This window comes from Syngnathus acus, chromosome 2 (genome assembly GCF_901709675.1).
Source record: "Syngnathus acus chromosome 2, fSynAcu1.2, whole genome shotgun sequence".
In the NCBI taxonomy this organism is placed as follows: Eukaryota; Metazoa; Chordata; class Actinopteri; order Syngnathiformes; family Syngnathidae; genus Syngnathus; species Syngnathus acus.
In genome coordinates, this window is record NC_051088.1 from 25,272,040 (window position 1) to 25,774,192 (window position 502,153).

Below are 502,153 nucleotides of genomic sequence, written 5' to 3' on the forward strand. Positions count from 1 at the left end.
CCACCTGTTGGACTACGGCCATCATAGCAGGCCGCATGCTGGTAAAATTCCATTCCCACCGAGCAGGAATGCTCAACGGCCCGCAGTGGAATGATCTGATAAGAGCCGAGGAGCATTCCATGCTTGTGCGGTCAACAATAGGGAGGTCAGCTGGAGGCCATTCTTTGTGCGGCTGAAAGGATGGATGGATGGATGGATGGATGGATGGATGGATGGATGGATGGATGGATGGATGGATGGATGGATGGATGGATGGATGGATGGATGGATGGATGGATGACCGTCTCTCGTCGTAACGTCCTCACCGACGGTGGCCACGCCTTTCAGAAGTGACCCTCCTCCAGCTGCCTTCTGAACATTCCCGTACATTTGGAAGTGCTTGCATTAAGGGAGAGAGAACATGACTGCAGCCAAAAGCTTTCGTGTGGGCTTTTAAGAGCTGCGGCTTGAAGCATATTCAATGAAGACGCAAGCCGTCAAGCCGCCAGCTTCCCCCTCTGAGGCCTTGTGTGCATAAATATAAAGAGCTTCCTTCCAATATAAAATGTGGATGGTGATGTCATACCTCAGCTTATATATTAGCTCCCCTGATCTTCATCATATACGTACCTTATGAAAACATCTGGGAAAGCCTCGTGGCCTGAGAGCATATTGGGCTCCGTTTGGCCCTTATTTAGATAAAGAACATGGAATGGACTGATTTAAATCTTGAACATACGTATGCAGTCTGATTGTGGACACTGTGCAATCATGTCCATATTTACAAGCAGTATTGTGAGTGTTTAAATGATTTCATCATCCAGACTGATACATATTGATTTGCATTCATTGCTCAGTTGTGACAGCAGAATGCCAATACAGTCTATGATTATTGACAATTCATTATTTGAATGGCTATTATTGCTATCTTTTTCCCCTGTGAGCTGGACTAATATCTCAGCAAAGGAGACGTGCTCACTAACAGATTTATGAACAATATTTCTGAGAAATACGAAATAGACCCTTTGTTAGTTCTGGAAAAATGTTGCCAAAAACAAATACGTACGTTGTCATTCTATTTTTGTTTATATGGACAAGCAAGAGTTACGTATCCATGTCATGGACCTTTAAAGATTGACATTGTTTTCACCAGCTTTTAAGAATTCTTTATCATCTCTGCTCCAAAATGCCAGATTGTTTTCAAATCGCATCCAATTTGGCAACAGCTGAAAGACTTGCCCCATCTTGGAGTGAGATACCATGAGCTCCCAAATTCCCGCTTGCTGCTACTTGAGTGGATGTACAGATAGCATTCTACTATCTTATCTAAAATACCACAACCAGCCAGTGAATATGTCATCCCTGGACTGGGTCACTCACACACACAGAATCAATTCTTTTGGTTTATTCTGTGAAAGTAAATGTCTTCTGAGAGACTCATATAGTTGCAAGACAAGCAAGCAGTCTGGTTTAAAGTACCCAGAAGCAATATTTGGTATCAATTAAAGTCACCTGGCTTTTAGAATTGGATCTGTATATTATCCGCACCTACCCGAACCCGGATGGATATACAGAAGAGAATTGATCGAGAGATCATTTATAGTTGGTGTTATTCCTCCTTCACACCAATAGGTGACGGTAATGTGACTTAAATGGCATTTGCTAATCAAAACCAAACGAAGAAGAATTTGTCGGACGGTTTTCGAGACGACAGCACTATCTTGCGGCCAACATGTGTAGCGCCCTTGTTTACACTCAACATGGCCGCTCCGCTCCGGACAATCATTCCGTTTGTTGACTTTTGTTTTCGATCCGAAGGAGTTCAGGAAGTCGAAGGAGTTCAGGTACTTTTTTAAAAAGAGAAACCACCTTGCATGAGTGCTTCGTTGTCATTACGTATGTCACAAGTAGGAAATCAAATGAAGAGTGCATCGAACCAGAAGTGTAAAGCCTGAAATGAAAGAGCAGTAAAAAGAGCGTGCGTGGCATGTACAGCACGTCAACATGAGTGTTCCGTTTGTACACAATACAAGCTAGTATGTTCGGGAGTATCATCCAGGGATCGGCACCACACCCAAAAATATTCCGAAGGTTCTGTCCGTGTGAAGTACATTAGTGCAACTAGCTGATTTGCATTGTACATATAGCAATTGTTGTTCATAATCCATTGAAAATATGTCAGTTCAAAATCATGCAGTTATGCAAATATGGAACTGGCACATTGAAAAACTGCTCACAAATCCTAACCTTCTATGACATACATATTGACACGCCTCGGTTACCCTAACAGGTGCGATGTCATCGCCAAAGTTCTCAACAGGTTCCTTGAAAGCAGCTCTGGGCAAACAGCACGACAGGAGTTCACCAGGACCTGAAAAAATATTCTCACTCTGCACTTTGAGTTGAAGTCCTTCTAACACTGAATGGCAGAAGACTCGAGTGGTGCTCCTTCAGAGCAAGAGGCCTCCTGCTCTTCCTTGGCCGGAGATAATCGCACAGATGACGCTACAGCCGCTTTGAGGTCCAAATGCGTTGAGCTGCTCATCTCCGCTCTCAGCCCTGACCACTCGGAGCTGGCTGCGCAGGTGGAGCGGCACATCCACCGCATCCACGCCCGCAATCCGCTCAAATACAAAGCCTGCGTGAGAAGCAAAGTAGCCAACTTGAAGAACCCGAAAAACAGCCATCTGCACATGGGCCTGATGAGCGGCTCCCTGACGCCCGAGGGCTTGGCCCGCATGTCGGCGGAGGAGATGGCCTGCGCCGAGCTCCGGCGATTGAGGGAGGAGTACTCGTCTGGTGGGGTTAGCGAGCGGCAGCTTCCTCACGGGGTGGAAGGGACGGAGACGCGGCGGCTCCGCTGCCAGCGCTGCGGCGGCTCCGACTGCAGGGTGACGCAGGTGAACCGCGGGACGCTCTTCCTGCCGGCGTGGGTGCGGCGGGCAGGCCCCGATGACCAGGCCATGACCTTTGTGACTTGCCGCACTTGTGGACAGCAGTGGTACCACAGCGGCTGGCTCTGCCTCTGATCTTTGCTTGCTATTCACCCTGTGGCCATGTGAAGGAAGCCCTTTTTGTGATTAAGGACTATATATGAAGAAAGAAAGAAAGAAAGAGAAAAAAACAACAACTTTTTTTTATACTTGAGCGAACTTCTCGTACAGTTTTGAACTGTTGTCGTCATTGTTTGTGTGGCAAGTCACATTGTTCTCAATATTGATAAGCAGTTTTAAATCGCTTTTAGGATGTGGCCTCAGTTGTTGTGAGTGGCCTTTGACCTCTTGGCTGATATGATGGAAAATGGATGGAAATTGGAATCATGTATTTTATTGCATGTTTTGGAAAAAAAAAAATTGGGGGGAGAAAACCCACACAGCACAACTTGATTCAAACCTGGACCCTCGGAACTGTGAAACAAATGTGCTAGCCGCTAGTGTACCGTGCTGCCTGACGGGCACAAATATTTGAAAATGTTTTGAATAACTAAAACCCTGGCTGCATCACCAGAGCGTCTCATGTGATCAGGCATGTGAAGCTCATAAGAAATGCTTGACATGTGAATCTTTCAACGTGAAACAGCCTGAGGTCCAGTCAACGCACACGCACGCACACACACACTAGGGATCTATTGCTAATTACAGAAATGAGCATCTTTTTTACTAATTTTACTTTTATGTGTATAACATGGCATTCTGTTTTTTTTTTTATTATTACCTTTCAAAACAATTGAGCTTCTTCAAACCAGTAGGCCTGAGCATCCCCACGTCAAGCAGTGTAATCTTGAAGATAACACTTCCAGATTGTGAGGCCGGTGGAATCTGGTCAGTGTCCATTCTGCTATTTTGGGAACTGTTGATAAAACGAATTTCACCCTACTGAAGTCAAGTTTCAGTGCCGCCGCATATGTGAATCCTTGTATAAAATCTGGATTCCTGAGAGTGTAAAAGATTTGAACACCTTACTGTTCTTGATTTTCATCTTTTTATATTTTTGGTTTTAATGATCTTTTCTTTAGCTTAACTTGGTTGTACTCAAACAAAAAAGTCATGAAAATGAGAAATGCATGAATTATTCCATCTCTGATTGAATGGATTTTTTCTCCACAGTAAATGCGCATGTGAGATTCACACAAAGGTTCTCTTTTCCTCCCCATTGGCTCAAACAATAAAGTGTGGCAGCTTGCACATGACCGGGTGGAGGGAGGGAGGGAGGCGTGACTGAGACACGGAGGTTGCCTCATGTGAGTTGGGACAGAGGCAGGCGTCCATTGCCATGTTGCCGCCGCCGCCGCCTTTCTGCGTCAACTCCCCGGCCGGTTGAATGAATGGAAGGACATTTTTTTACTGACAGGTCACAGAGAAAGTCAAAGTACAAGGTAGGTCTTAACCTTTATCGGACAGGCAAAACATTAGCGCTTATTATCAAAACGATGTACAACACTAATAGTTCTTATTTTTGCTTTAGTTCCTGTATTTTACTCCATCCTTTGTGCAGTGTATCAATTTACTAGCCGGAAGCTTTCAGATTATTTTCTTTAGAAAATTCAGAATTCTTCGTTGTACTCAAACATTGATTTTTGTAATCCCGACAGCATTTTGTCAACGAAAAAGTGTTTGTTTTTTGCTGCGCAAAAAGAAAGGCACGGGATAGCCTGTCTGTCGCGCACGCATGTGACGGCTTTCAATTTGCTCATTCTCAGCAGTAGACTATCTGATTCCATTCGAGTTAGCTTAGTTCTTACTCTTTGATGATGCACGCACGCACGCACATACGAACATGTGATCCCAAAAAATCCCATCACTTGAACTTTTCAATACACTCCGCACTCAAGCTCTCCTCACAAATAGTTCAAAACAGCACGTAACCAAATTGGATGAATACTTAATCATGAATCGCTTCATACGGAGATCCATCACAAACTATGAAAAACGATGGTGCACTTTGCTAATGTTGTGATCTTTTGCATCAACAGTGGACGTCAACGCCTGGACTTTGAAAAGGGGCCACGCTCAAGCCATGACCTCCAAGTCGCCTTTGTTCAAGGTGATTCTCCTGGGCGACGGCGGCGTGGGAAAGTCCTCCCTCATGAACCGCTTCGTTAGCAACAAATTCGATTCGCACCTCTTCCACACCATCGGCGTGGAGTTCCTCAACAAGGAGCTGGAGGTGGACGGCCAAAGTATCACCTTGCAGATCTGGGACACGGCGGGCCAGGAGCGCTTCCGGAGCCTGCGCACCCCCTTCTACCGCGGCTCCGACTGCTGCCTGCTCACATTCAGTGTGGACGACGCGCAAAGTCTTGCCAACTTGGACAACTGGAAGAAAGAGTTCACCTACTACGCCGACCTCAAGGAGCCCAACATGTTCCCCTTCGTCGTGCTGGGCAACAAACTGGACGTGGACGAGCGCCAGGTGTCCGGGGAGGACGCGCAGCGGTGGTGCCGTGACCACGGAGGACTGCCTTACTTTGAGACCAGCGCCAAGGATTCCACCAATGTGGCATCAGCTTTTGAAGAAGCCATCCGTCTGATCCTCACGCGGGACGATCGCGCGGGCCACCTCATCCACACCAACACGGTGGACTTGAGGAGGAAGAGCGTCACCGACTCCAGCTGCTGCTGAAGCGCTCCCACTTTTGTTCCTCTTTGTGTGACCTATTTTCGCTCCATGTACATCACCTGCTTGCTTTAAATTGCACTCTAAATACAGCTTCGTTCTCGACCACCATTGTCCCGTCGCAGTTTGATTTGATAACTTGTGATATGCTTCAAAAGCTGTCTTGTACGTTTCTACAAAGTACTGCCCCCTAGGGTTCAGACTGAGACACTACTTCAGTGAAATCCCTTGTTACAGGCGACATCTACTGAACGTCAACAATGTGACAAAAACATGCTGTTGAAGTTGAACATTTCAACAATCACAAATTGATACTCTAAAAAGTGTTATGCTAGACTTAAACATACACCATGTTCAAGAAAAGTTTGTTTTTTGTGTGTTTGAACAATATATTCTATTTTAATATTCCATATTAAAGAACATTTTTATCACAAAGGTCAGCCAAGTATCTATAATTGTACTTGAGTGTAGCGTGTGACTATTTCAAGAAGTAGTAAGTTGTTAGAAGAGTATTAATACTTGGAAATGTCCACCAGATGGCGCTCGAGTCACATCACAACTGGCATGTGACGTCACGCACGTGGAAGGAAACGGCATGGGTTGTTTCATTTCCAAGGAAGGTGAGTTCGAAAGGTTGCTCACTGGCTGGATTTGGAATCTCTAACTGTTTCTCTACTCCAAAATCACGATATTTTTCATTCCACAATTTTCTGATTTTCAAGTGATCATGAGCCTTTTCTTCTCGTGATTTTTGCTCATGAACTTTGAAGTACGGGTTTTCATGTTTACCCTCAAAGTACAAACACCATGCATGATCGCTTCATTGAAGACCAAATGGTCCATTTACAGTGCTGAATGCGAGTCACTTCACAAAAAGCAACTGTGAACAATTATCCCCAAAAATGTAAGCTCTGTCATGACAGTTTGTTTGTAGTCAATATAGACCTTGTGTTTGTGAAACAAGCAAAGAAGACCGCACTAGCTTAATGCTAATACCGCACGAGCTTAATGCCAATACGGCACTAGCCTAATGCGAATGGAAAATACACTGCCTTCAAAATACAGTACATAATATAAATTACAAAATTATAAGCTTGCCTTTGTGATGTATAACTATTATAAACGTTTACCACAAAAATTGAGCTTCCCTTTAAACACATTTAAGTATTAATTGAAGGGTGTGTTTTGAATGACAATTAAATGAAGTTCTACTCGTATCTGTACTGTAATGTAAATGCTTGTCCATATGTGCTCTTCAGTTGACAGACCACCAGTCCAGGGTTTATTTGAGGGTACCCATGACCATCACATCGATTCATTTGTCAGGTAAGCTGTCAAATTAATATAAACCACTTTAAAAAAAAAAAAAAAAAACCTGTATGAATGCATATGGAAAGAAGTCATGTGATTTCATGTCCCGTTTTGATGTGTGTAAAATCCAACTCCTGATTTAATGCAAGGGTGTGATTAAATGTCCAATTTGCATAACACATTCATTTGAAAGAATATTAAAGGAAAGTCAAGAAAGAGGCAGGAGACAACAGTGACACGATAATAAAAATACCGGTTTTACTAGAGAAGGTTACAAAAATCATCACTGTATAGCAGTCATAAAACTATTCCCAACTTAAAATAAAAAGCATAAGGAAACACCTACATAGACTACATTGCCATCAAAGTACAATGGATATTTTTTGGGGTTTTGTTTTGGTTTTTTAGAAAATGGGCGGGGGGGGTAGAGGAAGTGGGTGAAAACACCGCCTACCAAAGTTGTCATACAATTTACTACACATCACCTGAAAAAAACTGCAAAGACACAGTCAGGTCTCCTTCATGCAAATAATAAGGAAACTACAACACCCTGACATGAATTGTCTGATAGGAAATTTAAATTTGACTTTACATCCACCTGGCGGCAGAGGAGATATATTTATCAAACATAGCACACATGGCAATAAAGTCCTTTTTTTTTTTTTTTTTTTTAAATACAGAATAGACAGCTGCACACTTGGACAATACTGACATGCTTCATTTCATCAAATAGTATTTTTCCTTTTTTTTTTTAGGGTTGACTAAGTAGTGATCAATTATACAGTATAGTTTATGATTACGAAACAATATCAGATTATAAAATGAATGTATGAAAATTCCTGACTTGTTTTGTTCAGTGTGTAAACATCCAGAAACAGTCTGTGGCTCATCTGAGAGGCTTAAAAAAAAAAAAAACACTCAGCGGCACTGACGAGTCACTCTTTTGGCTGGTCATCAAAAACATTACAAATAAAATAAAAATGAGAAATATAATCAATACAGAATAACGAGAAGAACTCAAAAGCGATTAAATGAATTATTTCACATTTTCAATGTTTCTATCACAAGAAGCTCAATCCATTGTGTTATGACTGCACTGTGTCCCTCACACAACAAAATGATCAAAGGTGTAATATTACAGTTTTAATATCAAATGCTGATCTAGCATTGGAGTGCTAAACACACAAAAGGAAAATACATGTTTGGAAATAAATAAATAACATGGACAAAAAAACTGATTGCGTTCTTGTTTAAATTGTTTTAAATCTACCAATTGAAATCTTTTGGGATGATTCGAGTATTTACAATTGGGACTTTTTCTCGAAAAGAAGTAAAATATGTGGGGGGGGGGTTAAGCAAGGGCTTTAGATCAGTTATTCCCAACCAGTGTGCCACAGGACACTATTAAATTTTTGATTTTATTTACCACAGATTAGCTATGCCAGTATTTTATAGTTACAAGCAGAGCATTTAATTGTCCCCCCCCCCCCCCCCCACTAAAAGACAGAACATCTATGATTAACTTTAATTTTCATTTTTGAAAGGGACATTTTTTTGCTTGAAAAAATATCATTTTTCTCATTTAAAACGTGTGTCTGGTTGGGAAAAGCTGCTGAAGACCGTTTTAAGACAGGAATCGCAAACATTTTGAAACCCCAGGTGCTGCAAAAATAATTATTAGGCAATTACAACCTTTAACTTTGGTCTGAATGATTGAGTATTAACATCTCTTAGTCATTAAACTGAAACTGAGGTAAGCGTTTTCCAATATGCCAAATCACATATGCCTTAAAATTACTTGACTTGCTAAGGGATAGTCTGTATTTTTTTTTCAGTTTTTACAGTAACAATATTTTGAGCATCAACAATAGTTAGTGATGTATAGAAGTAAAGTGAGAAAAAAAAAAGAAAACACCAAAAACATAAGAATGATCTTAAGAGTCCCTGGCATTTTCCGAAGGTATTAAAAAACGACAACATTCGCACACATTCACACAATATGTTCATATATATATATATATATATGGATATATATATATATGCATATAAAACATCAAAAAAAGAGAGGATGTTGTTGCTGTCTGACTTGCGCGTGGCGGGCGCCCACAGTCAACAATGTTTATTTAGTCAACGGGGGGGGGGCTGTGCATGGAGAGGCTGCGCTGGCTCAGGGGTAGGCAAGGACGCCATCCGGCCCACTCGGACGAGCCGCGGCCCGACAGCCGGGTGACTCTTGGTAAACCCACCGACTGTATACGAGCTCCAGCCTGATGGACCAGCTCGCCCATTCAGAAGCCGATTTTTTTGGGAGGGGCTGCCCTTCCTCCTGACCCTCAATCCCGTTCCCTTCTGGTGGGAAAACACGCCCACTCTATCCAACATGGCGGAAGGGAAGAGCAGAGAGACTCAGGAGATGGCGGGACTCTTGACTATAACTAGGGTGTTTTTTTTGTTGTTTTGTCTTAAAAATTGTAAAACATTTTTTATGAAGGAGCCAGATGGGGTACTAAGTGTGGCAGTTGAAAGTGTGAGCGGAGGAAATGGGCGGCGCTCTATGAAGAGGGAGTGGCTCATCCTTATGAGTAGGAGGACGAGTTCTGGCCCTCCTTGGAGCGCGCCTCTGCCTCCAGGTCTTGGTCGTCCTTAGTCTTGATGTCTTGGTAGTCGTGCGTGGAGACGACGCTCTTCAGATAAGCCCAGTTGGCTGACAAGATCATCAAGTAGTGAATCTGTGGAAAGACGAGAACATTTTGGCGTGGATTTGAACCCAATTGAATTAAATGCAATATGAGCTGACCCCCAGTTATGGTTGGCAGACTTCTTTGTGATCAACTGAAATAGCTGGGTCAACACTGGCCAATTATTCCAAAGAATGTTGCGTAGGAAGCATCGCTTTGAATGACGACGAACCAAACGTGCCCTCATCTGAGCTCAAAACAGAAACAGTGACCCTTTGCGCACACAGATCTGGGGAGTATTTGATCCCGTGGCTTTACGCTCTGAGCGAGAGGGTTGCTATGGAAACAGATGACTGCACCATGGCAACGTGCATATTAAGAGACCAAGAGAGGCTCACCAGTGCTATAACAGTCGCTCCAGCACCGGCAAATGCCACAATGTAGAGGTGGTAGGACAGGTAGAACTACAATCCAGAACAGATTTCAGGTTAGTGGAGATGAAAAAATCCAAATGAGAGCAAATGTCCCGCTTGACAACGTCTCACCTCACTGGTGTTACAGATGTCTCCCAGGGTGGCACCGCAAGCTTTTCCCGGTGTTGCGTTCCAGGGAATGATACCTGTGGGATCAAAGCCTTGAGTCAGGCACACGTGGCTTGTGTTTCCTTTTATTTGCTAATCAAAAAAAAATATATACGTATATAGTATATATATATTAGGCCGATTGAAATCCAGTGGGAATGTAATTATGCAGCCATTGAAGAGCATGGCTGCCTATGATGCCAATGTGATCCTTGTCCTGCTCGGGAGGCCAGCCAGCTGTGCAGGTCACATACAGTACACTGGGCCTTCAAAACACACAGCGGGCGGGATAAAGCCGGCCGGAGTGGATTTGCAACTAAATCCAGTCAGGATTTCCATCATCACAATGTAGTTTTCATACCTATTGAAAGGAAGCTGAAACTGTTTCCATCCGTCCGAATGGAATTATCTGAATGTATTCCTTTCTGTTATTTCAGGCTTGACATTTGTAGTGTAATTACAAAATGTGTTGTTGGTGTTAAGTTGACCAAAGGGTGTTGGTGCCACCTACCATACTGCCTGACATCCACACAGATGGAGTCGGGCGAGGTGATGTTGGAGTCCGGGGACCTCATGGCGGCACAGGTGTTCCACATGTTGAAAAAGAGGAACACCGGGATGGCTGTGAAGCCAAAGATAGTGAGGAAGGCTAGGGCGAGGATGTAGGTCAGGAACATGAACTGGAAAGACCAGAGAGATTGGTTTTCATGGTTTTCATGGTTAATGAAGTTTTTCAAAATGTGCAGGTTGCTACATATGTCATTTGCTAGTCCCACTTGGCTTGCTCTCAAGAGGGCAGAAAATGCTACCGCTAATGTGGTCAAGCTAGCTGGCTCTGTGAGGCGAATAAGGATATATTAAATATCATCCAATTGGCATTACAGGTGATCCAGCTGCTAGGAATAGTGACATTTTGCATATACTCAATGCCCAAAAATGGTTTGTAAGATTTTGAAAAAGCACCTAAAACAGAGCCGAAAGCATCAACACCATACTTTGAGCTCATGGACCCATGGTTACATCAATCACTGTATCAGTAGCTTGACTATTCAATACAAACAAAGCACTGAGCGAGTGGAGCGAAGAGAAAAATCACTCAAAGCGTTGCCGGACATTTGGCGAACATTTGCCACCTTGAACGAACCCCGGTAAACTCCGACGTGAACGCAACATTGGCTGCCTTTGAAAACACTCGCAATTGTTTACCGCTCAGCGGGCTAACAAATTGGACATCTGCAGCAATCAGAGTCATCAAGCTCGAAAGAACAAACAGTGCCCATTGTATCCCCCGAGGGCTCGAGTGTGCACGAGTGTATACGTATCTATCCACACTTTGAGCGTGTGCGAGACGTACAAAGGCGGTGATGCAACGTCCGCACACGGTGGTCTTGAAGTCACTCTGCAACTCCTTCTTGATGGCGCTCGTGGTGTAGAAGCCCTCAGCCAGCAGGACGATGGCGTAGACAAAGAAGAACGAGGCGATGCCGTAGATGATGTACTGAAAGATCTGAATGCTGGCCACATGGAAAGATAAGAAAGAAAGGCTTCAAGTAGAGCAAAGGTGGATTTCTTCAAAGCGCTGAGGGAGGGCCGCAACTTACACCGTGGTAAGGGTGCCGTGGTCGCTGCTGATCCTGGAGAAGTGGTTCTCCAGCATAGTCAGGGTGCCGGTCAGGGCTACGTGGCCGCAGCCGCAGAAAAGGGCCACGCCGGAGAAGCAGAGGATGGTGGCCACCAGGGAGGCGTAGGGGACCCCACCCAGACATTTGATGCAGCACTCAAAGCATCCTGTAGGAGGCAGCCGTGCAGGGTTCAAATCAGATGTGGTGGGAATCATCGCAGTCGTTTGGCCCATTTTGAGTTGTTATTGCTCGGAACTTGTTTACTGTCAAATTGCACAATGATTGATCAAATTACGCATACAAGTATTTAAAACAAGATTCGAGATGTTTGTCATTGTCAACGTAAAAAGCAAACACAGTGAGCATTGAGCAATGGCTTTGATTTTTTGTTTTACTTCCTGCGCTTAGACAAATATTCGACAATAACAATTCTGAAGGAAAACATGGGGTAGGGGCAATGTACATAAAAATTCAAAAATGTATTTTAACACTAGTAATAGTCTAGTACAATGTAGAAATAAGCATGGTGTAAACATTCCAAGTCTGCTAGCTTCAAATCCCATAGACAAATAGCAACTTTGCGGCAAATGTCTTTAGTGACAGTTGAACACAAATGGCGCGGCAACACGGAAAGACAGACAATGTAACATACAAGTATATTGCTTATCCTCTTTAAAAACAATTAATATTACTGCAGGCCGCTGAAACGGATGAATCTTTTTCTTCAGATTTAATGCTAGCGGCAGCAGCTCATTGTACAAACACGCTCACCCCCCCCCCCCCACCCCACCCTTTTGTCATGGAAGAAACATCTCCATCTTTCCCCCCCCCCCCTTATGACCAGATGGTATGAATAAGTCATTCCCCAGTGATAAATAAATAATTGTAAAGCAGAGGAGCTGTTTTTCTAGGGCAGCATTGAGTGTTCTCCTTCTGAAATGCTCCACAATCATCACGCAGCTTCCTCCGTGTGCGAACATCAACAGTCAAAAGAATCAAGAGCAACAAAGAAGGGGGGGCTACTCTTACATAACTTGTTAAAAATAGATTCGCCAACAAAGCTGGAAGTTTTGTCAGGCAGGAAAGATAGGATGAAAGAAAAATGTCTTTTGTGCTGTTTCTATGGCGACCTGCTCCATTTGGCAACCCCAAAGCATCAGTAGTTTTTTGCACGTTTGAGAGTTTGCTGAATTTCAGCATCCAAGGAAAAAACAAATGAGATTAATGTGTCCATATGTTTTATAATCCACCAAAAATATTGTATTTTTTACGGCATACGACCATTAACCCCCCCGCCCCCCAAAAAATCAGCTTTTCTCAAATTGTATAGCTTGTAAAAGTTACGTTTTGAAAAACAGTCAAATGTTTTGACTGTAATTCAAATCTTTCTTAGAAAGTAAAGGTTAAGAGACTAAAATCTTTGACAATTTTATTCGCTATGTATTTTTTCAAATTCATCGACGATTAATCAAGTATGGGAATTTGATTCTGCCAAATATTGGAATTGGCCTCGATAAATAAATAAATAAATAATGTAAGCCATATCGGTCGGACCCTTCTAATGAGCGCATACGAACATAGGCGGTCTTTGACAATATACGAGACAATATGCACCTGCACCATGTCAGAAATGAGATGTTCTTTGCTCAGGAAGTCTGACACCTCAAAGAGAAACACTCGCTTGATGATCCATGACAGATAATCCAGTGAGAGCACGAGATTCACTTTCACACGAACCGAAGCTAAAAGCCCCCTGTCGGCTTTCATCACCGATCCCATCCCAGGTCATCCGCACAATTAAAATTCCTCGTGCACACATTGCCATCATCTTAGGCAGAGATTAGTTTGCGGCACACCTCAAATAAATGGACATGCTGCAAAACCACAGAAAGGGCATGATTTGATTTTCAACTGAAAACTCTCCTTTGAGAGTTTTCTATCGACCCGGCAGAGCAAGCCGTTTGACTCTCCCGTGGGACGCTATTGATGGCTTTAAAAGAGCAAATTGATTTTTGCCTTGACTTCACTTCATCGAGCCTATTGGGCAAACAAATCCTGATTTGGATATGCACGAGATTGACTGTATGTATTATTCATGGGGAAAGAATGAAAAATGGATGAAAAGGTCTCAGAATGATGGATTTACTACAACAAAAGTTTGTCTATGCCAGCGACAGATCGAGTAGCAAAATGTAATGAATGGCAAATTTAAGAATCAACTGCTAAGACGGTCGCTCGATGAAAATAGAAGAAGAACCACCGAACAAAATGCCCAAAAATGATTTGCTGGGCTCACGTAATCAATCTACTGCCGATAGTTGGGGGTCGAGGGAATTTCTATGCTCGTTACGACGTGGCGGTTAGCTAGCAAACCGCCTTCGGCAGCCTACTTTTCCACCTACGCACGTTGCGGAGTCGCATCGAAGTCAATAATCAGCAACTCCTTGCTGGCGAATAAGCTCCATTGCTGACACTTGTCACAAAGAGATCATGAGAAAAGATGGAGAAGCCTTGCTAATTGCTAAGCTAACCTAAGACGAGCACAACTAACACCAGAATCGAGTGCGCTGCAAATAATACTGTGATTGGCTAGCGCCTGCTTGACTTCAGCAGGAAGGTTTTTTCTGATGTCATGGTGCTTAGGATGCTGGGGCGATGGCCAACATATGCGATAAACCCCGTCATTCGCTGCTAGATTAAATCTGGGAGTTAAGACGCTCCACTCCAAAGTATGCTGCTCGTGATGAAGATTCTGCATTGCATAACGGGGGAAGAAGTTTGTTGCATAATTGATCTCAATCCCATTAATGTTAATGAAGAAGTGGGCTGGTGAGAAGGTGGAGTGAAAAAGGTTGAATGGCTCCAACTAAAACAACTCTCTCACCAATGGGACGGGTCGCTACATTGGTCTGGAGTGTTGCGTACTGACATTCCAGCAATATTAAGAAAATAAAACAGCGCGTCGGGATATTTCCTTTTCTCTACTTTTGACTACTTTCAAAAAACACTTGAAAACAAGTGGCAACTTTGAACTTATGCTGAGATGCTTTGTCTCCCAGCCCCCAAAGGCTTTACAGCAAAAACTCCATTGGTTCTTTTAAACACACTGGCGCTATCTGGTCCAGGCATGAAAGTGCTTTTAAAAGCTCGCTAATAGGAAAGAGACAGGCCGGCGTGGCCGGGCCTAATGGAAATCAATGGACTATTCATTAGAAGTGAATTGAGGTGACGCTCTGAGGTCAGCCCGTTGCTCCTGCGTTCCACCTCGCTGCCTCCTGACACCACGCTATCCGCCCTGCCTCTGCCCGCGCGCGGCGTGTGAAATATGAGCGCCGGCTCACGCTGCATTTACACTGACTTGCTGGCTCAGACAATATGTGACTACGCCAGTGTCAGGTCACTGCGTCGTATATCGTTCTTCGGGGGGGTGGGGTTCGGGTTATTCTTATCCCAGAAGTGACATTTTCTATCACGGGTGCATCGACCAAAATTGTTACGATGCGTCAGGATTGTAAGATTGCTGAAATAAACGTGAAAATCACAGATACATAGACGACGTAAACACGGGCGACCATTTGGAACGATACGGCCCTCTCTCGTCAGTAAAAACGTCTCAGCTCTTCGCGCACGATAAAGAATATAGGACTGTGTACGCTTCTAATGAATTTCCAAATGTGTAGCTGCCTCAGTTGTGTTCAAATATCAGCTTCCTAAAAGGTTCTGTGCATGTGCTTGCCATTAAGCTAGCGGAATAAAGGCTAAGCTATCTCTGTTATGAATTCACAACTTGTAATTCTCCTATTGTGTTTAGTTTGACAGCTAACTTCAAATGAACCTTGAAAAGCTTGAAGCCTCTATTGTTCAGTTGACATTCGTAAGAGAAGATGTAGAAAATGGGTGGAAGGATGTTTTGGCTAATATGTACAATATACGTAACTTGGTGTCCAACTGGTTTCCCGTGCTCTGTGTAAGAAGAGCACCTCTTTCCCTTGGGGCTGCCAATTAGTTGCCATGGCAACTTGTCACAAACGCTGTTCAGTAGTACATAGCTCTCTCTTATTTGCTCTCTATTTCTCTTTCTTTTTTTCCATTCACTCAATCATGCATATTTGAAGAAGTATATTCAAGGAGCGTTTTATTCTCGCTCATAGTGTGCAGCGCTGCGTGGAAACACGTGATATTCGTGTCTTTTGCTCTCCTCTTTGAAAATCATGCCGTCGGGTAGGCTCAAGCGGAGTGGACGATATTAGCTTTAGTTTCCTCCACCAAAATTCAAAATGGCCCCTCTGGCCACAAGTTGCGCTCGCCGCGCCAACCAAGCGAGCGGCTCGGAAATTACGCAACCAACTTGGCTGATGTGGCGCTCTCTCTGAGATGCTGAAGAAGTCGGTCGGTGGCAGCCATGTGAGGGCAATTCACAGATTTGCCGAATAACTACGTGTGAAATATATGAGATTCCACGGAGCTGGCTAATTAACGACCAACAGTAGACGCCGTCGGACGTCGCTGACGAGGGGATTCAGAATGGGCGGGTGATGGAGGAAGGCCAGACGGATAAGGCTGACGTCAGTCGAGAGCGAGGCCCGCTGTGGCAACCTGTCCGTCACGCTGCTATTCCGATCTCACTGCACACTGGCACCAAGCAGGGCCCGATATTACTGCTGTACATCCATTATGCGTACGTGGAGGCGGATTCAAATGTGGCCACAAAGCTGAGCTTGTACTACACGGCAGATAAATGAGGCGAATGTGAGCACAATGCGGTGCCCCACACTCAATGAAGGAAGGCATGTAAAAATAGAGCCTTTTAACCACCCCTGGTCATTGGCACGGAAACAAATGAAAGCACAACGCTCATACACAGACGCACGCGCGCATCTCCAGATGGAGGCTGACAGCACGCTGTGGGCAAATGACTTCAAATGAGGTACGCACGAGACGGAGCCGACCGACCCTTTCCTTGTGGGACGGCTTTCCACGTGCTTCCGTGACCTCACACCTCGCTCAGGGGAGGGAGGATATAGTAGGTGAAGGTCGCTAGCGTCTATGTATCTGGTAGAACGAGGCCTTTCCAGAGAAATGAGCCAGATTTTCTTTAAAAAAAAAAAAAAAAACGGCGTTTCCCATTTCATTTAATAATTTCATTTTACGCCGCCTATCTGACACTGTCACCTTACGTAGAGTAAAATAAAATAATATAGTGATAAAAGAATCAAATCAAATAACAAGAACACTTTTTCCAGTCGTAGAACAAAGTAGCCACGGCGCTACACCGACAGGAAGTGGATGCAATAGGCCCATCCAAAATTTATGGAACCCCACTTAAGTCCCTCTGGCATTTCATTGATACCTCTTAAAATGTTTCTGTGGTCACTTTTATATATATGTTGTCAATTATTCCTTGACCAAATTCAATTTAAAGTTCGTTTATATCAAGTATGCTTGAGCTGTAAAAAGAAGAGAACCTCTAAAAAAAAGAAACGTCATGATAATAATGTAATGGAACTGTGTTCTTTTCACAGCACTCCCACATATCGCTCAACACCCCGAAGCCCAAGGAGAGGAAAGAAATCTTGGCGTGGTGCCTGGAGGAAAGGGACACCTGAGAGGATTCAGGTACATTTATCACCTCTTTGCCCCTTAAGATGGATCAAAATGTTTTGTGATCACCGTATCAAGCAAACAAATAACAGATACAAAAAAGTCCCAACATTTGGAAAACCGAATCTAGCAGTCGATATCTTAAGCGCGGTCGACGCTCTATTTAATTGGTCACGTCGTCACGCTTAAAGGTTGACAAAAAGCCGGTTTTGAGAGACGACAAAGTTCAAATATCGCAATGAAGTGTGAAGGGATGAATCACAGAAAGGCAAAGCAAATGTCAGCACCTGACAGATGGTCATCAAACCAACTTTGAACTTTTCCTTCACAGCCCTTCTCCCCTATTCTGGCAGTCACAAAGTTCATCTTATCCTCTTCCTGGTGGTCCCAGTCATTTCATAAATTCTTGGCTAAACACAGCATTCTGATGAATATTGCATTTGTGCGCAACCAAATTCATCCATTTTTATCCAACTCAGCCATTTTGCCACTTGCTGTCAACTGTAAATGACATCACGGTCAAATGTTCATATCTTTAATGTTGTAAGCGTTAAAGGAGAAAAGAATATTTGATCATAGGTGGGTTATCAAATTTTATTCCAGCAAATATTGGAATTATTATCAGCCTAAAAAAAAAAACTCATCACGGTCATCCACCCTAAGCCGTACCTGAGCCTCATACCATGCAACCCACCCGTACTCCCATTTGGAGCCAAATCAGCTGGCTCCCGGCAACTCAAGCTTCTTACTCGGGCACTCTCTTCTCTTGGCCCCGACCGTAAATCTTCAGCAGCGTCTTATTGGATGCTATAAGCTCATGGTCACATTCCAGATGTCAAAAGGCGCGCACACAAATGATTACACAAACAGGCCACCCTACAATCTATTTTGGCACTGCAGAGTGGGCGGATTCAGTTGTGCAACGTTTCACCTGGAGCCCACTTGACGTTCACTTGCCTTCAGCGGCCGCCAAAGGACTCACTGGGTTAACTGCTCATTGTCAACACGGCCGCCCTGGTGCTCAACCATTCCCCTTTGGGTCTTCAAGCGGGCTCGCTCATCTGATGTCGCACGATGGGCTAGAGCCGTGCGTGCACGCCTCGGGAGGGAGTGATGTCATTGCTTTTGAAACCAGCAGAATGGAGGGACACCCCCTTCAGCAGCATAGCTGGGAAGAGACCATGCTTGCGTGTCTCAGGTGTGCTAAAATATTCCAAGATGAAAAATGGTGCTCATAAATTTTGGGCTCATGATTTGGACATCCTGGCTGTCAAAACTCGAATGGCTGAAGAAAAGCGTAAAGCAACAGTGATTCCTCGCGTCTCTGCCAGTGACGTGTAGTGATAGGCAGACCATTTCCATGTTTTTCCCACTAGATGGCAGAAATCAAGTACAGCTTTCCAAATGCCATGTTCAAGTGAAGTGAAAAACCATTAGGGAAGAGAAATACAGAATGGGAACAAGGAGTTGGAGGCCTGGACTAACGCCCACTTGCTGGCATGTATAGACTAACCAGGCCACGCCCCTACGGCCGCACGTCTAACGTAACACCGTATTGAAAGTCATTAGACTTTGTAAAATCAGTTCATCGCTTCACAATCTCTTTTATGTTGTTTTGCTTTTTTTGCTGATTAAAAATGCAATGTCAGTGATTGATTCAGTCTGCACCTGAGTGTATGACGGAGAATAAAACAGGACCGTGACACGTTCACGCACGCACGCACGCAGACAGTTTGACGTCATTTACGCGGTGATTCAGCTTCGCGCCTTTTAAGGAAGCTTTTACGCCGAGCCTGAAGAGTGATGCTCGCTCGCTCGTATGTGCCAGATGCCCTCGGAGCGCGCGCGCGCGCGCGCCTCTGCGTCAAGTGCGCGGCGGCAGCCTCTTTCAAGGCACATTGCCCGAGACACACACGGAAGCCCAAAACAATGCTTGCCTCACGACGCTGAGCGATGCCGGTGGACAATGACGAAAGATGAGGAGGAGGAGGAGGAGGTGTCTCTTGTCAAGACAGTCGTGCACGCGCATTGGGCGCAGCGCTATGTCTTCCATTAACATCAAATCTGCACCACGGGCTAGGTGAGAAAGAGAGCCCTCGTTTTGCTTTCCCCCGGGGAGGGAGGGAGGGGTGGGGGAAATAGTAGCGCCGCTCGCTATTGTTTGCAGCGGGAAGCCATTACGTGCGGGTTCAACGTGACTCAGGTTGGCGCAAAAAAACCCAACAAGGCGCAAATAGCAGCGGGGAATGAAGCCAGCCTACCTTTGCTTTCCTGTCCTTCGTCTTGAGTCTCCTCCGCGTTGGAGTCCATGGCCGGCTTTGTTCCATCCATGATTATGGAGCTTTAGGGTCTCCTATAGTGGCACTGGGGGGCTTACAGTATAAGGATGCTTGCTGGATTGTGGAGTGGGGACTTGATGCTCGCGCGTCTCTCTCTCTCTCTCTCTCTCTCTCGCTCGCTCTCTAGCTGTCTCTCTCTGTCTCTCTCACCCCTCCCCTCTCCCCAGCGCTTCTTAACGCTTGCGCACAATTTCTCGCTCTTTCACATGCAAACGCTCTTGTCAGGTTGGATTGTGGTCTCTAAAAGATTTCCTCACCTTTCCGCACCTTTCATTCAACGCAATCCTTTAATTGGGGGGGGGGGGGGGGTTGTTTATGCACAGCGTGAAAGCCAAATGTGCAAGAGCTGTAAATATGCAAACTCATGTGTAGCCATGCGTGAACACACATAAACACACTCAGTCAGTCACTCACACAACACACGCACAACGCATCACTGCCTGCCCCCTCTCCATCTGGTGAGTTGAGACGAAAAATCAGGGAGGGAAGTGAGACGAGCAAATCTTGTGCTTTCAGCGGAGTGTAAATTAGGGCATAGAAAGAGCTTTAGTTTAACTGTGATGAACTGATGTCACAATTGACCAATCAGATCATCCTGTGGTAAACACTTGACACACTTTGTTTACCTGAAAGGATGCTGATGTGGAGGGTGGTCCATAATTCACCCCATTTTCCAATAATAATACAGATATCCCAAAACAATGGGACACCATCTGTCTCGAATCCTCTTACGGTTTTTAGCTCAGTCCCCCACGTGGCCCCGTTTGAGGCAAACAAGTCCAGGGAGCCTCCCCCCCCCCCAGTAATTATCCATATACCTCAAAACATTGACAAGTATCAGAGACCACAATGACATACATGACATTTAGCGGGTGCATTTAGCCACGGGGCTGAAAGCAACACCCACTTGCGTGCCGTGCCATATGTGGCCGACCGAGTCAAAGAGGGTCATCGCTCACAATGACTGTTTGACGCGTGAGCGACCTTGAAACCGGATCTGCAATGTGTTTATCTATTCTCACTGAATGTCTTCCAAGCAAACGCTCAAATATTGACGCGCTTCTATCAGGCCTCATTGCAGTTGCGTGTTCTCGGCGCGCCTGAACGGATTCTATTCCCTCAATGTGCGACCGTAACTATAGCTGCTGGCGTAAGTCATCTCCAGTGATCATCCAATACTGTCAATATAGAACAAGGTGAGATGCAGGTATTGCTATCCCCTGATCTGGAGGGATGAATTTCATCGGCTATTTTTCCTCCCATAATCCCCAGACCCAGATTAAGAACGTGTCCAGAAGATCACATACAGTTCTTCCTGCTGTTGGTTACCGTCACCCGGCTCACACGTCCTCACTAATACTAATGTCGTATTTCGACGAATGGGGGCATACAGAACAAATAATTGTCAAGAAAACGTTTGACTCGACTTCCCCTTTAGACACCAAAATAATCAAAGCAGGTTATGTGTCATGCTAACTCAATGCTAAACGCTCTAGTTAGGCTAACGGAAAGTAGCATAAAAGGGAACAAGAAGTTAGGGACCTTTTCTGCCTTCTCCCACCAGTGCTACCTAGCATGTTGCGTCACACGGTCGTACATTTGATGTGATCACTGGATTCCAAAAGCCCTGTGAGCAAACTTTCAGACCTCTGCGCAACTCTCCGTTTAAAGCGAACGTCCGCTTATCGGCTTTCTTCCCACGTTAACGAGCCACAGAAATGAGAATATTTCAAGGCAACCAGCAGCTCTCTCTTTGAGTTCACGGGAAGGACGCGCAAGAAAACCAGGGCAGCTGTTTTCAGATTGGATCGTCCATAAAAGTGGCGCAACAGTCTGTGGTCTCATCATTCACAGAGAAGCCGTCTGATCTCAGGAAGACATGCTCCGCTGTTGCCATGGAGACACTCCACACTGCGCGTGATCCGCAGTGGTTGGAGCCTCCGAGTGATGCCGTCCGTCCGTGTCACTTGCAGCGCCGGCCGGGAGCCAGAAAGCAAATTTTAAAAAAGGGAGATAAAGAGAAGCTGAGTGAAAGAAATCTTATCAGCAGCACACTTTGGTGGGCCCGAGGGGACGCACGCTGACGATGGCGGGGAAACGGGCGCTTCTGCAAGCTCTGCCTGCACAAGCCGAATGTAAAAGTAAGCCATCCTGCAAAAGGAAGGCTGCCTTCGACAAGGCCTGCAGCAGGCTGCGCGCCTCAGCCGTGGTGTCGAGCACCTCAAGCGTCAAACTGACCTTTTCGGTCGCCTTCCCGGCACAACAATTAAGGCCATCTTGCATCTCGTTTGACTGCGAAGCTTAAGAGCTCAGAGCAAAGGTTGGGCTCACTTTGACCTGCTCAAGTGCTTTGCCTTTGTCCGAGAAAATTTGCAAGATTGAAATTCTGCTGTCTGTCCATGCAAATTGGACACAAACTCACACAGCTACCGGCTCGTATCTCAAAAACGGCTTTAGGAGCTTCAGACTTTTGCACCAGGGACCCCAGAAAAAAGACTGAGTAGGTTTAGCGTATGTACAATTTGAATATTAACACTTTGCTTAAAAATAGAAATCTGAAAACACCTGCTCTTAAAAAAAAAAAAAAAGAGTACATTTAAATGTACTGTGCATATAGACAAAATGTCCCTTCATAAAAGTTTAAAAGCAAATAGTTCTTAAACATGAAATGAAATTACATATAGATAAAGTGAAATACAACTGAACGGTACTTTGGCAGCGATTCTTTTGTGTACTCCTAGATGGAGCCCGCGTACGTTGATCTATTTTGTGGGCACAACTTAGCATTTTGTGTGCAGCTTATAAATATATAACGACCACAAAGTTGCATTTTGTGGTGACATTTTTTGATGTTTGTGCACGCGTTATACCCAATTTGTTTATTTCGTCTGCACATTATACCGATAATGTAGCCGCCATTTTAATTGTATTTCCCATGTCATGACTGTTGCTCCGTAATTTCCTGCTAAAGGCTGCGTCAAACAATAGAAATGAACATTTGCCCAAGATTTGGCCAGGGAATGAATCATTTTGAACTTGCGTGTATGTGGGAGAGTTTGCGTTCAGTGGTTTTAGTGTGTACATTGCGATCAGGGTTTTTAATCTGCCGTGTTGGTCGTGACCCAGTTTCGACCCCCTCCCACTCACTCACTCACTCACTCACTCACTCACTCACTCACTCACTCACTCACTCACTCACTCACTCACTCACTCACTCACTCACTCACTCACTCACTCACACTCAGTTTTCAGTCGCCAAGGAGATGTTTCACTCTCATCCCTGAATAGGATAATCCATCCCTGACACACACAATCTAAAGATGTCATCTTACATTTGGAAAGGTGCTGTTGTGATGGAGCACTAGCAGACAGACCACCGTGTAAATTGAAGCAAACTCATTCATAACGCAGTGTCGGCATTTATGCTCGCAGCTGAAAATTTCAATTTGTAATGACAACTGATTATACCTGATTTAGTTTGGCGAGTTTAAACTAACTCACTCGCCACACACACACACACTACACACACACACACACACACACACGTACACACATGTACACGCACGCACGCACGCACGCACGCACCCCTCATCGGACCAATCTCTCCATCTCGCAATTTATCTGACGAGCCATTAATCCCGTTGGCCCAGATTTTGTGTGCAGTCTGCTCCACATGTTGTTATGCCATCATCCCACCCACAACCGTCTCTCTCTCTCTCTCTCTCTCTCTCTCTCGCTCTCTCTCTCTCTCTCTCTCTCTCTCTCTCTCACATGCACACATACACGCACGCATGCACACACACACACACACACACACACACACATGCGCACACACACAACACACACATCCACGCACGTGCAGTATGCTTGCACCCTTGCTTACGTGATGTGAAGCAGGTTCCGTGCATGTGTGACCTACTGTACCTCTTCCCCAAAGATGCTGGTGTATTTAACTCATTGACTGCCAATGACATTTATTGATGTTGTTTAAGAAATCCAGACATTCAATCCTGCGCTAGCGTAAAGGAGGGTGTGAAAAGGGCCAGCGGTACGAAATGAGTCACAATAAGACGGAACATCTCGATGGTCTTCATCAATCCTTTGTCAGGAGAAGAGAAAGGCAAGCATGCCGATTGTGTGTCATCCATATTCATATTTGTTTGCTTGCTGCGTAGGCTGTCCGATTCCACAACTCCTCACATGTGACTACGCGTGATTTGACGCCCGCCTCTGAGTTTCGTGCATTGCCGAGTCGCCATGGCAACAAGTCCTCTCAACGACCACTCGTTCCGACACCGGAGTAGCCGTCGGGCTGAGCTTGAATTTGCTCACACGCGAGGCAAGAAAAAGACGAGCGGCCTACGCAACACGGCAGCTTTTGAAGATGCGGGATGGATGTTTGGAAAGCGGTGAGGCAGGGGAAAGATTGCTTTGCAAATCTTTCGACAAAATAAACGGAAACATTAGCTTGGCTCAGAATAGAGCGTCGATGACCCAGTAAAGACAATTCTGAGAGCTGTTTCTTCATGTTTGAAAATCATTGCTGAAAACATGTGCAAAGACAGAACTATCGTGGTCAATGCCCCCCCCCCCAACATTTTAGAGCGTCTCTTTGTCATGACGTGGATAAGCCATGCATTGACCCGGTGGGATATATTCCAGCCAATCCTCAAAAGAGGATGCGGGAGTAGTCACCAGGGGCGGAGCTACAGGGTGACCAGGGGTGGTCATGGTCACCCCCGCACCTGGGTGGAATTTAGATCATCTGTTCATCAGATTTTGGTTGTAGTGTAGATTCCGTTTTGCAAGTGTTTTTAAGATTTTAAATACAATGTTTAATATTCTCAATATCCATACATCCGTTATCCTCACGAGGGTCATGGGTGTGCTGGAGCCTATCCATTCTTAATATAAATGAATGAGATATTCATATGAAAATGTTATGATAAAGAATGACGGAAGCCACCCCTCACTGAGGCGTTATCACCCAGGTCACCCCACGAAGAAATTCTGTCACGTGCCGCAAAGAGCACAAAGGGTGAATTCACGAAGGGGGTTGATCAAAGAGTCAAAGGAGAGAATGTGGCCCATGCAAGAAAGGTGTATAGATCAAAGCCACAGTGACAGTGTGAAAATAGAATTGCGGTGAACAAGCAGGCCAAATAATGATCTTCCAAAAATGACAAGGAGCTCCTGGAGGAAAAGGCCCATTGCAATAAATCCCGTTGGCTACTTCCAGGCCATCCTTGACTTCTGAAGGCCATAAAGGGTCTGGCTGGCTGCATGATTGAAACCAGATGTTGCCAAAGTCAAGCGAAGACAGAGCTTGTGCTTTTCTCAGTTGGAGTGAAAACATATGTCCTCACATGACAATAAAAATGGCACTGTGTGCAGCCCGTTTAATCCACCACAGCCAAGCAAGCAGATCATTCAATGAAAATCCAATTAACATCTCAACAAGGAGCTGACGATGAGGTGTGTACAACCACGCCGTCTTCTCATGGTCATGGATGCATTCAAATGCTCACCAAATCAATCAAGTCAGCAAACGTATCAATTGAAATCATTCTTCTTAAAGAGCTTGTGGCTGTCATATTCTCAATTGCCTTAAAGTCATAGTTAGTGGGATGTGACACATTTTGTAATCTAGTTTAAGAAGGGAGCTTAGTTGCCCGCATGTGCACTCAGTGATGATGAACAAACTTTGGCGATTACATTTTCCAAGCTGCGTTTAGGAAGAGAAAAAAAAATAAAAAATAACATGCAGGTTTAGTGAAACGGTGAAAGCCAGCAGACAGAGTGGGGTTTCTTTTCCCTTTAATCCTTTAAACTGATTAACAGAGATGCACAATCGTCAAGCAAGGCGCATTACGTAGAGCAAAGCCTCCCAACAGCCAGCACAGTGACAAAGTGAAATGCAGCACACACACACACACACACAAAGTGAGACACAAAACATGACCTGATTTCTTGTGCGTCTACTTTTTTTTTTTTAATATATATATTAAATAACATTTTTTTCCATTTTAGGTGTATGCACACCTGGAGGTCGTGAAGAAATGGCAGGAAAATGATCCTAAAGTTGAAGGCCACATGTTGTATGATGGGGAGGTGGCTTTGGCTGGGAGTAACATCAAGTCATCAACAAGATGACTAGATTTGGAAAACGGGGGCTGGCTGGGGTACGTGACGTGAGAGTCGGCAAATGGTAAGAAATCTGGCCACCAGGGGGCGCCAAACAATTGTGGGAAAAAAGATCCCCTTTAGTCATTCTGTAAAGGCAAAAGCTAACAGATTAAAATTTAAAGAAAGGAAAAAATCCAAATGATCATTGTTAATGCTGCCTTGTTGTCATTCTTTCATCTTGCTGCTTTTTCTGCTTTGCCAATAGCTTAAGTCAAGTTGTCTTGATCCCTCACTATTTACACATTTTAACTTGTGTTATCAGCCACATAGGTTTGTAAAAAGTAACTCAAAACATTATTTCAAATATTTCCACATTGAAATGAAAAGGAAATGCCATTGGGTCGTTCCAGCCTCTGCCCCAAAATATTGGTTTTAACGAAGCAAACTATTAGTATTCTGCTTTTTAAATTAAAGTAGATCATTAGAATTTAATTGCTTCGGCCACTGGGAGGCAGTATAATGCTTACGCAGACACCAAAGAAGAAAAATCTTTTTTCTTACACAATCCGACTGAAACAACATTACACTGTAATGTGTACAAGTCATTTTCATAGAGGCTAAAAATATGTCAGTGAGGATCCTTTTTTGTGAACAAATATGTTGTTCAAAGGGTTAAAAAACAAGGACTATTAATGCTACCCGTGCACATGTCAATTGCATTTTCCATTATATGTTAGCATTATGCTAGCAGGCCGTACTTAAGGCAGCATTGGGTGGTTGTTTTGAATCATCACTTTGGAACATCGCATCCTTGTTTTTAAATGAAAGTTTAGAGGAAACGGCAACTGCGAGTGGCTTTAAAATATACAGTGTGTCTCAAGTTGGCACTCACAAGTCAAAGCACAAATTCAAGGCGCCACTGTACCTGAAAACCCAATTTCCTCCAAACATGACTTTATTCTAAAAGACAAGTTGCAACAAGCGTCCCCTCCTCCCAAAATGAGACTATCTTGAAATGTATTGTCCCAACGTCAACAAATCCACAGTTACATGAAGTCTTTTGAAAGATCTCTTATTTTCTGTGTTCCACTTTTAATATGCCAAATAAATCAAACTTAAAGTTTAAGTGGGATGACGGGCCAGTATTTGGGCTGCTTGCGGTCACAGTTTCTGTCAAACGTGAGCTGCATGGCCGTCTCCATGGCCAGAATCTTGGCGGCATCCTCCCCGTACAGCTTTTTCATCTCGGCCCCACGCCTTTCACCCGGCCGCTCGGTGGGCGGGGCCACGCTGGCTTGCCGGCAGGCGCTGCGCAGGTCCCGATCGGCTGGGACGTAGCTGTCCTCTTGCTCGGCCTCAAGTTGTTGCTGCTGCCCTGCGGAGGACAGCGAGAGTAATCGAGTCAACCGGTGTTTCTTTATTTATTCACTGAATTTGGGGCGGCAAAACAATACAACTTTTTCTGGATGAATGAATTAGAAAAGAAAGACATTCGAGAAAAAAAAAAAGAACTTACAATTTCATTATTTGTCTACTTACTTAATTCCTCTTTGTGTTTCTCGGTCTGAGCAAAATATTGCCGAAGCTCCTCGCTGATCTCCATGTTACTGACGTCGCATTCGATCTCATCGTCCGAGCTGCTCTCCTCTTCTGCTTCACTGTCACTTTGGCACGCACGCCAGTCTGCGTAGCGCTCTCGCTGGCGGCGGTAGATGGGGCCGGAAGCGGCCTCCAAGGCTTTCTGGTAGGCCCGCCTGTGCCTCTGGTGCCAGGCCATCGCTTGGCGGTAGTGCTGCCAGTATCGGTTGTAGACGGGGCTGGAAAACCAGGACGTTTGAGCGCTTCCGTCCTCCTGTCGAGGAGAAGACATGACTTTGGTATTAGCATTCATGGCAGTTGAGGGGTCAATACCATGCACAACCTATTTAAATTTCGTTGTACATGTGACAATGACAAATAAAGATCTATTCTATTCTATTCTATTCTATTCTAACCTGACCAGCATTTGCAAGCCTGAGGCAGGACCTCACAAAGTACTTTGTAAGTGAAGCATCAGCCAAAACTGTTAACGTCAGCTAAGAGCATTTCTCTCTACCCCAAAAATGTCTCAACACACAAGATATTAAAACTTAGAAACAAAGATGACGTGATGAATGCAATAGATCGCTCCCCCCCGTGAGAAATCAGTGCGACCAACACAGTCTCGTTGCGTACAGTCTGTTGGCTTGTTTGCAAGCTATAATATTTTAATGTTACAAACAAGCCCAATCCTTAGTTTTGCTCCAAAAAGACATACTAGCACATGTTTTTAACAATGTTTCAAATTATAAAGAGCACTTGTATTCCGATAATCATCTGATTTCAAGCCCAGTCCTTATTCATACTGTATGCTGCTATACTATACTAAATACTATATGTATTCATGATCTGTTTAGCGAAAATTTTCAAGTTTTCTCAATCCAAGGAGATGTCAAAGAACGAAAAACGTTTATAAAGTTCTATAAATAAGCGTTCACGTTTGAGGCTGAAATCATTTGCTTATCCGGGGTATGTTATACTTTACTGTCGGTTTTTTTTTACCCACAAGCAAAGTTTGTCAGTTTGGTTATTTATTTTTCTTTCCACTCTGGAGAGGATCAGTCAAATTGGTTAGCCAACCGCCAACAAATTGGAAAAAAAAAGAGCAGTCAGTCAGTCAGTCAGTCAAATGCGAAACTGTCATTCGCTTATGAAGTTGTGGCTGGAGTACGCCCCTATCGATCCTCGCGAAGCTCTCACCATGTGCGCTCGCTCTTCAGTGCCGGCGACAGTAGCAACAATCTGAGGAGGAATATTGAAGAGATATAAGCATCAAGCAGACAGACGAAGAGCAGGTTAGCATGGCTGCTACCAAACAAGAGAGGCGATCTGTTAGCATTAGGCGCTAGCATCTCCCAAACAAACACGTGTACGCCTCTTAAACTACAACTAAAACAGCCCGACTTTCGCCCGCTGTCACGAAATAGATGAACGCAGAAGGTAAGTTTTTGCTGAATAACTCACATTTCACAATCTGTTTTGAGTTAAAAAAACAAACAAAAACTCAACATTTCCCAGCAGCCTTTGCAAAAACCACTCACTACCGCCGCACAGTGGTTGTTAGTAAATAAACAGCAACCGAATTGTTTTTTAATCTTCAATGTTGTGCTGCTTTTTCGAATGTCTGCTTTGATCTGTCTTTTATATGTTCTTTCTACGAAAAAAAAAAAAAAAAACGTTTGTAGGCTATGTTTCTGCTAAATACATTTTCCCAAACAATACCGACTTTTGGTTATTATTTTCGGTTATTTTCGCCCACTTTGCCCGTTTGTAACACAACTGAGTTCTAAGAGTGGGCGTTAAATCAATCTGCTTTAACCTTATGTCGTCAATGTCATCACGAGTTTTGTTTCGGTTTCGTTTTTTATTTACAGCAAACATGAACCGAAAGAAAGTCACCTCTGTTCTCTGCAGCAACTTGCAAGATGCGGCAGCAGTTTTTGCTCTTCCCTTTCCTGCTTCTAAGGGGTGACTTACTTGCAAAATACGAGAGCGACCTGCACGATTTGTTGCCATGATTAAAGCATGGACTCTTTTGTGTTTCAGCTGCCAGCGTGCAGGTCACCGGTTTGGGGAAGACAACCGTGGAATATGGCATGGATGCTTTCTACAAGTGCGAGCTGCACAACCAGAAAGGTACGTAGTCAGTCAGTCAGTCAAAGTGCAGTGCTGTCGCACCCTTTTGCTCAGAAGCTACGTTTGCTCTGCAAGCTGCTCCCCTCACAAGTCGTTGACCTGGCTCGCCTCAGGTGTGAAGCAGGTGACGTGGCAGAGGCGTCTGCGGGACAATCGCTTTGAGAATGTGGCATCTTACAGCGAGGACCACGGACAGCACATCAACGAGCCTTACCGGGGCAAGGTGATTCTCAACGAGACGTCCCTCAGCTCGGCGTCCCTCACCCTGAAGAGCGCCACGTGGGCAGACGAATGTTGTTACATCTGCATCTTCAACGTGTTCCCGGAGCCCTCCAAAAGGAAGCAGACCTGCCTCACCGTGCAAGGTAAAACCAATCGTCAGTCTGACGACTCGTACCATTTGCTAAAGGCTGCTAAATTTGGCAGGAATCTCTGAGGTGAACGCAACAGCAGATCAACCAGAAGGCGGGCTCACCGACGGAACCGCGACAGTTGTGTTCAGCTGCTCCGCCACCGGGAAACCGCCACCCTTCATCCGCTGGGACTTCTCGCACAACGCCACCGTTTTAAACAAGACGGTGTCCACCACGGTAGGCAACGAGGACGGCACGTTCAGCAGCACTCACAATGTCACCATGCTGGTGGTGGGGAGTTGGGACGGCCATGTGGATTGCGTGGTGCAAAGCAGCAGTCAAAAGAGGATGGTGAGGGTCCCTTTTTCTTGGGATGCCACCAGCCTGGAGGAAGAAGACACAGGTATGTACACTTTCCAACCATCTTTTTCCTTGAAATGTTGATGAAACAAACGTTCCACTTTTTTTAAACAACTCAAATCTATGACGGAAATGTTTGTCCTTCAAACTCAAATCGTACACAAGCACAAAATGTTAGGCTGAAATGGTTGAATACAGTCAAGCCCAAGCAAGTCTTTATTGGTGACTAGAACGGATTCATTGAATTAACAGGATTGCTTTTGTTTACCTCCGATCCGGTTTTAGTCCGAGGTTCTGGAGTGGTTTAACCACCAAAACTCAAGTTCCACCTGACATTTACTTCTCAAGTAATGACACAAAGATGAGAGCTGTCGCAATGTTGACACATTGCTGGTCGCACATGCGCCGATTTCCAAATTGTCCACACACAAAAAAGTTGGTCTCTGATGTAAGCCTGGCGTCTACAGTGTTTTCTCTTTCAGTTCATCTCCGCCCAATTTAGAAGCCTGCTTTAAGTGTCATTTCCATGACTTGTTTATTATGGCAGTGTCTGTCAAAATAAAAGTGAAAGTTGAAGTCACTTTCTGTTTCACTTAGATGTTGACATGATAACTGAGTTCGGAGTCATTGTAATGTTTATTTTGAAACAAATGACATCTCATTTTCTTCATGTTTTGATTTGCAGTAGAAGGTGCAGTGTTTGCAAGGTGAGTATAAACATCGGTGTTTGTTTGTTTGTTTTTTTAAAGCAGGTGGAGCACCACCCAAAACAAGAGTCATTCCTACTGTGAGCGTTGTGATGGCTGTGATTGGTGTGATGGTCCTCATAGTCCTAGGAGTCCGCATTGGAAGAAAACCAAAGAGGTGAGTTGTCAAGTTGATTTGTATAGCCCTAAATCACAAGCCGTCTCCACATCGACAAACAATTGACAATTATTCTCAAAGCAGCATCCCCTGATCTTCAGCTCCCAAGTTGTAACTGTACCCTCAGAAATACGATGGGAATGTTATGAAATGACATTGCTTAGCTGAAACGTTGCTTTTGTCAGACAGACATTTCTGTATCGGCACATATCTGGTGGCACAGTTACAACGTGCTGCTAGCTAGCTAGCTAGGGATGTAACAATGATCCTAATTATTCATTCCCACCTTGGTGTGGCTGCTTTAGAGTGGCCATACCCACAGCATTCTAGAGCCAAACAAGTTTTTAAGCCTCGTTTTGTGTTCTTGCCAATATCTTTAATCTTTCAAATATGTGATAATGATCTCCTCCTCCCTATGTGGTTTTATCACATTCAGAAAACATTTTCACTTGACTGAACCTATTAACTATTCATTGTTATCCCCTCCCTCTGTGTGTTGATCCCATTTAGAAAACATTTTCATTTTCACTTTACTGGAACTATTAAGGGCAATTCAAAACAAGAACACCCGGATGAACTTGTTTTGATTAACTTATCATGTTCCTTGTTTTGGTTCCTCTTCACAGGTTTAAGTTCTGGTCAGTTGTGTAGTTTTTCGTGGGCTCTCCCAGACAGCTTGCAGCTTGGCGATCAGCAGAATGAACCAACTTAGCAGCCAATTTCAACCCAGCACTTTATGCAGCTTCAGAATGTTTCACTTACAGCAAGTCAATGTCTTGGGGCTTTGGTGGTATTTCATTAGCCTTTGAAAAGGAAGACACACCTACTTGAGTTTGTCATTTACTCAGCTGATCGGAATGATACCTTAAGTTCATACCATTGTAGAAGGAACAGTCAAGTCATTCTCAAAAGGGACGTTTTTGTGCATCCTAGTTGGGCTTTTCAGTTGAAAGATTCTTGGCAAACTGAAGACAGACCGTTGAAGTCATTGGATATACCTGACACACTTTCAGATCCAATGTTTAGAAAAAACATTTGGCTCATTTGCAAATTTAAACTTCTCTGAATTATTTTTATACACGCTGGATCTTATTTATATTATGGTTACGTTATAAATTATATATATATATGTATGTTTGATTGATATATAAGTTTGATTTTTATGTTGACGCTGATTTGAAAATACACACGTATATAATTGTGCAAGTTCAATGCAATGCCCTCTTCTGCTGCAGTACTAAAGATGAAATATGTAGATTTATGTTTGAGTTCAAATAAAACATTCACGCACTCGACCTGTGTTTGAATAAGACGTTAGTGATTTGAATGACTGCAGGACAGACAATGGCCACTGGAGGTCACACTTTCCTGGTTTGAACGAATCCATTGGCGGAGGGAGGGAGGGAAGGAAGGAGGCCTTGGCTAACGAGCTTATCCTGAGCCGCATCACTTGTTGCTCGCTACTCCTTCCTTGGAAGAAGTCATGGCGTCCTTTCATCGGAAATGTTGAAAACACACTAATTACCGACATTTACAAATCCAGCAGTCTGACCGCGGGTGAGTTTTATTTGCCTTCATTTAGTCATTCATCTTCCGACCTGTAAGTCTTCATTTCTGTGCTTGAGAACGTCGTTTGAATAGCAGTTTCTCCTTAGATAACCTGATTGTAATTGCAGATTCTTTTTTTTGAATCAATATTCAGAATTGAAGTACGCTTCTCTGATTAGCTAGTTCAAAAGCTAGCTATGAGAGCAAACTGGTATGTGATAGTGATAGTAAGTGATAAAGCAGTGGGATACAGAATATCATCTCGGCCTAAAAGTAATAAGGATTAAAAAAAAAAAGACTTTAAAAATGTCATCGAGCAATAAAGAGCGTCGACAAATAAAATCAAAATATTTTTGACAAAGATCAAGCAAACCATGTTAAGTGAACAGTGGTACCTGATGGAAAGTGACAAAAAAGTGATTTCAATAAATAGATAAATACACTGTTGAAATATTTAAGCTTTGAGGAAAAAAAAACTAATGGAAATGGACTACTTTGAGCCAAACATTGACCTTTTATATTGTTTTGTTTCAGGCTCTGAAAACTACCGTATTTTCCGCCCTAAAAGGCGCACCGGGTTATAAGGCGCACCTTCAATGAACGGCCCATTTTAAAACTTTGTCCATATATAAGGCGCACCGGATTATAAGGCGCATAAAATAGAAGCTATACTGCATCAAACTGAGGTTGACTAGGGTTGCGGTATGCATCCACTAGCCAATAACCAACGAGCCCTCTGTAAACAATCGCGTTTCTCAAACGATCTCCTATAAAATGATCAGAACTGACTAAAGTTCGATCTAACGCATTGGTACTACTTACCTATGTTTCCCTTCCATATCGATCCGTAGATTTACTCGAAACATTAACAGAGCAGCCTATTTTTAAATGAAATAGCCTCGCGGGTACAACAGCTATTCGGTGACGCCCCCTGACTCCAGTTGCCGTAATGTTGGGAAGCGATGCGACCTTGTAATTTACTAGTCGTACTAAAACGTACTGAAACATTTTGGCAGAGCACTGTGTACAACCAGTATGGATCAACAAATTCATCAATTGATCCATATATAAGGCGCACTGGCCTATAAGGCGCACTGTCGGCTTTCTGAGAAATTTTTAGGTTTTTAGGTGCGCCTTTTAGGGCGGAAAATACGGTAATCGCACTTGGAGTGGTGAAGCTCTATCATGGCTGTCATGGCTTAAACGAGATGAAAATCAATCAGGTGATCATTTGGAAGACATCATCAGCTGCATCATTTCAAAGTATTTGAAAAGTTCATTCAAATCGGTGGAAACGTTGTTTGATAGCATAGCACGTGTTGGTGAGCTTGCTGCAATTGAACATGTTTGGACTTGGTCTGCATTTTACTCTGCTACTCTGGATCGGCGGGACATCCAGCACACAAGGTTAATAAACAATTTTATTTCATGAAAAGTTCATCTCAATTTTAAAATCATCATTTGGCAACACTAACATTGTCACTGTGACACGTTTGAAAATAAATGTCATGGCTTAACAATGATGTCAGAGATATTGAGAATTCCTTCACTGCCAGCCAGCCAGCCAGCCAGCCAATCAGCCTTGCCATTGTATTGTCTCAGGTGCGGTCTTAGCTTCTGCCGAAGCAGGCAGGCCGTCCCCTCCTATTGGGCTGCCGTGTTACCGCGACACTGTCCATCAAGTGCGCTGGCTCGACAAAGATAACAAGCTCCTGCTGGCGTACCAACCCGGAGCGTCCATCCGCGTTAGCCACCAGGACTCCAACGTGCAGCTCGTCTCTTGGCAAAAGAACTCCAGTTCCATCACCATTATAGAGGTGCGGCTTGAGCACGAGGGCTGCTTTCGCTGCATCTTTGACGTCTTCCCTGCGGGCTCACAAGAAGGCATCGATCGCATGCGTCAGCGTGATTGGTGAGTTCAGTGGTTGGCAGTGCTGGGAAGTAACTCACTCACTCACTCACTCACTCACTTTCTGTATTTGACTTCAGTTTGAAATTTTCTGGCAATTTCTCTATTTTCACTCCCTACATTTGAAAAGAGACTTTTTTTCAATCTGCACCTACAACAAGACTCATCTACTTTTCCCAGTGTGTGAGCATGTACGTACTTTTGCCATCTCCGGTCTTTGTTGATTATTCTTGAGCTGTGTGGTACAAGTTGGCCTTCACTGCACTCTTTGTGCCCTCTCTACTAAGACTGTTTGTCCCTCAATTTGACAAAATGGCCGCCCTCTGAGATGGATATATTTTGTTGCTTATCTTATATTCCACAAACGTAATATTAATCTTAATGCTGCGTTCTGACGAGAGGAGACGCATATTATTACAAAAAAAACAAATTAGGGATTGACTTCCCCTTAAATTTGTCAGGCGTTCATGCCTCAAGTCACATTCCAATTCTTTAACTCCCAAGTTGAGTCAAGTGACTATTCAAACTTTGATATTCGTCATGGCCTTGGCTTTGAAGAGAAGCTGTATTATTGGGGAAATCAAATGCAGGAAATGGTTCTTTCCCCTCCTCACACATCTGAGAGCATAACGTTGATGTATTTCTTTCTTTTTTTAATGTGCAGCAGTGAGTCCCTTCATTGTCAACATCATCTTGGCTTGCGGTCTGCCGGCAGTCCTGATCCTCATCGGCTTGTTCGTGTATCTCCGTTGTAAGTTCTTTTTGGAAAATGGATGCAGCTCCTGGCAGGAGAGGGACATAGACTGGAAAAGAAATCCTTTTTAACAAAGACCTTTTTTTCGACAAGGGTGGAAAAGGTCATCTCCCAGGTTTCAGAGCTGCTTTCCTTTCCACACTGTGTGCGTCATCTTGTCAACACCCTCCTTTCTCTTCACACCTTTCTTGTCAGGAAAATGTGACGGTGGTGTTTTGAAGCCTAGTTCCCTTTTAGCTTCAACCGTCTGCCCACAATAGTTCCAATTTGACAAGTTTTAAAGTGTAAAGGCGGAAGCACAACTAACACATATCGGCCGTCCGTCGAGTGGTGATAGGTGAACTTACAATTTAAAACGACAGTCTACCCCCACTTATATCATATCATATCTTATAGAATATATTCGCCACCTCTGAAGTCAGTCAGAATTCTTTTGATTTATTTTTTTAAATACATTTCATATTTTCACCATTGTAAGACTTCTTTCCCCATTTCTCCATGGAAAATCCATTACATGAATGTATCAGTGTTTTTATAAATAAAAGAAATAATAATTCAAATCAATTCGGAATTAGTCTCATGACCAAATAATAACACTGGCTGTATTTATTGTAGCAGTAGACCAGGAATCAGTCAGTGCAAAAATGTCTTAGCCCCTGTCTTTTCTTGTCCGATTGGTCTCCTTTCTTGCTCCAAAACAGAAGTGTTTGTTTCAGCCTGGACAAAAGGGCATGTCTTTACTATGGGTGGGAAGGAAGCCTTGAGGAGGCTGCAGTTGGAAGCCGGGCCATGACAAAAATACTTTGCTCCCTCCCACACGCAGAACAATGCACACACCCAAACTTACAGTAGAACACTAGGCTTTTTGTGTCAAATACAAACCAACACTTTGAAAAGTGAAAAGGTTTTCCCTATATCTGCAATTTTATTGACGACTCAAAGCTAAAAACAACCAAAAAACCTTAACCACATGAATGGTTTGAATGTGTTTTGTGGCATCCTTCTGAGCCAGCAGGATGTGCAAGGGAGGGGACCACATCCTGCCCACCATAAACAGCCAGTCATTACTAAGGGCACAACTGAGGAATGGCAATTCAATTTACACCCATCCGTCGGCATCCATCCATCCATCCATCCATCGGCATCCATCCATCGGCATCCATCCATCCATCCATCCATCCATCCATCCATCGGCATCCATCCATCCATCCATCCGTCGGCATCCATTCGTCGGCATCCATCCATCCATCCATCCATCCATCCATCCATCCATCCAATTAAAAGAAGTATAAATGTGATGAATAACTATTAATCCAATTGATACTCCCTGCGTACAGTCTGGTCAAGAGCGCTGCTTCTACCTTCTGTAATTGATGTGCAATGACATGTTGCAAAGAAAAACATTGTTTTGGCTTCTTCCCCTTTAGAACATCCTGCGCTTGACATATTGTGGTTTAAAAATGTCCTTCATTTGTAGTGACTTGTAAGTATGAGGAAAAAGAGGCGGGGCCATGAAATCCCACTTCTCTTTGAGAAATGCTTGGCTTCGTGGTCCACTTCATGAAGACTGGCAAACCAGCGACCTTTGTGAGGTTGCCGTCAAATAATTCTGGTGTGACTTGCAGGTTTGGCGTGCCTGTTAGTGTTGGCTCGTGAGTGAACGTTCCGTTCAAAAGTCAATGGGTCCACTCTGCCTGCCTTCCTTCCTTCCTTCCTTCCTTCCCCCCCGGATCAGTCAGTGAACGTGTTGCGTCGTCTCCCTCCTGGCGTGAACGATGGAAGCCAGAATGTCGAGTGACAATTTGCCAAGGAAAGACAGAAAGAACCACTCAGTGAAACAGCACTTTTTTTGATGCACGTTTTCTCCAAGCTAACGGCTAATTCTATTGCATGAAGGGATGCCCCGTCATGCAAAAACGGGGAGATGATGCTTCTCTTTGGGTCATCTTGATTTCATAACACTTCAAATAACGTGTATGCATATATACGCCTAAATATTGTTATCCAATATATCTACTGCAATGTCACATTAGATTGCTGGTTTGAAATGTACTTTTATTATTATTATTATTTTACATTAAACATTAAAACCTGTTAAAACTTGTCTGGTGTTTTATTCCTTGTCTTTATTTTTTTCGGCATGAAAACAAAAATCTGACATTTGGTTAACTACTTTATGACAATATGTATATGGGTTTTACGTTCTGTAAATAAAGAGCAAGTAGTCAAATACACATTCTTGACACGTACAAAAAATGCATAAAGTTATTAGGTACACCTGAAAATGGCGGCGTACCTAATGGAGTGTCCGTGTGACGTCACAGATCAACCAGCCAATCAGGAGGTGGGGGTGAGGGCGGGTGTGGCACTTTTCACTTTCAGTTCAGCTTTGGCCATGATTTTTCCCTAATGAAGTGGCCTGTTACTAGGTTCACCTGAAAATGGCGGCGTACCTAAAGGAGTGTCCGTGTGACGTCACAGATCAAACAGCCAATCAGAAAGTGGGGGTGAGGGCGGGTGTGGCACTTTTCACTTTCAGTTAAGCTTCAGCCATGATTTTTCCCTAATGAAATGGCCTGTTATTAGGTACACCTAAAAATGGCGGTGTACCTAATGGAGTGTCCGAATGATGTCACAGATCAACCAGCCAATCAGAAAGTGGGGGTGAGGGCGGGTGTGGCACTTTTCACTTAAACCAGGGGTGTCGACCGCCAGTCCTTGAGGGGCCGCGTTCCAACATGTTTTCCAAGTGACCCTCGTTAAGCGCACCTGCGTGAAAAGTTTTAGCCACTTTCACGTTCTGCAGGAGCTAAAAGTTTTCACGCAGGTGCACTTAACGAGGGAATCACACGGACACTCCATTAGGTACACTGCCATTTTCAAGTGTACTTAATAACAGGCCACATTATTAGGGAAATATCATGGTCAAAGGTCAGGTGTCAAGCTCTTAGTCCTCGGGGCCGCATTCCAACATGTTTTCCAAGTTACCCTCGTTAAGCGCACCTGCGTGAAAACTTTTAGCCACTTTCACGTTCTGCAGGAGCTAAAACTTTTCACGCAGGTGCACTTAACGAGGGAATCACACGGACACTCCATTAGGTACACCGCCATTTGCAAGTGTACCTCATAACAGGCCACTTTATTAGGGAAACATCATGGTCAAAGGTCACAGGTGTCAAGCTCAAGTCCTCAGGGCCGCGTTCCAATATGTTTTCCAAGCTACCCTCGTTAAGTGCACCTGCGTGAAAAGTTTTAGCCACTTTCATGTTCAGCAAGAGCTAAAAGTTTTCACGCAGGTGCACTTAACGAGGGAATCACACGGACACTCCATTAGGTACACCGCCATTTTCAAGTGTACCTCATAACAGGCCACTTTATTAGGGAAATATCATAGTCAAAGGTCACAGGTGTCAAGCTCTAGTCCTCGGAGCCGCATTCCAACATGTTTTCCAACATGCCCTCGTTAAGCGCACCTGCGTGAAAAGTTTTTGGTCACTTTCACGTTCTGCAGGAGCTGAAACTTTTCACGCAGGTGCACTTAACAAGGGAATCACACAGACACTCCATTAGGTACACCGCCATTTTCAAGTGTACCTAATAACAGGCCACTTTATTAGGGAAACATCATGGTCAAAGGTCACGTGTCAAGCTCTAGTCCTCGGGGCCGCGTTCCAATATGTTTTCCAAGTTACCCTCGTTAAGTGCACCTGCGTGAAAAGTTTTAGCCACTTTCACGTTCTGCAGGAGCTAAAACTTTTCACGCAGGTGCACTTAACGAGGGAATCACACGGACACTCCATTAGGTACACCGCCATTTGCAAGTGTACCTCATAACAGGCCACTTTATTAGGGAAACATCATGGTCAAAGGTCACAGGTGTCAAGCTCAAGTCCTCAGGGCCGCGTTCCAATATGTTTTCCAAGCTACCCTCGTTAAGTGCACCTGCGTGAAAAGTTTTAGCCACTTTCACGTTCTGCAGGAGCTAAAAGTTTTCACGCAGGTGCACTTAACGAGGGAATCACACAGACACTCCATTAGGTACACCGCCATTTTCAAGTGTACCTAATAACAGGCCGGCCACTTTATTAGGGAAATATCATGGTCAAAGGTCACAGGTGTCAAGCTCTAGTCCTCGGGGCCGCATTCCAACATGTTTTCCAAGATAATAAAGTGGCCTGTTATTAGGTACACTTGAAAATGGCGGTGTACCTAATGGAGTGTCCGTGTGATTCCCTCGTTAAGCGCACCTGCGTGAAAAGTTTTAGCTTCTTTCACGTTCCGCAGGAGCTAAAACTTTTCACGCAGGTGCGCTTAACGAGGGAATCACACGGACACTCCATTAGGTACACCGCCATTTTCAAGTGTTCCTAATAACTGGCCACTTCATTAGGGAAAAATCATGGTCAAAGCTTAAATGAAAGTGAAAAGTGCCACACCTGCCCTCACCCCCACCTCCTGATTGGCACACTTGAAAATGGCGGTGTACCTAATAGTGTCCGTGTGACGTCACAGATCAAACAGCCAATCAGAAAGTGGGGGTGAGGGCGGGTGTGGCACCTTTCACTTTCAGTTCAGTTTTGACCATGATTTTTGATTATTTGATTTATAAAAACCATGATTTTAGATTATTTGATTTATAAAAAAAATAAAAAAAAGGATCAGTGTGTGTGTGGGGGGGGGGGGGGGACGATTCGTTGAACGATTCGTTTGAACGAATCTTTTGTGTGAAATGATTCTAAAGATTCAGTTCACTTAAAAGAACTGGAATGCACATGACTCGTGCCTGTGAGAAAATGGCGTGCTTTCACGTGAGAAAGATAACCGCCCGCCCGCCCGCCCACATCCGCATTCCAGTCACGTTAACAAATGAGCCAGCCACTAGACTATTTTTGTATGCTTGAATGGGCTCTTGACGTTCCCAACATGTTGTTGTTGTTGTGAAAATGATGTACTTTCAAGTTTGGTGCTACTCCGTCCGCAACGTTGAAAGTGTTTCATTGATTTTCTTGATTTTGCTTTTGTTTTCGCTCGACAAGCGTTTCTTCCGAATGCCCCAACCGCCAATTATTCATGAGCATCGGAGGACCAAAAGTTAGCACCATTTATCAAAGTGTGACAATGCGTGCAGTGCAGGTGCTGATTTTGCAGATGCAAACGTGATCAACCGCAAGGCTCACTCACACCCAACTATGTACTTGCTTCTTCACCTTCCGCTCGTCATAGCAATCAAATAAGACGATGAGCCTTTGTTGTTGTGGTGGCAACAATGATCCCCCGCCGATCGAGTGTGACCTTGAGGTAAATTTTGGATTCTATGCGTCTCTGTGTCACCTGAAATGGCGACCTTGCAGCAGTGGGAAGAAGACCATTCACCACAACCTCTCATTCGTCCAAAACCACGATTGCCATTTGGGATGTGAGAGGAAGCTGATGTGAAACGAGTCATTTCCCTCGCTTGAATGCAGATGAAAGGTGACTTTCATGACATCATGTGTCATAGCCGATCGTCCAGTAGTATATCTGCATAGTGTGAACTTTCTTCTTGAAGCCTCCTCGGTCTCGCGGGAGTACCGGCGGCGGCGGCGGCAAGCGGCTGGTGGTCGAGAGTGGCATACGTGACGGATCTGTCGTCTTTCACTCTGCTGCTTGTTTTTGAGTGCTTTCCTTCTTCTGCGCTCATCTCGCTGTAAATGTAGCTGCCGGAGGGGGTTGGCACACTTTGTGGTTGGCCTCTGCTTTGCTGCACACACCAAAAAATCAATAGACAGACACATTTCCAAATGTTATGTTGCGGAGATGATTGACTATGCCTCACTTCAGTTTCTGTTCGGGTCGCGTGACCTGCATGAAGGAGATGTAATGTTATTAGATCAAATATGTTTTGCTTTATAAACGTGGATGTATTCATATTTAAATCCAAATATAGTACATATACACAATTCTCAAGTATAGAGGTACATCTTTGGCTTTTGGGTGAAATACCAGGATGGACCTAAAAATGTATATAAAAACAAACAAAATAAATACTAAATCAATAAACAAACACATGGATAAATGAATGAATGAATAAATAAATAACTAAAAAATATATCAATAATATAACATTTAGAGGTGAACTTTTCTAAAGTTTTCAATGTGCATTTCAGTACTTTTTGCATGACCTGCTGTTTTCTAAAAAAGATGCATGAGTGCAAAATTCACAACAGGTGATTGATAGTTGGCTCTCTTAATCACCACATCTCGTATCACCACAATGACAACACAGTAGGATGGTCGGTCGGCCTAGGTGTTATTTCTTTAAAAATGTTTAGTCCTCAAAGATGTATAAAATGATGCAATAAAAATGTCATTAAAATGACAACCACAAAAAAACAAGTATAACTGTGTCACGTAAACACAAAAAGATATCTGGATGAAAACGCCTCACCTTTACACCGTCGCAGTGAAATGATAGAAACAAATATCACCATGACGACAAATGCAATCGTGCCTGCAGCGGAGTACACGTACATCCATCTGATCTCTTCCTTTGACATAGCTGCTGACAGAAAAATACACTTTATTTCCGTGAATAAAGTATATGCTAGTGTCTAATAATCATCTTAAAATATGAACAGAATGCTGAAGAAAAAAAAAAAAATCTTACTGGTGTCATTCCTCAATGAGATGTCGGCCATGATGTCATTATCTGGAAAAGCAAAGGTGGTGTGTAAGGTCTGTAATAATCTAAATTCAGGACCGTATAAAGACATACCATACACAGACACGTTGATGGTGTGTCCTACGGCCGATCCACTTTCGCAGCGATAGTAACCTGCATTGCTTTGTTGTATATTTGTGAAACATAACAGCATCGTTGTCACATTGCTTAACTTCTCCGATTTGATCTCAATATGAGAGTCAACGGTCACCGGCACAAATTTGTCACCTTCCAACTTATACCAGGCGACATTGTTCGACAATTGCTCCGTGCTGATAATATAACATTTAATCTCAAAGTATTCCCCAAGTGGAGTCTTGTAAATTGTGTCATCCACCGTGATTTGCAGGCAGTCATCACAATCTGGTCAGAGAAAATGAGAAACACATGAATTAACACAAACATATATTTAGGAGACGGTAGTAGGAACATTTTGTATAGTGAATGTAAACGTGGCCCAGTTTCAGACCTTCTAGTCACAAATTCCAAACTTGCAAGACATGTTAACCACTACACACCATGCTGGCCCACATTCTTTTAATCCACCATGACTGTGTATAAAGGTAAGACAAATAAGGTTCTATCATCACATCTGGACTTGACAGAGTTAGAATTTATACAGACTTTTTGGGGCGAAGAACACAAAACAAAATCATACTCAAAGAAAAGCAACTTACAGCTGACACTTGAAGTGAGATGCAGCACTGCCAAGATAGAGAGAAAAAGCACACTCCAAGAGTGCTTCATAACTGAGGACGATACTCCCTCCACATCTTGCAACCAATTCAAAAGGAGACTGTCTCGAGGCGCCTCATCGTTTGGCTACTATGCTGACAACTGACTCTATCTTTGCAAGTGATACGTGGAAGTACGTTTGTGAGAGTGGGTGGGCGGGCGGGCGGGCTGCTGCTACAGAAGAACTCGAAAGAACTCAACAGTTAGTCTTCGCATGCTGCGCACAAAGTAAAAGTACAAATTTATTGATATAGCACTCACAGAAACTTTAGCCCAAAGTGGCAACATAGAGATTTTTTTTAATCATATATCATACATATCTATGTACAATTAACATTTGGATTGTACAGAAAGCCCATTCAAGAGAAAGGTTGATTGGAAACAGTTGTTTCAGACTGCTGGCAGGAAGGGAGAGACAACTTGCCAAAGTGCTCATCAAAATATGATTCGGCCCGGCGTTTCACTTGGACTCAAAGGATGGGAAGTGCCTGCCTGATGCGGTTCAATGAAACACAAAGGAAGCAAGCTGGCGTTCTTTGGGCGCACGCACGCACGCACGCACCCACCCAGTCATCGGACAGGCAAATGCTGCTAAAATTAGTCACCAAATAAATAAATAAATAAATAAAGAAAGTCAACAGACAACTTGGCAGATTACAAAATGTGTCACAACGTGGCCCGGTTATTCAGAACGCGCTCATTTGAACCCCTTTTTTTCTTTTTGCACAAATAAATGAAGTTTTGATCTCGTCAAAGCCCGACATTGAAGAAAGGAAATCAAGCAATTTCAAATTGTTGTCTGCGCCCACACGGGACATCGCCCCGCGACGTCAAAAAACACATCATTTCCACCATGACTTGCTCAGTGGGTTAGTGGCGTCGTCCGTTAACCGCACCGTCAAAGTTAATCAGAAGTACACGCTGCTACAATTGAGTTGTGAACAACCGGGCCCCGTCGTCGTCATCCAAGGACTTTCCTGGGAAGACTACGCATGCGCACGAGGCATCACGTTGGCGGCGACGCCGTTGGATGGTCACTCGCAAGCAAAGCCAACCGCACGCACGCACGCACGCACGCACACGTGTCTGACGCCCAAACATTTGAGGCAAAACCGCCCGCCGATTGACAGACGGCCATTGGTGGCGGCGGACGTGGTCGCGGCACCGACCAAATAAATAAGCTCAAAAACAGTGTGTCGACCATTTCTTTGAAAATTCAGCGAGAGGAGAGCCCTCGGCACAAATCGAGACAATGTCTTCTTCGGGCCGCCCCGTCGCAGACTTGATGGGGAGAGGACCCCAAAAGGGGGTGACGCCACAGTGTGGCACAGACAGACGCCGCCCGCCCATGTCGACGCTCTGGGGATTGAGATCCAGGCCTCGATTCAAGCGCTCACAGGAGACGGAACGGAGGACCGCTCCGCCCAGGCCAACCGCCCGCCCGCCTCGCTCCGCACAATCACCACATTGAACAGCACTTCACAAACACGTACATTTGGCGGGTCTCCTTTGCCGTCACATGATGTCCACGAAAAACTCGCAGGGATTGCCCATGGCGTGCTGCAAGGACTGGCGGCTGGCGGTCAGCTCGGGGGGAAAGCTGGAGAGCTCTCTGCCGGGAGGCGCGACCTTGGGGGCCAGGCGGGCCAGGCAGTAGGGCGGCGGCAAGCCCAGGGGGCCGCGGGAGGATGCCTGGCTGGGCTCGCTGCGGGCACAGGGGAAGGGCGAGGGGGCGGCGGCAGCGGGGCGGCTCCCGTGCGAGCGGCTGCCGCTGGACCGGGCCCGGCTGTGATGGCTCATTTGGCTGCCGCGCCTCCCTCCCGCCTCCGACGCGCCGCACGCGGACTTGTGAGCCTTCTCCTTGCCTGCGCCGGGGTTAGAGCCACTGCTCCGGCTACCTGTGCACAAGACACAGTTGGTCCTACGTCAGCGGCAAGGCGATGCAAAGTGCCTGAACACAACACCATGACGACGGACGGCAACGCAGCTTTTGCCAGGAGCGCTTGAATGCTCTTTACAAGGCTGGCAGATGGACGGACGGGCCATTTGTAGTCGTGCGATAAGACTTTTCTGAAAACGCATTTGGGAAACGTAGAACATACTGTCATGAGCATATTTGCCGCTACGTCATAGAACATATGACCTAGTCATGAGCGTAGTTGCCAGCCGCTACGCCATCATTCAAATGGATCCGATCCAGATCCAAGTGAGGCGCTAGGCTGCTTGCTCTATTTTGGCCACGTGTGATGCCGGACAAAGAAATGGTTTCATTGCCTGAGACGAACTGTTTTTGATATTGCAAATTAGGCAGACACTTCAACGCGCTCTTTGGCGTGTCTGCAAGATGTGTATTTTCACTTTACAGACCTGTACGGGCAGGCATACAGACTGAGGACAGCAAGGCTGGATGGAGGGAGGGAGGGAAGGAGGGAGGGAGGAGAAAGCGGCGGAGAGAGAGGGAGGGAGGGATTGGACTGTGGTTGGGGGGGGGGCTGTTGCAGGCTTACCGGTTCCCCCGGTGTCCTGGGACTACCTCCTCCTTCAGTCTACGGTTGCCCAGCAGAAACAGAGGGAACAACACAATTACACACATCTTCCTCGGTAGCTAAACTAGGCTAAGCTAAGCTAAGCTAAACTAAGCTAAGCCCAGAACAGCCATCCGGGAACACACGTGATATATGGTGCCAAACAAACGGGAAGATGGATTCCAGATGGGCTGGCCCGTTCAACAAAGTGGGCGACCTGTGGGCCGCTAGTCCATTAGCTCTCTTACAGCAGATTTTTTTTTTTGGGCAAATTTCAACAGTGGCACAGGCGTGCGTACATACGTACGTCCATGGTGCATTTCACCCACCATCACCAAGAGGGAGGGAGGGAGGAAGGGAGGGAGGAAGGGAGGGAGCGAGGGAGAGCTGCAGTATTCCACACGGCCTCGATGCACACGGCAGGCAGACAGACAGACAGACAGACAGACAGACAGACAGACAGCGAGAGCGTGCGACATGAGGAGAAAGGTCTCGATTACGCAAACGGGCATGCTTCGAAAGTCAAGCGGACCCCCGCCGAGTCACCGTTGCCTTGGCACAGAGTCACTTATTTGCGTTGTTTCTTTTTTTTTCTCCATCTGTAATGCTTCAAAGATGCCACAAGGTAGCGCTAGAGAGTGGGACGCGATGCCGTTGAAGGAGTGAATGATTAACGGCAAGTTTAAAAAAATAAATAAAAATTCAACTGTGTTTCTCAACGTGAGTATGATAGCAAAGTCAGTGTTTTGCTTGGTGTTTCTTTCTTATCTTGACTGTTGATTGAAGGATGAGCCAAACTGCTGTCAACGCAAGCCCTTTGGGATTCCACTTTGTGACAGACTATGTGCCCTTTTCCTACATTCAAGAGTGGCCACGTAATGTGGCAGGTCGTCGTTTCGTTGACAGCACAAGTCAATCAATAAAGCGATAGATAGTGGCCGAACAAAGTGGCCAAAAGAAAAATAGGCCCACTATTTGTTGAGAAGACGCCGTTCCGCTTCGAGATTTGGAAAAATGTTTGTCGGCGGGCGGGCACGTCGCCACGAGCACTCACCCTCGCTGTGCTGGCTGCCCGCGCTCCCGCTGTGGAAGCTGTGGCACGGGTCCGAGTATCCGGGCGGGAAGCAGGGCGGCGCGGAGGGGAAGGGCGGGCAGGGGAAGGGCTGCCCCCCCATGGGCCAGGGGTTGCCGGCGGGGGGGAGCGCGGCCGAAGCGTCCTGCTCGGAGCCGCCGCTGCCGGAGCCCTCGTTCAAATTGAGCGAGGCCATGTCTTAGTGAAGAAACAAGCGGCCGATCAGGCGAGTGAGCTCAGGCAATCTCGCCAGCCACGGACGGACGGACGGCACGCCATCGACACTTTACTTTGGCAGAGGTCCCCGAAGGTGTAGTAGCACTGTTCCGAGAAGGTGATCTTGTTGACGGTATGTCTCAGGTAGCCGTGTTTGAGCAGACTGCTGGCGTACTTCCTGGCATCCCGCCGGTCTTTGAAGCCTTCCACTCGGGAGTAGAGCCAGTCCACCACGTCAGCGCCTGGCGCGGTGAGAAAAGTCACAGACTAACGGTGAAGCTGCTGCTGCTGCCGCCGCCGCTCTGTGTATGTCGCCGATACCAAGTAGCTAGCGAGCTCCGACTCCGCGTAGGCCGCTAATAACAAGTAACTAGCAAGGTACGACTGAATGTATGCCGCCAATGCCAAGTAGCTAGCTGGCTACGACTAAATGTATGCCGCCAATACCAAGTAGCTAGCTCGCTCAGACTAAACGTATACCACAAATATCAAGTAGCTAGCTAGCTACGACTAAATGGCCTGGTTTGTTCACAGAAGAAAGTTTTCTTTTGCTCACCAATGACAGCATTGGCAATGGTGATCTTTAGCCACATTCTGTCCCGGATCTCCAGGCCAGAGTCTGCCAACTGCATAATCTTGACGACGGTGGCCATGTCGGTTTTACTCGTCGATAGAGGCAAGTCGTCAAACTCTGCAAAGATGGCAAAACGACGAAGACAACAAGGACAAAACGATCCAAACGTGCGCTCTGCGATGATGCGACGGTGGCCCGTTAACTCGTTACCATAGTGGGGATACGGTCCCGTCAGGGCAGTGGTGTGCGAAATCCAGGCAGCGGGGTCGATGGGTCTCACCGGCTCAGCTGCTCAGAGACAATAACACGGCGTTGCTTTCCACGCCGTCCGTCTTTTGAGATGATTCTCATACGCGCCTGGCCGTCTTACCTCGAGGGATGGTGAAGTAGCTTCGAGGGGAGGGGTCCCAACATTTGGCAACAGTTAGACTGATTGGACTGAAAACGAGACACGGGCTCAGTCAGGAATAGTTCATCGTCAGTCGGCGCGGTTCTTCTTTGCGAACGTCCGCAATTCAGACACAAGCTCAACAACTCCGAATTTGGACAGGAGCCGATAGATACCAAAGGGGGATGCGCCGCTCTTCAAATGCCATTTGTGATGGAAATAGAAAAGCGAGATTGGCTTTTCTTTTGCGTGACTTACTAGAACATCTGAACTTTATCTGCAACAGCTCAAGGGCGTTTGAAACAGTGAATTTGACTGTGATTGGGCAAAATAAGTGTTGCATATTTGAGCAGATTTGGAAGCATGAGTTCTTACCCGGTTTTGGAAACAATCTCTCTCAGAATCCGCACGGCGTCGTCGTTGCTCATATTCTCAAAGTTGACGTCATTCACCTGAAGAAAGAGACGGCAGAGCTCGCTAACTGACGACTGGCGGAACAATATCAACTCACCGGATCCCCCCCCGCACCGCATTCTTCCCATACCGATTACATAGTAAGTGGCAATTCGTTTGACACGAAGCCCAAAAAATGCATCGCATAATCTGAGAGCTGTCTTTTTTAGACATAAATACCTACGTATATGTATGGTATGCATATATATTTTTTTTAAACAGCAGCCTTCTTCTTGTTTTTGTTGTTGTTTTTTTTAAACAGCAGCCTTCTTCTCATTCTTGACTCAAAACAGCCCTCTAGTGGCCGCGAAGAAAAGTGCGCGCGCGGTTGGATTGCTTTACAATTGAACGCTCGTCAAAAAGAGCAATGAAGACCCATGCACGGCAACATGGAAAGACGCAAAATGGAAGGAGCCACCATTGCGCTTCTGAAATGAAACCAGATGCTCTCTTTTCATACGCCGGCACGGTACCTGCAGGAGCATGTCGCCGGGTTCGATCCTGCCGTCGGCGGCCACGGCTCCTCCCTTCATGATGGAGCCGATGTAGATGCCGCCGTCGCCTCGGTCGTTACTCTGACCCACGATGCTGATGCCCAGAAAGTTGTACTTCTCTGGTGGCCGGAACAAAGAACGAGCTTCAGCGAGTGCAAAAGGAGCTATTTTGAACTTTAATTCAAGGAAGCCAATATAGTCAAGAAAATGGACGCATCACAGCTCGCACGCTTCTGCGCCGATAGTTTGCGGATGGATGCCAGGAAGTAGCTGGAAGTCAACGATGGGTGGCAAATGGGCGTGGCCAGCCATCAAAGATGTTGCGTCCAGCACGTTACCTTTGAGCCCGCGTGAAGCTCACTCACTCACCCATGTTGAGCGTGACGGTGATAATGTTGAGGCTCATGGTGGAGTCGGTGATGCTGCTGAACGATGAAGACTGCGAGGGCAGAGGGAGGGAGGGAGCGAGCGTGACGGCCCTGCGCGCGTGGCCGACGACCGGAGCCAATTTGGCCACTCACCCGGTCCATTTTGGCCACTTTGTGCCTGCGCCGGCGGAGCTTGTGCCTGCGCATCAGCTGCGAGGAGCTACTGTGCTCTGTGGAGCTGCTGAGCCTGAGAGGAAAAACAAACTCGGTAAACGGCGCGGGCGGGAAGTGAGGAAAAAATGCCCTTACCTGCTGGCGTCTTGGTCATCCTCGCTGTCGACGAAGGAGCTGGACTCCAGCTCGCTGCTCTCCACCGAGGGGCTGTCGTAAGCCGCGGCCGAGTCCCTGGCCGCGCGCTCCGATTTGGTGTGGCCGTTGATGCGAGGGACTGGGAACGAGCGGGAGACGGGTGGGCGTTGAGAGCGCCCGGCCGACGGACCGTGCCGCGCCCCCCAAATAGCAAACGCTCGCCCGCCCGGTCCGGTTTGTCGTATACTTACGCTGGCTTTCCCGAGCTCTCCTCCGCGCGCGCTCCCTTTCCCGCTCACGCCGGTGACTGAGGAGGGACTCGGTGCCCGTCTCGGGATCGGCGCCGTCGCGACTGCTCACCGCGTTGGCACTGCGATCGGGAAAAAGTCCGGTTGGCAGCAGACATTTGTGGTTCTGCACGTAATATGAGGTACGCGTTTCAAATGCAGCGCTCCGGCCGAAAGGTGACGCCTTTTCCGGGGTGACCAACAGTCAGGCCGGATAGCCGCCTTTTTCTGGCGAGACCCGTGGAAAGGCCGGCCGGAGGCTTCCGCTTTCAAAGTGAAGTGAGATGCGACGTGCAGAATGGCAGACCGGGGGGGTCTGCGGGAATTGTTATTCTGTCAGAGAGGCTTATGGGTCGAGGGGCTTTGCCGAAGCCGCGCGTCCACTTTGGCAAACGTGTTTCTTCCGCAAGCACGCATAACGTGAGTTAACGCTCGGCAAGGACGGGCGGCCGTGAGCCCAAGATGGACGCCGCCGGCGAGGCGCACGTCACGTCGCAACGTCGAGCGGGGCTCAGGACTACGAGCCGCATCTGGCCGCCGGCCGTGAGGCCACGGCCGCTTCCAGATCTGGAGCGACATGATTCAAGGCTAAACTGCAGCTGTGAACAAATGCAAAAAGCCCTTTTTTCAAATCCGCCAGCCCCTTTGCTTGCTGCAAATGTCTGCCCCCTCCCTCCCTCCCTCCCTCCCTCCCTCCCTCCCTCTTGGGAAACGGAGATGACTGCTTTTCATGTGTGCTCATCGGGATTAGCAACCTGCACATGGCAGGAATGCCGTGAATAAGGCACAAAAGGCAAATGAAGCGGTCATCATATCTAGGGAGAGCGGGAAAGGCAGGCTACGGCGAGGATGAGTTCATTTCATCATTTGCTCTGCTGACTCAAAGAGGAAAAGGAAAAAGGCTTCATCGTGTCACATTGCACCGCATGGAGGCAGTGGTCCGAACTCCAGCTGGCTGGGACCAATCAAATCGGGAGGACAAGATGATGTTTGGACAGGCCAGCAGAGAGCAATCTCGAGCCAAAGGCAGGATTAAGACGTACCGCTCGCTCAGGACATTTATTGCTTGTTCTCAATATAGAGCCTCGGGCCTGCCATGGCAACAACGGGCTATATTCGGCGCCGTATTCTCCAGGTATTGCTCATCGGGCTGCCTAGGGAATGCTCCGGCATGTGCCAAGGACGACGGCAATCGGGGCGCAAAGGAGAGAAAACCATTCCAAGGGCTGGTGACTCGAGAGGGGCCCGCCCGCAGACTGCATGCGGTGGCCGGCCGGCCAGCTGCCTGCTTGCAGACTGCATGCATGCGGTGGCCAGCCGGCCAGCTGCCTGACTGACTGCAGACTGCATGCAGTGGCCGGCCAGCTACCTGACTGACTGCATGCGTCGCTCTCCTTTCCCACGTGCCCCACCCACCATGGCGGGGCGTTCCCCTGGATTCTGGGTTGCGTATGCTGGGCTGCATTTTGGCCACGCCGCTGGAGGTGAAGTGCAACATGGTGGAGGAATTACAAAGACCTCATTTGAAGGAGCGAATGTCAAAATGCCCCTCCCACACGGGGCCACGGAGGCCTCTCTTCATACGGGCGTCTAACTTTCTTTACCATCGTTTGGCATCCTTCTGTCACGCCCTCAAATAAAAAAACAGAGTCTACTTTTATCTTGAAAAAACGTTCGGGGGGGAAAAAATGTTCTCAAAATAGCCCTATTTTTTCCCCCCCAAAAAGGTCTATTTTGGGAAGAGGAGTACTTGATCAGGTCACAGCATTTTTTTCTTTTCTCTTTTCTTTCCTTTTCCATGTGGCAGCCAGCACACATGGATGAGTGCTCTGAGTATCGAATGCTACTCAATGACTGGCTGCAGATAAAGAAGAACACCGCAACTGCATTTGTACAAAGAGGAGCCGAGAGAGCCAGCGAGCAGGGATCAAAAAGCGGCCCTGGAGCACAGTTGACCCCTGGCACGTACGCGGCACGTTCACGCATCGGCGCCGAGCAGCTTTTCCTGCCGCCCTCCCTCCCTCCCACCGTACATACATCTCTGCGCAGTCAAAAGGGACACCGACGATGACAAGCGGTGGGTGACGGACGGGCCTACTCACTGGAAGGAAGGGGGCCGGGAGTCACCGATGCCGCCAGTTCTTTCCAGAGGAGGCGGCAGCAGCTCCGGGTTGCTCTCTGTGCACTGGGATCCTCCATCAGAGTGAGCGCTCTCCGCCAGCACCAACTAGCGAACGGACGCAAAGCAGCAGTTCGACACTTTTGACAGTGGTCGTGTGTGTGTGTGTGAGATGAAGCGTGAGCGTCTTTAAACGCATCAACATGCTCATTGTTTTGACAAGTGAAGATGACGCCGCTCATGACAAGCAAGTAAGGGAGGGAGGGACAAATATAGGTTGCCAAGGTCTCACGCGGATCTAATGAAGCAGCCCAACCTAAACGCACTTGCAGTGGAGCTGAGCCGCATTTGCATGGCGCCGTCCTCATTTGCATTGCGGTGCCCGCGTTTGCATATCGTCAGACTTACCCAGGACACCACCCTGCCGTTGAAGCAAGGCAGCTTGGCGTTGTCGTCGGAAATCTCCTCTTTGACGACCCTACGGAGGGGCAAAGAAGCACAAGGTCAGGGCGCATCCGGAACGAGGATGACGTCATTGAAAGACAGCTCCATTAGCGTAGCCGCTCCATTTTGTTGGATACAAAAAGAACCTGGAGCCGTCTGATGATGTGCGCTGGCACCTTGGACGGACGGCAACGCAAAAAAAGGTTTCGTCCTTGTGGTTAACCGTTGACCCGCCGGGACAAAGTTCAACGGCAAAGCTGATGACGTGCTGCGGCAAGTCGCTTCCTCTTACCGGAACGGTGTCAATGATTGACCGGTCCGCGTGGGAATTTCTGGTATGGTCCAAATTTGCTGTTGGAGCGGAGACTCATCACGAATCTGTGATGAGTAGCGCTTGTAACGGATCAGTGAGGCTCGACGGGCTTCGGCTCGTGAAACGTGGATAGCGTCCGGTACGAATCGGGCGCAAATCAGCGCAGCCAGTTCAGCGAAGCCTCGATTCCATTCTGAGGAAGCCTTCCTCCCTCAAAGCGCGGAGAAAAATGGCGCCGGGAGAAAATGGCTGCCTGCAGCGCGGCAGGGGGTCCACCGGATGCTCATTTCCATTTCAAACAGCGTCTGCAAGCGCAACCCATTTGCGCTTCTCCTCCTTGGCTCAGCAGCCTGCCGCCCTCTCCTTTCTGTCGCCGGACCGTCCCGGCGTTCTCAGAGGCCCGAATGCGCTCGGAGCGGCCTCCGTTCGAGCGCCGAGAGGGAGAGAGAGAGAGCCTCTGGATAGCACTTGCCCAAAAAGCGCTGGAGGCCGCAGTCAGTCAGTCAAGCGGAGGCCCTCAGATAAACAACAGCACACGCCGCCATCAGAACAGGGCCGTTCGCCCGCCGTGATCGGAACCGGGCCGCTCGGCCATCACAACCAGGCGGCTCGGCCATCAGAACCAGGCCGCTCGGCGTCAATCCAAACATGACATAGAGCGGGCCCTCGCTTTCAGATGGCTTTCCTGGTGCTATTGTCGGATCGAAAGGCAAAGTGGACATCGCACATTTCCGTAGCCTCTGCGTGCACCCAAGGCGGGCAAACTACACTAAAGTGGTTTTGAAAAAAGTGTTTTTTGCCTGCAACACATTTCTCATGAATTATAGTTGACAATGTTTGAGAGAGCATGCTTCCTGACTTTTTACAAAATACATTTCTTATCGGGGCTTGGCGGACCATTCGGGAGGGATGCTGTTTGAAAGGAGAGACGAGCAAAAAGAAGGCATGTTCTCTCCTGTCATTCCTGTTTCGGGTCACGGATGAGTTGGAAGCGACCCCTTTGGGCGGCAGTACACCCCGGACTGGTCGCCGGTCAATGGCAGGGCACTCACGCCCGCCCGAGGACGATTCCGTGTCCGACAAAGCAAACGTCAATGCTTTTGGAGACAAAGATTCAAATGCAAACCGCTACGGGCTGCTAATCCAGTCCAGTCCAGTCCAGTCCAGTCCAATGACAATACGGGCGGTCTAATATTAGTCGCCGCGCTCACTCTTGTGGACGCCAAGTGCCAGCCAGCCAATGCAGACATGATCACGGCGAGAGAGAATCCAGTCCGTTCAAATGAAAGATGGAATGTTTGATACGGCTCTTGGACGGTGAGTGAGAATCGATATTGTACGGAGGGGCCATGGAACACATTCAAGATTGACGGATAGAATCAATCGCGACACAAAGCAGAATAATAAGGAAGCCGACTGTTCACCTGCAGACATGACGCCGCAACGAACGTGAGTGAGTGTGCGCGCGAGCGAGCGCGCGTGCGTGATTCGAAGGCCACCGGACGGATCTGGTCTGAGCTCGAACACTCGTCTCCCTGGCTCGTCCACGGCGCACTGGCCGGCCGGGAATAACGAGCAGGTGCCAGGAAGCGTGCGAACCCGCGCGCGCGCGCGCGCCTGCCCGCCCGCACGCACGCGCTGCTCCCGGCAATCAGACAATCGGCACAACAACAAGCACAACGACACTCACCCGAAATCCTGGTCCATCGATTTGAAGAAGAATTTGTAGCTGTGCACGGGTCGGTTGCTGAGCACATTTTTGAAATCGGCTAAGGTGACTTTGTCCGGAGAAACCGCCAATTTGACCAGATAGGGAGTCTCCTCCTCGTCGATGTGATAAATGATTTTGGTCTCCGCCATGAGACCGAGAGGAGGGCGAGCATTGACAGAGGCACACCGCAAGAGAACGGCAACAACTGTGGGCTGCCGCCGCGGCCGCCGCTCCGCTTACAGGCAGCAGAACGAGCAGCACGCGCTAGTAAACGAGCGTCCGCTTCGGGGACGAGCCCCGCGTGGACTCGGACATGTTGGCCGTCTTTCTGCTCCACCGCGGGCTGTCAAACAGGAAGGGACCGTCCACATCCACATCCACATCCTTGCCATTCGCTGCTGGGAGGAACGTTCGCTCGCTTCGCTGGCGACGCGCTGCTGCCACCGAGTGGCGCTTTCGGGGACTGGTCGCGCACGCTAGGCGGCGGAAGAGCGGTGAGATGGATGCGGCCCGCGTCGCCGCCATATTGGGTGTGGACGACCTTCATTTGTCAATCGTTTGACACCACCACGCCCTCGTTCATTTGTATTTCAAATCTTCATACCAAATACATGGGTGTGAGGTTCCAAATATTGGTCATCAAATGCCGGAGGAGCTTAACTGCACTCCAGACAAGACATACCCCCAGCCCAGCCCCGGTGTCGCGTAAATACGACGAGGCGACTGGGATTTACTTTTCACAGGGGAAAAAAAAGGCCCCCACCCTCAAATGTTCTGTAATGATTCATTGGTGAAAATGAGCCGTTTTCAAAGTCATTGTCGTGTTGCCGCAAGTCGTGTTCATAGAACAGTGTCGGTCGGGGAACATGGCTTGCAGTTATGGATTTTTCACCCCAAGCTTTCTTTGTGTCTTATGTATTTATTTATTAATACTGTCATTGTTTGGATAAATCGATTCCAAAAGTCTATGGTTTACGATTGTTTTTTGGTTTTTTTACACATTGGAAACGAATTTAGAAATATAAAAACAAGTTAGGAAAGTAATGTGCCACAACATTTGGCGACCTAGTCCGTATACAGTGAACATTGGTTTGCAAATAACAATACAGCAGAATGTATGCAACAAAAAACAAAGGGTGCAAAAGCAACTATTGTCATATGAAAAGACCTTTGAGCGCCGTATGCATGCACATGACACCTAATCCACGCCAGAAAACATTTGGGGGGGGGCATGCCACCTCAAAATGGCAAATAAAAGTGAATAAACGTGATCAAATCCAAAAAAAGTCAAAGCTACGTGCCGTGTTGCTCGGTTGTCATTTCGTCCCCCTTGGGCGGCGTTTGCCCTGGTCCTGCCAGCAGCAGCGTGTCCCGAGCTCCTCACTTCCACAGCTTGCCATCAAAGTCTGCATGAGGACAGAACGCACACGCACGTTAATTCGTGTGGCAAGCCAACTGCTCGGCCTCCTCTGGCCGCTTACCCTTGTTGCAGTCTTTGCTCATGTCTCGCTCTTTCAGGAGGTTGTTTTTGTAATCTGTGCAGCGTGCGTGCGTGCGTGCGTGCATCAACACACACACACACACGCACGCACGCACGCACGCGCGCGCGTGCATCAACACACACACACGCACGCACGCACGCACGCACGCGCGCGCACACACACACACACACACACACACACACACACACACACACACACACACACACACACACACACACACACACACACACACACACACACACACACACACACACACACACACACACACACACACACACACACACACACACACACACACACACACACACACACACACACACACACACACACACACACACACACACACACACACACACACACACACACACACACACACACACACACACACACAAAGTCAGGAGTTTCCTTTTCCACGTTGGCAGAGTGGACGCAATCTACTACCTGAACTCGACGGCTCTGGGTCGCGGCTCTTCAGCTCCGTGCAGTCCGACGAGCGTTCACCTTCATAGATGACGTTTCTCCTGCAAAGACATCAAAGAGTTTTTCTCCCCCACAAACGCATCGCATTTAGCAACATTTGCTTTTGCGTGGCTCTTACTCGTCATATCTGCCCAGGTGGTATGCCAGGCCTGCAAGGAATGTCGAAAGAATCAAAAGGGTGTTTGGCGCTGTACGCTAGCCGCCAACTAAACAGGACACCTCTCTTTTTGCGCCGACGAGTCAGCGCGAGGATTGCGACTCCGACGAAGGCCAGAAGCAGGAAGGCCGCCAGGAAGTAGCCCACGTGCTGAACCACATGGCTCCGATGCTCCGGGAGGATGACGTTGACCACATGAGGACTGTCAACGTCTTTGATTCCTGCGAAGATACGTCAATACTTGAGTCTTGACGGGTGGACCGGCGCAATGCCTGCTCTAGACGCTGGTCCCCATCCTTCCAGAATATTGCGGGCCCGCCCGCCGCGTGGAAACAAAACAAAAGGGTGACTTAACCCCTTCAAGGATTCTCCTTGTCCCATTTCCCCTTTTTCAAAGTCAGAGAGAGGAAAAGTAAAGCGCACGGGATTCATGTCGCCAGTAATGACTTCCAGACCCCTTTTTTCCATCCTCGAGGGGAAAAAAAAAAAAAAGACAGGCTGACCACAGCCGAGAGGAAAAGTGCGAGAAGGGACAAATTCTCTCATGCGCTCTGTCTGCCTGTCGCTTTTTGATTCACCGTTTTCTACGTTGGTGGAAGGCAGTAGCAAAAGAGGTCAATAGAACGTAAGGTCCAAGAAGGACTATGTCCTGAGAGCGAGCTCTCATGCGTTTGGAATGCGCACTCGGCCCTCGTCCGCGTTGACTACTAGGTTGGCGTCAAAGTGCAGGCGGGGCGGGGCGCCAATCATTTCAATAAGAATTGGAGCCAAGGCAAAGCCATGGGAGAAACTGCATGCTGGACTCTGAGCGCATCCGGTATGCTCCCGCCCCCGCAGGCAGGACCCAGCTGCTCTGATAAACACGAGTGAGCAGCGGGGCTTTGGACGCAACCAACAAGCGTGGTCAACCTTCCTCACAAGAAAAAGCTGCAGACGGTCACACCGAAGACAAGACAACCTTGCCAAATTGAACGAACGGCAAAGGACACAAAGCCACTGGCAAAGGACACAAAGCCACTGTCAAAGCTTTTTCTCCCCCAGCCACCCAGCGCAAAACAGTTTAAGGTACTTTTGCGAGCGGCATCAATCCCACGATGGTGACGATTTGGCCAGTTGGCGGATCTGAGAGAGGGAGGGCTGCTCCGCTGCGGGAGAGGCCACAATCTTTGCCACTCAAAGCGACCCTTCTCATTCCCTTTAGAGAATCCGAGTCGGCCCGTTTGCGCGGTGCGGCTTGCCCCGTCCGTCGTGAAAATCAGAATTGGCGCCATGGCCCGGCTACACCCTTCGCAAAAGCGGAGCCAAGTATCTGTCGCATCGCCTCTCAGTGTTTCCACACACGATTCTCAAAAGTGACTCGTCAGTCTCTTTGAGTTGCGACGGGCTTACTTGGTTCCGGTCGGTCGTCGGGGAAGGCCTCCGAAGCCGCGGTGGGCTCCGTGGCTAGCCAAGGTACCACGGTGAGTCGAAAGACGCGTCTCTCGTGCAGGCCGCAGTAGTGGTGGTGCAGGTGGCAGGAGTAGAGGCCTCGATCGAGCGGCCGCAAGTCGGAAATGGACAGCGAGAAGTCGCCGAGGCGAAAGGCGTCGTCGGCCACGCTCATCTTGTTGCGGGCCACCAGCGGCCCGTAATCCCGCCGCTCTCCCGAAGCGTAGAGGTCCACCAGGCGCTCGGCTCTGTCGGGACGCACGCCCGGGGGCTGGAAGTCCCAGTGGACCACCTGCTGCTGGTCCTCCTGGAGCCCGTCCCTCCACAGGGGGTGGCGGTTGACGCACGGCAGCACCAGCGAGCTGCCCAGCAAGGCCACCAGCACCGTCTTCTCTCCGTCCCAGTAACGCTTCTGCTTGAGCGCTGTCGCGCGGCAAGAAAAGCGCCCTGGTCAAGCTACGCCCTTAAAAGCGTGTTCAATTGGACCCACTTGCTTGCTTTGGGTTATTTGTTTCCAGCAATGACAATGACTTGTCGCAGCGTTGTTAAGGGTGTAGCCTCCCTCCCTCCCTCGCAACCGTGGCGACACTCACCTGACTTGGTCACGTTCAGCTGAATGCGAACAGATTGTTGATTCTGGCAGTAGTGATGGTGCAGATTACACGTGTACACTCCTCGGTCACTCTGCACCACATCTGGCGGAAGGAAGAAGGGGTCACACATGCGTCGGAGTGAAAACATGCTTGTTCTGTAACTGGCGTGTAGGCTTGGCCTCAAAAGCACTTTCCCAAGAGTCGAGGGCAATCGGATGCCATATTAGCTCACGAACCAACGTTTGCAAGCCAGCCACAACAGCTCGGCGAGTCTTACTGGTGATGACGAGGGAGAAGTTGCCGTCTTGGAACGCCGAGCCCGGAATGGAAAGGCGCCCCTTGTTGGCGCTGTCGTAGAGCCTCGGGCGGGCGGCGGGGGACATATCCAGGAGGCGCTCCACCGAGTATTTGGGCGTGTTGCGGATCACGTCCCAGTGCACCACCCTCTGGCGGTCCCTCAGTCTGTCCTGGGTCCACAGCGCGCGAGGGCTGTGGCAAGGCAGGACGGCCCGGCTGCCGACGGCCAGCGTGATGTTCTTGGCTTGGAGCGGCCTGCCGTTGCCGCTCCCCTGAGCCCGCGCTGGTGTCGGAAACCAACACACACACACACGCACGCCTTAGCCAAACGCGACGCTGGTTACAAACGGAAGCTGTCGGCAAAAACAACAAAAAAACACTTCACCTACTGGCGGGAAGAGCACGACGACAACTGAAACGGACAAAAACAGGGCAATTAGTCTTATGTGAGTGGGGGTTGCAGCTCAACCCCGAAGCACAAAGAAAAGTGACGAAAGCTACAAAAAGGAGACCATTTCGGTGGCTTTAGGTGTGCGCCCAAGGCTAAACCAAAAAACAACCAGGCTGCCAATGCACTTTCCGTGACATCAGCCATTTTGCTGAGGTCCTATATTTACCACCTCCATATATTTCCAATCACTTACGAACCTCACTGGGCTGACGTCAACTTTTTGCAAATGTTGACGGTTTATTGCAGTGTCTTTCTTTTTTTGCCTTTAAACACTAAGCCGGTGTTGTGCAGGTCTCTTTGAAATGCTCAATTAAGACCCGATCATGAAATCCTCCCGCTGAGAAAGGCTCGTTAGTGAATGAGGAGGCTGCTGAAAAACGCTGACTCCTCCATCTGCTCACACCAAAGTTAACAAGAAACACATTGGGCCAAAACCATAGCAGGAAAAAAAAAATCCCCCTGGCCAAGGCGACTCATGTTTGTTGGCAACGTGCCTTTCACGACCAGTCTTGTGCCATCTTAAGAACCTTTCGGATTGGAGTACCGCTGACCCAGTTCATTTATTTAGTCAAAACTAACGGCGACATAAACATTCTGCATAGTTTTGGCGAGGCAGAAACTTTCTTCGGCGCGGTGGCTCTTCGCAAAGCGCAAGTGTGTTTCCTAACAAAGATTGAGCATCTTTCCAGAGCAAAATACAGTCGGTGGATGAACGGAATGTGTGACTAAGCCGAACCCATTCTTTTGAAAGAACAACAAGAAGCTTACCTGGCAGCAGAGTCACAAAGACGACGTGCATGTCTGGCTCGGATGGGACAAAAGTTAGCAAATCAAGTAGGTCACCACGGAGCGACTGGAGTGGACCGTACGGTACTTGTTCTGGTCGTCTGAGTGGACGGACGGTTGGATGGCCTGCCCTGCACACGTCTGGATGGGCTGCCGACTGCTCGCCTCGCCCCGCCCCGCAGCCCCTGAAACCCAACACCGGGCAAAACTCACGAGCGGGGGATGCTTGTTTTCTCCTTTTGCTCCAAATCAGGCTGGTTGACAGCGATTCCGGTGGATTAACCCCCACCCCTCACTTTTGAACAATCACACGTTCACACGTGTTTCACCACTTTAATTCTCCCAGCAAGAATGTCTAGACCGCAGAAAGAGGGAGGGAGGGAGGGGGTTGTAGTCATCGCGGTGGGCATTCTTCGCTTGGCGGCAGTGCCACCTACAGCATCGAAGAGGAACTGCGCCCGGTGTTCAACAAAAACCGGAACAAGAGCAGACTGACTGCACTTGTGATTTGATTTCAAATCATGACGCTGACGATGATGAAAACAAGACGACCGGGACCACGGAGAGCAAGTTGTTTATCTCGCGTGAGGTCAAAAGGCTCTCAGTTTCTTCGGTTTCCGTGTTGTCTTATGAAGAGCTTGGGCGTGTTCCATCCCTCTGGCGCCTTCTTCAGCCCAGCGCGCATCCAAATCCGTTTCAGGTCCTTCTCAAAACGTTTCTGCACAAACAAAACAATCTTGTTGAAATTTCTCCACAAAAAATTCTCTCACATGACACGGTTGGATTTCGAGTGAATTTTCATTCCCCCCGATGAAATCGAGAAGAGCCCCAAAGCTTTTTGCCGTCAACCGAACCGATCTGGCAGAACGTACCTGCTTCTTTCTGCCCCTGCTCTCCCGCACTCTCCTCCGGAGGAATTTGGTCCGTTTCAACAGCTTCTTGTACTTGTGCCGGTTCATTTTGCGGCGCCGGATCTCCAGGACGTTTTTGCAAGCGAGGGGCGCATCGACGTCCTCCTCAAGAACTGGCAGCTCCCGCTGCGGCAGGGGAGGAAGAGAGTAGCGCAGCGAGAGCCACGTTTCCAGAGGACTCACGCACAGCTTACGGGGTACCAGCATCTCGTCCGGTTCCGGCTCCGCTCGGAGCCATCGAGGCGGATGGCGGTTGTCGGCCGCTGTGGTGTAACGCGGCGCCCTGCTGCCGAGGGGGCGGGCGGACGCCAGAAGTGCCGGCTGCGCACTGCCACCTGCGACACCTCCGTGGCAAAGGACGCATCAGAATACAGTTGGTTAGCTACAGAAGTCACAAGATGGTCGCGAAATATTGGAAATCCATTCAACGCGCAAAGAAGCAAGGACTTTCATACAAAGTCGTCTCTCGGGCGACGTGACGTGTTGAAGATACTCCCCACACAACTTAGAGCATGACGGCAAGCGTGCAAAAACCCCGGCTCATCGTGATTGCCGCCGTAGGCGATATTAGCAAATAAATGCCGCATGAATATGCACACATGCGGTGGGTGCAGCGCAGCGCAGCGCAGCAAACGCACGCCCTTCATACTTACAAATGGTCCTGTGCAGCAGACGAAGACGAGGGAGGAGTTTGGAGGTCAACATCGTTCGGAGAGCATCAACAGCCTGCCTGCCAAGTCATCAGGAGTGGGTTGCCATGCCAATGTCCTGTGGAATGCTCATCGTTATGTGCACGCTCGCAACATCGAAACACATTCTCTTGACGTCTCGTAGCGTCACAAACAAAACAAAACAAAACGGACGCGTCAAAGTCTGTTTTGATGCGGCTACGTCTTGCCTTTGGGTAGACCGATGGAGCTCACCTCAACTCGAGTGCGCTCATTTCGCCCGATTCCACGAGACGTGCACGCTAATGCTAACGCGCTAACAAAGGACGCTGGCGAGAGATCAAGTGCTCTTCTCTTTTCGAGCGAAAGCGGAGGCGACCGGACCGCTTCTCCTGGAGCAGTTGAGCACCGAAGAATTGACTTTACCTCAAACGATCGATGAGTCTGAAGAGCGTTTCCAATGTGACACAACACCGGGCGTCCACTTCCGCTCGGTGTCGCACAAATTGGACGTACTTCCGCTTACCGGGCTCGCGCGGCTCCTTCTTCTTCCTTGTCATTTAACGGCCGACGCCGACTATAGCACATTACCGCCACCCTCCGGATGGCTTACAGACCATAAGTGAAGACTTCATACAAAACCAATATAATTTAGTCATATACAAATACTTTCACCACTGAATTCTTTAGGTTTGTTGTTTGAAATAGTATCACTCTGTGATCTGACCACACACTTCAATTATTTTTTCGACAGAAATGCAGTAATCCCTCGCTATATCACGGTTCACCTTTCACGCCCTTGCTGCTTCACGGATTTTTTTTCCACAGTGCCTTGTATTACGGCTTCAGAAGAAAGAGATACGACAGAGTGGAGTCAGGCCGCAGAGGCGCACTATATAGTACGTACTTTGTATTGACGAAAAGTATTATTTCACTGCAGTTATCTGGAAGAAAGTGTTTACTTCTCGGACGATGAGTCACTGCCACAGGACAGGAGCGCCTTTTTTAATCTTTGTGAGGAACATCATCTTCTGATAAAACCAACTTCCTTTCAAATTCTAGACGTTGTTTGCAACGTATCACAAAGTCCACTCCCAATCATAACATCATGGCTCCGTCCGTCCGTGTCTTGGCTGATTGATGGCTAGCCAGCCAGCCAGCCAGACGCAACAAATCACTCTTGACCAACACGTGGGCAACAATTCACTCTTGACAGTGGGTGATGGGAGGGAATGAGGTTCTCCTGCCAAGGACATGCCAGTCTCTGCTGGTCTCGTTCCACTGCACGGCATTCCACGGGGCAATCCCAGTTTTCCACGGGGCAATCCCAGTTCAAGCGGGGTGTCAACCATGCTGCAAGGAACACTTGTGTCCTCCCTCACTTAGCCAGCTGGTCCATTTGCCAGAAAAGCTCGGCGACGACGGGAAGCCATTGAAGCGCCCGAGCTGAAGTGGAGACAGAAGATGGCAGGAAATTGAAGCCTAGCGGGAGGGAGGGATCTTCACGGGGCTTCTTCCAGACACGCCCTGTTGGCCAGGATGCGCAAGCTTTGACCTCACCGACATTTGGAGCAGAAAGTTGCGGCGGCGGCGGCGCCTCCTCTGAGCGTGCAAAATTGCCTTCAATGTGATTTTACTCCTTTGACACCGTCGTCGTGCTTGAGCGTCATTACGGCCAGAATTCGAGGCGCTGATAACAGAGCGCCATTTTGGCTAGTTTGAGGGCAACTCCGCAGCACACGCTCGCTCCGATGATTTGAAAATGCACGTCACATTTGGGTCTTGGCTGAATGCAACTCTGTCCGAGCCCCTTTTTGTCTGCCGGGTTGGGAAGCCGCTAGAGCGGGTGGCCACCAGGTGAGATTGCCGTACCTCCCAGCGCATGCGTGCCTTTGATTTCTATACGCCTGTGGCTAACAGGAGCCAGCTGCAGCTCCCTCTGGGGAGCTTACTGTCCAAATCTCCACCCACCCATTTCTCTATTGCGCTCCCTCGAATAAGATCTCTGCGTGGAGCCTACACGCTGACACTATCTGCCGATCTGCGTGGACGCAAAAGTGCCCAAAGCCGCAGCTGCCCCCACTTTGGCAACGGCCTCAAATTCAATGAAAAGGCCGTCGTGCCCAAGACTCGCACTTGTTCGGACGGCGACTGCCGGCAAGTTCTGCGCGGAGAAGACATTCTCTGGCAGCAAGAGAAGGGGCGCAGTTGCCCAGTCAAGCCAGAGTGTTCATGAAAAGCCAATGTGTGTGACTGAGTTGGCTCCTGCTCACAGCCCTTTGGCTCACACTTCATAGGTGGCCTGCCTGCAACCTGCCTGCAACCTGCCTGCCTGCCTGCGTGGCTGCCTGAGACCTGCCTGCACACACGCACACTCGCCACACTCAGCCTCAAGTCTCACAAACGCACAACCCAACGAGCAAGTGCAGTAGCAACGTCAATCACGCAGCGTGAATACATCTAGCTGGATGTTGAATCCAAAGCAAGCAGCCTTTACAGTAGAAGGCTCCGGCGGCGGTGACAGACGTGACACGAGACGTGACACGAGACGTGATGCGGCTCAGATCATTTGGGTTGCAACTTACAAATGATGGCAGGCAGGTGGTGCTGCAACTAGCAATGGCAATCAAAGTCCAAGAACAGAAGCACACAGTCAGCGCTTCCCTCTCTGACTAAGATAACCCACCGTCGTGTACTTGTTGTCCGCTTCCAAGTGAACTTTTTTTTTTTTTCTTTTCAAAAAGAGTCTCTAAGCTCCCAGTTCAAGTTTGTTGTCAAACACAAAAGGTCAGAGAATATTTGTATCATTCGTAGCAAGTGACCCAATGATTCAACTTTTGCCTCCACCCAGCGCAGCTTGGGATCTTGGTGCGGGCCTTCGCATGAAAGCAACTTTAGCCAGCGCTTCTGTTCTTTGGACAACGGCGAGCTCGTCATTCCCGTACGGCCATTGAGTATGTTACCGAGGCTCTTGAATTAAAGCTGCCCGCCGCCGCCGCCGCCTTCCATTTCCAATGGCGTCTTGCGGTGGCCGGACAAACCGGGTCGCTGTCCGAAAAGGCTCGTCGTGCCTGGCATCTTTACGAGCGCTCCGTGCATCCATCCTTCATTGGGCTCCGACACCTCCTCTGAGAGGCGGCCAATCATTCCTCAGGCTTCTGGCCTGGCAGGCCAGATCTAACGTTACTCAACAAGAAATGGTTGCTGGTGTTGGCACGCACTCGGCGTGTAATGAGGCTGGCTCCTCTGTCCCCAGAGGACAACGTTGTATTTTTAGGCGTCGCGTTACGTTGCCACATTGCGCCGATGCCCGTCTACGGGTTGCAGTCGGAGCCTTTGCGCTCGCTCGCTCGCTCGGTGCCTATTCGACCCAGGGTTGCGCGTGATTTACGATTTCACGCCCACAAATCAGCAGTCGGACTGAAATTCTGTGACGATGCCAGCGAGCGAGGAAAAAAAAAGGTTGGCTGGATGTTTGGAGCCTGTTTAAAGCAGCCAGCGAGCTCACCGTGAGCCCAGAGACAGATGTTGCTTGAAGGAGGACAGGACGTTGTGGACATTCGGGCTACGAGGCCGGTGGGCCGTCCTCCGCTCTCTTTTAGCTGTGATCCGAGTGACTAGAATGCATCCCGGGACCACCTGAGCGAAGACGCTTTATGCACTTGATTATAATCAAGTGCGCGTGTGGCTCCTCTTTGGGTCAAAGGTCAACCCAGCCGTCTGCCTTGTACACACGTGGTTCGTATTTAGGAAGACGGCGCTGATCCAATGGCCGATATGGCTCCGTTTGTGTCGAAAGGAATTTCAAGCAAAAGAAGGGCTTTGTGAAACTGCTGCAACGGAGAGCGTGCGGGGTGCCGGGCCAGGCGAGCAGAGAGCCAGGCGAGCAGAAAGCCAAGCTTGCGTGGCGAGCAGAGAGCCAAGCTTGCGTGGCGAGCAGAGAGCCAAGCTTGCGTGGCGAGCAGAGAGCCAAGCTTGCGTGGCGAGCAGAGAGCCAAGCTTGCGTGGCGAGCAGAGAGCCAAGCTTGCGTGGCGAGCAGAGAGCCAAGCTTGCGTGGCGAGCTCTTGCCTGTTGGACCAGTGCAGGGAGGGCACGGATCACCCAGCTGAGGTTGCAAAGGCAGCACAGCAGTCTCGCTCGTGGACCAGAGTCCTGGAAGATCAAATTGTTGTGTTCCACAATGAGCATGATGACCACAAGACACGTATCCTCTTGTCTTATTACTCACACCTACCTAAATCAAAGGTATTGCCTTGAATCAGGTTGTTTCACTGGGCCAAAGCCACGCACGCACGCACGCACGCACGCACGCACGCACGCACGCACACACACATGCCGTCTTCCCTGTTGCGTCCCTCCCTCCCTCCCTCCCTCCCTCCGCCCCTCCCACAGTCAAAGCCCCTGGCCTCCAGTGGGCGTCAGCGGGGTGCCCTCCCCCTCGCTCTCTGGCTCCCTGGCTCCTTCCCCCTGACCTCTGTCAGTGTGTCGGCCACACCGATAAAGGTCCCAGCATTATCACAGAAGCGGTCCACCGGCTTTTTTTTGTTTGACTCCAGCTGCCATTGGGAGCGCATTGATGAGGCTGCCGATGCCGACGGTTGCCTCTGGAAGGTGCCTGAACGAACAAGGATAGGCGGGCGTTAGCGCAGAGAAGCGCATGCAGCGGGCGCCGGCCGCACACTTGCCGGTGCGCTCGCTCAGGTCAAGGCGCAAGAGACGCGAGTCGCGTGCATACGCACATGGCGGCATGCACGCGTACGCTGGATGACGCCACCTGACTCTTCTCCCAAACCGTCTCATCTCATCTCATCTCGGCGCGCCGAGGCAAACATGCTGGCTTTGGACACCATTCTGAGCGGGACGCGGCGGCTGGCCCAGACTCGGAGCAGCGGGTCCCGGGCAGTGTCGTTCAAGTCACGGCCAAATTCCAGAACCGCTGCTGCCAGCTGGGCGTGCGTTTTGCTGCTGCTGCTGCTGTTGCTCACCCCACGAGTGGATTCGTCATGGTGGTGAGTCAAAACGTGCCATCGATGAATCAATTCTACGGTACATATCGTTTTTTAGGGACTTGCAATGTGCCTTAATTGGAGGCTCAGAAATAAGAACCCCTCTCAGCAGTCAAATCCTAAAGCATGCACAAGTTTTCAGAAATAACAGTCCCTTTTTTTATTTTACAATAGATTACTTTTAAAAAAATGAGTTTGTGGTGAAGGTTACTTCTGGTTCACTTGTGAAGTTTGTTATCATATCAGTCTGCATTTGAGGTTTGTGAAGCAATCATCACTTTGCCACGACAGCACAAGCAGCCAGCCGTTTCATTTTTTGGGCAATTCGAGTCGAGCTCATTCACATCCACAGGGTAGAAGTGCCGAAGCCATTTTTCAGTATTTTCGAATAACAAGGGAAAAAGACAAATGGTATTTCTCATTGATATTGTAACAAAAACGTCAAGCAGATGGGCGAGCAGGCAACAGGAAAAATGACCTCACGGGAAGAAGAAAAAAAAAGAAAAAAAGGCTGTTCTGAAAATGGTGGCTTTTTCTTGTTCTACAAAAAAACTGAAAAAACTGAAAAATAACTCAACTATGCACTTGAAATACAGGCCATGCTATCCATTGCAGTGTTGTTGTTGACATTTGCAACGCAACAAAAGTATCTCATCCAAAATAGGCCTTGTTGTATATGTGGGGTGACTTCAGGATTCGGTTCTTGCCGTGTGTCCGAATGTATCCGAGCATAGCGGTAGGTGTGCGCGACAATCTTGTTCTACGGCGCCGCAACGTACAAAGACGCACGCACTCACGCAGCAAAGGCAAAACTTGAGCAAGGCAACCGCCAGCCTTTGAAGAAAATTTGACGCCTGGCCCATATTGGACTTGATGCCAAACATCTGTCAAATGAATCGCCAAAGATGCAAAATGGCCGCTTCCCGGCGCTTTTGTGGTGGCAGGTGAAGCCTGCTTTCAGGGCTGCGGGAAAAAAAAAAAAAAAAAAAGGTGCAAAAAGTGAAACGGAAGGCCGCCTCCTTCCCGCTCACCCACCCCGGCCGGCGTGTCTTGCAGCCCACACCGCATGATTTACAAGCCACCCAAGTCCAGTCCAGTCCAGTCCTCTCCACTCTCAGGAGAAATTAAAGATGAGTTGCGGCTCGCTCGGCCTTTGACGGGCACTCTGGTGCTCTTCCTCTGGCCTAATCCCTCTTTCTCTGGGGGGCTCTCCATCATCTCTCTCGTAGGACCTCGTAAAACAGCTATGCATTTGTGGACACCGACCCAAGCGTGCCTCACTCAGGCGCAAGTAGGCAGGCAGGCAGGCAGGCAGGCAGGCAGGCGGGCGGGCGGGCGGGCGGGCGGGCGGGCGGGCAGGCGGGCAGGCGGGCAGGCAGGCAGGCAGGCAGGCAGGCAGGCAGGCAGGCAGGCAGCCACGCAGGCAGGCAGGCAAGCAGACAGACAGACAGGTCGCGCCGGCTTCAGTGTTTCTTGTCTCTTTTATGAAGGTTGCGCGGGCAATGTGACAGAGCGAGCGTGGGAGAGACGCCAGTGAAAAGCAAAGGAGACTTTTTGGGGGTCTGCATAAGACGGGCTCACGGGAGGCCCCTGGGCCAGATTTCACACGTTGAGCCCGGTGCCCAGCCGAGTGCGCGGGGGAGTCACGCCCTCCCTCCAAGTGTTTTGGGAGTCCAAGAAGTATGCTTTTGCCCCGATCCGCCTCGCTGGCGGTTGCAGGAACCAGAAGTGGTGCTGCGCTGGCAAAAAGAGCAGCGTGGCGGCGGGCGCAACGGCTGCTTGCCTGCCGACGGCAACCCGTCACCAACCACGCAAGCCACTGCGGCTCAACCGGTTTGGGTGCAACTGAGCGAGCAAGGGCTCGAGCCCGCCGGCCGGCCGGCCGGCCTGCCTCTTTGATGGCGCTCCACGGTGGTAGCGGTTGTTTGCGAGGTGAGCGCAGTGCCTTCTGACTTGACTCGATTTGATTTGGCCACCACTCATGCCTGCGCAGGTACATCGGTGCGCTGGGCGCACGCGTGATCTGCGACAATATCCCGGCCTTGGTCAACAAGCAGCGGCAACTGTGCCAGCGCCACCCGGATGTCATGCGGGCCATCGGCCAGGGGACCGAGGAGTGGATCAGAGAGTGCCAGCACCAGTTCAGACATCATCGCTGGAACTGCAGCACACTGGAACACGATCCCACCGTCTTCGGCCGCGTCTTGCTCAGAAGTAAGTCCCGAGCCGAGGTACCGTTTGGAAAGTAGCTGAAGGCAAATGCTTCGGTGTGGATTGTTGCCCTGGCGTTTTGCAGCGGGCGCCATGGTTGCCCTAGCCTTTTGCAGCGGGCGGCATCGTTGCTCCCTTCATAGATAAAGCTGTAAATATTTACAGAACCATAGCGATTGTCAGAGCCGAGCAGCGTTGCTTTGAATGATGAGCAGCAATGCCCTCCTCCGGCCTCCCACACAAAACAGCCGCCCAACCGGGCCCCGACCGGGCCCCAACCAGGCCCCTCCCTCCCTCGCAGGCGGCGTCAACAGACTCTTCTTGGCTCTCGCTCCTGCCTTTCGCTTCTCAACAATGCAAAAAGTACATGCTGTAGAAACACACTTTGTAAACATCTGACTCATTGTTAGCTTGGCAGAGCAAGGCTGTGACTCGTTGCATCACATTTGTCTTTGCTATCCGGGTTAGCGTTAGCTCCCGCTTTATCCTAGGTTGCCAAACTTTTCCCCTGGTTCTCCACCTCTGTCTGTCTGCGGCAGGCAGCCGAGAAGCGGCGTTGGTCTACGCCATCTCCTCCGCCGGGGTGGTCTACGCGCTGACGCGGGCCTGCAGCCAAGGGGAGCTCAGCAGGTGTAGCTGCGACCCACAAAAGCGAGGTGGAGACAAGGACGAGCGAGGAGAATTCAACTGGGGCGGCTGTAGCGACCACATCCGCTACGGGATCAGGTTCGCCAAAGCCTTCATCGACGCCAAAGAGAAGACGCTCCGCGACGCACGGGCGCTCATGAACCTGCACAACAACCGCTGCGGACGATCGGTGGGTGGGTGGGTGGCTGGCTTCGGGTTAGGCCGGCCTCACCCGTTTGCAAAGCGCACCAATCGACGGCCTTTTGCAGGCAGTCAAGCGCTTCATGAAGCTGGAGTGCAAGTGTCACGGCGTGAGCGGCTCGTGCGCGCTGCGGACGTGCTGGATGGCCACGTCGGACTTCAGGAAGACCGGCGACTACCTGAAAAGGAAATACGACGGGGCCGTCGAGGTGACCACCAACCAAGACGGGACGGGCTTCGCCGTGGCCGACCGAGCCTTTCGCAAGGCCACCGAGAACGACCTGGTCTACTTTGAGAACTCCCCCGATTACTGCCTGCCGGACAAATCCACAGGTAAGGCATCTTTGTTGGCGTGCGGACGGCAATGGCCTAAGGCGCGCGATGGCGTCCGCGGAAGCTCATCTCCCGGTAGCCTAAGGCGTGGCCGATTCCTGGATGAAACGCTTGAGCGAGCTTCAGGTGTCACTTCACTCGCTCTGTCTGTCCGTTGGCGCCCCTCTTTTCTCACCTTGCCGGCGGAATTGGCAACAGCTGCATTTTTAAAAAAACAACAACAACAAAGTCACTTGTCTTTGTCGGTCACAGTCTCTCTCGCCCCGCCCGTCTGGTCTGTCTGAACTAAGCTTGGCCGGAGGGCAGACTGGGCCTCGGAGTGTGAGAGCCTGCCTGTCTGTCTGCCTGTCTGTCTGTCACGCTCCACTGTCCATTTCAGCGTCCGTCACACAGACACACACGGTGCAGTTTGAAAGGGAGCAGTGGCTTGGGAAAGGCCGAGCGCGAGCGCAGGCAGGCAGGCAGGCAGGCTACTCTACCAACACTGCATAGCTGCCGACCTTGTTGTCATAGCTGGCAAGGCAAACACGGAGCTTCTCTCATCAAACAGCGCCACTAAACTTGTTGTGGCGGGTGACATTCGCACGCGCACATTGACTTAATGCACTCCCATTTGGTTTTTCCCATCCATCCATCCATCCATCCATCCATCCATCCATCCATCCATCCATCCATCCATCCATCCATCCATCCATCCATCCATCCATCCATCCATCCATCCATCCATCCATCCCTCCCTCCCTCCCTCCCTCCCTCCATCCATCCATCCATTTTTTGTGGCGTAACGAGACATGCTATTGAGCGGCATTTTTGTCTGCTCTCCAGGTTCTATCGGCACCGCCGGGCGCTCGTGCAATAAGACGTCCCGCAGCCCCGACGGATGCGAAGTCATGTGCTGTGGGCGGGGCTACGACACCAGCACAGTGGAGCAACTCACCCAGTGCGAGTGCAAATTCCAGTGGTGCTGCGCCGTGGAGTGCAAGGTCTGCAAGGAAACGCTGGACGTGCACACGTGCAAGGTCCCCAAGCAAGCTGACTGGTTGGACAAGACCTGAGCGGGCGAGCGGGCGGGCAGGCAGGCAGGCGGGCGGGCGGGCGGGTTCGGCAGGCAGGCAGGGCAGGCAAAAAAGGCCATTGTGGCAGTGTGTGTGCGTGTGTGAGAAAGTGCTCTGCCCGGCCGTATTTCTAACTTTTCGAGAGCCGTCGAGCAAGCCAGGCTCCAGATGGATATGGCTCAGACTTGGTTCTCCTGCGGGCTGAGGAGGCTCTGCTGCTTTTCTGATGCTTCCGAGACACGTTTGTAGTACATTCAGTGAGCCTTCAAAGCAGTGTCCATACAACGGCGTGGTAGCGTATACTGGCATTTTTTCCTTTGCCTCTGCGGAGGGCAAAGCAGATTTGTCCCAAGGCCAACAACAACTTTTTTTTTTTCTCTTTTCATGTGCACTTTGACCAGTGGACCAGTTTGAAGCCAAATAAATCTTTTGACTCGATGAGAATGTGGACACGCGAGCGGAGCCTTGAATGCTGTTAGCGAGAAGGAAAGCTGCGCCTTGAAATACTATGTCACTTGCTGTCTGCCACAGCCAGAAGAGCGCCACAGCCACGGGAGAACTCTCGCTCCAAAAGTGATGTGACAGCCTTGCTCTTGCGCTTGCTATACTATGTGTACTCTAGGGCCTTATTCAGCAACAGATGTTCATTTGAAATATGTGCTCAGGAAGGAAGGAAGGAAGGAAGGAAGGAAGGAAGGAAGGAAGGAAGGAAGGAAGGAAGGAAGAGGCTGCTACAATTGTGTTTCTTTTTTATATTTGGAGTAAAAAAGAGCCATAGAGACTTTGCTGGGCGCAACTAATACGGAGGCGAGAGAGACGGCAGCCTCGAGACACGCGCTATCCAGAGTGATAGCAACAAAAGCTGGCAAAATAGCAGGAGTCGTCCGCAGCAGCAGCCGGCGCCACTCGGGATCGGGGAACCCGCGAGATGGCCACCAGCAGACGGCACCGACCTTTGTTTGTCGAGCGCTTTCAGAACAAGCCGCCGCCGCCGTTGTGTTTCAAGTGCGGCACGTTGAGTCAAAAATCAGACGTAGGCAAAGAAAGAAGTTCTCTGTGCGGAAGCTGTGCCACGCCACGCCGCGTACCACGCCCTCCTTAAAGACGTGGACAATGTTACGCCAGTGTTTGAGAGGGCAATGCATTTCAAATTCAATCTGTGACCCTTCTGCCTTTCTCACTCAGTCATCAAGTCCAATGCAAGGCCTTCCCTGACTCGCCGGCCGGCAACTTCGCTTGCAAATCTCGCTTTCGTCCTCTTGCACCATAGAGAAAATGTCCAGCTGAGCATGGGGCGCTTGCACAGTTGTACTTTTCTCCCCCCCCCCCTCCCCTTGGCAGAACGGGTTGTGATCTGTGTACATACGTCACTGCATGGGTGAGTGTGTTTATCTCTCTCCCGCTGTGGGAATTTACACACCCACCTCGCAAGGTACAAACAACAGTGACCTGGAAAAATTCCAGCAACATACCAAAGAACGGGAGCTGACACGGAGGTAGAAGATAGCAGTGAGCGAAAGCAGCTGACAAACGCCGCCGCTGACGGACGGACGGACAAGCTCGACGATGGCTACCTGAGTGACGTGGACGGATCTCTGAGCAATGCAACGGGGATCCACAACTCAAGCGCTTCTTCTAAGAAGCATCCCCAGACACATTTTGATCCAGCTCAGATGCGCCGAGACTGCGTGGGCAGCGCCGAGCAGACGTCGCACGCACACCCCACCCCGTGCATCTCTGCACACGTGCAAACATTTTCTTCCAGGCACGCCTGAATGCTGTCAAAGCGCCAAAATGTTGCTTTTGCCGCACGAGCGTTCCCTCATCGTACTCTCCGCTACAGCGGGTTGAACACAAACAAAGTTCAGGCTCAGTCACACTCAGCCGCTTCTTCGTAGAGTCACGGCAAAATGTTCCCCTTCACGCCTATAGTCGTTTGTGTGACTCAGCCAAATACGAATGGCCAGCCGTGGAACACGCTAGCTTCAAGAATCTTCTTCTGACCTCGTGCCCCGCAAGCACATTAACCAAAAGGCACTAAATAACATAGAAGTAACTCAAAAGAACAAAACTCCTCAAGTAGCCTAGCTAGCAACATTTTGGAGCCAAATGCAAACAAAAGCGGCTCTTCAAAGACTGCCTGCCGGCCGGCCGACCGTGCATCAGTCATTTGGTCGCTATCCGTGTGTGTATGTTTGTGTGCGTTGTTCGTTATCTGTCGTGAGCAGAGGTTGCTCGCAAGGCTGGCTATCTGGCTGTGTCAGCGTGTCTGGCTGGCCCTTTCCAGACACCCCATTTGTCTCTGCCGCCCCGGCCGGCCTTCCGGCGATCGTCCGCCCGGCAACGACTCAGCGAGAGTTGGCGGCCCATTCGTCTCACACAAAGAGAGCACGCTCCATTCAAATAGAGGAAGCTTTGCCCGCGTATCGGCGAGCGCCCCGGCTCGGGTGCCGCATTTTCAAGTTTGCGTCTCATCCCGCCACGCCACGCCACGCCACGAGAGCCGCCCGACATGCGCCAGCCAACTGGCCAAACACAAGCGAGGCCAAGCAAGCGTTGCACAGGCACATGCCGTTAACACTGAATGTTTTAAGGCTGGCTTCAGTCCACGCGTCTTGGCCCGACAAACAAACTCAGAGGAAAAAAGACAGCAAAAACAAAACCACTCTACAATAGCTGAGTCCAGCGAACCATTTCCTTTAAAAGAAAAGGGCATGTGGCGACCTCTAGCGGTCACAGTTGGAACATACCAAACCGTGGAACGACACAAGCTTTCTGCATGGTGTCACTGGCCGCCGGCCGCATTTGCCCACAAAGATAGAGAGATAGAGAGAGATGGAGAGAGAGAAGAGAGAGAGACCTGCTGCTGAATCGCTCCTACCGGACTTAACACGTCATAAAAAGAGGAGTCCGCCGAACAACATTTCTTTTTTTGTAAACAGGACTTTGCCAGTGACTTCCTCTCACTTTGGCGACGTTCACGTAGCAGACGGACCGAGGGCGGGGCGCATTGAATACGGAACGTGATGCTTGCACACGGAAGCGCGCGCAGACGCCAAATTCAAACGGAGCATTAAGACCTACCTTGCTTTCCTTTGCAGCATTTGGAAATGGACAACGTTACCACTTGGCAATACAGCCACAGTGGAGTCTCACGCATTGACTGACTGACTGCTCAACTTAGTTCATCAGAAAGAGCAGTGACGTGCGGTGAGGTTCATGACTGGGGAGGCACTGACGTCCGGTCAAATTTGTCCGGCACCTAACCGTGTCACATAAAAAGGTTGGGGAACGCTGCTGCTCTAGTGTGGCTTATTCATGATTTAATTTGAACTATTTGAATTAAAATCTCATATCAGCAGTCTGCACACATCAAAACACTCAATAAAGCACATGGAATCAAAAACTTGTTTTCGATCGTGCGTACCACTCCGTTTGAAAAGACATGCTCCGAAGTCCCGTTGTCCGAATCCAACCTTTTAACTCCGGAGTTGCTCTTCCTTTACTGGTGACATCCTGCTTCGACCGAAAATCCATCGTTGAAAATCCTTTGGATATGTAAAATGAAATGTAAAAACGAAAAAAAAAAACCCGAAAGTAACACGAAATAAATGGACGACTGCTCCTCAGTTGTTCACTGTAAATTTGAACTGGAGATCACTTCTTCTACAGGTGGGCGCATGAAGCATCCCGGGATCACTAGCACCCCCTGCCATAAGGCTGGAGAACCTTTCTTTTCGTTGCCTCCGTTGGGTCTCTTTTCAAAGCCGTTTTGGTCATCTAAAGAAACACGACGTGACAAAGAACACTAGATAGTATTATATACATCAGCTTAACTACGGAAATGAGTGAATATAGCCACCGTGTTTGAAACAGCGACGTAAAGACAGAGAGCGGTTCAGTCTAACTGCATAGCCTGTCAACATAGGCCGCCGTGTGATTACGCAATCCTCAGAGGAGGCAAGGCAGGAAGTTGGCTCCTCCTCCGAGCGAGCGAGCGAACCGTCTTCGGTTTGAAAAGAACATTAAAAATTCAGCGATTTTGGTTCAAAATGATAGAAAACTACTGAAATGAAAATGACTTTATAATAAAAACAATTGAATTTCCCTTTTCATGATGGCAGGGGAGGCCTCCTCTGACCACACGTCCCTGATAAAGAGCCTCAGCATGGGTAAATTACATCTTTATTTGAGGAACATTCATTAAGACATTGAATATCACTTTAAAAGGTGCCTGCAACAATCATGATTAAAAAAAGAACTCTCAAGTCACAGATTGCGCTGATTCTTCCAACTTGACGTGGCTCGTTTGGTTGGGAAGAAAGCTTTTTTTGGAAAATAGCACGCGTCTGATCTCATTTGCGTCGTTTTCATTTCTTCTTGTTTGGTCCCCGGCGCAGATATGGAAACATCGTAGACCGCACGGATCACTCCTCCGGTCGACAGTGGCCTTCATCCACGTCGTCCTCCGCTGACGGGAGAGCAAAAGGGCTTATGGTCTGTTTTGAAACATGTCCACCAAGAGACCTTGACTCACGGTTGGGATGCATTTGGCGGAAGAGAGACGAATGTCTTTCAGCCACAGCTTGGTCCTCCTCCACGGACTTGTACCCGCGGTCGGCCTTTTCGTCTTGACAGTATTTGATGAAACTGCACGTGGCGGCGGCACGAGACAACAGCGTTACTCTTCAGTCATGACACGCATGCGCCAAAGTGGTCGCGGCAGCAGCCGATCGGCACAGCACTCACCGCTTCCACACGGCATCGGTGCTGAGCACCACCGGGTTCCCCACCACGATCAACAAGGCTTGGGCTCGAGTCATCGCCACATTGAATCTCTGACCAAAAACATTTGGACACTTATTTGCTGCATGAAGCACTTTGGTAGGAGCATTTTTGCCATTTTTCCAAAGTGACATTTGTAATTTGACTAATGACATCAAGTCAATGCAAAATTCATCTCGGCAGGCCACTTTAGATGATGATGATGTGGCGCACCGTATATCTGGCTAACGCTAACAGGTCGCCGCTACACTAGTCTCGGGATACAAAGCACGCTCCGTCCGGCGTACCTTCTCGTTGGCAACAAAGCCCAGGTTGAAGCGTTTGTCAAAGTCCGTGTAGGTGGGGTTGCTGCGGACCGTGCACGCCAGGATCACTCGCCTCTCCTGACCTTGGAACTCCTCCACTGAGCCCACCTGACACAAAGCATCCGCCTTTCACTGACAAACCATTTGACACTCTGCGGCAGTTACCTTTGCCGCTAATGACCTTCAGGGCGCTCATGTCCTGCCCCCGGAATTCTTTCTCCAGCCGCTTAAGGGCCCAATGGATCTTTTGCACCTGTTAAAGCAAACATCGAGACACTGATTGGCATTGCCTTTTAAAACAACGCTGCTATGTGCGCACAAGAGCGACGCTTACTTGTTTCCTGTAGGGGGCGATGATGCCAATGTCTTTGGGCGAGATGGTCGCCAGGCCCTTTTTGCCAGCGCTTTGCAGCAGCTTCTTCACGTAGTCCATGAGAACCTGCACCTCGGCTCGGTTGAAGAACGACGGGCTGTTGGCCTCGCGCTCGTCCAGGCCCGTCACTCCGTGGAAAATCAGCGGAAAGTCCTGCAGCGTATCGGCGGACATGGCTGGCGTGCTACAACGGGGGAAGGAAGCCTTACCGGTTTTTCCAGGTACTCCCATTTGCAGAAGGAGTTGCGCTTCATCTGGTCGGCGCAGGGCTGCAGCTCTCCGTCATAGAAGAGCTCATTGGGAACCTTCAGGATGGCGGGATGGGACCTTGGAGGCGCCGCAAAATGATTTCAGATGGGTGGGAGGGAGGGAGGCACACGAGGAGGAAAAACGGGCCAAAACTGAACGCCACCTGTAATTGCGCAGCAGTTTGGTGACAAACAGGTCGTTGAAGTTGCCGTCCTTCTGGTAAATTGACGCATTTGTCATCAGGCGCTCCAAGAGGGAAACGTCTGGAAAAGACGGACCGACGGTTGGAGCAGCATAGACGTTTTGCATCCGCCTGTAGCGGGCCGGGCGGCAGGACTGCGCTTACCCATGCCGTGTCGAAAAGCGGCGGGGGACGCCACAATGGGCCCCAGCTGCTTGTGGTCCCCGGCCAGAACCAGCTGGCCGGACTCGGGGTCCAGAAGCCCTTTCGAGCAAAACGCATCGAGTCAGTTGGAGACGGCAATTTGTCCTCCCCAAATGTTTTGCTTTGTTTTATTTACCGGCCAGTGGGATTAAGCATTCGCTCTCGGTGGCGTGGCCGGCCTCATCCACGAAAATGTGTGTAAAATGACCCAAGGGGAGGTTTCCCGTGACCAGCCTGAAGAGAGCAAGAATGACAAAAGTGACTGACTGGAGCGCTCGCTCCACCAGCTACGGCCATTGCCAGCCAATGGCGGCCATTGCCAGCCAATGGCGGCCATTGCCAGCCAATGGCGGCCATTGCCAGCCAATGGCGGCCATTGCCAGCCAATGGCGGCCATTGCCAGCCAATGGCGGCCATTGCCAGCCAATGGCGGCCATTGCCAGCCAATGGCGGCCATTGCCAGCCAATGGCGGCCATTGCCAGCCAATGGCGGCCATTGCCAGCCAATGCCGGCTCAAACATTTTGCCGGCCTCCCTCCTCCGGCTCGGAAAAGCCCGGGCAGCTGACTTTCAGGGCAGCTGACTCTCAAGGCCGCAGAGGCAGTTGTTGTCGGCCCGCTCCCAAAACATCCATTATCTGGTGCTCTCCCCTGAATGAAGAATACTGTCTGGATGCTAGCGTCCCTTCGCCCTCCTTGGACGTCTCAGCGACAACAAGATGATAAGCTTGGCACGTTGGCACCCACCCGCCTCCGTCCCGGGCTGCAAACGGGCTGGCATGGACTGACTGGGCTGCGCCAGGCTACTGGTCAGCCTGCTTTTGTGGTGTCCCCCTTCACCCCCACCCTTGCCGCTTCACCACATGGAAAGGACCTGTTGCATGTATGCGCTTTGTATTTTTTCTCCCCCAGCACAGAGTCGATTCCGATTCGGAGTGGATTTCGTCGGTCGGCGACATGCGACGGCCATTCAAAAGCAAACGGGGCGCAACGCTACCTTCCAGCTGTGATCAGAGTGCTGACCAGGATTCGATACTGCATCAGTTTCTCCTTGGAGGGGAAAACGTAGGAGTCTCCAACCAGGTTGGAGCATGCCTGTCAAAAAAAGACAAACACGTTCACACAAGCTGCAATGGGACTGGAACACATGGACACTTGGACTCAAGGCAGTCAGTTGGGGGCTGCCCCCAAAAGTCACAGAGCACCTCTTCAAGTCTTTACATTCGGGGGACTATCGAAAATTGTGGCCAAAGTCATCATTTGAGAAATGAAGCCATTCAAAACCTCTGGTGATTTCGACGCTCGACTTGAGCCGAAGCTCCTTACTCCGTTTGGATGTCAAATGGGTTTATTAAAAAAAAAAAGAACTTTCCAGCCCCAAGTTCAGCACAATGTTCTGGTTTTCCTCTCTGAAGCGCTTCAGTCATTGCGGCGTAAAATACAAAGCTCGCTCGTAACTCAAAGAGAGAGCGGAGGTTGGAGGCACCCCCTCGCTCGCTCGCCCGCTCGCTCGCCCGCTCGCTCACCTTGAGGTCCTCGGGAACAGACTGCGGGTCCCGGCTGCTTGCATACATGCGGTACACCGTGCTCTTGTTGCCGTGGCCCTGCAGAATCCTGGTGCAGAGGAGATCGGCAGCACTGTTGGAGGAAGCGCAGGCCAGAATGTGGCACTCTTTCTGGACCTTGTACAGCTGCTTGATGGCTTCCACCAAAGTCACCGTTTTGCCTGAAAGGACCGAGAGGTTTAGCTCAAATGTTGACGACCGGCCGCCGACCGGAATACCTGTGCCGGGAGGGCCGAAAACCAAGTAGGGAGCGGGTCTGGAGGTGCCGGCCACGATGTTACGCACGGCTCGGCGCTGCTCGTCGTTCTGCTCCAGTTGTCTGTTGTAGAAACTGCCGCACGTGTGTGCGTGCGTGAGGGACAGAGACAAACGCATCAACGATGGGCTCCAAAGCTTCAACCCGACTCGATTCCATCACGCAATATTGCCCAGATTGATGGCATTGTCCACCATGCCGTTGGTTTCCAAAATTCCCTCCCGTGATAGCTGGCACCTACACCTTCCCAAAACATTTGTCCAATTCTTCTTTGCACGCCAACAAAGCGGAACGTGAGCCTCGCCTCGCCCGCCTCACCTGAGTTCGGGGACGTCGCCGGCAACCTTTTGGGAGGAGAGCTCGGCCGGCGGGAACAACACCTGGTTCAGGTTCAGCTTGACCGCCAATTCCACCGCTCTGTGCTGCAGACGCAGAATCAGCCGATTGAAGGTGAACTCCACGTTGAACTTCATGCCATCCACAAAAATAGCCAACAACCTGCGAGTCCATACACAAAGCGGCGTGACGCTCCGACACCGGCTTGACACCGGCTCGACACCGGCTCGACCCGACGGAGCCTCTTACTTGGAACTGAAGCCCAGTTTGAGAAAGTCCCGTTCTACTTTGTGGACGTAGCCGCGGTACTTGGGACTGCTTTCTCCCTGAGGGTAAACCAGCAGCTGATCTCCACGGAGCACAGACGGCCGGTTCTCAGCCAGACCCGGGACCTGAAAAAGGGTCACACATACATACGCTGCTGATCCTTTTGATGGCTGGTGTTCAAAACGGAGCTTTGTTTCGAAATACGTGCGAGCCAGGACAGTCGCTGAAAACGGGCCAGGCGACCGACGTGTTCGAAAACAGGACGGGCGCCGGCCCGGACGTTAACACGTACGTACGCACGCCAGAGTGGAGGAACCGCGTCCTACTCTTTTTACGTGCCTTATCATCCCGGCTTTGGCGAGCCAGAGTACAATGGCCGCACTTTTGTTGCGCCGTTCAACTGCGGCTACGGGCACCCCCGTCGCCCAAACGCCAACGTGAGCAAAGCGGCCAACCTCCAGAATGAGCAGCTTGTTGTTGCTGGGGTCTCTTTGCATGCAGGCAAATTCTCGCTCGCTGTTGGGTATGAAGTATCGCCTGATGTCCTCTTGCATCCAATACTCCTCCATGTACAAGAACTGGTGGAACTTCTGAGAGTAGTTCTTGAAGTTCAAAGTCCTGTCCGGAAAAAAAAAAGACATTGAGAGCAAGCTGTATCAAGCGTGGCCTGATTTTGAATTCTTGTCAAGTGCTTTTGCCCTACGTTGCTTCAAAGTGTGCTTGTAAGTGCATTTTAGGAAAAAAAAAAAAGGAAAAACCTTTTGCTATCTAACAGAGACTTGAAATGTCGGCAGGTGCATGTCAACAAACTTTTTATGGGCAGAAGGCTTCAAGATTTGCTGGGTGAAATCTTTTGGCAATGGATAAGCATGAAGCTGCCTTTCGTTGATCAGCTCCGTCTGTGACATCCTGAGGGAGGGAAGGAAGGCAGGAAGGCGGGAAGGAGGGAAGGAAGGCAGGGAGGAAGGCAGGAAGGAAGAAAGGCAGGAAGGAAAGTCACAATGAGACCGTTGCCGTCCAAACCCGTTAGTTGCTTCTCCGCTACGAGGAAATGTTGGCGTGCTGAAATGAAAAGGTTTTGGACTAACCCATCGGGAGGCAGCCCATCCACCACTCGGCAGCCGTAGAGCGCAGTTAGGGGGACGGGACCGGGCCGGGAGCGCGTGAAGGGAGCCGTGGGCTTCAGCTCAATGCCCAGCGCGCTCAAATAATGAACCTGAATATAGCGCATGATGTAGAAGGAGGCAGCAGCGGGGGCGAGGAGGGAACCCAGGCTAAATTCAAAGGCCAACGTGATTGGATAGTTGCCCACGTCCTCAAAATGGTAGTGGATCTGGACCGCATAGCTGTCACCTGCAACGGTCAGAAAGAGAAACGCTTTGAGTGGAGGGAGAAACGCCGGCGGCGGTCGGTCGGCCGGCCGGCCGGCTAGCGACTTTAAGGACGCCGGCAAATGAAAAGTGCTTTCGGACCTGGCTGGAGCGCAAGAGGGTTTTTCCGGGTCACCTTGTGCTCGTCCCGCAGAGTGAAGCAGCTGAGCTTGTGCAATGCCGTGTAGTAAGTCAAAAGCACACTTTGACTCCCAGTGTTTTCCACCGTCAGGTTCACAACGTACTGTTGGAGCAGAAACACACAAGTGAAGTTTCCTCGTCTTTTGCCGCAGACGCCGAGAAAAGACATACCTGATTGGTTTCCGGCTCCAAGCAAAGCGAGCCGTCATTGAAGTCGCCGCGGTCCGAGCGGATGACGATGCCGTTTTTGTCGGAAATAAATCGAGCCCTGAGAGATGAGAACAAACAAGTCCGGTCACGCTATCGCAACTTTAATTGTCATTTCTTGTCCGGCTGGATATTCGGTGCAACTTGTTAACACTCGGACGGGTTAAGCTTGTTGGAATAATTGGATGGTGGAGCTCACTCACTCACTGACTCACTCACTGACTGACTCACTCACTCACTGACTCACTGACTCACTCACTCACTGACTGACTGACTGACTCACTGACCCGCTCGCTCGCTCTCTGGGAAGAGCCCCACTTGTCGCCCGAATGGCCCTTATATAGGCTGCTCGTTTCCCTTGTGTGGTTGAAAACGGTTTCCTCTCTGATCTCGCGGTTCATTTATCGTAACTTCAGTACATCACCCCCCAAAAAAATTCAAAATATATATTCTAAATTGAGGAATTATGGCACGATAGTTGACGTACACTTGTATCTTGTTATCAAATATATAATGAGTTCTAGAAACATATTTACAGTATTGTACTGTTATCATTTTTTTATCATAATAAAAGAGTTCTAAAAACATATTTACAGTATGTACACTTGTACCTTGCTATAAAAAAGTTAAGAGTTGTAAAACCATATTTACAGTACTGAAGCTACATCCACGTATGTTACACATACGTATCATTCATATGATACTATTAATATAGTATTGACACATTTAAAACTATTATTTAATGTTGTAATGATAACGTGCAAGCTTTTATTATTCATTGTTTGTGCCTTCTTGTTTTTATTTTGTGTTGTTTGCTTGTATGTATGTATGTCGTGTACTATGTCTCGTCACCGTGGGATAGTGGAAACGTCATTTCGATTTCTTTGTGTGTCTTGGCATGTGAAGAGGTTGACAATAAAGCAGACTTTGACTTTTAGCACAGCACAGCACAGCACAGCACAGCACAGCACAGCAGCCTTTTGGATGTCTCGGAGCACATACCTGTCCTTCTTGAGCATTTCCGTAAGAAGTAGGGCAACATTTTGATTTTCTTGGGCGACAGAAAGTTGCATTTGTCCCGCAGATGCCTCCACCCCATTGATGACTTTGTTGGCCCTGGGGGGTAGGCGCCAGCTGGCCCTGAAAAGCTCCGTCACCTGCATGTGCACAGCATATCACGCTTGCTTTTGGAACTTCAGGAGAAGGATTGTCACGGGATTTCGACTCGACGCCCCGCGCCGGTTTCTATCTTGTGCTTCAGGCACTCACTGCCATGAATCCGTTTGACTTCGAAACACATTGATATCAAAAAACGATTTCGACCAGGTTAGTAAAAGGCAAGCTACGATTCGGAGGGAGTCTATTAGCTGAGGATATAGGGCAAATTTAAGTGCAGCCAATTCGTTACCTCGATTTACTAACCAGTTACCACTTGTGTAGATGCTGTTAGCGAGTCGGAGGTGGAGCTCTATAAAACGGAGTCATTGTTCCGGTCTTTCATTTACAACCTCATTGGAGTCAGTCTCTCTCTCTCTCTCTCTCTCTGGTGCTTGACATATGTTTGCGTAGGGCCCCCTGGAGGTCATTTTGCACAATTATTCTTGTTTACAACTTTGGGGCCGAATATGTGAACATTTGTAGTTTTCTAAGCAAACGAACATGACATGATAGAGCGACGCAATGAAGACCAAAAAATGTACATTGAGCATGAATCTCCTCCTCCTCCTCCATACAGACATACATACATCAAACCTGACGCGAATTCTCTCTCTGCCCACGTTAATTTTGTTGGCCAGTTTCATGGCGTACAGAATTGAACTGAAGTTTGGCAAAGTGGCCCCTTGATTTCTGAAAAGCACAAGCAGATCGACTTAAAAGACTTGAACTCGGCCGGCCGGCCGGTCGGTCGCCATCGCCGCACGGACCCTTTCCACTCGCCTTGCTTTGAACTCGCTGTTGTAAATCTCCTTGAGTTCGGATCGAGCTCTCATGTTTGCTCGCCCGGTTTCCCGCAGAAACGCGAAGAATTCGTGTCCCGCTTGAATTTCGGACTTCTTCTTTCGTGGCGTCCTGCTGCTGCTGCTGCTGCTGTCCATTTCGGCCAGCCGACCGACCGACTCGACGCTCGCGTGCTTGCCTCGCTCAATGCGGAAATGCTCATGAAGGATAGGGACGTAGCCCGCCGGACGGACACTCCGAGTGGGTTCGACTGAAGACGGCGGGGCGGTAGCAACACGCCCCCTCAGCCCCGCCTACCTGGTAGCGACACGCCCCCACCCCCGACTGCACACGCAGTCTTAAACGAGAACGGAAATCAAGGTTGGAAAATGCCGGATGTGTTTATTAAAGCCAAAACACGCACGTGTTCAAATGGATTGCTCTGCTTCACCTCCAACGATTGGGAAGAAAACAAATCCCGATTGAAGTGTAACGACGGGCAGGCGAGGGCGTGGCTTTCGGCGTTTTTCCCGCCGTCTTTTAGCCAATCCGGTGCAGTCCACGTTTAAACCACGCCAACCCACATGAAGCAGCTCCGATTCCCAAGAAACGAAACTTAAAGGGACTGCTTATAGCTCGAAAACGAAACAAGGGTGAATTACGTTTGACGACATTAAATACACCTCGAAGCACAAGCAGGGGGTCATTGAGTGTTTTTCTGTGTGTGGCTGCTGTAGCCATTGTTGTTTCCAGGGGCACCTCCGCGTAGGATCAGGATTATGGACGGAAACTATGTTAGGAAGTCTAGCCATGGGCAACACTGCACTCTGGCGGTCAAAGCGGAAACCAATTCTAAACTTTTAGCCGATTCAACGTTTTTTGCTAAAAAGGGGGTTTGCGTAACATCAACAGGATCGCCGCAACGGAAAGGAAGGGCGTTCCAACTTCTGGCCAATTGGAAAAGGGACTTTGGCCTGCCAAAGTGTCAAGTCAAATTCACTTCATCACAGACAAGCGTTGTTTGATCAGCCTGCAGCATTTGTTTTGTCCGTTCCTGGTTTTGGCCAGTTCTTCATGTATCCGAATTTCAAAGAAACAGATCCAGAATGTGTGCGCGCACACACACAGAGAGACACAGACAGACAGACACATCTTAAATAGATACTTTGTATCTCAGTAGCGGCATCATTAGGTGGAGCCGAATTAGTGTTAGAAAGTCCTTCAGAATTTTTGCAAGCTACTTTTTTTTGTTTTTTTGCTGCTTGGCCGTGTTTACGTCTTTGCTTGCGTAAGGTTGATGGAGCCGCCTTGTGTACGAAACGTGCTTTCTCAATAAAGCCGCCTTGCAGCACAACACACAAACAAGTGCTAATTAAAAGAGGGTCAAAAAAAAATCTGCCATCCTTCCTTATCTTCCCGATAAGACACGGCTGAGCTGGTGCCCATCTGAGTAGACTTGGGCTGCGTAGAACCTGTTATCACAAAAAAAAACAGTTTTGCCTTAACTTCTCCAGGCCCGTCCGTCTTACAAGGCAGTCGTAGCCAATTCAAGACAAATGAAAGAAAGCAACTTGGTGCAGACGAAGATGTGATGTATTTGTCAAGTCAATGCACATGACTACAAAGACATTTTGGATAGGGAGGGAGAGAGAGAGAGGGAGGGAGGCAGTGGCAAGTCCTTGGCCACAACCAAAGGTGTGAGAAGCCGCGCAAAGGGCCCCCCCGCGTGTCTTGCTCGTACAGGCGTGTGGTGTCGTCGGTCTTTCACGCGTCCCCCTTACAGGAGCTGGCAGCCGTTCCTCTTCTTGCGCTTGCGCACCTGCAGGGCGGCCCGGGTGGCCATCTCAAACACCTCCCGCACGCCGTCCTTGGTCTTGGCCGAGCACTCCAGGTAGCCGAAGGCGCCGATGCGGTTGGCCATGTCTCTGCCTTCGTCCGACTTGACCGGCTCCTGCGGGGCGGCAACGGGACGCCGAGCTGAGAACGGCGCCACCTTTGAGGGATTTAAACGCTGGGTCGGGCCGCACCTGTTTCATCTTGGCCAGCTCTCGGCGCGTGCTCTCGTCGTTCCTGAGGTCCTTCTTGTTGCCCACCAGGATGATGGGGACGTTGGGACAAAAGTGTTTCACTTCGGGTGTCCATTTCTCCGGAATGTTCTCTACGGAAAGGTCAAATGAAACGATGTGTAGCAATGGACTTTTGCATTTGAAATGGCAGCGGTTGCAATGCCTGCACGGGCCTCGGCCAGCAGGAGGCAGTGTAACGGGAGAGACAACAAAGCCAACTCGGAGTGCCACTCGAGTGCTTGACGCCTCTTTGGGAGAATTGTTCGTCATCTGTCAAACTGCTGTTTTGTTTGTTTGTTTTTTTTGCTTGCAGGTCAAAGCGAAAAAAGGCAGCTGAAATTTGACGAGCAAAGTCATGAGAAAAGGTAGCGGTTGCTTGCTAGTTGCGGCGCGTGCAACATTTGCTTTTCCGCGCAGATCGGGGGGCCGGCTGCGTGCGCACGATGGGGGCATTTTGCCTTACAAGGAGAAGCACGGCGCTGGCTGGCTTCCTCCTCGTGCAAATATAGAGCGAGGTCAGCGGCCCTCCGCTAACGTGCAGAGAGAAGCGCTACCAACGCGGCGTGGGAAGGAGCTTCTCAGGCAGAACATTCCAGCTTTTCAAATTTGGGCTTGCCGCGTCATCATCCGACAGAGGCCGAGCGGAAACGGACGAAGACGATGTTTATGACTTGGCAGATGGTCAAAGCTCTTTGGCTGTATGACGCTCGGGAGGGAAGCCTTAGCGCTGCCGCCCCACCGTGTTTGAAAACGCTTACGAGTGGCAAAGTGTCCACAGAGGGCGGCGGCGGCGGGCTCTCACGCTTACCGAGACTGTCGGGGCTGTCGATGGAGAAGCACATGAGGATGACGTCCGTGTCGGGGTAGGAGAGAGGCCTCAATCGGTCGTAGTCCTCCTGGCCCGCCGTGTCCCACAGCGCCAGTTCCACCTGCCGTTTAAACTAGGTCAGTGAGCTGCACTTCCAGATGGTTCCCCCTCCCTTTCCCTGCTGCTAAACAGGAGCTGGGGGCAAAAACACACTAGGACCTCCAACGTGAATGGAACACGCCACCATGCAACCGTGTCACATCTCTATGCAAGTAAATACGGGCCCATGTGAAAGGGGGGGGGGGGGGGGGGGGGGCTCTTTTCTGAGTTAGCAAGCATTTGGGGCTAGGAGGCGACTCTCCTCGCAACACTTGGGTGAGTCTTCTGGCACTTGACACCGGACTTTGGTCTGCGGCCGACTCCCGGCGGATCCGTGCCCCGTTTGGAGCAGCTCGAGGAAGTGACAGGAGTCATCGGGTACAAAGGCTTCAATGGGGATTTCCACGGCCGCACGGGAAGGTGCTGCCGATCCGTTTCCCGTGATTGCGACGAAGAAAAGCCCCACCTACCTGTTTGCCATCCACTTCAATGTCAGCAATGTAGTTCTCAAAGACTGTGGGGACGTAGACCTCCGGGAACTGGTCCTTACTGAAGACGATGAGCAGACAGGTCTTGCCGCAGGCGCCGTCTCCCACGATCACCAGCTTCTTCCTGATGGCTGCCATCTGCAAGCGCAAGACACGTGCCTGAGTGGGCTACCCGCCTACCTGAACCAAACAGCGAGGACGCCCAAGTCCAAGTCCTGAAAAAAACGTGCACTTTGTCCCCGAGCTCCGCATTGCGTGATGAGGAAGGACGACGAGCGCAAAATTGGACCACCTTGCCAAGTGTCATTTTTCATCATTTCATTTAGACTTGGAGCTTTTAAATTCAGTTAAGTTGAATGCGTTTGTTTTCAGGGCATGCTTTTTGATCATTTTCCCCCAATTGTCTTAATGACGCTAAAAATGACGCGACGAGTCACTGGACAATCTTGTCAGCAACTCCACAGAATCTCCGCGGGCGGGATTAGATTGCATTTGGTGTCTGTCATCCCGTGCCACAGAGCAAAAAAGTGTGTGGGATAAATGTACCATCCGGAAGTAGTCTGGCTCCTGTTGTGGATGAATAAGTCGATTGGAGCTCGTTGCATTTGCATGTGCAACTGGCTCCTTGCAGCGTCGCAGCGCTTTGCGGGTTCAAATAGCATCACAGCGCACGGTGACAACATTGCATTTTGTTTTGTTTTCCTCCCCGCCGCAGGAACGGCTCCAAGCCGCTGGGAAACGCCGGAGCCTAGCAGCACAACAAGGGTGTGGTTGCTCAGATTCCTCCGGAGAAACATTTCGGCTCTAGCGTCGCTCGCTCTTCACTTCATTTGTTAGCCGTCGGACAATTGACCGCAAGGCATTCCAGTGACAGACAGACGGACGTCAACACACTGACGTCTTTTTAAAGTCCAGACTTGAACTTCGCAATCACATGACGTCATCAAATCAGATACACCGTGCCACTTTCAGGGATGGTTGGTTCAAGGTTCCAATTTTTAGAAATCACTTTCAAGGCCAAAGGTCATGCTCGTGGAGTGGCACGCACCCCGAACTACATCTGGAATGCAAAACTTCGGGGGAAAGTAACACGTTTCAACAAGTCGCTGAGCTGCTGCGAGCGAGCGAGCTAGCTAGTTAGTTAGCCAGCTCAAAGTCCAGTGCTGATTTCACTTTCATTTGTCTTGTCACAACAAGCCAGTGACGCTCCTTAATTCTTTTTTTATATTCGCCTACCTGGGCCGAAGAAGACCTTCACACGCCTCCGTGTTTCCTGCCCACGCTGGCGGGTAGCGGAAGGGACCAACACTAGCAGCAGCAATATATGAAGTGAAGCGTCCCGGCTGGGAAGCAATCCCATCCCATCCCATCCCCGGCTGGTGCATTCAGGTGCCCCTGGTAAAGCCTAAAGTCTTCCGGTCGTCAACACCTTTGGCATTGAACACCCCAAGATCTTTCCGCTTGGATTTTATTTCACGTCTTGAATCGCACTAGGATTCTTGGGGGGAAACAAACTGCGTCCCAGAGAGAAGACATGTTTCCCGGTGCCCTAACACGTCCCCAGATATTTGACCAAATCGGATTGTCTGAATGCAACCTGATGACGATGCACAACGCCTTCACGCTATTGGCTGCAATGAGTTAACGGTTACACATACGGTGATGTCACTTATTTGCTGGACATTTTTTAAAGTTGGCTTTAAATAACAAAATTGCTTTCATGAATACATATTTCACCTTGCGTATTTTTAAAGCAATAATGAACTGTTTTGAAAATTGTTTACGCCCAGGAAAAAAAATACATGATCTCATCTGTTTCACTATCAAGCACCTTTTCATTGACACAGTTTTGCGATCAGAGGGATTTTGAAACGTGACTGATTCCCAGCAGAGAATTAGTCTGCCAAATGAAGTGATACAATATATCACAAGTATGAATTATGCCATTTTTGTGAGCTGCATTGACGCCAATGCTGTCACGTTTAGAAAATCACAAGCCTTGCCTGTTGTCTTAAGTAGCACAGCTACTCTTTTGATACCATGGCAAACTGCATGAATTCATTTTGTTTGGATTGGTAAATAATAAAGGTATTTTAATCATTTTAAGACTCCAAGAACTGGCCAATTCATATCAGCTCATCCAAAAATATTTAAAACAAGAAAGCGGCAGACGTGCATCACAACCCTAATGTAAACTAGTCATACTGAGATGAGCGCGATCAGCAGCAAGAATGTTCAAATTGTATGAACCAATTAGCAAATCAAAACAAACATACATTGCTATACACTGATGGCATTAACTGTGGAGAGTCAAACAAATCAAGAAAGTATACATGATGTTACTGCGAGCAGTATTTGTTGTCAAATAAGTGCATAATTATTTGCCCTCGCGAAATGGTCGTCAACGTTCAAGCTGTTGTAATTGCAGTTCTCACCAGAGGAGGGCCCTCGTGTACAAGGAACATCCCACAACACTTGTTTTATGAGGACTCGTTGAAAAATAGTGGACGCCATCAACTACTGAAAAGTATTTTTTCATGCCCCTTGGCTTCTCTAGAGGATACTTGGAAGATTTTTGACCTCGATCCAAACCAAATAAAAAGCCTCACATTTCTTCACATATGGACATTTATGGCCGCCATCATTTCCAGCCTCCTACTCGTGCATGGAGCTGATTTCTCTCCACAAAACGCAGTTCCATGGGTTTCTTTTCTCCACTGTGTCTTTTGTCAAACGGTCAAGCTGGGACGCGAGGAATGCAGAACCACTCCGGAGCCGCTGCCCACCCCCACGCACACGCGCGGCCGGGCCGGCCCACTGAAAGCAGTGACAAGCAAAAAAAGTTAGCGACAATCAGCTATCGGCTGAATCTTGAACAGAAAAGCAAAGAAAAGCCACGTGTGGTGTGGGTCACGTCATGCGCTCAAGTTCGCCAGCATCCTTTTCTAGAGCGTCAATGAGCAGGAAGGAATCCTCCGACGGCTCGTAAACTTCGCTGAAGTCTCCCCGCGCGGCGTGATCGTACAGAGCTCCGGCGTGGGGTAGTTGGCCGGCATGGCAAATTAAACGCACGCCTCCCTTCTCCTCGTGCAGGTTGTGGCGCTAACGAGTTCAAATAAAACGTGACACGTTTGATATTTGCTTATTAAACCATGCGACGCGCTCCGGTTGACTTCCTTGTACGTCAAGCGTACGCACACTGGCACGTAGGTCAAGACGTCACTGCGTCAATTGGCGTGCCTACGGTAAACGAGAAAGCTCAATTCAAATAAAGCGAGCGCGCGTTCTTGCCAAGGATCCTTGTTTTGACTTGTGACTGACGCAGCAGATATTGAGTTTCACACTTTCATGTTTTTTTTTTCCTTTCAACAATTCGAAGATCTCATTCCTGCAGCATCGGAGCGCTCTCAGTTCCCCGTCCCCGAAGGCAGCACTTTGGAGAAAATTTGGTCGGCATGTCTTTCATGAGTAGAAAATAAAAAGTAGTGTCAAGAGACCGTTTTAATAACAGGCTTTTTAAAAGTCACCTACCTGGCTTGCACACCTCGACTGGGTCATAGTTGCCCATTCTTCCTTGCAGAGTTGCACAAGTTCAATCTAACTGTTGTTGTTGTCGTCGTCGTCACTTGCTGTGAATAAAAATAAACCACAATAATAGAGTTGATCAAGAACTCGGTGAACGATTCTTTTGAACGAATCTTTTGAGTGAAGTGATTCTAAAGATTTAGTTGACTTCAAAGAACTGGAATGCCCATCATCACTACTGCGGCTTCGTCACTTGTGAGCTGTCGCTGCCATCTCGTGGGCATTTTGGATAACTGCACTGTTTGCTTGCCTTGCCATCAGGTCACTCATCTTTTGACGACCGGCTCAAAATCCATCCATCCATCCATTTTCTGAACCGCTTAGTCCCCACGGGGGTCGCGGGAGTGCTGGAGCCTATCCCAGCCGTCAACGGGCAGTAGGCGGGGGACACCCTGAACCGGTTGCCAGCCGATCGCAGGGCACACAGAGACAAACAACCATTTGCACTCGCACTCACACCTAGGGACAATTTGGAGTGCTCAATTTTTGGGATGTGGGAGGAAACCGGAGTGCCCGGAGAAAACCCACGCGGGCCCGGGGAGAACATGCAAACTCCACACAGGGAGGGCCGGAGGTGGAATCGAACCCGCACCCTCCTAACTGTGAGGCGGACGTGCTACCCAGTGCGCCACCGAGCCGCCCGGCTCAAAATCCTTATGTCATTAAAGTTTTTTTTTTTTTTTTTCCCCCCTTTATTGGTCTGTAGCAGTTGTTTGTTGAGTGATAGAAATTCCAAGAGCAGTACATAAATATTGGTACAAGTCTCCCGCGAGACGCGTTTTCCTGCTTCGGTTGGGTCGTAGTGTCATGAATCCGTGTTTCATAAAGTACACTTTACAAAAACTCATTTTGGCAAGGGTACCAATTGGTACCTTTAAGTAAAACCGGTTTCACTTGAAAGGTGGAAACGTCGAGTTTTCTGCTGCGTTGCTCTTATCAGGACATTAGTACGTCACAATCAATGGTTGTTGTTTTTTTTGAATCTAGGATGAATTGAATGAATGATTCAGACAATTTAAACCCTAACCCCAACCCCACAAGGTTCTACAGATGCTGATGGATAATGGAGAGGCAGTCACGAGGTTGGACTCAGAGTCCGAACTTTCTGATGATTAAAACCCCAACCCGAGCTTTAAACCCTACTTTGAAACCCTAACCCTAGTATGAAACCCTAGTTTAAAACCCTAACCCTTGTTCGAAACCCTAGTCTAAAACCCTACCCCTAGTTTGAAACCATAGTACAACACTTCACCAATAACACCCTCCTAAAAAGGCAAACGTAGGCCTCCTTCTTGGAGGATGTACAGTTTCCACGAGAGATTTCCAAAATGGATGGCAGGCATCCAGCATCTTACAAACAAGGAACTTCTCTTCTCTGTAGAAGAAACTCCGACTCAAACACTGTTGACATTAGCGAGTCCCCTCGGCCGGATTAATCTCTTGTCTTTATCTGACCTCGACGTTCTCCCTTGACAAAATCTTCGCCTCATTTCAATGCTAATGTGCTGTTTTCAAAGTGTAGCTGCTATTTATTATGAATCAGCTTACCCGCGAGGCGGCAGTTAATCCAGTCCATCCCTGCAGAACCTCCGAGAGGTCAAGAAGATAGCGTTTAAATAGACTCGCCTCATCTTACCATTCAGACGGAACAGTCGTACGACCTGCGCGCTGTACGAAGGTCGGTCCGGCTTTCCATTTGCTCTTGGGGGCCACGGAGGAACTGGCTGACAAATGCCCCGAGGTGGCCATCGCTCATTAAGACACGCAACCGTCGCCAATCCAATTCAACCGCTATTTGCTATTTTCAATCTTCCTGCAGGCGGGCAACAAAACTTTGTTTGGTTCATGGAAGAGCCTAGAAGGATTGGAGCTGCCGTTGAAAAGCCTTCATCGGCCCCCAGAATGAGCGCGTTTACAAAAACGTTCACCCAGCAAAAATGCTCCGTTCACCTTGGTCAAACACAGAAACGAGTTTGTGACTTTTCCTTCATTGAACGTCATGTTGTTGTCGTCATCCTGTCGCTAGATCTAAGGCAACACCAAATTGTGAGCCAAAAAAGCTCGGCGGCGGCGGCAGCAGCTCGGGCGGCGGCGGCAGCCTTGCCCATGAATACAAATCCCGCCGCTTGCCACATTCAATTACCGCTTGAAAAAAGTGCTTGTGTGGAGCAATTCACAAGGATGGCTGTGACATGTTTGATTAGCGGTTAGTGCATGGCATCCAGAGCGCCTGTTCATTTGGAGGATGGCTGCTATTTTTCATGCAGATGCCGTCAACCTCTTCTTCTTCTTCTTTTTCTGTCGCCTTTCGGCCTAAAAATGTTGTGACACTCACCCGCGTCTCGTCTCGCCTCGCCTCGCCCGGCTTGTCGCGCTTGTCGCTCAATCACCGACGCTGTGACTGAAAGGAAGGCGGCGTTTAGTTGAAGACTCCTGCGGCACGCACCATGCTATTAGCTCCCGTCGCCCGCCGTTCACCTGTCACTACATCTGAGTGTCGCCATAATAACGAACGCAGCGGAGACATTTTCTCTGCCGGCCGGCCGTCAGCTGACTGCAAAACAACGTTGACAAACAAACACAAGGTCAAGGTGACAAGCCAACGCAGCGCTCTGACGTGACGTTTGGGAGCCAGCTGTCACTTTGTTACCTCGGACAGCCGGCACCTGGGATTTTAACTTGAAGAACCCCCCCCCCCCCCCCCCCCCCCCCCACACACACACAAAAAATGTCACTTTAGATAGAGCCAGGAACGTAAAAAAATGTTTTTTCCCCCCAATAATTCAGGAGTGATCATGAAATATGGAGGAGCACACAGTAAAGCCTTCATCTTTGACAAGTTCCACATCTGTAGTGAAGCGTCTTCTTATTTCTCTTTCCCCTCTCATAGTTGTAAAGTTATTCTTCCTTCAACAAGCAGACTGTGCGAGCCTCGGTTTATTTGCTTGTGTGTGTGTGTGTGTGCTGGCAGGGATTGTTTTGAAAATCCCCCCTCCAATCTCCAAGCAGCAATTTCTATGCAAATACTATGACCCGATTTCGAGGAAGCACAGTGTGTTTGCCGCCTGTGTCGCGATCCAGACAACGTCACAGACGCTGCTCATTTCTGTCAGGTGTCGAGCTCGAGTTACGGACTCCGGGCAAAAAGTCATTCGCCGCCATTGACGACTATAGACGTCAAAGATCCATTTGAACTTGGTTTTGAAATTTCCATGGCTGAGTATCACGTCTCAAATGAATTTTCTCAATTAGGAGTGCGCTCCTCTCATTCTCAAAAGCCTTCAGACTGTGCCAAAGTCAGACAAATTGACCACCACAGGTGACAATACATGGAATGACTTCTTTGATTGACTTCAAGCGGAAAGACGGAAGGAAGCAAACGCCCAAAATGCTCTTTGAGTGAGACGCTTGAGCCCAGACGCCGAGGAGCGTTGCGGCTCCCTGCCATTTAGTCCAATTGTCAAAAATCAAATCAGTAATTCATTTCCCCAGCTGGATCTCTTCAGTGATGACGGCCGGCTCAAGCAGGAGAAGCAAACACAGGAGTCACGCCAAAGGGAATAAGAGATGTTTACCAGGTTCGATCTTTCATTAGCTCCCAACTCGAGACGCTTTGCACTCCCTCCCTCCCTCCCTCCCACAGGTGTGAGCAAATTGTTTTATTTGGAGTCAAAGCAAGAAACTGCTTGTCGTCAAACAACGTGGCAGCCCTCTCCCACGTCGGGAGCACAATTATGATTTCTGAAGAATTTTAGCGGAATACAAGACTGTGGCGGTTGCTAAGCGACCAGACTTTACCGGCGGACACAATGACTTTGCTCAAGTGGGGAAACATCGGAGGGATTACTTTGTTAATTGAATAGTTTCAAACAAATGCACTCATTACAAGTTTGATGAAAATCTCATAGCTTTTGCTATAATGGTCTTTCTTTTTCTCTGTGTATTCATTACACGCTTTGCATCTTTGCCAAAAACAAGATCTTCAAGAAGTTGAAAAAGGCTCCAGCTCATGAATCAACATGTTTTTTTGAAATGAGGAACCTCGGCAATATCAAACACAAGTGGAATCCTCTTCTGTATCACAAAATGATAGTCTAGTCAATAAACTGACAGCAGAGGGAACAAGCTAAAGAGATGACACGTTGACAATCGAAAAAAAAAATATCAGCACTCCTAGATGGTGAACTGCAAAATAGAAGTAAACACAACACCAGAGCAGGTCAAAATACTCCTTATCAAAAATCAAGAACTGAGCTGCCGCATTCGACTGCGTAATATTGTTTGTTGTATCATGTTGTATGTCTTGGATATTGCGTGAATAAACTAAACTAAACTGAACTAGTGTCAGTGGATGACAAGGTCAGGGAAAGATGGCTGACCAACTTCACTTTGATTTCCAAGATGGTCAACTTTTCAAGTCAAATAATAAAATAAGCCCTATGTCGGGATAAATCTGAAAAAGCCACCATTTCGCTAATTGTTGGTCTGTCTTCTTTTTTGTTTCTTCAAAACATGCTAAAATGTTTCAATGACCAATTCCACGAAACAGTTTCCAAGTCAAATAATAAAATAAGCGCTATGTCGGGATAAATCTGAAAAAGCCACCATTTCGCTAATTGTTGGTCTGTCTTCTTTTTTGTTTCTTCAAAACATGCTAAAATGTTTGAATGACCAACTCCACGAAACAGTTTCCAAGTCAAATAATAAAATAAGCCCTATGTCGGGATAAATCTGAAAAAGCCACCATTTCGCTAATTGTTGGTCTGTCTTCTTTTTTGTTTCTTCAAAACATGCTAAAATGTTTCAATGACCAATTCCACGAAACAGTTTCCAAGTCAAATAATAAAATAAGCGCTATGTCGGGATAAATCTGAAAAAGCCACCATTTCGCTAATTGTTGGTCTGTCTTCTTTTTTGTTTCTTCAAAACATGCTAAAATGTTTGAATGACCAACTCCACGAAACAGTTTCCAAGTCAAATAATAAAATAAGCCCTATGTCGGGATAAATCTGAAAAAGCCACCATTTCGCTAATTGTTGGTCTGTCTTCTTTTTTGTTTCTTCAAAACATGCTAAAATGTTTCAATGACCAATTCCACGAAACAGTTTCCAAGTCAAATAATAAAATAAGCGCTATGTCGGGATAAATCTGAAAAAGCCACCATTTCGCTAATTGTTGGTCTGTCTTCTTTTTTGTTTCTTCAAAACATGCTAAAATGTTTCAATGACCAACTCCACGAAACAGTTTCCAAGTCAAATAATAAAATAAGCCCTATGTCGGGATAAATCTGAAAAAGCCACCATTTCGCTAATTGTTGGTCTGTCTTCTTTTTTGTTTCTTCAAAACATGCTAAAATGTTTGAATGACCAACTCCACGAAACAGTTTCCAAGTCAAATAATAAAATAAGCCCTATGTCGGGATAAATCTGAAAAAGCCACCATTTCGCTAATTGTTGGTCTGTCTTCTTTTTTGTTTCTTCAAAACATGCTAAAATGTTGTAATGACCAACTCCACAATACAGTTTCATTACCAAGGCGGTAAACATTTCCAAGTGCAATCATTTGAAAAGCTCCCGCTTCACAAATTGCAGGCCTGTCATTTTGTTTCTTCCAAATGTGCTAAAATGTTTTAATAACAGATAAGAGCAGTTTGTTGAGGAAAAAAAAAAAAAAACCACAGACGGCATGTGGATTAAAAAATGTCACAGTCGTCAAGGTTACTTTTAATGCATCTCAGAAAAAAAATCCATTCAATAGGCAGAAAGAAAAATGCAGTGTAGCTATTCAACACTCTAAGAAAAGCTTTTAAATCCATCCGTCCATCCATCTGTCCGTCCGTCCATCCATCCATAATTCCAATCTACCGATTGGTCCATTTCCGATATGATTTTCTTTGAGTCGCTTTCTTGCTTCACATGAGCTAGAAACCAAGCAAGTTGTTTGCCACAAAGGAAATTCAACTCAGTGCCTCCTCTGGGATGGCCCAAGTTAGTCACCCCAGTATGAAGCATGACGAGCTTGTTGACACCGTGACGCTCCGACAATCCAACACGGACGGACGGAAAAGTCCACGCTGGGCCGGGCGCCGTCGGTCTCTGCGGGAATTAGCGGGTGAGGGGGCCGCGTGTAGGCAGCGTGACTTTCATTGCTGACCCTCGACCCGCGCCGAGGGACGTTATGAAAAGGGAGCTAAACGATTGGCCGGCAGGCGCCAGAGTGAGATAGTCAACTCTATTATAAGGAGCAGGCAGGCGGCCAGTGCCAATGGCTGGACATGATGGCGGGCGGCCATTACGAGCGGCTCGGGGCGCACTTACGTTCTTTGTCAATACAATGTTCAAGCGCTCGCTAACGGCCAATCGTTGACCCCTCTCCACCCATTGGAGAGTTTACTACCGCTTCGCTTATCTTCTTCAGGCTCACGGCTGAGATGGAATATATCGCACCTGACTCGGGGTGGACTTTCTGTTCGGTACATACGGCGCAATCAAAAGAATGAAGATGGCGCTCGTGACTTTTACTGAGACAAGGCGAGGTTGTCCAAACAAAGCTCACTTTTCCACAGCATCAATGCAATGATTCGATTGCAGATGTGGGCGCAGACAGATGGGAAATGTAATGACTGGATGTTCTTCAAAACAAAACGGAAAAAACACTCACAAAAAGGAGAAAGACACATTTGTCTTCGAAGTGTGGAGAAATCGAGTCCCCTCCCTGCCGTTGATGAACCGGCATCTAATGATAGATAAGAAGGAGCATTTTTATTTTCCTGTGGTTAACACGTCATGTGTGCAGACAGCAACCACAAATCAAACAATGGCACTGAAGGTACAACTTGAAAAAAGATCCACTTAAGACTGATGACAAAAGGAGAGCAAAACATGATTGTGACCCTGAATGACTCTTACCCGTCGGTGGTCTCAGCAAGACGCCTCGGCGTCCCGCCGAAATCCCCCTTAACCCACTGGACAAGCTCCCCGCCCTCACCTGTCAATCTTCACAGCTTTTGACCTTTTGCGAGACCCCCTCCCTTGTGCTCCCTCCCTCCCGCAAAGAGTCACAGATGGGCTGAACAATTGCTTGGAGGTCACAGGTTTCAAGCCATATGTTGTCTGTATTCCTCTAACAAGCAAAACGCCACTCCGTATCGTCCGATTTGGGATTTTCTATCACCGATATTTGGAGTTCGGGCTCAACCGACGAATGACCAATATGAGCTGGCAATTTTTTAGGCTGATTGTTAGGGCCGATAGCTGGAGCTTTTGTGCATTATTTGCACGCTAAAATGTCACACATATAATAAAAGTGTGCACAGCAACATTAACATCATTTATTGAACACACAGATGATTCAATTGACCAAGTATGAAATATATATATATGTATAAAATAGGTCATATAAAAAAGTCAGTCATTTACATAAAATATTTTTTTCAAGTTTGTTTGAACATAAATGTAAACTATACATGTAAATAGTAATAATAATAATAATAGTAATGATAATAATAACAATAAATGAATGAATGAGAGTTACGAATAAACATTAAGACCCCAAAGATTTTGGCTTGGGGTCCTTCACCTTGGCAGCCAGCAACAGCACGTTCCATCGCACCAATTCGACGTGCCTGACCTTAAATGGGCTCTACTAAACACAAATATGGTCCGATGCGGTAGTGTCGTGCTGCCTTTTGCACAGACATCGCAGATGGTATTCGGGGTCTGACAGACGCTGTCACAGACATGTCATCAGTCAAGGCGCAAGGAGAAGACACCATCCGATCGAGGGCTCAATCATTTGAACTACTGTACAATGCCAATGCGACGGCCGGCGTCAGTCAAAAGTGAGCCTTATCAATCATTTGAAAGGGAACCGCAACTACTGTACAATGCCAATGTGACGGCCGGCGTCAGTCAAAAGTGAGCCTTATCAATCATTTGAAAGGGAACCGCAACTACTGTACAATGCCAATGTGACGGCCGGCGTCAGTCAAAAGTGAGCCTTATCAATCATTTGAAAGGGAACGGCAACTACTGCACAATGCCAATGTGACGGCCGGCGTCAGTCAAAAGTGAGCCTTATCAATCATTTGAAAGGGAACGGCAACTACTGTACAATGCCAATGTGACGGCCGGCGTCAGTCAAAAGTGAGCATTAGCGCCCTTTTAAAGGCAGCATGTCTAATGCCAGTGCATTTGAATGAAATATAGACGCTTCTGTCAGGGTAACATTAAGAATTGATGCGCCTCGTAAATGCCGAGCGGCTCGTTGGAGGCGGCCGGCTGACTCGCTGAGCATCTTAACTGTACAGAGGCCGTCAGGTCCCAATAGCGAGCCATAAACCACACCTTGGCGCTACTTGCGGCGGTGTGCAAGCCAAAATAAATAAACGGAGACAACATCTGAATCTCACTTCCTGACATTGAAAAGTTACCCGTAGCATCCCGTGATCGATCCCTCGACTGAATCCCAAAGAGAGGTGGAGACCAAATTGCTGCTTTGGTGCTTTTGTGTGGTGAACCTATGAATGCATCCATGTTTGAATATGTTTTCAGGCAGTAAGGGGAAATCAATGAGGCAGGCCCCCCCCGCTCATGCAAATGGCTCATTGACCAATGAGAGTAATGGCCCATGGACAGGCAGCATGCCATTGACTGCTGCTGCTGCTGCTGCTGCTGCTGCTGCTGCTGCCTTCAAAGACAGATGGGGGATGAAATCAGTGAATAAATTCACCTCTATCTATCTATCTATCTATCTATCTATCTATCTATCTATCTATCTATCTATCTATCTATCTATCTATCTATCTATCTATCTATCTATCTATCTATCTATCTATCTATCTATCTATCTATCTATCTATCTATCTATCTATCTATCTATCTATCTAGCTAGCTAGCTAGCTATCTATCTATCTATCTATCTATCTATCTATCTATCTATCTATCTATCAATCAATCAATCAAAGCTCAGCCATCTTTTCCCACCAGGAAGTCTCGGTGTATTCGCGCAAGTACGACATGGAAAGATAGCCTGGCAGCTCTACAAAGCCTGACAACCGAAAGCTGAGAATCAGTCAAAGCTGAGTTGGTGAAGCAGTGCGCGCTATTCTTATCTCACCGTGGCACCGACTGGCTCCGTACGGACGGCAAAATCACAATTGCCCTCAAAAGCTCATCGGTATTCGTTGCTTTCCTGGACCCCGTGTGGTCGTGTTGCATATATTGATGCGCACGCAGCAAGTTGGAGGTGTTGTACGGCATCCTAATTGTTGTTCAGACAGCCCTTTTCAATAGCGCTCATTAAGAGTCTTCAGTTGCGTGTTTTTGGAACCTGCCAAGATGCAGAAGAACTAGCTAGCAGTGACTAGCATGCTAACGATGCCCGGCTTATATCGTGCTTTGAGCTAAAGGCGTCAAGTTAACACCCCGCAAGCACATTGGGAGATATACATACATACATACATACATACATACATACATACATACATACATACATTTATAATATATATATATATATATATTTTTTCTGCCTCAGAAGACAAACCGAGAGGTACACTCATTCTTAACCCTGTGGGAGCACCTGCAAAATCTATCTCTGCCTTGCCATACCTTCAGCAGAGCTGAAAGGTCACTCAGCTGTCAGGGAGTAAAAGTCAATAGCTCAACCTTTCAGGCATGTCTCTATACTGTGTGTCACCGTCACAGCTACGCAATCTCTCAGTCGGACCGCTCGCTGGGTTTGGCATTCCTGGCTCTGACAGTCCACTTCCTCTCTGGCTGCCACAGCCAACATCTTTGAGACCAGCCAAAAGATGATGTACCCAAGGTCCAGACATTGATATCTGTCCGTCTGTGCCCCAATTAAATTGACCAAAAATGCATGAGATCAGCTGCGCCAGTCTTTAGATGCGCTCTGAGCAGGTCGACATTGAGACCGATTTTTTGTCCTCCATAGCTTTGCCACAATTCCCAGCTTTGGACCAGTCTGCCAAATTACAATACGCCATGTTTATGTCTATGAAAAGAGATCTCTGTATATTATACATGTCAATTCCAAAATTCTCAAACCAACCTTACAATGCTCCAAAAGGTTTGATGACACCTAAACGCTCGCTAACACCTTGCTGACTTGACAGTACAAATTATAAATGAGCAGCAAGTTCTTCGGCTTCCGGAATTGGCAGCGGCTCTCATGCGTCGCTGTCTGAGCGACAAGGCGAAAGTGGCAGCGGCACAACAAAGTTAGCGAGGCGCTCTTTGATTGTCAGCAATGACATGCGTCTTGTCTTCCGTGCCACTTTGAAGCCAAAGGTTACAGAAAAAGGCAAGATAAGAAAAGCAGAGACATCAAAACAGGCAGCATTCAAATGCCACGGAAAGAAATGCCACTGTGCTGATGCGTCTCTTCCTAGTCTGGACCCAGCCCAATTGAAGAACAATAGCGTGCATCTTTGGAAGGCGCCATATAGTGAAGTGTGAAATCTCGGACAGCGCACGGGCCGGCGCCCTGCCGCAAATGGCGGTCGATACGGATTTTTGTCTCAGTGCAAGGCTCGCTGTGGGTCAGCGGTCTGCATCAAGCTGAGCTGGCCATCACGGAAGAAGGCGGCGCGGCGCATCTTGGGGTGATCATTTGGTGGCAACCTTGCTCAGACCAGAGGAGGGCAGACAGCAGGCCCACCGTCATGTCATTTTCTTGACTAATATGTGAACGGTGGGCGTCAAAACCGCCCAACAATCATCCCAATGCGGGGATTAGCGATGGGGTTAACAATCGGTGATGCAGGGGCGGACTCCAAGTGCTCAATTCACAGTCCAGACATGCTTCCGCCAGCAGGCCACATATAGTAAAATGAGTCTGATGTATGTTTCATGTAGGATTTCATTTGCTTGACTGACAGGTAATAAATGGATCTCTCCATGCATTATTACAGTGCGTCCATTTGTGGTAGAGACTGAGCCATTGAACATATTTGGTCCAGCCACCACCGCCGCATCAAATCCCCCGACATCTATTTCACGCCTGGACGCCGACTCGAATGGAGGGATAAGCCTATTGGAGATGAAGTCTCTCCCTAATATTGGTGGGACAATGGAGGATGGCCTTCAGATCGCTCAGAGCAGCTTAGAAAGACCCACGGCTATGTGGTTTGTTTACATCCGCAGCTGCCTCTTGGGCGAAGACAAAGAAAGACGCGTGTGCGAGAGAGAGCGAGAGAGCGAGAGAGAGAGAGAGCGAGAGAGCGAGAGAGAGCGAGAGAGAGAGAGAGAGAGAGAGAGAGAGAGAGGAGGCTGGAACTGGAGGACAAAAGAAGAGAAAGATAGATTTGAGTGAAACAGGATAAAGGTGATCGTCAGCGTGGCGAGAAGGAATCATTGAGAGAACGCAAGTTCAATGCTAAATGCGGAGGAGGGGACAAACAACTCACACATTTCAAAGAGGTGAAACGACAAGTTAGTGAAGGGAAAGAAAAGGACAAAGAAGTGGCAACATTCTTCTGGGAAGCCAGTAGTGAAGGGAAAGAAAAGGACAAAGAAGTGGCAACATTCCTCTGGGAAGCCAGCCATCCAGCCATCCAGCCATCCAGCCATCCAGCCATCCAGCCATCCAGCCATCCAGCCATCCAGCCATCCAGCCATCCAGCCATCCAGCCATCCAGCCATCCAGCCATCCAGCCATCCAGCCATCCAGCCATCCAGCCATCCAGCCATCCAGCCATCCAGCCATCCAGCCATCCAGCCAGCCAGCCATCCAGCCAGCCAGCCAGCCAGCCAGCCAGCCAGCCAGCCAGCCAGCCAGCCAGCCAGCCAGCCAGCCAGCCAGCCAGCCAGCCAGCCAGCCAGCCAGCCAGCCAGCCAGCCATCCATCCATCCATCCATCCATCCATCCATCCATCCATCCATCCAGCCAGCCAGCCAGCCAGCCAGCCAGCCAGCCAGCCAGCCGGCCAGCCAGCCAGTTCAGCTGAACAATTCCAGAGCATGTTCAGCTGAACAATTCCAGAGCATGGCGGCTCCCATTGAACCCAAGTAGCGCGAGATGACAAAAGCCCAGCTCCTCAAAGGCAACGTACACTCAGCGAGACGCTTGGGCGCCGAGCGGCAAAGGGCAATTAAGCCGAGCACCTGCTGCTCGCCGCCAAATGCCATCAGTGCGCTCCGCCAAATTTGCTGCAGCCAAAAAGAACCACTGCTGAGTAAGAACATCAAGCCGTCATGTTGTTTTAGCCAGAACGCGCTCAACGGCCGCGCCTCTTTTCAAGGTAGGAAAAGCAAAACACACAGGCAAGTGTGACCGCCTCATCGATCCTTTTATTACTAGCACCGTGGAAGCTATCGTTGCTCAAAGGGTTCAAGGAAAGGGAGTCAATCCATCTTAGCGACAGGTCCGCACCAGCCAACCTGTGATGGATGGGGGCAGATATGGCAGCGTGGGAGATTAGGCCAAGCACACGCGCCGTCGCCGACAAATTGCTGGCTGGAAAATTCTGCGGGCTGTGTGCGCTCTGGAGTCATGATTTTGTCATTTACCAAAAATCAATTAACTCCTGTTTATCTTGATCTCAACAAGGAAACAACAACCATGATTGATACGGTGGCTTTCCAGGAGGTTGCCCGACCTTTGATTTGTTTGGATTTGGAAACAATAGGAATGAATGGAACCAAACAATTCATTCCAGGAAGAAACTGCTGCCATCATGAAACCATGCTACTAGCTAGCTTGCATCTAGCAAATAAACGTTAGTCAAACCAAACAATTCATTCCAGGAAGAAACTGTTGCCATCATGAAACCATGCTACTAGCTAGCTTGCACCTAGCAAATAAACGTTAGTCAAACCCCACTCCTTGGAATTCTCAAAAGATACTGGCCCAGAACTTTTGGGTCAGCGATGAGTGCATTTAACTCGAGCCTTGGGCAAAACTGTGCCGGAAAACCGCCGCCATAGTGGTGCCACGACCCAGATTGGGAGTGAAGTAAAGGTGCTAGCTTGCGCAGGGCTTTTCGCTCGGGATGTTGTCAACACTTGAATGTTCTTAACTGCAATAGGTGTTAAAAAATGACAAAGGCGTTGTGGGACAGTGAGTCACGTGATAAAGTAAAGTTTTTGGGTTTTTTTTTTGTGCGTGTTGTTTACTTGTATGTATATTGTGTACTATGTCTTGTCACCGTGGGATAGTGGGAACGTCATTTCGATTTCTTTGGGTGTCTTGGCATGTGAAGAAATTGACAATAAAGCAGACTTTGACTTTAAAAGGCAGTCATCCAAATGATTACGTCTACTCATGGAAAACTACTCAAGTACTAAGTGGTGGGTAACTTCTCTTTTTCCCAAAGTAGAAAGATCAAATGGACAAAAGGAATAGAATCCAGAAGAAAATTTAGACAATCTGTTCACTAAAATTTCCGAGTGTAAATATTTTGTGTATGCTATGCTAACAGGCTGCTATGCGGCTGCTAACAAGCTGCTAACAGGCTAATTGCGCAGAATTTTGCCTACTACTAATCTGTGATATAAGACAAAAATGCAGACAGTGAGGTTAAAACCAAACAAAATCCCACTAATAAAAGTTCCTTGGATGAGGAAATAAGGTCATTTTCAGGGTAGCTTAGAGTGAAAAGAAGCGCCCCCCCATCCCAATCCCAATCTCTGACTAGCCTTTGTGATGCTACGCTGTCCACATGTCAGCGTTGCAATATGACCCGACTTGTCACATACGCCACTCAAAGGCCGTCCAATTTCCTGCGGCTCATTTTGTCCAACTGACCTCCTTCCCCTGTCAAACCCTCTTCCTTTTCCTTTCCATTCCACTGAGCCGATTTGGGCCCAAACAAGGAAAGTTGCTCATAGCGGTCAGAGGTTGCTGAACCCTTGCTGTGCTGTGTCTGTTGTTAGGCTGTAGTCTCGTTTCTTCAGTTTTTCCACCGCTTTCGAATTAGCATCAATTCAACAAGAGCAAGTTTAAAGGCATTTCCTGGCCTCTTTGAAAGTGTCTAATTCTGGCCCATTATCAGCTCACGCACACCGATGACGGTCTGACAATGGAAACGGGACTGCTACTTCTTATTCACGAGTCAACACATCGGTCCTCCCGGTTAAGTCGAGTCATGTATATATAATATAACCTATTGTCTCTCTCCCCCCCTCCACTCTTTTTTGTTCCATGTAAAAGCGACTTTGGGTTACTGAAAAGCGCTATATAAATTGAATGAATTATTATTATTATTATTATGTACATATGCGCATCTTTCGCTCGTCCAGGTTGTGCAAACGTTCTGCTGAGCTGATTTAACGTGGAGCGACCCTGAAGCAGAAATGTCAAAATTGCTTGCCTCTATCTCTATTGTGCAGCGCTGCCAAGCGTTTCCGACAGACCTCATCCGCTCAGTGGCCATACATGAGTGGACAAGGGAAGAAAAGAGGCAGTTTTAATCCAATATTACCAGCACGGCAGCATTGCTGTGGAAAATGACAGTTTTTCTTTTTCCTGCATTGGAGAGATCAAGCTTGTTGGCCTTATTTTGCCTTTGGGGACTCTGGATTTCAGTTTTGCTCTTCCCGCAGTCCTTAATGGCTTCAAAATAATATCATTGATCAGCACATTTGCCAATATGCAGATATGGAAAGGTAAGTCAGGGAAATAGAAATATTTTCCCCAAATCAATAGGAAGCCACATTGACTTCTCCAAAGGCTTAGGAACGATGGATGCGCTTGGCAGTCGGCAGTCTCATCAGAGCCTCCGCGGATTACAAACAAAGGCAGGCAGATGTGAGGCTCATTCCCAACATATGGTAAGCTTGAATTCTTCAGCCTGGCGGTAGAGTTGAAGCTACACAAATGTGCACTCGGGAACTTGTTCAACCGGACCGAGAGCTCAGCCGCACACTTTCATCGTCACAGACTGGAATATTTTCACGAATAAGCGTGCAGGCGCCACTTTTGCTTTCAACGGGAGAAGTCATTTCATGCCGATTTGCCTGCTGCGCTGAAATGAGCTTTTCTGTGCTGTAATGTGAGGACGCGTCCCAAGTTCTTTTTGATTCTGCAAATAGCCATAGACGCTGATGATTCGGGACATCATCGCCTGCGGGATGTCGGTGACTGAGCGGCGGGTCGGGCCGGGCCGGGCCGGGCCGGGCCGGGCCGGGCCGGGTCGGGCCGGGCCGGGCGCTGGTGTCAAAAAGCAGCACAAGCATATCCCACAGCCCGCCTGAACCGGCCTCCCTCATTAGCGCGTCTATGGCTAGCATTACATCACAGATGTATGCTAATGAAAGGCGACAGGAAATCAGGCATCCCACCCACCCACCGCTTTGGCCACATTTCCTCCCTTTCCATCACCGACATGCACAGGAGCCGGTCACAGACTACTGATAAGGCAGAACTAATTGTTCTGTGAAGCCCGGCTTATACACAACACTGCCTTATAAGGCTTTGATGGTTTAAGCCTTAAAGGGGATTTGTCATGAGGTCCACTTTTCCCTTCCACCTAAAAAATATCCATCCATCCCTGCCTGATTTCCCATGATGTATTTGTCAAAACTGCCATTTAGGTGAACAGTCAGCGGCAATATGATGTGAAGCTTGCGGCAATGCCGCCGCCGCCGTCGTGTCTCATTTGAGTTCTACGTGTCTGGAAACAGCTACGCTAATTGGTTTCCTGACAACAAACACCACGGAGACGTTGCGTAGTGACTACAATCCAATTTCTATAACGCCGCTTATCAGGGCTGGACTGGGCATCGGGCAAAGCGGCCAGATGTCTGGTGGGCCCGCCGGCCGGCCGTCTTCGGGGGCAGATGCGGCGCAACTAATTCAGTTTTAATTCATTTCTTGTAATTAATAAACCATTAAATATTGTTTTCCTAAGCGCCCGACCCACAGTCTATAAAATCATTCAAACAGTCAATTGAAGAAATTTGTCAAAATGCAAATAGTCTTTTTTGTGTGCGTGTGTGTGTGTAACAACTGACAACCCGCCTGGTGGGATGCCGTGAGGTACAAAACACGACATGACCAGAGCAGCCTCACACAAGCATAAAAGCCAGAGAGCTAAAATCATCTTCCTATTAAGCCCAAATGAATGACTAAGAAACATGCAGAGGGAACAAACTTGTTTAATTAGGCTGCGTGAATATCTGATGACCTTGTCTGTCAAAGATCGACGGAGGTGACATCAGTGCATCAGTAGATAAAAAATGCGCCTGCCCGCTCTGGTTGATAAAAACATCAGTCAGATGAAAAATGACAATCTCTTTATGCATCATCTCAAACTGGTGTCTAAGGTGTGCGCGTGTACGCTTGGCTGGAAGCGATATCACATGATCCCACGGGGCCCATGCAGCAGTCAGCATCACTCCTGGCTGCATCTGCGTCCGCATCTTTGTCGGCGTTCGGTCACGCTGACACTCAGTCAGTCAGTCAGGTGAAATGAAACGAAAGCAGCGCCTCACTCCAAGGATACCTCCCGTCTTCCCAATGGCCAATGAAATACGCGGTTAGCACTTTGAAATATCATATCCATTAAGGCAGCTCTTAAAAGGGCTAGCTCCTTGAAGGGATGGCTATAGCCGCTATTCTATTCGATGACATTTCACAGACATCTCAGTCTGATGCTGAAATTGTCTTGCGTGGTTGCTCACAGCTGCCCCTTAAAACGCACGCCGCTCGCTATATGATAAGTTAGCACTGACGTTTATTTGCCTTGTAACTGCCTTTCAAGGTTCTCCTTTGCTAGACAATACGCCAGTTGACATCTTGGGCTTAGACAAAGTGTTTGGAACGATGTGGAAAAAAAACATTCCAGGGTCTGGCTCCTTCATAAAACATTTATTAACGGCACAGCAATGGTTACTTACTGTCATCAGTAAAGAAAAAAAAAAAAGATACCGGTCTTTCACATGCTGGGCAAGTAGCCACAAGGTGGCGCAAAATTCCCGCCACATTTTCTACAAAGCAGCTGGAACTTTAAAGCGTTTGCGAGGGATTTGCGCCACCTTGTGCTTACTCGTTACGCTCATGTGATGGATACATCGTTAGAAACCTGAGTGGCTGGAGATTTGATGAATGCCCATACCATAATATCTGCAGGCTCAATGAGCATTTAAACGAGACACAAAACAGGAATGGCCGCCGCATTCATCTGACACGGCTGCTGCCATTTCGGCACCGCACAAGATGTCAGTGGGACGGACGGACAGCCGATCTTTTGTTGTTTTTTTTCTTCTTCTTCTTCTTCTTCTTCTTCTTCTTCCCAAGACATGGACTTGGCAGAAGCACTGATTGGTTGAGACTGCACGGGACGTCTTTGAAAAAGTCTCCCTGCCCAGTTCTAATTGATTCCCCGCAGGCTTACGCAGCACGCTAGTACCATTAACGATTGAAAAGGAAGAACAAGCGGCACTCTACTTTTTCAAAAAGTTCAAAGCTTGGCTGCAAGATGCCATGAAAGCAAAATGACTCCCTGCCTCGATTGTGTTCAAAAGGGCATTTTTCAAAGGAGCATAAACAACAGAATGGCTGGCTGGCTGGCTTTTGAATGGTCATCCTACAGGTTGAGGGCGACCGACCGACCGACCGTCCAGCAAGCAGGTGGATTCAACATGATAACAGCAACAGGCCAGATGAAAAGCGACTGCATGCTTGCTTGCTTGCTTGCGTGCGTGCGTGACTTCCAAAAGAGTGCATCTCACGGCTGTTACCAAGGCAAACAGAAGATGTCCAAACTAGCAACCAGCAGACCTCTCTCGAAGTTGACTTTCTTTCCTTAACCTGCCGCTCCGTGCTTCTTCTTCACATGGTATCACACCACACGTGCGGCTCAAAGCACCGTTGAGAGCGGCCGAGCTGTGGGGAAATGGACTCCGTCCGGAGGGTCAGCAAAGGAGACGGAGGGCTGGATGGGAAATCCTTCCGAGTCCTGTCTGGCCAGGCCCGGTGAGATTACCAGGGCGGTAATAGGATCGGCCGTTTTCCCTAATAGAACACAGAAAGGCTAAGCTCTCCTCACTCTGGCCTTGGATCACTAGCGAAGCAACAACAACAAAGAAAGAAAGAAAGAAAGAAAGAAGCTTGCTCTCTCCGTCCGTCTTTGCTGGCAGCCAAGGAAGCTTAGTCACCTTTAGACAACTGACTTACAGCAAATAATCAATAGCTCACTTCAACCAGGCCATTTTTTTTTGGAACCCCAAGAGTAGATGGGACAGCTTGATGAATTTCAATTAGGTTGCTGACATCGGAGTCCAAAAAAAGAGATCTTATCCAGCATAATATGCCATTGAATGGGTCGGAAACTTGGATTGAAATGAAACGTATAGGGAAAAGGTTGACATGAGAAGGAGAATCACCTTCTTAATCTGCTTCTCATTTATTTGTTTTGGATTCATGACAACTGAGTCCTGTTTTGTAGTAAATCGATTTGAAGGAATTATTTGTGTGTCATTATTATTTTGGCTGGTTTGGTTTGAACACAGCAGTCTTGTTGATCAAAATGAAAATGACATCAGAGGACATCTGCTTTTTCTTGCAGTTTCAAAAGGACTACCGTAATTTTCGGACTATAAGTCGCACCGGAGTATAAGTCGCACCAGCCATAAAATGCCCAAAAAAGTGAAAAAAAAACATATATATGTATATAAGTCGCTCCTGAGTATAAGTCGCCCCCCCACCAAACTATGAAAAAAACCGCGACTTATAGTCCGAAAATTACGGTACTTACTTTTCATGTGGTTCATATTTTTTCCTTGTCAAAAGATTAAAGATGTGGATTAATTTCCTTGATGTAACCATGCGTGGAGGCCTAGCACAATGATGAATGAACACATTTGTTCTCCTGAGGCACTTATGTCTTTGACAAGTGTGATATTGAAGGCTTTTGCTTGGTGTGTATCATTCAGCCATCAAACATATGCAATCTTTGTCCCACAGAGAAAATCGACATATTCAACGCTCCCAAGAGAAACAAGTGTCACCTGTCTCCAAGGGTTGCTATGGTGACTGCATTTCATCCTACAAACACAATATGGCCAAGCCAAGTGAGTAAAATGCTCTCAGGTCGGGCTCAAGGGCAACTGGAAATAAAATAAGTACTGTCTGTGTGTGTGTGTGGCGGGGATTACGTTTAAATTTGAATTCAGCTAAGCAAAACAGAAACATTCTTAACCTCTATGTGTCGCAGGGATCCAACTGTGGTTTGCCACTTTCTAGGTAAAGGAACTAGATTTGGGCTCTTCAAAACGGACAGAATTATAATCATAAAATGACTTGTTTGTTAAAACAAGTTATTTGTTAAACCCAAGTCAAAACCATTCTCTGGGGTTTTGTCAAGACTATTTTTTGACTGATTGACAACTTTTATTCCGAACATTCAAAAACACAAACAATACCGAGCTTCCCCTTTGCTATCAGACAAAATCCCTCCATAAAACCAAATGAAATTGAGGAAGCAAAATAAACACAGAGAAAAGAGAGAAAATGTACAACTATGTACAACAAGTATGACTGAAGGCCTGAAAATACATTCTCATTTTTGTATAATTTGTCTCATAAGTCTTTAGTTTTTGGGACATTAATGCTTCTCTGAGACAGTAATAGAGAAGCAAGGTGGCTTTCAGTCCCCAAGGTAAGAGAGGTTTTGAAGAAAGAAAGAAAAAAAAAAAGGGAAGAACTTGTGTAAATGAAGCTGGGATCTTTTCATGCATGAAACTCCGGTGGTGCATAATGAAATACAAGTTCCAGGTGTCCAGTTGCTTGTCTCCAGCCCGCCCACTCAGGTACATCACTGTGTTATCTCGGCTCTGACATAACTGGCCTCTGTAGAAATTATTAACGACTGTCTGACAGGGATGTTATACACAGTTCATTTTAGGCGACATCCCGCGGGTGCACTTTCTTGCATTACAATCACATTCTTGCTACAAGTACAGGCAAGTGGCCAGCATTTTCTAATAAGTACATTCAAATCAATAAAAAGTGAGATAAATCATGAATAAATACATTCAAATAAATTCATTAATACGTTTGAATAAATAAAGTAAGTAAGTATGTCAATAAATAAATATGCACGCACAGACGCACACACACTCATGCTAATTCACAGCACTTGCTGTCTCGGACTACCTGGTGATAAATGGATTGGGGCATTGTGTCACTTTTCCTCATTTAGAGTCGACGCTTTATGGTTGAATGCTGTGAATTAATCATCCTATTATGTGACAAGGTAATGAGCTGGACTGGAGGGGAAGAAAAAAAAAAAAAGAAAAAAGAAAATAACCAAGGCTGTTCCACATCATGGTTTTTGTTTTGTTTGTTTGCCAGTGGATGGAAACCCAGAGAAAAAAAAGAGAATGGAGCGAAAGAGGGAATCTTATTATAAACTTTGGCAAAACGAGCTCACCGCAGGGTGTTCGCTGTTCCAAAAGCGCTTGTTGACCTCCATCTTGTTGTGTGTAACAAGCTCCTGGGAGAGCAGCACCTGAAAATACACGTATTTAATATTTGACTTTCATCTCCCGAGCAAGGAAGTGGGTTAGATCCTTGTTATTTCTTGATTTAGTCATTCATTAAATTTGCAACCGCAGTGCGCTTCAAACAAGAAGCAGTTGAACTTTGACCCGTCTTTGATATTCCCAAAAGCTATTCATTATTGCAAACATTTTGCGCTCCCCCGAGTCTCGCAAAGCAGGACTTAATTCTGGGGCTTATTTATTCAGCTCTACCGCTACGTGGTGAGCTGAGCGAATGATCGCAACATAGCCCTTGATTCGTCTTTGGTTTCCCGTGGCCGCTATGTGTACACGAGAAGACAGATTGGAAGACCATTATTCAAAGTCTGCTTTATTGTCAATTTCTTCACATGCCAAGACACACAAAGAAATCGAAATGACGGTCCCACTATCCCACGGTGACAAGACATAGTACACAATATACATACAAGTAAACAACACCAAAAAAAAAAATAAAAACAAGAAGGCACAAACAATGAATAAATAAGAGTGATGAATAAATAAACAAATAACATAATAAATAAGAGGAGCAAAAATGGAGCAAGTGTGCATACAGCAGACAGTCAGAATAGAGCGCAAAAGGACAGGACGCGACGCAGCCGAGGGGGGAGAGAGTTCAGGATCCGAACAGCCTGGAGTATGAAGCTCTTGGTGATGCGGGAGGGAGCGCAGGCATCTGTACCTCTTCCCAGAGGGCAGAAGATCAAACAAAGAGTGAGCGGGGTGACTCACATCACTCACAATCGCGGTCGTGAGACGGGAGGTGTCAATGTCCTGCAGGGAGGGGAGTGAAGCACCAATCATCTTAGCAGCCGTGTTCACTCTGCGCTGCAGGGCCTTCCTGTTGTATTCAGCGCAGCTACCACCCCAAACAGCGATACAACTGGAGAGGATGCTCTCAATGGTGCCTGCCTCGGTAGAATGACGGCCGGAGGAGCACTTGCTCGCCTGAGTTTCCGCAGGAAGTACAGGCGGCGCTGAGCCTTCTTCGCCAGTGATGCGGTGTTGGCGGACCAGGAGAGATCCTCACTGATGTGCACCCCCAGGAACCTGGTGCTGCTCACTCTCTCCACCACAGCACCGTCGATGGTCAGCGGCAGGTGTTGGGTGTGATCCTTCCGGAAGTCGTCAACAACCTCCTTGCTCTTGTTGACGTTCAGCAGGAGGTTGTTGTCCCTGCACCACGGGGTCAGAAGGTCAAGCTCCAACCTGTATTGAGTCTCGTCGCCCTTGGTGATGAGACCCACCAGAGTCGTGTCGTCAGCGAATTTCACGATTCAAACGATTCTTGCGCATGCTGTGTAAATGCCCTACAAACACCCCACCCCGCTTTACCGGAATAATTTCTAGGGGGCAGTTCATGTTTTTGAACAGAAAAAGGATTACAAAGGTCTCACGCTGGACACAAGAAGGGCACGTCGGGGATGTTTCAGAACAGGCACTGAATGAATTGAATCTTCGAGAAGTATCATGAGGATTAAAAAGAGAAAGAAAATTCCGCTGTGATTTAAATTTGTGCCCCGTCAGAATGAATTAAAACACTGCCTGGCTTCCTATATATTATATATAAATATATATATAAATATATTAACATAGATATATTAATGCACTTCTCTAATTAAAGCTACTATTCAAAGACTTTATGCATCACTTTATGGCAAAACAAAGCTGTCTTTGATAACATACACAACAGTAAGTTGAACTTTGTCGACTTTTTTCAAGGTCACCGTGGCGACCGACCCACCCAGGCAATAAAGCTAGAGCGGATGGTGGGGGATGTTTATGTTGAACGGCTGCTAATGAGTTTGACAGTAGCTCTCCAGCCAAGTATTTGTATGTATGGCCACTGGCGACTTTGGAGACATATTACAGAGAGTACAAACCCACAAACACAAGGCCAAGAAGCTTCACGCAACATTATCTTCCCTTGCACAAAAGAAAATGTTGACGCAGATCTGGTTACGATACCGTAGGCTACGTTTGCTTACCGCAAACTACAAGCGCAATAAACACATTGGCAAAGCGGTTCTTCTACTAGCTTAAAAATAGGATCATTATTTGTTTTGTGTTGAACCAAATCTATAATGATTTGATATTCAGGTATATAGTAACCTTAGATTGACAAAGAATTGCTATGAACTTCAATATTTCGTTTTTTACATTGTGGCTGATCACTAATCACTTCAATAAATGTATTACATCCGGTCTCAATTGTTTTGCTTTTTTGTTAACCGCACAAAATAATAAATGTAGTTTTGATCAAATTGAGCGATAATCTATTGATAGCAAATCCATTTGAGTATTTGGTTAACTTTGAGTCAGAAGCTGTTCAAGATGTTGGACAGCACAGCTGAGAGGTATCGTCAGAAATGAAAACGATCATTAATATCAAATTCCTTGTTTGGCACGCTCAAACATGGCGAATGAAAACTCTTGAATCTTGGTCTGTCTTCTAAGTGCCTTTCCATTTCTATGCCAAACCTCCATATCGCTTCAGATTTTCAGCATGTTTTGATCCATTATGTAAATCATGTGAATTTCCCCAGTGCTCAAGATCACACTTTCCACAAAACACACATTTTTTTTAGTCTTAACAGGCATTTCAGGAAGGAGAAATCACTTTTCATTTGATTCTAAATGGGTAGGATGTGCCAAACATCTTCGACATTTTGATAACTGGATTTTGTAGGTCATGGCAGATGGGCCGTGACAGGCACAGTGAACAATTTAATAAGATGGCGTCTTGGAGCTGTTTTTGTCAATTAATGGCAAATGAATTGCTCATTATATTAATGAGTTATAAATGCGTTCCGTGCAGTTTGCTTTTATCTCCTACTTCCCTGCACACAACATCAGTTCACCCCTAAGAAGCAGCATACAGGAACAGGAACCTGCACAGCTTGTTAGTATTGCAAACATGAACCTTGGTTGATGCATTCATTTTCGACATCTTTTCTTTTCACTCTAGCAGAAACTTTAGATGAGACCAGAGGGATATAAATTGCAGCAGGAGGGAACTGGGAAGTAAATGGAAGAAAAATCAACGCCTAACAAACAATCAGCACTGACGACGGACGGGGCTGGCTGCGGCTGATTGTGCGACGAGCAGCATACACAGCAGCTCAATGGAATTTGAAAAAACAGACCTGTCACCATTTTAAGCTTGTCTGAGAAACAACTCTGAATAAATGAATAAATGATTAGATGTCGCTCTCTTCCAACACACCTATTTGAAACGATGAGCTCATTAAATAACGGGCCTGTTGCTAGCAACGTAAACAGGCAGAACATTGCTAGAGATAGCATCAAGGGAGCGGCTGATGGTGGAGGGCTACACTTGCTTGTCTTGCTTGCCGCCGACACCGTGAGTTGGATTCCCACATATGACCTTGTGAATGTGTGCGCGCGTGTGACAATGTCAAGTGATGCCAATGTTTCACCCGGTTCTTGCTTAAACTTGAAAAAAGCCTGCTCTGAAGAATGCAAAGGGACAAGTCCAATCTTCAGTTAGTTTTCCTTTCATTGGGTTCCAGTTTACATTCCATTTAGGTCCCAATTAAGGTTGTAATGTAGATTGTACTTCAGGTTGATAACATTTGTCTCATTGTAATTCAAACAAAACCTTTGTCTACATTGACATACTTAAACTTTGAAACAAGTCCTCAAATTTCACATTTCAACTTCATTTGACCATTCAAATAGATCAAGTTCCTCAACAATCAATACAAATGTTCATTTTCATACCAGTTGCGTGTTGACCGTGAGCGGAGGGAGTGAGTGATGTTTGGTTGGTTGGTTGGTTGGTTGGTTGTTTGTTCCAGTGCTCCCAAACATTTCTCCTTTGTTCATTGCTCTCCATGCCATGCAGGCTACAGGAAGTATATAGTAGGTAGGACTGGTAGGTAGTTCCAGGGCTCATGGCTCATGGCTCATGGCTTGGGCTCCTGCTTTTGGCAGATGACACTTTCATCTTTCTCTGCCCCCTGCAGGTTGGGAGGTTTGGAGCTGATTGCAAGTTGCCTGTTTGAGTGAATGTGGTGGCTTGTACCCCTGAGTAAACGTGACAGACAGACAAAAGAAAAAAAGTGACGGCAGCAAGTTCTTGCTGGACGCCAAGTCACTGCTAGCTGGATACCGCTGAATGTCTTGCCTTTGAGTGAGCCATTTGGGAACGAAAAAGTCGGTTGGGGTTGTTTTTTTAATGTGATAAAGTCAGGCCACCGAACCGAGCAGGGCGACCCCCGGACACGGACCACAGCTGGCGAGGGAGGCAGAGGAGAGCATCTGGCTTTGTCACATCACTGGTTAGCGTGCGCGACCTCAGGTCCTCCACGCGGGGCCGAGAGGCGTCTGGAATACGTTGCCCTCGCACGTTTGACATTCGACACAAAATCGGCATCCATCCGTACATGTGGGAACAGATGAATTCTGCGAGCTGGAAGCTTGCTCTTTGATAGGCATCCGCATATCCATTAGCAGTGACATCGGGCAGAAGGTTATTATCCGTAAATGTCACTTTCTAATGAATGAATGGTGTCGGCCGGTGGCACCCCTTTCCTGGATAATGAGCCAAGTCAAGCCGATTGTATTCACGCTACGCTCATGTGGCCAAACATACAAGCAGCAGCAGCAGCAGCAGCAGCAGCAGCAGCAGCAGCAGCAGCAGCAGCAGCAGCAGCAGCAGCAGCAGCAGCAGCAGCAGCAGCAGCAGCAGCAGCAGCAGCAGCAGCAGCAGCAGCAGCAGCAGCAGCAGCAGCAGCAGCAGCAGCAGCAGCAGCAGCAGCAGCAGCAGCAGCAGCAGCAGCAGCAGCAGCAGCAGCAGCAGCAGCAGCAGCAGCAGCAGCAGCAGCAGCAGCAGCAGCAGCAGCAGCAGCAGCAGCAGCAGCAGCAGCAGCAGCAGCAGCAGCAGCAGCAGCAGCAGCAGCAGCAGCAGCAGCAGCAGCAGCAGCAGCAGCAGCAGCAGCAGCAGCAGCAGCAGCAGCAGCAGCAGCAGCAGCAGCAGCAGCATCCACTTTGTTTGGCCTAATGAGGTCAAAAGCAAAGCCAAGTCTTGGCTGAGAGCAAAGTTGACTCACACTTTGGTACCAATCACCTTTGACTGGTCCACACTCCACAGAGGCAATTATGGGGGCAATTTTGAGCTGTTTAGCAAATTGATTTGGAAAGCTCCCCCAGAGGCACATCCATTACTATTGGGTTGAATTTGAACGAAAATCCAATATGAATTTGCACAAAGCCGGGAGGAGTAACTCCGGCATATTAGGCTAATAGAGAAGAATACTGTGGCGCCGAATGGCCTGCAAATAGTTTGACATTTACCCTGCCATGCGCTCGCTCAATTATTGGGAGCCTTTTTTATTTTCCCAGAGGCTCTGTGCAGTTTGCAAATGGCTGTAATCCATACAGGCTTGAAGGGACTCTGGCTGTGATGATGCGTGGCCTGCCTCGGCCGGCTTCGTAATTGCCAGCTTGCATTTCCAATGACCGACATTGGCCACTCAACATCTGCCGCTCGCTTGTCACGTCACACCTGATACATGAATGATACATGAATGTGGCCTTCTGTTGTGTGCCTTGAGCATTCTTTCTGCTTTACCAAGGGGCCACTAGACGGTGGGAGTGAATTCATTACAAGCTGCAGCAAAATGAAGTTATTAGCGTGCTTCTAATTGGCCGCGCTGTAAAAGCAGTATACGTTTCAGGCTAAGAGTTATTTCATTGGAAGCAACTGGAAAGTACGATTATCCCCAGCAGTGCCTTTCCGAATATGCCGGTAACGCCAAACGTTTGTATCTCAAATCCACTTTTGCCTTTAAAATGAATGAGAATGCCATCGATCCGTTCCACCCCTCCCGGCAAAAATGAGAAAAACAGCAGTCTATATAATTTATGTTGCTCGAATGTCTGTCCATATTAGTGTTGATGTTCAAATACCCGTTACTTCAAGTATTTGAATGCCGCAAACCTATTAGCCTGTCGGTGAGGTTTTGCTTTATGTGCTAGCATTAAGCTAGCGGTAGGCAAAAGTTGTGTCTTCAACTCAAAATTTGGGTCACCACCTAACGATAATTAGGTTTTCTCAATTATTTTAATGCAGCTGTTGAATTAGTTCAAATGAAATCTTGTATGTGAAGGTAGGTGTAAGGCAGGGGTCTCAAAGTCCAGTCCTCGGGGGGGGGGGCCGCATTCCTCCATGTTTTCCAAGTTTCCCTCGTTCAACACACCTGATCAGTTCATCCTCACGTTCTGCAGGAGCCTGATCATTGAATCAGGTGTGTTGAACGAGGGAAACTTGGAAAACATGGAGGAATGCGGCCCCCCCCCCGAGGACTGGACTTCGAGACCCCTGGTGTAAGGCGACAACTTGAGCTGCAGCGGGTGTCGCAACCAAGCTTTTAACGTGTGACAGATAATGACACGTCAGTCCTACTACAGTAATTCAAATGAAGGAAAGTACCTTCACGATGCCTTTCCGATGTCATCTGCGGTAGGCACAAATGGACTGCCAAAGAGCCTTTGGCACTTCTGACGCGGCCACATGGGAGCCATGGTGTCAGGTTACCACCTGAATCTGAGGTCAAGCTTCTCCGCTCTGATTAGCGTCAACATTCAGTTGAAGCCGCTTGGATACCTTGTGTGCTTCTGGTCTGGTCTGATAATGATGTGTTTCATCACCACAGAGGTAAAAGAAAGGTGATGTCGTTTTTTTTTTTTTTTACGTCAGTCTAGCGTGGACCAGAATCCAACAACCCCCCCTCCTCGCCTGTCAGCTCAGAGCCCAGCCGGACCTGTGCTGGGCGACTTGAAAATCAAGCAGATTAAGAGAGTGGACCTGGCAGAAAGCTTGCGGATGGATTTGCCCGAGTGGAAAATCTCCTCCACCTTCAGTGCAGGCTGGCAGAGCTTTAGAAATTAATTTGTGTGCGGCTGTCACTGCGGAATTGTGCGGAGAAGTGGTGTCTTAAGTGCACGCTTGCTTTTACGCATAAGGGAGCCCAAACTTCCAACAATGGCGGGCTTGGGTGTTGTCTCAAACTTTCTTGAGTAGTTGGGATTAAGGTGCTGTCAGTATCATGGGGGAGGGACTCTGCAAAGCGTAAGATTAGGGGGGAAATATTACCTGGAGGCTTATTGTGCTCTCTTTTTCTTCTGCTTTCTGACTTCCTGCCAGTCAGCTCAAAACAATGTTTGAATTGATGCGGCCCAACCGAGACACCTGCATTAGACAAGTTGAACAATGGCCGGCTATCCGTGTGCTATCCTTTTGGATCGCCGGCTATGATTGAGGGCCACCTAATCTCCGTCAGGCCTTTTGTTTCAGATGAGGCTCTTTCAAAAGTGCTCTATAAATAAAACGGAGTGGAGTATTTTTACAAACTGTCACGGTCTGTGCTTTTGTTGACTTTGTTTGGATGTATATTTAGTTTTCTTTCATCAGAATCAGCTTTATTGGCTTTCAGTCCACCTTTGGCCTCCACAGCACAAAATGTTGACAAAAGCCTTTCTGACTTTCCAATACATTTCTGCAATTTGCCCCAGGGTCTCTGTCTGGAAACAAAAGCAGTTAAATGAGCCAGTGGCATATTCATACAAGCTCCATTTATTTGCAGTCTGGATGCTTAGGGGATGGAGGGAGTTTAATCATCGCTAATAACAACCCAGAAAGATTTGCAACTCGTCGTTAAATTGCTAGAGTGGTCACGAATTCAGGAAAAGAAAATTCCTGAAAAAAAAATAAAGGGGTATAATTTCGAGGTTAAAATGAGTGATTTTATGAGAAGGCTTTTATTGTTGGTTATGGAGGAAAAAAGGCTATATACTAAAAAAAAATATTTTTTTCAGAGAGAATTAGATGAGCAATTTGTTGCCTGTCTAAAATTGCGCACTAAACAAATGTTTCCCGCTCACTGCATCAAAAGCAGTTTTGAATTGAAATTGTAGTTGATGGCACTTAAACATGTGCAGTTAAAAGCATGCCACATTAAAATAATGTCAAATAGCGCCCTTTCACTTCATTTCAATTCTCTTGGCTTTCTCATCCTGGAGTGGAGGATGGATTTAAATGCAACACAGCTTCAATTTGAAATAATGGTGGCTTAGAAATGACCCTGATGAAAAAAAGCACTTTGACCTCTATCGGGAAAGAAAAAAAAGCCCACCCAATTGTCCATTGAAGGGCAAAAAAAAAAATCGATGTTTGTGTAAGAATGTGATTTCTCGCCATCGTTTCACCGACAGTTTGTCACAACGGCCGGGATAATGACAAGGACTGCCGTGCGTGCCCGTCGACGTCCTTGAAGCAACGAAGAGAAAGCCACATCGGGAAACAGGGCCTCTTCTACCAGGACATGTTTATTTACATATGACACAAGTGTTGCACAGGTACATACAGAGAGACATCGATATTCCCACGTCCTGCACAAAGCACATTCAGCGAGGGGGGGGTTGAAGGTCCAAACGGGTGCAAAGAAATTTGGGGCATGAAGAGGACGCGCACTGTACACTGAGATCACACGCACCCATTTGACCCCCCCTCCCCCGATAGAAGAATGGACCGGACACAGGAGGAATGAAGAGTAAGTTCCGACGTCAAATACAAAAAGAACACGTACAAATCGTAACCCCACCTAGGCACTGTGCACTCGCGTTTATAGTCGGCGTGATAGGCAGTGGAACCGCCACGTGGCGGGACCGACCGCGCTTGTCGTTCGGGTGCATGGGCTGGCTGGCTGGCTGGCTGGCTGGCTGGCGGGCTGGCGGGCTGGCTGGCTGGCTGGCTGGCTGGCTGGCTGCGACAAAGCACGTTGTAAAAAAACAAACCAAAAAAAGAATCCACAGTCTGAGTGGCGGCCTGGGGAAGTGAATCACGGTCCACAAGTGCATAAATCAACGAGTCACATTCATGGGAGGTCCTGATCATCTCACACAGCATCAAATGAAAAATACAGTAGAAAAAAAAATCAAATCAGAGTTGCCAAAGACGAAGTTGAGTTTTGAAATGGGGGGGGGGGCTTATAGGACAAAGGACATGCAAATGCAAATATATACTCGCGCAGCCGAGTGCATGATTATTCATCTGTTTCCTCACACATAAAACACACTGGGTGAGAAATGAATTGAGCTCGACATGGTATGTCAGAAAAGTTCTAGGGCTGGTGTCACAAAAGAAACCAAATGGTCCTTCCGTGGAGCTCAGGCTATCAAGCAGCACCTCCACAAAGAGATCCTGTAGCAAATGTTGTGGTTTCAACTCGCACCTGCTCTCAATACCCTGAGCATCTGACAGTTCCTGGCAGAGAACAACATTGCCGTGCTGGAGCGACGTTCTCAACCACTCCTGATTTTCCCCCTCCTTCCCTAGCTCAAGGAGATGTGAAGGCATCACAGAGTGGACTGAAAAAGCCCAGAAGGGATTTGAAAGATATCTATTGCGCCGCCGGTCCTGGGATTTCTCTGACAGACCTGTTATGTCAGCATCAGTACAGTAGTCATCCCACCACTTATACTAGTGTTCTCTTCAGTGTTTACTACATTTCCCAGTGCATAAAAACATTCATGTCTCAACAAATAGAATGACCTCCTCCATTCAGATGAACGCGATCGCTGCAGATTTGACAAAACAATCAAAAGTTGGACGAGCACTAAGCTTCGGACCAAATACAACATGACAAAAGAAGAATCTGCCTTTTGCAAAAGAAAAAAAAAGTCACATATTTACATAAAAGCTCTGCAAAATATTCTTTTTCTCACCTATGTACAACATGTGACAATGTCAGCGAGCAAAAGGAGAAAGGGGGGGGGAGGGAGAACTTTGAGGACACATCAGAGGCACATAGCGCAAAGATATCAAGGTAAATGTTGACTGCTGTCTCGATTGGTCGGTTCCCTCCGACAAACCGCTCGGATTGATCAAAACGTTCACAGTTCAAGCTCACAGGAGGAGACCGACACCAAAAACATCCATTGCGTGATGAGAGATGACAACAGTGGCAGCAATACTCATCGGCAATACTTTAGAAAAAGACTTTTGAAAACAACTCAACCCACATATGCTACTTGCCACGACATCATTCTTTTTTGTCTTTTTTTAAGAGTCAATTTCTGTTTGTTCTCTGGCAACACAGAATGAAAGGATTCTTTCCCCCTGTTCTGTAGAAAATAGTTTTTCCATACTGAAGCTTGCCCAATCACGCCAGGCAAACTAAGAAGGTTGACATCATCGGCGTATCGTTGAGCTTCTCTTGCTAGAATCGCCCGCAAGTGTGATGATGCTGAGCGAGAGAGAGCTCAGCGGGGGAGCAATGACTCAACTGTGAATACTTTTGATATGAAACATCCTCTAGGAGAGGAGGGGGGGTCAAATAAAAGCATCATAACCGGACACAACAAAACAAGAAATATACAATCATCATTTTTCACTGATGTCATGTCAGCACTCACCCACGCTTCAATGGAGTATTTCTATTTACACATGCCTTGCACACATCCCGTATTTCTGTCCTTCCATCGCAGTATGTTTGTTAGGGTTTTGGTCAGGTGATCCGAATTTTCTCGTGGGAAAGCTGCCGCCGCCGCCGCCGCCGCCGCCGCCGCCCTCCCCATCCATCCCTTCTATGCTTTGCTGTCGTCCGGCTTGGCGTGGATGCGGCGGTCGCCCTGCAATTTGATTTCAATCGTATCCGGCTTGAGAGACTCTTTGCCATTTTCTTCCTTCAGCGGCAGTTTCCTGCAATTTTCAGAGCACAGCGTGCATGTGAGAGAGGGAGCGCCGGCCGGTGAGCAAATAACTACGGCGGAGATGGTCGGAGCAGGCAAGGACGATGTCCGTGAGACGTGAGTCACAGAACGGAAGGAAGCGTGTCGGACTCAAATGAAAACGCAGCAGTGATGGAAGCTTGCGAGAAATGTTTGCATTCATTCTTTGGACGGACGGAGCTGTCAGTCATCATGGCCATCACGTGCGAACGCGGAGCTAGCCTGAACCTTTCGCTAGCTTTCCCAAGCCCAATGCCGACAGTTCAATTAAGGTCACTGACTAAAAGGCATTGATAAGTGGATCAACCAACACTTCCTTCAACTAAATCCAAACACAACAGTTTCAGTTGGAATCCACACACTTGGAATGCTTCCTTCATTCCATGAGCTCAAACAAAAGCGGAAACAGAAAAGCATCACTATAGCGGCACCAACGCTCCAGGCGAAAAGGCCACAAAAATCGACCACTTGAGACTTGGCCTGCCTTGAAATCGAATATTGAGCGCCGCCGCGCGTGTAGCCTGATCCTTTAGCTTAGCGGTTAGCATTCTGCGCTCCAAGCCAGAGATGTCGGGAGAATGGTTTTCTCCCGTTTAAATGTGAGCAAGTGTGAGACGATAGGGTCTTTTCTAAATCTTCTCAAATTCTTTCGATGTAGACAGCGAAAGCAAGACGCCTTCGTGTACTGCTGTCAGTAACATGATTCCCGCTTGATACGTATCCAGCCTCAAGAAGGATTTGAAGGACTTGTTCAGGAAATGGGATCATTTTCTCAAATTCGCACTATTTACTTGATGATCAGTGTGAATGATTCAGTCTTTGCTCATTAATATTCACACAGTAACTGGTAACTTCAACTGTCAAATCATTGTAATCGATTTCAAAAAGCCTCGTGTTCAGAGTACGTGGAGAGACTGACTAGCTTTGGCCCGCTGAATGAGCCCAAATATGAGGCACAACTGACAGAAAGATCCAGCGTTTCATGACGCAAATCCATTTAAATGTGACGCAAATTTCCTTGCAACAAGAGAAGTGAGATTATCGGAGAGTGAAATACAGCCAAATCAGCACAATTGCCACAAGGCCTCGTGGGGGAGTTCCTCTGTGCTTGATTGGAGGATGTTAACGTTGTCGCGCAGCGGAAGCAATTTCATGTTTCATTAGCTCACGCAAACCCAGATTGGACGAGCGCCGGCCGGCACCTTTGCGACCATTCTTTGCTTTGTGCCGCGTCCACACGGATTCATTAGGGATGAAACTAGAATCCGGCGGCATATTGACATTCCTCAATCAAGTTGGGCCAGAACTACTGATAACGCCGCTTACCTGCTTATTACGTTGTCACTGTCATAAGCCCAAAGCAGAAACACAAGCTTAAGTGCTATTTAGCGGTTGCATGAAGCTACACTGAAAACATTTTGATTTCCTCAAGCGGTTGCACAAAATCAAATCATCTAAATCCACAAATACTTTCCAAGTAGATGTCTAGTGTCTTAGATCAGGGATTGTCAACAGGGAAATTGGAAAATGAGGAACATTCTCAAAGTAAAATGGATTTTCCAATTCATTTTGTGCCTCATTTACCCATCCAAATGACAGCAAATGGAGTTGAATTTTCCCGAAATAGACCTGCAGATGCAAATCAATGGCCTGTATCCACCTTTGGTGGAAAATACAGTCATAAAGCAGTTGCTTCTTGGTTATAATAGTGGTCCCTTGGACAAAACCAGTTGAAAAGCCCTGTATGAGATGATAGTCTAAGACAGGGGTGTCAAAGTCCAGTCCTCAGGGGGGGCCGCATTCCTCCATGTTTTCCAAGTTTCCCTCGTTCAACACGCCTGATTCAAATGATCAGTTCATCCTCACGTTCTGCAGGAGCCTGATCATTGAATCAGGTGTGGGAAACTTGGAAAACATGGAGGAATGCGCCCCCCCCCCCGAGGACTGGACTTTGACACCCCTGGTCTAAGATTTTATTTGACCTCTTGATGAAACAAAATTCAATAAAGTCAACAACAACTTGTTTTCAGTGTACTGGTGCAACCTAATTTCATGTCCATGAAATGAGGAAGTGAATGACAAGCGGAATTTTTGTTTGACATGCACAATTACAACTGTGTTTGAATCATGAACGCTTAAATGGATTGCGGTCAAATAGACGACCGCTTGATCCGTGCGAACGTGTACATGCAGGATGAGATGTTTGTGAAGAAGACATTATCAGAGACATACTGTGGTTGAAAAGGTGGTCGGGCGGCTGTTGTAGGTGCACCTAGACGGCAAAAAGAAGGTTTCTTTTCTCATTCTCCAAAAAAAAAAAAAATCACCGGCTAGCCAGATTCGAGCCTTTCACGGGTTTTGTTTGGTTTAACTTTTGTCACACAGGTCCCTCAACACGTGTGCACATTAGCTTGAAAGAAAAAAAAAAAAAAGTAGTCGTGACCCAAAGGCCGTGACACCCACAGCAGATGCTCCCTGGGCAAGCATGAATGACTTGTTGACATTGATACAACCCCGCTGGGAAAGAAAAGGACACTCACAGGTAGGCGGCCTTGCCCTCTTCCATTTCTTTGCCGCCGGTGGCTGTCTTTTTGCTGCACAGCGTGCGCGTGATGCACATCAGCAGACCACAGTGCCGCAGGAAGAAGCAGCTGACGTCCACCAGGACAAGAAGCAGGAGGAGCGCTCCCAGGCCCAGGCCCACCACCGCCCCGAGGCTCAGCCCGTTGAAGAGGGATTCTGCTCACACATAAGAAGAGGTCAAGTGACGACAATTTAGCTGAGCTTTGGAAATTCATTATTCTTCCGGAATATGGACATTATTTATTAAGGGATGGGTGGAGAGGTTCTGCTTGAAAGTCACGGCAGTCGCAGCGCCAGCACCTTTAGAAACTGACAAGAAAACTAATAACAAACACTTGAGAGCACTGAGGGTTAGCGATGTTGCTCCCGCAGGGCAAGTTGGAGAAGCTCCAACACCAACCAAGCACGGTGGGAGGGAGCGAGGGAGGGACGGTTCTCATTAGGGCTCAAACATATTGGAAAAACACACAATATGGATTCTGCTATATCCAACATTTTATTTGACTTTTTTTTCATGTGACATGGCTGAATGTGACTTCATTTGGTTTTTCTTCCCCCAATAGTATTATTGTTTTAGTTACAATTATATTGTGAGGCAATAATTGAATCTGGACATTCCTATTTTATATTTTTGTCGTTTTGATGTTCATGCACTAATTAAAAAAAAAAATCTGAATTTAAGCAGTAGTTTTATTTGTCATTGGTCCAAAAAATATCCAATTTAAATAGATTTACTTAATCACAGAAAATACCTTTTACTTGGCTAATCCCATCCTAATAGTTCATTTTGATTATTTTTGTCAGAGTACCTTTTTTTCAAGAGCTATTTCTGTGTGCGTGGAATCTTTGGAATTCATAACTGAGTTTGCGTTTCCCTTTTTTTTTTGTTGAAAAAGTGTCACAGAATTCACCTGCGTTCCAAATTTGCATGTTGAACTGGAATTGTATTGAGCGGCGATGGACGTAAAGTTCATTTCTGTAGGTGGACGGTTTTGGCTAGAGGGTGACCCCACGGGTCAGGATGGTGTTTGAACGCTTCCAGATGCATGTAAATCACAACCTTTGGCTCAAACACAAAAAATCCTTTTGGTTTCAAAATGCTTGATTGCATGGTTTTTCCCCCCCCCACCGCATTGTCGCTTGTCCATCGTGTACAAATGCTGTAATTAGAGTTGCTATGCAACAGGAAAGTGTCTGGCGGTTATGTCGTCTCCCTCCCTCCCTCCCTCCCTCCGACCTGCTTTTTTGTTTTACATCTTCAAGTGTGGCAGGCCAAACGCATTCATCAATCTTTGGGCTCAGAACCCCCGGCTGGGCCTCTCTAATTGGTTCTGAGTGAGCTTTCACACATTGCCTAATTCCTAAGACACATTCATTTTGATTTCCATGCTCTACGGACCCCCAAAGCGACGACGACGACTCCTGACTACTCCCTGAAATACGGAACGTCTGTCTATTCCCCGGTATCCAAACACATCCATCCATACCCGTCCAACCCCCGACAACACAGACTCGTTACGCCTCGCCGCTGATTGACGGTGCCTCGCACGCTCCGAGAGGGAGCCGGTCCATTAATGACGACCGAATGGCCATTAATTGATCGGGGAGGCAGCAGATGCTAATCTTCAGAGGGATAAACACAAGTGCTTGAGGATGCTCCGTAAGTGTTGGGACACGCTGTGGAAATCAAAGTTGCCCTGAGAGCTTTTCAAAGGATGCTTAAACAAGGGGGCCGGCTCCTCTCGGACCAGATTTAAGCGGCATTCGGCCAGCCCGCATGCCACCGGAGAGCACTCCAGAGCCAACTCCCGGAACAAAAGGCGATTAAAGGACAACGAACCGCTTGTTGTTGTTGTTGTTGTTGTTTTCATCTTTAGTGAGCAATCATCGACGACTTTTTGTACATAACCAATTGCGCATTTTTATTGGCAACTGGCTTCTTCAATATCGGCACTCAGAACTTCACACAGCGTGATGATCATTATGGATGCATTTATTAAAATAGACAGAAAAAGTAACACTGTCAAACGTTAGGCCCGGCCGGGGGCCAGATACGACGAAGAGAGATTTGTGCCCTCATTTGTCAATACTAAATCAAAATTCACGTTTAAAAACTCGAGATACTGCTAGCAAATGATGTTCCCGTTATTTTTCTCGACTCATTTGAACCGTTTTGACCGATTTCAAAACTAGTTGTTCATCAGTTTGTTGTGTAGCCTATACTGTCAAAAATGTTCATGGCCCTCCGAAGTGACAACGCATTTCCGCGCCGTTTCCTTTTGTCCAATGTTCACACGAGAGGAACGCTTTCTCCCCTCATTTTTGCTTTCCTCCCGGGATCTTAGCCACGATGCACCTAACAAGGGAGGACAGTCAATCGAAGGCTTCCTTCCCTTAAGCCTGCCACTCCCGAGGGCCTGGATCTGCTCTGTTTAGGAGGCAGCGCACATGCTTGCGGGCCATTTAGCCGCAAGAGGAAAAACACCGGGCCGGGCGGCTGGCTGGATACAGTCCAAACCATTCCAAATAGATAAGACTCCGGGAGGAAATGCAAGCCTCCTCTGGGAGGGTTTTGGTCGGTGGCACTCACAGGGGGCAATAATGCAATGGCATTTTTATTTCAACAATGCGCATGTCAGGCGAGAGATGGGAAAGTGAGGGTACCCACATCAAAGCATTCGTCTGCATACATGTGCAGCGCATTTCGATGCATGCAAAGTAGTTAGCTGGAGGACTTTGGAATGACAAATCCGGTGTGATTCCTTGTAAAAGTCAAGGCCACCGACCGACAGGCTTTCCCGCCTGCAAGCCAAAACACTCGGCGGGCTTGAATAGAGAAAGCGCTCGGGCCCCCCTTAAAAATGACCGACGTCAAACCAGAAGAATGGGATTCCAGTCACGTGTTGTAGCCTATTGCTGTGTGTAGCGTTGCACCATGCATGATTCAGGCCAAGCCATTCCTTTTCAAATCAAATAAATCAAATGAAAAATTGTTGGTTAAAATGCGCTTACCTGTGATTTCAGGTTTCTGTGGCATGAAGAACTGATAGAAGGTGGGCTCCGACAAGCCTTTAACATTGCGGGCCGTAATCTCCACCTCGTATCGGGTGTTCCACTGCAGCGGCTGCAAAGTGGCAAAGTCATTGGAGCCCGGAACCAGCTTGGTCATCCATTGCTCTTCTTTATCCTGCAATCGAGTCAAATGGATGGATGGATGGATGAGAGGTTTGTGATCACAACGGACAACCTTTGTTGTCACTCACTGTCTTGTACTTGACGATATATTCCACGATGGGCATGCCGCCGTCATCCTGCTTGACCAACCCCAGCTTGTAGGCTTTCCCCAGTCCTCTCTGCCCGTGGACTGCCGGTGGGCTCGGTTCCCCTGACAAATGGAGGCTTTTGAATTTCTATTGATATTCCATTCCATTCATTCTAATGCTATTGATTGATTGATTGATTGATTGATTGATTGATTGATTGATTGATTGATTGATTGATTGAACATATCAGAGTAAGTCATAGTTTTATGGCACAACTTCAACGCGTTGCATTTATATTGACACAGGCTTGGAAAGAAAATCAGCACCCGAATGGGAATGTGTGAGCGAATGAATAATGCGATTATTGTGTCTGGAAAAGCACTATACCCATTTTTTTTTATTGGACACTCCGAAGCTAGTGGCTGAAAAATGTTGTTGAATTGCCTCTATTCTTAAGGGTGAAATGGCACCATTTAAAGCAGGGGTCTCAAACTCCAGTCCTCGGGGGGGGGGGCCGCATTCCTCCATGTTTTCCAAGTTTCCCTCGTTCAACACACCTGATTCAAATGATCAGTTCATCCTCACGTTCTGCAGGAGCCTGATCATTGAATCAGGTGTGTTGAACGAGGGAAACTTGGAAAACATGGAGGAATGCGCCCCCCCCCCCCCCCCCCGAGGACTGCAATTTGAGACCCCTGATTTAAAGGCCGTCGATAAGATAAAATGATCCGTAGAAAACAACAAAGCAGGTGACTGACTATTCCATTTTGTGCCTCTTAGGTCATGTAAAAGAAACCACCGCGCCTGAGGGAAAACAACCTGTCGGAAACAGAAGGCCTACTGTGCCTTGAACACAATGAACTGACAAATCAATGAATCCTGAAGTCCATCAAGAAACATGCGTTTGAAGGCCAAATGAGAGACTTACGTATGGGTAAAGTCTGGAAAGTCTCCATGTGACTGAACTCGCCCTGACCCTTCCCATTGACGGCCGCCACTCGAACCTCGTACGTCGTATTGGGCTCCAGGCCGGTCAGCACCACCGTCGCTGGTGAGACAGAAAGGGCCAGCGCAAACATGAGCGGACAACTTTTCCTGTTGAGAACAAGTTGCCTCATAAACATTTATTTATTTACCAGCTTGATTGGGATTCACTCAATTGCTCAATACCTGCTCATTTGTTGCTCTTCTCGCAGCGCGCATATTAAAAATGGAGTGTAAACACAGAGGATCTCAAGATCAGTCTGTCGCTAGTACGCATTTACATAACCTTGCCTGCGCTGAAAAGCCAACAGCGTAATGAGTTAGCGGCGGGCGTTGTTTTGTCACTCAGCAGCGCAAATGAAATAGTGTGTAATAGCGCCGCGCGCACGACTTCGGTCCGGTAACAAAGTCGGCAATTTGCAGCCGCGCTTAGTTAGCGAGGTGGCTTTTTCAGCCTTTGAGCGCAGACTTCAATTTGCACAAAAGCATTTCAATGTAAAGACTCCAACCATCTAATTACGTTTAAGTATTGTCAACGGTGAAAGGGGCTTTCTCCGAGATTCTAATTAGCTAAGTACGCAAATGTATTTGTGGTCTCTGGAAGAAGAGAGACTCCAATCTAAGAAATACATTCAACTGGACTTAAAAAGCAGCTTATTCATCCGCTTTCATTCTGTAGTCTAATTTGCGTGATTTACAACGTGCGATTTACTGTAAAGGATGAAAACCAGCGATAGCATCAAGATTTCGGAAAGCGCCGCTCGGTAGATTGATGAACCGAATGAGCTTGGCGAGAAAATGAAAAAGTTGGAGGAAGTCTGTTTTTAGAGGGTTTTGACCTCTGACCTTGTGTCTTCTTGATGAATACGGGCAACGCCGTCTTTTCTTCCATGACGTGTTTCGATTGCGCGTCCCGATACTTTTGTCATTCGGTGCTCCGTGGAATACTCACTCTGCACACTATGCGATCGGACGTCCTTCCAGTCTTGCGGGCCCACCTCCTTGTACTGCACCAGGTAATAGCCGATGGGCACGCCGCCGTGGGAATCCGGCTTCATGAAGGTGACGGTAGCCAAACGCTGGGAGATGGCTGACAGGCGTACCGAGTACGGGTTGGACGGCACATCTGGAAATGGGATCAAAAGTGGGTGCGGGAGAGGGGATCCCGAAAGACCTCCAATTTGAATAGGAGCGCCCGTCTCGTCTCTTATCGGATGTAATCATGTGAGGTCAGCTTTTATTCCTTACTTTGGTTACCGTTCAATCCGCACTGAAGAGAATTGGAACGCGCAATCATGTATTCGCCTGCACTGCAGTAAATTAGAGGCCACTTCTGCAAATAGCGGAGGGAATGGTAAATCAGACGCCTTTGTTTGAGATTCAGATAGGGGGAATACAAGTGGACGTTGCCATAATTACAAATCGGCCCATCACCATACGAATGTTAGAAAGTACTCGTGCAGTCAAGTCCCTGACGCGGGTCGGCTAACTTTGAGAACTTACTCGGAAGTCACACTCACCTGCCTGGGCCAGAATAAATTCCTGGTAGCGAATGCCGACGTTATTGCGGGCGGTGCAGTTGTAACGACCAAAGTCCCTGTCGGACATCGGCGTAACCTACAAGTATAACAATCCGTCAACTTTCATACCGGAAGAAATACAAAGCAAACGTGAAAAGACAACAAGTAGGTCGGTCATGCATCCGTGTGCTCATGCTTCTGTCACACCTCTAGTAGAGACTTGCCCATGCCGTTGTGCACCCGAGTGTTGGTGGTCCCTTCTGGCGAGATGGCAAAGTGTTCCCTCCTCCACAGCAAAGTGGCGGGCGGGTTGGACATCACATCACAGCTGATGTTCACTGGGTTGCCCTCCCAAGAATAGTAGATGGTGTGGTTGCTCAAGAACTTTGGTACGTCTGTCCGAGACACACGGCGGAGGTGTTAATAAGAGAGAGCGCTCTTAATTGGAGCCTCATCCTACGGTGAGTAGCAGATGCAAATTCAGCCAAAACATATTTCCCCGCAGCCGAGGTATTCTACGACACTTGTTTTAGTCTTGCTCGCAGGCTTCCATTAGAGAGATTGATGGTCGCCAGCGAGGACGTGTTATCCTCTCTCACTCAGCCTGCGCTGACTTGGTAAAGGAGTTCATGAGCTGGGTGGCGGCCGTCGCGTTCGTCAACTGAGGCCAATGCAACGGCATTTACGCTGCTCTAATGATGCGCCATGTGAAATTTGGTCCTACCAACGCCATCTTGCCTGAGCAACGGCCGTAGCGAGGAGAGCCACAATCGGATGCAGTCGATGAATTTGCTCTCGATACGCTCGCCTGGCTGGTTTTTTTCAAGCGTTGTTTCCGCGAGCGTCAGGGCGCCGTGACCCACAAACACAACAGCTCGTCGTCAGCTGCTCTCTTTCAAGCGGTGAAGCCAATCACTCTCAGGCCAATATTCACATGTCGCCGTCATTTGGTGGGGGGACGGACGGACGGACGGAGGGACGGGCGGAGGGACGGGCGGAGGGAGGGAGGGAGGGACGGACGGATAGCCCCGTGGCGGAACGGCATGTGATGCTGGGAGGACAAACGTCACGAGAAACATCCCGGAATGGCCACTTACACTCAATGTCAAGAAACATGCTCTTCTGATGCCCTCCGATCCTGCTGAGCGCCTCACAGTCGAAGCGGCCCAGGTCGGCAAGCCTCACGCTGCTGATGGTCAGCACCGATTTGCCGTGGTGAGCGCGCACCTCCAAGCGTCCGTCCTGGCTCTGAGGACATCAAATGTTCAGGAGGTCAAAGCGCACCTTTTCATTTCAAATAACCCTATGGCATCAATGGCAGTGCATGAGTTAAGTTCATTCATTCATGTACTTACTTGTTTCTCTTCCATTGAACCCGTGACGTCGAGATGCGTCAGTGGCAGTGAATGCGTTCAGTTGATTCAAGTTTATGATTCAATATATTTCGCCATTTTAAACCAAATAAACATCGGTCCTAATTGATCAATTTGTTTCGCACTAGCCAAATGTCACGGTAACACACCGTTTTTGATCATCGTTTCGGCCTACTGTCATTGTGTTACTAACAGGCAGGGCAGCCAGCAACAGACAAGCCGCCAATTGAAGTGCCCGCCACCTGCAGGCTACTGACGCCATGCACGCCAAAGCTAGAGCAGGCAAAGTACTTTTGACATCCTCTTTTCATTTCTAGTCTGACAGTAGCTTCACTTCATGAGTATTTATTGCAGTCTAGTGTTCTCTTGGGTGTTGTCAAACACATCAGCGTACTTGGCCATCCACTCCCAGGCAGAAATGTAACAGGGCCGCCATGCTTCAGATATCCACCGTTAGTGCCTGAGCAAATGGACCGTTGCAATCGGAGACCATCACGCTCCCCGTTGCAAGAACATGACCGTGTGTGTGTGGGGGGGGGGGCTGGCTGCTGAGATGAAAATAGTTTGGGAGGTGAAACACTGGACTCGTGCATATTTCACAAAGTAACTGCACCTGAAAGGAAATATTACATCATGACAGGCATCATTAATCTGATTCCCAAGTCAGCTTTTGCTACGCTCTTACCTTTCAGATCGTCAAATTGCTTTATATTGCTCCATTTATTCAGTTATTTGTTGACTTAATCATTGATTAGCGTCAATGAGGGGGCACTTCAGGGAGGGAGAGTGTGTTCTTATATAGTATGTGTGTAGATATAGATACATATATAAAATGTATGCTGCCATTGTTATGCCATGAGAGAAAATCTCAGGACAAGAAAGTGCAAACACACCTCATACTGATCAGCTGAAGACTCCAGGTTGCTTCTTATTTAAGACAAATTCAGTTCAAAAAAAATCTAAACTGGACCATTGTTGGTGTAAATGTGGCTTTAGTCATGCTATCCCCTGCAGTGTGCGGTAGAAACAAACATCTTCCCTTGCACATTTTGCTCTTGTAATGACCCCCAGTTCACCAACACACTCTTTGTTGTCTCAGCTTGATCCTATTTAGCTTATCGGCACTCTTATCACAGCAGCGCTCGCTCGCTCGCTATCTATCAATCAGCCAATGACTTGCGGTGGCTCACCACTTCACACGTTGACTGTTTACTCGGTCGGCCGGGGTCAATGGGATTGGAGGAGCACGCAACGCTTTGAATGCTGAGGATGGACGGAGCAGCCAGGAGGAGGAGGAGGAAGAGAGAGGACACCTTCCAGGAGAGGAGCTTCTGAGTCAGGAAATGACTGGCTAACGCCCCCCCCTCGCCTGCATCCCATTCCTCTCTGCCAACTGGCGGGGTGTGTGAGCAGAGACCAAGGCGGCCGGCCTCCGAAGCACAGCCTGTTTGATATGCAGCTCAGTGGAAGGTGAGTGGCCAGCACACAACGCACAACAGGGAAGCGCAGGCACGCGCATCCTCGCAGAGGCTCCCCGCATGTACTACATATACGTACGTACACGTACATGTACATGGTACTTGCATCGCGCACAGGGAGCAGCCGCCGCCGCCGCCACCGCACACGGCTAAACGGTGCGTCGGTTTGAAGGCTTGATGAAGAGGAGAAGGTAGAAGAGATCTTACAGAATGCATCAATAATACAAGCAAGCATCTGAGGATGCTTTCATCAGAGTGCGAGGGACGTATTCGGAATGCCAGCTGTAAATGGCAGCATGGCTTGAAAGTGTCGTCATCTTCCGTTTGTTTGTTTTTTTCTTCTTTTCCTCGTGCTGTCGTCTTGTTTAATAAAATCCAGATGATTATAGCTGCTTATATGTATCATTACTGATGATATAAAGAAATCGATATAACTGAGTGATGGCAATGTTTAGAAAAATGAACACAATGTGACTATACGAATCATTTTGAATGCATGTTGACATATACGTAACTTGACAACAAGAGTAGCAGAACTTGCACTATTAACAACACTGAGATGAAATATTGCAAGAATTTTTGTTACCGACCCAGCCCCCTTTTAAATGAAAATGGAAAAATAGTTGAACAAACAATGAATTTACTGGCTTTGGATTTCCAAACATCTTTTTTTGTGTCTATGTGATAGTCCGTCATACATTCCTAGCAACGATGTGGGCCTGTGACAAAAACGAGTCCATCGACTACTCAATGGTCTTTTCATTTCTGCCCTACTAAGCTTCGTTTCGTCCATTTTGTGGAAAGGTGAAGTTGGCTATGGTTAAAGACATTTGCAACACAAGACTATCCTGCAAGCAGTGAGTGATGATTGCACAGGGTGATAAAGAATACAAAGACAACTGTACGCAGTGAGTGGAAGCAAGCTCCAGCTCGGGAATGTGAGGCCAACAAAGGAGCAGAGTCACTATGCAGATTGGAGAGGAATGTCCTGCCTTAAACCTAAACGACGGCGTTCGTTCATCACGCCTCACGTCCCAAATGCTCACTCGCTCTTTGTGTGTTTACGTGCGTTGGGCTCCAGTAGCATTTCCATAATTGCATTTGCAACGTGTTATTTATCAACCAAAGCGGTTCAAGCCAGCGCACACACGTTCATTTATCTTTGCGGTGACCTTTTTCGAGCAAAAAAAAACAAAACAGCGCTGTTGCGATTGTTGTCCCTCCACCGTCAATGATTACATTCCCAAAGTAGCCTAGCTGTTCCTCATTCAATTTCAAATCATTCCTTGTGGTCAATTTAAATACAAGGTCATTGACATCCTGAGTTGCGGCATGTGCGTGAAAAATAAACGACATTATGATGAATATTAAAAGCATCTGATTATGGACTGGTCACAGGCAGCACTTGTAGTCCAGGCTAATTGCATACATGGCAAGTGGGAACGATTATGACTCTACATTTACGAAGACGTATAGCAGTAATTACCTGTAAATGTTGGCTTTTAGCATTCAACTAGACCAGGCAAACACAGGCACTCAATTACTTTACATAGACGTCAAATGCATTTTACTGGGCTCGATTAAAAAAATGCAGATGCACCATTGTATTGAAGCCCGGTGGACGTAACACGGTGAATAAAAGATGGCAAAATTCAACATTCACTTTCACAGCTATGGCCAATTTCGAGTATTCAAATAGCCTAGCGTGGTTGTTTCCAAAGACCTTTTTGTTTGCTTCGTTATTGTCTTGGGGGAAGGGAGGGTACACGGTAAATAGCAGGCAGGATACACAAGCCGTTTGCAGCGTAAATCCGCAAAGGCTGAATCATAACAATTGCTATTGGGGTTTTTGTTTTGGAACAAATTTCACCTTTAATCTAAAAATCTTCCCCAGTTGAAAATGTGTAGGTGTGGAGTCTCTCCATTTGCAGCTCAGCGGGTGTCCCCTCCCCTCCCCTCCCCTCCCCTCCAGGGCTGCTCACAATAGTGTTGTTGTTGTTGTCCGGCATGCTAGCGAAAACACCGTCCTGCATACAAATGGTTTCAGTCGCCTTGTGGCAACGCAGCTCGTTAGGGCCCCTCTTTCTATCAAATGAGACGAGAGATGTCAGGACTGCTATTAACAGATAATAGGTGACGCCTTAAGGCTCCTCCCCATCAAAACAGTGGCACTCCCCATCACTAGGAATGTCCTGTCTTCATGAGCTCCAAATGAGCCGCTGACTCTGGACCGGAGGAAGCCGCTAGCGCCATGGGTGTCAAACTCCTTTTTTTTTTTTTTTTTTTGGCGGGCCGCATCGTAGTCATAGTTTCCTTCGGAGGGCCATTATGATCAATGTATGAACGTCTCATATGATATAGGCTGCACGACAAACTCGTTTTCAAATCAGAGCAGTAAGACCTGTTCGCATTTTTAAAAAGATGAATGGTAATAGAAATTGCGAGAAACATCTCGATTTTTTTTTAAAGCGAAGACAATTTTCAATTTTAGTATGGACACAAAGTCCATGCGCAATTTGTCTTTACGGGCCAGATCAAATTTGGGTTTGACACCCACGCGCTAGCCGACAAACAACATCTGGATTCTTTTTTCCCCTTGGAGTGAACCTGCTTTTGTTGTTGAGTATGCGCTATTGTATTATTTAGAGAACAAGGACAAACCCAGTTCACTTGCTTCGATTCTAGTTTTGCGGATTCGCAAGACCTGGACAACGGAGAATCTACGCAAGCAATTTGTAGCAGAATCTTTTGAACAGTTTTTTTTATGACGTGCTTATGTTTTAAGCGAGGCTCTGAAAGGAAAAATGCATCTGAGCATTACTAAATCAACACATTTGTGTTCCCACCAGATGACACTGTGCACAATTCCAACGGCAGATGGGTCTTTTGGCGGTCGGTCGGTCGGTCGGTCGCTACCTTGTCTCCGTCCACAAAGGTCCGCCCATCGCTGGCTCGTCTCCAGGAGATGTCCGGCAACGGCTCGCCCTCAGCCACGCAGGAAATCATGGCAGCGTTGCCCTCCACCGCTGTCACATTCTTCAGTTGTGTGATGTGGGGCTGGACTGCAGGCCACGTCAAATGTATTTGTAGGGTGGAGACGGTCACCAAAAAAAGAAGAGAAGATGAGAGCGCCAGTCAGAAAGAGAAGAGGAAGGCTGCGCCGGCAGGTTTAAACACACACACAGATGATGATGATGCATGACCGAGGTGCTGATCATTTATAAATCACTGGCTTCTGCTTCTGTCAAGTCGAGGAGGAAACCCTCTGGCCCACTCTCAGCAGATTTACAGATAAAACATCTTTCTCAAATATCCAGCCTGCCTCTGCTGCCATGCACATTCTGCCTTCCCTGTTTTTTCGGTTTTGGGGGGGGAGAAGAACCGGGTGTTTTCATTCTGACACAATCGTTAGAAGTGTGCTAAGGGAGATCGCGTGCTCCACATAAGGAACTCAAAGCTAGCTTGAAAACGCCGCATGTGTGTGTGTGTTCATGGTGTCTAAATGTTGCATAACCCATTTTCACCATCTTTCCAACAACGTCGCTACATGGGTTCTCAACGGTGGATTGGGCGTATTGGATGGAAGCTTTTCACCTTGTCGAGGGAGTGTGAGGCTTGCTCAAAACAGCGCAAGCGTATATGTGAAGGAACATCAGATCCCACAGTGTGAAGTGAAGGCCTTTGAAAGACGGAATGACACAACATCTGTGATTGCACCGGCGGGAGCAAAGCTTTCATTGCTGTCATATAAAAATGACTATGGGAAGACGTTTGAATTTATGTTTGACCTGTGGGTACGTGAATTTGTTTCGATTCAGAACCACAGATTTGAAGGTCTTTTGCTTGCTCTTTTGATTTTTGTGCACAAGGCGCAAAGTCGCAAGAGAAACGGACCCAAATAAATTTTCACACACAGGAAACTCAAAATTCAAAGTAAATATAAAAAAAATTAAAAGTAAAAAAAAAATAATAATAATGAATGAAATTATCCAGGGTTGATCAATGCCAGCAGCAATGATAATTTGTAATTGCGTAAAAAATAGAGACAGTTAAAATGGAGCTGATGGAGGAAAACCAAGTTTATTTTTTAAAGAATAGGCTCTTGTCAAATTGGAATATTTCTAAGCAGCTTGGGACAGACAGTAAGAGTAAAACGATGCAATGTTTTGTTCTTTGCTTCCACCCCAAAGGCTACATTTAGATTGGAAGCAAACAGCCCCCAAATGTCTACACAGTCTGACCTAATATATGCTTACACAATGCCACTTTGTATTCGTGGCTATTTGTTTTATTCCTATTCAAATTCAAACATTGCCTTCCCCTGACGCATAAGCTCTTCATTTCATGTCTGTATTCTGAAGAATGAGCGAAGTTGATTCCGATCATTTGGATCATGTAGCAGAGCCGACATTTGAAACACTGCAGATACGCTGTCGGACTTAAGTTGGTGACCCCGCCTCGATAGTAAATTGAAATCTTTTATAAAAAAAAAAAAAGGCTCAGAAGCGCAGATGAATACATCACCTTGATACGGCAGAGAAATAGGATTAAATATAAACTTGATGTTATATGATGTACACGCAACCTGGAGAGCTACGGGCATTTTTCCACTCTTGGCCCGAGTGAACTCACCAAATACTTTGAGGAAGAGCTCCATCTCCTGAGAGCCGGCCTTGTTGGCAGACTTGCAGTAGTAGAAGCCTCCGTCAACCTGACGGATGTTGCGGATGGTGAGCATGCTCCGCCCCCCTTCCAGTTGACTTGGAATGTACTGATCCGATGGCTCCAGTCGCTGGCCTTTCCTATGCAAAGACAGAGCAAATGTTTTTTTTCAATGAACCTTCCTTTCATGCACCGCCCCCCCTTCCAGTTGACTTCGAATGTACTGATCCCATGGCTCCGGTCGCTGGCCTTTCCTAAGCAAAGACAGAGCAAATGTTTTTTTTTTCAATGAATCTTTCATTAGTGAATGGTTAAATCCCCCCAACCCCCCCCCCCCCCCCCCCCCCACCCACACCTCTCCTCCATCCAAATTCTCCACACGTGCTACAACTTCTCAAACTCTGTCACCCGGAGAGATCTTCTTCCTCTGCTCAAGGAGTGTGTCAGCCAGCGTTGTCAAGGCTGACGTGTATTGGCTACACTCGGCTGCCGGCGGCCCTCGGCTGTGGTGTGGAATACGCCGTTGATAATCTTCATCACACACACGTCACAGTGTGAGGCGGCTTCGATTTCCTAAGCTCACTTGTCTTTTGACTCCTGGGAAAAAGTTGTTTTTTGCCAATTTTCTCAGGATGCCTTTTTTTTGGTACGGCTTTTGTATCGCATCTGTCGAAAATGTTAACTGCCAGCGTTTGCATGTGTGAGTGTGTGTGTTTATAAACACATCTAAGGCCTTACAACAAAGCACAACACAAATCCATGTTTACAGTTCTTACAAAAAAAAAATAGAATAGGTATATGACTTTTTTTTTTTTAATTCAAGCCTGTTTATTTGATGGCAATGATAAGACGCATTCAATCTGAAGCCGGACCCTGTTTTCTTTTCAAACCGCCGCCATTGTGCTACTGAATTGAAAAGTGATAAGAGAGCAAGTATAGAATATGCTGATGGACTTGTGTGCGAGGTCACGCGTTGCATGCCAATGAGAAAGGTAGATACTGGGAACTTAGGAGACACACACACGCGCGCACACACACACTCACACACACACACACACACGTGCAAACAATGCAATGCTGTGACACCAGCTCCTGTAGGAAGAGTGAGCACAAATAATTGAAAGTCAGCAGAGGAAACAGCCAAGCCAAGTAATAATAACGTTGGCGAGCCAAAGAGGAAATGAAAGAGGGGAGGGGGGGGCTTCATCTCGGGCACGAGCAGCATGGGACAGGTGGCTCGGTGGATGTCATTATGCTGACTGACAGGAGCTCCATTACTCAAGATGCATGGGTGCGAGGCCAAACATCCTGCAGACAAGAAATGCAACTGGGAGACTGAAAAGGCTTGCTTACTTAAAGGTTCAATTCATAACTTTGTGAGGGCAGGCAGGGGAGTCGCTATGACTTGACTTTCAACGGTGTGCAAAATGGAAGAGAGTTAAAAGGGAGACCTGTAAAAGTGGATCTTTGCTAATGCCCATTCGATTCAATTACATTCGATAGTCCTTTATTTGATGGGGGAATTCCAGTATAAAGTAGATCTCTCTCTTTTAAGAATATTAAAAAGAACAAAATGGAGAAAAACAACGGCGATGCTGTAAGGGCTGCTGGACATCCCAATAGGATGAATTCCGTTTTTGTTGTTGTTTTTTAAACAAATCGATACGATTGTTCTGTCCCCACATCGTCTGTTATGAGATGCTATTATAATAATAATCATACAATAATTGTTGACAAGAAATGTCCAAAATCTCTAGAGTATTTATTTGAAGTGGCAGAGAAGTGTTGTAAAAATCAGCATCTTGCTCTCTCTATACAAGCCATGCGACATCCTTTCACCTCAAGATGGAAAGCCTGGATGTTTGTTTAGACAATTTCTTTCGAGTGTCAGAGAAGTGTTGTAAAAAAAAAAAAAAAACGCATCTTACTTACTCTCTCTGTACAAGCCCTGCGACATCCTTTCACCTCAAGATTGAAAGCCCGGATGTTTTTTTGAGACCATTTCTTTCCAGTGAAAATAGTTCGGGTCGACATACTATGTATCCGAGTGAGCCTGACTCGTTCATAATGAACGGCTGTAATGTAATCGGTCCGCAAGGAGCTGGTCAGCCCAAGTTTGCTGAGGCAGCGCACCGTTTTATTCAACGAATCAGTCCAAAACAAAAATGAAATTGGAAGACGTAGCCACAGCTGGCAGCGGCAGCACAATTGTCTTCATCCCATTAAATCCTGATGCATAATATTTGACAAAATGCAAGGCTAGCCTAAGTATGGAATGCAGATGTCAATGTGTTACCAATGTCAATCCTTGACCGTCTTTGGAGGAAGCCATTTTCGATTGTGCATGAAGCCTTTTAAAGAGTGCCATCCATGCCTGACGACGTATTGCAAGCATGACATCAACACGCTGCAGCATCGACATGTGGCACCATCAAAGTGGAACAATTATCAACGCTAAGCCAGCTCGGATGAATCCGACGCTTTTACGGCCCAGCGGCATCAAAGGATTGAGCACGCCACAGGAAACAAGCACCTTTATCAATAGACTCTCATGTGGAAATGGCTGCTTTTCGATGAGCTAATTTTCGGAGCACTAGGTGCAAAGCTGACAGCGCGGTGTCAAAGGCTCTCCAGGCGCTCATTTTCACACCCCCGCTCCCAAAGTAGCGTGTGCTATTACTAGACGGCTGGGGAGGGAGGGCTGTGCGCGAGGACGGAATATAAATTCAAAAGTTTATCCACTTGATCTATAACCAGCGTGCCGTGCCGTGCCGTGCCGTGCCGTGCCGTGCCGTGCCGCAGCTCCTTGTTTTACCTGCAGGAAGTATTGACGCATTTGGGAACACAAATTCAAGGGCTGCTGGGAGATTTCCGTGAATGGGACGCAAAATGTTTTTCTGAAGAGTGGAACATACCTGTGCCATGTTACCACAGGGTCGGGCGATCCGGAGGTGATGCAAGTAAAGGTGACGGACTCCTGGTAGTCGGCGGTGGCGTTGAATGACTGTTGGGTAACGGACAGAACCGGGGGAACTGTGGACACAATGGGAAAAGAATCGCATCAGAAAAAGAAGGCTACCCAAAACTGTGCACAACTGGACACAAAAGTGCCAAATGTGCAATTTGCGATTGATCCTGCTGAGACGTGAGTCGATATTTCCAATTAACCTTCATTAACATTTTCTTCCAAATAAATGACGTTCCAACAAGCTATGATTTTCTTTTTTTTCTCAACTAAGAAGAAAGAAACGGATAAAAAACAGTCTCCCTGGAATAGATCATGAGAAAAATACTGAACAAATAGTGTGAAGGTGATATTAATTCCCCGGTTCTACTTTGTAGTGGCGAGTAAAACAAACAAGCCATCAAAAATAGAAACATCAACCTAAGAGTCGATGTGACGGTGTAGATCAGAGATTTGAACACGATTCTTAAATAGAAGAAAAATGCTTTCAAATAATGATTCAATTCAAATGTATTGCACACAAAAGTTTGATAATAAATGTACCTAAACATTAGCTAGCGATCTAACTAAAATGACAGATAGCTAGCTCGATAGACAGCTAGAGAGAGAGAGACAGAGAGAGAGAGAGAGAGAGAGACAGAGAGAGAGATACCAGTACCACTCTTTGAGAATCCCTGGCATAGACCACCGACACAATCATGCATTAAGCAGAGATCCGAGTGAGCTCACTCATCAAGTATCAAAAGCTTTCATGCTATACAAGCGCTCAAAGGAAAAATCAAACACTTTGAGTCGTCGCAATTTTGTGGTTGTGAGAAGCAAGCATCTGCTTGGTGTGATAACCATCGATTTCTAAGCCCATGGAGTTTTGCTCCCATGCGCTCCTGACTATTCCTTTGCAACATGCGACCTCGAGGACTCCTTGTTAACTGGCCACAGCGCTTCAAAAGAGCAAAGCGACGAGTTGGGCTAAAGTATGTGTGAATTGAAAGTGAAAGCAAATATGTGAAAACTAAGCGCAGAGCTGGTCGCATAGCAGCAAAAGCACACCGTCGTCGTTTGGTGGACTGAAGGCTTTTAAGGCTGTCACCAGAGCACTCAGGGGATGCTGGCTGGGACCTTGTCAAAACAAGCAGCGACAGCGGGTCCCATCGTGTGCACTTTGAAACGGAACACCAAATGGAACGTACACTCTGTGAAGACACCAAACATTCCACCCACAGGAAAGCTCATTCCAATATGGAGTTGATCCATATTTGCCACTCATAATAGCCACCAATCGTTCCACACTGCTTGTGCAGGTGGGATATTTGTGTCCAGTCATCTATCAAAACCTTCATGAGTCCAGGAGCAGTTGTTGACCTTTTGCTTAATCCTTGCTTGTCCAGGTCAATGTTTTGCACATGTTGCTCATGAACGTGTTCCCAAAACATAAACCAAGACAATTCCATTTGTTTGTCTTGACAGCTGAAAAGAATGAAAGGACTACAAGTGAGTGGGCAACCTAATGTCTGGGGAGGATAGAGGGGACGTCAGGAAGATGACATATTTTGCTTGGAAGAAAATGACATCTTCCATCATTACTGGACACCATTTTACAATTTGCACATCAAGTAAGCACATCTTTGTGTGTGTGCTGCGTGCATGTATGCGGGTCTATAGGCACATTCTGTTGAATTATGTTACTGCCGTCCGTCCGGCCGGCAGAACCGGAGCGGCCGGCCACCAGCCGGAGGCAGCGGCTCATCCATCCATCCATCCATCCATCCATCCATCCATCCATCCATCCATCCATCCATCCATCCATCCATCCATCCATCCATCCATCCATCCATCCATCCATCCATCCATCCATCCATCCATCCATCCATCCATCCATCCATCCATCCATCCATCCATCCATCCATCCATCCATCCATCCATCCATCCATCCATCCATCCATACTTTTGTATGAAATGCCTCACAAGAGAGTCGCACATTGCAGTTAAAGGAAACATAGAGGATGGCGGCCGAGACTTGTACAATTCCCTAGCACGCCTGCAATTAAGTCACAAGGTCAGCCAGCCAGCCAGCCAGCCAGCCAGCCAGCCAGCCAGCCAGCCAGCCAGCCAGCCAGCCAGCCAGCCAGCCAGCCAGCCAGCCAGCCAGCCAGCCATCCATCCACCCATCCAGCTGTCATCCATCGGCATCCATCCATCCACCCAACTCACCCACCCACCCATCCAGCTGTCATCCATCCATCCACCCAACTCACCCACCCACCCATCCAGCTGTCATCCATCCATCCACCCAACTCACCCACCCATCCATCCACCCATCCATCCATCCATCCATCCATCCATCCATCCATCCATCCATCCATCCATCCATCCATCCATCCATCCATCCATCCATCCATCCATCCATCCATCCATCCATCCATCCATCCATCCATCCATCCATCCATCCATCCACCCACCCATCCATCCATCCATCCATCCATCCATCCATCCATCCATCCATCCATCCATGGCATTTTCACATTCTGGCACCAAAATTGCGCTGACTGATGTTGTTGGCCAGCAGGATCATTTCCCAATCTTATTAAAGCGTCTCAAATGTGCACTTCATGGCAAAGACCGAAACTAGCGATGAGCTTCTAACAATCGAACAATCGCTGCTTGGGAGGAACTTGCCTCAACAAATCCCTTGATGAATGTCATATCTGAGCCGCGTTTTAGCCCATTCCTCTCCATTTTTAATGCAGTGGATGAAAGGCTTATTGCAGCTCTTCCGTGTGATTCCTTCCTGAGGTGTTCCGCCCGCAGCCTATTAGCTGTGTTGCCCTCAGGTTGATTGACCCCCGCCTCATCAAAACACCAACCCCCTGCGGTCCTCTGGAGACCAGCAGCTACGGCGGCCCGCCCCGCCCCGCCCGCTGCCGCCATGTTTGCTGAATTTCCATGTCAGAAAAACCGTACTCTTATCAACAGAGGTCTGAATATTTATGACACCAAATGGAAGGAGAAAAGTATACCGGAAGCAGCTTCCGTCCTGCTCTTATTACGCATGACTGGTTCTGGCAATGCGTGTTGACACGGTGCTGAAGTAGTCGAAAGTGACACTTTCTCCGGCTCACTGTCGACGAAACAGCACGACCGCGTGTTGCTACAAGCCAAATTGAAGCGCGAGTAGGACGGACGGACGGACGCATGCTTGAGGTTCAGACAGAGTTCACGCCACCATTTTAACACCGCACAGATCAAAGTGGTACAAGAAGATACATTGGGCAAAAAAAAAATCTCATCAAAGTTTAAAAACAGATCGCACTTGTTTTTACATTTCCACTTGACTCCCCTTGAAATGCCTTCAGGTGCTATCATGTCAAAGAGATTGATTTGAAAAGCCACTTTGATCCCAATGTCGGGAGGATAGCCAATAGCGGCGGAGCTACAGTGCTCATTCCTCTTCCACCTTCCTCCTGGGCTCTTCAGACAAAAGCATGTTTCTTTGCTCATTCCTCTTCCACCTTCCTCCTGGGCTCTTCAGACAAAAGCATGCTTCTTTTCCCCCCGCTTCCACCTTTGTTTATTATACGCCCCCCAGCAGCAGCGGCGGTGGCGGCAGCAGCAGCGGCAGCAGCATCCGCAGCTGATTGCTAAAAGTGCTTAATGTAGCCGAGCCTCCGAGCCATCCGCTCGATCTCCAGCTGATTGTATACAGTCATGGCCATGCAGCACTTCTCCATAGAAATTGACTCTGCTGTTTCAGGTTGCTGTCATTTTCATAGGGATTTTTTTTCCACACAAAGGGAATGAAAAGAGAAAAATAATCAAATAAAAGTGGCTCCTGTTGATTTCTGAAAATACACTGCATATCTCAAACTGTGGATTTTTGTTGCCTTGATTTCAATTAACCTACTAAGTGGAGGCTGGAGTTGCCCATTTGTCTCATCTCTCACGAATTGAACATAAAACAAAACATGCTTTGTGTTTAAACTAGTCACTGTTAGTTTGGATATGTGCTCAACAGAAGTGCCGCAAGTCCAAAAAGAGGCAGTTGCTATCATACGGCATATTGCTGTCATTTATCGTTGTGCACCAATATCAACATACAGCAATGTTTGAGTTCAAATTGAACCGACTAAAGTAAATATATTACATTGATTCAAACGGTAGAACCAACATTCACACGGAAGACCGACCGCACTCGTTTCGACCCTTAAAGTCTCACAAATACTCGAGCACTTCAAAAAGGCCAACTGCCACAAACAATCACATCATCTTCCCGGACGGAACTCTTTTCAAAGGTCTGAGAACTTTGAGCGATTGCAATATACAAAACGTTGAGCTGCACAATAGCAACAATAAATCTGCAATCTGACCGATTCCTATAGCATTGAAGTATTTTCCTTTGAAACTAAAAGTCTGCTTTATTGTCAATTTCTTCACATGCCAAGACACACAAAGAGATCGAAATGACGTTTCCCACGATCCCACGGTGACGAGACATAGTACACGACATACATACATACATACAAGCAAACAACACAAAATAAAAACAAGAAGGCACAAACAATGAAGAGCGATGAACAAATAGAAAAGTAACATTAAAAATATATCTGGAATCTCACTCTTAAGCAATTTTCAACATATTCAATCGGTTGTGTCAAATTTGGACCATATTTGAACATTTGAGGTTTCTGACCGACATCAAGCAACGGCAAGCACATTGCTCGCTTGAAAGTGAAGTTGGTTAAACCATCGGCCGTTACAGAATCAATTTGGTCTCAGCCCAACACTGCGATTGTTGCAACCATGTCGCAAATCAATGAGCAAGCTTCGCCTCGTATAAGTAAAACCCAACACAGCTTTTTTTTTTGGGGGGGGGTGGCGGCTCAAGGGACAATTTGATATTACTACATGAGGCACAGACAGGAACGGAGCAGCTCAACCATTACAAGACAGGAATGGTCTAAGATGAATACAAATTAGGAAATCAAAATTCCATCCTTCTTCTTTTTTTGGAAACCTCCAAGCCCTTTTTGACATTTCCAATCGCATGAAAGCAATAACAGGAGACTCGGGATGGAAACAGAACCGTTGCGAAACGCTACGTCGTTGACATTCATCCAACTCACCGTTGACCACCACGGCGATATCCACATAGTCGATCTCGCCGCGAGCCTCCACGCTGGCCTCGCAGCGGTACACTCCCTCGTCCGCTTTGGTCACGCGCTGGATCTGCAGGCTGTTGTTTGTCAGCACTTTGAACCTGCCTGAACCGGGGAAAAAAACAAAACAAAACATTTTCAAAAACAAGGGAGGGAAAAAAATCGACAGACAAGAGAAGCATGTTTATGAAAATGACAAAAGATTGTCAGTCAATCTTTGGCAGATCAAATGGACACGGATTCTTTCTTTCTTTCTTTCTTTCTTCTTATGGGCCTCATTTCAACTTACTGTGGCGTTCCTCAGTGATCTCCCTCCCCTGGTAGGACCACACGACCTGCGGCACCGGCGAGCTGATGACATCACAGACCACCTCCGCCGTATCACCGTAGCGGAATTCCTGCGGCGACTGGATGTCTCGAAAAGTCAGCCTCTCTGCGAGATCAAACAAGATTGGCGACTTTTTTTCCCAAGTGGCAACGCTCATTACACAGTCAACTATTTACTTATTGTGCAAAAGGTTGCTTTGTTTTCAGTCCAAAAAAATACCAGGAGATTGTAAAAAGGATGCTAATGGTACTCTGGATAGAAGTAGCTGGATCTTCATTTTGGACACTTGTGTGGTTGATGTGTGCTTTTCCACTCACTAAAATGAAACGCAAGCTAATCCCATTACTGCTGACTTTGTCGGCCAAAATTACAAAATAAATGGAAAGTGCAAGTGCACTGCCGATCACGGCGGATGTTGACATACCGTACAGCATTTTTTTTTGGGGATATTTCTTGAGGGGCGCGGGGCTTGTAGACACTAAAATCGCTCGACTTCAACCCCTGGCATTGTGACAAATCTGAGATGCTTGGACACCAGGTCCTCCAAGACTCGGACTGGGAAAAAAAGCGATTTATAGCATATGGAGGGGATTACTCGATTAATTGATGGAATAATGGATTGTAAAAAGATTCAGCCGTGTGTTGACACCTTGAGGCAACCACCTGCAAATGGCCCCCAAGTTGCATTTGGAAGCCGCGCATGCATCAAGCAATGCTCCCCTATCGGTCTTGTCCATTAACAGGCTACATCATTAGCATTTTGCAGCTTGATTGATGTCAAGCTGCTTTCCCATCCGCCTGCCTGCATGGCTGGCTGCGTGCGTGGCTGGCTGCCTGCGTGGCTGGCTGCCAGCGCACGTGTCTGCACTGTCATTAACTTCAAGCCGCCGCCGCCGCCACAGCGCGTATTTGTCATTCATTCGGCTGCTTTCTTATGATTTATCTCTTGCTGTTCTTCCTCTTATTTGCTGCTTGCGCTGCTGTCGAGGGCTCAAAGGCTCATTCCTTTCTGCTTGCGTCAGGGAAACAAACGAGCAAGCAACGGTGTGCCGGCCGGCCGGCCGGCGGCCGCACACAGACACGACGCATCTATTGGGTTGTTGGGCTCATGGCAGGATCTGTTGCCTTACAAATTAGCTTACACGTTAGCTCACAGGTAGCGGCTTATGCAGCAATAATGTAACTCCATCTCTTTTTCTTTCTTCTGGATGCAGGTGCCAGTTCGGGGCGGCAAGATTCGAGGCAGCCGTCCGTCCGTCCGTCATGGTGTTGTTGTCAGATCCTCATGACAGGATGTTGACACCTTTCCAATGAATTTCATGTCAGACACTGAATAGGCTCCTGGCTGGCCCGTTGCCTGAGGGGTCTTTTGCTGAGGCTTCAGGTAGACTTTCATGTCGACGTGCGCTGAGGGCTGGAGCGACTGATGGTTGGTTGCTATGGAAACGATGGTTTTTAGGAGCAAACAGCGGCAGGTGAAATTGAGGCTGCGATGTCCCCGGCGACGGCTCATTGAAAGTGGATCAAAAAAGGTGACCATGCATTAAGATCAGAGTATCAGTGTGTCTGTGTGGGGAGTGTTGGTTAAGGTGAGTTTTCTTTTTCTTAATGTATATCTTTGCCAATACAGGCGCCGAGTATATCAAGTAAGGTAAGCATGAAGTGATGTTCTCAGTAGGTTTGCGATATCGGACTTATCTCACTTTATTTCTTTTCTGGTAGTGATATGTTACAAATATAGCATTGACAAAAACCACTGGCTGATATGTTCTGGCATAATCCAAATTTGATGATTAACAAAAAAAAAACGTTTCTTTTCAGCACATGGAACTAAAATGTAAATAAGTAAAAAAACAAAAAAGGTTGTGATGAATTTCATCAATTGGTTGCCCAAAGCAAAACCTTCGGAATTTTAGGTGCATTTTTGTCATATTCTACTAAAATATGGATTTGGACTGAATTCAACACCGTTTTTTTTTTTTTTCAGTGCGTAGGACAGACGCCCGCCTCCTTAAATAACAGCAATTACAATCAACAGTTCAAAAAAGAATCAGAGGACATTTTGGTGAGAAAATAGTGGGGTTGGGAGATTATGGAAAAAATAATAATAATCACAGTTCTTTTGATGATCAAAATCACAATGACTAAAAAATGTTTGGAGATCATAGTATTTATTGACCTGTCAATGCATAGTGCCTACATGGTCATTCATCCAATGTCCTTTCATCCTTGTCCATTGGACATCTTGAGCACTGTGTTCTTTTTGTCAAGCACAAAATGACCTTGTAAAGCCTTTTGTATTTGAGTTCTGCTGTGGCCACTTTTATTGCATTGCATCTTTGCACACATTCAAAACCGCAAGTAAGCATCCCCTTTATTTCTATACTGTTTTTATTTGCTTTTGCTTTTCACAAGTCTCGGGACGGACGTCTTGGGCTAACCTCTGGAAGATTTTGTGGAAATGGGTGCTAGCACAACAAGAATTCGATAAGCTTACTTGGCCATCACAAAAGGCAACCGGTGACTTACAGTACATGAAACATAGACGCTATCACGCTTGAGACCAATCCCACTACAACGTGCTCCAACAAAACCACAACTTTGTCAGACTAGACAGAGGTGGCCTCCCTGCCTGCCTGCCTGCCTGCCTGCCTGCCCGCCGCCAATAAAGAAAGGCAGGGCCAATTCTGAGTTCGTTTTAACGATCCCATCCTCACAATGGAATTGTCTGTAAATACTGAACAACACTCCCCCCCTTCCTTTGTGCCTCATAACATTCGGTTTTTCCTTGCTGGGTCAGCAAGGAAGGCTGGCCTCAGTGGCATATCCCTCATTATGCCTGGCAGGATCAGAGTCCCATGGCGTGGCTCCAAGTCATTAGACTTTAATTACAAGACAAAGAGGGAACATAGACACACATAATCCTACACATGGACATAAAACGGTTTCTGAATCACCCAAATATGCAGATTCATTGAGCTGCGACATGATTATTAGCTCGCGTCGCACGCTCTGAGCAGTAAATAGAGTTTGGTGTGTCGAGCTTACGGTAAATCTCCAGCACCACTGATGCCTCTGCCATGCGACCACTGGCTTCAGTGGCCTGGCAGCGGTAGATGCCGGCGTCCTCCACAATGGCGTTGTAGATGATGAGCCGGGATCGCGAGGCCTCCGTGTGCAACGCCATTCGCTTGGAGGCCACGATGCGCTCGCCCTGAGGATTGTACCACTCCAGCCTCACCGGCTCGCCAATGGCTGCAAAAAAGCAAAAGTCAGAACGGTGTCAAGATTGCTACAAGATGATTATTAGACAGCGACCATTCTACTGTATATCCTTCGTCCAACTGGCGGAAGTAACATACAAGGCATTGGTTGAATCCATGTCACATGGTTTCTGGATCCCAAATTGTTTCCAATTCCGCCATTGCCTTGCATTAGCCTCGAACACTTTGGGGTCTTTTTTTGTTCTCCTGGTGGCGGATGCTAATAGAAGAAGGTGGTGGTGGTGGTCATGCGCCACACGTTCTATATTTGCCAATGGCCAAATGATAGTAGAAGAAGAAATGATAGCAGAAGAAATACTCCCGGTGGGTTACATGCTAGCTTGCTCATTTAGCATGCTACTTGCGCCGCAAAAAGAATGGACTACTTACAGCAGTTTAGGTTGAGTCAAACTTGACTAATAATACCAAATTGAGTTAATGCCACTCTGGTTCGATGAAAACAGGCTAAAAATGTCCACAATTAACAATTGATACAATTCCATTGCGCTCCCTCATCCGTTGATCTCAATGAGATAATGCCTTGGAGTGTGCGCTTCGCTCGCAGCTCATGAATCCCAATTGCAAAAGCTTCTCAAATGATTTTGCTCAGCTCGCAATATTCCTGCTGATCTGTCGCGCTACACCTGTTAGCATCCTATCACGTCTCGCACCCGACGTGACAGGTGGTGAATATGTTGAAATTGACACCACATGCATGATGGCATTTCATTCGCAGATAATGCGACAAGACAGAGATGTGTGGCGGCGTACCGCGTTCTGTATCACGCCATTCCGAGCGAGCGCCTCGCAACTTGTGGAAAACCCTGCCAGACATCTCTTCAAATCTGCATAAGCTCTGCCATTATTACTGATTGGCTTTCATTCACAGCGCAGTACCTACCCTGACAGCTGACAGTTACGTAGCTGATGAAGCAAGCCTACAGCTAGACCCTGCCAACAACAATTTATAGAAAATATTATTTTAATTACAAGCAGGACATGAGGAAAACCTGTACTATTTGACTCCCATGCTGAGATCTAAAGCAGCCTTACATAAAAAGACAAAATCTCACACACAGATCATCAAGGCAAGGCCGATTTACTCCATCTAAAAGCACAATAAATTCACCAACAATTTAAAAGCAAAAGAAAGAAAAGACTGTATGCTCATGATCCTTTTTAAAAAGCAAAATCTTAAAGTCCATTTGAGTTAAAAAAAAAAATGGCTGACTTCATTCAGAGCCACTTTTTCAAGCATCTTTGTTTCAAGGCAAATGTTTCAGATCATTTTCTTTCATTCAGAACCACTTTTTCAAGCATCTTTGTTTTCTCTCATTGTTCGCTTAACAACCATTTATTTATGTGTACTTCTGCAGTCCCATGTTAAATCCTGGTTCAGTTCTTCCAAAGCACAGGCAAACAAACATGGCGGGCGCCACCTGTGATGTGTTTGAGCAGCTGACGCTTGTTTTGGCGTGATGCCACTGCGCTAATTGGAGAGGTTACATCATGTCAGTTGAACTACCTGCCTCCCTCCATATCTGTCACGCTGAGCCGCTCGCTTGGCTGGACCCGCTTGTTTTACATCGCATAAATGCTCTTTAGTGTCAGCCAGCCAAGCGCAATGATTTGATTTGATGATTGGCGCCTCTTCTTCTCTGGTAGCCATTTTTTCTATTTGAAATCATTACCCACTCAGATCGAACTTTTATCAGTGTGTCCATTTTTTTCCCCCTTCTGTCCCGCTGCTGTCCATGCAGGAGAGATGGAAGGAAAGTTGATGTTGGCTTGTCACCATCGTCACCTTTGTGCTTGTTTGGCCAGGAAATCATTTTTCTGTTTGCTTTTAAGCACGACTGAGGATTTCAATTCTTCACGTTCTGTGCTACTCGCTTTTTAGCTGTGAGTTTTGGTTTCTACCAGTTCTATTTGTTTTATTCCTGTCTCGTATGGTTAACCTTTTGTCACGCCACTTTTTCTTATTTGCATTTCACTCATGCTTGCATTGACTTCTTGTTTAAATCCTGTAAAACCTTTTCAACTGTCTTTGCTTTGGAATACACCGTCAGCATTTCTCCGCAGTTTTTTTATTTTTTTACATTGGTCAAACTGTTTGGCCCCTAGACGTGCGGCACGCAGGCCCACCGGTGTGTGGACACGCCCTGGTGCCCACGAACCAGCCCCCAACTATGGGTTAAATAGTACCACTGCCCAGTGGGCTCCTCGGGAGAGGAATGGGCTAAGGGAGTCAACCCCGACAGAAAATCAATTTCCCTTTGGGTTAGCGTCAGGAAGGGCATCCGGCTGTAAAAAGTTTTGCTCCAAAAATTCTCAGTATGGCTAGAGACGGCCATATCGAGAACCCAGTCCAACCCAGCGGCGCCTGGAAAGCGGACTTTAAAACGATGATGATGGTCAAACTGATTTCTGCTCATACGCACTTGCAAAAATGCCAAAAATATTTGGATTATGTACGAATTCCAGTCTGGATTAATTGAACGTATTGCTCTCTGCTTTTTCGAATACGTTGTTTAGAATTTGATAGAATAGAATAGATCTTTATTGTCATTGTCACACATGTACATGATGATTGGAATTAGTCCTTAGGACATGCCAATGTTATGCAAGCAAGCCCATAAAAGCCTCCAACATTACATTCGGGGTAAAGACTGTTTGTGTAAGTGCCTATGGCCTCCAGTTGGCAACATTGCATTTAAATACAGTGAGGCCGAGGATGAGTGAGCGAGCGAGCCGAGCGAGCTAGACAGCCTGCGGTGTCAAGAAGAGCTTCTTATCGCACACATCCAACGCTCTTTTCAGGCTACGCTTGTTTGTGAGCTGGCTGGGCTGGCAGAAGTGAAGAGGCAAACAGCGGGAGGTGGCTTGGACCTGCCAGCGCTGGACTCTCTTGATGACCATTTAGAAGGGGAACAATGAGGGAGGGCGGGGGGAGACACCCGGCGGGGTCGAAATGTCACTCACCATATGGGGAGCATGGAGCTGCTGTTTACTGTCATTAAAAGAACAAACAGACCCCCCACTGTGCCGATACAACCGGTCTCCAAACATATGATGCATGGAAACGCACACGCGCGCACACGCGCACACGCGCACACGCGCACACGCGCACACGCGCACACGCGCACACGCGCACACGCGCACACGCACACACGCACACACGCACACACGCACACACGCACACACGCACACACGCACACACACGCACACACACGCACACACACGCACACACACGCACACACACGCACACACACGCACACACACGCACACACACGCACACACACGCACACACACGCACACACACGCACACACACGCACACACACGCACACACACGCACACACACACACACACACACACACACACACACACACACACACACACACACACACACACATACACACACACATACACACACACATACACACACACATACACACACATACACACACATACACACACATACACACACATACACACACACACACACACACACACACACACACACACACAGCAGCGGCGTTTTCTACCTGTGCAGATGAAGAACTTGGACTCTCCAACACTTAACTCCACCTTGCTCAAAGAAATGGAAACCTGCAGGATAGCTGTGACAAACAGACAGAGGAAAGAAGAGGGGGGGGGGGGCAGAAATACTTAGTTACGGCTGAGCTGATCATATGTTGTGTAACAGTTTAACGCATTTGCCGAACGATTTCCGGGAATGCAAACATTCAAGGGTTTTCGAGTCATCCATTAGCCTTCTAACACAATGGACCACACTAGAAGGACGGTTACTGGAAATGGGCGGGCCTTTCTACACCTATGTAGATATTGCATTCAAAAACAGATGTTTGCAGCTAGAATCGTCATTTACCACATTCATATTGGATAGAGTGTATTCCTAGTTTAATGTCATCCGTCCGTTCATCTGTCCGTCTGTCCATCCATCTATCCGCATTGAAAAATAGTAATTTTAGAAATACAGACATTTTGAACAGGAGTGTAAATGAAGTCGCAAATAGACCGGTATCACTGCCAATTTCTTGGGATGGAAAAAAAGCCCAAAACCTTGTGATGCTGCTGAGTTGATGAGAATGACAACACAAATAGAGAGCTTATCAATGTCAGGGCATAAGAGAGTTGAGTGAACAAACATCCATTCACCAGAGTGAGACAGAAAGCTTGCCGTTGGAGGCAGCGCTCTCGCATCTGGCCAAAATGCAGCAAAAAATGGAAGAACGGTTTACATGGCAACAGCCAGGATGAGCTGCGAGTCACTCTTGATTATAGCTGTGTTCCCCCCACCACCTTTTTTTTTGCAAGCGGTAATACGCTCACGGTGAATAATACTCAAGTGGTGATTAACTAGCTCTCTTCATCATAGCCGAAAGCAAAGTGACTCTAGGAATGACCATGATATACAGCTGCCAACAAACAGGGGGCAGTAGAGGGACAGCAAGCACAAAAGACGCTGTATTGTATGTACAAAGAAGATAAATGAGTGTTGAGATTAGCGGAAGTTATCAATGCTATTACTTGTCAAAAGACTTGGTTTGCTTAAACGACAACCTTGAGATGCTTGAATAAGACAAAGACAGCCTTTGTGGGACTGACTGACTGCGTGCAGCCGGTCGGTACAAGCTTCTTTGCCGACGCAATGCATTTTGGGAGGTTTCCTTCAACTGGGTTAATAGACTATTCCGGTAAGGTAAAAAAATAAAAAATAAAAAAGGGAACAAACGCTGAGCTTGTGTACAACACAGTGGTCAACAATGTGCATTATTAAGAGACTAACGATCAATGAAGAAAAACCGAATCCCCCACATTTCATCCGAGTTCCTGAAAAAGTCGTGTCCATGATCATCTTTCAAGCTATCATGGCCGTGCATCAAACATACTCTCACCAAGATTATTCTTTGACTACATTGTGCTGGATGAGCTGACCCCGCTGAGTACGACAGCTCCTAGTGGAGCCGATTAAAGCTGCTCGACGCTCTGTTGCCCTTCACAGAGCCCAGCGTGCAGTCAGTCAGTCAGTCAGTCAGCAGTCTGAGCAACCGACGTTGCCCTCCATCAAAGACAATCATTGCAGGAGGGAGGGAGAGAGGGAATTACAAGCGATGGATGCACGCAATAGGAAACTAGATTTCCGAAGACTGGCCTGATAAAATGTCATGTTTGCAAAAACTTACATACTGATTGTCTGATTGAAGAAAAAAAAAGTATATATATATATGTAATAAAATAAAAATAAGAATTAAAAATGGACCACACTTATATTAGATAATCGTATCCAATCGAGGGTAAAGCCACAAGCATGTTCTCAACACAAACAAAGACACCCTACCAAAAGTCAAGCAAATATCTCTCTCGTTTTTTTTGAAGAGTGAAGGAAAAAGCAGGCCGGTGGCGATGCTCCCTCCCCTCGAAGATTTCATTGTTATCAACTCTCTTTTTATGTTGGAATTTGTGGCTCATCACAGCAGCTGAGTGTGCAATTCATGCAGTCGGTTAATTAATGAAATGAGCCTGGAGGTCTGAGTCTATGAAAGTTCATCATCCTGCCAGGCGTCTGGAGTGGGAATGAAACTTTTTTTATTTTTCCTGTTTAATTTGTTGAATTACTGAAATGAAAACCCTACGAGCGTTGTTAGTTACAATAAATGCGGCAATATTTTGAGTCACCGCCTAATTGATTTCGACTGTTTGCTTTCACTGCGATGACACTGTTCTCATCGCGCGGCTTTTATCATCATTACGGAGCAAATATTTTCCTCATCGGGAGCGTCAAACTCTCACTAATGCGCAGAAACAAAGACGAGAGAAGAAGAAAGGAGGCAGAGACGCTACCGACAAACATCCTGGCGGAGATATGAACAGAAATATTCCAATGAAAAGAGCAAGAAATGGAATGAAGATGATCAAGCACGTCGGAGTAAATGTGACATTTTGCATAAGTAGCTCTTTCGACTTCCAATGTCAGCTGTCACTTCTGCTTTTGTTTGGTCTAAGCTTAATTAACCCAGCAACCATCAACTCCTTTTGTTTTATGTCTTATTTTCTTTGATTTCACACAAATCAAAACAGGAACAAAGTGTGCTAGCACCCTAACCTTGAAGTTATTGTCACGTTAGGAAGCGGCGAGATAATGACAGTTATTGTCCCAAAAGACCCTTCTGTCAAAAATGTAAACAATGGAATCAGCATCGTCGTGAAATCAACCGCCAGAATGGAAAGAATTGAGGTCAGCGATTGCTCGCCGAATGAACTTCTAGATGTTGAAGGAATCGGGAGCCAATGTGAGGACAAGCACTTTTCACCCCGTGGAAGACGCGCACACAATTCCTCCATCGCAAAATTCCTCGGCCAGCTTGAGCGGAGCGCCGCATCAGAAAAATCCCATTTGCTTGGATGTTGTGTTCATATTTATGGAAAGCCGAGAAGCCCGGAGCCCGCAGGTGCACAATAATGCTTTGGTCCCAAATTGAGAATCCATTTGTTTTTGGTCTGCCTTGCCTTGTTCTTCTGGCAATCCCACTGTACCTAATCTAATAGTTCTTTTTCCTATCTCTGCTCCATGTTTCTCAGCAGCGTTTTATTTTCTCACCCGCATGTGGCCTACATTGGTCATTAGCGAGGGCTTTAGCTCATATGTTCAAGAATTCTTTTACCATCACGGGACTGATACCTTCAAACTGCCAAAAAAGAATGGCAAACAAAAAAACACCAAACTGTGAATTGCATGTCTCGGGACGATTACCTTTCCCATTGATGTTTGTCTTTTTAATGGAAAAGGAGATGGGAGGCCTGACAGACTGGTAAAAAACAACACAGTTGGCTACAAATAATAATAATAAAAAAAAGAAAAAAAATCCAACGGGGCAGGGGCTACTTCCCGCCATTCACACAAACATCGATTTTACCCAGCAACCACGGTGGGAGGAGGAGGTGGCGTGGACTGACTGAGAAGATAGATTCAGTAATAAAAGCAAAAGGGCTTCCAGGCAGGATCTGCTAATCCGACATGTGCAACAATCCATTTTTCAAGACAAACGTATTGAATCCAACATCAAAGCCTGCAGCGCTCGCTCGCGCCAATGCAAATTGCAGAGCAACCTAAAGTGCTCGCTAATAGAGCCGACGGAACGGGCTGTAGCTTCTCCGGGGGTCGTCCACCATGACGACCTTCTGAAGCAAGTCAGCGCTCACGATAACTCTGTGTGTTTGCTTCTTCTGTTGGTTGACAAAAGACTACACAAAGTAATAACCTATAGGTTTGCTGTCTCCAGGCACAAGAGTCACAAAACTCTTCTTATATCCGCCGGGACCAAGCGTGTTGTTTTTAGTAGCAGGCTACTCAGACTCACTTTGACAATTGCGCTATGACAAGAGTCCCCCAGTACACTTGTAAAAACAGAGGTTGACTTCTTGGAAGCACGAGAGCGCAACATTGTGTTTGTATTTCCGAGCAGCAAATGCAAATGTACACATTTCCATCTGAGTGCGCAAAAAGAGTTCTCTTTCTGCTGGCCACCCCCATTTTGCGGGCTGAAAAGAACACAAGAGGCCGACGGGTTACGACGATCTGCTCGTATCCTGCCAGTGGCGATGGCATCGCCGTTATCTAATGCCCGCAGACTCGTTCAGGTACAAAGAGGAGGTTCGCGGTTGTCGTCCAGCCTGGAGAAAAGAGGCTCTGAGGTGAAAGGAGCAAACGTCCGGCCGGGTCTGGCTTGCGAGCAAGAAGTCACAGCTAAGCCGGCTCGTAATTGGGAAGGTACATCCCGTGATAAAAGCAGAGTCAGGGCTGTTAAGTGGTCAGCAGGTCAAATTGAATTAGTCCTACTTCCTCTGGAACCTTCGAACAACGGGCCTCATTCACTAAGATGGAATCAACGCATGAGAGGGAATCAGAATTCGTTCTAAATGTTGAGCTCATGCCCACGCACTGCAGCCTGCATCAACTCCATGTGTTATTCCCTTAAAAAAAAAAAAATCATTTGATGCATATGAGGCGAGGTGTTTTTCTTTCACAACTTTTGCACACTTTCACCTAGTTTCTAAAAATCGGTATCATCAGATACAGAAATACAGAAAGTGAGAACAGGTCATTATTAATCATTCAAATGATTTCTAAAATGAAAAAGTGGCACAAAACACAGGCAAACAAATATACTGCTAAAAACAAAGTTCAAAACAGTTCAACCCTATACTGGTACCTTAACCTTCGAGTGCTTTTTTTTTTTTTTGGTCTTGACTTGAGAACATCTTTTTTAAAAAAAAAACGACCCGTACAACATGCTGACAGCGAGCAGCAGTTTGTCATCTTTAAAAAAAAAAAAAAAGCCAAGTGCTAGCTTCAAGTTGGTTATTGCCACTCCCAGTTGGAAGTTTTCTGTAAACTAAATATGAAATAGATTTACACATTGTGCTTTTTAAAAAAACACATATGCCATCGAAAGCAGATGGGCTAACTATAGGCATCATTGTTGCAGTGCCGTTTTCATTCCGGCAAGACCTATTGGAATTAAAAATGGGACAACAAAAGGTGTATACAGACAATACGTATATCCCAACTCAAAGGCATACTGTATCCTTGGCAAAAAATGAGAAACATGACTATTGTGCAGTTGTAATGGCCTTCTCCATTTCTATAAATGAGCCGCGTCATGAATTCATCATGCGGCATAAACCATTGAATTCACGATATTCCATCACTGCGTGTTTTTGTCGACTACAATACACTAGCGTTCATATTCATTGTGGTTATGAACGGATGTTCTTTGGTTTCTTTCAATGGGAAAATATGACGACGGGTGAAAGAGCGTAAAAATGGATGCCAGCATTCGATGTGTTTGAGTCATGATTTAAGGACTTACAATGCCACACATGTAAAATGACTTTTTTTTTCTGAATCCATCTGTTGGCTTGTTTGCAGGCGGTTCCTGGGGGACAGATGGGTGGTGCCATTGGCATTTCCAGAGGGGGTGGGTGAGTGAATGGCTTGATTGATGCTATTGGGAAAATGGCGGAATGTAACTTTTCAAGCCACTGCAATGCAACCCATTGGGATGATGAGTGAAAATCTCCGTATTTGATCCACTTCGCAAATGTGTTGATTCATTCCCCGTTGAGTCAATGAATCCTTCTTTCATCCGCCCGCCCGTCTTTGGCTTCATTGTGTCATGATATGCCACGAGTAGCTCTTTACTTTCTATTTGGAATGACATCATGTGTCTCTTGCTCACCCTCTCTCTGACAGAAGCCGCCACCACCAACTGTCGCCGTGACTCGGCCAACCAACTCGGCTGCCGGATGGACGCCAGCATTGGGTGCCATAACACGCCAGCGGAACTATCCCTCAATGAGCTCTTTCTTTCCTCGGACATATCCAAAACGGTCGCAAATTATGGCCGCATGAAGGATACAAATCAAAGCACACAGCACATTTGTTTTGTTCACTTTCTACATTTGCGTCTGGTCGGCAAAAGCAATTGTTTTCGTTGATGGAGATTTATGATGACTGAATAATTTACAGACAAATTACATGTGTGAAAGATTGGTGCAATACAAGCACGATTGGATATGAAAATGCTGCTGGACATTGCCCTGGAATTTTCAAAATATGGATTTTTCTCTGTCTATTTGCATGCATGACAACGCTGCTGCACTTGGAAGTTGTTTGCCAACCTGTGCTCATAAATCACGTATCAAAGCATGCGCCTCGGTGGCTGACGCTTGTAATTAACGGGCCGAGAGATGGGCAATTTTCAAGCGACGCTACGTGCGTATTAATCCAGCAGAGTGCATCAGAATTTTGCTGGAAGCAAAGGAGGAGGCATCTGTCACTGTGCTCACATGCCAATTCTCATGCATGTGCTGATGGATGACAGCAGTGCGTGTGTGGGTGTGTGTGTGTGTGTGTGTGTGTACGTGCGTGCGTGTGTGCGCACTGCCAACAGACGTAACTTTGATGTTGTCAAAGGGAAGCATTTTTGTTCTTCTTGGCATGCGCATGCACAGTATACATCATTACGTACACCCCCCCCCCACAAGGGCTCTTATGCACTACATGTGTCAATTGTAGCATCCTTATTTTGCTGGCTGGAAAAAAAATACGGCGTGCAGTTCTCCACCCACCGCTGCAAACGTGTTGAATAACAATGACAAGACTCAGACAGGAAGCAGTATTGTCTTCACAACTTTTGATGCAGCTTTTGTTTTGGAGCTCATTAGACTGCGCCGGTGTGCCGAATGGAATGTAAAAAAAAAAAAAATCCAAGCACGCAAACAGCACGCACGAGCGTTGATATCTCCGAGTTGTATAATTGTTACTGCTGCAACTCAACAGACCCAGTTTTACAATTAGCATTTGTTCATTATTTAACTGGGGAACAGCTGGCTAATTGGCAAATGAAATGCTTTCAATAACGTTCACATGAGAAGCCGAATTTGATGAAGCTGAATAGAGTACGGGAAGGAATGATTCGATGGCAAATGCCTGGAAAAGGAGAACTTGAAGACTAAAGCGTCAGCCGAGTCTGTTGTTGTTGTTTTTGTCATCCATGTTGCTATTTGGTGAGCATGCAACTGAGAGTCCACACAAACGCGCTCCTTTACAGTCCGGCTCTGCAAAGTCACCAAGTAGACAAAAAGGCGAATAAAAGCCAGCCCAGGTAGTTGTTGTAATAGAATGCTAAAAGCAAGTGACTCGTGTCGAAATTAGAAAGGAAGGACAGAGTGTAAAACCGCCCCACTTTCCATTTCCGTCTCTGCTCGTATGACTTAATGAGCAACTCCCGGGCCATTTACTGCCGTTTGTCTGATCCTGTTCAAGCATATTAAACTTTGATATACGTATATGTTTGTGGCTCTTCCCCACAGAGGGACAGCTTTCATTTCATTTGCAGCCCCGATGACTCATCCGTGTGAGTCTTTCAATGGGTACCTAGTGCCATCTCAAACATCCATTTAGCCCTGTTTTGGGGAAAATGGTGACTTGTGAGCCGCCACCAAAGGGACATGTCGGCACGGTGGGCGGGAATGGACAATGTCAAGTAGGAGATAAGTGTTTCATTCAAGTCTGTCCTGGAGCTGACGGACGGGCCAATGGTCACATTTTGGCATTTTGCTGCTGCTGCAGCAAAAAATAAATAAATAAATAAATAAATAAATACTGAAATAATATACTCTAATGGTGAATGCAAACAATGAAGTCGGTATTATACACGGTTGCTAAGATGATTTTTATTTGACCTTTTTGAATGTTTACCAGTGCGTAGACAATACCTGCATGCTACGCCTCATGCCCTCAATGCGGTACGAAGGTCAATTTCAAAAGAAAGCAAAGCCTACCAAATAATAGCCGAGGAATGCTCTTATTTGGAAGTTGTACCCGGAAGCGTGTTTCGTCGTAACATTGACAAACTGACTTGAACAACTCAACGGCGTCGTCAAATAACATTGAATCGCTGATTAAGGGCGCTAAAAACCAACAACTGACACCGGGGCAGCCTGTCGTACAAATAATCAAATAACATGTTAGTTTGACACCGTTTCATCGTGTGCAACTGACGTAAGTGTATCAATTAAGTCAATGGATCCCAGCAAATCAGGGTATTGTATTAAACATGGGTACAGAGAAAAAAAACGTTTGAAGGTTATCGACTTATTGTACAGCGGCGTGTATTATCCACGGGATTTTACGGTATGTGCTTCCCATTTATTTGGGAACACTGTTTCCAAAGCCCAGAGCAAAGTCTCTAAAGCATACTTGGATAAGGTTGGCAGAAAGAAAAAAAAAAGCTTGAAATCAACCCCACAAACATCAAACCCATTTAGGACGAGCTAGATAAAGAATGCAAGCCAGGCAGGCCCTAAAGAGCAACATCACCGCCGTCCTTCCTCAGAAGCTATCAAATGTATGGTTAGCAGTCGCTCGACATCAAAACAACGGTTATAAAAGGCAGCAAAAAATGTCAAGCTTTTCTGCTAAATGACACCGAGAGCCAAATTTGAGCGTTCTTTCCTTTCACTTCTCACTCGGTGTTAACGAGCTGCGGCTTCACCATCATTATCAATGCAGCCTGATTAATTATTCATACTAAGTGGGCCACATTTGCCTGCAGCTCTTCTTCCCTCACTTTTCTTTTTTGCTCTTTTTTTTTAATTGGGTTGTTTTAAGTTTGTGTAAACATGCATCCTGCAGGTGCATCTTGGCTGAATCCGAGCTGGTGTTTCTACACTGTTGCACATGAGCAATTCCCCCCCCGCCATCTTGCACGAAACATCCCTTCTATAGGGCACAAATAAGATTTTACGGGAAAAGGAACAGGATGAGGTACACACTAGCATTGCACAAAGCTTGCATGCAGCTGTAGTTGAAATGATGGGCAATTTTACATTTCGTACTGCCCTATAATATATAACAAGTATAGAAGTCAATATTTGAAAGCACTTCTGTAGGCTCGCTGTTAACGGAACACATCTTTGAAAGTGTCAATCAAAACTAGGCTATCTATCTAGGCAGAACTACTATCTGGAAAAGCGCACGCACTTCTTGAATTGAATCTATTTTGGCCTTATAATGTGGCCAGTGGCTTCCTGCTTTTCAGAATTTCAGCTCGTTCCAAAAGATTCCCTCTTCTACTTTTCGCCACCAATGTGGCTTGAAGAGGTTTTTTGTTTCCATAGAAACTGGGTTGATTCCCACATCTTCAGGTGTCGACACACACTTTGGGGGGAATCCATCAAACGCTTCGGACTAACTACGGGCACCGCAATGTGAATCGATAGCTTGCTTTTGACTGGAAGTTGCCGGGTATCAGTGTCACAGATGGACGCGGTGAGCATATTTGCAATTTGCAGCCTCCACATTCACCGCCAGACAAAGTACGTACGTACGTACGTACTTTGTCTGGCGGTGAATGTGGAGGCTGCAAATTAAAACCGCCGCTGCCCCGAGTGAAGCGATGAAATGAATACTCTCATTTTAATCAAGCTAAAGCTGAAAATCAATAGCATTAGACGCGGGCGGGGTTCCGAATGAAAATGTGTCTTTATGCTAATGCACAGGCTATAAGTTAGCGTGTTGATTTCGTTATTATGTTTCGTAGTTATTTCAAGAATGTAAGATGAGGGAGCACGACTTCATTAGAATGCTTGTTTATAATTCCGTTTTAAAATCGAAGACACAAAATGTAGACTGTGTTCGGTCATCGTTTGGTGATTGCACTCAAGCCGACGAGATTTTTTTTTTTTTTTATCATTCCTCAATTCTAGCCTTACTTATCAAGTCAAGCAGTGTTTCCAAAGCACAGTTGCTCATATTGGCATCCATTTTAGAGCATTCTGGCGAACCTTTCCAAACACACAGAACAGCGTGTTCCGTGACAGCACGGAATCCCTCTTGGTAAGTTAGGAGTTATCTCTCTTTTTTGAACAAGAAAAAAAGGTTGTTCCATTTCTTTCTTCAGTAAGAAGCAGTCGGCCTCGCATAATGAAAAAAATAAAATAAATAAATAATAATAAATTATATTCATAACGCACTTTATATTCGGAGGAATCTCAAAGTGCTACATGGCAAGTAAAAACAAGAAAACAAAACAAGGACAAGTATAAAACAAGTGGACGACAACCAGGATATGAGAGAAATTACGGAAATGCTAAAGAGGTGAGTTTTAAGTCCGGTTTTGAAAGAGTCAGTGGATTGGGGTGCTCTTAGGTGGTCGGGGAGGGAGTTCCACAGTGTAGGGGCTGTATGGCAGAAGGCCCACGGTGCGCAGCTTGGTTTTCGGGACGTGGAGAAGGTGTGAATTGGATGAGCGGAGGCTTCGGGTGGCAGGTTTTGGGGCAAGGAGTTCTTTGAGGTATGGGGGAGCATGTCCGAGGATACAATGGTGAGTGAGGAGGGCGATCTTATCATCAATTCGGAATTTGATGGGGAGCCAGTGCAGAGAACGGAGGATGGGTGTGATGTGGTGGCTTTTGCGCAATATATATCCGTTTCTGACCAGATTCCAGGTGACCTGTATGGCAGAGAATGAGTTAAGAAGAAAACAACTAAAAGAAGTGAGAAGTCTGTAGAGTGAGGGTTCTGCTGTCATGCCTAAGGTTTCAAAAGCAAATTAGAATTTTGTCTGCCGTGGTTCGATTTTTTTGGAACCTGCCTCAGGCCGAACCATTAAGCAATGATCCACTAACATCCGCCCGCTGTGACTGGTCAATCGATATACGCCTTGCAGCTTTACAATGCTGTATTTAGCTTCCAAATAAATGACACTTACTCTTGCAGTGCAAATGTTGATGATTTCTACTTTTTCACTAAATTTGAAAATGAGCTTCTGGCACTTTTTGCAACAAAACAAATCAATCAGAGTATGGTCAAGCTTTGACACATTAAATAGAAGATGCAGGTCCAAAGTAGTCCACGGGCTTGTTTTTCCCTCTTGGTTACCCGCATTATGAAAACATGACCCTATTTCAGTTTCGCGTGGATTTAATGGATAACAACCACCTCGAGCTATTTGCTTGGATCCGCATGGAGCGCTTCTCTTTCATCGTCCGTGAATATCATTTCATACCGCACGGCGGCTTCGGAGAGAAAGGTCTGGTGGATGCTTCAAAACAATAAATGGAGAGCGAAGAAAAGACCCGCACGTCCGCATTGCTCCATTAATAAGGGTTTGTGTCGCTGAGAATGATCTGGATGGGTTACACATTAAATCTTCCGCCAGAAGACAGTCGAGGGAATACTGAATGCAAAGGGGAAGTAGGAAGACGGTCAAAATGGGGCTGTTAAGTGTGTCAACTGCGATAAGCGCAGCGCCATATGTTGAAGGAGAAGGTTGCCAAAAGATGGCAAACACTCCATGGTAGATACGCAGTACGTCATTTTGTCCTTTCCTTCGCATCGATAAACAAATGCACGGTCAACGCAACATCATGTTCTCAATTCACCTCAACATGATACGGTCAAGTTAATCCGACACCTTTACCGATGATTTTCATCCATTTGAAGGCAATTTGGAAGTCACTAATGTGATTGATTATTAGGACATCAAATCCCTGCGCCAGAGAAAGCAAAATGCAGGTTTGATCGTGGAAGCTTTCACAAGGCCGTCTGCCATCTCCAAATGTTTGCTTGCATCCGGATTATTGAGTGGAAACACACACTCCCACCCACCGTGCCACGGATCGCATTTCCAAAGTTCTGCACTTTTTTTAGCAAGCTCCGCCTCTTCCAGCGCTGACCCCGGTCCAGTCGGCAACTTCCAACACCTCATTAAGGAACCAGAACCGTGGACTTCTTCATTACAGGTCCTAGACGCGCACAGCAAGCGGCCGGCCCCCCAAGGCTCGTTACGGATAGCGCTGCGGCGATAGCGCTGGCCGCTTGGACAGACTTGATGGCTGGCCGGCCGGCCGGGGGTGACAATTCATTAGAGTCTAGCGCTGCCACTAAATCTGCTGCAGCAAACGACGACTCATGCCTGGTGTGATAGCGAGAATTTATTACCGTGGAGTATTTTTATGCTCCTGTGTGATGTGGGCATGAGAGCAGCCGTAAACACCGGGTTCTCCTAGCTAAAGGCACGTCCAGATAACAGAGCCGTTGCTTGGCCGAAGCAGGGGTGATGGACTGTATATACTACGGCAAACCAGTGTCCCACGAGTGCAAGCGCCCCTCAACCCCGCCCTCGCTCTCTCTCTCTCTCTCTCTCTCTCTCTCTCAGGGTCCCGAGACTACTTCTGTTTTTGCTGATCTGATCTGCTGTCGAAATAAAAGATGATGTGCAGTAAACACAGAGAAGTGTGCAGATGCCTCCCTCGGATGGATCGGGCGCAGCGCAATATCTAGCCTCCGAGCACCTCGTCGTAAACACTGATAGTGGAATCAAGATAAATCACACTGACCTTCAAAACTCCTAAAACACACAAGCTTGTTTGTCATATAAAGCAAAGGCTTGCTCCGAGTGCTTCTGAACAACACCCTGCAGAGTACTTTGACGAGGTGCTGCTGGCTTGCATGCTAAGCCACTTTGTTCCTTCAAAACTTCTTTGCAAGGATGTTCCATAGCAGCAAAAGCGCGACTGCTCATTTTCCGCAGTAGAGTCTTGCATCATTTACTTGCCTTATCCATCTCCTTTCTTTTCATTGGAGCAATTGACTGAAAGGGCTGGAGCGTCGCCCGGAAGCTGAACTCCATGCATAGCCTCCCTCCATTTTGTGCTTGATTTCTCCCTCACCGGGCTGCCACTCGTCCAGCTGGACAGCCAGCAAAAGAATTCATTCCAAAGAATGATCGGTGGTGGCTGCTTTATTTGGGTCCACCTCATCGTGCTTGGCGCCAAACAGGAAAAATGCGGCAGCAGTTCTTTATTTTTCTCTTTACTTCTGGATTCGACAGCGAGTTAAAAAAAATAAATAAATGCTTCCACAATGTTTGGAGTCTTGTGTATGAGGTCAAGTAGCTCTGTTATTGAACAGAAGCTGGCAAAAGTGCACACCTTTGTACAAAAGGATTGTGCAGAGTGGGCAACATTTTTGACCATTTGTTAGCAAAGAATGACTTAATCATATGTCATCATCTATAATGGATGTAGGTACACTTGATTGGCCTTGGCAGTGGTCTGCAAGTGCCATCCTAGCTATGATGGCCCTTGTGAGCCTTTTGAAATATTGCCAAGTCGCTGGCACGCACATGTTTAAACAGCAAACAGTGCATTACAGAGCAAATGATTCATCCCTTGATACTTTGTTCTGCTTTCAATTTAAACAGACCATTACGCCAGTTTATTCCAGATGAAAAGCAACACCGACAAGAAGTCATCTTAGGGAAACAGCGGCAGCGGCAGTAGCGGCAGCAGCGGCAGCAGACTCGCATTAAAGTCGGAGCATGAAAGTGTGCCGTGAACATCAATGGCTTGCTGGGAAATTGCCAGGACGAGTCAGAGCTCACTACTGTAAGGTTAACTATAAACAGGGGAATGAATATAATGGCTTCACTGGTGGCATAGCAGGGAGAATAAAACAGCAATTAGCCATGCGCAGGGAATACTGGATAGAGAAAGCCAAAGAAACATGGGATTGAGAGAACGCAAAGCATATGGAGAAGTATTCCCATGTAGCAAACAACAGGCGGGATGAAGACATACTGAGATGTCATTGTGAATGGGAACAAAAAAACAATCACGAATATTTCAAGAAATGCGCCGATTTGGACTTTTGAGTGCTGAATGATGGCAGTGAATTCAATTCACATACTGTAAGCAGCACAAAGTTTTTAGTCTGCTAGCTTAATGCTAACACATCATGGGAAACACTAGAACTCTTGAAGCAACTGCTATTTCAACACACACACACACACACACACACACACACACACACACACACACACACACACACACACACACCACACACACACACACACACACACACACACACACACACACACACACACACACACACACACACACACACACACACACACACACACACACACACACACACACACACACACACACACACACACACACACACACACACACACACACACACACACACACACACACACACACACACACACACACACACACACACACACACACACACACACACACACACACACACACACACACACACACACACACACACACACACACACACACACACACACACACACACACACACACACACACACACACACACACACACACACACACACACACACGATCCAAATACAAAAAAAGTCAAGGCAAGTAATTGGATTAAGAATCCAAAGAATCCCCTGGGCTCTAATATATTTTTTCCACTTTCTAAATGAATTGAAACTGCTAGTTTTTATATCAAATGGTATTTTTGGGGGGAATGCATTTGCTAATTTAATTGGGGGATTTGAGGCAGTCAGCACAAGCAAAGCTGATGGGAAATTAATTCATGACTGCACAGGCAGAAGTTCAAGAAAAAAAGGGGTGGGGAAAAAAAGAAAAGAAAAGAAAAAAAAAAAAAAAGAAGACTTACTCCATGGAGCAGTGCTGACTCATAAATCACAAGCTCCTGATGGCGTTTGGGACCGTGACCTTGATTAGAGACGCTAACCCTGCCGACCATTAAGTCCCAGCCGCGCCTTCTGCTTCAGCAAGCCATTAAGTGAAAGATCCAGAAGCTGTGTGAAATGGATAGGAGCAGACCAAAAGTGACTGAAAGTCCTTGAAAAAGACTGCGGGCGCCTTCAAGAGTCTCACTTCCACACACTCGGATGAATATGAACAAATGAGCCACAATTATTCGGTGGGCAACACTGATCAAGGTTGGAATGGAGATCAAGTGAAAGCTGGTGTATATTAAGAGAGAGATGTGATGAGCGAGAGATAATCAGGTTCAAACTGCACATTTGAGTGGGTGAAGAAACGGCATCAACGTTAAAGAGGTCGTGCCTGTGAACTTCAACCGACAGGGCTTACTTGAAGTGATCAAATATTAGCAAAAGAAGGACACACTAAAATACAGGGAGGTGTCAAACTCCACTGCATGTTTTTGGCCTTTCCCTCCTCAACATTGAAATGATCAAGATTGTTAGATTCCCGCAGAGCTTGCTGAACTCATCATAAATAAATCAATAACTAAATTGCATACATATATATATAAATTAAACATATAATAAAACAAATGATGTCAGTTTCTCCTGATACATTGGAGCTTACAAAAACCATCCATCATCCAATAAATCGATAAAACAAAAGAAATGAAGAATGCGAGTTTCTTCTGCTTCTCAAAAAACATCCATCATCCATCTATTATCCGAAGCAGCGCCACCCATGGGTGGGATGTTGTACTGCAGCTAAGCATCTCATGCCGTTTCTTTAATCGAGGTTCTCTGGCGTCTGACCTATGCTACCCTCGCAGTCCATACTTGTAAAAGTGACTCTCAAGGATGTGTTCCACTGGTTTAGTTCCCTGTTCCTCGCCCAAGACCAAAGTTATCCAATTCCCACAGTGCTGGTCATTTGGAAATGTACAGCTCATACAACCTTGTCTGTGTTTTGTCCTTCTTCAGCGGAATTACATTTGCTCAGATGCGTCTTTTCAGGAGCACTTTCATGTTGCGTTGCTACGAGTGAATCCTCAAAAGAAAGAGATGGCCCGCCGCCGCCGCCGCCGCCGCCGCCGCCGCCGCCGCCACCACCCTTATCATGGGCAGAGAGCCGCTAAAAGCAGCCACCCTGTCACGGCTCTTTGGGCTGCCGCGAGATGGCCATTATCAGCAGGCAGAGTTCTACGGCCGCCTGAGTCGCTATCTCCGCTCGGCAAGGTTCTTCTTTTGTACTGAGGGAGATTTTTTCAAACGGGAGTGCATAAAGACACAGACCGCAAGGAATACGCTGTGGCGTTTCCAATTTCTGCCCTCATTGACAAGTCCTCCATGGCGATATCAATGCAAGAAGTAAAACGGAAGCGCCCAAAGCCTTCAACTTGTGGATAACTTTTGCTGATTTCGAATCACTGCTTTCTTTAACATGCATTGACATAATCAGACTTGTCCTTGCATTTGAAATGCAAAACAAAATGTCAAAAGATACTTAACATTCAATCACACCTGGTTGCATTTAAATAAGAAAATGATAGTTCATAAAAGATGAGATTAGATTACTGCTGTCATAGGCTGCGGCCATTCAAGTGAAAACGTTTACTGTGTTGCAGATGGGAAGAAAAAAAAAAAAAGATACCGGCACAATACCTATTTGCAGCCATTAACAGAGAATGTTCAAGTTGAACAAGTTGAGGAAGACTGACAGAAAGAAAGAAAGAAAGAAAGAAAGAAAGAAAGAAAGAAAGAAAGAAAGAAAGAAAGAAAGAAAGAAAGAAAGAAAGAAAGAAAGAAAGAAAGAAAGAAAGAAAGAAAGAAAGAAAGAAAGAAAGAAAGAAAGAAAGAAAGAAGAAAAGAAAGAAAGAAAGAAAGAAAGAAAGAAAAGAAAGAAAGAAAGAAAGAAAGAAAGAAAGAAAGAAGAAAGAAAGAAAGAAAGAAAGAAAGAAAGAAAGAAAGAAGAAAGAAAGAAAGAAAGAAAGAAAGAAAGAAAGAAAGAAAGAAAGAAAGAAAGAAAGAAAGAAAGAAAGAAAGAAAGAAAGAAAGAAAGAAAGAAAGAAAGAAAGAAAGAAAGAAAGAAAGAAAGAAAGAAAGAAAGAAAGAAAGAAAGAAAGAAAGAAAGAAAGAAAGAAAGAAAGAAAGAAAGAAGCACAAAAAACAGATGGACAGACATGTACATACTATCTAACAAGTCGCCAGTAAAGACAATCAGAAGCAGCAGCAGCAGCAGCAAACTAGAGCAAAGGATTCCCGCTGGCAAACTAAAGGTACGAGACGTATCAAGACGAGTAGCGCCCGGTATGCGAGTTTACAGAAAAGCAGACATCTCATTTCTTCTTCACGGCCAAGGCCACAATGAGAGCGTTTGCTGAGTTCACAATACGTCTCTTGTGGAGATGTTGCTTTCTATCTCACTCACCCACTCACCCACTCACCCACTCACCCACTCACCCACTCACCCACTCACCCACTCACCCACTCACCCACTCACCCACTCACCCACTCACCCACTCACCCACTCACCCACTCACTCACTCACTCACTCACTCACTCACTCACTGTCGTCTAACTTGCCATTTCTTTGGAAAGTCTTTGCCTTGTCTCCGCTCAGAGGATTTGACAACTTTGCAGCCAGCCAGCCAGGCAGCCAGCCAGCCAGCCAGGCAGATGTCTGAGACGGGATCATCTTTTAATTAACCTGGGAAACACTTGAGCTCCATTTGCGCGTCTCGCTCTTGCCGCATTCTGCCAAGTGTGCTCACAGCACTGTCAAAACTGTCTCCGCTGACAAAACACACACAACTGACTTCATTTTGCGCATGCTGAGAGCACACCAGTGCACTTGGACATTTCGCAACATTTCCTCAGATGCATCCACTACAACAAATGTGAACAGTATTACTGAGTATTATGTGCCTGTGAACGAGGATGTTGCTCCACATTGTGCGCAATAATTGCTGCGTATAGGCTGCCCTGCATCCGATGAAATCAAACTAAATGACTTTTGACGTCTAAATGAGCGCCTGCTCTGTTGTCCTCATTGTGTCTTACATCAAGATTTCTGATGTTATTACTTGAGGGCACATTTAATTTAGCAATTGGTTCGATTCCACCTCCGGCCCTCCCTGTGTGGAGTTTGCATGTTCTCCCGCGTGGGTTTGCTTCGGGCACTGCGGTTTCCTCCCACATCCCAAAAACATGCTTGGTCGGCCGATTGAGCACTCCAAATTGTCCCTAGGTGTGAGTGCGAGTGCAAATGGTGGTTTGTCTCTGTGTGCCCTGCGATTGGCTGGCAACCGGTTCAGGGTGTCCCCCGCCTACTGCCCGTTGCCGGCTGGGATAGGCTCCAGCACGACCCGCGACCCCCGTGGGGACTAAGCGGTTCAGAAAATGGATGGATGGATGGATGGATGGATGGATGGATGGATGGATGGATGCCGATGGATGGATGGATAGAAAATAGCAGCTAAAAGCATAAACTCATGTGAGTGGCGGGATTTTTCCAATGCATTTGTTGAGAGTTGTTTGTCAGGAAGGGTACGTTTCGTCAAATGGATGGGAAATTACAATCTTTTCACCAAGCTGAAATGACGACATTAAATTGTTAAGTTCAATCTCCTGCGCAGGAGGACTCCATCAGTATGTCACATTTTGGTGTATTTCCTGTTTGACGTGTCAGACTGACTGGAGCCACGGGATCATTCAAGTGCAAACAGCAACCCTCAAGAATAATGAATGTTCAAAATGATGTTCATAATGACACAAGATGATGTTGGATTCCATGTACGTATACTTCATATGGTTGCGTCAAAGAACAAACCCCTCAGAATGTTTGACTTAGCAGTGACATTTCAACAATGCACACCTATTTTGAAATAAAAACAGGGCCAAGATACTTTGAGTGAAAATAGACAAGTACATGTGAAAACATTTTCAAGAACCAAAATAAAAGTAAATGATTAAAACATTCCAATGGCTTCACATTGCTGCGCTTGACCAAGTTGCTTTTATTTGCAAGCTATTTGTCAGAATCGAAAAATATATTTAAAAAAAAAATATAGCACCGAAGAATAGCACCTTTTCTCAAAGCTGAAAGCATATCATTATGTTGTTCAAATCAAGCAGAAGGCCTTCATCAGGCCGACCAAGTGTCTCATTTGTGTTTTTTTTTTTTTTTTTTTAACGTTTGATGCCACCTTCTGCCACTCATGGTGGGGGGAAAAAACAAAAGATGTTTTTCACCCTACAGGCAATCACTGACTTTGACAGATGAGGATTAAGATACAGTCTGAACCCTGATGAATTTAACAACTATTACACAGACTTGCGTAGCTTTCATATTACCAGCGTACACACACAAAAAAAACCCAGCCAAATGCATGATTTGATGCGTACACATGAATCTCAGCACTATCATGCATCTCAATCGAAATGTTTGAGTACCCGACCTATATGAAAATGCAGGGTCTGTCACTGGGAAGAATGCCCCACCCCATTCGACAATTTGAATTGCATTTTAGTTATCCTCACACACCACTCCTAGAAAAAAAAAAAAAAAATTTTTGGTGTGTGTAATCCAGTTAACTGTTGGTTAATATAACTGCTACTGGTCAAAATGACTGCTACACTCCAACGGTGAAAAATCGCAGCATTCAGATGAGTCTCTTGACGGTAATTGTGCCTTTTGCAGACTTTGCAGATGAATGCCAAAATGACCTCTTGCTTCTTCCTTGTCTTTGGCGAGCGCAGCGTTTCCATGAGCCGTCTAAATCGGCCTCGTGTCTGTCTCCCTCCCTCCCTCCCTGCAGTCAGCTCCAACGATTCAATGGAGGCAACTTGGCTTTGATGGCTTTTGCCAAAAGAATCATCGGAGCCCCGGCCGTGAGGCAGTACAGACTCCGTCCGCACCCCCCCCCCAGTTATCGAAAGAACATCGCCGTCGTCTCGTCTTTCACACCCATTTTGCTTTCATTACCGGCAAGAGACTCTGCGCAACACACTCACGCATCACTCGTTAGTAGAAAGCGCTTTATACATGCTAGCTGGGCAACAAATGCAAATGTCACAATTTGTAGGACGCTGACATGACTGCCGTCTGCTATTAAAGGGAGGAAAAAAAGAGTGGTGCTCATCAGTGAGAGCACCATTAGTCCAAAACTTGATAAGCATGTTCCTATCATTGAGCAGTCCTCAGGAGCAAAAAATCCATAAGAGGAAGAAAAAAAAAAAAAAAAAAAGTTTGACTTTGTTTAGGGACATGAATCTGGCCTCTGGGGTAATGTGCACTTCTCATGCTCATTGAATATCAACGAAGAAGGATTAGCATGGATGAAAAGCAATTGTGAGCAACCTTAAACGTGACACTTGCACAGCAGCCGCCTTCTTTAACACAGCTGGCAAAAGTTGATAAGAGATATTTGGTACTTCAAAGTCCTTGCATGTGAACAACTTTTGGAAGCGGGAAAAAAAATAAAATACAATCAAAAATCAGAGCCCAAGACGCAAATTGCCCAAAGACATTTGCGGCTATTTTTGGAGGTTTTTTTGTTGGAAAACAAACTGGAGGGAAAACGTCGCACGCTATCTCGGGAAATGCTAACCGTAGGGAATAACACATCCGAGCTTTTAATTAAATGATTCTTAAAGTTCATTCATGAGATTGATTTCTTAAATGAAAGCTTGGGAATAGAAAGACGACAGAGATATTTGAACAGAGAAAGACTGACTGCAATAACTTTCTGCTCGAGCTACTAAATCCTCCCAACAGAATTGTGTAGCTAGATGCTAATTAGCGGGTGAAAACAAACTCATCCGTTGCTTTTCATGTTAACAGCGGGGCAATAATAAAGCCACAATTCGACTCTTGCAGTCATGTCTGTCTGTCTGTCTGTCTGTCTGTCTGTCTGTCTGTCTGTCTGTCTGTCTGTCTGTCTGTCTGTCTGTCTGTCTGTCTGTCTGTCTGTCTGTCTGTCTGTCTGTCTGTCTGTCGTCTGTCTGTCTGTCTGTCTGTCTGTCTGTCTGTCTGTCTGTCTGTCTGTCTGTCTGTCTGTCTGTCTGTCTGTCTGTCTGTCTGTCTGTCTGTCTGTCTGTCTGTCTGTCTGTCTGTCTGTCTGTCTGTCTGTCTGTCTGTCTGTCTGTCTGTCTGTCTGTCTGTCTGTCTGTCTGTCTGTCTGTCTGTCTGTCTGTCTGTCTGTCTGTCTGTCTGTCTGTCTGTCTGTCTGTCTGTCTGTCTGTCTGTCTGTCTGTCTGTCTGTCTGTCTGTCTGTCTGTCTGTCTGTCTGTCTGTCTGTCTGTCTGTCTGTCTGTCTGTCTGTCTGTCTGTCTGTCTGTCTGTCTGTCTGTCTGTCTGTCTGTCTGTCTGTCTGTCTGTCTGTCTGTCTGTCTGTCTGTCTGTCTGTCTGTCTGTCTGTCTGTCTGTCTGTCTGTCTGTCTGTCTGTCTGTCTGTCTGTCTGTCTGTCTGTCTGTCTGTCTGTCCTGTCTGTCTGTCTGTCTGTCTGTCTGTCTGTCTGTCTGTCTGTCTGTCTGTCTGTCTGTCTGTCTGTCTGTCTGTCTGTCTGTCTGTCTGTCTGTCTGTCTGTCTGTCTGTCTGTCTGTCTGTCAGTAGCAAGGCAAAAGCACAGCTCCGTTGCACACGTGTCAGTCACCTGTGCACGGACGCAGACGGACTCACACAGGCCGCGGCGTCACCCAGAAGGTATTTTGAGCTCCCCATCACTTCTCCGCTTGTTGACATTGGGTGCAGCGCCAAACCGTCATTAGCTGATGGCTGTGTTTTTATCCGGTGTAGCCGCTGCACCTCCCAGCTCAGCTAAGTGGCCAATTGACACGGACTCTCTTGACAGTCTTTCGTTCATGGGCATGTCCATTAGTGCGAGTCGCTGTCATCCAACCAAAGCCACTCGGCAGGGCGCGAAAGCATAGCAGGCAATAGAGCCCAGAGCCATTTCACACACACTCTGACATCATGTATGACACTGTAAAAAAACAATCATGCTTGTGCATGTTTGACTCAATGTGACAGATTGAATGCCTTCGATTGCCAGCGGCCTTAAGCAAATTTCATTTCAGTGTCAACGTGCGAGGCACTTAACTGTTTGGGATACTACAGTGAGGGAACACGGACGGGTGCTTCAGCGCTCCTATTCTACAAGCTGTAATGTCAGCAATGTGGTAAGTGAAATCGTGTTATTTTGAATAACATCGGGGGGGAGCGATCGAGTATGTCCGTGAAGGTCAGCAAAGACACAGCAGCCAACATTTTAATGGATCCACAGCACATCCCTACAGGCAGGAGTTCACTGATCCATAAAGCAAGCTCCCGCTTAAAAATGAAGTTACAGTCACAGACAGTTATCTTAGCTTGGCTTAACCCTTAAGGGGGCACTCGCCCAAATACTTGGCTGGAGTCCTTCGTGGCTAACAAGGTGAGCGGCGGCGGCGGCGGCGGCGTTAGCTCGCGTTGCTGATTACCATTAGCGAAATTACAGGCGTAATTTCCAACTGTGTGATACGCACGGCCAATTTTGTAAACTCACTTAAAGGGGGAGTATTCTGTTTAACAACTGCTAGCAAGATTTGAATTCAGCTTCACAGTATGCCCCGCCGCTAAGTCTCCAAACAAGCTGCCATCAGCCATGGCAGCTAGCATGCCTTGATTACACGTTTTAGAACACACATACAATTCATTAGAAGTGAAAGGAGGTGATCAACTTTAATCTTGCGCCTGCAAATGAATAAAGCTTGATGATTGATGAGTTCTTTCTCTGAGTGGTTCTTTTCCTTTGGATGCGGTCATTCCTTCAAATGAAATTCGAGGCAAACGACAGGGAAAAGGCTTTACTAATGCACAACTGTCATATCACACTGACAAAAAAAACAACAACAACGCAGTGAGGGTTGTTTTTTGTTTTTAATTGCTCACCCCTGCTTCTTCCATGAGGGATACAGGGCTAAGAAAATCGAATAAAATGGAAAAAATAATCATCTGGTAACATGAATAAAGTTCTATCATCATCAATTCAAAAGAAATACAATGTACAAAATCAATTTAAAATAATCCCAAGTACTGCATCCATACTTAAGGTTGCATTACAAACATGCTCCGCTTTAAGGAATGAATGAATGATGGGAAAAATAGGCCTATTATCCCCTAATCCCAAACGTGGGCTCTGACATTGCCGCTACCAGCATCCGTGGGTGGAAAGGAACAAGCCAACACAGGACAATGCTTGTAATCCCGTTAAAGGATTAAAGGCTCGGGCGCACACGCATGTGCAACACAAAATACGTCCGGGCGCATTGCGCTAACTTGTTCATTAACCCACATACGGACCTACACACTTCAGTCGTCTCGAACAAACATTGATTGGCGAGTAAAGACACCATAGTACACACACGCACACACACAGCACAGTGGCACTAAATCAGTCTGAGGCCGCAGGCAATGCGCTTGACTTGTAGACATCTCATTCAATTTCCAGCACAAACAAAAAGATAACACATAAATTACGGATGTTTTGTTCTCCAACAACAAATCTATAGTGCGAAAAGGCAACCCGGTGGCAGAATCATTCCTTCGTTGCGGTCAGATAAAGCGTCACAAATGATCATTTGGCTGCTTGATACTCCTTAATCCTCACATCGCTTCCTTCCCGTGGTGCTAATGATCAAACTCTGGGAAGCCGGGAATGCCTAAGGCGCCCGGAAAAAAAAATGAACCTTGTGAACGCGCTGCAGTGTAGCTCAAATGAAAGCAGCATTTCACCGTGTGGGCTGTGACATTGCCGGGGGCAGTGCTTCTGAAACCTCCACTTGAACTAAAACTACCATCAGCGCTCCCTCGGCCTGGCTGGCTGGCTGGCTGGAACCGCATAGGCCGCTTTAAAGTTGTGCTGTTTTTCAAAGATTACGTCGTACCTCCGAGGGATGCCACTTGATTTATTTATAAGGTTTGCAGACATCACACGCACATGGTTAACGCTGATTCGCACACAAATATTGCCTTTCGCAGCTCAATGTGTGAAAGTGTGGAAAAAAACACACCCAAAATACCCAGGCAGCTGTAAATATGACCAAAAAGAAATATTTATCATAAAAAGACTCGAAACTTAGATGGGTTGAACGCTTGGTGGGGGGGGGGGGGGGGGGGCACTTGTTCAGTTCTATGATGAAAAAACTGCTCCACATCCAAAGCAACAGCTGAGCAGGCCAGTTATTCTTTTTTTATTTTAGTGTCCGTAAAACCAACGTACCTTTTTTTGACAAGTACGCGAGACCTCTTTATGTCATTATTAACTATGATTTCTTTTTTTTTTTTTTTTTACATTTTCTTTGCTGTTAGTGCCGAATTTTTCACATTGCAAGTGGTTGAATTGTGACCTCTCGACATGCATTTGGATGGAACGGTGAAATGGACTCAGCACTCGTGTTGCACCGAGGCTGAAATACAGAATAGAGAAAAAGTGGAGGCTCATCGATTCACATGTAGGACATCTATTTAAGTAGGTTTTCCAAAACGACGACGACGACAACAACAAAGTCACATACTCTATTTTCCAGGTAATACTTCATGGTCAATCGATTCTTAGAATCAGAAACGCACGATTGTTTGCGGTGGTGTTTTTTTTTTTTTCTTTTCTTTTTTTGCACCTATTCAGAATGTTTCCTTGTTTTTTCTCAAATACGTGAGGTCTACTAGAAAGAAAAAAAATATTTAGCATTATATTACAACGCATGGTAAGTTTGAAGTTTTTTATGCAGTAAATAAGTAGTAGTATTGATCAATGGCCACACCCTAAAGTCTTGGCGTGGGGCCTGACACTACGGTCAACTACGATGACATAAAGCAAACATTTTGGAATATCAGGTGTCAACATTCAAACGCAAAAAAACGTCTCATGTCCCACCACAAAAAAGACAATGCGGCGCTTCTCATTCATTTGAATCACTGTCATTCCACTGAGCCCAACTCGAGTGGTCTTGAAATGACATTCATTCATCCAACGAGAAATGCCTTTCTTTCCAATAACCTCCACACCCAGGCATCGACTCATGAGGGACAAACGTTATTACAGCGTTTCATCTGGGCTGCCATTGGCGTGCCAAAGCTCCAACCTTGAGGTCACAGATGGAAGATGTTTTTATCTATTGTATAGCTGTCTCTGCACCGGGCCACTGCGCTGTCTAGTGACTGCCTCAAAATGAATCCAAGCTCGCAGTCAAAATGGACACTCACCTCCCTCCGTCTGATTCTCCATTTCAGTCTGATCAGCAGGTGCCGAAAAGATACAAGATGGCTGGCGGTCAAAGTATAACCGTGTGCTACATAAACAGCAATTGGATTTCAAGATCAAAGTAACTGGTGTTTCCATTGTCTCATGAATTCAAAAAAAAGAAAGAAAAAATGAAACAACGCACGCACAGAACACACAGCAATGATGTGACCTGGCATACAACGCCAACACACAACACGAAGAACTTGATTGTCGCTTGGACAACTTCCATTAGCGCATGATGATGGCGGAAAGACATTTGTGCCAAGGATTCATGGACGCGGCGCCGTAATATTGCCGTTATTTCCTGTCAGTGTGCATTATCTGGAATAGCTGGGAGGCTGCTATGAATACCTCATAAATAATACATAAAGCCAGAGGGGACTGTTAACAAACTACAGGATGCCTTTAAATATTGAGTGGATAAGAACTCCTGAAGTCCAGTTGCTCGGTCGGGAGCATGATGGGCTGGACAGGAATGTACAAAATACGTACATACAGGGTTAAAAACACCCAAACTACGATTGAGACATCTTATGAGGTTTTTGAGATACGTACAAGCTGTCGCTGAGCCAAGTTCTCGCTTTGGTAAATTTGAGACACAAATGCTATTATATGGTCGCAAACAGCTCAGCTTAGCTCACTTGACAACAAGGAACGGTTTGGCAGATCATTTCTCACAATGAAACAAATCCATTTTTAAAACAACCACATACTACGTTTGTTGTGGAAATGCGCTCAGACCGCCCGCCCCTGGTGTCAGACCAGATCATTGATTTGGGGGTATTTTCGGATTCTTCTTCAGGATTTTTTTTTCAGATTTCCCCTTGTTCTTCATAGAGAACGTGGACTTAGTGTTTATTAGAGACGAAAAACACATTTAGGCTTGTAGGAATATTTTGGGGATTATTTTTGCCTCTCCATTTCCTGAATGGAATCACAACAAACGTTTGACAGCATTTGCTGCTGTATTTCACAAAACAGTATTTCTTGCATGACTGTGACTGTTTACAAAAAGAAAACAAAATGACATTCTTCCATCGTGACACCAGTTTGCCACCCACCCAGTCATGGCAATGAGTGAAAAGCTAATCCCATTCGACTTCCAACGTTGAGTTCTATTAATAGCTTCACATCATGAGTGAGATTTAGATATGAGGTCACTTCATCCAGCAAAGGGATACTGCAATTCTATCGTGTACTGGAAGGTGAAAGGGTTTGCGGAAGTAAAGGACAACCGGCCCCTCGAGTGTGAAGGCCGATTGTTCTGCGCTAATAAGACCGCACAGGAAACATGTCAGCAGAAAGACTCACGGAATAAAATGGGGCATGTCGGAGAAAGACAAAAGCATTAGAGGTGTGCGCAAGTAGACAAAGACCATCCTGGAGTGTGAAATTAAACAAAAGAGGTGAAGAGGACAAGCTAGTGAATATAATAAGAGAAACAGGCCAGAGAGGACAATTCCCCTGATCCTATTCCCCATTTTTTTTTCTTTTTTTACCAGAGGCAAGCAAACTAACGACAGCGCAGATCACAATCCTATACTCACCTTTTCATTCCCAGCCCCCATTTGATGTCACCATGGACACAAGCTCTGTGACATCTCATTAGTGACCTTGCTTGTTCCATCGACTTTCTCAGTCCCATTCAAGCACACCTCCAACATGTTTTCATCTACATGTCAGCACATGATGCACATCAAGTTGTCAATTATAATCCAAGACTGTGTGAACCAAGCCTTTTCTCTGTCGACTTGGAAATTTAGCCGTGACAACGATCTCATGGAGTTGAAGCAGAGTTCATCCAAGATCTCAACCCTCACTTTAAGTAAAATGCAGAAATAGCTTGCAGGGAGGGGTGTTGTTTTGGTTACACAACAGCCAATTAGCCAATATCTACCATATTTTCCCTAGTCGGCTTTTCATAGCTATATACATATATAATATAATATATAATGGGTTATTGGTCTGTTAGTTATTTATTCATCGCTCATTTTATTTTATTATATTTTATTTATTTATTATTTGTTATTTATGGTTTGGGCATTCTTGTTTTTGTTTTGTGTCGCCTACTTGTATGTCTCGTCACCGTGGGATGGAGGTAACGGAATTTCGGTTTCTTTGTGTGTCTTGACATATGAAGGGATTGACAATAAAGCTGACTTTGACTTTGACTTTGATATATATATATATATTTTTTTTTTAAATCAGCCAGTCGGGTGTATAGAAAGACAGGAATTCAAACTATTATCATCCACTGGCTGGCTGCATACGTATTTGATTGGATTTTTTTTCCGGTTTCCGACGGTTGTAACTGTAGCCTCACCGACGATCATTCCATTATCGTCTTGTAGGTCTGTATTCACAGGTCAATTTTCCCATCAGGCAGCCATTATGTACAGCTGACCAGCTACACACTCAGTCAGCACAGCTCTGAAGTCAAGCGTACATCCTACAACTGGTGCACTGCATACATTTTGAGCACAAAACACGTTCCGATTGTTATTGTTTTGAAATGTTCCACTGTAACGTTACATTCAAGCAACAATGCCAGATTGGATTTCTTATCTCAGAAAACACAGCTTTGGCCCAGAAGGAAGAATGCAAAATGATCTTTGTAGGAAATAACAGCATCACGTACACTAAAAGCGAGCCATTGGTCACAGAGGGAAATTTTCTTCCAAGACCACTTATCGTTATCGCTACCAGGGAAGAGTTCTGCACTGCACTGGACCGACTTCTCAATCAGGTGGTGCTTACCATGTCATCTGAATGGACCGGGGGGGGGGGGGGGGGGGGGGGGCGTTATTTAGAGAGAGATACGTAGCTGGACCATGACTCCCCCTTGAGTCGTGTCCATTTCAAAACACCAAAGAGAATAGTTTGATCAGAAAGCTTCCATGCATCGGCGACAGCAGAATAGAAGTAACAACCGTTTCCAGAAAAGAAAAGAAAACTTTGTTGGCAGTGCATACTATTTGACGCTACATAGAGCCGGCAGAAAACATGTTGACAATTTAAAGCAGAAGAAAGCAATATTGTGACACTATTGTAGAGGAAGTGAAAGATTTGTTTAGGTGCAGCCAAATCCCTTACGGTGGATGGAGGTGAGATCAAACTGTAGGGTGCTCCCGACACGGCTAGCTTTGCGTCGGTATCCCGCTGAGATGTTTCCCAAATTCATATGGCAGCTTATCCGATGACTGCGGCTCACTGAGGCTCCGCAAGTACCGACGAGCACGCCGTTTCTTTGCTTTCTTTCCGACAAAGACCAAAGACGGTGATATAAAAGTGCCTGCCTCTATTTGTGCGAGTATGGATGTATCCACCTTGCTTCTTTAAAAGAAAAAAAAAGAAAATATGCGCCATCCTTTTGTTGACAGTAAGGCACAGCAGCCATTCAGCTCATCCCTGTTTATCCTTCAAGGCTGAACACGAAAAGAAACTAAGATGCCGGTGAGCCCCTGTTGGTGTATTTGGGGAGCCACTTCATCATGGATTCTTCCAGCCTTGCCATATGCTTCTGTCTGGTGAACAATCTGAGTCACACCAACAAAGGCATCTGGAGAGGAGGGCAGGCAAAGAAAAAACAAAAATAACAAAGCCCCCTAATTCCAATGAAGCGTGTTGACTTGATCTCCACAAGTATTTGCTCGGGATGTTAGCATTGTCAGACACATCTGATAAAACGACAAACACCCCAGCATCCTGGGATGTAGAAGGGAAAGCAAAGCAAAGGCAGCTGGCTCCAAACACAGTGAATGCGTGCATGTGCGTGCGTTGGCTTTGCTTCCGCCCACACTCCCGCTTGTGAAATGAATAGCATCGACAGGCAACAGTAAGCCAGGTTCTTGTGGCAGCGAGAGGAGTGTTCAGCTAAGAGAGGAACATGTACTACATTGTTGTTTTTTCGTCCTAAAGGTGCTATGCTCAGGAAGTCGTCGCCTTTGCTCCGATTGTTTTAAAAGGACCAGCCGTGGCAACTCGCGTTTACACTGATAGACACAAAAACATCTCATCTTCAGCATCTTGAGGCCCTATCCACTTTCCTAATGCTTGTTTTCTAATTCTACACCCATAGAATTGGTTTCGAACATCTTCTATTGCCACCAGAGGAGCCTAATGAACCCAAATCGTCGCTACTGTTAGCCTTTCAAGCAGCTAGCTCGGTAGTATGGCCGGTCCCAAGCAGGTTATGCGCAAATTTGACATTTCACCTCTCAAGGTTTCTCATTTCCCCTAGCTGGAGTTTTGAGTTTTTCCTTGCCCTCTTGGGAGTTTAAGATCAGGGGAGGTTTGAGAAGATTTGCCATTTTTCACATCACGTCCTGAGTGTTGTTAGTCACCTAAATGTTGAACAGAGGCTGTGATTTACCCAAGTCAAATTCCTCGTTTGGCACGCTCAAACATGGCCAATCAAAAACTCTTGAATCTTGAAATTCAAAGCATACCCGAGAGGATGATTTTCGATGACGGTACATTTCTAGTTTGATTTTCTTCATCATTAGTGATGCTAGCAAGTCCTACGGCTAACGCCGAAAGAGTGTCGACGTAATCTGGGTTCCAAAATTCCACACCAACGCAAATCAATCAGCCATGACTTGAGTGAACATACGTATCAAATCCAACCACTAGTCCAGAGATTCAACTGTTGCTGATCTAAGACCAAGCATAACACTGGCAGGTGTCTGATGCTTAGCCAACGGATGCTGCTGCTATCAAGGGAGTAGTAATCGTACCCTCACCATTTTTCTTTCCCAATGCTCAGTCAAGTGATCATTTTAAAGGCGTCGCGCTTCAGAACCGTTAACAAGAAGGTGCAGGAACGCGACTCCACGCAGATGACTGGTCCTTGTTCTGAAGCCCACCGGCATAGTTGGCTTTATTGAGATGTCGCCGGGATGTGCTCCCTGCCAGGAAGTGAATTGCAGCCCAATTAACTGATAAACGCTGCCCCACGGGGAGCTGGCAGACAGACGGATCAATGGAGTCACAGTGAGCTGAGCAGCATGATTTCCACACCAGACAAACTACACACACCAACGTAGCCATAGCATACACTCAAGCCTTTATTTAATCGAGCTTTGACCCAAACAGGTCAAGTTCTTATTTGTGGGGTCAAGGGCTCAGGTATGCTGGAGTTGGCGCAGTATATCAAATGAAGAAAAGAATGTCAGCATATCGTATGAATGTGACCATTTTCCCTGGAATTCCAAAATAGAAATGGCCACATTTGACACGTATGACTGACTACTTGTTTGTGGGCCTATGGATCCTGCCAGTGGATTGAAAAGAAGAAAAAAAAAACAAACACGCTCACACTTTTGTGGGTGACATTTTCCCATTGAACCTTACGATGACGAGAAGAGAAAATCAGACGGAAGGAAAACGAAGCAGACAGTAGAAGACAAGTTTTCTCTCATTTCGATTCATCGCACATGTTCCTCTTTAATCGAATGATGGTTGACCTCTGCACAAACAGAAAGACATTAAAGTGAATGTATACTTTCTTTCTGCCGTATTCAACAAAATGCGGCCACTCGAGCTGTGAATATTCCAATTAGTTGCTCTCATAGAGACTGAAGCTCTGCTAATGTTCCACAGATTGCTATCTATCGTTAGTCATCCTTGAAAACTTTTAGATACCCGCAGAGAATCTGAGGACTAATTAGCTGAGAAATTTGGATAATTGCCTCGACTCAAACTGCGGGCGCGCGCGTGAAAAAGATGACCACAGATGAGATCAAGCACAATGGCGCTAATAAACAATAATAATGGTCTTTCCCGGGCTCCCTGAAGACAAAACCAAAGGAGGAATAATTGAGATTTGCTCAAACTCTGCTGCTGTTGTCTCTAATGACCTTAACTAAAGTGATTGTCTTGCTGAGTTGCTCTGGAAACGACGCTTTGGTTTGCGATGGCGGAGATTTCCTCCAGCTATCGTCACACTACGGCATCGATTAACATGATTGGTTCATTAAAGACTTCCGCTTTCGACTCGCTCGCCTGAATAAAATGTCACCGTTGTTTTCGTTTTGGTGCTGTTGCTGCCTGCAAGCAGATGGAGACTATGCTTTTAATCATCGTCGTCGTCATCATCATCATCAAGTCGTCCGCTTCGTGCACTTCTGTGCCTACGGACGTGTATTAGAGTGCATGGCGTTGGTTGATTTATTTCCATGATTAAGTCATCCGTTAGTGCTGCACAAACACACGAGTGAATTACTGTTACACTTAAAGTTTGCTGTCTGGAGCCTTTAGTTGCCACTTTATGGATTTAGGAAGCACCTTAATGCCACTCTTGTAAAGAATGCGGCTCCTTTAAAGAACAAGAAAGAGCGCTAGAGAGTCGTAGCTCACGAGATAAAAGTGCATCGAGCCTGAAGTGATCGGCCATTGAATACAAAGTTTAGAAAAACAAAGCAAAAACAACGCTTGGCCATTGGATTGAAAGTTCATTTGAGAAAAAAGAAAAAAAAATGGCTCAATGAAGAACAGCATTGTTGTGAGCTAATCCAGCAAATAAGACTTTACACACGCCAAAACTTGCAAGCAAAAACATGGATCGCATTCAGTGCAAGTGCTCACGGTGTTGTGGATAGCACTTTTATGCTAGCACGTGACATTAGCTAACATCACCTCCAGCGAATTAGAAAGGCGCAAAGTTATTGAAGTTGATCCAGCGAGCTCAATCCATCAAGTTGGGAGTTTGCGCCTTGGCTGTTTCCTTTCCTTGCATCGCTAAAAAAAAAAAAAAAAAAGCATTTATGACGTTTAGCTACACGCAAAGATCTCACGTTAGCATCTACCGCAGTTTAGAAAAATTAACCAATCAAAAATTAATCAGATATAATTAAATCTGTCAGTGATGACGGCTTCGCACATTTATACCGAAAGTTGCCATGAAAGCTTTCCGATTATTGGACCGCCTGCCTGCGTGGCTGCCTGCCTTGCCTGCCTTGCCTGCCTTGCCTTGCCTGCCTGTTGATTGACATTTGCTGCCTACATTATGAAGATCCTGAATGAAATTTTGCTCTAATTCCGACATAATTTCCCATAATAGCTATTGCACACGTAACAGCTACTCTCGGGTGACATTTCTATCACTTTTAATATTGTAGCATTGATGTAGGATTGAAGTCAATTAAGTTCTCCGCTCTGAGTCAGCTCGTACACGGGGAAACGGTCACACTTCAATAAATACAAACTGGCAAGAGATAGCGACGCCGTTCCAACACGACGAATTGGAGTGCAGGAGAGAAAAAAAGGCAAAACGATAGAGTAATTCGGGAATAACTCGACACAGAGGCAATCATCCATCCCTCTTGTTATGCAGCTTACATGTGCCCCGTTTGAAAAAATGCGACGTGAAACAAAAGAGCCATTTTTAAAATCAACATCATCGAGGGACAAAAGCCAGCAATGTATTTCAATAACAAAATGCAAAATTGGCTTGCAGCAGGAATGTCTTGCATGAGCTGGCATATTACTTACTCATTCCCCACAATCAGTACTGCTTTTTCATATTTCCACGAGAAACGGGGTCTTACTCCCTGCAGAGCCAAGCGCCGTAGCTACGTGGGGCCAAGCGATCCCTCCTCTGGGTAGCGGGCCATGAATCATCCCATTAGGAAACACAGAAAAAGTGTTCCTTTCTACGTCGGCTACTGCAGAGTTTGTTGTTTGAGGCAAAGCGATAGTACATCACAGTTATCGCGCCGCACACTCGCCCTCTTGAACTCCTCCCTGACTACCTCACATCCTTATCGTTCTAAATGCCTCATTCACTTGAACCGGCCGGCGCGACGTTCCACTTTGATAAATGTACACCGCATCACCTGCACAGATAAATCACACGGCTCCAGATCCTCATTTCCAGCCGATAAAGCGGCCGGCGCACGCAAGATGGCATCAACCGCAGCGCGGGTCCAGTGACTACTTGCGGAAGGAAGTACGCCAGGCTGGGATTTTGGACCGACCAACCAAACAGCTGGAAGTGTCCAAATGGGACAAAATGCTTGCTTGCTTGCTTGGTGAGTGGCGCGGCCGGGATAGGCTCTCACACTCACAATCTCCTCGCCGCAAATTCAAGCCTTGCGCCACTCCTGGCTGGGGTACACCAAAGTATTCACGGCATGCCGAGTGGAACATCTCAATCTAGCAAACCTGAGTATTAATATGGCATTTACGTGGCCTGGCAGCAAGAAGAAAAAAAAATGCTTCATAGCCATGTGCTTGAGCAGGACGCCAACAGCAGCTTAGTACAAATGGTCGTCATCACATTTTCCAAAGCAAGCTATGCATTCAGCAACAAATACCAGACAGAAGAAAAATACCAACTATAAATGGGAAAATATTCTGTACAAATGGAATACAATACAATGCATAGTATATGTGAATGTGAACAAAAGCACTGGCATTGTATGTGACAACTATACGTGGATGTTTATTCCATGTTTTAATAAAATGCGGGTTGGGATCAAGGTTGGACAAATATCGGCAGTCTTAAAAAAAATAATAATAATAGTTCACGTGATCAGACTTCAGTATTGTAAAGATGCAATTGAGAGTAACAGTGATAGAAAATGTAAGTTCAATATGGATGGATGGATATGATCTGGAAATGTGTCAAGCTGAATATATTTCCTACCGCGACTTGGCTTGTTTTACAGGGCAGTTTATCTGCTGGAACCTCAACTTGACATGCAGCAAAGCGCAGAAGGGATGCTTGTTCTGAGACGAGAGCATGGAAGATGTTCTCATGAATATTCTAGATATAGTGTAATGATTGGGCTCTTGTCAAGCTCACTCCCGAGGATCGCATTCTATTTTTGTAAGAACAACCTCCCTCAGAGCACAAAGACCACTGATGGACTCCATTGAGAGCTGCTTTCTCCTCAAAGAAGGGCCGCGACCATTTCAATCCAGAATGCGTCAATGCTCGAGTGCATTCTGTTGACACTTACGGTCCAGTACGGAACATCCCGGATTGATTGCGAATCATTTACTGGACCGACTGACCCGCAGAGACACACAAACATCCGCACTTACCGAAAATATATATCAACAGAGCATTTGATGAAGCCAACGTGTTTTTCGACTGCTGGAGGAAACCCACGTAACTACAGTGACATACTTTTATGTCAACAAAACTGTTGGTACCTCTCTGTTGAAAAACCCAAAATAAATACGTGTATATAATAATAGATGCGTGGATGATGATAATGATAATAATAATAAGTCTGGCAAACACACTTACTCAAGAAAAATGCCCATTTTTGTTTCAATATGTATTTCCTCGCTCATCATGATACAAATGTAAGTGCCAACTGCGGAACAATTTTCAATTAGGTATCTGTCCATTGAGGATTAAAGTCTACATTAGTAGCAGCTCATTAGCAGCAGTGTCGTGTGTGTTTACAGCTTAAGGTCAAGTGCGGGAATTCATGGGGGGGGGCCAGGAACTCGGCAGAAATTCAGAACGGGAATATTAATAGCTTCGCAATTACAGCCAGAATCACTGCGGCTATTTCGAAGTGAATAGTTCAGCGTACGGAGTCGTATTTTTAGATTGCTCTTATTTTCCGCTTCAGTTGCATCTTGAATAATGAATGCGTGCTCTTCCCATCTTTACAGCCCAAAACGGACAGAAACGTGAGCTTGCACGCCGCACCGGTTCCGTGGGCATTCGCGTAGGCACGTGGCATTTCAATGAGATTAAGTCACACTCCTACAGTGTGCTACACCCCCGTACCGTACCCACGCACACACCCCAAAAACATTACGGTGGTAGTGTTTGTACTCTGTCCTAATAGAGCAAAAAGAGCACCCCGTCTGAGCAATTTAAAAAAAGCAATTTGTTCTCTTTGGCTCTCTGTTTGCTTTCGCTGTGTTCTGGCCTGGTGCACTGGGAGCAGGCTAACCTTACGTAAATTACTCCTAGTGCCTATGACAATGTCAACAAGACGTGTGTGTGTGTTTGCATGACGGCTTGCGCCAGGGATTTGGGGTTCCGAGGGGGGGGGGGGAAACACTTTGGGCCCAACCACTTTGACGCCCCCATCTGTCATGGGCCCTTGGAGTCGTCATCATCATCATCATCATCATCATCATCACTCCCCCCAGCCACCCTTACAACACCCCTGTGGCACGTGTGGCGGTAGCATTTCCAGCCTTTGCCTTTGTCATCTAGGGGACAGCTGACGGATGAATGCATGTGAACATTTCTTTCAGCATCCTGTCACGACGTTCATCTTCATCATCATTCTACGCTCTGGCCCGTCTAGCCGCAGACTTGAAAATGTTGGCCAGCTGGGCTGCGCCGGAGCCTACGCAGCGCATAAAATGCACATTAGTCAATGTGAGGGGACTTAGAGCTTCTTAGGCGGTTTCATCCCTCATTAAGATGAGAGCCGTTTGTTCCCAAACGAGCAGAATTGCAGCGCGCCACGCTGTTCTCAGCCGTTATAAATGGTTCTTTGAGCTCCTGGAGCCTGCTGTTTCCCTCTCACCAAATAAGACCCAACTTGTCACTTGCCAGCATTTACAGCAAGGCAAATGTCTCCAGACCGACCGACCGACTTAGTTCCAGTTAGTTTTATCGGCTGCTAAAACTTACAATCCAATATGTTGTTTTGTATCAAGTTGATGAGGCGGTTGAGCAGATAACCACTGACAAGTCGGTAAAAGCAAGCCAATTTGTGTTGGAAACGGAGTGTCAGTTTCAGTTCAGTTTAAATTTCAAAGGTTAGATGTTGTATAGTTCTTGTCACACGCTTATCTTAAAACACTGTGTACAGCTGTTGCTCATACCCTTTTGAAGGTGGAGGTAGAATGTCCAAAATGGAGGCAAGCAGGCATGCAGGCCGACCGAGGTAGAGAGGCAATGGCTGGCAGGCAGGCAGGCAGGCAAGAAGGCAGGCAGGCAGGCAAGAAGGCAGGCAAAGGTGGTAGGCCAAGCAAGGAAAGCGGGGAGGGGGAATGGCAGGCAGGCAGGCAGGCAGGCAAACAGGTGGCACACAGGTACAAATCCAAATTGTTTGTAATTCAACTAAGGTTTCAACATAAAGGGTTCCAAGAAGTAAACTAAAGTTGCTTTTCTAAATTCTAAGTTTCAAGTTCCAAAATTACAAGCTTTGAGCAGACTAGAAGCAGCTTGAAACGAACGGCCTTTTAGCGGTAAAAAACGATGTCACTACTATCTTCCTTCCTTCCTTTCTTCCTTCCTTCCTTCTCTGTCTAAGTGAGACTGACTACCAAGTGGGAGCAGCCTATTTATTTCCCTGATCAGGTGACCGATCAGGTGACCAAAGGCTTTGTCAAATAAAAGTCCATGGCCCAAGGCCAGCGAATCTTAAACAAAAATAAGAATTGAAGCTAAGGAAACTAAATTGGCTCCAACAGGAGCTATCTCATCTCGTGTGAATGAAGCAACACAAACATTTGAAAACTGTTAGCACACACCTGACCCGACAGGTCTGATTTAAAGATGCCAAAGCCAGGACTAAATTGAGTGTTCATTCACCTTAACAGATTGTGTGCATTGTTGGCAGCAGCAGCTGTGTAAAAAAAAAAAAAAAGGCTACAAAAACAAAAGAGTGGATTTAAGAGAAATAAAAGTTAGCAGTTGAAATCTTTCAAGCAATTTCATTTTCTCTTTTGTTATCCTCTCTTCATAATGAAGTCAAACGAGGCTAATGTTAGCTTGTCATACCTTGGCCATTATTAGCGAACCTAAAACTAGCTAACCTTAAAAAAAAAAAAAGCTAGCATTTGCAAACGTGGGAGTTTGGGGCAACGTGTCTCAATCATTTTGGGGTTACACTTAAAAATCTGGTAACTCTGGCTCGTTATGCCAGAATTACCATTTGGATCATGAGTCGTGACAACATTTGTTTGTCAGATTCGGTGCGTTTCTTGTTGTTTGTTTCAACGTGATTTGAGTTTTGTGTTGGATAAAAAGGCCAAAACGTCAAATATCATCCCCGATAATGGTCCTGGCCGATAATCGCTCCAACGTACGTCAACGAAACCTGAAATTTTCCCCTTTCCTGTTGACTTTCTCAAAAGACACGGTGAGTGGATGTGACGGCCATTAGGCAAATTCAAATCATAACACCTGTCCGTCCGCTTTATGTTCAGCAAACATCCTGCTCTCTTTGTCAAACTATCGGAAGAGGCACTTTGCCAGCTCCCTTTGCTTTTTGATTGGCTTTGGATACAAGTGGCACTTTTCAAAATGACTTGCATTACAATGAGACGAGAACAAGTACACAAGACAAGAGATCCGCAGCGAATCACTTATAACGGCAGACGCTAAGCACCAGCCGATGACAGCTGCATTTATTTGCTCAAAGTCAATAAAAGAAGGTGTGACGATGTACAAAAGATCCACAGCACACGTCCTGTGTATCATTAACAAACACTCCCATATGCGGCAAGCGAGGAAGGACGTAATTCAAAGTAAACACACTCAACTGGCTTCTGATCTTTTGCAAGCAAAGCTGTTTTCCGATGCAAAAATTGCACAAACGTGCGCACCTGCCTTGGCATGTACGTATGAACACAGCTCGCCGAGCTGGGGGCCGAGCTGGGGGCCGAGCTGGGGGCCGAGCTGGGGGCCGAGCTGGGGGCTTTGGAATCCAAACGCACGCGCTGTGTTGAAGGACTCACGCCTCCTGGTAGCCGGGAGGTAGCGCTCAAATCCGTGGGGGCGGAGCTTAGCCGTGTCAGCGAGATGTTTACACTATTGTTTTGTTGTTACTGTTGATCCTAGCAAACTATCCTTCCAGCGTGTTGACACGAGCATGGTGGGAGCACGGCGCCTCATTTCCTGTTTGTGAACTCCTGCGTCTCACAAAAATTGGATGGCGTGTAATGGGAGTCAGCGAGATTTCACTTACAAAACACATTAGCACATATGCTTTCTACCAAGACTCCGTCCGCCTCCAACCTACCGGATGAATTATTCAAACCTTTATTTGTGCACAAAGCTTCGGAGGATCTCATTGCAATGCCATTAGACAAAGAACTCAAATTCTAATGCGGCGGAGCCCGGCCGCGAAAGGCTGAATGTCACGCTGACATCAGCATGTGCGTCCTACTCGACAATGACTTCAAACTTCACGTTTCATTAGCCGCGTGACAGATAATGCTGTGCTACGAGTGGAAAGTGAAGGTGAGAAAGTTGCGGTGTCCATCAAGTACGGCCCTCTAAGGCCTGTCAGCATTTTTTCCTTTCTAAGACAAGCAGCTGGATGTCTCCCAGGGGGGTCTTTGCTCATGCTGTCTTTCTGCCTTGAGTCTGCGCCGCCAGCCTGCTGCACATGGACTATCGCCAGGCTACCTTGGCTAGAAGAAGATAGCAAAAATGGAGCTCCTACTTTTGAGGATGCCATCATTATTTTGTTACTCAAAGTTAAGGAGGAAGCTAACTGAGTTGGCAGTCCTCAACCTTGATCCTAGGAGGTGATGACAGAGGACTTGAGGCTCACTAACATATCTCAGATCAACAGGAGTCTAATGGCTGTGAGAAGGTGGTGGTGTTGATGGGGGGGGGGTTGATTTATTACTGGCCTAATTAGGTCACCCAAGGCTAAGATTAATTTGACAGGAAGCAGAATCCAAAGCACATCTCTCAGCTATCGGCCGGATCCAGAAGAACACCCCCTCCCTCCCCCATCTGCTCTGAATATACGGTTATGGCACACGCTGACCTCTTGTGGTAATTAGAATGATACACGGATAGCTTGACCAAACAGTCATGCTAATTGGCGATGTAAACTCAGCAAGGATGTCAGTGGTTACCAATCACCAAGCAAAAAATGTCTTTCTTTCTTTCTTTCTTTCTTTCCTTCTTTCTTTCCTTCTTTCTTTTTCAGGGCCTCAGAGAAGCTGGTGGGCGGCAGCCTCCAGGCGGTGGAGCGAGCGCTAAATGCACAAAATGCATCCTATCATCTAATTTGTGCGACCTGCCTGAGTGCAGGTTTACGATCAATTGTTATTCAAGGAGCGTGAGGACTGCTGGCGTGGGAAGCAGAATAAAGCTCTTATCTGAATCAACCGTTTTGTTTACCAATGTGGCTGCATGCATCACACGTCCCATGCTGTGCAATGAAGGCGTGTGCGCCTGCGCCTGCATGTTCCTCTCTTGATATGAAATGCACGTGATGACCACCGGGTGGTTTAGTTACAGAGTCACTTTACACTTTGACGCGACAACGTGCTACATTCTCATAGGGGTTCGGCTCAAGATTGCCGAGTGGCACCGTCGGACACCTCGAAGCCAAGGGAGAGTGTGACACCAGGTTACCGATGACAAAAAAGCTCGCTCAACCCGAAAGCCCGAGAGGAAACAGAGGCATGCAAAATGAATCGCTGTTGGAATATGGCGCTATGGATTGTTAAGAATGATGAACTGAGACCAAACCAAAAGCTTCAAAGATCCATTGGTTAACCTTGTAACTTTAAGGCTAACAGCTAACAGCCCGGCTAGCTTACCCGCTAGAAATGGCAAGCCCTCATTTAACAGGCTGTGAACTCCCTAAAACAACGATTTGATGGAAAATACTCGATGAATGCCAAAGAAAGGAAAAAAGTGGACATGTAAACCCAGCTAGCTAATGACGCCATCTTGTGAAACTCTGGCTGACTGTCAGGACAATCACTTCGAATGTGTCCGCATCAAGAGCTAATTCAATCCAGAAGCTTCTGAGGTTAGACTGTTGGATGAGCGCTTTTGTTTTGCCGGGTGTGCAAATGGGAAAGCTGTTCAATACTCTCACTCTGACTTTGGTGGTGGTGGGGGGGTGGACTTGTGACTTTGCGGCGTCCTTGGTGACATTTGTGGCTGTCAGGGGAAACGGCAGCTACTTATCTCATGGTGTCTGACGGCTTATCTACTGCTCGCCGGCGCGTCCATGGCAAATCAATGGAGGCCTTCAGTGCGCCATCAATATAACAAACGAGCGATTGAAACAACCCACGCCAAGCAATCCGCGGAAGCTGACAGACATGTGCCAAAGCCGAAAGACGCACCAACAGACCTCCTCGTTCACCTCAAACTGTGAGCTTGGCATTGAGCCACAATATTTTCCTGACTGAAAATATTGGCTACTCTACACCTTTTTGAGAGGAAAATGTCGCAGAGCCAAAATATTGGCCAATTATACCAAATTCTACTCATCATTATCCCCTTAACACACTGACAACATTGAGTCCCAAATTGTGTTCGTAAATAGCAAGGCAGACAAGATGACAGAATGTTTCAGGCTTCAGTTTCAATTCAACCTTGGCGTATCTACGTTGAGGGGGGAAAAAAAAACCCGGCACTCCAGCTGAGGGCTCAATCAATACGACACCTGGGGGAAAAGTGAAAATGACGAGTGACTTCCTCTGCTGCCGTAGCAGAGGTGATGTGAAAATTAGGGCTGAATTCATTTTCCAGACATTGTAGCTCCAGCTTCCGAGGTTCACGGACTCAGCTGGGGGGGGAACTTTGCATTTATGATTCAACGGCAGATGCTGCAAAATTGAAACGAAATAAAGCTTTTGTGTTCATCTCAGGCTGGAACGCTGACAGATAGATAAGCAGTCCTCAAAGGCGTCCGTCGGTGGTGAATTTAAAGTAATATGAAGTGAGGCAGATGGCGCATAATGCAGAGAGTATGAATTGGCCTTTATATGCGTTCAGTCCGGACTGACCGCTCGCTCGGTGATTAAATCTCTTTTGCGCCTTACGCTGACATTTCTACAAAAGCTTGTTGATGCGTTTTTCTTTCTTTCTTTCTTTCTTCTTTCTTTCTTCTTTCTTTCTTTCAACGAGAACGTGCTCAAATTGAATACGCTGCGAGAAGTCATGCACACTCTGGAAATGTCATGCACTTCAATCAAACAGCCTCCCTCCCTCCCTCGCTTTCAGTCACGGTGAGCACGGCAGCTGGCACTGATGAATTGCTGTTTGCGTGCAATTTAAATATGCATCCTCATAAGTAGACGTGTCTGTCATACTTGTTCCTCGTGGAATACACAAGAGCTGCCCCGTCATGCTCTACGACACACAGTGGGAGCATAATGACGTGGAAATATGAGCAAACCCGTTGGCTGCATGGCTTGCTTACCTGAGTCCGCCCAGAGATTGAAGCATGAAAGAAAAAGAGGGGAGGGAAAAGGGTCATTATTTTTCTTACAAAGTTAATATAAGGTCCGCTTTAATTAGAAACTGCAGTATGAACTCCCTCCCTCAGCATCCAGAGTGCAAAAAAAAAAAGAGAGCTTTGTGTACAAGCAATCCCTCCCTCCCTTTCCCATAGCTCCCTTTCCTCTCGGGTATTGTGCAACTGCTTAACGATTTTATTTTTTTTTAGTCAAGAACAAATTAGCATATTTGCGAGCGCATTCCACCCAACTGGGAATCATCAAGGTGTCGAAACAAAACAAACTAAAAGCCCTCGGAAAGTTGACTTTTTCCCCCAGTTAGGATCGATGGTGGGCAGGAATGTTAGTGCAGGGAGAGGGCTCCGGGGGGAAAGCCGGAAAGCCGTGCTAGCCGGAGCGAGTGCTAATTAACCAACTTGTAAAATAAAGTAGATGCGGCTGTGTAATGATTGGCAATATACTCGTGATGTCCTTGCAGGCAACGCATAAAAGAGGACTCACGGCAGATGCGCAGCGAGGAAAACATCACTTCCACCCCGTCCGTCTCCTTGAATGGACGATTGCTCCTCATTTGAGATTTTCTTTTAAAAGTGGCCCGCATTATTTGCAAGATAGGCTTTGAGGTATAGCCTCTGCCAATGCGCTTTGAATAATAAAGTTCGAGTCCCAGGCCGAGATATGAAGTTACATATTGTTGACGAGCACAATCGTGATGGCCACCTGTAAAGCTCATTTGCAAAGACTGTCGAAAAGGATTATTTTCAATTTGGATTTGTTTTGCTTTTTGTAGGGGGGGGGGCCCTCATAATAAAACCATCTAAAGCAAAACTGTGGGGATACACAGAACAAGTGTTTTCATCATCAAGCCATCTGTCTTTTTTATTTCACAAAATGTGGATTCTGGCAGTAGAAATGACACAAAAACAAAAATGACAGTACAAACAAGTGATCGTGACAGTACAAATGCAAGATGAACCATTGGAACATAGCTGGTCTTATGAACATGACTTGACTTGCTTGTTTTAGAACTTGGTTGGCTAAACGTGAAAAACGAGGGGAGGGGAAGGGCGAGCACACAGGCAGATACCGAGACAACAGACACATCGCAAAAGGGCTGGGGACGAGACGTGACAGTAATGCACTTTATGCAAAACAAAGGATAAGATCGATAGAATCCTATTGTATAGTCCTAACGTCTCTTTTTGACTTGCGCAAGCTACAAACTTCAGATCCCTTCCAGTTATAAACTCAATTTCATTCCATTCACTTTTGGCCTGCCAGTTATGCTCGAAGGTGACATGATACCAGCGGAGGTGTCATCTCTGAAGGTCTGTTGTATTTCAATGAAAGTTAAAACCACATTGCTGGAGAACTGGGAACAACGACGCAAGAATACACTTCATTCCGCCGGATGGCGCTGTGAGATGATTTGGCTCGGATCTTCGTAAGTCGCTCATACTTTGTGGCAGCTTGAGCACTCCAGAGGTCTGACATCTGTCTTGATTGCCTACTCTTAAGACACCCTCAAAAGTGTGACTTCAAACTTGCCCTCCGTCATTTTGCGCTTGTTCACACATCGGTCGGTGCATGCTCACTGACCGCCAGACTGACAGCTGCGAAAAACACCAAAACAATTAAAAAAAACAACAACAACAACAACAACCCAATCAACTCAGCTCATAGACAGAGAAAAACACTGGAAGCTGTACATACTGTAGCTGAGATGAATGATGTATATTTGGATTGCTATTTGTTTGTTAGCAGCTGGCAAATTCCTTTCGAATTTTTCGTTGTTGTCACCAAGTAGACTCGGGCTTGGTCCATTTCCGCAAACGAGACAGTTAGTGGTGAAATAATGACCGTTTTACTGCCACAGAATGTTACCCGAACATAGCTGCGGCTACCGCTAATGACTTCCCAAATCAAGATGTCAATTTGGAGGTCATTCAGCAGAGTACCCAACGCTCATTTGCTTACGGCAATAAAAAAAAAACATTCTCCTTCTCCCATCTGTCGTATTTGCTTACATTCAAAACCACCCGGGCATTTTAGCGAGCGCTTAAACAATTGACGGCGTCAATGTGGACGTATTAATGGAAGCAAAAGCGCTTGCTTTCCTTTCGAGCCCCTCCCAAGCTGCAATTTGCCGATTTAGGTGCTGTGAGTTGCTATTGATTGCGGCGGCAGACAAAACACTCGCTAATGCGAACAAAGCTGCGGGTAAAAGACAGGAGACTTGGCAGAGGAAAGAAATGTGATGAAGGAGAATGTGCCTGCCTTCCTTCCTTCCTTCCACCCCAATTCCCTCTCGACTCTTTTAGCATATGACTCACACCGACTGTAAGGGAGAAGACCGACGCTAAAGGAGGCTAGCGTGATTAAGATGAAACTGAAGCAAGTACAAATGCAAACACACTTGCCGATTAAGACTCACTTGACACAAGAGGAGACTTAGAACAAGCCACAAGTCAAATTGGTGCCTTGGCAAGATTATTATTCTTATTTGTTTTTTTTATAGATCCTGTGATAAATGTGCTGCAGCTAATGTCAAGAAGGACAACGAGAAAGCCGTGGATTTAGCCAAAGACAGACGAGGACGCCGCGAAGATGCTGAGGGAGCGTCGACAGCAAATCTTTTTTTTTTTTTATGGGAAAATGAGCATCTGGGGGAAAGAGTGGGAGTAAAAAAAAATAAAAAATGACACCGGTAGAGAAGCGCGGGCAGAATAGCATCACGCATCTCATTGACAGAAGGCATTTGTTTCAGCGGTGCAATAAGCTTCCTCCAAGGTCCTCTACTCTTCATACTAATTTCATTACATCTGCTATGCAGGGGAGACATCTTTGTATGCAAATGAGGACGCTCAGTACATTACAGAGCAAGCCCGCCAAGTGCATGAGAAGGAAGGTTTGGGCTGCATCCCATTGTAAGATGCGCTTAAGGGACAAATCTGACCAGGAAACGCCACGCCAAACGCCCATTCCGTTGCGGATGAGTTAGCAGCGTTTACCAATCATCTTGACAATTCAAACATTCAGAAGCCTATAATGAGATAGATATTTATTTATTTATTTTTTACTTAGAGGAAAATTATTTTCTTGCTAAGATCATTTTTGGCCATATTTTAATGTTGCTGCTAAGCGGCACAGACAGATGTGTTAATTTTGCTTTTCATTTGTATTTCCTAATTATAACAGCATTCATATACACACAAAGTTTAATATGAAAGACAACTGAGGTTAGCGTTTTAGCTTGGCCCTCAACAGTATTTTGCTTTTCTCCAAACAGCTCCATTGTATCAGGTTTGAAGACTGCTTTCTCCCTCGACCGCATGCTTTTTTAATTACTTGCGTCAAAATAGTCGGGACTGTCGAGTGGCCGCCTACTCACCAAAAGTGAAGTTACACAACAGTCCATTTTTTTTTTAGCATCCCATTTCCAAAAATGTGCGCGAGTGAGCCATTCTAAAATCTGCTCGACTGTGTGTGATGTAACAGTGGGACCGATTCTACGATTTACTACCGATTTTGAAACGCTACTGTTCCAACTCCGAGACGCTACGGGGGCGTGTACAGACTGGGCATCGACAATTCTGGAACATTCCCGCTAATCAAATCAGACTGGAATGTACATGCGGTACCGTGTTCAACCTTAGGATGGCGCCACAGAGTCTCTTGCACCCACCCCCTGACATTTGGATGGTGGCCATTTTTAAACGCTGCCCCCGCTCCTCTCAACAACCTCACCCGAACTGGTTTTCCTGGATGGGAGGAGGTGAGGCGACGATGATCAAAGTGAGCCCGCTGCGCTAACGATTCCGCATCGACAAGATCTGAGGTGGGCCGCTTCCCCCGAGGCGTTGCCGCGGACAATTCTGCATTGACCGAGCGGCGATGCATTTCACGAAAGCGTTGTTTGAAGCAGATGGGATTCCAACCAATGGCAGGCTGGCTGAGTCGCTTGGATACGGGAATCTGCACTCCTGCAGCATGTGTGGGAGAAATGTCCTCAAGAGCACACCTCTTTTTCTTCTTCACAGGAGTCTCAGTTGAGTGAAGTTGACTTGCTTCCAGTTGGCCTTCAAAGATGTACTCTAACTTGAAATTGTAGTTTTAGAAACGAGGACGGGAAGGAAAAGAGCACAATCATCTAAGTTCCGACTTCAAAAACATTCACGGTGTCGAGTTGACTCCCTCCAACGGCAGATACGACCGCATTGAACGATTTGGAGAAAAAAAAAACTAAATTGTACAAAGCAACAACAGATCATACAAGCAAGAGTCTAGCAATGTCTTTTTTTCCCTTCAGATTTAATTGAGCTGGAAATATCTTGCCTGTTTTGACTGAGAACAATGGTGACGTACGGTCGTCACCTGCAATCAGTCACTTTGCCGGAAGTTTTGCTTCCCTTGAGGTCTGCCTTTTTTTTTTTTACTCTCAGAGGATTTGAACTTGGAGAGAACTCGGTAAAAACTCTGACAGAGAAGAAATTGCAATTGTGCCTGGAGATACACTCATGGCAAGTATGCTCTTAAGAAATGCATCGTTTTTTAGTGGAGAGGGGAAAATGCCCGGTCGGTCGGTCGGTCGGTCGGTCGGTCGGTCGGTCGGTCGGGAACTCAACGCTGAGGTCACACAGGCGTTTTCAATCGCAAACAATCGACGAAAGAGAGGAATAAGTATTAATACAAAGCCAAAATTTGATAAGATGTGTGAAAAAATCATCTGTCATCTGCTTGCGTTTCATTGAGGCTCAAATAGAGCAGCACATTTAGAGTCCTGGCTCTTCCGATATCTGCATATCAACTGCAGACATTTTGCTCATGGCAAGGTAACAAGTTCAAAGTAACACAGCCTGACAATGGTAGTCGTGATCAAAAATGACAGCTCTCGTCTCGCACAACGTCTGAGGTCACACGAGGACCCGAGACATGGAATGAGCTTTTGAATTCGCCAGTCTGCAGGAGAATATAGCGTTACAAAATGAACAACAAACCAAATCACATCTTTTTGCCTCTCCTCAAACACATGACAAAGAAAAAGGCAGAGAATGAAATCAATCTTTCACTTTGCTGGGCCAGATGGAATTGGAAAGAACATTCGTTTTGGTCACCGACAGCTTGACAGCCGTTGTATGACATTCCAATTCAGGCAAAAATCCAACTGGAAATCTACTTGATAGGAAATTATTTTGGAATATCGCTAGGGTATGACATTAACAAGCGGTACAGGAGTTCCTACCGTGTTAGCTCAAGTTTCTGAATTGATTTGCTTTATTATTATATTATATTATATTATATTATATTATATTATATGATTGTATGTACAATTTCAAGCTCTTTGACGCTTTTTCGACAAAATATAGACTTTTCAAGAATTTCAAGTACTCGGCAGCCTGACACGAGCTCCTCGTTGCATAACCAGACAACTTTTCATTTCTGGTTATTTCAAAAGCCCGATCCTCACAGTGACACACATCCACTGACAGATTAACGCGAGCGAGCGAGCGAGCGCACGCTCACAAAGGCAACGAGGTGAAGCCCGAACGTCTTCCTCACCGCCTTGGCAGCGGCAGATCCGTTTGATCTGCCACTGGTGCTTTCTTCCTCGCGGCTAGCAGCCGCCGCCAACCCGCTGCCAAAAAGAACTTCCCGCGTCCTGAAGACTCGGAGAGGACGGGAATTCCAGGGGGGGGCGCGCAAGCGGGAAGCGCCGTCGAAGCGTAACAGCAGAGTGCAACTTTGAGAAAGTGCACCGCTTCACAGAAGCTGTGCTCATTGAAGCTCTCCGCCGCCGCCGCCGTCTTCTCCACGCGTGGAGCGGAAATGTGACACAGACGCGTTGTCGCTTGTCTCTACCCTGAGCAACTTGGCATCGGAGTACAGGGACTCCATCATCCATTGATTCCGCTAGATGATTCGTCTTCATTAACACTAAGCAGTAGTTAAGTGACCCTGACGAGGGAGGAGGCGCCCGCCCACTCATCACGTAAGCAAAATGGGGTCAAAAGGTCATCTGGTGCCATATGCTTGCTGACTCCATTTTTTGTATCAGAATGTAGAAAAAGTGAGGAACAAAATTCATTCAAATGTTGCAATTGCGGCACGCAAAGTACGTCATTCTTTTCATTTGATTCATTCCAAACAACAACAAAAAACAGTCTTAAAGTCTCACATTGTAAAAGAAAAGACAAGGCCTGCCTTTGCAGAGAGAGGAAAGGAGAAAAGTTACTTAAGCGACGGAGTGCTTGAAACGAGTCCGTGTGTCAATGAGTACATTTGTCTGCCATGTTTTCACTCACACAAGATCAAATCTGTCTGGCCATCATCCGCCACCGTCGATGAGGTTTGCCGCCGGGAGCGTCGAGCACAGCCCGTAATTGAATCGCTGGGCAAAGAAAAGCACGCCGGCCGGAGTCTTGGCATCCGATGAAAGCGCTAATGACATGACGCGGGACGTACCCGCCGCCGCGCGTGGGCAGATGCTCGGGTTGCGTCAGGCGCCGCTCATGACCGCCAATGGCTGACACCTGTCCCAGCGTGACCTTCGCCATGAGCGGCGCCGCAGGGCCACGCTGTCAGCGCTCATCACACTAAGTGACAGTCAACCACGGGAGCCTATCAGCGCCTGCGCCGGTCCAACGGGAGCAGGCGTGCAATGTGCGTGCGCAATGTGCGCTTATGCTACCTCAGGAGGGAAGCGCAAGGTTCACTGGGAGTTCACGGGGAACGTTCTACCCCTCCTCGTGTTATCTACAGTGCATAGACAGCAGGTTCTGCCTGACTGCAAAATCAGTACGTATACGTATCAGAATGGGTCGCCCGCAGTAGCTAGCGCTTGTTGTTGGAAATTCCATTTCGACGGACGGCTTTTCATTCCAAACGTTGAGCAGCTGTCTGTTTTACGTTTTGTTTCGTTCATTTTACGCACACAACGAGATGACCGTCGAGGCCATCTGTCAGTGACAAAAATACTGTCGGCCTCCTCGGCGACTTCCCGCTCTCCTTTCAATGCACACAATGGACAAGCTCATGGTTTATTCCCCAGGTATTGAGAATGGCTGCATTGAAATAAATGCAAATTCTAAATTGGAACCATAGTCGTCGTATGATACCTATTCAAAAGGTTTCGTAATTACGAATGACATAGTTGCATTTAATGTTTCTTTCTTTCTAGCTAATTGGAACATTTCCATTGGTAGTTCTTTCATTTGTTCAAGCGGCGATATCCTTTCGTGCTCAATAGTGAGCTTTGTTGCTTTCATTTCAACTTGTTTCAGGTTTTTGATATACTCCGGTGTGTGTTCAAACTACGGCACGGGGGCCACATGTGGTCCATTGCTCTTTTTTTCTTCTTCTCTTTTTTATACTATAAATACAGGCTTGAACATACTGAGTTACAGACCTTAAAGCAGACACAAATAAAGCAATCTAACAATGTAAAACTATGAAAAAAAAAAGGTCAACGTGAATAAATACTGCTGAGGATAAAAAAATACCTCAAAGAGGTGGCAAGGAAGACACCAAACCAGCAAAATGGCAAGTGAAATCACACTTGCTGACTTTTGCGTAAAAAAGAAAATCTGAGAAAAAAGAACGCTGCGGCACCTGACAGAAAAACTGGTGATGAGCAACAAGTGTTGAAACTCCGAGGAGAGGATTGCAATAAACTGGTAATGGAAATACCCGGCAGCTGATAGCACAGAACATGCAGCCAAAGAAGTATGGACATAGCGAGGACAATGACAAGAATGAAATCATTTAGTCACAGCAGAAAGAAAGCAGCATGAATCACATCGTGCTTCACTTTCTGCTCCCATCAAGGTCATCGTGGAACAGATTGCGCTTGTTTTGGCTTGGAACATTGAGATGGGATCCTGCTGCTCAGGACAGGGCCAGAACTATTCTGATGGGATACAGGACTGCCAACAACCCTCCAAAAAATATCATCTTTGACTTTCACTTTCATCACACAGATGTTCGTTGAAAGTAACCATTAATAAATATATGTATAAAAAACAAACATATATATATAGTATGTCTATATTATTATGAATATTATATATATATATATATATATATATATATATATATATATATATATATATATATAAATATATGTATATTATATATATACTATATATTATATATGTATATCATATATATTATATATATATATATATGATATATATATATTATATGTATATATATCTATATATATATAGATATATATATTTGTATTATTTGTGCGAGGCTTGGCCCCCGTCGGCTTCACCTTGACCTTGTCCGGCACACGCTTCACTTCCTCTCCAGCCACCCGGCTTTTCAAACAAACGCCAGGTCTTCAGGGGTAATAACATCCCACATATCATATTATGAGGGCAACAAGGTCACGTGAACCTTGTTGCCATGATTTATTTTGGCGCAAGGCTTTGTCCTGATGGATAGCAGATAGCGGCCACAGTGGGAGGACAACAATTCTCTCTCTTTGCCGGATAATGAAACGAGCGATAAAGCTACAATTGCCAGTTTGTGTATGCCTACCTGTGCACTGAGGATGTGGATTTTTTAAACATTGAAGGCCTGTCAGGGCTTCTGCCAAACGCTCACTTTCAATCAGGCCGCGGTGTGACAAGATGCAGGAAAAGTGCGCAAATAGCACTTCATAAAGAATTCTATTGATCGTATCCGGCTCCAGTTCACTTGCGCTCGCTCGCTCGTGATTTAACTTTCAACATGTAGACACGCCAAGCATCCTTTTCATACTTTTCTACAAGCATCTCTGTGAGATCTGCGCTAATGACACCAAAAATTGGGTGATAATAAAGAGGCTAAAATTAGACACTGTCAATAATATTTCAACTTCTATCTGCTTTGTTTTCTTCTACTGTTATTGCTTAACTATTGTTAATTTTTCCAAAGTATTGCCGGTTTATGGTTCGAGTAAAAATATATTTTCCAATTTCTTTCCATTCAACATAGAATGCAGTTAGATGTCTCTCGGGAGCTGGGAAGATCTTCCGATCGTATCTGCTCAATTAGGTTTGCTTCCTAAGATGCGACATCGTGTAATGGTGTGTGATAACTCGCCCATGTTAGCAATCTTGAGCAAGAGTGTGAAGTTGCAAGTCTGGGGCAGCGATTAAATCAGCAATATTTTTTGAACACCTCAATCCACAAATTGGTTGCTCATTTTGTCAATTAATCAAAGTGGTTTAAAAAAACAACAACCCAACAGCATGTTTTAATTTCTAGTCCTTCAGTGATAAAAGGATATTGTTCCAAAGAATTACGATTAAATTGCTGGTTTGGTCCACAAGATATCAGCAAAATGTGTTTCCCAAAATAAAAGTAAACAAACCTTTCAATGACAAGTGAGAATCAGCGCTAAGGAAAAAACCATTTGTAGTTAAGACCCCAAACGAGTCACTTTGATCCAGCGTGAAGTCTGCTGTTTGTTTTTGTGTCACCACCAACGTCTGTGAAGCATTTCCGTGTTTATCTGCACAGCTTATGGTTTACTTTGTTGAATAAATGATCAGCCAATGAGACACACTTATCGTTGTCAAGGAAAAATGATGAAGCCGTGCTGGTGTGCATTTAAAGTGGAGTGGCATTGAACAGCACGAGTGCTTCAAAGTGCTGCGGGACAGAATTGATTTCAAGCTTGGAAATAAGAGTCGCCCATTAAATGTTCGGGCATGCGTCGTCTTGTGGCTAGCGCTAACGCGAATGGCATGAAGCGACAATTTGTCTTTCAGATGTGTACCTTCTCATGGATTACATACAACATAGAGATGAAAGAATGAAGAAGAAGAAGGGGGGAAAAAATGCTCATCTCTTCCTTGTTTGAGCATGATTAATCATCTTGTCAGATTTGGATGATTACAGAGAAGCGGGGGTAGGCAGGCAAAGTCAGGCAAATCCAAGCAGGCTGAGCCGATTAGCCAGCTTTGACGCTTTCCTTGAAATCCATCTCGGAATATTTGACTGATGCCGCTGCGAGGCAGCGACAACGCAAATGGCTCTCGTGGCATTTTGTAAAAATAAGCGTGGATGAAAAGAACTGTTTGCTGCTGAAAAAGGGAGGAAAAGGACGTCGGTTCAAAGAAAATCAAAGTTGACGCAAAGGATGGTGCTCGTGTTGAAGGTGTTTGATAAGCGCCAGGCGGCTGGCTAATCTCGCATTTTCGGAACTTTCCTGGAGCATAAATGACAACATGGATCACACGTGAAAGGATTGTTTGGCTTTTTGTGATGCTTCTTTTTTTTTTTTTAGCACAGAAAAGCAACTTGTTTGAATCACGCAGCTAAACTCAAGTACAAATCTGCCATAACAAAAACAGACGGTTAAAACGTCATATTAATAGGATGAAGCGCTTTGTTACTGCTACAGCTGTGTGTTTGCGTCACATAAATACAATTGTGTTGGACTGTACGTTATAAAAATAGTAAACAACCAAATGCTACAGCATGCTGTAGTCTCATGCTGAGTAGAAAGACAGAAAGAAAAAACAGAGGAGTTTTCAAGATGGCCAGAGGAGTAGTGCCTGCTCACATGACCTTAGGGACAGCGAGCTCGAGGTGGACGAGAACAATGTGGGGACTGACTCAAGCTTGGTTTATGCTTCATTTACGTTGTATGCAGAAACGAGACGCATTTTGCAGCCTTTCACGCAAGTCCAGTTTATATTGTGGATGTTCTCCCAGACTATAGGGGGCAGTAAAGAGCACCTACAAAACAATGTTATTTCATTGTTTTTATTCAATAAACGATCGACAACAGCAGCTTTGGGGTGAACAATCTATACTTACATTTTTATTTATTTTTTTAAACTTCACTGCCAGCCCAATTAAAAATGGAACTCTGATGTCTGTGGCTGTGAATGGCAGTGAATGAGCTCAAAGCAACACAACATTTTCCATGAAGAACATCCATCCATCCATCCATCCATCCATCCATCCATCCATCCCTCCCTCCCTCCCTCCCTCCCTCCCTCCCTCCCTCCCTCCCTCCCTCCCTCCCTCCCTCCTTCCTTTATAAATCTATCAGTTCCAGATAAGTGTCAAATCAATACAGAACTCTGGGATTGTACAGTTTGCCACCGTTTGGCGATTAACATCCCCATTGTAGCAGGGCAAATCGAAAGAGTGCAGACAGCAGATCTGTTCCTTTTATCTCTGGCTTGTAAGTAGAGCACTGCGTCCAAACATGTGGATGGACAGCTGATCTCTCCTTATAACGTTGGAAGCTCAGCCTAATTCGATTGGATAAGGGAGTCAACACAGAATCCATTTCCCTTCAGTATCTACAATTCAAGCCCAGCGGTAGCCGAGACAACATTGTTCCGCATCTTCAAGGCGACTGTTTCCTTGTCACCGTTGGTTGGCACAACAACACAAAGAACAAGAAGTTGGCGAGTGTCGTTTGACCAATCGCCTTTCATGAACAATTTGTCAATACTCGTGTGAAAGAGAATGATGAATTTGCCTGGATGGTGAAAAATACAATACAATATGGTGAATCGGAACATTTGGCAGCTTTTTGCACATTTTTGGCTCCAGCACACCTTGGCTGGGCAGCTCCCAAATGACGTCGCCGCCGCATACACAACATGGCGGCAAATAATACGCTTGTGTCGCTCAGAGCAGCCAGAAAACCGGACTCATCTTCCACTTTTGGCCACCCGCCAAGACTGGGGATTCAAATCTGGTGACGTCACGCATTGCTCAAGGGGCCTGTGAGAGAAAGTTGCTGATGGAGAAGAAAACGCTTCTTTACAAGGCACGCTCGCTCCCATTGATTTCCGTGATGCAAAACGCAGAGACGCGCCAATTCAAAGTCTACAGGACAAGGATAAGAAACGGGGGATTATACCAATATGATTGGAGGACTCTCGACCACAGACGAGACACCGCTGCGATGTAGATTTGCAGGTAGCGGAAAGGAAGAAAGGCGGAAATTAAAAGAACAAAGCGTGGAAGGGATGCAAAGACTAGACACTTGATAGAGTGCACCCTAAAGACAGGCAGTATGAAAGGAAGCCAGCCCCATGAAAGCTGACGACTCATCAATGGCACCCCACCCAAATCTGCACCCGAGCGGCTAAACATTAGCGAGTGGTTGACGGCGCTACAAAAGCAGCCGAGTCAGCCAACACCTTAGGTTGACTCACTCATCAGCACTGAGGCTCTTTTGCATCTGGTCACAAGACGTAGGGAGAAATCGCTTTTATCTGTGACAGGAAGGCACTTCAAATCAGATCACATCACGTTTGATTTGGGCTGACGGGGCAAGTGTTATTGTGTGAGCGAGGCACAGGTGGGTGGGTGGATATGGCTGGCTGGTTGGCTGGCTGGCTGGGGGGTGGCTTGGATGGATGGATGGATGGATGGATGGATGGATGGATGGATGGATGGATGGATGGATGGATGGATGGATGGATGGATGGATGGATGGATGGATGGATGGATGGATGGATGGGTTGGGTTGGGTTGGGTTGGGTGGATGGATGGATGACAGCTGGATGGGTGGGTGAGTTGGGTGGATGGATGGATGCCGATGGATGACAGCTGGATGGGTGGATGGCTGGCTGGCTGGCTGGCTGGCTGGCTGGCTGGCTGGCTGGCTGGCTGGCTGGCTGGCTGGCTGGCTGGCTGGCTGGCTGGCTGGCTGGCTCACCTTGTGACTTAATTGCAGGCGTGCTAGGGAATTGTACAAGTCTCGGCCGCCATCCTCTATGTTTCCTTTAACTGCAATGTGCGACTCTCTTGTGAGGCATTTCATACAAAAGTAGAAAATAACATTTCTATTTTATATTTCATTTCTAATGAATTTATAAATCAATGAATTTTTATAATGAATTTTTAATTCATATTTTTGAATATTTGTTTTCTCCACCTGATTATTGTTCAAGTTCCTCTTCCCGCGTGTTTTTTAATCAACACGAGCAAGAAATGAATCTTTATGTTCAAGCCCTTTAGCTAAGGCTAACGCTAAAATGAAGGTAAACAAACCGTGACTTCATATGAAAGACAGTTGGATTATAGTTATTATGAACTTAATCAACACCGAACTTGTGGAAAAAAGCCTGACAAGGCCATTGCCACAATGTGTTCCAATCAACACATTGCAGTCTGAAGAGAGCTTGCCTGTCCCTGCAATCACCGTGGCAATCCCATGGCATGGCGTGGAAATGGCGAGCGGGAAGGATTGGCATCCAGCTCGCCCGCCCCGCCGCATGGCAACTCCGCCGGCGTTTCCAGATGGTTGTGATTTATGAAGCATTCCCAACGGCGGGACTAATGAACGCGACTCGACATGTGTTTGGGATGTTTGCTCATTACTCTTGTCTTTGAGGAGCGCTCTTGGACATGCATCAGAACGAGTCATCAATGGTGAAAAGCACACATTTCAGATGCTCAGTAAAAGAAGAATTCTATTATGAATCAAAAAGCCAATGGCGTATCGACGAGCTCATCGTGTATTACCATTGAATCGTTTCGATTCTTTTTTGAAACCCACTCAGTGGTGAAAATATCACCGCAAATAAAATATCCCCTCAACTAATAAGATTACATTTACGACACCATCCTTTTTGGAAGCGAATCTGTGCAATGGCGATGAGACTCCAACAGAAGCTCCCAGGGGAGCATGGGGAAAAACAGAAAGTACAAGCAAAAATAGTTCTTGGTAGATGAAGCATATGCTAAATATGACTTGCCTTTGACATATTGGAGGTAATGTTAGTAGAACACTATTTTGAGAGAGTTTAAAATAAAGAAATAAACAAACAGATTGAAGGTAATAGAACACTATCTTGAGAGTTGATACATAAAGAAATAAAATCTTCACTACAATGGCTAGTACTTTATACTTATCTTATTTCATATTTTTATATAGAATGTCACTTTTTAACCAGCCGCAATACCACTACATTGTTGAAAGCCGTATGCAACGAAATTTCGTTTTGTGTACACCCAGTGTTGACAAAATGACAATAAAGTTTGTCTAAGTCTAAGTCTAGTTAGCTAGCTAATGTGCATATGCGCATTGCATTGGAATGGGTGTGGGGTTAGGGTTATTTAACCAAATATTTTGAAGAATTGACACATTTTGGAGCAATACCGTGCGTGATATGGCAATATTTTGACCAAACTGTCAGAATGTGACTTTGGCCCCCCCACCTAGTTCTGAATGAATAAGATTGATTCCTTTTCCTTTTTGATACAAATACCTATGGACGGTAATTATAATTGGTCTGACACTTATTTCGAGACAAGAAAGCAACCTCTGTACGTGCGTATGCAAACATTAAAAGCAGTTTCTCCATACGTATACACACAAGCACCCACTTATTTCCACCAAACGGATGTTGACGAGCAAAGACTTTTCCTTCCATTGAAAAGAAAAAAAAAACCCAGCAAGAAGCATCGAGACAGGTAGAACTCAAATATTTATTTCATCATGTTTTTACCAGTCCAACGGAAGGAGCGTGTTGGTGCCGACGCACTGATTTGAAATCGAGCCATGCTGTCCATTTCTGTTTGGGTTGGCTTGTTTTTACCGGGCCGAGGCGGCGAGCAGGTCACGGGACTGACCCCCCGACGTGACGGGACCAACGTTGACTTGCTTGGAACAAATATTTACAGCGGAGGATAAGTCAACTCTGGACTTTGTGTTTTGATTCAAAGGAACCATGACCGTTGCTGCACAGGAAAAGAATATTATCAGACATTTCCTTCCTTCTCTGCACAGACAAGGACAGACACGAGTTTAAAATGGAGGACATACACTCAAAGAACTCTGCTGGTGCCCAGATTTCTTTTCTCGCCAGTGTCAAGGTTAGCTTCCCTCCCCCCTCCTCCCTTTTGGTTTATCTCGCTGCCCCCTCAGAGCTCACTTGGTGAGTTTCCTGCTCGAATTAAAGGGGGCTTTCCCAGGGTGCATCAGGGCAGGGAGGGGCTGGCTCATTTACAGGCCGAGAGAGAAGGCGCTAGCTTAATAACGTTCTCCACAGCCTGCCTGATTTTATAAACAGACATGGTCGTGCCAGCGGGCCCTCACACATTACCAAGTCGTTGGACATTCTACGCAGCTTACATGTCAGAGGCGGCACATTTTCGCCGTCTGTGTTTCGAATCAAACGACAAATACAATTCTAATCCCGTTCTGTTGGCCTTCCGGGGAAACAGAACCAGCCTTAGATTAACGGGAGCGACGCCAAACAAAAATGACTCATTATCCGTCCAGGCACACTGACACTGTGCCTGCCACAAGCGAACATCTCAAACTGGCAAATATGTTTTTTTTTTTTTTTTTAATGTCTACCCACCAAGAAACCCACTCCAGCTAAAAAAAAAAAAAAAAGAAGCTATTCCCTTTTGGTAGCGCGCCAGAGTGTATTTTCAATTTAATGCTTCAAAAATTGATTCAAGCATCATGAGTCGAAGGTTTGGAGCATCGGAGCATTTCAAGTGTTGTTGTTGTCGTCGTTGTTAAAGTGCAGCAGGTGAAATGGTGTGTAAAAAGAAAGAAATAAATAAACAAAAGTCATGTGAAAAGGAGACGCTCTTAATAGATCTGAAGAGGTTGGTTGAAGTGAAAAGTCTGAAACAGCCACCCTGAGCTGCACCGTCAGATAAAAAGCACATTGACTCAAACGCTATAGTGGAAGGGATTAAGCTTGCGTCACGTAACAAAATGGATTTTTCAAAGCTGATGTCAAAGACAAGCGCACAGGAAGAGACATTGTCACACTTCCCGGCTACACTCCGGAAGGTTCTCCCAAAATCCACTGAAAGCCTTGGCCACACCAACTAGCGAGCCTTTTTTTTGGATTGATTGACAGGTTCATCCCATTCCCAGTCGGTACTTGCTTACGGACACGAGCCACCCGTTTCCAACACCGCTCGCTCATCCTGTTCTGGGCTTCTGGAGCCTCTTCCAGCTGACATCAGGTGAAAGGCCAACTACACCCTGAACCAGTCGCAGTGCACATATAGAGACAAACAAGCAGTCAGAGCAAAATGGCCGCCGCCGCTGAGCGGGAATGGATTCACACTCAAATCACACAACAGGAATGATTTTTAGACAAGCAATCCCTACTGCACATTTCTATCTTACATGACCTCAATTTGGCTTTGGGAAATTTCTCCCCAAACCTGACAATGGTTCCACACAAACGCCCAATTTTCATCCAAGTGACTTGTCCTGATTTTCTCCTCTCCTATGACCTCAATTTGGGTTTGGGAAATTTCTCCCCAAACCTGACAATGGTTCCACCCAAACGGCCAATTTCCATCCAAGTGACTTGTCCTGATTTTCTCCTCTCGTATGACCTCAATTCAGTTTTGGGAAAATTCTCCCCAAATCTGACAAGGGTTCCACACAAACGTCCAATTTTCATCCAGGTGACTTGGATTGATTGACAGGTTCATCCGGATTTTCTCCTCTGGTATTTACGTCATGGCAGGAACCCCATCGATGAGTTGAACTCCCAATTTCCAACGGACGTATTCCAGGAAAGGCTTTCCAAGGTAGTGGCGTGTGTATGTAATTGTGCCGAAGCAGGCAGCTCCCGCCCGCCCGTCATCGCTCATCACACCGACAGCCTTGAGCGGTCGGTCATGAGGCACAACAAGCATCGAGCGAGCGCAAGAGTTAAAGAGTAAGCAGAACTCCTCGTGGAAAAGCCATCTATTTCCTGATGATTTACTTTCCACATCATCGCCGAGGCCTTTTCGATGCGCAGACTCGGTCGGGGGTTTGACTTGACAGCAGGATGACCTCGGAGCATCCATCACCCGCCCGCCCACCGTCACAAACAAGCAACGGTCGGCCGCTGAAGCCGTGGCGCGGCGAACACAAACGCCGCTGAGTCGCGTGTCATGCCGAGCGAGCTTTGTCACACCAAACACTTTTAGCCCCTTACACACCCGCGGCGTCTTCTGAATTGAAAATTGCCAAGAAGTAATGGCAAAATGTTTGCCGGCCGCAGGAGACAATAGATGAGCCCGTGTTGCCGCTTCCTTGGCAACAAGCGGCGCAAGAGTAAGAAATCAGTCGATTTCCGCCAATAAACCAAATTGTCTCGACAAGTGCGCTTAATTAGATGTTGCATGGTGTCGCTGGCAAACGAACAAGAACAGAATAATGACCGCAATGCTTTTTGTCCTTCCGACATTGAACTTTGATTTATTTTGAATATACTCATTCCAATCCCTCGGGGGCAATTTCAGTAACTAGCCGCTTTCTGTTGTTGCTACTGCACACCACACACGAGCAGGCGAGCGAGCGAGCGAGAAGTGAGAGTCGCTCGCTGCCTTGCTTAAGGGCAGAAGTCAGACAGTGAACTGGCAACTCTGAGCTGAAATGTCTTTTGCCCGCAGCGGGACTTGCTTGGATTCCAAAAGGCCAAGTCTTACGGATGTGCGGGCGCCGTCACCGAGCTCCCTCCCCATGCGCTCGCAATAAAATGAAAGGTCTGGCTGGAGCCAACATCCTCAGCCGCTTTTCACACCACACACCCTTCATTTCAAACGGCCAGTTGACGTCAAATGCATCTTTGACGTCTATAGCCGTCAATGGCAGTGAATGAGTTATTGTTGTTGTACAACTTCATTTTGACATGACAAAAGGGGAAATTAGAGCTCTGGAAGATTTCTTTCTTTCTCTCAGCTCGTCTTCTGATGATGCATTTGCGTATGGCAAAAATCAGAAACAGCGCCCTCAATAAAAGGACACCTTTTGCCAGCTACCAATGAAGTTTAAAAACAACAACCAAAAAATGAGTCAAACATACGTACAATAGCTGCGAAAAAGAGCTTCAGCAGCGATGGCTTTCAATGCTCCACGTATTCTTCACGGTGACAAAAAAAAAAAAAAGCTTTTCATATCGTTTCTGGAAGAAAACAGGAAGAAGGCATGCAGTAAAGGCACACTGCTGTGAGAGATCATCAGGTGAGCTGTGGGGGGAAATGATCCTACTTGACTTCATGATGCAAAATATTACACATTTGTACTTTTTGCATTTTTGAAGTGTACTTTTTTTCTCCCCAAAAATTCCAACTTGGTTCATCAGCGTGTTGGAACCTAGTGTCACCTTACAATCTGAAGAAACAAAAGTTCAATGAGATGAATTCATCCCAATAATAGCTTTGTGCATATGATTTCAAGTGAAACAAACAAGATGATGAGGTTATTATCTCCAAATGTGTTCTTGGCTCTGCCGTGAACGAAAACAGCTGCCAGATTTTTTAGGTTGGCACAACATGAATCGTTTTGTGTCCGGAGCGTCGAGTGGTTCGTCATCGCGGTAATCCTCGCTGCGAGGCACGCAGTCGTGACTGAGCTGGTTCCCGTGTCTCATCTCGGCGGCCATTGCAAATGTATTGATAAGAGGCCGGGGGTAAATTGGTACGCTCCATATTTGCCGCTCGGAATTTTAGACGGTTGCCAAGAGGGGCAAAAAAAAAAGATGTGTCTTTTCATTTCATAGACGAGCAAACAAAGGTTTTTCCTGAATGAAGACAGGTTGGGCAGGTGGAGGAGCAGCATGACGCAAAGGTTATTCTTGGACTCCTGTCAGTGAACTCCTCATTTCTGTGGCGTTTTATGTTGCGTGACGGTTCCAAATGAAACTCCCTGATCGGGTGGGAGTGCTCGATTCATTTGGGACACGGCAAAGGCCACGCGGCCGCGGCCCACGGCCGAGCTTCTCATTGCAGCTGTGCCGTAGCTTATGGACCGGGCCAGGCGGGCGGGCGGGCGGGCGCGCTGCACTATTTATTTTATTTTTTCACATCTGCAACTCTTTCAGATGAGCTGTCATTGTTCCGCTCCCTTTGTTTAGAAGGCAACGGATGGATGCAAAGCTGTGCCGTGTGAAAGGACTTGGGTCAAGAAGGACTAACACAAAAGAGCGAGCGTCGAATTTAGCAGCTAAACAAAAACACCAAGGAGAATTTCCAAGGCAAACAGAGCTGCTCACTGACTCCCCAAGCAGATGAGGCTTGTGGCGGGCGTGGGAGGAGCGAGCACATGAAAAGAAAAAGAAATCAAAAGCGGAAGTCAAACGAGAAACAAAAAGAAGCTGGCCCACGTTGCATTCGGCAATTCTCTTTGAAGCTCCTTTGGCAATCAGGAGAGCAGAGGCCGACCGTTCCTTCCTTTGGCCGACCCACACCGACAACTAAAGCAAAGCAAAGCAAAGCAAAGCAAAGCAAAGCAAAGCTAGTCTTTGCCGGTGGCGGCGGCTCTCATCGACTCCTCATTAAGCACCGCCTCCATCCCTCCCTCCCTCCCTCCCTCCCTCCCTCCCTCCCTCCATCCATCCCTCCTCCCTCCATCCATCCATCCATCCCTCCTTCCCTCCCAGAAAGAAGCATATTGGCCACCAGACAAGAAATGAGCGATCTCTTTTCAAGATACGCGCTCTCATTTTCAACTTGAAGCGATCGTGCAAGGACAGCCAGCGACACATCAAGTCATGTGGCAGATAGATGGATGATCTTTGGTGCTGTTTACACGACGGCTGCTTAGCTGCCGAGTGGCAGCTGGGCGGGTGCGTGGGTGGGTGGGTGCGTTGCGTGCAATCAAAAATCGGAGCCGAGTTCTTCATCAGACGACTGTTTAAACACCTTTTACTTCTGATCACAAGGGATGCGATGGAAACGTCATCCTATCGATTTATTGAAAAAATGGGCTTCACCACAAAAGCCAAAACTCTATTTCAAATTCTCAACGACATTTCTAAAGCCATGTCACAAGAATGTGAAAAACGTTTTGAACAAACAAATGGTTTCAAGCTTTTTGTCAATTCTTGACTCTGGAATGTGCGCACAATTTGATCCATTCACCTGTCCTACCAAGCCACGGTCTCTCTCTCAGTCAGTGGATAAGCCTTTAGCCCCGAGCCCTGCTCCAGTTTGTCTACGTTTGTGTATTTGCGGCTATCGAATCAACCAACAAAAATAAAGGAAAGGATCATCAAATATGCACGTTTTGCATCCTGCTAATAACATATGAAGCAGCCTCTCCACTCCAGTCTTTAAATCAATCAGTCACTATTTTGGAGCCAACTCCGACATTTCCAACCGCTTCTGCTGCTAATGCTTCAGGCCTATTAGCACCAAAAAGCAGCATCAAAATAAAAACAAGCCTATCAATAGCGGCGTCCTTCTTATTAGCGAGTCGTCAACATTCAAACAAGAGTTAGGCTGACGTGCGGCACCCTACTTCTGCCGTCCGTCCGTCCGTCACACATCCTTTTCTTTCCGATATCCTTGGCTAATTCAAGCCATCAGCCTCTCTAGCCCACTTTGTTATTTCAAAGGCAGCACTGCGAGCAAGGCAGGAGGTGCTATGCAAAAAAACGCTGCTGTTGGTTGGGGGTAGCGTCCTAATCTACACAATTGCCGTTTTCTATTTTTTAACCCCAAAAATGTTTTTGTTCTTCGCAACGTGTCCATAAACCCTTAAATGGATGCAAAAACAGCATTTGTAACATTTTCAAAGAACGGACAAAAGGATTGTTGATGTGAACAAGTGATGAAGATGTGAAAATCATCCAAACAAGTCATTTGGACTTTGATTTGAATTGTGATCTGGGAAATGTACTAGCTCACAGGTGTCAGACCAAAGGCCCGGCCGGGGGCCAGATAGGGCCCGCCGCATCATTTGATGTGGTCCGCAAAGACAAATTGTGCATCGAGTACAAATTGTCTTCACTTTAAAAATGAGAGCTATTGCTAGCAGTTTGGGCCTTTTTGAACTATTTGAACAATGTTTAATAGTCTCTGATTCCATAACTAGTGATTGTTGCGTCGCCCATACTGTGTCAAATAGAAGGCGTGGACAGTCGCAATGGCCGCTCGACGGAAACCCGAGCTCCGATGCGGCCTGCGACAAAAATGAGTTTGACAACCCCGAGTTGAGTTTGACAACTCAGTTGTCGAGTAACTCGACCAAGTCAATCTTTTAAAGAACGAACAAACAAACAAATACTTGAGGCACACAAAATATGATGCAATACTTGACTACAACTCGTAAGTAAATACAATGAAATCTCTTATCGAGTTTGCACTGCACAGACAGTTCATGTTACGACTGCCAAGTATTTGCTTTGCCTTGCAACATTTGTCTCCGTGCGAGCAACCAAGGATGGCTGCTGAATGGATGGATAGCCTTTAACCCATGAATAAATCAACACAATCGAAAAGGTGCGCGGGGCAAAAATCGTCTCAGGAGAGGGCAAAGCCTCGTCCCAATGTAAATAGGAATAATAAAGAGTACAACCTCAGACTTCTGCCAATTGAGCCGTGACACATTTGCTATCTATGAAACTAGACTGCAATCTAGGAATTTAATAGCGAAAGGGGGAGAAGAAAAAAAAACAAAGGCGCTATCGAGAGCCACATTTTGCCTACCGCATAAATCGAGCGTGTAGCAGCCCTTGCGCGTAAATATTCTCAGCGTTCAATCCCACAGCAATGTGGCGAGCCAGCACTCCTACCGGTTCCGGTGTCAGGCAGCATCTTGGCCCGCTGCGGCGGCCCATTAACCTGCTAGGAAGACTTTTCGGATGGAATGCGGGACGGGGCGGCAGCCAAAGTCTTGCCGACTTGGCCGCTAGCAAAGTAAGATGCCTCCTCCGATCACGTCGAGTCGGCTCTAATCCGATTTCCGTGATCGGTGGAATGGATACATCTCGGAAGGTGAACGATTGGCAGCGGATATGCCAATTTCTCACCTCCTGAATGCTCAACTCCCATTTCGTGCTTGCTTGTTTGTTCCCTGTGCGACCCCCGCAAAAAAAGACCCTCTTTTAAAATGTGAACATTTGCAACAGGTCTCTTCATCCCTTCCGCTAATCCCTTTAGCCGCACATCTTGTCGCGCTTTTATACTGCCTTTGAGCAAGGCGCCTTCCTTCCTTCGTTCCTTCCTTCCTTCCTTCCTTCCTTAATAGTGCTGCACGGTAGCCGACCTGCAAAATCCCCATGGACGACTTCAACAGCATGCGCAAGTGCTGAAACAAGACATTTGAGCAACGTTTTTGTCACATAGGAAAACCTTTCATAATTGAACAGCTCCACAGCTCAGAGCAATCTAAGCAGGTAAAAAACAAAAAAAAAAAAGACATTTGGTGAACTTTATTTTCCACCACGACCGCTTGGATTCCAGCGTGGTAATGGAACTAGAGGAAAATGATGCAGAGGATGGAACTTGGTGAAATGAGCACTAAAGGGCACACGCACCCACAATGAGATCCAAATAAATGGGGAGAATAAATAGCATATCCATAAGAATGAGATTGCCCTTTGGACAAGGTGGAGGCCTGCTGACTTCAGTCCGGTCGTTCCTTAAATGGGTTCCTTCGGGCTCCAGGGTGTGATTCCACTTCCTTATACACACGGACGCCTCCCTCGTGGACCATGCCTCAAACCTTGCCACCGTTACAGCACACGGCGTTCCACCAAAGCCCGCCACAATGCTGGCTGATGCCGCGCTAGGTGACGTGAGCGAACCTCAAACACATGCTGGCTCGCTCGGGATGATGCACTTGGGCGCAGGGGTATCAATCTTTGAAATCCTGAGCCACTGACATTTCCCCCTGAGAGATACGGCGGAAGAGCTTAATGACACCACTTAACATCACATTGGCGGCCCAAGCAGCCATGTCATTCTTTGTACTAAGCAGCGCTAGCTAAAAAGCCAAATCCATCAACCTTCAAAAAGTCAAGCAAAGTACAGAGCGGTTTGGAAAAGCAAACGTTTTTCCATTTGGCCTTGGGGGGTCGGGCTTGGGGGGCCACGTTGGCACGGTTATTTCGCCGTCAGTCACAAACACCAGTCGCTACATGGAGCCAAACGATTGGCATGTGATTATTTGATTTCCTCCCCCCAGTGAGACTTTTTGCTGTTTAATTCATGCTCAAGGCCGTTCCATTCAGTTGCGGGTATTGTCTGGCAGATCAATTACAGCGGACTTTTGCCACCATGAATAGATGATAGATGACGAAAACGCTTGGTAAAAGTGTGATGAAAGAGCTCTGCAACAAAGGAATAAAGCCCATCCATATTCCGCCTTCATGCCAGTTAGGGTAGAAGTCGAACTCGCAAGGGGAAAGAAAAAGAATTAAAAGCAACGTCCTCTTCCTCAGCACATCTGCAGAACATCAATTTGTATCGAGACTTTTGTGGAAATGAGCAGCCCGCAAACTTGAGACCTCATTAAATGAAGGACACGACACAGACTACGCGGTAGTTGTGTTCAATACAGCAAGCGACGAGTGATCCAATTTGAGTCATTGAACCGGGGCTTGACCGAGATGGATGTTTGAGGCAGAAAAAAGGAGATTATCGAAGAATTGGCCCATTATTTTAAAAATACAGAATGGGTCAAATAAGCCCCCATCTCAGACATTTTAATCGGCATCAATTTGACACCGTTTTTTGCTATTAGTGGGCGAGCCTCGTCCCTGTAGTCCATCCATGACAGATATGGTTTGGAAAAACCACAAGATTGGGGGAAAAATAGTGCCATCCAACTTAACTCCTTGCACAACTTGGATTGCTCACCAAAGCAGTGCATGCCAAATGTAAGGTTGAGTGTGTTTGATAGAACAGGGCTTTTCAACCAAGGGACTGCCCGCCGCCGCCGCCATTATAACCAAGAACCGGAACCATTGCTTTGGCGGAATATTCTTTGATTTTGCGGGCTATTTATTTGCATCTATTTCTGGAATCTCAGCTGCATTTGACATCATTCGGATGGCTCAATTATTCACAAAGAAATCAAGTGCAACACTAGATAAATAAAGCAATTTCATTTTTAAAAATGGTACAATTCTTCTCCATTTCCAATTTGGCGGGCCACCTGCAATACCGCCACGGACCACCGGTTGACAATCTGCCGCAGAATGATCTCATCAACAAATGTCATGATCTATATTTAAAGACACAAGGTTTTGGTATACTGTCGATTTCTGTGCATGCGACCATTTTTACATAATTGCCGATTATTTGGTGCTTTATTGTAATAACAGTATCGCTAGGTAGCCTACATGTTAAATGAGCTGTGACAAAATGTTTGCTTTACAAATATAATAATACCATGACTCTGTCAGAGAGGAATATATTTGACACGATTTTCATTGTCGTGGTTGGAGTGGCGCACAACGTCATGCAGTTTTTTTTTTCTTTTTCATTTTATTTCCAACGCAAGCAATGACAAACAAACAAACAAACAAACAAACAAACAAACAAACAAACACCTCTCCGTGTGATACTATGCGCCACCAATATCATAAAAGGGAAAACAACAGCCTACCATTAAACTCTGACAGAATAAATAAAAATTGGACATTTTCATGATTAGAATGATCCTGACTGTGGGTGGTTATTGATGGATTTGTTAAACACGTGCTGCCACAGCTCTTAAGAGGAATCACATAAGAACTGAATTTCTCAACCACTGTGCCAACAACGATCATCAGGTATGCTGCGGGAAATGATCAAACGGAATTTTTTCGTAGGGGCGCGGAACGGATTCAAGGGATTTGCATTTATTTCAACGGAGAAAGACCATTTCAAATAGTGTACTAAAAGCTTTGACCGTTGTTGTTGTTGTTTTGCTTGGTTTAGTTGTTTTTCTCAGATTGATCGAGAGTAAAACACCAGCCTGAGATTAATGACGGATTGTTCGGAAAGACTGCATTCGACTGTGCAAGTGCACCAAAAGGTGGGCCGAGAGACGCAACAGCCCTCTACCCCCACCTGCCGTCGTGTAAGTGAGTGAGTGAGTGAGTGAGTGAGTGAGTGTCAGTCTGCAGGCCGCTGGAAAGAACGTCAATCAAGCAGCGAGACGTCGACATCGGATTGAAACGCCACGCCGGGTGCTCGTTAGCAAAGCTCCAAAGCAAAGTGCGTCGAGTGAGCAAATGTTGCCAACACACTGACAACGCGGATGACGTAGTTGCAACCATCACTCAGTCACTCAGTCAGTCCCCAGGCAGATCCGATGTGATTTAGTTTCCGTGCGTTACCCGACCGACACTCAGTTCTGACAATCATGAGGCTGCTCATCGGATGTGCGTGGGGTGCAAGCGCAGACACAGGCATCGTCTACACTTATGCACACACATCAATACACAAGACACAGACGCAACAATGCAGCTTGCGCAAACTTCTCAAAGGCATCACTGACTACAACTGCGGCACCGTGCAAATGTCTCACTTAGGATCGACTGGACAGAAGAAGTGGGTGGGGGGCATGCACGATTCACAATATGGAACACAAATCTTTCTTTTGCGACTTCAAGTTCCAAGTATCTGTATGTATGTATGACATTTCAAATAACCTAAACAGAAAACAGTGACCAGAAGAGTGTTTTTTCTAAATAAAAAAAAAGAAAGCTCTCCTCTAATAATCCCTCAACCGCCACCCCCCCCGGCTCCTGCAAAGACGTGCTGCAACTACCAAACAAGGTCCAGTCCAACAATCCAGCCCCTCTCTCCGTCCACAGCATCTCAAAACGCCCAAATCAAGTTATGCACAAAGTCACAAAGCTCGGGTATTCCGCGCGCGCACGCACACACGTACACGCGCGCGCGCACGCACGCACGCACGTTTTACCTTGACTGCCGCACACCAACAACGCCACGAGATGCACGAGTTGGAGCATCATTGTAGAGCAGCTCCTTCGCAGCTATAGAAAGACGCCGTACAAGGAAAAAGGTCGGATCCGTTCATCCACTCCGTCTTGGACTCCGCGGGCGACTGTGGTTCACTGTTTTTTATCGACTCCTTCCTTCCTTCCGTTCCTTCCTTCCTTCCTTCCCTCCTTCCTCCGCCCCTGCCTCTACGCTCGCTCGCTCCCGCTGCCACGCTCGTTCACCGAGCTGGCGCTGCACCCTCCCCGGCAGCTTTTTGCCAAGCCAATCTCTCTCAGTTAGCCAGAGGTGGCAAAAAGAAAAGTTTGATATTTAAGTCCCGTGTTGAACTCAAGAAGCACAGACGCAGCCTACTAAAGTACAAAAGTATTGTGGAACGCCTTTGGAAAATTGGGCAGAAAAATCCAATATTGTCATCTCAGTCATCAGAAAGTCAATTCACTTGTCCAACTTATCGTCGTCATCCGCAGTCATGTTAGCAAAGTAACGAGTAGAACATTTGCCACTGCAAATATGTTTGTTGATTGATGCTGTTTGCAATGAGTTTGAAATGCATGATTGTTGAGCTTCGTGTCAACTCAAAATCAGTTGCTCGCATGGAGCAGGCATATTTGGAAGGGGAAAGGATGCCATCAAAAACTGGCAAGTAGCAATCATCTGTTCTGGATGTTGATTTGATTGATTGATTGATTTATATATATATATATATTTTATTTTATTTTATTTTTTTTATTGTCATGTATTTATTTGTTGATTTGTATGATTCCGCACAATCACTTGTTGACATCCCAGGTATACCGTGTTGCAACCAAATGCTGAACACACTTTTGTAGCTCAGGGAGGGCTCTTTATCATTGGAGCTGCGGGTGTCAATGTCGAACGGAATGCTTCCGTATGGATCTTAGTATCTTTTGCGTAAACAGGAACACATTGAATGAGTTTTCAAATGAAACATCAAGCGCTTAAAGATGTTGCCTTTGAGAAAAGTGCAACATCAATACTTTGTCTTCTTTTAAGGCAATGAAGGATGCGCAAGTGCAGACAAGTGCAACGGTAACAGTTTGAACCGTGAATTACTAGGCTATAAAAACACCAATGCCATTTGTTATTGCTTAAGCTTGACCTGAACAGCCTTGGGGAAGCTGTTGAAACGCTGCTGCTGGCATTTCTCTTTTGCCTTCTTTTTTTTCCCAGCAGGTTGCCAACTTTGACATGTGTCAAAGCTGCACTCTTTTTCTTTGCTAATAAGTGATGGGCCTTGAAAAAGTTGACAATCGGCGCCCCATCATGTCATATCATTGTCCCTGCATTTCATTCAACAAACATTTCCCTCCCTCCCAAAGCACGCTGTGCAGACAGATCCTCTGAGTAACTAATCCTCGCTTCTGCGGCGGCAAATAAACTACACTGACAAAAGATAAGCTGTGGTTTCACTCGACGAGGATGAGGAGTTGCCTAAGCATGCCGCAGTGGGCAAGAGTGAACAGACAAAGCTAATGCAAGTCGCTAAGCTAACGTGTTACCAAACACCAATAAAGTGTTTGATTTACAGTGCAGAAGTCTATCTGACATCAGAACTAACTTTATGACTGACGGTCGGTCGGTCGGTCGGTCGGTCGCCCTTCTTATCCAAATGGAAAGAAAGAAAAAGGCCCAGATTGTCATCCCTTTTGACTTCATAGAAGTTTGATGTTACACTACAACATTGCAGTGCAACTTGACAGGAATATTTCTCTCCTAAAGTTCTGGTCAAAATATAAATTGAATAACGTGGTGGGGGGGGGGGTCATTAAATTTCACTCTAAAGTGCTTTATTTTCCTTCCCCATGTGGTTTCAAAACTCCAGAACCAATTTTCACCCAGGTAGCATGGCAACACACAAAGCTGTGCTTGCGCAACTAATGTAGCCTTAATTGGCAAGGTTCTTTCAGTAGGTTATTTTCAGACGGGTAGGAAACTTCTTTTTAAAAAGCTCAACAAGATTGCCGCGATAATAGAAAACGTTTGTATTCATTGCCACAAAGAAATGGAAGATGAATCATGTATTTTAATCTCAGTCTAGTAATGCAGATCAATAACTGTGACATGAAATGTCCCGGCAGCGACAATGACAATTGGTGCTTGCAACTGTATATTCATTTGCTAATTCATTTAGACTGTTACTGTGTTTTTATTAGTTTCAATTGACTTTTCTTTTTACTGTCTTTGTGGTTGTCCCCTTGCTATAAAATAAGCGCTTTGTTACAGCTGCAGCCATTGTAAAATGCATTATAGAAATAAAGTTGGATTGAGTATATAGAGATATTGATCTAGATATACGTACATAGATCGATATTTCTTATGACAACTTTCAAAGTTTGATGATATGAATAATGAGTTTTTGATTTATTATGCAATTACAATTTGTTTACCATAGTAACCTGTCAAAGTGCAGTGAAAAGTAAAAAAAAAAAAGAAAAGAAACTTCATATTCTAGGATTACAATATCTTGTGCCTTTGAGAAGGCACTGACCAGCGCGTGGGTTGCAGACCATGTGAATGGTTAGGTGAGATTGTCGAGGGGAGTCTCACTCCAAGTAATCCCCACCGCCACCCCCCCGGGGCACGCCAGGCGAGCCTCTCGGTGGTCAGACGTTGGTCAGATCGCTCATTAAAGCAGCCCGTCCCTCCTCGGCTTCTTCTCTCTGCCTCAAATTGCCTTCCCGGCCTCATGCTGCGCCGGGGCCAGGGGGTCAACAGATTATCTTCTTAATCCCGTTAATCCGTCCTCACATCAGGCAGAGATGATTCTCACAATAATTGTATTTGCCCGCGCCTCAATTAGACAGAAGCAGAGGTCTGACTGACTGACTGACTGACTGAGGTAGAAAGAGACGGAGGATGCGCGTACGTCAGCGGCGTGGAACGTGAGCGCGCCCGCCCGCCCGCCAGAGTGTGTGCCACCCAGACAAGAAAAAATAGCTATCGGAGCACATTTTCTTTGTGACTTTCACTTTGCTCACAGTCTCTACCAAACAAATTCGATTGAAAAGAAAGAGCAGGGTCAAGCGTATCACACACAGAGCAATCTTCCCTTTGATTACAAGTGACAAACATATGGCATCTAACCAGTCAGTGGCAGCAAGCCAGGCCAGGCCAGGCCAGGCCAGGCCAAACGCGTGTCTACATCCTCACTCCGTGCCTCACTCTTGGCAAACAGATGAACTGAAAAGCGGGACACCAGTCATATCAATTTAAAGATCCAAAGCATTTTATTTATTCATATATATATATATTCATATTCATATATATTTTTATATATTCATATGAATGGTACGGACAAGCCGTTTCTCAAAATCTTTGGTACCTCTCAGGTCTCAGATCCGCAAAAACATTTGTCGAATGTTATTTGGTAGCATATTGTTATCTGCTTTGTACATGACTCGAAGCGTGTGAGAATTCATTAGATGCACTAGTTTTTCACTCAAGAAAGCATGCATTAATTATTATGATCTCTGAATATATGCGTATGGCTCTTTTCTGCAGCATAATTAGACTTTGTAAATTAGTGTTCCTCCTGTACTTCAAACAAACTATGGAGGAAAAAAAAATCTGGGCATACATAGCTCGTTGAGTTAGTTCTCTAAAAAATATATAATAATATATTAATCTAGATAATAATCTGTCAACTATTTTACCTGAAACATTTTTTTTTCCAGATGTAATTTGCTTATCAGTTTTTCCTCAAAAAGCATTCAGTACGGTCTTGACACTGAAGGACTTCCTAAGCAGCGTCTACAATTTTCATAATAAACACATAATAATACAACTTGACTGTTTAAATCTTGAGGGCGCGGGTGCCGCCGCCACCGCCGCCGCCGCCTATCCAAGCATGTTTTACTGTTGCAGCCTTATAATCATTTTGCTTTGCCATGGACCTGCTGGAGCTCCAGGAGCTCCACTTATCCGCGGTATGATGCCACTTGATACTCAGTAGTCCTCACCTGTGTACTTTCTGTACTACGGTCCTTTTATTCTCGCACCTTTAGATGTTCACAATGCGGAGCAAGGAAACACAGAGTGATTCAAGTGCAAAGAGAAATCATAGCTTCAGCGGTAACAAAGGCAAAACAATTGAAATGTCTGTGGTTGTACTTCTGAATATCTTCAACTTTCCAATTTGCCAGTCTGAAGTCAAACCGGGTGGGTGACCTTTTTCATGCCCCTTTTCTGGTGTTATGCTTATCTTTGAGGCTGATAACGCCCCCCCCCCTCTCATATCGCTAGATGCAGCCGGAAAGATTTGGAATCTTGTGTGTGCGCGCAACAGAAGTAGACTCCAAAAAAAAGAAACAGAAAACTTATACAATAGCGTCTAATTGGTTCAATTGTGATGATGATTGAAGTTGTTTATTAAAGCTATTCCAATCAAATAAAGTGCAATAATGAGCCACTTCTCACTGCAGGCCAGTTTTGTTTTCAGCAGGGAAGAAAATGCGCGCTACTCTACTCAGTCCAGTAAGGCTTCATTTTGCCTTTTCACGGTCAATCGATTAATCAACGGCATTCACATTTGGACACGCAACACAATGGCGATTTCGGTTTTTCATTTCTGTACCAGTCAAAAAAAAATGCCTCATGAGGTTGCTTTGGAAGCCTTTTTTAGCATGCAGATGGAAAATTTGCACATGCTAACTAATTTGTGACATATCGCTAGTTAGCATGCGGTTTCCGCCAAAACAGTTATTTACTATTTACAGAAGCACGATTACTGACCAGGATTCTTCCTTCGGCCACAATGCGACGCAGTATTTTAGTTGAAGTCGGACATTTTAAACAAAAAAGAAAAACACATAGCAGAACTTTCAAATCCAACCGTCAACTCGATAAGGGTTGCGTTGCGTTGCGTTGCGTTGCGTTGCGTTGTTGAGCACTCCGACTTTTCATTGCTGTTGAAATGAGTTGCGCCTTAATTTCAAATGATCTGCTGCACTTGACAGCTAACGTAATAAATCCTCTTTGCAAAACTGCTTTTGTAGGAAAAGAACATTGTGGAGGTTTTTTTCTTGCCTTTAGAGATGATCGACGCTGTTCTTTGCCGACTGCTCATTTGTGCCAACATGTATTTGTAGTGTGTGTGTGTGTGTGTGTGTATGTGTGTGTGTGTGTGTGTGTGTGTGTGTGTGTGTGTGCGTGCGTGCGTGCGTGCGTGCGTGCGTGCGTTTAACTCTGGTCTCTACCGAGGTTGGTAACAAGAGCCTGATCAAAATATGGAATTTTCTTTCCCTTCTACGGCTGGTCTTGGAGGGAGGCTTTGCTATTGATCACTCTATTTTGGCAATACTATCTTTATTTCTTCAGTGCACTGGACTGTCTCCAGATAGCTCGCTGGAAATGTGATCATTTCTCTCATTAGGCGCATGTTTCAATTCTATTGTTTCTCCAATACAGGGCATACTATTTTGATGATTACGACAACAACAAAAAAGTCCATCTGTCTAATCTGTAATGATCTTGCTTTCATGATTGCAATGTTGCCAATATAGAGTTTTTTTTTTAATGTTAGTTACCTGGCGGAGTAACACTCCTTGACGAGGTGCCAGGAGTGCACAAACTGATGAGACACTATCTGGACGTCATAAACAACATGGTGAAAATTCTACGCAAGTCACATATATTTGTTTTGAAGTTAAACAGTAAAAATGGAGTGGCACCTACACTAGCCATCGGAGAGTGCTTTTACAGCCCAAAGCATTTTCTTAGGTTGTAAAACCCAATGCAGCGCTGATTTACGACATTCATCAATCAGCTTTTTCCAAGTTGCAGAAACTCCTGGCTGACATAAAATTCTATTATTGTGGCCAGCCTACGGTGGATTGAACCTCTGGGACCTGCATGCAACAGCCTGCTCTCCCTCAATTGGCTCTCCAAAACAGGAGTAGGAAGAGGACATGGGTGAGGTGTGGTACCGAGGGAGCTGCCCGCCCAGCTATCAATCTCACTCAGGCCTCGGTGCTGGCCCGTGGATCTCTCTGATTGAATTCTTCCAGGGCCTAACAGCTCCCAAAGCCTACTAGCAACATGTGTTACATTTCTGAGCCTCGACTTAGGTAGCATGTTTAATTTGTTAGACATAGACAGAGACTTAGTAACTTTACTCATCCCTTGGGATCGCTCCCTCTGGAAATTCTAGTCCAGCAGCTACCCTATCCTATTGGAAGAAATGTTTTGTAACTGTACTTACTATGTCAATGTAAGGTACTATATATTCATCCATCCATCCATCCATGCATCCATCCATCCATGCATCCATCCATGCATCCATGCATCCAACCATGCATCCATGCATCCAACCATGCATCCATCCAACCATGCATCCATCCATCCATGCATCCATCCATGCATCCATCCATCCATCCATCCATCCATCCATCCATCCATCCATCCATCCATCCATCCATCCAATATACGGTATTCATATTCTTTTTCCCATAAGTGCCAAAAGTATTTATCAGTAATAAATATTTATCAATCCGAAACCAGTTTCCACGATTCAGGGTATTTATCACATTTAGGAAAAGAGCTCCTCTTCGTATGTATATTTTACGAGAGCCGCTGACCGACACGCGTTGAGCCCAGTAGTCAAACTACTTGTTCTGCAAAGAGCATATGAAAGTGTCAGTGGCGAGAATCAATAAAACATTTTTATGACAACAGCTTAAGAAAATGCGGCGGCGTGTAGTGGTTTGCTCTGATGTATGGCAGTGGTGTGGGGAAAATTAATTTACTGATGTGAATGTGAGAAACACGCACAGTCGGGAGGTAGAGGACTATTAAGAAGCGACTTGCCTGTCTGTCCCCAAGCATAAATACTAGAAACATCTTTACTGGCTAAGAAGAGAAACATCCATTATCACCATTATTGTTGGTGGAAACCCGTAAAGCAAAAAGGAGCTCACAGGACTTCAATGCCTTTGACATATTAGTGAGCATCTTTAAGTTTATGCGAGCAGGATGACCAAGGATTGAGAAGGTGACGACGGCGTTAATAAACATTCCAGACGCATTCAGTCGACAAGTGCGGCGCTGACTCGGCACATTAGGATGTTTGATGGGGAAGAATCGAAGTCATCAAGAAAAGAGCTGCTTTTGCCACACAGAACAGAATGAACATATTCAGCTTGCTGTTAAAAAATAGGAGAGAAGATGATACAAATGAAGTCGGCACAAGAGGCAATCTTCAAAACAGACGGAAATCACACTGGGAACATACGACACAGGAGGAAGTCGTGAAATGTGGTGGGTGGCAATTGATTTAGAGGAGAAGAGACAAAATAGAGAGGGGGCAGTATACTGTATATACTGTCAACAAAAACCAGAACAGTATTCGACATGATCGAAATAAAGTTGGCACGAGTCAACTGTATCCTTCTCGAGGGGCGGCCATCTTGTTGTTATCGACTGAAATAACGACACGGTCGCCGGTCATCTCTATCAGAAGCTGTGCCGTCATTGGTTGTGACTTGAGACCTGTGACGTCACTTTCAGTCAAAAGCAAGTGGTAAAATGGCCGCCCCAGGAGATGGATTCAAACAGGTGTGTTTTTATTTGAAACCATTTTGTTGCGCCGATTTCATCTACCTGCTGTACAAGAACAATAAAGGCATTCTATTCGACTGTATGTGACTGTACATCCATACCCAAGGCAATTATGTCATCCGTATTTAGTGGACTCATCTGCATATCTGAGAGGAACCTGCTCGTTGTTTGAAGGAAACTCTCGTTCGTTCGTTCGTTCGTTCGTTCGTTCGTTCGTTGATCAAGTTCACAGCTCATCTGCCTGCCGTCAAGCTGCCACTGGGATGGAGCTGATCTATTCATCGAGTGGCCGGCACGTGGTCCAAAATGTTGCAGACGCACACAACGCTCCGTCTGCCAGCTTTGTAGAATTCATGGTATGGAATTGGCATTCACAGGCCGCTCGCTCGCTCGCTCGCTCGCTCCCCAGGCCGCAGCTGCCGAGTGACTGGCAGGCAGCTGTGGGAATAGATTGTCCAAAATGATTTGCTTTTCCTCCCGAGCTTCCAGCCCGCCTGGTTCTGATCGACGCAGCGACGCCATTTGCGGGCCAGCCCTGACACCATTCAACCCATCTGAATAGGAAGATGTCATTTTCTGATGTGCTTGACTTGATGACATTGAAGTTTCATCAGACCCCCGAATGCACAGCTTATGTTTTGTTTCGATTTGGAAACAAGTCAAGTGTGATGCAACAGGTGATGCAATACAGTAACTACAGCACCTATCAATCCGTCACGACCGCATTGTTGAGGTCGTCTCGGAGGGCCTCTGGTACGTACGTGGGCAGTGAAAGGAAAGCTCGTCTGACAGGATGGTCAAGAACCCGAGCATTTATCATCCGAGGTCACAGGTACGATCAGAAACCGAGAGCAAACCACCTTCAAATTTGACATGCCTCAGGCTTCCATGTTGGGCTGTACGCAAATCCCTTTTCGACCCACTACAAAACAAAACCAAACAGAACCTCGCATCACAGAGATGATCATTTTCCATCAGCCCACAGGCCAAAGAGAACAAATGTGAGCTACTGAGGGAGAACCTCAAGACCCAGCTGAGCAAAAGCAAAGTGGGTGGAAAAGACAAGGATGGCAGAAGCACAACATTGACATTTTATCTGAGGAGCTCAGATTTTTTTATTTTTTTTTAACAGCAGATTCTACCACCCCCACCTCGAGACCAAGGCTGATACACTCCAAAGAAACTTGAATTGCATTATCGTCGACAAATCCAATCATAGCAGGACCGACTCGATTAAATGGTGAAGTTTTGTTTTTCCAGCGTCATCCAATTCATTCCATTTAGTCTTCTCCAACATTGCTTTCATTTCGAGCTTTTGACTCAAGGAGGGAAACAGGATGAGGCATTTACAGTTACTGAGTTGGCAGCTGAGCAATAATGTACAATTGAATTCGGTGCATTAGGAGGATGGCTTTGGCTTTGGCCGGCCGGCCGGCCGGCATGTTCACTCAAACATTTGATCCTCTAAGCAGCGTTGAGCCTATACTGTCGAGCAAAATGACTTCTATTAAGCCCGAAACGTTGTCAAATGGTCTCCAGAGAAACGGAAATTTGCATGAACCTGTTGCAAAGTCATCTCAATGATCCCAGCGTGGTTTGCGTGATCGCGGAGTGATATTGTGTGAAATAGGTGCTGTGGGGAAAATCAAATGAACCCATTCGCAACGCATTGCAGCTTCTGATTGCTTTTCTATTTTGGGATTTAGCGCCAAGCTCGGCAACACGTATTGTCCGTGTTGGTTGAGGATGAAGGGTGGGCTTTGGGTCCTAACGTAATTGTCGAGCGGCCGTTGGGGAATCTCCCCAAATTCCTAATATCATATGAGGTGCTCGCTCACACATTGATTTGGGTTGACAGTCATAACGGCCCTCCGAAAGAAGCTATGACTACAATGCGGTTTGACACCCCTGCTCTACAAACTACCAAAATCTCTCACCTTTCCAGGTACGTGGCAAATTAGGTGGGTGTATGACCTCTCCTGAAGGTCAACTAAATTTCATCTGCTACTCATGAGCGACGCTTAGTCTCCAATACAATCATCGGGTTTTGTGGCTCTATTTGAGGAATCGCTCTGTGTGTGCCTGAGAAAGAGGGGGGGGGGAAACACGTTGAGGCCGAGCCAATTGCTTCGCTGTAATGACATAATATTGACTCGCTGTGTCTGCCCTATTTCAAAGTGCAGAAGCCGCATTAGATCCCCAAGCCATAGCTCCACTGTAACAGCCATTTGTAAATCAGTCAACTGAGGCGGCGGAAAGTCTCTTTTAATTCAGTCTCTCCAATCATCATGTTTTTCGAATTAAAGTGTCAGCATGACCAGTAAACATTCGCATTCTCTGCTCAAATGATTTCTTTTAGGACCATAAAAATAGCCACAAAGCTGTGTTGTTATTGCCGCTAATGCACTTTTATGATCTTGTGTTGTTTGTCAATCGAACGGGAATCAAATGTTCCCGATTGACGCCAGCCACTGTCAAGACATATTTTGTTTCATCGGAGTCCATCCGGCCCGGCCCGGCCCCATGCAATATAATCTTTTTCCCCCCTCACATTTTTTTTTGATGTAACCTTCAACTATTGAACATAATTTTATACTTGATGTCATCAAAAAAAAAGCCATTTAATGGCTCTTATTTGCTTGCTGGTGGCCAGGTCCCCTTTGAGAAATCAAAGATAAGTCCAAGCGTTCCACTAAAGTCACCTTTTCTAACCTTAATCCAGCCGGGCTCATGCCGAGAGTTGAGGAAAAGATGAAGCTGAGCGGATGTCCATTACGACAGCTCTACAGTGGGACAACCGTTGCGAGAATGTATGCTGCCACGGTTGCACGGTGGCTAGAAATGAGCAGCTCTCTCTCCTCTTGTCTTCTCCTGCCGGGAGCCAGCCGGGGTTGCAAATGAATGCCGTTGCCAGACACCCATATTTTACCTTCTCATTAGCAGCAGAGGAGGACGAGGTAATTAGCGCACTGGAGCAGCAGGCGGGCGAGCTCCGGAAATGCCGAGGTGCGAGGATCCAGAGATAGAAAGAGCGGACGGAACGTTTCAAACAAATGTGTGTTTAAGTCGGTCAAAATCAAATCAATAGCAACACTCATTTTGCATACATCCAAAGGGAACAAAGATGGCCGCTGCGGCTAAATTGCGCTATTATAATTGTCCAACAAAAGTATTCCACAAACAATTTCAAGCTGTCCACCACACACGCACATTTCCCAAATAACAAGCTGCATTCTTACAAGAGCTCATATGAATGCATCATTGAAACACTCGAGCCTGACATTTCATTGAAAGGTACAATGCGCATCAGCGGCCGGCCAGATAGATAGTAAATGTGTTTTCAAATGAAAATGACGGCCGCCGCCGGTTTCATCTCGGCACGCGCCGTGCAAATATGGCCTTTATGGCTGTGAGCAGCATCCAGATGACAGAGAAATGGAAATGAGATTGGACCGTTACTGCTTTTGTTTTAATTGGCCTCCAAAATGGCGTTGCGATCCCAGCGTGGATTGGAAACGGGACCGTTTAGCATTGCTAGCAAACCATTTGGTTGAATTGAAAGCATTTGAAGAAAGAGCAATCAGGCTCGTGCACATAACGTTACACCCTATACTATGTACCGTAATAACCGCTCATTTCTTAGCCCCCGACAATAATTCATGTGAATTGCAGATTTCCGAGCAGCTCGATATCGAAGCCGCCGAATGATCTCGTCGCACCAAACGCTCCGTGGGGAGGACTTGACCACGTTGACCCGGCAGCACCGCCATTTCAATCATTGTCCAAATAATGTTAGCAAAGCCAATGTGTTTCCAGCAAATTACTGACAAGGGACTTAATTAGCAAACGCACACACTGATGAAATTGGATTTTATGGCGTGCGCTACAACCGGCATCAGCAGCGGAGTCAGCCTGCCGCCGCCGCGCTTCCTATTTGACTTGCTGGCGCGCTAAGCGAGAAAGCGGCCGCATTACATCAGAGAGGAGCCATTGCTTCTGGATGCCGTGGCAATGACTTGTGTCATGTCCCATTAATAATGGTAATGACGGCATTAGGGCGAGTTGTAATTCAAAGATCTACCGAGCGAGAGTGACAAGGTCATTGCAAATGACAGTCAGTCTCTTACAAGGATAAAATAGGCACAACTTCTTGAAGTATCACAGGACTGGAGATGAGTCATCAAGCGCAATCAGGAAGTGTCCCATTAACAAAGAAATGAACTTGTAAATCCAGCAGACTGATTCCATTTGGCGGGAAGGCGAACAGGCTGCACGCAGGCTCGACGTTCTCTCTTTCGGCCTTTACGGGGAAAACATCTCTTCAACTCACTGACCAGGCAATCAATTCACACTGTTGAGAGATATTTTTTAGTTGATTTGATAGACGGCACCACAACTGCTTTCCGTTAAGGCAAATAGTTCATTACATTACATTATAAAATGACGATACGACTTTGTTACATTACTTCACGATATGACACAATATTAGATACTTTTGGGAGATATAGCATATGAGAGTAACTTTATATTTGTGACCCAAACATATATTGTTATGTTTCATTTTATGATGATGCCATGAAAAGATGACCAAACTTGTCATGCTCCAATGACGTTATTCTCACTGAATGGCTAGCAACTCAAGTTACAAAGGAGAGTTTCTAAATTTGCTTCCTATCAAATGCCTTGAGGTACCATTTATTGTGATTTGTTGTTTTCCTAAAATGAAACTGCTTTGAGGGGGAAAAAAAGGCACCTTAATGAATGGAAGGGAAGTTCCGAGCAATTAATCCAAGCAGCTATCGGGCGCCTTCTGTGCCACTGTGTGTGGATTTCTCTGCTTTTCTGAGTTATGCTTCTAATTTAGCTGAAAGAGAATCCACAATAAATGCTCATGAGTAAATGTGATCATAAAAGCAATGCAGACTCCAGGATGCTTCATGTCTTGATGAGAAGGAAGTATGCGAACCAAACTCTTTGCTAGGTGTCTAAAAGTGGGAAAAAGCCACACGAGCATCATTCAAAGTGTCGCCACACGTACACGTACGTTGTTCCAGGGAATGAATCTAAATTTGATCTGCACACTTTCTGCGGGGACATTTCATTCTACAGCGAGGACGGACACATTTTATTTGGAGTTACACTTGTGCAGCGGAGATGTTTTACGGCGTCGCCCGCCCGCCCGCCCGCCTGCCGCCACACGATTGATTTCTTTGACTTGGAAGGGAGTAATGGCTTGTAGGTGGGAGAAGCATCCTTCCTTCCATCCTTCCTTCCTTCCTTCCTTCCTTCCTTCCTTTTCCATGCACTGCGGAAGATCTCGCAGCCATTGTTCTCGCCGCTCCCCTGGCCGCAGCCATCTGTCTAACTTTACTGCAACAACACTTGCTGTGGCTGCAGGAGCTGCTTCCATCTGATTGAGTGAGGCTCCACTTGACCTTCAGCCATTTGACTGAGACTGTATTAAAAAGAGCCAGCAAGAGCTGGGTGGGATTTTTATGGCTGAGCTTTCCCAAGGTCCTACTGACCTGACGGATAGATATTACGAGGATAAATCCAGCGTTCATACCAGCACGCTCATCCGTACGGGGATGAAGTAGGAGTTTGCGGTGACGTATGTGGCCGCTTTGTGCGTCTGCAGTTTGGGAATAAAAGCGGCCCTTTAAATGCTGTCGTGTGGTGTGTGTGCGCGCGCGCGGGGGGGGTTTGCATATGCATGCGGCTGTCAGTCAGACAGCACATTAAAGGCCCGCTTGCCGTATTTGGAGTAGATTTAGCCTCGTCTTCTGCGAGACGGCTCGCTTTCGTGCACGCGCGTCACGGGCTGAACAGCGGCGAGCGGGCGCAGCGAGCTGACCGCGGTCTCGCATTCGGTGGCCAGCGAACGTTCGTCATGCGGATTTAAGCCGCGGCGGTGGCGGCGGAGGCAAGCAAGCGCTGACAGCTTGATCAAGCGTTTTTCTTTGGAATTACTGAGGTCAGATCATCTTAATGACGCACGCACGCATGCACGCACGCAGGCAGGCAGGCAGGCAGGCACAGTCGGTGACTTGTTAACGCTGAAAGCTTCTTATTTGGGCTCTTCATCAAAGCGTGGCATGTGGCAGCAGCGCCCAAGACCAAGAAATGATTCAAGTATTGAAATCAACACTGACAGCGAGGTATACGCTGGCTGGCTTGCTTTGATGCTGAGAAAGCTGAATTAAGTAGCGAGGCTTGCAAGATTTATTTCATCGACCATCGAATCTGTCCGAGAAAGCACGGCGTCATTTTGGTTAACTAACCGACTAAATAATCCAACTAACCCTAAGCCACAGTCCAAAAACACGTGTAGCGTAGTAGGGTACGTTGTCACTACCAATATTTTTAGAAGCGATTAATCGGATCGATTTTGGGTTCGTTTGAAAGTTGCCACTTTCCTGTTATTTTCGCGACCAAAATGACTGACAATTTAAGAAGGATTCATGTTGTACTTAGCAAACTTTTTGAAAGTGATTCAGTTACTGGTGTGCTTTTCTGAAGTCACAGCAGGTGTTTGCAAATATCTTGTTGTGATTCAACAACAACAAAATCTGTTTTCATGGAAAAAATATATATATATATATAATAATAATTGATTACCGATGACAATAGAGGATTTGGACAATTCTATGTTAAAAAACAGATTTTTCGATTCATAAGTTAGTTGTTGAGTAATTTGGTATCTGATGTGACAATCATTCCAGGCCAGGGAAAAGTAGCCCACCTGACCCCTTATTTGATGTACAGATAGATCAATAAAATACATTCCATCAACACTTTTGCTTGCATCTTTCGTCAACATTGTTTCACTTTGCACCAGCCATATTTGGCATAAAGACGATAAGATCGTTTTGACATGAGACCGCAGGAGTTTCCATCCATTCCAACAGCAAATGAATGGAGTAACTCCAAAATGATGCATGGGTTACAAAACACCAGCGACGAAGGCCGCCACGGCAAACTGTGACCGTGGCGGCCCAAGAACTCAACTGAACAGTCCATGCTTTCACACAAAGCGTATATTTTCCAGCGGCATTGTGTTCCAGCTCCCCGAGGAGCATCTTTGACCAGCATGCGGCCTCCTGTGGCAGTGTTGCGTCTTTGTGTCTATTTTGTGTGTGTGTGTTTAATCATAAATCCATTTCTCTTGCTTGTGGGCCGGAGCCACTGCCCGATGGGACGCTGCGTTGCTTTAAAAAGCAATAACAGAAAGCCTCTGGCAAGCTTCCACACCATTTATCATTGTTGCTAAATGTAAGCCATACGACGGGGGATGCTTACAAATGAAACGGCAGCTCTTGAGAATGGGAGGGGGACCTAGGGTTTCGGGGCTGTCCACAAGGTGGCCGGCCCTTTTGGATCACCTGAGGTCCAAGTCATGATCCGACTAGAATCAAACCACAAGAAAGCCAGTGAGCCTTTTTTATGTTGCTGGAGCAAGTACAAGTTGAGATTTCATGGCAGATTTTCAAATTGGACTTTTTTGGAGTGAGTGAGGGATCATTGAGATGACAAGATCACATTTTTATGGGGAGAAAGTACACACAGATTAAAAAAACTCACTAAGGGAATGTGCGCTTATCCAATTTGTTCATTGGTGTGCTCATTTGCAAGTCGGGGCTTAGTGATAAGAAGTGTGAAAGTGCGTGTCGACTTTTGCATATCCCTGTGCGGAATGTTTGGCAAAAAAAAGTGTGAAGCCAAGTCTACGCCTATTGTTGTGTACCTCTGGAGAAGAGTTTTGCACCTCTGATGTCAAGATCGGGTCATTGTGTGAAATTGTTCATTTGAAGAACAAACCACATTGTTTGTTGAGAAGAAGAAGAAGAAGAAGAAGAAGAAAAAAGCCTCCAAGAATGAATTGGAGAACAACAAAAATTTGGAATTGGGATACACACAACAACAACAGAACACACAAAAAATCCTAGTTGACTTTTTTTTTGCGCTGTGAAGAAGCAGCACTCTCGATTGAATGAATAACAGATCAAATATGTGATCGCATCTGCTCGGCCGATCATGTCTTTCTTTCTATCCCTACTGCGCTGCTATAGTGCACAATGACCCAAAATATTGAATGTGAAATGTCACCAAGATAAACGACTCCATTTCCCGTTAAGCGAGGACATTTCCTGTTGGTGATGGATGTGTTTATAGCGTGCCAAATGACCTTGAGAACAGATGGTGATTACACGTACATTTCTTTTTATGCCTTTGCGAGGCCTCTCTCTCGCTATGCAAGCACAACAAAGCAATTAGAAACACAAAAGGGAGATGGGAGCGACACGTAAACAAGTCAAACTTTGGAGAGGTAGGTATTTGTGCGCCCTATTTTGAGGGGAAGATTTGTAGCCATTTCAAAACACCAAATGAGGGAGTTAGCTCAAGTTAGCTCAAGTGAGCTAGTCACAGATTGTGATTCGCGTTACACCAATAACCTGCCAGTTGGGCAGCTTCTCATCACATGATCATACTTGGAGTTTTGATACCCTCCAATGATTGTCATTCCCTTCAATTCTCTCGCCAGCTGAACGGCGCAATCAAGAAAGGTTTGAAATAAAAATGCTAACAACCTCGTCTGTTTTTTCATACGGTTCATAATCCGCTCGGGTCTTAGCTCCTCGTTTAAAGTTTTCATTTGATCATTGCACGTTTAGTTTTGAAATCTGCTGTTGTGTTCCGTTCTTCCTGCCAGGTGTAATGACTCATTTCAAAGTCCGTGCCAATCGGGTTGTTTCGCAATCCTTTGAAACAGGGGTCTCCAAACGACGGTGGCCCGCGGTCCAGTTTTTATTGGCCCGCGGGCCGTAGTCCCATTAGTGAGGAAAAAAAACGAAAAACATCCACTTTGGATTTATTATCCTCAATAAGACACTTTTGTCCAGCTCCTTAGAAATAGTCAAGTCAATCATAGAGGAGAAGAAATGAATCTGCCTGCTATGTTCCCTTTAAAAACACTATTATTATGATTAAAATGATCATCAAAACCATTCAGCCCCGTTTGACACAAACAAACAAAACACTTTCATAAAAGAGCTGGAGGAGAAATTGCGCAGTAGGAAGCCTCACAATGGCTACGGCATAAACAGTTAGCATTGGAAGAAAACAGAATTCCATTTTGATATATACTCACAACTGGACCCAGCGGTAATATCAGCTTTCCACTCAAAAACAGAGTTTGGACCCCTACAAAAAAGTAAAAAATGGAAGTCTTGGGTACCGAAAAATGAGTACGCAGAGTCCACTGCTGTCGAGAAAACATCTTTCTAATCGCCCAACCCTTCAAAAAAGAATTTTTCGAGGGGCCACTCGGAACCCACGAACCGCCACTTGCGCACCCTTAAATCAGTTTTGAGGTTCTTCCCCTGGATCTATTTACCCGCAGCGGCCGAAGGCTCCAGTCAAAGGTCAAGCGAGGGAAATGGATGACAGAAGGAAAAGAAAATGCGCGTGCTTTGTTCAAACCAACTTGTGAAGGAAGGGACAAGTCCAACCCCAACCCGGGCCTCCGACTGAGAGCAAATGAGGCTGTGCCAATCAAAATGAGCTCAGGTTTCCCTCGCGGGCGTCACGTCGACTACGGTCGCATCACACGGTCCATTATGAGGTGTCCTCGGGACATTTTGTCTGCACTTGGTTGGGGTCATAACCTCAAAACAACATCTTCAGAAACATATGGCGACATATTACGCATGCATGAAAATGGGCTCTCACGGTGGTTGGGAAGAAAGACGAGCCGAGGTAATCATTAAAAGTCTGGACCGTGGCAAATGATGTGAAATAGGATTATGTGCTGAAATCAATAAGAGGGCTTCATTTGTCAGTAAAATGGCCTGTCACTCAATAGCAAGTGCGCAGTTCAGTGGACCGGAGCCCTGAAAAATGTCCATTTCATGAAATGTTTGTAATTCATAACGGAAACAGCAGCAGCAGCAGCAGCAGCAGCAGCAGCAGCAGCAGCAGCAGCAGCAGCAGCAGCAGCAGCAGCAACAGCAACAACAACAACAACAGCAGCAGCAGCAACAACAGCAGCAGCAGCAGCAGCACACTTCTTGAATTCTATTGGCCCGCGGAGACTTTGCACGATACCACCCCGCTGAATAAGCAACCATCAGCGGGTTATTTGAGATTGCTGCCTGCCGGCCGGCTTTTTCCTCTCCATTTCACTAACTGCCTGACAATAGGAAGCGAATATTTGTCCGATATACGAGTGCGTTAATAATTGCCTCTCACCGCCGCTTCCGCTCGGTCACGGTGCGAGATAATGAAAAGAACAAAGAGGCACCCTCCAATTCCTGCCTTGATGCTGTCCACTTTTACATCAAACGTGTCGATTTCGACTTTCTAGAAGCGAGAAGAAATCCTGCATGAAATGTTTTCAAAGCGGGATCAAAGTGGACAACTATTATGTCCATTTGACACGGCATCAAGGCGCCAGCGTCCGATCTAGGGCGAGCGCAAGACGCTTGGAAGTTTTCATTGTGACTGAGGTCAACGCAATTAGCCTGAAGCCAACGAGTCGCGTGACCTCGCGACCTTGCAACTTTGTCTCCGAGCGGAGCTCGTGGTTGAGCGTCAAGGCAAGGAAGGTCAAGCACCAGCGCAGTACGTCGTGCGATTCATCAGATTGGCAGTCAGACATCAAATCAAACATGTTTAGCCATTTAGAGAAGAAGTGACCCACATGACTCGACACGTTGTAATAATCCGAATTAAAATCCTCTCGATGGTTTGGGACTGCGGTGAAATCCTTTTAGTTTCTTGAGTCGCGACTCCATTTCTTCGGAGGGCAGGGGTGTCAAACTCATTATTGTCGCGAGCCGCATCGTAGTCATCGTTTTCTTCGGAGGGCCATTATGAATGACTGTCAACCTAAATAAATACATCAACGTCTCATATGACCTAGATACAGTATAGGTGACAACAAACTGATGAATAGCTACTTTTGAAATCAGAGACTAGTAACAAAAAGTGTTCACACTTTTAAAAAGATGAACGGTCAGAACAATTGCTAAGAACATCTCTATTTCTTAAAAGTGAAGACAATTTGCAATTTTACAATTGAGGCAAAGTCGATGCGCAATTTGTCTTGGTGGGCGGGCCAAATAGAATTACACTGCGGGCCAAATGTCCAGAGTTTGTCACCCCTGCCGAAGGGCAAAGCAAAGTCTTGTGACTGTCAACTGAGAATCATCAGACTCTCGAGTGAGACCTGACAAGTCCGCATAGTTTCATTCAAGAGAGAAATGTGGAATTCGCCATCAGCACCATGCTCAACGAGTGGGGGGGGAACAGCACCTCGCCTTGTACAGATCAATAGTCAACTTCAGACACATCTCTTCAAATGGATGGAACCAAACTGACTTGCACTGTTCTTTTCACACACACACAATACTTTTTGCTCACCACTGACACTCACTGCATTGAATTGTAACAGAACAGAAACAGCAACCGTATAAAGGTTAATGAATGAATGAATAAATAAACAAATAATCAAATGGATGGATGGATGGATGGATGGATGGATGGATGGATGGATGGATGGATGGATGGATGGATGGATGGATGGATGGATGGATGGATGGATGGATGGATGGATGGATGGATGGATGGATGGATGGATGGATGGATGGATGGATGGATGGATGGATGGATGGATGGATGGATGGATGGATGGATGGATGGATGGATGGATGGATGGATGGATGGATGGATGGATGGATGGATGGATGGATGGATGGATGGATGGATGGATGGATGGATGGATGGATGGATGGATGGATGGATGGATGGATGGATGGATGGATGGATGGATGGATGGATGGATGGATGGATGGATGGATGGATGGATGGATGGATAGATAGATAGATAGATAGATAGATAGATAGATAGATAGATAGATAGATAGATAGATAGATAGATAGATAGATAGATAGATAGATAGATAGATAGATAGATAGATAGATAGATAGATAGATAGATAGATAGATAGATAGATAGATAGATAGATAGATAGATAGATAGATAGATAGATACATACATACATACATACATACATACATACATACATACATACATACATACATACATACATACATACATACATAAACACATAAACACATAAATAAATACATTTATTGATAAATAAATCAATTCAAAACATTCGTCTGCCATTGCTATACATTCATTTTGCTTTTTAGGACCTAAAGCAGAAAGACTTCCCAGCAAAGCTCATGTTATTTGCTCAGTTAGGACTGCATTACTTCCATTTTGGGAGTGTCAAAACCAGATTTGCGAAAAAATTAATTCAGAAAGAAATCTGAGTATTGTCAATCATGATCAAATAGTAACAGCTGTTACCCAATAAATGGTGAATTGTTGCTGCATAATGCCGCTGACGTGAGCGTTTGAAAAAATGGAGAACTCCAGAAATGGTCAGCGTCACTGTATACAATTCTTCTGCCTCCTAAATGCACACCTGGAGGGCAAATGAAACGTCTTTGAATGGCCTTCAATCCACGGGGAATAGATCGAATAAACAGAAAGGGAGACAGAAAGTCGTGTTCCGTTTCCAGACCTCAAGTACTTTTCTGAACACAAAAATAAAAGAAATCCAAATCAAATTGTGATGTGAGGCGGCGAACGGAACACTCGGAATCCCTTTGAGTCCGTCCAAAAAGACCTCATTTATAGGATACAGTAGGCGACTTGTTTTGGGCTGGAGTCTTGCGCTTAATAAAACCCCGTTCAAAAGTCAAAGAATGCAGTGATTATTCATGACTCGCTGGAAATGTGCGAGGCACTTGTCAATGATACATATTGTTCTTGGTGCAAAAAAAACCCAAATCTAGCTGGAATTGAGTGTGAAAAGGATGTGTTTAATTAGCACCTGCGGGGAGCTGTGCGGAACAAACATTGCCCTCTTCAGTTGAAAGAGCGCTGCTAACAATCCTGGCAAATAGGAGCATGGAAAACTTTTTCTTTCTAGCATGCTGAAAATTCCAGTGGATTCCGCTCAATTAGCGAGGAGCCATCTGCAATTCATGGGAATATTTTGTTCAGTTCAATGGTCAAAACACGAGACTTCTTTTCTCTCTTCCTCAAACGGCCTCCCAAGTCCCGCACGGAGAGAGCGGAAGGAAAATCCAATATCGTCAACATGTTTCAGGTCACAACCAACCACAGCTCATCAGTTTTCCGAAACTGAGCCGTGATTGGTTGTGACCCGATCGGCAACTGTGATGTCATTTTTAGTGGCAAAATGGCCGCCCCCTGAGATGGATGAATTCTGCTGCATATTTCATCAACTTTTATATGAATCCGATTGTCATGTGCACGTATTTCAATTTTGGGGTTGACTTCCACTTTAAGAAACACTAATTACTCGTGTCGCTTACCTTGTCAGACATAATGAACGTAGTAGTTAATGAAAGCAAAGACGTCGCTCGTTAGCTGCACGATCACGTAGCCTGGAGGGTGGAAGCTACTTATCACTGTGTACCCTTGATAAGCAACAAGCTAGGTACATACATCTTCAACAAGCCAACCTGACTCAGGATTGATTGACACATTTTGACGCTTTTGCACGCATTGCCAACCATCTGGCTGCCCTGCCCTGCCCTGCCCTGCCCTGACCTGCTGCCGTTCTTTGCATATTTTAGCGCCTGCTGATGATTGGCACGCTATTAACTATGAAGTGAAAGGAAGAAACTTGCCATTTCAAGCCCCAGACTTACACTGCCTTAACATCCAAGATAGAATATTTGTCATGTATGAATATAAAGGAGTTCCTCGCTTTCGAGAACATGATTAATTTCCTGGTAATAACACACGATCATTAAATCTAATGGTGCCATGAACAGGATTTAAATTGAGGCCGAGCCCTTTTTCAAGGCAAACGTAATGCGCTCATCAGTAGTACACAGAAATACTTTATTCACAGCAGCCAGAGTGATTAATGAATACATTTAATAATTTAGTGATTCCTGCTGGGAAATTGTGTTTGTGTCTGACCGGCACCGTCAAAAGGTCAGCGCGCCGGGTCGGGAGCGGAACTTCTGACCCGCACGGCGCGCTGTTGCGAATGCAGCTCGCATTTCCGTCTGCATCAAACACTGCATGTCTGGCTGCGCTGCGCTGCGCTGCGCTGCGCTGTGTGTTGGAATTCTCCCTTTCTTTGCCTTTGATTTAGCATCACTACAGCTTATTATGACTTATTATGTTGTTATCGGCCGTATTGGAAGCAGACATCATTAGTGGCGGCAGGTACGTACGTATGCTGCGTCCCTGCTCAGCGTGGTGACTTCCTTCTTGCTGCAATGATTGTTGGGTTACACAAGACTGATTGTTGTTTAAAAAAGAAAAAAGAGCGCATTGAAAATGTAGTTTGAGGTTTCGTTGCCATTTTATAACTGATTCTCTATTCGTAGGAATTATAAAAAAAAAAAATATGCGGGGAAGCCAATCATTGCTCGACTCAAGATTTCATGCCGAGCCGTATCTTTGGTGTTCCTTTTTTTTTTTTTTTTTTTGGAAACCTAGACATATCTTCTGTATTCTCCTTACAGGCGAGGCTCCTTGTGAGGTCACCTCCGGGGAAAACAGGATGCTAAACATCTCAAGATGATGTCGTGAAAAGTACAGACAGAGAGAAAAAGTACGGGGATTCATTTCACTTGAATATAGATGGCACACTTTCTTCTTCCAAGTCTTAAATTTGTTCTGGAATAAACCGGAATTCATTTGCATTTTTTTTTTTATGCATCCATAATTAATTTAGCCCCTTACTTCTCTGCCTCCACTGTCAAGTCTTCAAGCATTTTTTTTTTCCACAATTATAAAACCAATTTTTGATGCTGTTGACCGCAACCCAATAATATCAAATCTAACAACACAATAGGTCGTAGTCACTTTTATGAAAAGTTGCAAGAGGGGTTAGAAGAGTGGTTACACGATGAAGATTTCCGACAGGAGTGGGGGGGAGGGCTTAAAATTGGCCATCTTTATTATTTGAATGACCTTTCTTGTTTTTTCAGATTATAAAACAATACATTGTGGAACACCCACAACAGGACTACATCCCCCAAAAAATGCAGCTTATTGTCACAAAATGATGGTGGCGGTGGGCGGGTTCCGGACAAAGGTGGAGATGTCGTGTATGAATTGATTTTTCTTTATCATCTGCCAGGAACTAGGAAGATTCTGAAACGGATGGACTTCATTTGCATCATTGCATCATGCACGCTCACAAGAAGGAAAACATTTGTTCTGCGGCTTGTAAACGGGGGGGGGGGTTGTGTCAGGAGCAAGGGATGGATGACCTTGAGCTGGTGATCATTTGGAACAGTAGCAATACTTTGAAGCCACTGTCTGGGGGGAAATCACTCCCTGAGCTTGGCTCACCATGGCTGGGCGGGCTAGAAGATAAAAGTCAACATCCAACTAACTATGCTACCTTGCAAGGACATGCGATAGGCTTAGCTCGCCAAACAACTTCAATGAAACAACGGAAGAAAGGGTTTATGGAAAGACATTGATCTAACTCATTCACTGCCATTGACAGCTATAGATGTCAACGCTCCATCGTAACTGGGCTGGCAGCGAATGAGTTGAATGGAAGTGAACGTTTGCGCGGACTTAATCCCAAACCCAGCCGTTTGCCAACAGTTTGAATGATTTTCCTTACCATGAGGACATTATGAACACACAAGGAGACATATTCAAACTGTCAACCTTAGCACAATGAGCCAGACGTGCTAACCCAGGGGTGTCAAACTCTTTTTTGTCGACGCGGCTCCATCCTAGTCAGTTTCTCTCGGAGGGCTATCAGGACTACCAATGTCTTATATACAGTACAGGCTACATCACAAACTGATGAATAAGTAGTTTTGAAATCAGAGACTAGTACAAATTGTTCAAATATTTTCAAAAGACGAATGGGCATAGAGCTTGCTAGCAATGTCTCTATTTTTTCAAAAGTGCAGACAATTTGTAATTTTAGTAACGACACAATTTGTCTTCGCAGGCAGGCAGGCAGGCAGGCAGGCAGGCAGGCAGGCAGGCAGGCAGGCAGGCAGGCAGGCAGGCAGGCAGGCAGGCAGGCAGGCAGGCAGGCAGGCAGGCAGGCAGGCAGGCAGGCAGGCAGGCAGGCAGGCAGGCAGGCAGGCAGGCAGGCAGGCAGGCAGGCAGGCAGGCAGGCAGGCAGGCAGGGTGTATCTGACCCCCTCCTCCGGGCCTCGAGTTTGACACCTACGTGCTAACCACTCCTCACCACGCCGCCACGCTGTTATTATCCAAAATCCCGAATGCCTATCTTCCCTGCTCCATTACCAAGTTGATTGCACTCATCATCTTCTGGATGCATGCAATCCATGCAATCCATTTTCAAACGATTTTCAGCGGCGGGACATGAATGCAATCCTGCACCACTGGAAACCCGCTGGTGTTGCTGCGTATTTGTAAACAGTATTATGAGTGCATTTTAGAGATGTTTCTTTTTGAAGTAACAATTGCTTTTTCATGCATGTTGGCTTTTAGTGGTGTGTGAACCGGGTCAGGAATTCATGGGAGCTTGTCAATATCATTGAATACTAATTACAAAGCTACAAGGAACTCCAGTGTTGCTGAAGCACAGCTTGCACTACGTTGGTTCCCTAGCAACATTTTCTTCTCGATTCCGTTCTAATTGGTATCGTACTTGAACAGAGCAGTGGCTGCTGGATTTAAAATAGTCCATGAGTTGATGATGGCAAGGAAAATAAATAAACTTGCATTATGCTTCCTTGAGAAATATTTGCCTGGCAACAAGTAAAATGAAGAACACTAAATATAAGCCGAAGCACTTTGTTGATAAATTTGTCTCGAGCTACTCTCGGAGTTGTTTTTTTTAATAGTCGCTTGAAGTGACTAAAGTCCATCAAATAGCAACAAAGTTGCCAAGTTGGCAACGCTAACGATGATAGAGAGGAACAATGAAGGCCGGCCGTCCGTCGTCGATCTGTATCAGGCAAGGAGGAGAATACGGCTATTAAAAGAATCGTGAGGGATTGATGGACTAAAAGGAGCGCCATTACTGGCATCAGCAGAAAAATAGTGCTGTGAATTAAACGTATAAAAAGACACACACACAAAGAAACAAACATGCCCCTTCACAGCTTGAGTGATCCTTTTTGTGGCATTGTTTGGCAAGACGATCCGTCTGACTTTGAATAGCTGCGAAAAAAAAAAAAAAGGTTTGAGCTGAGAACATGTCGGCACCCTCATGAGCAGGTCCTTTCATGTAAATCATATACGGCATCTTTTGCTCGCCAATCCATTCTGAACACTGTTGTCAAACCCAAGGCCCGGCCGGCCGGCCGGGGGCCAGGTACGGCCCGTCACATCATTTGATGTGGCCCGCAGATTGTGCGTCGACTTTGTCAATACTAAAATTGCAAATTGTCTTTACTTTCAAAGAATAAAGATATTTGATTACTTTCATCTTTTTCAAAGATTAGAACAGTTTTTAAAAAATAAAATAAAAGAAAGAAATAAATAACATGTTTTTATGACAAACAGTTTTTAAAAAATAAAATCATTTTATTACGTTCATCTTTTTGAAATATTCGAACCGTTTTGACTCGTCTCTGATCTGAAAACGAGCTATTCATCAAGTTTGTTACGTAGCCTACAATGTATGTGAAAACTACGACTACGATGCGGCAAAAATGAATTGGACAACCCTGCTTTCGGACCTCAAGGCAACCATTCATCTTTTTGAACAGCAATTATTAATCATGCGTGTGTGCAACTTAGCCATTCTCCCCAAATCATACAGCAAGTTCAATGGCAAATCAATGAAATGTCTGAGCAACACAGACAAATCCCATCCCTTGATCAAGTCCATGGGAGTTTAATGGAACAAAAATTGACACGGGTGTCAGCACCACTCTTTCCAAACTCAATCTCACGCAGCCAACGAAATCACACATTGCAGTTTTTAGATATGATACGTACTCATTTCTGTATGCAAATGAGTCTATTAAAACAGCGAAGAGGGGGTGGAATTCCATTACAGCCACTTTACAATGGTGCCACAACATGGTGTCATTTTGGTGGTGCCATCCTGCATGCGGAAATGGAAAGCTAAGGTAAGGTGCATCTCGCACGCAACTTCCTTCCACACTGTTTATTTCCATATTAAGAAAGCACATTGAAATTGCTGTGCGAATTTACATTGGGGGCACCTGGCTCTAAAATAGCCACCGTTATGTCCCAAAAATAGAATATAGCTGCTGCTGCTGCTGCTGCTGCTGCTGCTGCTGCGACCTACTCATTATTTCTGCTGTATTTAATTCTCACACGGCGGAATTTTTAGACAGATACTGCAAATCACAAATGGTGGGAAAGTAACCGAAGGAATTTATTTGGAAGTAATACTGGAGGGCAACGGTGAGCCAGAAATAGTCCAGTGGGTTGGTTGTACCCTGAAATGACCCAAACTGGCAACTACCATGTCACAGCCTACCATATTGGAGTAACTATGGTTTTTTTTTTTTTGTTTTTGAAATGTTTGATAGATTGGAGATTCAACGGTCTCTCTCACCATGTTTCCGTCTGACTTGAGAAACATATCCAGCTCTTTGCTATTCAAACAGAATCGCTGTCATATTTGCCTTGAAGCCAGTGCACAGGTGTCAAATTCGGCCGGCCGGGGGCCAGATACATCATTGGATGTGGCCCGTGAAGACAAATTGTGCAATGAGTTGATGTGTAAATACTAAACTTGCAACTTGTCTTTACTTTGTCAAACTAGAGATATTGCGAGCAAGTTTTCTGTTCCCGTTCATATTTGTTCAAATATTTGAACAATTTTTACTAGTCTTGTTATGTAGCCCATATTGTGCATAATCCTATCTATATCTTGTATATAATCGGAGGCGTTTATTTGGGTTGACAGTCGTAATGGCCCTCAGAAGGAATTAGAAGTAGCCCTGCCTGCCCGACTGGCTAGTTCGTACGGAACCCTAAGAACTCGACTTAGCTACGACCAAGCACATAAACATGTGACGTGCCCTTGAAAAAGTATCCAAGCAATTGTGTTGATCCAGATGTAAGCGTTTTGGTTATGGATAATGAAATGTTTGTCTTCTTCGTGCAATCCACAGCATTGCTCATAAAAGACAAAAAGCAAGCATTCATCAGCAAGAAAGAGAACTTGGCCTCTTTCCAGCTCAATTCAGAGTTTGCGGTGATGACGGCTTTCTGTCTTAAGGGTCGTTGGCAGCTTAAGCAAACCCTTTTTGCAACCTTCTGTGTAAGAGCCGGAGGTCCTCGCCCTAAGCTGTAAGGCGCAGAGTCAGTCCAGGCTTCCTGGACTGGGAAGAAAACCCCATCTTACAGAACACATTGAAAGTACACGGTGAACAAATAAATGACTTCCATCAGGAGAAGTCAGAGTGTCTACAGCAATAATACATGAGACAAAAAGAAGAGGCTTGCTATCACGTTTTGACAAAGACCCTCCAGCTGCAACGTGAAGAACAACCAGCCGTGCGCCTGCTGAATTTCTCGTCGGCGTTCCTCCTTTAAACTCGGGCGTCTGAAGCCTGGCAGGCAGCTGAATTTATTGGAGAGTTGACAAAGTTGGACAAAGGCTGCTATCATTAACTTGCTCTCTCCTTCTCACTTCCTCTGCGGCCGAGCGCATCTGAAGAATGGCGCTGAAGCCTGCCACTTCTGCTGTCTGCTAATCGCTGACAAATGTCTGCGAGACATGAGACAAAAGCTTTTGACGTCACCTAGGGGCTTTTTCGACACTCTCATCGTTTCAATCGACCGCATTTTGCCTCCTGGAAATTCCACCTCCATTTTTATGATACTACATATGGTCACAAATGAAAGCCGTTCACTACCGTTGACGGCTAAAGACGTCAACGAACCCTTTTGACTGGGCTGGCAATGAATCAGTTAAGGCCATGTTCCATCGTAGTTCTGTGTGGGTTCTGCCCTGACACTGCCTGGTTCTGCTCAATGTGGTCACCTTTCTTACTCAAGTCAAGTCAAGTTTCTTTATATATATATATATACACTCAAATGAACCGACTAAGTGACGTGCACACAGCTCATGAAAATCTGCACCACGACTGCCACTATTTCATCCATTGGTACTTATGAAATTGTAAATAGGATTAAGCATTGATGTAAACTACAGTTTATGGGTACTGCATATGATATTTTTTACGTCTTGGCAGCCTTCGACTTGAACTTGTAAATGTATTTTTTGCATTTGATGGGCTGTAATTTGCAACGTCACCAAAACATGCGACGGCAATTCATATATAAATCAGTGGCTGTGAAATCTTATGGCAGAACGGCACGCAGTGTGTGTGTGTGTGTGTGTGTGCGCGTGTGTGTGAGTGTGCATTAGAGGTTTGCACTGTTCAGATGATGACGCCGCAATCCCAGCCAAATTGAATGGCGCCTCTTGTAATGGAAAAGCAACGGCGGCCGGGCCGGGCCCAGTCGCAACGAGTCGATTGCACGTCATAAACTGTCACTGATTTGAAGGTAGTAGATCAAATCGAACTTCACTTGGAGTTACAATGCATCTCGGTAGGTCGAGTTTCTTCCACCCAGGATTATTTGGAATGTTTTCATGAAGGAACAGGCTGTACTCGACAGAACTCTTAAAGTCCAACCAGGCCCTCCATCTTACTCCCCAATAAATAAAAGAACACAACAGTGTGGCCATTCAATATTTAACAAGAGGCACGATGCACATCTCTCTCTCTCTCTCTCTCTCTCAAATATGTAACAGCCCACCAGCTGTCACTTATTCAAATGCAGCGTGGGTGAAGACTTGAAAGTTCATTCCTCGAATCAGATTGCTGACACATCAACAAGTAGCCATGAATGAAGTGTTGTTAATGTCCAACAAGTGTCTTCAGCAGATTTGTTTGTTTTTTTCTCAGCATCCGGCAGCATAAGGCACGAACGAGTGCATATTGCAGTGGTGGCAATTCCCCTGCCCATCCGCTCTAATGAACCCGCGGCATATTAATTGCAATAACTAATGAGGCCATTTGGAATGATAATCTCCCCGCAGCGTTCACTCACTAATGAGCACATGCAGTAGTCAAGTTTCCAGGGCCCTGTGTGGAAACCCCACAGGCCAACTTGCCACGTACCTCACCTGCCCGTCACGGGGTCATTGATCGATAGTTCAAGACACACCTCATCGATTGTATCGTGACCGTTATTAGGCACAAAAGAAAACGTCATCTGTACAGTATCAGTTATTCAAAAGCAACTGATGACGTCATTTTTATCTACAGTTCTAAATTCAAGAAATAGAACAAAAAGGAAAAAGAAGAGAATTAAGCTGTCGTCGCATTAGCTTGTTTGGATTGGACTTGGATTCTTTTCAATATTGACAAGCACTACATTTCAGCTCGCAATCATGACAACAACCTCAAGTGGACGCACGCTGATGATGCCACAAGCCTGAGATTCACTTCGCCATAGGTACATTTAGATCTACTACTGTACTGTATGGTGTGAACACAAGTCAGCCATGTCCCCACAGGTATACACACATCAATACACGTACCCTTTCACACGCACGCACGCACACATCATCATCATCATCACCACACACACACACACACACACACTTTATTTATTGATACCTGACACTCGTATATATAGTGTGCTATGAGTTTATATGTATTTGGCTCAAAGTAGTGTTGACAAATTTATTGGGCTCAAACTAGTGTTGACAAATTTATTGGGCTATTAATGATGATTTTCTTTCGGATTATGAATTAAACACTCATTTGAATGCTGTAAGGAGGAGGTGTGAGCAACATCGCCTCGCACATAATTCATGTCTTAACCGCCCCCCCCCCCCGACACGTTTACCAGAACTCACGACAACCTCACTATTGTCTCTATTTCCAAGTCTATAATTAGCTTCCCATGTCATTTGTGTCTGCGAATGGCAGAGAATGGAACGGTGCCCAAGTGAAAGTGGGCCACTGGGACGACTGATGGATAGCATTATGCCATCATAAAGGCGCCATGGATCATAAACAAACGACATAACAATCATGAGTCTGCGTAGGTGGGGAACGGGGAACAGGTGGGGAACGGGGGGGCATTGCTTGTTCTGCCCATCCAGCCACAACAATAATAAGCACAGCAGTTAAGGTGATTAATCAGCTAGCCACAAACTAGAGAGAAGCCCAGCTGGGGCCCTCATCTTGTTGTCTTCCATTTCGCCCTTACGGAACTTTCACACAAAACCAGCGCATTGTGAAAACGGCTAGTAAGACTATTGGTGCTTCTCTCCCCTCCTTGAAGGACATTTACACCTCCCATCTCACCCGCAAGGCGACCAAGATTGTGAGTGATGTGAGTCACCCCGCTCACCCTTTGTTTGAACTTCTGCCCTCTGGGAGGCGGTACAGGAGCCTGCGCTCCCGCACCACCAGACTTTCCAACAGCTTCGTACTCCAGGCTGTTAGGATCCTGAACTCGCTCCCCCTTTCAGCGTAGCGTCCTGTTCTTGCTGTATGCTCACTGGCTCGGTTTTGCCCCTCATATTCAATGGGTTATTGGTCTGTTTTTATTCATCGCTCATTTTATTTTATTTATTATTTATTATTTATGGTTTGTGCCTACTTGTTTTTGTTTTGTGTCGCCTACTTGTATGTCTCGTCACCGTGGGATGGAGGAAACGGAATTTCGGTTTCTTTGTGTGTCTTGACGTATGAAGGGATTGACAATAAAGCTGACTTTGACTTTGACTTTGACTTTGAAGCAGCCTCTTCGCTCGATGACATCGACTTGCAAGTGCCGAGACTGCAAATGATCTCGGTCACGAGTTGGTGACACAAGGCCGGAACTGATGCGAAACATCATTTATCACAAGCAACGCTTTACAAATGGCTTCATCAAAGACTGGAAAATGGTAGAAAGAGGTCTTCTTTATCATCATAACAACAGCTCGTGACAAGCACATGATTGTTTTCTCTTTTAATTCTCCAATTTCAATTTCAGGCAGTCAACCCTAGTAAATTGGATTTGTTGTTGTTTTTGGGATGGTCTCAACACAGGAAAATGAAAGTGTTCTTTCACAATGCTGCTCAAAGACGGTCCGACGACGAAATGGAGCTCAAATTGGCGTTCGACACCAGTTACAATCTTGCGAACGCAATCGTTGTTTTGCCCAAAACACTGACAAAAACATTTTCGATTCCTGTGGCACTGACAAACAAATGGTGAGTCTTTGCATCCAGCCTTTTGAGGAAACTGCCTTTCAGCTTGCCAATTCCAACCTCTGTGTCATTTACTCTTGACACTTTCCCACCTCAGAGTGGGCTGAGCCTCTGACACGTTTCATTAATTGATCAAGTTGTGAATTTCGTTGACGCAGTTCGAAGAACTATGACGCAAGCACCAAGTAACGATGTCAAATACACAAGGACAACACCTACAGGAATGCAAAAGTGGAAATATGCAACTGGGAAGCCTCAAGGGACAGTTGATGCTGTGCATCCATCCATCCATCCATCCATCCATCCATCCATCCATCCATCCACCCGTCATCCATCCATCCATCCATCCATCCATCCATCCATCCATCCATCCATCCACCCGTCATCCATCCGTCATCCATCCATCCATCCCCACATGCCTGGCAGCATTTCTACAGCGCTGGAGCTAATGACATCTTTGACATTTAATGCTGTGTTTTCATGTAGCGTAATAATAGTAGTGTGCTTGTTGGGCTGACTTGTTTTACATGAGTTTCTTGAGCATTAAGTGAAGGGGCATCATTTTGGATGGCGGGCGGGCGGGCACTCGTGGCCTGGTGTAAAAGAATGAAATCATTTGAAAAAACTCACCCATAGGAAGTGTGAATAATGTCTTGTTTTACACAAGATGTCTTCAAGAACTACCAAAGATGACAATGTCACCTACACAAGGCTTTGTTTATGTTTACATTTATCGTATTTGTGAAAAAAATGCATGTGGTTCAACTTATTTGGCCATAAGGAAAACAGTAGAATACTGCAATGTGTGTGCGTGCAGAGCCCCATTCAAGCTCCAACCGTGATATACTAAACAAGTTCTTGATGCAATGAAAGTCATCGTTTGCTGTGCCCTCAACAACAAACAAGCTCAAACATCTTCTATACATTTGAGTACAGTGCCATTGAACAATCCAACCATCCATTTGAAATGATTTTAGAACATAATGAAATGGGCATTTTCAAGCATGAATTTAGGTGCGAGGAGAGAGTTTAGACAGCTTTGGCTACGTGTACGGCCAAGGCTGAGATGATGCACGAATGGAAAGAGTGGAATGCGGCACAACTGCGAGCTTCCGTCCGCTCTGCCTCCACAGAGCGGTCAGAGGTCACGATTTGCTCATCCCGCTCAAGGACACAGTGGAGAGCAGATATGGTCTGCCTGAGGCTATGTCAAAGGTCAGCCTCCATTTCAGGCATCCCACTGTAAATGTAATTCATCACAGCACACATTGGGTTATACAACTACATACATGGATGTCTTGAATACATATAGATAGGAACTGTTACTTCCTTTGTTTCTTTCTTTGTTTCACATCAAGAACCAACAGGTGTCGTAATAGAAAAGTTCAAAAAGATTGACAATGAGAAAGCACATCACCGCTCATCTTTAAGCACAGTTTACATGTTCAAAGTCAAGTTTAAATTAAAAAAGAAAAAGAAAAAAAAAAAGATCAAACTCCACGCAGGCAGGCAGGCAGGCAGGCAGGCAGGCAGGCAGGCAGGCAGGCAGGCAGGCAGGCAGGCAGGCAGGCAGGCAGGCAGGCAGGCAGGCAGGCAGGCAGGCAGGCAGCCACGCAGGCAGCCACGCAGGCAGCCACGCAGGCAGCCACGCAGGCAGCCACGCAGGCAGCCACGCGGGCAGGCAGCCACGCAGGCAGGCAGCCACGCAGGCAGGCAGGCACGCAGGCAGGCAGGCAGCCACGCAGGCAGCCACGCAGGCAGGCAAGCAGGCAGGCAGCCACGCAGGCAGGCAGCCACGCAGGCAGGCAGCCACGCAGGCAGCCACGCAGGCAGCCACGCAGGCAGGCACGCAGGCAGGCACGCAGGCAGGCAGCCACGCAGGCAGGCAGCCACGCAGGCAGGCAGCCACGCAGGCAGGCAGCCACGCAGGCAGCCACGCAGGCAGGCAAGCAGGCAGGCAGCCACGCAGGCAGGCAGCCACGCAGGCAGCCACGCAGGCAGCCACGCAGGCAGCCACGCAGGCAGCCACGCAGGCAGCCACGCAGGCAGCCACGCACGCAGGCAGGCAGGCAGGCAGGCAGGCAGGCAGCCACGCAGGCAGGCAGGCAGGCAGGCAGGCAGACAGACACGCAGGCAGGCAGGCAGGCAGGCAGGCAGACACGCAGGCAGGCAGGCAGGCAGGCAGACAGACACGCAGGCAGGCAGGCAGGCAGGCAGGCAGACACGCAGGCAGGCAGGCAGGCAGGCAGACCATCTATGTGATATTCCAATTGGTTTGATGACATCCCAAATTTAATCCCCAAAAAACAGGACGAAAAAAATGAATACATCAAATCCTACAATAAAAGTCCGACGACAGCATGCGTTTCGGTTTTTACAATCTAAATGAAATCTAACAGAGAGCCATTCTCTCTATGGAGCACTTGATATACATCAGACGGGAGAAGACAAATTCTTTCCTTCCTCCATAAACATCTGATTGCCATTGACTAATTACTTTGGTCCTTACTCATGTGTATCTCGTTAGAGCAAAAGAGAGATTTGGCGTTTATTGACGATCACGGCGATGGAACGATGACAGGCGGATCATCGAACTCCCACATTTACCCTTTTCGCTGCAAGCATCGCCGACATCAATCTAAAGTGGGAAAGCCCAAATTCTCATCGTCGTATACATTTGATCAGCTTTTCCCTGTCACAAAGTTGTTTGCCATTAACGTCCTCTGCCGAGTCGTCCGAAGCAACCGTGCGTGACACAAACGATTCATGAGAGCGGGACATGTAGTCATGTTTTATATTGCCGGAATGAAACTTTTATAAATGCCACCGACAACAACCAGTGAGACTGAGTGCTGCTAGTTGTGGATGCAAGGTGAGCTCCATATTGAAAGGAAAAAAAAAAAGACATCAATACAGTCAAGCTTGACGACCACGCTTGCTTGTATCAAGTTGGGTTAAACGCACTACGAAAAAAAAGAAAAACAGGTCAAACACAGCAGCTTTTTCTTTTTTTTTTTTTTAAATTTACACTGCATTTATCTGGAAGGATCATCTTCTCTCACAGAGAGAGGCAGCGAGCGTCTTCATCCCACAGAGCTGATGAGTCACAGGCCAACTTTATCGACCGTTTCATTTCTCCTAATGACCCCTCCCGATGACATTTCTTTAATTATACAGCCGTTTCTTTTTATAAGACAATGTATAACTTGCTTTAATCAATAATGCTGCTCAGTTTCCCCATTGACAACAGCATAGTGGCTCCGTTTCTTATCCTGTCGATAATTTCTTGGCTCAGGTGTTTATAAATGCCCGACATGAACGCTGCCATATTGCAATGTAAAAGCGTTAGAATTGAAGAAGAAGAAAAGAAAACGATTGATTTGCCAAAAAGAGCGATACTGAGCAAAATTTCGAGGTGCCCTAAATGCTCCGTGTGACTTTACGTTAAGTGATTTCTGCCCTCGAGCATGCTTTCAATTGTTTAGTGACACTCCCAGTTGAAGTTTCGTGTGAAACTAAACGCACAACAACTAATTGCACGCATTGTATATTTAAACGCTAACAGCCAATTAGTATCGGCTTGCGGAGGTGATTATCCTTCAAACAACAAATGTTTACACACAAACACAATAGAAACACATACATACAGAAAATAGAACAATACGAAAAGGCACTTATTCTTCCTAATCTGTGAAAAGCGAGCTGAATTTGGTTTGACTTTTCTCATCTCATTTTAAGTGTGTGTACTTTGTGCAGGGACGACACCACACTGCCCCTAGAGGCCAACGCTCGCACAGCAGGAACAGCCGCTATTTATATATTTTATAATTGTTGCTTTTTATTGATATTATATTATTATATTTCAAGTTATAGTTCACACACACACACATGCATTCACTCACACACACACACACGAGTTGGTTGTGCGTAAACATCCCGTCAGCTCTCGCAGCTAACTGGGGAGCAAAATAGGTGGCCTCTCATATTGTTGAACAGCAGCACTTGTTTGTGCCGAGTAATTAAATAAACACAGCTCCAATTAATTGATCATTAGCGTGTCGGTCACAGCAACATTGCCAATTACTGGTCTCCTTTTCCACAAAATGCATCAGCCGTGACGCTTGAAAGCTCTCCGTTACAAAGTTGGAGGCAGAACCGCCATTTGGTTTCCTCTTTTAAGATGTCAAAATTGCAACCACCACAATGATTGGCGCACCCGCACTCTGGCCAACATTCAATTATGAGCTCACACCGACTTGATATTTGAGTCAATTTGACGCATACGAGAAGAAAAACTCGAATGGCACTTAGAGTAGAACTCTGCCGAGGCCGACAACCACAAAACGGATTTTCTTTTTCGTCTGTTTGCATTTAGAGATGAATTGACAAAGAACACTTTAAAAACCCTTTTCAAGTTGTTGTTTTTTTTTCAAATTAGCCTCTAAATTTATATGAATATACTCTAAATAAAAATGATTTACTTCATACCAGAAATTTAACCCCAAAACAACTTTTTGCTAAACTCAAAGAAAATATCTGCTGTTGACTCATCCACAAAGTTTTCAATTGCAAGAAAGTCAGTTGAGTAATTTTGCATAATCCGACTCATGCAAATCAACTGGGGAAAAAAAGAACACATGAAGATACAAAGGTGATCAAAACAACACCTCCTGCCCGGACGGCTTTGCCCTCAGCGGAGGTCATAAAATGCTCAGAGTCCAACTTTGCAATCTTCAATGGCATCGCCCCCCCTCATTTTAACACACGTTAACATGGGGGGAAAAAATATACAAAATTCCTCCTCAAGCCCTGTGGTCTCTCTCACTCGCTCGCTCGCTCGCTCGCTCGCTCGCACCAACGTCCTCTAAATAATCCATAATTCATAGCCACTGAACATGGGGCTAAAATATTCATGCAAAAGGATGCGAGAGAGAAGACGATTTCTAAATAATCAATTAAGCTCAAATCCTGCCTTCTCTTCAGGGCTTGGATTTAAATTGACGGTCTTGTTTTGACCACATGAAACTTGCACGCTGCAAATCTTGGAGTGGCTGGAACATCTCAACGCTGCAGGAAGCTCCTTCCCCAGTCAGTCGCGTTTCTACAAATTCTATCCATCCACTTTCCAAGTACTATTTGTGTAAGAGGCGTGGAGGAGCTCAGGGGCGGAGCTAGGTGGTGGCCAGGCCTGGTCACTGGGCACCCAGCTTCCAGGGGAAGATTTGAATACCTGTGACTTTGAGGACTCCTTTCTTTCCAAATGTGTGGACTCGACAAAAACGCCATACAGCAAAACAATGTCTTAGGAAGCCTTTGATGATTGTCCTTTAAGCGAGTCATTGGATCGATTGCAACTGGACTGTTCCGGCCAGAGCTGTCCCGTCCCATCCAGCCAACGCGCACGGACTGATGAAGCCGGTCAGACGAGAGGCGGGCGGGCGGATGGATAATCCACGACAACCGGCGCGGTCCGGTCGCCATCGAGTCAACACCACGAGAACGTCTCGGAATTGATTTCAGACCGAGGGATGCTGTGATAATACCCCAAAAATGGTGTCATGGCCATGAAAAGATTTCTCGTATTCTCCATCACTGGCCCTGGAATCTGCTGGGCTTAGTTATGTTACTGCAACTAGCATGCAGCAAAAAAGAACATTTTGGTTCAGGGCCTGGGAATGAACATTTTTGAGAAACAAATGTAAAATAATCCGAATTCATGAGAAGAGAAGACAAGCCTGGATATGGGCGAGTAACCAAAGCTCCGATAGAACGTGTGCGCTTGAAATCTTGGCACTTATGTTGTTGTATCATTTCATATGAATCATATTATGGGTCCAGAGGCGTGTTGTCAAGCTTCACATGGCCACCCTGCCGTGTAGAAGTCATGTGAAATATATGTGTGAGCTTTTCAGAGTCACAACTGAATGTTGTTGCAACCATAAGGTCCACCATGTGCGCATTAAATGCTAATGTTAGCCAGAAATGTCCATCCACCCTCATGTTTGTTACACTTTGGACATTTACTGTCCAAGTACTTGCGCTGCACTTTCGAATCATGATTTGAAAAAGAATCAAAGTGGCCATCTAGGTAGGCACAACAACTATTTAATGCTATGAAAATGAAGTTGAGTTGAAAATCAAAACCAGGAATTCACAGAAATCACTTGATGGTGATGTTGACGCCCCCTAATTGTTGACTTGTGACCAAATCAACTCCTCATTCAGTGCCATTGACGGTTATTGACGTCAAAGATATGAACTGGGATGGTCGTGAATGAGGTCAATGAAACGGATGAGACCAGTTCAAAGCCGAGACTAACATTCAAGCCTCCAAAGATAGTAGCTTGCCTTCCGCTCATATTTATTGTCCAACTTCAGCAAATTGGTCGAAACCAAGTTTCAGACGGGAATTTCATAGCCAGTCGGAAAGACAAACAGAGCGAGCCCTCAGACAAGGGAGAGAAGGAAAAACAGGGTGTCAAGGACCTTGCAATCTGCTTTTAGATTTGACTGGATTCAAAGAAATGGAAAACATTTCAGTGCTCGGCAGTTGTGAGAATTGACACAAATGAAGGGCCTAATATCAGGACATGCGTCACGCTCTGCAATTAAATCAAGTCTTGACAAAAGAAAAGCGGCTCCTGCTATTCCAATCTAGCTCGGCACCATTTCATTTGCTGAATCTTCTCCGCTGAAAGGCTGCCAATTTGTTGAGCTCGGAGAGCAATTTTCACTTTAGCAGAAGTCACATCCAGATTTCTTTTCAAGGCGATCGACAGGAGCCTGCCAGCGTGTCATGTCAGTGAATAGGACAATTTCAGCACGCCACTTTTGACTGACTTTGGTGCTGGAGAACTTGGCCACCATTCAAAACGCATGACACTCCAGCAATTTGTCCGTCAAATCAATTGTATTGTTTCCACCTTTATAAAGTTAAAGTCAAGTCAGTTAAAGTCCCAATGATCGTCACACACACCTCTGGGTGTGGTGAGATTTGTCCTCTGCATTTAACCCATCCCCGTGTGATTTGGATCCATCCCCTGGGGGAGAGAGAGGGGAGCAGTGAGCAGCAGCGGTGCCGCCGCCGCGGCGCTCGGGAATCATTTGGTGATGGCGCCCATATGAGAACAGTGTAGAAAAGAAATTGAAACACATCTTTTTCAGACTGGGTGCTCTGACTATTTGCATGACTGTAAAGTTTCTTTCTGCTCCAACCCTTGGAAAAGGCATTCGAAAACTTAGCTCAGCTAATGGGCTCACGACGACAATACTTTAAAGAGTCATCGCAAAACTCTCACAAAGTGGCTCAAAGCATTGCAAACGCTTACAAACATTCCTGCACTTGCTAACAAAAAAAAATATATAATAATATATATATATATATATATATATATATATATATATAGGCAGGGTTTCTTCTGAATAATAGGGGAAACGTTCACCACAAAACACCTCCCAATATCTTTGAGGGGACTAAGAGAGCACAGGTGTCAAACTCAAGGCACGGGGGCCTGATCTGGCCTGCGACATTATTTGATGTGGCCCGTGAAGGCAGATCATGTGCATCGACTTCACGTTTCTTACAAATTGTCTTCACTAAGATGAAATATTAAATCGATTTTTTGTTACGGATCCCCCCCCACATACACACACACACACACACTTTAAATTCAATTGAAAAATAGTTGCGAAAACAATTTACTGGTGTTTGATTTTAAATTTATAGTCGTCAAATCCAATTTTTCAATCAATCATTTTTTGGGTGATAGTCGATCATACATTTCTTCATAGGGGTTCAAAGTTCACAGTCAAACCATAGCGACAATGTGGCCCGTGACAAAAACCACTTTGACACCCTCGCATGAGAGTGACAAGCCACGGTGCCTTGAAAAGATTTTTGTTCTGCCTGCCCTCACGAAGCAAAGAGTGCAGCTGGAAGTTGGGCCTCGCCAGTGCTGATTGAAAGTGGCGGAGGGAGGCTAATTCCGTGGCAAATGATACTATTATTCAAGGGCTCCAATTGAATTACTCCATCCATTGAATTTGCTTCACATTTTCCCCATGGCTAGTTTAGCACCCGGTGTAATCTCCCGCTTTGTCATGCCAGGCAGGTCTGAAGCCGACTGGAGGCTTCCTAGGAAGCTGCCGCTGCAGTGAAAGCCATGTGCCCACAAACACTTGTAAAGGGAACACAGAGCTTCCTTCACACAGCTCGCCTTCTGAAATGATTATGCTTCCATCAGGCAGGAGCAAACACACAGGAGGTGCTCATTCAATCAAGGTCCAAAAGAGTCTGGCATCAAGGAAAACCTCTTTGGAGCCAGCCATGTCATTAACATTTCCGTACTGCCATCAATGTTTTGTTTTACCTAGATTGTGGAAACTGGATTTCATTTCAGCATGACCCCATTCTGTCAAACTCTGAGTTGATGTTTTGCTCGTTTTTGCGGGCTGATACGTATATGTTGTTTTAAGACGGAACGCCTCGACACCTGTGAACGCTATCTCTATTTTTGTCTTTGTTGCCCTGCCTTAGCACGCCGTCTCTGGAAACTGTTCTCGATTCTCGCAAGTTTTCAACTTCTTTTCACACATAACGCTGGGTTGGTTGACATAAATCGCTACACTCAGGAAACCATTATGACTCTGTGCCAAACAGAGCTTGATAGTGGCATCAATTGGCAAAAAATCAATGAATTTATTAATTTTATATATATATGACTTAAATATAAAATAAAAAACATTACTGTGTTTCCGTACAATGGTCTCAGTCACGTAATCGCGACGCAACGCCGCAAGCTAGCAAAAATGAACAAAAATAAGAAAGTCAATCGATTTCTATTCAAGTTATCTTCCAAATGTAAAGAACACAAATCTGTTCCCAAATAATGTAACCTTTGAGGCATTGCTCTTTTGGTGCTGCTACTGTGGCATTGAAAGCCGTCACCACCAGAATACCAACGCTCAAACTAGCTGACAGGATTTGACGTATTTGTGTCAGTTCCATCCTCGCCTAGCCAGCCAGCAGGCTTCTTTCTTTCTTTCTTTCTTTCTTTCTTTCTTTCTTTCTTTCTTTCTTTCTTTCTTTCTGTCAAGCACGAGCGTGAACGGTCGCCACAGAGAGCGGCCCTCTCCGCTCCCAAACGAGCATGCATGGCTTGTCAGCCAATCCCGAAGCAATAACGTGAGTGTCCACTTGTCTTGCGTGGCTTTCTCTCTGTTGGAAAGCAGTCACCTCATTATCCCTTTTCTAGCTTTAGACAGGCAACGTCGCGTGTCCTGTTCCACTTGGAGAAGACAAAAGGCGATCGTTCATCTCCATAAGCATCTGCTAAAAAGATGATCCGAGAATGGTCAAGCTTCAAAAACTGTCAAGGAAGCACAGCTTTGCACGACACAACTTTACACACACACACGTGAGTTGCCTTCACAGTCTGTTCTCAAGTCGCTGTAGCAAACAGATGCGGGTTCAAACATTGACCTGCTTTAATGACATCGTGGAGCAGAACCATCTGGGATGGGGTCTGTGGCTAAATGACCCAGACTCGCTCGTGTGGCTCCCGTCAGACACAATGTGAAACGCGCTCTTCTACCATTGTAAACTAGGATTTCGAATGTTTAACAGCTGGCTGGCGCTTACTTGCTTTCATTCATTGCTAATGTTGACAAATTTGCAGTTAGCAGCTAACTTGCGCTGTAGGTAGGCTACTGTGTCAGGCAGGATCGGCTCGGATCTCAAACACATCCAATCGGCAGCTTGGAAACTCATTTGAAATGCTAGTGAAGTGATTAATAACCAGTGATATCATTCATATGAAATAAATGGAGATAATAATAATAATAATTCAATTGAAGTAGCTGAGGTTTATTGCAGCGTATTACTGTACCACCTTTGAATTGAAGCTCGAAGGGTAAAAAAGAACCAGACATAAGACACAACAATTGTCGCCGCAAACAGAAAGAAAAGAAACTTGGATTACAGTTGTGTTGCCTGAAAAATCACACATCCTATTTCTGCTGTGATCGTGCAGCCACTGGAAATTTACACTTATGACATACATACATACATACGTACGTACACACACACACACACACATGTATACGCAGATACTCGAGGCCTTTCAAAAAACGGTTTTCTTGGCATTCATTAAAAATCATTAACTAGGACAGAAAGAAAGAAAATCTGCCATCTTTGGTGTCGCTGCACTGAAGGACAAAACAAGCAATCATCGAAAGAAAGTGTAACTTACAAGTTGTTAATTATGTGGAACATTTCTCACTCACCTTGCATTTGCTTGGTGTTATTCTACCCGCTCCTTTATTTGTGGCATGAATCAAAAAGTCAAGCTGTTATTTTAATCTCAATGCATAATGGGGCTCACTGTTTTGTCGCGCCACTGTTTCACACAAGAAAAGAATCCAATTTTCCAGCCCATATAGGCGCCACTACTTTCTCCATACGTATGCCGTGTCAACAAAAAGACTACGTGCCATTCTTTAAATGCCACATTTTGGTGACGCCCCAAAAAAAACCTCAGCACAATAAAGCACTTGAAAACTTTTCCCAACATCAACATGATCTCCTTTAACTGGATGTGTATAACTTCATTAAAAACATATGTTTTTTTCAAGAGGGGAAGAAAAATAAAAGTGAGGAAATGTTCACACTCTCATAACACATCCCATTGAAACGCATGTCAGCAATCATTAAAAGTGCCTCTGATTAATCCCAAAATCAAGTTCAGATGTTAAATGGCTTTTCCTGACATTTGTATGGGTACAAAAGAATTGCCAAGGCATTTGATACCCAATGGAGCACAACAAAACTGTGATCATCAGTGAGTGATCACACGAGTCAGACTCAAGGTAGCATATCATAATATATGACGCGTCTTATTCTCGTTGCTTTATGTTTCGTTTGACAATCAACCACAGCTGGGACTGAACTTCAACAGCTTGAAGCCTAGCTCTGTTGCAACATTTCGATGTGCTCTTCTCTTTTGAACGGAACATGGTGTATCTCGTCTGAGGTCCATTTTCAAAAGAAGTCAGAGCACGCACGCAGAGTGACACTGAGCTCGGGTCGGGGGAAGACTGATGGGTGCTGCTAGACAGGCGTTTAGGCACTAGTCCGTCTGCTCTGCTCTGCTCTGCTCTGCTCTGCTCTGCTCTGCTCTGCTCTGCTCTGCTGCACAGTGTTGCACGGACGGAGCCAGCCAGCCAGCCAGCCACCATCCATCTCCATTACACACGTCCACATGCCAACGGGCAGGGGACAACTCCTCCGAGAGTGACCCGGTCTGTCTGTCTGTCTGTCTGTCAAAACGTATGCATGTTGCGCTTGTGTTGATCACCGTTGGAGCAAGACGGGACATGAGTACAAGAATAGCGTCTCCCTCGAAGCAGCGCTTTTCCTAGTTTCGTATTCATACAGTAAAAGATGACAAGAATGGAAGTACAAACGCTTCATGATTGTACTTTTGCAGTTAGCATACTTGAGTGGTTATTTTGATGAGAAAAATGGATTAGGTCAGCAAATCTGAAATCCTCACAACAGGATTTTTCCGCGTTGTTTTGACGACTCATTATTTCAGCAGACATTGGCAAATATTTAGCCATCCACAACGAGATGACAAGATCACGTGTGTACGTGAGGAAGCCACTTGAGCGCAAGGAGCACTCAACGCTAAAGGACATTTGCCCACACTAGACTCTAGAATCTTCCCAATGCTACTCACCACTCAAAAGCAAGACTACCGTAATTTTCGGACTATAAGTCGCGTTTTTTTTCATAGTTTGGGTGGGGGGGCGACTTATACTCAGGAGCGATTTATATACATATATGGGTTTTTTTCACTTTTTTGGGCATTTTATGGCTGGTGCGACTTATACTCCGGTGCGACTTATAGTCCGAAAATTACGGTAATTAAAAAAAAAAGGAAAAACTTGAAACACTTGCTGTGTTTAAAAGAACGGCCAGAAAACACGCACACACACACACGCACACACGGCACCTTTATTTTGAAGTGTACATAACCTCACGTTCTTCTCTGAAGGCTGCTTTTCTCAAATCTATGTTGCAAAAAAGCCGAAATAAAATGGCGCTCTTGTATCACATGACGTCGAGAGCTATTTTTGGGAAAAGTTTGGCCAGTTCCCAGAGTGACGGCTGCCTCGCTAACGCAATTGGTACAACGGGAGCGAGCGAAGCAGCGGTGACGTCTGCAGTGGAATTGATCCAAATGAATTCTCCTGAAAATCACATCACAAATGATTTACGGCTTTTGGTGGAGTCGCAGCAGCCCCGACCGACCGACTGTAGCTTTCAAGATGCTAATGTGTTGAAGAGAAAATTGCTCCGCTGGATGCTTCCCGCTCTACTCTAGTCTACTCTGCTCTGCTCACAGCCACAAACTTTTTTTGTTCCCGCAAATGCAAACAGGCCGAGTTTCGTAGCACCTAATTTCTAAAGTAAACATCATTCTCAGACGAGCCGAGCCGAGCCGATGACACAAATCAAAGTCGGGTGCAATGTGTATTTTATAGCCGAGCATGAGGTTGACAAATGAGCGAGCGGCCTCTATTATGAAATATTCACCCGCTAGCGGCAGGCAGGCAGGCAGGCGGGCGGGCGGGAGAGGGAGGACTCAATGAATCGAGCAATTAAGGGCGAGACAGAGCCACCCTAAACATCCACACGCCGAAATCTTCGAATGGAAACACCTGAAAGCTAGCTTGTGCTGGAGCAGCTGCTGGGACAAATTGAAATGGACTGTTTTTATCCTTGATGCAGCATCTGGAACCAGACAAGACTTTTGTGGAACGGGAGACAAATGGACTGCGAGCTACAACATTGACGTCATTACAGCAACAAGGCAGATCAATTCAACTTAACAATGAATTGGACCAACTCAATCAAATATTGTGACGAGTGTGACTACAATTCTAAAGACAGTACAAACATTGCATTTGACATTTAATGGCTTCACTCTTTTTCTTCCAATCACTTCTTAGCTTGATTGTAAAAAGTAGCATTTCACATGATTGCGCCCTCTCTACTCCTTCCTTCCTTCCTTCCTTCCTTCCTTCCTTCCTCCGGAGCAGACCACCGCTGTCCACGTCTGAGTGATTAATGTTGGTCCTCCGCTCCTCACTCAGCTACGGGATTGATGGGCCCGGCCGGGGGCTTGACAGATGGACAGATGCAGCGGCTCGGCGGAGTGAGCCCTCCCAGGGAATAGAACTTCAATCCCGCCGGCCGGCATCAACATCCTCTTTTTTTTTGTTCCCACATTATCCTTTTAATTGCACAGGGATGGAAATGTGGAAGGGATGGTGACATAATCCATATTTATTTCTGTTATTATTTTCTTTCATTAAAGACATATCTGATTCTTCTGACATTTCGCAAGAGGTGAAAGATAGAAGTGATGATTTTTATAATTGCATTTGGTGTGTTTTTGATTTTGTTTCATAATGATCCAGCTGCCTATCATTTTCCAGGACACGTGGAGGTTAACTAAGATGATGACACTAATTATCGGCTTCAAATGGAATCCCACCCCGCAATATGAATCATTGCATGCGAACCTGCATAATCTTTTTCCCCTTCACATTCCCACTGGTGGAATATAATAAAAATGTCCTCCACATAGATGTCTTCATCTCCATCATTGATTCATTCCGTCTATTTATAAACGTGAGACTGTGTCTGTGACGGGGTTCCGCCGCCATCTCTATGGGCGAAATGTTTGAGTAACAAGACAGAGGCAGCGGGACAGAGGTTGCCGCTCTCTCGCTTTTATTGTGAAGTGAGAGCCACGGCAGGCAGGCAGGCAGGCAGACAGAGCCATAAATCACACGTCTTCCTAATGGCAGTTCCAAATGAGGCTTCTCATCAGACAAGACAAGTGGCACTGTGTGTGCTACTTGGAGCTAGCTCCGCTGTAACATCTGTGCGCTCTCAAGCAAGCGCGTCTGCCATGTGTGTGTGGCCCTCGCTCGCTCGCTCCCTCCCTGGCTCGCTCCCTGGCTCGCTAGCATTGGTGAGGAACTTGTCTCGTGAGCCTTAACACTTCAATTCAGTCTCATCTGCCTTGGATCTTGATGCTGCTATTTGATCACAATTCCATGACTTCAGTTGACTCAATTCAAAAGGTGACAGCAAGACTTTGATATATTGACTCACCATTTTTGTGTCCAGGTCAGGAACCAGGTCACGGATGGTTGCTGGCTTGATAGGATCCACACCATACTGACAATTCCATCTTGAAATGATTGCAAAAATGTCAAAAGAATGCTTGGGAAAAAAAAGCTAATCCAGTGAGAGTCCTCATGCACACTTGCCAACATGGAGTCGGCCATCTTGCTTTTGTAACCTATGCAGTGCACTCCTTAGTGCAGTAGCCACCGTTGACCCTAAGAGAAAATGACACCTCAACAAGTGAACTGAAGAAGTACACTATATTTCTTCATCTCAATTGTAACAATCAGTGCTTTTGATTTCCTCCACCAATAATGAAATTGAAACTAGCTTTGTAGCATATTTACATTTGTTTTTGTACTGATGTTCATGAATGCGCATTGTCCCTATTCAAATAAATAAATAGATAGATAGATAGATAGATAGATAGATAGATAGATAGATAGATAGATAGATAGATAGATAGATAGATAGATAGATAGATAGATAGATAGATAGATAGATAGATAGATAGATCAATAAATAAAAGCTCTCACAACCCCAGACATTTTTTGGGGTGTGTAAAACTGTATTTGTGAATACAATATCAAGTTTGTGAAATGGAAAAGTCACATTAAAAAAAAAATAATAATCATATACATATAAAATGTGTTTATTTCTTTATTAATTTCTACACGTGGAAGGAACTTTATATCCTTGATGACAACTGGAAGTTTCTTGACCTCGACAGTACACCACATCAAATCATTTTCATTTCAGAAAGATGAAATGTTACCTTCATGGTAACCTTAATTTAAAAATGGAACACCAAACTGAGGCTCACTCATTACACACCAGCCCATGTGCACCAAATTGATGGAATAATTCAAAGTCATGTACTCTCTCTCCGGCGATGGTGCCATGGACACGTTTGGATAGCCCACCACACCACATGTGGAAACGTTTCCCTCCGACCGAGTGTCTGACTTTTTCTTCTATCGTCTGAAGAGCTGCAGAGCAAAAACAAAAGGGTCCGTAAATGCAACGACTACACCTGTCGAAGGAACAACGGCCGAGCAGTCGCGTTGCTGTTGGATGCCGCCCTTGCCGACCGAGTTCCCCAATCAGCAGTTGCTACAAGATAAAAGGTTTGGTGACAGTTTTCTTTCAAATGCTGATGAGTGGAAACATGAACGTGATTGGAAATACCACACGATACGTTTTAGTGACGACGTGAACTTTGTTTTTTTCTTCCAGCCGTCAGGCTCTGCTACTTGGGCAAGGCGAAGAAGGTGCCAGAGATTGAGACAACAGTGTGTTTACCCATCGGGCGGGCGGCTCTGCCACTCTACCGGGCGGCTCTGCCACTCTACCGGGCGCCTCTGCCACTCTACCGGGCGGCTCTGCCACTCAACCGGGCTTTGCCTTTATTGCGACTCGACAAGTGTCACAGATGGCCTGGCCTGCGCTCAGGGTGAGGCCACACATGCAGCTGTTTCCGCTTGGTGTGTCAGCAAGCAAAATATTTCATTGAGAATGAATAAGTTCATTCATTGGTTAAGAAATCAACCATTATTAGTGGATACATCAAATCATAAATATACTATAAAGAGCCATAAATAGGAGTAGATTTACCACCAGATGTCTCACTCATTTGATGATAAAAGCAGCTGAATCTTGATTGCATTCACAGTGGCAAGCAAGCAGCCTTCAATATTTCAAAAGCAACAAGCAAAACATTGCCGCTCATGTGCGGCTAACTTCCAATAGCCTCCGTTGCTCCTCCAGCAGCGAGAGCAGAGAGCCAACACCGCGGGCGGGATGTTTTCCATTGTGCCACTCGGATGCCATTCTCAGTCATGAGCTTTATTGGTGGCTGCAATAAGCATCGATTGAGCCGTCCGTTCCTTTGCTTTACAGCTGACGTGCTCCACAGGTGTGCTGCAGATGATGGAATGTTAAGTGGAAACGTCAAGCAGCTTGATTCCAAATGAGGGGGTGGCGACACCGTGGATAGTCTAAGATTTTAGAGGGGGACCAATAACTCAAACATAATGAGCCCATTAGGGACCACGACATTAAATACACTGCAAAAAAAATCAATTGTACAAATCTGGCGGCTATTCAAGGCCCTAAACTTTCTCGACACGACACGCACACGCTTTTCCACACCTACGCACGGCTCACCTGTTGCGCCTCTGAATGCAACAATCCAGATCCGACTTGGAAGGGCAAGCGACTTACATTGTTCACACATTGTAATGACTATGGATGGATGGATTTTGCCACAAAGAGGAACACGGGGCCTATTGATTAGGATGAATTGAACACTTCAAGACTTTGGTGTACTTTTAAAGGCTCATTGGGTTTCATTGAGTGTTTTAGTGAGCCCAAATCTATATTTGTCTCAGACCAGCTGATTTTATACTAAGAGCAAGAAAGACGGCAAGTCGATAATTGTGCCATAGGAAAAAGATTGCTGATGACATTTTGGACACTTTGCTTGAATTTTATGGACGTTGTGCTGCTCCTTCTGATGTGCATGAATTGGCCACCAGGGGGGGCTCATAAGCTTCAATTCTAGGAGTTGTTTTTGAAGAGGATAAACACTACATGCCTATGAGAGTTGTTATATTGTCTGTCTACATGTGCTTCCGCACCGTTTGTGCTCAAATAGCCATTGATTAAAGAGGGAGTCAAGCCCCTTTTTTAACAATATGTTCTATGCAACCCCCACTAGTCAGTCTAATCACAGCATTCAGATGAGTATGACATTTGTGGAATATGAATAAAGCAGCAAAATGTACCCATCCGCTTGCTGCTGACTGGAAATGACATCACAGTTGCTCAAGGCTCGGGAAAAAAACAATCATGGCTCAGTTTGCAAACATCACATGATCAAAGTGAGATGTCATGACCTGGACCCTGAGCAACTGCAATGTCATTTTCAGTTTACAGCAAGTGGCAAAAAGGGTGACTTTGAAGGGCTTTTGACACCCCCCACCACCACCACACCGAAGCTATTCATTAGCCCATTTTGCATGGAGTCTTGACCCTTAGCCAGATGCCTAAAATGAAAAAAAAAAAAGTTATTTATAAAACCGCACGCATTTTCCAGTCCGATTCCAAACCCAAGTTGTAGAAAGAAAACCCCCAAAGAAAGTGCTGTTGAGATAGGAGAGGCTTTACTTTAACCAGCTGCCAAAGATTTTAAACAAGCTGGATTTAACAACACCATTTTCTCCTTCCTACAAGCCCACTTTTTTTTTTATTGGCCACGTTTCTTCCACATTAAATAAATGCCCCTTCCAATCCTTAACGGCAGTTTCTGGGCTTTTTTTTTTTTTAGGGGGATTTGTGGACTTTTCAAGCGACTGGAGATTCAGGTAGTGTAACCGTCACTTGTGTCAATAAAGTTCTATGGCCAAACAGTACGCAGAACAGAGAGAAAATCATTGCAAAGGGAGCCACTGTTGGAGCAGTAATATTATTGCTGAGTGGCAGCAGAAAGAAAGGCTTACTCACCCACTCACTCACTCACTCACTCACTCACTCACTCACTCACTCAGACTATAAAACATCTCCAGAGAATTGCGCTCCCCTCGGAGTGGGATGTACTCCTCGGGGAGCAATCGCTCTTGGGTATCTTCGCTATCCTTCAAGACGGACGGGCATTTTCCATCGCCCGTCATCATCAGAGGTGTTCTTCTCTCCTCCCGACAAGAATTCTGAAGCTTCATCAGCCGGAGCATCAAGTGATCACACGTGCACAACATTGATTTCCTATCCGTGTTGAGATTTACAGTCCTACTTGTGGCGTCGGTGAATCTGAAGATGTGACGTATCCAGATTTCTCTCTTTGCTTCTCCTCCCTTGCGAAATGGACATTTGTCATGGCACGAGGTGCTTGTGGAACTGATGTGAAGCTGTAAAAAAAGGGGCTAATAATTAAATACACAAAGCTAAACAGGAAGAGCGATTACAAAATACAACAACAAAAACATTCTGGGAAACACGATGGATTATTGTCAAGCCGCAAAATATCAGTTGGAGCGCGAATCGCCTTCCACACGCAAAGACTTTAGACATTTGACTGTGGCTTCTCTCTCTTTCTCTCAAGTTGTGCTGAGGCAGCGCCACGCCACGCCACGCCACACAGCATCATCATACTTTTGAACCTTTATCTCACGTCACTACCTCCCTCCCTCCCTCCCTCCCTCCCTCTTTTTTCCCCTCCTAACACGCACGCACGCACGCACGCAGGCTTCCTATGAAGACCTCATTATCCCTTATCTGCTTTCCCTTTTCTCTCAGCGATCCCTCCTTGCCTTTTCCAGCCTAATCTTCCTCTTTGTCCTGCCTTTCTGCATTAGCCCGCCCGCCACCTTTTTATAACCTCAGAGTTGGCAGTGTGCCCATCACCTGTGCTGGAGCCACCACCAAATACTAAATTCACCCTCTCGCAGGTTTTCCGTAAAATGGTAACAATTTGTTGAGAAATGTTGCAATTCCGTTTATTTTTGTGCCGTATCTCACTCTTGATTTTCATATGATGTATTATTTGTGCCCTCTCTGCATCCATTTCAACCTGGTGATCCTGAAAGGGGGATCCTTCCATCTGTGGTCCCTTCTCAAGGTTTCTCATTTTGCCCTGGCAGGGTTTTTTTTGGAGTTTTTCCTTGCCCATTTGGGAGCTTCAGATCAGGGGATGCTTTGGGAATAATTGTCCATTTTTGTCTATGTGAAGCCCTTTGAGACTGCTTGTGATTTAGGGCTATACAAATCAACTGGACTTGACTTGACTCTTTTTGGACGAGTAAAGACCGTCGCTGTGTCAACGCCGTCCGTCATCATGGTCGCTGCAGCTCGACTGAATGAAACCAGAGCGAACAGCATCCACTACAGCTCTTTCACTCAGTAGATAGAGATGGAATCAGAAAGAAAAAAAAACACTCAATACATAGCAGCATACAGCAACACACTTTGAATTTCTTTGCAAGCAATAGATCCTCACTTGGGTCCAAAAAGTCAATAAACTTGGCAACAAAGTCATATGGACGCATTGGGCAGCAGAATTGCAGCCAAGTTGCTCCATCTCTCTCTCTCTCTCTCTCGTCAACCAATCCGATGACACCAATGTCGTGGGCCTGCATTGAAGAAGTCGGAGGGAGCGAGGGAAAAGCGACCAGGCACTCACACACCTTGTGGAACAAGTACAAAGCAGCTTTTGATTGGCAGAGGGAGGGAAACAATGTTTCAGGATCATCCAAGCGTTTCCTGCTCATTTGACTTGTTGTCCATGTCATTGGTGTATTGCGAGGAAGCGAGCGTGGCGCCATTCCAGGAATGCCCCGAAACGCCTCCAAGGCTCCTTCGAATTAGGAGCAAAAGCGTAGCTAGCATGGGCTACAAGCTGATAATGAAACATTCCAGCCGAGGTCTTAAGTTTTTCAAATGAAGTCTCACCACAGCCCCAGATGCTCACGAAGCATCGAAAAAGACACGGCAAAATACACTTTGACTCGCTCACGAGTAGTCACGTTGACGTCAATGATTTCTGGGACTGGATTGCCCTCTACAGGTAAAAAGAAAGAGTGCATGGAGATTAGAAAAAGAAAAGAAACAGCCTAAAGTGGTTGCTGCTTAAATTCATTCCTTCCATGTCCGTTTTTCTTTTCTTTTTTAACTTATGCATGAAGTATATGCATCTTTTTTTCACCATTCCTTTTCAAGCTAAGCGTGCCAGCAGCATTTGACATGACTTTGAAAAGAGCATGTGAGGTTCATTGAGACAGCGAAGTCAATGCATCTTCGGTCGGGTATGTTGATTCTGCAAAATAAAACATCCGGTTACATTCGTTTATAATAATGCTAGTCCCTGTTTTGTCTTTTCATTCTCTGACACGCATTGCTCCCTGCAGTGTACACATCTTTATGGTTGACATTTTCGGTGTCGCACAAAATAAATTGGCATGCTCGTTTTCTTTTCTGCACTTGGGAAAAGTCAAGAAAAAGCATCCCGCGGGCCAATCTATGGCGGAACATGTTCCGGAAAGCAAGTCAATGATCGGAATGACAGCCAAGTCAATATCATCATCGCACGTTATTAACACTGCGCCATGCTCCGTCAGAGGCTTCCTTCCATGTAGTCTCAGATCGATGCGCAGCCAGCCAGCCAATGTAGTCTCAGATCGATGCGCAGCCAGCCAGCCAGCCAGCCCTACAGGCAGCAGCACTTGAAGCAAAAGGTATTGAAAGCAATGCGATCAAAGGATTACACACTGAGCCCATAGAATTATGCCGCCTTGTCTAGGTTGTGCACCCTATCCTGTGGATATTGGAGGGGGGGGAGATCAATCTTTGAAGGAAATGCCCTATTCATCAAATATCATACATGCTCTCATTCAATGGAATCCCACTGAATGGTCCACTTTAAAACTCCAATCGTCCTTGAATGTTATCGCTTTGGGATGCGCATCGAGACATCACATTTCAAATATTAGATATCATTCTGTTAGAGCATGAGTTGAATTATTTTCAGTCACTCAATGTTTTGATCATTTGTTGTATGTTTAACACGAGATTTGTCCACAAAACAACCATTCAACATGACTGCAGCCGTGTTCATTATGTTTAATATCAGTAAAAACATATGGGACATTTGGATCGTAAACATGTACATTTTGTTGTGTAAAAACACAGTTTTGCGGCGTCCGACTCTGAAAAGAGCATCCTTGTCCATGTTTCGCGCCGCGCCGCGCCGCGCCGCGCCGCGCTGCGCCGCACTTCCCCTGCTCCCGCCCGGGCAGCTCTTTTCTTTTCTTTTCCCAGACATGCTGCAGAGCGCGGTTTACACTCCGCTTACTTGGGACAAAAAGCACAAGAGGAGAGTCGTGATTCGGGTTGTCCCCGATCGGTAAAAGGAGGTTAAAAGACCACATCGCAGGTGTCACTGTTAGGCTGTGGCTTATTTGCGACAGGCGGGAGTGGCTTCTTGTAAAACTCTGCGAAGCGGAAGAGACAATTTGGCCAAGTTATTACGCAGCCATTGGCTCAAAGCAAACACAGAATGGGATCAGAGGGTGAATTCAAGGATGATGCCCAATGGAAACAGACAGAAAAATGAATGCAAAGATCAACAAGACGTTGGAGATGATCATGGTCGACACGCCGTCGAGTTAAAGCGTGGCGGCTTCAGTGTTTCCTCTGCAGTGCCAAATTGAAATGTTGCCTCTAATAGCAACAACGTCCCTCCAATTATTACTCGGAAGAGAAAACACTTCTCGGCGTTAGTGAACCAAAACTCAAACCGTTGTTTGCAAGCATGAGATCGGATGGAAGTTGTTCAAGAATGAAACGAAACGATGATTTTGATTCTCGACACGGCTGTTTTTACCAGAAGCTTTTGAGTCCCTCAGAGGCTCTAGTTTGGGCAGCCTAGAAACTTTAGGTGACGCCCATCCAACTATAATAAAAAAAAAAGAAAAGGCAGTGGAACATTGAAAGATTTATCAGGCAAACATCAGTACGTTGGTGCGCTGTGATACCTCATCAGGTGTGCTGTGGGAAATTCTGCTTCATGATTTATTTACTACATATCATGGAGACAGACAACAATTCAACGCTCGTCCACTAGATGGCGGAAGGTACAATTAACTTGAGTGTGTATGTTGCTATTCACACAAGTGAATATCTTTAATAAATGGGCTCAGATTTCAGATAGGCCTGGTATACCCATGTGAGTAGATTAAAAAGACAACACCATTGCTTCAGAAAAATGTGCACTCTGTATTTCTGTGACATTTTTGGGAATGCTAAATAAAGATTAGGAAACAGTCATTTGAGGTATGACTTTGGAGTTGCAAGCGTGGTTGTGAAAAGTGTGACTCAAATCTCAAGGCGCTGTCCATCCCTCCCTCCCTCCCTCCCTCCCTCCCTCCCTGCCTCCATCCATCCCTCCATCGGTATCAGGAAGCAGAACAACCAATGCCAACACTGGACAGTCTAAAGTCCAACAACAATGGCGACTTGCTCCCCACGTCAGTTTTATCAAGTTGAGAAGAGAAAGTCAGAAGCCTAACCTGGAAGTGGTGGAGGTGTGGCTCGCTCTCCTTGCCCCTCCTCGGTGGAATTGAGTGGGTCCACGCGGTGCTTCCTCTTCAGGTGAAATTTTCTCCCCTTTTTCTTGCTTTGCTCAGTGACTGTGCCTGTGACAACATGTGGCTGGCGCAAATCATTCAACAAAAAATGCTTCTTTTCGTTTCTTTTGGAACCACATGTCTGTCGGCTTGTGTGGCTCAAAAGTGAGATTCAACGAAACTCACCAGACCTTTATTATTCCAAAAGGTGGCGCCAGGTCCGTCCCAACGTACTTACTTGAGCTGGAATCATCGGGAGTTTGTCTGGCATTGTCCGTCTCTTGGCGATCCTCTTCCTCGTAGTCGGCGGCCGCCTTCGGACTCTCCTGTAGCCGCCGCCTCTTATTATCTGCTTTATCGCCGCTCTGAATACAATTTTGAATGCAAGAGAAATTGGTCACCTCGCGCCCGCTTTTCACATTGTGTGTGTGTGTGTGTGTGTGTGTGTGTGTGTGTGTGTGTGTGTGTGTGTGTGTGTGTGTGTGTGTGTGGCCTTTTCGCACCTCGCAAATGACATTTTCAATAGGCAGGAATGGGTCGGCCATGTTTTCTTCATCGGGTTGGTCTTGGCAGATCTGCTTGCCCTCCAGTTCTGCCTCCTCCCTCTCTTGCCGCTCTCTGGGAGGGGGGAATGTATTAACCTTTGGCATCTTCATACCTTCATACATCTTTGTTAAAGAAAATAATTTACTGGGGTCAAATGTGTTTACCCTCAAAGTGATGGAGAGAAAAAAAGTCATTACTTTTGGGTTGTAGACAACAAGGACAGTTATTGTGTTCCATGCTACGATGTGTCTTGCCGCGGCTGAGCTCACCTCTCTTCTCTTATCCGCCGCACTCGTTCTGCCCTTTCTTTCTTATCCTGCTCTTCCTGAGCTCGTTGCTCCGCTGTGTCTTTCTGCACACGCTCGGTAATGGTCTCGTAATCTTTGGCAATGTTGTTGAGCAGCCAGCCCAAACCCCTTTTGATGGATTTGTCAACCTTCTTGCCGTAACCCAGCACGGCAGAGCACGGCTCCTGGAAAAGGTTTTGTCATTAGCACCGGCCGGCAGGCAGGCCGGCAGCCACGCAGGCAGGCAGGCAGGCAGGCAGGCAGGCAGGCAGGCAGGCAGGCAGGCAGGCAGGCAGGCAGGCAGGCAGGCAGGCAGGCAGGCAGGCAGGCAGCCACGCAGGCAGGCAGGCAGGCAGGCAGGCAGGCAGGCAGGGGCGGGTGGGCGGCTAGGAAAAGCAAGCAGAAGTCATGTCCCTCAGCAGGGGCAGGAACACTTACAATCTGACAGAGACACTTGTTCTCGTTGACAAGCTTCTCTAAGGACAGGTTCTCGATGATGTCTGCTTCCGCCAGCGCGCCTTCCTGATCCTGTTTGTTGGCAAGTCTGCAATGCAGATACAAGTCATAATGATTGAAATCATCATTTGTTCTTTGGTAGAAAACACAGAAATATGAGGTCAAATTGAAATCTTTGACACACTATATTTAGGTGATCGTCATTGAATTGAAATTGATTGCACAGCCTTAAGGGAGAACATCAGAACATTTGAGCAAATGAGAAACGGGGAGGCATCAACGTTCTGCCACTAGCCATATGATAGAATGATCAATCATATGAAAATGAAGTGCTTGAAAGTACTTTGACCTCGATTTGAGGCCAAAAAAACCGACTTGAATCAAGGATGATTGAAGCGTACAACTTGGAAAGACTTTGAATTCCACTCACACAAGCACAGGTTTCCCAGCGATGCGCGGGTGCTGCAGAACCTCCGCCATGGTCTCACGCGTCTCCTGAATCCGCTGCACATCGCTGGAGTCCACCACAAAGACCACGCCGTGCGACTCTGAGTAGTAATTCTTCCATATGCCGCGGATCCTCTTCCCGCCGCCCAGGTCGAAGATGGTGACCTCAAACTTCCCCTGCTTCAAGTCCACCTTGGAAAACCCTACGGTGGGAGCGACATCCTGGGGATTGTCTGAAAAGCAAAAATCAAAGGTGAGCAAAGACAAAGCAAGTGTGATAAGAAATTAAAAAAAAAAAAAAAAACGTTCAGGTCAACACCTCCTTGGATTCCTCGGACTGTGGCGGTCTTTCCTGCGTTGTCCAGTCCGACCATCACCAGAGTCACTTTTCTGCAGTCGGAAGGAATTAAAGGATGAATATTACATCAGTCAGTCTTGACTTTTATGCGCTCATTAAGTGACAAAGATCAACAGTGGATAGGCGACAAACGTTTCGCAGGGTCGTCTCCGAGGTGTCGATAGTAATCGCAGACCCGACGCGCATTTGTCGCCTTTCTTCATACTTAACTTTGACACTTGAGTGGAATGGACATCAAGCGCTTCATGGAAGCTTCATGGAAAGGCCAACCATCTCATGAGCGCCCGCCCGCCCGCCCACCTTCACGATATGCGTCGCAACCCCTCGCGCTAAGGTGTCAAAGGAGGGAGGGAGGGAGGGAGCTTCCCCGACCGACTGTGGGATTAGATGAGGATTTCGGACTAAATCCACAGGCTCGCTCAAGTCACATGGACCACGTGGGTTCCGCAAGGCAACTCTTTATCCTTACATCGGGATTCTCCATGACTGTGTACGCCAGGGGTGGGCAAACTACGGCCCGCGGGCCACATCCGGCCCACGGGACCGTTTAATCCGGCCCGCCAACCCTGAATTAATTGTATTATTAAACTTTTTTTTTTGTCATTTTGCCTGCAATGACTGCGTTTCCCCAGTAGATGGGGAAGCGCTCGCCTGCGCATTTACTACCGGAAGCCGTGTCAGAAAGCTCGGTGCACACTCACAAGTGCGTGTACGTACGTACTCAGTAGTACGGACATGGCGCACTCGCGCTCTATTTGTATCAGTCCCGAATTTAGAGCGTGGGCTGTGACGACAGCATTCTTGTAATTCGCTCGCTGAGCTTTCAGATACAGTTTTACGCTAAAGCCACCCACAAACCTTCCCCTGGAATCCTTCCATTAAAATGAATGGCCCGAAGAAAAGAAGTGAGTGCCGAATGTTAAAAGAGTGGCCAATTTGGCTCGACGTACGCGACGTGACGTTCAGCCACATCAACCCGTCACAGATCGAGGTAAACGGATCTCTCCTAAGAATTGCCACAACACATTTTACTCCAGACTATGATGCACTAGCAAAAAAGGGAGACCAACAACACTGTTCCCACTGAAAATGAAGGGGAGGCTCTCAAGTTTGTTGTAAAAAAATGCATTTTGAATATGATTTGTACACATAGCAGGGATTGAAACTAGCGACCATTCTCATTTTCAAACAATGCAGGATGCTCAAGGACATTGATGCACCCACCACCTGTTTGCGACTAATCTTAACCTGTAAAGTTCTTAAGGCTTACTTTAAGGAAGTGTTTCCCGTTTCCTCACCTCTGTTACCAGGTGTTTGTGAGTTCTGCTCTGATGTTCAGATACCCCTCACCGTGTTGCCGTTTTGATTACTTTATTTGGATGTATGCTTTCACCGATTCTTCAAGATGATATATTTGGTCAGAATGTTTGCTGTTTGATGTGATCTCATAAGATAAACATTTTTCATTAATCTGACCTGCAGGCACTGAAGTGATGGAGACTGTTATTCATAATAATAGTGTCGTATTTTATGAGAATCACTGATAGCAGTTTTTTAGTGATTTTTTTTTTTAATGCTGTTAATAAATGCATTTGTTTTCAAAAAACTTGTTTGGAATATCCATGCTTTACTACCTACTAAAGGCCAAAATCTTTTATGCAATGACCTTTACAGGTCACTTATATTACTTCACACAAACACTACGTCCATCTGCTCCTGGTTCGGCCCTCCGATCCAAATTTAGAACCCAGTTCGGCCCGCGAGTCAAAAAGTTTGCCCACCCCTGGTGTACGCCATGATGAACAAGAACAGTGTAGACATGCGTACAAATGAGAGTCAATTATAATACAGGAACAAATGTGACTACTGTATGAACTGTGAACATTGCCTGCCTGTAGCACAAGGCATCTGAATTTGAAGTCTGATAATATGTCAAAAAAAGTGCATACAGTAACTGGGATTTAAAAAATAAAATAAAATATATATATATATATATATATATATATATATATAAATAAATGTTATATCTGTATATTTTAATGACAAAATACAGCGTCATATAAAAGACTATTTCTTGAGTTACCCCCAAGGACCCCAAGTATATTCCGCAAGGCTACTCAAAAACTATAGCCTCCCTGAAATGACAAGTTGTCGTCTTCAATTTCACCATTTTTACAAGCTTTTACGTCCATCTCTACAAATCGGACAACTGTTGTGCTGAATCCTGGAATATTTGTTCGCCACAGTTTTCCATAACAATAGGGCCAATGGTGTAACATGATGAGGGAGGGACTTACACACCGAGTCTTTAAAAGTCATGAACAGTCATCATAACGCCAACTTTCTATCATGGTTTAACTCTGGCACCATAAATATTTAATTTACCGGTTGGTGATCATTTTGAAAAAGTTGACACGTACAACTGCAAATCAAAGCCCAAAATATGAAATATGTTGATTGTTTTTTTTTTTTGCTAAAACGACTTACCTTGCGGGCTCTCGCCAACGTTTCAGCCAGTTACAGCAATTCGCCATGAGGCTAAACATGTCAGGCCAAGTGCGAGCGAGCGAGCGTCTGGAGTCAAGTGGTCATCGAGCTGCCAGCCAGCCTCAGGTCAGGAGTGGCACCACCGCTTTTCCTTTTCAGTCGCGTCGTGTGGAGACCGTTACCCTCACGACATTAGGAGAGAGAGAGAGAGAGAGAGCGCGAGCGAAGTCCTCAACAGCATGGGCGGCCATTTCGATGCTGAACATCAAGTTGTAACCTAGGTAACCGTGTGAGTAAAGCCAAGCGAAGCCCCCAAACGTCGAATACATAGCCCAAAACTCCGAGAAGCGTTGAGTGCGGCTGGCTGGCTGGCTGGCGCGCTTGGAGCTGGCGTTAGTTAGCCGCCGCCGCGGCGGCTTGTTGAAACTCGTTTTTCGTCTCGACGCACGTCTGTTACCTTTTAACAGTTGCTTCCAGAAGCACTAAGATGTTTACATTGCGAACGAGGCACTTAGCTATTAGCTAGCTAGCTAGCTTCCTTCCTTCCTTCCGCTTTGCTGCGCCTTCTTTTCCGTTGCTAGGATGCAGGCAGGCGTGATGACGTCATATTCCCTCGTCAAAAGGAATCGTAAAAGAAGATCTTTTGAACAGCGCCCCCTGGGCACAATCAATGGAACGGTACCAAAATTCAAGAAATGAATGAATTTGGAATGAAACGTATTACATTTTGTTGTTTTTTATCTTTTGAATTATTTCGATCATTTCTTTACATGTTTTTAACTGTTTATTTCATGTCAATGATGTATTACAATGTTACATTATCTAATATGTTGAGAGCTTGACGCAATACATCTTGACACATTTAACCATTTCATTCTATATTTATTGATTTAATTAGGTCACTCTTGGTCCTCCATAGCAATCTGAAGATGCACGACAATGATATGTAAAATAAAAGTTGTATCATCTTTATTGAACCATCAACCACCTTTTTTGAACCAGCAACATCCATTCCAATAAAATGAGTCAATAAAACCAATATCCCCTGAAAACTAGCGGCAAAGTGTTGAAAGCATAAAGACCTCATGTAGGAGGATACTCAAAATACTTTTTTTTTGGGGTTGTTTGCATACAAGCGGCATACACATGCACTGTAGCTAGAAATGAAAATGATGATTTAGGGAAAATCCTTCGAGTGTTCTTTCTTATAACACCTTTCTCAAACATACGCAAATCTCATCCACTTGCAAAAAATAAACCGTTTTCTCCTGTAACAAACAACTTTCTTTATGCACAGCATGCAGCTTCCCTTTGTAACAACCAATTTCTTCAAACAAAAAAATGACCCCCATCCCAGGTTTTGGTGTAACAAAGGTTAAAATAGCTTGCTTCATTTTCGAAACTCACGTTTACATAAACATAAAAAGGAATCCCTATCATTACTCCCCCCCATATTTGAGACAAAATGAACTCAACGCATCTGTATACCTCGTGCCGCTGTGAAACTGTACAAGCACTGCACTGCACTGCAACCATTCACATCTCGTCCGTGGAATCCGAGAAAGACCGCTCCCTCCGCTGACGGCCTGTGACGAAGTTGAGCAAGTCGACAGCGGTTACCACCCCAAAGACCATCTGCTTTAAACTGGGAGAGCCGTCTGTCAAGTCTGGAAAAACAAGTAGAACAGAAGGGGGGAATCAACGATATTGACATCACCGAGCCTTTTCTATTTCCAAATACTCTCCAGTCAGATCAAGTCTGAATTGCCTCTTGTCGTCATGGTAACAAATGCAGCGAGCGGGATATTTCAATAACTTACACTGGATCTGCTCATGAACCACCAAGGCAAAGTGATCTATTTCCAGAATTCGGGACAACTTTCCCAAGTTATCCAACAGGCGGATCTGAAATGATGAGGCAAGGTGACAATGAAAGAAATGAGCTATTAAAAAAGATTGATTGATTGAGTGAACATTTATTATATATGAAATACTCAGTCAATATTAGTCCAAATTCAACCTGCGAGGAGCCCTTCTAATTTAATAAAGAGTCAAACCTGTTTGAACTGCTTGTAGAGCACTTTGTTAACCGGGTCCGACAGCTTGATCTTCCCCGCAAGAATAGAAGCCAGCATGTTCCCCAAAGTCACCATGCCCAGGATGACCCTACACAAAAGTACGCAAACACGCAATGAAGCATTTGACGGCGGCGGCGGCGGCGGCTAACGTTTCTACGCTCCGAGGTCACGCACGCACGCACGCATGCACGCACGCACCCCGACTCATCCACAACTGGGGCCTGGTCAAAGCCCTTCTCTTTGAGGATCTGGATGGTCCTCTGGCAGCTGACAGTCGGCAAGACGGTGAGAGGTGCGCACAGGTTCAAATTTTGCACGTTTAGGTTCCACCACCTGAGCGAGAAGAGACAGTACTTCCTGTTAATGAATGTTCTGCACACATTGACATCATTTTCAACATACCAAGGATTTTTCACCATCAGCTCCTTCTCGCTCAAGAAGCCCTTCTGCACCATCCATTTGTCACTCAGGAATTTGGACCTCGGAGAAGACATTTTTACATCCATGAATCCACAGAGTTCATTATTATCAGCGCTGGTTCGATACATCGGTGGGGAATGGTACGGGTAACTATAGAAAGGATGCCGGAAGACATAGCCGTCCGTCCATTTGCCAATCACAGGGTCAACACATGGGCTGGATTTGCACTGCTTGAATCCATTGAAGCCAGGAGCGCATTACCTACCTACCGCATTTCAACCAATAGAGGTGGGTTAGGGTGGGGGCGCTGTTGCGCATTTCTACCTTTCAAGCCAATAAAGCGGATGTTGTCTTTTTGGTTTTCTTTTGACTAATTCTCAATCTCATAGCCAATCAAATTCAGCAGATGTGTTTTTTTGGTTTTCTTTTGACTAATTCTCAATCTCATTTAGATCGGGGTTTGTGGCTGCTACAAATATGCTTGTGGCCAACGGGGAAAAAAGATTTTGAAGGCACTGAGTCGGAATGGAGGAAGGAATCTTTGACGTCTATAGCCGTCAACGGCGGTGAATGGGTTCATTGTTCAGTAAGGACAAAAAACGCCGAGAGTGGACAGTGGCTAAATGTGGTGAATTTTCAACGGCTATCCAAAACCCCCACACAGCCTTTGTCTTTTTTTTTCCCAAGCAGCAGACCAAACCACGTACCGGCCTGCCTCATCGCGTGCGTCACCAAGCCTTACATGTAATTTCGGACGGAGTCCGGAAGGATGACCACGCAGCGTTGTCCTTCTTTCAACTCTTGGGCAACATTGACGGCAGCTGCCATGGCGGTGCCGGAGCTCCCCCCTGTTCCGTTCCGTAGCGAGATCAGACAGCATGGCGCTTGGAATAGTTACGATTACTTCAAGTATGTTTCCGGTTGGAAGCACTTACCGCACAGCAAGCCCTCATCCCTGATCAACATTCGAGACATATTGAAGGACTCCTCGTCATTGGACTTGTACCAGGTATCAATAACCTGACGATAGCGAACATTTATTGCAAATCAGCACGCAGGCAGGCACGCAGGCAGGCAGGCAGGCACGCGGGAAGTAAAGTAAAGACCGCTGCTACTCACCGATCTATCCAGGACTGTCGGAATAAAGTCATAGCCGATGCCCTCCACCTCGTACTGGGTCTTATCCGTCTTGTTCAGTTCTTCCGGCTCTGCGAGGCAAGAGCCGACTGGGTCGACACCAACAATCTGTAGACAGAATTGCAAAAGTTGACACGTAGCGTTTACGTCAAGGCAAACTTCAGTCCAGGTGATTGCTGGTGGCTGTTCAAGCCACTATTTACAAATGATTCTATTCCTATTTGTTCAGTGGAACCTATTTGCTTGTCCCAGTTTTTGTGCTCTTTTCCAAACTGCCGAAGATGCCAAGAGATGACGACAAAGCTCTGGCAACTAGTGATCCATTTGAGTGGAGCAGTTTGAGATCCTCCCAGAAGCCAAGTGGAGAAGGAAGTCGCTGCTTGTCAACTTACCTTGATGTCGGGGCAAGAATCCTTGAGTTTCCGGGCTATGCCTGTAATGGTTCCTCCAGTGCCGGCTCCGGCCACCAGCATGTCTATTTGACCTGTCAAGGAGAAGAGAGAGAAAACAAAACAAAAAAACCCCTCTCAAACACGGCATCCCAACACGCCGCCATTTGCGTCGCGTACCGACCGTCGCACTGCTCCAGGATTTCTTCCGCCGTGGTGTCGTAGTGAGCCAGAGGGTTGCTCGGGTTGCGGTACTGATCCAGGATGTGGGAATTGGGGATTTCGTTCTTCAGGCGCCAGGCAACCCCCACGTGGGATTCGGGGGAGTCAAAGCGAGCGCTGGTAGGCGTGCGGACGATCTCGGCTCCAAGCGCTCTCAGGACATCCACCTGTGTCGAGAATTTTTTGGGGGGGGGAACGAATGACGGGTGTGCAGAGGAAATGGCGGCGAGGTCAAGGCAAAGGCACCTACCTTCTCCATGCTCATTTTCTCCGGCATGACGATGATGCAGCGGTAGCCTTTCACAGCCGCGGCCAGAGCCAATCCGATACCTCAACAGGAGCAAAGGACATTTACAAGGCTTGCTGTTTCCAGGCCATTTGTTGTTCTGGCAACACACGCACTGGCAAATACAAACATGCGTGCTCGCTCAATTACCGGTGTTGCCAGAGGTGGGCTCGATAATGGTGTCTCCCGGTTTGAGGACCCCCGCTCTCTCGGCGTCCTCCACCATTCGCAGACTGATTCTGTCTTTGACGCTGCCGCCGGCGTTGAAGAACTCACACTTGGCCACTACGCAAACATGAGCACGTCAAGCAAGTTCCAACGTTAGAAATATACACTTGTTAGTCATGATAGGAGTGAGTGAGTGAGTGAGTGAGTGAGTGAGTGAGTGAGTGAGTGAGTGAGTGAGTGAGTGAGTGAGTGATTCGATTGATGTTTTTTCATGCGTCTGGATTCAACAAATTCATCATTCCATCCATGCACACTAACACTATAGGAATGCAGATACAATTATAAAACTATTTCTATTTTCCCGCCTTCAAGTTTTTTGCAACTCGACATTTTTGACTAGAAATAGCGTTTTGTTCGTCATTGTAGCGTACGTAGCTTAGCTAAAATAGGAACTATCTCAAATACCATCACAAACGTTTGATCACAAGCTACTGGCTGACAACTTATTAACAGTTAGTTGAAGTTTCCATTTATCCAACTGAGAATGCGTGTCGTTCTTTTCGGTTGTATCCATTATGTCGAAACGTGTCAATTTGGAATGATGAACGTCATCGTTATTTGTACCTCACTTATCAATGAGCAACTATTTGATATTACTCATTGACTAGTAATTCAAATTCAGGACTAACAGTCAAACACCTCGCCATAGTAGAAACATTCTTGACATGTGCACGGAAACTCACAAATTTCACATTTGAGTCCAAAAGCTTTTGGGATTTTGTTGAGCCGCACCATAGGAGTGTCACCGATTCGGTGCAAAATATTGGGAAGAATTCTCGGCGTGGGCGTTCTGTCAGGAGAAGAATTATAAAAACAAGCAAGTGTGTCAGCAAAAAAAAAAAAAACATTGCCTGATCAAAACATTTTCTTCTAGACTCAATGCGGATTTTCTGTTGACAAACACTACAAGTTTTGGCCAAAGTGAAACAAAAGTCTCACCGTTTGATTTGAGGATGAGGGGATTCCGTCTCCGAGACCCCCAACCTCCACGTGCAGCGGCTCGGCAGGTCCGGACGGATCCATTTCCTCTGAGCGCTCGGCTCCCCCAATGCAGGAGCACCGTCAAGGCTGTTAAGCGACACCGTACCCTCACGCTGTTTGACTTCACCGTTGTTTTGGTGAGCTAGCTTGGCAGCGTGGGGGCAGATGGAGCTTTTGACAGGGATCTCTTTGGACATGGGTACTGATGGCATGGCTTGCTTTGGAAGAACCAAAACAAATATACATTGGATTTAATTGCCGCCGCGCTCAAGAAGTTGTGCAGAAAAAGCTGACATTTGGAACATCCTATGACAAAGTTTGAAGGAGGACGTGGACCATGTATTTCTCATTATTGCGCAACAGTTTGAAAACCAAAAAAGACAGCTGGATAAACAAGTACACTGAAACAATTTTGTAACCATTCCAGGCCGTATCGAGTCACGCCAACAATGATTAAACCCAGGCTGTTTTTATTCTTCAAGGCTGTTGTTTACTTTCTCGCCACATATTTGCTTTTTATACACATTCATTGAACTCGATGGAACGCATTGTGGAAAAACAGACTTTTGAATTGTCTGCATACAAACGGTTGGGTCTTTCGAGGATCTTCGCATGCAGCAAATGGGAAGCATTTGCTTATTTCCAAAGGGCTACCCGAGTTATTCCTGCAAATTGCGTCAGCCCAATTTGGCTAATTTGCTTAATAACCAGGCACACACAGTTTTGACAGAACATGCTATTAAGACACATGACACCGTTGTCATACTGTATGTATTCAGTGAGTCATCAGTCACAGTGCCAAACCAAGAACTGAAATAAACAAGCTTATCTTGATCAGACAGTCTGGATATAATGAATACTGCTGAATGTTTTGCCACCTAAATTCTTCTGTACAATATTCCCTCCATTGGCCAATGAATGACTCTTTTTACCTGCCTAATAATATTATGATGATTTCATTCTATGTCGTATTAATGCTCTTAAACATCCTTCCATTTTCACATATAGCATCTGTAGGTTTACATAGCCTGGCCAAATTTGGGACGTTTTTGCACTTTAATGTGACTGAGCTGTCTCATGATATGGCTGTTTGGTTTGCATGTTTTACTTGTGCTATTCGGAAATGTCCCGCAATGTAGTTTGAATCCTATTTCTAGTTTTAAAATGTGTTTTACCTCATCACACGTTTTCCCTTAAATAATGGTACAAATTCCGCAAAAGTATGTCCATTTCTTAGCACAATCCGAACTCTTGGGAACATATGTCATTCACCGCAGGCCAAGATGCTCATTTCAGATGCATCGACTAAACAGGGAAACCTGATCTGCTGTGCGACACACAACTAACTCCGTTCCGAAACGTGCAGATTCAAACAGGGATCATCTATTGTGTGTGCATGCAGGAATTCAGGCCGCAGTTGGAAATAAGAACTTGTTCTTAATTGTTTGCCCGGTTAAATAAAGATGAAATAACAATACAAAAAAGATTCAGTGGCTAAATCAGTAGCAAATTTATATGATCCTTAGCTTTCCTATGGAGCTCGTGTATTATTGATTTGTGGCATAATCAGCTGTCAAAAAGTCAACACATTGTGGGAAAGTTATTTTCATCTGGGGAAAAAAGGAAGAAGAAAAAAACCACTGTCTGCACCGTCAGCAGAAAGCAAAACGCAGCAAGCCAGCCAGCCAGCCAGCCATAACAAAAGCGCTACCTACGTACGCATGAACAGCAGGAGTGGAGAGCAAAAAGACACAAGGTGACGAATGAAAAGATGAAACAAGTCCTCGGCGTATTGGTGCGGAAGAACGCGTCAGCGAAAGATGCTGCGACTGTGGCAATCTTGCATCACTGTGGCAATCTTGCATCACAACAAAGCAAACGTGCAAAGAGTCATCTCCTCCATCTTCTCCAAAGGGACAGAGAGGTCATAAGAGAACATTCTGCTCCAATATCCCTTTCCTGCTCAAACCATGGTTTCAACGGACCACTAAGGCGCTGCTGTTGCATCAGCTTGCACGATGGCACAGGTCACGGCTAAAGAGCTTTCAATTAACAGGATGACTGTTTCTTAACCACTGTAGCGCGATGGCTCAATTTTCACTCACCTATTAATTCGAATGTGGTCGCTCCCCAAAAAACAGAGGAAAAGAGACGGCACACGTGAGATTCGGTGACAATACTGCGTAGCAAACAATTGGTCGCTTCCGCTTCCAAGCGTGCGGACTTGATAGAGGAGAGGTAAGCATCAGGGCCCTCGCTGATTGGCTGCGGTGAGGGCGTCGCGTCTGCTCCACGAATCAGGAGCGTCTTTCGACAGCGGATTGGCGCACGCAGTCACCGCCCCGCCCCGCCCCGCCCGCCCCCTGTTTCTGACGTTTTACGACACTCCCGCAGTCCGCGCAGCGCCACCGCCCCCCCCCCCCCCCCTTTCCCGTTTGTTGACACAACGCAACGGACATGTGGGAAAATCTACTGACGTTTACAATGACTAGCGATGCACGCGGGCTAGAAAGAAGGCCACTCTAAAAAAGGATCAACGCACTTTCCCTTCAGTTAAAAACTGACTGCCAGCCACGACTGGAGACACTTTCTAAAAAGTATGCGTCTAAACACATGAATTAGGCAGGCATTCCGGTTGTACTTGTTTTCTTCTTTTTTTTACCCCGTTTTGTTGTTGTATAAATATGACACAAAACCTTGGTGACATTTGACACCAGGGTCATATTTTTGTTTGAACCACATGTGCATTTCATTTGGTCTTGTGAAAACGTGTCAGTTCAATGCGTCAGTAATACGTTGCTGTTCTCTGACAAGAAACTGAGGGAGGGATCGTGGGAAGGACGTCACTTGTCGAAGACAGGTGTTTCTGAAAATCTCAAGTCAAAACATATGTTCTACACTACTGACTGGCTCCATGATGATTTGGAGTTGGCGACATTTCTTCACCACTAAAATATGTAACGCCTCCTTTACACACAGCCGATTTGAATGATTTCCCACATGTAGGAATGTCACACGCGCATCTCTTCTGTCTTGCAGATTTGGAAAGAAATGAAGTGATAGTTTCTGAAGTAAACAAAGCAGAGTAACAAATCTGTTTTATTGAGAAAGCGAGCAGCCGTTTGTAAAAAAAAAAGGAAGGAAAGAAAAGCACGATAAGAAGTCACCAAAAGTCGAAATGAGCGTTTCCACTGTGAGGCTTTTGGTCGAGGTCTTCAGAACCTTCCTGAGCGTTCTCTGTCTCTCGACCGCCGTCTTTCACGGTCCCGCCGCCGATCCTTCGAACGGGAGCGTCTGTCCCGGGAACGCGAGCGTTGCCTATCGGCAGAGAAAAAGCCAATCAAGTAGTACAAGTAGCGAATCAAAGTAAGTGATGCGTCCCGACCTTTTTCTACGACGTCCGTACAACTCTCGCCGAAGTTCCCTCGATATAGGTTTCAGGTGCATGAAGTTGCAGAAGCCACCTCGGGTGCACTCTCTGGAAAACAGTTTGTAGGTCTGATCAAAGCGCATGCTACTGTCAAGTGACATTTGCAAAGAAGCATTTTCAAAGGGAATCACTCGTCTTTATTGATAATCACCATGGTAGCAGGAGAATGAATAACGTCGTCGCCAAAATCATTCATGAGGAAGGAGGCCATTTGCAGTACATCTGATCGGGAGATGCTTCAGTGCGCAGCGAAAGGACCCAAAACACTTAAAGGGAAAAAAGGTCTTCGAAGCCAGACGGAGAATTTGTACTTGTGCTGTTTATTTTCTTCATCGGTTTTTTGTTTGTTTGTTTTTTTCCAGCCGGCATGTGACATCGGCACCTTCAAATCAAACTTTTCAGACACATCTGACTGGAACGCATGACATGCGCTACGTAAAGACTTGATCACGTGTTGTCCACTTGATGGCACAAGCGAGCTGCTGTCAACCAACCGGATGCATCACTCGAATGCAATGGCCCACAAATCTAGATTTGCTCAAGAATGTCATCTTACATTTTGACCGTTTTGAAATGATACGGTCGAGTTTTCGGCTCATCATCCCGACTGCGGTTCCTCACCCCATTTCGTATTGGCGGCAGCAAGCTTCCCTGAAGTCAGTGACAGGGGAGAGCTCAGCGTGGACGGGCTGGGCGTTGAACCAGCGGTTGTTCAAGTCCAGGACAGCTTTTTCCGCATCCTCTTCGCGACGGAACTGCACGCAAAAAATGTGGGAAGAAGGTGCCGCTTCTTGACGTCAACAATTTAGTACCTTGACGTAGACGTTGCCAACAAGATGGTCGCCCAAGTTGTCGCAAATGTTCATCTCTTCTACTTCCCCGTACTTTTCCTCCATCTCCGTGAAGACCTCCTGCGTAAAAGCAAGTCCAGTTGAAACCGTTCAACGCCACTTTTCAAGGTCAAATTGCAGCGTGACTTTGATTTGGGATTCTTGGGAGATGGACAGATCTGCTGCGAAAGCACAGCAGTGGAACAAAAGTTAGAGTACAACATTACAAGCTCCAGTTTGATATCGCTTGAAAATTCAAGTTAAAGACTGCTGCAGGTCTTAAGCACTTGCGGACAAAAGGGAAGGATACAAAAAAAATGACTCACCTCAAAGAACTCGTCATAGTGCTCCTGCATTTCCACATCACTGACGGCGCCTGAGGTGACAAGACGACATCGTCAAAAAAACTCAACTTGGGACATTTAGCATGAAGTGCAGCGTGTGCGTGTGCGCGTTTAACATTTAGGAAAACTACAACTTGGCCCGGCTGGCTTCCTCCGGGCAGGACAACGATTTCATTACGTGCACAACGTCACGGTCAAATTCTTGATGCTCTAGCTACAAACACAAAATGGGGTCAGCGACCGACCCGCTTCTGCCGATCGGACATTGTGTGCTCAGTGACGGATGGGCGCAAAGCCCATAGGCTCAAACAGATATGCCTTCACACGTGGAGCCTGGATGTTTGATTAGCGTTGCAGTCAAGGTTAATCCAAGGTGAGTTGGCCAGTGGTGGGCCGCTTAAGAGGAATTCAGCCTCAAATCAGTTCATAAGCCAAATCAAAACCCCAAGATGTTGTTTTTGTTGTTGTTTTTTTGCATGGGGGGGGGGGGGGGGGGGGGGGGGGCTCCTGGGGACGAAGAAGAACTTACAGTACAAACCATCAGCAGACTTGGGCACAGTTTTCAAGGTTATGAAGGTAAATGTTCAAGGGGGGAAATGTTCTGAAATACAAAACGCAAACTTCTGTGACAAAGAGCAAGGAAAAACGTGGAGCTGGGGAGGGAAAACATGTGATTAGAATCCACAGGAATGGCATCTTGGTCATCTTTGAGGGCTCAAAAAGAGCATTGAATGGCGCAAGTTTGAAAGCGCCTCGTGTCACAGCATGGAAAAACACATTAGACTTGCCTTTTCTCCTGAGTCGAGGTCAGGTTTCTAATCAGAATGCTGATAAAGAGAAACTTTTCACCAATCAGATGGTGTGGGGTGGACATGAATTTCGATGATGCAAAAAAATCCAACACCTGAGTCACGAGTCAGGTTGACTGTGTATTATCAGCGTTAGTCGAGTCTGTGGCGGGCGGGCGGGCGTTGCGCCAAGACCTGACGTATTGCCGTTTATGCCCTCATGTGTTACGCAACATGCAGCTGTTTCGCAAAGTGCCATACGTACGGCCGAGCCGCAAGCGACACCTCACGTGTAGCCTTAATAAATCACAGGGAGTGTCGGTGGGGAGGGCAGGGCAGGGCAGGGCAGGGCAGGGCAGGGCAGGGCAGGGCAGGGCAGGGGGTACTTACAGCGCGACGCGTCGGCCGTCTGTGCGCTGTTCTGAGGGTTCCGGTAGATGTTTTGTATCAAAATAGTCTGCAGTGCGGCCGATTCAAACAAAAAGCAATTAAAAAGAAAAACAAATGAGCACTGTTGTAGCAGCAATTGTTCAGCAACATCATCCTCACCTGGCTGAAAGTGGGTTTGTTGTGCAATCTCGAGCAGCGGTCTCCATGTCTGCAAGCTCCAATTTTAAAATAGAAGGAACAATTGACCCTGGAAAGAAAGAATGAAGGACTCAAATGAGCATACTAGGGCTGAAAGTGTTGCGATTTTTCTGACAGCTATTTGAATTCAATTTCCTCGAAATGAAGTTTCAGCGCACTCTTCACATTGCCTCTTCGTACATGGCGCGCTTTGATGCTTTTCATCAGACATTCAAAGCACTTCAGCCTTGCTTCCGGTCTACTTTCTTGGTTAAGTGTAAATAATGAGACTCAAAACATGTAACCGTATTGTTTCGAATAAAATATCTGGGGCAGTGTAACTTGGGAAAGTTAAAATGGTGCTTTCGTTTTTTTCTTGGATTCTTTAACCACCATCTTGACATGATAGTTGATTTTCTATGAATATCAATCACATCGTTGAAGCATATCATTTGCAAATACATCATTCAAAGTATCCTGAACGGAACGATTCCGATCATGAGGTGCTTGCGAGAATCGATTGCATGCAAGACTTTGGGCTGTTCTTCTGCAAATGAAACAATCCCGCCAATTTTTGCAAACCACTTCCTTAGCGATGACTGGGCCAGTAAGAACAACATGAGCAAATACTTTGAAAAGAAAAGACGCGAAGTTTAGAGCGTTGAATCCTGTTTCATTCATTGAGTTAGCTCAGCTCGTTAGCTCCTCTTGCTAATATCACCTGTATTCTTGACAAGCCAACACTATCGACTGAGCTAGCGCTCTAGCTTGGGAACTGCACTGGTGCTCCCCGAGTCAATCGTCTTTCTCGCTTTACTCAACCTAACAGAGAAGCAAACTTACTTGTCTTTCTCTGTGCCGAAAATGGACGCCAGATACTCCGCCATTTTCGGCTGGCTCGTCGGAAGCGTACCTCGTACGCCGTGACGTCATGGAATGACGTCAGCAAGAGCATTTTTTGCAATGACACATAAAACCACATCCAGGCGCTGTTGTGAGAAGAGGAAAAAAAAAAAAAAAAGAGACCATGCATAAAGTGTTCAAATATTTGGCGCGAGGGAAAGCCTTGTGGCTGCTGGCCACTAGCGCTTTTTGGCAAGACACCTCTTTCGGCATGCCTTCAATTGCTTTGACTCTTGATTTCACTACTTTTCGGTTGTTTCTTTGTTTTATGCTGAGATGCTATGGATTGTTAAAGCTGTCATCAAGTGCAAAAAAGAAAGGAGCGAGCGGGGCAAACAGGGTGGAGATTGATGGACACCGTTCAGCGCCATTCCGGCCAAGAGCTTGCTTCCAATCACCTGTGCGAATCCTCCAATCAAAGCGGCAGGCATGAAAAGGTGCGATACCGAGTCGACAGACCGCAACGGGAGGGAGCTGCTGACATTTGCACGGCATGACGTTTCCCCGGGGGCGGATTTGCCGAACACGCTTGGCTTTGTACAGCGCGCGCAAACGACCACTTTTTCTTCTCGTCCACCGAGCAAAGGAGCAAAACACTTGCGTGCGCCCGTCCGCCCGCCGGCCGCCTACCCCCACCGGAAGGAAGGAAGGAAGGAAGGAAGTGAGCGAGCGAGCTCAGACGCCTGACTCCGGTGACGCAAAGCAGCGGGAAGTCGCTGATGGTGGCAGGCAGGCAGGCAGATCAACCAGAGAGAGCATCAGGATGGGCATGTAATGATGACGTGGCCACCGGACGCCCCCCCTTCCCCCCCAAGATACATTGCCGAACTTTGACCTGCGATCATTCTGCTAGCGCTAAGGACGTCAATCATCTCACACAGCTCAGGCCAGGAACCGAGACCGTTTCGAGCACAGTTGTGTTGTGGCCCGCCCGCCCCCACCACAGCACCCCACGAGCAAGTGACGTCACCGGGGAAAAGTTTGAACTTTACTCAGTCACCCACCACCTTGAGCTCAACGCACATTAGTCACAAGTGACTCATCAGGCAACTTGTCTCATTGTATTGTTGTGATCAAGGCGAGATCATATTATTTGATCCATGGAAATCCCAGACACTTCCTCAACTACGGAAAAACGAGTGTGGCGATACTCCTTTCGAACATTTTGGCAGGTTGGAACAGGGCCTCAAACAACAAGCGGAATCACAAACAAAGGAAAACACCATGAACCCAAGTAGCGTGGGAGGGAGGTGACTCACACAAATAAGTGACGTTCATCTGTGTTGGGAATCGCCCAATCTTACTCAGGTCGCCACCTGTGTCTGACAAAAGTCCTGTCAATTGTCACCGTTGAATTGACCTTTTTGTTTACAAGCAATGGCGTCTTTCGCACATCTAACCCAAGATCAAAATCACCTCACCCTTCTACGCTGCAGTCGTATGAGTAGAAATGACATTTGCTTCATTTAAGAGCAGGCCTTTATCATTTTGGTTTGTTTTCAACGTTTATTACAAGAAATGCAATTGGTTCCAAACCCACCCGCGATTGGCGAACATCGACAAAATAGATTGTTACAATATCCATAAAATACTTTTATGAACCTTTATTGTATTTTTTAAACGCTTTATTGTACTTTGAAACACTTTTGTCAATGTGACTTTCAGGAACATTCTTATTTACAGAACACAGGCCCAACATCGGGGTCACACTCCATCCAGCGTGAATCTGCAGGGTAAAGCAATCACACACGGTTCCCTTTGCTGAGTTCTGTGCAAAGACTTAGGGTTATCCCGATTATCAGCGCCAGCTCAACTGAATTAAATACGCAGCGAGGCTTGCTTTGACGGCAAACATGTGAGCTGCGATTTGCTCCAAATTGCCAGGTGTTTGCCATTTATCCTCGACGAAGATATTACTGCACACTATTCGTTGACCTACAGTAAAAATCTTGCTTTGTCTGCGTGACTCTTTGGTACTGCCGTCTAGTGGCCAAAACATGCACAGGCCAAGGGCGCACACACACCGTTTACTTTTTGACATTAGGGCCTAATCATACGTGCTGTGCTTTGAAATAGGACAGAATAATAGAGTGACCAAAAAAAGGAGTGATGCAGAAAAACATGATCAAACTCAGCAAGAAAAGGTACGATGAATCAATTCAAAATCATTTGGGAAATTCATTTTCACACTGGAAGCTTTGAAACATTAGCAGTACATTATTTATTTGGTATGGCGTGATTATTATGGGGTCCTTGGGAAAAGTTCTCAATTTAAATGAAACGTGAGTTTCAATTGGCCTGTTAGTAAAAGGGGGATGGCTGATGGAGAAGTCTTGTGTGCAGGCACCATGAGTTCGATTCGCGCATAAGACGGTGTGCGTGCGTGCGTGATGTGTGGAGAAAAAAAAAAAAGTTTGTAAAAGACTCGCCCCCAGATGAGAGAGAGCATGTGCATGAGTAACGTGTTCAGCTTACCCGCCACGGAGAGTCAAATTCCCTCAGCCCACAACAGAGCAGCGGCAACAGCAGAAGAGCAGAGCAGAGCAGAGCAGTCGGTGCCCGTGCTGGTGCTGGTGGCGCTTGTTTGCTGTACGATCGCAGCAGCACCATGGCTGCGCTGGTGAGCCTCGACCTCCCTCTTCTCCTCCTCCTCCTCCTGCTCGGATGCTCTCACGGCGGCCTACAGGAGCAGATCAGGAGCGGCTGCAAGAAATGGACGCGAATGTCGAGTGAGGTTTGCTGTGACGAGTGTCACCCGGGTGAGTTGAAACCTCTTTGGCCGGCCGCATCATGATTCCATCTCGGCTCGAGATTTAGGAGCAAGGGCAAATGTGTGTGTACATATATATATGTGTGTATATATATATATATATACACATATATACACATATATATATATACATATATACACATATATATATATACATATATATATATATACATATATACACACACATACATATATATATATATACATATATACACAAACATACATATATATATATATATACATATATACACACACACATACATATACCGTTTTTTTCCGTGTATAATACGCCCCCATGTATAATACGCACCCTAACAATGGCATGTTGATGCTGGAAAAAAGCCTGTACCCATGTATAATACGCACCCAATTTTTTTTTTTTTTTTTTTTCTTTTTTTTTTTTTAAAGTCCCAATGATCGTCACACACGCAGGGAGGCAATGGGTCCCATTTTTATAGTCTTTGGTATGGTCTTAACTAGGCTGGATGTATTTTTTTTGTTGGCGTTGATTTCTCCGACTGCCCGTAAAGGCACCACCGCGATCAGATGAAAAGAGAGGAAAGTGACGTGCGGACATGTGAAAAAGGCGGCTCTGTATGGGAGAGACGTTGAAGAGGAATAAAAACACCCTTGGAAACCAAAACTTGCCCCTCGTCGTGACTCGGAGCCGCAACAAATGTTTCGGATTTGTGTAGGGTACATTGTGACAGCAAACGAGCAGGTGATCGAGCAAGCGTCTGATACGAGAGCATTGCGTTCGTATGGAGCGTGTTTGAAGTGAACAGCAGGGACGAAAGGAACAAGGCAAAGTGTTGTGAAATAAAATATTACCTGTAATACGCATTTTGTTATTTGCTGATTGTATTAAACTATCACATTCATTGTCAGTCAAGAAGAGAAGAGGACTATTATCCCTTCTTTGACGAAATGACCAGAGCACAGTACAAACACACTATTGTTCTTTCGGTATTTATTCAACCCACATTCTTTCACAACATGACAAGAAGAGAACAATACATAAATCAATACTCGTACCAGTACCGTGATTTTCTTAAAAAAAAAATAATAATAATTAAATTAAAAAAAAAAAATTTAAAAAAAATTGTACCCATGTATAATGCGCACCCCAGATTTTAGGACAATAAATTAGTTAAATTTTGCGTATTATACACGGAAAAAAACGGTATATATATATACATATATACACACACATACATATATACATATATACACACACATACATACATATATATATACACATATATACACACACTACATATATATATATCATATACATATACATATATACACTACATATATATATATATATATATATGTATATATATATAAATATATACACTACATATATATATATCATATATAAATATATACACTACATTATATATATATATATATATATATCATATACATATATACACTACATATATATATATATCTATATATCATATAGATATATATATATATATATATATTTCTTTTTTCTTACTGATTTCCACTATTTTTTTTATTTCAAAATTTGCCATTTCACTTGCCCATTTACCCCATGGACATATGAATTCAATTCAACTTTTGCAAAAAAAAACAACAACCCAATTATTGTCGTTTTGTACAAAAAGGAAATTGGGTCAAATCAACCCAACTCCTTGGGTCGGTCTGATTTTGAAGCCAAAGTGGGTTGTTTTTCCACCCAGTATTTTTCATCATCTCAGGAAATGGCACAACTAATATTCGAAAGAGGAGCACATGCAGCTTCTCGTTTGAGTCGAAACCAAAAATAAAAAGGTTTTGTCAGTGAATATCCGGCTCGAGCTTTGAGGATTTGTTTGGCCCGTAAGCGAAGGAACTTTGCTTTTGTTGAATTTGCGCACAGGCAACCGGCTGGTGTCGTACTGCGGCGCCGATCCCAGCAATCTTTGCACTCCTTGTGAGAGCGGGACATACAGCCAGAAGGCCAAAGACTACAAGTGCTCCAGGTGCACTCAGTGCGAAGGTCAGCCTTTCCCCCGACAGTCAAGCCCAAAGCCCACTTTGTTTCTCAAAGCCTTCCACCGCAAATGCGCTCGGCCTCGCAGGGGCGCAGGTTCTGCTGAAGGCGTGTTCGGCCACCGGCGACACGCTCTGCGGCTGCAAGGAAGGGCTGCTGTGCGGCGACCAGGGCTGCTCCTTCTGCCGTAAAAAGTGCGGCAAAGGCGAGGAGCCCGCTGACAAACGTAAGTTGAGCGCCGGACGGCCGTTTCGGGTGTCGGCCCCTCCCTCCAATCCCCACTTGGCCGCAGGTTCTTGCAGACCGTGTGCGAACGGAACCTTCAACGACCAAATCCATCAGAAGTGCAAGTCCTGGAGTACCAGGTGAGATTACGCGCGCACACTTGACAGCGGGCCAGCGTCCCCTGACGACACGCCGTTCTCACCAGGTGTCCTGGTCCGGACCAAATGGCAGCCGGCGGCGATGCCTTCAGCGACATCAAGTGCGTCAACGTTTCGCGCAGCAATCGGAAAGGTATGACGTCAATTCCCTCCCGCGCAGGTGCGCTTTGGCTTGGCAGGCAGGCAGGCGTCCCTGGTGCCCGAACCGCTCTGTGTCTTTCAGAAGGGACCGGCGCGGAGCAGGCCTGGCTAGTGGTGACGGGCGTGTGTCTGATGGCCTCGAGCGTCACTCTCTTCGTCGTCATGGCCGTGTACCGCTGCGAGAGAAACAAGAAGACGACGGCGGCGGTCCAAACGGCCCGAGTTCCTGTCGAGAGCACAGGTACGAAAGGGACTCGGTGCCTGCCATCTGGCCTGGGCGGGAAGTTCACCTTCGTTTGACGGGTTTGCCAGCAGGGTTTGAATGCGCTCGTCATCTTGTCACTGACCAAATGTAACCGGGCTGACTTTTCTCACAATGGCCCTCACTCGAAAGCGGCCTTAACACAGCCGTTAGCCCGCCGGGAAGGCCGCCGGCGCCTCCATAAGTGATTTCCTTCAGGTCAAAAGAAACGTCATCTGGTGACTGCATTCCGCACAAGGTTTTTCAAAATTGGATTCAGTTTTGGTCGAGTTTTAGGGTGCCAAGTGTGTATTCACGGGTGCCAAGTGTGTATTCACACCATGAAAGACAAACAGTGGGTTGAAAAGAAATGTGGGAGCACTCGCGTGCTTGCAGTTAACCATCCTGTTGTCACCTCTTGCCTTCTCTAGAAGAGCCCAACACACTCATCGCAGTTGAATGCAGTTTCCACGAAGCCCAGGAAGAGCAGGGAAGCAGCTCGCAGTCTTCAGCCTCCGAAGACTCCCGGCAGCAACTGGTGGTGTGAAGGAAATCAAATTTCGACACTCGACGGAAGGAAGAAGAAAAAAAACAAAGACCCCAGTTGGGTCCATCTTCTTGGGATGCACCTTCTGTTGATCTGCGGGTGGGTGGGACATTTCACTCAGTCAAGACTTGCAGACAAAAGCTGCCGCTTTGTGTTCCACGAGACTGGGGGGGGGGGGGGTCAATCCTGCAGATCAATGACTCTCTGCTCTTTCTTAGCAATTGTTGTTGCTGCACTGGCTCTCGTGAAATATATGTTCAGTTCATGTATGGTAAGGCTTTTTTTAAGTAAAAAAAAAAAAAAAAGACCACGAATCCCTTCCCAGGTGCCAGGCCAGGCCAGACTTTGACTTTTGGGTGTTTCCCAATTTTTTTCCCATCGTTTTTTCCCATAATTCCACCCATCCGCCACAGGGGGCATATCATGAATCTTCATTTGCATGATCTGAAGAATGTTTTGTTTAAAAAAAATGTTTTGCTTTCCCTTTGGCGCCTCCAAAAACAAAATCCCAGCTTCGCCACTGTTTTGGCACGTCAGATATTAAGTTGGGCTTTCTCGCGCACGCGTACTCTTTCATTGTGTCGAAGTTGGGCTTTTGCGATGACGTTGCGTGCAAGTTGCGACTTGCTCGCGCAAGTCCAAAATGGGCTGGCGATGAGATTGCATCCAAGATGACTGCGTGGATTTTGGTTTCTCACCAAGCGCCGCCTTTGTGACCATGGCTGAACGCAGATTGTTCTCGATAGTTGCGATTTCAAGGAAACTCAAGGTGACGTACACGCCGCAGCTAAACCACACGTGGAAGGAAAGAGGACATCCTGTACTTATTTTGCTGACTGACATTTGAGTGCATGTCACAGTGGGCAGCGACGACATCACAGCGAGGGACTTTTCTTCCAATTAGCATTTCTTCTGACTTCCCGTTGCACAAGTGAAATAAAAAGTCCCGAGTTGGTGACAAATTTATGATGACAAGCTTGTCCCAAAGTGTGTTTGGGCCTTTTTCACACATCTTTGCCAACTCAAAGCCGGCCGGCCGGCCGTCCGTGAGACGCTTGCAAATCCCTTTCATCTGTTCTCAGGCTGCCATTTACACGAAACAATCTCACAAATCCAGACGTGCATGAACGTGCTGCTGTATTCAAACAAATACTGTGACAAATAATAGAAAAAGAACAATGAGGTCCAATGCCATTTTCATGTAAAAAAAAAAGGCTCAACTATTTTTGTGCTGTATGCTAAAAAAAACAAAGCGGCCCCAAAACGGGATACAAGCCGCCATTCAAGCCATTTTGGACTTGCAATATGAGCGCTTCACGTTGGCAGCTAACTCAAGTCAACCCAGTTTCCAAAAAGCATCACTTTGGCAAATGGGGAAAGATCCCTCAAAAAAAAAAAAAAAAAAAAGAAAGGCCTGGCTAACTGGAGGCAAGACCCGCCTCCAACTCTGGTGGGATTCCTCAAGGCACTTGTGCTGCTTCTTTGGAATATTCCCGTAAAGTACAAGCTTACGGAGTGCCCCCCTTAAAATTCACACCAAATCAACACCAGCAGTTTTGGAGTTACGAGCATGGCCGCGCAACGACTTCCGCTCGTGTCTCGAGGCACGACCCGACAGCGATGATACGCGCTTCCGCAGAGACCTTGGAATGACACCGGATTGCCTTTCAGGAAGAATCCAAAATGGATCGGCTCGCATCCTTTCCGGTACAAATCTACGGGCAACAAGTTGTGCCTCGCTCGCTCGCTCGGGCCCATAATGCTCAAGTGTCATTGTTGTTTACACTTTTCCTTCTTTTCTTTGGCTTTGTCCTTTTGACGCTTGGTGGGCAGGATGAAGGCGGGCTCCTCCAGTAAGCGGCGCGGGCCGGGAAGCCACTGACAGGCGCTGCCTGCTTTGGAGGAAAAGGATGTGAGTGTCTGTCCACCTATTGTTTAGGAAGACCAGATCAGGTCGAGGCTACCGTTCTGCTCCGTCTGGAGGATGTCCGCCCCTTGCCTCTTGGCCCGGAAGGTCGGGTCCAGTTCCTCCGCAATGTTCTGGACCGGCGGCGATTGTCTGCATTGGAAAGGCGACGCGAGCAGGTCAGCGGTTGAGACGCCGTCCAAACAGAGGCGGGACCTCAGCGTTGAGACGGGGCTGGCCAGAGAGCGGTCCTCCACGGGGGAGGGGAGCCCCTCCGATTCCACCTGGCGGTCTGGCGCGGTCCTCCGGTCGTGACGGTGCGACGTCGGTTCTTCCAGCTGCCGTGACATGCGGTTTGACTCCATCTCTTGCTTCTGCATGTAGTGAGCGATTTCCTAGAGACAAACGGTTACTGAGGTTACTGTCGCTCAAGCGAGGAGCAACGCGTGGCGTGGCGTGGTGTGGTGTGGCGTGGCGTGGTCCTACCTCATCCTGAGCCACCTGTGCGACCCGGAAGTCCCCCTCGGGGTAGCGACCACATGACGGCCTTCGGGAGGTCTGACCAAAGACAACGAATCAAATCAAGTTGGAGAAGCGCGTCGTCGACAACCTTGCCTAAAGATGTCCGAATGCGTCAAAAGCCATCAAACAGCGCTTGTAGCTTCTTTTCTTTGCCGTTTAGCCATGTCCCCATCAAGATCATCAGCAGACGTTTAACGCTTTCCCCAACTGAGTGTGACATCGTCTCAGCGCGTTCTCTCACCAATTGCGTGTCTTGACAATCCCCTCTCCAAATTCACTTGAACAGTAGTCGTGTGTGTGTGTGCGTGCGTGTGTCCCATACCCCGGCCAACAAGTTGTTTTCTTGCTCGTGTAGCTTGCGGGCCAGCTCCTCATCATGAAGGACCTGCTGCAGGTCCCCCAGGTCCAGGCTGGTCTGCTTCTTCTTCGAGGGCAACGACGCTCCTAACGGGGCCAGACGTTAAGCAACGATAAGGCTCCAGAGAAAAGCAAAAACCGTGAATGGCTGTCCGAGACGAGCAAAAGGAGGCGGAGAAATCACACCCAGAGGATGATGTCGGGCTTGCATTTCCTCTGGCTAAGAAGGAATCGAGAGTGACAGACACGCTTAAGAAATGAAAGCGCTGGCGTTGAGCTGGGAAACCCCGAAGCGGCACCAAGACCCAAAGTTCGTACACCCAGATGAGGCGGGAGAAAGGAGAGCCCGACCAGAGCCAAAGGAGACGCTCCTCCGCCGCTTCTGCCTTCTCACGGTACCTGGTGCCGAGCGTCTCCACCCGAGCCAGCTGCCGGTTCTCCTCAGAAAGCTCCGCTGCGCTCCCCTCTGCCCTCCTGCCTCCTCGTCTGAACCGAAAGCTTGTTCGGCGGTCCGGCGGCCGTCAGCGATCCTCTCCGGCGGGTCCTCGTGCACGTCGGCGAGCCCCCTCCCCCCGTCGTGACGCCCCCTCCTCCCGTCGTTGCCCGCTCCTCCGCCACCCATGTGGGAAAAGCGGCCGTCCAGTCTGCGCTCCCGCTCGCCGACATCCCGGCGGGATGAGCTCCTCCTTTCCCGGATGTGGCCGTGGAAACTGTGGCTGGCGGAGGCCGCTCTTAGGAAAGCCGTCCCGTGCGGGGGGTGGCTCGGGCCACCGGCCGGGCTTTGGGGGGTGATTTTCAGCGGCGCCCCGCTCCCTCCCACGCTGACGGGAACGCCTCGCTCTCGGAGGACGTGGCCCAGCATCTCCCACAGACGCGGCACGCTGGCGTCCGGGGGTCCGCTCCGGCAGGAGCTCCCGCCGTCCGTGGCAAAGCGCACGCGTTTGTCGGCGTTGTCTCCGCTGCCCCGTCTCGGGCGGTCGTGAACCCCAAGGGATTGGCTGCGCCGCCACCGCCGCTGTTCTCCGGCCTCCGCTGCTCCGGAGGCCCTGTCCTGGCCGGCCCGCGGCGGCCCATTTTCTACTCGCCGGTCCACCTCCCGCTGCCGCTCCTCTCCGTCGGCACGGCCGTAATACTCTTCCTCTGCGACGCTGCCAGGAGTGTAGCGGCCGTGTCTCTCCCCAGGTAGACGAAGTGACAATCGGCGATGGAGAGGCGCCACCGCCGGGTCGCGTCTTTGATTTGCTCTCTGTTCAAAGCGGTCCGAGTGTGCGTGCAATGACTCGCTTGCAAAAGCCCGGCCAGGGTGGTAAGGTGGCAGCGGAGGGCGGCTGTGCTCAGGAGGGTTGCGAGTGTTACAATAGTGCCACCTGCTGGTAGTAGGCGAGTAGAGCGCCTGAGCGGGACGGCGTCCGCTGAGTGCATGCTGACGCTGGCTCGGTAGCGGCGGCATACAAGCGCCGCCGCCGGAGCTGCCTTCATTTATGCCAAACATGCAAACACAAAAGCGGGGAGGGTAGGGGATGCCGTTAGCGGGTTCCACACTTTTACGACGCTGACGTGCCGCTATGCTAGCTGGCTCAATAGGAGTGTCAGCGTGCCAGGGTCAGCGTGCGAATTACGGACGCAAAACGTGGAGGTGTTGCTTCAGTGACAACTGCGCCAGCCTTCATTTGAATACAATGACTCTCTCATTTCTCTCTTTGCTCAAAACAGTCTGTCCACTCTGGGGCTGAGAGAGAAAAGGACTCAGATGCCGGCGGGAGGGCCTTAACTGGGGCTACGCACATTTCTCAAGTGGCGCCATTCGTACGTACGAGAAACAAATCCAATCAATTGCACCCGTACCGACATTTACGACCGCAATTGCAAAATTGGTTCCGCAAAAAGTGCATTCCCAAAGTCTTTCGTCATCATCTGTTCCGGCGCGGATCTGTCGGATTTCAGCTTCCACGTCCAAATCCAGTTTGGCCGAGGGGGGCCTCAGAATCAGCCCGTGGAAATCTATTGCTTTTTTTTTCTGAACAGTTTAGACATGACCTTCGCGTCACAGGGCAAGCTAGCTGGGCCGAAATAGCGTCAGCGTGTTTTGGTCCTCCCATCGGTTGGCCAGAGCGAGCCAAATTCATCTCGTAAGCGCAATGAGTCGTCTCGTGTACAAAACGTGCTTGGAGAAATCAAGCTGCCTTGCCAGCAAACACCTTTAGAAACGCAAAGAGCAGCACATCTGCCTGCCTGCCTGCCTGCCTGCCTGCGTGGCTGCCTGCCTGCCTGCGTGGCTGCCTGCCTGCCTGCGTGGCTGCCTGCCTGCCTGCGTGGCTGCCTGCCTGCCTGCCTGGCTGCCTGCCTGCGTGGCTGCCTGCCTGGCTGGCTGCGTGGCTGCCTGCCTGGCTGCCTGCGTGGCTGCCTGCCTGCCTGCCTGCCTGCCGCTCTCAACAAGCAGGCAAACAAACAAATAAATCAAATAGATAAAAAAATAGCCACTTTAGTGACGTCAGCATGTAACGCGTACCTCGGTGGTGCTCCTCCTCCCTGGCTCTCCTCATCATCAGCTCTTCTTCCTCCTGCATCTGTTTGGCCATTTCCTTCAGACAGACACACATGCAAATATTGATTTGTATGACGGACGGACAGGATGGACGGACGGACCGGAATGACAGCCGATTGTAAAACTTGAACTGAGAATGCCTTTGACAGCCAGTAGGTGGCAGCAACGTAGCACATGCTGGCTAGCTGACTGGTCAGCTCTTGCTGCTTGGCGCTGGTGACCTCCTCACCACAGCAACCCAAAGCTGAAGAAGTCATGATGCCGTGTGTTTAGTTAGGCCCTGAAGGTCTTCCTTCGATGAAACACCCGAAGCAAATAACCTCAACAAATTGCTGGATGCACGAGCGAGCGAGCGAGCGACCGAGCTAACATTTGCCATTTGGCAGTGCAAATGTGTGCCTTTGACAACGTTGCCAGTTACACTGACAGCCAAGCGGGTCAGCTCACAAGTACAATGGGCTTTTTATCCAAGCGCAGAAAACGGTGGCAGGCACCCCCTTTTGATTGGGCTAAGCTTGGGGTTGCATGCAGCCAACGCAAGCTGACTTCAAACGGAGTATGGAGGTGAGTGAGAGCTGGCTCTGTGGCGCTCCTTCTGGCTCTGTTCACCCATGGCTAGCTAGAGGGGCTCTCAAGCAAACGCATCGGTGCCGTTGTTTGACTGGCGCAAAGCGAGACGGGCTCCAAAGCATAGGAGAGTTTGTCACAAGGGGAGCTTTGCTACCGTTTCAGCCCATTTGCAGCCCTGCGTGCGTGCGTGCGTGCGTGCACTCGCTCACCTGGTCGTCCCGCTCCCGCCTCCGGACCTCTTGGGCCCGCCTCCGGATCTCCTCCTGGATGAGGCGAGCGTACTCAAAGTCGTCGTCCTCCTCCCTGCGGCACAGGAGCAGGAGGTGGACATTTGCATCAGAGAGCGACGCAGGGACGAGGCTCCACCTACAGTTGTCTGGACTCTTGCCTCAGCAGGGCTCTGCGCCGCCGCCGCTCCTCCTCCTCATCCTGGAGCCGCTTGGCCACACGGATGTCGTTCTGCACCAGCTGGTTCTTCTGAACGTTGCTGGAGTAGTACTGCTCGACTAAAGCAAACGCAGAGTGGCGCACATTTGCTTCTCCAACGTATACAAAACAAGGCTCTTTGCCGTAGCGTGATCTGTCTGATGCCCGTCAATCATAATCACATGACAGCGGAAAGAAAACTCCAATTTGTTCCGGGAAGGAAGGTCGAGTCGAGTTTATTTGTATCCAGAGACGCTCGCTGCCTTCATTTGAACGGATTCTCATCCCGGCAGATAATCCCGTCGCCATGACGGGGCGCTGTGCTCGTCAGTGGCAGGCAAAGCTTGCTTGGTGTTGGACTGGTACTTACTTTCCTGCTCCTGGAGATTGTGTGCCAACACGCCATCTTCCAACACAGCAAAACTTTGGCACACTGAAACAACAGCAAAGTGCAAGTTCAAAACCACAACAACAACAACTCCGAATGTCAAAGAGGTTTCCTTAAGTGGGCCAAACGTCAAAGCCACGTAGAAGCGCATTTGCAGAGCCGCTCGGGCCAGAGTGGGACCGTGAAGCGGGACGAGCCCCCGAGGCTGCCCCAAGTTCAAGCGGAGGCCAGCCGCACTCTGATTCCTCAAAGCCGAGACGTGGACCAAAGTCTGCCACCGCAAACCGAGCCTCTACGAAGGATGCTGTTCCGAAGCGGACTTTGAGAGCGGATCTCCGGGCAGCCGTCTGCGTTCGCGGCGCGGCCGAGACAAGCGAGCCGCCAAAGGTGGTGGCGGCCAACGTGCGAACGCTGCCAGGGTGTGGCAGAATTGCCGGTGAACTTGTTTTTCCAAAGTCGCAAGCGCAGCGTGCGCCCAACAGGTTTGGAGGCATTCGAGTGCAATAGGGAAAAGCGCGCACTTGCCGCCATCTGAGCCACAAAGCCTTTTCTTGCTCTTGCTTGCTTTGCTTTTCCCAAAGCACAAAGGCGGGAGGGACACCCCCGAGCGAGCGAGCGAGCGAGCGAGCGAGCGAGCGAGCAGTATCAAGTCCTGGTCCTAAGACGTGCCATTCGCAGAGCGCCAATCGGTTTCCAGCCACCGCGCTGGACCGGCCGGCTCTGCCCAATGACGCTGCACACTGGCTCCTTTGTGTCGGGGGTCCGATACCAAGGACACGCGAGGCCGTCATGAGCGCGCGCCTGAGAGCGAGCGGGCCAAAAGCCACAAATTGGACTTTGAGAATGTGGCTCATCCAGACACCTTCTCCTCCTGACTTGCATGTGCCCATACAGTGAGAGAAAAGCAGTCATGCTACAAAAAGACAAACTCACCTGAACACAAGTGTTTCGTTTTGCTCTTAAAACAAGAAGATCTGAATCAGAGTGATCATCAGCGTGTCTTTTGATCGCTCACCTTCCTGCACACGGGGGAGGTTGGATTGGTCGATCTGGAGCTCTGCCATCACTGGGCCATCACTGGGGCCATCATTGGGGCCATCATTGGGCCATCACTGCATCGAGCGAGGTGCTTCCTAACAAGGCAACATTGGAGAGTCACCGTCACCGTCACCACTAGCACAACATCGATGACGGCTTTTGCTTTCAACGACTAAAAGTGGTCAACTGGTTCCTCCCAAGTGACACACTTCCAGTAGCTTCAATTCGCAAAACACATTTGTGTCGGAGTACGAGACAGTTTGAAATGGAGCACCTTCTTTTTTTTCTTCTTCCCCCTGTCGCAGCAGTGACTTTTCAACAAGTAGCCGTAGCCGTAGCCGCCGACGTTGACAACCGGCAGCCCAGCGACAACTTTCGTCGTCCTTCCTTCCTTGCGTGTCCTGCAGCTCAACGGTACAAATCGTTCGTCGTTAAATGAACCCAACAGTTGCCGTCCGTTCAAATAAAACAAAAGCCCAACGTGGACATTGAAACTTGAAGCCGAGGTGGACTCACTGCGGTGCGGTGAGTCCAGTGTGAGGATATCGGCTGCTGTGTTCGCGTGTTTCCGGGAAGTCAGGATTCAGCCCTTGTGCCAGATCGAGTGTATTCGCTACTTTCACTCAAAAATAGATCTGGCCTTGATTTCGTCAATAATCAATGTCCACTGCTTGCAAACAAAAAAAAAAAGGTGAATTTGTTCGACGCTTCAGTTTTCTGCTTTGGAAAATGTCCACTGTCTTTGAATGCGGCATTTTTTTTCCCCCCCAACACGTTACAGACAGACGCCTCCAAACAATATCGAGTCTTTGGGCCAGGCGGCCCCCCCGAGGCTTAAAATGCACGGCAGATCATCAAATCTATTGCCGAGCTCAATTTGCAACCATACGTACACATACACAGTTGAAAGCGCAGTCCGCCAACACTCTTTAAGGATGAGGAAAACACAGCTGATTAAAAAAAGCTGATGACGTTGGCCGCACGAGCACGGTTCAGGCAGGGTCAATCATAGCACACAGCACCTAGTGTGGTGGCATTCCCATTCCGCCCGCACCAATTTGTAGGGAAATCGACTGTCTAACTCCCCTGCTTCTTTTACTTGAATGAATTGAATATCTTAGCCATGGTGGCGTTTGACTGCAGCCTTTGGACTGTGAATGGAGACACCGAGTACAGAATGAGAGAGAGTTCTTGGGCCCGGCTGGTGTTCAGGATCCACGGGTTCGAGACCCGCTTGGTTCCAATTGATACGCAGAATTTCGACACCTAATGTCGCCCCTTACTGGTTGATGCTAGAACACATTTATGTAGTAGACCACCAAATTGGGAGCGCTGTTCCGTTGGTTGGAGGAATGGGGTGTCAAACAGAAGGTGGGGTAGCACGAGAGTTACTTAGAAAATCACCTCATTTTTCAAATCATGTTTTCCAATGAGGATAATCAGGAATACACTATCAATGTGCTAAATGATCGATCGCTGCAAGCGTCCGTTTCGAATGCAATATCTGCATAAAGGCTTATTTCCAGCACCACCCCTCCAGTGTGGTCCATTGTGTTTGCTAATTGTGTTAGAAGGCTAATGGATGATTAGAAAAAAAAACGTGTAAGTATGTTAGTTTTAGTGGAATTGTCTGGGTGACCCCAAACTATGAACGGTACTGTCAATATGTACATTAGAGAATGCTAAACGTAGTACACTGATGCGAGATTGGAATTAGCGGACAGGTGAGTTACTTTGCATCTGGACTTGCACCGGGTTCGATTTTCCAAGTAGGCGTCCATCGATATTATACGCATCTTTGAGTAGTTGCACATGAAATGAAAGTGTCGTGGCATATTGCTCACACTGAAGTAGTGAGCTGTCTCCGGTAGCTAATCTGTTTGACTGCAAATGTCGGACGCATTTTTTCATGGGAAAGAAGGTGGAGGTTTGGAAGGACGGCCGGACGGACGGCCAGGGTTGGCCAAAGGAAACGTACTCATTCTTGGACTGTCAATCTTCCTTCACTCAAAGCAAATCCAAAGGGCGTACATGTTTGGGGGCAGGCAGTACTGAAGTCTTCATCCAAAGATTCAACGTTGTTGGGGAAAAAGGCAATTTGCGACCTTCACTAGCTGAAGATGCATCACGGGCAGCGCTTCAAATGGCTCCAAATGATTGGGACAAACGTGAGCACAGATTGCGTGTGCAGCGTGAAACATCTTACCGGAGGTGCATCCAACTTGTCCAGAGTGCGGGCGGGCCTTCTTCCCAAAAAAGAGGTGAGCCTGCTTCGGACTCCAGCCTCAAAAGCGCAACTTCAAAGTTCAGGTCCATCCAGAAAGCGACGAAAGCAGGAGAGAATGTTTGTGCAGGTATCCCACCATGGCTAAACCGAGATAAACAAGTTAAACTAAGCTAAGCCAAGCTAAACTAAGCTAAGCTAAGGTAAGATAAAGTAGAACCACTCTTGGTTTTGGACAGAACACAAGGCGCTGGCTGGCTGGCTGGCTGGCCGGCTGGCCGGCCGGCCGCACGAGCACGGTTGGCTGGCTGGCTTGCTTCAAAAGACAAGCAACAGTTTAACACAGGGTTCCGATGCTTTTTTTCTTTTCTCCATTTTTTTATTATTTTACAGCAGAAAGAATAGAAAGCATTCAGAAAACATCTTCCGTATTTAAGGGCATTTCAAAATGTTTTGCATGGCTTCAGCATCGGAAATCTTTTTTTTTTTTTTTTAAACATATCCATCGAGTCAGTGACGTGTGTACATGCACAGTTACAAAAATAAAAGCTACAAAGAGAAGGGGAAGAGGTAGGCTTGGGTTGGCTTGGATCGGGTCAGGTCAGGTCAGGTCAGGTCAGGTCAGGTCAGGTCAGGTCAGGTCAGGGGGTGAGAAGAAAGCAAAAACACACCAGGAGAAGAAGCAAAGGGAGCTGGAACATCAGAAGGCAAGAAGAAAGTCACAGAACAGGGGAAGACAGAGAAAGAGCAGCAGCTCAAGAGGAGAGGAAAGCAGATCTAACACTAGTTGATCACATGCAAAGTGTGGAGGAGCCCGAGCTTCCTATCAAATTTGGGCCTTTTTTGGGGGAATTACTGTTGAAAACGTGCAGTTGGGCACCATCTGGTTTCTCTCCAGAAACTATCAAACGCTCGTCTTGCATAAGTGCGCCCGCGCCGCAACCGAGGCCTCTTTATTGCTGTGTGTTGACGAGCGCAAGACGTCGCCAGACTGAATACCCGTTGTCCGCTGGGGGCAGGACGGGGCCAAAACGGCAAGCAAGAGGAAAAGCACATTCTCAAGTGTCTCGCCGGCCGTCCAAACACAGTTGAGCTTCTCGTGCCCTCGCTCGCTCGCTCGTCTGTCCATTGGACGTCAGCAAGAAAGAATATGTTTGTCCTCTGCTTTCCTCTGCCCTATTTTGACACCCCGCCCGCCTAAAACACAGGACCATCTTGGACATGTACGCAGCGACGTCGCCTTCTGTATTGTTGTTTCACAAACAAAAAGGCTCATTTCAAGCAGGCTGAAAAATGGCCCCCAAAACACACGCCGGCTTCTTGAGCGCCAGCCCTCAGAGCCACGCCGGTTGCATACTACTGATTCAAGGAAAGAAAGCATGCATCAGGTGCACTTTTATCACCCACTTAACTACTATGACCCATGCAAGCCTAACAACCCCCCTCGCCCCTTTGAGCCATTTTGCATTGGCTACACACATTCCGCCCGCACACCTCTGGGGGGGTTGGGGGCTGGTGCTTTGCAACAAACATCAGTAGTGGCGTTTCCAAATGGCGTTGGAGGAAGCGGTGCCAGCGACAGGAAAGAAGGAAGGGAGGAAGGAGGGGAGGGAAGGGAAGGGAAGGGAAGGGAGGGAGGGAGGAAGGAGGGAAGGGAGGGAGGGAGGAAGGAGGGAAGGGAGGGAGGGAGGGAGGGAGGGAAGGCAGGGAGGGAGGGAGGGAGGGAAGGCAGGGAGGGAGGGAGCAAGGAAGGAAGGAAGGAAGGAAGGAAGGAAGGAAGGAAGGAAGGAAGGAAGGGAGGAAGGAAAGACGGCCAGAAGGCAGGAAGAGAGGAAGGAAAGACGGCAGGAAGGAAGGAAGGAAGGAAGGAAGGAAGGAAGGAAGGAAGGAAGGAAGGAAGGAAAGACGGCCAGAAGGCAGGAAGAAAGGAAGAAAGGAAGGAAAGACGGCCAGAAGGCAGGAAGGGGAGAGAGAGGGTGTCGAAAGCTACATGTGGTCGGTCAGGCAGGCTCCATTGAATGGCGGTTGGACAATGGCTTCCTTTCCCATTGGAAGCCACCGTACAGCCAGCGGAGAGGAACCACGTTGAAGTGTCCGCAACTCAAATGGACGAAAAGAAGCACTTTTGCCAAGAGGCACTTTCGACATCATCTGTATGCGACAGAACAATTGCCAAGGAAATTTGGCCAAAGTATTGTTGAATAAGCAAGCAGGATGGGAATCAAGCCACTGAGACAAAGAAAGGCTGCTCTGCAAGAATTTCAGCATTGGCCGTGCGGCCGCTTTCCCTCTTACTGATTGAACGTCAGGAGGAGGAAGCAAACAAACAAACAAACAAACAAACACACCGGGCTGCTTTTCGGCGACTTTTTCTGGCTGGCGCTCGCTTCGACTTTCATATGGCATGCTTTAGCAAAATGTTTCCTTTGTTTAGAAGAATGAAAAAGAATTTCCTTTGGAGAGCGTGGTGGCCACTACTGCTTTGTCCCAACCGCACCGCACCGCACCGCACTCGCTTGCCTTGTCATACTTTACATGCACCTAAGTCCTTTTCTGTACACTATTTACAAACAATATAGCTGTACTTCTTGGGCATTCAAAGAAAACTATACAAACATTTCTTTATGTCTCATACTTCTTTTTGGCCCTTTTTTTTTTCAATGAATAAAATAATATATTTCTAAAATACAATCCCCTTTGGGTAAGTGTGTGTGTGTGTGTTTATTCGTACATACTTGCGGCCTTCTTTGTATACAGAAATGTTCATTCAGTTCATGCTCAGTTTTCAAAAATATGGATTTGTCGATCCCCTATTTTGGGACAATCTTGGAAAGAATCTCCAAGATGTCAAGGCAATGTGCGTGATCTTCCCTTCCAAAACCAGGCTCGGAAGTTCATTGAAAAACAAGCCAAACCTGACCACCAGCCCGACTCTGACGACAACAACGATGACATCGACAAAACAAAACGAAAGAGCAGCTAAAGTCAAGAAAGGCTTAGCCTGCTACCATAAAATACACAAGCAAAGGCCTCACTTAGCCCAATGTCATGCATTTTTTTCCCTCCCTTCTTCTTTTTCTTGGATAGGATTCTACCACGCGGACCCTGGGCAAACATTCGACACGGAGGGACAAACAAACAGCGTGGAACAAATTCACGTCGTCAAGTAACAACAGGCAACTACTTGCTCCCTCCTTTGACGACATTCGCCAAATGTCCTGGGAACAAATAAAAATGAGTCACTCCAAAGGATTTGGAGTCAAGAGTCTTCCAGCATGGTCTCCCTCGTGGTGGCGGCGGCGGCGGCAACAGCAGCGGCAACAGCGGCGGTGGCAGCAACCTTGATTTTCCTCCACTTTTGCTGAGTTTGTCAGGTTTGTCCGTTGTTCTCTTTCAAAGTGCAAAAAAACCCCAAACAATGGTGTGAAAAGTGTCAGCATGGGACGCCCCCCCACACAAGTTGACGAAATTGCAACTCTCCACGTGAAAATGTGTGCATGCGTGCGTGCGTGCGTGCGTGCGTGCGTGCGTGGGGGAAAATGGTGTTACCATAGTCACTTTGCACTAATGCTACATTTCGTCCAGTTCAATGTCGTGCGTCCAAAGAAAAAAAAAGACAAAGAAAATGAAGGAGGCGTCGGAAGAGCGAGGTCACATTGCGAGGGAGGGCGCCTTCTCACCGGGTTCATGTTCCCTGGCTCTTTTCAATTCCTTCACCCTGCGACACACACAAACAGAAAGCGAGAGAGAGAGAGGCCGTGAACGTTGGAAGTCCCCGCACGACGTCGATGGCGGCAGCGTTGCGAAAGGAAGCGCTCGTCATCACGACGCCAAATCACAGCCGACGCAAAAAGGCAACCGCTCAACCCATTGGAGAACACCATGAGATGGATGATCTCCTCACCTGCTACACGACACCAACTTTTTATGTGCACACTGCAATCAATCTCAGTCCTCTGTCGCCATTCCAATGTAAGGAATTGCAATTGAAATGCTCGGGCCTCCTCCCCCAAAAACAAACAATCATTTTGGAAAAGAAAAGAAAAGAGCACCCATCCACGCTACAATCCTTTTCTTTGCATGCATGTTCATTTGGACACGGTTGGAAGTGGGAGCATCCGTACATTACAGACAGCCACAAAGAAAAATGTCTTCACCACTGACTCGCCAATCTTCATTGGGACTGACATTCATGTGCTACTCGCCGGAGGTAAGAATCCATCATTCCTGCTCTCCCAGTGGGGACAGGAAACTTTTTGTTGTTGTTCCCCACTTCTGCCATTCATGCTTTTTCCGACAGTTTCAACTTGAAAGAGTTACGACGCTGTCAAGTGGCACGAAACAAGACAAACGTTTGGCCAGCCAGTAGAGAGAGACAACTTGGCCTCCAGCATGCAGCCTTCAGGCCAACACTTGACATGCAGCAGAGTAAGACAAAAAAAAAAAAAAAAAGGCAACATTACCCTGACTGAAATTGAACCAAGATCTAAGGAGAGAAAGACAGGTCAAGGGAAAAAGGCCCGTGGCACCGTTTGTGTTAGTTGGCTCTGCTTTGGAGCGCTTCAATTCACCCGTGGCTCCGCAAGGCAGCCCTCATGCAAGCAGGCAGCAAGCGAGAAGGAAGGAAGGAAGGAAGGAAGGAAGGAAGGAAGGAAGGAAGGAAGGAAAGAAGGAAGGAAGGAAGGAAGGAAGGAAGGAAGGAAGGAAGGAAGGAAGGATGGATGGATGGAGGAGCAAGTGGCTGGGAAAAGAGGCAGCGGAGGGGCTGAGAGAGAGAAAGAAAGGGAGAGCCACCAACTGAGTTGCTGAGGCAGCACTCACCCGCTTGAACAGTCTACGGTCCATCAAGGGGCTTGCTTGGCGTAAACAGCAAAACACCACACCACACAGCTAGGTTAGCACACAGCAGCGAGCGAGCACACAATTACAGAAAGAGAGGAGAGGGAGGGAGGGAGGGAGGGGCGGGGGAGGGAGGGAGGGAGGGACGCTGAAGCTTCCAACCCCATCTGACCCAAACAACACACAGTCAATCAAGGAAAAGGTCAAATGCGGGAGGTGATGAATCCGTCCAATGGATTTGAGGCACCCAGCGCCGCCGCAAAAGGCTTCTGGAATTCGGGGGGCTACCTGTGGCGGCAGCGGCAGCGGCGCAGAAACCTCATGATCTTCCTGGCCGCTTGATCCTGCCTCTTGGTGAGCACACTCCCCCTGCAGGAAAGCAACCCGAGTGGGGAATAGCTCACCACCAAAGTCAGACAATGATGACCCACCAAGGGGGGGGGGGGGGGGGTGTTGTCTCGAAGCTCACCTCAAAGGAAGCTCTTACGTTATCGACTAAAGTTGCTTTTTTTCCCCCACACATTACGTTTACATTGTCAATGTCACAAGCACAAAGATGTATTTTGTGTCAAAAGCCCTAACCTTACACGTTGATAAGCTAGGCAAGCAGACCTCAAAAGAAAAAAAAAAGGTTGACCATCATTTCGGAGCTTTGAAGTGGCAACCCTTCGGAAAAGACTGAACCTGATGGCGGTGCTTCTGGTTCTGGTTGGTGATTGGAGCCCGTTTCAACATTGAAGGCCAAAAGGCACTTTGACTCGGATGCTTCAACGTTACGGCGCAAAGGCGCATCCTTCCTTTCGGCAAATAGCGCGACTTGGGTGGGGAACGGACCGGGATTTTTACGGGAAGGAGCGTTACAGAAGGCGCCATCTTTGCGCTGGAATTGAGCGCCGCTGTGCTCGTTAACGCTACCCACACCCGTCGAGACAGACAAAAGGCAGTGTCGCACCTCAATTTGCGGCGCCGCCCCCCCCGGGCAGCGGGCCCTCGGCGCTGGGCCGGGAGCCTGCCAAACTCCTTGTAGCTGCGGTAGCCTCGCTGAATGAGCACGGCGGCCCTTCTGCTCCGCTGGAACTTCTTCTGCTGGCGGTAGCCGCGGAATCGACTCTGGATCAGGATGGCGGCCTGCGTCATCTTCTTATAAAGTGCGTACTGCAAAGCACAAGAGGACGACGGGTCGGGTCGGGTCGGGTCACGCCGCACCGCACCGCACCGCGCCGACTGCTCGCGGCCGGCTCTCGTCCACGACTTTACCTTCAAGGCTATCCACGTAAGCTTGCGGAAAACAAGAAATAGATAGGCAGCGTTAACTGGGCACTGCGGTGACCTCCCAAATGGTTTGAGAGAAAGGGGCAAACAAGTGCAGCGGAACCCACGGCCCACTTTGCCAATGCCCAAATGGATTCGGCGCAGTCGCTCGGCTTTGGCGCCGCCGATGCATTCCCGTCGTTTCGGTTCAGTTTTGGCCGGCTCGCTCGAGGAAGCCCGGGTTCCGCTGCAGAGTCAATCCGAGTCTCCGCCTACCTGCTTGTATTTGTCGTAACAACGCCGAATTACGGCAGCGGCGACTTCCTGTTGTTCCCCAAGCGGCCGCCCCTGTCGGAGAGTAGAGCGGCACGGGTCAGAGGTCGAATCCCACCTTAGGAACGAGCGGCTCCGTCCGGCCTCCCGGTGTCTTGGAGCCCGCGTCCGGAGACGAAGGCCGACGCTCGCTCTCCAACTTGCCAAAACGTCCTCCCTGGGATTAGCTGGGAGCTAAGAAAGGCGCCGTAGAGGACAAAGGACAGCAAGCGCTCGCTCGGAGGAAAGGCTTAGCAAAGTGGTAAGGAAGTGAAGAGGAGGGGAGGGGGGCCGGGTGGGGGGGTAGCTGAAAACAAGCGTCAACGGGCTCCATTCGCCAAACAGCAGAGAAAGCGGGGCCGGACAATGCCATACAACATGCTCTGCTCAGGCCGCTTTCCCATGCCGACATCCCTCGGACGTTGTTGTCACGTGGTCGACAGCAAAGCGAGCCGCGTGAAAACCCCAAGCTAAGCCATCAATGTCTCCAGGGGGGAGGGGCCTATACCTTGTACTTGCGGAAGGCGGTCTGAACCAGACGGGCGGCCCGGTACAGCTCTCTTTGCTCCGGGTCGGATAGAGTCAGCTGGGCCAGGTCTCGCTCCACTTTGCTATTGGAGGTGCTGACAAAGCGGCTCCAGTCCGCCGGCGACGCAAGCGCCGGCCTCTCCGAGGGCCCCTCCCCCGGCTGGGAGGCCCCGGGACTCGGGCTGGGCTCGGACGGTGGCGGATCGCTGTACGCGGCGGACCTGCGGAGAGAAGGCCGCTTTGACGCCTCCGGCACTTGTTGGAAGCTTCATGTCCATGATTTCTCAGCGGTCCGCAATCGTTCCACAAGGTGGAAATGGGAGGGAGGGATATCTTTGTTGCTAGCGAGCTTTGCAAAGGCCGACACCCTAGGAAATCACCATGTCCCATTGCCACTAGCCGCAAAGTGAGCGAGCGAGCGACTTTTTAGAGCAGAGCCAGCCGCGCGACGAGAGCGGACAGGCCCGAATGCAAGAAGACTCCCTCCCTCCCTCCCTCCCACCGTACCGTAAGTGTAAGACGCTGGGCAGCTGCTCGACATCTCCCAAGTAGTTGGCCAGCCAGTTCATGGTGTTGTTCACCCCCGCCGTGTCGACCGGCAAAGCGTCAGCGGAGGACAAATGCTCCCTCTTGATCCTCTCCGGCGTGGCCTGGATGATCTGCTCGGCCAGAGTCATCATGTTTGCCTGTTTTGTCGGGACAAAGGCGGACGGACAGCTGAGAAAAGTGTCGTGAAGTGCTTTTGCTCGCATGAGATGAATGGCGCCTTTGGAAAAGAAACCAGAGCAAAACCAAAACCAGCTGCATCCATTCAACGGAAGTCGTGGCTCTCACCTGCAGGTCGTCCATCTGTGCCAGATAGTCGCCACGGTCCGGCTCCTCCCGATAGCACGGCATTTGGGCGTCGGCCGCCGCCGCCACGGCCAGCTGCTCCCGCCGGCGGCGTAAGCAGCCAAGCGGTCGGCGTAAGCAGCCAAGCGGTCGGTCCTCGCCCAAAGCGCCGCTTCCGCCCGGCCCGAGGCCTCTCCTCCCCACGTCGCCGCCGGCGTCCCTGCTGCTCCATCCGGCCGTCCCCGCGCCCAGGCTGTCCGAGGGCCGGCTGTCCGAGGGCCGGCTGTCCGAGGGCCGGCTCTCGGGGCTGGCGTCGGACGGCCGCCGTTGCCGCCGCCGCTCCAGGCTAAGAGGAACAGACGCGGCCTTGTCGGGCCGTGTCTGAAACTGCTGTGGGTTGGGTTTATGCTTTTTGGCCGCTGGGAGGAGCTCCCTTTGGCCCTCGCTGCTGTAGTAGCTGGAAGGCTCTGACCTGGGCCTCCTCAGGTCTGCAAAACACACACCGTGTTAACGTTAGCTGCAGCGACGCACAGGAAAGGACGAGCCGCCACCGTGGCCGGCGCGAGTGGACGTGGATGCGGATGGGGTTCAGCATGCGTACATGGTTGTGGCAGCACCTGCTCTTTTGTCACTGGGCCAGCCGAGCATCCGGCCGTCGGCGGTGTCGGGCGCCGGCGAGTAAGACATGCGAGCGGCGGGGGTTAGCGGAGCCGCCGCCGGCCGCTGCTCCCCCCGCTGCAGTTGCTCCAGACATTCCGCCAACTTGGTATGGCCTCGAGAGCGGGCGATGGAAAGAGGCAGGCGGCCCAGAGAATCGGGAATGGCCAGGGCCCGCCTGTCCCACTTATACAGGACGGCGGCTGCCTCCAGGTGCCCCAGCGCACACGCCCACATCTGGAGCACAAAAGAGAAGCAAAGGAGAGGAGACGTGGGAGGGAGGGGCTGAATCCCGAGCTCAAGCGTTGCGCACGCAATCACCTCCGAGGTGCTCGCTTGCTTACCAGAGGCGTGCAGGAGAAGTGGTCCACATTGAGAGGGTCCACTTCTAACTCCAGATCGATGCTATCGGCATGTTTGGTGCTGCATTGAAGAGCACGAGGACAAAATGAATTGACGACGTGCCAGCCAGAGCGAGCGGAGCCGATCGGAGCGGGCCGGCAGCGTACGGGTCCCACCGCCACTTGATGAGCGTCCGGATGAGGGCGGCGTAGCCCTGGCCGGCAGCCAGGTGAAGGAGCGTCATGCCTCGGAAAGTCTCGGAGTGCATTAAATGTTTGGACTTGGCCCAACAAGCTCTGCTCATCATCTTCTCACAAACCACCACCACGCGGCTCTCGAAGGAGCCGGCGGCACCCTGCGATGGGAAGAGAGAGTCTTCACGTTGCGTTTCCGCCGACACGGCAGCGGTTCCATCTATTGTGTTCCTAGCGCACGATTCTTTGCCGAGGACGTCCATCACTAGCTAGGAATCAGACGATGATATAGCGAGCGGGGGAGCCATCTTCCCATTGTAGTGGGGCGAGCGCACTGAAGTGGACCGTCCTTACAGAACAGGTCAAGAGCGCTTTGGCGCAAGTGGATGTGTGCATTCTGTGCTGTGCCAGTAGCTGGCCTGAGCGGCTGTTTACCTGCGCCTGGCTGCTGCTGTCTCCTGCGCCTGCCATTGCTCCGGCACTCCCCCGCTGCTGGTGGCTGGCCATCTCCGCCATCCTCCTCTCCATCTGCTCCAAGCGCTCCAGGATAGACATTCGGAACTGGTTATCTGGCCACAGAGGAGGAACACAATCCGGCCCGCCAGCGTGAAAAGAAACGCAGGCGTCGTAGGCCGACCGGAAGAAGGACGCGTGCGCACGTGTCGGGGCCGGCCGCCCAAGCCTCGTAACCGTCGAGCCGTAAATGACGAGGTCCCTCTTCTGGCTATCTGACTGAGAAGACCAGCATCAATCATGGGCGTGCGTCATCCTGGCCGAGATGCTGCACCCGTGCACGGGTTTCTCCGGCTCCCCAGACAACAAAGGGCCTGCGCAACGCCGAGAGTGCTTCCGTAGCGCTTGGGTGGCGCCACCCGCACCCTACCCCACCCCACCCCACCCCACCGTCTGTCAAGAGACCTTGTGTCCATTGGAAGGGGGACTGACCTGCCAGTACCTTGGATGAAAAACAACACTGGCCCTTTCTTCAACCTCCAATTTGAATGTTGACAAGCCAATCAGAGACCAAAGACATGCCTGACAAGGCCACAATTATTTGCCGTGCGCTCTTGCACTTGCGCAGCAAACTATGAAGGCAGCAGTTGCCAACAGTTCGAAAAGGGCGAGCTCGCACTTCCGCCGTTACACTTAAACCTCTTGAGTGTCGTCTCACTTGTCAAGTGCTCGAGGCAGACTGCATTAGCATTCCTCATTTAGCCACCATGAGGCTGTTTCTGTGGAAACCTGTCGCTGACTGGTAACTAGGTGACAGCAGCATGGCTGAGTGTGTGCGTGCGTGCGTGCGTGTGAGAGTGAGAGAGAGTATGGGCTCCCTTCAATTGATGAAGGGGAGGAGAGCAGGAAAACACGGAAAGACGGTGCTGGGCGGGCGGGCGCACCTGGCTCTGCGTCGCTGTGGTCGGACGGGACGCGAGCTGCCAGGCCTTTGTGCTTGACAGCTGACTACGTGATTGTGGGCCGACGTTGGGTCCAACAGGCAAACGTGGTGTCAGTGGCTGCTACGTCGCTGTGGCGCCGCGGCGTCGTGAAAGTACGTATATATAAGTATGTATATACCAAAGGAAATCTTGCTTGATTTCATATAGTAGTCGTCTCCGGCCAGAAGTGGACGTTTCTATCCAAGTCCAACAGCGACAACACCAGCGGAGCGGACGGCATGCAACTTCAACTTCTTTTCACGCGGCCTCGCATACGCAACTCGTACACACACTCACGGACACTTACAAACACACACGCACAGTGACGCACTCCCACGTAAAGGCACACACACACACTGCAGTTCTAACCTTCGATCTTATTGTCCATCCATCGGGTAGAATCCAGCCCGAACGTGGGCTAAGAAAAAACAAACAAACAAAGAAAGAAAAACAAAAAAACACGCCTCTTTTGTTTGTTGGGAGGCGCGGGTGTCAGTCACCGCCACCGGTATCCTGACCCACGCCAGTCGCGCCGTGGCCGCGTCCTCCCCCCCGCACGCATATTAAAAAAGAAGAAAAAGAAAAGAAAAGATAGGTCAATGTTGATCCCAGACTCTGAGACAAAGAAAAGCAAAAGCACATCTGTGTGCAGTGCCAGCGCGTGGCAGCTCCTCCAGAGTCAAACAATGGAAGAAGCGAGAGGAGGAGAGCAGCGCCGGCGCCGCCGCCGCTCGCGACTCCTCTTGCTTTAAGAGCCGCCCCAGTCGGCCGCCGCCGCTCGCTACTCCTCTTGCTCTAAGAGCCCCCCCAGTCGGCCGCCGCCCCTCGCTACTCCTCTTGCTTTAAGAGCCCCCCCAGTCGGCCGCCGCCGCTCGCTACTCCTCTTGCTCTAAGAGCCCCCCCCAGTCGGCCGCCAGCTCCCCCGCTCACGGAACGCTCGTGTTCACATACTCCACAATTGCGAGCCTTTGTTTACTGCCTTTCCAGCATTCAAACAGGTTTGTCGTGCGGACGGTGCCCTCTCCCTCCCTGCCTCGCTCAAGCGCATCATCGCGATAGTTCCAGCAAACACGCCCACCCGCCCAGGCACACACACACTCCCTGGGACCAGGGTCGAGAAGGGTGGACGCGCAGAATGTTATTGGCGATGCCGGCCGGCTGTGTCCTGCAGGCCCAGGCTGGCTCCCAAGCCACCTGCAATGCTGCAGAGGAAGGGGGAAACGCGTCCCTTCCCCCACGCTGCATTATGACAAACCGAGGCAGGCTGGCTCTTAGCACGATCACAACATCCAGTGGTCCTCCTTGGCCAAGTTGCGTGCGCGCACCGCTGCCGACTGAATCCAAAACCATTGGCATCCCACTCCCACTCCCTCCCTCCCTCCCTGGCGGCGGGGCCGTCTGCAATGCAGCTGTCCCGGGAGCCCGGGCCTCGCCATGTCAAGGCTCTGGCGCCGCAGTCTTGCGTTTGCTCGCAGCCCCACGCGCACACTTTGCTGCATCTCGTCGTCTCCTTTCCAACTTTGGACAGCAGTTGGCTCAATATGAAAAGGGGCAACATGCGGTGGCGGCGGCGGGCATTATCGACTTCAACAGAAATCTTTTGGACTGGGGACGCGAGGCACAAGGGAAGGACTGTACACTCCTGTGAAATTTGTTGGAGATTGTTGAAAGAAACAAAGCTTGAGCGAGACTTACCATCCAACGAGAGCCAGTCGTGCTGAGAGGAGGGCAGTGAAGGAAGCGCGCGGGCCTTGTACTCAAAAACCACCGAGGTGGAGATGATCTGAGTGCTGACGGCCACCTGCAGCGTCACCAGCCCTGTGTCGTGAGCTGAACACACGCAGGCAGCCACAAAGACGGACGGACACGCGTTCAGGAGGGTCAGCCTTTCCTTCCGCCATTCGTAGCGGACGTTTGTCCAATGTGGTCTCACCCGGGCAGTAGCAACGCAGCACTCCCGGTTGGATGAGCGAGGCCGGAACTGCGATCTGGTCGAAGAAGCAGCTGTAGTCGGAGGCCGCTTCTTGCCACGGTCCCGTGATCAGCACTTTAACGCCACCCTTCCAAACGCACACGCAGTTGGCAGAGTCAACAACAACAACAACAGCTGCCACAACAAAAGTCATTGCTCATTTCCTTTGCTCATTCGATGGCTATTTTGGACGTGACGTGGCTGCACATGGCGAGCGCAAGAGAGTCTCTCCCCTGGTCAAAGAACAAGCGGGGAATAAAGACAACATCTTAATCTGGCTCCATTGGTTGCGGTGGTGCAGAATAGCAAGCAATTGGCTTGAGTTGTCATGGAGCTATTCTGCTCCAATATTGGACATCTCTCAATGGAAGGCAGCCACAAAAAAGACGAACGGAAAGGAATACCTGGCTGATCTCTGAAAAACTCTGAGATACAGCGCTTGCTTGACTCAAGTCATGATGCTGTACGGCACTTTGCAAGCGCAAGCAAATGAGCTGGAGATGCTGCTGCTGCTGCTGCTGCTGCTCTGCTGCTACTGCTGCCATCCAGAGTACAGAAGCCAGAGTTACAGCTGGAGTGCTCTGAAACCTTTCCATTCTCTCTCTCTCCCTCACTACCGTCTTGTGGACACCAAATGGAACGTCACGTTGAGGCGGCGTACAGTACACCCCGCAATAGCGCGCATCCAGATGAGCTATGGGACGAGCACGCAAAATACGCAAGCCATGTCAGCAGCGCTATTTTGGGTTCTCTCACGTCAAACGCTCGCTCACCTCAGGATAGGACCACTCGGGAGAGTAGTCTGTGACCATGAAGAGGCGTCCGGCGGCCTGGAGCATGCCCAGAGCGCCGTGCGCCACGGCCGCCGACACCACATTCATGTAGGAGAGCGAGGCCGGCTCCCCGCCGTCGCAGCAGGGCTGAAGGCAGTGCTCGGAGGGGTTGTAGCCGCCACCCCTGGCGTCCTCCTGGCCTCCGCGGGGGCCGGCGGCATTCTGCCCCTCCGAGCCCTGCGAGGCCACCAGCTGCTGAGCGTACAGGCTCCCGCTTCCGTCCACCGAGATGAAGTCGTTGATGAGGTCCGAGAACTGGTTTCCAAAAGAGATGTCAAAGTGATCCAGGCTGATCTCCATGGCTGGCCCGGCCGCCGCTCCCGAGTTAGCCCCCAAGCCCTGGTGGCTGGCGACAGCGCTGTACAGTCCCTGGACCAAGCTGGCTCCCTGGAGGAGCTGCAACTGCAGCTGCTGCTGCTGCCGCTGCTGCTGCTGCAGTTGCTGCTGGTGGTGCAGCTGCTGCTGCTGCTGCTGCTGCTGGTGCTGCGGCGAGCCACTGCCGCCGTCCCCGTTTCCATTGCAAAGTGGCAGACCTTCGCCCGCACTGTCGTTTCCGCCTCCCCCATCGGGTGCGTGCAAATAGTGCTCAGCGGCCCCTCCTTCTCCATTGCCTGCCATGCAGGCCGGCATCGGAGCGTCCGGCTCGAGCGGATTCTCGGCGCCATTTTCGGAGGTACTCCCGCTCGCCGGCTGCTCCGGACCCGTCACCTCCTCGTGCTGGTTGGCCAGGCCGGCGAAGGTCCCCTGGTACTGTAGCAGCTGCAAGGATCCAGTTTGGCCGCCGCTGTCGGTGGGTGAGCCTCCATTGCAGTTGGCTCGATGCTGCTGCTGGTGGTGGTGGTGGTGGTGGTGGTAACCGTTACGAGCGGGAGATTCGGTCTTCACCGCGCGCAGCCCCAGATAAGCGGCAGGTTCGTGGGAGCTGTGCTCCATCGGCTGTGTTTTCTGGCCCATGCAGGACCTCCCCCGCTGAGCCTGGCCGGATTGAGGAGCATCCTGGAGGAAGAAACCGGGCAAACGGTTCTGGTGTGGCACGTAAGGCCCAGACATGGCTCGAGCGTAGCTCAGCGCCGAAGCGCCGGAGGCGTAGTCCCGCTTGGCGTCAATAGCGCTAAAGTCCATTTGCTCCAGGGTGGTGCTGGGACTTAAAGCGCCACCCGAAGGAAGCAAGGATCCCGCGGGGGCCAGCGTGAGGCCCTCCCGAGCGGAAGCGGCACAGGGCGGCACGGACACGCCGTTGACGAGCGCCCCGTGCACCCGGTAGCCGCTCTCCTTGGCCAGCTGCCGCTCAAAGGAGGTGTCTTCAGTCTTGATGTTCTTGACTACGGCCGGGCTGAAGACGTATCCGTTGGCAGTCACGGAGGGAGAGCTCCGCAGAGTGCCGTCGGTGGCCCCGCAGGAGGAGGGGCCGCAGTTTGCTTCCGTCTTCATTGCACTGCCTCCGTAGGTCTGGCCTTGTTTGGGGTTGTTCAGGAAGCAGTCGGGGTCAAAGCTCATCGTGGTTTCCGGGACCTTGATGCTTCCAGAGTCCAGACTGCTGGAGAGAGCCAGTTCCTGGGAAACGCCAGCTGCCGACAAGATGGAAAGACCGTCGCCCGGCGCGTCGCCCGCCGCGCCGCCCGGCGCGTCGCCCGCCGCGTCGCCCAGCGCGTCGCCCGCCGCGTTGCCCGGCTCCCCCGCCGCTCCGCCCAGGAAAGCAAACTTGTGGCCGTCCGAGGTCACCGCGAGCACGGAGCCCCGGGAGCCCCGGGAGCTCCGGGAGCCCCGGGAGCCGGCGGCGTCTGCGCCCAGGAGGGTGGGAGAGGCGCTGTAGGCGGGCTCTCCGCCCACTTCTGACATGAAGACGGCGCGGGGGAGGTCGGACACGACGGAGGCCACGTGACTCATCGCCGTCACCGCCGGGCTGTCGGCCACGTCGGGCTCGCTGTTCAGCCCGCTGCTGATGGGCACGGGCGAGTTCTGGGTGGTGTCGGGCACCTCCACCTGGTTGCTGGAGGACACCTCGGTGCTGTTCTGATGCAGCAGGACGGGCTTGTGGACTTTGCCGTTGCGTTTCTCCCTGGCGCTTTTGGTGCCGTGCTCGGTTTTCCCTTCGGACACGTCGTTGTTTTGCACTTCGGAGTGAGCGCTGCTGTAGGCTCCCGTGCGGGGGTCCACCTTGGGGGAGATGATGCGGTGCTTGGCGCTGTTGCATTTGTGGTGCACGCTGCTACCGGCACCTGGGGTGGGCCGACAGGAAAGCAGGCAACGGATTTAGGGAGGACAAGAAGAGGGAAAAGCAACAACAAATTGGAGGCCTCTACTCTTGCGGCCTTTCATGGCAGACATTGGCAATATGAGATGCTTCATGACAGCAGAAGAATCTGACACCAGAGAAGCGAGTCAGCTCAGCTCAGCTCAGCTCAGCTCAGCTCAGTCCTGCCCGCTCGCTCGCTCGCTCAAGCCCTTACCCGGCGAGCCCGTGCAGAGGCAGTTGTGAGTCCGGGGAGGTGGCTTAGCTTGGTGGCTGTCCAGTATCTGCTGTACCAGCTGCTCCACCGAGAAGCCGGAGCTGCCGTTCCCGTTGCTGCAAGTCCACTTGATGCCATGAACTGCCGGGAGAGACGAGAAGCAGACACACATGTCAGAGCACGCTCCGAGCCTGCTCACAGCGAGCCCGCTTTCGTCGCCCCCGTTTGGAAAAGAAAGCAATATTTAGATGGAAAAAAGTTGTTTTCCGTAGTACGCACAATGGACAATGTAAGAAAATGTCCCTTTGACAAACTGAGTGACGACTTGTGCTCAGCTTCTTCTTGTATTTGTAGCAAGTGAGCTTGCTCACAGAGTCTGCAGGCAGGCAGGCCGGCAGGCGGGCAGGCAGGCCGGCAGGCAGGCAGGCCGGCGGCAGGCAGGCAGGCAGGCAGGCAGGCAGGCAGGCAGGCAGGCAGGCAGCCACGCAGGCAGGCAGGCAGCCACGCAGGCAGGCAGGCAGCCACGCAGGCAGGCAGGCAGCCACGCAGGCAGGCAGCCACGCAGGCAGGCAGCCACGCAGGCAGGCAGCCACGCAGGCAGGCAGCCTGCCAGTTTCAGTGTCTCATGGCTGGTGCCGCTATCAAAGAGAACCACTAGAGGGTAATGTTGCGCCACGGCACAGCCTACTCAAGTGCGACTTCCCCTCCCCTCCCTTCCCCTCCCCTCCCTTCCCCTCCCCTCCATTCAGGGAGGATAGAAAGAAGGGAAAAGACAGAGCATGAGTATTTCATTTTTTTGTCTCTCTGCACTTTATGGATCCCTTTCGAGCATCCCGGCCAGCAGCGGGAAGGCGTCGCCCTCCTTGTCCCAACAACTTCCAAAGTTAATGACTTAAGGCCTTGGCGCATATGGTGCTTGCTTTTACACAGATGCAGTGAACACCGTAGGCCGTTGTTGCTGGGCAGCTTTATGCCCTAAAGTGACGGGAAGCGGAGCAGTGCGCAGCCGAGGACAGGGATGTAGACAAAAGCTCAGGGACGATGGCCGAAGGCTCCGCTTTCGCTGGCCGACCGACCGCAGCACTAATCATTGCTCGCTGCAAGAAAGTCATTGGCTGTGCCGCACCCTTCCCCTAAATCACAGACGCACGAGAGCTTGGTCCCGGTTGGACCATTAGCATCCTGTGAAAGACTCTGACCTTTTCCACAACATCCCCCCCAGTCTTTGGGAAGCCAAGACATTGAGCCTCGAATCTGTAAAGATGATAACAATCTAGGGGGGTGGGGCTGGGGGGCAATGGGAACTTTCTGCTGCTAACGTGACTCACTGGCCAAGCCGATGTGACGTCCTCCCGCGCCTTGGGAGGGATGCCGTCGGTCGGTCGGTCGGTCGGTCGGCCCCGTGGCGCGCCGCCGCCGCCCTTTGACCCGCGAACGGCTCCACGCTCCCAATCGACGGCCACAGATGCTCTCCGGCCATCGGCTAATAGGAGCAGACAGCGACTCCGCGGAGCAAACGGATGCCTCGGGCCCGAGAGCCTCGCGAGCGCTCGGGATGAAAAGTGGCACACGCGCGTGGCACTTTGTGAGCGCACAGCAAAAGACTCACACATGGGTTTGAGCTGGCCGATGAGTTCCTCCTTGGTCCATTTGGCCCACTCCTTCTTGTCTGTGTTGATGGAACACAGGATGGGGCCGCAGGGTTTGCCGCAATCCTCGATGGCCGGCACGTTCAAATAGTGGACCAGCACAATGTCCGGATTCTGTGGAGACAACACGGATGAGATCATATGCGCGGCGGGCGTCATTGACTGCCAATCGATGACGAAAAGAATCAAAACATTTCCAAATGTACTGTGACGGCCTCCGATTACGAGCGCGCGTCTCTGGTGGTCAGCGTTTGTCTTTTGCACCTCCTTCCCAACCCTTCCTCCCGCCCTCCCTCCGTCGGTCGGACGGACGGACGGAGAGAAGTTCGCTAATTGCCAGCGGAGTCCCGCCCAGTGTTTGGTGGCTCATGGCGGTCGCCTTCCTTCACATACCAAATGGAGGCAGACATCGCCACCATTCACAGTTTGAAAAGCTGAGCACGAAAGAAGTCGGTGGCGTGGTAGCCAGGCAACAGCTTTTCTCTGGAACCCACGCACTTGCGGCGAGCCGTCAGCCGCCGCCGCCTACCTTGTCCTCGGGTCAGCAACCTTGTTCTACGCGACCGCACGAAGGAGGACTAACCGAGCCCGTGCAGGCGGGACGTCGAGCGAGCTGCACGAGACGCATCTAAAAGCGCCCACAACTAGGGCTTGAAAGCCCGCCAAAGCAGAAAGCGCTGACATTCTTTCAATCCGGACTAGATACGAAAAAACGGAAGCGGTCACATTCGGCATGGAAGCAAAAGTCGAGAGGGAGGGAGGTAGGCGCGTGTGTTGCCGTCTGTCTCTCTGTCTGTGTAGATGCATTGTTGCCGTGCCACACGGAATCCCAAATCCAGCGTGTGTTTGTTGGTTGGCGCGTGGAGAAGGAGCTTACGGAACGGCCATGAGTTGTGCTTTGCGTGGCGTGGCGGCACGGCACCTCTGCACGGGGGCTTGACGGTGGAAATGAAGACGGCGGCATTCGGAGGCGCGCGGTGACGGATCCTACGGTGTGCTGCGGGGCGCCGCTCGTTTGGAGCCTTCTGTTGTTCGGGTTGCTGCGCCCTTCACAGCTCGCCCACAAACACGGCTGCTTATTTCAAGGTCAAGCGCTTCAATGAGAGACTTCCCGCTTGCCAACGGCTGGCTGGCTGGCTGCCTTTTGGTGCGTGGGGGCGGCTGGCAAACGCCTCGCCACACACAATCACACACGTAGACACGCACATGCCTCCAAACAAATAGCCCGAAGCGCTTGTCTGGCGAGCAGTGTGATCCATAATGTGAATGTGATTGCGCTTCATTAGGCTAGCTATCTTGAGCAGCGCTTCAGCTGCTCAGTCCATTCCTGCGTTTCCCTCGTTACCGTTGCGGCGTTGCACTGTGCGGGTTGCTGGCCCATCCGGCCTGAACAGGCGATTGTGATTTAGGAGACAGCCAGACTCACAACTTGGCTCACAATTGGGAGAAGCTCACTGAGCAAACTTTCCACTTTCACGCTGTACGTCGGTCCCAAGTGAGATGAGGCTGACAAAAGCCCATCAGGAGGCCACAGGCACGCCATCACGGCCCGCCTACACGGCCCGCCGTCTCGACCCGCCGTCGTGGCCCACTGTCCCGGCCCGCCATCACGACGTGCCATCGGGGCCCGTTACGGTCGGCCATCACCACCGCCGTGTGTAATCTTGACTAAACGGCCAGGTGACATCCATCCGTTCTCAAAGGACACCCTGAACCGGTCGCAGTCCAGGTGACAAAAGAAGGAAAAGGCACCTTGCGAGTCCTCTGAAATGAATTTTCACTTTGGCTCGGCCCGCCAATACTCTCTTGCCCCCCTCCCACCTCCGGACCTTTCCCCTCGCCCGTCTGCTCGTTTCCATCTCTTCCTCCAGGGAAGGGACGACGGCGGCGCCATTCATTTGTGGCTGAAAAAGCCAGCCTATGTCGTCACCGTGCCTTTCCGCTCCATCGCTTGGGCTCTCAGTCATGTCCGTGTCAACCGCGGCAGCTCTGATTTGTTTGCGGCGGGCGACGAGGCGCGCTATCTATCTGTGTGCCTCGCTCGACCTGTGCCTGCGGACTCCAGAGGGGAGAGAGAAAGAGCGCTGGCTGCCGGCGCATTTCCAAACAAGGAGTCACCGTGCTAAAATGTGTCCAACTCCCTCCACCGTGATCAATTGCACACTGAACCACAACGAGCTACACCGATTGTGAGCGGCAACAGAAAACGAGTGACCCCCGCCCGCCCGCCCGCCCGCCTCTTCGCCTGGAAATGCACGCGCGTGAAGATGCGTGTGCTCAACACGCACACACACATATGCACCCGCAAGACATCGACAAAATGACAGCGGCGCTGGACTCGGGCCCGATTATTATAAGTGGGATGAATACGCTTTGGGAGCTCGCTTTGGCATGAACACGCAAACGGTGTCTCGTGTCAGCTCCAGAAATGATGAAATGGTTTCCTAGCAACATGTGCTATGTGTGCAGGCCACATGAAAACTAGAAAAAGATGCTGCTGTGCCACACAATCAAAGAGTGAAGGAGTGAGTGAGTGAGTGAGTGAGTGAGTGAGTGAGTGAGTGAGTGAGTGAGTGAGTGAAGGAATGAGTAAGTGAGTGAGTGAGTGAGTGAAGGAATGAGTGAGTGGGTGAGTGAGTGAAGGAGTGACTGAAGGAATGAGTGAGTGAGTGAGTGAGAGTGAGTGAGTGAGTGAGTGAGTGAGTGAGTGAGTGAGTGAGTGAGTGAGTGAGTGAGTGAGTGAGTGAGTGAGTGAGTGAGTGAGTGAGTGAGTGAGTGAGTGAGTGAGTGAGTGAGTGAGTGAGTGAGTGAGTGAGATAAACAGTGCGCATTAGAGAAAGATGGCAGGCTTTATGGCAGGGGTGCCCAAACTTTTTATATATATATATAATTGGGCACCCCTGCTTTGGGTGAAGTCACCAGTATCCATCGTCATGAATAGCTTATGAGCAGATCATGAAGAGAGAAAAGGAAAGCCAATTGACAGCGTGGCACTTCCTCCAGCGGTCGGTCGGTCGGTCTGCGGGGGCAGCATTGACTGAGTAGCTCCTCTGACAATGAAGGTCACGGGAAGAGCTCGTCACAGCTCGGTGAGCCAACCTGCTGGGAATACATCGGCCCCGTAGACACGCTTCTTGCAAACGTGAAGCGGTGGGTGCCGCAGGCCGGGCGTTTGCGCAATCGCCAAAGCGTGGCTTCTCGTTCCAAATGTGATGCTGCCTTTTCGCTCCTTTCGAATAAGAGAGCGAGAGAGAGAGAGACAGAGAGAGAAAAGCCGGCGCGAGATCAGGCGAGCAGGGGGTTGCAAAATTGCCGCACTGTACAACGAGGACTAGCAAAATCTTAGGGGCTCAGAGGTTGTTGGTTTTTTTTGCGATAAAACCATTCAATGGCGTAACATGTCCTTATTTAACCGCGAGTGTGGGATGCAATCGCGTGTAATAGCAAGCATGTGTGTTTGTTGAAATGCATGTTGGGGACATGGCTCAGCCAAACTGCGAGGTGGCAAAAAAAAAGAAAAAAGAAAGTGTACTATCTCTGTTCGCCAGCTGCCGCAAAGAGGAGTCCCAAAACAGGCGTGAGACTGTGACAGAGACGGAGCGACCGCAGCCTCCTGCTAGCCAAATAGGAAATTAATTGAGACCATCAATATCGTATTAATCATTAAAGCCCAGGTGCTGAGGCAGCACTTTGCTGGCTCTTCTTCTATTGGCAGTGCTTGCGCGCGCGTGCACACGCACACACGCACGCACGCACACACACACGCACAAGTTGAACGTGCTAAAGTGAAACCAAGTGAAGTATGATGTTTTTGCCAGGAGCCTTTTTTAAAGGACACAATGCGCAAAAACAAGCCGAGCGTCACGTCAAGAGAAGGGCAAGGAGGGTTGGGTCGGGACAGCGGCGAGGTTCCGATAAGAGCACCGAAAGACAGATGACAGCGCATGTTCGACGGAGAGCTTGGCCAATTAGGAGCGAGCAGCGCAGCACGTACAAACTTGACAGGTCGCCTGGCCGGCCCTCATTTCAGGCGGCAGCTATCTAATTGCCACTCTCTGATTTCTCCCATAACGCGGCTGGCTCGGAATCCCGCAGACAGCGTGCCGTGTAAATCCCCAACCGCATTGGGAGAGCCCAATCATTTGGAGGGGAAATAATTACAGGCAGGGCAGGGCAGGGCAGGGCAGGGAAGAGGAGCAGCCATCAATCGTGCAACACCGACAGCGCCTTCGCTGGAAAGCGGCTCACCCCGCAAGCCCAGGCTCCATTAGCAATAGATAGTCTGGGGCCCGCCGCCTGCCTGCCTACCTGCCTGCCTGCCTGCCTGCCTGCCTCATTTGTTTGCATCAATAATACATTCAAAGGATTTACGTATCTCACATGCAAATGAGCGCGCATTCTCCCGTCCAAGAGGCCGGAAAGACGAGCAGACGTGGCGCAATCCCGCATCGGGTTGGGCACCGGCCATATTTAACGCGGGCCAAGGCGCGAGCCACCAAATGTCAAATGGGCGCCTGCCGGCCACACCTGGATAATTGGAAAAAAAGGGAGCGCCAGAAGCATTCACGCTTTGAGGACTCTGATAAGGAGTCAAAGAGCAGATCAGCGTGGGCGGGTCGGGGGCTGCCCAACGCTCTCTATTCACGCCAACTGGAATCCTGCTAACAGTCTGGACGCTTTCATTCACTTTCTACGCTGGACCATTTCAAAAAGGCCTGGATACAAATGTCCTGCCTCATATGTGATGAGTCAGCAATAGAAGTTGTGTCTTTGCTGCAAGGGTGCTGCGGGGCAACGGAGATGGTTCTGCTTTCATCTTACTGTGGAGGACGGAGTGGATGAGGGGAGGGGAGGGGAGCGGAGCAGGACGGGAAGGGGAGGGGCGCTACGCAACATCCCCGACATGAATCAACCAAAAGTGGCTGCCAATAAGAGCGTCAACAGCACTGCTTTGAGTGTTTGCTCAGAAACGCCTGAAGCCACAGCAGCCAGCCAGCCAGCCGGCCAGCCAGCCAGCCAGCCAGCCAGCCAGCCAGCCAGCCACCCAGCCAGCCAGCCAGCCAGCCAGCCAGCCAGCCAGCCAGCCAGCCAGCCCGCAAACAACAGAAGCAGCCCAGAGACACACAGCGCCTTCCTTGGCTTTTATGCGCTCATTTCACAAGATGTAGTGGAGGAGGTTGGAGAGGAGAATCCCAGCGTACCACCCCAACAGGCCTTTTCTTTAGCTGCGGGCGACCCACACCATCATCATCATCAATCATCATCATCATCATCATCACCGTAGCTCCCGCGCTGGCCGCAGAGCTCGTCCGATGACAAACGGATGCACAGTCGCCGCCACTTTCTGCACGAGCGACCGAGGTCACGTTGTCACCACGCGCTCGGCTACTCGCCGTCCTCTCTCGCGTAGCTCGGCGGGGATACCGAGGGCAGCGAGGAGAGAAAATCAATAGCGCACGTCAGCGCAAAGCCAAATCAGCTGCAGTTTGCAGCTTGATCCGCATACTGGACGCTGAATCGTAAAAAAAGAGGCAAACAAAAACAGAAGCAAACGGGAGCCGCCAAAAAAGGAAAGCGAGGCCAGCCCAGGCCACACTTGTCTTTGGCGGGCATCCCGCTCGCCCGCCTGACATATGCTCCGTGGATTTGCGTCGTGTGCTCTCAAAATAGTCGGCTGGAAGCAGGAAACTGGAGCCAGGCTGTTTGTTGATAAGAGGCATGCGAGCAGAACCGTCAGCTCGTGACAAGACCGACTTCTGCGGCCGGCCTCGGTTTCCACGCGTCCGTAGGAGTCAAAGGAGACGAGAAAGCCAGGGCTTCGTGTGCGCTCAATATGACATCTACCCAGATGAAGAAAAAAAATGCTTCTGGCTTGGCACACAAGGCTCAACGCGCCCTTGTAGTTTTTTCTTTGCTATCCCCCGCTGAGTGAGAATGATGGAAAAAAACAAACAAAAAATGCCAAGTTGCAGCTGAACGGATGGATCACCATAAATATCCAGAGGGAGGTGTTGAGCATTAAATGTGTGTACGGCGACAGGCAGGCAGGCAGGCAGGCAGCAGCCAAACACATTGCATTCTTGTTATTCTTAATGAAATGGCAGCGAGTCAGCCGGGACCCGCTTCCTCTGGCAAATTGACTCGCTCGGCCCCATATCTTTTGCACAAACGCGCCTTGAAACCTCCACAGAGGAATAAGAGCAGAGGACAACCTCAATGGAAAGGGCCAATTAGCGTCATTGCAATCAGAGCCGCGTCGACACCAGCCAGCCAGCCAGCCAGCCGGCCGGCCAGCAATTTGAGACGGCAGAAGGCAGAGCGCTTGCTTCCGAGCGCCGGCTTCCGCCCTGCAGAAGGCAGAGCGCTTGCTTCCGAGCGCCGGCTTCCGCCCTGCAGAAGGCAGAGCGCTTGCTTCCGAGCGCCGGCTTCCGCCCTGCAGAAGGCAGAGCGCTTGCTTCCGAGCGCCGGCTTCCGCCCTGCAGAAGGCAGAGCGCTTGCGTCCGAGCGCCGGCTTCCGCCCTGCAGAAGGCAGAGCGCTTGCTTCCGAGCGCCGGCTTCCGCCCTGCAGAAGGCAGAGCGCTTGCTTCCGAGCGCCGGCTTCCGCCCTGCAGAAGGCAGAGCGCTTGCTTCCGAGCGCCGGCTTCCGAGCGCCGGCTTCCGCCCTGCAGAAGGCAGAGCGCTTGCTTCCCAGCGGCGGTTTCTGCACTGCCCTGGCTCGGAAGCGCTCTCCTTCCGTCGGCCCTCAGCGGCGGCTAATTGGAGCTCAGAGGAGCAATCGGGGCAGGACAAATCGGACAGTTCTGGTCATTAGCTGTGACCGGTGTTCTCTGCCAAACGGGGCGCCGCCGCTCGCTGGCTCGCTGGCACGCTTGTGTCGTCGCGCCGACACGGTCAATCGGCGCCTTGACACGAGAGGGGCTGCCGAGATTGCCGGCGAGTCGCACGCAGACTGATGATCTCGCACACGCACAGGCAGAGGAAAGGAACCCAAAGCGGCCGGGCTGGGATTTCATTTCATTTCATTCAAGTCAGAGAAGGCTGGCAGCCTTCCTTTGGCTGGTGCCAACATGTGGCCACCCGCAATGGCAACGACCTTTTTCAAGCCACGTCGTTCATTTGTGAAGACGTGAAGAAGACACCAAATAAAAGTGTCCCGAATGTGGAACGCGTGTCTGGTTCATCGCACGCTAAGCCATCGTTCTGTTGTACGTGCGCCTACTCCTGCGCGTTACTGCTGTGTGACATCAAGCATGAAAATTCAAAGAAAAAGAACGCAGCATAACTCATCTGGGGGAAACAGGAAAGAAGGGTTGTCCTTAATCCTTGTGTAGCTGACACAGACATTTTGCCCACTGGCCGTGCAAAGGAAACACAATCGAGATGGAACTCCAGCGTCGGCGGGAACGTTTGCGCCGGCGAGATCGCCGCTTTACGGATCTGGGCCCAGAGAACGGCAGTGGTCGGTGCGAGAATGACACGGCAGATATCGCCGTCGCTCTCGGAGAATGTAAACGAGTTGATGGCGACTCCCTACGAAAGCGGGCCGCAAAATTGCCGAGCGAGACGAATGTCCGTCGGGTTAGCCTTAGCCTTAACCTTTTGCCGGTGGTGAATTATTGAAGAAGCCCAGACCTGTCGTGCTTCTCCATCGAGGCTCCGGCCGCTTGGAGAAGGGAGGGGCGGGCGGGTTGGGCGAGCGGGGCCTCGCGTGCCTCTTTGGTCGCCATGTGGAAATGGCAAGACAAACGCGGCGGGGGATTTGTGATAATTGGCCGCGCTGCCCGCTGGGCCAGGGCGGCGAAAAGGTCGTGAGCGCTGAGGAACGGATCATCCCTCGCTCATTGTTTTGGGACAAGGGGCTCCGGTGGGGGCTATTAATCGAGACTCTGAGTAACCTTCAATTTGTTTGGGGGTCAGGGGCCTCAGGTGGGCCGGGCTCGGCAGCCCGCAGCAAAAGCAAAGCTTTGAAAGTCTCCTGCCTGCGCTCGTTTGGAGAGCGTCCCGGGACGCCAGCTCGGCCAAGCAGGCCTTCTCCGCTCCGCATCCATCCTGCAAGAGTGTTAGGCACTCAAATTGATAGACGTGAGATCTGATCTGACTGGCTTGTTGAAGTGCACTCCCATCTGATACAAACAAGAGCCGACCGGTGCCGCCGCCGCCGCCGCTTTGGAGCGCTCCACTGCTCACGGACAGCCAGCCAACACCTGGCCGGCTCGGCTCAGCTCATCGGCTCTCGCTGCTCATCCGGGTTTACGTATCTTTGTGAAATATTCATCATGTAGACTTGCGTGCTTTGCATCTGATATCTGATGTGAATAATCTGGAGGGCCTTTCACATGAGCTGCTGCGAAAGGGGCAGGAGGGAGGGAGGGAGGGAGGGAGGGAGGGAGGGAGGGAGGGAGGGAGGGAGGTGGAGGGCGGGCGGGCGGGGGTCAGGGAGCGATAGCTGACAAGAAACAAGGTCGTCAGCGTTCCCTCCTGCCTTGGAAGTCATTTCATTATCTCATCCCTCTCTCTCTCTCCTCTCCAAAGCGGCAAAGGCGGGAGAAGCAATTGACCCCTCTCCGAGTCACAGGCAGGCAGGCAGGCAGGCAGGCAGGCAGGCAGGCAGGCAGGCAGGCAGGCAGGCAGGCAGGCAGGCAGCCAGGCAGGCAGGCAGCCACGCAGGCAGGCAGGCAGGCAGGCAGGCAGGCAGGCAGGCAGGCAGGCAGGCAGGCAGGCAGGCAGGCAGGCAGGCAGGCAGGCAGGCAGGCAGGCAGGCAGGCAGGCAGGCAGGCAGGCAGCAGGACAAATGAAACTTCCCCTCTGTATTTAGATCATAATTATCACCACCTCTGTGGCCCCGCCAGCGCCCAAAGTGCCGCCAGTGCCGCTCCTATTGGACGGAGAGGCGCGAGCCTGGAATTACATTCGATTAGCTAGAAGCAAACGGAGGGGACAAGAGGCCAGGGGATCGATGAGTGTCGCGCCCCTCACGCTGCGGTCGCGTCACAAACAGCGACGCACCGGCCGTTGCAAACTATTCCGACAGAAGGCTTAGGTTTTTTTTTTGGTTTGGTTTTGCTTTGGTTGGCGCCAGAGCAATTTTTACATCTCACTCAGCATTTTATTTCACTGGTGGCAAAGCCAGACTTGATAGAAAGGCTGCAATTTCATTTCAAATATCTTTATGGATGCCAAGGGGAGCGAGGTGGCTGGCGTGCACTGCTGGCTAGTTTAGCAGGATTCAAATGAGTGGCGGAATGTCCAGCAAAAAAGGTCAACGATGCCTGCGGGTATGAGCCATCGATTCCGACGGCGGGTGTCACGGCGACATTGATGCCGGCAAGGCCGGGCCGATGCGTCGTCACCGCAGCCAGTTTAGACAAAAGCGTCTGCAGAGGGGAGAGCGGAGGCGCGGGCTGCGGCAGGCCATAAGCCAATCCAGCCAGGCGACGACACGACACGACACGACGTGCCGACAAAGAATCTGCCGAGCGTTCTTAAATGCGCACGAAGCGGTGCGGAGCGCTTACCTGCAGCAGCCAGTAGCACCTGCGGTGGAAGGTGGGGATGATGGACGAGTGGACGTAGCAGCCGTACAGACACTGAAAGAAGAACACACACAAGTAGGCGTCAGGCAAAGGCCGTCGCACGGACAAACAAACGGACGGACAAACGGACGGACGGACGGACAGACGGGGCCCCCTTCGGGTGCTATCGCTGCCCGTGAGCCGGCCAGCCGGCCAGCCCGCCAGTGGCGGCAAAGCGCAAATAAGATTGCCACCCCTATTCGCAAGACTTTTTTGGTCCCAGAAGGGCGATTTTGTTTTGCAGCCAGAAGAAAGAGAAAAGGGAAACATCTATCCATCTTTCTATCTATCATCATGTCAAGTTTATTTGTATAGCCCTAAATCACAAGCAGTCTCAAAGGGCTTCACATAGACAAAAATTGACAGTTATTCTCAAAGCATCCCCTGATCTTAAGCTCCCAAAAGGGCAAGGAAAAACTCAAAACCCCTGCCCGGGGAAAATGAGAAACCTTGAGAAGGGACCACAGATGGAAGGATCCCCCTTTCAGGATCACCAGGTTGTAATGGATGCAGAGAGGGCACAAATAATACATAATATGAAAATCAAAAGTGGATGTCCAAGTCAGAGCGAAGGGCCGCCGGAGGAGCCCTCTACTATCCTGGCTGTGGAGGTTGAGCTGCAGTTCCCCCAACCTGAATTAGCCCACAAGAATCCAGATAGCCGCTGTCAGCTTGGGTGCGGGGGGGGGAGAGAAAACAAAACAAACTCCGGCCGAATCGGCCACTCCAAGTTAGTTAAAGGCCATGTCATAGAAATGTGTCTTTAAACGTGTCTTAAATGTTTCTACTGAGGTAGCAGTCCTAATATCCATTGGGAGGGCATTCCAAAGCTCTGGAGCCCGGATAGAAAATGCTCTAGACCCTGCAGACACTTTCTTGGCCGTCGGTGTCGCTAAAAGGGTAGCGTTTTGCGAACGAAGGTTACGAGACGGAACATAAGGAACAACTAGGTCGACGAGATACGAAGGCGCTAAGCCATGCAGTGATTTATAGGTTAATAGAAGAACCTTGAAGTCACATCTTAAATGGACCGGGAGCCAATGTAAGTTGGCTAATATTGGGGTAATGTGATCAAATTTTCTTGTCCGTGAGAGCAGCCTTGCAGCAGCATTTTATACTAACTGTAGACTTTTGATGCGGGACTTAGGAAGACCAGAGAATAGTACATTACAGTAGTCCAGGCGCGACGTGACGAACGCATGTATAATAGTTTCCGCATCACCGGTCGAGAGGATCGGACGAATCTTTGCAATATTACGAAGGTGAAAGAACGCAATTCTGGTTATATTCTTAATGTGCTTTTGAAAGGAGAGAGTTTGGTCAAACATTACCCCGAGATTAGTTACAGTATCGCTCTGAGTGATAGTACGGTTATCTATAGTTATAGCGGTTTCCTTGAACAAGTGTTGAAAACGAGTTGGACCAATTATCAACATCTCAGTTTTATCTGGGTTAAGACGAAGGAAGTTGAGAGACATCCATTGCTTGATCTCCGCAAGGCATGCCTCAAGATTACAACAATCACGCGGATCTGTCATCGATAATGGCATATATAATTGGGTGTCATCCGCGTAGCATTGAAAACTAATATTATATTTACGTATTATGTCCCCAAGCGGGATCATATAAATATTAAATAAAATTGGTCCGAGAACCGATCCCTGTGGGACACCACACGTAACATTATAGAGCTCAGAGGACGCATTGCCATGGACCACTCGGTGCGTCCTATTTGATAGATAGGAATGGAACCAGCCTAGTGCTGACCCTGAAATACCAACACAACTTTTAACTTTTCATCATCATCATCATCAATCAAAGGAGATCAAGAAGGAATAACACAACATGACAGGGACAGCAAGCGCAACGGCTATGGCAGAAGAGGACGTGGAACGATTGCTCGCTTTATTCTGCCATTGAGCGGCAGCACGGCACGAGGCCTTTGTTCCGCCCCGTACCACATATGAAATCGAGCTTCAAGAATGAGATGGGGCCAGGTTGAAATTCTGCCAGTTTTCCAGCGCCTTTGAGCCCAGTCAGATGATGTTCATTCCCACGCTAGCTAGCATATCCACGACTCTCAATTGGCTTGCAGAGTTGAGTTGAAGCTTAGCAATGGTGTCAAGTGTTTGTTAGATTGAGCAAGGCCGCTGCTCTGCTGCTGCTGCTGCTGCTGCTGCAGCTGCTGCTGGAGATGCTGCTGGAGATGCTGCTGGAGATGCTGCTGCTGCGACTGTCCTTTCTCTCGACTCGGCCGTCCTTATCTAGCTGCACCCTTACTGGTGGAGACTGTGGAGTCACACACGTGGCTGGGCACAGCCTGCGGTTGAGGATAGAAAAAGCCAGAGCAGACAACATTGGCACCTTCTGTGTTCCAAGCAGCCGCACACGGTTTGGCGGCGCCGTGACTTCATCAAACCTGCTGTTTCTTCTGTGGCGATTCTCCCTCATCCTAAGAACTCTCATCTCATCTGATTCATCTCCTGGACAAAGCGCAGTCAAAGCAAAGCAGCCTCCAAAGTGAACAGGCAGGCTGTCCACGTGAGGCGAGGCGAGGCGAGGCAAGGCGAGGCAAGGCGAGGCGAGGCGAGGCGAGGCGAGGCGAGGCGAGGCGAGGCAAGGCGAGGCAAGGCGAGGGGCGGTGGCAACATTCTAAACAAATGCAAATTCCCCAGCAAAGCAAAACAAATCGTTCTCTGGGAAATACGTGGAATTGACCGTCTCTAAAAATAGCGTGCTGGGTGTAAAACAAACAAACAAACAAACAAACAAACAAACACTCGCGCCCCCGAGAAGAAAATTAATTAGCCGTATGCTGAGCGGGCAAATGCAGCCGTACATCACGTTGGAGTGGAAACATTGACAGCCCTGCCTGACCGCACGCTGCGCACCGGCAGGCCCTCCTCCATGACATCCAAACGTTGCCACGGGCCTCGGTCGCTGCCACCGGATGAGGGAGAAGAACGCCGTGCCGGTGTGGCTTTTCTTTGCCATGTGGCGGGGCGGGGCAGGGCAGAGCAGGCGCGACTTTGCCCCTTCCTCCCTCCCTCCCTCCCTCCCTCCCTCCCTCGCTTGTCTGCCGATGCTAATGCCGACCACCCGGGCACGCGGCCAAAGGCATTAGGTGGAATTGAATTCCACCAAACTAGCTTTAATCAGCAGCTTTTGAAGGTTAGAATTACTCTCTCTCTCACTCCTCTCTTCTCCTCCGGCCCAGCGGCCAAGGGTAAAGCCGAGAGACGGCCGGGCTGGGCTAATGGCGCGCTTCCGAGTAGCCGAGCCGCGTCAAGGCTCGGCGCCAGAAGGATCTCCAGCTCTACACCAGCCTTTCTACTGTGCTGAAAAGCAAAAGCCAAGTCCTCCTTCAATGCGGCCTTCTTGTTTTCCGCACCTTGTCTTGTGCCTACAGCCACGTTGAAGGGAGAGCGCAGCACCAAAAGTTAGGGAAGGCCGTTGGGGAGAACGACAGTATGGGCAAAGGCACCTGCGCTCAACACATCGATGACGCTTCACAAAGCCAATCTCGTTAAAGACCGCCAGGCACGCCAAAGTTCGACCAGATTTTTCCACTCGCTCTCACGCTCCATTTCAAGAATCCAGCTCCAATTGTCGAGCCGGCAGATAAGTTTGCCCGTTCACAAGGAAGCCTGCCTTCGAGTCGACACATGATTATTGCCAGCTCCGCACACGCTGTCGCTGAAAGCGTGGCGAGATTGCGAGTCGTAAATTTGACAGCCCGTATCCAAAATGTACACACATTTTTTTTATATGACAGGTTGTAAAGGCGCGCGGCTGCTGTATCAGGTGGTAAAGCAGGTTGAAATCAGCCACGCTCGTTCGTCGCTGTGCCTTTCCAAATGAGCCGGCCCGGCACGTCGTCTACTTCCCTTCCTTCGCGTCAAGTACAAACACTGACCTGCCTTCTTTGGCATGCGAGCAAACAGCCGAGTGAACGGAGACGGTCCAAAATTCGGGGGATTTCGCAAAGCCAAAGCCGCTTTGTGGGAGTGCGCGCTTTGTCTTTTGCCATTGTGAATGGGCCTTCCGTTCGGTGGACGCAAAAGAGCGCCACCGAGGCGGAGAGCAGTTTAGCTGCGCCCGCTCGGGGCTATCAAACCATTGAGCCAAACAGTGGCATTCTTTCAGGACACCGGCAGCTGGCTGCCCTTTGGCCAACACTTTCTTTTTGCTTGTGCGGCACTTTTGAGAGCAACTCTTGCCTGGAGTGCCAGCTCGGTTGGCAATGTGCTCGCTGCAACATGCGTCACCGCAGCATCTTGCCGTGAAGCTCTCTGCTGATTTCCGTCTCGTGCGCCGCTTCCCCCCCCATCCATCCCTGGCGTTACCTATTCGGCTCCCTCCGAGCCCTCGCGTCGGTTTGCACGGAGCGAGCGCCCCGCTTTCTCGTGGTCGGTCCTCGTCGGTGCGTTCTGTGTCTCGTCGCTTTTTGATTATCGTTCCGGGTTCCCGGTGGTGTTGCCAGTGTTGGATCGCTCTGACCCACGTGAGGTCCCTCAAAATACTCCGACATCAGCATCAGGCCCGAGACCGCTATTGCTTAAGCAATATAATGGACCGACCCCACCCTTGGCGAGCATCTCCCATGCACTGGCGCACCCTTGTGTCAGTCAGGGCTGATTAGCAGAGGGTCACGCGGCCCGGCGGGTGGCCCCCGCTGTGATCTGTAGGCACTTTGCATTTCCGCTATATCCCACCCGGGTGAGCGCAGTGGCACTGTGAATCACGAGCAGCCTCAAAGAGCAGGGGCCAAAATACGATGGATGCTACAGTGAGCGACACGCTGTGGATGGAAGCATGAAGCGTGGAGACAAATTGAGGGGGGAGAGCGAGTCGGGCACATCTGGGGGAGGGGGGGGGCACAACAGGCAGGCAGCAGAGAGAAGAGATACCATTACAGAGGAGACGGTAAGAAAAAAAAATCCCGCTGGCCAAGGAGAAAGCGTCAGAGAGTGTCGGGAAGAAAGGGAGCGGGCGGGAGAACAGAGAAGAGAGGAGAGGAGGGGGATAGAATGAATGCTAACAGGGAGCCCAAAAGCACTACTGAGGCTTTATCCTTCACAGGCAGACGAGCAACAATCGCAAACACATTTTCTCTCACCCTGGCCCGAGCGAGGGAGGAGAGATAAAAAAGCAATTTGTATTCCATTCCTATTCACGCCGCCTTGCTTGGCCTGTTTCTCTGCCTGCATATTTGTAAACACAGCGCCTTCATCTTCCCACCACAAACACACAGTACAGCGAGGGGCGGGGGGGCACAAAGGGTGAGGAGGAGGGCGAGCCAGGCGAAGGAGAACCAATGTCGACGACAGACGATGCAAGACGCCCGGACGGGCCGGGCCGGGCCGGGCCGTCGCAACTTGTTTTGCTCACGCATGACAAGTGCTCGCTCGGCTTGAAGGACAAAAAGGACGGAAGGCCAAACACAAAGACAGCCCGCCCGCACCTCGGTACGCCGCAGCACCTGCAAGATGTCGGCCGGCCAAAAACGGGCTCCGGTGGATCAGCGCCGTTAGTCCGATCCCGCGTCCTTTGTTATTTTGATCGAGCGCGGCTATGATGATGAACCAATTGACAAGAAATCTATCAACTTGCTGGGAGCACTAAGCGGATGCCCTGGGCCAACTCGATGATGACACAGTCAAAACCTTGTAGCTTGCCGCCCTACAAGACAACCGGCAAGTCAGGCTGCCACCTCCACAGCACGCAGAAGAGACCAAATCGAGTGCTGAGCGAGCGGCAACATTTGCTTTGGCGTCCAAGGAAGAAGCAAAGTCGAGAGAGTGAGGGGCGGCTGCAACCGTAGCATGGCTTCAGCCTCAACAGCCTTTTTCACCTCAAAAACCGTCACATGGCTTCAGCCTCAACAGCTTTTTTCACCTCAGAAACCCTTCAGCCCTTCCTTTGCAGCCATTCCAGATAAAGCAATGCAGCCACTTTTAGACACGAGTGAGTTCTTCGGACGCGCGTGCGTTCCTTGGAGCTACTGTCCTGGAATCTCAAGGTCTCAAAGGGTGACGAGGTGAACGCAAAACGCCAACCAACCACCATGCACGTCTTCTCTCCGTCAGCTGCTCAATTGATTTGCCCCACGCGCCATTACTCCCGCCTCCACGCACGCACACACGCCTCTGCTGAATAATTGATCTGTGTACTCCGCTAACTAAATCCGTCAGAGCCACGACAAACGAGGCAGCCCTTTCTCTAGCCCTCTTTATCCTTCCGCCCCAGCTCACCTGGTGCTGCCCGCAAAAGTCCACAGTCCAGTTGCCGCAGTGACTTCTTCACCGGAGCGAGCGCGTGATCCCGCTCAGCCGGCAGATGGCGTGTCTCGCCGACTGGCCAAAAGGCACACCAGAGGCAGCTGACGACGACGCAAACGCCGCCGAAGCACCGCTTCCTGAGTCTGGGCAGGAGGCTAGCCCTCCCCGTTCTTTCCCTTTCAAATCTCAAAGATAGCCACACGCCCGCCCCAAATCACAGTCCGAATCACATGCAAACCCAGGAGCAGCTAAATGTCGTGGAGTGAGTGGCAATGCAGGGCCAGCCTTGCATACTGATGACAATGTCTAGCAACACACACCAAATTGAAGGGGGGGGGGGGGGTCAAATATGGCTCACACGCTGCCTTTAGTGAGACATTTTTGAGCACATCGTTCTTCTTGGTATGGCGCCGTGAGTGGCTGCCTCCCGGCAGTGTTCTCTCTTTTCCTCTTTAGTTCCTTCTTTTCTCCTTTTTCTTTCTGTCTTTTTGTCCATTCGGCGATGCTGGTGCCTTCTACCGCACCTCGGTATCTCTTCGGATCGGATATTTTTATTTATTTTTTCTTCCTGGGACCGGGATCATCGGTCGAGACCGGCGTAACTCTACGACGGCTTCCTGCTTATCCGGCCAGTGATGACCGGGTCCCTCGCCTTGGCCTTGCAGCCGCAACCCCTGCGGGGAGTCCGCTCCCTCGTGCTCGTCGGAACCAACGGCTTTCGCCATGCTAGCCCCGTGGTGACCATCTGCACGTGCCCCGACTGGGTGCCCAGGACGCTGCTCACACGTTAGCCTGGTTTGTGATGTTTTCACCGATTCACGACCACGGTCCATTGGGCGCCGTTGAACTGGACTGCCCTTACACCTGTCTATGGACCCCGTGGAGGCTATTTTGTGTGTTTTGGGGTGTTCTCTGGTATTGAGGGGTGCTGGTTGGGCGCTGTTACTTTTTTTCCTTTGTCTTTTAGCTTTGATTTGCTTTGATGGCTTTTATCTTGAGCACTTTCTGACTTTCTTTGTGGCGCCGTTGTGTGGCAGCCTTATGAGAGCCTATTGAGTTGCGCTCATGCCATCTGTGCGTCTTTGTATACCCGCTCTGCTGGGGCCTGAATTTCCCCACCCCTGGGGATCAATAAATATTCAATCAATCAATCAATTGCCAGGATATGTTTTCGGAAAGGCGACGAGGGCAGCGAGCCGTTGGCGTGACCCAACCAACATCGGCCCGCAACATCGGCCGAGCGAGATCGGCGAGACACCCGACCGTGTCGTGCTCCTCCGCCGGCAGCCTGTGACGAATGGCTTGGCGAATAGCGGTCTGATGATGACGATATCGGAGCTGTTTCATGACTTCTGGTGACAAATGGCGCACGATCACACGCTGGTTCAATCATAACATGCGGGTCCGAGTGACACCGTGAAGATTTAGGTCAGCCACTGCAAAAGCGGCTCCGGATGACATTGTGAACATTTTGCATGGTTTGTCACACGCTGCCGTCAGCTGTAACGCCCGCCCGACAGGGTGTCAAGTCAGCAGCCCTTTGCCAACATTATTAGCGCCTTCATAACGTGCGGCTTCAGGGAGGAAGAAACTCTCCATCTTGTTCAAAAGATGGCTCTGTGAAGCACACCAAAAGGGACGCGGCGTGCAATATCTGACATGATGCCATGCCATGCCATGCCATCCGAGGGGCGGGCGGCCCTCTTTTTAAAAAGAAGAGCGAGTGAGCGAGGCAAGCCTCTGCCCGCGCCCCGCTGCCGTATTGGGCTTTCCCCGTCGCTGGTGCCGCATGAGCACGAAGAGGGAGGCCATTTCCAGCGTGGCCGCACAAACAGCGTTGCCTCCGGCAACACGCTGCGCCCAGCCCCATAAAATGCCTCCCTGCTCTCCTGGTGCCCCGTAAATGTTCCATCAGCCAGGCTCCCCCCCCATCTCATGATGCGGGCGAGATGTTTGGGCTCTCCGCAAAATGTGACAATCATCAGCACGGGGGGAAGCGGCTCCGTCATCTTATTTGCGACCTTCATGGAATGCAGCTAGCGAGGGCGAGGGCGAGAACGAGAGCGATGCGCCGGCCGGTGGCTGGCTGATGCAAAGAGTCAGAGGAGACTCCCGCACGTGTCCTCCAGCCGCAGCGGTGACTAAAAAGCCATTTGCTCCCTGACAAATAGTAAGGGCCAATAAAACAAGCGCAGAGTCGCTCCCCGCTCGAGGCAGCCCGGGGGACAAATGAACACAAACTGGGAGTGAAAAGCTTTTCCCGGGAGGATTTGCCCTCTTCTGTCACGGCCACCAGAGCCGGGCCCCGCCTGACGTGCCGGGCGCCGCTCCAGTGCAGGACCAGCAGGGAATGAACGGAAGGCGTAATTACTGCCAATAAAGCTCCGGAAATTCAGGCTCCACATCAGGCAGGTTTGAGATGATCTGATTAGCGGCGGATTTTAGGGACTGATCCGTTAATCCCATCACTGCTGTCAATCTCTCGCAAGTCTGCGAGAAGTTAGTCCAACTCAGTCTTGGGAAACTTATGAGCCAGAACATTCCATTGCATATTTGCTATTTGACAGTCAGCGTCTCCCGCGTGGCAGTCTTTCTGCACATTGTTGTCGTCTGGCCCAAACAGTGACATTTCTTGCCATTCTTAAATCACTTGAGTGCCGACGGGAGTGATGCGTACGCAAGTGTGCGCGGGATCCAACCCCAGGACCTTCTTCATGGTCCGCAGCGGACCGCCTTAAACTCAGAAACTGCTTCAGCGTGAAAAGGCGAGCTAAGAGAAGAGCAGGCATCACTGGCCGGGGTGTGTGGGAGACTTTTGCCTCTCTCGGCCGCCCCCTATTTCGCCAGAGTGCCCGCTCGACATGGCGAAGGTGCGTGGGGCACGGCAAGGTGACGCACAGGCAGGCCCGGAGCAGGCCCGGAGAGGCTGCGGGCGGGAGAGAGACGGCGGCAAGTCGGAGGAGAGCTGCGCAGCCGAGATGTCAGCTCGCCCGGGCCGGGCCGGGCCTTCAAGCAGGCTCGGGGTGCTGGTTATCCTGCTTTGACTTGTTGCTCTGCTGCCGCTCATTGCGGGGAATGTGAAAATACGAGTGGGTGGCTGCCAGTCAAAGGGATTAGCAGACACGTGCAGAGAAACAGGTTCATTTTCAAGAGCGCATTTATCAAAATATAGCCGAGGGGGGGCAGGCAGGCAGGCAGGCAGGCACCCCAACAATGGCACTCCAGAGGGGAAAGCCACTTCCAGCCTAGTCAAGTCCAAGGGAACATCAAGGTGATGCATGTTGAGTCGCGGCCTTACAAATGGCAAGCACACTACAAAGTGGCATTGCAGATTGTTTTTCTCTTCATCAGATCTTGTCGCCTGTCTGCATTTAGGAAGCAAAGATCAATTCTTACAAGCGGCGGCGCCACCAAGGCCTGCCTGCCTTCCCGCCTGCGTGGCTACCTCCCTGCCTGCCTGCCTGCCTGCCTGCCTGCCTGCCTGCCTGCCTGCCTGCCTGCCTGCCTGCCTGCCTGCCTGCCTGCCTGCCTGCCTGCCTGCCTGCCTGCCAGTACGCCCGCCCGCCCGCCTGGGTGAATCTTATTTAAGGCAACAGCACATTGACCTTGTGCTGACAGAGACAAAGCACATTTCAAATCACCGAGAGACTTTCCTCCACCAATTCCTTTATTTCAGGCCAGAAAGCCTTTCCAAAGTCTGTCCAAAGCCTTTCCACACCTTGGCGTTTCTGTCTCGGTGACAAATATCGTTTAAAAAGGGGGAAAAGCATCATTCTTTTTTCCCTGAGCCAAAGTCCCTCCAGAAGCGATCAAGCCTAGTTTAGCCGTTACAGGCTGGCATGGTGTATAAAGGAGGTTATTGCAGCCTTGTTGCGCTTTTACAGAGTATCATCTCGTCCGCCGCGAGAGTCGCCGATAACATATTGGATGTTTATAATGGCGGGCCGGGACCGAGCGCGGCCGGCAGTAAAACTCCGAGCCAGAACGGGCCGTCGGGTTCACTTGGAGCTGAGCCAGTCCAGATGCCTTTGGCCTCCGTCGGCCGTATTTCATCCTGGAAATGTGCGAGTGGTGCCAACGTAGCAACAAGTTACAAGCCTCGGCCACAAAATGCCTCTATCAAACAACCGACTTTGACAACAAAAAGATGAGGTGCTACTATGACATGGGATTTGCATTGCCCCCCCCCCCCCCCCCCCCCGACTTTGCTGGATTGCCTTTGGAGGTCACCCATCTACTTTTGTGCAGACTTGACGAGGTCTGTTGTGGTTCTGTCGCCAAGTGTCCACGAGTGAACGGGGCAGGCCCCTTTTTACGCTGCCTGTCACCCAGATGGGGCCTCCTCGTCCGCGTCTCATTGATGCGATCCTCGGAGCGCTTACTTCGCTAGGCCAGTTTAGCCAAAAGTATCAGCCGGCGTTTTGGCAAGGTGTCAACCGCTTTGGTGTGGGCCAAAGGAAAGGAAGCGGCCCCGTCTTTATTGCTCTCTAATCAGAGATCAACGGCGTCTGAGCGTGAGCACCGAGCGGGGCCGAGCGTGAGCACCGAGCGGGGCCGAGCGTGAGCACCGAGCGGGGCCGAGCGTGAGCACCGAGCGGGGCCGAGCGTGAGCACCGAGCGGGGCCGAGCGTGAGCACCGGGCGGGGCCGTGCGTGAGCACCGGGCGGGGCCGAGCGTGAGCGCAGGGCGGGGCCGAGCGAGAGCGCCGGGCGGGGCCGAGCGAGAGCGCCGGGCGGGGCCGAGCGAGAGCGCCGGGCGCCGGGCGGGGCCGAGCGTGAGCACCACGCGGGACCGAGCGTGAGCACCGCGCGGGGCCGAGCGTGAGCACCGCGCGGGGCCGAGCGTGAGCACCGCGCGGGGCCGAGCGTGAGCACCGCGCGGGGCCGAGCGTGAGCACCGCGCGGGGCCGAGCGTGAGCACCGCGCGGGGCCGAGCGCTCCCGATCCGGGACCCCTCTCCCACCTAATGTTACATTTAACGAGCCAATTAGTCCGCAATGGCGTGGCGGGCATCTCGGGCGCTTGTTTACGCTGCATTCATTATTCATGTCTCCTCGTTAGCTACGTGTAAAATGAAAAGGAGAAGCGAGACTGTGAGCTCCCCGCGGCGGACGCTTATTAAGATGAGACGCTTTGTTATCCGAGCAAGAGGCAGGAGGGGCTGGCTCGCTCGCCGGCTAATTGTTCTTGGTGGGCGGGATGTGCTGCGTGCCATCATTTATCCAACCTCGAGGAGGAGGAGGAGGAGGAGGGGATGACTGCAAGCGCCGGCCGTCGAGTGCCCTGTGAGAGAAATGCAACAGCCTGCATCCAAGAACTCCTGTTCTTGGCCTCCACCCTCTGGTTTCATCCCTCCCAGCTCAAATAGGGAGGGCCTACACTACGCCAATGGCTTGGGCGGAAGGCAGCAAAAGGGCAACCAGCTCCATGGGAAGGAGCAGAAATGCCGCCTGGGGAAAATTCACACTCGTCTCCACTGGACGGATGGTAGTGTGTGTCAAAATTGCATTTTTGGGGAATCTTTCAATTCCTAACAAAACGGACACACCGATGCATTTCCACGATCCAACATCCTGTGACAAAATCGATTGTGGGAAAATTGTTTGAAAGCGTCATGGCTCGACTGAAAGTCAGCCAGAATTTCCAGCATGACGCTAGTCCCGAGAAGAAAGAGTGCGCCCAAAACTCAGAGGGGGCATTTGGCCGGCCTTGGCTCTCTCCTTTGCGGCCGTCCCAGCCACCCGAGCCGAGCCGAGCCGAGCCGAGCCGAGCGGAGGCTCCCTCCGTCGCCGCCTCCACACCTGAGGCTCTTGTTCTTTTATAGCAAATTGAACCTTTCACTCTGAGAGAAATAATTACTCTCCGGAGAGAAAGGGGACTGCCGCCGTTGAATGCTGATATGACACACAAGGTCACCTTGCCACTCGGCGCCGGCCGGCTCAGAGAAGACGAGAGGGAGGGAAGGAAGCCAGGATGCAGCAGGTCAGGGAGCAGAAGAGGAGAGAAGTCAGAGAAAAAGCAACAGCGAGAGTAGGAAAAGCAGCGGCTGCCTGCTGTATTGGAAAAACAACAAAATAGGCAAGGTAGGACGCCACAGGAAAAGGTGAGCCATAGGAAAAGTCGCTCTCCCGAAACGGAGCAGCTGGCATCGAGTAATCCGATGCTACGTTGGCACGTCCGTGGAGGGAGCTGGCTTCCGTCTAAAAGCTCCAAACCATTCATCGGCGCCTCCCGCTATCGAGCGCACCCGCCGCGAGGCAGCGGCGCTTTTGTTTACGGCCGACACTTGGACTCACGCTCGGCCCACCGCAATAACATCACTCACCGGGTTCGGGCGGACCCGCTTGCAAACAGCGGTCCATTGACGCACTTGCTAAAGAAGCAATCAGGCCGTGGCTCTTGGTGGGCTCCCTAGGAAAAAAAAGCATTACGTGAACGATAGCGTAAAGCCCGGGCTGGCTGGCGGGCGGCCTGGCGGGCCACCGCAACACGCGTCCAAACGGGATGGGTGAAGACGTCATCACTTGAATGACGCTTGACTGTGCTCTGGCAGGCGTCAAAGGCGCGGCCCACGCCGCCGCAGCCCCCAGCTAAGATGCGGCCGACACCTTCATCTTCAGTGATGCTTTTAATGTTCTGCTCTGCGCCTCTGTGGTTTATAGCTGCGAGCAAAGGTTGCAAACCGACTCTCGGTGGGCGGGCGGGGTCGAAAGGGCCCCGCGCAATCAGGAGCCCTTTACACACACGTGTTCAAACTAAGCGTGGCATTCTCATGGTCGCCACGTTTGCCCACGGCAGCAAAACAGCAATGGCCGCGAGCTGGCGCTCAGTCGGTTTGCGGCGGCTTGCGGCGGCTTGCGGCAGGTCCCCGCCCCAGCTGGCGCTACATCGCTAGATTCTGGCAAACGTCCATGGCCTCTAAGACAGAGGTTCACAGTTGTCTTTGACAGCCATGAAATATCGCCACTCAAGACAAAGGAAGTCGTGGCGCTAAAAGGTGAGGCGCGCCGCTGCCACGCGTCCTTTCCCACGAGCCCCCGATGAAAGGGCAAAATGGGAAGGCGCCTGGACCATTCAGAGCACGGCGGGGCCGCTGTCCTCCACAAGCTCTGGCACAGGCCGGCTTAGCTGGGGCAGGCCCGTGGAAAATCCTCCTCCAACCTATTACATCTCAATCCGGCGTGGTGATGAGGCAAGGGGGAGGAGGGAGAGATGCCTTTTTTTTCTTCCCTCCCTCATGAAAGAAAAGGCAAGGTGACGCCTCCCATCCGTCTGTCTGTCGCTTAGCTGATGTTGAAAAAGAGGCACATGGCTCCGGACCTCGTGGCCTGCTTTTATGACAGCAGCGCGGAGGGCCGGCCTGTCTTTGGAGAGATAAGGTTGTACCCTTTTCATTTTGTATCCTCGGGCCGATATTTTAAGCGGCGGAACCGAGTTTGATGCATGGCTTTACAACAGGAGTCGGGCCCGTAACGCTCAAAGGCCGATCATTACTGACCTTAATAGCCCGCTCTGCATCTGGGCTTGATTGATCGTGCCTAGCAGGTTGTGAAACGCGCCATCTGGAAGAAGGCAAGGCGAGACGGCAAACGCAGCAGCCAGGAAAGAGCCAGGCCGCCGGATAGGCAAAAAGCCAGATGACTATCTCACAGTGAAATTGATGGCCATATTGGGGGTGCTGTAGAAACTTAACGGCGAGCGGCATAAACAGCGTGTCCCTGACGTACAAATCAACACTTAGGCAGGCTACGCTGCAGCAGCGCTTGATCCGCCGAGCCCAGAAAACTCCGGCGCCTTGCGCTCGGAACGTGGCCATTTCAATGCGACGTCGGCAGTCAATCGTTGTCGCCCACATGGGAGCAGTGGCGTACAACCGGGCCGGGGCTCCGATGCGTCCGTCCCATATTGCTTTGTTGACACGTTTTGGCCCATCCTCAGCGTGTGTGAGTATTTGACAAAGATTTGTGGCAGTGTTGCTGAAAGCTCCCACAGCTTTATTACAAACGCCAGCTCGGCAAGTGCAAATCAACTTGTCATCTCGCACGCCGTCGGGTTAGCGGCGCTCAATTCATACTCGGCCGCGGCGGCACGCGGCTCATTATTGAAGTAGGTGCCGTCCATTGGAGCGGCGGGAGCCCGGCCGCTGACCCGAGAGGCCGACCGACCGGTGCGACAGGGGAGCGCCGGACACGCACGAGTCTTTGGCAGAGCCCCTCCCCCACCCACGCTGCCCGTTCTTTGACGAATGCTCCTTGCCGAGATGATGACAATAACGGCCCCGATTCGTCAAGCCTTTTTCTGCAGCTCTCAGAGCCCAGGCTGACCTGAAAAAGACAACCTTTCTTCACCCCCATCCCATTCACCTCGCCTCGATGACAGGTCTGAACCTTGGCGGCGGCGGGCATGCATTATCCTGCCATCGCCACTTCTATTTTTATGGTGCCGTCCATCACCATCACTTAGTCTCTTGCAGCCTCCTTTCATCTGCCCCATATTATCTGGCGGAGTGACGCTTCCTATGCAAATGGCAGCACAAGCGGCCCGGCCCGGCTCGGGTGACAGTGAAAAACTAACACGGTGCGACTATTCCCAGACATGGGCTCCGAAACAGGCGCTGCCCCCTTCTGGCAACGTCTCTCCTTCCCTCCCTCCCTCCCTCCCTCCCTCCTTCCTGCCGAGGAGAAAAAGCCAGGGCAATGGCGGGAGCCGTCTCTCACAGAGATGCAGAAGGATATTTTACATTCCTCGCTGGCTGCCAGGTAACAGTAGCCCGGGGCAGTGAAAAAGTTTCACCTACTTTTTATTTCCCCTGGCGAGGAGGATACAAAGCTCTTTAGCTCAGCTGAGTCTTACGTGCCAGGCATGTGTTGAGAAACCCCAAGCTGCCCATTGAATAAAGTCTGTTGTGTCCAAGCAACGTGGGAGCTAAATGATAGCATTGAGAGTGCTTCCATCTCACAAGCAGCGAGGGCCTTCAAAGTCTTTCTTGAAACGGAAGCTAAGGGCCGCTTTCTTGCTTGCATTCTTCTAACCTGCATGGGATCGGCTGCTGATCTGATCTTGCTGTGGACAAGTAAGCGTTGACGGTTCTCGGCGAGAGCAGAACATGAGCCGCTCGCGCTCCGTGGAGCAAACGCGTGAAACGTTGACTGCGTAACGAGCTGAAGTCGGAGGCTATTAACGTACACACCGACAACATGCCATTGCCAAGCTTGCCCTTGTGCTGAGCAGGGCTGGGCAGGGCAGGGCAGGGGGAAAGAAATATTGACGTGGGATGTCTTCAGATGATCATCTCATGCCTAAATCAATGCACAGATGGGTGATCTCTTCAGCCGTTGCCAAGGTCGAGCCGAGCGGCGGGCTCATTAAGGAAGCAGGCCGGCCGTTCAGCAGCGTGTGCTCGGAGGGAGCTAGCAACCTTGAGCAAGCGGTGAGCGCTCAAGTCGGCTCCCGCGCCACAGGGGGACCCCAGCCTCATCCCACCCAGGAGAGGTCGGGAGGGATGAAGGGAGGGAGGGAGGAGAGGGCGAGCCCAGGAGGGTCGCCCGGCCTCATCTTTTAGGGGACAAATTCAAGTCACACTGGAACAAGTCATAAAACGAGGAAATAATGAATTCAATGACACTTTTTAGTGTTTGTCGCTGCCGCTGAAATGTGCTGAGTGGGCAATGCAAAGGCGTGCAAGAGCGGGCACGGGCCGGCGGCATGCGCAGAGCTTTGCCGAGGCCCGCCGGTGTGCTGACTGCGTGTCTGGGAGCCCCGAGGAGCACTTTACACCTCAACGGGGCCTTCATTAGCAAATGAATGACTCTTAATTGGCCTAGCAAAATACACAAGGTGCTTGTTGCAACCCCACTTGCTGTTGCACACACACAAAGCGCGAGCACGCTGCAACTGTCACCGTAGCAAAATGGTGGGGCTTGCGTTGTACTTCCCACGCCGCAGCGCCTTTCACGCTTTTTCAATTAAAACAGACAAAGTGTCTCCAACTGAAGAAAGAGCTGCCGGAGGTCTCGGCCCGCCGACGCCTGTCAATTAGCCCGCCGGAGGAGAGCGAGCGCCACGTGCCTGCCGGCGATCGCATGCAAAAGACCACATTTTGCCACATATAGGGGCTGCAAGAAAAGAGGGCTCGCTGGCAGAAAGCTCAGGCAATCGGATTGTCTTTGCCTTTTCAAAATTAACTCGGCAAAGGCGAGGTGGGCAGCGCCGGGCAGCGCCGGGCAGCGCCGGGAATCAAAGACGCTTGGCCACTTCCTCCGTGGAAAGCAAAGCAACTCTCAGCCGTTGCCGCCGCCAGCCACGTCACCGCCAGCACGGCAGGCCTCATTTCGGAGCTCGCAATTGCATTTCGTCGGCGGATACGTGTGCGCAGGTGCGGGCCAAAGGTGTCACTGGACCCCAATGGGGCGGTCCACGGAGACGCTGTCGCACCCTGCAACTTCACGTTGTCGACAGGTTGCCGTCCGTTTGGATTCCTGTGAGGATTCTTTCAACAAAGCCTCCAAACGCTGGAGCGGGCAGACTGGAGCGGCCGGCCACCAGCCGGAGGCAGCGGCTCATCCATCCATCCATCCATCCATCCATCCATCCATCCATCCATCCATCCATCCATCCATCCATCCATCCGTCCATCCATCCGTCCATCCATCCATCCATCCATCCATCCATCCATCCATCCATCCATCCATCCATCCGTCCATCCGTCCCTCCGTCCCTCCGTCCCTCCCTCCATCCCTCCACCCATCGATCCGTCCATCCATCCATCCATCCATCCATCCATCCATCCATCCATCCATCCATCCATCCATCCATCCATCCATCAGCGGGTCAGCACATTAGCGCCGCTTTTGGCCACTTTTCCAAAGCAATTTTGTCCACAGCTGCTTTGTGACTGCGCTAGCTTCTCTGAGTGCGTGTTTGCGGCGTGTCAGAGCCGCCAATTCATCTGAGCCAGGTCATTAGCTTGCTACTCGGCCAGCCGACAAGCAGCGCAACCAGAAAAAGTTTTCAAGGCAGCCCCCCTCCATTCCCCTCCCCTCCATTCATTCATTAGTTTGTGCCTTTCAAAAGTGCTGAATTGAGACACTTACCTGACTTGCCCCATTTTTGCTCAGCAGGAGCCAAGACGGTGATGAATGGTTCCGAGCAGCTGTCACGAGCAGCCAGGGCCGGCCGGCCGGCTGAGGACACATCGCATCGAGACAAACTCTTTGACAGCGAGCATCGCGAGCGGCAAGCGCGGGTCGTCTCCGGTGCCCGCGTCCCATTTGGCGAGGCGAGGTGACAGATGGCAAAAGATGGCAAAAGATGGCAAAAGATGGCAAAAGATTCAACGGCGGTGACGCCATCTCACTCGCGCCGAGATTTAGCGTCTCGGTAGGAAAGCCCGCGAGGCCGGACGACGCCTCTGACGACGCCTCTGACGACGCCCCTTCCTGTCTTGAAAACTTTCACTCTGAGACACAGAACATGACCAGGGACAACAATCATAAAATGTCCTTCAATGTGTGTCAAATATCAGATGTCGGACAGTACATATTGGGGCTGCAATTATGATGATACTCAATCGGGATTTGAAAAAGTCTTTGTTTATTCCAAAAGAGCGCATGATGTATCCTAAACTGACTGTGCTTGCAAAAATGATTTGATTGGCTTACTGGTTGGGTCCTGAACATGCCAGAAAAAAGGGGGGTCTTTGAAAAGGTTGGATTTTGATTCTACACAAAGATGGATGTGAGAAGATTGACTGTTGGGAGCCTGCCTGAAAGGGACCCCGCGCGCGCCGTTCATGGAAAAGAAAAAATACACGCCAGTAAGTAAAGGCTCAGTTTGTTGTCCACGCGGATGTGGGGCCACTTTGTATGCTTTTCAAGCTTTTCTCGTGCTTTTCAACCTTTTCTCATCCTATCCTATCCTATCCTATCCTATCCTTCCACTTGCGCCTTCAGAGGTGACTCATCAAGAAATGGTCCTGATTGTCTGAGCAGACGTTTCGAGCGAGCGACTTGCCTTTTGCACGAAACGTGCTCTGCAAATACGTTTGTATAGCCGAGTTCACCCGACAGAAAAAGAAAAGCCCGGGAAGCTCACAAGCGAACGCTCTAGAGAAGCCCGGCAAGAAAAACAACAACAATACAACTACGGAAGAAAGCTCCGATGGGGGCTGGCTGCCCAAGATGGAGGGAGGGAGAGAGGGCAGCCACAAAGAAAAGATCGAGCGACAGCTGCATCACGGCAAAATTGCACAAACCAGGGCTGCCGCTGCAAGTCAAGGTAATGACAGCGGCGCCAAGGAATCGCCGTTTGCCTACGACCTGCATTCAAACTCAAGTGGAGCGAGAGAGGTGAGCAAGAGAGAAGGTGAGCGAGAGAGGAGGTGAGCGGGAAAGCCACTTTGAGCTCCGTCCGGGCCTGGCGGCGCCGCAGATGTGGAGAAATTAATTGAGTGGAAAAAAAAAAAAAAAAAAAAATCTGCTGTTTAAGGTTGAAGCGGGTTACGGGAGGAGGTGTAACAATTGTTTTCTGTTTGCTCGAGGCTATATATCCTTCATTGCCACTTTCTTTTCGCCCTGCGCCGGCTCGACCCCTCCCTGGCTCCCTCCCTCCCTGGCTCCCCTCCCAGCACGTAATCCAGCCACCTCACTGGCTTCGGCTGTTATGTTACCTTCCCTTTTATGCCTTTCGGTGTCAGCAAACCCGTAACCTCACTTTCGAGCAAGCGTTTATACACTCGAGAGCTCCCGTCGCTATGGACGTATTTGCGTGAGACGTCAAGCCAATCAAGTGCATTTGGGGAGTCTCCTCGCAGCCCGGCCAATGACGCCACCAGATCCACATCTGCGCAAATGGCTCCGTTCGATGCGCAAATAGCCACACCCATCCCATGTGGGAGCAATGTCCGATACACAAGCTGGGGCTACAACAAACGTCGACCCTCGAAACAACTCCTGATTGTAAATTGAATGGCGCAACAGTTGGAGGGAGGCGCAGCTCGCGGTGCACGGGCAGGCACCCGCATTGACCGGCCGGCATTGTCGACGCGAGGCGAGCACAACAAGCTTCTCGTGGGTTGCAAACAAAGCAGCCCATCCTCTGGCAACATTGACTACTTTGCGGCCGACTACTCGGTATTTCTTTTCGAGTCGAAAATGCAAAGTAACACATTTCGCGGCCGGCTCACGTCGTCATCCGAGTAGCCTTCCATAAAAAAACGAGAGCGGTTCCATCCCCTTTCCGAGCACGTTCACAAAGGTCGGACGCTCGTGACTGATGCGAGAAATGGAAAGATGAGCTGACTCAGCGGTTTCCTAGGTGCCCATGAAGCTGGCTGGAAACACTTTGGTGGCTGGCAGACGCCTGCCATTGATTTGACTCATTTCACCCGTTATTGTAATCTCCAGGCCAGGTGAGAGGCGGCGGCGTTTTACCGCTGCCGCAGCAGCTGCAGACGACGTGGGTATGCAAAGAGGACTTTGTCATCACAGAGAGCTCCGACGCCGTCTGGCCAACGTGAACATTTCAAAGGCGCATTTGCGTCTGCTCAGGCGGAGTCCCGATTCAACCTTCTATAGGGGACAATGCCAACGTAAAAAGCCCTTCACCACCTGGCTCCCACTTAGCTATCCGACCTCCTTGCCCCCTACTGCCCCAACCGTCCCCTCCGACCCTCCAATACTTCACGTCTGACAGTCCCAAAATCTAAACTCAAATCCTTCGATGACAGAGCCTTCTCCTGCACATCACCCTGCCCGACTCTGGAACTCTCTCCCTCAGTCTGTCTGTGACTCACCCACACTCCCCATATTTAAGTCCCGTCTAAAAACGTACCTCTTCTCTCAAGCCTATGACCTCCCCTACCCATAACTGGTTTCCTCTTCTTAATTTTATCCCATTGTCTCTGCCCCTTCCCCTCCCCCTCCCCTCATGTATGTCTTTGCCTTGTTCCCTGTAAGCGTCTTTGGGTTTTTGAAAAACGCTATACAAATGTAATGAATTATTATTAATGTCACGGCGTACGGCGGCAAACATCCCGGACGGCGTAGCCATGATGGACGGTCATAGGTGTGAACGGCATCTGGGGTGAAGGGATGTTTGCGAGCAATCTTCTGACATTTGTCTTCATTATTTTCAATGAGGAGAGGCCATTGAGTCACCAGCACGCTCCATTAGCCTCAGTCATTGCGCACTCGCACAGCTGAAATCACACATTAGCGCCGAGCCAACGTGAAATGACAAGTTACGGACGGGTGCGAGCGAAGGACGCGGCGGCTTGGCTGACGACCATTTGGCCGCTGTGCCGGCCGGCCGGCCACAGCGGCCACCGGGACTGGCGCTGACTGCAAAGCCTTTCGTTCTCTTGTCGCTACCCAGCCCGGCACACCTTAAGAAGAGAAGCTCATTCCAATCAGTATAATTAGCTGCTGTTAATGAAATAAGTCAGAGGCACTGCCACCTTCACTTAAGAGAAAATCGATCTACGTTTCAGGGAGTTTATTAAAGCGGGGGAATAATGAGGGGGGGGGGGGGGTAATGGGTGTGTTTGGGGGCTTCGTTTTCTAAGCTCACGTGAACAGCTAATCAGCAAAGTGACTCGTGTCGCCAAAAGAGATGTCTGGGCCTGAATTCAGGTGCGAGAGAGCATCTCAACATCGCTTTCAGGTGCGGGAGAGCATCTCAACATCGCTCCTCCGCTGACAGACATCTCTCCTCCTAAGGCGGCCCAAACGCACGCTGGGCGCCGCTTGCTCATTTGTCCAGCCGTCTGGCCGCCTCACCCGGAGTGATGGGGGAGTCATGGGGGAGTGATGGGGGAGACGTCAGCAGGGCGGGCTGCTATTTCACGGCCTGTTAAGCGCTAATTCCACAACATGCCCCGCGCTCCAATTTTAGGGAACAGGGAGCATTAGCGCCCAGCTCAAGGTTCTGTCTGCAGGGCAGCCCAGTGCAGTGCCAAGCGGGCCAGGGCGGGGAGGTGGAGGACAAAACTGGGCTCTCGCATAACAAGGCTGACAAACAAAAGCGGGAGACCAAAGGAACCCAGTGAAAGGGAGCCAGCACCAAAGCCAAGCCAACGGACTGTCAAGCCATCCATCCGTTCTTATCCTGTTCAGGGTCGCAGCTGACAAAGGCAAACTACACCCTCAAGTCAAGTGAGGGACTGTCAAGCGACGTGGCGCCAAAAGGCCGCCTAGTGAAACGCCAGCCAGCCAGCCAGCCAGCCAGCCAGCCAGCCAGCCAGCAGCCAGCCAGCCAGCCAGCCAGCCAGCCAGCCAGCCAGCCAGCCAGCCAGCCAGCCAGCGCCTGACTGAGCTGTGTGCGATGCGTCATGTTTGTGTGGGTGTGAGCACACGCCAGTTCAAATCCTAAAGCCTTCATCACATCCGCCGTACATCTCAAGCAGAAGCACAATGAAGCAGAAGCCCTAAACTTGAGCGCCACAGACAGCTGGGGGAGGCAAAGTTTGGCTCGGGGTGGAATTGCCCATAAATCAGGCCGGCTGCCTGCCTGCCTGCCTGGACGCTGCACGCCGCCCGCTCGCCCGTATCCAGCAGAAATAAGCCCAAAATAGATGCAAGCGGGTGTTTTACGGCTCGCACGGGAGGTGACTGGGAGCGCGCGCCGCCAGCAAGATGAATGTGGGCTCTCTGGAGCAGCGGCAACATCCAGACTCTTAATAAGCTACAAACAATGCCACGCTTTCCCGGGGAAAACTATCGTGGCGGTGGCGCTGCATTATTTGCTGTCGAGGAGACGGCGGCTGTCTCCATCACACACCGGGACAGGGCCGGGCCGGGCCGGGGGGGGGGCCGGGGCGCTCACCTCGACTCCTTGCACTTTCAGCTTCATGTGATCCTCCCGCGTGGTCTTGCCGTCTTTCCTCTTCTTCCAGCAGTAGCCGTCCTTTCTGTACTTGACTTTCTTCCTGTTGTACAAGATCATGGAGCCATTCTGCGGCCTGCGTCCGCGGAGACAAGACAGAGAGCAGAGGAGACACATTGGAGGACCAAACACACCAAACGTCCCCGAGGCGATGCACCCGTGACTCGTTGTGAATTTGGGGATGGCTCTGCGCGCACGTGTGCGTGTCTAAGGGTGAGCAAAAGGTTCCAGACGAGGCTCATTCATTCAAGCTAAATGGGTTGAAATGCCCAGCGAGTGGAGACGCTGTGCTGTGCTGTGCTGTGCTGTGCTGTGCTGTGCTGTGCTGTGCTCACTCTTCATTCATAATTCATAATTCATTGTCAGCCCGGAGGCTCATCAGCTACTTGATGAGAATCTGCCTTTCTGCTTGGCTTTCCAACAGAGACATTTGGCGAACATTAACACAAAGTGTAACATCAAACATTTACAACTCACTCGACAATGAGCCTTTGCTTGAGCCCGGGTATTGTGGCTGTGGCGAATCGGCCCATATGCCACACGCGCTCCCAAACCGGGAGAGCGCACGCTGGCTCGCTGCGAATGAGACGGCGAGAAAGGGAGAGGCAGGCAGGCAGGCAGGGGGCGCGCGCAAGATTGGCGCAGCTGCTCGGCCTTATTAGCTTTGCGCTCGTCACATCAAAGAAAAGAGTCGATTTTTGTCTCCGAAATGTCCATCATTACAACCCCAGCGATTGTTTTTTTTGCTGGGGAATGTTTTTTTCTCATTTTGCACAGATGCCTTTGGGGGTTAGGGTTCGCTCGCGTCCCTCCCTCCCTAACCTCCCTCCCTCTCCCGGTATTACGCAACGATCACTCGCTGCTCAGCAGGGGAGGTGGCGGAGGGGCCGCTCGGGGCCTTTGTCATGTCAAAGCAGTTTGTCGTTTGGCCCGATGTCGGCTGTCCCGGCCGGACGATGCATTGTTTGTGAGCAGAGGAGCCCAAGTACGAATAGGTCAAGAAAATCTAGCGTCGCTGCTTGGAAAGGAAAGCCCCAAATTGTCCAGAATGGCTCCGTGAGTCAAAACAAATTCATTCATGAAAGACTTCATCTTGAGGTGCGGACGCCCAAGCAGATTAAGGAGGCCTTGGCGTCAACTTTGGCAAACCCGACACGGACTGGACGAGGATTGCCTTCTCTGTCGAATGAAGGACACGAGCACGCAGGAGCAAAATGCAGGATTTTCTTTTTTTGGGTCGATTTTGTCGGAGTTTTTGCCCTTCAAAAGATAGCGGCAATGCGCACGGGACAGAAAGATGGCCGCCGATGAGATAAGGCGGAAAATCGAATGACACGGGCCTATCTGATCTCCTCCAGAGCGCGGCAAATTGGCTCGGGTGACAGAGGCTCCACGGCGTATTTAGCGGCGGGGTGCAAAAATGTTTTGGGAGGCTGCGTTGGGTGGAGAATCAAATCAAATTTGCAAACCATAGCAACTGTCAATCGCACCGCATTCCCAGCTTCCTTCCACATGCGTCCCTCGTGGCGCCCAACAAACGTCTCTTGGAGAGCCCTTCCCAACGGAGCCCCGTCCGCCCGGCCGGACTTGCGACATCCCACACGCTGGATTTTCTCTCCGCCAAGATCGGTCTGCGCCATTTGAGGTGGGGGAAGAGGACGAAGCGCCGCTTCTCACAGGTGGAAGGGCCGGCCGGTTGGGGGGGGACCTCGCAAGAGGGGAAAAGTGGCGCTCTAAATTAGCCGCCGCCCATGGCAGCCTTCAGCGATGGCCGCCTTCAGCCTCGCACTCCGAGCCCGTCGCCGGCGAGAATTGATCCGCCTTTGAAGCAAGAGCGCCGCAGATAACAGAGCCGGCAGCTTCCGTCCCACGACTGACGGGTAAGGCCGTGCTTGCATCTGCCAGTCAAGCATTTGCTCAAACTACTTTCAAAGTAAATCTGAAAGGCACAGCCCGGTTGTCCCTCTCACGCATGAGCAGACGATGAGGCATGGCCGCCAATGTTCTGCACTGTTCTTCCCACTCGAGTCCAACTAAGGCACATGGCAAGCAAGGCAGGCGGGCAGGCAGGTAGGCGGGCAGGCAGGTAGGCGAGCAGGCAGGTAGGCAGGCAGGCAGCCATGCAGGCAGGCAGGCAGGCAGGCAGGCAGGCAGGCAGGCAGGCAGGCAGGCAGGCAGGCAGGCAGGCAGGCAGGCAGGCAGGCAGGCAGGCAGGCAGGCAGGCAGGCAGGCAGGCAGGCAGGCAGGCAGGCAGGCAGGCAGGCAGGCAGGCAGGCAGGCAGGCAGGCAGGCAGGCAGGCAACCACGCAGGCAGCCACGCAGGCAGCTACGCAGGCAGGCACGCAGGCAGCCACGCAGGCAGATAGCCACGCAGGCAGCCACGCAGGCAGCCACGCAGGCAGGCAGCCACGCAGGCAGCCACGCAGGCAGGCACGCAGGCAGGCACGCAGGCAGGCACGCACGCAGGCACGCAGGCAGGCACGCAGGCAGGCAGCCACGCAGGCAGGCAGCCACGCAGGCAGCCATGCAGGCAGGCAGCCACGCAGGCAGGAAGGCAGGGTCTCATGTTTGATTCCAACCCTATTACTCCTGCTGTTATAGACAAGCCGAAAGGTCAACAGAAATGAGTGCGTTTGACACCAAGCAGATGAAGATGGATGATCAAATGGACTTCGCCAAACACAAAATATTTGTTTCAAGGTGGAGCTGTCATTGAGAGCGTGGCGGCGTGGCGGGGCTGCCTCGACCACGGTGCGCCTCGTCCGTTTTGCCCGCCACTGTGGCAGAACTCCACCCCTCATCATGTTCTTTTGCACTGATCTGAAGAGGGGGGACCCTTGGAACTGGACCGGTTTTGTTCAGATTTCCAAATTGGCACCAAAGCATAGCTGAGGTCTTTGATAGTTTTTGGCGGACGCTTTTGTTATCCGCTCGCTCGCTCTCTGTCGACGTGGCATTTGCACACCTCAAACGCACCTTTGGCACGGCAAGTGGCTTTTTGTAGCTTTTTTCCCACTGTGAGCAACTCGTTTTAGTGATTTGTTACAGCAGCCCTGTTTTCTTGCCACCAAATGAGGCAAAACAAGTTTGGAAGAAAAACAAAGCCAAATAGAATCAATAGAATAATTCCTTTTCCCCAGCTGGCATGTTGTGAAGAAGGCAAAACATTGGGCGCTTTTCCTCCAGAGAGACGAGTGGGTTCTCCTCTCCATTCAGCCTCAGTTTTTGGATCAGCGGGCAAGGGCAGGTTCTCCTCTCCATTCAGCTCTCAGTTTTTGGATCAGCTGGACACCCGTCTGGAGTGACAGAGCACATCTTGGGCTAGCTATTGAAGCGTTTGTGATTTATTCCCAAATACTGCCTCGTCAACAAAAACAAAGCACAAAACTGACCCAATGAGGTCAACCCAAAAAGAAAAGACATTTTGAAAGGACACCGTTAAAAGTGCTGCGCAAGCGGGACACTTTGGAAGAATCTATTCTTCCTCTCCCCTCCCGACTCGCTCGGTCAGGAACCAGGGAGGAGAATGGATGGCGTCGCAATTGAGCTGTAACTCTATCAGTGTGCCGGAGCCAATCCAAAAGTCGATCCCACCTTTCACCTGGGAGGCCCATTTTGCCCGGCAGAGACAGACACAGTGGGGGCAAAGCCACACGCGCAGACCAAATTGCACTCCGAATGGATGCAAGCCACGTCATCAGCACCGGGTCGTGTCACGTCACATAGAGACCTGCCAAAGTGGAAGCCCAATTCATTGACGCTTTAGCTTCCGACCAAATCCCCACAATTGCTTTCGTCCACATTTCAACAACTGATGAATATCCAGCATCAAAAAAAGACACCGTGAAAGTCATTTGATTCCAAAGAGGAAATACGACGAGCGAGCGGTGCTGGTGAAAATCTCAAGCAATGGATCAACAGGGGAGTTGAAATTCAGAGATGCTTTTAACTCATTTCCTTTCATTATTTGCACTTGCCTTTCTTTTATTGTTCACCCAGAACTTTGATCATCTTTGATGTTCTGGCTTGCCTCAGCTTCATGATGTGTGGAGCACTTTGGCTTGCCTGGGAAAAATGTGCAAAATAAATAAGCTGGCTTGAGGCCTACCTTGTTTTTATGCTGACGCGGAGCGCCTACCGCTTAAGCTGCCGGGCGAGCGTCACGTTAGGAGTGACCCGGCCATATAGGGGCGGGCGGAAGGGCATGAACGAGAGGACGGGACGGGACGGGACAGGACGGGAGCGAGCGCTGCAGGTGTCATTGTACCGCTGGTGTACCGCTGGTGTACCGCTGGTGTACCGCTGGTGTACCGCTGGTGTACCGCTAGACAGGAGCAGTAAAGAAAAAGTGGCGGGCCACACAACGGGACAGAAGGTTGCCATTAAACTCCGGCCACGCTCTTGTTTATGGGAGGCGGAGGACGGAGGAGGAGCGTGTGGTAAAGGCCCCGTCGGATTTATTCCCTTTGTTAGGGTGATGACAGCGCCCGCTTCTGCTTATGCTGTCCTAGCGCCGGGCCGGCTGTAATTACACAGCGTTTCGTGTCACTTTGTTAGTTTAATGAGGCTATATTGGCTTGTAGAGTCAAAGCTATGATGTCGGGCAGAAATGGTCAATGCGACATCCGCTTTTCAAGTCATCTGAGGCAGGCAGAGCGTGGGCAGATCATCATTTCTCGACCACCTCAAATAGATCTATGGGTGGAGGGGCTGAAACCCGACGACTACTCGCTCCTCCGTGTCAGCGGCTGATGAGGCTGTGATGGCGACGAGGGCCTGCCTGCCTGCCTGCCTGCCTGCCTGCCTGCCTGCCTGCCTGCCTGCCTGCCTGCCTGCCTGCCTGCCTGCCTGCCTGCCTGCCTGCCTGCCTGCCAGCCTGCCTGCCTGCGTGGCTGCCTGCCTGCCTGCCTGCCTGGCTGCCTGCATGGCTGCCTGCATGGCTGCCTGCCTGTGTGGCTGCCTGCGTGGCTGCCTGCGTGACTGCCTGCGTGGCTGCCTGCGTGACTGCCTGCGTGGCTGCCTGCGTGGCTGCCTGCGTGGCTGCCTGCCTGCCTGCCTGCCTGCGTGGCTGCCTGCCTGCGTGGCTGCCTGCCTGCGTGGCTGCCTGCCTGCGTGGCTGCCTGCCTGCGTGGCTGCCTGCCTGCGTGGCTGCCTGCCTGCCTGCGTGCCTGCCTGGCCGCCCGCCCGCCTGGCCGCCCGCCCGCCCGTCTGCCTTTGCGGAAATGAAACACCTGGCTTCAACCTTGATTTGTGCGCGTGCTGTCATTTACTGTACATAGGATGGGACGGGATGGGACAGGGGAAGCAGCGCCACGTGAAGGTGACCCTTGAGGGGGCCAGGAGGAGGGAGAGCCCACCTGCTCGTGACAGCCATCCACCTGTCTCCCAACAACACGCTCCCTCCGTCCCTCCCTCCCGGCAGACCCCGTCCCATCTGCCCGACCCCTTTGGGAATCCTCCGCCTCGCCCTGCCTCGCCTCGGGGGAGCCCGTGACCCCCGCTGTCGTCCACAGTCCAGCGATAAGTCACCTGGCCTGGCAAAGTCATGGGAGCAAAGACTTCTTCGGTCGTCACCAGCCCCACCTGCAGCCCTTTATTCAGGCCTGTCTGGCGGCAGTGAGAGCCGTCGCAGGCTGGCACATGCAAGCACCTGCAGCACCCGCAGCACCCGCGGCAGTGGGTGCTCTTGTGACATGGCCTTCAAGCACATGAGTGACATGGCATGTGTGGGAAAGGTGCTCGCTCGCTCCATCCTTGGGGCATTTCTTCCAAAGTTGCTAGCGCAGTGCTCTCCCTCCCTCCCTCCCTCCCTCCCAGGCCACAAACTGCAAAGACACCAAGAAGCGACTTACGTCGACAAACGGCATAAAGACCGGCGGTGCGACAAAAAGCATGTGGAAGGCTGGACAAATAACAAGCGGACAGAGGACTGCCTTTCTCAAGTCAAAGTCAATGAAAATCACTGCTGGGACCAATTTAAGGACGTGGTAGCCGCACGGTTCAAAGGATGCCGTCTTCTGTACATTCTACACCGTTGGACGCAGAAAGAAAGCAAAAACAATCCTTCTTGATGGTGGATGCCACAAGGAGAAACCAATGAACTGCTCTGCTGCTCCTTCAAGTGCGAGAGGGTTAGGGCCGTTGTCGTCAATCCTTATTGAAGCGTGAATATTGCACGTGTGGTCTCACATTGCATGTCTGTCTCACAGTCAAATGCTCGGCTTTGGACCTCAGCTTTGGAGTTCTCGCCCGCCGCGCGCGGTGGAGCACGTTGGGCCTACCACGTTGGGCCTACCACGTTGTCGTCATTGATTTGCAACAGTCAGTGACAATGAACTGGACCCAAAAAGTGCCTTGGATCTGATGTTTCAAACACAAACAATGCAGAGCGCGGAGGGAGGGAGGGAGGGGCGAGCAAACGCTGCGTGTCTCAGCGGCATTTTCCACATTATCTCAATGGCAAAAGCTCATTTGGGACACGAGCGCCATGAATTACAAATGAAAGTTAGACTCAAATCACGTGCAATGTTCATCAGCGGATTACTTCTGTGCACATACGAAATACAAAATGGCAGCTGAGAGGAGATCAAAGGCAAGCAGAGCACATTCCTTCATCCTTGCAGGCACTGCAGGGCACATTAGAGGGTCTGCTTGTGCTTGTGCTTGTGCTTGTGGCAACATGCAAATTGTTACGCCAGGAAAGAGAGAACTGCCGTGTCACGCCATCGTCATTTCATTCCATTCCATTCATCTGTCCGGTCAAAACACGTCCGAATCAGAAAGCGCAGACACTGCTGGCAAATTTCTTCCCGATCCGATAGGCCATCGATAGAAACGAGACCCACCGACCGCAGAGAGAGAGAGAGAGAGAGAGAGAGAGAGAGAGAGAGAGAGAGTCACGGCACGGCAAGCTCGACTTTGAAACGCCCAAACGCAATCGGCCTATCATCGATTCCGAGCGACGTCGAGGTGTTGTCGCCGAGTCACAAGAGAAGGGACTTGAGGTCATCAAAGCCGCTTTTAACAATCACACAAAGTCCCAGAGGAGGTTTTGAGAAGGTGACGGATGGATGAATGGATGGACGCTTTCAAGGGAAAGTCATGTGTGAGGCGGGCGAGAGCAGGCTGGTGACGGTGGAGGAGGAGAGGGAGAGAGGGAGAGAGGGAGAGCAGGAGGGAGGCTTGCTCTCATTACTCTCCCCGCAGGCTCAGGTGACCCTGGCTGGCTTTCTCTCTCTCACTCTCTCTCCTCTGCCTTACACACCACTAATCATTTGCTGCTTTTAATCACCAGGATATTCTTCCTCTACTCGCCCTCCTCTCTCTCTTCTGGCTTGCCTGCGCGCCCTGGCCTTTGCCAAGGTCCCGCTAATTTTATTCTAATTGGCTAACCCATCTGCCTTGCTGGCCTCATCCATCCATCCGTCCGTCCATCTGTCCGTCCGTCCGTTCAGTCTCCTCTTCCGTTCCACGCCCTTGCTGCTCTTCCTGTGTCTCCCTCCTTCCGTCAGGTTGTTTTCTCATCTGCTCGCCACTCCCCCATGTCTTCCACGCCGGTCATTGACATGGCGGCGGCGCTGGCTTTGGCCCAATCCCCGAGCCCTCTCTTTCTTGTTGGCCTTACGTCGGGGCAAACAGCTTGGATACCGCGGCCTGACCGAGCGGCCAAAGGGAAAAGGCAACCGTGACACGCTCCCGACTGAGAGGAAAAACAAAAAGAGTGCGCTCGCTCGCTCGCTCGCTCGTTCGCTCGCTGCATGTGGATGAGTTGACCGCTGGCTGGCAGAAAATGGACAAAACGGATGCTTGCTGTCCGTCCGTCCGTCTGTCTTCTTTGTTGTCAAGCTGACACCGTTTGAAATCAAACTACTATGTATCTTGTAATTGCAGTCATTGTCAGGCAAAAAGTGCGCGCGCTATTGGCTAATTGGTGGTGCAAAGAAAGCAAATCTCATCATCATAACTACTAAGTGTGGCCGGCTGCCCGGCTGGCTGCCTGTCGCCGGCGGCGCTCGCTCGTACAAATCCTGGACTTTTCTTTTCTTTTCTCCTCCGGATCAACAGCCCCAATAAATTCTCATTACACCTGTGCGCGGAGCTTCAAATAGAGCCACAGAAGCAGAAACTAATTACTTTCTAATTTATTGACTAATGGCCACAGCCCTGGGAGACGGCAGCAATTGTTCAACAGTCCTGCCGCTCCCACTGCACTCGGGTCCACTTTAGACTCATAAGCAAAATCATTTATCATTACAAGCACGTTCAATTGAATCGCACCGAGCAGAACGCCGCTCATTTATATACTTTGCTTTTTAGCCACAAATTGGCGCCTTTGTCTGGAAAACGTGAGGGAGGTTCTTCTGGAGTCAAGTCCAGGGTGGCAGCCTGACTCTGTCCTTGAAAGGAAGCATTGTTTCCCATTTGTTTGAGCTTCAAGAAGAAAGGTGATCAGAAACTCTCGCTGTCGTCACATGCACGAGCCAGACGCCCAGCTGAAGACTAGCAGCTCGCTTGGCGCCGACCAGGGGGGGAAGTGTGAGAACGCATACGGTAGGTATCCTCTCGTTGCCCGCGTCGCCGCCGAGACGTAAACGCTCAGCCGACTGCACGATGACAACATTAGCCGCGCGTTGGCATTTTCTGCCACCGCGCCTGGCAATCGTCAAGCAAATTCATGACGGAAGCGGGGATCAGCGGAGATCAGCGGAGATCAGCGGAGATCAGCGGAGATCACCGGGGATCACCGGGGATCACCGGGGATCACCGGCGACCACGTCGCCCTACGCACCAAAGCCATCGCTGCTATCCGGCCTGATGTTTGAGTGATTGAACGTCATCACAATGACAGCAAACTAAGTCATCACACCCAAAGAGAACTCCAAGGTCATCTGGCGGAGGTCCAACTCATGGATTGCTCATCTGCAGAGTGCACGAGCCTAAGATGTGCATTGGCTTTCCATTCATTTTGCTTACCTATTTCTTTTGCTGCCTTTCACGTAGATTTCAAAAAGAGCCGAGTCATCGTAACGACTTACACATGAGATGGGGCAAAATAAACGAAGATTTCAACAATGAATGAACGAGAGCGCAGAAGGGCTTCCCAGCGCTTGCGTGCGTGAACGTCGTCCCTTCCTGGCATTTGCCTCCACTCTTTTGATAGTATGGCAGGATTGCTATTTGTCACTCTTGTGGATGCGCATTTGTTGCTAGATGCATGGATGGTGTGTGTGTGTGGGGGGGGGGGTCAGCTGACTCATTGCGTGCAATAGAGACACGGGCATTTAATGCAAGCTGGGGTTGCCATAGCAACACGAGCAGTAAATAACAAATTGGACAAAGAATTCCAGACAACGCACATGCACACGCAGGCACAACCTGAAAAGACTTTGGTCAAGGGCTCCTCAGAAGGGAGAAAAAAAGCAAAGAAGCCGTCTATGCGTATACGCAAGCCAACAATGGCCTCACTCTCCAGTGTGAAACACGGTCGACCGCACTTCATAAAACGTACTGTTGGATTGAGAGCATCCAGGGGAGGGGAGGGGAGGGGAGGGAGAGAAGGAAGGACACCCCACTACACGCAAAGTCAAGCACAATGGCCATTAAATCAAAAGCAATCTCTCTGCTCCTGGCACACCATGCATGCATCCGCCAGCAAATGCACACACAGACACACACACACACACACACCGGAGGCACAATGCTGCCGTTCACTCTCAAAAGATGCCAGGAACGGATGACGTTCCCACCCCAAATCCTGGCCCAAAAGGGCCAAGCGCTGGGAGTACAACATCTCGGAATGGGAGCTTTTGAGAGAAATTCATTTCAGGGCGAGTGCCAAGGACGTCCGCAAGGGCACGGCTCTCTTGGTCTCTTGCTACCAGTTTGCTTCCTCCACAAGACGCGCTGACAGTCAGTCCATGTGTGACCCTAGAAGAGACTCATTTGAATAGCGGGAGGGAGCGTATTCTAAGTCAAAACGTGCATACGGGAGAACAAGCAGCACTTGCAAATATTCAAGTGCGGTGGACATGTGGGATTTTACTTCCTCTAAAAGCGGGGCGTGATGGCTCCCTGCGCCTCTGGACCCTCAAAATGGCCAAAAGCTTTTAAGTGCTTTCAACTCATCATAACCCCAGTGTGAAAGGCAGCAAGCCTTGCGGAGGGGGGGGGGGGGGGGGATTTGCAGTCTGCTCAGCCATTAAGGCAGTCACCCCAGCGCAAAGTCGCCCGCTTTGTTTGGCAAATCCAACACGTGGCGGAGTTGCTGGCGCTTTGGAAACGCAGCCAAGAAGCCAACAAGCATGTATTTCCCCTGGAAAAGCAAGCTTCCTGCTTCGAGACACTTTCTGCTTGCCAGGGGACCCCCAAGCATCTTCTCTGACCTCTCCATCTTCTCCTGTGCCATCGTTTGTTTGCCGCACGCGCGTCGGGGACGGACGGAGGGAGGGAGTCGCCGGGCCCAAAGCCTCGGAGCATCCGAACCTCGGGCTCCAGCTCCGAGAGGAACGTTCAGCCGCTCCGGAAGGGCTAACTGAAACCGAGGGGGAAATCTGACGGCCCCGCGGTCGCCGATCCAACTTGACGGCGTTGGCGTGCGCTTCACGCGGCGGGCGGGCGGGCGGGCGGGCGGGCGGGCGGGCGGGCGGTCGGGCGGGTGGGCGGGCGGCCTTAGCGTGCGAGGAGAAAAGCCAAGTCTGAACACGCCTGTGCTTTTTCACTTTGATTTGCCTCGCTCGGACGTGCAAGAATCAAAGAAGAAGCTGTCGGCGGGAGCGCGCGTCCATGGCAGAAATGAAATGTCATGCTTTGAATTGCAAACAATGAGAGAGAGGCAATCCCTCTCAATGAAACGGATGGCTGCATTTCAAGGACGTTATCACTATTCATGATCCCATCTGAAAGGAGTCCAACTTGCGCACATACAAAGAGAAAAGCTTTGAATTATGAATCGCTCGCCTTTTCTTTGAATTGATCAATGAATAGATTGCGCCCAACTTCCTTCTCCAGCAGTTGAAGTGGTCAAGGTGCTAACGTGCAACGTGCTCGCTCGCTCTCCAACACAAATCTGCACTCGCTCAAGGCCAACTTGGAGGGAATGAAGAGCGAGGATCAACCAGAGGCCCCACAATGAAGCACCCGAGTCGATTGTTTCTTTCCGTCAGGGCCGAGCGAGAATGACACCGTTGCCTCCTTCGGCTCAATCGGTGCTGAGGGGCAAAGGTTGCGGCGGCGGACGGCTGTTTAAGCCGCAAAACCAGCCACGCTTCCGGGCGCCGTGCTGGTGCAAAGGGTCAGCGCCGCCATTTGTCGTTGGCGCGTGGCTGGCCGCCCGCCCATTGTAAAGAATTGGAGAAGTGGACGGACGGGCTGCTTCCTTTTTTTTTTTTTGGAAGTCATCTGATCGAACGTGTTTACAAAGGCATCGTCGTGCTCCGTCGGGCTTGCGCAAAGAGCGCTTGCTGGCTCTCAGCTTTGCCGGAGCGCCTCCAGGGTGGCAGCCAGCAGAGCTGCTGTATGTTTTAATAAAAGCCTTGTCTTTGCAAGCTGTCCGGAGGGACCCGCTGTTCATTTTGGAGTGGCGCCGTTGCTGTTCTTGTCGGGGGAGAAAGGGCGATTGCGCAGGGACGCGGGGGCGGCGAGGTTCAGCGTCACGCCGCCACCCCTGGCCGGCCGGTCCATGGACCGGGGGGCCCCATTGTTTCATTCTTTCACTATACAATGTTTGCGAGTGCACGGCCGTGCCTTTGGAACTTGCAAATGAGCCACAGCGCGTAAGTGGAAGGTGAAAAATCCGACAACAACGTGGCTCAATTGGTCCGGCCTATTCAGATGCAACACAACGGACGTGGTCAGCTTCGGCTTTCCATCTGCCACATCAGACTCTATCCCGTTGCGGATGGCGGGGATAACAAGCAAGCTTTTCACAAGACTCGGGTGTCCATTAGCTCTCGGGCCAGAGCACTGCGTGACACCCTCTGCTCGCTACTTTCTACAACTGACAGCATGCGCACACCAGTGAAAAAGCCCCCGAGGAGACGTTTGTCTCTTTTATGGCAGACGCTCGCTCTTGCTCTCTCAGGCTGGCTCCATTTGCATTCTTCCAGCGTTTCACTGGTTCTCGCTCGGCCGGCCAAAGCGCTCAACACACCATGAGCACATTGTCACCGGTGGCCAGCAGGCAGCGAGTAGATGGGAGGAAACTCCTTACTGTCCTTTTGCGTGAATGCATTCATTGCTTGCTACGGAGCAAAGGTGTGCTGCGGCGCCTCGACCGAAGCAACGGGCTTCGCAAAAGCCACAATGCCGAGCCCTGCCTTTGTGGAAATGCAAGGTCGCTAGCAAGGCTGCACGCTTTTTGAACCACTTTCTGCCCCAATTCGAGGGAACGTGTACTACGAGAGCAAATCACGCTGTGAATCACGCTCGCGGTGGTCATCCTGCCGTTGGCATCTTGCAGCGGGCGCCGCCAGATGTGTGCCAGCGATTGCAAAGGCGACAGACAGGTGCCCCGCCTTTGACCTATGGCCGACGACCTTGAGCGGCCAGCCGTCAATGGGCTCCCATCAAGCCCCTTTCATTGCTGACAAGCTTGGCCGGCCGTGAAGGAAAAGACAAACACTTGACACTTTTCAGCGCCTCTCTCACTCGCCCTTATTGAGATCCACATCAAGCGCAACCCCGTAGGGATGGCTCCCACACGCCACGGGATGTGTGTTTTTTGCGGATGTACGCACTTGGGGGCTTTCCTGACGTTCTGTTTTCTGTTCATGCAGCATCTGCACTGAGACGTGAGGCGAGGTTGGAATCCCCCATGCGGCGAGCGCACGGGCAGCAACAGAGAGCAACAGAGAGCAACGCACGCCAGTGACGGACAGCACCGCCGCCAGCACCGCCACCAGCACCGCCGCCACCAGCACCGCCGCCGCCAGTACCGCCGCCAGCACCGCCGCCAGCACCGCCGCCGCCAGCACCCTCTCGTGTTGCTGCAGTATTTCCACATACGTCCTTGGGCTTTGTGTTGGCATGTTTTGGGTGAGGTCCACCAAAGCATAGCACCGGGAACGCGTCACTTTGCTTTCCTCCGCTCATCTGGATGAAAGGCGTCAGCCGGTAAAATGGATGGCAATCCGGGACGGCCTCCGACGCATTTGGAAAAACGAAAGCCACGAGCGTAAGCCCTCCCATGTGTCGGGAGATATCAATTGTTGAATTTCCAGAACTAGTCGAGTTTTTCGCCCTCAGGCTTGGGCGGCGTGGCGTGTTTTGCCAGCCTTAGGCCTCGAAGGGTTCAAAGCAGGAGTAAGTCGCAAGCAAAATGACAATTGTCAAGAGTTATACTGCTAGCGCTTTTGTGCAGGACGCTTCCCCGTGGCTACGTTACACACGCGCTCACACGCAGCCATCCGCCTGCCCGAAGATGGCGATTTTTCATTCTTTTCGTTTCAGCGCGTAAAGGAGGGCAAAGATGAGAGGACAACGAGTTGGGCCGTACGGCGTCATTGTCTTACCTTGTTCTGGGCGACGTGGTGAGCCATTCTTCGTGCTTTTCAAACGTTATCAAGTAGGCCGCGATCTCCTGCAAACAAGAGTGGAGAGGAGGGTTGTGAGGCTGGCACGAGGAGGGCTGTGAGGCTGGCACGAGGAGGGCTGTGAGGCTGGCACGCAAGGCCTTCTCTGCTGTTTGTAACACGTTCAAAGCGCTTTGTTGGGATTCCCCGGGAGATTCCCCGGGAGATTCCCCGGGAGATTCCCCGGGAGATTCCCCGGGAGATTCCCCGGGAGATTCCAAGGGAGCTCCGGCGGTTAAGGTCACAACGACTCGGGGGACCGTCTTTGTTCCCAAAGCTTTGCACAGGCACACAAAGGTGCTCAGCCAAAGATGGACGCGTGTGTCTTAGCGGGTTCTCGTACGGTGGGTCCAACCTCAGAATCGAAAGGATGCGACAGTCGTGTGTAGTGTGCGAGGCCTGCGTAGCCTTGGGAGTCACACAATGCCACGCCAGAGACCGCAGGTGTCAAACCCGGGGCCCGGGGGCCAGGTCCCGTCCGCCGCGTCATTTACGTAGCCCGCAAATTGTCTTTGCTTTTTAGAATGTCGAGACACGTTTGTTTCCAGTCCCTCTTTTCAAAGACAGTGAAATAGCATTGAACATTTGAGCATTTTCGAACAGATTTCCAAACTATTTACGTACGGCTTGGTAATCAAACCCAAATTCGGACAAAAACGAGCTACGGTGGATGAAGTGTGCCACCGGCATGAACAGGGCAACACTTTGATGCGTGTCACTGGAGCGCAGCCGACCATTTTCTCCCCAACCAAACTAATGGGCATGTATAAAAGCACATTACACGCCGGCTGACAAGCCAATGATTGCCGGCGACAGGCGGCAATTCACTCCTCAGCTACGACATTCATCACCGACTTGGACCGCCAAGAGCACTTGACACAAGGACGGACCCGCCGCCGTCCGTAAGAATTTCCGACGTGCCACAAGATGAATTGGTTACCTTGTTTGTCAGCAAAGGCTCGGGCTGTAAATGGGACAATGCAGCCAGGCTCCTCTGTCACTCTTGACCAAGCCGTGCCCACGAGTGAGACGCGAGCGACCAGAAAAAGCGTCCCTTTGTTTCTCCCGCCGCTCACGGATGCAGCACGTCGCCGCCGGCCCACGTCAGGCTGCACGCAAACGGGCTTTCCGCTACTTGCTTGCTCCCCAAACGGGGCAGGGCCTCTCTGTCTCCGTCTCTGCTCGGGCTGAGCAAAGCGCAACAATAACCGCAGTGACACGCCGAGCGAGCAAACGTGTTTGTTGTTTGGACGGCAATTAGGAAAAAGGGTCACGCTGGCGTTGTTTTTATGCATGCATTTGTAACAACTGTGATTAGATGAATGCAAGCTATTCAGCAGGGACAATCTGACCGACCGCAGAGCCTGTTAGCACTCAGCCCTGCTCCATCACTCCTCTCTTAAAAATCCATATCCGCATTCCTGGCTGGAGCGTGGGCTCCTATCAAAGATACAGAGGCTAAACAATCGGAACAGATGCCGGGGATAACGCCTAGCCCCCGACCGACCCAGCGTAACCGTGGAATCATCTTTTGGCCGGGAAACAAACAACAACACACGCGCAGCCATTAAACAGCTGCAACGTTTGCACGGGCGGCATAAGGAGAGGCGAGCGTGCGTTCGGGTTGAGAAAACACGCTTGCCCTGGGCGCCGCGGCGGCGGCAGCGGTGGCGGCGCGCTTCTCCACACTGCCGCCGCCGCATCAAAGTCGAGCCGTCGGCCGTCAATGGCCTTTGGACCATCGGCCCAATGAAACGACTATGGGAAAGACGAGACCAGTAAAATGGGGTGAGAAAAGAGGAGACTGCCCGCGGCCCGCCTTGCGGTGGAGTCTGGGGAATGCCGAGTCAAAGCGTTGACCTTGAAAGCGGCAAGAGAGAGACCAGAGTCAGAGAGAGAAGAGAGGAGAGGAAAGCTCCCCGGTGAGCCAGCCAGCTTTTACTGCGACATGCCATGCGATACTTCCTGCAAGGGAGCCCAGGGCCACCAACAAAGCCACTAGTGGGCGGATGCTGAAGCACCAACCTGCCGCCGCCACCAACAAAGCCACTAGTGGGCGGATGCTGAAGCGCCAACGTGCCGCCGCCGCCGCCACCACCGGATTACAAGTGCAAATGCAACCAGAGCCAGAGCCAGAGCCAGAGCCAGAGCCAGAGCCAGAGCCAGAGCCAGAGCAGAGCAGCAAAAAGACAGGAAAGAGGGATGGAGGAGGGCAGAGAGAGACAGAGACAGAGAGACAAGGGAAGCAAAAAGCCATGGCTCCTTTTGGGGTACCGCTCTCTCTGACAGTGATGAATGCATTTCAAGCCGGAGAAGCATGAAGGTGGCCATTGAAAAGTCTGCGTGGGTTCAATGCGAGCTGAATCAGTTGGCGCTTCTCTTTGAATCAACGCACATATGTTATATTATTCTTCAAGAAAGGTGCCTCACTCTGGCCTTTGGAATCGTTGGAGCACATCTCCTCATCGGACGCAGTGCGGGCACAACGTTCAGAGCAAGAATGCGGAGAGACCCGAGCAGAGCCAGTCAGAAGAGGAAATGCAAATCCAAAAGAACAGGCTGCGCTTCGGCTCTTTTGAGGCCGACCGACCGAGGCTTGAGAAGAGGCCCGAAACACCGCCGTCCGTCCCCGATGAGCGCTGCCCTATCCTTAGCATCCAAAGGGACGGCCCGCACTTGATGAAAGCATTCTCTGCCCGCTCTGTTAACTCTTCTGCCCGGCCTCTGGAATTCCATCACGTCTCACATTTGACTGCCGTCCTTTGGTGAACGACGGCTAGCTTTTCTTGCTCCGCCAGAAGACCTTCACTCACGCGCACGGAGACCAAAGACGGCGAGGTGAACGTTTGTCCGGGGCGGCAAGGGGGGGGACACCTCCTTTGTGTGCGGTGTGGCGCTCCTCCGTTTATCTGGCTCCACGCTCTTAATTAAAGACGGCGCACGGCTATTAATTGTCAAGCCGCTTCAATGTTATTCCCCATTGAATGGGCCGGCCGGAACAAAGGTGTCTCGTCTCGGCCGCCGTGTCGGAGTCGAACAAAGGGCCAGAGGCACGACTTGACAGGGAGCCGGTGAATTTGCCGTTATCGCAAGAGAGAAAAGGCGCCTTTCGTACCTATTTGAGCTTTCCTTTTCCCTGTTGACGTTTGAGGAGAAACCAGACCCCCAATCAATCGGAGCCGCTTCCCCTTTGCAAGCCGCCATTCTGCCGCTAGCGGCGGGCACATTCCTCAACCTGGTCATGATTCAAAGAGACGAGCTTGCGTTTACGGGGAAATTCTTTTGGCAAATTGAGCAAACAAATCCATAAATAAATAAACAAGTAAGCTGTCGACGATGAATGAGACCACGGCGTCTCATTCGGAGCCAACGTGAGCGCCGGCCGGCCGATCGGCCGGCCAGCCGAAATCACAATGTCAACAGAAAGAACGGAACTCCTATTTGCAATCCTCCCAGACTGTACACTATGAGGCTCAAGTGTCATTTGTTGGGGTTGGTCCGGCTGGAGTTGCCGTAGCGTGGCGAGTCCATCTGAGTAGCCGCTCTACCGACACCAAGCGTAGTAGTTTTGTGTACGTTTGCTTTTCTCCCCAGCCGGGATTGGCGCTAAGCCTTTCATCCAATCCATCTCACCTCTCGGCTTATTAAACGTGGTTAACATTCATCCCAAGGTCTTGCGCAGAAGAGCGCCGGCCGGGGGAACGCGCTGCACTGCGCAATGAGAAAACAACTGACGGCGCCGCCGCCCGGCTTGTGTGCGGATTGAGACATGCTGGGATATCTTCCATTTGACCCCACTCGTCAATGAATTACCACCATTAGTGGGACCGACGCTGAAATCAGCCCGCCGTGGCATCTCCCTCGCCACTTTGTTGACCGGATGTGTGTGTGTGTGTGTGTGTGTGTGTGTGTGTGTGTGTGTGTGTGTGTGTGTGTGTGTGTGTGTGTGCGCGTGTGTGTGTGTGTGTGTGTGTGCGTTTGACGGACAGCCGGCCATTAGCACGGAGATGGCTACATTTGATTGTGCGAGGCCGCGGTCTGACCGAGAAAGGCTGACAGAAAGAGAAACTGACAGGCATGCGGCCGGCCAGCGAGTCTTGGCATGTGCCTATCTCACATACAAACACACACGCACACACACACACACACACACACACACACACACAATTTGGAGGCTGTTTGGTCCTTCTTTCCAATACATCAAAATGACATGGTGAGCACGCGTTGTGTCACAAGAGGGAATGCTGCCTGTCTGCCTGCCCGCCTGCCTGAGTGTAGTGGGCCAGACCAGACCAGGTGCGGAGGCAGAACTGAGAGCCAAAGGAAGGAGTCTGTGCCTTCCGACTGAGCTTCCCAACCAGCCCCTTCCATCCTGCTGTGAGGCGAGGCGAGGCGAGGCGAGGCGAGGCCAACCCTAACCCTAACCCTAACCCTGGCCTCACAGCAAGACAGGACGCAAGTCTCCTCTTGTCTGTGGCATCTTCCTCTGTGTGGAAATTACAGCTGTCTCCTCTTCTCTCTCATCTATTATTCAGCTTTTAATTTGGCCGTTTGAGGCGGGCCCTCCTTTGGTGACAAGTAAGCCTCCGCTAAACAGGTAGCACCTTATCCACCACACTAAATCCAGCACACGAGAGGCGGAGAGCATGCGCTAATTGACCATTAGAGGAGTTATCGATATGGCCACCCATCCCTTTCCTCGTTATCCCTTCCATTCAAATGTAATTTTATCGCATCGTTTCAGAGGCTTTCTCGTCTCGTCTCGAGCGCATCCGGCTTGAGCCGGTTGGCGTAAAGCAATTCGTCCATCCCGTGACAAAGAGTCTCCGCCTTCAAAGGCTTTTGCAATTAGGACTTTGCAAAAGTTCCCAAATTGCGCTTCTCGGGCCACGAGTGTAGTCGGGCGAGAAGAAAGCCGTGGCCCTCCGCTGGGATCGATGGCTCATTGTACCTCAAGTGTCAGCAGAGCTAAGGATCGATAGCACTCAATAGTCTATTAATAGGCAAGTCGCGCGACCGCCGGAAGCGGCAGCCTGTCCACGGGAGCCAAGGAAGCCAGCCGGCTTTCAGGCCGGCATCTCTTCTTTCTTCTCTCCGTCTGAGATGGGAGGCTTAGTTGGCGCGCCTCTCCCCTCCCCCACCAGTCAAATATGGCGCACGTAGCAGCGCATATGCCTGCTACGTGCGTCTTCAGCTAACACAAAAGCCTCCGTTTGTGTTGATGCCAAGCAGTCAGACTCCAGCTATGCAGACGCCCGCATCACATCAAACAAATATTGCTATTGATCTGCACTCTTCATTTCCTCTCACCTCGAAAGCAAATCAAGGAGAGAGCAGGAGCCTGCGCACTTACAAGGACCCGATGGCGAGATATTTCTCTGAGAAAAGAGGTAAGCGGTCATATTTGGAATCGTGAAAACCCATTGCTTGTGCAGTCTACAGGGAGGGAAGGCGCCCGCCCAGCCGCCCATCTGCAGTTCTATCACAACCCAGTAGAGGTTGTGAATGAGCAGCGTCCCATCACGGGACGGTCCCTCGCTACTTGAGCGCCTTTTGCGGGACCTGGCATCGGTCACGGCACGGCGTGCCGGCCATTCGTCAGGCCGGCACTGGCATCCCTCCCCGGTGCATGGCCGCCCGCCCGCCCGCCCGCCCACAGACTGAGCACGTCTCCTCCGCCTGATTCAAGCCCTGGTATGTTTGTGCAAGTGGATTTAGAGTTCTTTGCTGAGACGTTTCCCCCCTTTATTGAGGCCGCCGCGCTCAAGCCGGTCTTGAATTATGACAAAGGCAGGCAGCCCACCGCTTTTGCCGTTAATGAAGGATGCTTGAAAGACAATGGCCCCAGGCAGCTTCTATCAATAACAATGAACAAGGAAGACGTCTTCTTGTAAAATATTTAAGTTTCAGCCACGGTGTAAATCCTCCGCTCCTTGTCTCTTCAGAGCAAGGGCAGGGAAGAGAGATGAAGCGCGTTCCCAGCCATTAGCACTCATTTGAAGAAGCGAGCGGAATTCAAAGCCAGGCCAGGCCGCATTTGTAAATCAGGCACATTGGGCCCGCCCGCCCACCGGGCGGCCGCGCCTTTTCAAATTCCGACAGGCATAAATTAGCCATAGATAAGCGCAAAGTAATGCACTGGGGATGAACGGGGGCTGGCTGGCGGCCTGGCGGGCTGGCGGGCGGGCTGGCTGGCTACGTTGTACGCCGCTCCAGAGGCCACCATTCATTTGGATTCAATTGATAGTCGGAAGAATGTCAAACCCTGGCGAGAACACCAGCCGCCACAAAAGGACTCATTTGAATAGCGTCGGCGCGAGCCAATGACGCGGAGAAAGGAGCCGGGTCACAAGGCTCTCGGATATTTCTTTCCCGACAGTGACGGAGGCGGGCGTGCTAAGGAGGCTGAAAAGCAAATTTAGCCCAGCGTTACATCCCGACCGAAACTGCCATTTAAACGCATTCAAAGCTCTTTGACTTTGGAGGGAGGTCTCCGTCTGTCCCCTCACACGGGCCTCTGCTTGAAGATGGCAGGAAGCCGAGGGCGGCCGTCGCACTTTTGCTCCGTGCGGGGAGAACGCCACTTTCCTCGAAAGCCCCCTGAACCTGAACGAGCACGCTCATTCATCTCTGCCATTGGAATCCAGTCGCCATCCCAGATAAGTCTCCTTTTTACTGACGGGGCAAGATGCGTCAGTGTCGCCGCCACGCAAACAAGGAGGCCAGGCAACTTATTCATGCCAAACACGGCTCCACTTTCAACTTTCTCATGCCCCTTGAGCAAGTCTCTCTTTCTCTCGCAGTTTTTTTTTTTTTTTTTTTTTAATTAGAGAGATCCCCTTGTTCCCGTTGTCTCTACGATAGCGCTCCTCCCTGCTGGAAATACTTTCGATAACATATCTTTCAATTACAGTTGGGTTGCGAATATCACGCGGGCCTTTCGGCCGGCTTTGGTGCTTTCCAGCCGCGCACCAGCACAGAGACACGTGGACTGCCATGGGAGGCCTGGCGTTTTATCTGCAAGCCGGGCCAACGCTTATGAGGATGCGGGCTGCCGGCAGATAGCGGATGGTCGCAACGTGTCGGTGCCGAGCCGGCGCCGACACGTTGCGCCCATCCGCTATCTAGCGGTCCTCTAATTCCTTACCTGCTCTGCTTCCCCTCCTCACAATGACAGGCGCACAGATTGAGGGCTAAGATTAGCCGCCCGCCGCTTTCTCACAGAAGGCCGGCGAGATACAGTATGGAGAATGAATGGCCTCGTCATCTTGTCAAAGCTGTAACCTTGGCAACAGACGGACTACTATTTCTGTCCCCCGGCCCCGACGGCCGCCGCGATAACCGAAGCGAAGCCGGTCCGTTTGAGTCACGCGGGCCCGTCGCGAGAGGCCCAGGTGATGAACGACAGCAGCGATTGAGCTAGAAAGCCACGTTGATTGAAGAATCATCATTCCGCTGGATGTCCTCGCTGTTATTTGCCCGCACGAGCCACGGATTTTGCGCTTCAAAGGAATTTCCAAGGTGGAACAAAGCCAAAATATTCATCATCAACTGGAGGAAATACAGCAGCCAGAGTATCTGACAAAAAGCCGAAACAATGGAGCGCCAAAGTACTGGCCCTTTACCATCTGTCACCACAATCTCTTGCCTTGTCTCACCACTGCCTTATGTTTGCGCGACGACGACGACGACAACAACCGCAGCCACTTGAAATCTCCCAAAGTCTCGTGTGTCGACAAAACCAACGCTGAACATGTTGGGCGCAAAGCCACCACTAAGCCGGCTGGCGTCACGTTTACCAAGGTGGGGTGTTAGTCCGGCCGTGTGCCAGCCGCCAGAGGCGCCGAGCCTCCGTTCTGCGGCCGTGGCGTTTGACCTTCAGCACATTCAGCGAGGGCACCGCTGGCTGGCTGGCTGGCTGGCTGGAGTTTTTGCAACGCCTCGTTTGATACTCATTTATGCAAGCATTCCATCAATTGGGCAGGCTTGTTAGCAACACCGGCCTCTGGCGGGTGTCAAATGTTGACGTTTTTTGGCCGCCGGTTCACGAAAGCTTCCGCAGTCGACGGCGAGCCGTGTCGTGCATCCACGCAACTAGCGCGACGTGAAAGCCTTTAGGACGAATCCCCACCCGCAGTGTGTAAACACGCTATCCCGGCTCGCTAATCCTTGAATCTTGAATCTATTCAAGCATCCCTCCGACGAGAGGCGAGGCGGTGGAACGTCTGCTTCCCTCGTGTGCACATGCTCTTTTTGCCTCTGTGACCAAATGGAAATAGCAGCACTTGAGGACGGGCAATTTCGCCGCCAGTGCTTCTCTGCCTGCGCCTCCGAGACGGGCCGACTGCCCGACGGGGAGGATTAGGAAGACGGCTCTTTGATCAGCTGAGCCGGGCCATCCCGTCTCCTCTGTCGCCCCCTCTGTCGCCTCCCCTGTTGCCCCCTCTGTCGCCTCCCCTGTCGCCCCCTCTGTCGCCTCCTCTGTCGCCCCCTCTGTCGCCTCCTCCATCGCCCCCTCTGTCGCCTCCTCCGTCGCTTCTTCGGTCGCCTCCTCTGTCTGTCCTCTTTGCTCTCCGTCCCTCCCATCCCATCCCATCGCGGCGTGGCGTCCCGGGGGAGGAGGCGCCCGCCGGCGGAAGCCAAAGAGGGGATGAGGACAGTGCAGCAACTCGGGAAGTAATCCTTGTTCTGACTCAGCACTTGCTTCACTCCCTAACCACTCGGGAGATAAGTGGAATGGAATTGAAGTGACACAAGTGCCGCATGGCCGCACTCGGGCAAGTTTCTCAAAGCTGCGCCGTCTGTTGCCGCACGGATTTGTTTGCAAATGTTGGGGGCCGGCGCGAGGGCCTCCCGTTTTAGATTTGTGTAGCGGGCCAAGCGTCGGGATTTCACTGGTGGCTAATGGTCGAGCTGTGCTGAGCAGTTACGCAGACGGCAGCACATCTGTGTGGCCAGCCAGCCAGCCAGCCAGCCAGCCAGCCAGCCAGCCAGCCAGCCAGCCAGCCAGCCAGCCAGCCAGCCAGCCAGCCAGCCAGCGCTCCCTCCCGAGCACAGTGCGCTAGCTACAAGTCTTCCACACCTCCTCGGCCTCCGTTCATGATTTATCCAGAACGCCGGACTCCTGGAATGCAGGCTGCGCACCGCCTTATTAGGAGCAGGAGAGGCTGGACAGCATTAGCAGGATGACACCATCAAAAATATATCCAGCGCTCTCAAATGTGGGAGGCAAGGCAAGGCTGTGTTTTAGATTGGAGTTTATCTTGAACCCATTTTATGTTGTTTCATTAAATACAAAGAATCATAATAGTACATAGATATCCAAAGTCATGAATGGTTTTAGCTGACCTAAGAAAAAAAGCGCCACGTACGGTCAAGCGAAAGGAAATGACTGCGTGTTCTTCATGGTAATTCTCTGCTTAGTCAAATTGTTACGCAGAAGAAATAGGGAGCCGCTGCTGATGCTTATCTGTTGTGACATTCCATGGCACCCGTGCGCTTTTTTCTCCTCCTCTCATTTTTTTCAGCGGCCTGCCTGGAGGAAGGCAATCTGCCACCGCCTCACTTATTGAGATCTGTCTGGGACGGAGTCGCCGTCTCGTCCGGCACGTCTTCATCTATTTGTTGTCTCGCGGCGGCTCGCTTGACGGCACGCTCGCAGTTAAGCGGCGATGGCCTAGCTGCCCGCCACAGCCAATACAGCCGCCCAGAGAACTGGCGCCGCTGTCATAGTACAATCGGAGGCCTCCACAGAGGAATCATTTGCATTGGCCGCGTGCAAACTCATCTCCCGTTTTGCACCGAACTTTCACACTTGAGAGGCGATGATGGCGAAAAGGTGACATCCCAAAAGCTTTTTCCATGCATCTTGCCATGCCATCAAGTCATGCGCCGTGGGACGAGGCGAGCGCAACGGGGCGAGCCGTGCAGCTTTGCCCAATGCAATACAATTCAATGCATCCTTCTTGATCTGGCATGCTTGAAATGCAAAGCCTAGCCATGGCGAAGCCTAGCCATGGCGAAGCCTAGCCATGGCGAAGCCTAGCCATGGCGAAGCCTAGCCATGGCAAAGCCTAGCCATGGCAAAGCCTAGCCATGGCAAAGCCTCGCCTCGCCTCGCCTCACGCTCCCTTGGCACACAGCAATGTGTCCAAAAGTGTAATAGGCCGCTTTGATTGTTAGGGCGGGAAAGAATCTCCTTCCTCCACAGAGTTGCAGGAGCACGGCGAGCGAGAGTGTTGCCCTTCCCCTGTGGCGCTGAACGAGGCCCAGCGCGTGCATGCGAATGCGCGCGTCTTGATTATGCAGGTACAATTGCAAAGCGGCAGAGTCGCCGGGTCAGCGTGCCATGGCTCATCGGTTCAGGCGCTCGCCTCCATCACTTTAATGAACTCCGCTGAGGGGCTTGGGAAACGGCCCCTTGTTAAAGATTGGCCACAATCAGACTTGGACGAGAGGGAAGGGCAACATGCCACGGCCGCTGCCACCGCCACTAAAAATAGGCCCTCCGAACCAAGTCAGTACACGGCTAGCCGAATGGCCCGTGATGACGTTTGCCCTCCTGGCAAGTGGCATCTGGGCTAGTTGCGCTCTTGACTTCAATTTGAGCAAAGAACTCCCAAAAGCGGCAAGGGAGCAAAAACTCACAAAGAAGCGAGTGAGCGAGCGAGCGAGCGAGAGTGGCCCAAAGACTGAGGGCAAAGCGCACACCTGGACACCAGGCTTATGGGCGAGGGTGGGAAATGGACTCAAACAAAAAGAGGGCTCAGGAGCCAGCCCACAGAGTTTCCGCCGCAACTTTTCTTTCTTCTTCTTCTTCTTCTTCTTCTTCTTGTTGCAGGCCGCAAAACAAACGGACTCGGGTGCAAAAGGGGCGACGACTACTGGAGGGGAGCAAAAAGCGCCTGAAAGTACAGCCCTGCAAATGATTGGATGATTAGAAAGAATGTCTTTACCTACGGTGAACATCAAATGGATTCAACTAATTAAGTCATGATGGCAATTGTTGGTAGAGTCGCTTTGCTTTGCTTTGCTTTGCTTCCCCTCGTCTCTTCTTATTACTGTCGTCTCGGTTCACCACCTTCACTCTACTCTTGCGTAATTCTCACAAGTTCAATGAGAACATTTGCATTGGTTTTTTTTCCCCATTTGGACTTTCCACCTGCCGAGCGAGCGAGCGAGCGAGCGAGCGAGCGCATGGACCTGAGGTGAAAAGAAGGCAAATGAAAGCAAACGTACCTACCCCTTTGCCAGGATGGATTATTTGTACGTACGCCAGTCAAATGTTTGTTTTCCAATTTCATCACGATCGCGGCTTGATTTTGCACTTTGGCTACTTTTGCAAGGGCGCAACGATTCGCGCTTAGCGTGGCATGTCAGCATTGTTGCACATAAGCGTGAGGCAATCTAACGGACGGCGCCATCGATGTTGGGAAACAAGCAAAGTGTTGTTTTATGAGCCCATTACGGGATACTTTCCACAATGAGAAGTGTTCCCGGGGGTGCTAAAGGACAGATCTGTATCGCCTTGTTTGTGGATCAATTGGAGGGCTTTAATTAGCCCAGCCTGGGTCAGGTCAGGGCGGGGCGGACCAGGTAAAGCTCATCACCGAGCCAGCGCACAGGTGCCCAAGGCCCTAATCTCGCTGCACATCTCAGTGAAATTAAAGCGGCAAATGGGAAATTGATTTCTAGCAGCCATGGCAATATCTCCTTTTGTCTGGCGGACACGAGGTGGGCTCGCTCTCACTCGCCACCTAACCTTCATTACTGAGACGGAGGACCGGTCCGGACGACAGCCGCCGCCGCGCTGCCGCCGCTGTGTTGTCGCCGCCGGTGCAGCCATCCGGCCAGTGTACTTAACTCGCCCTAGGTTTTGCGGGAGGCCTTAGCCAGGTGAACAATATGCAGCTTCATATATTATGTACGACGGAAGGGCCGAGTCCTGCCGCCCCATTACTCAAAGGCCAAAGCGCCCGCGGCCAGTGTTGCGCTGAGAGCAGATAGAGCGCACGGAGCCGAGGAAGGCGTCGCTCACCACTCGGCCGTAAATCTCACATGTCGCTCGCCTGCCCGGCTGGGGCCCTCACTCCCTCCCTCCCTCCCACTTTGCAGGCGGCCACATGCGCAAACGCTCATAAAAGCCCATCGGGTCGGACGGTCGGGGAAATTCCCTTCACGTAGCTCAACATTCTGCTTCCACGCTGGTGAGTATCAATCCTTCCTCCGCCCTGCTAATAATAGCGCTAATTGTCGGCTTCCCGGGCCGCATCGCAAACGCCGAGGACGCTCGCATGACAAGTGCCTGGCGCCAAACCTGGCTATAAATAACACCGGCGGGCGCAGCGACCGGCACTCTGCACAATTTCCACTCCATCATCTGGCTCGTAAAACATTTAGCGTCTCCGTACCAAAATATTTGCCAGCGCTGGGGGGAAAAAAGACAGACGCACACAATTCCTGCCTCTGTCCTCCCTCAAAGACCTTTCCCGCTTGGGTGGGAGCACAACAATATGCTAATTTGTCTTAGCCGACGTGCCCGCCCGCATCAAGGCCACCCCCGAGCCTTCCGCCGAGCCTTCCGCCCGAGCCTTCCGCCCGAGCCTTCCGCCCGAGCCTTCCGCCCGAGCCTTCCGCTCAAGCCTTCCGCTCAAGCCTTCCGCCCGGCAAATCAAATGACGGCCTGTGCTCTCTTTCACACGGTGCCTGTCCACATCCATTGGTGTCTTTCACCTGTCCCTTGAACCATCTCCCGTCCATCCGTCCACCGACGCTGTTCATCCAGCACGGGGCGGCTCCAGAGCAACGGTCCATGCGGGTCCCGGAAAAAACCTTTTTGCTCACGTAAGGAGAATGGATGGCGTTGCGACTTTCCCGCGGGCCATCACCTTTATGACATTTCTACCCCAGCGCATATTCACACAAGTGGCAATTAAGACTCCCCTGTCATCCACCTGCAGCCCCAATGAAAGCAAAAGTGACCGCAAGAAACGAAGCGAGGTGTGCGAGCGCCCGCCCACCCGCCATGCAGTATCATTGACTTATTTACCGCTTCATGTATTTGAGGCGGGGAGGCAAATGTTACGAGCTAAGACGAGGGGATTTCATCTCCTTTGAGAAATGTGGCCCCATCCCAAATTAAGATCAAAGGACAACATTGGTACGGGTGTCATCGAGAGATGACTGGACTCCCAAAGAGCAACGCAGCTGAGCTCCTATCAGCAAGATCATGCTCCTGCTTCTCCTCCAGGCACATTTGGGGGGAGTTCAGACAGCAGGGGACCGACACATCAAATAAGGCCAAAGGGGAGGTTGATGAGCGAGCGAGCGGCGAGCAATCTGCCAGTTCACATTGAGGAAAGAAGGAGGAAGAAGAAAAGACGCCTTACCTGTTGTGGCCACAGCACAGACATGAAAAAGAAGAGAGCGGCTTTGTTAGCTGGATGTGGAGAGACGGGGCCTTTCCCAAAGGGATTCCCAAAATCACAGCCACAATTTGCATCCATTCCTTGGCTTTACCATCCATAAGCAAGATGGACGGCAGCGGATGTAAGACACGGCCAACAACAATATACCAGTCGCCCAAAACCAATAAGAGCGCCAGAAAAAAAAAGGCAACGTTGTGACTAGAAGAGAGCAGGCAGGCAGCCCTGCAGGCAGGCAGCCCTGCAGGCAGGCAGCCCTGCAGGCAGGCAGCCCTGCAGGCAGGCAGCCCTGCAGGCAGGCAGCCCTGCAGGCAGGCAGCCCTGCAGGCAGGCAGGCAGGCAGGCAGGCAGGCAGGCAGGCAGGCAGGCAGGCAGGCAGGCAGGCAGGCAGGCAGGCAGGCAGGCAGGCAGGCAGGCAGGCAGGCAGGCAGGCAGGCAGGCAGGCAGGCAGGCGATGATCAAGTGATTGGCGGTGGACTCTTTGGGATCACAACTCGGGGGGGGGGGGGTGATCGCTGATAGCTCGGCCTGACTTTCCTGAAGAGTGAGGTCGGACTTCGGACCTCTTCATGTCACGCTGGCTGACGTGGATGACTGGCTCCCCATTTCTATTCCTATCATAAACGCAGGAATTCGAAATTCATGGAATCCTACACCAAGCCCCCAAATTGGTGTTTACAAACAAGTGCGGCGCTGGCTTGGCTATAGCAACATATCGCACGTCTAACCTTGTACAAGACGCCTCTTTGTCCAAGCTCCTTCATTAGGATTCATGAATCGTCAAGGAAAACAATTCTCTGTCCGTCGCTGAATAGCAGATGCTGAAGATGGAAAAAAGCGCTCTCCAGATGGATTGGACTTTTGCTTCCGCTTGCGACCCGACCGCACAGTAGGCGCAAAGTCTTGCGCAGGCGTTTTACATTCTTGAATCAAACATTTTCCAAGTCAGGACTTTGACGCACATTAGCACATACGCAAACCGACGCGCCCAACGTGAAGCAAACGATTGGCGAGCGAGGTCGCAGAAAGGACGCCTTCCCTCTGACACGTATTTGGCTCCGATTAACGGCAAGTCGACGGCAAAAAGATTTGCGGCACGGTGGCTGCTTAGCGCGTGTCGGCGCCGAGATTGGGCTGGCCAAACTTTCGGATCGGAGGCCAGCTGCGCTTCCGACGAGAGCCTGGAGAGCTCTAATTGACGTGACCTTTAATTGCTTGTTCAGGGCGGGGGAAAGAAGGGGAAGGCTGAGGCTGAAGAGGCGGCCGGGCCCCGTGGATTGGATAATTCAAGCTGAATAACAAACACCTGCGCCGGCCGGCCACGCTGCTCCCTTCCAAACATTAAGCGCTCTCTGACTCGTATTGCATGGGAACCCGCGCAAGCCAAACGACAACCAAATTTGCCACGTCTTGTGCCCAACTGTGATCGTGAGGGCACCGACGGGCAAAGCTGAGCGACCCTGGCGTGATTTCCGCCAGGACAAAAACGGCCTGCTTTCGCGTGAGATCAAGAAAAGAAATGCGGAGGAGAGGGAAGCCCGAGTGCCGCTCGCTCGCTCGCTCAAATAAGCGCCGCAGGAACAGCGTCAAGGTCGTTGTCAGGACAAAAGCAGGTGAAAGCGAAGACTGGAATGCTTTTAGTCTGCTCCCTCCGGGCCACTACTGGACAGGGAACCCTTTTGCCCACTAGAACGCCATTCCGGCTGACAAATCGTCATTTCATTCCGTAGCATTTAAGCGCTGACACGGATAGCGCAAAAGAAGAAATGTGGGCGTGTGAGCGTGTGCGTACTCTCTAATGAACGTTCAATTAAAAAAAAGAGCAGGCGCAAGGCAAAGCGGGCCCATAAAAGCGCCTTCCAATCGACACAAGATAAAACAGCTCTTGAATGTTGTGCTGCTCCTCCCTCCCCTCCCCTCCCCTCCCTGACGGGACGCAGGGTGGCTTTTGATAGCAAAATGATGACGATGGATTCCAGTCAACTCATCTGAATCCTGAAAGACGAGGGATGGCCATCTCCATCAGAAATGAATGAGCCAAGCAGACTCATTGGGAATGCTAAGGTCTGTTGAGGATATCGTGCGTGGCGTGGCGTGGCCTATTTGTTGCCCGTCTTGCCACCATTTCTCGACGACAAGCGGCCATCTTGGTGTGCAAAGTGAGATCATTGAGTGAGGGGAGAAGCTCCGTGGACGTCACTTCCAACCGCCACTCGCTTGCGTTTGGTGACGCTGCCGATTTCGCCCCCTTTGCTTCTTGTTTTTTCCCTCATCTTGGCTCCCATTATCGGCTCAGCCCCATACAACATAACGTAAGGCCGCATTAAGGCTTTTTATTCCTGTCTCGATCGGAGCCACGTCGCATGTGCAAAGAAAGGGCGCTCCGACAGCGAGCCGTCCCGCGGGGCGTCGGACCTTGGCGTCGATGCTTCTCCCCGGATTCTGCTGAGCAATGGCAAAAATGATATCGGCGGACAGCGGGTGATCCATAAAAGCTGTCTCGTTAATTATTCCTCGGCGGCAAAATGGTCGCGCGGGGCGGGCAAATCTGTGGCAGACACAGGAGAAGCCGAGCGCTTGCTTGCTCGCTCGCTCGCTCGCTTGGCCGTTCTTGCCTGTCCACGCGAGCCAACTGCCATGCAGCCTTCAAGTCCACGTCTGTGTATGTTCATTTAAGTATAAGAACAAATGAACAGTGCACCAAATGCAGGCTTGCGGCATTGGCACGCACGTTTCGGGCGCACAATGACGGCAGCCGCTCAATAAGCAATCTGCACGGATGATCTCCAAGTGGATTGAGCGGCCAGCGTCTGAGAGCGCAAAGCACATCTCGGGCCTCCAAAGAGTGGAAGGGCGTTTATCGCACTCGAGCGTCATGTTCCGTCTATGGCTTCACGCACTGCCCACCCGCCTGCCAGCGCAAGAGGAATGAGAAGAAAACCATTAGCTTAGCTGGCCATCCGTGACCTTGATATTATGATGGCGCTTTCTTCCTCCACCAGCCCACACACACTCTCACACACACACACACACTCTCACACACACACACACACACACTCTCACACACACACACTCTCACACACACACACACACATACCCTCTCCCTCTCCCTCTCCCTCTCCCTCTCCCCTGGCCTCGGGAGGTTCCCAAACTTTCTGGTTTCTTCTCCAACCACAAACCAACGCTGCGGAGGAAAGAGGTGGCTCCCTTGTATTAAGTTAAAGTTAAAGTCCCAATGATCGTCACACACACATCTGGGTGTGGTGAAATTTGTCCTCTGCATTTAACCCATCCCCGTGTGATTTTAATCCATCCCCTGGGGAGAGGGGAGCAGTGAGCAGCAGCGGTGCCGCGCTCGGGAATCAGTTGGTGATCTATGTATGCAATACATGCAGCAACAGCAGCAGCACTTTGCAATCCCTGCCCGCCGATGCAAAGACAAAGGCTTCGGACCGCTCGGGAATTCTCATCCTGTCGTAGGATGCGATAGAAATCTGTAGCGCGCCGCCGCCAATGAGTCTCATTGACGTGTCACATGATGATATGATTTCCGTGCCACCTGACTCCGCCGAGCATCCGTGCGTCGAGTTCACGAAAAACAACTTGAGATTCTATGGAGCCCACTTCAAAGAGGCCCCGGCAGACCCGATTAGCGAGATCCCCGGCTTTGGCTGCTAAATCTGGAAATGCCCTATGACCGTCCGACGAACTTGACGTCTTTTCAGAAGGGCTGCTGATTCATGGGCCCCGATACGCTTCGGGGGGGAGAAATGTAGGACAAGACTTGGGAGGGAGGGACGGAGGGAGGGAGGGAGGGAGGGAGCGAGCGCAAAAAGGAAGCGGGTGCAAAAAAAACAAACGCAAATGGCAGAGGTCGAGTGAGAGCGCAGGCCTTTGATGGCAACCCGTCACCAATGGCAAAAATGTTGCACCCTGGTTGCAATGAATCGCAACCTCTCCAAACGTACGGAAGCAAAGCTTGTGTACGAGTGCATGGTTTGCAATGATCAAAATAAGCTTTCTTTCTCGTTCTTTTCACAAAGGGGCAGCAGGAAATGCAAAGACGTCAACGACGATGAATGAGTCCACCCATTCGGCAGTAATATCACTCACAGACAGAGGCTGAGCCAATGCAAGTGAAGCGAGCGGCTAAAGCGGGCCTGGAGATGAACCTTTGGCATCAGATGGCAGCCAGGCGTGGCAGCCAGGCGTGGCAGCCAGGCGTGGCAGCCAGGCGTGGCAGCCAGGCGTGGCAGCCAGGCGTGGCAGCCAGGCGTGGCAGCCAGGCGTGGCAGCCAGGCGTGGCAGCCAGGCGTGGCAGCCAGGCGTGGCAGCCAGGCGTGGCAGCCAGGCGTGGCAGCCAGGCGTGGCAGCCAGGCGTGGCAGCCAGGCGTGCCGGCCGGCGTGCCAGCCAGGTACGCCGTCACTATCCGGTCAAGCCTTCTTGGTTAGCCCTCAATCTGCCTGCCTTTTCTCTTTCACGTGATCACAAGCAGACAAAGTCCTGCGGGATACAAAATGCTCGCTGCCAAACGTCAGCGCCAGCTCCTTCCTCCGCCCGCCCTGTCCGACTCCAGCCTGGCGAGCCAAGAAAGGCACTTATAAAAAAGAAAACAAAGCCATACAATGCAATGAGCCCTTGGGGGTAAAGAGCAAAGGAATCAAGCAGACACTTCCACGGTCAACGCTAATAAGCTCTGACCTCGACAAGCTAGCCCGACAGGCGCCTGTGAGAAAAGCCCGACGAGGTTCTCATTCCGCAAAGCGACGACGACGAGTCACTTGCGAGGACTTGCGGCGTCCTCGTTTCGATGCATTAGAGTCCTCGCCAAACACGCAAACAAACAGACAAATAAATAGGCCTTGTGGCTTGAGCCAGTGTGCGTGCGTGCGTGCCGTGTCATTAGCATAGAGTGCACCGTTTTACCACTACTGGATGAATGACACGCACAAAAGAGATTTGCACTTCAACGGAAGAAACACAACTCGTACATCTTTGTGCGTGTGAAAAGGCCCCACTTTAGTGGACTCATTGGATTTTCACCAAAAAAGAAAAACAACAACAAAAGACAGGGCTGGAAGACAAAGGTAGGCAAGGTAGACAAAAGTATCGGGACGCTTGTCCCGATGCTCCCCACTTTGCAGCTTGCCGCGTGGCCGTTTTTGCCTGGACTAGAGCTTTGCCAGGCCCTGCCCTGCCCTGACGGCTCTGCTGTGTCACAACCAATTGGCCAAAATGTCAATGGGGCCGGAGGCGTCGGGGTCACGCTCCAGTCACCAGGCTCATGGTGGCCGGGGGGAGGCGGCCCTCTCAGAGTGTGACATTTCCCGACGACTCCTCCCAGACGACGGAATTGATCGTGCATACCAAAGCACAAGGCCACCGGCCTCCGAAATACACAACGCGTACAAGGATGGCTGGCGACAAAACAAAAAATCGCCGTTGAGGGAGGGAGGGATGGAAGCCTGGGATCAAGCCAGAAACCTGAGAGATGAAAAGATGTGCGTGCGTGCGCCCGCCCGCCCGCCTCTTCCACCGCAATCTTTTTCACGCTAGAGGAGCAAAGGGAACGGAAAGCAACACTTTCTCCCCGTCCGTCCGCCCGCCCGCCCGCCGCCGCACCTGCTTGATCTCAGTTGCATTGCAGACATTTGGCGCTCCCCACGACATCAGTCCGCCCGCCTGCCGACGCTGGTAAACAAACAAGCAAACAGAGCGCGCGCGCGAGCGAGCGACGTCGGATCTCTGCCTGGCAGATGTGTTAGGAGCTCACAACACATTGCGGAAGCGCAGCATAATTACCATGATAATGCTCTCCGTTCCACAAAAAAGCATCCTGACATCTGACATGCGCTACGCTACGTAGGGCTCCTCTCTCAATCTGCAAAATCTCATTCTTATCGCATTTGCATGAGTGTGTTTGCCACTTCAGGTTGCGCTTGTTGATTTCTCACCTCAGTTTGCAACATTCGAAGCACACGGCCGGGGGGGGGGTTCCGAGGGGGTGCAATGCAGGCCCCGGTCCGGACCGCAGCCCGAATCCCATTGACTGATAAAAGGCTGGCCAGCCCCGTATGAGGCCAAAAGCAAATGGCCTGTGCTCTCTTCTCTTTCCACCCCACTGCCAGAGAAAATGAGCTTCAGCAGTCCAGCTGCTGTGACAAAATGACACAAGTGACAAAATCTTCCGTTCGGCCGTCACCATTGCGAGAAGGCGAGCGACCGCGTCGACGCCTACCGAGCTGACTGTCTGACTGTTGGCGAACGTCAAACGACGGGGTCGTCGGACCTGCGAGTCAGACTCGGGAAATCTTTGTTGGCATGGAAGCGGCTAATGTGGAGGCAAAGTGAGAAAGCACGTCACAATGAAGAACGCTCCAAAAAGCCAACCTCTGTCCACGCAGAGCTCAAGTCTACACAAAGCAACCCTCATTAAAGTCGAGTCAATGGCAAATTGCTGGAGTGGCTCGCAACGCAGGCAAGAATGAATTAGTCTTTAGCAGAGCTAACGGCGAGACGGGGGCGCTTGAGAAGTTGCTTTTGCAGGATCCTCCCCGCCGCCCGCCGAAATCAGGTCAATGACGGCCGGATGGTCCAGGATCCTGTGCGGCCGAGCCCGCCCTCTGCTTGCGAGAAAAATCGCAAGAATAAAACCTCTCGGGGATGGTCTCCGATCCAAGGTGGCTACTTTGCCCTCGCCACAGAAGATGTGTTGGTGAATCACCAGATAACAAATGCTTGTGACACATTACGCTGAATGAATAAAACGCAAGTCAAGTTCCAAATGCTCGTGTATTCCATTATCGCGCTCCGAGAACCTCCCTCGGTCCGAGTCGACGACGGCGAGGGCTCCTCTTCTCCATCCAGCAAGCGCACTGCTCCGGGCTGCAACCGCCCGCCCGCCACCTGTCTGCAGCGAGCGCTTCCGCCCGCCCGGGCTCGGTCCTGGCAACATTTGGCCGCGAGGGACACGCTATTCGCAAAACGTTGTCGGCCTGCTTTCGCCGGGTGACTTGATCGCCGCCATCGGCTAACGCAACTTTGGTTTTCATACTTAAAAAAGCGAGTCGAGCGACGTTTAATGCAGTCGGACATTTTCCAAAGGGCTAAAGTTAGGAAGCGTCAAGACGGTCGCGTGGCCCAGTGCGGAAAGGAGGCCCTGCCAAATCGATCCCGAGCAGCGCGCACCAGCCAACTCATCACGTTGACCAAAACAAGCAAGCAAGCAAACGGCCATGGTTGGGATACAAATGGCAACACAATCAAAAGGTAGCAAATTAAAAAGGAATGAAATGATTACCACGCCAATGCAGGCAGGCAGGCAGGAGGTCAGGGGGCAGAGTATGAGAGAGCATGGATGGTCCTGGAAGAAATAAACAAGGAGTTGACGTAAGTACACGGTGGACAAGATGCAGCGCTCAGCAAAATGAGATTGGCGCTGGCTGGCTAGCTGGTTGGCTAGCTGGCTGGATAGCCGGTTGGCTAGCTGGCTGGCTAGCTGGTTGGCTAGCTGGTTGGCTGGCTAGCTGGTTGGCTAGCTGGTTGGCTAGCTGGCTGGCTAACTGGCTGGCTAGCTGGCTAGCTGGCTAGCTGGCTGGCCGGCCGACTGCTGAAACCGGCCCGCTCCCGCCTTCCTCCAAGCTTACACACAAAGCAAACGTTGCAGCCCAAAAAAACGGACGCACGTCGGCGCAGGAAGCATTCCGCGCTGGAAGTTTGCGCGCCGTGCTGTCATTGTTTGGAGAAATTCTGCCAATTGCGCCACGTCAGCAGGTGCTGAATTTGCTCTGCGCACCAGTTGCCCATGTGAGCCTTTGCACGGATAGGCCCATTGCCGGTCTGCAGATCGGCAGAGAGTGGAACCTGCTCCGTATTTTGCTCAAGGGTACCGGAGGCGATTGGACTCGCTCGGTGGGGCGACTTTACGGCGTCTTCCACGGCTGCACCCAAAGCCCCCAAAAGCATTTGGGGAGCACGGAGCTTAGCATTGACTGCCAAAAGCGCCGTCTAAGTGCCATCGTACATCATTCAAACACACACACACACACACACACACACACACACACACACACACACACACACAGAGAGACAAATAAAGCGTGTGTTTTGTCGCCCGCCCCTCCCGACGAGTGCCGCGTCAGACGACAATGCTCACACGTGGCGCAATCAAGCAAAGCGTCCGCACTCAGCGGCCAAAACAATCTGCCAAGATGACACTTTTCCACACAATTCTTCAGCGTAATTACAGCTAATTGCACGGATAATTGCAATGTTGCGCTACGAAAAACAAAAACAATCTCTCGGCGGTGAAAGCCAAAGGCTCCTATTTGGCCACTTGGTCATTAGCCAGGAAAAACAAAGAAAAAGATGGAGGGCGGGAGGCTGCTCTCAAAGCAGACCCGCCGTGCTGTTCCGGCGCCTCGCTTGCGTTGCCACTAAATTGTCAGAAAGGCTTAGCAAGTTGATGATGATTTGATCCAAGTCTGCTCTTTTCAAACAAACAAACAAACAAACACAAATGAGGAACAGCAGCAGCACCAAATGTTTCTGCAGCAACAAAGTCACCCAAAAGCTTTGGTGGCATATTGCGCGAGCGGCCCCTCTTTACACATCTGGGCCCGGACGTTTCCTTTCCCTTTGTTTCATCTGCATCACCAAACAGACAGACGTTGACACAACATACACACACACACACACACACCAAGGGCATCTGCTGGCATTTTGAGTGAGTAAAAGAGAATTCTTGGCACCTTTGCCTGCTCAATTCTAAGCACAAGTGAATCCACGGTCCGCTTTTATTTGGGACTGAGTTGGCGCAAAGGTGTTTCCGCTGTTAGGATGATTGTTTTCAGCAGTGCTGCCGCCGCCGCCGCCGCCGCCGCGCACGATTCATTGTCTTTATTTGCTGTCAAACTATTCTCGGATTTGTAAACAAGCCCGTCGCCCGCTAGAGACAAACAAATCCGACAAAGCGCTTTGCGTGGCTTCCCAAACTGTTGAGACGCTTTTGCAACCTCTTTCCAATTTCCACTGAGAGCAGAGCGCTCGCTCGCTCGGTCCCTTTGGATTTCCTTTTGTGCTCACTTTTTCCAATATAGTATCAAGTCAAATATCGGAGTCCTTTTGGAATGACGAGAAGACTCTCTTCAAGTTGCGAGTCAAAGAGCTGCTACAAATAAGGCAAGTCAGCTCTCTTGAGAAGGACAACAAAGCCGTGCAAACGTCTCGGCCATTGAGGAGGAAAGGTGGGAGCGGCTGAGCGCTCAAAGCTCACATCCTGACTGAAAGGACGCCCAGTGTGACGTCGGAGGCTTTTGGAGCCTCAGTCTTTTGCCAGTCTGACGACGGACATGGTAGATTTGGAGGAATGGAGGACCAATCGGCAAAGGTGTGGCCACAGCGGCGGCGGCGACAGCCGCCTTAACTCCAGGGCCAGACGTGCCTTCAAAGCCCATTGATTTTCCAATCGAGAGCAAGTGATGACAAAGGCATATCGTAGCTTCCTTGAAAAGAATCCTCCTTTGGGGGATTCAATTTGCCTTTGGCTCCTTTTCAGCTCAGGAGCAGCAAGTCACCTTGGGCCATCAAGAAGGATTCAAAAGTCGCCGTTACGCTAAGCGTGCTAAACGTCACGCAAGCAGTAGGCGGGCCCTCCCTCCTCTCAGCCTCCGGCCTGGCTGACATTTTCTTGAGCCTGAACCCTTTGTAGCAACGTGAAGGTAGTGGCCCATCTGAAGGTTATCTGCGGAGTACCCAATGGGTCTGAGCTGCTCTTCTTCTAGGTCCTTTGGAAATGGGACGTTTTGAGCTTTTTCTTTCCCAGAGTCTTACCAATGGATAGGCTTTCAAAAATGCCCGGCCGGCATTTCGAATGAATGCGCCACGCGTGCTAGCTTTCATTTAACGGCGGCTCCGACGCTAAAGCGAGCCGTCGCTCGGTCGGGCTTTTGCCTGACGCTAACGCTATGAGCAAAAACAATCCAGAGCTTGTAAATGAAAGCAAACAACAGCGATTCAAGCCGCCGTGTCGATTCAAGCCGACCACGCCGGGCGGGCCCCGCGGCCCTTTCGGAGCAAAACGCAAACGTAGAGCTGTGCAAAGTGGGCCGATATATGAAGGGCTGCAATAGGACGGACGGACGGACGGAGCCGAGAGGGCGAGCGCAGCTGGGCCACGTTCCCGCTTTTGCCGGCAGAGGCCCACACGAGAGCGCGACTGCCTCGGACGGTGCTGGCTGGCTGGCGAAAAGCACAACGGGTGAAGCGGCTAACGGCAGCTGCGCTAGCGGCTAACGGCCGCTGCGCTAGCGTGTTACCAAAGCCGTCTCACCCTTTGTGCTTTTTCAATCAATCTTGCTAACTGTCTGGGCGCCGGCCGCTGACAAAGTCAAAAGCTGAATTATTTAGCCGGCAAGTCCAGCTGATAAATGTTGCCGGCGTGGCTCAATAGATGTGCAGACCACCTTTGGTGGGATACATGATGCAGAAATACAGGCCATCGCAGCGAGGTCCGCTCCTCCGGCAAAAGGGCTCCATCTCCCGCGGCAACGACTTGGCCAGAGCGCATCCGAAAAGGTGCATGGAATTTGGGGGCTGAAAGATTCTTGCCTTTACCAAGGAGACGGACGGATGGACGGACAGGCTTGATAATGGCCAGCCAATGCGTATAGTATGTGGCCATAGCTAACAGTTACATTATTCATGGGGCTGGCTGTGGAAAATGCAATGGCAGTGCTAATATGATATTGACCTAGCCCCAACGCTACACAAATGGCAATGGAGACACACGCGCACGCACGCACGCACGGCAGCCTCTTACCGGAACGTATCGGTTCCTCTTTTGATCAATCCGCATATTCTACGTGATACTTGGAAACTCAATACTGAAAATGACTTTGCTAAAGGTCAACTGAGCGAGTGGCTACAACCAGAAGAAGATGTCAACAACAACAGAGAAAGGAGCTATGTGAAGCCTTGTCTCGCTCTCTCTCGGTCTCACGCACGCACGCACGCGCACGCGCACGCGCGCGCACGCACACACGCACACACGCACACACGCACACACGCACACACGCACACACGCACACACGCACACACACACACACACACACACACACACACACACACACACACACACACACACACACACACACACACACACCTGAAGGAGGAAAACCTGAAAGGGCGCAACGCTCGCCATCGTATCGGCGCTAGATGACGTCGGTCGCTCGTCAAAGTGTCGGCGGTCACGGGACTGAAGCAATTGAAGGCCTTTTCATAAAAGACGTTGTGTGTTGCAAAGTTTTTAGAAAAGCCCAATTACCTCTCAAGGTAAGAGCGGGCCAAAACGTGACTCGGTTGCCAGTCTGCGCATTCCTTGAGAGAAGGATTCCTCAATGGAAATACGAAAATGGATTTGTGAAGTGTGCTCGTAAGCGCCTGTAATCTCCACGCCTAAACAAACAGACGAGCATGGCTTAAGGCCAAAAAGGGCAACAATTTGCTGCTATTTTTGCTTTTAGAAACGGAGGGGGAGAGATGCGTGTATCAAAATTAGTCACACCTAAGCTGCAATTTTCACGTGCTGTTCCTGATCCCCAATTTTGACGGACGCAAATCTCTCCCTATATTTAGTCGAGCTCGCGCAACCAAATCAAATGACGCCATGACTCGACAAATAGCACAATTACCCCTCCCGGCTGATTGCGCTCCGAAAGAAACCAAAGCAGCTGTCGACAGGCAACGCTGCACCTGACAAAGCGGGCTCAACGGAGCAGCAAAACAAGCCTTTGCTCAAAGGTCAAGCAGGGGAGCCGGCCAACAACTTTTGAAAAGAAAAGAAAAAAAAAAATAAAATCATTCAACAAGCACCCGCAGTTGCCGAGTTAAGACTGGCGCAAGAACGCCGCGACAGGTCAGAAAAACAACACAAAGGCGAGTTGGGCGTTTGATGGCAGCCAAGTTGAGTGTTTGATGACAGCCAAGTTGGGTGTTTGGTGAGAGCCAAGTTGGGTGTTTGATGAGAGCCAAGTTGGGTGTTTGATGAGAGCGGCACGAGCCGAAGACAGACGGACGGATGGTTCGGCTCCGCTTTACAGCTGGAGCCCAAATGGCCCCTGTAAACATGTCCCATTAATTCCGAGGGACAAAAAGCATTTATGCCACCTTTTAATGAGGTCAGCCTATTGTCAAGGCGCCGTCCAGCTCACAAAAGCCTCATTTGTCTGCGTCCACCCATAAAAGCCGATGCTTTGCAGGAGCCCGGCCGAGACGCTTTTACCAGCCACGACCTCTGGCGTGCGTGCGTGCGTGCGTGCGTGCGTGCGTGCGTGTGTGCATGTGTGAATGGTCACAGCTCAGCGCGCTTTCCAAACATTGTGTTCTTTTACCTCGTTGGTGTTCCAGCGGTGTCTCTCCTTGGGCAGCGAGGCGCACTTGGGGAGACATTCCAGCAGCTTCTTGGGGAGGTAGATTTTCAAATGTCCGTGTTCATCTGCAAGGGGAGGGAGCGGGACACCACAGCACCATCAGCACGGCAAAGTCAGCGTCCACCACGGAGCTTTGCCTACATTTGCTGGGAGCGAGCCGAGTCGCCACCAGTGATTCTGTGGCGTTTGGACCACGACGGGACGGGGCCCCGCCCGCGCTTACAAAGCCACCCCCGGCCGACGGTTTGATGAATAAGGGATCGCAAAAGAAACAAACGCGTCCTCAACAAACCAGGCAAAGGGAATGCCCAGAAAGAGACAAAAGAGCTAGCTGACTGTGTACTTCCAGAAGGTGGCGAGAAAAGAAGAGAAAGGACAGATCGCAGATATAAGCGCAGGATATGGGGCTTGCTGCGCATCTCGCCGGCCGCTCCGGGCCAAACGGCTCCGGATGGGCAATTTGGCGGGAGCGAGCAGAGCAGAGCAGAGCAGAGCGGGGCCGCCGTAGAGACTGGAGCCAGAGCTGGCGCACAGCTCATCAGAGTGCGCAAAATATGAAATTCTGTGCTACTCAGTTGGAATTATTGGTCGGGTTGAGCGAGCGCGGCGCGCCTTTGGGTGGGGTACCTATGCCAGGCCGTCACCGTCACCGAAAAAGGGGAGCGTGTCAAAGACTAAAAAAAAAAAAGCCTATTAGGAGAAGTTCAACAGACATGCGCACACGGTTAACTGCCTGCAACAAACCCAATAAGACTCTTGATGTGTTCTTGGCCCTCAGCAAGCTCAGCCATCCATAAAAATCCCATTTCGAGGAGAGCAGAGGTGAGGTGAGGGCTGTCTCGCTCTCTCTCTCTCTCTCTCTCTCTCGCTCGCTCGCTCACTCACTCACTCACTCACTCACTCACTCACTCACTCACTCACTCACTCACTCACTCACTCACTCACTCACTCACTCACTCACTCACTCACTCACTCACTCACTCACTCACTCACTCACTCACTCACTCACTCACTCACTCACTCACTCACTCACTCTCTCGGTCTGTCCAAAACACCTCTGGCTCGCAGTCACTCGTCTCAATCGCTCGTGCGCGGGCACAAACAAAAACCTGCTCGGGATCAGAACTGCTCCTGCAATGACTCAGATCCGGCCGCCAGAAGCGTGTCCGGCCACAAACGGCCCCGTTGGAGCCGCCCGCGCGCCGGAACGGCCCGGCTAGCGAGAGAGAGGGTCACCTACCACGGCCGTGCCTAAGTCTGGCCTCCAAAGAGCCACAGACAAAGATATGGAGCCAGGGCAAGCCCTCAGCTCGCGACTGACTGGAGGAGGCCGATGGAGGAATGGATGGACGGATGGACAACAACACTCTGCATATTTTCTCCTCCGTAACATTAATCGCCTCCGTTCATCATTGACCCCACACAGCGCTGCCATCCTAGTCCACTCTCGTCACCTCTCGTCTGGACTATTGTAACTCCATCCTTGTCGGTCTCCCTCACAAACTCCTCCATAAATTGCAACTGGTCCAGAATGCTACTGCTCGCATTGTCACCGGAACCCCTATCTACCATCATATCACTCCCGTTCTACACCAACTTCACTGGCTCCCCATCAAACAGCGCATTGATTATAAAATCCTCCTCCACACATTCAAGGCTATCCATAAGCTTGCCCCTCCATACCTGTTAGACCTCCTTCACATACACATTCCCACCCGGTCTGCCTCCAGTGTCACCCTCATTGTCCCCCCATTTCGTCTGTCAACTATGGCCTTCAGTTGCTCTGCCCCTCGCCTCTGGAATTCCCTCCCCCCAGACATCAGAAACATTGACCAGCTCAGTGGCCTAGTGGTAGAGTGTCCGCCCTGAGACTGGAAGGTTGTGGGTTCAAACCCCGGCCGGGTCATACCAAAGACTGGGACCCATTGCCTCACTGCTTGGCACTCAGCATTAAGGGTTGGAATTGGGGGGTTAGATCACCAAATGATTCCCGAGCCCGGCGGCACCGCTGCTGCTCACTGCTCCCCTCTCCCCCAGGGGATGGATTAAAATCACATGGGGATGGGTTAAATGCAGAGGACAAATTTCACCACACCCAGATGTGTGTGTGACAATCATTGGGACTTTAATCTTTAATCACACTGTTCATATCCCACCTCAAAACCCAACTGTTTAGGCAGGCATTTGTCTAATTGTATTACTCTGCTGCAGATGTTCTTGGCTTTTAGACTGTCTTTTCTTTCTTTTAATTGTTCCTCCTATTTTTTATGTGTTCGGCGACCTTGGGTGACCTGAAAGGCGCCTTACAATTAAAATGTATTAGTAGTAGTAGTAGTAGTAGGATTATGGACGGACGGACAAACGGACAGGCCAGCGCGTGGCCTCTCCCAGCGGCGATGTGGTACAGTTGTAATATACAGAACAGATTCTTACTGTTGCTCTTAGCGTCATCACCGATACTCTTAGGTGGACCGTGGCCAGCATAACACACACTTGATCTGAACATCCGATCCGGATTTTGAACTCTCTTCAGTCCTTCGGGAGGGAAAGACAAAAAAAAAAAGGGGGGGGGGGGCGCAGGGACAATCATTTTGAGAATCAAAGCGATGTCAATGTTTTCTTTGGGTCTGGAGAAATGTACCCAAACAAGATGAGGATTTGCTTTGAAAAGAGCTAGCAGTGAATGACTTAACATGCCCCAGCTCTGGCGAGGCAGCAGCTCCTTTGACCTTGAATTGAAATGTTCCTTCTTAAACGATTCCTCAAGAAGGTAACAGACTTTGTCTGCTTTTCCTAAAGGCTTGCAGTTAACACCAAGCTTTTAGCTCATCTGTGTGCTTTTCGTGGGTGCTGAAACACACGTGCGCGCGCGCACACACACACACGCGCACGCAGCCGCACACACACGCACACACACACGCACACACACACACGAGACTGCCTGAAAAAAGTGATCTGGAGCGCAAAGCTCCGGCGGACGGCACCGAGTAAGCAACCCAATACGCAACGAAGCCCCCTCGTCCCGGAGGGCTCGGCGCTACCTGCAAAGGCCCGCCCGCCCGCGTGGAGGTCGAAAAGGCACCTGTTTGAAACGAGTGCGTCTGTCTCACTCCCATTTGCATGCCGCTGCTTCTTCTTTTGCCCCTCTGGGCCCGTCTGTCAGTAGAACTCGCCGTGCTCGGCAAAGGGACTCGCGCTTACGGACCCCGTCCGAATACGTGAGGGTGCCCCGTGGTGAACTCGTTAGCCTACTGTACTCGCATCCAGGCGGACGGCTTCATTCGTGCCGCACACACATTGCGAAGCGTTTGTGTGTGGCTCAACATCGCCCCCTGGTGGCACTACGCGCATTAGCTGGACAGACGAAAGTGAGCACAAAATCCTTGACGTTAAAAGCGAAAGACACGGGTACAACGGTAGGCTGCCGCCAACAGAAAGCACAAGCGGGAAATGGAGCGATTTCGTGCAATACTTTGCATTTTGGTTTGGTTTTTGGGCAGGTGCGCTGATCTCTTCGACACGTGAATGGGGATCAAGGTAACGTCTCAGCCTACTTGTGCAACGTGCACGTCATGCAGGCGTCCAAGAATCATTAGTTCTATTTGAGGTGACACTAAACCGTGTCAAGCCAGCGCTGCCCAACACCGAGTCAGGAAGCCAATCGATTCCCCCCATTTCCCATGCACCTTGCCGATTCCCCCCATTTCCCACCTTGCCCTCTCGCAATTCCACGCTTCGTCCCAACTGCCGCAACTCGAAGTGGCAGCATGGCTTTCATTTCACCTTCGTGAGCCGTGTGAAGTCATCACGTAGCGGACGGGCAGCCGCAATTAGCCTCCATTCCCTGCAACCTTTGCTCCGAATCCGCCCCCCGATGTGATGGCATTCGGCCCGGCGAAGTGGGTGCGCTCCACCGCGGCTCCACGCGGCAACCCTTGCAAACCCTTGTGGGCCAAGGACGGAGGCAAACTGGTCCCAGAACCGGATTCGCCAGAACTGGGCTTGACACAGCCAGCGCGCGCTGGACGTCAAAGACGCACGTCGACGAGCGAGCGAGCGAGCCGCTCGCTCGGACCGGGACACGTATGTCCTCGAGCTTGCTTTCGTTCCCCGCATAAAAACATGAGTGACGCGAGGCGGCCACCGGAGAAGTTGCACGACGCCCGCCGCCTGACAGACACGCTGTCATGAACTTGGCTCGGAGCCCACGTCCTCGGTCGACACGACGCGCCGTGCCGTGCCGCGCCGCGCCGTGTCGCGCCGCACCGCACCGCGCCACTCACTTCCCGCACTCGTCCTTTCGTGCTCGGCGGTGGGACCGAGCGAGCCAACGACAAAAGCGAGCTAATGTTAGCCGGCCACCATCTCCACCTTGGAGCCGTCAGGAAACGACAGGCAACGGAGATAGGCTTTTTGTTTGCTCGCTGGTCTGTTTGGGTTTTTGCTTTTTTGTAGTTTGCTCTTTGAAGGGGGGGAGCACACACGTCTCCGGTCGCGCGCGTCGCCTGCTCTGCTCGCCTCTTCCTACTGTTCGCCGACAACAAGCAAAATCAGACACGCTCACGTCGCAAGTGAATGCATGCGGTTCCATTTCTCCTACCTTCCGGCTTGTTTTCGGCAGCCATTTCCTCTTCGCGCGCAACATCCTTCTACTCCTCCTCCTCCTCCTCGCGACCGTGGGTAACACGCGCGTGCACGGTGAGAACAGCACGCGGAGGAGCGGCGGCCAGTCCGTTCGAACCAGGCCAACTTACTATTGGCTGCCAGCAGCTGACTGACAAATACGCACACGTCTCCCCAACCCCCCTCCTCCTCACTTTGTGTGTGTGTGTGTGTGTGTGTGTGTGTGTGTGTGTGTGTGTGTGTGTGTGTGTGTGTGTGTGTGTGTGTGTGTGTGTGTGAGAGTGTGTGTGAGAGTGTGTGTGAGAGTGTGTGTGTGTGTGTGTGTGTGTGTGTGTGTGTGTGTGTGTGTGTGTGTGTGTGTGTGTGTGTGTGTGTGTGTGTGTGTTACAATATGACTTGGCATTGAGACCTAGGTGTCAGACTAGGGCCGCAGGTCCATACACGAACGACAGTTGTGTCTACCTAAAAACTACTTTTTGAAATTTCAGCTCTCGAGTTCCTGCCGCCCGTCGGCAAGTGCCGTATTTCCCCGCATATATTGTTTCAATTGACAATCTCACAAACAAATACAACACAGGTAACGAGAGGCAGGTGATGGCGATTCCACTGATTACGGGTAGACACAGGAGGGGAGGGACGAGTGCCCAGAGACGTGAACGGAAACCATGACAAAACTGACACACGAGGAAACGACGACCGGAGACGTGACAGCTACTCGTCTAGACAAATTACAGCACGTGACAGAATGATGATGATGACGTCGTTGTCGTGCGAGGCCTAACGCTAAGTGGGTATTGGCCACGCTGGCCGCCGGTACTGGTTGTAGGCCGACTGATCATTCCCTGAATATGCATTGTTTGTTTATATATCACCGGCAGGGGAGAGGGGCAAGATGGCGGAAACCTCTAAGCTCCGCACGTCATGTCCCAAATGTTTGTTTCAAGAATTGCTCACAGAACTCGAGCGTGACTTGCAAAACAGGCAAGTGATCGATGGGCACGGTGAGCAGGAAAAGCTAATGCTGACACTCCCAAAAACGTTTGTTTGTGCTGCTGCGGTTTCGGAGCTATGACACATTTAATTTCTAGCGATGACGTCACTCAGCCCCCCATCTACTGCGAAATGAACCCAAAATGGTACCGTTCGTTTGTGCTTCGTTTGTGCTGCAAAAACGTTTGTTTGTGCTGCTACGGTTTTGCAGATATTACACATTTCATTTCTAGCGATGACGTCACCGTATGTCGTCGCGTATTTCAAGCTCCCGGAATCCCCCTGATGCAGGACGAATGTCCTGCTCTCCTGCTTGGAGGGAGGTCTTGGGCCTGGTTGGATTTTTTTTTTCTTTCATTTCATATTAGGATTCCGCCTTTCTTTGACGAACTACGAGCGATCTCATGGCAGATGCTGATACGCGGTGCTGCTGGCGCAGCAGTGCTGAAATGCGGTACGGGACGGGGCGGTGCTGAACGGACAGCTCCCCGCTGCCTTGTACGGAGTGTGAACCAAAGCGGTCCTTTGTGGTTGAAAAGAAAATCGTACTGTACTAACTGTAAAACCGTACTATGTCAAGAAAGAAAAAGAAGAAAGACAAAAGTGCATTGTTTATTATACAAACGTACACGCTGTTCTGAAGCGGGATTATTACGTTTTGTAGCATTTTGGCATGAAAAAATTCCACAGCCTAATTGGACCATCTGAATTTACTACCGCTGATGTATTCTTGTGTTTGTCCATCTCCACGACGTCCTTGTCCAGCTCCTGCAAGTGGATTACTATCACAGCTGACACCATGCAGGGCTGGCATCTTTTTGCTTCTGCTCTGCACTCCATGTCTATCTGCTTCTTTAGAAACAAATGAGATCTCACCTTTCCTCTTCATTTTCTATTCCAAAAAGTCCGGTTAATCCATATATAGAAAGTAGAAGATGTGGTAGAACTTCGTTTACCTTCGATTCATTTACCAACAAAACGCTCAACCTTCTAGTATTCTAACGCCATGACGAAATGCCGCTAAAAGTGAAGTGAATTGCTGCTAACTTGTCTGTTGATAATATAAACAGACTTATGGGAACTTATTTTGCGACTTGAACTCGACTGCTTTAAACTAGCTTTTTCACGACTGTTGCACTTGTCAGGTCTCCATGGACGGCAGTCAGTCAGTTGACCACGACAGCCACAGAAAAAAAAGTCCAGCAGCGCCTTCTTTACTTGCGCGTTACATTGGCTCGGTTCATTTGAACTGAGCAATTGAAGACGTGCATAGCTACCAGCAGTATCAAAAAGGCTCTTCGCTGCCGCTGCTTTTTGCAGCCTGAAGTCAACTCATCCAATGATCAGCCACAGAAAAAAGTCCAGCAGCGCCTTCTTTACTTGCGCGTTACATTGGCTCAGTTCATTTGAATTGAGCAATTGAAGACGTGCATAGCTAGCAGCAGTATCAAAAAGGCTCTTCGCTGGCGCTGCCGCTGCTTTTTGCAGCCTGAAGTCAACTCATCCAATGATCAGCCAGAGTGCAGCACGCACGCCTGTGACGCGTAAAGATGCATTCCCTTGCGCTGGGAAATGAGAGTATTCTGGAGAACTGTTCCGGCAGTGCAAAACTGGATGTGTAAAACAGCGGCATGGCACCGGAGGTGGCCAGGGCTTTGGTGGGGGTAAAAACCACCCCCCACCTCCCCCCGCCCGCTGGCCCAGCCAGTGTTTTACAGAACGAGCGATGACCGTTGCACCGGTGTACCTGTCCCAAAATGCTTGTGTTGTACAGTACACCCGCCACGCAAGATGGCGCCCGAGTGCGACAGCCGTTCTTGTGTAACCCTGATGACATAACGAAGAAGAAATGACTAGCAGGAAACATGGCGTCTGCCTTGGACGATGATGAGATCTCCAGTGATGATTACTATTCCCTGCTTAACGTCCGACGAGAGGTACATTTTGCAATTATCCCAAGAAGAACTAATAAGTGTGAAGGTACTCTGGCGAGTGCCATCGAGTCTGGCCGCCATCCGCCCATGTTGCCTTCCGGTTGCGCTTGTCACGATGTTCAACAAGTTAGCCAAACGGCTAACTTGTGACCCTCGACATTGATTTCGGTGTGTGCCTGCCTCTGGCTGCAAACTTTTTTCCAGAGCGCGAAACAAGTTGATGGCTGACAGGCAGCCACCAAGCGGTCAACGAACCAAACCGGCTCGTGCACGCACACACGCACGCACGCACGCTTTTGCCCTTGTGCGGGCCCTTCCGTCCCCTCCCCTCGCCTCCGTGCAGACTGATTTTGCTAGTTGACCTCTTTGTGTTTGCAGCGCGCTCAGGGCGAGTGGCCCTCGACTACACCCGGATTTACTTCCAGTTGATCAGATTAGACATGCTTGATGTCAAGGGGATCGCGTGCTCCCTCTCAGGTGTCTCCTTTTTAATGCAGCGTGCCACGTTGCGAGCGAGCGCACAAGGCGAACCCTCGTCGGTAGACTGTAAAGAGTCACAATATTATTGGCAATCGTCTGCTTAAATGGGGCGACTGGAGAAAATGCTCCTATTTCCAAAGTCCTCGAACAGCTTCTTCGGAGTTCACTGTCATTTGTAAGAGCCGTAATCACCATTGAAAAGAGTTGACCAATTAGACAGCGTCTGTCCGTCCGTGCGTGCGTGCGTGCGTGCGTGCGTGCGTGCGTCCGTGCGTGCTCCCCTGCCTACCGCCAGTGCCAGTTCTACTGCAACTGCATGCCCTGGCGTCCGGTCCTTGCCGCTCTTTTGCTGTCACATTTCTGATTTTGACTCTATGTGCGGCGACACTTTGTATGCAGCCATGGTTGTTTATGAATAAAGCTGTCGCTGAACAAGAAACGCTTCACGGCCGGTCGGTCGTCAGCGGTCTCCGGAGCGCTCTTTAGGCCGGCCGGGTATTGGACTTTTGGCGGAGGGATGAGTGCTCCTCCTGCAGAGGCATCAGATACACGGCCGATGGCTAGCCACATTGTTGGTTTTGAAATAATTGCATGATTGCGCTTCACACTGCACGGAGGGGGCCCCAAAATGGGAATGGATGTGCGGTGTGGACCGAGCCTTTGACGCTCTCTGCCAGCCAGCTGTTTGACAACAATGATCCCATTGCCTTTCTTTCTTTGCATGATTTTTACATTTCCTCTAAGTCAATAGTTGTGTATATGGTGAACGTTGTGCTTCAGGCAACGCAGGAGCAGCTGAAGGCGGCGTACAGACGCTTGTGCATGTTATACCACCCAGACAAACATCGGGATCCCGAACTCAAGCGCCAAGCAGAGTGTCTTTTTAACCTGGTGCACCAAGCTTACGAAGGTAACTCGCCGATGACCCAAAATCCGGAGCCAGAGCGACATTCGCTTTGTGTTTCTCTAGTGCTGAGTGATCCGCAGGCACGAGCTATCTACGACATCTATGGCAAGCGCGGACTTGACGTCGACGGATGGGAGGTCAGTCGGTCGAGTGACGCTTTATCTTCGGGTGACTCGCGCAGTCTTGACGTGTGTGTCGAGAAGGACGCCGTGCGCTACATATGGCCAAAGCTCTGTCAGATTCCCCCCACCCCATGCGTGCGCTCTGTCACAGATGAGCATTCTTTTTCCATGAAAGAGCCCCTTGTACGGGTTCGGGTGGCACAGTGTGTTGTTCCTCCAGGTGATAGAGAGGAAAAGAACCCCTGCGGAGATTCGAGAGGACTACGAGCGTCTTCAGAGGGAGCGAGAGGAGAGGAGACTTCAGCAAAGGACCAACCCGAAGGTGCGATGACTCGCTGGAGAGGGCCGGCCGCCCAAACCGGCCAGCTGGCTCGCTGCTCTCACGCCCCTCGCCCTCGCTTCAAAGGGAACAATTAGCGTGGGCGTCGATGCCACGGACCTCTTTGATCGCTACGAGGAGGACTACGAGGGCATGGGTGGAGGCGGCGTCCCGCACCTGGAAATCAACAAAATGCACATCTCCCAATCCATCGAGGTCCGTCTCTTTTGTGCGTGCGTGTGTGGCAGCTGTTGTGAACTGTGTGCGCGCGCGTGCCCTCTTCTCCAGGCCCCTCTCACCGCCAACGACACGGCCATCTTGTCCGGTTCTTTGTCTACGCACAATGGAAACGGAGGCGGGACTATTAACTTGGCCTTGAGGAGAGTCACCTCGGCTCAAGGTTGGGGAGAGGTATGTTGCCCAAAAGAACCCGCGTGCGTGCGAGCGAGCGAGCAGACGGTTCCCATCCGATCCCGGCGCCGGGCATGGCGTCAGTCTGACACAAAAAGTCACGGAAAAAGGTTATTCGACAGTCACCGGCAGCCTCTCCCAAAATGCGCTCGCTCCCTCGCTCGCTTCCTGCCTTGCTGGCCAGGCCATCATCAAAGCGACAGATACGGCAGAGCGCCCGCCGCCGCTTTTCTGTCGACCCCGTCGGTGAAGAGCCGCAAAGTCCGATTTGCTTTGCGACAGTCCAACGTATCCACGTTGTTTGGGAGCCGTGGACAGCGCCTTGTTTGTGCCCGCAGATGGAGCTGGGCGCCGGGGACACCCACGGACCTCTCTTTGGAATGAAAGTCTTCCGCAATTTGACGCCGCGCTTGTAAGACTTTGGCGTTCCCGGAATGAGCCGAGCGGACAAAGGTGCGAGTGTCGTCTTTCTTGCTCTTTTTGCCCCCGAGCTACGTGACGGCGCAGTGCGGACTGCAGTTTTCCTCGCGAGGCGTGCGTCCCGGCCTCACCACCGTGCTGGCCCGCCACCTGGACAAGAACACCATGGGTTACCTGCAGTGGCGTTGGGGCATCCACTCGTCCATGAACACCAGCGTCGTTCGGGACACCGAGAGCAGCCATTTCACCTTGGCCCTGCAGGTGTGCCGCCCGGCCGGGCCCCGCCCACCTCGCTCGCCGCTTGCTCGTCAGCCGCCGCCACCGCCTTTGCTCCCTCTTTGCAGCTGGGGATTCCGCACACTTTTATGATGATGAGCTACCAGTACAAGTTCCAGGACGAAGACCAGACCAGAATTAAGGGCTCAATCAAGTCGGTAGCCAGATGGGAACCTCTTGTTTTTCCCAGTCCACGCTTTTTGCTGCAGCCGCTGCGCTTGTGTGTGTGTGTGTGCGCGGGCGCGCGTTGCAGGTCCGGCTTCTTTGGGACTGTGCTGGAGTACGGCGCCGAGAGGAAAATCAGCCGACACAGCGTTCTGGGGGCCGTGGTCAGCGTCGGGGTGCCTCAGGGTGTCTCGCTCAAGGTCAAGTGAGTGGCGCTCGTACAAGCCTGGTTTGGCCGCAACCTGGCGTCGAGGCAGGCAGGGCGCCGTCCACGAATAGCAGATCATCCAAGCCAGCGTCTGTGCGCAGGCTAAACCGAGCCAGCCAGACGTACCTCTTTCCTGTTCACCTGACCGACCAACTCCTGCCCAGCGCCGTGTTTTACGCCACGGTGGGACCGCTGGTGGTCTACCTGGCCGTGCGGCAGCTCGTCATCCAGCCGTACGTGCGGGCCCAGAAGGAACGGTGCGAAATTGGAGGCTGTGGACCAACCGCGCGCAATGTTGACGCTTTGTTGAAGCTCCGTCCCCTCCGTCTGCCGACAGGGACTTGGAGAAGCAGCGGCAAAGCTCGGCTTCCAACACGGCCAAGAAGAAGCAAGAGGCGGAGGCGGCGGTGAGCGCCGCCGCTTCATTTCAAAGCCAAGCCGAGGCCGCGGCGAGATGCAAGCCCCCGCGTCTGGCTGACGTACCGCCTCTCAGCTGACCGTCTGCTTGCCTTTTTCATCCGTGCAGGTCTTACTAATGCAGGAGTCCGTGCGGAGGATTATCGAAGCCGAGGAGTCTCGAATGGGTACGGACGGACAGCCGGCCGGCCGGCTGGCTATGAAAGCCCAGCGAGCGCGGCTCGTCCTGGGCAGCGCTCGAGTTCTTTGGAGACGCTCTGCAAATTCCAAACATTTCATTGCGTTTGGTCGTCCTCCCAAAATGAAGCGCCAAAAGTGGCCGCTCGGAGGCCTTGCCAAATACTTTGCATTTCCGGCAACCGTCGTTGCCCTCGGGATCTCCTCTTCCCGTCGCTCCGGTGTTGCGCTCGCTGTCGTCCAGCGCAGTCCCAGAGGTCCTCCGGCCGGCTTCCCGCTTACGCGCTGCCGTGCCGTGCCGCCCAACCAGGTCTGGTCATCCTCAACGCCTGGTACGGCAAGTTCGTGACGGACAACAGCCGAAGACACGAGCGGGCCAAGGTGATCGACGTGAGCGTGCCGCTGCAGTGTCTGGTGAAGGACTCCAAACTCATCCTCACCGAGGCCGCCAAGGTATCCCGATGCCGACCGGATGGCAAATGCCGCCGTCAAATTTCCAAGCTTTTTATTTTGCCGGCCTTGCTTGTAGGACCGGGGGGGGGGGGGGGGGGAATATTTGAACGGATTATTCCGTCGACCGTCCCATTTGGTGAGTCGGCGCGTGAAGATGACGTGATTCCGCCTTTGCGCTTGTCCCTCTGCTATGTCTCTTAGTCCGGCCTGCCCGGTTTCTATGACCCGTGCGTGGGGGAGGAAAAGAGCCTCAAGGTGCTGTACCAGTTCCGCGGTGTCATGCATCAAGTCCTGTCAGGAGACTCCGAAGCACTCAGGATACCAAAGCAATGTGAGTCATATTCACAGACCGAGTGGAGTTCTCCGCCGGTCCTTTCGGGATCCGGCTCGCTGCAGCCCAAGCGGGCTAGGAAAATGCTTTTAGGCTGCGTCTGTCTCAACGTGTGTCTGTGCTTGTTTCTCTTTGCAGCTCACAGGATCGATACGGACACATAGGGGAAGTTGTTCCTGTGCTGAGGAAAGAAAAGCGAGCCCCGTTTGTCAGCACTCGGAGTCATCTTTGTTTTAGAGCCAACAGAGGCCAAGTCTCGGTCACTCAAAAAGGCGTCGCTCGATGGCAAATGAAGCTTGACAAACGGTATCCGCCGACACGGTTGGGTTCTGCTTGAAATGTGACACTGATGATGATGATGATGATGATGTCTTCTTGGCATCTTTCGGCGTACATTTACTCCAGTTAAGGATGGTCAACTTTTTGTTTGACCTTGCAGTGCCTGCGTGATTTAAAAAACAATTGCACCTGTTTGTGTACTGGAATATTAAAAAAGTCTCTCAGTCAAGGATAATTGTGTTTTTTTCTTCTTTTTGACTTTGGCTGTTGATATTGAGCTGGCTCAAAAGAACAGGACACTTGTTGTCTTTTCCCATGTCGGTCCCTCTTGGGCTCAAGACAAGTTACCGTCTTTTTCCGTGCATAATGCGCAAAATTTAATTAATTTATTGTCCTAAAATCTGGGGTGCGCATTATGCATGGGTACAACGATTTTTGAGGAAAATCTCCCTCGAAATAAAACTTGAAATTACACCTTTCTTCTTGTTTGTTGTCAATCGCGCATCACATTCAGCCATCCTGCCCAACACAGTCAGTAAAATTCATAATTGACGACACATCGTTTGATGGAATGGTGCAATCCTTGATGGTGTATTATTGTCAAATATTGTTTGTTTTTTAATTCTCCATCGCAGACCGGATATCATATGGAGGCCGCCATTACAGTACTAGTTTAAAAATCGACACCTAGATGGCGCTAGATATTCGAACTCGGCGGCGGAAATTCGGATCCGATGCGCAGAACGGATGCGCAAGACACGTCAGCTACATAAAGAGCGAGAGTTCAGTTCTCTACCTATTAGTTTCAATTCACTGACGATTCGTTCAATGGACTTTAGAGTATTGATTTATGTATTGTTCTCTTATTGTCATGTTGTGAAAGAATGTGGGTTGCATAAATACTGAAAGAACAATAGTGTGTTTGTACTGTGCTCTGGTCATTTCGCCAAAGAAGGGATAATAGTCCTCTTCTCTTCTTGACTGACAATGAATGCGATAGTTTAATACAACCAGCAAATAACAAAATGCGTATTACAGGTAATATTTTATTTCACAACACTTTGCCTTGTTCCTTTCTTCTCTGCTGTTCACTTCAAACACGCTCCATACGAACACAATGCTCTCGTATCAGACGCTTGCTCGATCACCTGCTCGTTTGCTGTCACAGTGTACCCTACGCAAATCCGAAACATTTCTTCGCTATCGAGTTTGCTACCGCACGCGCAGTGATACTGACCGGCAGAATAACATCCGGTTGTTCCCAAAGATGATCTTTTTTCTGAAATAATTTTACATTTACGGACTTAAGTAAGAGTCAAAATTTGGGTGCGTATTATACATGGGTACAGGCTTTTTTCCAGCATCGACATGCCATTTTTAGGGTGCGTATTATGCACGGGGGGCGCATTATGCACGGAAAAAGACGGTATTCTGTCTGTGGAAACAAAGTCAAATCTCCCGATTTCCGCATAATTAGCATGAGTATGAGCGATACTGTAACTAATCTCGGGGTAGTATTTGACCAAACGCTCTACTTTCAAAAGCACATTAAGAATATAACCAGAATTGCGTTTTTTCACCTTCGTAATATTGCTAAGATTCGTCCGATCCTCTCGACCGGTGATGCGGAAACTATTATACATGCGTTTATCACGTCGCGCCTGGACTACTGTAACGCATTATTCTTTGGTCTTCCTAAGTCCAACATCAAGTCTACAGTTAGTTCAAAATGCTGCTGCAAGGCTGCTCTCACGGACAAGAAAATGTGATCACATTACCCCAATATTAGCCAACTTACATTGGCTCCCGGTCCATTTAAGATGTGACTTCAAGGTTCTTCTAACCCTAAGCCCACCCATTAAGTAAGTTGTTATTTCACAGTGTATTGCCCGCAAAGCCGTATTTCTTGTGAAGAAGTGAAACGCGTTTTTTCTTCCCCACTTGGATTGTCGGAGGAAACGCCCACTTGATGACGCACGAGAAGTGAAGCCACCGGCCACCGGCCGGCGGGCTGGCGGGCTTTCGTGTTGCGTTGCCACTCTCGAGGCGCCTGCCTCACGTCGTTTGTCTCCACTCGTCACGGCGAAAATGACAGGTGTATGAGTCTGGCACAAGCGCTACATGCGCATTTCGTCGGTAAGAATGCGACTTGTCAATGTTTCTCATTGAGGTCGACATCATGTTGTCATAAGTCCCATCAAAAGATGAAATGAAAGCAAAGCACATGAGGGAAAAATCCGCAGCAAAACCTCCATAAGTGACGATTCACTTCCAAGTAGGCTGCACACCTATCGATGCAAACGGTGCACCGGTGGCAACGTAAGATGGCTGCCTTCTGGCTTCAGCCGCGAGAAGCCAATCGGGAGTTCAACATATAGGCGTACTCGTCGCGTCACGTCGGTGGTTTGCCGTTGGCACCGACACCGACACCAGCCTCGCCTCGCCTCGCCTCGCCTCGCTAGTACCGAAAGCAAGACTGACTTTATGCTTTCGTTACGATGCGCGACGTCTTCTGGAACTATATGTCGAGACCTTTATTTTCTGAGTGAGGCGCGACACTCGATCGCATCCGGTAAGCTCCAACGTCACTGCCTCATCGAATTGAATCGAATCGACTTGAGCGTTTACTTCGCCTTGAACTTCCGCGTCGAGTTTGTTGCAGAAGTTGACATCTCCGGCCGCTTTGACCTCATTCAGATTTCGAAGACGCCGTGTGTGGTCCGTCCATGAACTGGAGTCGGAATGGGTGCAACGCAGAGCTCCGATTCCGTCCCTCAGAGTCCGTCTCCCGTTTCTACCGTGCCCGAGGTACGCTTCCTAGCGAAGCCTAACAACGTCGAAAGCAACCGTTGCATTTGTGACTGCCGACGCGGTGACTGGGAATAGGCAGCTCCTTTGTGCGACGGAGGAGGAGGATCAAGTCGCGGGCGACGGAATGACTTTCTGCCCAGCCCACTTTGAGGCAGACAAGAGCACCGCAGGCCTCCTCCTCTAGATGCAAACAGTGACAGCATAGGGTGATGGCCGGACGGACGGACGAACGAACGGACGGACGGATCTCTCAGAGGGTCCGGCGAACACCACGCGGGACCCGACAACATTGCTGCCCGTGTCCCGAGAGCCTCGCACATAGACTCAGTCTTCGCTGACTGCACCTATTAGCGCGACCTGGCTTGAACCCAAGTGATCCATCCCCATCTGTGCCCTGCACACCTTGCACACCTCCATTTGACACGAGTGCTTTTCGGCGGTTGTTTGGTTGGCTGTGAGCTTCACGTGGCTTTGCTCTTTTCTCATCAGGGCTCTGTTCCTCTGGATGTCCTGGAAGAGATCTTCTTGAAGCTCCCCCCTCAGCAGGTGGTCCTGATTTGTCGCTTAGTGTGCCGTCAATGGAGAGACGTCGCCGACAGCCAGTCCTTATGGAGAGAGCGATGCCGTCGGGAAGGCCACCGGCTCCTCGCCGCGTCCAGAGTCCCCCGAGACTGGCGCTTGTTTTACTTCTTGTGCAAGAAGAAACGAAATCTTCTCAAGAACCCGCGGGCTGAAGGTCGGGAAAGCCCTAACCCTTGTGCCGTCGCTAGCTACCTTTTCCTCACGCTGGCCGTGGTCTTTCCAGATCAGATGAGAGGTTGGCAGATCTCGGAGAACGGCGGCGACCACTGGAAGGTCGAGGGTGTCTTGGTGGCGCACCCAAACGAAAGCGTCAAGAACAACTTTGTGACTTCGTACGGGTGAGGGCGACGGGGAAGGGACGGGCCGGGCCCGAGTCGCCCGCCTTGGCCGTGAGCTTTTCATTTGATTTCCTTCAGCATGTGCAGCAAGTCCCAGCTGATTGATCTGGAGTCGGAAGGTTACAGCGCATCCTTCATGGACCGCATCCAGCCGCACATCAGAATAGCCGACTGGTAAGCGCTCGTGCAGACCGAGGCTACCCGGCTAACGGGCACCGATGCACGGGGTCGGCGCCATTTTAGCCGCGGCCCAAAATGCTCAGCCGATAAAAACAAGGAAGCCAAGGCGGACTGCAGCGGCCTGATGCTGTTGGAGAAACACGCCGCTCGGTGACTGTCGCATTTTGAAAAGCACGAGCAAGCCTCGCCAAAGCGATCCGGCCTCGAGTCTGACCAAAGCGCTGGTGCGTGGTGCTGCTGCTGTTGCTGCTGCTGCTGCTGTTGCTGCTGCCGCCGCCGCTGCCGCTACTGCCAAATAACGACGGGCGAGGCACATCCGGCGGCGGCAGCGCGAAATGCGTAGCCAGCATTAGCCGTCCGCCATTGTATTGAAATCAATGTTTTTGAAAGTTCGCGATTTGGCAAGTCTTGCGGCGACCTGGACTTGAGGGCCAGCCCGCTGACCCTCGGCCCGCTGACCCCCGGCTTGCATTGTAGGTATGCCCCTCGATGGGACTGCGGCTGTCAATACAAGATCCACGTGGATCTGCTAAATCAAAGGAAGAAGCCAATTGAGAGCTTTTCCCCCGACGAGATTTATTTTCAGCAATGGAACGATGGCAAATGGAAGCAGGTATGAAGGCAGAGCCACCTTGAGGAAAATTAAGTCCGAGCAACAAGGGACAATTTGGATTGATTGATATATTTTTTTTCTCCCCCCTCATCAGATCACACACTTGTTCCACAACTATGGGCCAGGAGTGAGATACATCCGCTTCGTCCACGGCGGCAAGGACACCCAGTTCTGGGCCGGGTGGTACGGAATCCGCCTTACGGACAGCTGCGTTGAGATATGTCCCGCCATGGAAACCTAGTTGGATGCACTTCACTTCAAAGGTTCCCTCAAGTAAGGAGACCCGGTTGAAAGTTGACATCCAAAGCTTTTGTTTTGGAGTCTGCGGGCCTCGGCCGGTCTTCTGCATCCGCCTGCATGCGCTCCCGGCGCCGTCCCCCGCTAAGCCACCGTCTTTGAGGCGGCTCCCCTCGCTCCGGCACGGTTCTTCTCGGCCGGGACGTGTCCGACGCTCGGGGCGTTTGCGAGCGGCTTCTGGTTGTCTGGCGGGATTTCTCTGTCGACGCGTACCGTCTGAACGTTCGCTTGTCAATAAAAGGGACAACTTGCAGTTTGGGTTTGAAATGCGTTCCGAGACGTGCAAATCAAAAAAGGGGCGATTGGCTCGGTTTGAGATGCAGGAAACAACAACTACGAGGTCAGATGGCTTCCTTGGTCACTCACTCACTCACTCACTCACTCACTCACTCACTCACTGCAAACTCTTCCCCAAATGTACTTCCACACGAGGTTTGGACGATGCGACTGCCAGCAGGTTGAGAAGGCAAGGCAAGGCAAGGCAAGGCAAGGCAAGGCAAGGCAAGGCAAGGCAAGGCAAGGCAAGGCAAGGCAAGGCAAGGCAAGGCAAGGCAAGGCAAGGCAAGGCGGGTTCCCACCCTCGCCAAACTCGTCAGGCCAATTTTGAGCGCAGTCTTGAACATCGGCGCAGCTCGATGGGCTGCTGCCAAACTGAACACCATAAACCAAAAATGGGTCCATCCGAGAGAAATAAAAAGCAAACAAGACAACTTGCATTCCTACCTCCTGACTGACAAGGAGTTCTGATAGAGGATGAAAAAACCCATATCTCGCTCTCTCTCTCTCTCTGTCTCTCTGTGTGTTTTTCTGCAACCCTCTCAACAGAGGCAGGCAGTACGTATAGCGAGCGCACATCATATTTGATCCAAGCTGGCCTAAATGTCCTCTGCCAAAGTGATTTTGTCACAGCTTGCCTGTTGTTTTGTGTGGGGCAACGTGCAGGGCGCCGCGCCAACTCGCCCCCAAATCAAATTTAGAAGCCCGCGACGAGGCTGTCGCCCCCTTGTGGACGAGCTGGCTGCATGCTGAAGCACGCGAGCTAGGCGTTGTGAAATCCAATGTGTTAATCATTGTTTGTTATCGAGCCAAGTTCAGAGTCCCGGCCTCATCGGATGAGTGCAAAAGTACAGCGGCTCATTTGGGAAGACAAAAAAAAAACAAGACCAGGAATCAGAATTAGCTCCCAGTCATATTCACTCACAGTCGCAACAGTCGGACGACATTGAGAGTTTTTTTAAAACCCACATTGGAATATTGCCAGACTTTCAATACGCTTGTCGTCAAAATAGTACAAGGCTTTCGAGTTTGGAACGGGCGTTTGCTTGCTTGCTCGCTCCTCTGCGTTCTCTTGATAGGCCACAAGTCCTTCTGGATTGATCAACTGCACTCGGATTGGCTCGTATTTTATTTGAAGGATGGATGGAGGGATGGATGGATGGATGGATGGGAGTCTCTCTCTGAATGTTTCAATGCAGGAGCAGCTGCCGCAGGATGCCATGCCGTGTGCGGGAAATCGAATGGCAGCAGAGGTCATAGCGACCCCCGACTGCCTCCGTTGCGCCAAAGTGACATTTGAGAAGAATCAAATAGACAAAACTGAAACCATCACAGCATCAATGATGATCCCCAACGACAAAACCATCTCAAGTAACAAAGAGTCTTTGTGGTCAAGGGATCGGAGGAAGATGGCTGGGATGGAGTGGGCTGGACAAACGGCCCTCGCCGGCTCTCACGGCCCTCGCCGGGCTTCGCTGGCCCTCGCCCGCCCGCCTGCCCTCCCTCGCCCGCCCTCTCAGCTCTTCTGCGCCTCCTCGTTTGGCTCAGCTGCGGGCGAGCCACTCGCTCCTGGCGTTTCTTCCTCCACCATGGCCGATTTTCTTGTCGTTCCTAGCGAGGAGCAAGGGGTCGGGAGGCGAATGCCAATTGGGAAGGGGTGTCCGAATGGGTGACGCCGCCGTACCTGTGAGGTAGTTTCTGTGCAGCCGATGGAAGAAGAGCAGCGCCAGAAAAATGAGCAACCCAAGGCTGGCGATAATCACGCCACACAGAAGAAAGCTGTAGCTGCCGTTCGTCTCGATAATCTGGGGAACGGAACGGCACCAGCTAATGTCTCCGAGTGTTGTTTTGGGAGACCTGCGCGTTGGCAGCCGGTAGACTTACAGAGCCCACCAGAACCGTCATGACCATCTCTCCCATTCCCGCGCTGGTCACCAGCACCGAGGTAGCGCATCCTAGAAAGGTGGCAGTTTTCTATCAACGTGCGCGTGCGTGCGTGCGCACGCGCGCGCACGCACGTGGTCTCGGGCGTACCCTGGTAATCGAGGATGTCCTCGGTGTAGGCCAGCATGCACGGGAAGATGCTGCTGAGAAAAAGCCCACACAAACAGGTGCCGACGTACAACATTGCTCTACTGTTGGGGAGGATCAGCAGCAGCAAGACGGTGACGATTGTGCCCGCCTGTCAAAGGCAGGACAGGTTGCCTGAAACCCCGAGCGCCTTTGGCGGGGTGGGCGGGTGCGTCCGCCCTTTGGCGGGGTGGGCGGGTGCGTCCGCCCTTTGGCGGGCGGGCGGGCGCGTCCGCCCCGTGCGTCCACCCTTTGGCGCCTTTGGCGCTTTCCTTACCAGGTTGAAGATGAGCAGTCTCACCACTGGGAAACGGTACGAGAGAGGGATGGAGAGCAGCCGACCTGCCGTGATGGCCGCCCAGAAAATGCTGGGTAAGTAGCCGGCTGCCTTAGGGACGAGACCAATGGGCGGCTTGGTGGCATACGTGAAGACAAAGCCGGCATAGGCGCCCTGGAAAACAAAATGGGCCTCGGTTACGCGGCGTCACCACCGTGGCTTGCTCCTGCCACGGCGTGGCGTGCGGAGCCTTGCTCACAAAAGGTATCTGCTGAATTGCACGGAACAATTACGCAGAACATACTGCAGAGAGCATTTTAGCCTCGACTTCCTCCTAATTCATTAGCCTGTGTTTGCCATTTTGTGCTTGAAGACTCACGTCTTCCTGACTTGAGGTCAGCGTGCAGCTACTGTCTTAATGTTGGTTTCACACGCCCAAGCAAAAACAAAACTCGACCAAAGGACAGCTTGGCTCTCCAGTACGTGTGTGTGTGTGTGTGTGTGTGTGTGTGTGTGTGTGTGTGTGTGTGTGTGTGTGTGTGTGTGTGTGTGTGTGGTGTGTGTGTGTGTGTGTGTGTGTGTGTGTGTGTGTGTGTGTGTGTGTGTGTGTGTGTGTGTGTGTGTGTGTGTGTGTGTGTGTGTGCGCGTGTGTGTGCGCATGTGTGTGCGTGCGCGTGCGTCTGTCCCTCACCACAATGCCATCGCTCATGAAGAGCACCATCCCGCCCAGGATGTGAATCATGAAGAAGGATAGCGGCAGGCCACGCAGGTTATCATTCTGACAGCAGCTGAAGATATTCCCGTGACCTGCGTGGACAATTAGCGGCAGGCAGGCAGGAAGGCAGGAACAACTGCATTTGTCTCTTTGTTTGCTTGTTTGCTTGTTTGTTTGTTTGTTTGTTTGTTTGTTTGTTTGTTTGTTTGTCGCCCGGCCATGGCCAGAGAGAGGAAAGAAAGCAGGCATGAAATGAATCAGTAACGGACCTACCTCCAGCCTGGGGCGCCGGCGGCTCGGCGGCTCGGGCTCCCTGCCGGTTCTCCATGGCCAGTTCGTCTTTGTCCAGCAGATGCGGCGCGGCGCCGGGGCAGCACGGGATCAGCCGCTCGCGATACATCAGGAAGAGCACGGCCAGGGGCACGGGCAGCTGAGGGGGCCAAAGGCAATCAAATTACGACGGGCGCCGCCGCAATTTCACCGCAAGTGACCTCTTTACATTGATAAGAGCCATGATCCAGAAGGCGTAGTGCACACCGGACCCCGCTGCCGCCGCCGCTGCCGCCGCCTCCCCTCCGTTGTGCTCGGCAACGGGGCTGTTTATCAGCGTGTTTCTGAAGTGATGCGTCAACTCGGTCACGTTGCCGGTGCTGTTGCCGGTGCTGTTGCCGGTGCTGTTGCCGGCGCTGTTGCCGGCGCTGTTGCCGCAGTGCTCCGACAGGAAGGGGTCGGCGATCAGGGGGCTCACCAGGGCGCCGAAGCCGATGAAGAAATGGAGAGCCTGGCGAAAAGCAAAGCTGCCAAAATTGCCAAAAGCCGGCCGGCAGAGCTGCCAAAAGCTGGCAGAGTTACCAAAGCCGGCCGAGCTCCCTCGGTTCTTCTCACCTGCAGGAAAACGGCCGAGTCCTTCTGGTAGATGCTGACCAGTTGGATGTTGGCGATGGTGTCGATGACTCCCATGGCCAAGCCGGACACGGCCATGGCCACGGCCAGCGTCAGGACTTGGGTGCACCAAGGGATGACGGCGAAAATGACCGAGATGAGGAGCGTCGACACCAACAAAGCGGACAGCGCGCTGAACAACCTAGAGCGGAGCGAGTCGAGGGCGGGTTCTCGCGGTGAGGGGAGGCTGGCGAGGCGCTGCCGGCCAGCGGCGGCGGCTACCTACGTCCTCTTGAAGATGCCGCCCACCGAGCTGCCGATCAGCAAGCAGAACTGCTGGGAGAAGAAGACCCAGGTGATCTGGCTCAGCGTGGACTTGGTTTGACACTGCAGGTCCTTAATGGTGGGCCCGAGAAAAGCGATGCTCAGCCCAAAGCTGAAGAAAAGGCTCCAGTAAGTCAAGGTGTGATGCGCGTTCCTCTTGAACAGAGTCACGATGCGCTCGTCCACAAACATCTTTGCCGTCAAGGAGCGGCCGTCTGCGTGGTGGTGGCCGCCCGCCCCTTCCCTGGCTGCCTTTTAAACGCTGCTGGCCGCTCGCCACCCGCCGCGCCCTCCTCCCTTTTATTGCTTAACCAACAAGGATGTCCTCTTGGGTTAATGTGTGGAGGGCAAAAAATAACCCAGAGGGCCGCTCGCGGGAACGGAAGCCTTCGCCGGCCGCGGCTCAATGATTAGCGGCTCCGAGAAAGCCAGAGCGAGCCCCCGTCCAAAAGGCGCTGGTGGCGGATGGCCCAGGTGGGTGGGGGGGGGGGGCTTCTCACATTCAGTGGCAGAAAAGTGCCACGGAAAATGATGCCGGTTCCTTCCCCCAAATTAACCACACATATACACACGATGGGGCTCAAAGTCCTCACCTTAGTTCCATCACACTCTTGGCCATTGCAGAAATGCCTTGCTTTCCAACTTTGAATTGGGCTTTGGAGCTTCCTTCCAACGCATTAGCCGCCGGGACGTGGATGACAAGGACGCCCGGCTGGCCGCTGGCGATACGCCACCTTCGGTGGGATTTGGGTAGATGACAAACAGCCTGAGCCTTTCTCATCCATGCGTCGCGTCCACGCTCTGAAGCGCTTCTCCTCACCAAGTCTGGTGGCCAGCCAATGGCACAATGGCAGACTGCATTTCACACGTTTCGCAGGCCACACGAAAACAAGCGCACGTGGGCAAAGTGGCTTTTGAAATCACTTTTGCTTTGGTGGCTTTGGCGGCTTGCTCAAAGCTCAACCTGGCAACCTGGTTCACATTGCTTCAGCTCTTGCGTATCGTTGCGAACAAAGTGCACATTGGCATCTGCGGACAATAAAGACATTGGATTCTTTTAGTGCTCGGTGGCTGGTTGTTTTGATTGAAAAGGTTTGCCTGAGATGAGAGTCAATTTGTGTGTGGCGTCACACTTTGTGCCTGTTCTTCTTTCAACCTGGGCAAATCTTTGCTTGCGGAGAGAACCACTGTGGGCCATTTTGGCGCCTTCTGTTCCAAATCTTTCTTCCTGTGGCGCCTCTTCTTTACTGCTTCTGTCCGGTCACTTGAGCTCACTTGTATCTCCAGCTTCGGCGACAACGAAATGGAGCCACAGTTCCCAAGCCTTGCGCCCGGCTCGCAGCGCTTTCAGCACGACAAACTCAATTTGGAACACCCTGACCTCCTCGGCTTCTGGTTAGTGCTGAGAACAAAGTCCGGCGTCTTCCGCAGCCAAGCAGTAAAATTAGTCCGAGTCCCTACTCGGTGCCTAATGATTGCCCGGGACGAGCAACGCAAGAGGATAAGTATGGGCTTCCGGCCAAGCCAGCGGCGGCGGCGGCGGCGGCGGCGGCCCTTGAGATCTCTCTGGAAAGAAAACGCGCGCAAAAGTACACTTACTTTCCATTTTTACTGGATGAGGTCGCGAATTCAACACACACAATGGCGCATTCAGATGGGAATGAATTTCATTCCAAATCAATGCAATTCAAACCTACTCTTCTTTTTTGAGACTCTCATCGAATGACGTCAACAAAGCGGTGCATTTCTTTTGTAGGAAACCAAAGCCGAGCCGAGCAAACCAATTCGCTGGACTTCAATCGTTAATTATCGACTCAGACGCTACGGTCAATGGCATTAAGCAGTCTTTCTTTTTTCTCTACAATGGTGAAGCAACGCAATTAAAGAGCCCTAGCCACCTGGCCTTCTCCCAATAAAAAGGCCCCCCCCCAAAAAAACCTGGCCACTCGGTGGCAGTATAACGCAGAAATGTGCATATTAATAAACGGGACACACTCAAGAAAGCCTTGTTGATACAAAAGACATTTATTAACATTCCCCAGCCTCCGAGACTTCCGCTTGTGGAGATATAACAACACAGGGTGACTTGTTTGGAGTAATCATCAACTTGTGCCATCTTGAGATTGCCATTAATAATCAACAACCAAGCGCCTGCCTCTGCCTGTGCCTAGCCGAGTATTCATTATTGGCAAAAGCCCGGGACCGCCAAGATTCCCTCCTGCAAAGCGTTTAGCTTGCTTTGCGACGCTCGCTCGCTCGCTCGTATTGCATTGCTCTCGTTTCAGCAGGGTCAAGGACCTTTTCGCTCCTTGGCTCACGCTGGAAGTGCCTGAAGAAATGAAGTGGCAAACGCAGCGAGTCGTGTAGGACTTTCTCGGAGCGCTCAGCCCAACAGCGGTCCCGCGCACTGCACGCACCACCGGCCAGGCTCGGCTGCCCCTTTGGCCTTTTGTCATTTTGCACTCTTCTTCCTTATTTGTCTTAAAGAAGTGCAAACATGTGGACAAAGAGGCTGAGATGACAAAGAAAGGACCAGCTGTTCTTTTGAGATGCAATTCTCTGACTTTGCTGATAACAAAAAAATAATGAAAATAAAGCTATTAAGCCCTTCTTTCTGTCAGTTAATAGACAATAACTTATGATAGCGTTCCCAAAAATATTTCCATTGACGTCAGGGTATTTTCTTGGCATCAGATCGAGTGACTTTCTCTAATGTCTCATTTTGCACATCTTGATTTGAATTTCTGTTCCATCAACCATTCTAGCTGATTCTATTAAACTGCTGTGGTGATCTACTGTATGTGCTTACTATGTCAAATTCTTTGGATTGAATAGGGATTTTTTTCTTCTATCCAAGAACATGTGCGTATTTGACTCGTATGACTTGAACTTGTGAGCCGTTAGGATAAGTCTTTTTGGGGGGCGATCCATTTTTGTAGTGGCTGACTTCTTCCTTCTTGCAGTCATGATTTCAAATGAATGTGGAAAGACGTTACGTGAAGAAACCAATTTCCCGCCAGCCCTATTGACGAAATTCCGACATCTTAGCAGGTAACCCTGATGCTTCAGAGAGCATAACTTCAAGACACCTGCGTAAATCTGGAAATACCTTTGTGGTGTGCAAGGACTGGAGTTGTCAACCCACTACACCTTCATCTTTAGTCACGCGCACTCTCCCTAATCCCGATACACAGTGGTTCGACATATTCTATTTATTGTTTGATTTCCTTTTTCCCCCTGATATTTTGAAGCAGCTTCCGTTCTGTTCTGCTTCCGTGTTGAAGAGTGACGTCATTGCCGACGCATGCGTGTTGGCCTTAGCGTCAGGACTGTTTCACGCTGGAAAGGAGTTGACGCGTGCACTTGACGTTTAGCCCGCATCGGGAGGAACTTGACAAGTTATAGCGCCGTTGTTCCCCAGAGCTAGACAAAGGTCATGATGATCCAACTTTTGAAACTTCTCCTGGGTACCGGATTGGCTGCTGTTGTCATCCTGTTTACGATCGCGTCCATCCGAACGCTGTCACTGGACGTCAATGCGGGAGTTGAACTGGGCCGCTGGCCGACGCCGAGGGAGTCCATCTCGCTCGATATCGACCAGCGGAGACGAGAAGAACTCCTGACTCGCTTTCAAGGTGCGCCGACGTGACGTGCGTGACGCGACGCGACGTGACGGCACACGACGCAACGTGACGCGACGTCAATGCGGGAGTTGAACTGGGCCGCTGGCCGACGCCGAGGGAGCCCATCTCGCTCGATATCGACCAGCGGAGACGAGAGGAACTCCTGACTCGCTTTCAAGGTGCGCCGACGTGACGTGCGTGACGCCACGCGACGGCACGCGACGTGACGCAACGTGACGCGACGTCACTGGACGTCAATGCGGGAGTTGAACTGGGCCGCTGGCCGACGCCGAGGGAGCCCATCTCGCTCGATATCGACCAGCGGAGACGAGAGGAACTCCTGACTCGCTTTCAAGGTGCGCCGACGTAAGAACAACTTTTGTCTCTCTCCTTCCTTTTCAGAGGCCATTCGGATCCCCACCGTGTCCTTCTCGGCCACGGAGCGCAACACCACTGCACTGCTGCACTTCAACTCGTTTCTGCGAAGAGGTAAGGCGGATCGCTGCCTCCCTCCCTCCCTCCATCCATCCATCCATCCATCCATCCATCCATCCATCCATCCATCCCTCCAGGTGCTCGCCCTTTGCAGTAGCTAGAGACGAGCTGCATGTTTACGTAATGCTTTCGCTGCCGCCGCCACAGCAGGCAAAGAAGCGAGCAAACAAACGAGTTCACTGCGGCCTAACAAGGATTTTCTTTCAAAAGACCAATTATCAACTAAACATGTTGACAGGAACTTTGCCCGTGAAAATGAGGGTGATGGAATCCCCACGCAAACGACAACTTTAGTTTTCTGAATCCAATTGTAAAACAAAAAGTGTTCATTTAAATGTTTGCCCCATAAGTGCTTTTCATCCATACAAACTTGATTTTCTTGGCATAACATTAAATGTTATTTCCACATCGGCAAAGGGAGGGGCCGCAGCACCTTTACTCTCGCTCTCTCTCTCCTCCCCCCCATCTCTCTCCTCGTGAGCCTTCCCAACACTCTTCACCTCCAGCTCGGTCCATCACCAAGTGGTGGCCAACTACAGCCACCTGTTTTGGGTGCCGGGATCGCAGCCCGACCTGGCGCCCTACCTGCTGTTGGCTCATATCGACGTGGTGCCTGCCACCGAGTCGGACGGCTGGTTGGCTCCGCCTTTTTCTGCCCAGGAGAGAGACGGTTTCATCTACGGCCGAGGGACCATCGACGACAAGGGCTCCTTGATGGTGAGAGAATTTTTTTATTCAAGGTTTTACCAGGTAAGTCAATTGAGAACACTTCCTCATTTACAATGGCGACCTGGAGACACGCGACTGCGACAGAGCTAGGGTCGAACCGCCAACCCTCCGGTTACTCATGGACCCATCCGCTCTACTGCCTGAGCCAATGTTCTGCCGCAATTTTCAAGTTTCACCATGCTTGCCCCCCCTCATGCCCCCTCACAATCCGAATTTTCATTCTTTGGCTTTTCACTCAGCAAGGCCTCTGTTTGCGTACGTGCGATTTGGACTGGTCGTACGTGACTTTTCCGTCCGTGTTTTCCAGGGTATTCTGCAGGCCCTGGAATACTTGCTAATGAAAGGCTACGCACCGCGGCGAGGATTTTACATCGGTCTGGGCCACGACGAAGAAGTGACCTACCTCTCCGTCACTCGCTCGCTCGGTCGAGGAGGACGCCCCGGGTCACCTTTGCGCGTCCTTTGAAGGTCGGCGGTCAGCAGGGAGCCCAGACCATGGCGCGACTGCTGAAGCGGCGTAACGTGCGCCTGTCCTTTGTCCTGGATGAGGGTCTGGCCGTGCTGGACGGCGTCATCGGCGGGCTCCGGGGCCCCGCCGCTTTGTGAGGAGGGCGGCGGCGGAACGGTGGGCCGTCGCCGGCCGGCCGGGCGCGAGAGACCAACTGTGTTTGCTCTAGGATCGGCGTGAGTGAGAAGGGGCTGGCCAGCGTCAGGCTGAGCGTGTCCACGCTTCCCGGCCACGCCTCCATGCCTTCCAGGCAGAGCAGCATCGGGATCTTGGCCGCCGCAGTTCAAAGGTTCGGACTCTATGTCTTCTGACTATGTACATATGGCTCCATACGGCTCCATGTGCGGCCCGCTCTCTCGGACAGACTCGAGGACAACCCCATGCCCATGTTGTTTGGTTCTGGACCTGAACGGCAAACCTTTGAACACCTGGCTCACAAGGTAGCTGGAAAATGAGCCAGCCAGCCAGTCGCTTGCTCCAGTTGCGTGCGTCAAAGCAACTTCTTTGTCCTTTCAGTTTGGGCTGCCCTTGAGGTTCATCCTGTCAAATTTGTGGCTTTTTTCTCCACTTGTTGGCAGGTGACTGCATCCTCCCATCCGTCCATCCATCCATCAGCCATCCATCCATCCATTAGTCATCCATTCATCCACCCATCCATCCATCCATCAGTCATCCATCCATCCATCTGTCATCCACCCATCCATCCATCCATCAGTCATCCATCCATCCATCCAACCATCCATCTGTCATCCATCCATCCATCCTTCTTTTTGCATGTTTTGCGGCACAGGTTTCTTGAACAAAAGCCAGATTCCAATGCCTTTGTACGGACGACGACCGCAGTCACAATCTTCAAGGCGGGTGTAAAGGTAACACAATTTGGATTCCCGCCACGGGGCCCGATTTTCCAAGCTTCTTTTTGCAGTCCAACATCATGCCTTCCATGGCCGAAGCCCACGTGAATCTACGAATCCACTCGGCGCAGTCTTTACGAGAGGTAGCGGCGAGTCCCGTCTGTTTTGTTTTGGCCGCGCGGGGTCGAGTGACCGTGCTTTTCCCGGAGGTCCTGGACCTCATCCGCTCGACAGTCGGCGACCCCCGCGTCGAGGTGGAGCTCATCGAGGGCTTCGATCCGCTGCCCGTCAGCTCGTTCGACGAGAAATCCTTTGGCTTCCAGATGGTCAAGAAAAGCATCTTGGACCTGTTTCCCACCGTCGCGGTGGCTCCAGGTAACGTTTTGTCCTCGCTCTGCACCGTGTCGCTTGACGGCCCGTTTGGACGTAGGCATCTGTGTGGGGAACACGGACAGTCGACACTTCAAAGATCTGAGCGACGACATTTACCGCTTCGCCCCTTTGTGGTTCAAACCGGGCGATGCCGAGAGGTACGCAAGGCCGGCCGCCGAGGGCGGTCATTGAGTGTTGCCATTGAACAGCAATGTATTGTTCCCCTTTTCTTAGGTTTCACGGCATCGACGAAAGGATTTCCCAGAAGAACTACGAGGAGCTTGTCGTCTTCTACTCCAGACTGATCCAAAACGCCGACATTGGCGAGCTTCCTGAGCCTCACGCTTCCAGCCATGAACTCTAGACCGCAACAACAGCCTTGTGCGCGTTTTCAAAAATCAAAGGCAGGTAATTGCCAAATGTTTGACTGCTGTCACTTTGTATCAAATTTACCTTTCAAAGTCAAAGTCTGCTTTATTGTCAATTTCTTCACATGCCAAGACACAAAGAAATCGAAATGACGTTCCCACTATCCCACGGTGACAAGACATAGTACACGACATACATACAAGTAAACAACACAAAAGAACTAGAATTGCAATTCCTGAAGAAATTGCGTGTGAAGGTGAAGAAGAATGATGTTGAAACAAGTTGAATCGGTTGAAAAATGTAGAAATGAGAAGGGAAAAGGAATTGGGTGTGAATTTCAAAATAAAAGATGTGAAGTTTTTGGTAAGTGGGAAGTTGTGGAATAGGTAGAAAAATGATGAACAGTTGAAAGTTGGAATGGGTTGAATCGGTTGAAAAATGTAGAAATGAGAAGGGAAAAAGGAATTGGGTGTGAATTTCAAAATAAAAGATGAAGTTTTTGGTAAGTTGTGGAATAGGTAGAAAGATAATGAACAGTTGAAAGTTGGAATGGGTTGAATCGGTTGAAAAATGTAGAAATGAGAAGGGAAAAAGGAATTGGGTGTGAATTTCAAAATAAAAGATGAAGTTTTTGGTAAGTTGTGGAATAGGTAGAAAGATAATGAACAGTTGAAAGTTGGAATGGGTTGAATCGGTTGAAAAATGTAGAAATGAGAAGGGAAAAAGGAATTGGGTGTGAATTTCAAAATAAAAGATGTGGAGTTTTTGGGAAGTTGTGGAATAGGTAGAAAAAATGATGAACAGTTGAAAGTTGGAATGGGTTGAATCGGTTGAAAAATGTAGAAATGAGAAGGGAAAAAGGAATTGGGTGTGAATTCCAAATAAAAGATGTGAAGTTTTTGGTAAGTTGTGGAATAGGTAGAAAGATAATGAACAGTTGAAAGTTGGAATGGGTTGAATCGGTTGAAAAATGTAGAAATGAGAAGGGAAAAAGGAATTGGGTGTGAATTTCAAAATAAAAGATGTGAAGTTTTTGGGAAGTTGTGGAATAGGTAGAAAAATGATGAACAGTTGAAAGTTGGAATGGGTTGAATCGGTTGAAAATGTAGAAATGAGAAGGGAAAAAGGAATTGGGTGTGAATTTCAAAATAAAAGATGTGAAGTTTTTGGTAAGTTGTGGAATAGGTAGAAAGATAATGAACAGTTGAAAGTTGGAATGGGTTGAATGGGTTGAAAAATGTAGAAATGAGAAGGGAAAAAGGAATTGGGTGTGAATTTCAAAATAAAAGATGTGAAGTTTTTGGGAAGTTGTGGAATAGGTAGAAAAATGATGAACAGTTGAAAGTTGGAATGGGTTGAATCGGTTGAAAAATGTAGAAATGAGAAGGGAAAAAAGGAATTGGGTGTGAATTTCAAAATAAAAGATGTGAAGTTTTTGGTAAGTGGGAAGTTGTGGAATAGGTAGAAAATGATGAACAGTTGAAAGTTGGAATGGGTTGAATCGGTTGAAAAAATGTAGAAATGAGATGGGGAAAAGGAATTGGGTGTGAATTTCAAAATAAAAGATGTGAAGTTTTTGGTAAGTTGTGGAATAGGTAGAAAAATGATCAACAGTTGAAAGTTGGAATGGGTTGAATCGGTTGAAAAATGTAGAAATGAGAAGGGAAAAAGGAATTGGGTGTGAATTTCAAAATAAAAGATGTGAAGTTTTTGGTAAGTGGGAAGTTGTGGAATAGGTAGAAAATGATGAACAGTTGAAAGTTGGAATGGGTTTGAATCGGTTGAAAAATGTAGAAATGAGAAGGGAAAAAGGAATTGGGTGTGAATTTCAAAATAAAAGATGTGAAGTTTTTGGGAAGTTGTGGAATAGGTAGAAAGATAATGAACAGTTGAAAGTTGGAATGGGTTGAATGGGTTGAAAAATGTAGAAATGAGAAGGGAAAAAGGAAATATTGGTGAATTGGGTGTGAATTTCAAAATAAAAGATGAAAACGTGAAAATTTTGAATTTGGCAAGTTTGGGAATGTCCCCAATGTGATTTGAATGTGTTGAATGATGTGAATTTCAAACTGGAACAACGTAAATGTGAAATGTTGAATCTGCCATTAAGAATGAATGGGGAAAAAATTGCCGGAAATTTGTGAATTTTGTGAAAACGGAAAATTTTTGGAAGGAAAAAAATGTAAGCACCCATGTCATGAATATTTGGAATAAGTGAAAAGTGGAACGGAGTGAATCGGTTGAAGTATGTGGAAGTAGTTAATCAGCAAAAAAGTGAGCAGAAGATGTAGAATAATAATAAAGTACAGGAATAACAATAGTGTGAAGGTTTCACCTTCACACTAATAAAGTGAATGGAGTAGAATAACATGTGTGAAGGCCATCGCCTTCACACAATAAAGGACAGGAATAACAATAGTGTGAAGGTTTCACCTTCACACTAATAAAGTGAATGGAGTAGAATAACATGTGTGAAGGCCATCGCCTTCACACAATAAAGGACAGGAATAACAATAGTGTGAAGGTTACACCTTCACACTAATAAGAGGAGCAAAAATGGAGCAAGTGTGCATACAGCAGACAGTCAGAATATAGCGCAAAAGTACAGGACGTTTGACCTTTGTCACTTGAACAGTGTGAAGTGAGATGGGTTTTTTTTTTCCTTGACCTTTGAGGCCAGCCGGGGAGACGTGGTAACCACCAGCGCTCAATTTCACAGACTCTCTCTCTCTCGCTCTCTCAAACAAGTGGGAAGTTGCAAGAAATACTCTTTTGGTCAAGTCACAACGTCGTTGCCGGCCGCCGAGCACTGGGACGTTGTCAAAAAATGGAAATGAAGGCGCTGCGGTCAGACGCGTTTTATTGAATTGCCTTTCACACAATACAGAAACCCTGACGATCAAGGCCCGCAACAGCAGTGAGTGAAGACGCCGTCGACATGTGCGCGGGTCTTCAGAGAGACAATCATAAATTGTGATTTGTCTTAGCTATCATTTTGTCCCCAATTAAATTCCCCATTGATTGTGTTTGACAAGCAAGTCTATGGTGTGTGTCAATCTGATGCAAGCGTTGGCAAAGTGAAGTCAAAGCGATTCTGTGAACCCAAAGGAGGATGCCGCCGCCGTTGGCCCCACCTCCGTCGTTTCGATGTTTGATTGGACGTCGATTGGACGTTTGATTAGACGGGCTGGTTTACGGGGGAGTTTACGGGGGTGTTTAATTGGGCGTGCACACGATCGGTGACGGCATAAGGTCCGTGCAGATCGTTGGTGTCGGTGCAGGAGTTTCCGTCAAAGTCATCCAGGTCCATAGACACGACAAAGGCTCCGGCAAGGCCTTCGCTTTGAATGAATTGCACCTGCGTGACCATGAGAACAAGAAAAAGCACACGATAAATATATGCGCTGCACGCACGACATTTTGCCACATTTTGATGACTTGCTTTTTGGATTTGGGTACCTTTGCATCAATGTCATCTTGGTTGTCAAAGGCAAACCAAATATCTGCTGAAGCGGAGGAAGAGCACACCTGAAAGAAAGCAAGATGTAGTCTTTGGTTTCTTCAAAGGCAAGCCCCCCCCCCCACCGCCGCCTCCCCGCTTACCTCATAACGGGACCAAATGCCGGCGGGTAAATCGCTCAGGCTGCCCTGCACCGGCTCAACCTGGCACGAGGGGTCCAAAGTGAAAACGCGTCCAAACACTCCGATTCCCATGTTGAGCTTTCCGGGTAGCGCGCTCGCCGTCTTCCAGTATGTCATTGCGAAGGACTAAAGTCATCGGGGACAAAAGAACTCTCAAGTCACGAAAAGGCGAGCCGCGGTGCCTCGCTTACGTACGGCCGACTGGAAGGAGGCTCCCGGCGTTTGGAAAGACGGCGTCTTTTGCCCAAAGTACGCGGTCATGTCTGACGTCATCACGTTCAGGAAGTCGACGGCACTGAGTGGAGACGGAGGGAATCGGGGCACGTGGAAGCAAGCGGTGCACGTGGAAGCAAGCGACGTGCGTGGAAGCAAGCGCCGCACGTGGAAGCTAGCGGCGCACGTGGAAGCTAGCGGCGCACGCGGAAGCGACTCTGGCTTACGTGGCCACAGGCACGACATCATAGCTCCTCTGGATGTCCACGATCCGAGAGGCCACGCTAGCGGTGAGCAGTAGTGCGTCTGGTCCACTTGGATTTGTCTCTGCGTTGATTTTAACTCGGAATTCCTAGACGACGAAAGACGGCTCGGTCGAGATGCGGTGAACGAGAAGCTCGGCTTTTCCATCGTACCTGCACGAAGGACGTGTAATGGGTCTTTGTCACTTGGCCGTTGTTTGCGTTCAGCCACAAGATGTTGATGCCGTCAAAGCCATGTGTTCTCAAGTAGCTGATTGCAGACTGGATAAAGGTCAGCCTGTGTGCGGCGTCAACCAGCATGTCTTGGACTCTAGCGAGCCAGCAAAAAGAGGTGAGACAGTGCGCAGCTTTTCCTTTCAGTCCTTTTCAGATCTGTCATCTGAACAAAGCGTCTTTGGTGGTGACCGTGACTTACATGGTTGGTCGAAGCATCAAGTTGACCTCCAAAATGGTTTTCAGGTTTGCATTTCTATTGGCGAAAAGGTGCGTCTGTCATTCTTTCATCCCGAAGACCAGCAAAATGTACCCGCTCAATGTCTGACCTTAGGCCTTTGAAGGCTGGAAATTTTGCTTCGGCAGCCTGTGAGGCCGTCATGGTATAATCTGATTCGATGTAGGCAAAGCCAAAGATCAGCTGAGTGCACTTATTGACGAGGGGAGCGAGGCTTTCAATATGAAACTGTCTGTGTCCGTGCCGTTGGTCTGAGGTGCTTGAATAGTAACACGCCACGGTCGGTTGAGCGGAGCCTGAAAGATGGGCGCAAAGCACTTGCTTTCAAAAGCATTTGGAGTTTAGCACACATCTCTGATGGCAAGACACAATCTTACTTACCCAAGCGGGCCAGCGTCAGACAGGCGCCTGCAAATTGCCATTTGTCATCAGAAAGCCCATCCCAAAGCTATCAACAACCCTCCCTTTCGTCTTACCGGCAAAAAGAATCAGCGTCTTCATGTTGTTTCTGAAAAAGGGCAATTGGTTAGAAGGCAGCTCGTTACGTCAAGACCGTGCGGCGGCGTCAAAGTCAGCTTTAGTGCGTGTCAAAGCAGAAATCAAAGTGGCGGGCGGCGTTGGGGAAACCATGAAAACGGAAAGATAGCATGGAGTTCCGTTCCTTACTTTTGTTGGGATGTGCAGAAAAGAAAAAGAAGGCAAGAGTTAGCCATCTAGAGTTGTGCAGGAAAGGCCTTTGATGGGAGCCGAGATTGAGTGGGAACCCGTGCTTGAGGCTGCCGCATTTCCTCAGGAGCCTCCAAATGAGTCAATGGACGCCGGCCAGAATCGTGTACTTACCGAGAGCGAGACTGCTTTGAGGAGTTCTCCACGATGAGCGAGACTGCTTTGAGAACTTCCCTGCGATGAGCGAGACTGCTTCGGGGAGTTCTCCACGATGAGCTCTGAGCACCGACTGTCTTATTTATAGCGTCTGTCTAGTGGCGGAAGTTGGCCGGCCGCACATTTCAAAGTCATTCTTTCGAGATGCTCAGCGTTCCTTGCCAGGGCATCTTGCTTCATGTGCCAAATCACATGAAGCAAGATAATTACTGGATGATGGGCGGGGCGGGGCGAGGCGAGGCGAGGCGCCACTCCAGCGACAATCACCAGGTTATTAGAATTGGTTCAGCGTGGCCTTTTCTCAGGTCACTTTGTCAGTCCGCGTTTGGCCGAGCGAGCGAGCGGCAAAAGTGCGTCGTTTGTGACATCAAAGTTGAAAATAGTCACTTGACCAACCATTCCAGGTTGGAGCTTTCAGCAAGCGCTCTGGAAAATTGCCATGCATATGCAACAGCCCGTGACGGACCCAAAAGTCTTTTGAAGCCATCCGCCAAACCTTACAGGAAGTCCTCCCGCCATTTTGAATTGACTGCGGAATTAGACGCGATTTTTGCCACCTTTCCTTGACGTCTTATTTAAACAAACTCCAACTCCACATTTTATCCCATCGTCTTCAAACGTCGGTCGGGTGTTTTGTCTCGAGGGCTTGAGGATGAAAAGTTCTTGAAAGCTTTTTATGTCCTTGCACGCAGTTGTGTGGTGTGTTGTGTGTGTTGTGTGTGTGTGCGTGTGTGTGCGTGTGTGTGCGCGGTGTGCGCGCGCGTTGTGTGGTGTGCTGCGCGTGTGGTGTGCGCGCGTGTGTGTGTGCGCGCGCGGTGTGTGCGTATGCGTGCGTGTCTGTTGCGTGCGTGCCGCGTGCGTGGCTCGTGGTGTTCAAAGTCTGCTTTATTGTCAATCCTTCAACATGTCAAGACATACAAAGAGATTGAAATTGCATTTCCTACTATCCCACGGTGGAGACAAGACATATTACACCCAATTGGTCCATAGACAAACAAAACATTCAAGTAAACAATACAAAAAGTAAAAAGAAGAAGGCACATACAATGAAGAAATAAGAGCAACTTGGTTGAAATGGTGCAATTGTGCATACAGCATACAGTCAGCATAATAGCGCAAAAGTACAAGTGGAGTAGTGCAAGGCAGCCATCGTGGCCCAAAAGGCCAGGATTTTATGCAGCCGAGGGAGGAGAGAGGAGAGGGGGGAGAGAGTTCAGGATCCGAACCGCCTGGAGTATGAAGCTGTTGGTGAGTGTGGTGGTGCGGGAGGGAGCGCAGGCATCTGTACCTCTTCCCAGAGGGCAGTAGATCAAACAAAGTGTGAGCGGGGTGACTCACATCACTCACAATTGTGGTCGCCTTGCGGGTGAGGTGGGAGGTGTAAATGTCCTTCAGGGAGGGGAGTGAAGCACCAATAGTCCTTCCAGCTGTGTTCACTATGCGCCTTCCGGGCCTTCCCGTTGTATTCGGTGCAGCTTCCACCCCACACAGCAATACAGCTGGAAAGGATGCTCTCAATGGTGCCTCGGTAGAATGTGGTCATGATGGCTGGTGGAGCACTTGCACGCCTGAGTTTCCGCAGGAAGTACAGGCGGCGCTGAGCTTTCTTCGCCAGTGATGCAGTGTTGGTGGTCCAGGAGAGGTCTTCACTGATGTGCACCCCCAGGAATCTGGTGCTGCTCACTCTCTCCACCACAGCACCGTCGATGGCCAGTGGCAGGTGTTGCGTGTGACCCTTCCGGAAGTCAACAACAATCTCCTTGGTCTTGCTGACGTTCAGAAGGAGGTTGTTGTCCCTGCACCACGTGGTCAGAAGGTCGACCTCTGACCTGTATTGAGTCTCGTCGCCATTGGTGATGAGACCCACCAGAGTCGTGTGGTCAGCAAATTTCACTATGCGGTTGTTGCTCTAGGTTGCAGTGCAGTCATGCGTCAGCAGGGTGAAGAGCAGCGGACTGAGCACGCAGCCTCGGGGGGCCCCCGTGCTCAGCGTGATGCTGCTTGCGATATCGTCGCCAACACGTACTACTTGAGGCCTCTGTCAGAGGCCAGTTGCAGAGGCAGGTTCTGAGTCCCAGTTTGTCGAGTTTGCAGATGAGTCGTTGTGGTACAATGGTGTTGAATGCAGAACTGAAGTCTATAAACAGCAATCTCACATACGAGTCTCTATTTTCCAGGTGGGTGAGGGCTGAGTGGAGGGCAGAGCAGATTGCATCCTCAGAGGACCGTTTGGCGCGGTTTGCAAACTGGAAGGGGTCAAGGGGGGGGATGGATCTGATGTGTGTCATGACGACCTAATAATCAATCGTCATTATTTGGATTTCACGTGCAAGTAGCACAAAAATGCAATGCGAGTGCTTCAAAGTGCCGGTGCGCCAAGACTCCAGTTGGACAAGTTGGGTGTGCACTTTTGGGTCGAGCATGCTTGTGCTGCTTCTCATACTTTGGTGGAAAAAAATGAGAAGCTCTGAGTGAAGCTCTGAGTGATGCTCTGAGTAATGCGCCGCCTGGCCTTGCGTGACTTCTTGCAACTGGCCATGTAATTAATGGTGCTAGGTGTGTGTGTTTGATTGCAAATGTAATTAAGGTGCTGGGTGTGTGCATTTGATTGCAAATGTAATTAAAGGGTGCTGGGTGTGTGCATTCTATTGCAAATGGCCATGTAATTAAAAGGTGCTGGGTGTGTGCATTTTATTGCAAATGGCAATGCAATTAAAGTTAAAGTCCCAATGATCGTCACACACACATCTGGGTGTGGTGAAATTTGTCCTCTGCATTTAACCCATCCCCCGTGTGATTTTGATCCATCCCCTGGGGGAGAGGGGAGCAGTGAGCAGCAGCGGTGCCGCGCTCGGGAATCATTTGGCGATCTAACCCCCCAATTCCAACCCTTAATGCTGAGTGCCAAGCAGGGAGGCAACGGGTCCCATTTTTATAGTCTTTGGTATGACCCGGTCGGGGTTTGAACCCACAACCTTCCAGTCTCAGGGCAGACACTCTACCACTAGGCCACTGAGCTGGTCACAGTGGTCTGAGCAATTAACTAAAGGTGTGTAGTGTGTGTGTCATTAGCAACAAGTGGCCAATACCGCTTTGGCACCCATTCTGTTCTTTTGTCACGGAAGGAATCTCTTGGGTGGGAGTGAGGCCGAGTGTGACGGTCTTCCGTGGCTTGCTTTGACCGACCTCTTCCGCGCGGTCCATCCCTTTGTGTGGCTCGGTCCGCAAAAGCGGCGGTCATTCCTCGGATTAATTGCACAACACTTTGCAATCATTTCCCAGGCATTGGACGCCAGTCATTTCCTGCACTGACAACCAACCTGACAAAGAACTTGAGCGAGGACCTAACCAACGTCCGGCGGGAGTGGAAATCACACCGGTAGATCTGCAGCAACAGGTTTGGGGAAGTTCAGAAGCTTCACGGGGTGTGTCTCATAAGTGCACCTGCCTTACAGTAAGAAGTAACATCGCTCGCTCCCGTGACATCTCCTTTTCTCGAGCCGCAAACCAGGATATAGAGATGTAAATATTGCTCCGCAGCTTGAGAAATGCATTTGACGGTGGCACTCTTGGTCTGCCATTTTCCATTCTTCTTTGCGGGACTTGAACTTGGCCCACTCTTGGCCCCCCCTTTGCCTTCATTTCACTCAGACAACTCTTCAGTATGAGCCCATTCGTTTCTGTCAAGCAGCAACAAAGTCGCCTTTTTTGGCCTTGGCTACGTACTCCTCTTTACGTACCATTCTTTTTCTTCATGACGTTACGACACAACTCACATGTTAGCGTAGCCCTCTTTGCTAGGTATGTAGCTCAAGCTTTTGCTGTGAGCCTTCTCTTGCTTTGACTGGCCTCCTTGCCTACTCCACAATGTACGTACGTCGATTTCAGTTATGACCGCTAGGTCGGCTTCGTCGACGAACGTATCTCTTTTTATCGTTTTTTCTCGTGGTTTTCGTCACTCGCCGTTGTTACGGTCTCAGGTGGAAAGCGCTGGTGATGGCCGCTATTTGAGCTGGGCCCGCTTTCAGTGGACAGAGCGCAACAGTACTTCACCCTCTGCAGCCTTGTTTTATACACTTGGCCATCTTTTTAATCGTTCCAATTGCCCAGGGTTCTCTCTCTGCGATGCGTCAAATTGACAAGAGATGGTTAGTGTCGACGCGCGTAGGGCGGCCCACTTGAAGTTTGGAAAGGGAGGGATACAATGGAACAGGTTTGACTTCCCAGACATTGATATTGGCTGGAACAAGGATCAAGCGATGGGACATTAGACATTTTTCTGTGGTGAGTGGAAGGTTACAACAAGTTACGGCCGAGCTGCCACGAGAGCGGCGGGAGGAAGCGAGAGTTAGTCTTTGGAATCGATATGTATCTCCGGCAGCTCGGTACGGGCGCTCTCAAGGCGTCACGCTTGTCGATGGATGTTGACACAAAAGAGACGTGTGATGGAATCTTTCTGTCCTGCATTTCTTTTGTCTTATCAACATGATAAAGTCATTGGGGATCTCGGCGGCCCACATGGGCAGGGCCCGCGTGACGTGTATTCTCGTACGGGTGCCCCCTCAAAAGCTGCTTGGAGAACACCTGCCGCTCTGCTCTTTCAAGCCAGCGAGTAGATGGCGTTCAGTGGAGAATGAAGCTCCAAACTGCCGCCAAAGTCCAAGTCTCTCACGTCTCTCCTTGGCGCCGTGTACTGGCCAATGAACGAGCCGTCCTCAGTGAAGGGCACTTCTCCGCCGCCATCCCCGTAGTCCACCAGGCTATCGTCGCTCTCGCACCTTTTCATCAACGGCTTCCTTCGAAGGTGGTCCTCTCTGAAGCCCCCTCTCCTCCTCCCTGCAGGAGAAAAAAGGTAGATATATATATACTTTATATATATATATATATATATATATATATATATATATATATATATATATATACATATAAAAGTCAAAAAGTCCCAATGATCGTCACACACACATCTGGGTGTGGTGAAATTTGTCCAATTTGTGCATTTAACCCATCCCCATGTGATTTTAATCCATCTCCTGGGGGAGAGGGGAGCAGTGAGCAGCAGCGGTGCCGCGCTCGGGAATCATTTGGTGATCTAACCCCCCAAATCCAACCCTTAATGCTGAGTGCCAAGCAGGGAGGCAATGGGTCCCATTTTTATAGTCTTTGGTATGACCCGGCCGTTGTATATGTATACATGTATAGTAGACATTAATATAATGTAAATGGAGGACTAGAGTTTGTACATCATGATTGATTCATTGCATGGTGCAGACACAAAGACGGCAAATAGTTAAGTGTGCCATTTCCCCTCAAGGGCAAAGCCTACATGCCGGCCTGTGAGTATTGTTCCCGGGTCTATGTTTGTACACTGATTTACAAAATGTTGCCGGCCCGTCATTTGTCAGTGGCCTGGGCACGTGTCCGTCATCACCACTTTGCATTTTCTGGTGGGCATTCCGCCAGACGGACGGATTGCTCCTTTTTGCTGCTGACGGATGATGAGAAATCATAAATTGAGGGATTGACCAGCGACGGAAATGGACTTTCATCCGTCAGCGTAATGGTCACTCACCGGGTCGACGTCTTTTCGTTTCACCGACGACTGACGGAACCACGGCGAGCCTGTGTGGTGTGTGTTTGTTATCACGGCAGGGTTACTTGAATAGAGCGCGTCCACTGTTTGTCCACAGTAGGCGGCGGCACGGAGCAAAGAGCGGATAGAACATTGTATTAGAATCACGAGCAAGACTGCGCCTAATTCAGGAGCTAAGATGGTAGCTTAGAACGCATTGAGATACATTTTAGAGAGGTTTGAGAGAGCTAAGTTTCAGAATACACTGATCTCTTTTGATGTTTTGTGTAGTCAGCGGTCCGAGCTTAGAAACCAATCGAGCAGGCCTGTCGCCAAGAAGAAAGTCAGCAAACTTCTCTAATTGACGAAAATGTCAACTAGTTATCTGCTCTTGGGCTGTCACTCCAATTTAATTTTCTTAATTGCATCCAGAGCATGCAGAAGTACGTTGACTTTTTTGTCGAGCGGATGGAGTCCAATAAAGAGCACAAACCAGCGTGGGTAGGGCAGAGCCGTGACACGGGCCAGCCTGGAGCAGAGAAAACAGCACATGTTGAGTCACGCACGCACACACGCTCACACACACACACACACGCACACAATCCAAGGCTCCGACTCCGCTGATGGGATATTGTCCTACCTTTCCAGAGAGCTGCTTGTTTCCAGAAGGGTTGAGGGGAAGAAGAAAACAAAAAAGAGATTGGAATCGAGAAACGAGGTACTGCTGGTGTGCTATGTAGCTGTCATTTCAATCAGAGCCAATTGTGACTCACTACTTTGGAGCGTGGAGCAATTTGACTAAACTGTTTACAAGAGAGCGAGTGGCTCCTGGAATGTGGCCGCCAGACAGGCAGACAGATAGGCGGGCGGACAGACGGACGGACGGACGGACGGGACGGGACGGGACAGGACTGTGTCACTGGCTGTTATGATGACTCGACGAGACCAAAAAACGATGGGACATTTTTTGGAGCCAGCCATTTGTCAGCGCGTCGCGGGAAGGGTGGCCGCTCATTCGTACCGGTAGTCAAAGGAGCCGTCTTGATCCACGTCGTCCACAGCTTCTAAGGCGGTGGCTTTCTTTTCCCGGACTGCAACACAAAGAAAGACAGTCGGGAGACGGCCGGCGGAGGGAGGGTCCGCGGGCGCGACAAGGCACCTGGGTATTTGCCCCCTCGGCTTCTCTTGACGAAGCACACCACGAGCAGCGTCAGCACCACGAGGGCCACGGCGCACATGACGCCGACGAACCAGCCCTTGGTGGAGACGTCCACCTGATCCTGGGCGTAGACTGCCCGCGGCCAAAGGACACGGTCACGCCCACGTCGGACATCACATCGGAGGCCCGGCGGGCCGAGACTTACTCTCGGTGGTGTAGTGCGGCGACTCCTCCATATGCCACGGGCCCAAACCCAGTCGGGTCCGAGCGGCCACAGAGAAGCGGTATCGGGTGTAGCGGTCGTCTCGGCGCAGCGAGAAACTGGTGACGTTTGGCGGGAACTCCTCCACTCTCTGCTCCTCTCCCCTGCTGGCGTTCACTGTGGAAGCGGAGCCAGTCCCGGTTGGGGAATGCAGAAGGTCCACCAAAGTCTGGCGCCTCACCTGTCTGGTACTTGAGGGAATAGCCGCTGATAATTCCGTTGGGTTCCGCCGGTGGCTCCCAGTCCACATAGATACTGTCAAGGTGTCGCTGGCGGATCCTGAAGGATGTGGGAGCCGATGGGACTGGAGACACAGCGGATACCTTGATTGACGCGCGAGAGTGTAACGCCGGTGCATGAAGTGGCTTGGAAAAGCTAACGCAGATCAGCACTTCCAACTTGTACCTTCCTGTAAATCGAGCTGTTGTTACATGCAGTTTCTCACACGTGAGATTAATAAAGTTCCTCTTATCTTATCTTATCACTTTCAATGGCACGCGCAAGGCAAGCTAGCATCCAAGTCCGTCTTTACGTTGGTTGTTATTGCAGACAATGCTTGCAACCGGCAGAACGGAACACAAAAGCGGATGGCCGTCCGTCCAAACCGCCCCTGTCTTCGGTTCACGGGACTAGCTAGGTAGCCGGAGCCGTGCCGTCGCCTCGCTGTGAACCTTCCCTTCTCCGCGACGCCCTTTGCGCATACATTTTGATTTGAGCGAAGGGCGTCGAGCCACCCGCGGTGACGTACCCCCCTCGTCGGGCGGCCAAGAGTGTGAGAGTGGGAAACCTGGAGGTGAGGGTGGGACCTTCTTCCCTGTCTCCTGGTAGCTGCTATTAGCACAGCGGCGAGCAATCGAGAGAAAGAAGCGGGCTGCTCTAGCCGTTCCCTACCTCCTTCCGGTGTGGAAAAGTGGACGTAGTTGCTGGGTGGCCCTTCGTAGCGACCGTTGGCCACGACCATGTACATCTTATAGTTGCTGTAGGGGAGCAGGTCGGTGAGGAGCCCCGAAGGCTCGGGACCGGTTTCTGCGAAGGCTCGGGACCTGGTGGCTCTGCTGACTCGCAGCCACCTCAGCTGGCTGCTGTCCCTCCAGTAGTAGACCTGCAAGGCCCACAGCATTCTTCAGGAAGGGCGGGCGTGGTCAAAGTCACACCATGCGCAGTTTCTGAAGCAAGCGCTTGTCATTTATGGGATGCAAATGAATAGTATTGCAGGAAAAAGACGTGAAAAGATGGCCGAGGCAGGTGTCCGTGGGATTTGTACTGTGTGCGAACGGTGGCGGCGATGGCGGCGGCGGCAGCGGCGGACAACGCACCTTGTACTCTTTCAGTTGGCCCATAATGGAGCTTTGCGGCACCGGGTCCCAGCGCACAGTCGCCCGGGTGGCCTGAATATCCGACAGTCTCGGGTTCTGCGGCGCGCTAACGGGACCTTGGACAGAAGCCGCAAAGCCTTCGCTATCAATGGTCGCCAGTGGCGGCGAGCCGCTGCGTTGCCGCGGCGTCGGGGACTTACGGTCTTCCCCGGAGTAACCGATGACAACGGGAGACTCCGGGCCCAGGCCAAAGTCATTGACGGCCTGGACCTTCAGCTCGTAGGGCGTGAACGTATCCGCGTCGTAGATATAATACTTGAGCCACTTGGTGGTGGCGTTCTTCCACTCCTCTCTGGAGTCTCGTCTCCGCCACCAGACCAAATACTTGAGGTGCGGCCCATTCCACTCCCGGTATGTCAGAGGCTGAAAGAAAAGAGCGCAGCCAGCCAGCCAGCGGCGGTGCAGAGCCGAGCCTTCAGGGCGCCCACGCCAAAGCCACGCACGCGCCTTCACCTCCCAGCTGATCTCCATGTTGTTTCCCCACGTTCCGACTCCTTTCACGTTCTTTGGGATGACGTCCGGAGCTGCGGATGGAAACGGCGAGCTCTTCAAACACGGACAAAACCAAACGAAACGACAGAAAGATCCCCAGCGAGAGGGAGTACGGAACCCACGTGCTCCGCTTGTCTGGAATCGCACCGACGGACGACTCGGGCGACTCGCACCAATTTGATTGACGGCGATGACGCGGAACTGGTAGTACGTGAAAGGTGTCAGGTGCAGAATGACCGAGTTGAGGCTTCCGGGGTACGTCGACAAGTTCTTCCACTTTCCAGGTAACCAGTCGTCGTCATCATATTGGACCAAGTATTCTGAAGAGAACGACAAGTCCGTCATGCCACTCATTCCTGGAGGAATGCCGGGCTCCAGCTCAGCTACCCGTGATGGGGCTGAAGTTGCTGTCCCCGGGGACCCAAGTAAGTCTCACGCTCCGTTCGTACGGATCCGACAGCTCCAGTTTCGTGGGTGCATTCGGGTAGTCTGCACACAAATGCACGCGGAGACCGCTCAGTGGCCCGACACTACGCCGCCATCGGTTATTGGAGCGACAACGTTCGAGTTGGCGACAAGCCCCTTTTCGTACCCAGCACCATCAGGCGCGCCGACGCAGACTTCTGCTCCAGTTCGTTCTCGATGTGGCACGTGTAGACGCCGGCGTCACCTCCGTTTACGTTGCCGAGGACTAGATTGGATTCATCCAGCCATATTCTATCATGTGCACAACCAAAAACAAATAGGGAAAGAGATCTTTGGGAACCTTGCCGTATCATTGCCTCTGTCTTGGAGTTGGATGTGCACACAGGCGCACACACACGCACGCACGCACGCACGCACGCACGCACGCACGCACACACACACACACACACACACACACACACACACACACAGACCTCCGGCCAAGTGTGACGGACTTTGCGTCCTTCATCCAAGCGGTGGTGATGGGGGCGGTTGCGTCCGCTTTGGCGGCACACTCCAAACGCACCTCGCTTCCACGGATCACTCTGGTATCCTGCGGCCTTTTCAAAATCAAGGTGGGTTCTGCGTACAAATGTGAGAAAGTAGCTCTTGGCTTGCGCATACGTCTTCTTACGAGCAGCCACAACACGGGGACGACTCGCGCAGTATTTTGCCATCTCAATTTTTACAAAGCGAGAGAGAGGTGTTGTTGTCGTCGTCGTGCAAACGTCAGCACAGGAGCTCATTATCATCTTGCAGCCCGCAGTTAGCACTCCAGTTAAGGACGACCGACGGCTTTACAAGGCCGAGAGTGGGCTGCGTTCCCACCGTCTGTCTCCCCTTTCGGTCGACCTCAAAGTCGAGAGTTCAGCCGATGCAGTCGTTTTGTCCACCGCGTCCCGAGACAGTCGGATGTCAGATATTATCGCACAGAGGCTGCGGCGCTTACCTTTGACCTCAATTCGGACTTGAGTCTCGTCTCGCCCTGCGACGTTGCTGACCGCACACGCGTACGTTCCTTGATCCTCTATCTGCGTGCGCCTGATCTCCAGGGTGCCATTGCTGTGCGTCTTAAAGCGATTTCCTTCCAGAGTCCCCTGGCCGTATTTGGACCTGTGCGAGGGGACCCGTGCTCATCAGAGCCAGCGGACGGACGGACGGACGGACGGGCGCTCCCGCAGTGCGCCTGCGTCCGCTCACCATCGCAGGTCGGGCAGCGGAGAGCCAAAGTAGCGGCAGTCCAAAAAGGCACCACGTCCTTCCACCACCTTGATGACTTCATTCCTGGCCCCGAGGATGCGGGGCGTTGCATCTGGGAAAGGCCACCAACACATCAACACCGCAATGCTGGCTTTAGCAAGGGTGCTAGAAGTCAAGCAGGTGACAAGGGGAGTGAAATCTACAAAGACTGTTTTCACTTGAGCAAAAGCTATTGAGATGGCCGCCAAAGTAGCTCCGGAGCCCTCATCGGGCCGCTGTCGGAGTCTCCTTCCGACAACCGTCAACAAAGGACGGCCGAGGAACCGAAATGGCCGAGGAGGCCGAGTGCCCTCCCTCCGCTGGCCGTTTCGTTGGCAAAGCCCGGGCCGGCTACTCACGCAGGACGTTGACAAAGGCGTTGGCCAATACGTAGCCGTACGGGTTTGAGGCGTTGCACTGGTACACGGCCGTGTCCGCCGCCGTCACGCTGCTGAGGCTCAGAGTATCTCCCGACACCCGTCTGTTGGCTTGAGCCGCGGCGGCGCCTTGTCAAAAGCAAGCGACGGGAAGAACGGAAAGGGAGGATGAATTTTGGGAGCTTTGTGCACGCAGCGCGCGCCTCGCTCTCGGAAACGCACCCTCGATGGGCTCGCCGTTGATGAACCAGCTGACCGTGGGATGAGGAGCGCCGTCGGCGCGGCACACCAAGCGCCCGCTTTCCTCGGGAGCCAAGACTAAATGCCGGGGCTTTTCCAACCAGAACGGCGCCGCTGCCCGGCCCGCCCGGGATGGTAAGAATAGATCGAGTATAATAAGAAAGGGATCCCCCCCCCCCGCTCGCAGAACACGCTTCTCACCTTTGACCGTGACGGCAAAGGTGTGCTGGATAGAGCCCATCTTATTGGTGGCGGTGCAGACGTACTCGCCTGCGTCCTCAAAGCCCGCCTTTGGCATTTGAAGCATCTTGTTGAAGTGTCGGAGTTTCAGGCGAGGGCTCTCCGCCAAGTCCTCACTGTTCTTGTTCCAGCTAATATGAGGTGTGGGCCTGCTTAATGATGGAGAACAAATGAAAAATCCGGCACCCAGCTTACCATGTCCGTCCTCACAATGACTATTGTGCACGTATGGAGTCGGTCCTGTTTGGTGAGATGAGAGAGGGCGACAAAAGCCCTCGACGTGGGACGAGCCAAAGCAACACTCGTCAGACAGGGTTCATTCCGCCTTTAGTGAAGACCTGACACCTGACCTGAGATCTGACCCTATTGCCTGACCGCATGAATCAAGGAGAAGCTCCGCTTTTGCTCTCGGCTTGTCGTTCCTCTTGCCTGAAAAATCCTCTCCAAGCATATCCGGCTCCGGTATTTCCATCGTCCTACTCGGGTAATTAACGGCTACGTATCTGGGCCGAGTTCACGCTTGCGGATGTGGCAAGATTGTGAGCATTTGGAAACACACGCACGCCGACACACTCACACTCCTGCTGCAATACACTCCAGCAGTCGCTCCTCTCCCAGCAGGACCAGAACAGAACTGGATGAACCTGTAGGAGACAACCAGGTCGGGGCGGCCTCCTCCACGGCTCGGGCTGCGAGGACAACAAAAAGGGCGGAGAACCAACAAGCCGCGCTATCAGCGGCGATAGAACGGAAGCGACAAACTCGTCGCCCGGAAACTCTTACTTACTGCTGACGACCTTGACCACCACCGGCATCTTTTGCTGGATGGCGTTCTTGTACGGGAAGCGGGCGCTGCAGCAGAAGTCGGAGGCCGAGTCGTTGAGCAGCACGTTGGAGAAGTAGAGATCCCCGTTGAGCCCCGCGGACACCCGATGGTCCTGCCGCACGGCGCGCATGCTGGGGAACGCTGTTTGAATTGGCCAGTTAAAGGGTCTGGCGTAGGAGCCTGACGGGAAAGACGGCGCGCAGCTCACTTGACCTGTCGCCAAGTGGCCTTGGCGCCTTGGCGCCTTGGCATCTTGGTGCCTTGGCGCCTTGGCATCTTGGCGCCTTGGCTCTGGAGTGCGCTAATGTTCTGGTGCAAAGGCGGAGCTGGGCAAATCCGCATTAGTCCAAGCCGGCCGGCAGCGGAAAGGACTTTGAGCAGCCACACTTACAGCTGGACATCCAGTAGGTGTCAGGTTTAGGCGGCCCCGCCGGAGGGTCACAGGCCAGCACCAAAGGCGAGCCGGCGCTGATCACCACCGGTTCCACGATCTCCCTCGGCCACACGGGAGCCCCTGCACACAGCACAAACACGCGTCATCTCGGCTCTCTGTATCCGTTGTCTGTATCCCCCCCCCCCCACCACCACCACCACCACCACCACCACCCACCACCACCCACGGTCCGCCTCATTGTCGGCCTCAAACAGAAGAAGACCTCGGACGGATCGGACCTACTGTAGAGTCGCACTCTGATCTTGTCGGAGTACGCCGAGCCGTACTGGTTGGAGGCGATGCACTGGTATTCTGCCTCATACTGTTGCGGATCGTTCCGGGCCGAGATGTCCAGCGTCCCCGAGCGTCTGCGCATAGTCGCCTGCGGGTCGCGCGCCACGTTGAAATACTTGCCGTCACGCCGCCAAGAGAAGCTTTGCAAGGCGGTGGAGGAAGGGAGAAGAGAGCGCGGTCAGAGGCGGCCGGGACGTGGCAAAGGTGCGACGGACCGAGCTTACATGGGATGCGGGTTGCCCTCGGCCTCGCACTCAATCACCATGTTGTCCTTGGGGTCCACGATATGCTCCTTGGTCGACTGCTTGGTGATGGTCGGCGGTTGGCGGACTGCCAAAGAATGAACGTGAGTCGGCGTAAAAGAACAGCAGAGGAAGCTGAGGCACTCACTTTCCAGAGGGACGTCCACAGGTCGAGCGCTTTGGGCCAAAAGCATCAAGAGCGCCGCCGCCGCTTGGACCCGGGTGGCCATCTTTAGCGGGCACGGGCACAGGCAGGGGCCTCGCCACTCGTCACCGACTCTTCTGTCAACATACGCAACGGCGATGAGCGAGCGCTCGCATTTGCCACTTGCAACTCTGGCCGTCAGCGCCGCACGAGGACAATGAAGTCATTCTATTCTTTGCTATGGAGCAATCAACAGCTATTGTATGGATGGATATGGCTCACTCTGGGGCCTGTTGACGTTAGTCTAGAGGAGTTTTCCAAAAGCTTTGAAAAACCTTTAAGCGGATGAGTAAACTGAGGAGCGATGGATCCGTTGTGCGGCGAGCGGGCGGTGCAAAAGTTTTGGGCGGGATGAAGCGAGAGGCCTTTTCATACGAGACTGAGAAAGCGAGCCATCGGCCGAGGCCCCTCTTAAGACAACGCAAGTGTCCCGTCATCTGCTACTTGGATCAACTTTCTTGATTTGCGGCCATAACCAATTCTGTATGTGTAAAAGCAAAATAAAACAAAGGGCCAACATTCTTCTGGCCATATAATGCATGCTGAAAGCTAATTGCGATCTGCGGCCTACCTTCGTCTGGCGGCTCCCCTCGCTATCCGACCGACGGACAAGTCCACATTCCACGGGGGACTGGTCTGATGCAGAGTGTAATCCTGCAAAGAGTCACTGTCTCTTACAGAGCGTAAAAGGAAGCTCCCCTCAACGCATGCCAAAGAACGCGTGTGACGTGGCCAAACGGGGGAGGCTGCATGGCTAGCGACGTGCGTGCGTGCGTGCGTGCGTGCGTGCGTGCGCGACCTCCAAACGTGGGCTCCATTGTTCTCGACCTCTGTGAAAGCAACGCTTTGTTTGGCCCACATACACTTTGCGTGTGTCCCGTGACACTCCAAAACACAGACTCTGTCTCCCTCATTCAGCTCAGATGGATGAAATAGAAATCAAATCATCAATCGTCAGATTCAAGAATCGTCCCTTTCCGAAAACAAAAGGAATCATCAGAATCAAGAATCACGTCAAAAAGGCGCGTCCATCCGTGCCATCGGGCCCGGCGACGGAAAAGTCAATGACGTCAAGCTGGTTCCTCACTGATCGATCGGCCGAGTCCAAATGCTGTCCAAATGCCGCTTGTCTCGTCTCGTCAACTCAAAGTTCACGCCTTCAAACTGCGAGAAGAATTGAAGCCGCTTGTCAAGTGTAGCCAGCGGTGCTAGCATCAAAGTCAAAGTCTGCTTTATTGTCAATTTCTTCACATGCCAAGACACACAAAGAAATCGCCACCGATTGCGACGGACGACCGGAAAGGTCCTCGCCCGCCGACAGCGACTGGGAAGAAGCCGACGACGCGCCATTCAAACCAACGCTAGTGGGCAGCCTTCCTTATTCCGTGTCTTCCAATGAGGTGAAACGGCACTCCATATGGAGACGTACCGTGAGCACATTGTTAAACGGAATTGAGAAAATAAAACATTGTGGTCGTCGCGCCACACGGGGCTCGCTCTTGAATAAGGGGACGACGTTGTGTGGGTGAGGCGCAATCCAGTTTGCGCTTCTGGATCCGGCGACATCGTCGCTTATTGACCTCGGAGGCGTCTCAAGCAGGCACGAGGGCGGTCCCCGGCGTGCCGACGCTAAGGTGATGTCGTAGGATGTATGAATTGTTTCTACATTGACTGTCCTACCTTTGCCCCGCGGTCCTTCCTGTTAGATGCCGTGGGAAGCGGAGCCCTCCTTTCTTCTCTTCGACAGCGTCACGAGCATCTAAGCCATCCAGGCCGAGGAGGCTCAGAGCGGCCATTGGACTACATCTCCTTTGAAAGACGACCGCATTTTTCCTTTTTTTCCCACGATACGGTCTTGCTTTTCAGTGGAGCAAAGTCCGACCTTGAATCTTTACGGTGACTGGCACCGTGCAGCATTTACTCAATCGACCATTGTTTCGGAATAAAGACAGCCTATTGTGGACATGATGTCTCAGCTTTGGAGACGCGTGGGCGGGCGGGATTAACCCCAGGAGTTCACCGGTTGGACTCAATCTCACTCAATGAAAAAGCATTAGCCCGCGCATAGCCAGCCAGCCGAGCGAGCGACCGAGGTCGATGAAATGTGGCAATACACAATGGTATGAAAAAAAGAAAGTTATTCTGAAGATTATTCGTGCATGTCCACTCGTTTTGAAACAAAGCACTTTTCTCGCATCTGTCTCCAAGGTTAAGGAAACTCCAGCGGTCAGTGGAAAAGGCCAAAGCCAATTTAAGAGGAGGAGGAGTTGTGCCGCTGCAATGTCAAAGTCAAGTCAAAGTCAGCTTTATTGTCAATCCCTTCATATGTCAAGACACACAAAGAAACCGAAATTCCGTTTCCTCCATCCCACGGTGACGAGACATACAAGTAGGCGACACAAAACAAAAACAATGTGAGGCTAAAGCGAAGACCAGCAAGCTATGGCTGACAGTGCTAATGTAGCCCTAGTTAAAAAAATACTTAGTGATAGGTTAGAAAAAAACTCCCCCTTTTTTGAAAAAGAGGGAGAGGGTTAGGCAATTAATTCTTTCCGTGAAGGGTTAGGGCTTGGTTGAAAATCCATAAGCAGCTAGCTCTCTGGGTTCTCCCGCCTGATATTGTTGCTCTATCTAGTGGCGTAGATGGTAAATGACAGTTTGAGCAACTTGCTCCAAAGAATGAAGGGGAATGATTTGGCCAGCCCGTTCTCTCCAGCACTGCGCTGCTGCTTTCAACGCACACAACGGAGAAGGTGCGTTCGGCCCGAATGTGGGTGAAAGTCCCTTTTTTGCAGCATGCCCTCGAGTGTCCCGAGTTCAATTTGTCTAAGAGCACAAAGCAGCTTCAATCGTTTGCTGCATATTTGTTTACCTGGTTCCTCAAGCGTCCACTTCAGCCATGAAGTTTTGCTTTTGAAAGGGCAAGCCGCTCACAAGCACACTCACATTCCTGGGTGCCTGGATAGGCGTGAACTGAGCCCCGGCTGGGGGTGTGCTGCTGGGCTGTCCCAGCACATCGGGGGGCTGTCCCGGCCCGTCGGGGGGGCTGCTGGGCTGTCCCCTAACCCTCTGTCCCGGCCCGGCCCGACGTGGAGTCAAAGCAAACAGGCTGAAGGTCACGCGCACGCGAGCCATTGAGGAAGCACGCTGGGCGGATGAGTGAACACGTGCTTGTGCACCCCATGTGTTGGACACAAGTCAACGTTTGTGAAATGTTTCTGAGTGGGATATCTTGCCACAAGCCAACGCCACTGTGGCCGCCATTGGGACATCCAGCACACACGCACGCACGCATTGAGCAATGAACTGCACCTTCTCAAAAACACAGATTAGACGAGTACATGGCCGCTGATTTTTATCTGTGAAAAAATCATTTTCTTGTCTTTCTCTTGACGTTGGAAATAGAGACCTCTGTCCATTTGTAATGAGCACAATGTTTACGCAGACTCCAGTAGCGGGTGCGGTATTAGTGACGTGGCCACGTGGCATGAGTGACATTTGAAACTAAGGCCAAATATATCTGCTGTGCGTTGGTTCAAGTTGAAGGAGCCCATCTTGGATTTTCAAGGTCTTATTATTATTTTCATCATTCGTATTGATCCATTACACGCCCGCCCCGTGTAAAAACGACGACTGAAAGGAGCGCTTCTGACTAAAGACAGACCGACGTGTTCTCCTTTTCTGCTTCTTGCCATTTGCACCTTGGAATGACAGGAGAAGACAAAGCGTGGCAGGCAGGAGCGCAATCCCGAGATTGCTTTCTCGGACTTTGGAACGGATGAACCCGGTGGCACCCGGGAGGTTCAAAAGCAGCTTCCGCCCTTCCTTTTCTTCCGACCTGTGCGCGGCTATAGACGCAGCGGCTCAACAAGGAAGAGCCAAGCCCACAGCGGTCCAAAATAAAGAGGAGAACAATCGCAAAGGCTCCCGTCCGCCCGCCCACCCACTGACGTAGATGTGGCTCAAGTTTGCAGGCAGGGGTGCATTTCAACAGCTGAAAATACCTTCAGCCATTGGCTTGCCTCCCGCTTGCTTACTTGCCCTACTTTGAGCAGGGGCCGGCCGCTCACATACAGCCGCTCGCTCCACACCAAAGCGTTGCGCTTTTGGTGAGCGCGTTTTGGCAAAATTTGCTCTTCCTTGCAGCATTCGCATGGCGGCGGCGGCCAAAGCAGCAGCAGCAGCAGCAGCAGCAGCAGCAGCACCAGCACCAGTACCAGCACCAGCACCAGCACCAGCACCAGCAGCAGCGGATCCGCCGGACGGAGGCTGGGGTTGGGCCGTGGTGGCGGCCTCCTTCATCTCCGTGGGATTTGCCTACGCCTTCCCCAAATCGCTCACCGTCTACTACAAGGAAATCCAGGAGTATTTCTCCGTCTCCTACAGCCAGATCGCCTGGATGTCCTCACTCATGCTGGCGTCCATGTACGCAGCGGGTCAGTCGAGTCGGGCCCCTCTCTCGATGCCAGCGGGCAAATGGCAGCGGCCTGCGACCCTGACACTGAGCCTCTCCCTGCCTCCCTAATACCTCCCTCCCTCCCTCGCACGCAGGGCCCCTGAGCAGCATTCTTGTCAACCGCTACGGCAGCAGACCCGTGGTCATGGTTGGCGGCCTCACCGTTTCCGCCGCCATGGTGCTCGCCTCCTTTGGAACCTCCATGCTCCACCTGTACCTGTGTGTGGGAGTCCTCGGAGGTAAGCGACACTCTCAAATGTCACTCGCCGCCGTCCCGCATCCTTTTGATCGCAACCTCGGGCTAAGGGCAAACTTGTCAGATATCGTCCCAGTGCTTTATCTTGAATGCTCGCTATGCTAACGGTAATTAGCAGGGGCCAGCCTTCACAGTTGAACTATTTCATGTATGCCAGAAAGATGGATACACGGCTGTGGAGCCTTCTCTGCGAGATTGCGCAAGAAGGTCTAACTCCCACCACCAAGGTCCCTATTCTTCTACGACTCTAGGCCGCCCTCTGCCTAGCCTGTGTGATAGATAATGTGTGACCTTGTAGTCTTGACTGAGAGCAACTTCTACGTATGTGCAAAGAGTGTCATAGAGAAGGGAAAGCGAGAGAAGGGTTACAGCGATATAACGGCATAGCTACGTAGCTAATGACATGCGCCTGCCAGCCAAAGAGGCCTATTCTACCAAAGTCTTCTGGACTCCATTCTGTTGTGATGAATTTGCCGTGACCTTTGGCATCGATTCATCTCTATGACACGCAAGGTCCCGCGCTAGCACCAAAAGGTCAAGAAACGGTTTGCGCCCAGCCCCACCCGCTCGGCTGGCTGCGCGTGCGTTTGACGGCCCGCCCGCTGTCATTCCGCCAGGTTTGGGCCTGGCCTTCAACCTGCAGCCGGCCCTGACCGTCATCGGCACCTACTTCCACGCCAAGAGGCCGCTGGCCAACGGGCTGGCCATGACGGGAAGCCCGGTATTTCTCTTCGCTCTGGCGCCCCTCAATCAGTTTCTCTTTGACTCTTTTGGCTGGAGGGGAAGCTTCCTGGTGCTGGGAGCCTTGGTGCTGAACTGCTGCGTGGCCGGCGCTCTGATGAGACCCGTGGACGCCGGCCAAGCCCGAGCGGAGGCGCAGAGCGAGCAGCGGCAACGGCCGGGCCGGAGCCGCCGGGCCGCCGCCGCCCAAGCTGCGGGACGCCGGCCTGGCGCTTTCCTCGACGCGTCGCTCTTCCGCCACCGGGGCTTCCTCATTTACCTCCTCGGCAACGTGCTCATGTTCTTCGGCTTCTTTGCGCCGGTGGTTTTCCTCGCCCCGTATGCCAAGCATCTGGGCGTGGATGAGTATTCGGCAGCCTTCTTGCTCTCCATCTTTGCTCTGGTGGACATGTTTGTGCGCCCGGCGACGGGCTTGATCGCTAATAGCAAACGGATCCGGCCCAGGATCCAGTATTTGTTCAGCTTTGCCGTTTGCTACAACGGGGCGTGCCACCTTTTGTGCCCTCTGGCACGCGGCTACGCCGGCCTGGCGCTTTACGCCGTCTTTTTCGGCACGGCCTTCGGGATGGTCTGCGCTCTGCTCTTCGAAGTGCTGATGGACCTGGTCGGAGCTCAACGCTTCTCCAGCGCGGTCGGACTGGTCACCCTTATCGAGTGCGGCCCGGTGCTTCTGGGCCCTCCGCTTTCAGGTGGGAGCTGAAGCGCCCCACCGGCCGGGACGTCGGCTGCGGTCACGTTTGTCACCTCTTTCTGCTTTGTCTCTCAGGAGCGCTGGTCGATGTTTGGGGCGACTACAAGTACATGTACTACGCGTGCGGCGCGTTCATGCTGCTGCCCGGCGTGTTTTTCTTCATCATGCATTACTACAACTACAAGCGAGCGGACGAGGAGCAGAGGCAGGGGCTCTCTGCAGAGATGAGGACGCGCCAGGAGGCGCTGCAACTGAAACCGGAAGGAATTTGACGCAGTGCGGAGAAGGGACTTTTTCTTTTTTTTTTTAATTATTCCACACAAAAAAACATTTCTATCTCAAATGACCGACCCCATTTATGCCGAATATCTGTATCGGTATGTGCTCTGTATATTGGGACTTTTATCTTGAAGGACGGTGTACAGGAAGTGCTGTTTTTGCTGTTTCTATTGAACGGATGCGCCCAATAAAAAACAAGTGTTACCAATGTGTTGATTGGCAGGCACTGCGTGGCAAACCAAAGTAAGTTGTGATGGTCGTCATTTGGTTCTGTCTACACACGATTACTTCTTCTATTGAGATAACGCTGCTAACTCTAACTATGATTTGTTCAGTGTGCTGTGCGTGGCCTTTCTTTCTGTCCCTTTTTCAAAACAAACGCACCGCTCAGAGCCGGACCAAGGCATACGTCGCCACCACCAGGGGGCTCCGAGAGCACCGAGACGTAGTGACAGAAAAGAAAATTTTAGGAAATGGATTATTCATTAATAACTGACTGACTGACATTGTATTGCTTGCTCTGTCTCGCAAGCAAATCTTTAGTATGGTGCGCATTTCGTGTGGACCCAAATCCGTAAACGCCGCCACGGCGACGCAAGATGGAGACGTCATGTGTAGACCCGATGAACCAATCAGAGGACGTGACGTTTTGCTTTATCGCGTGGCCGGGGTGGTAAACCAATCAGAGAGCTGGACGTGATACGCTTCATTTTTTAACACTCATATTAGGCATACTGGTCAAAATTATAATAAAAAAGTTGGGCAAACTCAAAGTTTCAACTCAAGGAAACACCCTTTATCAGTTTCTAGCAAAATATTTGAATGTCAATTACAAACTCCACACACCCAAAAGTTGTGGGGTTTTTTGTTTGTTTTTTTACATTATGCCCTTGTGGGGCCTTGCCTCGTTGCTCAAACGATTTTTTATTTATTTATTTTTTGCTGATATGACAGGGCAATCACAAAGTGAGCCGGCCGATACAGGTTACAATGTTCTGCACCTTTTTGAATTGCATATGGCTATAGCGGGCACTCAGTCAACAAACTGCATAGATGTCATACTTAAACTAGGTCAAAGACAGTGGTAAGTAAGCTGGGGCTGGCCGGCCCACTTGAAGACGGGAAAACAAACACAAATAGTGAAGTGTAAAATGTAGTGGCAGCCCAGAATCAGCGTGACGGGCGAGCGAGCAGCTGGAGCAACTGCAGCCGCTTTAGGCCGACTCCAAAATCAAGTGGGTTGTTACATTGTTGTGGCCGATTTGACTCACCCACCCACTGTCCGCACCGCTGAATTTGACTGACTCCATTTGACTGGCTGGCGTTTCATCCACCCAGTGTGTTCTTTGTGGCCTCGGGGTCCAGAGTTACTCCGGTCGGATAGCTTTGCTGCGATTGGACGAGGCGGCTACCGTGCCACCTGAAAACAAAACGCAGGCAATACTGGAGCGGGATGGCTTTGCTGCGATTGGACCAAGCAGCTAGCGTGCCACCTATAAAAACAAAACTCCGGCAATCCTCGCAGCCAGACACCGACGTGACAAAAGCCGACGGCTGGACTGCCATTGCGTTTGGCGGTGGGGACGACGAGGCCTTCTCCTCACCTTGGTGGTTTTCACCTTGTTCCCAGAGATGCAAGACCAGCCGCTCAGGTCAGAAAGTACTCGGCACTCTTCCCCTTGGGCGCACGGCTTCATCCGACACCACCGTTTCTGACGCACGATGAAGGCTGCGAGGGGGGATCAAGACAGCAGAAAGACACGTCTTTTTTTGGGATCAGGACATAGCAGAAAGACATGTCTTTTCTTAGGATCCGTCCGTCCAGCCATCCGTCTGCTACGTTTGTACGTGTTCTCCGGTCTTTGGCCTTTGGCTTCTGTGGCAGCGGAGTGGCCACGGAAACAATATAGCGGGCAAAAACGTGTGACTGGACAATACTTTTGGCGAAGTTGTAGTCGAGGTGCTGGAAGTGGAAGGAAGAAGCTGCTCATAGCGCCCATTGTGAAATCAGAAAAGATTTGATCATCATAATGATAAAAAAAAAAAAAAATTGAATGGTACGCAAGATGAGCAGAATGACCTTCAACACAAGAGGGCTGTGCTCTTGTTGTTCCGGCAACATGTCCTTGGAAACAGGAACACTTGACCGTCTGGGAGCGTTCTTCAATCTTGTTCTTGTTGCAGCAACGATGAGCCGCCACCACTTGGCAAGTCCCGGTCGTCTCCTTCCATGAGCCTTGCGACAGGAAAGCGCAACATCATTTTCTGGTTGTTCGTTCGTGTGGCATTTTTGTGCGGTCTTTCTCGATAAAGGTTCTGACGTGCTCGTGCAAATAAAGGCCTTTACAGCGCTATCGTGTGGATGAGGGGCATCGGAAGATGCATGCTTGCGAGCGTATCCGTCTTACTGACTGTAACGGCTGCTGACTATTTTCTTTTATTCTCAAATACTGTGTTTTAGATTGAAATGTTCAACCGGAAGTTGAGTGCCGCAACATCATTGTTAACGTGATGCGGGAATGTACACGCACTTCTAAGTAGCAGTGCCGCACGCGCGGGGCATCGTTGCAACTTGCAAGTAACTTTGGTTTGTCCAATGACTTTTTACGTTCATGGAAACGTTCAAATTCCCGTTTTGACTGGAGAATTTGTTGAAGACTGCTATTGTTTAGACTAGGCCAAAGTGGTCAGTATTTATTTTCATTGTGTGTCGTCATTATAGTTAAGCAATGCTTAACGCGAAACGTTTTATATTGTATGTCTAAAATATGAGTTGCCTGCCTGTCGTCAAGCGCCGTCGTCGGTTGGCAGGCAGTGCGAGGAAGCCGAGGGAATTGCGCGCATGCAGGCAGGCAGGCAGGCAGGCCCCTGTGCAGCCAGCCAGGTGACGGCTGGCCGGCCGGTGGGCCGGGCGGCCCACCGGCCGTAATGAGCCCCAGGGGCCGGCTTTTGCTCGGCTCTGTCACGTACCCGCCTCGCCTCGAGAGCTTTGGTTGCCAGCAGCAGGAGCAGCAGGCGCAACAGCGGCAGACCCTCGCCGGCCGCACAAGCTCGCCACACAAAAGAGGAGAAGACCCCAACGGAGTGGCCTTGCCAAAACAAATGTCGAGCTCATCTCGCCTGCACACACAAAAGGGACATAACAAGTGCTGTGCGCATGCACAAGAAGGCGTCTCGAAGCGTCCGATTTGAGCGCCCAATATCGTTGCGTGTCCGTTGCGCAATGGCAATGATTGTCAATCCCGGAGTGAACAATAAGTCCGCTCAGTGCGACGCACATCGCTGGCATGCGCCTGCCTCTCTCCGGCCCGCGCACGTGCATTTGTCTCGCGCGCGCACACACACACTTTGGCTTTGGAAGCAGGAGACGACAAACGATGCATTGTAACGTCCACAAAAGGTGAAGGCGACATTCAATGACACGTCTTCTTCCCGTTTGTGACCAAAAGTGGCCTTTGACTCACTTTCCCCCCAGCTCCTCGGGAACAAAACGTCTGGCGCGCTACTTCTCCGGCTTGCTTCAGTGAAAGCGATCCCGTCGCATGGCCCCTTCCTTTCCGGCCAAAAGGTAGACGTGCGCGCGCCCGCGCGTGCGGCGCCTGGCTCTGGCTGCATCTAGACAAAAGAAGGAGGGAAAATAATCCGAAAAGTCAAGCGGCAAGGCGCCCTTTCACACACGAGCTGGTCTCCTCGGGGATGAAGCCCGCCAGCTTCTGCGAGCGGCAAAATGAGAACTTAATCAAGACAGGAGCCATCTGTCCACCCGCACAATGTGCGCCCGCTTTCATTAGCGAGCGCCTAAGAAGCTTAAGGCGTGTTGACGTGCATGTATGGCACCACACCGAGCGGTGGGGCGGGGCGGGGTTCGAGAAACTGCATCGAGCTTTGGAGGGCACCTGTGCCGTGCCATGAGCGCACGTTTGCTGTCATCGCCGAAGACTTTGCGCGCGCGTGCGTGCACCTGGGCTTTCAGACTTGGTTAGGATTAAGATGACTATAGCGTGATTGCGGACATGTTGTTACTCCCCAAATTGGGAGCGGGCCATGCAGTGCGGAAGAAGTTGTCTCTCTGTGAATCACATTGGAGCCCTTGTTGTGACGATGTGACGTCTTCCTATTCCGTTCAGCGATGTGCAAACAGTTGCCCTTTAGCGGAAAACATCCACAATCAAAGCTATCCCAAAACAATGACTTCCGACCATGTAGTTTGTCTCGCCTCACCATGCAAACCTTTGAAAGGACACGGAAGCTCCCTCCCTCGGCTCCCATACGACACACTTGACCAAACTGGAAAGGGTACCGATGACGCTTCGGAGGGTCACACTAGCAGCCTCGCTTCCGTCAGCCTGCCCCAGGGCAGTTGTGGCTATTTGCAATCTTCACCACCACCACGAGTGGGAACGTGTGAGTGCATGAATATTGTATCCACTCTAAAGCGTCTTTGCGTGGCCAGAAAAACGCTATATAAATCGGGTGCATTATTATTACTATGATTAATATTATTAGTTGTCTATTTGATTCATTTTGTGGCAATTCTCTCGGCTGCATTGCTTCCACAACATGGATGTGGAGTTGCGGACGTTCGATGGATTTGTCAGAGGCAAGCGCATGAATCGTCTGCATTGGTTTCTTTTTGCCAACAGATGTCGCTGTTGTTTGTAAAAAGCCACACGATTGTTGGACATGGAATTGGATGCTATATGTTGCTTGCCGAGTGTGTGGAGTCCCAGCAGCATGTATGGAGAAAATTAAGATCTTTTTCTATGCGTGTACATCCTGCCTTCAACCAGCCAGGTCCACGCACATGCTTTATTATCCCCCGTACACTGCCGAAAAGTAGCAAAGCATCCCCAGCACAACCTCTCCTGCGACTCCTGAACTTGTAGTACCAGGGTGAAACCCCCCCACAAAATAATAATAATAATCTGTGGCATCATCAGCCAGGCAGGGTATGGTTTTGTCGCCCTAGGCAACTTCCAAAAACGCCCCTTCCCCCGCCCCCAGTCCTGTTGGTTTCCGTCTTTGGGTGGGGGAGTGAGAGAGAGCGCTGGAGTGGGCTGCAAAAAAAGCTTGCCGGCAGGCCGGCCGGCCGGGGCGAAATCTTTCACCTGATGAGGCGGCTGCCGAGCTCGCCTAACAGTAGGGCTGGCCCTGTTATCAGCAACTAAAAAGCCCCAAAAATGCTTGCCGGAGTCAGCGTTCATTTCCTCAGTGTGTCAAAAACTTTGGAGTAGTTTTTGTAGCGTTGCTACAATGACGTCACTTCCTCCACGCATGCTGCTGGGAGGCTACGCACTCGGCAAACAACAGCCCATCCTCCCACACGCGCGTTCGATGTGATTGCGTTTGCACAACCCGGCCAAGCACGGACACCTGCGGTCCTTGTTCGGACAGCCTGTCATTTGATTTGTTTCTTTCGGTATGTACATACGTATTGGCCATTTCTTTTCATGTAGTGTTCGCATCTGACCTGAGTTTGCGAGCAACTCGCGGTGTTTTTGCAGGGCAGACACAAAGCTGATGAAGGTAAGCCTGATGCAAATCATATCAATCAGTCAATCAATCGATCGATCAATCAAGCAATCGATCAATCAATCAACTGATCAATCGATCGCTCAATCAATTAATCAATCAATCACGTGTGCTCCGGGATCAGGGGCTCCCCCCGTTCAGATGGATGGAATCATTCTTTGCGCTGTCGGGCAGGCGGGCCAAAAAGTTGTTCAAAATCCCGCTCGAGCCTTTTGTTTTTGTTGTGATGTTCCCTGACCACAAGGAGGACATGATCGGCGTTTGAATGAAGTCAAACTTCCTCGTCGAGCGGCAATGCGGCTTCTTGGCACTGAGCCCGGCCGACCGGCCGGCGTGCCCGCTTCCTCTTAAAAAACCAAACAAAACAAAAGCAGAAAAAACAAGAAACCTTCCCCCATTGTTTGCTTTGAAATGTGAGCGAATGAGCGTTGCCTCATCGGCGGGTGAGGGAACTCCAATCTGCGACGCGCGTGCCACCAATTAGCTGTGCATGGCCTCGGAACGGCAGAAAGATTTTGGGGGAAACACCTCGGCTCGGCTCGGCTCGGCTTGCCATACTCTAACTCTCTGTGTTTGAACAAAGGACGGGCTGCGTGACTTCAGCGCAGTCGGCGTTCTGTTTTCTGTCGCCCCGATTTAAGAAAAGGGACAGACTGGCGGACGGACAATTAGTGGTGGACAGTGTGGTTAACAAAAAGTCAAGGCGGGCCGGGCCGGGCCGGGCCGGGCGGTGGTTGCGCTGGGGGACGAATGACTCGGAGGACACACATGCAGCACTCGCCAATTTAAGGCACACTTTTTTTTTATCAGACGCTGAGTAGGGATCATACAAAACAATAAATAGTCATAAATACAATAAATATAGTATGAAGAAACACACGACTTTGGCGATGAAGAGGCACCATGTGACCGGGCGAGCCGGTGCATGCCGTTCCTTCTTCTCTACTTGCACACGTGAGCCGAGCCTTGCGAGTGAGCGGCCGGATGGCCCACGGCAAACACTCGGGCCGTGAGAAGGGAAAAGGAGAAGAGTCGCTTCAGGGTGTAGTAGCACAGCGGCTCCTCTTGCCACGCGACATCATCAGGACGAGGACGAGGCTCTTCCGCCTCTTTGCTGACGTCCTGCAAACATGTACCTCTCTGATCACTCTGACTTGCACCGGCCGGCGAAATGCTTCTGGAGGCCACTCACATTGTTGAGCTGGACGCACGCGCTCACGCTTTTGCGCAAAGCCTCCGACGTCGGCTTCACGCGAGAAACGGACTCTGAACAACTTGCGAACCTGGCCACTTTGTCCAGCGCCGTCACGTAACTGCTCAGCACCTTGAGGATCTTTTTGGCGCACGGCTGTTTGAAGTGAAGTGCAGCAAAACAACGGAGGGAACAAAAAGTCCTTCTTACTTTATATGCAAGTGCAATCAAGTCACGGTGAGTATTGTTGCTTGCTTGCTTGCTTGCTTGCTTGCTTGCTTGCTTGCTTGCTTGCTTGCTTGCTTGCTTGCTTGCTCGCTTGCTCGCTTGCTCGCTTGCTTACTTACAGTGGGGCTGTGGCGCAATGTCTCAGGATCACATTTATCCTTGGCCTCCATCCAGTCTGCAGCGAATGTGAAATTGGCGTTATCGGTCGATCCGTTCCGCGCCTGTAAAACACGATCTGTTTATTGCCAGCCAGTGACAAAGCAGTGTTCAAAACAGGCTGGCTCTCTGATAACAATTTCTGGCAAAGTTGTGTTGTCTGAACTCGTGAACTCCCGCCCCCCGCGCGCCCCCCGCGCGCCCCCCGCGCGCCCCCCGCTCGCCCCCCGCCCCCTTTCTTTTGACAACTGACAACTGCACTTCTCCGTCCGTCGGCATGCGTGTATTAAAGACGAACGAGCGAGCGAGCGAGCGCGCGAGCATCTCCTTACCTGTATGAGTGCGTTTTTTGCGAGCTGGTTTAGTAGCAGAGAGTTGCTCTTGACCTCCGCGCAGGGATCTTTCTTCAGAGCGGTAGGCGCGCACCAACAGGCACAAGCGGCCAACAGCAAGAAAAGAGGCGCGTAAACTGACATCTTGGTCGATTTTGCTTTTTTTATTTATTTATATTTTTTATGCCGATGTCTGCTAAGGCCCGCTCCTCGCTCGGAGTGTTTGGTATGATGAGCGCTGCTGCGTTGATTTATAACAACGAGGATGAGTCAGTGCAGGGATTTCCCTGCGTGATGCATGGGCATCCCTGTGAGGGATTCCCTCAGCAGGCGTTCGTAACTTGATAACTGTCTTGATTTGTTACATTAGTGCAATATTAAAAAAATATCACTAAACTAAAAGGACAATTATAATCCAGACTACAGCATGGAAAGGAAAGAGGTGTTTCCACACTGCAGTTACTGCCGTGATTTGATTTGAACAAAAACAACGTAACAATTGATTTAACCATTTAAATTGGTAAAAATTCCAACATGTGCCTTTTGCGAGAGGGTGTAAAAGCGTTATGGAAATGGTTCTTCGGCACATTCTTCCCATTTCTGCAATTTTAGACGGGGGGGGGGGGGGGGGGGGGGGGGGGAAATCCGCCTTGTTTTTCAGGAAAGTCCGAGAATGCTGTACAAAAAAAGCACTTCATATCCAAAATATACCAAGGATATTTCCACACGTTTTAAAAGGTCGCGGCAAAATGTAATATTTGTTTAGAAAATGTGTGAAACAAACTTCTATTAGATAGGAGTTTGTACTCTTTGGAACAGAGCTCTGGATGTGCTCTTGAACGCATCGCCGAAGCCCGCCCGCTTCTGCCGCTGTTCGGAACAGCGCTCCGGATGAGCTTTTGAACGCATCACCACTGCTCCGGTCCCGTATCGGGTCCTTGCACGTGCTGTTGTTTTCCCCTTTGTTGTGACTTCAGCTGGACATGTGGGCGGCAAATCGAACTCCAAACTCAGGTCGGCAAGAAGACTTCTGGTTCCATACACACTAGTTAATATTAGTAGTTAATATTGTTATGTTATGATTTTCTAAAGCGTGCTGTTACGTCGAAAGCCGCTATATTAAGAAAGACGCCTTGTGTTTTTTTCTTTTCTACTGAGCTAACTGGCTGCTGCGTTAGGCACGTTCGCTGTTTGTTGTTAGCCACAAGCTAACCTGAGAAAAAAGCTGTTGCTCCCACGTTTTCTGTAAATTAGTTGCAGCCGTTACTGTTGTGCACCGGAACGGTGTCAGTTGTTTCTTACTTAGGAAATAGTGATTGGCTCGTAAATTGTCGGCATTTGCAAGTCTTGATGATGTTCTATCTTGTTAGCTAGCTAACTGTTAGCCGCTACCCGGCGGAGAGAGGTTCTCTCTGTCAAATCGGCCAACGCTAGCACACACACACACACACACACACACACACACACACACACACACACACACACACACACACACACACACACACACACACACACACACACACACACACACACACACATTATTATTATTATTTTAAAACAAACGTGGCTGTCATCGGCACGTTTTCATCGCAGGTTGATCTCGCCGAAGCCACCATGAACTATGAGGCTCTGGACACCGGGATGCGGGACTACTCTCCGCGCCTTCACGGGACATTGGATGCGGTGATGGAACCCTCCCTGGATGCCCACATCAACCCCAACCTCCTGCAGGGTGTGGAGATGGACGCGGACGGTCTGGCTGTGACAGGCCCCGAAGCCGTGCACGTGACGGAGGGCATGTTTTCGGAGCTGCACAGTGTCGTCTCCGAAGTTGGCGTCCCCGTGACAGCCACGCATTTTGACGCGCAGGAAGAAATGCTGTGGATGGGAAACCACAGAGTGAGCGGGGATCCTCCTTCTTCTTTTCTTTGACTCCACATCTCATGTCTTTTCCTCTCGGCTTCCAGGGTCACGCCACGTCATTCTTTGGCTCTACGATGGGCCGCTACTCTTCTTTTCAAGTTCACGCCACCGACGACATTCGGCACATCCAGAGTCTGGAAACGGGCGTGCTGTTCCTCTCAAAGTGTAACCTCAAGTGCTACACTCGCGGCGGCCTCGTCATGTTCGATTATCCGTACGGAGAGTTGAAATTTGACGACAGACTCGGTGTGGCCATTCTTGTCTCGATGACGCGACTGTCATTCCAGGATGGAGGAAGGCGCCGATATGCATAGCCTCCTGATGACTGACAACAATACTTTGCTGATGGGTGGCCTGCAAAACTACGTGGCTGAGCTGGACTTGAATACGGTTCAGGAAACGCAAAAGGTGAGAGTTCCCGATGGCGTGGCGCGGCGTGACCGGCCCGAGCTGACGGTACGGTCGATGTGCGGAAAAAGTTCACCGTGGAGGTCCCCGGAGTGGCAATCGTGCGCCAAAGCAGTCGCTTCTTCTTCTGCGGCCACACCTCGGGCAAGGTAAGGAAGGAGGCTCCAGCGGGATGGGAGGTCTGGCCCCTACGCTCACGCGGCGCCTCTCTTGGACCCAGGTGACGCTTCGGGACCCACGCACGTTCAAGACGGAGCACCGCTTTGACGCCTTCTCGGGCAGCCTGTCGGACTTTGACGTGCACGGCAACCTGTTGGCCGCCTGCGGCTTCTCCAGCCGCGGACTGAGCGGCCTGGCTTGCGACCGCTTCCTCATGGTGTACGACCTGCGCATGATGCGAGCCGTCACGCCGCTTCAAGTGCACGTGGACCCGCTCTTCCTGCGCTTCATCCCGACGTACACGTCCCGCTTGGCCATCATCTCGCAGACAGGTATGTAGGCTCCCGCTTTAGCGTGCAGCAGCAGCACATGGTTGAGATGTTAGCGTACACGCACGGCAGCAGCTGCAGCAGCATGGTTGAGATGTTAGCGTACACGCGCAGCAGCAGCTCATGGTTGAGATGTTAGCGTACACGCACGGCAGCAGCACGATGACTGACTGCTTACCTCGCAGGTCAGTGCCAATTCTGCGAGCCCACCGGGCTGGCCAACGTGGCGGACGTCTTCCACGTCAACACGGTGGGCCAGCTGCTGATGAGTTTTGACGTGTCGTCCGGCAAGCGAGCGTTAGCCTTCGGGGACTCGGGAGGATGCGTGCACCTGTGGTCGGACGCTCCCGACGTGTCCTTCAACGACTACTCCCGGGAGACGGACTTTGCTCTGCCCTGCCTGGTGGACACGCTGCCTCAGCTGGAGTGGAACCACGACCTGCTGCCCCTTTCGCTCATCCCCATGACGCTCACCGGCACCGAGCCGCTTTTGTCGGACTGGCCCGCCGCGCTGGCCGCGCCTAGACCCAGGTAGTGTAAGCGTTTGAATGCTGAGCGCTGCCTGTCGCCGCCCGCCTTCTCTTCCCTGCCGTATTAGAAAGTGGACAACTAGCGCAACAGAGTTTTGCAATTGTCAGCTTTGGCAAATTTGGGCAGATGGCAAGTGGCTCAAAGGAGCTTGGCCCCATTTGAGTAAGTCCCTTTTGTTTCAACGGATTGCTGTGACGCTTGGCGAGGGGATTCCATTTGCCAGCACGTGGCTTTGCACCAACGCTCGGTCAGCTCGCGGCTTTCTTCCGATCAAAACTGTCTCGGGTTCGGCTGGGCGGGGCTCCGCGCTCAAGTACAACGCAATCTTACTCCGAGCATGCTCGTGGCATTTCCCGCTTTGCAATCCGCACAGCGTCCTTCTCGTGGTGGCAGGCAGTGTTATTTTTTTGGTTTGTTTCTTTGCTTCTCCTTCCTTTTTAGGGAAGTGTGTTTGCCGCTTTGGCATCAAATACGCCCACAAAAAACGCACAATGACAGAAGGCCTGCCTGTCGTGCAACCCGGGGAAAGAATACAGTATGTCAGTCCATTGCGCCAAAAAGAAACCGCACATCCGAGCTTGTCTTTCGGATTGGATTCTGTCGCCAATGTTTTCTGCTGTCGTCGTGTCAAATTGGCGACAGCAGCCTAAAGATATCCGTAAAGATCTCTCTCTTTCTCTCTCTCTCTCGCGCTCGCTCGCTCGCTCGCTCGCTCTTGTAGACGAGCGCCTCCCGTGGACCCGGAAATCCTGCGCACCATGAAGACAGTGGGATTCATCGGCTACGCGGCCAACCCTCGCGCTCGTCCCCGGAACCAGGCATGTTGACGGCCGTGTTTTTTTGTTTTGTTTTGCGTGTGGCGCTCACCCTTTGCTCTTTCCCTTCTTCAGGTTCCTTACAAAATGAAAGACACCGAGCAGGATTACGACAGTTACAGCCAGGTCCCGGAGTCGCCTATCGGGCGTGACCAAGAGCCGCATCTCTACATGGTGCCCAAAAAATATCGAAAGGTGGGAACGGTCCTCCCTCCCTCCCTCCCTCCCTCCCTCCCTCCGTGCATGCTGAGCCAAAGGCGTGGCTCGGGGGTTCACGCGTTGTCGTGCCCGTCTAGGTGACCATTAAATACTCCAAGCTGGGACTGGAGGACTTTGACTTCAAGCATTACAACAAAACCCTGTTTGCTGGCCTGGAGCCTCACATCCCTAACGCCTACTGCAACTGCATGATCCAGGTGAGAGTGAGAGATAGATAGAGAGAGAGAGAGAGAGAGAGAGAGGTGGCTGGGCCTTGTTTCCTTTTGAAAGCATCAACCTTTGATTGTTTGTCTCGCCCATTGCAGGTTTTGTATTTTCTGGAGCCCATTCGCTGCCTGGTGCAGAATCATTTGTGTCAGAAAGAGTTTTGTTTGGCCTGCGAGCTCGGCTTCCTCTTCCACATGTTGGACTTGTCGCGAGGAGATCCCTGTCAGGTCAGTCAAGTTGCCACCGCCGTACCTTGTGCCGCCGAGGGTTCGAGTTCGGGTCGGCTCCTGACCCAAAACGGGCTCCGAGATGACCGCCGTGTCGTCAAACAAAGACGATGACGCGCGGCGTATTCCCCAAGGCAAACGTGCGACGGGAACCTCGATCGGCACGCAGCGGGCTGAAGCCGTGGCGAGGCTGGCAAAACATGTCGCCCCAGCCTGAGGGCAAAAGGCTCAACTTGTTCTGGTATTCCACAATTGATCGCTCGTGGCTTTCCCGGATTGCCATCAATTTTACCGGCCGACGTGTTTCAAAATGGCGCAAGGCTGTGTTATATCGTGCTTGAATCAACGAGTTACGGGGAAAGTCGAGCCAAAAGGTTTCTCATTTTCCCTAGTTGGAGTTTTGAGTTTTTCCTTGCCCTCCTGGGAGTTTAAGATCAGGGGATGTTTGAGAATATTTGTCATTTTTCACACGTCCTGAGTGTTGTTAGTCACCTAAATGTTGAACAGAGGCTGTGATGTACCGAAGTCAAATTCCTTGTTTGGCACGCTCAAACATGGCGAATAAGAATTCTTGAATCTTGAAAAATGTTCTCCGTCCGAGAGGACGGCAGGCAACCGCTGGCAACCGCTGGCAACCGCTGGCAACCGCTGGCAACCGCTGGCAACCACTGTCTCCTCTCTTCTCTCCTCAAGGCAAGCAATTTCCTGCGGGCATTCCGCACCATCCCCGAAGCGTCCGCACTGGGCCTGATCCTGGCAGACTCTGACGAGCAAACGGGCAAGGCCAGACTGGGACGTCTGATCCAGAGCTGGAACCGCTTCATTCTCACGCAACTGCACCAGGAGACTCAAGAGCAGGAGGGGCCGCAGGCTTACAGGGGAGCCGGTGGCGGTGCCAGCGGCGGCGGCGGCAGCAGCAGCAGCAGGTCAGAGGCCCAAAGCGGGCAAAGTCTTTCTTTGCCACGGAGAGGGACCAGCGTCTTCTCCAAACTCTCAGCGACAGCAGCAATGTGAAATGCTGCCAGTTCTCCACTGATGTGCGTTTGGCTCTGTTCTTTATTTGCGGTTGTGCCCATTCAGCGCCTTCCTTCATTAGCTCAGCCACGATGAATGAGAAAGGTTGATCGGAAATGATTTCTGCAGCTCTTAAATCCATGGCCTCAATGGGCAACCACTACTCCAAATAGTCGCCAAATTTCATTTTCGACACCTCTATTCCGGTCTCGTCCCGTCTGTCGGCGGTAGCAAGTCGGCCGGGTCAATGGCATCCCGGGCCGACGCAATGTTGTGTTTGCAGCTGCCCGGGCTCATCCGGCGAGTCGGCCGTCGGCAAGCTGTTTGGCTGCGAGGTGGAGAACAGCAGTCTGTGTCGCTGCGGCCAAGAGACCGTACGCTCCTCCCTCACCTTGCTCTTCACCATGCGTTACCCCGAGCACAACCCTCAAGGTGAGCGCCGTCGCCGCCGCCGGGCACCTTTGTAAATGAAAGCAAAGTCGGGCACTGGGCACACTTTGAGCATGGCTGCGTTACCTGCCTACCCTATTGGAATGTAGAAGAGCACGGCGGCAACAGATACGTGTGTCGGGACTTGGGCACGGTGCTGCTCCTCTTGACGTGCCGTCCGCCGCTGCCAGTAAATATTGCTCTCGATGCAATGGTTTCGGGGTTCCCGCCGCACCCGTGCTAGTTTTGTTATGCCGGTTTGCCACGTGGCTTAGTGTTATGCTAGCCAACATCCAAAGTCATTACGTTTTGCTTCCATCACACGTGTTATGCTCTTTCTTTTTGTTTGAACAAGACAAATTGTTCACTCATTTCGCTCACCAGAGAAAACCGTAAAGGAGTACGACTTTGCCGAGATCCTGAAGAAGAGCATCTGTCTGGAGCAGAGCACGCAGGCGTGGTGTGAAAACTGTGACAAGTATCAGCCCACGGTGAGTCGCAAGGGAGGGAGGGCGCCGTGCTGATGGTCTCTGACTTGCATGCGTATGCGTGTGTGTGCACGTGCGCAGGTCCAGACACGCAACATTCGATGTCTGCCCGATGTTTTGGTGATAAACTGTGAGGTGAACAGTGCTAAAGAGGCGGAATTCTGGAAGGTCCAGGCAGAGGTAATTTCATCTTTGGAGCCAAAATTGTCTGGCCGTAGTCCTGGGCCCAGCGATGGGCCGTCGTCCAGCGATGGGCCCAGCGATGGGCCGTCGTCCAGCGATGGGCCCAGCGATGGGCCCAGCGATGGGCCGTCGTCCAGCGATGGGCCCAGCGATGGGCCCAGCGATGGGCCGTCGTCCAGCGATGGGCCCAGCGATGGGCCGTCGTCCAGCGATGGGCCCAGCGATGGGCCCAGCGATGGGCCGTCGTCCAGCGATGGGCCCAGCGATGGGCCCAGCGATGGGCCGTCGTCCAGCGATGGGCCCAGCGATGGGCCGTCGTCCAGCCATGGGCCCAGCGATGGGCCGTCGTCCAGCGATGGGCCATCGTCCAGAGTGTGGCGATGGCGGCCCGCGTGCAACTGCCAGCCTTGCTACTTGTTCACAATGTCACCCACGTAGGCTCACATTGTATTGGCACTTTGTCACACTCCTCAGAGGAAAAGCACACGCGCCTGTTGCCCAACCCTCGCCTTCATCATCAAACCATTACAAAATGTGACCACGACCCCATTATTATGTGCCCTTGCTCTGAAACGTGACATGCTGGAGGAAAAAAACAGGGCCGCTCCCCCCAAAATCTCATGTCCAGAGTTGCTAGGAAAGGCCAAAGTGGGACTAGCCTTTGATTTGGGAAAATCTCGTAATGGGAGACTTGGGTTTGTTTGAGAATAGCTCGGATGTCGGACGCTTTGCTTGCGCTTCTCTGCGCAGTACGCCTTCCTGAAAGCGCGGCCAAAAGTGGAGTCGGGGCCCGCCGTACCTGCAGAAGCCCCGCCCATGCCCAGCGAGTGGTGCCTTGAGTAAGAGCCACACCTGTCATCCGTCTGTGCGCGCGGAACCTCGGATCTGACCGACCGCTTTTTCTCCAGCGGCGAGGAGGACGTCGCCAGCAGCGTGGGGGGCTTTGCTCGCCCGGAGGACCTGAGACACACGTGGATCCCGCTCACGTTGAAGATGTCCATCAGCAAAAGCCAAGGGCTGCAGGTCAGCAACTGGCCAGGAGGAGACGAGGTGAGCCGCAAACAACCTAGCCTGGCCTGGGCCTTTTGGCTCCTTTCGCTCACGGCGGCGTTGTCACGGCAACTAGCTGAGCGCGGGTGAGGAGGCGGGCGAGGAGGCGGATGGTGCGTCCCTCTACGACCTGGTGGTGACCGTGCCTCATGTCCTGGACGCTCGCACGGGCGGCAACTTGGTGGCGCACATCAAAGTGGGAGAAACCTACCACCAGAGAAAAGAGGTCGGTGGAGTCGAGCCGAGCTGGGACGGGACGGCCCGTGCCTGTGCGCATGGGTGTGTGCATGGGCGCTTTTTGCCTTTTTGCTTCCACTTTGGGCCGTCTTTTCTTTCAGGGAGTCACGCACCAGCAGTGGTACCTTTTCAACGATTTCCTCATCGAGCCCATCGACAAGGTGAATATGTCGCCTGTGAACAAACCCCTGCTGGCATGTCCAGGTTGTTGACCGACCGGTAAAGAGCCAGCCAGTCGAGCCACTCGTGTCTGTTCATGGCAGAGTGAAGCCGCCCAGTTCGACGTGAGCTGGAAAGTGCCCGCCGTCCTCTATTACGCCAAGAGGAACTACCACGCCAAATACGATCTCCGCAGTGAGTTTGGCTTTGTGCGCAAGGTGGCGGCGGCCGGCGAAGGCTTGGCGGCCGGCGAAGGCTTGACAGCGGCGCTTTGCCCGCACTGCTTTGCCCGCGCTGCTTTGCGCCCTCAGTTCAAAAGCCCATCGACGCCAGCGTCCTGCTGACGGAGGCCTCGCTGGCTCGCAAGCAGAGGAAGACTCACGCCACCTTCATCCCGCTGATGGTCAGCGAAATGCCGCAGGCGGGTGACCTGGTGGGGCTGGACGCAGAGTTTGTGACGCTCAACCAGGTGAGCGGCTTTGGCCTCCCGACCCGTCCGCCCTCCCGTTGCCGCAAAGCCCAGCCAGCGCGAGACGCGGTGACGTGCGCACGCAGGAAGAGGCCGAGCTGCGCAGCGACGGCACCAAGTCCACCATCAAGCCCAGTCAGATGTCGGTGGCCAGGATCACGTGCGTGCGGGGCCAGGGGCCCAACGAGGGCGTTCCCTTCATCGACGACTACATCTCCACGCAGGAGCAGGTGAGCGAGCTGCCGCTTTTCCGACAGCTTACCCACTCGGTTGTCGTTGCACACACCCGCTGGCTTTGGTTGTGCTCGTATATGGCTGTCTGGGCAACGACGGAGAGCCCGAGTGGACAAAAAAGGGCGGGCGGGCGGTTGGGCCAAATGGATGGACACGGTGGGTGGGTGGAATACTGGATTGTGTTGTGGTGCAGGTGGTGGACTACTTGACTCAGTACTCGGGCATCAAACCGGGCGACCTGGATGCCAAGATCTCCTCCAAGCATTTGACCACTCTCAAGTCCACCTACCTCAAGCTGCGCTTCCTCATCGACACGGGGGTCCGCTTCGTCGGCCACGGCCTCCAGAAGGACTTCCGAGTGATCAACTTATCGGTAAGCTCTCGCTCGCTCCTCTCGCCGCAATTGCGCTTTCAGAGTCGACGAGGGCCGATGGCTTCTTTGCAGGTGCTGAAAGACCAAGTCATCGACACCGTCTACCTCTTCCATTTGCCTCGCAAGAGGATGATATCACTGCGCTTTCTCGCCTGGTACTTTCTCGGTAAGTGAGTCGTCGGCCAGCCGGCCGGGAAAAAATAACAACAACCCAAGGGGCTTTCTTTCCGTGGGAGCGCCTTCCTTTCTTGCATTTCCTTTGCTTTGCCGCTGAATCCCACGCACTAATTAGGATAGGCCACCAAGACGTGTCAGAAGCGGATCCTCGGTTCGTGGTCAGGCTCTCCGCCCATCGGTCCTAAATGTGTCGGTAAATGACGGAGGGCCGATGAGGGCAGACTGGAGGATGTCACGCGTAATCACACCGTGCTACTACACGATATACTACGACGACGCTCCTCGCATAGATGTTGACCGACCGACCGACCGACCGTGTGCTCAAAACGCAAGTCTGTCGTTGTTGGGCTCTGGTGTTGGCCAACGGCAGCCAAATGAGGCTCTTCCTTCCTTTGTATGGAACTACCTAACTCCAGGCGCTTTTCCCTCCTACCTTCCAGCTCCATTTCCTCACTCATGTGGGCCGGTTGCATTCTATCGAAACGCTTTGGGTCCGTCGACGCGTTGCCTCGGTGCAAGAAAAAGGAAAAAAAGGCCCATTTGTGCAAAATGTGCTTTTGTTCCGTTATCAGACCTGAGCATCCAGGGGGAAACCCACGACAGCATCGAGGACGCCCGCACGGCCCTGCAGCTCTACAGGAAGTACTTAGAAGTGAGTCGTGCCGGCGGCCCCGACCAAGTCAGGAAGGTGCTGAAGGGACTCTACGAAAAAGGCCGGCAGATGGACTGGAAAGTCCCGGACGGGGACGTGGGAGATGGCGGCGGCGGAGCTAGTCCAAAACGTAAGAAATGATGTGGAAGCAAGCGAGCGTGCGGATAGCGCCGGCGGGGGCGGGAGCTCCGCTAAGGGACTCGCGCCACTCTTCTTCTTCCCTCTGGCAGGGGCTGCACTGTTTCCTCCGGTGGCAGGCCTGTGACTCAACAACGCCGATGCCGTCACCCTTTCTTATCTTCCCCCAGCCGCCGCCGTCGTTTGCAGATCTGCATCGTGACATCGTCAGCGTTTCGCAACAGGAAGTCAACTTGCTGTCGTTTTTACAAAGCCCCGTCATGTTTGTTTGTTTGCTTTGCTTTGCTTGGAAAAGTTGTCGGGGCATATCAATAAAGAAATGGAGCACCAAAAATGCTTGGGAACATCTCCGCTCGAAACACTAAAGCTTAGTCAAAATTCTACGGCGTACGCGCGCACACAGAGATAATGCCTGAACAACGACATGGCCACAAAAGTGGGTGCTGCCCCCCCACGTCCTGCTTTGCTGTCAAGAAGGGGGCCAGAAAATGTCCTGCAAGCTTGAGACTGTCACTTGATAAATGGGGATGCAAAACCAAAAGAATTCCTTCCTACTTTAACTGTTGCCCAATTAACAGTGATGTATCTGCAAATCCCTGCCTGATTATATATATTTTTACATTGTATTGTTACAGGAATAAAAATCTCATATTTGAGAGATAATTGTCAATGATTATTTATCATTTTTAATCACGCAAGTTGTGCCAGTACAAGATTATGTGTGACTGATGGCTGTGTATTGCCCTGTCCAAATATATTCGCCCTGCGGTCTATCGCTGTGTCCAAGTTTACAGGCTGCGTCCTCTTTTTTTTTTTTTTTTTTTTTTTCAAACTTCATTTATCAGAAACATAGCATACAAACATTTTTGTTGGTGGGAAAAACATAAAAGACAGACACGATGCGTCCTCTGAATGACGGTTTTACGGCTGCGTGCCGTCACTTCCGGCGCGACACGGCGGCATGCTGTGTTCAAATTCACGCCGAACGCAAGCAAGCGGCCTTTGAATCAAGCCTTAAACCGGGGCTTGGTTTCTATGGCGACGGGCATTGAGCTAAGACTGTTCAAATCTATTTTTATTGTTTAACACAACAAACAGCTCATCGGTGGAAATCATAGAAGTAAAGAAATAATGCACTCAAATACAAGGTTTTGTGCACTTTGAAATGTGTGGCTCCTCCAATCGTTACATATATGAATAAAGTCTAAGATTGATGATGTTTTCAGATTCTTTCGTCGCACTGAAGTATTGCGATTGACTCATCTTTTTTATATTGCTGACTTTGGCGACGCCCACATTGCTCCACTCTTCTACGACAGCAATGCATTTGACTCTGCTTGAGGACGTCCGGCAGGCAAAATGTTTGGAGGCTGCATCAAACTGGGCCCAAAATTAATGTCACTCCAAGAATGCGCTGAAGCCTGCCAAATTGTTACAGCCCAGGGGAAACGTCGGGGCGACGCAGACAGCGACTAATTTGCTATCATTGCCTCATGGTGTGGAGCAGGCCACAAGCAAGCGAGCACGACTACGCTGTGAAGCTTAGTAGCTTAGGCGTTGGTTGGTCCATCCATCAATATACTGTACCATTAACTTCATGACTAATGCTGGAACGGATAACAAACCTGTTGTGGCGGACCTCGGGAGCAGGCCTGCATTTGGGATGTGTTCTTTGTGACATCGCATGGTCTTTTGACAACTAGGGTCCCGTCTCCCTGGTTGGCGGTCAAGTCGGTCTTGGAATAAAGACGTTTCTTCCTTCTGCCACGCTGTCTAAAATGACTTTGTTCCCTCAGTAAAGAGGAGACTGAATACTTTTTGTTTTTAGATCTCGCCCGTCTGTGTAATCTTTACAAAAGCTGTCTGTCAGCCTGCTCGGCGACCGGCGCTACATAGCTTTATGTAGTTTACCACCCACCACCAGTCCAGAGTGAACGAATCATGCATGCACTGTGAGCGCTTTGAGTATGATATATGAAAAGAAAAAGACGGCTTGGAAGTCATCTGGGATAGGCTCGAGCAAGCCCGCAACCCTCGCTCGTCGTGAGGGTAACAGGCGGTGCAGAAGATGGACGATTGGACGGACTATTTTCTTACAGTAGGTGGCGGTAAGCAGCAGAGAGAATAGCGCATGGGTTGGAATCATGCGTTGCGCCCAATTCAGGAGCTATGAGGAGAAACCTGCGACATTCATTCGCTCGAATCGAAGCCAATCAGTCCATATTGCAAAGGGTTTATTGGTAATAAATGAAGTGCGCTGATAGGGAGGGGAGGGCGACATCTTTGGTCCGTTCATTTTTGCCATTCATTTGTGGTGGCTTTGGGTGTGCGTAGGACCCATCAGTGGGAGACCAGAAGAAAAGGCACTTGAGTTTCTAGTTGTCTCAGCGACGAGACGTCCACGATGCCCCAACATACAAAATGCATACATGTGTATATATAGGTAGGAGACTGAATGAAAGAATAGGGGGGAAACAAAGCGTTCATTTCAGCCAGCTGTGGGCAATTTACAAAATTCGGCGGCTGGCTCCGTCATTCGGCAGGAGAAGGGGCCACCGTCCGTCATGGTCCAAAGTGATGGACCATTCCCTCAGACTGGCGGGCATGTGCCCAGGCCGCTGAGGCGTGACTGAGCGACGACCTTGCCTCTGCCCACACCTTTAGCTTCAGGATGCCATGCTGAAGCTTCCACAAAGTAGTATTTCACTTGTTTTCCTTCACGTTTTGCTGTCGACACACGGCAGGAAGCTTTACTCGTGCAGTACGAAAACGAGAGTTGATTTATATTAAAAAATAAAAAATAAACTAGGCAGGCATATTTTATTCTAACATTTATCTGAAAAGTATTTCCCTGAACTTTAACGTTTCTACAAAGGCAAATGGAAAAAGGTGTGTCGGACAAAGGCAACAGCAAAACGCGCAGGGAACCAAGTTGGACGTTGCTATGCCAAAAACAGAAGAAAAGCAGCATGAGGACATGTGCCGTACTTTTTCGACTTTCCACATCAACCTCCAAATGAGTCAGGTTATCTATTGCCTTGTCCACAATGTCTCCTCTTTGTGGCTTTGCAATTTCCACCTACACATGTGGGCAATAAGTGATTGGTCTAAAAATGACCACTCTCGCTAAAGTATCAAAGCCTCCACCCCTACAACTGACAGAATAGCAAAAACACGTGAGTAATTAACGCCCACAGAACAGCAGAGCACAAAAGATTTAGGCCACAAGATGGCAGCAAAGCACAGCTTTGTCTCAGTGACGCTCCTCAACTCGTTTCAGCATACATCCTTGTGCTGAGATTGTGTCATGAAATGAAAGGGGCCGAGAAAAAAGGTCAGGAGGAGGGCAGACTTTGGTCGAGCACCATCGCAGTGCCGGCAGGTGGACGGGCGGCAGAGAGAAGCCTCACGCGGGTCGCCGACTGGAACCACGAGGCACGCGAGCGCTTCGCTCCAAGGATGTGCCGATGTTGACTTCTTTTGGGGATGGCTGTGGGGGCGGCCGTTCCGGTGTCAAGGACGGGCCATGCGCGCAGGCCTTTGAGGGAGACCGTTGTGGGAAGCCACCTTCTGCTTGGCCGCCAACATGGTGGACGAGGTGGCGGCAGCGGGCAGGCCTCGGGAGCTGTCCGGGGGTCCTCGGGAGCTGTCCGGGGGTCCTCGGGAGCTGTCCGGGGGGCTTCGGAAGGCGCGATTGGGGCAGCCGGGGTTTCGATCGTGGTTGGAGCCGCTGTGCGGGCCTCGGGAGCTGTCCGGGGGGCCACGGTCGCTGCGGCCGTGATTTCGATCGTGGTTGGGGCTGCCGTGCAGGCCTCGGGAGCTGTCTGGGGGGCATCGGTCGCCGCGGCCGGGGTTTCGATCGTGGTAGGAGCCGCCGAACTGATAGCCTTGTCCCTGGTACGTGCGCCGGGTGCCTTGGAAGATCTGAGGAGCGGCTCACAAGTTAGGCGGAGCAATTCTATGCCTGAAGCACATTTCAGACACCCGTGTGTTGCGCAACAACATCAACTGCGTTCGCAAAGGAAACAGCTCAAGACATTCGCGGAGCAAAGAGAACCAACGTAGCTCATTGGGGACTTTTAAAGCCATTTGAAAGCAAGGTCAAGCACTAATAAGGTACTCGTGGCCGTCGCGTGAACTCCACGTACAGGCACGAACTGGCATGAGCCAGGTTTTTAAGCTGCCAAATGGACTTTCCAGAAGACAGCTGGCGCCCCAGAGGCTCGCCATCACTCACCTGCTTGGCCGGCAGAGGTCGGAGCTGGTCGGGGGGAAGGGTTTCGGCGATGCTGGGCCCGGCCGCCGCCGAGCTGCACCGGGATCCATCCGAGTAGGCCGTCTGAGGGTGGTAAACTGGCAGAAGAAGAGGGAGGTTGACAAAGGCCTCGGCTTCCAGCGTGACCATGCGTGCGCTTGACTTGATTGTCTGCGATATACAAGAGATGCATGCGCCTTTGCCATTCAAGCGCAGCCCATGTCCAGTAGGTGGCGTGCTGGCTCGCTTTCGCCCGGCATTAGGGAACGGGAAAAGGTCCAAATGTAACTTGAGCCGTTATTTACCAGATCCAAATTGCATGATGCTGGCCTTTAGCGGGTCCAGATGGAAGGTGAACCTGAGGGCTTTGCCCAGGTCCTCGTCGTATTTGCGCTCGCTCACAAAGTGCTGCAAAGGAGAAAGGAAGGACGACAGGCAGCCGGTGAGCGCGCCGGGCCGAACCAAGGAGGCGTCGGTGGGCAGGCAGGCCGAAGGCGCACCTTGATGTCGGCCCGCAGTTTGGTCAGTTGCTCTTCCGACATGGCCGCCGAGCGTTCCGTCAGCCTGCGAAGCTCTTGGGCTCTCTTCTGCCGGCCACTCAAAATCCCGACTGAAACGACAAAGCCAAGACGTACACGGTGTGTTTTAGGGGCCGCACCTGAGCTAACCTCCCCTAACCTCTGCACTCAGCAAGCATTCACATTTGGCCGCATCAGGCAAATGAAAAGCTTTTTATAGCGCCACACTCCCTCCCTCCCTCCCTCCCTCTACTACTTGTGTGAGGGATGGGCTGGCACGAGACGGGACGGGACGGGACAGGACGTGCCCAGTCATAGGAACAGCACTGATCACGTTTGACTGGAAACAGAAAGCGCCGCGTGGCCATTTGAATCATTGGTCAGCGTTCATTTGGGGCTCAGCCGTGACCAGCGGGATTGGGATTTGGCGCTTTTCTAAAACCCTTGGCCTAACACTGGGTGGGTGGGAGACGGACAGCTACTTACTGGCCTCTGCCTTCACTCGGTCCATTTCAGCCAGCAGGGTCACTTCTCGCTCCATTAGGCTGCAAAAGACCACGCGGGGATAGATAAGCGGGCGGAATTGTCTCAAATCACACAAGAATTGCGACAACGCCACGCGGGAAAAGACGGTCCCGAGTAGCCATTCTGAGATCGACACACTTGTGGTGCTGCGGATGGGACCAGCTAGTGCCAAGCACCCACCCAATAAGCGCCTTCCCCTCCCCAAAAGCACCAGCAATGGCTTCAGCCCATAAGACAACAAGGCTGAGGTTTGGGCTCTAGCCAGGCACACATGTACGCACGTGCTCTGGAGCTCAGCAAAAGTCTGCTTCATCCTCTTGAGGGACGACTCCATCTCCTCCTTCAGCAACACGCTGTAGCGAGTCAGCGACGCGGCGCACCGCTGCAAGTCCTTGGCCGAGCGCTCCACGTTGCGAGCTGAGGGCAGGCACACCGTGCGGCTTTCAGATCGACATCAAGCAACTCCAGTCGCCTCCGCTCGCGTAGCCATACTGCGACTGGCGTTTCAGAAGCGGTGGCCAGTCAGAGCTTACCAATCATTTTGCCCGCAGACCCACTTTGTCCATCGGGGAGCGCCGGGTGGTCGCGGCGTTGCCGACCTTGCGCTTCGCCGCTTCCAGGCCCAGAGGGCGGACTCGCCGCTCCTGCACCTGGGGGGGAGGGCCGCACGTCACATTCCAGTGCCGAGCCGCCGCGCTGCGTCCGCAATTGCTTGGGCTCAAGCCAAAGCTCCTCTCTCTCACCAGCCAATGGGTGCCTAGCTTGGGCACACTTACTCAAAGCTCTGCCGGCGAGCGCACCGAGCCTCTCGTTTTCACTTCTTACCGGCGAGTTCCGATGCGCTGGGCTCAGAGTCCGGCTCCGACGCGTCCGGGGAACCCGAGTCCAAGCGTTCGCTCAGGGAGTCGAGCGACTCCGCCAGCGATCCATTGGGGTGGAAGCCGTTGCTCTTGCCCTTGCCCTGTTCGGACGGGCCCGGTTCCGCTGCCGCCTCCGGATGGGCCTTGGGCTTCTTTTTCTTGTTGGGCTGCAGATTCAAAGATCTATGTCAGGGATGCTGCTCTGGTGACATTTCCCTTTGGTCCTAATGAACGAGAGCAGTCTGGCCTGGCCTGGCCCGGCCTACCTTCTTTTTGCCGGACACGCTCCACTCCTTCAGAATCTCTGCTGCGCTCCCTACACAAAGATGTGATGGAAACAATGAGCAAAATACTTGAATGCTGCTCGGTGCCGTCAAGGCGATCTTTACACACGAGCGTGCCGGGTCAAAGGAGGAGGAGTTTGTCACACTCCGAGTCGAGCAGGCATGCGTGTGTGCGTGCATATTTTGGCCCCGGCAAAGCTCGCCGCGCCTAAGCTCGCCGCGCCAAAGCTCGCCGCGCCAAAGCTCGCCGCGCCAAAGCTCGCCGCGCCAAAGCTCGCCACCCGGAAGGCATTTGTCAAGGCCCAGTTTCTTGGGGAAGTTCAACAACAGGCGCCGCCCTCGTACCTTCAAGGAAGGCTTGGACGGCCTTGTCGACGCAGTTCTCAAAATGCTGCAACACCAAAACAATCTCGTTGTTGCTTTTGTTGGGGACGATCGCCCTGACGGCGCCGATCTGCAACGCAAAGAAAAGCCATGGCGGACGAGTGACGGGGATGGCGGCAAATTCCTCGGCGGGGCTCGCGTCCTACCTTTTCCTTCATCCTCTCCGGCGGCCCTCCCTGCGACATGACCATCTTGGAGCGCGTGTCAAACACCACCCCCAAAGTGTCTGAAATGAGCCAAGGGAGGGAGGGGACAAAGGTGGGCTTCACAGCACAAATGGAGACGGTAGGACCGAGTGGGGAAGTTCAGCGGGTAGGATTGGGGAAAAGAGGTGATGGCAAACGTGCACCACATGTGCGCACGCTCACCTTTTTGGTTCTTTTTCGCCATGTGGTCAGCCGCACGAGTCGGCAACTTGCTCAAGACGATGACTTCCGAGGCAATGAGCGCGGGCTCGGCCGGAGAGCTTCGCCCGCTTCTCTCCTGTGACGGAGGAAGGAGCGCGGGCTCAGCGTCTGGCCGGAGGATTGCGAGAAGGAGCTTGGCACCGAGCCGCCCGACCCACGGCTCAAGCGAAGGCGCTTCCTACGAGGGAGAAGCCGCTCGTCAAAAACACAAAATGACTGCCGTTCTGGCCCGATGGGGACCCGATAGACTGACGACTGCAGTTTGGTCGGGCTCGTAAATGGCCATGACCCACCCGGGCCACTGACGGACTGGCAAACTTGAGGAAGATGCAAATGCACAGCCGGTGCCGCCGGCCGTTTGGGACGGCACCAGGAATCTTGCAAGAAGCAACTGGACGGAACCCGTGCGCATTCTTTTCTGCACGCACCTTCATTTTGCCCAAAATGTCAAGAGACACGGGCACATAAATGATTAATGGCAACGAGTTGGAGTCCAAAAAGGCGCATTTTCAGATTGTCCTGACCTCGTGACCTGTTTTGGAGTGAAAGCAGCTCACGGTCGAGTCGAGCTCGGTTGCTTTGGGCCCACTTTCAAGATTGACTCACTCGGGGATGTATGCCATTTGGAGCTACTCAACTTTCAAAGCGATCATTTAGCAGCGACCAACGCACGTACTGTACGTCTGGAGACTGAGTGGCCAGAACCGTCCACGGCAAAGTAGAATCACTTGCACATTTGGGAACGAAAAATGTTGCCTTCTCCACTTGAACGAAATTGGGCGCGTTGAAGGCTGCCAATTCCATGTCTTGCGAGACAAGACAGGTTGGAACAGCCAGCCACGAGGTTGTTTGTCCAATGCAGGCGGCACAACGAGCTTTGTGGAGCGGAGCTAAGCATAGCTCGCTAGCCTTGCCCACCGCTACCGCGTTAGCTTTGCACGACTACTCGTTTACGCGTTAACGGCCGCAATTACTTAAGCCACTGACCGACCGCCGGGCTTATCATTTCCGGGAACAAACAGGCAAACACGGTATCGAACTAACACCCCATTTTTAGTCCCCTCATTAAACATGAACATCAGGATGCCGCGACGATAGCTTGAAGGTAGCTTGCAGTTATTGGGGTGGGGGTGCGGGGGATCTGCCTTTCCTTTCACCACACGCCGGTTGAAGCAGCTCGCTTGGAAAGAGATTATTTTTAATTGATGAGGCGCACACGTGCTACGCTCGTGAGAAGATAATAGTCACGTACTTGGTGATGCAGAAAGAGGGAATAATTCGGGCATGGGTGCGCGCAGATATCACTGACTTGCGAGCTCGGCGACGAGACAAGAAGCTGGCTGCACCGTCTGCTCTGCTCTGCTCTGCTCGCTGCTGCTGCTGTTGCTGTTGCTCCGCTTCTGCTCTGCTCTGCTCCGGGGTTCGCAAGCGGGTTGCCAGGTTGGAACCACACGAGTACGCCTTTAGTAGCCTTGCCATTCAAGGCGTCCAGGAAAGGAGGTTGTCAAAGCCCGATTCCTCTTTCTTGCTTGCTTACTTTTGTCTTTTTTGTTTTAAACTGAAATAACGCAAGTGGCGCGTGGTGACATAAGGAAGGCGGGCAGGCTTATTATTTTTTAGACATATTTTTTTTACGGATTGACGATGTCCATTGAAAGCACAGGAAAATCTCACTTTACGTAATGATAGAAAATGCACTTGAATAAAAATGCCTTCAACCGTCCGATTCTGGAGTTCGAGGAAAGATGACTGGTCACCAGCGACGTGCGGTGAGGTTCATGACTGGGGAGGCACCGACGTCCCTCCCCCCTGGTAAAATTTGTCTGACACCTAAACGTGTCACAAAAAAGGTTGGGGAACGTTGCTCGAGAGTGGCTTGTTCATTATTTAATTTGAACTATTTGAATTAAAATCTCATATCAGCAGTCTTCACACATCAAAACACTCAATAAAGCACATGGAATCAAAAACTTGTTTTCGATCGTGCGTACCACTCCGTTTGAAAAGACATGCTCCGAGGTCCCGTTGTCCGAATCCAACCTTTTAACTCCGGAGTTGCTCTTCCTTTACTGGTGACATCCTGCTTCGACCGAAAATCCATCGTTGAAAATCCTTTGGATATGTAATCCTCCATTGTAAAACGAAATGTAAAAACGAAAAAAAATAATAATAATAAAACGAAAGTAACACGAAATAAATGGACGACTGCTCCTCAGTTGTTCACTGTAAATTTGAACTGGAGATCACTTATTCTACAGGTGGGCGCATGAAGCATCCCGGGATCACTAGCACCCCCTGCCATAAGGCTGGAGAACCTTTCTTTTCGTTGCCTCCGTTGGGTCTCTTTTCAAAGCCGTTTTGGTCATCTAAAGAAACACGACGTTACAAAAAACACTAGATATTGCTTAACTACGGAAATGAGTTAATATAGCCACCGTGTTTGAACACTTAAACAGCGACATAAAGACAGAGAGCAGTTCAGTCTAACAGAATAGCCTGTCAACATAGGCAGCCGTGTGATTACGCAATCCTCAGAGGAGGCAAGGCAGGAAGTTGGCTCCTCCGAGCGAATCGTCTTCGGTCTTGAAATAACTATGAAAATACAGCGATTTTGGTTCAAAATGATACAAAACTACTGAAATTATAAGGAAAATGACTTTATAATAAAAACAATTGAATTTGTTTTTCCCCTTTTCATGATGGCAGGGGAGGCCTCCTCTGACCGCACGTCCCTGCTGGTCACAGACTTAGACTTAGACAGAACTTTATTGTCATTTTGTAAACACTAGGTGTGTACAAAACGAAATTTCGTTGCATACGGCTTTCAACAATGTAGTGGTATTTCGGCTGGTTAAAAAAAGTGACATTCTATATAAAAATATGAAATAAGATAATTATAAAGTACAAAGTGCAGCAGTGATAAAGTATGTAAACAGTGCAGGAGACAAAAGCAGTATTTACAAGTGTGCAGAGGAATGCTACGGTTGAATGTTCAACAGTCTGACGACAGCAGGGAAAAAACTATTGCAGAACCTGGTGGACCTGCAGCGGATGCTGCGAAACCTCTTCCCAGAGGGCAGCAGGGAGAACAGTCCATGGTGGGGGTGTGATGGGTCACTGATAATATTACGGGCTCGGGACACGCAGCGCTGGGATGACAAGTCCTGAATGGAGGGAAGAGGAGCCCCGATGATCCTCTCTGCTGTCCTCACCACTCTCCTCAGGTTCTTCCAATCGGAGGCGCTGCAACCTCCACACCACACCGAGAGACAGCTTGTCAGAATGCTCTCTATGGTGCTTCGGTAGAACGTCCTCATGATGGGTCACATACTCGCAGTAGTTATTAATCGGGTATCGGGTATTGTAGTTTGTCTTATGTATGATTGCTGTTCCACGACGTGAGCGTTGTCTTCTGATTTACACATGGCAACCCTACATTGATGTCGTCACTTCCCTAGTCGGGCGATTGCGCTCATTTTTGCCAACTTGCACCTCCCGGTCATGATCTGCACTATTTGAGCACCAGGGGCCTCTTTGGAATTTGCCATTTTCTCACCTTTATGCCACCTTTCCGTCACTTTTGTTGGACGACGTCATCCGGTTAAGGAGAGACGGAAAGGCGCTTGCTATCCAACAAAGCAAACAGCGCTGTTTCCCAATTGACGTCATCGTGCAACGCCCAGTGTTGCTGCTATCTTGCAGACTTTACTAGTCAAATATTAACCTAATATTAAAGTGAAAATCATGCAGATACTAATTTTGTTTGCAAAAGGATTTTTTAAGACGCTATTGATTGTGGACTAATACATTTTGGAAAGGCGTTTACATTTTTTTTCTCTCCCGGTTCGTGTGGGACCTCACCTTTCGTTTTTCTTTCGAGCATCTATTTCCTGGCCTCACTGACAATCGGTGGCAATCAGGTTTTTTTTAGGCCCCCCGCGCCAGTTACTGACAACTTGACACCGTTTTTGCTAAAAGCAATGTTTAAGTGCGCATTTCAGGCGTAATGGGAGGCTCGCATAGAATCTTCTCTATCTATCTATCTATCTATCTATCTATCTATCTATCTATCATCCCCCCCCACACACACGGCCAGAATAATCAGCGAAAGAGCAATTCTATCTGGTCCTCACAACCACACCAAAAGCTGAATCAAATCAATTTGTTATACCATGTAGTTTTAATGCAAGGTGACGCCTTGGATGTAATCATTTGAAAAGCACACACATCTTCACCAACAAATGACTAGATGTTTTTTTTTTTTTTAAAGGTACAAAATGGAAAAGACAGAAAACGAGTTGCTTTGTGTAACGGAATTAACAGGGCAGATTTGATGCGAGTGGCTAGCTACTCACTCGCTGCCGGGTTAACTTTTTTGTCATCAGCAACAAGTTCGAAGTACTTTCAAAGAAATGCCAAACTCAATTGCATTTCAAGTAAAGGTGTAAGCGTAGGGACCTAGCACAGTATGATGATGTACATGATGTCATGTTACACTCACAACCCTGAAATGAGGGAAACTCTGAAAGAGAGTAACTTAAACACTGGCTCAGTTACTGCGCTAACTTACTCTGTGAACATAACCTGCTCGCTGGCAGGTAGAGCGTTTCAACCTGAGAAAACAAATGCGTTTGTGTCACATCTACAACGTGTAGAATTAATTGAGAGGATGTTGGAAAACGTTTTGTTTGGGATTTCAATTATTTCAAGTAATATTTCAGTTTAAATGAATATTGACTTTGTTTGCTAGTCCATTTGAAATAATTCAATTAAAATTAGAGAGGTGCAATCACAACCTAGCTGAACACGCCTTACCTTTTTGACTCATGTTTCATTTTGAGCTGTTTCCAAGTTTTTTTTTCCTCCCGTCAGATTTCATTCCTACTGCAAACCTGCTTTCTGGAATACCCCCCAGGTCAAAACAAAGTGTTGCGAATAATGTTTTGTTTGTGGAATTTGAAGCAAACGGGCAAAATGGTGCGGTGCCATTTTTAATCCATCTCCGGGGTCGGACATTTTGGCACTTGCCGTCGACTGGAAATGACATCACAGGTCCGACCAATCCTAGCTCGTCGTCTTCTGAAAACTGGCGAACGTTGCCGCTTGAGTGATATTGCACAAGTGTAACGTTAATCAGGGTGTCGTGTTCGGACATCTGACGTATTGTTGGGAGTCGACTTCCCTTGAGAAAAAAACTATGCGCAACAATGAATTTTTATTTGAAGTTATTCATTGATTTATTTTATTCTAAATGTTCTTAAATCTTTTGTCTCTCTTTCTTTCCACCTCCTTTGTAGAATGATTAACGTTTTCTTTTTTGAGTTAGTATGAAGGGATGGTACTGGAAAAGCTTCTGGCCTCTTGTACCCCTTTTGAAATGGAACTAGTATATTGCTTCGGCAAACCATCGTTCAAATGAGATTTTGTTTGCTCAGACAGTTCAAATCATACTTTTGTTGCGTTTCTCTCTGTCGAACACGTTAAAAGTAGGCAAAAAAACAAGTTGTTCCGTCGCAGCCGAACTAGGCTCAGACTGCGTCAGTAGGTGCGGAGGGAGGGCACGCGTTTCAAAAGGAACAATCCAGTCAAATTGGTGCTGTGACGTCTTTCGCGGTAGGTAGGTAGGTCGGTCGGTAGGCACCGTCCCGCTCCGGCCAAAGTCCGTCCTCACGGCATTCAAAATGGGGCTCGGGAGAGACCATTGTTTGTTTCATTCGGCAATAAAGTCAGAAAGACAAAAAGTCATTGAAGCCCCAGCAGCTTACAGTGGCACTGGAAGCGTTTGTTTCAAAAGAGAGTCCAAGCTCCAGGCGTCACATCGGCTCTTGGCCGATCGGTTCGTTTCGCTGGCTGTTTTCACGGGTTTGCCCCGCCTTGATGCGACTCTTCAGTGGCCAGTACAGCGCCGCCGCGTCTGGGTCTTTGGGCTAGTCGGGCTTTTTTGTCCAGGCTATTCAAGTGGAGGACTTCTTGACATGACGTCCGTTGGGATTGGATCCCAATGAAATCCCATTGGGATTTGGGCTTTTTATTTCCGACCGACATGTTTGTGTGGAGCCTTTTCATTGTGTGCCTGCTTCGAATACGGGAATATGCGGCTCCACGTAGAGGCGGCTAATTGTGAGATGAAACGGAAACTCACGAGTGGCTCTCCAGCTGCTCCAAGTGGTCTCGCAGAGTCTTGGCCCGGGCCAACTTTTCCAACTGGTCCTGCGTCGGCTGCTTGATTTCTCCCGAGTCCACCTTTTGCTGGAGCTCCTCCGCCTGACGCAGCTTCTTTCGCATATTCTTAATCTTCTTTGCCTTTTCCGCCGCCGCATCTGCTGGCTCGCCGCCCGCCGAGATGCTCACGTTCTCAACTGCGTCGGAGAGAGACGCCACGTGTGCCGCGCTCTCCTCCGGTTCGTGCTGTTGCTGCTCTTTACGCTTTTCTTTCCGTTTCAGGTTGCGTTTGGCCGACTTGGAGAGCGCTGCGACGGCGTCGCCGTCCGCGCAACCCGGGATCTTGTGATGCCGCTGCTGCTTTGAGGGCTCGGCGTCACATGCGCTCAGGCCTGGTGGAAGACCCGGTTTGCTTTTGAAGAACTTCACAAATTTGTTTTCATATCTGAAGGACAAAAGAGGAATGCAAACATTTCCAACAAACACATTACGTGGTCGGGAAGAAATCAACTTACACCGGGACTTCTTCTTGGGGAACGTAGCCCTCCTTCACCCGCCGTGGTTTCCTCCACGTGCCGTCCGGTCGCTGTGTGGCGGCAATGTATTTTCCTGCCCAACAAACAGTAACAGCGCTGAAGGCAACCTTCAAAGACACAGACGAATCTCTAAAGCAGGGGTCCCCAAACCATGGCCCGCCAAACAAATACAGCCCGGTGTCAAAAATGGCTGGACACGAAACACGGACGGAATTGGGAAAAAAATACAATAACGGCAACTCGCCAAATATGTCTTAAAGGAAAGTATACGTACATACGCGCAGAGCAGGCTTCATCCTATAGACTATCTATGGTCGTCAGTGACGGTGGCAACGTAAGATGGCTGCTGTGGGTTCAGCCGCGAGCTGCCTATTGTTAGTCCGTTCGTTCTATCGGCGTCGCGCTCTTAGCCCGACAGCCGTTTACATGGTTGGCATTTACATCCAACACTTAATTACTGGCAATATCCGGGTTGCTGACCGCACGCACGTAATCCAAAGGAAGGTTCATCTTTAAGCAAGTCGCTGCCTGTCGCTTCTCACACGAGAGGACGCGCAATAGCATCATGCTAACTGGAAGCTAGCCCCCGAGCAACATCGGCATAATTTGTATAAAAAACAAAGCAGGCTAGCTTTGAGAGTAGCCAAACACACGGCGGGTGCAAATGAGACAGAGAACAGACCCCAACAGCAGCCGCGTACTAATTGATATTCGCTCAATATGTTTCGATTCTATGATGTGCCACACGCGCCGGCGGCAGCGGGCTTACCGGATTCATCAGTAACATAGGGGGTGGCCATTTTGAAGTTCCCCTCCGTGGCACGGTTCAAAGCTCCCGAGAGGTCCGCGCTTCTCGGCGCGAAACAGGCACGCACACACTACAGAAGCGTTAGCGTGGTCAAAAACGCATTACGTTGCCATCGACTTGGTCTCTCTCGTGACATTATAAGCCACGCCAGCACGGGTAGCTTCCGCTTCTTTTGGACTTGTTCGTGACAAGTCCTCTGTCACGTTCTTCAACAGCTTCTCTGGTTCTCTTCTTTTTTTTCTTTTAATAATTCTCCTTCTTCTTCTTCTTCCGCTTCTTCTTCGTCATCACAGCCACAGGGCGGCCATCTTGAGACAGAGGTGGCGAGCACATAACCACAATGGAGCATGGACTCAAAGAATTGAAAATTGCTCAAGACAACCGACATTCAAACCTATCGGAAGCCTTCTTGGGTACCATTGACGTAAATGGTTTAATGACAAACCATATGAGGCATTAATGCAGAAAAGTAAATAGGCGGTAGGTAGATAGCCATTAAAATGATATACAGCTAGAAGATGCGAGTGGTATGCATGTACAGAAGCACGTAGAAAATATATTTTCAATATTTACAGTATTCAAATAATAGCCAATATAAATGATCAAATGTGTTTTTTTAACCAAATAAAAGAACTTTGAGAGACTAAGGTTTAAAAAACATTGGTTCAGAGGAACATTAAGCAAACAATGGAGAAAAATAATAGGCATTGAAGTGCAAGGACGTCTTGATTACCACCAAACGAAGGCTGATCACAGCCATCGTGTTCCTAATTTCGACATATGGCTGCAAGACATGGAAGAAAAATGGACACCTTTGAGCTCTGACTTCTATGGATCGTGTGGACAGCTAGGGTCAGCGACAAAGCTGCTCTGGAGGGCAACATATCACAAGGCAGAAGCTTACCTGTTGAGGGCCAATTTGCTGAAAAGGGAGATGCAGCTGGGAATAGCGGGCAGAAAAAACAAGCAAGTGTAACACATGACTTAGTAGCCAAATGCTATTTGCATTTTTGTATATTCATCTGGAGAGTGTAGAAATTGTTTTGCATTCATTTTTATTTTTCTAACGTGCTGTACGATTGTGTTTGAGCACATATTTGCTCGTATGTTTGCAAATTGCTTCGCTACGCTCCTTACCCGAGACCCGTTGGCCGGACGTCATCCGGAAAAATGTAAGAATGAGCATATAGTGACCGAAAGACGAGCACTGGCTCAGAGACTGTCCAAGAGTCGGACACGGTTGGATGGATATTACATATATATACAAGTTAGCCGAGAGCCGAGGGAGACGTAATAAAGACGGTCTCCTCCGGCTCCTGTCCGTCCCGCTCGGCTCGGGATTTTGCCGTGCGATAAGCCGCTCTCCTGGCTTCCTGCTTTTTGAAAAACGAGCCGCAGATGTTCCTCCGTAGCCTGGCGGCGTAGGCCTCGAGGAACACCAGCAGGTAGCTCATCAGCCACAGGCACGCAAGCAGCGCGCTGGCGCCCGCGCCGGGATCCGACAAAGCGGCGTCACACGTGGACGCCTCGGGGCTGAAGTTCCACTTGTAGTACTTGCGCAAGTCTGCCAGCTGCCGCGTGACGCACGACCGTGGGACGATGCAAAACGCCGGTGGGAACCAGCGCACCTGCCGACACACAAAGAACGCTGTTTGAGTGTTGGAGCTCACCACTTTGATCAGTCGCTCAGGTAAGGGGCAAGACAAATTGCCAATCATTGGAATAATTATTTGCACAATTGCAGACCGTTACAATTCTGATGAGCGCTGCAAGACGCCGTACACTGCTCCACCTTTCTATCCCGCGACAGCGATGCCGCTGGCTACAAGGTGTGGCGAGTGGATTCTCACCCTGTAAGTGACCTCCATGTAGGCAGACATGGCCGGAAAGTCCAGCAGCCACGGCAGGAAGACTCGCAGCGTACGATAGACGACGTGATCCGAGGCTGCTATTAAAGCCATGGCGCTAAAGTGGAAGGTCACCGCCAGGAGCGATACGACGCTGGGCGTGTAGTCCCGGCAAGAGATTTGAAATCTTCGGAGCACCGGGGCAAAGCCGCCGCCGGAGGGAGCGCGGGCTTCCTTTCGCTGCCGCCGCCGCCGCTCTTTTGGGATGGTGTGATTATCAAACTTGACGCAGGTCAGATATGATTTCAGGTAGCGAGCAGATTCCCAAATCAGCAAGGCGACAAACACAGCCGCCAGAATCCTGTTGGACAGAACTTTGTAGCGTGTCAGCGTGTTCCTCATATGGGAGAAGTTGACTCGGACTTGCCCGATCATCTTGACAAAGCTGCTCTTGACCTTGCTCACATCCACGCGCGTGAAGCGCTCTAACGTCCTGACCTTGGCGACGAGGCTCAGGTCTTCCTTCCCGGCTCGAACGGCTTCCTGGAAGATTTCCCCCCTGGCTGCGTTCAAAAGCTCCGAAGAGTTCAGCAAAGTCCGCGAGAAGCCCTCGGCGGCGCACTTGAGCGCGCCGACCACGGCGCCCACGTTGGCGCCGATGTTGGGGATGACGTCGGCGAGGAGAACGGCCAGCGAGGCGGAGATGAGGAGCTCGCGGCCCTGCCGGGCGCAGACGGTGGGCAGGCTCACGGTCAGCGCGCAGCGCAGCGGGTGACACAGGACGGCGGCGGCCAACGCGGCGGCGCCCGAGACCAGCGCCGTGCCGAGCGCGGCCCGGTGCCCGCAGCGCATCGTTTGCGAGAGCCACCGGTGGAGCAGGGAGCCCGTAAGCAGGGCCGGAGCCAGACAAAGGCACGTCAGGGTCAGCAGGTGGCGCCCCGCCGGCCGAGCTGAAGAGTAAACCTCCCACAGGTAGAGGAGTAGGCGCTTGGCCCGGGGCATCTCTCGGCAAGCTCTCCTGCTCACGAGACACAGACAGACAGCGAGTGCCGCGAGAGGGCGCTAGCGGTGGCGCTAGCGCCCGTCAAAGCGCTACCTTCCTTTTCCTCTTTTTCTTCCTTTGAAAACGCGCCGCCGATGATAGATAGATAGATAGATAGATAGATAGATAGATAGATAGATAGATAGATAGATAGATAGATAGATAGATAGATAGATAGATAGATAGATAGATAGATAGATAGATAGATAGATAGATAGATAGATAGATAGATAGATAGATAGATAGATAGATAGATAGATAGACGATGATACTTTTTGGGTCAACGGCATCTTCCAAAAGCGCAGCACCCTTTAGTGTGCTCGGAAAACTTGGCTGCTATTTCAAACTCAAAGAAAGTTGGAGAAGAATCTGCTTTGGCTCTCATGCAATCAATGTATACTCTGGCACAGCGTTACGGAGTTACGGAGTTGTGTCTTATCTTGGTTCAGGGTCCTTCTCATCCATCATACGGCATGCCGCTGTGGAATTCCCTTGATGGTCAATAAAGCGCCTCCCTCGCTAAGTACCGCCCGAGGTACCGCTCAGCGCTCTTAACGATGTCACTTTGCCACGCAAACTTTACGACGGGAGTTTGTAGCGGCGCGCTAATCATCACCTCGCTTCGGGTTAATACGCAACAGAAATGCTGCGCGCCAGCTGAGTCCGGAACAAGCGTGCGTGACAACTTGAGGTGATTCATATCCCGTCCTTTTTTCTTAATATGGCAACCGATACGGGAAGGCGGCAGGCGTGTTCTCGAGAGATGCCAAATAGCGCAAATTGGAAGCAGTCCCGCACGTAGAGATACCCGAGCAGATTTGAGCCAGATTGTGGTTTTTACCTGCGAGGCCCGAGGACGCGGTCGGTGGCGGCAAACTTCATCGCTGCTGTCGGAAGCCAAACTTGCGTAAAAGAGGAAGTGGCGGCTGCGGCGTCCACACAGTCACAGTCACATTGTTGTTGGAAACTGGACACGGGATCATGTGATGTGCTCAGATGACACTTTGAGGCCAAGAAAGCAACACCAGGAGGCTGGACCAAGTACACTTTATTGAATCCAATCCAAATTGGGACTGAATTGGCCCGGCGTAATGCGCCGAGGGAGCTTCTCCGGGAAAAGCTCGGCTTGCTGGCTGTTCTCGTTACACAGTCCCATCAGGAATGACATTTGCCGATTGATTGATTGATTGATTGATTGATTGATTGGTTGATTGGTTGATTGATTGATTGATTGAACGGACACAGATTGACCACGTACCGATGGGCCAAGAGGGGCAGGCGGGCTTGTATTGTCGGCGGTGTGCCTTCAGATGAGGAGGACCAAAATCTCATGGACTTAACGTACTTTATGAGCGAGCGTGCTGGCTCTTTTCACAGTTGAGGACGGGATGGGAGCAATATGTGCACACAAAGACAGAAAAAGGGACAGATTTTCTCAAAACATGCCCGCTTTAACAAAGCCAGAGCGTTCCAACCGCACGTTGCTGCTCTCTCTCTGGGAAATTGGGTTAGGGTGAAAGGCTTTGTTGGGTTGTTATGGGCCCCGTGCATAGCAGACGGAGCTGGCGGCGGCCGTGACGTCGAATGCCGGCACAACAATAAAAAAGCAAAAAAGCTTTTCAGCCATCGGACGCAATTCGGGACTGCTGGCTGTTTGTAATGTGGTGAGCTTGGTTGTTTTTGCCAGTCTTGTAATGAATGACGATTAGTTTGCGCGTGTTTTTGTCCAGCTCCCACGGCGTCTGTTTCAACGCACCGTGCGTAACCTTTGAAAAAGGGCTAAGGAAAATACGTGAAGGGAGGGGTCAACTACAAACGGTAAGAGCCGAACACTGCCTGCCGCCGGCGTTGTCTTCCCGTCGGGCCATCAGAGCGTGGCATTTGACATGTAGGCGGCAGAGCGGTTGAGAGGGCGAGCCCAGTCGGGGTAGGCGTCCAGCTGGAACATGGCCAGGCCCCACGTGTTGATGGCCAGCGCCACGGACAGCAGACCCAGGATGTTCATGACAAAGCCAGTTTTCACCTACGGCGCGGTGCACAATGAGCGAGTGAGCGAGCGAGCGAGCGGCCTGGCGTGGACAAACCAGGCAAGGCGGAGCGACTCTCACCATGTCTTTGACCAGAAGGTGACCGGAGGCGAAGGCGATGGAGTTGGGCGGCGTGGCCACGGGCAGCATGAAAGCGTACGAGCTCCCGACCGTGGCGGGGATCATGAAGTACAGGGGGTTCACGCTCGCGTGGAAGGCCTACAAAAAGACAGGAACATTTCGGCTGGCCGGCCACATTTGGGAAGGCCCCGTTAGGCTAGGCCCTATTCGCCACCTTTTTCCACTCATTTCTACTCAACTGAGCCACTGAATAACCTGAATGCAGCAACGCAATGCTAATGTGGATGGTGGGCAGGCAAGGTACAAAGGAGCCAGATAATGATTGGTGACGACGGACGGGGGTTAATCGCTAACAGAGGACAAACATCACGGTGTCTGTTGCGACACAACTTAAGGGCCAAAACAGACGCCTGTCTTGTCTGTCGTTTCGGCAAATGCTAAGAAACACATTGGCGAGTTTTAGCATTTCAGCCGGAGAATATTTTGCCTCCATTAAAACTGTCGTCCCGGCGTCACGTTTGAGTTGCGCCGAGATGGGCGGCGAGTCGGAGAGCCACTGCGTGGAGTGTCTCCAGGAAAGCGCCATATTCATCTGATTAGCACTGCTAACGTACAGACGCCGCAAGAGAAACAAAGCTGTGGATTCTGTGAGTCAATTCACACCGACTGCGGTGCGCTGCGGTGCGCTGCGGTGCGCTGCGGTCCCGATCCGTATACGCCGCGTACCAATTGTCATGAAGCTGAAGAAAGCCAGGCGGGAAGTATTAGTACTATTTAAACGACCCAAAAGGAGCTGAACGGTTACCAGTTCGGCGATAACGGGCAAAAAGATGATGATGGTGGCCGTGTTGCTGGCAAACTCGGTGAAACAGGCCACGAAAGCTGTGATCAGCATCATGGCCGCAGCAGGCGGGACCTTGGCCAAAGGCCGAAGGTGGCCTCCCATCCAGGAGGCCAGTCCAGACTCCTGCCAAAGAGGTCAAAGGTCATGCAGCGAAGGAAGAAGGCAAAATAGCGCCACCGGACGTGAAGGCGCCGTTACCTCACAGGCCTGGGCCATGGCGAAGCCGCCTCCCAGCAACAGAATGATATTCCACGGAACGGCCTCCTGGGCTTTCTTCCACGAAAGGAGAGGAACGTAGGGCGCGTTTGAAGCTGGGGGAGAGGTGAACCAAGGGGACACTCTTTTGTTTGCCTCCTTTCCAGCTGCTTATTTGGCCAGCTGAGTATCACAAAGGGTCCGGCTGGCCGGGCAGGCGGCCGGCGCACGTGCGTGCGTGCGCCAGCGTTAACGTGCACGTTCCATCGCAAAGAGCTTTGAGAGATTATTCAGACGAACGTATCGTCCCGCCTCCAGACGGCCGAGGCACTTGCGCTCTAATCTAGGTTCTTAACATTCCTCGGCGTATTTACCAAGGAACCTCGGCGGGCCCACGCCATCCCCTTTGAATGGCCTCCCATTTCTTTGGATTTAAAAGGGAGGAAATAATCAATTGATCCGCTCCAGGCCGAGACCAGGGCTGCCCCAATGCCGTCCATCCGAGCCACCCGTGTTTGGCTTTGGACTTTAACCCACTAGCCAGGCTCGCCGCCTCAAATCACAATGGCTAAACTAAAGTTTGCCACCACTGACCTTTGGGGTCCAACCACCAGCTAAGAGAAGGTTTCTGCGAGGGGAAGAAAAACAAGACGGACACGATGATCACACCGGTGACAGCGTCCGACACATAGCTGCGGAGAAGGAAACACAAAGTCATGTGAGCCCTCGGGCGCCGCTCGGGCAAACAAACGCCGGGCCGGGCTGGGCCGGGCCGGGCCGGGCTTGGCTTCCTTACCCCTTCTTGAAAAGCGCAGACCAGCCGGTGACAAATTTGGGATCCCTCGTGAACAAGAGAACAGCATAGGCGGTAAAAAAGAAGGAGACGGCCCCCTCGGCAAAACTGCAACGGAGGGAGCAAAGCGTGTTGGAGCCGTCGCTCGCCCGCCCGCGCTCGTGTCACTTCAGCTCCAAGACATACATGGGACCTCACTTTAAGGGTCCCAGTTTCCGGTAGTCCTCTTCCACCAGAGCCCGAGCTCGGGCCTCTTCTTCGGCTCTCTGCTGCTGCTTGGAGCTGCAAAGAGTTAAGGGCAAATGGAGCAAGCTCAATGGTACGCACGCACGCACGCACGTGTTGAAAAATGGCAACGCTCGTTTACCGTGCGCGCAGTCCCCCGTGGAGGAACGCGATCCACAGCCATCCCAAAAGCAGGAAGACCAACATGAGCGGGAAGGCAAATGCAAACCACGAGCCAAAGTTGATGAGATCGCACTCGGGAAAATAGCTGAAGAACATCAAGTGGTGAGCGGCCAGAACATCTTGGACCAGGAGCCGGTGAAATTACCTTTTGAGCTGTCCAATCAGGATGAGGTTGGGCGCGGTTCCCGTCAGCGTGGCCGTTCCTCCAATACTGGCGGCGTAAGGAATGCACACCAGAAAGCCTTTCCACACGCTCATCTGATACTCCGACTCGGAGCGCATCTCCTCGGCTGTCCTGGCGTCGTTCTCCTCCGCGGCCGCGCCCGAACTTGTGGAGACATGATGGTGACTCGACCGGGAGGGATGATTTACTTGAGCTCAACGCAGCTGCCGCTCGCTGGCAATTGCTGCGCAAATGCCCTTCAAATGAGCATGCCGAGAGAGAGAGAGAGAGCGAGCGAGCGAGCGAGCGAGCGAGGGGATCATCATTGTTTCACCCTCCGTACTCTTTCCCCCAATCTGAATGTTACATAGACACAGGACGCGCTTCTTACCCCTCAAGTGACAATTTTTGCTTCTCTGAGGCCACCGAGGGCAGAGAACGCATCTTAATTGATGGACCTGAAAGAGAGCAGAGATGACGGCATCAGCGGGGGGCAACCCACGCACATTCATCGTGACAATCGGTCGCCGCTTCTACACCAACTGTGTCAGAGCGCGTCCAAAGCGGAGCCAGTCGCCGCCAAAACAACAAGGTTGCGCTGAGGAAATGCGTCTCCCTGAAGCAACAGTCCTCGCTGCCGCAAAGCACGCCGGCCGGGAGGAATCGGTAACTTATCTTAAAGGAGAAGCTCTGGAGCCGCGCGACCAACCAAAGCAAATTGTTCCGCTCGGCTCGGCTTTCGAGAGAGCCCAGGAAAACGGTGGCCGGGCGCGCACGTTCGCTCTCCAGAACGCAAGGACGCGTCTGCTCGCTCTCAACTTGAAAAGTTCCGTCAGAGCACACACGCAGCGCGTAGGTCACGGTCAGTCACACGACACACACCACGGGCCACGTCGCGCTTGCAATCCTCTGGCGCGTGCGGCATGCATTTCCGCTTTAGGCTCTCCAGATCCCCGAAGAGAGTCTCCAGGATGGCGTTGGCAATGGGGAGCATCATGGCCGTGGTGGCCGTGTTGCTCAGCCACATGGACAGGAAGGACGAGGTGGTCATCATGCCCAGTATCAGCCTGGAAGGGAAGGGAAGGGAAGGGAAGGGAAGGGAAGGGAAGGGAAGGGAAGGGAAGGGAAGGGAAGGGAAGGGAAGGGAAGGGAGAGGACGGCGTGAGCAGCAAAGCAAAGCGCCAAAAAGGCCGCGTCGGCGGAGCGTCGAGCCGTCATCGGCGGAGGCAACCTTGGACTCGGCCCATGACCGGGATTGACTTTACTATGCGGAAGGCACGCGTTCCTTACGACAGAAGAATGGCGCTGTGTTCAACTCAACAGAATGAAAGCGATCTTTGGGGAGAGGATTTTTTTTGCCCACCCCCAACGCTTCCTTCTTGTCGCGCACATTGCTGGCTGGGCCCGATTTTTCTCGGCAGCATTTGGCCGGGACCGCCTTTCTCTGCCTGTCTTGAGCCAAGGCAGCCCACCACACAGAAATGTCTGTCCCAAAGTGTCTCAAAGGATACATCTGGGCCCGTTTCTGGCTGCGCCATGGCCATTCCCGCCGCACACACCCTTCGCAATCTCCAAAGACGCACTTATGGCTCGGGGCTAAATACGTGGAAGTGGGAGACGGCCGGCGCCGGATCCTGAGTTCTCTCACCAGGCTGGTTTGACCCCCACGACGGTGAGGACCTTCAGCGCTATTCTGCGATGGAGGCCCCACTCCTCAATGGAGGACGCCAGCACCAGGCCGCTTAAGAAGAGGAAGTTGGTTTCCAGGAAGTACTGAGGGCAGAGTTTTTGGGACGGGATGATCCCCAGCGTGGGAAAGAGGCAGATGGGTAGCATGGCGGTGATGGCAAGCGGGAGGGCCTCCGAGCACCAAAAGGTGGCCATCAGCACCACCACATAAAGACATCTTCCTTCCTAAACATCACAAGACCACACAAGTCAACCGGCCGTGAGAGAAAATGCGCATTCACGAGGAGCAAAGGTCAACAGTTTGGAAGCAGGCCAACAAGAGTAGTGGTATACATACGTACTGCTCCTTCGCTCGCTTGCTTGACCACTTACTCACTCGATCACTCGTTCGCTCGCTCGCTCGCTCACTCACTCACTCAATTGCTCGCTCCCACGCTCTCTCACTCACTCATTCGCTCACTCGCTCACTCCTTCACTCACGCGCTCACTCACGCACTCACTCACGCGCTCACTCACTCGCTCACTCACTCGCTCTCTCACACTTTCACTCACTCACTCACTCGCTCACGCACTCACTCACACTTTCACTCGCTCACGCACTCGCGCTCACTCACGCGCTCATTCACGCGCTCATTCATGCGCTCATTCATGCGCTCACTCACTCACTCACTCACTCACTCACTCACTCACTCACTCACTCACTCACTCACTCACTCACTCACTCACCTTTTCTGGCAAGGTCACAAGTAAAGGCGAAAAAAGCAGTGGCGTGATGAAGAGCACCAGCGCTTTGTGAACGCACCACAACTTCTTGGCCACAACAGACATCTTTGCCTTCTGGCGTCGAAGTTTGCTCCGAAGTGGCAGAGAGCGAGCTGGCGGGCGGCCCTTTAAAGCCTCTGCAAGCCCGCGGAGAAGATTAACCACCCGCTCGGCCACAGGTTAACATGTCGTACGCAGGTGTCAAATAGTTAAGCGGGACGCTGGGATTTCCCAAAGTAGGCCTCTCCCACTTTCAACTGGGGGGGTTCTTGCATGCTGAATCTTTGGAGCCCCTGACCTGCAAAAAGAGTCATGTCATGCCGAGAGAGCAGCTGTGGCCTGAAATTCTCCAACAACCAAATAGTTGATGCACCATAATAAACTGATTGCAGCTGCACCTGCTGTGCACAATTGGCCACTGGGGGGCAGTACAATGCAGTCATGCACACACACACACACACACACACACACACACACGCACACACGCGCGCACACGCACTCGCGCACACACACACACACACACACACACACACACACACACACACACACACACACACACACACACACACACACACGCACACACACACACACATACTAACCCTAACTGCTCAAAAGCAACGCGAGTTTGTAAAGTCAGTCTGCCTGTGAGCTTTGCTATATACCAGTGATTCTTAACCTTGTTGGAGGCACTGAACCCCACCAGTTTCATATGCCCATTCACCGAACCCCTCTTTTGTGAATATATATTTATTTTTTTCAAATTCAAGACAGAGATGTTTTTACTGGTGCACAAAATGAGCCGTGCATAAACATCACCTTGTTCAAAGAATAGAACCAACACAATGCATGAATTCACAACAAATGACATACCAGCAAATCAGTGTGACTTCTGCTGTTGCCTTTGCGAGACCAGTTCAGATATGCGAATTTATTAATCAGGTGTGTTTGGACCTCCGGAGTGGAGGCTCTGCCGAACCCCTGAAACCGACTCACCGAACCCAGGTTAAGAACCACTGCTATATACTGTGTCTGTGCCACTTCAAGTGTCCAAAGATGGCCACGTAGACTCTATTTGCTAGCCCATCCGTGGCGTTTTGCGTATTGGCTTGGCACTGAGCAAAGGATTTTCTTTTTCCCAAGACAAAAATACATAGGAGCTAGTTTTGAGTAAACGACGTGCAATTCACGCTCGTCGTGTTGATTTTGGCAGCAAACTGCAGCCTGCGGTTGCAATTCAGAGCTCAGACTCTCATTTTTCAACAATGGCCTGGCCCACCAACTGATGCGACGCCAAAGCAGCCCAAAGCTCCAACACTTGACCTTTTCAAATAGAGCGGGGCGAGAGGGTGTCATCTGTGGCGAATCGGAGGGAGTCGGCGACAAACCAAGACCCGACCTCTTCTGTCGGACTTGACTTGCCCTTCTTTGCACACAAGAGCACAAGCGGCCACACGTTTTACACGCAATGTCGAAGATCGGCGACCTTTTTGAAAGGCGGAGCTAATTCTAGGAAAGTGATTCATGCGTCACGGTAAAGCCCTTTTGTGATTAAGGGCTGTATAAATAAATGAAAAAGTCACCAGAACGTGGCATGATAGGCAATGGGCAACAATTTATTTGGACAAATCTGGTTCAGTTTCCCAACTTTCAATTGGACAACATTGGTGGAAAATCCCAACGTCCCAATCGGGTCCTGGCGGTGCCCACGTCTCTGCTCCGGGAGATCACGCACAGCGAGCTCCAAAGACCTGCGCAATGAGCGGGCGACAAAAGGCCAAAATCAGCACACGGACGACAGTGCTGAGCACCCCGCCCGCTTTCTGTCACGCGGATGGACCCACGCGGCTACGGCGACAGCAGACAGCGGCAGCAGACGGCGGCAGCAGACGGCGGCTCTCCTCGTGCACAGACAAGCATTTTCAGCAACTACGCGGACAAAAACAGCAAAAGCGCGTCACGCGCAGTAGTGCGAGGCTCGATTTTGGGCCGAGGGCATTCACCCACCCCTGTGAGCAAAGCGCGCAAAATGTGAGCATGCAGACTCCTCGGCTGGCCGGGTCCATGGATTTGCAGCTTTCCCTCCCTTTTGCAATGACCGGCAGACGCGCAGCGGCACGCTAACCGTTTGCCGGCTGTGATTTTGGTTGCCGGCGGAGGGTGCTATGTGCCAACGGGACTTTCTTTACCCCAATGCTTATGCAGGACACGAGCGCTTTGACCAAGGCAACCGCCAAGCAGCCCAGAGCGGTCCACGTGACTGGCAGCGGCAGCGACAGTGCCTCCTCATGTCGACTGCCGTTAAGTGCGCTCGTCGCCGTTGCTGCTGTGGCCCCGCAATCTTAAGTCAGGTGGAGAAAAGGGCAACGGAAGAGGTATGGTTTGCAAGAATCTCTCTCTCTCTCAATGTGATATCACGTGTACAGTGCGGGTCGGGGAGCACGCCGTTACTTACCTTGAACCCAAAGGTCGACGGTGCAGTCTTTGCTTTGACCGCCCACCTTTGCGGTGATAACGCACTTGTAGGTACCGGAGTCCCGGGGCGTGACGGCGGACAGGTGCAGACTGTGGTTCTTTCCGAAGGTGGCCCGCTGAGAACGGTTGGCCTCGGTCTGGCGCCAGCTCCCGTCCACCTTGATGATAAAAGTCCTTTCCTGCCCACTCATCTGTCCGTTTGGAGAAGCGCCGGTGCATCATAGGTCACGTTGCCGGAGGAGGAAAAGCTTCACTAACCTTGTACCAAGACAGGAAGAGGAAATCGGCGCCATCCCCACACAGACAGCTCAAGCCGACGTCTTTGCGGCACTCGACATCGACGTTCGCCTGACTGCGGGCGACGCAACACGCGGCCGCCACCTGCTCGCAAGGCGCACGGCCGGCTCGGCTCAGCTCAGCTGTTCGGTTCCAAACGCTGATTGCCAAATGACCTCGGGCTCACCTTCACCAACAGCGACAGCCGGCTCATGATTTTAGTTTTCCTCCGAGGGAGCGATCTGACGCGGCGGCGGCGGCGACGACTTGTGGAGCTGAAAAAAAGGCTGCTTCCTGGAACAGAAGCTGGTGGGCGGGCGACGCTCTCGTGCAGGGGTGTCATTTTTGTACTTTTCTTCAGAGGGCCAATATGACTGTGTGTGAACATCTAAGAGTATTTAGATCAGGGGCGCCCAGGTCGAGCCCCTGTCTATCCAGCCTGCTGCTTATCAGCAACAATGGTGATGATTTGAATCAGGAGCGAGGGGGGAAGCAGCACTCCTGAGATAAAAAAAACAACTCGCAAGCAACATCTCTATAAGACTTATAGAGAAACTGTCTTCACTTATACTTATAGTATAAGTGAAGACAGTTTGTCATTTTAGTATTGACACGTAAAGTCCATGCAGAATTTGTCTTGGCGGCGGCGGCAACCCAAATGCAATTAGGCCGCGGGCCGGAGTTTGACAGCCCCGCTCGTGGTCAACATCTGCGACTCCTGAGTACCCGTGCGCTACCGTGCCAAAGTTTGGGCCCACTTAAAAATGTCATTTTTTTTAAAAATAAAATAAAATGGCTGTTTCATTCCATGCATGATGGACTAGGAAGTATAGCTGCATGCCTCGAACATTTTGTACAGTGTGAAATAAGAACAGGAAGTTGATCAAATGCAGAGGGCCACTCGGGGTGATTCTTTTGTATTCGTGAGCTCCTTGGATTTGGAACAAATTGGTCAAATGAATGATTTCTCTTTGAATTTGTACTCCCAAGCGGACACCGTTAGTAGAGTGGGACATTTACAAACACACTTGCGCACATACAGGCAATCGCGCGCCCGCGCGCACACAGATTTCCTGTTTTCAATCCCAGGGAACTCCCCATTGTGCCTCCTCAAGCATATTATTTGTAGGTGTCACTCTTGTTGACAAAAGAGGTCAATACCTGGTTATTAATAGCTACGGGCCTTCATGGAGAAGAGAAAAGAACGAAACGCTCCTTCCGCATAAAGCAATACCTCCTTGTGCTGCTGCAGCAGCAGCAGCAGCCGGCGGCGCAAGGCTGCATAGACGTTTTTGCAAAGCGTGAGTGGAAATGAGCCGTTATTGGCCACTTCCTCCTTGGAGGTTTGTGTCGAGTAATCAAACACCGCCACCGCTTTGCTCCACCTACATGCAGCTCACAAAGTAAACATTTTCACCTTCTGGCAACAGAAAGGGGGCAACTAAATAGCAACAGAAAGGGGGCAACTAAAGAGCAACAAACGAGACCAGGGAACGAGGAACACCTGCACAAGGCGCAAGTGAGCAAATTGCAAGACGCAAGGGGCGGGGCGAACGACAACACTTCTAGCGAGACAAGGAAAACGGAACTTTGACAAAAGGGACAAGAAAAAAACAAGCCAAGTCCAAATCAAAAGCAAACAAACTCAGAAGATGACATCAAACCTGCGGTGCTTGAGTCTCGCAAGCCTTATTGAGTGACGACAGAAATCCGGGCCAGCGCGCATGCGCGTGCCTGTTGGGTCACAGCCGCGCTGGAAATGTGTCGCGCGCGCCCGGAGCTGGTTAGCCTGCTCGCGCAAGTCCCCCACCCCCTGCGTGTTTCTGTCAGTGAGCTTGTTGGGCGCACGCTCGCAAGCCTCTGATTGAGGAAATCCGCTGACTGTTTGCTCCTCACGCTGACATGAAACACCCAAATGGCTCCCGCTTTCCCATGAAGACTGCCTGCGAATGTTTACGGATGACGGATTTATGGCCCTATGATGGAGCGAGCGCACAAGTGTAACAGCGGCAGCCAGCGCTTCCTACATCCCACGCTGCATGGCGGGCTACTTGCCGAACACTCACGAGTCAGAAAAGCAAGGGAAATGCCGCTCAAAACCAGCTCAGTGGCCTAGTGGTAGAGTGTCCGCCCTGAGACTGGAAGGTTGTGGATTCAAACCCCGGCCGGGTCATACCAAAGACTATAAAAATGGGACCCATTGCCTCCCTGCTTGGCACTCAGCATTAAGGGTTGGAATTGGGGGGTTAGATCACCAACTGATTCCCGAGCGCGGCACCGCTGCTGCTCACTGCTCCCCTCTCCCCCAGGGGATGGATTAAAATCACACGGGGATGGGTTAAATGCAGAGGACAAATTTCACCACACCCAGGTGTGTGTGTGACGATCATTGGGACTTTAATCTTAATCTTTTAATCCAAAACACCCACTTCTTCTTTCGGCAACTTTTACTTCATTGGATGGAGGAATATTCCAATTGCTTGATGGTCTGCTCGAGAACAAAACGCTCGGGCTTATCTGTATTGTTCTGTAATTTCATCTGTGGGATTTCCTGTGAGCAGCAGAGCCTGCTTCGCCCCCCACACACACACACCGTCCACCCCCCTGCCCATCCGATCGGCTCGCTGTCCGTCATCCGCCCGCCGAAACGGGCTTTCGCTTTTGACCTCTCACCCCGGAGCTCCCCACGGCAGTGATTTATCCCTTCGGCATACCGACAGCTGCGTTTGGGGGTCCGACCGGAATGTGAGCCGCTATTTGCCGTGACGAATCCGTAGCAGACTTCAAAGAAGAAGAAGAAGAAGAAAAAAAACCGGCAGATTGAGAAGAAAAGAAAATAAGCACACAAAGGCTAATGACAGCGGAAACCTCACACCAACTCTGCTTCTTGCTCGCTTGGCAAACGGCAGCTCAGTGGCAAGCCTGCCTGCTGGCTGTGAGATCATTTGTTGTCAAAAACAACACGCACGCACGCACGCACGCACACACACACGCACACCCACACACACACACGCACGCACGCACACACACGCACGCACGCACGCACGCCCACACCCACACACACAGATTGAAGTCATTATTCGCGGCTGCCTCGTCACGTCACGTCACGTCACGTCACGCGGCCTGCGTACGAGCGCTGCAGTCAAAGGACGGCAAACAGTGCCAACGGGATCGCTGCTCGGCTCAGACGGAGGCGGGATTTTGACGTGGCGCATCCAAAGGACTCCCCCCCCCCCACCACCATTCTACGTAGTTCAGCTATCATCCTGTGGCCTTTGCTGAATTGGATAAGTCGACAACACCGTGCACATTTCATTCCAGTGCACGCCGCTCTGTATTTTGCCCTTTAGAAAGCATCAACTCTAAGCCAGGGATGAGGCATCACGCTTAGGCAGACATGCACGAGCTCCGTCCTTGGCCAGTGTTGCTCAATAAAATCCCAGTCCGTTTGTCATCAAATCAACTTTATGGCAATTTGTTTGCAAACAAAGAAGGACAAACATTCACAAGTCTCAGACAAATGTCCTGCATCCTCAGGGGCTTCTTTTTACATTTGTCACTCAAGCATAAATACCCTGGTGTGGGGCTGTACGTGCGTGTGTGCGTGCGTCCGTGCGTGTGCAGCTCTAACTCTTCCCTGAGAAAGTCTCTTGAGGGTTCTCAGGTGGCCAATCCTTCTGTGCCGCCACTTCCTTCACTCAGCGTCTGAGTCGCAGTGGGCCCAGTCTGCACATCTTTAAAGACTAGCCGCCCTCCTTGGGTGGAGAAGAAACACATTGAGTTGAGCCTGCACTACAAAATAGTATCAGGAAAACGCAACCTATTTGATATCCCTTAAGAATATCTAAAACACTACAAACAGGGAGTTTCTGCATGAGTGCAATCATGTCATCCTCATGATTGATCATTAAATATGTTCTTTGTTCTCATTTCTTCTCCTTTATGTTTGCGTCATAGGGAAAGAGCAATTCTACATCAGGATAAGCGCATGTGTGTGTGCGTACGTGTGTGCGTGCGTGTGTGCGTGTGAGTGTATGTGTGTGTACTTAGAATCGCTTCTCCTCATTTATGAAACTTTCATAGTCCAATTCGAGAAAAGCTCTCCTCGCTACCCAAATTGTCTGTCTGTCTGTCTGTCTGTCTGTCTGTCTGTCTGTCTGTCTGTCTATCTATCTATCTGTCTGTCTGTCTGTCTGTCTGTCTGTCTGTCTGTCTGTCTGTCTGTCTGTCTGTCTGTCTGTCTGTCTGTCTGTCCGTCTGTCCGTCTGTCTGTCTGTCTGTCTGGCTGGCTGGCTGGCTTTCATTCAATTCATCTGCTTGAGCGGCATGCCCAAGTTGGTTACCCTTACCCCTTTCCTCTGGTTGCTCAAGCAGAAAGTGCAGATGGTCCTGGGCTGCTTGCTTGCCTTGTCTCCAGCCTGTGCGTGGAGAGCGTCGAAGCACGGCTGCCCTCCTCCATCGGCGCAGCTGTCCCCCTCGACGAGAAGCACATTGGCCAAGTGGGAAATGTAGCTGGAGGCCAGGCGTAGCGTCTCGATCTTGGAGAGCTTCCTGTCCACCGGCTCGGTGGGGATGAGGGTCCTGAGGGCCGTGAAAGCGCTGTTGACGCTCTGGGTCCGGCCGCGCTCCCTGGCGTTGGCCGCGCTGCGCTGCTTCACGACCATCGCGCCCCCGGCTTTGCGCGCAGTCCTCGCTCGTTTGTCGCAGTAGAGCCGCTCGGAGGAGTTGTCGTCGCTCTCGCTGCAGCGGTCGTCGTCCTCTGACGCGACGCTCAGATCGGAATAGAAGCGCTCGGCCACCGGACGCAGCATGGCAAACGCCATCGCTCGACTTGGTCCCGGCTACTCCCCCTCTGCTGCAGCGGCATCGGCGGCACTAGGCGCGCGTCACCCAACTCGCGTGCAGCGGCGGCGGCGGCGGACTCGACATCGCTGCACGTGCAAGGAAGCTTCCTTGAGATGTACCGACCGCACCTGCGTGAGCTGGGCTAGAGGGCGTCGTGGATACTGAAAGCGCGATACTCTGACATCACAGGCGCGCTCTCACGCACGCACGCATGCACGCCCCCTCCACTATAGCAAAACAACTCCCACCCTATAACTACAGCTTGTATAAAAATACAGAGGTAAAAGTAGAGGTACCGATTCAACTCATTGGAAGCAAAGGTCACAACTGCTTTCTTGTGACTAATTTGTGACTACTGTATGATGGAGCTGTACGCAGAGCCGGTTCAGACCTCCAGGGGGCCCTACGCGAAAATATGTTCAGGGAGGGCTGACGTTGGCTTGCTTACCTGACTGCTGATGTCTTTGCACATTGTCATGAAGACACCTCTGTCACGCCCGTGCCAGAGCACGCTCGGCCGGCAACTTCCCTCAGCCGCACCCCTTTCGTTACTGTAATGTCTGTCACCTGCTTCCTCTGTTACCTTGTGTATTTAAGCACTGCCCGTCTGTTTCTCCCTGTCGGTGTCTACTGTTCTGTTCCGTCCCTGTCCGTGCCCAGTGTTCCTGTTCCTGTCGTCTGGTTTTCCCCCGGTCTGTCTGGAGGCTCACGGTCAGAATTTTAGCCTTGTCCAAGTGGACTTCTGTCGGTCGGTCGGTCGGTCTGTCTGTTTGCTGGCCGTGGATCTCTCTGCCGTTTGTGTCTTCGGTTCCCCACCTGCCTCCCTTCCAACTCCCTTTCCCTTCAATAAACCCTGGTTCAAGCTGCATCTGGTCGCCCTGGCTCAACTCATTCCTGACAACCTTTTTCTTTTTTCATGACCTGATTTCAAATGCTGCGACATCTTTGCGGCTACGAGTCTACTCTTCGACGACACGCTGCTGCGAGCCATACGGCGCTACTAGTCGAGACAAGTTAATACACGTGACAGAATGATGAGGTCACGCGAGGCCTCACGCTAAGTGCGCGGTGTGCGTATTGGGCGCGCTGGCCGCCGGTACTGGCTGTACGGTTGGGTGAGCTCCCAAAAGGCCGGCGCTCAAGACAGTGGACAGGAGCAGTATAGGCTTGCAGTTTTGATTGATGAGACCTGCAGGCTACTGACAAGAACAGAATGCTTGAAATTCAGTTTATTGGCTCGGGCAGGTACGCTCCATTTTGCCATACCCAGACGTCCAAGTTGATCATTGGATTGAGCCACAAATGAACATTTTGTGCAAATAATTTCGTGTCCACAAATGAGTATATAGTAGCCAGGGACAAAAGTGGTCCATAGTTATAAGTGTACAAAAAACCCCAAAGTAAATGATTCCTTCACCGCCATGGACTTCTACATCTTTCGATGACTGTTTTATCAAGACGGACATGCGGGAGGGGTTTCGTCCAGCTTGTCTGTGAAACTGGGGTCTGCAAAGCGCTGAAATGACAAAGGGGTCAGTGGTCGCAGGCCTCGCAGCGCCTTGGACGAGTACAGCGTTTGAGTTGAACGGGTGCAATGTTTTGCTGGTTTCCATCTCAGGCCGGTGTTGCGTGACAAAAGGCCTCGGAGGAGTCGGTTACTTTCAGACAGCCACGGGAAGGAAATCTACTGGCATGAGGGAACGTGTCGAGTCCTTTTGGCTTTGCTCTCCCTTGGTTTGCACAATGGCCACCAACGGGCGATCATCAAGCGTGGTGACGTACGGGAAAGTCCTCTTCTGCGTTATAACAAAGCACAAGCGTTGTATCGAAAAGCTGCCTGCCCTGCCCTGCCCAGCCTGCTCTCCATGCCAGGACCGGAGTGTCAGGCTTGGCTCCAAAGCACAATCGGCCCAAAGCGTACGAGACGGCACAGCGAGTCCCCTAGCTAACTTAACAAAAGACTCGAATATTTGACACACAACTAAGCTACAATCTGTAATAGAAGGTGTAGAATTGGAAGGAATTGTGATCTGGTTTCTTCTTCCTTTTTTTCTTTTCATGTCTGGCTTATTCCCACTGGCTTGCAGGGTGAAAAAAAGTGGTTAAGTTCTGATGAAAACAAAGCTTGTGAGCAAAAGCAACATGACAGCAACCGAGACAATGAAGCCACAACGGAAACAGGGAAGGAACTAAGTACGACTCGACAATTAAGGAGCACTACGGGTTGCAGGGAGCTGATTGGCTGAGACCAGGCTTAGGGGAACCCAGCGCACGTGCACACAAGGAAAACAAACATACAAACAAACCAAGTCAAAGCGGATCATGGCAGATTGCATTCCCGACAAATAAGAGCAGACTTGCAGATTGTGCTATTATTTTTATTAAGGTTATCATTGCTATTGTTGTTGTCATAAATTGTAGCAGAACAAGAGAAACCAAAACACCCCTCAACAATCATGGCTTAAGTTAAGTTTGTTCAGAGAGAGGGAGGGGGGGAACGGAGAGAGAGAGAGAGAGGGAGAGAGTGAGAGAGCGCGAGAGAGAGAGTCAGAGGGATAGAGAGAGCCAGAGAGAGAGCCAGAGAGAGAGAGAGAGAGAGAGAGAGAGAGAGAGAGAGAGAGAGAGAGAGAGAGAGAGAGAGAGAGAGAGAGAGAGAGAGAGAGAGAACTCTTGATCTTTTTTTTGAGGGCCATATGGAAGGTTTCAAGCAGCCAACCATATGTCGAAGGCTTTTGTCATGGAAATCATATTTATTTGGCACTTCTCTTTGCACAGCAGAGCTGGACACATAAAAAAGTGAAACAGAGCATGATCAATTGTTTGAAAATACACTGAAGTGTTTCTGCCTTGTCCTGAACAAATAGATTGGAAAGCAAGACACTCCCTGATTCATGCGGCCACCCGGACGGACTGATTGCTAACTGTTTTGTTTTGACCCCAAAATAAGACAGCATGGCTGGAAAAGGGCAATTCAATGTCCACATGCATATTATTGCTGTGATGTATTTACAATTCTATGTACACATTTGTCAAAGAGGAACAATGCTGCAGCTTGTCTCAATTTGGAAAGGAAGAATCAAGTTATCCTCTGCGCTCTGACCCGCTGCTAACCCTAAGCCTGCACGTCCACAAATGAAAAGAGGGTTGAAACGTTTTCTTTTGCAACTCAGTCCGTATGAAATTGCCGTGGCAAAGCATCTTGAGCTTCTCCTACCGTCAGCGAGAGCGCAACGCGACCAATGATTTGTTTACACTTCAATAATTGAGCCATGTGCCAAATGATGCTTTTTGGAGACAGGTGGTCGGGGCGCTCTCACGCAGGGATTCAGCTGTGGTACCGAGACAAGTGGATGGATAAACGGAGCGGAAACTCCTGCCTAACCCTAACCCTAACCCGCATGTGCAGGGTGTTTCGGGCTTGCTTTTACTCCTGCCTAAGCCTAACCCGCATGTGCAGGGTGTTTTGGGCTTGCTTATGCTCCCGCCTAACCCTAACCCGCATGTGCAGGGTGTTACGGGCTTGCTTTTGCTCCTGCCTAAGCCTAACCCGCATGTGCAGGGTGTTTCGGGCTTGCTTTTGCTCCTGCCTAACCCTAACCCGCATGTGCAGGGTGTTTCGGGCTTGCTTTTACTCCTGCCTAAGCCTAACCCGCATGTGCAGGGTGTTTTGGGCTTGCTTTTGCTCCTGCCTAACCTTAACCCACATGTGCAGGGTGTTTTGGGCTTCCTTTTACTCCTGTCTAAGCCTAACCCGCATGTGCAGGGTGTTTGCTCCTGCCTAACCCTAACCCACATGTGCAGGGTGTTTTGGGCTTGCTTGCTTTTGTTTCATCCCTTTGAAATATGCAAATAGCTGACAACAGTGCACTTGCCTGCTGGCCCTTGACCTTCGTCCCCTTGGAGCTTGCTCACCAACTCAGTTAGGCTTCCTATCTGCAGTCTGTCTGCAGACACCTGTTATCCTCCCACGCTCTGCCGCCTAAATATCCGAGGTGGGTGCTGCTTCACGCAGATCCACAGTTGATGCTGTGGCCGATCGAATGGCGCTAAATGTGCCTCACCCAAGTCCGTCACCGTTCTCATGCGGCCGCT

At 49.5% G+C, this 502,153-nt stretch overlaps 34 protein-coding genes and 4 long non-coding RNA genes across 89 annotated transcripts in view; 10 read left to right on the forward strand and 28 right to left on the reverse strand.

Annotated features, from left to right (window-relative positions):
- The first annotated feature begins 1,568 nt into the window (after nucleotides 1-1,568).
- On the forward strand, nucleotides 1,569-3,915 carry LOC119119755 (transcription elongation factor A N-terminal and central domain-containing protein). Of its 2 annotated transcripts, none has more exons than XM_037246353.1 (2): nucleotides 1,569-1,823; nucleotides 2,270-3,915. In XM_037246353.1, the coding sequence occupies exon 2, from the start codon at nucleotides 2,403-2,405 to the stop codon at nucleotides 3,006-3,008; it is 606 nt and encodes a 201-aa protein (XP_037102248.1). In that variant the 5' UTR covers nucleotides 1,569-1,823; nucleotides 2,270-2,402; the 3' UTR covers nucleotides 3,009-3,915. The 2 variants fall into 2 exon arrangements, with proteins under 2 accessions (XP_037102248.1, XP_037102249.1); XM_037246354.1 differs by having other exon boundaries at nucleotides 2,300-3,915.
- Nucleotides 3,916-4,217: 302 nt separating this feature from the next.
- LOC119119754 (ras-related protein Rab-9A-like) lies at nucleotides 4,218-5,638 on the forward strand. The gene is made up of 2 exons (XM_037246352.1): nucleotides 4,218-4,354; nucleotides 4,952-5,638. Exon 2 carries the CDS (start codon nucleotides 4,996-4,998, stop codon nucleotides 5,599-5,601), a length of 606 nt encoding a protein of 201 aa, XP_037102247.1. The 5' UTR covers nucleotides 4,218-4,354; nucleotides 4,952-4,995; the 3' UTR covers nucleotides 5,602-5,638.
- A 3,102-nt stretch (nucleotides 5,639-8,740) lies between these two features.
- LOC119119738 (neuronal membrane glycoprotein M6-b-like) lies at nucleotides 8,741-19,872 on the reverse strand. The gene is made up of 7 exons (XM_037246315.1): nucleotides 19,650-19,872; nucleotides 11,767-11,953; nucleotides 11,520-11,679; nucleotides 10,677-10,845; nucleotides 10,130-10,203; nucleotides 9,983-10,048; nucleotides 8,741-9,635 (listed from the first exon to the last, which is right to left on the reverse strand). Exons 1-7 carry the CDS (start codon nucleotides 19,717-19,719, stop codon nucleotides 9,483-9,485), a joined length of 879 nt encoding a protein of 292 aa, XP_037102210.1. The 5' UTR covers nucleotides 19,720-19,872; the 3' UTR covers nucleotides 8,741-9,482.
- A 5,277-nt stretch (nucleotides 19,873-25,149) lies between these two features.
- LOC119119739 (OX-2 membrane glycoprotein-like) lies at nucleotides 25,150-32,439 on the forward strand. Of its 5 annotated transcripts, none has more exons than XM_037246317.1 (7): nucleotides 28,615-28,871; nucleotides 29,346-29,399; nucleotides 29,478-29,567; nucleotides 29,681-29,932; nucleotides 29,994-30,323; nucleotides 31,033-31,144; nucleotides 31,771-32,439. In XM_037246317.1, exons 1-7 carry the CDS (start codon nucleotides 28,859-28,861, stop codon nucleotides 31,793-31,795), a joined length of 876 nt encoding a protein of 291 aa, XP_037102212.1. In that variant the 5' UTR covers nucleotides 28,615-28,858; the 3' UTR covers nucleotides 31,796-32,439. The 5 variants fall into 5 exon arrangements, with proteins under 5 accessions (XP_037102215.1, XP_037102212.1, XP_037102211.1 ...); XM_037246316.1 differs by having other exon boundaries at nucleotides 28,617-28,871; nucleotides 31,030-31,144; XM_037246320.1 differs by lacking the exons at nucleotides 28,615-28,871; nucleotides 29,346-29,399 and adding an exon at nucleotides 25,150-25,202 and having other exon boundaries at nucleotides 31,030-31,144.
- On the reverse strand, nucleotides 26,861-29,462 carry gemin8 (gem (nuclear organelle) associated protein 8). 2 transcript variants are annotated; one of them, XM_037246344.1, is made up of 4 exons: nucleotides 29,409-29,462; nucleotides 28,632-28,673; nucleotides 27,393-27,705; nucleotides 26,861-27,228 (listed from the first exon to the last, which is right to left on the reverse strand). In XM_037246344.1, exons 1-4 carry the CDS (start codon nucleotides 29,445-29,447, stop codon nucleotides 26,969-26,971), a joined length of 654 nt encoding a protein of 217 aa, XP_037102239.1. In that variant the 5' UTR covers nucleotides 29,448-29,462; the 3' UTR covers nucleotides 26,861-26,968. The 2 variants fall into 2 exon arrangements, with proteins under 2 accessions (XP_037102239.1, XP_037102240.1); XM_037246345.1 differs by lacking the exon at nucleotides 29,409-29,462 and adding an exon at nucleotides 28,896-29,064.
- Nucleotides 32,440-34,097: 1,658 nt separating the features above from the next.
- LOC119119781 lies at nucleotides 34,098-34,891 on the reverse strand. The gene is made up of 2 exons (XR_005097394.1): nucleotides 34,421-34,891; nucleotides 34,098-34,344 (listed from the first exon to the last, which is right to left on the reverse strand). It is a non-coding gene; the product is annotated as an uncharacterized LOC119119781 (long non-coding RNA).
- A 5,309-nt stretch (nucleotides 34,892-40,200) lies between these two features.
- Nucleotides 40,201-43,367, reverse strand: LOC119119732. Of its 7 annotated transcripts, none has more exons than XM_037246307.1 (6): nucleotides 42,733-43,367; nucleotides 42,110-42,418; nucleotides 42,002-42,043; nucleotides 41,783-41,893; nucleotides 40,732-41,095; nucleotides 40,201-40,647 (listed from the first exon to the last, which is right to left on the reverse strand). In XM_037246307.1, exons 1-6 carry the CDS (start codon nucleotides 42,800-42,802, stop codon nucleotides 40,533-40,535), a joined length of 1,011 nt encoding a protein of 336 aa, XP_037102202.1. In that variant the 5' UTR covers nucleotides 42,803-43,367; the 3' UTR covers nucleotides 40,201-40,532. The 7 variants fall into 7 exon arrangements, 5 of the variants coding, with proteins under 5 accessions (XP_037102202.1, XP_037102201.1, XP_037102200.1 ...); XM_037246306.1 differs by having other exon boundaries at nucleotides 41,783-41,896; XR_005097381.1 differs by having other exon boundaries at nucleotides 40,613-40,647; nucleotides 41,171-41,893.
- Nucleotides 43,368-43,874: 507 nt separating this feature from the next.
- dvl1a (dishevelled segment polarity protein 1a) lies at nucleotides 43,875-54,512 on the reverse strand. 3 transcript variants are annotated; one of them, XM_037246227.1, is made up of 15 exons: nucleotides 54,043-54,212; nucleotides 52,004-52,073; nucleotides 51,579-51,703; nucleotides 49,441-49,559; nucleotides 49,190-49,328; nucleotides 49,034-49,127; nucleotides 48,882-48,951; nucleotides 48,492-48,631; nucleotides 47,941-48,017; nucleotides 47,548-47,615; nucleotides 47,388-47,465; nucleotides 47,160-47,294; nucleotides 46,678-46,845; nucleotides 46,370-46,585; nucleotides 44,306-44,688 (listed from the first exon to the last, which is right to left on the reverse strand). In XM_037246227.1, the coding sequence occupies exons 1-15, from the start codon at nucleotides 54,210-54,212 to the stop codon at nucleotides 44,306-44,308; spliced, it is 2,052 nt and encodes a 683-aa protein (XP_037102122.1). The 3 variants fall into 3 exon arrangements, with proteins under 3 accessions (XP_037102121.1, XP_037102122.1, XP_037102123.1); XM_037246228.1 differs by adding an exon at nucleotides 45,298-45,336 and having other exon boundaries at nucleotides 44,572-44,688; nucleotides 47,160-47,465; nucleotides 54,043-54,512; XM_037246226.1 differs by having other exon boundaries at nucleotides 43,875-44,688; nucleotides 47,160-47,465.
- A 450-nt stretch (nucleotides 54,513-54,962) lies between these two features.
- Nucleotides 54,963-59,939, reverse strand: LOC119119725 (matrix remodeling-associated protein 8-like). The gene is made up of 10 exons (XM_037246288.1): nucleotides 59,740-59,939; nucleotides 58,906-58,932; nucleotides 58,501-58,803; nucleotides 58,224-58,325; nucleotides 57,592-58,053; nucleotides 56,265-56,423; nucleotides 56,164-56,194; nucleotides 56,007-56,086; nucleotides 55,545-55,598; nucleotides 54,963-55,469 (listed from the first exon to the last, which is right to left on the reverse strand). The coding sequence occupies exons 1-10, from the start codon at nucleotides 59,768-59,770 to the stop codon at nucleotides 55,444-55,446; spliced, it is 1,275 nt and encodes a 424-aa protein (XP_037102183.1). The 5' UTR covers nucleotides 59,771-59,939; the 3' UTR covers nucleotides 54,963-55,443.
- A 137-nt stretch (nucleotides 59,940-60,076) lies between these two features.
- Nucleotides 60,077-61,890, reverse strand: aurkaip1 (aurora kinase A interacting protein 1). 2 transcript variants are annotated; one of them, XM_037246360.1, is made up of 4 exons: nucleotides 61,763-61,890; nucleotides 61,322-61,436; nucleotides 60,630-61,012; nucleotides 60,077-60,475 (listed from the first exon to the last, which is right to left on the reverse strand). In XM_037246360.1, exons 2-4 carry the CDS (start codon nucleotides 61,371-61,373, stop codon nucleotides 60,359-60,361), a joined length of 552 nt encoding a protein of 183 aa, XP_037102255.1. In that variant the 5' UTR covers nucleotides 61,374-61,436; nucleotides 61,763-61,890; the 3' UTR covers nucleotides 60,077-60,358. The 2 variants fall into 2 exon arrangements, with proteins under 2 accessions (XP_037102255.1, XP_037102254.1); XM_037246359.1 differs by having other exon boundaries at nucleotides 60,630-61,024.
- Nucleotides 61,891-65,658: 3,768 nt separating this feature from the next.
- On the forward strand, nucleotides 65,659-70,771 carry LOC119119728 (protein Wnt-2b-A-like). The gene is made up of 5 exons (XM_037246293.1): nucleotides 65,659-66,346; nucleotides 68,337-68,557; nucleotides 69,094-69,371; nucleotides 69,451-69,715; nucleotides 70,541-70,771. The coding sequence occupies exons 1-5, from the start codon at nucleotides 66,102-66,104 to the stop codon at nucleotides 70,768-70,770; spliced, it is 1,239 nt and encodes a 412-aa protein (XP_037102188.1). The 5' UTR covers nucleotides 65,659-66,101; the 3' UTR covers nucleotide 70,771.
- A 4,167-nt stretch (nucleotides 70,772-74,938) lies between these two features.
- Nucleotides 74,939-83,184, reverse strand: LOC119119692 (putative helicase mov-10-B.2). Of its 2 annotated transcripts, none has more exons than XM_037246214.1 (23): nucleotides 82,947-83,184; nucleotides 82,754-82,856; nucleotides 82,011-82,165; nucleotides 80,973-81,069; nucleotides 80,763-80,904; nucleotides 80,379-80,643; nucleotides 80,101-80,199; nucleotides 79,746-79,908; nucleotides 79,273-79,415; nucleotides 79,006-79,185; nucleotides 78,650-78,762; nucleotides 78,393-78,592; nucleotides 77,864-77,961; nucleotides 77,004-77,101; nucleotides 76,829-76,927; nucleotides 76,646-76,745; nucleotides 76,443-76,560; nucleotides 76,195-76,386; nucleotides 76,042-76,113; nucleotides 75,843-75,968; nucleotides 75,520-75,608; nucleotides 75,308-75,420; nucleotides 74,939-75,241 (listed from the first exon to the last, which is right to left on the reverse strand). In XM_037246214.1, the coding sequence occupies exons 1-23, from the start codon at nucleotides 83,102-83,104 to the stop codon at nucleotides 75,198-75,200; spliced, it is 2,967 nt and encodes a 988-aa protein (XP_037102109.1). In that variant the 5' UTR covers nucleotides 83,105-83,184; the 3' UTR covers nucleotides 74,939-75,197. The 2 variants fall into 2 exon arrangements, with proteins under 2 accessions (XP_037102109.1, XP_037102108.1); XM_037246213.1 differs by having other exon boundaries at nucleotides 82,011-82,171.
- A 1,334-nt stretch (nucleotides 83,185-84,518) lies between these two features.
- LOC119119753 (rho-related GTP-binding protein RhoA-D-like) lies at nucleotides 84,519-89,591 on the reverse strand. 3 transcript variants are annotated; one of them, XM_037246348.1, is made up of 6 exons: nucleotides 89,322-89,591; nucleotides 88,843-89,224; nucleotides 86,390-86,545; nucleotides 85,821-85,941; nucleotides 84,974-85,104; nucleotides 84,519-84,897 (listed from the first exon to the last, which is right to left on the reverse strand). In XM_037246348.1, exons 2-6 carry the CDS (start codon nucleotides 88,870-88,872, stop codon nucleotides 84,724-84,726), a joined length of 612 nt encoding a protein of 203 aa, XP_037102243.1. In that variant the 5' UTR covers nucleotides 88,873-89,224; nucleotides 89,322-89,591; the 3' UTR covers nucleotides 84,519-84,723. The 3 variants fall into 3 exon arrangements, with proteins under 3 accessions (XP_037102243.1, XP_037102246.1, XP_037102244.1); XM_037246351.1 differs by lacking the exons at nucleotides 88,843-89,224; nucleotides 89,322-89,591 and adding an exon at nucleotides 87,644-88,016 and having other exon boundaries at nucleotides 86,390-86,622; XM_037246349.1 differs by lacking the exons at nucleotides 88,843-89,224; nucleotides 89,322-89,591 and adding an exon at nucleotides 87,644-87,813.
- A 30,922-nt stretch (nucleotides 89,592-120,513) lies between these two features.
- LOC119119696 (neural cell adhesion molecule 2-like) lies at nucleotides 120,514-219,224 on the reverse strand. 2 transcript variants are annotated; one of them, XM_037246223.1, is made up of 18 exons: nucleotides 218,992-219,224; nucleotides 152,370-152,444; nucleotides 148,609-148,815; nucleotides 145,522-145,665; nucleotides 145,200-145,337; nucleotides 140,030-140,147; nucleotides 137,085-137,254; nucleotides 135,369-135,514; nucleotides 130,699-130,849; nucleotides 129,809-129,996; nucleotides 129,602-129,698; nucleotides 129,034-129,207; nucleotides 128,026-128,145; nucleotides 127,098-127,219; nucleotides 126,847-127,021; nucleotides 123,792-123,990; nucleotides 123,484-123,523; nucleotides 120,514-121,222 (listed from the first exon to the last, which is right to left on the reverse strand). In XM_037246223.1, the coding sequence occupies exons 1-18, from the start codon at nucleotides 219,041-219,043 to the stop codon at nucleotides 121,166-121,168; spliced, it is 2,373 nt and encodes a 790-aa protein (XP_037102118.1). In that variant the 5' UTR covers nucleotides 219,044-219,224; the 3' UTR covers nucleotides 120,514-121,165. The 2 variants fall into 2 exon arrangements, with proteins under 2 accessions (XP_037102118.1, XP_037102117.1); XM_037246222.1 differs by lacking the exon at nucleotides 123,484-123,523 and having other exon boundaries at nucleotides 218,992-219,223.
- On the reverse strand, nucleotides 164,136-188,307 carry LOC119119784. The gene is made up of 3 exons (XR_005097397.1): nucleotides 187,909-188,307; nucleotides 164,588-164,598; nucleotides 164,136-164,146 (listed from the first exon to the last, which is right to left on the reverse strand). It is a non-coding gene; the product is annotated as an uncharacterized LOC119119784 (long non-coding RNA).
- A 6,229-nt stretch (nucleotides 219,225-225,453) lies between the features above and the next one.
- arl13b (ADP-ribosylation factor-like 13b) lies at nucleotides 225,454-277,374 on the reverse strand. 8 transcript variants are annotated; one of them, XR_005097379.1, is made up of 11 exons: nucleotides 276,783-277,373; nucleotides 274,257-274,327; nucleotides 273,921-274,170; nucleotides 273,473-273,578; nucleotides 273,017-273,219; nucleotides 272,705-272,819; nucleotides 272,440-272,566; nucleotides 272,145-272,270; nucleotides 271,460-271,528; nucleotides 270,848-270,927; nucleotides 270,677-270,817 (listed from the first exon to the last, which is right to left on the reverse strand). XR_005097379.1 is itself a non-coding variant. In XM_037246295.1 (10 exons), exons 1-10 carry the CDS (start codon nucleotides 276,839-276,841, stop codon nucleotides 270,991-270,993), a joined length of 1,203 nt encoding a protein of 400 aa, XP_037102190.1. In that variant the 5' UTR covers nucleotides 276,842-277,374; the 3' UTR covers nucleotides 270,677-270,990. The 8 variants fall into 8 exon arrangements, 6 of the variants coding, with proteins under 6 accessions (XP_037102195.1, XP_037102190.1, XP_037102192.1 ...); XR_005097380.1 differs by lacking the exon at nucleotides 271,460-271,528; XM_037246295.1 differs by having other exon boundaries at nucleotides 270,677-271,067; nucleotides 276,783-277,374.
- A 355-nt stretch (nucleotides 277,375-277,729) lies between these two features.
- LOC119119707 (cystathionine beta-synthase-like) lies at nucleotides 277,730-284,784 on the reverse strand. 2 transcript variants are annotated; one of them, XM_037246251.1, is made up of 15 exons: nucleotides 284,629-284,784; nucleotides 282,482-282,741; nucleotides 282,226-282,332; nucleotides 281,465-281,599; nucleotides 281,279-281,358; nucleotides 280,991-281,195; nucleotides 280,810-280,901; nucleotides 280,400-280,525; nucleotides 280,216-280,300; nucleotides 280,023-280,128; nucleotides 279,263-279,340; nucleotides 279,059-279,193; nucleotides 278,840-278,948; nucleotides 278,603-278,687; nucleotides 277,730-278,449 (listed from the first exon to the last, which is right to left on the reverse strand). In XM_037246251.1, the coding sequence occupies exons 2-15, from the start codon at nucleotides 282,733-282,735 to the stop codon at nucleotides 278,319-278,321; spliced, it is 1,728 nt and encodes a 575-aa protein (XP_037102146.1). In that variant the 5' UTR covers nucleotides 282,736-282,741; nucleotides 284,629-284,784; the 3' UTR covers nucleotides 277,730-278,318. The 2 variants fall into 2 exon arrangements, with proteins under 2 accessions (XP_037102146.1, XP_037102147.1); XM_037246252.1 differs by having other exon boundaries at nucleotides 282,482-282,737; nucleotides 284,629-284,751.
- Nucleotides 284,785-285,590: 806 nt separating this feature from the next.
- On the reverse strand, nucleotides 285,591-289,443 carry LOC119119749 (splicing factor U2AF 35 kDa subunit-like). The gene is made up of 8 exons (XM_037246343.1): nucleotides 289,326-289,443; nucleotides 288,465-288,552; nucleotides 288,306-288,372; nucleotides 287,110-287,159; nucleotides 286,766-286,864; nucleotides 286,575-286,708; nucleotides 285,909-286,001; nucleotides 285,591-285,841 (listed from the first exon to the last, which is right to left on the reverse strand). Exons 1-8 carry the CDS (start codon nucleotides 289,367-289,369, stop codon nucleotides 285,739-285,741), a joined length of 678 nt encoding a protein of 225 aa, XP_037102238.1. The 5' UTR covers nucleotides 289,370-289,443; the 3' UTR covers nucleotides 285,591-285,738.
- On the reverse strand, nucleotides 287,922-288,296 carry LOC119119780. Its single transcript, XR_005097393.1, has 2 exons — nucleotides 288,111-288,296; nucleotides 287,922-287,968 (listed from the first exon to the last, which is right to left on the reverse strand). It is a non-coding gene; the product is annotated as an uncharacterized LOC119119780 (long non-coding RNA).
- Nucleotides 289,444-291,915: 2,472 nt separating the features above from the next.
- Nucleotides 291,916-295,482, forward strand: LOC119119742 (tumor necrosis factor receptor superfamily member 9-like). Its single transcript, XM_037246331.1, has 7 exons — nucleotides 291,916-292,144; nucleotides 294,047-294,166; nucleotides 294,249-294,386; nucleotides 294,453-294,525; nucleotides 294,591-294,676; nucleotides 294,767-294,925; nucleotides 295,357-295,482. The coding sequence occupies exons 1-7, from the start codon at nucleotides 291,994-291,996 to the stop codon at nucleotides 295,470-295,472; spliced, it is 843 nt and encodes a 280-aa protein (XP_037102226.1). The 5' UTR covers nucleotides 291,916-291,993; the 3' UTR covers nucleotides 295,473-295,482.
- Nucleotides 295,483-296,166: 684 nt separating this feature from the next.
- ccdc187 (coiled-coil domain containing 187) lies at nucleotides 296,167-304,013 on the reverse strand. 4 transcript variants are annotated; one of them, XM_037246236.1, is made up of 13 exons: nucleotides 303,741-304,013; nucleotides 303,499-303,625; nucleotides 303,202-303,319; nucleotides 302,169-302,231; nucleotides 301,755-301,878; nucleotides 301,582-301,675; nucleotides 300,767-300,839; nucleotides 298,657-299,730; nucleotides 298,223-298,344; nucleotides 297,865-297,936; nucleotides 297,595-297,773; nucleotides 297,437-297,531; nucleotides 296,585-297,367 (listed from the first exon to the last, which is right to left on the reverse strand). In XM_037246236.1, exons 3-13 carry the CDS (start codon nucleotides 303,248-303,250, stop codon nucleotides 297,243-297,245), a joined length of 2,070 nt encoding a protein of 689 aa, XP_037102131.1. In that variant the 5' UTR covers nucleotides 303,251-303,319; nucleotides 303,499-303,625; nucleotides 303,741-304,013; the 3' UTR covers nucleotides 296,585-297,242. The 4 variants fall into 4 exon arrangements, with proteins under 4 accessions (XP_037102133.1, XP_037102131.1, XP_037102130.1 ...); XM_037246235.1 differs by having other exon boundaries at nucleotides 303,499-303,631; XM_037246237.1 differs by having other exon boundaries at nucleotides 296,585-297,364; nucleotides 303,499-304,007.
- Nucleotides 304,014-308,092: 4,079 nt separating this feature from the next.
- camta1a (calmodulin binding transcription activator 1a) lies at nucleotides 308,093-398,630 on the reverse strand. The gene is made up of 23 exons (XM_037246381.1): nucleotides 398,498-398,630; nucleotides 393,859-393,962; nucleotides 367,985-368,052; nucleotides 354,417-354,552; nucleotides 332,258-332,329; nucleotides 322,703-322,856; nucleotides 321,094-321,234; nucleotides 320,335-320,862; nucleotides 318,584-320,253; nucleotides 317,772-317,898; nucleotides 317,534-317,668; nucleotides 314,838-314,971; nucleotides 314,385-314,563; nucleotides 314,211-314,289; nucleotides 313,827-314,103; nucleotides 313,213-313,697; nucleotides 312,886-313,064; nucleotides 312,359-312,599; nucleotides 311,815-311,886; nucleotides 311,545-311,565; nucleotides 311,240-311,442; nucleotides 310,576-310,656; nucleotides 308,093-309,166 (listed from the first exon to the last, which is right to left on the reverse strand). The coding sequence occupies exons 1-23, from the start codon at nucleotides 398,520-398,522 to the stop codon at nucleotides 309,100-309,102; spliced, it is 5,178 nt and encodes a 1,725-aa protein (XP_037102276.1). The 5' UTR covers nucleotides 398,523-398,630; the 3' UTR covers nucleotides 308,093-309,099.
- A 2,681-nt stretch (nucleotides 398,631-401,311) lies between these two features.
- Nucleotides 401,312-406,644, forward strand: dnajc11a (DnaJ (Hsp40) homolog, subfamily C, member 11a). Its single transcript, XM_037246254.1, has 16 exons — nucleotides 401,312-401,447; nucleotides 402,705-402,834; nucleotides 402,895-402,968; nucleotides 403,174-403,275; nucleotides 403,360-403,488; nucleotides 403,561-403,683; nucleotides 404,022-404,095; nucleotides 404,175-404,364; nucleotides 404,448-404,533; nucleotides 404,633-404,749; nucleotides 404,854-405,009; nucleotides 405,090-405,159; nucleotides 405,279-405,336; nucleotides 405,657-405,799; nucleotides 406,001-406,130; nucleotides 406,269-406,644. Exons 1-16 carry the CDS (start codon nucleotides 401,376-401,378, stop codon nucleotides 406,292-406,294), a joined length of 1,680 nt encoding a protein of 559 aa, XP_037102149.1. The 5' UTR covers nucleotides 401,312-401,375; the 3' UTR covers nucleotides 406,295-406,644.
- A 2,142-nt stretch (nucleotides 406,645-408,786) lies between these two features.
- On the forward strand, nucleotides 408,787-411,483 carry LOC119119743 (F-box only protein 6-like). The gene is made up of 7 exons (XM_037246332.1): nucleotides 408,787-408,981; nucleotides 409,107-409,217; nucleotides 409,710-409,956; nucleotides 410,026-410,140; nucleotides 410,219-410,314; nucleotides 410,798-410,933; nucleotides 411,028-411,483. The coding sequence occupies exons 2-7, from the start codon at nucleotides 409,152-409,154 to the stop codon at nucleotides 411,172-411,174; spliced, it is 807 nt and encodes a 268-aa protein (XP_037102227.1). The 5' UTR covers nucleotides 408,787-408,981; nucleotides 409,107-409,151; the 3' UTR covers nucleotides 411,175-411,483.
- Nucleotides 411,484-412,400: 917 nt separating this feature from the next.
- mfsd4ab (major facilitator superfamily domain containing 4Ab) lies at nucleotides 412,401-416,040 on the reverse strand. 3 transcript variants are annotated; one of them, XM_037246258.1, is made up of 11 exons: nucleotides 415,737-416,036; nucleotides 415,454-415,652; nucleotides 415,276-415,349; nucleotides 415,068-415,227; nucleotides 414,842-414,998; nucleotides 414,545-414,660; nucleotides 413,854-414,027; nucleotides 413,541-413,688; nucleotides 413,391-413,461; nucleotides 413,191-413,311; nucleotides 412,401-413,117 (listed from the first exon to the last, which is right to left on the reverse strand). In XM_037246258.1, the coding sequence occupies exons 1-11, from the start codon at nucleotides 415,964-415,966 to the stop codon at nucleotides 413,023-413,025; spliced, it is 1,545 nt and encodes a 514-aa protein (XP_037102153.1). In that variant the 5' UTR covers nucleotides 415,967-416,036; the 3' UTR covers nucleotides 412,401-413,022. The 3 variants fall into 3 exon arrangements, with proteins under 3 accessions (XP_037102153.1, XP_037102152.1, XP_037102151.1); XM_037246257.1 differs by having other exon boundaries at nucleotides 413,525-413,688; nucleotides 415,068-415,349; nucleotides 415,737-416,040; XM_037246256.1 differs by having other exon boundaries at nucleotides 415,068-415,349; nucleotides 415,737-416,037.
- Nucleotides 416,041-419,083: 3,043 nt separating this feature from the next.
- Nucleotides 419,084-425,758, forward strand: LOC119119712 (N-fatty-acyl-amino acid synthase/hydrolase PM20D1.2-like). Of its 5 annotated transcripts, XM_037246263.1 has the most exons (15): nucleotides 419,084-419,319; nucleotides 419,487-419,576; nucleotides 419,800-419,886; nucleotides 420,374-420,609; nucleotides 420,929-421,015; nucleotides 421,090-421,223; nucleotides 421,299-421,418; nucleotides 421,494-421,569; nucleotides 421,646-421,707; nucleotides 421,920-421,998; nucleotides 422,055-422,126; nucleotides 422,193-422,358; nucleotides 422,414-422,513; nucleotides 422,590-422,763; nucleotides 425,400-425,758. In XM_037246263.1, exons 1-14 carry the CDS (start codon nucleotides 419,211-419,213, stop codon nucleotides 422,717-422,719), a joined length of 1,548 nt encoding a protein of 515 aa, XP_037102158.1. In that variant the 5' UTR covers nucleotides 419,084-419,210; the 3' UTR covers nucleotides 422,720-422,763; nucleotides 425,400-425,758. The 5 variants fall into 5 exon arrangements, with proteins under 5 accessions (XP_037102158.1, XP_037102156.1, XP_037102159.1 ...); XM_037246261.1 differs by lacking the exon at nucleotides 419,487-419,576 and having other exon boundaries at nucleotides 419,084-419,409; XM_037246264.1 differs by lacking the exon at nucleotides 419,487-419,576 and having other exon boundaries at nucleotides 419,084-419,409; nucleotides 425,405-425,758.
- LOC119119736 (chitinase-3-like protein 1) lies at nucleotides 425,568-428,440 on the reverse strand. 2 transcript variants are annotated; one of them, XM_037246311.1, is made up of 10 exons: nucleotides 428,134-428,440; nucleotides 427,675-427,801; nucleotides 427,385-427,589; nucleotides 427,258-427,311; nucleotides 426,996-427,152; nucleotides 426,807-426,931; nucleotides 426,562-426,661; nucleotides 426,328-426,492; nucleotides 426,184-426,252; nucleotides 425,568-426,082 (listed from the first exon to the last, which is right to left on the reverse strand). In XM_037246311.1, the coding sequence occupies exons 3-10, from the start codon at nucleotides 427,435-427,437 to the stop codon at nucleotides 425,903-425,905; spliced, it is 903 nt and encodes a 300-aa protein (XP_037102206.1). In that variant the 5' UTR covers nucleotides 427,438-427,589; nucleotides 427,675-427,801; nucleotides 428,134-428,440; the 3' UTR covers nucleotides 425,568-425,902. The 2 variants fall into 2 exon arrangements, with proteins under 2 accessions (XP_037102206.1, XP_037102207.1); XM_037246312.1 differs by having other exon boundaries at nucleotides 427,385-427,801.
- Nucleotides 428,441-432,226: 3,786 nt separating this feature from the next.
- Nucleotides 432,227-443,519, reverse strand: LOC119119688 (neurofascin-like). The gene is given in 30 exon segments (XM_037246197.1): nucleotides 432,227-432,964; nucleotides 432,966-433,011; nucleotides 434,238-434,273; nucleotides 434,385-434,396; nucleotides 434,766-434,835; nucleotides 434,904-435,035; nucleotides 435,109-435,282; nucleotides 435,347-435,469; nucleotides 436,057-436,267; nucleotides 436,482-436,597; nucleotides 436,682-436,904; nucleotides 436,995-437,065; nucleotides 437,156-437,353; nucleotides 437,421-437,522; nucleotides 437,626-437,750; nucleotides 437,933-438,080; nucleotides 438,448-438,611; nucleotides 438,699-438,810; nucleotides 439,097-439,243; nucleotides 439,337-439,468; nucleotides 439,556-439,743; nucleotides 440,172-440,283; nucleotides 440,382-440,600; nucleotides 440,812-440,934; nucleotides 441,097-441,287; nucleotides 441,372-441,477; nucleotides 441,538-441,671; nucleotides 441,817-442,075; nucleotides 442,166-442,248; nucleotides 443,275-443,519. Coding segments are annotated over 27 exon segments (3,552 nt in total). The 5' UTR covers nucleotides 441,620-441,671; nucleotides 441,817-442,075; nucleotides 442,166-442,248; nucleotides 443,275-443,519; the 3' UTR covers nucleotides 432,227-432,775.
- Nucleotides 443,520-445,563: 2,044 nt separating this feature from the next.
- Nucleotides 445,564-448,260, forward strand: LOC119119719 (monocarboxylate transporter 2-like). Of its 4 annotated transcripts, none has more exons than XM_037246278.1 (5): nucleotides 445,567-445,778; nucleotides 445,818-446,030; nucleotides 446,146-446,289; nucleotides 446,924-447,736; nucleotides 447,814-448,260. In XM_037246278.1, exons 1-5 carry the CDS (start codon nucleotides 445,748-445,750, stop codon nucleotides 448,008-448,010), a joined length of 1,398 nt encoding a protein of 465 aa, XP_037102173.1. In that variant the 5' UTR covers nucleotides 445,567-445,747; the 3' UTR covers nucleotides 448,011-448,260. The 4 variants fall into 4 exon arrangements, with proteins under 4 accessions (XP_037102174.1, XP_037102171.1, XP_037102173.1 ...); XM_037246277.1 differs by having other exon boundaries at nucleotides 445,567-445,776; nucleotides 445,810-446,030; XM_037246279.1 differs by having other exon boundaries at nucleotides 445,564-446,019; nucleotides 447,087-447,736.
- Nucleotides 448,261-448,798: 538 nt separating this feature from the next.
- On the reverse strand, nucleotides 448,799-451,816 carry LOC119119758 (chemokine-like protein TAFA-4). Its single transcript, XM_037246357.1, has 5 exons — nucleotides 451,482-451,816; nucleotides 450,988-451,137; nucleotides 450,098-450,253; nucleotides 449,622-449,746; nucleotides 448,799-449,437 (listed from the first exon to the last, which is right to left on the reverse strand). The coding sequence occupies exons 1-5, from the start codon at nucleotides 451,630-451,632 to the stop codon at nucleotides 449,426-449,428; spliced, it is 594 nt and encodes a 197-aa protein (XP_037102252.1). The 5' UTR covers nucleotides 451,633-451,816; the 3' UTR covers nucleotides 448,799-449,425.
- Nucleotides 451,817-453,307: 1,491 nt separating this feature from the next.
- Nucleotides 453,308-467,645, forward strand: pan2 (poly(A) specific ribonuclease subunit PAN2). Of its 4 annotated transcripts, XR_005097377.1 has the most exons (27): nucleotides 453,309-453,543; nucleotides 457,051-457,356; nucleotides 457,425-457,594; nucleotides 457,668-457,788; nucleotides 457,860-457,937; nucleotides 458,009-458,279; nucleotides 458,462-458,807; nucleotides 459,529-459,625; nucleotides 459,698-459,817; nucleotides 459,919-460,038; nucleotides 460,147-460,275; nucleotides 460,969-461,201; nucleotides 461,573-461,721; nucleotides 462,103-462,209; nucleotides 462,288-462,386; nucleotides 463,140-463,228; nucleotides 463,298-463,439; nucleotides 463,516-463,682; nucleotides 463,720-463,837; nucleotides 463,940-464,030; nucleotides 464,147-464,304; nucleotides 464,391-464,534; nucleotides 464,732-464,911; nucleotides 464,984-465,077; nucleotides 465,661-465,870; nucleotides 465,971-466,084; nucleotides 467,198-467,645. XR_005097377.1 is itself a non-coding variant. In XM_037246194.1 (26 exons), exons 1-26 carry the CDS (start codon nucleotides 453,538-453,540, stop codon nucleotides 466,003-466,005), a joined length of 3,777 nt encoding a protein of 1,258 aa, XP_037102089.1. In that variant the 5' UTR covers nucleotides 453,308-453,537; the 3' UTR covers nucleotides 466,006-466,295. The 4 variants fall into 4 exon arrangements, 3 of the variants coding, with proteins under 3 accessions (XP_037102089.1, XP_037102091.1, XP_037102090.1); XM_037246194.1 differs by lacking the exon at nucleotides 467,198-467,645 and having other exon boundaries at nucleotides 453,308-453,543; nucleotides 460,969-461,194; nucleotides 461,569-461,721; nucleotides 465,971-466,295; XM_037246196.1 differs by lacking the exon at nucleotides 467,198-467,645 and having other exon boundaries at nucleotides 453,310-453,543; nucleotides 463,516-463,665; nucleotides 463,778-463,837; nucleotides 465,971-466,295.
- A 452-nt stretch (nucleotides 467,646-468,097) lies between these two features.
- spats2 (spermatogenesis associated serine rich 2) lies at nucleotides 468,098-476,918 on the reverse strand. 8 transcript variants are annotated; one of them, XM_037246243.1, is made up of 14 exons: nucleotides 475,152-475,309; nucleotides 474,364-474,582; nucleotides 473,073-473,289; nucleotides 472,851-472,930; nucleotides 472,666-472,774; nucleotides 472,303-472,352; nucleotides 472,002-472,203; nucleotides 471,710-471,826; nucleotides 471,458-471,593; nucleotides 471,138-471,196; nucleotides 470,634-470,743; nucleotides 470,439-470,541; nucleotides 470,116-470,231; nucleotides 468,098-469,802 (listed from the first exon to the last, which is right to left on the reverse strand). In XM_037246243.1, the coding sequence occupies exons 3-14, from the start codon at nucleotides 473,092-473,094 to the stop codon at nucleotides 469,392-469,394; spliced, it is 1,515 nt and encodes a 504-aa protein (XP_037102138.1). In that variant the 5' UTR covers nucleotides 473,095-473,289; nucleotides 474,364-474,582; nucleotides 475,152-475,309; the 3' UTR covers nucleotides 468,098-469,391. The 8 variants fall into 8 exon arrangements, with proteins under 8 accessions (XP_037102138.1, XP_037102136.1, XP_037102142.1 ...); XM_037246241.1 differs by lacking the exon at nucleotides 475,152-475,309 and having other exon boundaries at nucleotides 468,098-469,516; nucleotides 469,559-469,802; nucleotides 474,417-475,145; XM_037246247.1 differs by lacking the exons at nucleotides 474,364-474,582; nucleotides 475,152-475,309 and adding an exon at nucleotides 476,668-476,918 and having other exon boundaries at nucleotides 473,073-473,187.
- A 1,409-nt stretch (nucleotides 476,919-478,327) lies between these two features.
- Nucleotides 478,328-481,128, reverse strand: pym1 (PYM homolog 1, exon junction complex associated factor). 2 transcript variants are annotated; one of them, XM_037246347.1, is made up of 3 exons: nucleotides 480,579-481,128; nucleotides 479,789-479,882; nucleotides 478,328-479,718 (listed from the first exon to the last, which is right to left on the reverse strand). In XM_037246347.1, the coding sequence occupies exons 1-3, from the start codon at nucleotides 480,607-480,609 to the stop codon at nucleotides 479,250-479,252; spliced, it is 594 nt and encodes a 197-aa protein (XP_037102242.1). In that variant the 5' UTR covers nucleotides 480,610-481,128; the 3' UTR covers nucleotides 478,328-479,249. The 2 variants fall into 2 exon arrangements, with proteins under 2 accessions (XP_037102242.1, XP_037102241.1); XM_037246346.1 differs by having other exon boundaries at nucleotides 479,789-479,916.
- A 137-nt stretch (nucleotides 481,129-481,265) lies between these two features.
- On the reverse strand, nucleotides 481,266-484,467 carry LOC119119720 (osteoclast stimulatory transmembrane protein). Its single transcript, XM_037246281.1, has 3 exons — nucleotides 484,348-484,467; nucleotides 482,468-483,482; nucleotides 481,266-482,245 (listed from the first exon to the last, which is right to left on the reverse strand). Exons 1-3 carry the CDS (start codon nucleotides 484,386-484,388, stop codon nucleotides 481,886-481,888), a joined length of 1,416 nt encoding a protein of 471 aa, XP_037102176.1. The 5' UTR covers nucleotides 484,389-484,467; the 3' UTR covers nucleotides 481,266-481,885.
- Nucleotides 484,468-484,536: 69 nt separating this feature from the next.
- Nucleotides 484,537-490,614, reverse strand: slc13a3 (solute carrier family 13 member 3). Its single transcript, XM_037246250.1, has 13 exons — nucleotides 490,433-490,614; nucleotides 489,666-489,931; nucleotides 488,900-489,084; nucleotides 488,409-488,475; nucleotides 488,000-488,182; nucleotides 487,814-487,939; nucleotides 487,645-487,728; nucleotides 487,450-487,554; nucleotides 487,248-487,345; nucleotides 486,657-486,769; nucleotides 486,420-486,581; nucleotides 485,615-485,752; nucleotides 484,537-485,529 (listed from the first exon to the last, which is right to left on the reverse strand). Exons 1-13 carry the CDS (start codon nucleotides 490,532-490,534, stop codon nucleotides 485,374-485,376), a joined length of 1,785 nt encoding a protein of 594 aa, XP_037102145.1. The 5' UTR covers nucleotides 490,535-490,614; the 3' UTR covers nucleotides 484,537-485,373.
- Nucleotides 490,615-492,058: 1,444 nt separating this feature from the next.
- On the reverse strand, nucleotides 492,059-493,751 carry LOC119119747. The gene is made up of 5 exons (XM_037246336.1): nucleotides 493,404-493,751; nucleotides 493,199-493,321; nucleotides 492,921-493,131; nucleotides 492,655-492,806; nucleotides 492,059-492,216 (listed from the first exon to the last, which is right to left on the reverse strand). The coding sequence occupies exons 1-5, from the start codon at nucleotides 493,602-493,604 to the stop codon at nucleotides 492,193-492,195; spliced, it is 711 nt and encodes a 236-aa protein (XP_037102231.1). The 5' UTR covers nucleotides 493,605-493,751; the 3' UTR covers nucleotides 492,059-492,192.
- A 2,912-nt stretch (nucleotides 493,752-496,663) lies between these two features.
- On the reverse strand, nucleotides 496,664-498,629 carry tcf15 (transcription factor 15). The gene is made up of 2 exons (XM_037246372.1): nucleotides 497,566-498,629; nucleotides 496,664-496,971 (listed from the first exon to the last, which is right to left on the reverse strand). The coding sequence occupies exons 1-2, from the start codon at nucleotides 498,037-498,039 to the stop codon at nucleotides 496,960-496,962; spliced, it is 486 nt and encodes a 161-aa protein (XP_037102267.1). The 5' UTR covers nucleotides 498,040-498,629; the 3' UTR covers nucleotides 496,664-496,959.
- A 2,424-nt stretch (nucleotides 498,630-501,053) lies between these two features.
- LOC119119775 overlaps nucleotides 501,054-502,153 on the reverse strand; it is a 1,599-nt gene continuing 499 nt past the window's right edge. The window contains exons 1-2 of the long non-coding RNA XR_005097386.1: nucleotides 501,845-502,153; nucleotides 501,054-501,755 (exon numbers count right to left, since the gene is read on the reverse strand). The exon at nucleotides 501,845-502,153 is cut by the window's right edge and continues 499 nt beyond it. This is a non-coding gene — a long non-coding RNA (uncharacterized LOC119119775). The remainder of the gene's footprint in view (nucleotides 501,756-501,844) is intronic.

Coding starts and splice junctions, on each gene's coding strand:
- camta1a (XM_037246381.1), bottom strand. CDS start 398,522: ATGGCTGCCGAAAACAAGCCGGAAG. Junction 354,553..367,984: donor ACCACGTCGCCCAGAACAAG/GTAAGACAATGA, acceptor CCGCGGACGCAG/GCCGCAGAATGGCTCCATGA. Junction 312,600..312,885: donor CCCAGCGTCTTACACTTACG/GTACGGTGGGAG, acceptor TTCTCTCCGCAG/GTCCGCCGCGTACAGCGATC.
- LOC119119749 (XM_037246343.1), bottom strand. CDS start 289,369: ATGGCGGAGTATCTGGCGTCCATTTTCGGCACAGAGAAAGACAA. Junction 288,373..288,464: donor ACAAACCCACTTTCAGCCAG/GTGAGGATGATG, acceptor GCCGCACTGCAG/ACTATTTTGATACAAAACAT. Junction 286,002..286,574: donor TGCCGCCAATACGAAATGGG/GTGAGGAACCGC, acceptor ACTGTTTTCCAG/AGAGTGCACCCGAGGTGGCT.
- LOC119119712 (XM_037246261.1), top strand. CDS start 419,211: ATGATGATCCAACTTTTGAAACTTCTCCTGGGTACCGGATTGGCTGCT. Junction 419,410..419,799: donor ACTCCTGACTCGCTTTCAAG/GTGCGCCGACGT, acceptor CTTCCTTTTCAG/AGGCCATTCGGATCCCCACC. Junction 422,359..422,413: donor CACCGTCGCGGTGGCTCCAG/GTAACGTTTTGT, acceptor GTTTGGACGTAG/GCATCTGTGTGGGGAACACG.
- dvl1a (XM_037246226.1), bottom strand. CDS start 54,212: ATGGCGGAGACCAAAATCATTTATCACATCGACGAGGAGGAGACTCCC. Junction 48,952..49,033: donor AAGTGGCCAAAATGGACCGG/GTGAGTGGCCAA, acceptor CTGCCCTCGCAG/TCTTCATCGTTCAGCAGCAT. Junction 44,689..46,369: donor GGGCAGCCAGCACAGCGAGG/GTGAGTGCTCGT, acceptor TCTTGTGCACAG/GTAGCCGGAGCAGTGGCTCT.
- LOC119119753 (XM_037246348.1), bottom strand. CDS start 88,872: ATGTTCCTTGTACACGAGGGCCCTCCTCTG. Junction 86,546..88,842: donor TACACGAGGGCCCTCCTCTG/GTGAGAACTGCA, acceptor TTGCGCTTGCAG/ATGGCAGCCATCAGGAAGAA. Junction 84,898..84,973: donor AGCTGGCCAAGATGAAACAG/GTGCGGCCCGAC, acceptor GCCGCCCCGCAG/GAGCCGGTCAAGTCGGACGA.
- LOC119119728 (XM_037246293.1), top strand. CDS start 66,102: ATGACGCCACCTGACTCTTCTCCCAAACCGTCTCATCTCATCTCATCT. Junction 66,347..68,336: donor CGAGTGGATTCGTCATGGTG/GTGAGTCAAAAC, acceptor ATGCCTGCGCAG/GTACATCGGTGCGCTGGGCG. Junction 68,558..69,093: donor CGGCCGCGTCTTGCTCAGAA/GTAAGTCCCGAG, acceptor TGTCTGCGGCAG/GCAGCCGAGAAGCGGCGTTG.
- LOC119119742 (XM_037246331.1), top strand. CDS start 291,994: ATGGCTGCGCTGGTGAGCCTCGACCTCCCTCTTCTCCTCCTCCTCCTC. Junction 294,387..294,452: donor CGAGGAGCCCGCTGACAAAC/GTAAGTTGAGCG, acceptor ACTTGGCCGCAG/GTTCTTGCAGACCGTGTGCG. Junction 294,526..294,590: donor TGCAAGTCCTGGAGTACCAG/GTGAGATTACGC, acceptor CGTTCTCACCAG/GTGTCCTGGTCCGGACCAAA.
- tcf15 (XM_037246372.1), bottom strand. CDS start 498,039: ATGGCGTTTGCCATGCTGCGTCCGGTGGCCGAGCGCTTCTATTCCGAT.
- LOC119119754 (XM_037246352.1), top strand. CDS start 4,996: ATGACCTCCAAGTCGCCTTTGTTCAAGGTGATTCTCCTGGGCGACGGC.
- LOC119119736 (XM_037246311.1), bottom strand. CDS start 427,437: ATGACGGCCTCACAGGCTGCCGAAGCAAAATTTCCAGCCTTCAAAGGC. Junction 427,153..427,257: donor TTGATGCTTCGACCAACCAT/GTAAGTCACGGT, acceptor CTGGCTCGCTAG/AGTCCAAGACATGCTGGTTG. Junction 426,493..426,561: donor GAGCCTCCTTCCAGTCGGCC/GTACGTAAGCGA, acceptor CGATGACTTTAG/TCCTTCGCAATGACATACTG.
- LOC119119725 (XM_037246288.1), bottom strand. CDS start 59,770: ATGCACGTCGTCTTTGTGACTCTGCTGCCAG. Junction 56,424..57,591: donor CGACGACCGACCGGAACCAA/GTAAGCCCGTCG, acceptor GTATCTTCGCAG/GAATCAAAGACGTTGACAGT. Junction 55,470..55,544: donor GAGCAAAGACTGCAACAAGG/GTAAGCGGCCAG, acceptor GTCCTCATGCAG/ACTTTGATGGCAAGCTGTGG.
- LOC119119719 (XM_037246276.1), top strand. CDS start 445,748: ATGGCGGCGGCGGCCAAAGCAGCAGCAGCAGCAGCAGCAGCAGCAGCA. Junction 446,031..446,145: donor GGCGTCCATGTACGCAGCGG/GTCAGTCGAGTC, acceptor CCTCGCACGCAG/GGCCCCTGAGCAGCATTCTT. Junction 447,737..447,813: donor TCTGGGCCCTCCGCTTTCAG/GTGGGAGCTGAA, acceptor TTTGTCTCTCAG/GAGCGCTGGTCGATGTTTGG.
- LOC119119758 (XM_037246357.1), bottom strand. CDS start 451,632: ATGCAGCCAGAGCCAGGCGCCGCACGCGCGGGCGCGCGCACGTCTACC. Junction 450,254..450,987: donor AAGCTCTCGAGGCGAGGCGG/GTACGTGACAGA, acceptor TCCTGTCGCAAG/GCTCATGGAAGGAGACGACC. Junction 449,747..450,097: donor ACAGCCCTCTTGTGTTGAAG/GTCATTCTGCTC, acceptor CCCCCCTCGCAG/CCTTCATCGTGCGTCAGAAA.
- LOC119119732 (XM_037246304.1), bottom strand. CDS start 42,802: ATGAAGCACTCTTGGAGTGTGCTTTTTCTCTCTATCTTGGCAGTGCTG. Junction 42,419..42,732: donor TCTCACTTCAAGTGTCAGCT/GTAAGTTGCTTT, acceptor TTCTCTGACCAG/ATTGTGATGACTGCCTGCAA. Junction 40,648..40,731: donor TTTTGGACGAATGAGAGGTT/GTGGTGAATGGT, acceptor ATTTACCTCAAG/GTCACACTCGATCGGCGGGG.
- LOC119119696 (XM_037246222.1), bottom strand. CDS start 219,043: ATGATGCTCCAACTCGTGCATCTCGTGGCGTTGTTGGTGTGCGGCAGT. Junction 148,816..152,369: donor CAAGTTCTTCATCTGCACAG/GTAGAAAACGCC, acceptor GCTTTTTTGCAG/CCATTGGCGAGCCGGTGAGG. Junction 140,148..145,199: donor TATCGCCGTGGTGGTCAACG/GTGAGTTGGATG, acceptor TTGTGTCCACAG/TTCCCCCGGTTCTGTCCGTT.
- LOC119119743 (XM_037246332.1), top strand. CDS start 409,152: ATGGGTGCAACGCAGAGCTCCGATTCCGTCCCTCAGAGTCCGTCTCCC. Junction 410,141..410,218: donor AACTTTGTGACTTCGTACGG/GTGAGGGCGACG, acceptor GATTTCCTTCAG/CATGTGCAGCAAGTCCCAGC. Junction 410,934..411,027: donor ACGATGGCAAATGGAAGCAG/GTATGAAGGCAG, acceptor CCCCCTCATCAG/ATCACACACTTGTTCCACAA.
- ccdc187 (XM_037246236.1), bottom strand. CDS start 303,250: ATGGCAGAGCTCCAGATCGACCAATCCAACCTCCCCCGTGTGCAGGAA. Junction 300,840..301,581: donor GGCGGGAGCGGGACGACCAG/GTGAGCGAGTGC, acceptor GTCTGTCTGAAG/GAAATGGCCAAACAGATGCA. Junction 297,937..298,222: donor AAAACAACTTGTTGGCCGGG/GTATGGGACACA, acceptor GTCTTTGGTCAG/ACCTCCCGAAGGCCGTCATG.
- gemin8 (XM_037246344.1), bottom strand. CDS start 29,447: ATGGCAACAAATCGTGCAGGTCGCTCTCGTATTTTGCAA. Junction 27,706..28,631: donor CTGAAGAGCGAGCGCACATG/GTGAGAGCTTCG, acceptor TCTCCTCGACAG/GAGGACGGAAGCGCTCAAAC. Junction 27,229..27,392: donor GAAACACAAAGAGGAATTAA/GTAAGTAGACAA, acceptor TGTCCTCCGCAG/GGCAGCAGCAACAACTTGAG.
- LOC119119747 (XM_037246336.1), bottom strand. CDS start 493,604: ATGTTCACACACAGTCATATTGGCCCTCTGAAGAAAAGTACAAAAATG. Junction 492,807..492,920: donor CGTCGACCTTTGGGTTCAAG/GTAAGTAACGGC, acceptor ACCTGACTTAAG/ATTGCGGGGCCACAGCAGCA. Junction 492,217..492,654: donor TGTCCTGCATAAGCATTGGG/GTAAAGAAAGTC, acceptor CTCATTGCGCAG/GTCTTTGGAGCTCGCTGTGC.
- LOC119119720 (XM_037246281.1), bottom strand. CDS start 484,388: ATGAAGTTTGCCGCCACCGACCGCGTCCTCGGGCCTCGCAG. Junction 483,483..484,347: donor CGCGTCCTCGGGCCTCGCAG/GTAAAAACCACA, acceptor TCTCGTGAGCAG/GAGAGCTTGCCGAGAGATGC. Junction 482,246..482,467: donor ACATGGAGGTCACTTACAGG/GTGAGAATCCAC, acceptor GTGTGTCGGCAG/GTGCGCTGGTTCCCACCGGC.
- aurkaip1 (XM_037246359.1), bottom strand. CDS start 61,373: ATGTTGACCTCCAAACTCCTCCCTCGTCTTCGTCTGCTGCACAGGACC. Junction 61,025..61,321: donor TCTGCTGCACAGGACCATTT/GTAAGTATGAAG, acceptor TCTGATGCGTCC/TTTGCCACGGAGGTGTCGCA. Junction 60,476..60,629: donor GCAGGGGCAGAAAGAAGCAG/GTACGTTCTGCC, acceptor TTGTTTGTGCAG/AAACGTTTTGAGAAGGACCT.
- dnajc11a (XM_037246254.1), top strand. CDS start 401,376: ATGGCGTCTGCCTTGGACGATGATGAGATCTCCAGTGATGATTACTAT. Junction 402,969..403,173: donor TTGACGTCGACGGATGGGAG/GTCAGTCGGTCG, acceptor TTGTTCCTCCAG/GTGATAGAGAGGAAAAGAAC. Junction 403,276..403,359: donor AGCAAAGGACCAACCCGAAG/GTGCGATGACTC, acceptor CTCGCTTCAAAG/GGAACAATTAGCGTGGGCGT.
- mfsd4ab (XM_037246256.1), bottom strand. CDS start 415,966: ATGTTTGTGGACGAGCGCATCGTGACTCTGTTCAAGAGGAACGCGCAT. Junction 414,999..415,067: donor GGATCATGGCTCTTATCAAT/GTAAAGAGGTCA, acceptor TGGCCCCCTCAG/CTGCCCGTGCCCCTGGCCGT. Junction 414,661..414,841: donor GCCGGCGCCCCAGGCTGGAG/GTAGGTCCGTTA, acceptor TTGTCCACGCAG/GTCACGGGAATATCTTCAGC.
- arl13b (XM_037246294.1), bottom strand. CDS start 276,841: ATGTTTAGCCTCATGGCGAATTGCTGTAACTGGCTGAAACGTTGGCGA. Junction 274,171..274,256: donor AGTCCGAGGAATCCAAGGAG/GTGTTGACCTGA, acceptor TTTGCTTTTCAG/ACAATCCCCAGGATGTCGCT. Junction 273,579..273,920: donor GCTGGGAAACCTGTGCTTGT/GTGAGTGGAATT, acceptor TCTGCATTGCAG/ACTTGCCAACAAACAGGATC.
- LOC119119739 (XM_037246316.1), top strand. Junction 29,568..29,680: donor CGAGCTGCACAACCAGAAAG/GTACGTAGTCAG, acceptor GGCTCGCCTCAG/GTGTGAAGCAGGTGACGTGG. Junction 30,324..31,029: donor CCTGGAGGAAGAAGACACAG/GTATGTACACTT, acceptor GTTTTTTTAAAG/CAGGTGGAGCACCACCCAAA.
- LOC119119692 (XM_037246213.1), bottom strand. CDS start 83,104: ATGGACAGCAGCAGCAGCAGCAGCAGGACGCCACGAAAGAAGAAGTCC. Junction 80,200..80,378: donor GATGGGCTGCCTCCCGATGG/GTTAGTCCAAAA, acceptor TCCCTCCCTCAG/GATGTCACAGACGGAGCTGA. Junction 79,186..79,272: donor AAACTGGGCTTCAGTTCCAA/GTAAGAGGCTCC, acceptor ATGGACTCGCAG/GTTGTTGGCTATTTTTGTGG.
- LOC119119707 (XM_037246251.1), bottom strand. CDS start 282,735: ATGCCATCAGTACCCATGTCCAAAGAGATCCCTGTCAAAAGCTCCATC. Junction 280,902..280,990: donor AATCCTGGAGCAGTGCGACG/GTCGGTACGCGA, acceptor TCTCCTTGACAG/GTCAAATAGACATGCTGGTG. Junction 278,450..278,602: donor GGTTCATGAGCAGATCCAGT/GTAAGTTATTGA, acceptor TTGTTTTTCCAG/ACTTGACAGACGGCTCTCCC.
- pym1 (XM_037246346.1), bottom strand. Junction 479,719..479,788: donor CCCCAAGAAGAAGTCCCGGT/GTAAGTTGATTT, acceptor TTTGTCCTTCAG/ATATGAAAACAAATTTGTGA.
- spats2 (XM_037246240.1), bottom strand. CDS start 474,590: ATGGCAAGGCTACTAAAGGCGTACTCGTGTGGTTCCAACCTGGCAACC. Junction 472,204..472,302: donor GCGTGTCCGGCAAAAAGAAG/GTAGGCCGGGCC, acceptor TTGAATCTGCAG/CCCAACAAGAAAAAGAAGCC. Junction 470,232..470,438: donor CATCATGCAATTTGGATCTG/GTAAATAACGGC, acceptor TTCTTCTGCCAG/TTTACCACCCTCAGACGGCC.
- slc13a3 (XM_037246250.1), bottom strand. CDS start 490,534: ATGTCTGTTGTGGCCAAGAAGTTGTGGTGCGTTCACAAAGCGCTGGTG. Junction 488,476..488,899: donor CAAGCGCGACGTGGCCCGTG/GTGTGTGTCGTG, acceptor GCTCTCTTTCAG/GTCCATCAATTAAGATGCGT. Junction 487,555..487,644: donor CGGAAACTGGGACCCTTAAA/GTGAGGTCCCAT, acceptor CCTCCGTTGCAG/TTTTGCCGAGGGGGCCGTCT.
- pan2 (XM_037246194.1), top strand. Junction 459,626..459,697: donor GCGCTCGTCCCCGGAACCAG/GCATGTTGACGG, acceptor TCCCTTCTTCAG/GTTCCTTACAAAATGAAAGA. Junction 460,276..460,968: donor CGCGAGGAGATCCCTGTCAG/GTCAGTCAAGTT, acceptor TCTCTCCTCAAG/GCAAGCAATTTCCTGCGGGC.
- LOC119119738 (XM_037246315.1), bottom strand. CDS start 19,719: ATGGATGGAACAAAGCCGGCCATGGACTCCAACGCGGAGGAGACTCAA. Junction 11,680..11,766: donor CACGGCACCCTTACCACGGT/GTAAGTTGCGGC, acceptor CCATGTGGCCAG/CATTCAGATCTTTCAGTACA. Junction 10,204..10,676: donor TGTGGATGTCAGGCAGTATG/GTAGGTGGCACC, acceptor TTGATCCCACAG/GTATCATTCCCTGGAACGCA.
- LOC119119755 (XM_037246353.1), top strand. CDS start 2,403: ATGGCAGAAGACTCGAGTGGTGCTCCTTCAGAGCAAGAGGCCTCCTGC.